Source organism: Myotis myotis, unplaced genomic scaffold, assembly GCF_014108235.1.
Source record: "Myotis myotis isolate mMyoMyo1 unplaced genomic scaffold, mMyoMyo1.p scaffold_m19_p_1, whole genome shotgun sequence".
Taxonomy (NCBI): Eukaryota; Metazoa; Chordata; class Mammalia; order Chiroptera; family Vespertilionidae; genus Myotis; species Myotis myotis.
This window is the reverse complement of record NW_023416313.1, coordinates 46,525,804-47,102,519: the sequence shown is the minus strand read 5'-3', so window position 1 is coordinate 47,102,519 and position 576,716 is coordinate 46,525,804. Positions and strand designations below refer to the sequence as shown.

The following is a 576,716-nucleotide window of genomic DNA, read 5'->3' as shown; positions in this document are numbered from 1 at the left end:
ATGCTAATTAGACCAGATGCAGAATGACCTTCCAGAATGACCACTGGGCAGGGGGTGGGGCCGCGAGGCAGCTGGGGCTGTGAGGACAGAGCCCCTTGCATGAATTTCATGCATTGGGCTTCTAGTATAAATATAACTTGGAATTAAACCTGAGTCTTTATCCCTTTTGTCCTTTGTTTTCCATTCCTTTTGACAGGATGGAAAAGGCATAGTATTGAAGCAATATCACTTTGGACCAGTCCTCCACTTCTTTATATTGTGAATCATAATCTTAAACCTACACTCTCCTACTACCCTTGGGATTCCTGAAGCTTCCCACCAAGTCATTCAAACCATGTTCCTCTCCATCTGGCCATCTTCTTGGTCCAGCCTTTATGAGGTCCCTTCTATGACAGACTACTACTTCTGAATCACCTTCTCTTAGGAATAAAGTGAAACATATGCATAAAAATGTGACAATAATCTATATATGTAAAAGCCTAAGTGACTGTTTGACTGCTCAACCGCTCGACCAGTAGCTATGATGGGCACTGACCACCAGGGGACAGACTCTCAATGTAGGAGCTTCCCCCTGGTGGTCAGGGTTCTCCCACAGCAGGAGCACCTTTCACCTGACCAACAGGTGCCAGACACTGGGCTCATGGCTGGTGAGTGCAGCCATGGCAGCACGAGCCTCTCCCGCGGGCACGCCCCCTGCCTGCCCCTCCCCCGTCTGGACTGGGACCAGTATCAGGACCAGCATCAAGACTGACTGGGTGTGAGCCTGTGGCTGCTTCTCGGTCATGGGCACACAGGTATTGCACCAGGCCTCTAGTATCTAATAATAGCAATAGTATTTTAATAGAGACTTTCTAGTGACAACCACTTAACCCAAAGTGTTTAGAAAATAGGGGAAATTTGATTTCATTTGGAGAGAAAAATAAAAACAGGAAAATCTTTCCTTAACATTCTTCCTACTATTCTATGGACATGTGCAGATCTTACCTATCCATGAAGGGCTTGGGCTCTTTTCAAAAAAATACAGAAGGTAGAAAAGTGAAAGACTGTTAAGCATCAAACTACCCAATTGAAACATGGTAAGTTATTTAATTTCTTACTTACTGGTGCTTGTGAAGATACATTTTCCACCCCCCATTCCTCCCTTCCACTCTCTCTAAAAAACAATAGGGGAAAATATGCTTGAGTGGGGATTAACAAAAAAAAAAAAAAACAATATAATGGAATCTAAAAGCAAATATTGTCATGCTGGCCCGGTGGCTCAGTTGGTTGGAGTGCCAGAAATTATGCTAAAGGTGTAAGCAAAATGCTTTGTTTTCAATACATTATTGACTAAACTAGAGGCCCGGTTCATGAAATTTGTGCATGGGGGGTCCCCTCAGCCCAGCCTGCACTCTCTCCAGTCTGGGACCCCTCAGAGGACATCTGACTGATGGGATTAGGCCTAAATCAGCAGTCAGACATCTCTCTCACAATCCTGGACCTCTGGCTTCTAATTGCACACCTGCCTGCCTGCCTGGTCACCCCTAACTGCCCCCCCCTGCCAGCCTGATCACCCCTAACTGCCACCCCTGCTGGCCTGGTCACCCCTTACTACCCCCCTGCCAACCTGGTCACCCCCAACTGCCCCCCTCTGCCAGCCTGGTCACCCCCAACTGCCCCCCCACTGGCCTAGTCACCCCCCACTTCCCCCCCTGCCAGCCTAAGTGCTCCCAACTGACCCCCCTGCTGGCCTGGTTGCCCCCAACAGCACCCCCCCTCCAGCCTGATCACCCCTCATTGCCCCCACCGCTGGCCTTGTCACTTCTTAATGCCCCCCCTGAAGGCCTGGTCATCCCAAACTGCCCCCCTTCCAGTCTGGTCGCCCCTCATGGCCCCCCCTCTGGCCTGATCACCCCATGCAACCTGCTGTTCAGTTGTTTGGTCATCCCTCACTAACCTCCCTGCCAGCCTGGTCATCCCATGCAGCCTGCTTGTTCAGTCATTTAGTCGTCCCTCACTAACTCCCCTGCCAACCTGGTAGTAGGCAGCCATCTTTGTGAGGGCGTGAGGGTTAATCTGCATATTACCTCTTTATTATATAGGATAAGCAGTAAATATTTTCAACTGTACTTTTTAACCTTTTCATAAAATCCAATGTGTGAGTAGAGACTATAGTGACATGTGATTACACTACTAGAATTCTGTAGTCTGTAAAAATCTTGGGAAATGGAAAATGCTAGTAATATTTTCATTAATTTGAAAACTCCATAGAAATAGTGCTTAATTTGTTTCTTTGTAATTATCTTTAATGAAATTGAAATGAAACAAAAATTTATGATCTCCTATCCCATTAGATTTACATTAGCCTTCCACTTTAATATGCCATAAGTTTTAGATATAATTTAATAACAGTGTAATTTAATAATAACTTTTGGGAAGGGAGTAAAGAAGGATAAAAGAAACACATCACTAAAAACACACATATCAATTGCAATATGCTTCCTAATTTCAGAAATGTTACAATGATAAAACAAATGTTCACCTTAGAGTAGGAAAATATGGTATTTTAAAGGCCATATTTTGAAGCTATTATTTCATTTCAGCAGGATCATTTGTGCTATTACATTGAGTGTAGAGAATATAAATCTAAATGGCCCTGTTCCTTAAAAATCAATAGACATCTTTTTTCAGAGAAAAATCTAGCAATATAGCAACCTTCACTGCTTCAAATAACAAATCTTTTTGAAGCTATCAATTATTACCAGAATTTATCAGCTTATTTTAATACCTAAGAGATCATGCATACCTTCTCATATACTCTATTGATTCTGAATATGCATCAAATTCATAGATCATTGTTGTATCTGATGTTCTGGTCTAAATTTAAGGAGTTTTTCAAATAAATTGTAGCAATTTTATGTTTGTCATTATATACCATAGCAAATCTACTATGCCAACAGAGAAATTATAGAATATAAGTCTACAAATATAGGTAATACATTAAGTACCTGTTTTAAAAGGATTAATTCAATTTGATTCAAAATAAAACAAAACATGGTATTCTTGGTAACTGGAACAAATAAAGAGATATGTGCTTTCAATCAAATAATTAGATAATCTAGCCAAATAGAAATAATATATCACACCTGTTCATCAGATCCTTTCATATGAACTATTCTTTTAAAGATTGAAATATATGAGAGAATTATCTTCTTAACTCAAATTTGCTAATACCACCATAATGAGTTACTGGACAAATCCATGAAAAATAAAAGCCCACAAAGCAATATTAAACTATATATGGGGCTGGCTAGATTTCCTAGGTGATGGGCATATGGTAAAGCACAATAAATATTTGTACAGTGAATGAAAGAATTAGTGAGTGGCTCACTCCACATCCCAATATTCTCAAGAGACAAGTTCCCAAGAGATAAGGCTGGGTAGCATCAGTAAGTGGAAATGAGTCTTTACTCCCAAAAAGAAACACATTTAATAGAACTTATGAGAGACCAGTCCATGTCCTAAGCACTTAACACATATGAAAGCATTTAATCCTCACAGCTGAGGCAGGTCCTATTATTATGCCCATTTAACAGATGAAGAGATTGAAGTATCAGGTTAAGCAGCTTAACTAATTTATGGGTTGACAGCTAATAAGCAGTTGAGTCGGGATGCAAAGCCAAGAAGTTTGCCTTGAGAAAGAGTGCTCTTAACCACTCCACTATCCTGCATACCTGAGAATCATGGACATCACAGACTTTATCCATATAATTAACACATTATTTCAGACTCAAAGAATGCCTCCAGGTTACCTACATATTAACCAAGGTCAGGGGCAGGGCTGACCATATTTGTGTTGCTGTCGCTCTGGAAAGAAATGTGACCCAAAACTCCTGATACTGCAAATTTGCCTTAACTGTATTTAAAATTAAACTGTCCTTGAAATTCCACTCAACATTATGATACTAGAGGCCCAGTGCACGAAATCGCATGCGGTAGCCCACCTCTGCCCATGGCTCGCCTCCCCACCCACCCACCCGCCCACCACTGCTCACGTGGTTGAGGTCTTACATTTAAGTCTTTAATCCATTTTGAGTTTTTCTTGTAGATGGTGTAAGAGAGTGGTCCAATTTCAGTTTTTGCATGTATCTGTCCAGTTTTCTAAGTACTATTTGGTGAAGGGATTGTCTTTTGTCCATTTGATGTTCTTGCCTCCTTTTTCTTAAGTTAATTGACCATATAAGCAAGGGTTTATTTCCTGGCTCTCTGTTCTACTCCAAATTGATTTTTATTTAATATCATTCTGTTCAATATTATTTTTGCCTAAAAGCATAACTGAATATGATTTAATTTTATGTATTTAAAGGCTTGCTCTTTAAATCCACAAATAAAAATAAATCATTAGTTCAAAATGTAATCCACATAATTTAATTGAATAAGCACTAGTCTTTCATTTCAGAACCTAATAATGATTGCAATAATGATATACAACAATGCAACATAATATCTTGTATAATGTTAAATATAATTCTTCCAACAGCACTGGGAGACAATGAGAATAGTCCAGAAAGAAGAGAAAACTGGTATAAGGTTAAAATGTGAATGAGTATAGACCAGAACAAGAACACATGGTTCTTCTAAGTTGGGGTCTAGTAGCTTTCTATTATGCTAGTCTTCATTTAAAATACCTAAAATAGATAACCTATGAAAGAAGAGGAAGATTTACCAACTACTAACACAAATACCCAAAAAAAGAAAACATGACTTGCCAGGGCTAACCAGATGAACAGATTACTCTGACACAGTTTCACTGTAGGGGAGAGGGCTAAAAGACGGCACGCTGAAGGAGCCAGGCCGCCTTGATTGCCTGCCTCCTTAGGCCTTTATTGGAATTTTTATCTTTAGGTACAATCAGTAGGGTGAGTAATCTTGGGAGGACACATGTGTTTACATTGTCCTCTAGGCAAGGGCATCCAGGGATTAAGCATAGTGATTCCAGTAAACACCCAGGGGTCTGCATATGCACAGGCTTGTTTTGAAAGGTTAAGGAATAATTAGGGTCACCGCCTTCAACACTCCCCTAAGTCTCCCCTAAGTTGGAATTCTGATCAACAGGGCAGGTGGCCTTCCACTCTTCCCTTTTCTCGGAATGTCCTCTTTACAACTTTACAACCAAGTCTCTTGTGCTCCCCAACAATGACTTATTTTGGGGGCAGGTGAAAGGATAATATCAGGAGATAACAATAACAATTGTGGTTGGTTATACTTTGCAAAGTAGAAAGGCAAGTTTGCTTTTTTAGAAAATTTAAAAGAAAACTGAGAAGCTACCGCATTAAAACTGGGAAAGGGAAATCCAAATGAGCTTTAAGAGGTGCTCACTGAGGAAATGTGCTTGCACACTGAGCATCGATTAAATGAGTTTTGAGAAGGTTTAACTTCAAACATGTAGCATTGATACATTTTCACAGAAAGATTCCTCTTTTTTAACCAGGGAGATTTCTGTTGAAAGTGAGATATCCGGTTTATAGACTAAAATCGAGGTCTATTTCTGTATTAGCACTTAGAAACTGAACACACAAACAAGCCTGAACTTGAGTTTGGCAATCAAGTCACAAGCCTAATCCTGTTATAGGCACAAAGACCATTGTAGATGCCTAATAACTATATTAGGCCACCTCCAATTGAGTTGAATAAATTTAATTAAAGTTAAACTCTGAATATAACAATTTTAAATGTCAAGGCATTGGAAAAGCTAACATAAAATATAGTCACTCGGCTATAAATACCAAGTAATCTATAGTGGAATAAGATTACCTACAACTGAAATATTAAAAGCCCATCCTGAATAATCAACGGGAGGCTCACTGGAGAGAACGCTGATAACCAAGATAGGGAAGTGGAGACCACATAGACACTGATAGGAAATGTGGAGGCACGAGAGGGCTGGCGGGGCACCCAGATCCAGAGGGATATCTCAGCTGTGTGGCGTTTCCACTGAGAACTTAGTGGTCTGAACCCCAAGCTGAGCCCCTCAGCCCAGAGCACCAGAACTGAGAAGGGTACCCACATAACATCTGATTCTGAAAAGCAGCGGGGTTGCTGTCTGTCAGCGAGAGATGGCTAGAAATGCAGGCACCCTCTTAAAGGGCCAATGCACATAATTTTCTTACATGGAGTTTGAGGAACAGACTCTCCCTGTGGGTTCTTGTCCTAGGAAGTTTGAAGAGTAAAATTCGTGGGGTTCAAATATTTTAAATAAAAATACATTCCTCTATCCTCTGTGAATGTATGTCTTCTTCCCTCATGGACCCCCTTTCTCTGATACTGCCTTTCCTGTCTAAACTCCTTTCAAAACTGTGCAAGAAAAGGTTGCTGGTTTGATTCCCAGTCAAGGCACAAGTCGTGGTTGTGGGTTTGATATCCAGGAAGGGGCATGCAGGAGGCAGCTGATCTATGTTTCTCTCTCTCACACACAATCTCCCTCTGCCTTCTTCTCTCTCTAAAAATCAATAAAAGTATTTTTTTCAAGTAAGAAAATGTGTTCTCCAATTAGGCACCCAAATCTATATCTGCACTGCCACCCTTTCAAATAGTAGCATACAGGCAGAAAGGTAAATATCTTTGAGTTATGAATGAAAGAATTTTTGGGGCCCTGGTTGAGAGATTTAAGGGGAAGGTACACAAAAATACTTAAAATCCATGTGCTATGCTCAATCGAATGTCAATCAGACTTTATGTTTATCTGTCTAGTACATACCTTTCTCAAATCATAATAATCTCATGTACAAAGATAAGTGAACTTCTAAAGGCAGCATCATGAGAGCATTAAAATTTTGTCATTTATAATAAATGTGGGATGTTTCTTGTTTGGCATCTTTATGATAAAATAATGTAAATAGTTGTTAGATATTAGTGGTAATGTAGCTATAAAATAAAATTACTCTATTATTCTTATTAATCATAGTTGTTTTGAGATTACAAATCATGCTGTTTTTCCTTTTGTTTTATATTTAACTATTACCATTTGCAATTACTTTTTCTAATCATATTGAGGTATAACTGACAAAAATATAATATATTTAGAGTGTATGACATGATGACTTGATATATGTATACACATATACAAGCAAATCCAAAAAAAAGGATTCCCACAAAAGTTAATTAACACATCCATCACCTCATACAGTTACTTTTGTTCATTTTTGGTGAGAATGCTTAGGATGTACTCTCTTGGCAAAATTCAGTTATACTATACAGTGTTACCAACTACTACCAGTATTATCGTTATCATGCTATGCATCAGAACGTATTCATTCTATTTTAATAGCCACGGGTGAACAGACAGAACTTGTCATATTCATGTATGGGTTAGCTGTGACAATCAAGTCACAAAGAATAGTCCTATTTATTAATGTTCCTCCAAATTTGGTAGAACATATCTTACTATCTCTTATATAAAAGGCCCATGGCTGTCATGCCATAACGCCATCACAACCAAACGAGCAGTGGCTCTCGCAGCAGGCAGGGTGTGGCGCGAGCTACTAGCAGTGGAGAGCTACAAGTGGCAGAGAGCTATGAGCAGCAGAGGGCAGAGCAGCAAGCTACTAGTGACGATGGCTGGGGCGGCCAGCTGAGGCAAGCAGAAGCGAACTACTTGCGCATGATTTGTGCACGGTGAGCCTCTAGTTTTTAAATAAATGGCATCTAGAATAATAAAAGGGTAATATGCTAATTAGACTGGACGTCTTCTGGACGTCATTCTGGACATCCTTCCTGATGAAATCGGGGCCAGAAGGAAGCCAGCCTGGGTCCTCGGTGCCTGCCAGGGGCCAGAGGAGGGAAGTCTGGGTCCCAGGTGCCGGAGGGAAGCTGGTGCTGGCAGCCAGGGGGAAGGAAGGCCTACTCTTGCACAAATTTTCATGCATTGGGCCTCTAGTTTATTTATAATTGAGCAAGCATTCATCTGTGGTCTTAATAAACTGAGCTCTATAAACACAAATTCTCAATACTACACAAAGGAAATTACTTTCTCAGTTTATTTCACATTTTTAATCTGGTTCTTAAAATGGGAATTAAGCAATATGAAGAACTAATTTTTACTCTCCACAAAAGCTAGATTTCAAAACTATTATAATTATTTCCTGGCAGACAAAAGTTGTACTACTCTACTTGGTGTTTATTTTTTACTTAAAGTTTGCAAACTTACACAATAGGAGCATAATGAAATGTATGCATCACCCAGGTTTAGAAATTATCAACATTTTGTGATGTTGTTTCATCTATTACTCATCTTTTTCTACTGGACAACTTTAAAACAAATTACAGACAACATAATTTTCTTTCCCTTTATATTCCATTCAGAAGTCAAAATTCCACCAACTCCTGAAAAATAGCAGTTAGGTGCATTAGGTCAACAAGGAAGAAAAACTCTGAGTATGGAAATGCACATAAAAAAAAAACTTTCCTAGAAAATTGGAGAATTTCCAAATTAAAAGACACATGGTTTTCATTGTTACATTAAAAAAATACTTTTCATTTTCTTTTTAATAGTAACTCATATTTATACTTATTTTCACTTTTGTTTAACAACTTTCACTTAAAAGTCTTTCATATTAAAATATCACTTTTTCAACATTTAAACAAAAGTATTTGAAAGTTTAACTTTTCCTTTTGAATGTTCTCATTTGAAAACAATGCTCATTATATTATGATAGAAAGTCAAAGTGGAAATTGCATGTGTATTTTGAGTATAATTATGTTCTCTTAATAAGTAGATATATGAGGGAGAGAAAGTAAACTAGAAAGAAAATAGTGATGAGATTATATTTCTAGAATTGAACAGACTTTTTCTCCCACTGAAGTTTCCAGATATCCTATAATGTAGTTATAACACTTCTGTAGAGAAATATTATTTTTAAAATAGAAAAAAATATAAATTCTAAGAACTTTCTTAGTGTAACTTTCTAATTTATTTGCTTTTCATTCCATCTGGTGTTTTGCCAATATACAAATGATTTCCAATGTTTACCATTACACAATGTACACCAAGAGCTCCAGATGGCTTCTTACAACAAAGTATCTTGTTTCTATCAAATACGCTTCATAAAATACTTCAAAAGCTAAATTATGTGAATATATTTTGACAGGAAACCAAACACTTTAGAATAAATAAATCTTTTATTTGCTTTCAAGGGTATATGGGAAGACTCTATAACATTTTCAAAAGGTGAAAAAATTCTGTTGAGTATGCAACAGGGATTAAACAGGGAATTAGGGAACCTGAGTTTGTATTTATTTAAGTTATAGTTGATATATGATACAATATTAGTTTCTGGTGTACAACAGTGATTAAACATTTATATATTTTACAAAGTGATCATCGCAATAAGTCCAGTATCCACCTGACACCATACATAACAATGATATTGACTATGTTCCCTATGCTGTACTTTGCATCCCCTATGACCATTTTCTTTTCTTTTTTTGTGAATTTTAATCTCTGTTCTGCTCAAAATTGCTCTGCAATTTAGGACACCTTCTAACCTGTCTGAAGTTCAGTCAGCCTCTGTAAAACCTAAAGATTATCATCAGGCTGTCTCATAGCACAATGCTGGTAGGCAGACAAAGTTAGAGTGCATTACTGTCATTTTAACAGTATTGAGTGTGAATCAAAATTCCAAGGCAACTGAAACTATAATTCTAGAAAGTTTCTGATTGGCAGCAATTCCACATCTGAATAAAAATCTGAGTTTAGGAGAAAAACAGTAAATTTAGCAATAAAGTGATAAGAAGAAAGAAAATGCCACAAAGTACTCAAAAGAAAGGCATGCAATTCTTCAGAAACATTAGTTATAATTAACCAAAAAGGTGTACACTAATTACCTATCAGTAGACTGTGTTGGGTCATATAATCCCTCTCTAAGAATTTGTAAATTAATTTTATAACATTCATGTATTCATATACCTAATCTTTTATAAAAATGATAAAAATAATGCCTCAAAGTTTTTCCTGAGTCACTTAAAGTATTATAAATAATCAAAAGTTGTTGCTACTGTAACGAGATTAAGAACCAAACTTGCTTTGGCAATCAGGCAAACATCTAATACACTCCCTCATACCTTTGCTGCACTTAATGGAGGTTTAAATTGGTGTGCCCCATCTTTTCCAGCATTACATGTGCAGGTAGCCTTTTGACTCGTGGCTGTTGGTACTGTTTGCAAAGCTCTTTGGCTCTTTGGCCTGTGCTCAGATTATATTTCTGGAATAGAACTGAACTAATTACACATATCTTTGATTGTCACTTAGTGTATAGGCTTGTTCAAAGAAAGTGACCCAGTTTTCACAGGGGCCAAGTGTCCAGGGGAATTGTTGTGCCTGCTTGCAAACAATTATCGAAATGTCTAATACATTTCAAGTGGTACATAACTTATAAGGCAAGAAATATACAAGCAATGACATTCACATAAAACAAAAAGGAAATACAGTAAACATTTTTCTTTGATCTTTAGGAATCAAAAATCCCTCAAGGTAAGTATAACCCATACATTTATGATATAAAAATATATTTTTCTCCGCTTCTTAGATCCCTAAGAAAGAACTTAAAAGCAAAGATATTACTCATCTAAAAGACTGATTTGCATTGCCCTTGTGCACCATTAAGCAACTCGAATTACTTTGTCAGCCAGCCAATATTTCAAACACCTGTCGCTTTCCTGGTGTTTATCCAAATATTTCTGTGTGTCGTGTTTTGTTTTGTTTGTTTGCTTTCTCTGTTTTTTCCATGTAATGTCACTGCATGGTCATGGAAGCTTTTGAACATTAAGTTCTTCCACCTATGGACTTCAGGGAATTAATACATGATAGGCATTTCTGCAATGCTTTATGAAAAGTAATATCTTCCGTAGAGGTGGGATTTGTGTGATTAGAATAAAAAGCTAGAATTTGTTGAGCACTTATCATGTGCCCAGAACTGACTTTCACAGAATTACTTCATTTTAGCCCCCACAGCAGATAAGGAAATTGACACTGAGAGAAGTTAGATAACTTACCCTAGGCCATGACCTCGTTGGAAAGTAAGCCAGGATACAAACCCAAGTCTGATTTAAGCACCTGTCTCTTAGCCTTCACCATGCAGTTCATTATATCTTGCAGAAAATGCAGTGTTTCAAGAATGCGATGTATACTGAAAGAGATGTGAGTAGTATATATTTTTAAATATATATATATATATATTTATTTCAGAGAGAAAGGGGGAGGGAGAGAGAGACAGAAACATCATTGACGAGAGAGAATCATTGATCAGCCTCCTGCGTGCCCCTATCAGGGTTGGAGCCCACAACCCGGGCATGTGCCTTTGACTGGAATTGAACCAGGATCTTTCAGTCCACAGGCTGACGCTTTATCCACTTAGCCTAACCGGACAGGGCAGTAGTATATTCTTGATTGCCGCTTAGTACATAGGCTTGTGAGAAGAAAACTACCCATTATTTTGTTTTTGTTGTTTTTAAATCTTTATTGTTGAAAAAATTACATATGTCCCATTTTTTCCCCATTGACCCTTTCTAGACTGCCCCTACCCCCTGCCCAGGCCTTCATCACCCTACTGTCTCTGTTCATCAGTTATGCATATAACATCTCTTTCCACCTCTCCACCCACCTTCCCTCTGAGATTTGACAGTCTGTTTCATGCTTCTATGTTTCTGGATCTATTTTGTTCATCATTTTATTTTATTCATTAGATTCCATATATGAGTGAGATCATGTGATACTTGTCTTTTTCTGATTGGTTTATTTAACTTAGCATAACACTCTCCAGTTCCATTCATGCTGTGTCCCAAAGGGTAAGAGATCCTTCTTTTTTACAGCTGCACAGTTTTCCATGGTGTAAATGTACCACAGCTTTTATATCCACTCATCTACTGATGGGGTATTGGGCTGTTTCCAGATCTTAGCTATTGTAATTAGTGCTGCTATGAATGTAGGGGTGCATATATTCTTTCTGACTGATGTTTCGGGTTTCTTAGTATGTATTCCAAGAAGTGGGATCACTGGGTCACATGGAAGTTCCATTTTTAATTTTTTGAAGAAATTCCATACTCTTTCCATAGTGGTTGTACCAGTCTGAATTCCCACCAGCAGTGTACTAGGTAGGGTTCCCTTTTCGCCACATTCTCGCTAGTACTTGTCATTTGTTGATTTGTTGATGGTAGCCATTCTGACAGATGTGAAGTGATACCTCATTGTCATTTTAATTGGCATCTCTCTAATTATTAGTGACTTTGAACTATTTTCATATATCTTCTGGCCATCTGTATATACACTTTGGAGAAGTGTTTGTTTAGGTCTTTTGGCCATTTTTAATTGGATTGTTTGTCTTTCTTTTGTTAAATTGTATGAGTTCCTTATATACTTTGGATATTAACCTTTTAGCAGGTGTATCATTCCATATATGTTCTCCCATACAGTGGGCTCCCTTTTCATTTTGTTGATGATTTCTTTTGCTGTGCAGAAGCTTTTTATTTTTATGTAGTCCCATTTGTTTTTCTCTTTTGTTTTCCTTGCCTACAAGATATATTGGCAAACTTATTTCTATAAGAAATGTCTGAGATTTTTCTGCCTATGGCTTCTTCTAGGATGTTAATGGATTCATGGCTTACATTTAAATCTTTTATCCATTTTAAGTTTATTCCTGCATATGGTGTAATTTTATGGTCTGGTTTCATTTTTTGCATGTATCTCTCCAATTTTCCCATCACCATGTGTTAAAGAGACTGTCTTTACTCCATTGTATGCTCTTGCCTCCTTTGTCAAATATTAATTGAGTTAAAATGTCTTGGGCCAATTTCTCAGTCTCTGATCTGTTGCACAGATCTATATGTCTGTTTTTGTGCCAGGCTGAATTGAGTAAGGTGTATTTGTACACCTTGATATCTGGTATTGTGACTCTATTCTTTCTCAACATTGCTGCAGCTATTTGGGTTTTGTTGTTGCTGTTGTTCCATATAAGTTTTTGGAGTGTTTGTTCTAAATCTATAAAATATACCATTGGTATTTTAATAGGGATTGCATTGAATCTACAGATTGCTTTGGGTCGTAGGGACATTTTAATGATGTTAATTTTACCACTTCATGAACATGGTATATTCTTCCACTTTATATCTTTCTCTATTTCTTTTTTCAACATCTCATAGTTTTCTGAGTACAAGTCTTTTACTCCTTGGTTAATTTATTCCTAAATATCTTAATATTTTGTGGCAATGGTAAATGGGATTGCCTTTTAGTTTCTTTTTCTGAGAAGTTATTAATGTATAAAAATGCCATCGATTTCTAGGTGTTAATTTTGTATCCTGCTACATTGACAAATTCACTTACTAAACTAGTAGTTTTTTTGGTGGAGTCTTTAGGGTTTTCTATGTATACTATAATGTCATCTGTGAATAATGACAATTTTACTTCTTCCTTTCCAATTTGGATACCTTTATGTTTGCTTCTTGCCTGATGGCTGTAGCTAAGTCTTCCAGTACTATGTTGAATAAGAGTGGTGAAAGCAAACATCCTTGTCTCATTCCTGTTTTTAGAAGAAATGGTTTTAGTATGGTGTTGGCTGTAGGTTTGTCATACATGGCCTCTACTATGTTGATGTGTGATCCCTCTACTCCTATTTTGCTGAGAGTTTTTATCAAAAATGGGTGTTGGACTTTGTTGAATGCTTTCTCTGTGTCTATTGATATGATCATGTGATTTTTGAATTTCAAGTTGTTTATGTGATATTCGTGTTTATTGATTTGCAAATATTGTACCAGCCTTGCATCCCCAGTATAAATCTTACTTTGCCATGTTACATAATCTTTTTATTGTATTGTTGGATCTGATTTGCTAATATTTTGTTGAGAAAATTAGCATCTATGTCAGTGACGGCAAACCTATGACATGCATGTCAAAGGTGACACACGAACTCATTTTTTGGTTGATTTTCTTTGTTAAATGGCATTAAATATATAAAATACATATCAAAAATATAAATCTTTTTTTAACTATGGTTTCAAATATCAAAAAATTTCTATATGTGACACGGCACCAGAGTTAAGTTAGGGTTTTTCAAAATGCTGACACACCGAGCTCAAAAGGTTCACCATCACTGATCTATGTTCACCAGGGATATTGACCTGTAATTCTCTTTCTTTATAGTGTCTTTAGCTGGTGTTAGAATTAGGATAATGCTGACCTAATAAAAAGAGGTTGAAAGTGTTCCTCCCTCTTGGATTTTGGGGAACAGTTTGAGGAGGATAGGTGTTATTTGTTCTTTGAATTCTTGGTAAAACTTCTTTGTGAAGCCATCCAGACCGAGGCATTTGTTTGCTGGGATTTTGTTTTATTACTATTTCAGTTTCATCAGTTGTTATTGGCCTACTCAGGTTTTCTGATTCTTCCTGATTCCATTTTGGAAGGTTGTATTTTTTAAGGAATTTGTCCATTTCTTCCAGGTTGTCCAGTTTGTTGGCATATAGTTGCTCATAATATTTTCTTACAATCCACTGTATTTCTGTGGTGTCAGTTGTTACTGTATCTCTTTTATTTTTTATTTTGTTAATTTGGATTCTCTATCTTTGTTTCTTGATGAATCTGGCTAAAGGTTCATCAATCTTTATTTAATTTTTCAAAGAACCAGCTCTTGGTTTCAATGAACTTTTGTATTATTTTCTTAGTTTCTATTTATTTCTGATCTTTATTATTTCCTTCCTTCTATTTACTCTGGGCTTTCTTTGTTATTCTCTTTCTAATTCTTTAAGTTGTAAAGTTAAATAGTTTATTGTTAATTTTTCTTTTTTCTTGAGGTAGGCCTGTAATGCTATGAACTTCCCTCTCAGGACTGCTTTGCTTTGTCCCATGGATTCGGGGTTGTTGTGTGTTCATTTCATTTTTTTTCAGGAAATTTCTGATTTTTTTCTTGATCTCATTAGTAATCATTGTTTAATAATATTTTATTTAGCTGCCATGTGTTTGAATTATTTTGAGTGTTCTTACTGTAGTTGATGTCTAATCTTATGCCATTGTGATCTGAGGAAACAGTTGATATGATTTTAAGCTTCTTGAACTTTTAGAACCTTTTTTTTTGTCCTAACATGTGGTTTATCTTTGAGAATGACCCTTGTGCATTTGAAAAGAATGGATATTCTACAGCTTTTGGGTAAAGTGTTCTGCAAATGTCAATTAAATCCATCTAATTAAGTGTGTCATTTAAAGTCACTGTTTCCTTGTTGGTTTTTTCCTGGAAGATCTCTCCAGTGAAGTCAGTGGGTGTTAAAGTCTCCTACCATGACTGTATTGCTATCCATCTCTTCCTTAAAGTCTTCCAGAAGTTTTATTATATACTTACCTGCTCCTATATTGGGTGCATATATGTCTACCAGGGTTATATCCTCTTGTTGAATTGATCACTAGTATTCTGTAGTTACCTTTATTGTCTCTTGTGATGGACTTCATTTTGTAGGCTATTTTGTCAGATATGAGTATTGCTTCCCCAACTTTGTTTTTCATGGTAAATTTTTTCTATCCCTTTACTATCATCTGGTGTGAGTCTTTTCTTCTAAGGTGAAGCTCTTGTAGACAACATATATTTGTGTCATATTTTCATATCCATTGAGCTGCTCTATGTGTTTTGATTGGAGAATTTAGTCCATTATGTTTAAGGTTATTATTGATAGATACTTATTTCTTGCCATTTTAATTCCTTATAGCTATGTTTCTCTATACATATATTTCTTTTTCTTACTACAGCAGTCCCTTTAGCATTTCTTGCAATGCTGGGTTGGTGGTGATAAACTTATTTAGCCTCTTTTTGTCAAGGAAGGTCTTTATTTCACCATCTATCTTGAATGATAGCCTTTATCAATATAGTAATCTTGGTCTCAGATCCTTGCTTTTCATTACCTTGAATACTTCATGCCATTCCCTTCTGGCCTATAGAGTTTCTGATGGAAAATCATCTGACAGCATTATGGGATGTCCTTTGCAGGAAACAAGTTGTTTTTCTCTTGTTGCTTTTAAGATTCTTTTTTTGTCTTTAATTTTTGGCATTTTGATTATGATGCCAAATAGGCATTGGCCTATTGGGGTGCTTCTTGCTTGGGACTATCTGTGCCTTCTGAACTTGTGTGACTTTTTCCTTTACCAGGTTAAGAATGTTTTCTGCTATTATTTATTCTAACAGGTTCTCTAATCCTTGCTCACTTCCTTCATCTTCTGGTACTTCTATGATACAAATATTGTTACATTTCATGTTATCGCACAGCTCCCTTAAGCTGTCTTCCTGTTTTTTAATTGTTTTTTTCTTTTTGGTTCTCTGGTTGAGTGATGTTTTCTACACTGTCTTCTTATTCACTGATCTGATCCTCAGCTTCCCCTAATCTGCTGTGTATTCCTTCCAATATGATCTTTTTTAGTGCTATGTCATTTATTTCTGTGATTTTTCATAATTTCTATCTTTTCTCATGCTGATGAGCATCCTTGTCATCATTATTCTGAACTATATGTGTGGTAAATGTCTGATCTCCATTCCATTTAGTTCTTCTGGAGAATTCTCTTGTTCTTTCATGTGGGGCTTGTTGTTGATTTTCTGTTTGTTGTTGCGTGGTCGTTATTTTTGTCTCCCAATTTTGTTGCCTGTTGGGTATGTGTCTATGTCTTAGATAAATCTGCTATGACTCCCACTTTCTGGTGTAGGATAATGTCAGACACTGTTTGTGACTGGTCCTGAGTACTTTATGGAGCTATCAGCTATTCACAGCTTGTGGCTTCCTATGCTGTGACTAGGAGCCTTTGGAAAGAGCCAAGATGTGGACATAGTCTGCTTTTCCTCACCCCCAAGTCCAGAAGCAGATCAGGGATCTGCCTCTAGGTATTCACCTCTGCCTGCAGGCTGATTGTTATTCTTAGTCTTAATTAGCCTCAAGCTATGGAAAACAGCAAGCTATAGACTCCACAGGGTGAAGCAATTGCTTCTCCCAACCCCGACAGACAAAAGCTGCCTGCATGGTAATGGTCTGACTGAGAAAGATTTCCTCACACAGGAAACTGGGGTCTCTGCCTTCTGAGCTCTAACCCAAGAGACACCAACCCTGATTCTCCTCACACAGCTCCAGTCCAAACTGCCCTCCCTCTGCCAGAGCCCAAAGTGAGCGCTGCACACAAAATTTTGTGAATTGGCCTTTAAGAGGATGCCTGCATTTCCAGGCTTCTCTACCTGGCAGACAATAACCCTGCTGCTTTTCACAGGAGATGTTATGTGGGTACCTTTCTCAGTTCTGAGGCTCTGGGATGGGAAGCCCAGCTTGGGGTTTAGACCCCAAAGTTCTCAGTAGAAACCCCACACAGCTGAGATATTCCTCTGGATCTTCAGCTGTTGTCTGTGGCCCAGCTGACCAGCTCTCTCTTGCTTCCACACTTCCTACCAGTCTGTACATGGTCTCCACTTTCCATCCTTGGTTATCCAGGTTCTCTCCAGCTAGTCTTCAATTAATTAATCAGGATGGTTTTACTGTATTTTACTTGAAATTCCAGTTTGGTCTTGGGGGAGTGTCAAGGTAGCTTCCACGGACTCTGCCAACTTTTTGGAACCCTTTTATCCAATTTTTATATAAAAATATCTTATTTCCCCAATTATTAGATACTTAAGGAAGAAGTTAAAGCTAATGATATTACATATCTAAAGAAACTGGTTTGCATTGCCCTATTGCACCATTAAGCAACTCAGATTACTTTGTCAGCCAGCCAATATTTCAAACACCTGTCGCTTTCTTGGTGTTTATCCAAATATTTGTGTGTATGGTGTTTTTTTTGTGTTGTTTTTTTTTTCATGTAATGTCACTGCGTGGTCATGGAAGCTTCTGAACATTAAATTCTTCCACCTTTGGACTTCAGGAAATTAACATATGGTAGACATTTCTATAATGTTTAGTATGAGAAAAAAAATATCTTCCATAGAGGTGGGATTTGTGTGATTCAAATAAAAAGAATTTGTTGAGCACTTATCCTGTGCCCAGAACTGACTTTCACAGAATTATTTCATTTTAGCCCTCACAGCAGATAAGGAAATTGACACTGAGAGAAGTTAGATAACTTACCCAAGGCCACAGACATAGTTGGGAAATAAGCCAAGATACAAACCTACGTCTGATTTAAGCACCTGCCTCTTAGGATTCACCATGCTATAGTGAAATAGCAATTCATTATATCTTGCAGCAAATGCAGTGTTTGAAGAACAGTGTATATGAACACAGACTTGGATAGCATACTCTTTGATTGCACCTTCATACATAGGCTGGTGCAAAGAAAGTCACCCAGTTTTGACAGGACTCAAGGCTCCAGGAGAATTGCTATGCCTTCTTGCAGACAACTGTTTAAGTGTCTAAAATATTTCAAGTGGTACATAAATTATGAAACAAGAAATATACAAGCAATGACATTCACATAAAACAAAAAGGAAATACAGTAAACATTTTTTCGTTGACTTTTAGGAATCAAAAATCCCTCAAGGTGAGTGTAACTTACAGTTATGATATAAAAATCTTTTTTCTCCACTTCTTATATACCTAAGAAAGAACTTAAAGGCAAATACAGTGGGGCCTTGACTTACGAGTTTAATTCGTTTCTAGACCAAGCTCATTAAGGAGCTCGTTAAGGAGCTCATTAACTCAAATTACTCTGTCAACTCAAAGCAAAAAATTGGCCGAGAGACAGCCTGTATCTCAAAAAACTCGTTAGTAGGGACACTCAGAAGTCAAGGACCCACTGTATATTACTTATATAAAGGGACTTATTTGCATTGCCTTAGTGCACCATTAAGCAACTCAAATTACTTCGTCAGCCAGTCAATATTTCAAACACCTGTCACTTTCTTGGAATTTATCCAAATATTTGTGTGTGTGGTGCTTTTTGGTGTTTAATTTTCTGTAATGTCACTGCATGGCCATAGAAGCTTTTGTACATTAAGTTATTTTGGACTTCAGGGAATTGATAGATGATAGACATTTCTGCAGTGTTTTATATGAGAAAAAATATCTTCCATAGAGGTAGGATTTCTCTGATGAGAATAAAAACTTAGAATTTGTTAAGCACTTACCATGTGCTCAGAACTGACTTTCACAGAATTATTTCATTTTAGCCCTCATAGAAAATAAGGAAATTTATGCTTGAAGAAGTTAGAAAGTAAGCTAGGCTACAAACCCACATCATATTTAAGCACCTGTCTTAAATATTACCATAATGTAATAAAGAGCAGTTCATTATATCTTACAGCAAATTCAGTGTTTCAAGGATGCAAATGAGAAAGGCTTAAAGAGCATAACCTTCCCAGTTCTTCTATATGTAACCATTAACCATAACAAAAGAAGACAGAGGAGGAGAGGAAAGATTTAAAAAAAAAATAAATTTCGTGCTTTTCTTCCCTAAAAAATAAAAGTTAGATTCCAAAAAATATTATTTTTTATGATATTAGTTGGTTCTTAAGTTATTGTCTTTCATGTTCAAGTGCATTCTTCTGCTTTTTATAAAGCTGTGACTAGGGTTATGAAAATTGCATTTCTTTTCTGTCAATTAATTCCTATTAAATTCTATCTGGGGAGTTTAGAAGGAAATTTAGAAGGCAGGAGGAGGAGTAATAAATGTGAAAAATAAAATATGTATATAAGAGCAGAAGTTGGTGAAATGGAAAAGATAAAACAGAAATTCATTACACACAAAATCTGGTTCTTTAAAAATATTAATAAAATCTCCAAACCTCTGGCTAAATTAATCAAGAAAAAGAAAGAAAGAAAGCACAAGGAATTTTAATTGAAAAGAGAACACACAACCAAAGTTACAACAAAGATGAAAAGAAATAATAGTATTGGAGGTTTCTGTTTCCAGCATAACAAACTAGATTATTTTAGATCTCACAAATCTGTAAAACTAGAAGCCAATAGAAAATGGGCTACAAACAAAGAAAAAAATGTGAGATAATAAGACCATATAAAAGTAAACTGCAAACATACTATATAATAAAAGGCTAAATTCAAATAGACTGAACAGTGGAAAGACTGAAAAACCGGTCACTATGATATGTGCTGACCATGATGGGGGCGCTTGTGAAACATGGTGGGCGTCAGCTGCAGGCGGTAGAGAGGGGAACATGGTGGGCGTCGGCAGCAGGCGGTGGAGAGGGGAACATGGTGGGCGTCGGCAGCAGGCGGTAGAGAGGGGAACATGGTGGGCTTCGGCAGCAGGCGGTAGAGAGGGGAACATGGTGGGCATCGGCAGCAGGCAGTAGAGAGGGGAGAACATGGTGGGCTTCGGCAGCAGGCGGTAGAGAGGGGAATATGGTGGGTGTCGGCCATGGTGGGATGGTGGAGCACGTGAGCGGAGGCACCAGACCAAGGCAGGACACCAGTTGGTGTCATTGGGGCGAACCTCTAGTGGTTACTGAAAATTCTTTGCTCCTGTGCACCACAGTCCCGCTTGGCACTTGCACCTGCTGCAGGCACCAGCCCCACTCACACCCAGCACTAATTGTCCCTGAAGCTTCTCCACCTCCCCCTACTCCTGAGTGGCAATTGAGGCAGCAGTCGCCACTCGCACCCACTGCTGGTGCCAGCCCCAATCACTCCTCGCTCCACGCCATCAGCAGATACGAGCAGGGCCAGCCCTTCAGCACATGGGGGTGGCTGTGGGAGCGGGGCTGCTGGCATACAGGGAACCAGGCTGTGGCAGGAAGGGCCAGGCAGGAGCACAGAGGATGGGCCGAGACCCACCCCTGTGCCCACCACTGCCTCAGGGCCCACAGTTCCTTTCAAGGTACACAAATTCATGCACTGGGCCCCTAGTAAACTAATAAAAGGATAGTACAATGAATCTTTGCTGAAGATGGGACTCAGACATTTGAGGAGAGGGTACTACAAGAGGTTCATATTTCTAAGCCAGCACAATAAGGCTACTTTTAGGAAGATATAAAGAAGGTGGAAACTGGAACCAATTGCTATTTGTCAGGGTAAAAGGCCGTTAATAAAGCTAAGCTGACCTATCAGCCAACTAACAGGAAACAGAAAGCAAACACAAAGCATGTGACATTGGTGTATAATAGTGTACAACCTTTCTGAAGGCAATGTGGCGATATGGATCCAAAACTATAAAAATGTTCATACCATTTGACATGGCAATCCATACTTTGTAGCTTAACCAAACACAAGATTTAGAGATGTGCCCAAACATTTATATTCATGATAGTTCATGACAGTATTAAAATTTACCTACATGCATAATAACTACATGCATAAATATGTCCTATGCAGATAGGGTTCTCCTTTTCACCCCAGTTCTTTCAGGACTCATATTAATTAAATATTACATACATAGAAAGTCTTTACTTCAGCTCCTGATTAAGCAATTCCCAAACCACTAAAATGTTACCAAAAAAATTAGTCAGAAAATTAAGATCATAATAAAAAAGAAATGAAGTAATGATATGTGCCACAACATGGGTGAATCTTGAAAATATTATGCTAAATGGGAAATATAGTTTCAAAAGACCACACATTGTATGATTCCATTTATATGAAGTAACATAAATGGGCAAATAAACAGAGACAGAAAGTAGATTTACAACTGCTTTGTCCAGAAGAAAGTTGGACATCCGGAAGATGGCCGGTTGACCCAGTCTAAATAACTGTGGGAAACTGTTTATTGCCTTCACTATCTGATAAGCATAGACAGAGAACTCCCCGAAACACCCCAAAGACTGGGTGCCTTTGAAGCCCTAGCAAAGCTAGGAGCTAGGCGCCACCTCTGTTTGTCCAGACAGTGGTAGCTGAAACTACTCCCCCATTTATTATTATGTAAATCCTTGCTGATGGGCTAGTCTGCTTGTTACTAGGGGGTCACCTGCTTAAGGGCTATGCTCTGGGCGCATCCCAGATCAATAAAAGCTGGGTGAGGCCTGAGCATGAGGGAAGTCCTTCAGGACTTGCCGTCTGGTCCCCCAATATTGCAAAATTATCTCGTGTCTTTTTCTCTCATTTGTTGTGCGGCTCCTCTTTCAGATACCAAACCCTACTCCACACAGAACGTGGAGGGAGTCTTACTCAACAATTAACATATTACCCTTTTATTAGTATAGGTAGATTATGTAGGATAGAAGTGCTTAAGTGGAATAGGGAAGCCTTTTACAGCAGGAGGAGATGCTCTTGGCAGACAAAAATACATAATTCCTATATCTGGACTGATAGCCAACCATATGCACTATACTGCCAAACTGGTCATGAAAAAATGGAACTTCTTTCTTACACCTTACACCAAACAGCGGATGCCCTTAAAACTCCTCCTCAGCCCCTACTTTAGGTTCTGCCTTCACAGTTCACCCAGATTAGGTTCTGATTGGTCAGTTTCTATGACAGTCAGCATCTCTGAGCCTATCTCTGGGCCTGATTAAAGAGGCAGGGCTGATCAGCAGCCCCCGGGTAGGCCCAGAGAGAAATAGAGGCAGGCTGCTGGCAAAGCTGGGACAGAAAGAGAGAGGCAATGGCTGATCAACAGCTGCAACAGAGGCTGTGGATCAGACCCTGCCTCTCTCTCTGCAGGCCATTCTCCCGGCCTTATCCACAGCCCCCTTGGCAGTCAGTGCTCAGTCACTGGACCGGCACCAGCTGCAGTCAGTGCTGGGTCGCCACAGCAATCCAGCACTGATTTCCAGTGTACTGGTGGAGTCTTCGGTGGTTGTGGATGTTACAGACCCTGGCTCTTTATATATATAGATACATAAAATTGAAAACAACCGAAAGGTCCATCAACTAATAAATGGGAAAATAGAGCATGGCATACACATACAGCTGCAAAAGAGTGTCACTGGAAAGTGACCAGGCCCAGGCCCAGAGCAGGTCTACCTCAGGATGTCCTATACCAGTGATGGCGAATCTATGACACGCGTGTCAGAGGTGACACGCAAACTCATTTTTTTGGTTGATTATTTTTTTTGTTAAATGGCATTTAAATATATAAAATAAATGTCAAAAATATAAATCTTTGTTTTACTATGGTTGCAAATATCAAAAAATTTCTATATGTGACATGGCACCAGAGTTAAGTTAGGGTTTTTCAAAATGCTGACACACCAAGCTCAAAAGGTTCACCATCACTATCCTATACTGTGTGGGTTCTGACTCTGTGCAGGGAAGATTTCAGGTGATTTTGAGAGTAGATTTATTAATGCTGGGGACAGTGAAACAAAGGAAGGGATTAGGGTAGAGAAAGCAACAGGAAGGAGCCAAGGTAGTGCTCTGCTCTGGCTGTCTAGAAACTTGATAGGAAAGGAGTGAGCCATACTGGGATGCATGGACTCCCTGAGAAGTAAAAGTAGCAGTGAAAGAAGTGAGCCAATGTGGGGCTGTTTTTAGCTCCCTGAAAAGTCTAGGATAGAAGAAGCAACAGGAAAGAGCCTAGGAGGTGCACTGCTTTGACTCTCTAGAAACATGATAGGACAGAAGTGAGCCATGCTGGGACTGCTGTTAGCTCACTGAGAAGTCAGAGAAAAGGGGGACTTGGGGACAGGCTGAGGGAGTAAGCCCTGGACAAGCTGCTACTCACTGCCTGTTAGTCTCCTAGTTGCAGGTTCATCCCTTAGATACAAGTCTTGTATCTTAGAATTTAGGAGAGAAAAGTAAAGATGCACACCTGAGAAGAAAGAAAGGTGTGGGCCTGCTTCAGAGACAGCCCTCCCCACATGCTGATTTTGAAAGAATGTGATAAGTCAGATGTGAATATAAAACACTGCAAATCTCTAAACTTCATGTAGCTGCCTTTCAGAAAATATTAAAGACATAGTAGAGGCCCAGTGCACAAAAATTTGTGCACTCAGGGGGGTCCCTCAGCCCGACCTGTGCCCTCTCGCAGTCTGGGACCCCTCGGAGGATGTCCACCTGCTGGCTTAGGCCTGCTCTCTGGGGGATCGGGCCCAAGCTGGCAGTCAGACATCCCTCTGGCAGCCCGGCAGCCCTCAGGGGATGTCCACTTACCAGCAGGGAGCAGACCTAAGGTGCAGTCGGACATCCTTAGTGCTGCTGAGTAGGCGGGAGGGGCTCACGCCACCACCACTGTGCTGGCAGCCATCAGCCTGGCTTGTGGCTGAGCAGAGCTCCCCCTGTGGGAGTGCACTGACCACCAGGGGATATATCCTGCATTGAGCATCTGCCCCCTGGTGGTCAGTGTGTGTCATAGTGACCAGTCATTCCCAGTTGTTCTGCTGTTAGGGTTCATTTGCATATTACCCTTTTATTATACAGGACTAGAGGCCCGGTGCACAAAAATTTGTGCACTTGGGGGGGCTGGGGGGTGCCTCAGCCCGGCCTGTGCCCTCTCGCAGTCTGGGACCCCTCGGGAGATAACAACCTGCTGGCTTAGGCCTGCTCCCGGGTGGCAGACGGCAGGCCTAATCCCTAGGTTCAGTCCTTGGTCAGGCTCAGAGCAGGGCCGATTGGGGAGTTGGGGTGCCGCCCCCTGTCATGCACAGAGCAGAGCGGATCGGGAGGTTGCGATGCCACCCTCAGTCACACTCAGGGTAGGGCCGATTGGGGAGTTGGGGCACCACCCCCTGTCACACTCAAGGCAGGGTCGATGGGGAGGTTGCAGCGCCACCCCCTGTCACACACAGAGCAGGGCCAATCAGGGGGTTGGGGCACTGCCCCCTGTCACACACAGAGCAGGGCCCATCAGGGGGGTGGGGCTCCGTACCCTGTCATGCACAAAGCAGGGCCGATCAGGGGGTTGAGGAGCTCCCCCCTGTCATGCACAGAGCAGGGTCCATCAGGGGTTTGGGGAACTCCCCCCTGTCACGCACAGAGCAGGGCCCATCAGGGGGTTGGGGAGCTCCCCCCTGTCACGCACAGAGCAGGGCCCATCAGGGGGTTGAGGAGCTCCCCCCGTCACACACAGATCAGGGCGGATCAGGGGGTTGGGGCGCCGCCCTCTATCACCCACAGAGCAGGGCCGATCAGGGGGTTGGGGCACCGCCACTGTCACACTCAGGGCAGGGCCGATGGGGAGGTTATGGCTCTACCCTATCACACACAGAGCAGGGCCCATGGGGGGGAGGGGGGGTTGGGGCACTGCCCTCTATCACCCACAGAGCAGGGCCGATCAGGGGTTTGGGGCACCGCCACTCTCACACTCAGGGCAGGGCCAATGGGGAGGTTATGGCTCTACCCCGTCACACACAGAGCAGGGCCCGTGGGGTGGGGGGGTTGGGCACCGCACCCTGTCACACACAGAGCCACAGGGCAATCAGGGGGTTGGGGAGCTCCCCCCTGTCAGGCACAGAGCAGGGCCGATCAGCGGGTTGGGGCACCTTCCCCTGTCAGGAACAGAGCAGGGCAGATAGGGAGGTTGTGGCCCCGCCCCCTGTCACACACAGAGCTACAGGGCGATCAGGGGGTTTGGGCGCTGACCCCTGTCACGCTGATCCCGGTGCCAGGAGGCCTCGCAGCTCCGCTGATCCCGGTCTGGGAGGCATATTACCCTTTTACTATATAGAATAGAGGCCTGGTGCATGGGTGGGGGCTGGCTGGTTTGCCCTGAAGGGTGTCCTGGATCAGGGTGGGGGTCCCCACTGGAGTGCCTGGCCAGCCTGGATGAGGGGATGATGGCTGTTTGCAGCTGGTCACACACCCTTCAGGGTGGGGGTCCTCACTGGGGTGCCTGGCCAGTCTGGGTGAGGGGCTGAGGGCTGTTTTCAGGCTGGGACTGAAGCTCCCAACTGCTTCTTTTTTTCTTTTTCTTTTTTTTTTATTCTGGGCCAGCTTTAGCTCTGGCTCCAGCTCTGAGGCCTCAGCTGCTGAAACAATCGAAACTCTGTATCAACTCCAGCTCTGAGATCCTGGCTTGCTGAAAGCTGGTTTCTGGGGTTTTATTTAGCTTCTATATTTGTTACAATGTTTCAGAGTGCAAGCTTAGAGGCTGGCAAGGCAGGCGGGGAACGTTGGAGTCCTCTGTCACTGAAACAAGCAAGCCTCATGTTCAGTTTAAGCTGCCTGGCTGCCAGCTGCCATCTTGGCTGGTAGTTAATTTGCATATCGCCCTGATTAGCCAATGGGAAGGGTAGCAGTCTTACACCAATTACCATGTTTCTCTTTTATTAGATAGGATTGGTTTCAAAAATCAAAGCGCTAGTGAGCAAATGAAGGAAAAGTACATAAAGTACAGTGGGTCCTTGACTTATGAGTTTAATTCGTTCCATAACGGAGCTGGTAATTCAAATTACTCGTATGCCAAATCACTGTGACGTTTGCTGCGCCAACTAGCGGTGGGGTGTCTGAAGCTGGCTCGTAACTCGAATTTTAGCTCACAATTCAGCTCAAAGCAAAAAATCGGCCGAGACATGGCTCGTTTCTCAAAAAACTCGTTAGTCAGGACACTCGTAAGTCAAGGCCCCACTGTAGTGAAACTGCTGCAAAGGTTACCTTGATTATATTGAAGATACAAGTCGTGAAGGCAAGTCATGGCCACACACAATGGACTTTCATGTCCCCTTTGCTGTGGGAAGCAAGGAGAAAAATGAATCAATACACTTGTGCCAAACATGCAGTGTTGGCAAGCTTTAATATTTTTCAGTTCCTTTAACCAGCATTCAAATGACAATAACAGAGAGTCAGGAAATCATATTGCTTTAGAAGACTGACTCTTCAGTTCATCTTTGAAAATATTGAATCTCTAAGGGATATTACCATACAGAGTATACATGTAATATCTTAGAAATGAAGAATTGCTTTTGAAAAATATTCATTTTTACTGGGAAGGGCCATTCAAGGATTTAAGGTAGAAACAGCAAGGAATATTCTGAGTAGATATATAGGTCAATTTCCTTAATGTAAATGTTATACTTATGTTGTATTTTTAATTTTATAATTCATTTCCTTAATGTATATAAGCATTTACACATATACATGTGTATATACATAGCCTTTATGAGTTTTATATTAAATTTTAATTATCTTAAAATTTAATTAGGAACTTATATGCAATTATTGATGAGTTTATATACCAATCTTCTTTTACTAGCTTATACTACAATAATAAAAATCCCAATCTCTCAGAGATTTACAGCATTTACAACAACAAAAGTATTTTTACTTTATTTGTGAACTGGTGATTAGTGTGTGCTCCACATGCCCTTTCCTTTATGATCTGGGTACAAAGTAGCCTCTATGTGGAACTTTGTCACTGTTGTGGCAGAGGGAAAAGAGAGAGAGCAGGACATAGGATGTCTCTTCTTAGAGCTTCTGGCCAGAAATGGCACACAACTTCCACTTACACTCCTGTGGCCAATGCGTGTAACCTGGCAACACCTGACATCACTGAACTGGGAGGTATAACCTTCCCATAGGAAAGGACACCATGAGTCCCATGGCTAAGCCTGACATCACAGGAGGGGGAATCATCAAGCTTTCACAGGAGGAAACAGCAAATATCCTATCTAATAAAAGACAAATAGGGTAATTAACCATACCTCCAATACACTTCCCATTGGCTAATCAGGATGATATGCAAATTAACTGCCAAGAAAGATGGTGGCTAATTTGCATACTGCAGGCAGGGCAGGACAGCACCATCCCGCCTGACCCGCTGCCATCTGGGCCTGCTATCTGCAGGTGACCACAGTGATCTGCCACCGACCACACCCACAAACGGCCCTCCCGCGGGGATCCCTGGTTGGCGGGTGCTAATGCACTGATCTGCCACTGGCCACGCCCACATATGGCCCTCCTGCGGGAGGTATGCAGCCAGAAGAGGGGTGCCAGGCTACTGGGAGCAGGGGAACTTTCCCGGGGTGGGCTTCAGGGATCCAGGAGTAAGGCCAGAACTTCTGCCATGTTGCCATGGCAACGTGTCAGAAGTTCCTGCCCCTTAGCTGCTTGTTCATTCACTTACTCTCTCATTCATTCACTCATTCACTCACTCATTATTCACTCACTCAGCAAACCCTCTCAGTTCCATGGCACCAGGCCAGGCACTGAAGTTGAAGCAGGATAAGACAGAGGTATGTCCTCAAGATGTTAGAAATTCAGTAGGGTGAAGCAGGCACATGAACGAGGCAGTTGTATGCACAGATGCACTGTACTGGGTTCGGTGAGGGCTGTAACTAATGCCGACTTTGTTCTCTTGATAAAATGGGGCCTCGGGAGCCAGGCTGCCCAAGCCTGTAGGCCTGTGCCTAGGCCAGGAGTGGCCGGGGTCCCGGAACATGACAGAGGGTGCAGGTCAGGCTGAGGGGTCTGGCCCCACCCCTCACTCTCACCCCCGAATGCACAAATTTTTGTGCACCGGGCTACTAGTCCTATATAATAAAAGGGTAGTATGCAAATTAACCATCACTCTGCTACAAAGATGGGAGCACCTGCTGGAGCCACGAAGCTGGTGAAGCAGGCGGGAGGCTTGCCTTCCAAGCATCCCACATGCCCAGGCCGGCCGCCAAGGGAGACATTCGGGGAGTGAGCGAGGTTCCCGGTCTGGGGGTTCCAAATCTGCCATTGGTTCCTTTCACTGCTGATTCTCCTCCTCACAAAAGCCATTCCATGCAAATATGTCATGTCCTAATGGATGAATCCTCAACCGAATATGTCACACCTGGGCAACCTAATTCCCATTAGAAAAAGGACCTAAGAGGAGGGGTTTGGAAATCACGAAGCCATCCTGACCTGCTCAGTCTCCGGAACTGCTGTCAAACATGCGCAGAACACCCTCCCAAATACCTGTGCTAAACCTGAGAACCAAGGTATTATCAAGGCCCAAAGTTGACAGGGGTAAAAGGGCAGGGGAGCAAAGCAAGAAGAACAGCCAGCTCAGCCAAAGACACAGGAGCCTAGATAACGCAGAGAAATGTCCTGGCCACTGATGCTCTCCCGCAGACGTGGTGCTCACACCCAGCAGGGGGCGGGGGTGTGTACATGCGGAATTTAAGGCCACCGGCAGGAGGGAAAGTGAGGCATGCTTAAGGATTGTTTGTACATGTCCCACAGTCAAGAAGCAGAAGCAGAATCAAGAAGCGAAGTCTTACCTCAGCGCTGGGGTGTTTAAAAGTATCTAAAAATAGCAGTTCCATCACCTAGTCCACCACTATGTTTGCCCCCATGAGAGGTGTACGGAGGACTTCCAGGGCAGCCCTATTACCTCCAGGCTGTGACAGCAGCTCTGGAGAGGGAAAAACCGCAGCACTTCCTGTGTCCACAGTGCTTGCGCTGCAAACCTTGACCTATCTCCAGCGGCAGGGAAAGGCAGAGAGGAGAGGTAGGTATGGTGGCTCCAGTGGTCCAAATCCTGTCATTGTCTCGCATTACCTAGCCTCAGTGCCCTCCAGGGAAGCCTCAGTGCCAGTGCAGAGGAGGCTTTGGAGAGGGTGGTGGTGAGGAGAATGCTTCTGACTCTGGATACCCAGTGAAATTGCTGTCAGGAGCCTTTCTAGAGCTGGCAGGGAAATGCAGCAATGAGTGAAGAATAACGTCTCAAAATGAAGAGGTTGTTTTTTTTTTTTCTCATCAGCAAAATGTGAATATTACCTAACCCACAGACTTTGCAAGAATTAATTGAAATAAAATTCCAGAGATTGTATAATGGCTGGGCTGAAGTGGATAGGGTGGTTGAGTGTGAGTGAGGTCCTGTGCACGGAAAGGTTGCAGGCTCAATTCTAGGTCAGGGCACATACCTGGCACATACTGGGTTTCAAGTTGGATCCCTGGTCGGGGCTCCTAAGGAAGGCAACTGCAGGGATGTTTCTTACATTGATGTTTCTCTTTCTTTATCCCTTTCCCTTTCACTTTTTCTAAAAATCAATGGAAAAATGAACTAATGCCATATCTACAAATGTGGATAATCTTTAAAAAGAAAAAAAGAGTGGGCGGGGGTCCTAACTGGTTTGGCTCAGTGGATAGAGCATTGGCCTGTGGACTGAAGGGTCCCAGGTTTGATTCCAGTCAAGGGCATGTACCTTGGTTGTGGGCACATCCCCAGGTGGGGATGTGCAGGAGGCAGCTGATCAATGTTTCTCTCTCATTGATGTTCCTAACTCTCTATCCCTCTCCCTTCCTCTCTGTTAAAAAAAATCAATAAGATATATTTAGAAAAAAAAAAAAGACAGGGTAAAAGAGGTTCAATATGTACTATATAATTTAAAGCATGTAAAATAATATAACTTTTTAGGAGCATATACGTTATCTATACTAATAAAATGGTAATATGCTAATTAGACCGGACATCTTTCGAACATCCATCCAGACGTCCTTCTGGACAAAGCCACAGTGGTGGGGGCCAAGGCACAGGCCGTTACAGGTGATCAGGCTAGCAGGGGAGGGCACTTAGGGGAGACCAGGCTGGCAGGGGAGGGCAGTTAGGGGAGATTAGGCTGGCAGGCAGAGGCAGTTAGGGGTGATCAGGCAGGCCGGGGAGCAGTTAAGGGTGATCCACCTGGGAGGGGAGCAGTTAGGGGTGATCAGGTGGCAGGCAGAGAGGTTAGGGGCGATCAGGCAGAGGTGGTTAGGGGTGATTAGACAGGCAGAGAGGTGAGCAGTTAGGAGCCAGCAGTCCCGGATTGCGAGAGGGGTCCCAGATTGGAGATGGTGCAGGCCAAGCTGAGGGACCTCTCCTGTGCACGAATTTCGTGCACCAGGCCTCTAGTGTAAGAATAATAGTTTGCCATCATGGCAAATAACAGGATCTGAAGGAGACCTTAGAGATCATTTCATTCATCTCATTCAAGCCCATCTGTGGGGAAGAAATCAGAGGCCTAGAAAAGGAAGATAATTTGCTGAGAGTTATGTAACTCATTAGAGCCAAATCTCTGATAAAGAGTGCCCTCTCATCATAATCGAATTTACCTTTTACACATGAAAAATCTATAAATGAAAAAGCAATAGAGTAAAGCAATTTAACTATGAATCTGCACAAAAGAAAATAGATGCCAAGAGTAACTCTTTCAATCAGAAAATTCAGATGTATTCTACAAATGATCAATATTATTTATATTCACAGGATACTTAAAAAAAGCAAAAGTATTAACATTTATTTTGGGAAACATTAACAATCAAATCTTGATTTGTTGTTTGAATGATGGATTTAAGAAAATGTTAATGCAGAATAAATTCCATTTCTGGAGCAGAGACATCAGTACACTGAACCACATGCTCCGTCTTAAAATCCCTGGTGATAAATCATGTGGATATCATGTACCTCCTGATGAGAAATGAGAAGAACAGTTCACACACTAACACACACAGTCACATCTGGGTGTCTGCATGTTCTGGTTGCCCAATCTGTGTAGCAAAAGACATACAGTGAGAGCCAGACAGAATAGCCACTGTCTCAGAACCAGGGTGGGCATTGGGCTCCTGGACCACTCTTAGGCTCAAGTGTTCAGAAACTTTAGGGAATCTGCTTGACCCTGAAGAAATTGGAGGAAGCTAGGCTCCAGGGTCCCATATTGTAGAATGTTTTTCAAAAGGTTTAAGTCCCCACTTGGTGTCTGAACAGCAAGACATTCCAGGCAAGGGCACGCAGACCAAATCCCATGTGGGTCCAGTTATATGGAAACATCTTACTCAAAATCTAGGTCTGCCTCTGAGATCCTGAACAAGCCACTCCACCTCCATTTCACCCTTCCCAGGCTCTCTTACCCCTTTGTGATGATGGCAACAAATGGGGAAAGTATTTGATACAATCAACATGAGGCCAAAGTCAGGGTTGGGTATGGATGGGGGAGAGTGTGTAAAACTCCAGATGCAAAAGGAGCCTTTTTGTGTTAACTTGGTACCAAAACCTTTTGCAAGCATCATACTTAAAACTATGAAGCATAATTATTAAGGACAAAATAAACAAGTTGTGGAATACCATGTACAATATAAAACCAATACTATAAAAATAAAAAGTAACAAGGCTATAAATTACTTTTAAGTATGTAAATTCATAGACAATGATCTGACATCAGTGACAACATCTAGAACCAGTGAAAAGAGGCCCAATATTGAGTATAACATCTAATTTTTATAAGAAAATGTTATCTTCCAACTCTTACACTTCCTCCATTCTACAAACTTGTTACATTTATTATACTCTTAACGTATTGTTATCCTAGACTGTTAAATTTCTTCCAGGATCAGTGTTTTCTTCCCCATACAAATAACTATCCTTACAATCATCTCTATCTTCTTTGTACTTCGCATTGCTTAGAAAGTTCTAGTGGTAAAGACACACCATGTTTCATATACCCTACCTGTACCACAATCTTTACTCTTTTTCCAGAATTATAATAATGCTAAAATGTTACTTTCAATGTTTATAATCCACAACTCAGAAGAGTATTAATGTTTCTTTTAATTAATGATCCCAAAGGAATGAGAAGCTGTGCAATGAAGTGGGGGGGAGGGGGGGACAGCGAGACTGCAAAATTTTCAGGATGGCAACGACTCTGAAAAATAACAGTCCTCAACCATGATATTAGATTTTTAAATTTGTTTTATTAATTTCATCACAAATAACATAGGCAAAATATTTTTTACATTGTATGTTTTTTAGATGGACCATGAAATGAAAAACAGATGAATAAAATGCGGGTCTTCATTTCTCTTTCTTTCAGGGAAATCTGAAAAATAAAAGTACAAATATAAGTACTGTTTGTAAAATATCGTGCATTTTCAAATCTATTTATTTTATTTTTTTAATTTAAGTTCTTTATTATATAAGCCTCTTTTTCCCTCATTGATCTATCCCTGGACACCCCCAACCTCTTCCCCCCCCCCCATCTGTGTCCATTGGTTATGCTCATACGTATGCATACAAGACCTTTGTTTGACCTCTTAACCCTTCACTCCCCCCCCACCTTCCCTCATTCAAATCTATTTAAATGAATGTCAAATAGCCTCCAGTGGTCAGCAAACTGCGGCTCGGGAGCCACATGTGGCTCTTTGGCCCCTTGAGTGTGGCTCTTCCACAAAATACCACATGCGGTTACGCACATACAGTGTGATTGAAACTTCATGGCCCATGCGTAGAAGTCGGTATTTTGTGAAAGAGCCACACTCAAGGGGCCAAAGAGTCGCATGTGGCTTGCGAGCCACAGTTTGCCGACCACTGGAGATTGTCTTTCTGCAATTTCCATTTTCACCAATGAAAATAATTCAAGCTTGCCTTCAACCCATGGCAGCTGAATTCTTCTGCTGAGCTAGGGGAGAGGACATTCCACTAGTTATTGTAAAGTCCTCTCTTAGTCACTGACATCATCCTACTCCTCAAGCTTCAGAGTCACAGATGCCATCATCACTCCTCCAAGTTATTCACTAAATATCTATTTCTTACCTTCATAATTACAAATAAGCAAGGTGTCTTCCCAAATTACACCTCAAGGAATAAAATCTTACCACTTGGTACTACAACAACCATTTTCAAACAACCAAATTTTCAGAGACAGGAAGTTCTTCCTTGCCTGAATGCACAATATGTAGATACTAGAGGCCTGGTGCAGGTACTTCTGAACCTGTGGGGTCCCTCAGGCTGGCCAGCAGGGATTGGCCAAGACTAGCTCTCTGACATCACCAGAGAGGTTCCAGATTGTGAAAGGGTGCAGGCCAGGCCAAGGGACCCTACTGATGTACAATCGGTGCCAGGGAAGGACCGCTGAAGGGCCTATCTTGCCCAGTCCTGATCAGCCAGACCCCAGTAGCAAGCTACCTACCAGTCAGAGCATCTGCCATCTGGTGGTCAGTGTGCATGATAGTAACTCATCAAACAGTCAGAAACTTCACATATTAGGCTTTTATTATATAGGATTATCATTTAGCAAATAGTAAGTTAAAACGTAGTTAGTGGAATAAGCATCATGGTCAGTTTGAAAAATAATAAAGAAATCCATGCTACAAAATTATTAGACAACTTATTTTAAGAAAGTTTATTCTATTTTTTAATTTTCCCCAAAATATAACAACCAAAATGGATAAAACATGTTAACATGTTTATTGTCAAACACCTAAATTTTAAAGTGGACCTTTTGATCTAAGAAGAGCAAGTCTTAAAACTCAGAATGTTGCCATACTGGAAACTTAGTAGCATATTATTTACTATTAAATAGGAGCTCACATGGCAGATTTCTCATATTCTCCAATGACATGAATTTGGTATTGAGTTATTAAGTTGAACCTTGTGCAATCATTGTCATTCAGCTTTATAACCCTGCAAGAATGCATATGGTCCAGCCTAATTCCTGAAGTAATCCACTGTGAATCATTGCTTAGTTCAATGGCTCTGTCTATCTACCCTATCACACTAAGTCAGAACAGGAAGCAATTAACTGTCAACATCTGGTTTCAGCTTTAAATTGTGGCTCCACCTCTCAGAAGCCCAGTGATCCTCGGGTAAACTACTTAGTCTATGGTTGATCTGTGCTTTCATTTTAGCATCTGAAATATGGGAATAATAATGAAACTCAATTCAGAAAACTATTGTGAGAATTAAATAAGTTCATCTACACAAGGGCCCTAAAAATAGTGATTGGCACTAGACCATATGGTTCTTATCTATTTTAATATTAACTATTATCATTAATTTTTTAAAGAAAATCCCGAGGATAGTTACCTGAAATGCTTGTGATTATGCTGATTTTAGGCTAAGGCAGCTTGACTTGAAGCAACAAGTTTTGGACCCTGAATACAAAGAAATGACATATTTCAGGGAAGTATTAGCATCATTATTAGGATAAATGAACATTATACAGACATTGATGATTACAAAATAACTGTCCATGCTTCACACCCTTTAATACCAACTTAGTACTAGAATCTCTAGAAGGAAAATTACTGACACCCATTGTGCCCAAAGACATAAAAACATTACTGTCAAGTCATAGGAAAAAACAATAAATGACTCAGACATTTAAAGATAAACTCCCCCACTTTCCTGTGAAATCTTAATTGTAAAACTTAAGTTCAACCAAATTGCAGACCAGAACTTTTAAAGAAAATGCTTAATAAATTAAGGTTCTGGTTTAATGATGTCTCTACCAAAAGATTTCAGAACTTCTGAATATTCCTATTTGAATTCATAAATGGCCCAAGTTTGTAAACAGAACAAACACTGTAAACATTTAACAATATGCTTCAGTGCAGCAGGAGGGGATAAACACAAGAGCTAATTTAGGTCATTTTTTCAGACAATGTATGTAGAATAAGATTCCTGGGCCCCAGGTACAGAGTGTCCTTCAGATACAGAGACCACTGAGCCCCAGCCTCAACAAGCCACAACAAAGGACACTGTATATTAAAATGAATGTGGCTCCAGCACCTCCTCTGCAAAGCAGGCCTCTTTGTCAGCAGCTGCGCAGCACTTCTGGAAGAAAGCTGAGAAGTTCCCCATAACAGTTTTCAGTTGTTCCTCAGTTGCTTTGGGCTTGTGTTTCAACAGCTCTGCAAGTGCACTGCATTTAAATGAACCAAAACAAAACACGGAAGAGGTTACTCACAAGAAAAGTGGAGATGCTTCTGCATACTTCTCCAGTCTGCAGTCTCTGACTTTCTACTAACAATAAAAAGCCACACGACTGAAAAGTCAAAAGGGTTCCATATAAAAAATATTCCCAATAAATTTCTAAAACATTAAAAAATTTTCAAGATGTAAGAAATGCTTTCAATTCGTATTACTATTTCTCATATGGTGTATTCACTGCAGTCTGAAAACTCTAAATATTTACTGTCATTGGTGGGAGTCCAATGGGAATGGGAAGAAGGAAAGCCACTGCCTAAGTGAGTCAGAGCATTTCCATTCCGTACAACAGCTCCTATTCCAGTGAACAGCACCTCACCAGATGGGCTGGCTTCATTGCGCTGTTGTTTGAGATCATAATTCTTGGAGCCAGGCAAGTCTCTGATCCTGAGGCCCAGGCTTACCACTACAAAATTCAATATTCTCATTTCCATAGGAGGAGGAGAAAAAAATTTACCTTCTTGGGGTTGGTGGAAGGTTCAAATAAAATCATCAATGCAAATTGCTCAATAGTAATAGTGTCAATAAATCAAAAACTCTTCCCAGACATATCTCTGGAAATTATATGTCATTACATTTAAAAAGTATTCAGTTTATAGCAATGTAAGAACTAAAATTGATCCTTAACAGCTTAATTACCTTGGACTCCATTTTAAAGTTTCTAATTCAAGAATCCATATATTTTGTCTTAGAAATTGGCCCATTCAAAATAAATATGCAGGAGCCATGGGAAATAAACTATCCAAACTCATGGACCTGGCGGTTCTCTTTCATTGACGTCTGCACAGATAAAAGTGCTAGAGAGTCGTGTGAGCACAATAATTCCAATTAAGTCTATGGCCATGATCAGAGCCCACCAGACAGGACAGCAACTTTATGTTGCCTATCTAACCCCTTGTGACAGCCTCAGAGAGTCTAGTCTCAGAACTCTCACTTCTAGATGTTTTTCATCCAAATTCCTTTCACAAAAGTTACATCTCAGAGGTTTGCCTTGCCTGCAGGTTGCCATAGCACAGAAAAACAACTGAAAATCATTTATGTCTAGACATATATTCTTCTAAGACTTCTATTAACTTATTTACTATCTGCACAAATGAATCAGTTAATTGCTCAGCTTTTTCAATTGAACCTGGATAAGATATTATTCTACTGCAGTCTTTATTTACATGACTATTCTTGCCTGGCCAGTGTAGTGCAGTGGTTGAGTGGCAACCAATGAACCAGGAGCTCAGTATTAGAATTCCTGATCAGGGCACATGCCTGGGTTGTGGGCTCAATCCTCAGTAGAGAGCATGCAGGAGGCAGCCATTCGGTGATTCCCTCTTATCATTCATGCTTTACCTCACTCTCCCTCTCCCTTCCTCTCTCTGAAATAAATTTTTAAAAAGATTATTCTAAATGATTGCTAGGCCAAATTATAATATAGTTTTGTTGTACTTTTCTTTCTTTCTTTTTTTCTTTTTTGCTAAGAAAACAAAAATCTATCCATTTTAATTTTTACACTTTTATCACTTTCAAAAGGCTAATACTTATATATTAAGGAATTTAATCACTTTTCTAAGGAATTTAATCAATACTTCATAAGAAGTCACCCATTCAATGGACAGTTCTCACTATCAAGATTACAAACATATGCAGGAATGAAATGCTCCTCACGTTTGTTTCTTGACTTGTTGCTCAGGCTCGGGAAGTGTGCATACATCTGCATGGAAGGTGAATGTTTCAGCACTAAATTCTTTGGGAGCATAGGTTTCATCAACCTCCAGAGCATAAAAGCATGATGGTCTGTTCACCAATGACCCTGTGCAGCATTTGGTAACTCTGTCGCTCACTGGTGACTTCTCGTGTGCCACACACAAACTGTTCAGGACCTTGAACAGCTGAGGAACAGAGAATAGAGCAGAAATTCAAAAGAAGCATAATGAAACGTTTTCTTGAACTCTACTTTCCAATGGACCAAAAAAAGTGTTGTGTTTTAATTACCAATGCTGAATGCAAGGTTGACTTGAGGGAGTGATTTACTTACTTCAAGTAATAAGGGACATTTAAAAGTCTTTTCTCTTTTAGATATGCCTACATTTGCAGAATAATCCATTTGAGAAAATAACTTATTAAAACAATTTGAGGTGACTCCTAGGTATGTATTGGATTGGGGAGAAAGCAGTCATATACTGATACATTCAGGGAAAGTCACCCCAAAAAGTAAATATATTTTCATGCCAGGATGAAACATTAAAAATTCATGGAATTTTTTTCAACATAATTTATCATCTTTAGAATCTTATCTAAATCCTGATTCTGATAGTCAGGATAATGTGGACATCCAAGTCCTGGCTAACCCTAACACACACACACACACACACACACACACACACACACACACACACAATTAGTTCACTCTTGCTTCTGAAAGTTAATTTTGTAAATACTTCAAGGCCAAAATTCATCACTGTTGACTTATTATATTTTAAAGGACTCACATGGTCATCAGAACAAGCTGTTCTTTGTGATTCAGGGAGCTTGCAACACTCGCTGCCCGCTCTTGCAAGTTTTCTTGAGAAATCCACAAGAGTTGGAGTTGACACTTGGGGTACTTTCTTGGTGTAATGAACTAAGACTCTGTAACAAAAGAGTCCATGAGTTCTCAGCCAGGCAAGAAACTACTTTTTCTAGCATAGTAGGTGAAGCAGAGAACACTTAGACAAAATTCCAATAATTTTCCATTCATGAAATTATCCCCACCATGAGGTAAAGTTGGGAGACCTTGTCTTAAGCAACAAGGTAAGCCTAATTTTGAATTCCACGTGTGCTGTATAATCTTAGGAAAGTGATTTAGCTTACTATAACTCAGTGTAATTCATGTATTTATTAATTGCTTCTTTCTTTCAATAAAACCTACTTAGAGCTTAATATACAGGATGGAATGAAGTAGAATTACAGTTGTTCATCTGGAAAAACACATGCGGGTTAGGATTATTACCACAGATTTATTAACTATGTTTAGCTTACTCACAACTGTAGACCTACTCTTGTCCACCCCTGTGTAGCAGCACTGTGCTAAATTAGAAAGATATGAATGAGTTTTCTGGTCTATACAATGAGAGGATCTGTACCTGACTCAATAGGAATGGTGCAGAGATTAAATTAAAAGAGACAAAGTATGCCATCAACCTGGCACAAAGTAACAATCCTTCATTAGGAATTCCAACCACCCTTGTAAGGCAATATATGGCTGTAATCTACTCAAGGGAAGAGACTTGTTAATTATTGCTATCCCTCGCACCCACAGTTAGAAGAGTGCTGACATGACTAAGTTGAACAGTAAATATCTACCTAATGGTGTGTCCCTCCTTTGACTTTACCTCTATATGTAAGGCTCTATTAGATCAGGATATTAGTCTATCAACTCATATATTACAGTACTTCCTGAGCCACTGCTACTCAAGACAAACCATTTCTTATTCTGGAAAGCATTGCTGTCTTTTGTTTGTTCATAAACTATTCCTTAACACTCACAGAGCATCCACAGTTCCTATATTCCAAGGAAAAGATTTTGTATTTTCCTTCCCAGTCTCAAGAGGGTAATTTTTAGAACTTCATTCAAATATAGGTCTCTTCAACCCATCAACTATTTCATCTCCCATTATCCAGTCTTTCTTGTCAAAGAAGGATTAGAAATATATACTATATTTTAATGACTGAAAGTTGTATGACAGGGAGTATCTATAATAATAAAAGCATAATATACTAATTAGACCTGACGTCCTTCCAGATGTCTTTCTGGATGAAGCTGGGGTTGCGAGGGAAACATGGGTCCCAAGTGCCTGCCAGAAACCAGAGGATAGCCTGGAACTGGGGTGTCAGAGGGAAGCCAGTGCCGACAGAGGGGGGAAGGAAGGCCTACTCTAGCATGAATTTCATGCATCGGGCCTCTAGTATATACATAAAGTCTTTAAAAATTACAAATTGAATAGGAAAAAAATTAGTCAAAAACAAAAATACATACACATTTTGGAAGCCATACTCTCCGAGGTTTCCTAAAACTTCACAGGTTTTTTTCTACTATTTCATGTGGCTCGTTCACAAGAGGCTGAAATTCATCAAGCTAAAAGATAAAAGAATTGGGTTTACAGGATTTCACCAGAGGACCAGATGCAGGTTTCTTCATTTCTGCCCAAAGTCATATAAATAAATCTTTGATGCAAATCTTCTCAAGTACTGCATAGCGTAGTGAGTAAGAATATTCAGGCTCTGCAAGGTGACTGCTGGTATTTGCTCATTTTCTAGTTGTGGAACTTTACTTCTGATCGCCAAGTTTTAGAAACCTCACTTCTAAGATAGGGATGAAGATGGTACTCAACTCAAAGAACTGCTCCGTAAAAACCACCTGAGCTAATGAAATGATAAGCTTAAAACAGTGGTTGGCGCACAGTCAATGCTCAAGAAATTATAGCTGTGATTATAAGCATTATTTTTATTATAAAGCCAACTCTCCAGCTGGATTCTGAGTGCTCTGAAGTAAGAGATTTCACCTTCAGTCATAGATTCAGCATGGTGCCTAGCATACAGCAGGTTCTTAGTAGAGGAAAAAATGACTTCCCTCTAAATCTAAACTTTGGAAACCACTACATTTGTTAAAGGTGCTAAATACCCTAAGCCTGCTAAAATCCCATCTGAGCATAGCAAAATGCTAAAAATCCTCAAGAACAGATTCCCTCACCTTACATAATTTCTTATATATCCATTTCTAAACCTTATCAAAAAATTTTTAAATTTTTTTAAATAAATAGATTTCACAACCTCCCTTAATACCGTAACTCTTGATACTTCATAAACCTTGAAGTCAGGTAAACTCTCTTCATATTTAAATTACATCTCTTTTCATTAACATTTACATTCACCTTATCTTATTTTATTCTCAGGACCTGGAGAGATTAGAAAGACATGGTCAAGATTTTGAAATTAGAGCTTGCTGCATTCGAATCATTTTCTCTTGACTTATCTAGGTTTTATTTACCATTCTATTGAAGTCATTCTTCCTAAAATGTTTAAGAGCACAAAATTGAAATTATCTCAAGAGAATGGCTCAATTGCATTATAGAAAATTTTGCATTCTGGCATTATTTTTCTCTCTTTTTATTGAAATCACCAAAGAGCTGCATTTCATTCTTCCTTTGAGAAACCTACCGCTTTGGAATAGCATGCCTGAGCATCATCGGTGGCACAGCACTTCTCCAGCGTAGCTTCATACCTCTTGGCAAGTCTCAGTAGCACTGAGACAGGGTAGTCAGGATGCCTTCTTGAGTACTCATACAAAAACCTAATTAAGATGAAAATAAAATAGACTTCGTTAAACAAAGAAGCAAGAAAATCACCTAACTAACCACAAGCATGACTCATACTCCAAAGGTCTCAATTTGACTAAACCCATGCAATAAAGGGTGGTGGCCAAGGACTAGGGGTTCAGGGTAAAGCTACCTTCATTCAAATCCTCGTTCTAACACTTATTTTACTATATCACCTTAGGCAACTGATTAACACTATCAGAGTCTTAGTTTCCTCCTCTTTAGAATGGATGTAATAATAGAATCTAATTTATAAGGTGGATTTTGAGAAACACATGCCATAATTTGTGCATAACACACACTGGCACATATTAAATGTTTGATAAATAACACCTATTATTATGTATCTCTTGCTTGATTTGAACCATATCTCAAAAAGCTTCTCATAGATATAGATGATTGATAGAGATAGATAGATAGATACATAGATAGATAGATGATAGATAGATGATAGATAGATAGATAGATAGATAGATAGATAGATAGATATTCTTACATTTTTATTTTCCTCTCTGTATGATTGAAATCTGGAAGGGTACATAATTTTATGAAATATTATTTAGTGCACAGAATTTTATCCAAAAATTGAAATTCAAAGTTTATCACCACTTAATAACTATATATAATTATTTATTTTATCTTGTTTTTAATCCTCACCAGAGATAACCTTTTCAATTGATTTTAGAGAGAGAGAAACATTGATGTGAGAGAGCCACATCAATTGGTAGCCTCCCCCATACACCCCAAGCAGGGCAAGGAACCTGCAACCCAGCTACGTGCCCTTGACCAGAATGCATATCCAAGACACGTTGGTTCTCCAGCAGACACTCTAGCCAGGCCTGAGCCACGCATGTAAGCCAGGGCTATTTCTTTTATCTTTTAACTAAATGCTGCCTTGTCATGCTATGGAACTTCTTATCTTTACAAACAAATATAGGGCACCTGGTAGCAGACTCCATACTTCTCTTTATACTTCTATGCCGCTGTCAGACAGATACAGAGGGAGATACAGAGATATAAAGATGTATGACTTATATACACCCATGTCATGGTACATTCAAGAAATAGTATTTGAATAAATACTTGAATGATATGTATATAATTCATGTCTATACATAATGTTTTTAGAGATATTCCCAGAAATATTCCTAGGGAGCAAGGAATGAGGAGGGAGGGATGATAGAAAAGCCTACTTAAAACTTTGTATTCTCTTCTCTATTGATTTAGCTTTTGCCATGACCGGTATTGTTTTATGACTATTTTTTAAAATTATTAACTTTTTCCAAAAATATTAAAGGCTCAGAAAGAGAATGATGAATAAGCATTGCAGGCAACAACTGTAATACCTCCAAAGGAAAAGCTAGAAGTGTTTTCTAACTCCTCAGACTATATCAATGCTACGAAAGGATAATCCTTCAGACACTTACTTGCCCAGGAAGTCATCTTTTGCCTCCATATAGTTTTTGCAAACGTCTTTATTTTCAACAAAAGCAGCAGTTACTGGGGCCAGGTTAGCAGCTACGTTAGCAGCTGAATTGTCACCTGCCTTCTCAGCAAGACAGTGAGATTTTTCCAACACAGGCTTATTACAGCATTCCTTCAATTTAGTAGAGATTGATGCTTGATTTTCACACATGTACTTTGTAAGATCTGCCTGTAAGTTAATTGATTAAAGTTATTCAAAATGAATTGACATCGTTATAGTTTTTCTCCAAATTTTTATTATTTTGGCAGAACATGTCCACTGTATTCTAAGACCATATACATACCAACCTGCTTTCTAAGAAAATTTTCAATCAATGCTCCTAAATCTGTAGATTCAGATAGCACTACTAAAATATTTCCACTTGATTAAAAATGAGTCAGTAACAGTTACTTATTAATTTTATATTTCCTCTGTCAAGGCACTTAAGTTTTGAAATTGAAGCCCAGTATTAGGAGGCTGGGTGAAAAAGATGAAGAGATTAAGAAGTACAAATCTGTAGTTACAGGATAATCACAGAGATGTAAGCTGCAGCACAGGGAATATAGTCAATAGTATCCTAATGACTGTGTGTGGGAAATACCAGGGGTGCACTCTGTACTATAAAGCACATGATGTACTAATTACCTATGCTGTACATCTGAAAGCAACACAGAATAATACTAAATGTAAACAGTAATTGAAAAATAAAGCACATATATATAGAACCTAGTATTGTTTTTCCAAATATTCCCTGACATTAAGTGCAGGCATTGTGTAACCAAATGACTAAATACAGTGCAAGGGATTTTTTGAAAAATTAGTCAAGAGCATAGTCACAGGCCCTACTTACACATGCAAAATATCTGCCTTAAATTTTCCAGAAAGTGTTCCGAGAGATTAGGATTCTGGTAATTGGTTATATATTTACATTGGGGGGAGGGGAGAGATATTATGCTAAATATTTGTGTATTAAGGGAGGATATATAGAAAAAAATTACATAATTTCCAACAATGTCTTCAGGTACCAGGTCTTCTCCAACTCTACCCATGTTCCCAAAGAAATCTACCTTTGCAGCTGTCCTACTTCAGTTTGAACCTTTGTTCTCAGGTACAATATGACTGAAAGGGGTTACAAATTAGTGAATGTATGTATCAGATCATTTTGTGACTGGGATAGCCAAGTTTACAAAAAATAAATACATACATACATACATACATACATACCATGCCACAAGGCAGGGAAAGAATTGAGTATATTAGACATAGAAGAAATTTCAATTCACTGTCCGCTGTCACCAATTATACTAAATAGATTCATTGTACCCACTGAGCATGTTATCAAAGCAAAGACACCAAAGAGAATACTGAGCATTCCTTACCCAGTCATCTGCACATTCAAGCATGTCACTTTGGCAGCATTCCTTGTGGACTTTGGTAAAATCTGTTGCCAATTTGGAAATCATCATAAAGTCAGCATTAGGAAATCTCTTGCTCAGGTCAGATACGAACCTAAAAGGAAAATTCCCCATCACAATTTATTAACATGTAATATTTTACGTGAAAGCACTACAAAAACACTACTTATAACAAGTAAATTGAGGACAAAATAAAATATGTAAATAATTTGTAAAATTCATTAGTTCACATTTTAGTGCTAGTTCTAAACCAAGTTATTTTAGGGCAAAATATTTGCTCAGGGCAGAATCATCTATTCAAAGTGTGTGTGGTGGGTAGAAAGAAGTCAGCAATTCATAAACTTAGAAATCATAGAGGATTCTGAAAGAGGGGACATCTGAGCAGCATCAGGCTTGGATTCCATATCTGACTTCCAGATATGATTTTACTGCTCGTTAGCAGTGCGATCCTCGGATAGTTACTTAGAATGTCTGAGCTTCAGCCTTGGAGAGACACACCGCGTGCTGCATCAAAGGATTGTGGTGAGAATTAAATTAGATGATGCATAGGAAAGCTCTTCATAAACTGGAAAGGCCACACTCCAGTTATTCTTTTTATCTAATTAAAAGCCTTCCTCCTGAGTTCCAAAGGATGCTGAGAAAACAACTGTCATAACTTGTTAATATTATAGAGTTTAACATATTTATACCCAGAAATTTATCCAGCACAGGCTCAAGCCTGATCACAGATGTGAAAGGCTAATATGCACAGGCTTTCACAAACCATTTCAGACTTGCCTACATCTGATAAATGACACTTCTTCCCCAAAACCAGTCACAGCCTGTTTACATGTGCGTTGTTTCACATTGGGATGGTTTTTTTAAATTATTTGCTTGATTTTGTTGAGCAGATAGTAGAAGTGACAGGCAAAGATAGTTCAAATGATGGTTTCTGGAGACCTTGATAAATGTCTATTTCCTTTCATTTTATCCTCTGTTTGTGATGATTAAACACAATTAATTTGTCTAATTAATTGTTGACTAACAAGTGAGGGATTGGGGACAAGGGTGAGATTTATTGGCTCAGATGCTGAAGGATGGATTCTCCGAGAACCAGCTAAGTTACATAAAAATAGAGGCCCAGGCAACAAGAGATTAAGAACAGAGCAGGAGCCATGAAAAAATGAGAAGTGATCTTGATGGCTGAATTTAATTAGCAGAACAAAAAGTAAGCAGTTTCTGATGATTGCAGGGGGCAATAAAATAAATGACCCTGACTACAACTGTATAAAAATCATGGACCAATAGAATATGATCCCTAATCTTTACAAATAAATGGGACTTAAAATACCTGGTCTTGAATGATAAAAAAAGATACCCTCAAAATTTTTGAGTACCTTGAGAAAATATGATTAAAAATGATGAGAAATTGTCATTTATGCTCTGATTTTTCACTTGTGTTAAATTTGTATATTGTAGACAACCAAAAAGACTTATGTAAAAACACTGTGTAAAAATGTACAATTTTTTCAACTGAACCATTATTCTTTACATCATTATAAAGTACAAATCTACCTTCAAAATACCATTTTTGCAAAGCACTTTCTCCGCTATTTTGGAGCATGGAACACTTGAATTCCTCTCTGTAAGCTGAACGCAGTACTTCTTTTTGCAAGGCATCCAACTGAAAAAGAAATAATTTTGAAAAAAGATTTTTAATTTCACATGAATAAAAAGAAAAAAGAGAGGAAAAGCTCATGGACATGGTGATTAAGAGGAGTAAGAAGATGGGGGGAGGGGGAGGAGGGTACAGGAGGATAAATGGTGATGGGGAAAATAAAATAGAAAAATAATTCTACATGAAACACCCCTTCATAAGTTCAGATGAGACTATGAAAAATTAAATTTTAAAGACATACTGTACACCTAAAGTCCCAAATACTCAATGTTGGAAAATAATTATTTTGCTATGTCGTTAGAGGAAAAATCAGTTTGGTCATAGTGAAAGCCCATCTGTGGTTGGCAAATTGCGGCTCGCGAGCTACATGCGGCTCCTTGGCCCCTTGAGTGTGGCTCTTCCACAAAATACCACGTGCAGGCACACACGTACAGTGCAATTGAAACTTTGTGGCCCATGCGCAGAAGTCGGTATTTTGTGGAAGAGCCACACTCAAGGGGCCAAAGAGCCACATGTGGCTCGCGAGCCACAGTTTGCCGACCACTGCCCTCGATAATGAACACCCGGCATGGGGCATTGCCAGGGAAAAGGGAACAGAAGGGAAAATACACTAATATCCCAGGGAATAAAATTTTACTGATTTTTTTATTTTGCATAAATTCATTTAAATCCCTCCTTCACCAACTCTCACATCAATAAACTCCCTAGTAGCCTGGCCAATTCCACTTAGTGGTTGAGCATCCACCTAGAACCAGGACATCAGGGTTCGATTCCTGGCCAGGGCACATGCCCACATTTTGAGATTGATCCCCAGGAAGGGGCATGTAGAAGGCAGCCGATCAATAATTCTCACTCATCTCTCCATCTACCTTCCCCTCTGAAATTGATAAAAATATATTAAAAAATAAATACCTTAAAAAATAAATAAATACCTTATAAAACATGATGAGTGCATAATAAATATTTATAGAATGAATGACTAACCCCAGACTTCTAGAAGCAGTGAAATACTCCACTTTGAATTTCGTCCCCAATATGAAAGTTCAAAAATGATAAACAAAAGCTATTGCTCTTTGCTGTGCAATTTAACTAACGAGTTTCTGTATTTCACTATAAAATAAGAGGGGTATTTAGACACATCCACAGTGGTTCCCTCTATCAGATCCAAGGAGGAATAAGAATGTCAGAGGCCTTCAAAGAAGGTGAAGAATCTTTGGGGTGGGTAAGAGTAAGGAAGGCTTTTTTGAAGGTAAAGAAGTTTATATCAGAGACTTAGATGCTCTACAAAAGCTGCACCAAATCTGAGGTTTGAGTCTGAACTGGCTCTTCTGTTCTTCTGCTGGGCATACCTTTGGGACCAGCCTGGCATCTGCACCAGCACCTTGGCAGCATTCTGTCAAAGTTTCTTTATATTCCTGAGTATAGTACAGGAGCGCTGGGCCATAAAAGTAAGGATGTCTCCTGGCAATTTCATATATGAACCTAAATTTTTAAAAAGAAGGACAGGCAGTCACTTTTCTGTAGCAGATAGGATTACAGGAACACTTATTATCAACATTTTCTCTAGGAACTCCAAAACCTAAAGACATCTGACTTACTAATTAAACTCAATTTGACCTTGCATTTGTCATTTTTTATGTCATTGAAAAATCTAAACTTATATACCTATATAAAGTGTATACACACATATAAAATAGTTAAGTATTGGTGATATAAGGTTATTGACTAAAATGAAGTTAATTCTGGCAATAGCAAAATATATATCTTCATAATATTTTAATACTTGTCAATGTTTTTCATGTAGATCATATCTGTTCTCATGGATTCCAACAGATCATTGATCAAATGTTTTATTGTGTAACATTTTATATCATTAAATAATATTTCTTTCTATTTGTCCTTAGACCAAAAGCTTTTAAGTTTTTATATTGGAAATATTTTGTGGTAGTAATTGTTATCATTGAGTCTTAACCTATTTCATAATTTTTAAATTTGAAGCATAAGTTACTTACGTTCCCAAAACCTTCTGTTCGAATTGATGAAAGGCAGTGCATGTTGCACTGGGGTCTATTGCCCCCAATGGAGGGATGTCCAGATCATCATCTTTGTGTTTCAGGAAGCATTGATTTCTCTCAGGTTCTTGTTTTGCGCAGCACTCAGCCAGGTCGCCAAGAGATTCAACTGAGCACAATTTCTCTCCCACAAGGGTGTGCTAAATGGCAGACAGAAGGTTTCAGTTTGGAGGGTGATGTTTTATAGTTTGTATAACCCCCCAAAAAAATATTAAAAATGTAATGTACCAGTAAACCTTGCTGAGGAAGTCATATAGAAATCCACTTTTTCTCAGGGTTAGTTTCCCTTAATTTGATCATCTATGTTTCTTTTTAATTTGTGTTTGTTTATTGTTAATCCTCACTTGAGAATATTTTTTCCATTGCTTTTCAGAGAGAGTGGAGGGGAGGGAGAGGGAGGGCAAGTGAGAGAGAGAAACATCCATGTGAGAGAGACACAGCAATTGGTTGCCTCCCACACAAGCCCCAGGTGGGGCCAGGGATTGATATGTGCTCTTTTTTTGTGTTTGGTTTTTAATCCTCATCTGAGGATATTTTTCCATTGATTTTTAGAGAGAATGGAAGAGAGAGGGAAAGACAGAGAGAAAAATGAATGTAAGAGGAACACCAGGGAGTGTGGTCGGGGAGGAACCCTCAACCAAGGTAAGTGCCCTTGAGCAGAATTGAACCTGGGACCCTTGAGTTCTCGGGCCAACATTCTATCTGCTGAGCCAAACAGGGTATGGCCCAGATATGTGCTTTTGACCAGGAATCAAACCTGAGACTCTTCAGGTGCACAGTCCAATGCTCTAACCACTAAACCACTGGCTAGGCCTATCTATAATTTTTAAGAAGTAACTGTCACACGAATAAGACAATAGGGCAACATGCCAGCCAATGGCTTTAAAGAATGAGTGTTAATCCAATTTTCACCTGAGGCTAAAGACTAGAAGCAATCATAATAAAAATCAAGGGAAAATACTCCTCTAAAAAGCAGATGAATTCACATCAGAGAAGAAAGTGTTGGGATAGTTTCTTATTTGACCTACTCCCTTTTGATAGGTCCAACTTTTTTGTAGATACTGTTTTAAAACTGAGAAATACTACAATTCACTATATATTAATTGTTATTGCATTAAAATATAAATCTTTTTTATTTCAGAAACTGTTGTCTCAAAACCATTGCATTAAAGGAATTATTTCCATCCCCATTCACTTTTATTATAAAAATACTTGTAATACCAGGGAAAATATACTGCTTAAGACAGAATTTATTGATTTTCAAAAATATATATTTATTATTCACATTTAGAGTCAAAATATTGTATGAATTTAAAGTACTGATTCTGACTTCAGGGGGAGACACATATATAGAGAAATAAGAGGAGGAATAGCTTCAGTGATAAATGAAAAAAGGACTTTATGCCCTGGCTGGTATGGGTCAGTGGTCAGAGCATCAGACTGTGCACCCAAGGATTGATGGTTAGATTCCCAGTCAAGGGTGCATACCTGGGTTTCAGGTTTAATCCCTGGGCAGGGGGAGGTGGGGGAGGGAGGCCATGCTGGAGACAGCCAATTTATGTACCTCTCTCACATCGATGTTTTTCTCTCTCTCTCTCCCTCCTGCCTTCCCTTCCACTCTCTAGAAAAAAATCCTCAGGAGAGAATTAACAACAACAAAAACCTATCTGGAAACACCAAAAGCTCAAAATCCTTTAAAACATTAATGCCTTCAGATTTGATTTGATATAAAAGTATGAATATCCTTAAAAGGGGGAATATATTGCTGTACTATTATTATATCCAGCTAACAAAATTAGCGTAAAAATCACCCAAGTGCTTTCTGAAAATTAAAAACCATGCTATTAGTATTAGCCTCTATGAAAACAACTCAAACTTCAGATTTAAAACAAAGAGACTTTCACAAATGACGAATTCATTGTGTGTGGTCTCAATAAAGAAATGCCTGAAAACTGTGGACATAGCTAGAATGTCTCTATCACAGAAGGCACGATGGTTCTACCCATTTGTGAGTGTTTCTCTCAAATATAATCATTTAAGTAATAACTAAGAAAGCCAAAATAGGTTCTTTTCCCTTTGAAATGCTCAGGATTACTTAAAATAAAAAGTAATAATATTGAAAATCACAGTGTACTTACAAGTGACTTGCCACAATTTTCAGCTAACTCATTAAGAGCACATACATCTGCCATGTCTGTTAGTTCATTTGCTAATTTTACAATCGCACCTAAAGGGGACTTCCGGAGAAACTGAGAAAAGTCAACCAGCAACCTGAAACATGGGACATAGGAAAACGTAGTATAATAAACTTTAATATAAAGTCGGTTGCTATGCTAGAGAACAAATTGTTATCAGTATATAACCCATAGTATTTTATGCATCTCACTATTATCCTGAAAAACTATTCATATCAGCAATTATCTCAGGCCTAACCAGCAATAGGTGGTTTTCCAAACAAAAAGGATATGCACTTCCACCATGTTTGCATATCTATGTGAGTAGATGAACACATACAGAGTAAGAAAGCAACATGCATGCTAAATAGATCTAACTGTTAAGATGAGGGACGTTACATAAACCCTTGGACTATTTAAAACAAACACACAACACACATCTCCTTTGATCAGGATATAGAATAGAACTGATCTTTAAAAAATAAACTATTTTTTAATTCTTACTGGATTAAAAAAAATATTAAAATGCTCTGGAGAAACCAGAGATCTATTTGCTAGATAAAGGAATCTGAGTGTGTGCTGGGAAAGGAACCATAATAAGATTTTCCTTCCATCAGGCTTAGGTAAGAGTTCCAGAGCTACTACACTTCCCCATACAGTAGCCATCAGCCACATGTGACTATATAGTTAAATTAATTAAAATTAGATACAATATACAATTTAAACTTTTGATCCTCAGTTGTGCTTTCAGTGTTTAAAGTACTCAGCCTGGCTGGTGTTGCTCAGTGGTTGAGCATCAAACTATGAACCAGGAGTTCACAGTTCAATTCCAGGTCAGGGCACACACCCTGATTGCAAGCTCAATCTTCAGGAGGCAGCTGATCAATGATTCTCTCTCATCATTGATTTCTCTCCCCCCCCCCCCTTTTCTCTCAGAAATCAGTAAAAATATATAGTTTTTAAAAGTACTCAACAACTATGTGTGGCCAGTGGCTACCATATTGGCCAGCATTGATATGGAATGGTCTCATCAATGTAGAAAATTCTATTAGACAATACTGTTCTTGGGTCTGGACTCTAAAGACAGGGGAAGATAAGAACTTCAGAATAATAGCATGTTGTTAGAAACATTAAATTTGACTCTTCAATATTTTAACTTACAGGCCTTTGAAAAGTTCTTTTCCCAAATCCTTATATCGATGAGCAAGCTCACTTGTAGCTGGCAGGGGAGAAAGAAGATTTGTTTAAATTTGGAAGAAAACAACTGGTTATATTACTTTTTATGTTTCTCTCCATTTCACTAGGTATTCACTTGCTCCAAATATTGGGCTCTGATTCTTTCAAAATATTTTAGGATGATGGTGAACTATTTCTTCTGCTTTTAAACAAAAGCAATATTGAATCACCAGAGATACTATTTGAAAAAAATCATTAAAATTATTAAATGTCTTTAGATTTATATTCAAACTTCAATAAGACCTAAAAAGTATCTACTAAAGCTCTTAATATCTATTAACAGCTACTGAGAGAACAGTATGAAAAAGCTACACTTAATAAAATACTAAGATGCTAATTGACCATACCTTCACTACACCCACCAGTCAATCAGAAGAGTATGCAAATTAACCCAACAAAGGTAGCCATTAAATTTGCATTTTAAATTTGCATACTGCAGGTGGGGTGGGCAGTGCCGGATGCCCCGCCAGATCCAGGCCGCAGATCGGAACCATGGAGGCAGAGCCAGCAATCACCCCTGGCCAGAAGCCTGAGGCCTGGGTAGGCAATCAGAGCGGGCTGGGGGTCCCCTGTCCAGGCCTAATGCCCTGGCCAGAGGCCTAAGGCCTGGGCAGGGACGGATCCTGTGATCAGAGCAGGCTGGGGGTCCCCTACCCAAACATAGGCCTGAGGCCTAGGTAGGCAATCAGAGCGGGCTGGGGGTCCCCTGCCCAGGCCTAACACCCTGCCAGAAGCCTGAGACCTGGGTAGGGGTGGAGCCTACAATCAGAGTGGGCTGGAGCCCAAGCCTAATGTCCCAGCCAGAGGTCTTAGGCCTGGGCAGGCAATCAGAGCAGACTGGGGGTCCCCTGCCCAGGCCTAACACTCCTCTGGCCTGGGAAGGGGCGGAGCCTACTATAGGAGCAGTCTGGGGGTCCCCTGCCCAGGCCTAAAGCCCCAGCCAGAGGCCTGAGGCCTGAGGCCTGGGCAGAGGCAGAACTACAGAGAAAACACCTTTTCTGACCGCTCATTGGTTAAGCTCCCTGTATGCCACTGGTAATATTCTTAGTAACTTGGGTAACAAGAATCCAAGAAGGTGATGTAGGGTTTAATCCACCTCACTCCAGGAGAAAAAAACAAAGGTCCTCTGCTGGAGGGCTAAGAAATATCATATCCTGTCCTAGCCGGTTTGGCTCAGTAGATAATGCCTCGGCCTGCCTACCACAGGGTCTGGGTTCAATTCTGATCAAGGGCATGTACCTAAGTTGTAGGCTCTTTCCTGGCTGGGGCCCAGGTCAGCGCTCATGCAGGTGGCAACCAATCAAAGTGTTCCTCTCACTTTGATGTTTCTCTCTGTCTTTCCCTTTCTCTTCCACATTCTCTAAAACTCAATGGAAACATATCCTCAGGTGAGGATAAAAAAATAATAATAAAGAAATGTTATACCCTATGAAAGACACATCTTGAAAATGCCTAAAGAAAGTTGTCATTTTTTCATGGTGAAGGGACTGGAGTCTGTGTTGATGAAAACACCTTGGTGGCTGCTGTGACTGGCAGTGGCTGCAGCAGCAGGGTGATGAGGCTGGTGCCTTCCCCTGATCAGCCTGGTTGCCTCCCACAAAAGGAGGCCAGACTGCGGCTTAGGCCACTCTCCAAGGGGAGCAGGGAGTGGGCCTAAGCAGTCAGTAGGACATCCCCTGAGGGCTCCCAGTATGTGAGAGGGGGCAGGCTGGGCTGAGGGACCACCCCCGCCCAGTGCACAAATTTCATGCACCGGGCCCCTAGTGTATATATATATATATATATATATATATAAATACAAATTCTATTTATAAGATTGACTAACACAGTCAAGTTTCAGTAGATAGGGTTTTGGCAATTTCGAGTTTTGAATTCTATCTTCCACTATATTCTGTGAAGTTTAAGTTTCTCTATCTCCCTTCATGTGCAAAAGGAAATTACAGTTACTAAATATTATCACCTTTTTTTTAAACTTAGAACGTTAGAATTATCCTATCTAATAAAGATGGAATTGACCATCACTTCTCAACAAAGATGGCAACGCCCACAGCCAGTAAGGAGGGAATATGCAAATTTACAAGGCAAAGATGGTGGCAGCTGGGCTGGGACACTTGCTTCATCGCCATGGTGACGACGTAGGTGTTCTGTCCCACCCCTGCCGCTCCGGGCCTCTGGGCATCACGCAAGGGTGGAAGGCAGCTCCAGACCAGAGAGAAGGCGGTGCTGGCAGCCAGGGCAAGGAAAGCCTATTCTTGCACGAATCTTCACGCACTGGGCCTCTAGTCTAATCTAATAAAAGAGAAACATGCAAATTGACTGCACCTCGGCTACACCCCAAGCCACGCCCACCATTCAATCAGAGTGAATGTATGCAAATTAACCCAACCAAGATGGCAGCCAGCAGCCACAGAGATGGAGCAAGCAGGAGGCTTGGTTGCCCCGGTGATGGAGGAAGCCAAGCTTCCCACCTACCCTGACCAGCTGTGGCCTCCGTTCAAGGCACCAAAGTTTCAATTATAGAAGATAAATAAATCCCAAATACCTGCTTCTAGCCAGCCTCCACTGGGAGCTTGGGTGGCTGGTGGCCGTGGCCAGCCTGCAAATAGCCATCAGCCCCTCACCCAGACTGGCCAGGCACCCCAGCGGGGACCCCTACCCTGAAGGGGCTGCGGCCAACCTGCAAACAGCCATCAGTCCCTCACCCAGACTGGCCAGGCACCCCAGCAAGACCCCCCACCCTGAAGGGGGTGTGGCAGCCGGCAAACAGCCATTAGCCCCTCACCCAGGCTGGCCACACCCTCATGGGATGAGGGTCCCTGCTGGGGGGCTTGGCCAGGTTGCAAACAGCCATCAGAAACTCACCCAGGCTGACCACACCCTCATGGCGTGAGGGTCCCCACTGGAGGCCTTGGCCACCTGCAAACAACCATCAGCCCCTCACCCAAATTGGCCAGGTACCCCAGCAGGACCCCCCAACCTGAAGGGTGTGGCCAGCCTGAAAACAGCTCTCAGGCCCTCACCCAGGCAGGCCAGGCACCTCAGTGGTGACCACCACACTGAAAGGGCTATGGCCAGCCGTCAAACAGCCATTGCCCCTCACCCAGCCTGGCCAGGCACCCCAGGGGGGACCCATACTCTGAAGGAGTTGTGGCCAGGCTACAAACAGCCATCAGCACCTCACCCAGGCTGGCCAGGCACCCAAGTACTGCTCCAGGACACCCTGCAGGGCAAACCAGCCGGCCTCCACACATGCTCCAGGCCTCTATTCTATATAATAAAAGGGTAATACACAAACTGATCCTAACAGCAGAATGACTGGGAATGACTTGCCACTATAACACACACTGACCACCAGGGGGCAGATGCTCAATGCAGAAGCTGCCCCCTGGTGGTCACTCAGCTCCCACAGGGGGAGTTCTTCTCAGCCACCAGCCAGGCTGACAGCTGCTAGCACAGCAGTGGTGGTGGGAGCCTCTCCCGCCTCCTCAGCAGTGCTAAGGATGTCCGACTGCAGCTTAGACCTGCTCCCCACTGGCAAGTGGACATACCCCGAGGGCTCCCAGGCTGCCAGAGGGATGTCTGTCTGCCAGCCTAGGCCCAATTCTCCGGGGAGTGGGCCTAAGCCAGCAGGTGGTCATCCCCTGAAGGATCCCAGGCTGCGAGAGGGCACAGTCTGGGCTGAGGAACCCCCCCGAGTGCGCAAATTTTTGTGCACTGGGCCTCTAAGTATTAAGTATTAAGATAACTCTAAGTATTAAGATAACTTTCAGAGGGGTCACAAATACAAAATACCAAAGTCCAGAAATTAATTCTAAAGGAAAACTTTCTTCTTTAAAGATGCAGGGTATACTGAAAATTTCTTTTACTAGAAAAATGAAATAAATTTGAACAATAAAATTGTAGAATTCTTACGTGCATCTCGGCGAAACACACCCCTGGAGTAAGCAGAGTCAAGAAGAAAGAGAACACAAATAAATGTTACCCACTTCATCGTGCCAAAGGCTTGTGGGGTTGAAAAAAGAGAAAGGGCGAGATGAATGGAGAGACATTAGCACTAATATACTCTTTAACTAATCATTGTAGATTATTAACTAGACTTATCTTTGTATTTTCATTGTCCTCAACTGATTATAAAACTCATTGCTTTCTTGCCAACAATTTGTTTTACTAAATTTCCTGCATATGTTTGCCATCTGGAACTGTGTTCTCCATGAGACTTTGTCAGTTCATTACAGTTATATAAAACATCTTATCCAAGTTTACCTAAATGTTAAAATGATCTGTACCTACCGGGTAGGGCAAAAGTAGGCTTATAGTTGTGAGTAGGAGTGTACTCTTGTATAATTACTTACTAGTGATTGCAGTATTTTCCTTACAAGCACCTGCAAACCTACTTTTGTCCCTATAGGCATTATTCATTCCCATGTTATTTGTGTGTAATTTGCCATTTGGACATTTTAGTTTTTAAATATTTGCAAAAATTTAGCCAAACCAATTACTTAGCATGGAAACAAGACTTACTAAAAGAGCTAAGCTCTGAACTATATAGATTACTAATTCCAAATATGCTTTTCACATGAATAATGGAGCTTGACTTGTCTTTCAGACCACTAAGGAATAGAAATAAAAGAATGTCTGCCTATGGAATTATTTCCATTGGAGAAAACTACTTTTAAAGCCCCAAAACTTAAATTAGAAAAGAAAAAAAAGGAAACTATTCTAACTTCTTAAATAGAGAAAGTAATTTCCTTTTGGGTAAATTATATTGGCTTCTCTTTACCTCCTGAGAAAGAAGAATAAGCACTTCTTTTTTTAAGTCAATTTCTAACGGTAGCCTTTTTTCAATATGAGTTTCCAAGGAAGACTTCATCAAACATGCAATTGTTATAACTGGATGTAGTGTATTTCTAATTTACAAAATTAGGCCTCTGTCAGGCACACATCTACTTTGTGCCTATTTTGCACTTAATAAATGAAAATATTAGTATTTGTTTCTCAATCTCCTTTTCACTGCAATATCATATTGTAACACAATAGTTAAAATAGAAAACAAAAAAAATCAAATTCATCATTTTTGAAGCTGAGAATTGATTTTCCTATATTTCATGAAGCTCTCATAACTCTGAAATACAAAAATATAATAATAGCCTAATAGCTACTCATGGTGTCAGATGGGTGTGAGATTTATCAGGATGCTAACTTATTAAGTTATGTCTATTCATTGGGGAGCACACCTGAAACTAATATAGTAATGTATGTCAACATTAATTGAAAATAAAAATGATAAAAGCAAACAGTGAAGAGTAAATCTTCTCCCATAGTAACCCAGAGACAACTATGGTTAAAAAATAAAATTCTTCACAATTCTTCGGAGACAATCCACACATTTACAATCTTCTGTATACCCACCCCTTTCCTCTCCCCCACACACAGGAGCTTAGGATACATAGTCTTCTCCTTGCTTTTTCACTTGTCCTGGAGATGGCCCTATATTAGCCTACTAGAGGCCCAGTGCATGACATTCGTGCATTGGGAGGGTTCCCTCAGCCCGGCCTGAGCCCTCTTGCAGTACAGGACCCCTGAAGGGATGTCCACCTTCCAGATGAGGCCCACTCGCCAGCTGTGAGCCCACTTCTGGTTGAGCAACCTTCCCATTGTGGGAGCGCACTGACCAACAGGGGGCAGCTCCTGCATTGAGTGTCTGCTCCCTGGTGGTCAGTGCATGTAATAGCAACCAATTGCTCCACTATTTGGTCAATTTGCATATTAGGGTTTTATTATATAGGACTAGAGACCCAGTGCACAAAAATTTTTGCACTTGGGAGGGTCCCTCAGCCTGGCCTGTGCCCTCTCATAGTCTGGGACCCCTCAGGGGATGTCCACCTCTGGCTGGTGGACATCCACCGGGGGATCGGGCCTAAGCTGGCAGTCACACATCCTTAGAGCTGCTGAGGAGGCAGGAGAGGCTCCCACCACCACAGCTATGCTGGCAGCCATCAGCCTGGCTTGTGGCTGAGCAGAGTTCCCACTGTGGGAGCACACTGATCACCAGGGGATGGCTCCTGCATTGAGCGTCTGCCCCTGGTGGTCAGTGTGTGTCATAGTGACCAGTCATTTCCAGTCATTCTGCTGTTAGGGTCAATTTGCATATTACCCTTTTATTATATAGGATAGAGGCCTGGTGCATGGGTGGGGGTCAGCTGGTTTGCCCTGAAGGGTATCCCGTATCAGGGTGGAGGTACCACTGTGGTACCTGGCCAGCCTGGGTGAGGGGCTGAGGGGCGTTTTCAGGCTGGCCACACCCCCTTCAGGGTGGGGTATCCCAGCCTGGCCCACTGGGGTGCCTGGCCAGCTGATGGCTGTTTTCAGGCTGGCCAAGCCCCCCAACGGGGGTGTGGCCAGCCTAAATGAGGAGCTGAGGGCTATTTTCAGGCTTGCCACACCCCCTTTAGGGTGGGGGTTCCTACTAGGGTACCTGGCCACCCTGGGTGAGGAACTGAGGGCCATTTTCAGGCTGCCACACCCCTTCATAATGGGGGTCCCCACGGGGGTGCCTAGTCAGCCTTAGTGAAGGGCTGAGGACTATTTTCAGGCTGCCCACAGCCGCTTCAGGGTGGGATGCCACTTAGCCAAAAACTGGGTTCATGCCTGGTGAGCTCACGGCGGTGGTGGCAGCCTCTCCCACCTCCACAGTAACACTAAGGATGTCTGACTGATGTCCTAAAAGTGGCCTAAGCTGTCAGTCAAATATCCCCTGAAGGCTCCTGGACTGTGAGAGGGCACAGGCCAGGCTGAGGGACGCCCCCAAGTGGACGATTTTGTGCACTGGGCCTCTAGTATGCATACATGCATAACCTCTGGACACAAGCAATAGGGTGGTGATGACCTGGGGCTAGGAGTGAGGGTGGGCTAGAAGGGGTCAATAGAAAAAAAAGATGACATAAGTAATACTATCAAGAATAAAGATTAAAATTAATTAATTAAAATATCTTTTTAATTTAAAAAGTAAAATAAAATAAATATGTGCAAAAACCTTCTAATGTGAGAGTAATTCCAATTTATTTTAATTCGTGATACTGTAAAATATGTTTAAAGATACTCTACTTTTTTTACATCACTCAATTTTCTTAAGGGTTTATTTTTTGTAATTTTTCAACTGCAGTTTACATTAAATATTATTTTGTATTAATTTCATGTGGACAACATAGTGATTAGACAATTATATATCAAAAATAAAAATAATAAAAATTACTTATAACTAATGTCAAATAGTTGACTGTCTGAAACTTCTAGGAGTTTTATGGTTGAAGTCTTACATTTAAGTCTTTAAATGATTTTCAGTTTATTTTGTAGATGGTGTGAAAGAGTGATCCCAGTTTCAATTTTTACATGTATCATTCCAGTTTTCCCAGCACCACTTGGTCAAGGGACTATCAATTCTTCATTTCTCCATTGGATATTCTTGCCTCCTTTGTTTTAGGTTAATTAACCAAATAAGCGAGGGTTTATTTCCAGTTTCTCTATTATGTTCCAAATTGATTTTTATTTAACTTTATTCTGAATAGAATATGGTTTAAGTTTATATATTTAAGGGCATTTGAGCATTTATTAATGCTTGCTATTTAAACTCACAAATAAAAAAGAAATTATTTGTTAAACCATGAGTATGTATTTTTCATTCAAAATATAATCCACATAATTTAATTGAATAGGCACTAGTCTTTTATTCCAATACCTAATAATGATTACAATAATGATACATAACAATGCAGCATAATATCCTGTAAAATGTTAACTATAATTCTTTCAACAGCACTGGAGGGCAATGAGAATAGTCCAGAGAAAAGAACAAACTTGATTAAGTTTAAAAGGCAAATGAGTGGCAGAGCCAAGACAAAATCCCTGGTTCTTCTTAGTTGGGATCTAGTAGCTTTCTATTATCCTGCACTTCATTTAAAATGCCTAAAATAGATGACATATGAAAAAAGAGGAAAATTTACCTACTACTAACACAAATATCCAAGAAAAAAGCAGCATTTTAGTGGCAAGTGAAAGAATAAAATCAGGAAATAACAATAACAGTTCTGGTTTGGTTATGACTTGAAAAGTAGAAAGACAAGTTTGGGTTTTTTTGAACCTTTAAAATAAAACTGAGAAACTACCACATTAAAACCGGGAAAGGGAAATCCAAATTAGCTGTAAGAGGTGCTCACTGAGGAAATGCTTGCACACTGAGCATTTATTAAATGAGTTTTGAGAAGGTTTACCCTTAACCAATTAGTGTTAATATTTTTTAATGAAAGGTTCTTCTTTGTTAACCAGTGAGATTTTTGTTAAAAGTGAGATATCTGGTTTATAGGATAAAATACAGGTCTACTTCTGTTTTAGCACTTAAAAACTGAACACACAAAAGAGCCTGAACTTGAGTTTAGCAATCAAGTCACAAGCTTAATCCTGTTATAGGCACAAAGACCATTGTAGATGCCTAATAACTGTGTTAGATCACCTGCCATTGAATTGAGTAAATTGAATTAAAATTAAACTATAACTATAACAATTTAAAATGGAAAGGCACAGGGGAAAAAAAAAACTTAAAATATAATCACTCAGCTCTAAGAACCAAGAAATCTATAGTGAAATATAATTACCTGAACCTTGAGGGGGGGAAAAATAGTGATTTAAATCTGGACAATGAGGCTCAGATTAGTAAATTTGTACTTCATTGAGAGTCAAGGTTATCATGCTTCTCTAAACAAATTCTAAAGCCCAAACTTGGTAACCTTTGAAATTTTAACAGGGCATCACCTGGCTTGCACTGATTCCTTCAGTTTGCTTGCCACTGGTCATAGAACTTTGAACTGGCCACTTTTCTTTGGAAAATGTTTATATAATACTAGTGGCCCAGTGCACGAAATTCGTGCATGGGGGAGGGTGTGTTCCTCAGCCCTGCCTGCACCCTCTCCAATTTGAGACCCCTTGAAGGATGTCCCAGTTTACAGGGATCGGGCCTAAACCAGCAATAAGACATCCCTCTCGCAATCCGGGACTGCTGGCCCCTAACCACTCACCTGCCTGCCTGCCTGCCTGATTGCCTCTAAACACTCTGCCTGCCAGCCTGCTTGCCCCCAAATGCCCCTTCACCATCCTGATCACCCCCAAACTGCCCCCCCTGCTAGCCTGCTCGCCCCTACTTTCCCTCCCCACTGTCCTGCTCATCTCCAACTGTCCCCCTGCTGGCCTGCTCACTCCAAACTGGCCCCTGCTGTCCTGATAACCTCCAACTGACCCCCACTGATGGCCTGCTTGCCCCCAACTGGTCCCCCTGCTGGGTCTGCTTACCCCCAACGGCCCCACCCCCCACCAGCCTGATCACCCACAACTGCCCTCCCCTCTTGGCCTCTAACCGCCTCTACCTCAGCCCCGCCACCATGGCTTTGTCCAGAAGAACATCTGGAAGGTCTCCTGGAAGGTCTCCCAGTCTAATTACATATGACTCTTTTATTAGTATAGATATATTTGTCTGTAAATATGATTATGATTGCAGATATGAGTAGGACCAGGGAAAATATTATAGAATGGGCCTTTTATTACAGATTGTTTGCCATGTATGCATTTTTTCTAAAGAAGTAAAAATTATTTTAAAAAATGTTTCAGAAAGACTTTGAGAAATTTATAGTATCTGCTTTTCTTCCAAGAAAGTTGTCACTTTTATGCCAGAGTGAGAATTATTTGTATGCTTTGTATGTCAGCATTGGGCCACTGTGACTGGTGGGCACTTAGCTTGACTTGAGAGTAATTATCTTGCTGAATGCACAATTACCTGATAACTCATTTACCTCTTAATTTCCTCCAAATACTAGTAACTTCTATATCTACCACTGCTCTGAAACTACGGCTCAAATATTCAACCTCATTAGAAAGCCATTTGCTTTATATTTCATGCACATGGAAGAACTCAGTCAATGACATTTGTTAACTCCTATTATGTTGATTTACATGAAAATATATTATTCTAGTTCCATATTTGCTTATTTCTGATAACATTTTTTAATCTTTTAGCCAAGGGCCTTATATTAAATCAATTAGAAATAATTTCCTTCTTTCAATCTATTTATTCTCTCTCATTTGTTTTTTGTTATAATAAATGTATCAATGTTTTACACACTTGAAACCACCAGCAATCCTGCATGTCACTCCTACAAATATCATCCCAAAATGTCATCTAAACATCTAAAAGGCTAAGTGACTGACCATACATACGTCCGACCAACCAAATTACTGACTGGCTGATACATATGATGTGCACTGGCAATTTAAAAGTAAAAATGGATTTGTGCATGCATGATATAAATAAAGCCAAACACAAGCAATGCCAGAATGTATCTGAAGACCAACTATTGGAACAATGTACCTCTGAAGCTGAAAGAAAGTGGCATCATTGACAGAATATGTCTGAAGACCAACTATTGGCAATTAAAGTCCTTTCAATTTGCACTAATCCATGTTATTACACTGGGCCACTAGTGTATAATAATATCCTCAGAAATTTATAATAACTTTATTTCCTATAAAATAGATCCAAACAAAAAATGTACGGGGCTCTGGTACAAAAGGGGAAGCAGCACCTCTTCAATCTAGAAATGAGTCTTTTAGAATTGGTATCATTTGGCCACTTTAGGATTTTTAAAAATACAGGATATTTTAAGGCACTCAAAAGTCAACAGATAGCCCTGACCAGTTTTGCTCAGTGGATGGAGCGTTGGCCTGCAAACTGAAGGGTCCCAGGTTCAATTCCGGTCAAGGGCATGTACCTTGGTTGTGGGTATATCCCCGGTGGGGGGTGTGCAGGAGGCAGCTGATCGATGTTTCCCTCTCATTGATGTGTCTCTCTATCCCTCTCCATTCCTCTCTGTAAAAAAGTCAATAAAAATATTTTTTTAAAAAGGCAACAGATTGGTGAACTACAAAAGGAGACAATTACACATAATTGGTGTCCAATAAGCACTTGCCAATGACCTGGAGATCTATGTTTCAATTAGGGCAAGGACATATACAGAAGGTAAGAAATAGGCTTGGGGATAAAAGGTTGGGGATACAAACATGCCTAATGGATATAAGGTATAAACAAAAGGAAATGGTGAACTTAGAGTTGGCATGACCTAATTGAAGGTAAAAGAAGTAATATTCATAAAAATCTGGTTGCCAATAGTGACACACAAGGATCCACTAGGGACAGGGAGAAGAGAACCTCGGAATGAGAGAATGCAATTATATCTATAGCAAATCATTAGAAATAAAGCCAATTTACTGAAGATCAGAAGGCAGACGAAGGATCAATAGACATAGACATGAAAATATAAACATATTGAGAAACCAAGATGGTGGCATAGGTAACTACCTGAAATTGCTGCCTCGCACAACCACTTCAAACACACAACTAAAAGAAAAAACGGACATCATCCAGAACTATAGGAAGATTGGCTGAGTGGAAATTCTACAGCTAGAAGAAAAGAGAAAAGCACACTGAGACTCAGAGGAGGTGCGGAAGTAAACTGCAGAGGTAAGGAGGTGCATGTGGAAAGGGATGGCAACTGAGGACACGGTTGTCTTTTTCAGTCGGGAGGGAGATACAAGCTCCCAACTGCTCTGAACTCCAGTTCCAAGCGAGTCTCTGAGGACACAGACTCATACTGGGAGAAACTGGACTGTCTGGCATCAGACGGAACTCCAGGGCGGCTTTCTCTCCAAGGTGCTTGCAGCAATTAGTGCAGGACACTGAAACCCGGGGCCTCTTAGGGCAGGGCTGAGGATCAGCCATAGCTGTTTGCTCCACCCTGTTGATTCCCTGAGACCCTGCCCCACCCAGGCTGTGCACAGAGGCTTTTGCATATGAATGGCCTGGCCCTTTGCAATCTAAAACAAACTGTAGCTGGGTCAGAGAGACCCAGAACATCCAAAAGAAGGCCAAGGCCCCACAGCAGCTTGCATTGCTTCACAGCTGGGCCTCATCTGAGCACCCCCAAACCCCAAACAAAGAAGAGGAATCTGCAGATCTCTCTGTAGCTCCTGCTGGGTAGCCTCAGGAAGAGGCTAAATTAGCACCTCCTTAGAGATCCAAGAGCCAATGTACCCAGTGGTCAGAGTGGGACCATCCAGATTACAACTCCTCAGATCTACAAGGGACGCACTCAGGGACCAGACTCAGTGAGCACCAAAGCCCCACTGAAGCAAGTCTTGCCCCAGGAGGGTGTCTCCAGCACAGAAGTTCTCCCACTGCAGACACAGCTGATTCTCACAGCCAATTGGTCTGGAGGTCAATTCCTCCCAGTGATACCAACTACAATCAAGGCTTACCTACAACAAGACTGTGCACAAAGCCCACAAAGGGGTGCACTAAGAATGTCCACCTCAGGTAATTGGGAGGCTGAGCCACTGGGCCCTATAGGACACCTAGCACAGAAAACCACTCTATCAACACAAGGAAGCAGCCAAAATGCGGAGAAACAGGTCACAAATGACAGAAATGGAGGAAAGAAAACTACTGGATATAGAGTTCAAAACCATGGTTATAAGGTTTTTCAAGAATTTTCTAGAAACCACTGATAAATTTAGTGAGACCCTCAATAAATCTAGTGAGACCCTCAAGGATATGCAAAAGGACCAACTAGAAATTAATCATACACTGAATGAAATAAAGAATATTCTATAGAGATCCAACAGCAGACTAGAGGATCACAAGAATCAAGTCAAAGATTTGAAACACAAAGAAGCAAAAAACACCCAACCGGAAAAGAAAAAGAATCCAAAAATATGAAGATAGTGTAAGGAGCCTCTGAGACAACTTCAAGCGTACCAATATCCGAACTATGGGGGTGCCAGAAGAAGAGAGAGGGCAAAATATTGAAAACCTTTTTGAAGAAATAATGACAGAAAACTTCCCCCACCTGGTGAAAGAAATTGACTTACAAGTCCAGGAAGCACAGAGAACCCCAAACAAAAGGAATCCAAAGAGGACCACACCAAGACACATCATAATTAAAATGCCAAGAGCTAAAGACAAAGAGAGAATCTTAAAAGCAGCAAGAGAAAAATAGTTAGTTACCTACAAGGGAGTACCCATAAAATTGTCAGCTGATTTCTCAATAGAAACTATGCAGGCCAGAAGGGAGTGGCAAGAAATATTCAAAGTGATAAACAGCAAGAACCCACAACCTAGATTACTTTACCCAGCAAAGCTATCATTCAGAATTAAAGGTCAGATAAAGAGCTTCACAGATAAGAAAAAGCTAAAGGAGTTCATCACTACCAAACCAGTATTATATGAAATGCTGAAGGGTATACTTTAAGAAGAGGAAGAAGAAGAAAAAGCTAAAGTTAAAAATTATGAACAACAAATACATATCTATCAACAAGTGAATCTAAAAATCAAGTGAATAAATAATCTGATGAACAGAATAAACTGGTGAATATAATAGAATCAGGGGCATATAAAGGGAGTGGACTGACCATTTTCGGGGGGAAAGGGGTGTGGGGGGTGTGGGAAGAGACTGGAAAAAAATCGTACACCTATGGATGAGGGCAGTGGGGGGGAGGGGTGTAAGGGGAGAGAGTGGGGTGGGAACCAGGTGGAGGGGAGGTATGGGGGGAAAAAAGAGGAACAACTGTAATACTCTGAACAATAAAGGTTTAATTTTTTAAAAAACATATTTAACAAGTATAATATTTTTGAATTTTTTTATTTCTTTGTATATGATCTCTCTAGTCAATGCCCTGGGAAGGATTAAAACTGTTATAGCAGGAATTCAAAGAAAATTAACCATTAATATTCATCTATCATTATAGAATTTTCAAGTGACAATAATGTTGAGATATTTTTATGCTTTAATCTTGCTCATCTACATATGAAAACTTGAATGATCTCAGCCTACATTGTCTTTTACTTTTTCTTTGATAGGCTTTCAATAGGAATAGAATGGAGACTTTTTCCAGAGGAAGAATACAGGAGCAAGAGAAAAGAGAATAGGATGAACACATGGCCAATGTTACTCTGAAACCTATTATCCCAACAAGGAAAATAAGAAGATTCGAAATGTGGAGAAGAAAGCAAAAAGCAGTTTCTGCTGCTTCCATCTGGAGCCCTTAGAAAGAAGTATCACACAGTATCCATGAGGCAAATGAGGAGACCCTCACACAGAAGAAATGAATACACCTGCATAATGACAAAAAATTTTGATATAATCTACAACACTGTGTCTGGCTCATTTTTAATCTCATTTTACATAAATGAATGAGTGGTATCCTATATAATAAAGAGGTAATATGCAAATTAACCCTCATGCCCTCACAAGATGGCTGTCTACGACCAGGCCAGCAGGGGGGTTGGTGAGGGACAACCAAATGAATGAACAGCAGGCTGTGTGGAGCGACCAGGCCAGCGGGTGGGCCATGAGGAGTGACCAGGTGGTGGTGGGGGCAGTTGGGGGCAACCAGGCCAGCAGGGGGGACAGTTGTGGGTGACCAAACCAGCAGGAGGGGCAGTTAGGGGCAACCAGGCCAGCAGGGAGGGGCAGTTAGGGTGACCTGGCCAACATTGGGGGGCAGTTAGGGGTATCAGGCCAGCACAAAGAGGCAGTGAGGGGCAATCAGGCTGGCAGGGGAGGCAGTTACAGCTGACCAGGCAGGCAGGCAGGTGAGTGATTCAGAGCCAGCAGTCCAGGATTGTGAGAGGGATGTCCAACTGCCAGGTTAGGCCTCATCCCCAGGATCAGGCTTAAACAAGCAATCAGACATCCCCCAAAGGGGTCCTGGATTAGAGAGGGTGCAGGCTCTCTCCCCCACCCCACCCCCATGAATGAATTTCATGCACCAGACCTCTAGACTATACAATAAACTTATATGCCCAGCTCATGCATTTGAAGTTTGGGGTAGGACTACCTTATTTGGTGAACTCATCTGCTATTATATCTGAGTATAGCCAAATATGATCATCACAGAGCTTAATTTTGGGTACGAATGGTAGAATGTAGCATTTTATCCCCTGTGTGGATATCACATGAAGCTTGTGGAATTGTAGAATTAAATGTAGGAATACTGGAGAAAACACTAAGGAATACTACCCAGCACAATTTGAACACTCACATACTTGGCGGATTTGGAAAGCTAACTCTAATCTTTTACTTACCTCAGAATCAGAAAGGAAATAGTCTTAGACAGTGACCATCATTTTGATTATCTTACTGTCCTTGGATGGCCTTGTGAAAACGTTTCAGAGTAGCCCAACCCATTTGTGGAAAACCATTCCTTTTGCAATAGTTTAATCAGTAAGTTCAATGTCACATGAAAATGTAATCTAGAATGTTTACAAGGTGTTTTATTCCAGAGAACTCACCCACACATATTTGTCTACTATGGTCCTACCACAAAATTTTACCACCCCTACAAAGAGTCTATTGACTTGGGCCATGAAATACTAACCAATGGACAAGTAGTCACATATTACCAAGAAAGAGTTGATTCCCCCCATAGGAAAAGACAACTCAAAACAAAAACCTGGAACAGGCATCCATTCCTCTGTTGTGGCTCAGTTGGTTGCATGTCCTCCTGGCCACAGAAAGGTCGCAGATTCAATTCCTGGTCATGGCACATGCCTCCGTTTCGGTTTGTGGGCTTGATCCCCATTAGGGAGTGTGCAGGAGGCAGCCAATCCATGTGAGAGGCAGCCGACCCATGTGAAGTCAGCCGATCCATGTGAGGTGTTTCTCTTTCTTCCTCTTCTCCCTTCTCTCTGAAGTCAATAAAAACACATTCAAAAAACTAAATACAATATAAATAGAAAAATATAGATTCTAAGGACTTTCATAATGTGATTTCCTAATTTCTTTATTTTTCATTTCATTGTGTGTCTTGCCAAATTACCAATGATTTCCAAATGATTTTACACAATGTATACCAAGAGCTCCAGATGGCTTCTTACAACAAAGTTAAAGGAATCTTGCTTTATCATTCCATGGAATATTTCAAAAGATAGATGATGCAAACATATTTTAACAGGCCAAACACATTAGAATACATAAATCTCTTATTTGCTCTCTGGAGTATGTGGTGGTTCCATAACAATCTTTAAATGGTGAAAATTCTGTTGAGTATACAAAAGAGACTAAACAGGGAGTTAGGGAACATGAGTTTTAATCTCTGTTCTATTCTAAATTGCTCTGCAATTTGAGTCATTTTCTAACCTATCTGAGACTTACTCAGTAGCTGTAAAACTTGATTATCATTGGACTCTCGGTATGATTCGCTCATACTGCCATGCTTAGGCACAGAAAGTTAGAGTGCAATACTGGCATTATAGCACTATTGTTTTTGAATCTAAATTCCAAGGCAACTGAAATGACAATTCGGAAAATTTTTGACTGGCAGCAATTCCACAAGCTTAATGGAAATAAGAGTTTGAGGGGAAAAAAAATGTAAGTTTATCAATGAAGTGATATGAAGAAATAAAATAGAACCAAGTACTCAAATGAAAGGCATGGAATTCTCCAGGAACATGGACTCTAATGAACCAAAAAGGTGTATATTAAGTACCCATTATTAAATGTTGGTTCAGATAATCCTTCTCTAAGGATTTGCAAATTTCTTTGATAAAATCCGTGGATTCAAATAACTAATCTTTTATTAAAATGATAAAAATAATGCCTTGAAGTTATTCTTGAGTCACTTAGAGTATAATAAATACTTAAATGTTGTTGCCACTGTGACCAGATTAAGAACCAAATTTGTTTTGGAAATTAGGCAGACAGCTAATACACTCTTCCATACTTTGGCTGAAGCAATTCCCTTAGTGGAGGTTTAATTGATGTGCTCTATCTTTTTCCAGCAGTACATGTGCAGGTAGCCTTTGGTTCATGGATGTCAGTCCTGTTTGCAAAGCTCTTTGGGCTATTTTAGGTGCTCAGATCATATTTCTGGAATGGAATTGAACTAATTATACTGGTCTTTGATTGCCACTTAGCATATACCTTTGTGCAAAGAAACTACCCAGTTTTGATAGAAGCCAAGGCTCCAGAAGAATTGCTGTGCCTTCCTGGGGACAATTATTTAAGTGTCTAAAACATTTCAAGTGGTACATAACTTATAAGGCAAGAAATATACAAGCAATAAAATTAACATTAATGAAAAGAAAATACTGTAAACATTAGTTCTTTTAGGAATCAAAAATCCCTTACAGCAAGTGTAACCTATACACTTATGACATAAAATTCTTATTTCCCCAATTCTTAGCTACCTAAGAAAGAACTTAAAAGCGAAGATATTACATATCTAAACACACTGTTTTGCACTGCCCTGTGCACCACTAAGCAGCGCGAATTTCTTTGTCATCCAGCCAATATTGCAAACACCTCTGGCTTTGTTGGTAATTATTTAAACATTTGTTTTTTCATATAACGTTCACTCCAGGGCCAAAGCTTTTGAACATAAAGTTATTCTACCTTTGTATTTCAGGGCATTAATAGATGATAGGCATTTTCTACAATGTTTCATATGAGAGAAAAAAACGTCTTCATTAGGTGGGATTTGTATGATTAGAATAAAAAACTAGCCCTGACCGGTTTGGCTCAGTGAATAGAGCGTCAGCCTGCGGACTGAAGGGTCCCGGGTTCAATTCCAGTCAAGGGCACATCCCCTGCAGGGGGTGTGCAGGAGGCAGGTGATCGATGTTTCTCTCTCATCGATGTTTCTAGCTCTCTATCCCTCTCCCTTCCTCTCTGTAAACAATCAATAAAAAATATATTTAAAAAAAAAAGAATAAAAAACTAGGATTTGTTGAGCACTTATCATGTGCCCAGACTGACTTTTACAAAATTATTTTTGTTTTAGCCCTCACAGCAAGTAAGGAAATCGAGGCTTGGAGAAGTTAGATAACTTACCCAAGGCCATTGCCTAGTTGGAAAGTAAGTCATGATACAAACCCACATCTGATTTAAGCACCCGTCTCTTAGCCTTCACCATGCTGTAGTGAAAGAGCAGTTCATTATATCTTGCAGTAAATGCAGTGTTTCAAGAAAGCAATGTGGCTCTAGCTGGATTGGCTCAGTGGGTAGAGCTTCAGCCTGTGGACGGAAGGGTCCTGGGTTTGATTCCAGTCAAGGGAACATGCCAGGGTTGCAGGCTCGATTCCCAGTAGGGGGCATGTAGGAGGCAGCTAATCAGTGATTCTCTCCAATCATTGATTTTTCTATCTTTCTCTACCTCTCTCATCCTCTCTGAAATCATTAAAAATATTTTTTTTTAAAAAGAATGCAATGTATACTGAGAAAATTAAAATAATTTTGTAAAAGTCAAAATTGGATAGCACAACCTTTCCAATTATTCTATATGTAACCATTATATCATCTGTGCCTAAAGACATACAAAAGAATAGCAGGAGGAGAGGAAAGATGCCAGGAGCCAAGATCAACAGTAATTAATATACATGTGAGAAATCCAGTCAGAAGGTTGAATGGGGCTTTGATATTCACAGGGCTGAATATATGCATTTTATTACCTGCTACTGACTCAATAGCTGAAGGCAAACTCTTCTAACCTGATGATCTCTTTACTGTTTACTAAACAATACCTTTTTAAAATATATTTTATTGATTTTTTTACAGAGAGGAAGGGAGAGGGACAGAGAGCCAGAAACATCAATGAGAGAGAAACATCGATCAGCTGCCTCCTGCACACACCCCCACTGGGGATGTGCCTGCATCCAAGGTACATGCCCTTGGCCAGAATCGAACCCGGGACCCTTCAGTCCACAGGCTGACCCTCTATCCACTGAGCCAAACCGGTTATGGCTAAACATCACCTTTGATATGTTTGTTTGCATTCCAAAATGGCAATTGTGTATTCTAGTAAATAAAAAGCAGATGGGAACGGAGATTCAGTGGAACTTGGTCCCTTGAACCAATTTCACAACTGGCTTCCCCCATAATTTCCAAATTTATATTTCTTGTCGTGTGTATTAATTTACATGTCAGCCCTATCTCCAGGTTTTGAATCCAGGCCACGATGGCTGTAGCCTCACAGAAAGATAGAAAAATAAATTAAAAATTGAAATCAGACTACTATCGTATAGCACATACAAAAATTAAGTCAAAATGGATCAAAGACTTGAATGTAAGACCTGAAACCATAGTACTACTAGATAAGAGGTAAACTCCTTGACATGGACCTTGGCATGTCAAGATTTTCTGAATTCTACGCCAAAAGCAAAGGTAACAAAAGCAAAAATAAACAAGTGGGAGTACAGCAAACTAAAAAGTTTCTGCAAAGCAGAGGAAAAAATAAAAAGGTAATCTAACAAACATTAGAAAATATTTGTAAATCATATATGTGAGGAGTTAATATCCAAATTATATAAATAATTCATAAGACTTAATAGTAAAAAATAAACTTTTTAAAAATAAACCACACAATCCAATTTAAAAATGGGCAGAGGATCTGAATAAATATTTTTCTATAAAATACATACAAATTACCAACAGGTACATGAAAGGATGCTCAACATCACTAATGATAAGGGAAATGCAAACCAAAAACCAATCAAATATCATTTCACACCTGTTAGAATGCCTATGATTCAAAGAGTTAAGAATCCCAATAACTCGGAAATAACTATCAGAAAGTATATGTACACACTTATGTTCGTAGCAGCACAATTTACAATAGCTAAGATTTGGAAACAGCCTAAGTGTTCATCAGCAGGTGAGTGGTTTAAAAGACAGTGGTACATCTACACATTGGAATACTACACTACTGCAAAGAAAAAAGGAACTCTTACCATTTGAAACAGTATGGATGGACATGGAAAGCATAATGCTAAGTGAAATAATCCAGTCAGAGAAAGATAAATATCACATGATTTCACTCATTTGTGGAATATAATGAACAACATAAACTGATGAACAAAAAAGGATCCAGAGACAGAGAAACTTCCAACAGATCTTCATACTTCAGAGGGAAGGCGAAGGTAAGGGTGGGAGGGGAAGGGTGAGAGATCAACCAAAGGACTTGTACGCATGCATAGACACAGACACTAGGGAGTTGAGGGCATGTGCTGGGGGATAGGGGTGGCCGGGGAGAGGTCAATGGGAGAAAAATGAGTATATATAATACTTTAATCAATAAAGAGTAAAAATAAATAAATAAATAAATAGATAGATAAATAAATAAATAAATAAATATAAAATGTCAAAAAAAGATGACATAAATCAATGGGGGACAAGGGAGGTCATCTGTAATACTTTCAATAATAAACACAAATTTTTTTAAAAAAATTAAAAAACAGCCCTAGCTGGTTTGGCTCAGTGGATAGAGCATTAGCCTATGGACTGGAGTCCTGGGTTCAGTTCCGGTCGAGGGCACATACCTTGGTTTCAGGCTCAAGCCCCAGCCCTGATCAGGGCTCATATGGGAGGCAACCAATCAATTTGTCTATCACATCAATGTTTCTCTCTCTGTCTCCCCTTCTCTACTCTCTCTAAAAATCAGTGGAAAAATATCCTCAGGTGAGGATTAACAAGAAAGGAAGGAAGAAAGGAAGGAAGGAAGGAAGGAAGGAAGGAAGGAAGGAAGGAAGGAAGGAGGAAGGAAGGGAGGGAGGGAGAGAGGGAGAAAGGGAGGGAGGGATAGAGGAAGAGGGGAATGGAGGGAAGATGGGAGGGAGGGAAGGAGGAAGAGAGGGAGGAAGAAAGAAATAACAAGTCCTGGCAAGGATGTGAGAATAAGCAACTCTGTGCACTGTTGGTAGAAATATAAATTGGTGTAGTCACTATGGAAAACCAGTATGGAGGTCCCTTGAAAAATTAAGAATACAGCTACAGTATGATCTAGCAATTCCACCTCTGTGTATTTATATGATGAAAATGAAAACACTAACTCAAAAAGACATCTGCACCCCCATGTTCATTGTAGTATTATTTTAAATGACCAAGAGACAGAAACAACCTAAGTGTCAAATCAATGAATGAATGAATAGAGAATATCCTATCTAATAAAAGAGAAACATGGTAATTGGCGTACGACCGCTACCCTTCCCATTGGCTAATCAGCGAGATATGCAAATTAACTGCCAGCCAAGATGGCGGCCGGCAGCCAGGCAGCTTGAAACTAACATGAGGCTTGCTTGCTTCAGTGACCGAGGACTCCAATGTTCCCCACCTGACTTGCCGGCCTCTGAGCCTGCAGTTTGAAACATTGTAACAAATATAGAAGATAAACAAAACCCCAGAAACCAGCTTTCAATGAGCCGGGATCTCAGAGCTGGAGTTGATACAGTGTCTCGATTATAGAGCCCAGAAGAGGCCTCAGAGCTGGAGACAGAGCTAAAGCTGGCCCAGAATAAAAAAAGAAAAAGGAAAAAAAGGAGCAGTTGGGAGCTTCAGTCACCCACGAGCCTGAAAACAGCCCTCAGGCCCTCACAGAGACTGGCCAGGCACCCCAGTGGGGACCCCCACCCTGAAGGGTGTGTGACCAGCTGCAAACAGCCATCATCCCCTCATCCAGGCTGGCCAGGCACCCCAGTGGGGAACCCCACCCTGGTCCAGGACACCCTTCAGGGCAAACCAGCTAGCCCCCAGCCATGCACCAGGCCTCTATCCTATATAGTAAAAGGGTAATATGCCTCCCAGCACCGGGATCAGCGTGACAGGGGGCAGCACCCAAACCCCCTGATCACTCTGCGGCTCTGTGTGTTACAGGGGGCAGGGCCACAACCTCCCAATCTGCCCTGCTCTGTTCGTGACAGCGGAAGGCGCCCCAACCTTCTGATCACCCTGCTCTGTGCGTGACAGGGGGGAGCTCCCGAACCCCCTGATCGCCCTGCGGCTCTGTGTGTGACAGGGTGCGGCACCCCAACCGCCCCCCCCCCCCACAGGCCCTGCTCTGTGTGTGACGGGGTAGAGCCATAACCTCCCCATTGGCCCTGCCCTGAGTGTGAGAGTGGTGGCGCCCCAACCCCCTGATTGGCCCTGCTCTGGGGGTGATAGAGGGTGGCGCTCCAACCCCCTGATCCGCCCTGCTCTGTGTGTGACAGGGGGTGGTGCCCCAACTACCCTATCAGCCCTACTCTGTGAGTGACAGGGGGGAGCTCCTCAACCCCCTGATGGGCCCTGCTCTGTGCGTGACAGGGGGGAGCTCCCCAACGCCCTGATCAACCCTGCTCTGTGCATGACAGGGTAAGGAGCCCCAACCCCCCTGATGGGCCCTGCTCTGTGTGTGACAGGGGGCGGTGCCCCAACCCCCCAATCGGCCCTGCTCTGAGCCCAACCAGGGTCTGCACCTAGGGATTGGGCCTGCCCTCTGCCACCCGGGAGCAGGCCTAAGCCAGCAGGTCGTTATCCCCTGAGGGGTCCCAGGCTGCGAGAGGGCACAGGCCAGGCTGAGGGACCCCCCCCCCCCACTCCCCAAGTGCACAAATTTTTGTGCACTGGGCCTCTAGTATAAAATAAATAAGCCATAAGGATATTAAATATAGCATAAGAACTATAGTAGTAAGACTACATTTTATATTTTAAAGTTGCTGAGAGAGTAGAGCTTAAAGTTCTCATCACCGAAAAATATTTTTGGAACTATGTATACAGTGGTGGATGTTAAGTGGACTTAATGTGGTGATTATTTTCAATACTAGAGACCTCAGTGCATGAAATTCATGCAAGAGTAGGCCTTTCTTCCATGGAAAGACTGCCTCTGTCTGCAGAAATCTTCAGCTCTGGTCAGGCAGTCTTCTCCCTATAACTACCCTCTCTGAGTTCCCCAATCTGTTCCCTCCCCCTTGCTTCTTGAGGCCTAAGAGGAGGACTAGCTCCTCATTTGCTAGCCCAAGGGAAGTTTGTTTTTCCACATCTCCACAAGCAGTCCTCTTCTCACTACTTGGAGGTATCTTCTGATTGTTTCCAGGATCCTGACTATTCAAAGGCCTTAATTCACAGTTATAAATAAGAACTTGCAAGCAGACTAATTTTACATTTGACAATAGGATCCTGTAGTGGTTTTTCATTTGTTTTTTTGTTATGTTTTGAGGGGTTTGTGTGTGTGTGTGTGTGTGTGTGTGTGTGTGTGTGTGTGTGTGTGTGTGTTTAATTCTTTATTGTTTAAAGTATTACATATAATATTACATATGTCTACTTTTTTCCCATTGACCTCTCTCCGGCCACCCCCACCCCTCAGCACATTCCCTCACCCCCCTAGTGTCTCTGTCCATTGGTTATGCTTATATGCATGAATACAAGTCCTTTGGTTGATCTCTTACTCTCCATCCCACCCTTCCCTGCCTTCCCTCTGAAGTGTGATAGTCCGTTTGATGCTTCCATGTCTCTGCCTCTATTTTTGCTTATCGGGTTTATTTATTGTTTAATCCAAATATAAAATAATGAATATCAAGAGGATCTTCTGAGGCAGTGTTAACTAGCAGAGGAGGGCTCAAAGATTTACTGTGGGCAAGAGCCAATGCATTTGGAAATTACTAATATAAACTATAGTAAAAAAAAAAAAAATAGCAGAAAACCATCTGTAAGTTATAACCTGGGGGGGAGAAAACACTATTGCTGCCAAATTTTCCCCGTAACAATGATGAAATTTATCCTTGACATTTTAAAGAATAATACAATATTATGAATCACTATACAATAAGTTCCTTCATTATGCTATCCATTTTTATACCCTATCCTCCCAGTGGGTATTAAGAAAGGGCTTACTGAATGAAGTAATCAGGAAGATCTCACACACACACACACACACACACACACACACACACACACACACAAATGCCGGAAAATGTCAACTTGCACTTGCATAAAGGGGATTATTAAGTAGCATTCTGATCTCTATCTAACAATAAAAACATAACGGACCTGAGAAAGGTAAAGTCAAGGCTCTGGGAAGGATAATCGGCCAGAACTGTGAGCCCTGAGGATCAGAGGGAATCCACACAGCACCGGCTTGGCCCACCTCCCTTGGGACAGGCGCAGTGGGCAAAGAAGGTACACAGAACTGCTTCTAGATCTGCGTCCACAATCAGGAAAGGCTGAGGAGTGCCAGCAGGAGAGTTCACAGAGGTGTAGCCTCTCTGGCCTCTGTAGCTTATGCCTTTCTTCTTAGAGCTGAGTTCATAGGACCTTTCGGATACAGACACTTACCCGTGGCTAGAGCATGGGAGAAGGTGCGGAATTGTGGAATCTGGGGGGAGAGAGGGATCCAGGAAAGTGTGGTGCTGAGTCATACCTGAGCCTGGGACCCAGACAGCCATTTTGTCCTGAAGAGATAGCCCCCTCCCTCCAGTATCCAGGCAACTAATACAGCCACACCCAGATTCCACCCTAAACCGTAAAAGGATTTAAAAAAAACCACACACACACACACACACACACACACACACACAACTAAATAGTCCCTGAGAGCACAAAGGGGCTGGACTAAAGAGAAATACTAATACTACAGTATAGAAGATTGGGATCTTAAGCCAGCCAAACAAACACTTCACTTATTCATTTTTATTTTATTTTATTTTTTTATTACTTTTTTTATCTCTTCTTTTTTGTTCCTGTTTTTGTTTGATGCTTTATTTTCTATTTCTTTTCACATTATTTTTCCATAACTCTATTTTATTTTATTTTTATTTGCTATTTTATACCATTTTTGAAATCAAATTTTTTATAAATTTATCATTATTATTTTTTTTCATTCTCTTTCCTCTTATCCATCCATCCCCTTTCTACTTCCTCTATACTGAACTGAGATCCTCCCCATATTCATCCAACTTTTAACCTTATCTTCTATATATAAGCTCAGCATCTACAGATTCTGCCCCGATCCCCTTTGCTGGTGGTTTGGTGTTTGCATTTTTTTATTTTTATTCTTATTTTTATTATTATGATTACTATTATTTTTTGTTTGTTTGTTTTATTTGTTTGTTTATGTATTGGTTCTGTGGTGATATATATATAACACCCCAGACCCAACTACACAGGCAGGAAGAAGGTGGCAGTGAGGGAGAGAGCATGAGTCAGTGAGGGACCCAAAGAGGAGTGTGTGGTCATGTGGAATGTGTGTATGTGTATGTGAGTGAGGCAAAGCTAGATCCCACAGGGCCTTCGGAGTCAGGCTAATTGGGCTCGCCTAACTAGGCAGCCTCTGCTACTGTGTAACCAGTTCCAGGAGGCTGACTTATCCCCAGAAGCCTAGTGTTTTTAAGGGGAGAGCTGCTGTAACTGGGATCCAGGCCTCACTCCCACCCACGGTGCCCTCAGATAACACCTGGGACTCTGCAGACACCCCTGCCAGGGACCTGCTACCTTGGCTGGGGTCCCATGATCAACGAATCTCCAGCCACCCTGGGCGCAGACTCTTGTGAGTTCTGAAGTGTGCTCCCCCTGACCAGCCCAACGCCTTAGCCCGGGGCACTGCAACCACGCAAGCAGCAGACAAGTGAGCAGCCCACACCAGTCCAAGGAGCAGCAGCCCCATGAGCAGCCTGCCTCAGGCCTAAGAGCAGAAGCCTCACATGGCCTGCACCAGTCCAAGGAGCAGCAGCTGTCAGCTGTGTGAGTGGCCAGCTCCCTCATCCGAGAAGCAGCAACCACGTGAGCAGCCTGCCCCGTCTGAGGAGCAGCAGCCACACAAGAAGCCGGCCCATGATTGAAGAGCAGCAGTCCTACGCAGTCCACACTGGTCTGAGTAAGCGGCCTGCCCCCATCTGAGAAGCAGCAGACACACATGCAGCTCGCTCCCGCCTGAAGAGAAGTAGCCATGCAAGCAGCCCATCCCCCATCCTAGAAGCAGCAGCCACATAAGCAGACAGCCCCCATATGAGGTGCAGCAGCTGCTCATGCAGCTCAATATAGACCAAGGAGCAGCAGCCGCCCAAGCAGCTCGCCCTCATCCGAGGAGTAGCAGCCACACAAACATACAGATTGACCACATCTGAGGAGCAGCAGCCCTGCACAGCCCACACTGGTCCAAGGAGCAGCAGCCAAATGCAATCTGCACCTGTCCAACAAGCAGCACCTGGGTGAGCATCCCTCCCACATCTGAGGAGCAACAGCTGCACGAGCAGCTAACCCCCACCCGAAGAGCAGCAGCAGCGTGCAGCCAGCCCCGATCCAAGGAGCAGCAGCCACATGAGCAATCTGAGCCCATCCGAGGAGCTAAAGCCACGTGAACAGCCTGCTCCTGTCCAAAGAGCAGCAGCTGCACTCAGCCCACCCAACCTGAAGAGCAGCAGCCTCATTATCACCCCACCCCTGTCCAAGGAACAGCAGCTGTGCGAGCAGCCTCACCTACCAACCAGAGGAGACACCACTGCTGTGAACAGCACCCACCAAAGGAGCCACTGCCAACTGAGAAGCAGCCACTACTGTGACCACTTGAGCAACTGCAGCCCAAGGAACCACTGCCACCCAAGGAACAGCCCCTGCACAACGAGACATCTAGATCAGTGGGTGAGACCAAAAATGGGTAGACAAAGAAACCCCCAACGGAAAGAAAACAAAGATCACCAGAAAAGAGGCTAAGTGAAACAGACACATGCAATATGTCAGAAAAAGAATTCAGAATAAGGGTCCTGGAGTGCATAAACCAGTTCGAGGAAAAAAATCAATAAAGTATGTAAGAATCAAGAAGAAGTGGATGAAAAAAATCAATAACTTATGTAAGAATCAAGAAGAAATAAAGAGTGATATAGCTGCAATAAAAAAACACTATGAAAAGTTTCAAAGGTAGGTTAGGAGAAGCGAAGGACCGAATTAGCGAATTAGAAGACGGGGAAGCAAGACGCACCCAAACTGAACTGCAATTGGAGAAAAAAATTAAAAGACAGGAGTAGAGCCTAAGGGAGCTATGGGACAACATGAAATGAAGCAACATATGAATAATAGGGGTGCCAGAACAACAGGAAGAGGAACAAAGATTAGAAAACCTATTTGAAGAAATAATGTCAGAAAACTTCCCTGCGGTGGGGAAGAAAAATTCACACAGCACAGAGAGTCCCAAGTAAGATGAATGTGAAAAGACCCACACCAAGACACATCAGAAATACCATGTCAAACATTCAGGACAAAGAGAGAATCTTAAAGGCTGCAAGAGAGAGACAGAAAGTTACCTACAAGGGATCTCCCATTAGATTATCAAATGATTTCTCAAAAGAAATACATCAGGCCAGAAAAGAATGGACAGAAATTTACAAAAGTGATGCAAAGCAAGAGACTGAATCCAAGAATACTCTATCCAGCAAGGCTATCATTCAAAATTGAAGGGGAAATAAGAAGCTTCACAGACAAGAAAAGGCTAAGGGAGTTTATCACCACCAAGCCAGCAATTCAAGAAATGCTAAAGGGACTAGTGTAAAGGAAGAAATAAAAAAGCTAAGAAAGAATGGCACAAAAATAAAAATGGCTACAAACAAGTACCTTTCAATAATAACTTTAAACGTAAATGGACTAAATGCTCCAATCAAAAGATATTGAGCGACTGAATGGATAAAAAAACATGACCCATACATTTGCTGTCTACAAGAGACCCACCTCAGAAGAAGGGACTCACACATGCCGAAAGTGAAGAGATGGAAAAAAAATATATTTCAGGCAAATGGAAATGAAAAAACAGTTGGAGTAGCAATACTTCTATCTGACAAAATAGACCTCAAAGTGAAGGCCATAACAAGAGATAAGGAAGGCCACTTCATAATCCTAAAGGGATCGATAAAACAAGAGGATATAACCCTGATAAACATATATGCACCCAATGTAGGAGCACCCAAATACATTAAAAAAACTCCTGGAAGATGGCAAGGGAGAGATCAACAACAATACAATCATAGTAGAGGACTTTAATACACCACTGACATCACTGGATAAATCCTTTACACAAAAAATCAACAAAGAAGCAGCAATCCTAAATGACTCACTAGATCAGATGGACTTAATTGACATCTTCAGAACATTTCACCCCAAAATCAGAAATATACGTTCTTCTCAAGTGCACATGGGACATTTTCAAAAATAGACCACATATTTGGTCACAAGCAAAGTCTCCCCAAATTCAAGAAGATTGAAATCATATCAAGCATCTTCTCAGATCACAATGGCATAATATTATAAATAAACTATGATAAAAACAATCTAAAACACTCAAAAACTTGGAAGCTGAATAGCATGTTATTAAATATTGATTGGGTTACCAATGAGATCAAAGAAGAAATTAAAAACATCCTGGATACTAACGACAATAAAACACAACAATCCAAAACCTATGGGACACAATGAAAGCAGTCCTGAGAGGGAAGTTTATAGCTCTACAGGCCTACCTCAAAAAAAAACAAGAAAAAAATGGTAGTAAATCATCTAACTCTACATCTCAAAGAATTAGAAAGAGAGCAACAAGAAAAGCCCAGAGTGAGCAGAAGGAAGGAGATAATAAAGAGCAGAGCAGAAATAAATGACATAGAGACCAAAAGAACAATACATAAAATCAATGAAACCAAGAGCTGGTTCTTTGAAAGGATAAACAAGATTGACAAACCTCTAGCCAGGCTCACCAAAAAGCAGAGAGAGGACCAAAATTAACAAAATCAGAAATGACAGAGGTGAAATAATAGACCCCACGGAAATACAAATGATTGTTAAAAAATACTATGAACAACTCTACTCCAACAAACTAGACAACCTGGAGGAAATGGACATATTCCTAGAAAAATACAACATTTCAAAACTCAATCAGGAAGAATCTAAAAATCACAATAGGACAATAACTAGGGAAGAAATTGAAGCAGTCATCAAAAAGCTTCCAGCAAACAAAAGCCAAGGACCAGACGGTTTCACAGGGGAGTTTTACCAAACATTCAAGGAATAACTAAAACCTATCCTCCTCAGACTATTCCAAAAAATTCAAGAGGAAGGAACACTTCCAAGCGCATTCTATGAATCCAGCATCACCCTCTTACCAAAACTAGATAAAGACAACACAATGAAAGAGAATTGCAGGCCAATATCCCTCATGAACATGGGTGCCAAAATCCTCAACAAAATCTTAGAAAATCGGATCCAGCAGTACATCAGAAAGATCATACACCATGACCAAGTAGGATTTATCCCAGGGATGCAAGGATGGTACAATATCTGAAAATCATTAAACGTGATACATCACATAAACAAATTGAGAGAAAAAAAACCACATGGTCATATCAATTGATGCAGAAAAAGCATTTGACAAAATCCAACACCCATTTCTGATAAAAACTTTCAGCAAGGTGGGAATAGAAGGATCATACCTCAACATAATAAAAGCCATTTATGACAAACCCACAGCCAACATCATACTCAATGGGCAAAAACTAAAACCATTTCCCTTAAGAACAGGAACAAGATAGGGATGCCCACTCTCACCACTCCTGTTCGACATAGTTCTGGAAGTACTAGCCATTGCACTTAGACAAGAAGAAGAAATAAAAGGCATCCAAATTGGAAAAGAAGAAGTAAAACTGTTCTTATTTGCAGATGACATAATATTGTACATAAAAAACCCTAAAGACTCCATCAAAAAACTATTAGACTTGATGAATGAATTTGGCAATGTAGCAGGATACAAAATTAACGCCAAGAAATCTATGACATTTCTATACACCAATAGTGAACTTACAGAAAGAGAGACTAAAAAAACAATCCCATTTACCATCACACCAAAATAATTAAGATACTTAGGAATAAACTTAACTTAAGAGGTAAAAGACCTCTACTCAGAAAACTACAGGACGTTGAAAAAAAGATAGAGGAAGACATAAACAGATGGAAGAACATACCATGTTCATGAATTGGTAAAATCAACATCATTAAAATGTCCATACTACCCAAAGCAATCTATAAATTCAACGCACTTCCAATTAAAATACTAATGGCATATTTCACAGATCTAGAATGAACTCTCCAAAAATTCATCTGGAATAAAAAAGACCCCAAATAGCTACAGTGATCCTGAGAAAGAAGAACAAAGTAGGTGGGATCTCAACACCTGATATCAAGCTGTATTACAAAGCCACTGTTCTCAAAACTGCCTGGTACTGGCAGGCACTTTACATATACTTCAGTCCTCACACTCTTGCCCAATAGAGGTGGTCAAAGAAGGCTTACAAGAGGAAGTGATGACTGTGTTCATCCACAAAGACAAAAGGACAGAGAAAGTCCTAGGTAGAATGCTATCATACACAATAAAGCAGATACAAGAGAACAGGATGCATTTCAGGAACTTCAGACACTTCAGTAATGAAGAAAGAGGGACAATTGGTGGTATATGAAGCTGGATTTTATCCTGAAGATCATGGGGGGCTATTATTTCTACCTAGAAATGTCATTATCTAATAATTGTCTTGGGCATGTGTAGGGAGCACCAGTGAAAAGATGATTGTCATAAAGATTAAAATAAATAATGAAGGTAACTAATAAGTATACTATTAGTTCTTATTTTTATTTGGCTGTTGCTCTATGACGTTTTGCCCCCCTGCTCTATTGTACCAGTCCACTTTCTGAAGCCCACATATGGCCAGCACTGTGCCCAGTTGCTGTTCCAACTGTCAGGCAGACTCCCAGTGGTGTTCAGACCAACCACATCTCTTGAAGCGGTGCATCCTTTGACTAATGAGTTGCTCTGTAGCACTCACTGTGACAAGAGTGCCACCTGGTGTTGCATTACTGACTGTTCACAATCATCAACTGCTTTTTTTTCACTTGAGCTACTTGTGGATGAGGCCACCAAAGTTTCCCCCCAGGAGTAACTTGGAAAAGAAAATTGTTAACAAATGTGTTGCCAGATACAACAGAAAGGGATCCCAGGCCCTTTTTCAACATAATAGCAGGGCTGCTGCCTGAACTTAATAGACTGATGGCTACATGCTGGAAAATGCTTAACCTATGTCCTCTGAACTCTTTATTTCATTGTATATAATAAATTTATGATGTTTTAAAACTTAAGTTTAAAAATATAACTGAAATTATGATCTAGGACTGAAATAGGTTAAGCAAAAACCTACCCTGCTGTCTCTCATAGAGGCCCGTCTCAATAACAAATTCTGAGAAGGGATTCCAAGAGGTTGTTTGAAAGTGCATTCCTTGATGTCTGCAAAGGAGGCTGTAAGCCTTTGCAGACAGACCAACTATTTAAACTATTTTTGAAGAATTATTGAAGGAAGAAATTGCCTTAAATTCCTGGAGAAGGACCACGCATGAATTCTTTCTGCCTCCTCCTCCCCACACTTTTCCACAAGCAGTTTGGCTTTACTTTTCTCCAACTCTGGCTTCATTTGTTTTCTCGGACTTGAAAAATGAGCTCCCAGTACCTGAAAGTCTGTTGTTATTTTATTAGGTGAAATGGACAAATTCCTAGAAATATGCACTCTTCCAAAACAGAATCAGAAAATATGAATAGACAAATTACAACTAGTGAAATTGAAGCAGTAATTAATAAACTCCAAACAAACAAAAGTCCTAGACTAGATGGCTGGCTTCGCAGGCAAATTTTACCAAACATTCAAAGAAAAACTAACACCTATCCTCTCAAACTATTCTAAAAATTCAAGAGGAGGGGATAGTCCCAAGCTTATTTTACAAGGTCATTATCCTAATTACAAAACCAGGTAAATACATGACAAAGAAAGAAAATTATAGGCCAATATCCTTGATGAACAAAGATGCTAACATCCTCAACAAAATATTAGCAAACCAGATCCAGCATCATTTAAAAAAGATCATGCATCATGATTAAGTGGGATTTATTCCAGGGCTGCAAGGTTGGTAAAATATCCACAAAATAATACATGTGATACACCACATAAACAAAATGAAGGATAAAAACCACATGATAATATCAGTAAACACAGAAAAAGCATTAGATAACAGCCAGCACCTATTTATGCTATAAACTCACAGAGAATGTGAATAGAGGAAACATACCTGAACATAATTAAAGGCTAAATATGGCAAACTCACACCCAACATCATACTCAATGGGCAGAAACTGCAGGCATTTTCCTTAAGATTAGGAGCAAGACAGGGATGTTCACTTTCACCACTTTATTCAACAAAGTACTGGAAATCCTAGCCATAGCAATCAGAAAAGAAGAAATAAAAGACATCTAAATTGGAAAGGAAAAAGTATAACTGTCATTATTTGCAGATGATATTATGTATATAGAGAACCCTAAAGATTCCACCAAAACACTACTAGAACTGATAAATGAATTCAGTTATGTGAACAGATACAAAATAAATATTCATAAATCAGTTACATTTTTTAAAATATATTTTTATTGTTTTCAGAGAGGGGAAGAGGGAGGGAGAGGGAGATAGAAACATGAATGATGAGAGAGAATCACTGAGCAGCTGCTTCCTGCATGCTCCACACGGGATCAAGCCCACAACCCAGGTATGTACCCTGACCAGGAATCAAACCTTGACCTTCTGGTTCATATATTGATGCTCAACCAGTGAACCACACCAGCTGGTCTCAGTTACATTTTTTAATATATTTTTATTGATTTTAGAGATGAAGGGAAAGGGAGGAGAGAGAGAGAGATAGAAACAGCAATGATGAGAATCATTGATTGAATGCCTCCTGAATGCCCCACACTGGGAGATCAAGCTTGCAACCCGAGCATGTGCCCTTGACCAGAATTGAACCTGGGACCCTTCAGTCCGCAGGCCAATGCTCTATCCACTGAGTCTAACTGGCTAGGGCTCAGTTACATTTTTATACAACAATAATGAGCTATCAGTAAAGGAAACTAAGAAAACAATTCCATTCACATTTGCTTAAAAGTAATAAAATGAAGTAGCACCTTGACCCAGTAGCTCAGTTAGTTAGAACATCATCCCAATATGTCAAGGTTGAGAGTTGGATCTCCGGTCAAGGCACATACAAGAGGAAACCAATGAATGCACAAATAAGTGGAACAATAAATCTCTCTCTCTCTCTCTCTCTCTCTCTCTCTCTCTCTCTCTCTCTCTCTCTCTCTCTCTCCTTCCTATCTCTCTAAAATCAATTTTTTAAAAATAAAAAATAAAATACCTAGGAATAAATTTAACTAAGGATGTAAAAGACCTGTACTCAGAAAATTATAAGACACTGAAGAAATAAATTGAAGAAGCGAAGAAGATACAAATAAGTAGAAGCATATACCATGTTCATGTATGGGAAGAATTAACATCATTAAAATGCCCATACTACCCAAACAAATCTATACATTCAATGTAAATCCTATCAAGATATCAATGACATATTTCATAGAACTAGAATCAATATTCCAAAAACACATATGGAATCACAAAAGATCCTGAATAGTAACAGCAATCTTGAGAAAGAAGGACAAAGTTGGAGGAATCATGCTACCTGATACAAACTATACTACAAAGCCATAGTAGTCAAAACAGCATGGTACTGGCATAAAAACAGACATATAGTTCAATGGAACAGAATGGAGAGAGCCCAGAAATAATTCCATGCCTTTATAGTCAATTAATATTTGACAAAAGAAGCAAAAAAATACAAATTGATCTGTATGCCTCTTCTTATGCCAGTACCATGTTATTTTGATTACAGTGACTTTGTAGTGTAACTTGATATCGGTATTGTGACACTTCTTCAAAGAGGATATACAAATGACCAATGGACATATGAAAAAATGCTCAACATCACTAATCATCAGAGGGATGCAAATTAAAACGACAATGAGGTGCCACCTCACACCTGCCAGAATGGCTACCATCAATAAATCAACAAACAATAAGTGCTGGCAAGGATGTAGAGAAAAAGGAACCCTAGTACACTGCTGGTGGGAATGCAGACTGGTACAGCACAGCCACTATGGAAAACATTGTGGATTTTCCTCAAAAAATTAACAATGGAACTGCCATTTGACCCAGTGATCCCACTTCTAGGAATATACTGGTATCCTAAAAAGCCTGAAACACCAATAAAAAAGCCCTGGTACATATACACAGTGGAATCCTATGCAGCTATAAAAAAGAAGGATCTCTTACCCTTTAAGACAGCCTGAAAACACCTCCAGAGTATTATGCTAAGAAAAATAAGCCAGTCAGAGAAAAACAAATATCACATGACCTCACTTTTATGTGAATCTAATGAACAAAATAAACTTTCAAACAAAATAGATCAGAGACATTGAACCATGCAACAGACGGAAGTATTTCAGAGGAAAAGGGCGGGGGAAGAGATTAACCAAAGAACTTATATGTACATATGTGTAGCCCATGGACAGACAATAGTGTGGGGAAGGCCTGGGGAGGGGTGGGAACCAGGTAAAGGAGGTCAATGGGGGAGGGGGGGAACATCTGTAATATTTTCAAAAATAAAGATAACATTTTTAAAGAATTAAATTTTACATTTAAAAAAAAAAAAAGGGCAAAGGAGGCCCTGGCTGGGTAGCTGAGTTGGATAGAGTGTTGTCCTGATTCACCAAGGTTGCAGTTTGATCTCTGGTCAGGTAACATACAAGAAACAACCAATCAGCCCAGCTGATGTTGCACAGTGGATTGAGCATCTCATGCACCGAGAAGTCATAGGTTCGATTCCTGGTCAGGATATATGCCCAGTTTTGGGCTCGATTCCCAGTAAGAGGCCTACAGGAGGCAGCCAATCAATGTTTCTCTCTCATCGATGTTTCTATCTTTTTCTCCCTCTCCCTTCCTCTCTCTCTAAAAAAATCAATAAAAATATATTTTAAAAAAAACAACCAACAAATGCATGAATATGTGGAACAACAAATTGATCTCTCTCTCTCTCTCTCTCTCTCTCTCTCTCTCTCTCTCTCTCTCTCTCTCTCTCTCTCTCTCTAATACAAAAAAATAAAATAAAATAAAAATGAGCCAAGGATCTGAATAGACACTTCTCCAAAGTTGGCATACAAATAGCCAATAGACATATGAAAAGATGCTCAATGTCCCTAATCATCAGAGAAATACAAATTAAAGCCATAGGGATATATATCATCTCACACCTGTCAAAATGGCTATCACCAGTAAATCAACAAACAAGTGCTGGCCAGAATGTGAAGAAAGGCTTTCATAATATTCTAGTATGATCCTTTGTATATCTGTGATGTCTGTGGTGATTTCTCCTCTCTCATTTCTGATTTTGTTTATATGGGTCTTTTTCATTTTTTCCTTAGTGAGTCTCGCCAGGGGTTTGTCAATTTTATTAATCTTTCCAAAGAACCAGCTCTTTTTATAATTGATTTTTTTGTATAGTCTTTTTGTCCTTTATTTCATTTAATTCTGCTCTAATTATTATTATTTCCTTTCTTCTGCTAACTTTGGGTTGCTTTTGTTCTTCTTTCTCTAGCCTTTTAAGGTATGATGTTAGGTTGTTTACTTGGAATTTCTCTTGTTTCTTGAGATAGACCTGTAGTGATAAACTTCCCTCTTATTAGAGCTTTTGCTGCATCCCAGAGGTTATGATATGTTGTGTTATCATTCTTCTTTGTCTCTATATATCTTTTGGTCTCATCTTTTATTTCTTCTTTGACCCAGTCATTTTTTAGTAGTATGTTGTTTAATCTCCATGTATTTGTAGATTTTTTTAAATCTCCTTTTTGCAGTTGATTTCTAATTTCATGGCATTGTGGTCAGAAAATATGCTTGGAATAATTTAAATCTTTTTGAATTTGTTGATGCTTGTTCTGTGACCCAACACATGGTCTATCCTTGAGAATGTGCCATATACACTGGAGAAGAATGTATGGTCTGATGTTCTGGGATGAAATGTTCTGTAAATGTCAATTATATCCACTTGGTCTAGTGTTTCATTTATTGCCAATATTTCTTTATTGATTTTTTTTTTTGTTTTGTTGATCTGTCTAGAGCTGTCAATGGAGTACTAAGTTCTCCAACTATAACTGTGTTTTGATCTGTTTCTCCCTTTAGTTCTGTGGTAGCTGTTTAATATATTTCGATGCTCCCTGGTTGGACGCATATATATTAAGAAGTGTTATGTTTTCTTGATGTAGTTTTCCATTTATCATTATAAAGTGTCATCTTTGTCTCTTATTATCTTTGTTATCTTGAGATCTATTTTGTCAGATATCAGTATGGCTACACCTGCTTTTTCTGTGGATGTTATCTGCTTGGAGAATCATTTTCCACCCTTTTACTTTGAATCTACCTTTGTCTCTGCTGTTTAGATGTGTCTCTTGTAGGCAGCATATGGTTGGTTTTGTTTTTTGATCTACCCTGTTACTCTGTGCCCCTTTACTGGTGAATTTAGACCATTTACATTAAGGTTAATTATTGATGTATGAGGATTTCCTATAGCCATTTTATCTTGTTTTCTGGTAACTCTGTCCCTCCATTGGTTCTTTTCCTTTATGCTCCTATCTGCTGTTTTTTGTTTTGTTTTGTTTTTTTGGTGTGTGTGCTTTGTTTTGTTGTTGTATTTTTGTTTTGTTTGTTTGTTTGTTTATTTGTTTGTTTTTGTGGTATTCCATATATCTTTCCCCTGTTCCCTCTTTTTTTAAGCTATATATCTTTTTTGGGAAATTTCTGTGTGTGGTTGCCATTAGCTTTATAGAAAGTGAAGTTGCATATATACCATAGTTTTTTCCTTTTGAGTGCATCTGATCTTCATTTTCTTTTGTCTGTTCATACCTGTCCCTCTTCCCCTTTTATATTTTTATTGTCAGAAATGATCCCTTTTTATGCTGCAAGTTTTTGGCAATCCTACTGGTAGTGTTGTGACCAGGTAGAATAACTCCCTTGAGTATTTCCTGTAATGGAGGTTTTCTAGTGATAAAATCCCTTAGCTTCTGCACGTCTGGGAATGTTCTTATTTCTCCTTCATATTTAAAGGATAATGTTACTGAATATAATATGCGTGGCTGGTAATTTCTCTCTTTCAGACATTTGAATATTTGGTTTCACTCTCTTCTGGCTTGTAGAGTTTCTGCTGAGAAGTCGTGTGAAATTCTGATGGATTTTCCTTTGTAGGTCACTTCCTTCTTTTCCCTGGATGCTTTGAGAATTTTTTGATTTTTTTTTTTTTTTTTTTTTTTTTTTTTTTTTTTACAGAGAGGAAGGGAGAGAGACAGAGAGCCAGAAACATCGATGAGAGAGAAACATCGATCAGCTGCCTCCTGCACATCCCCCACTGGGGATATGCCTGCAACCCAGGTACATGCCCTTGACCGGAATCGAACCTGGGACCTTTCAGTCCGCAGGCCGACGCTCTATCCACTGAGCCAAACCGGTTTCGGCGAGAATTTTTTCTTTGTCACTAATTTTTGACAGCTTCATTACCAAGTGCCTTGGAGAAGGCCTCTTTGGATTGAGGTAATTAGGTGTTCTGTTTGCTTCTTGGATTTGAGGATCTAATTCTTTCCCTAGATTTGGGAAGTTCTCATCCACTATTTGTTTTAATAGATTCTCCATTCCATACTCTCTCTCTTCCTCCGCCACTATGCCTATGATTCTGATGTTATTTTTTGTTTTTATGAAATCAGAGAGGTCTCATAGGGCTATTTTGTATTTCTTTATTCTCAAGTCTCTCTCTCTCTTCTTCCCTCTGCATCATTTCTTAATTCCTATTTTCATTATCACTGGTTCTTTCCTCTAACTGGTTGGTTCTGTTTTCTATGCTCATCAGCTCATTCTTAATTTCTTTAATTGCCTGCTTAATTTCCAGGATTTCTGATATATTCTTTTTTTAAATTTCAATTTCTTTGGAGAAGTACTCATTTTGTTCATTGATTTGTTTTCTGAGTGCACTGAATTGTATGTCAGTATTTTCTCACATCTCATTGAGTATTTTCAGAACTCCAATCTTCAAATCTCTGTCATTCAACTTGCATAATTCCATGTGTTCCAGCCTGTTTTCTAGGGATTTTTCATTTTCTTTCCGATCATGGTTGTGGTGGTTGTTCACGGAGTGCACTGTTCTTTGTTTTCCCATTTATCTCTGAGGAGGTCTTTCTACTCTGTTCCAGTAGATGGCGCTGAATTTGCAAGATTTTTTTTTATCCTCTGTGACCTCACAGTTTTGAGCCTCTGCAGCTTGGGAATGAGGTTTGTTTTTCCATCATAGTGATGGCAACCTCTGACCTCCAAGGTTCCAATCCAAGCATCCCTCCTGGGATTCAGTCACAGAGGGAAACACACTGTGTTTCTACTGTAACAGCTCTTGGCCTACAGATAATACACTCCTGTAGCCAACTCCAAGGGCAAATGGAGGCCAGATTTGGGAGTCTAATCAGTGGCAGGGCGCTGGGATTTATTTTCTTTGCCGAAAACCTGCAGCCAGGCCCAGCCATGGGGAGGAGCTCTGCAGGGAGGGTGTCTGCTGACTGGCGGCTCACACATGCAACTCAGGCCCCATTCACAATGCGCCCCCAGGGTTCAGACACTCTCTCCCTGTTTGTGTGCGCAACCACACAATGCCGCCACTCCAGTGGCCACTCCAACAGCCAGCCACTTGCCCGTTAGTTCTCTGTTCCTCCCAGTCAGCTGAGTAAAGTGCCCGTGATTGCTGCTGCCAGTTCCCAGCTGCTGCACTGTAGCCCTGTTCGGCTTCCCTCCCTTCTTGTCTCCCCGGTTATTCCAAGAAGCCCACCTTAGTTTTTCCAGTGGCCAGGTCTCTCAGGTGTGCATCCGTGTTGAGCAGGGACTTCTTTGTTGAATTATAGATGGTTATTTTGTTGAAATGTTAGGGGGAGAGGATACACGCACCTAGTCGCCATTCCTCCGAAGTCACTCCTGTCAATGTCTTTTAATGTGAGCTATTGTCTAGATTTGAAAACAACTAAATCCACACCCAGATATACATTAGAATATCTGATAAGAATACTCATGTAGGTAAATTCAGTTAAATCTTCAATTGTATTATTCCTTTTTATTGGTCTATCATGCTCAGATTCCCTTATCATATGAGTTGGTCAGATTTCTTTTAGCTAGTTTTCAACCTACTAGTATGCCTAAGTTAACATTTTGAGAAAGTCATTCGTTTGATTTTGTTGTTATTTTTTTTTTAACTGTTCAGCATATTTAGAAACAGCACTCCAAGCTCACTCCTGGTACTCATCTATATCAGTCAGCATTTTTCGTTAGAAACAAAAATAACCAAGATCATTTGATTTAAGCAAAATATTAAATAATTAAAAGAATTTTGGGTAGCTCACAGAATCATTAGGAAGCCTAGACAATTAGAGACACGGCTTTGCACCAAAAATCACTCCATAGTAGTGGTCAAATGAGAACCCACTCTGGCTCACACCGAACAACAGCTATTACATCCTGCATTGAAAACAAAGCTGGCTCAGTATACTAAATGACACCAATAGTATTGGTGCTACTACTGCTACAAAATTTAATCTTGTTGCAATAACCTACATAGCTGTCCAGAGTTCCTCTTATCTGATGCGCTGACTCCCAATTCGAAGGACAGAGCCAAGGTTACGTGTCCACATCCTAGGTGAAAGGGAAGCTGAGAAGCATTTGACCTTTTCAGTGTTTATCATGGAAAGAAGCCTCTGCCTCCCACCATATTTATAAAATGGAAAGTTTCCAAAACATAAGAAGGCAAATTAGTTGATGAGCAGCCACAATGAATGACAAATGTCAACTATTATTAAAGTTATATGTACTATATGTACTCTATGATCCACAAATTCTGCCTCTAGAACTTCTAAAGAAATTGTCACGCATGTACAAGACAGGAATAAGTATGCTTTCCGAAATGTTGTATGTGATAACAAAAATGTGGGGAACTCAAATGCCACTGGTAGTAGATTAGATAAATATGTTGTGATATATTAATATCATGTCATTTTTTAAAGTTCAGGTATTGAGAAACTACAGTGTCAGACACAATGCCAAGCACTGTCGTCAGAGACTGGGATGAAATGGAGAGAGGGTTACAAATAAAAATTTTTTAAAGGCTGCCTTTGAAATGCTCCCAATGGAGCAGGAGGATGGACACATAAGTATATCAGTAGCACATCAGTAGTATATGAAAGCTCAAGTGAAATTATGTATATGGTGCTGCGAAGGTACACCTAGAAGAATATAACTGCCTGCATTAATGGAAGAGTCATCACGAAGAAAAAGATACACATGTAAGTTAGGCCTTAAAATATGTAAAAGAGAATAAGATGTAAAGGAGGAGAGATGAATTCCAGACAGTACAAATTTTATTTATAAAGTAACTAAAACTTGTTCTAATACAGTGTTTTTCTGAAAAGTGCTTTAAAAATGTTTGCCATGCTTCGGCGGAGGGCAAGGTTGTTGTTTTCAATCGGGAAGGAGTTTCAGACTCTGAACTCCAGATCCGGGCGAGTCTCTAGGGACCCAGACTCAAACGGGAGAAGCGGGACTGTCTGGCTTCGGTCGGAAATCAAAGGCAGCTTTCTCTCCGAGGTTTGCAGCAGTTGCTGGGACTCTGTGAGGCAGAGCCCCTAGGGACGGAACTGAGAGCAGCCATAACTGCTTGCTCCGCCCGCCCTGTAGATCCCCAGGGACCTGCCCCGCCCAAGCCCTGCACAGAGCCATTTGCCGAATAGCCTCAGGCAAATGCTAGATTAGCACCGCCCTAGAGATCCAGCACAGAAGCTCTCCCACTGCAGACACAGCGGACTCTCATAGCCGGTTAGCCTGGAGGTCAAATCACCCCCACTATTGCCGACAACAATCAAGACTTAACTACAACAAGACTGCGCACAAAGACCACTAGGGGGTGCACCAAGAAAGCATAAAAAATGCGGAGACAAAGAAACAGGACAAAATTGTCCATGGAGGATATAGAGTTCAGAACCACACTTTTAAGGTCTCTCAAGAACTGTCTAGAAGCCGCTGATAAACTTAATGAGATCCTCAAGAAATCTAATGAGACCCTCGATGTTGTGATAAAGAACCAACTAGAAATTAAGCATACACTGACTGAAATAAAGGATATTATACAGACACCCAACAGCAGACCAGAGGAGCGCAAGAATCAAGTCAAAGATTTGAAATGCGAAGAAGCAAAAAACACCCAACTGGAAAAGCAAAATGAAAAAAGAATCCGAAAATACAAAGATAGTGTAAGGAGCCTCTGGGACAGCTTCAAGCATACCAACATCAGAATTATAGGGGTGCCAGAAGATGAGAGAGACCAAGATATTGAAAACCTATTTGAAGAAATAATGACAGAAAACTTCCCCCACCTGGTGAAAGAAATGGACTTACAGGTCCAAGAAGTGTGGAGAACCCCAAACAAAAGGAATCCAAAGAGGACCACACCAAGACACATCATAATTAAAATGCCAAGAGCAAAAGACAAAGAGAGAATCTTAAAAGCAGCAAGAGAAAGAAACTCAGTTACCTACAAGGGAATACCCATACGACTGTCAGCTGATTTCTCAACAGAAACTTGGCAGGCCAGAAGGGAATGGCAAGAAATATTCAAAGTGATGAATACCAAGAACCTACAACCAAGATTACTTTATTCAGCAAAGCTATCATTCAGAACTGAAGGTCAGATAAAGAGCTTCACAGATAAGGAAAAGCTAAAGGAGTTCATCACCACCAAACCAGTATTATATGAAATGCTGAAAGGTATCCTTTAAGAAGAGGAAGAAGAAGAAAAAGGTAAAGATACAAATTATGAACAACAAACATGCATCTATGAACAAGTGAATCTAAGAATCAAGTGAATAAATAATCTGGTGATCATAATAGAATCAGGGACATAGAAAGGGAATGGACTGACTATTCTTGGGGGGGAAAGGGATGTGAGAGATGCGGGAAGAGACTGGACAAAAATCGTGCACCTATGGATGAGGACAGTGGGTGGGGAGTGAGGGCGGAGGGTGGGGCGGGAACTGGGAGGAGGGGAGTTATGGGGGGGGGAAAAGAGGAACAAATGTAATAATCTGAACAATAAAGATTTAATTTAAAAAAAAATAAAATAAAAAATAAAAATGTTTGCCATGCTTGATATTAAACAAATAGTGCTTCATAACAGTACTATAGCATTAGGGAAAACCTCCACGATGAAATTTTAAGCTTCATAAGATCTCATCTTCAACCGCAAACTAATGTAAAACATAATGTGAACAGATAGAAGAAGAATTTAATACTCCAATTCCTGTCCATAGCTATATTACACCATTGAAAAAGTTCCCTACAAATAAAGCAATTATATTTGACCAAAGATAAATAATTCTTTCACAGAAAGCCAACCAATAAGAAAATTGATGCCAAAAAAAATTGGACAATCTAGAAGAAATAAATAAATTCCTAGAAATATACAACCTACCAAAACTGAATCATGAAGAAATGGAAAATCTGAACAGACTAATAACTAGTAAGAAGATTGAATCAGTTCTCAAAAACCTTGCAAAACAAAAAGTCCAAAACCAGATAGCTTCACTGGTGAATTCTACCAAACGTTTAAAAAACTAATACCTGGGCTCAGTGGTTGAGTGTCGACCTATGAACTTGGAGGTCAAGGTTCAATTCCCAGTCAGGGCACATGCCCGGGCTAGATTCCCAGGCATGCAGAAGGCAGGCATTGGATATTGATGTTTCTCTCTCATCAATGCTTCTTTCTATCTCTCTCTCTCCCTCTCCCTTCCTTTCTGAAATCAATAAAAGAATATTTTTAGAATAATAATAATAAACTAATACCAAAGTCTGCCAAAAAATAGAAGAGGCTGGAATACTTCCACACTCATTTCACAAAGCAAGGATTACCCTGATACAATAACCAGACAAGGAGACCACAAGAGAAGAAAATTATAGGCCAATATCCTTGATGAACATAGATGCAAAAATATTCAACAAAATACTAGCAAATTTAATTCAACAGAACATTAAAAGAACCATACACCATGATCAAGTAGAATTTTTTCCTGGGATGCAAGGATAGCTCAACATACAAGTATCAATCAATGTGATATACCAATAAACAAAATGAAGGATTAAAAGTCATCTAATCATCTTAATAGATGCAGAAAAACTGTTGACAAAGTTCAACATCCATTCATGTTAAAAAAAAAAAAATCTCAACAAGTTAGGTACAGAAGGAGCGTACCTCAACATAATAAAAACTATATGACAAGCTGCAGCTAACATACTCAATGGTGAAAAGTTAAATGCTTTTCTTCTAAGATCAGAAAAAAGACAAGAATGCCCATTATTACATTCTATTCAACATAGTACTGAAAGTCCAAGCCAGTTAGGCATAAAAAGGAAATAAAAGACATCAAAATTGAAAAGGAAGAAGGTTTTTGCCTGTATTTTTTAGATGATATGATACTATATATAAAAAAAAACAACTATAGACTCCACCAAAAAAAAACTGTTAAAACTAATAAGCCAATTCAATAAAGTTGCAAGATACAAAACCAATATACAAAAATCAGTTGCTTTTTATACACTGACAACAAACTATTATAAAAAAGAATTTTAAAAAAATCATATTGCCTGGTCTGTGTTGCTCAATGGTTGAGCATCGACCCAAGAACCAGGAGGTCACAGTTCAATTCCCAGTCAGGGCACATGCCTGGTTGCATGCAGGAGGCAGCTGATCCATGATTCTCTCTCATTATTTATGTTTCTACCTCTCTCTCCCTCTTCCTTTCTCTCTCTAAAATCAATAAAAACATTTTTAAAAATCAAAACTGAAAAAAAGAATAAAATATCTAAAAATTAATTTATCCCTAGCCAATTTGGCTCAGTGGATAGAGTGTCAGCCTGTGGAATGAAGGGTCCTGGGTTTGATTCCAGTCAAGGGCACATGCCTGGGTTGTGGGCTAATCCCCAGTAGGGGGTGTGCAGGAGGCAGCCAGTCAATGATTCTCTCTCATCGTTGATGTTTCCATTTCTCCCTCCCTCTCCCTTCCTCTCTGAAATCAATAAAAATATATATTTTTTAAATGTAACTGAGCGGGAGGTGGAGGTGGGCATAGGAGGGATAAATGGTGGACAGAGACTTGACTTTGTGAACACACAATACAGTGTACAGATAATGTGTTATAGAGTTGTGTACCTGAGATGTCTATAATTTTGTAAGCCAGTTCACCCTAATCAATTCAGTAAAAAGAAAAAAAATAAAGATAAAAATATGTCAACATATTAAAAAACTACAATGAGCTATTACCACATACCTGTTGGAATGGCCCATCATCAAAAAGCCAAGAGATAACAAGTGTTAGTAAGGATGTAGAGAGAACGGTCCCTTATTCACTGCTGGTGGGGATGTAAACTGGTACAGTTCTATGAAAAACAGTATGCAGGTTCCTCAAAAAATTAAAAATAGAACTACCATAGCATCTAGCAATCCCACTTCTGTGTGTATATTCAAAAGAAATGAAAACAGAATACTGAAGAGATATATGCACTACCATGTTCATTGCAGCATCCTATCTAATAATAGAGAAACATGGTAATTAACCATAACTTCGCTACCCTTCCCATTGGCTAATCAGCAAGATATGCAAATTAACTGCCAAGCAAGATGGCAGCCGGCAGCCCCACAGCTGAAGCGAACAGGAGGCTTGCTTGCTCCGGTGATGGAGGAAGCCAACGTTCCCTGCCTGCCACAGCCCAGCTCTGAGCTCCGGATGCAACAAAGTTGCAATTATAGAAGCTAATCAAGCTCCAGGTACCTGCTTTCAGCCAGCTTCGGCCTCAGAGCTTAGAGCAGCAGTGATGGCAACAATGTTTCAATTATAGAAGCTAAATAAAGCCCAGATACCTGCTTTCAGCCAGCCACGCCTCAGAGCTGGAGCCGGGCCTCAGAGCTAAAGCTGGCTCTCAGCTCCAGTGACAGCCATAGAAGGTAAAAAAAAATCCCAGAATTAAAAAAAAAAAATAGAAAGTAAAAAAGGAGAGGTTGGGAGCTTCAGTCACCCGCCAGCCTGAAAATGGCCCTCAGCCCCTCACCCAGACTGGCCAGGCACCCCAGTGGGGACCCCCACCCTGAAGGGGGTGTGACCAGCTGCAAACAGCCATCATCCCCTCATCCAGGCTGGCCAAGCACCCAAGCGGGACCCCCACCCTGATCCGGGACACCCTTCAGGGCAAACCAGCCGGACCCCACCCATGCACCAGGCCTCTATCCTATATAGTAAATGGGTAATATGCAAACTGACCCTAACAGCAGAAGGACTGGGAATGACTGGTCACTATGACACACACTGACCACCATGGGCCAGATGCTCAATGCAGGAGCTGCCCTCTGGTGGTCAGTGAGCTCTCATATGGGAGGAGCTCTGCTCAGCCACAAGCCAGGCTGATGGCTGCCAGTACAGGCATCTATGCTGCCATCCTGGTGTGGCCCCCAAAGACAAGCGCCCATGTGCTTGTACCCAGGAGCTGTACCAGGAATGGTTGGGGTGGGGGGACCATTCCTCCTAGCCCCGGGCAGCCCTGCACACCACCTAGCAGGGCCCAGGGCAGCCTGCCAGGACATCAAGTGGTAAAGGTCCAGCAGACACCTGGCCTGCAGGCCACCTGAAGAGGGGTGTCAGACAAGTGAAGGAAAGGCTTAGCATCTCTGTCATCGCTTTGGTTTTCAGAATTCCCTGCTCCCCATCTGTTGGCTCCCTCCCTCTGACGGGCACTGTCATCATCACATGGGTGCAACTGGAATATTGTATCTCAAGAGGATTGCCCCAATGTATGTATCCTTTTATCCGATGATGAAAAAATTCCAAAGAACAAGAATGGAGACAGACTACTGTCCTTTAGGCTTAAAAAAAAGAAGTGTCCTGCAAAAAGCTGAGATTTGGTTCTGTCCACGTGCCTCAGAGAGATTGGATGAGGAAAAGACCCAGTTTGGCCCTGACTTTACCCACTTATGTTACTCTTGAAGGTGTCTTTGCCACAATGTGAATAAACTACAACCTTTTGGAATAGGGGCTCACACAAAAATCTGCATTCCCAACTTTTCTTGCCAAAACCAGTTTGGCTCGGTGGATAGAGCGTCGGCCTACGGACTGAAAGGTCCTAGGTTCGATTCCGGTCAAGGGTATGTACCTGGGTTGCGGGCACATCCCCAGTGGGGGATGTGCAGGAGGCGGCTGATCGATGTTTCTCTCTCATCGATGTTTCTGACTCTCTCTATCTCTCTCCCTTCCTCTCTGTAAAAAATCAATAAAATATATTAAAAAAAAAAAAAAGAAAGAAAGAAAAGAAAAGAAAGAGAAAGTAGAAAAGTTGTTGGCAAGGGCCAGGGGATGCGGCAAATGGGCAGAGGTTGGTTAAAGGGTACAAACTTTCAACTATTAATGAGTTGTGAAGATATAATGTAAAATACGGTGACTCTAGTTTATAACACTAAATTGTATAGTTGGAATATGCTAAGAGAGTGAAACGGAAATGTTCTCACCAAAAGAATAATTAAGTAATGGATGTGTTAATTAACTAAATGAGGGGAATCCTTTCACAATATATACATTTATCAGTTCACCATGATGTATACTTTAAGTATCTTATAATCTTATTTGTCAATTGAACCTCAAAAAGCTAAATTTTTAAATAAAAATAAAATTGAGTTACTTTTCCACCTTAAGTAATAAAAACTTGAAAATGATGCCATCTAGTGGCATCAAACTTTCAAAAAAATAGCCAGTAAATTAGCCAACTGTTTCCTAGGAAAAGTTTCCTTAGCAGTTTCAAATAAACAAATGTTACACTGTGCCTCTGTTTTAGGAGAAAGCACTTTGCATTTACCCTGCTGGGTTTTAAAATTTGGCTTCATCATTTACTAGCTGAATGATCGTAGGCAAGTTGCTCAATCTCTGTAAAATGCACATGAAAATAGTAGCTACCTCTCAGAGTTGTTAAAATTAATGAAAAAATCCATATAAAGTTGTTTGGCACAGCATTTGGTTCATAGTATACACCCAATAAGTAGTAATTACTACATTACTTGAGGGGGGGAAGTTCTGTCAGTGAGACCGAAGTTGGAATGATATATCACTTAAACTATAGTACTTTATATTTTCAATTCTGGTTAGAGTATTATAATCTTTCCTTAAAGCAGAAGAAACGTTGTATTGGAAGATGCTTGATATCTAGGTAGTAGCTATTAATGACTGGAATTGTCTTATTTTGACAGATCCCTGAATTAAGCTGTGATTGTGATTTACTATCAAAAGATTTATAAAATATAATTTACCCCTGATTTGGTCTGTTGACTATTCTACAAGATAATATAAATCTTGCTATGAGAGCACAAATGGAAGTGGAGGAAAGAAAGCTTCACTAGTTAGTTTTAAAAAAAAAATCTAGGCCTCTATAACATGCAATCAGCCCTAAAACTGCCTGTTTTGAAGGTGAGGATGGAATTGTCCTATTTCTGACATCCTTTGAGCTATAGCATTGCTATGACTTATTTTATAGTCCTTGAAACTTATTTTAACTTGATCTCACCTGTCCAAGGAAGCATAAGTAGTGTGATATTTAAATATGTTTGACAAAAAAAAAAATCTCTCCTAAGATCTCCAAGGACATGATGATAAAATGTTATTCCAATGGCAGCACTATTGAGAATTTACAGCTAGGCAACCAGCAATATTCACAGTATTTTTGGGAGATTACCACAGTATTTTTTTAGAGGACAGGAATCAGTCTGGGGGCAGGGGAAGCATATCACAAGACTGTCATGAACACCACTTCTTAAATGTGTTATTAAAAACTTGGGTGAATAATACATGCTTTGTTTAAGTTACAGAAAACTCTGAATAGATAGATGTGGTAGGCAGCCTCTAAGACAATCTCAAAGATTTCTGCTTCCTGGTATTCACACCTATATGTTACCCCCTCCCTTGTGTGTGAACTGGTCCTAATGACTCAATTCTAATGAATATAATACAGCAAAAGTGATAGGAGTCACTTCTGAAATTAGGTTACAAAGAGACTATGGGTTTCATTCTGCACGTTCTTTTTTGCTCTCTCATGCTAAGGCAAAGGCACCCAAATAAGCCATGCCCTGGATTTCTGCCCCATAGATCATAAAGTGAGATAATATTGTGTGGTATTTTAAGTAACTAAGTTGTGGGATAATTTGTTATACAGCAAATGATAACCAATACAGTTGATCAGGGGTCAGCAAACTACAGCCTTGGGCCAAATCTGGTCTCAGGGCTGCCAATGTACAGTCCTTGAACTAAGAATGGTCTTTACACTCAAGAGTTTTTTGTTTTAAATAAAAGAAAAAGTATAAAATGTAACAAAGATGTAAGGCCCACAATGCCTAAAATACTCAGTATCTAACTTTTTTTAAAATATATGTTTTTATTGACTACATATGTGTCCTTATCCCTCCATTTCCCCACCCACCACCCCCACCCCAAACCTGTTCATGCCCTCACCCCGCTGGTGTCTGCGTCCATAGGTTAAGCTTATATGCATGCATACAAGTCCTTTGGTTGATCTCTCCCCCTTACCCTCACCCTCCCCTACCTTCCCTCTGAGGTTTGACTGTCTGATCGATGCTTCTCTGTCTCTGGATCTGTTTTTGTTCATCAGTTTATGTTGTTCATTATATTCCACAAATGAGTGAGATCATGTGATATTTATCTTTCTCCAACTGGCTTATTTTGCTTATCATAATGCTCTCCAGTTCCCACTTCTAGGAATATATTCCAGAAACTAGAAACACCAATCAGGAAGGATATATGCACCCCTATGTTCATAGCAGCACAATTTACCATAGCTATGATTTGGAAACAGCCTAAGTGCCCATCAGCAGATGAGTGGATTAAAAACCTGTGGTACATCTACACAATGGAATACTATGCTGCTGTAAAAAAAGAAGTTTTTTTCTAATTTTAATAGAATAAATTTTTATGAATATTAGAGAATCAAAAGGAGATGATACTGTATAACCTTTTATATTTACTGGAAAATAATTTTATAAAATGGTTTGAGCAATTTATACAGATACCAGAAAAAATATAAATGTTTCAAAATAATTTCACCATTAGTCATTTTAATTCTCCAAAAGTTTTAATATAGGAATAAAATTATATGTTGCTATTTAAAATTGCATTTTTAGTTACTACCGAAACTGGTCATTCTCCATGTCTCATTACTAATTTTTTTCTTGTTAAATGAGCAAAATAAATTGTATGTTCATTTTTTTTTTAGTATGTGGTATTTAGTTTATCACTTTATATGAACTCTTTATATGATATAGAAGCTAATATTTTTCCAATTTGTGTTTTCATTTAAAATATCCAGATATATTCTATGTATTATAAACCTCTTCAAATTGTATTCAGGTCAATCAATATATTTTAAAGTTTCCTTTTTTGATAAAATCTTCCTCATTCACTTCCCCATTGTTTCAAAATACCGGATTTGTCATATGTTAAAATCTATATATAGCAAAGCCTAAGCAACAGGCCCACTGACCCACTGGCTGACCAGGCCAGTAGCTATGATGCTCACTGACCACCAGGGAGCAGACACTCAACGCAGGAGCTGCCGAGCGACAACAACTTTGCAGAGTGCCCTCTAGCACTCTGTGACCCCTCAGGGGATGTCAGACTGCTGGTTTTGGCCCAATCTCACAGGCCAGGCTGAGGGACTCCACCTGCAGGAAGGACCTCGCTCACTCTGCAGATGCCCTTCAAGCCCCAGTGCTGCCCCTGGTGTGGCCAGCCAGAAAGAGACAGCAGGAGGTTGGCTCCAGGGTATGTCTGGCCCCTCTTACCCAGTCCCACCCCACCAGCCACCTTCTAACTAATTTACTTTCAATGTTCAGGAATCCATGCACCGGGCCTCTAGTAATAAAAAGTTATGTAGAGCTAGTTTTCCTCTCTAGTATTGTTTAGGAGAGTCATCAACCTCCTTAATAATGAATATATCCCTACAGCCTCACATTTCACCATATACAACATAGAGATGCCCCTGAGAGAAGCAACCCAATGACAAAGAGAAGCACAGACCTCAATTTCAGTTGTTCCAGGATGTGAGGGCGATCTGGCTGCGACATCTGTCACCCCATTGATCGCCAGGGTTGATTCGGCTGATCTGGCTGGCTAGGCGGGTGTCCCCCTCCTCCCTCACCGATCCATGTGCGTCCCTCCCGAAGCTGCGCGCTCGGTCTGCCGACCTTCCCCCCCGAGGAGAGGACCGGTCTTCGGTCAAGGGTATACGAGTAGCTGCGCTCCCCTGCTAGAACCTCCAAACAAGCTCTCAAAGAGAAGCACAGACCTCAATTTCAGTTGTTCCAGAGAATTACTGCCTATCTTTTTGAAATGCTATCCACAAAGGGATTTCTAGATGCTCCTCGACTTACGATGGGATTACATCCTGATAAACCCATTGTAAATTAAGAATATCTTAGGTCAAAAATGCATTTAATACACCTACCCTACTGAATATCATGTCTAACCTACCTAAACGTGCTCAGAACACAATGCCCATAAAAGAGCACAATGTCCATAAAACACTGACAACATGTCAACATGTAGAACAGCGATTTTCAACCTGTGTGCTGCAAGAATTTTTAAAACATGCAATACCTGACTACTGGGGCACTGACTGACCTCTTTTCCATTAGATTGTCAAATTAAAAAGTGACAATAGCTGCCTGGCCGGCATGGCTCAGTGGTTGAGCATCAACCTATGAACCCATCAGGGCACATGTCCTGGTTGTGGGCTCAGCCCCCAGTGCAGGTGCAGGAGGTAGCTGATCAATGATTCTCTCTCATCATTGATGTTTCTATCTCTCTCTCCCTCTCCCTTTCTCTCTGAAAGCAATAAGTACACATATTATTTTTAAATGACAACAGCTAACACAACAGTAGCTGCCTGGTATGACTGAATCAAAATTATACCTATTTTTTTGTCAAATTGGCAAAAACTATAATATGTTTTTTGGTGTGTCGTAGAATTTTAGTAATTAGTTTATGTGTGCCAAGAGATGCAAAAGGTTGGAAATCACTGCTGTAGAGTGTAGGCTGTTTACCCTTGTGACCATATGGCTGACTGGGAGCTGTGGCTTGCTGCCACTGCCTAACATCAGGAGAAAATATTGTAGCTCCAGATATCTTAATTCAAATGTTGAAGTACAGTTTCTACTGAATGCTATCACTTTTGCACCATTTTAAGTCAAAAAATTCTAAGTAAATGATCGTAAATCAGGGACCATCTATAGCTAGACTGGGTATTCCTGGGTTTTCTTTTCTGAGTATTATATTATATTATATTATATTATATTATATTATATTATATTATATTATACATTATATTTTTGGTCACTTAATTCTTTTGCATTTTGATTTGCATCTCAATAGCCTAAGGGTATCCTAAAACTAATAATTACACATATTAAAATAGTTTAAAAATAATATTCTTCATAGTATAATAAATACTCTCTGTTACATACATCAGCTATCAAACTCTGCAAATAGAAAACGAAAGGAGAAAAGAGGAGAAAGAGAACTTACAGTTATAGTCATATAACTTTTTATAGCATATAAATTAAAGCACAAATTGTATTTCTGATATTATTTGTAAATGACTGCTATTTTCACTTCCAAGATGCCAGGCTCGCCATCATTCCTGAGAATAAATACTATCCTATGTTTCAATTTAGACATTCCGTAAGGTATGATTTTTTATATCTTCCAACCCTTGTATTCCCAAATTCTAAAAACAGGAATGTATATTTAGATATACACTGCCCAGGGCAAAAAAGAAAGCCTTTAAACTATGCAGACAAGTATTTTCCTGTTAATCTGGTTTCATCTGTTTCACTAAAATTTTTATGTTTATTTCTAGGTTGTCATAATGTTCATCAGTGGTGTATGGGAAAATGGAAAGAAAAAAAAATTGTAGCATGAAAGACCCCAGATTAAGGGCTCTGAAATAATTAAGGCACTTTGGGGTGACCACAACTAGCATTTGTAAGAGGAAGATAGTGCTACAATTTCTCACTCACTGTAATATGAGTAAAGGGGAGGAAGGGTGGAGAAAAAAAAGTCAAGTATTAAGATGCGTACATTATTCCTGCATAAGCCCCATGACTATGTTTAAATGATCCCTAGTATTCAACTAATCAATGTATTCAAATCACTTTGGAGGACAATAATTTTTAAGTCTTTACCATCCTCAAGTATACTTGAAGGGGGGATTTAATACAGAGATTAACAACAAAGTTTTCCAGTTAAAACATTTGGGCCAATAGATGGCTTTGTTTGCAACAAAAAGTATTCTTTGCCATTTGAACATGGAACCAACAGAAAGTATTGAAAGTGATAGACTGTCACAATTGATATTTTTAAGTTTTATTTTTCAATTATAGTTTACATTCAATATTATTTTTAGTTTTCACAGTTGATTTTAATATTTTGGATTTAATATGAATCCTAAAACCTTAATTGAAAGAAAAGTTTTTAAAAGAGGAACCTGTCATGTAGATATAAAAAGCTTTGGTGCCGAAACTGGTTTGGCTCAGTGGATAGAGCGTCAGCCTGCGGACTGAAAGGTCCCAGGTTCGATTCCGGTCAAGGGCATGTACCTGGGTTGCGGGCACATCCCCAGTAGGAGATGTGCAGGAGGCAGCTGATTGATGTTTCTCTCTCATCAATGTTTCTAACTCTCTATCTCTCTCCCTTCCTCTCTGTAAAAAATCAATAAAATATATTTTAAAAAAAAATAAAATAAAAAGCTTTGGTAAGGACATCTAACTTAAATTCTCAAAAAGATATTATTTGCCCCTATGGATACTGTAGGAAGAAAGTGATTTTAAAGAAACTATTTAGGTTTTTATGATATAAAGTCTTTTTTATTGATTTTTAAACAGAGAGAAAGAGAGAGAGACATCAATTTGTTTTTACACTGGGAGAGAGAAACATTGATTTGCTATTCCACTTATATATGCATTTATTGGTCGATTCTTGTATGTGCCCTGACTGGGGATTGAACCTGTAACCTTGGCATATCAGGATGATACTTCTAATCAACTAAGCTACCCAAACAGGTCTAAAATCTTAATCATACCATAAATTATATATAGACAATTTCTACTTCTTTAAATGTATATGACCTTCAGTTAAAGAAAACAAAATTTTTAGCCTTTACATTTTATGCACTATTGATTTTTTTCTACTAATGTGTCATCATGCCCCTTTTTACGTGTTCTAACTTCTAACTAAAGGATGAAGTAGAAGGCACAGAGTAGAAGTTGTACAAACTATTGCCAATCTAATCTTTTAAACAGTGTTTTCAACAGTGAGTCCGTATTCACAACTACCTCCAGTCTAATCTATTTCTCAGGGTCCATAATCCTACTTTATTCCCAATAATCCTGAGTACTTCTCTTTTGGTTGGGCCTATTAAATTCATTTGTTCAATAAATATTTGTTGAGTGCTTACTATATGGCAGGCACTAAACCACAACGCAGTGGTGGCACAGGCTCCAGAATCAAACAGACCAAGTTAAAATACAGACTAAACTACCATTACTATGAGGCTTCTTAACCTCCATGTGCCTTTGTTTCCTTATCTGTCAAAAGAAGGTATTATAGTATACATCTATTATAAATATTAAAGGGAACAGAACCTAGACACAGAACCTAGAGACAGAACATGGCAAAAGATCCTGGACAGAAACTGGCCACAGAACCTAGAGACAGAACCTAGCGAGAGAACCTGGCTGAAGAACCAAGAGACAACCTGGCTACAGAACCTGGATAGAACATGGCAAGAGAACCTGACTAGAACCTGGTGACTGAACCTAGCTGGAGAACCTGGAGAACCTGGCTAGAGAACCTAGACACAGAACTTGGCTGGAGATCCTAACCAGAACTTTGTTGGAGATCCTGAACAAAACTTGGCTGGAGATCCAGACCAGAACTTGGCTGGAGATCCTGGCTAGAGATCCTGGCTAGGCTGCTGATCAACTGAACGCTGTCTCTGTGTCATTCCTTCTTCGCCGACTCCGTCCATACCTTTGGGGACCCCTAGACCTGCTGGGGTTGGACCCCAGCACCCATTCATCAGTTGATGAGTATTACGGTTGTTTCTGGTTTGAGGCTCTTATGAATAACGGTGCTGTGAACATTGTGTACAAGTTTTTGTGTGAACATGTTTCCATTTCTTTTTGGTATGTACCTAGAAGTGGAACTTCCGGACCATCAGGTGACTCTGGTTTTCCAACGTGGCCCCGCTATTTTACATTTCACCCAGCAATGTACAGAGGGGTCCAATTTTTAAGCATTCTCATGAATGTTTTATTTTCTTTTATTTTTTTAATCTTTAATTTCTTTATTGGTTAAGGTATTAAAAATGTGTCCTCATCCCCCCAGTAACCTTCAACCTCTCCCCTTCCCCCCCCCCCCCACTCATGTTCTCATCCCCCTGTTGTCCATATCCATTGGTTTGGCTTATATGCATGCATACAAGTCCTTTGATTGATCTCTTCCCCTTTCCCCCACCCTCCCCTACTTTCCCTCTGAGGACTGATAGTCTGATCACTGTTTCTCTGTCTTTGGATCTGTCCCTGTTCATCAGTCTATGTTGTTCTGTATATTCCACAAATGAGTGAGATCATGTGGTATTAATCTTTCTCTGACTGGCTTATTTCACTTAGCATAAAGCTCTCCAGTTCCATCCATGCTGTTGCAAATGGCAAGAGCTCCTTCTTTTTTACCACAGTGTAGTACAGTATTCCATTGTGTAGATATATCTGAGTTTTGTGGGGTTTTTTTACTGCATTTCTGTGAAATGTCCATCCCGCCCCCCCCCCCCCCAGGCATATCCCCAGAGGCATATCCCTACAGAAAGGAGATTAGTGACTGCCTGGGGCTAGGGCGGGAGAACAGGGAGGGGGCACTGGGAAAGGGAGGTGACTGTTAATAGGTATGGGATTAAAGCCCTACAATTGGCTCCTCTCTGAGGGGGCGTGGCTAGGCCCTGGAGGGCGTGGCTGGACTTTAGGGCGGACCTAGCCAGCTTAAAACCCAGCTGAGGCAGGGTGACCGACACTGTGGTGGCTGTTAAGCAAGGAGGCATGGAGGAGTGGCTTGCCTCTGCGGCTTGGGCTCTTCGCGGGGATGTCGGTGTCCTCAGGAGCGCCAGCGCCCAGCTGAGAAGGCAGCGGCCGAGGGCAAGCCGGCCCCGGCAGAAAAGCACCTCGAGGCGGACGCAGCAGCGCGGTGCTGGGCGGGGAGTGGAGGAATCGCGAGCCCCAGGCCGCCCCCGCACTGCTCGCACTGCTCGCTGCAGGACCTGCCGGTGGAGATGCTGGTGGAGATCTTCGCCTCGCTCCCCGCTCCCCGGCACCGACCTGCCCAGCCTGGCCCTGGCCTGCACCAAATTCCGCCACATCCTGCACATCCTGCATCTGGAGACAGCGCTGCCGGGAGGAGTTTGGCGTTTGGGAAAACTTGCAGAATCTGCAGACGGTAGGAACGTCTTACCGAGAAGTCTATGCGAAGCTGCTCCACCCGTACAGACACATTTTGGGATTGTGGCAGCTAGATACTAAGGGCTTTAAAACACTGCTGTATGTAGCGGTGGACGGCTTACGCATTACTGGTTGGACGTACGTGCCTTGTCTTAACACCCATGTGGATGGTCCAATGCAATTCAAGCCCTCGTTCAGAATTCGCCTGACCGAGAGGAAATCAGCCACGGTGGAGTGCATGGAAGGCCGCCACCGCAGGCCCCACAGCCGCCACCTGCAGATTCAGAAGGACAGGCTCACCAGCCAGTGCAAGAAGACGGACCACCGAAGGGATTCACCGACACGGCTTCGGGAGGAATTCGGGTCGGTGCTGTTGTTGGATGACACACTGCGGTATGACCGCCTGGCCTACCGCCGCCTCTACCTCCCGCCCAGCCACCCGGACGACCTCATCAGGCCAGGCCTCTTCCAAGGCAAATACGATCGCTGCGGCCTATCGATTGTCATGCTCAGCTTCCATGGGAAATATGCCAGGGTCACCAATATCTCGGGACACCACAACGACATAGAGATCCAGGTCAAGCACCGCATCCAGCTGCGAGATGGCGAGATCTTCCGCGACTTCAACGAGCTCTCCCGCGTGGTCCAGGAGATTCACGAGCAGGTGCTCCGAGAGCAGGAGCAGCAGCAAGAAGACGGGACTGAGGAAAGCGAGAGCCATGGCTGGCAGAGCCCTGCCCAGCCCAGCATCCGGGAGTCCGGGGCTGCAGCTGCAGAGGAGCAGCCTGTCCCGTTTGTTCTGCCTGTGGGCGTGAGCCCTAGGGACCAGAACTACCCCCAAACCTGCAGGATGTGTTTCTATGGCGTGGACACTGGTACCGTAGATGGCTCAGCCTGGCGCGATCCTGGAGTCTTCATCCTGTTCGATGAGAACCACTTGGGGTTCATCGATCTGGTGTATAAAACGTTCATGCTGTTCGGCAGAGTCCAGAACACCTTCCAGAATGTCGAGGCACCATCCCCGCAGGCCTTCCTGGAGATGCGCAAGAACATTCAGCAGGTTTCCCATCGTGGTTTGTTTTTTTAATCCTCACCCAAGGATATTTGATGTTTAGAGAGAGTGGGGGAGAGAGGGAAAGAAAGAAATAATCGATGTGAGAGAAACACATCAGTTGGTTGCCTCCTGCCCAAGCCCGAAACAGGGCCAGGCTGGGTAGGGGCCAGCAATTGAGGTAGAAATAAACCTTAGACCAGTGGTCTCAACCTTCCTAATGCTGCGACCCTTTAATACAGTCCCTCATGTTGTGGTGACCCCCAATTTCATTGTTACAAATTGAACATAATTAAAGCATAGTGATTAATCACAAAAAAATAAAGACACCTTAAAAAATAAATAAATAGGGAGAATCAAGGTGGCGGCATAGGTTAACGCCGGAGTTTGCTGCTTTGAACAACTACTTCAAAAGTGAAACCATGCCGAAACCGGTTTGGCTCAGTGGATAGAGCGTCGGCCTGCGGACTGAAGGGTCCCGGGTTCGATTCCGGTCAAGGGCATGTACCTGGGTTGCGGGCACATCCCCAGTAGGAGATGTGCAGGAAGCAGCTGATCGATGTTTCTCTCTCATGGATGTTTCTAACTCTCTATCCCTCTCCCTTCCTCTCTGTAAAAAATCAATAAAATATATTAAAAAAAAAAAAAAAAAAAAGTGAAACCAAAAAACGGAAGGGACATCACCCAGAACCACAGGAACGCTGGCTGAGTGGAAGTCCTACAACTAGGAGGAAAGAGAAACGCATACGGACACTCAGAGGAGACGCAGTGCTGAAGTCAAATTCTGAGGTGCGGAGTGCGCAGAGCGGGCTGGCGGCGGAGGGCGCGGTTGGCGTCTTCAATCGGGAGGGAGTCGCAGACTCTGAGCTCCAGATCCAGGCGAGTCTTTAGGGACCCAGACTCAAACGGGAGAAGCGGGACTGTCTGGCTTCGGTCAGAGCGAGTGCAGCTTTCTCTCTGAGCTTTGCAGGGGGTGCTGGGACTCAGAGAGGCAGAGCCCCTGGGGACAGGACTGAGAGCCGCCATAACTGCTTTCTCTGGCCCACCCTGTTGATCCTGTGCGACCCGCCCCGCCCAAGCCCTGCACACAGGCATTTGCCGGATAGCCTCAGGCAAACGCCAGATTAGCACCTCCCTAGAGGACAGAAGTTCTCTCACTGCAGACACAGCTGATTCTCATAGCCACTTGGCCTGGAGGTCAAACCCTCCCTGGAATTAGCTACAACAATCAAGATTTAACTATAAGACTGCGAACAAAGACCACTAGGGGGTGCACCAAGGAAGCATAACAAAATGCGGAGACAAAGAAACAGGACAAAATTGTCAATGGAAGATATAGAGTTCAGAACCACACTTTTAAGGTCTCTCAAGAACTGTTTAGAAGCCGCCGATAAACTTAATGAGATCTACAAGAAAACTAATGAGACCCTCGATCTTATATTGGGGAACCAACTAGAAATTAAGCATACACGGACTGAAATAACAAATATTATACAGACTCCCGACAGCAGACCAGAAGAGCGCAAGAATCAAGTCAATGATTTGAAATGCGAGGAAGCAAAAAACACCCAACCGGAAAAGCAAAATGAAAAAAGAATCCAAAAATACAAAGATAGTGTAAGGAGCCTCTGGGACAGCTTCAAGCGTACCAACATCAGAATTATAGGGGTGCCAGAAGATGAGAGAGACCAAGATATTGAAAACCTATTTGAAGAAATAATGACAGAAAACTTCCCCCACCTGGTGAAAGAAATGGACTTACAGGTCCAAGAAGCGTGGAGAACCCCAAACAAAAGGAATCCAAAGAGGACCACACCAAGACACATCATAATTAAAATGCCAAGAGCAAAAGATAAAGAGAGAATCTTAAAAACAGCAAGAGAAAGAAACTCAGTTACCTACAAGGGAATACCCATACGACTGTCAGCTGATTTCTCAACAGAAACTTTGCAGGCCAGAAGGGAGTGGCAAGAAATATTCAAAGTGATGAATACCAAGAACCTACAACCAAGATTACTTTATCCAGCAAAGCCATCATTCAGAATTGAAGGTCAGATAAAGAGCTTCACAGATAAGGAAAAGCTAAAGGAGTTCATCACCACCAAACCAGGATTATATGAAATGCTTAAAGGTATCCTTTAAGAAGAGGAAGAGGAAGAAAAAGGTAAAGATACAAATTATGAACAACAAATATGCATCTATCAACAAGTGAATCTAAGAATCAAGTGAATAAATAATCTGATGAACAGAATGAACTGTTGATTATAATAGAATCAGGGACATAGAAAGGGAATGGACTGACTATTCCTGGGGGGGGAAGGGGTGTGGGAGATGCGGGAAGAGACTGGACAAAAATCGTGCACCTATGGATGAGGACAGTGGGTGGGGAGTGAGGGCGGAGGGTGGGGCGGGAACTGGGAGGAGGGGAGTTATGGGGGGGGGAAAAAGAGGAACAAATGTAATAATCTGAACAATAAAGATTTAATTAAAAAAATAATAATAATAAAAAAATAAAAAATAAATAAATAAATAAATAAATAAATAAATAAATATTAAAGGAAATAATATATGTTAAGTGCAAAGAACAGTTCCTAGCAAATAATAAACCCTCAACAAATGTTAGGTGTTACCTGAGTGTATATAGTGTTTAAGAAAAACAAACAAAAAATTAAAACAAAATAGGATAAGTGCTATTCCAGAAGAAGTTAGGGTTATACGGCAAGGCCAACAAAGCAACTATAATGTCAGGAATGGTTTCCCAGAGGAAGTGACATTGAAGCTGGGTCCTAAAATATAAGTTGGAGTCAACATGATGATAGAGTGGTTCAAGCAAGGAGAGATCTTTGTGAAAGGATCAGGAATGAATTTAATATGATACTTGGGAGAAACTGAATGAGATCAATAGAGCTGAAGCATAAGAGATGAGACCAGGAAAGTGGAGTAGTATCCTGGTCAAAAGAACCTTTAAGAGAGTTTCAACTTTAAACCAAGAGTAATGAAAGCAATTTGAAGATTTTTTCTAAGAAAAAAAAAAAGATAATCTGACCATATTTGGGTTTGAAATTAATGGCTGCAGGGTAGAGAATATATTGGAGAAGAAAAGGGAAAATAGGACCATCTCTTGTGCCCTACAATCATGACATGCTTTACTATATTTCAAAGGCCAGATAAATACCATAGTCATTGGAAAGGCTTTCTTTACTGCTTGAGCTCTCATTGAACACTTTCTTCCTTCTAAATTCCAATAGCAATTTTTTTTATCCTGACAATACACTTTTAACTATAACCTCATCATAATGCCAGTATCTGAGGAGAAGAAGGTTGAGGGGTGTATTAGTCATCTATCTTTCCAAGCACAACTCCAAGAAAGACTCACAAGATATACAGGTGTTGGATGTTAGATTCCTAAAAGGTACATTCCGAGATTAAGTTTAGTATATGAGGAGTACTCATGGAGCAAAGGAGTATTCATGGGATCAACATCTGTGAAAGGGAGGGATAGGAAACAAGAGTGGGGAGAAGACAAGCAACAGCCTTAACCAACCCCATGAAAAGCTTTAGAGCTAGAATGGCCTTTCAGATGGCAAGGCCTTTATTCTCCACATCTATCAGCTCTTGGGGACAGGACTTTCTGTGACTCTGTAACTGAGGCAATCTCTGAAGATACTGAAAGCTGAAAGCTATCAGTACATAACTCCTTCAGCAGCTGAGGCTTCATCTTTCACTGAAGAAGATCCAGGTGGCGTATCACAATGTCACTATAGTGGGACAAGATAGCCTGGACTGCCTATCCAAAAAAAATGGACCAAGCTGATCAAAATATCAAACTTCACCCTAGCCTGGTGTTGCTCAGTGGTTAGAGTGTCTGCCCAAGTATAGTGGGGTTGTGGGTTTGATTCCCAGTCAAGGGCATATACCTGGGTTGTAGGTTCGATCCCTGGCACTGGTCAGGGCACATGTTGGAGGTAACAAATTGATGTGTCTCTCTCACATTGATGTTTATCTATCTATCTATCTATCTATCTATCTATCTATCTATCTATATCTCTCTCCCTTCCACTCTCTCTAAAAAGTCAATGGAAAAATATCCTTAGTGAGGATTAATAAAAAAAAACCAAACTATACTTAGCAACCTAATCATACCTTCTAGTAGCTATAACCTTCTTCTCAGAAGAAGAATGAATTTCCACTGTAAATAGACAAGTAGAGAGGAGGACTGTGGAAGAGAAGAAAAAAAAAGCTAAGTTTGTACTGAGCTCCAAACTGAGCTAGAACATTTTGGGTGAACATGTCTAGGCATATACGTTAGGCATCTGCTGTTAGAAGACAATTATCAACTAACAGAGATATACATGCTATAAACTGAAGTAATTAGACACTGACCCTCACCTGAGTCTAGCATCCCACAAGTCATGGGATAACCATTTTACCCAATGCTTTCATTCTTGAGTATATCTATATATACTAGTGGCTCGTTGCACGAAGATTCTCGCAATAGGCCTTCCTTCCCCTGGCTGCCGGCACCGATTTTCGGCACCCGGGACCCAGGCCTTTAATCCAGCCGCAGCAGCAAGGCTTGGCTTCTCCTCTCCAGCTGCTCCCAGCCCCTCCTTTTCTTTTTTTTTCCAGCTCCTCGAGCGGAGGCCAGGGCTGGCTGGAAGCCTGGGTTGCCCCCAGTGACCCAGGCCCCCAGCCACTCCTTGAGCAGAGCTTAGGCTCCCAGCCCCACCTTGAGTGGAGCCCAGGGCGAGCTGGAGGCCTGGATCGCCCCCAGGAACCCAGGCCACCAGCCCCACCTTGAGCAGAGTACAGGGTCGGTGGGAAGCTTGGCTTCCTCCGTTGCTGGGAGCAACCCAAGTCTCCTGCTCACTCCAGTTCCATGGCCGCCGCCATCTTCAGTCGTCTTCAGCCTTCACTCAGTGCCTGCATATGCAAATTAACCGCCATCTTTATTGGGTTAATTTGCATAGCTGCTCTGAATGGCTGGTGGGTGTAGCAGAGTGGCGGAGTGACGGAGTGATGGTTACTTTGCATGTTTTGCTTTTATTAGTGTGTGTGTATATATATACTCTCAGAATATATCTATAATATATATATATATCATGGTGCTCTTAAAACTGGAAGCAGTATTAATTGTGAATCAACAGTTGATTGCATAATCTATTTTGCATCTGTGGCTCAAATCCAAAATAGAAAAATAAAATGTACTTCACTCTTTGAAGGTTTCTATGTCCTTTAAAATTCCATAGATAAATATCTATGGCAATCTCTAAACCTTCTTTGCTTTTTTGTTGGGGCACTGGTATTCTTTAAGAGAAGAATGAGAAAGCCCAATTATGCCAGGAATTATTGCAACTATGAAGCTGTCCTGGTATGAGACTACTCACCCCCAAGGCCTTAAACTAAATCAGCAGGAGCATAAACTCTAATTCATGTTTAAGAGAGTATTATCAGGCCCTGGCCAGGTAGCTTAGTTGGTTACAGTGTTGTCTCAAAATACCAAGGTTGCAGGTTCAATCCCCAGTCAGGGCACATACAAAAATCAACCAATGAATGTATAAATAAGTGATACAACAAATATGTCTCTTTATCACTCTCTCATCAATAAAAAAAAATTTTAACAAGAGGGTGGTATCAGAGAAATAGTCTTCTAAGCACTTTATGATACTCCTTTAGACACTGGAATACTCAGTTGACTTTTTTGATTATCCATGATCTAAACATGTCCAAAAATGTAGCCTCATATGATTCCCTGTTTTTTGTGGCCCTAGGACTACTATACCATCTCTACCTCTGAGGTAACTTCAACAAATGTATCTTTGAAAGCTTTGGATTTGAATGTCTATGCTGGATTGTGTTAGGCTAGAGTTCACCGAAAGAACTGCATGTAATTTGGAAGGCAGAAGTCATTACTCTCAGAAGGTCATTGACAAAGTGACAAACACACACAATATTAGCAAGTCCTCACTTGTTCTCCCCTGCATTTGGTTCATTTTCCAGATGCTGGCCCTGTTGGCCAACAGTGACCCAGGTGCTTGACTGTGGACCTACCAAGGCAATAGCTACATGCAGTAACAACTTCCAAGAGGCAGCAATTTCCATAGATCTCACCACAAGTCCCCTTTGCTATGGTACTCTAACAGCCTAAAGTAGTTGGCTTCATCCTTTTCTCGGCAAGCTTTGACTTATCCACCAGACAAGTATTTTAAAGTACTAATTGGTGATGATTTTTCTGAGGCTCTGACTCCCCTCTCCCAGAACTTCATTTTCACAGCTCTTTTCACATTTAATAAATCCCTTATCCTCATACATTTTATAGTGGCTCTATTACTCTGACAAAGTCCTAAATGATACCCTTTCCAGCCAAGCAAGTTAAAGAAATCAGATATCAGTGGTCTGCAAATGGTAATTACTTTCAAAAGTGGAAGAGTTTCTTTACCTCAATTTCAGTCATACTCTGTCACTCATTTTCTCTTCTCATCATAAAAAAAGAAGCCTCCATCATCTCATGAAGGAATGAATGCCTGCCATAAGGTACCTCAGGATGAGGTAAATTCTAGATGTGTATATTTCTGGAAAAAGCTGGATATGACAATAATTATTTATACAATATATGAGACTGGACATGATCACTGTAAACAGCATCTTTAAAGCCTAAATCCACTCACTCGAGAGACCTTAAAACTCTTCCATGACCTAATGTTCCTAATAAGGAACAGCACAAATGACAAGAGAGCTAAGTTGTATGTCATATTCTTCTGGGAAGTAAAACTCCATATTATGTATATACCAGTTACATATAAGACAAGAAGTCCCTATTAATTTATTGACTGACAAGGCTATTAATGTCTGAGAGTCTTTTCTCAAAGACTGACATGGCCCTACAACTACAGAGAGAAGTAAATGGCTTCATGATGTGGCAACAAAAAGCAGACACTTGGACAAAGCAGCATCTGAGGTGGCTCCAGAATTACTGCCAGCAGAATTGAAGAATCAAGGTGTTGAAAGGGAGGCATGCAATATGTCAGAAAAAGAATTCAGAATAAGGATCATGCAGTTCATCAACTGAATGGATGAAAAAATCCACAATTTATGTAAGAATCCACAAGAAATAAAGAGTGATATAGCTGCAATGAAAAATACCATGGAAAGTTTCAACAATAGACTAGGAGAAGTGGAGGACTGAATTAGTGAATTAGAAGACAGGAAAGCAAAACACACCCAAACTGAACTGCAATTGGGAAAAGAATTAAAAGACAAGAGGAGAGCCTAAGGAAGCTTTGTAACAACATGAAATGAGCAACATGTGAATAATAGGGGTGCCAGGATGGCAGGAAGAGGAACAAGTCTCTTCCTGGTAGAAAACCTATTTGAAGAAACAATGTCAGAAAACTTCCCTGATGTGAGGAAGAAAAAAGTCACATAAGCACAGAGAGTACCAAACAAGATGAACCCAAAAAGACCCACACCAAAACCCGTCGTAATTATGAAGACAAACATTCAGGACAAAGAGAGAATCTTAAAGGCTGTAAGAGAAAAACAGAAAGTTACCTACAAGGGATCTCCCATTAGGTTATCAAATGATTTCTCAACAGAAACACATCAGGCCAGACGGGAATGGAAGGAAATTTACAAAGTGACGCAAAGCAAGGTACTGAATCCAAGAATACTCTATCCAACAAGGCTATCATTCAAAATTGAAGTGGAAATAAGAAGTTTCACAGACAAAAAAAAGGATAAGGGAGTTCATCACTACCAAGACAGCAATGCAAGAAATGCTACAGGGACTGATGTAAAAAAAAGAAATAAAAACAGAAGAAAGAACAAAGGCACAAAAAATAAAAATGGTTACAAACAAGTACCTATCAATAATAACTTTAAACATAAATGGCCTAAATGCTCCAATAAAAAGACATCGAGTGAAGTGGCTGAATGGATAAAAAAAAATGACCCATATATATGCTGTCTACAAGAGACCCACCTCCAAACAAGAGACTCACACAGACTGAAAGTGAATGGATGGAAAAATATATTTCAGGCAAATGGAAATGAAAAAAAAGCTGGGATAGCAATACTTATATCTGACAAAATAGACTTCAAAGTGAAGGCCATAACAAGAGATAAGGAAGGCCACTTCATAATCCTAAAGGGATTGACACAACAAGAGGATATAACCCTGGTAAACATATATGCACCCAATGCAGGAGCACCCAAATACATAAAAAAACTCCTGGAAGATAGCAAGGGAGAAATCTGGAATAATACAATCATAGTAGGGGACTTTAATACCCCACTTGACATTACTAGATAAATCCTCTAGACAAAAAAATCAGCAAAGAAACAGGAATTCTAAATGACTCACTAGATCAGATGAACTTAATTGACATCTTCAGAACATTTCATTCACCCAAAGCCACAGAATATACATTCTTCTCAAGTGCACATGGGACATTTTCAAAGAGACCACATATTGGGGAACAGGCAAAGTCTCTCCAAATTCAAGAAGACTGAAATCATATCAAGCATCTGCTCAGACCACAATGGCATAATATTAGAAATCAACTACAATAAAAACAATCAAAAAATTCAAGCACTTGGAGGCTGAGTAGCATGCTATTAAACAATGATTGGATTACCAAAGAGATCAAAGAATAAATTTAAAACATCCTGGAAACAAGTGACAATGAAAACAAAACACTCCAAAATCTATGGGACACAGTGAAAGCAAGCCTGAAAGGGAAGTTTATAGCTCTACAAGCTTCCCTCAAAAAAGAAGAAAAAGTCATTTAACTCTACAACTTAAAGAATTAGAAAGAGAGCAACAAGAAAAGCCCAGAGTGAGCAGAAGGAAGGAGATAATAAAGATCAGAGCAGAAATAAATGACATAGAGACAAAAAAAAAATACAAAAGATCAAAAACACCAAGAGCTGGTTCTTTGAAAGGGTAAACAAGATTGATGAACCTCTAGCCATGCTCACCAAGAAGCAAAGAGAGAGGACCCAAAAAAACAAAATCAGAAATGAAAGAGGCGAAATAACAACAGACCCCACAGAAATAAAAAGGATTGTTAAAAAATACCATGATCAACTCTATTCCAATAAGCTAGACAACCTAGAGAAAATAGACATATTCCTAGAAAAACTCAATCAAGAAGAATCTAAAAATCTCAATAGACCAATAACTAGGGAAGAAATTGAAGCAGTCATCAAAAAGCTTCCAGTCCACAGCCATCTAGTAAATCCTATCTTAACTAAACCAAGGACAAATTAAACTAAGAGAATAAACCTCAATTTGATATAATAGACTACAACCTTCCAAACTAATGTCCCTTTCCTTACACCAGACCATTTGTCATAACTCTTATTATTCTATCTTTTACCCCAGTAGTACTAAAATGTATAAAACAGTTTGTCTCCACCAGGTTACAAGCCCTACTTGTACTCAGAAAATACCACTGCTAGATACCATCACAACCTCCTTTTGTGCCCAGGCCTCATCATCCCTCTGACCCCCAGAGCAAGGACAATAGGCCAGGTACAGATGTAAAAACTGACCAGGAGGGCAGAAAGCTCCAGATACCTAGAAAGGGGCAAAACTGGAAAACAAAATAAGCAAACAAACACCCTTGCTTCTAGAATAACCTATCCTCCCACTAGCCTTCCTGGGAAAAAAATAGCCCCTCTTGCATATCAGCTGAATGACTACTAAATTACATACCCAGATTTCCACATTCCTGCAGATTATTAGTAACAACATTTCCCTACCTGGTGCAGACTATACCATCTGAACAGTGCAAGATATTTTTAAACTCATTACAGACCTCTGGCTCCAGGGAAATTTACAGAATTTTTCTTCAGATCACATCTATTCGTTTACCTTCATAGTGCTTCTAAATCTTGCAGATTTCTTATATCCCTAAAATGGTCCCCCTACTCACCCTAGACTACCTTTTTAGCCAAAAAGAGAGGGGTTTGTTTCATTGCTAGCACCTCCTGTTGTTTTTATCTAAACTGTACAGGTCAAATAAAGAAAAAAAAAAGCTTCCAGCAAACAAAAGCCCGGACCAGACGGCTTCACAGGGGAGTTTTACCAAACATTCAAAGAGCTAAAACCTATCCTCCTCAGACTATTCCAAAAAATTCAAGAGGAAGGCACACTTCCAAGTTCATTCTATGAAGCCAGCCTTACCCTAATACCAAAACCAGATAAAGACAACACAATGAAAGAGAATTACAGGCCAATATCCCTCATGAACATAGAGGCCAAAATCCTCAACAAAACTCTAGCAAATTGGATCCAGCATTACATCAGAAAGGTCATACACCATGGCTAAGTAGGATTTATCCCAGGCATGCAAGGATTGTACAATATCCACAAATCAATAAACGTGATACATCACATAAACAAATTGAGATATAACTATTACATAGTCATATCAATTGATGCAGAAAAAGCTTTTGACAAAATCCAACACCCTTTCTTGATAAAAAAAAAAAACCCTCAGCAAAATGGGAATAGAGGGATCATTATTCAACATAATAAAGCCTTATATGACAAATCTACAGTCAACATCATACTCAAGGGCAAAATCTAAAACCATTTCACCTAAGAACAGGAATGAGACAGGGATGCCCACTCTCACCACTCCTGTTCGACATAATATGGGAAGTGCTAGCCATAGCAATTAGACAAGAAGACGAAATAAAAGGTATCCAAATTGGAAAAGAAGACTAAACAGTCATTATTCGCAATGACATGATACTGTACATAGAAAACCCTAATGACTCCATCAAAAAATTATGACTTAATAAATGAATTCAGCAATGTAGCAGAATACAAAATTAACGCCAAAAAATCTATGGCATTTTTATATACCAATGATGAACTTATAGAAAGAGAGATTTTTAAAAAAAAAAATCCCATTTACCATGCACTAAAAAAATTAAGATACCTAGGAATAAACTTAACTAAGGAGATAAAAGACCCGTACTCAGAAAACTACAGGACACTGAACAAAGAGATAGATGGAAGAACATACCATGTTCATGGAATGGTAGAATCAACAACATTAAAATATCTATATTACCCAAAGTAATATATAGATTCAATGTACTTCCCATTAAAATACCAACAGCATATTTCACAGACCTAGAACGAACTCTCCAAAAATTTATCTGGAATAAAAAGGACCCCAAGGTGAGAGCCTGAGTGAGAGTGTGGGAGCAGGGAATGGGGGGATAAGACACATATGTAATACCTTAATCAATAAAAAAAAAAGACCCTGAATAGCTACAGCAATACTGAGAAAGAAGAACCAACTAGGAGGGATCGCAATACCAGATATAAAGCTGTATTACAAAGCCACTGTTCTCAAAACTGCCTGGTACTGGCACAAGAACAGACATATAGACCAATGGAATAGAATAAAGAATCCAGAAATTGACCCAAACCAATATGTTCAATTAATATATGACAAAAGAGGCAAGAACATACAATGGAGTCAAGACAGTCTTTTAAGTAAATGGTGTTGGGAAAATCGGACAGATACATGCAAAAAAATGAAACTAGACCACCAACTTACACCATACACAAAAATAAACTCAAAATGGACAAAGGACTTAAACATAAGACAGGAAACCATAAAAATATTAGAAGAATCCATAGGCAGAAAAATCTCAGACATATGCCAAAGCAATATCTTCACCAATATAGCTCCTAGGGAAATGGAAACTAAAGAGAAAATAAACAAATGGAACTACATCAAAATAAAAAGCTTCTGCACAGCAAAAGAAACCATCAACAAAACAAGAAAGCCCACTGCATGGGAGAACATATTTGCCAATGTTATTACCAATGAGGGTTTAATTTCCAACATTTACAGGAAACTCATACAACTTAACAAAAGGAAGATAAACAACCCAATCAAACAATGGGCAACAGACTTAAACAGATACTTTTTGAAAGAGGACATAAGGAAGGCCAAGATACATGTGAAAACATGCTCAAAGTCACTTATCATCTGGGAGATGCAAATCCAAACAACAATGAGGTACCATCTCACACCTGTCAGAATGGCTATCATCCACAAATAACAAGTGCTGGCAAAGATGCGGAGAAAAAGGCATCCTCGTGCACTGCTGGTGGGAATGCAGACTGGTGCAGCCACTGTGGAGAACAGTATGGATTTTCCTCAAAAAACTAAAAATGGAACTTCCATTTGACCCCGTGATCCCACTTCTAGGAATATATCACAAGAAACTAGAAACACCAATCAGAAAGGATTATTGCACCCCTATGTTCATAGCAGCACAATTCACCATAGCTAAGATTTGGAAGGAACCTATGCTCACCAGTATACAACCAACGCCTTTAATAGCTAAGATTTGGAAACAGCTTAAGTGACCATCAGCAGATGAATGGATTAAAAAACTGTGGTACATCTACACAATGAAATGCTTTGCTACAGTAAAAAAAGAAGGGATTGTTACCATTTGCAAGACCATGGATGGAACTGGAGATCATTATCCTAAGCAAAATAAGCCTGTCAGAGAAAGATAAATATCACATGATCTCACTCATTTATGCATCAGACCGTCAAACCACAGGGAAGGTAGGGGAGAGGGGAAAGGGAGAGAAATAAAATTGTATGCATGCATATAAGCCTAACCAATGCACACAGACACCAGAGCATGTGAGGGCATGAGTGAGGGTGTGGGGGTAATCGAGGGATAAGGACACATATGTAATACCTTAATCAATCTACACTAATAAAAGAGAAACATGCAAATTAACCATCACTCTACCACTCTGCTACACCCACAAGCCACTCCCACCAGCCAATCAGGATAGAGTATGCAAATTAACCCAACTAAGATGGCGGCGGCCACAGAGCTGGAGCAAGCAGGAGGCTTGGGTTGCCCCTGGCTGGCCCTGGGCTCTGCTCAAGGCTACAAAGTTTCAATTATAGAAGATAAATAAATCTCAGATAACCTGCTTCCAGCCTGCCGGAAAAAGAAAAAAGAAAAAAAGGAGAGACTGGGAGCTTGGGTCCCCGAGGTGGGGGGGGGGGGGGGGTGGTCAGCCTGAAAATGGTCATCGGCCCCTCACCCAGGCTGGCCAGGCACCCCAGCAGGACCCCCCCTCACCCTGAAGGGGCTGTGGCCAGCCAGCAAACAGCTATCAGCCCCTCACCCAGGCTGGCCAGGCACCCCAGTGGGGACCCCCACCCTGAAGGGGGTGTGGCCAGCCTGAAATGGCCCTCAGCCCCTCACCCAGGCTGACCAGGCACCCCAGCGGGACCCCCACCCTGATCCGGGACACCCTTCAGGGCAAACCAGCCAGCCCCCATCCATGCACCAGGCCTCTAACCTATATAATAAAAGGGTAATATGCAAATTGACCCTAACAGCAGAACAACTGCGAATGACTGGTCACTATGACACACACTGACCACCAGGGGCAGATGCTCAATGCAGGGGGGGTGTGCTCCCACAGGGGGAGTTCTGCTCAGCCACAAGCCAGGCTGATGGCTGTCAGTACAGTGGTGGTGGCGGGAGCCTCTCCCGTCTCCTCAGCAGCACTAAGGATGTCCGACTGCAGCTTAGGCCTGCTCCCCGCTGGCAAGTGGACATCCCCCTAGGTGTCCCAGACTGTGAGAGGGCACAAGCCAGGCTGAGGGACCCCCTGAGTGCACAAATTTTGTGCACTGGGCCTCTAGTAAAGAAATAAAAGAATCAAGGTGTTGTTCTACCACCATGACTGGGTAGCTCAGTTGGTTGGAACTTTGTCCCAATAGGTCAAAGTTGCTGGTTCAAACCCTGCTAAGGGCACATACAGTAATCAAGCAATGAATGCCTAAATAAGTAGAACAACAAATTGATGTTTCTCTCTCTCTCCCTAAAATTAAATAAATAAATACATTTAAAAGGTGTTTTTTCCCCAAAGAGAAGCCCAGACAAATGTTAACTTGACTGGATACTGAGATCCATTCAAAGCCCGAAATATCACCCATGAGGATGTCTGGTAGTCCTTTTTTCTGACAAAACTTTGTGAGATATACAAGATTTGCATCTAGAATGAAAGTAGGCTCAGGATTCCCTGGGGAAAATTATACTCTGATCCCTCAGAACTCATTAAAAAACTGTTACCATGGTTTTTCATAGCCCTTCCCTTTCATATAGATATAGTATAATTCTTAGTGCTTCCACCAAATGGGGCACAAGATATACTTTTCATTGGATCATATTCTGCTTCAAAGCCTGCTGCCTTGCTGATTAAAGAGGTGTTCTATCTCCATAAAGTACGTGATAATTCAGAATGAGACTATGTATTGCAATTAGTCTTATGTTTCTAGTGTACATCCCTCAAATTCTTCAATGTCTGAATTTATCCCTTTCCTACTCACTATCCACAGAAGTTTTAAAAGAATGATCAACTAGATATAGAAAGAAAACGTATATGGCTACATATCAAATAAACAATATGACTAGGTCATCCATCTTACAACAGAGAAGTTGGCCTTTAACAATTTTTATGTACCCCTTCATCAACAAATATGACTATCATGCCCACTGCTTTCCTTTATGTCTAGCAGCACCATAACCTTCGCCACAAATCTATTTCTGGAAGAAATCCAAAACAGCCCGAAGGACTTATGGGCATCCAATACAAAGCTTTTCTTTTGTGGTTTCCACTATCACCTATGCCCTGCAGCATGTGAGTTCTCAGTTTCTATAGCCACACCTTCTAACACATAGATTGATAATTTACATAGCTATGGCCACCCTGGTCAGATCCTTTAGCCACTTCCCACTATCTGTTCCCATCAAAGAAATTCACCATACCTTTCACCCATGCTTCCATTATATGGCAAATTGTATGGTCACCCGTTCTCTACTTCACCTTCATCACCATGACAATTTCCATTTCCTTTCTTCAGATCCATCACCACCCTTTCCTGACCTCAAAACTTTAGTGAAGAGCCCACTACAACTACCAGAATTTATCCAGAAAGCTCCACCATATCCTTAGAAACTTCTCTGAGCTCTCACTTTACTCCCTTGGTTTAAATGAAATCTGGCTGTCCCCTGAAGACACCACTTCTCCTATGCCCCTCTCTAGTGCAGATTCATTGGCAGGTAAATGAGAAAGTTCCTGTTGAATGACTTCTGTTTTCTTAGTAAAATAGGAGATGAGATCATCTTCTAAAAGTGATCAAGGAGGTGTGTGGGGGCATGGTTAGAGATTGGAGTAAAATACTGTCCATCATTTCCAATTTATCAGCAAATTTTATTTGCTCTGTTCTTGATTATCACTCAACACCCTGACCTGTGTGGCAGGAGGGGCCTAGCAGACCAACTGTGTCCTCAGCTGTCCTTCTCCAGGGGCCCTTTCTGAGGCCTCAGAACTGCTGCCTGGGGGTGAGGGCGGGGGGATGGCACCAGGCATGTGGGTATGCTGTGGAGCACTGCCATGGCACCCCATCCTGTATCTTCTGTAACTGAGAACCCTGACTTCAGGACACCTGGATGAATGGCCATGGGCACGAGCATGGGCACATGGGCTCTTCTGCTGAGCCAGCAGTTAAGACATGGGGTTGAGGCCCATGGCCTCTGTTCTCTGTCTCCTTCCTAGGCTTCAGAAATCTGTGAAGACTCAGGGCCCATGTTGTCAGCTGTGCAGGCTGAAATGATGATATATTTATTCTATTCCATTTGTACTTTCACATCCTATCTAATAAAAGACAAAAAGGGTAATTGACCATACCTTTGCTACGCTTCCCATTGGCTAATCAGGGAAATATGCAAACTAACCGCCAACCAAGATGGCGGCCGGCATCCACGCAGCTGAAGCGAGCAGGAGGCTTGCTTGCTTCAGTGATGGAGGAAGCCAAGGTTCCCCACCGGCCGTGGCCTGGCTCTGAGTTCCGAAAGCAACAAAGTTTCAATTATAGAAGCTAAACAAACCCCAGATACCTGCTTTCAGCAGGCCGTGGCCTCAGAGCTGGAGCCAGCTCTCAGCTCCAGTGACATCAATGAAGTTTCAATTTTATAGAAGGTAAATAAATCCCAGAATAAAAATAAAAATAAAAAAAGGAGAGGCTGGGAGCTTTAGTTGCCTGCCGGCCAGCCTGAAAACGGCCTCCAGCCCCTCACCCAGACTGGCCAGGCACCCCAGTGGGGACCCCCACCCTAAAGGGGGTGTGGCCAGCCTGAAAACAGCCATCAAACCCTCATCCAGGCTGGCCAGGCACCCCAGTGGGGACCCCCCACCCTGAAGGGGGTGTGACCAGCCTGCGAACACCAATCAGCCCCTCACCCAGGCTGGCCAGGCACCCAAGCGGGACCCCCACCCTGATCCGGGACACCCTTCAGGGCAAACCAGCTGGCCCCCACCCGTGCACCAGGCCTCTATCCAATATAGTAAAAGGGTAATATGCAAACTGACCCTAACAGCAGAAAGACTGGGAATGACTGGTCACTATGACAAACACTGACCACCAGGGGGCAGATGATCAATGCAGGAGCTGCCCTTTGGTGGTCAGTGCGCTCCCACATGGGGAAGCTCTGCTCAGCCACAAGCCAGGCTGATGGCTGCCATTACAGCAGTGGTGGTGGGAGCCTCTCCTGCCTCCTCAGCAGCGCTAAGGATGTCCGACTGCAGCTTAGGCCTGCTCCCCACTGGTAAGTGGACATCCCCCAAGGACTGCCGGGCTGCCAGAGGGATGTCTGATTGCCAGCTTAGGCCAAATCCCCCGGGAAGCAGGCCTAAGCCAGCAGGTGGTCATCCCCTGAGGGGTCCCAGACTGGAAGAGGGCACAGGCCGGGCTGAGGGACACCCTCCCCCCAAGAGCACAAATTTTTGTGCATAGGGCATCTAGTACTATTAATAAAATAAATGCTCTAGAAAAAAATTTTATTTGCTCTGATTTCATAATATCTTTTTAATCCAACCACTTCCAGCCATCTCCACCAATAATAAAGCAGTCTAAGCCAGCATTATACCTTCCCTGAATATCCCAAATCAGCATCTGACTGATCTCCCTACATCCTTTTTGTCTCCCCACATACACAACTCAGATTATCTTTTCAGAACACAGATCATAGTCCTCTCTGGCTTAATACATTACAGTGGCATCCCATCTTTCTTTGGGAAGACAGAAATCTTTGCAATGGCCCTCTCTGATTGGCCTTTACTTGCTTCTTAAACTCATCTGGCAACATGCTTTTTATAGCTTTCTGACACAACGGAAATAGTAACATTCTTTCAACTACTTGAAGCCACCATTTTTCTTTCACCACAGGGGCTTTGGATGGGTATAGTTTCTCTCTCATTTACCTAGTTAATTCCTACTTTCCATTAAGATCTCAGGTCAACCATAACTTCTAAGGAAAGCACTGTTATATTCTCATATAGTACCATGAGCTTCTTCCTTATAACACTATAACAATTATAGTTTTCCCTTAACTATAATTACACTAGAGGCCTGGTGCACAAAAATTTGTGCACTTGGGGGAGGGGGGGTCCCTCAGCCCGGCCTGTGCCCTCTTGCAGTCTGGGACCCCTCGGGAGATAACAGACTGCTGGCTTAGGCCTGCTCCCGGGTGGCAGAGGGCAGGCCCAATCCCTAGGTGCAGCCCCTAGTCGGGCTCAGAGCAGGGCCGATTGGGGAGTTGGGGCACTGCCCCCTGTCATGCACAGAGCAGGGCGGATCGGGAGGTTGCAATGCCGCCCTCAGTCATGCTCAGGGTAGGGCCGATTGGGGGGTTGAGGCACCGCCCCCTGTCACACTCGAGGTAGGGTTGATGGGGAGGTTGCGGTGCCACCCCCTGTCACGCACAGAGCAGGGCCCATCAGGGGGGTTGGGGCTTCGTACCCTGTCACACACAGAGCAGGGTCAATCCGGGGGTTGGGGAGCTCCCCCCGTCATGCACAGAGCAGGGCCGATCAGGGGGTTGAGGAATTCCCCCCTGTCACTCACAGAGTAAGGCCGATAGGAGAGTTGGGGAACCGCCCCCTGTCACACACAGAGCAGGGCGGATCAGGGGGTTGGGGCGCTGCACCCTGTCACACACAGAGCAGGACCCGTGGGGGGCGGTTGGGGCATCGCCATCTATCACCCACAGAGCAGGGCAGATCAGGAGGTTGGGGCGCCGCCACTGTCACACTCAGGGCAGGGCCGATGGGGAGGTTATGGCTCTACCCGTCACACAATGAACAAGGCTCATGGGGGGGGGGGGGGGCGCCGCACCCTGTCACACACAGAGCAGGGCCGATCAGGGGGTTGGGGCACCACAGCCTGTCACACACAGAGCTGCAGGGCTATCAGAGGGTTGGGGAGCTCCCCCCTATCAGGCACAGAGCAGGGCTGATCAGGGGGTTGGGGCGCCTTCCCCTGTCACGAACAGAGCAGGGCAGATAGGGAGGTTGTGGCCCCGCCCCCGGTCACATACAGAGCCGCAGGGCGATCAGGGGGTTTGGGCGCTGCCCCCTGTCACGCTGATCCCGGTGCCCGGAGGCATATTACCCTTTAACTATAGAGGATAGAGGCCTGGTGCATGGGTGGGGGCCAGCTGGTTTGCCCTGAAGGGTGTCCTGGATCAGGGTGGGGTCCCCACTGGGGTGCCTGGCCAGCCTGGGTGAGGGGATGATGGCTGTTTGCAGCTGGTCACACACCCTTCAGGGTGGGGGTCCCCACTGGGGCTCCTGGCCAGTCTGGATGAGGGGCTGTGGGCTGTTTTCAAGCTGTCGGGTGACTGAAACTCCCAACCGCTCCTTTTTTTCTTTTCCTTTTTTTTTTTTAAATATATTTTATTGATTTTTTACAGAGAGGAAGGGAGAGAGATAGAGAGTTAGAAACATTGATGCGAGAGAAACATCGATCAGCTGCCTCCTGCACATCTCCTACTGGGGATGTGCCCGCAACCCAGGTACATGCCCTTGACCGGAATCAAACCTGGGACCTTTCAGTCCGCAGGCCGACGTTCTATCCACTGAGCCAAACCAGCTTCGGCTTTTTTCTTTTTTTTTTTTATTCTGGGCTAGCTTTAGCTCTGAGGCTTGGCTCCAGCTCTTAGGCCTCCACTGCTGAAAGCAGGTATCTGGTTTTTTTGGGTTCTATAATGGAAACACTGTTTCAACTCCAGCTCTGAGATCCCGGCTGGCTGAAAGCAGGTTTCTGGGATTTTGTTTAGCTTCTATATTTGTAACAATGTTTCAAATTGCAAGCTCAGAGGCCGGCAGCGGGAGGCATGTAACGTTGGAGTCCTCCTTCACTTAAGCAAGCAAGCCTCATGTTGGCTTCAAGCTGCCTGGCTGCCGACTGCCATCTTGGCTGGCAGTTAATTTGCATATCACCCTGATTAGCCAATGGGAAGGGTAGCAGATGTATGGCTAATTACCATGTTTCTCTCTTATTAGATAGGACTAGGGGCCCGGTTCATGAAAACTCATGCACTGGAGGGGGGGGCATCCCTCAGCCCAGCCTGCCCCCTCTCACAGTCCAGGAGCCCTCAGGGGCAGGAGGTGACCCAGAGATCAGGGGAAGGCGCCGCCCCCATCACACCTCTGCTGGTGCCACTGTCGGCAGCGCAAGCCTTGGCCAGCTCTGGTTACCTGAGCCTTGGGTGGCCCTGGGCAGCTGAGCAGCCTCCATCCAAGGCTTGCCTGTGCCTCGGGCTGGCCCTGGGTGGCTGGGGGGATGAAGGGACTGGGGGACTCTGGAAGCAGGCCTGTGGCACAGCCAGACCCACCTGGGGGCAGGTCCTGCCATACCATGTGCCTGCCGCCCGGGCAAGGCTGAGTGGACTGGGTGCTACCATCCTGTGGCTGTGGGTGCCACCATATTTGAGGGCATGGCAGTCAATTAGCATATTTCCTCTTTAGTAGATAGGACTACGGGTCCAGTGCATGAATTCATGCAGCTTCAAAGGATCTGTGGGCCGTGAGGCTGCGGTAGGCACAGAGGCAAATCTCAGCCCATCCTCTGTGGCCCCGCCCAGTCCCTCCCACCATAGCCCTGTCCCCTGTCTGCTAGCAGCCCAGCTCCAGCTGCTGCCACTCCCATTCACTGACAGCACCAGCCCCACTCGTACCCTCTGACAACACAAAGCAATTGGAGCTGGCACCAGCAGCGGGTGCGAGCGGGGCCAGCACCATCAGTGGGTGCGAGCGGCAACTGCTGCTCCTATTGCCCTTCAGGAGCAGGAGGAGTCTGGAGAAGCCCTCAGGGGCAATCAGGGCTGGCAGCCACCTCTCACACCAGCTGATGGCGCCAAGTGATCAGGACCAGTGTCAGGCACCAGCAGTGGGTTCAAGCGGTGGCTCCAGTGACAGAAACAGGTGCAAGTGCCAGGCAGGACCACAGCACATGGGAGCAAAGAATTTTCAGTAACCACCAGAGGCTCACCCTGATGACAGGTACTGGTACCCCACTTTGTTCTGGCACCCCAGCTCACCTGCTCCACCATCCCTCCATTGCTGACACCCATCATGTTCCACACTCTGCCACCTGCTGCCAACGCCCGCCATGTTCCTCGCATGCCCCCTGGTGGTCAGCGCATGTCATAGTGACCGGTTGATTGGTTGTTCTGCCATTTGGTCTGTTTGCATATTAGGGTTTTATGTATATAGACTAGAGGCCTGGTGCACAAAAATTTGTGCACTCGGGAGGGGGGTCCTTCAGCCCAGCCTGTGCCCTCTCACAATCTGGGAGCCCTTGAGGGATGTCCATCGGCTGGCTTAGGCCTGCTCCCCTGGGGATTGGGCCTAAGCTGGAAGTCAGACATCCCTCTGGCAGCCCAGAAGCCCTCGGGGGATTCCACTTACCAGCGGGGAGCAGGCTTAAGCTGCAATTGGACATCCTTAGCGCTGCTGAGAAGGCGGGAGAGGCTCCTGCCATCATTGCTGTGCTGGAAGCCGTCAGCCTGGCTTGTGACTGAGCAGAGCTCCTCCATGTGCGAGCGCACTGACCACCAGGGGGCAGCTACTGCATTGAGCATCTGCCCCCTGGTGGTCAATGTGTGTCATAGTGACCAGTCATTCCCAGTCTTTCTGCTATTAGGGTCAATTTGCATATTACCCTTTTATTATATGCCTGGTGCATGGGTGGGGGCGGCTGGTTTGCCCTGAAGCGTGTCCCGGATCAGGGTGGGGGTCCTGCTTGGGTGCCTGGCCAGCCTGGGTGAGGGGCTGGCTGGAAGCAGGTATCTGGAATTTATTTATCTTCTATAATTGAAACTTCGTTGCCTTTAGCAGAGGCCACCACCGGCCAGGGCAGGCAGGAAGCTTGGCCTCCTCCATCGCCAGGGCAACCAAGCCTCCTGCTTGCTCCAACTCCGTGGCTTCCAGCTGCCTTGTTGGTTGGGTTAATTTGCATATAGTCTCTCTGATTGGCTGGTGGGCATGTCTTGGGGCATAGCACAGTTATGGTCAATTTGCATGTTTCTCTTTTATTAGATTAGATTGTTTTTTATGTTTCGTTATATGGGATAGTTATCCTATCTAATAAAAGAGAAACATGGTAATTAGCATATGACCGCTACCCTTCCCATTGGCTAATCAGGGCGATATGCAAATTAACTGCCAGCCAAGATGGCGGCCGGCAGCCAGGCAGATTGAAACTAACATGAGGCTTGCTTGCTTCAGTGACGGAGGAAACCAACGTTCCCCACCTGCCTTACCAGCCTCTGAGCCTGCAGTTTGAAACATTGTTACAAATATAGAAGCTAAACAATACCCCAGAAACCTGCTTTCAGCGAGCCGGGATCTCAGAGCTGGAGTTATACATTGTTTCAATTATAGAACCCAAACAAACCAAATACCTGCTTTCAGCCGCAGAGGCCTCAGAGCTGGAGCCAGAGCTAAAGCCGGCTCAGAATAAAAAAGAAAAAGAAAAAAATGAGCAGTTGGGAGCTTCAGCCCTCAGCCCCTCACCCAGACAGGCCAGGCACCCCAGTGGGGACCCCTACCCTGAGGGGTGTGTGACCAGCTGCAAACAGCCATCATCCCCTCACCCTGGCTGGCCAGGCACCCCGGTGGGGACCCCCACCCTGATCCAGGACACCCTTCAGGGCAAACCAGCCAGCCCCACCCATGCACAAGGCCTCTATCCTATATAGTAAAAGGGTAATATGCCTCCCAGCACCGGGATCAGCGGAGCTGAGAGGCCTCACAGCACCGGGATCAGCGTGTCGGGGGCAGGGTCCAAATCCCCTGATCGCACTGCGGCTCTGTGTGTGACAGGGGGCAGGGCCACAACCTCCCCATCTGCTCTGCTCTGTTCGTGACAGGGGAAGGCACCCCAACCTCCTGATCAGCCCTGCTCTGTGCCTGATAGGGGAGAGCTCCCCAACCCCCTGATTGCCCTGCGGCTCTGTGTGTGACAGGGTGCGGCACCCCAACCCCCGCACCCCACAGGCCCTGCTCTGTGTGTGACAGGGTAGAGCCATAACCTCCCCATCGGCCCTGCCCTGAGTGTGACAGTGGCGGCGCCCCAACCCCCTGATCTGCCCTGCTCTGTGTGTGACAGGGGGGAGCTCCTCAACCCCCTGAATGGCCCTGCTCTGTGCGTGACAGGGTAAGGAGCCCCAACCCCCCTGATGGGCCCTGCTCTGTGTGTGACAGGGGGCAGCGCCCCAACCCCCTGACTGGCCCTGCTCTGTGCGTGACAGGGGGTGGCGCCGCAACCTCCCCATCGACCCTACCTCGAGTGTGACAGGGGGTGGTGCCACAACCCCCCAATTGGCCCTACCCTGAGCATGACTGAGGGTGGCATCGCAACCTCCCAATCCGCCCTGCTCTGTGCATGACAGGGGGCAGCACCCCAACTCCCCAATCGTCCCTGCTCTGAGCCCGACTAGGGGCTGCACCTAGGGATTGGGCCTGCCCTCTGCCACCCGGGAGCAGGCCTAAGCCAGCAGTCTGTTATCTCCCGAGGGGTCCCAGACTGCAAGAGGGCACAAGCCGGGCTGAGGGGCCCCCCCTTCCCCCTGAGTGCACAAATTTTTGTGCACCGGGTCTCTAGTAAGATTATATTTAGTAATAATTTTCATTAAATAATTTTTGGACTAATGTAAAATATATTTTCCTCACTTAGCTTATATGCTCAGTAATGATATGGATCATGTCTGTTTTTGCTCACCATTGTATCCCCAAGTTCTAGCCCAGTGCCTAATACATATATGGTCAGTGCTACACATGAATCTGTTAAATAAATGAAAGCTTAAATTGACAGTCTCCAATACTGAAGGAGGCAATAGCAGAGAGCAGATTCTATGGCTCTTCTCATAATAGATATGTACTACCTATCAGAACTTTTCAGCCTATACAAGAACACAGTTCCTGACCCATAAAGTGCAGACCTTCCACTTCTAGGTTTACCATTCTTTCCTCCTAAATTCATTTTAATTAATCTCTGTGCACATGACCCTGGAACTCCACTTTAAAAGCAATATACCCTTGCAACTTACCCCAACTGCCAGAGACAAGGAGCCAAAATACACAATAGGCAATGATGTGGACTTTGCCATTATTATAGCTAGCCCTGGTACTTCATTTGGTAGAGACAGTACTTAGTAAAAGAAAATACATATAAACAACCACTGACGTGATTCCCTCGTGTAAGGTCCAGTGGTTTTGGTTGAGGCACTGCTCCATAACCAGAAATGGGGGTATGGTTCCAATAGAAATGGGGTTGAATCCCTACAGAATAATGAAAATGAAGTAATTAGAAGTGGGGATGATCATTAGAACGCTTTTGCTGAGAGCAAGCCAAGAATCAGAAAGAAGAAACCAAATATCAAGTCTAGTTCAAAGGACAGGAGCAGGAGTATAAATTGGGAATGGAGCCACTGTCAGAGTCCAGGTGGACTATGGAATGAGTGAGTGCAGATCAGAAACCAGGAAGTTGTGCATACTATAATTATAGTGAACAGATCAGAGCAGGCAAATGCCTGGGGCCATGACCATAAATAACTGATTTAAGACATACAGGTGGAATAGAACTTCAGACCAAAGAGAACTGATACCTTCCTGGGCAAGCCCTGGGAAATCTTCTGTTCCTTGAGAGGGGAAGCCTGTGTGTTTGTGTAAAGGTCAGAGGGAAAAGGCCTCCTAACCGGTCCTTTAATTCAGACCCCTCAGATACTCAGCATGTGACCCACCCAAGCTTCTCTGATAACTAACAGGGAGCTTCAAGTAACCTAGCCCTTCTCACATTTAGAGTACTAAACACCCGAGCCTCATTACTGCCTTGCTCCTTTCTCCCACTGAATTCTGGTATTGATACAACTCATGACTCTGATTTATTTTCTGGCTTTGGCCCAATATCCATTCCTTGCTTCTGACAACAGATTCAATTCCATCAACTTGCTGTCTAGCTTTTTATCTTGGGCAATGCTATATACTCATTTTTTCCTCCTTTTGCTTCTAGCCACTCCAGATAATCAACTAAACTACCTGATACTGCCTCTGGAGTCCCCTATCTAGCTTAAACTTGAGTGGCTGATTTCTCTCAACATGTCCTGAACCTTCCCACTCTCAGAGTAGCAAGGGCAGGACTTATAGAATATACAACTTAATATGCATTTAGTTATTATCTTTTAAATAATTGGCCAATTCCTTTTGTTTTCTGTATGTAGGCCTTATCTCACTAAGTAAAGACTAACTTTCTTGAGAAATGAGATTGATTTTATATTAATTCTCTGGTAATACTGAGTACCAAATCAGTATGTTGAATTTGCAAATAACAACAAATTGTAGATGAGGTGCAATAGGTTTGACAATGTTAAGCCTAAGTTAAATGCTACCAGATCCCACTCAACACTTATATAATCAAATTTAATAAAATACTATAGTCTTAATTAGTAAGATAGTTTTCAAAATGATCTGTTTGTTTTTAAAGAATGTACATTATAAGCCCTGGCTGGGTAGCTTAGTTGTTTAAAGCATCGTCCAGATACAGCAAGGTTTCAGGTTCAATCCCCAGTCAGGGTATATACAAGAAGCAACCAATAAATGCATAAATAAATGAAACAACAAATCCATGTCTCTCTTCCCCCCCTCTTCTCCCTTCCCCCTCTCTCTAAGATCATTTTTTTAAAAAATGTACATTCTATCAAATCATATAAATTTATAATTGGAAAGACTCTCAGGAATTACTTAACCTAACACCTTGATGTATTACCGAGTATCTACTTAATATTAATGTGGAAGTCTAAGCCTATGGGAACAATCATAAAAAGATAACTTATTGAGGGAAGCCAATGACCATTTCCTTAAAAAAATGATATTCAAGGCAAACTCTGAATTATAGGTATGAGTTAACTAGGTAAATGGAGGATGCAGAAAGTATGGAGTAAAACATGGGGGAGGAGAGGTAGAAGTATCTGCTGAGTTTGAGCTACTGAAAGAAAGCTTTTGTGGCTGAACTATAAAAAGTAAGAGTGGCACAAAACGAGGTAGATGCAGCCAGATTTTGAAGACCTTGCTAAGACTACGGACTCCATCTTTATATATATCCCAGTTTTTTGAACTGTATACAAATTAGCAAAATCTTGCCACTCTTTTATGTATAGAATGTCGCTTAATTGATTATGATTCTAGTTATAATCTGGACTGGATACAAGAAGTAGTAGTGGTGTGACATGAGGTAGCTCCCTCAAGTGAGGTTGCTTCAGGGATTTCAGGCATGGAAAGGACAGTCTCAACATAAAGGGAAGAGGGTCTTCTGGCAAGGAAGACACACGTGGTTTGATGTTTTGTGGATCATTTAGTTATCTGAATTCACCCAAATGTTCACAGGGTCCCATTATATCCCATGCCTCAAGTCTTTGTTTTACATATCAGCCCCAGAAGTCCTATAAATTCAACTTTCCTCTTAATTCTGCACTTTGGAAGATCAGACTATACATTTTATTTTCAGGTATGATTGTTTTGGACCTAAAGGTGCAAGAGTTTCATATAGGGCAATTATAGAAGTTCCTCAAATCTCTAATCATGCCTTTGATCCTGGAATTTAAAATCCTGGGTTTGTCATGTCCTTTATTTAAGCTTTCTTGGTACACTTAAAAACAGACAGCTCACCCCACAAAACTTGTACTCCCCATTCCCACTGTAGTCATATGGTTTTCTAGTCTTGCCTTCAGTAGGCACTTTATTCCTGGCAATCGCAAGTGATTACTTAAGTAAAATATTTCCTGGTTTCCCACCTGCTGATGCTAGAGTATTTTTGCTTCTGTAAAACCCATTCAGGTCTGATATCCAATCACAGGACCCCATTTTCTTGAGAAGATGCTGTCTATAGCAACTTTTGGTACTACTCTATCGGTCAGAGTTAAGTTGAAGAACATAGAATTTACAGTAGTTTAGCAGAAAGATGTATTACAGGGCATTAAGTGACTTACAGAACTATTTTAGTGGACAGATGAGATTGATTTTAAGTGAGCTTCCAGAATTAATACTTAAAGTCTACAACTCAGAATAGGGCCACCAGGGGAGCTACTGTTCCTGTCAAGATCAGAAAGGTGCCTACCAAAGTTAAGTCATAGCTGAAGCATCTGGCTCCAAAACCATTTATACCTCTGCTGCTAAAGCTTCTGGGTGAAAAAAACAATGCCATCTTGGTTACAATCAGAAAGTTTCCTGCCAAATCTTAAAGTTTATGTTTTAAAAGTTTCTGCCAAATTTGTACTAGCACAGCACACTCTTTCTCTCCCCTTTTCTCAATTCTGACTTCAAGTCTTTCATGATTTGTACGTAATTGGATGAAACTATATCAGATATGAACACCAATTTGCAAGGCAGGCTGGGAAAAGTAGTTTTTACCTGAGGATATTTTTTTCCATCGATTTTTGGAGAGAGTAGATGGGGGAGAGAGAGAGAGAGAGAGAGAGAGGGCGAGTGAGAGAGAGAGAGAGAGAGAGAGAGAGAGAGAGAGAGAACATGGATTGGTTGCCTCCTGCACGTGCCCCAACTGGGGCTAGGGATCAAACTTGCAACCCAGGTATGTGTCCTTGACCAGGAATCGAACCCTCAACCCTTCAATATATGGGCTGACACTCTAACCAGTGACCACACCAACCAGGGCTCTATCTCCCCTTTTTTAAAAAAATTCTCTTTATGTTTCATTCTCCAACTGGAATAGAAATTAAATATGGACAGGAGTTTGGTGTAATTGTTAATAGCTGGGTCCCCATTGACTACATAAATATTCATTGTGTGCATGAATTAACAGTGAGCCACCAAATTCACTAGATTCATTGTAGATATCTTTGGTCATGTGAAATGTTATTTGTTTAGTTAGTGATATTTACCATATTTTTCCTCATGAATTACGCTTTTTTGTGTGTTTTAGTATCTTGCTTAAGAAATCCTAACCTCCCCTGTGATATATACATATTTTTAAAGTTTCAAATTTGAGCTTTTTAGATTGGGTTTTATGTATGGTATTAAGTGGAGTTCTAATTTCATTCTTTTCCCATTTTATCTAATTGTCCCACCATTTATTGAATAGTCCATTTCCTCCCTCTGAATTATAATACCCTCTCTGTCATGTACCAAGTTCCCATGTATGTATGTTTCTGATTCTGGACTTGCCATTGCATAGGTCTATTTCTCTATTCTTATTCTACTATTTTACTACACTAGAGGCCCGTTGCCTGAAATTCGTGCACGGGGGTGGGGGGTTCCCCTCAGCCCAGCCTGCACCCTCTCACAATCCAGGACCACTGGCTCCTAACTGCTCACCTGCCTGCCTGCCTGATCACCCCTAACTGCCTCCCCTGCTGGCCTGGTCACCCACAACTGTGCCCCCTGCCATCCTAGTTGCCCCCAACTGCCCCCTTCGCTGGCCTGGTCACCCCTCACTGCCCACCCCACAAACCTGGTCACCCCAAACTGCCCCCCCTACAGGCCTGGTCGCCCCATGCAGTCTGCTGTTCAGTCGTTTGGTCGCCCCTCACTAACTCCCCTGACGGCCTGGTTGCCCCACTCAGCCTGCTCGGTCGTCTGCTCAGTTGGGATGGTCACTTAGGCTTTTATTATTATAGATGCTTTCTTTGATCCACCCTGACAACCTATGTGCTTTAATTAATATACTGACATCATTGACATTTAAAGTGATTATTGATAAAGTTAAATTTATACTCACATTTTTGTTACTATTTTCCATCTGTTGCCTTTGTTCTTTGTTCCTATCTTTTGACTTCCACACTTTTTCTTTCTTTTGTGGTGTTAATTGAGCATTTTATTTTATTCCATTTTCTCTCCTGTATTAGCATATCAATTATGCTTTTAAAAAACATTTTTAGCTGAAACCTGTTTGGCTTGGTGGATAGAGCATCGGCCTGAGGACTGAAGGGTCCCAGGTTCGATTTCGGTCAAGGGCATGTACCTTGGTTGCGGGCACATCCCCAGTAGGGGATGTGCAGGAGGCAGTTGATCAATGTTTCTCTCTCATCCATGTTTCTCTCTATCTCTCTCCCTTCCTCTCTGTAAAAAATCAATAAAATATATTTAAAAAAAACATTTTTAGTGGTTTTTCTAAGGTTTGCAATATACATTTACAACCAAGCCCACTTTCAAATAACACTATACTGTAGTGTACCTTATAGCAAAATATTTCTAATCCCTTCCTACCACCCATTGTATCATTGTTGTCATTCATTCTACTTATAATAAGCATATACAGGCATACTTCATTTTATTGTGCTTCGCAAATATTGCATTTCCTACAAATTGAAGGTTTGTGGCAACCCTGCATCTTGCAAATCTATCAGTGCCATTTTCCCAACAGCATTTGCCTACTTAATGTCTCTGTGACATCATAATTCTTGCAGTATTTCAAACTGTTATTATTATATTTGCAATGATAACCTCTGATTAGTGACCTTTGATGTTACAAATATACCTGTTTTGGGGCCCCACAAACTTCACCCATATAAAATGAACTTAATTAATAAATGTGTGTATTCTGACTGCCCCACTGATTAGCACTTCTCCCATCTCTCTCCCTCTTTTGGGGCTTCCTAATCCCAGAGATACAACAATATTGAAACTATGCCAATTAAAAACCATGCAATGGTCTCTAAGTGTTCAACTGAAAGGAACACATCTCTCACTATAAATCAAAAGTTAGAAATGTTTAAGGTTATTAAGGTCAAAGAAGCTGAGATAGGCTGAAAGCTAGGCCTCTTGTGCCAGTTAGCCAAGTTGTGAATGCAAAAAGTTCTTTTTTTTTTTGTATTGAGGTTATATGGTTTTATTTATTTATTTATTTTTATAATTTTTATTTCTTATAGATTTACAAAGAGTAGTACATATGTCTCCTTCCCCCCCCCCCTTGACATTCCCCTGGCCCCTACCCCCCCCCCCCCGGTGTCTTGTGTCCATTGGTTAATCTTATATGCATGCATATAAGTCCTTCGGTTGATCTCTTAATCCCACCCCCAAACCCTCCCCAGGCTTCCCACTGTAGTTTGACAGTCTGTTCAATGTTTCTCTGCCTCTGCATCTACCCTTGTTCATCAGTCTATACTGGTCCCCATTATCTGTCCCAACCTCACTGGAGCAGTCCCAACCTCACTGGATCAGTCCCAACCTCACTGGGGCCGTCTCAGCCTCACCGGGGCCGTTTCAACCTCACCAGGGCTGTCCCGACCTCATTGGGGCCGTCTCAACCTCACCGGGGCTGTTTCAACCTCACCAGGGCCATCCCGACCTCACTGGGGCCGTTTCAGCCTCACCGGGGCCGTCTCAACCTCACCGGGGCCGTTTCAACCTCACCGGGGCTGTTTCAACCTCACCAGGGCCATCCCGACCTCACCGGGGCCGTTTCAGCCTCACCGGGGCCGTCTCAACCTCACCGGGGCCGTTTCAACCTCACCAGGGCCGTCCCGACCTCACTGGGGCCATTTCAACCTCACCAGGGCTGTCCCAACCTCACTGGGGCCGTTTCAACCTCACCGGGGCTGTTTCAACCTCACCAGGGCCATCCCGACCTCACCGGGGCCGTTTCAACCTCACCGGGGCCATCCCAACCTCACCAGGGCTGTCCCGACCTCACTGGGGCCATCCCGACTTCACTGGGGCAGTCTCGACCTCACCAGGGCTGTCTCGATCTTTCCAGGGGCACCCCGACCTCACCGGGGCTGTCCCGGCCTCATTGGGGCCGTTTCAACCTCACCGGGGCCGTCCCAACCTCACTAGGGCTGTCCCGATCTCACCGGGGTCGTATCGTCCTCACCGGGGCCATCCCAGCCTCATCGGGGAAACACGAAGTTTGGCCCTCTGTCCCCTGCTGGGCGGCTCCCTGCCAGATAAAATCTCCAGGCGTTCCTGGTGGCTGAACATCCAGCACTCCTGCTTGGACCACGCCCTCCTCCAAGTGCACAGACTGCCCGTCTGCCGTCCCCCAGCGCCCCACGCGAGACTGGAACCGGTGGGCATGTTTGTGCGCCTGCTGGTACAGCAGTTCCACAACGCCAGCCCAGCCGGGCCCAGCCCCGGCCTGCCCCGAACCTGACTCCACCCCCCGATTGCGTCCCTCCTAGATGCAAGGAGCTGAAATCTGCACCCTGCTGGGTTGGGCTCTGTACTTGGTGCCTCTGCCCATCCTACTCAGTCTCAATGCTCTTCTTTCTATGCGAGGAGCTGAAATCTGCAGTTTGTTGGGTTGGGCTCTGTACTTGGTGCCTCTGCACATCCTACTCAGTCTCAATGCTCTTCTTTCTATGAGAGGAGTTGAAATCTGCAGTTTGTTGGGTTGGGCTCTGTACTTGGTGACTCTGCACATCCTACTCAGTCTCAATGTTCTTTCTTTCCTTCCAGTTGTAGAGCTTCCACTGGGCCAACTTTCCCATGGTTCCGTATGATCACTGTTTGTCCTATAGTTGGTAGTTTCAATGTTGTTGTGTGAGGCAGCATGCACAGGTCTCTTCCTTACACCGCCATCTTGGTTCTCCTGGGTCTGCTTCTTGAGTGTGTCTCCCATGGCTGCGAGCAGTTGAAGTCTGCAATTTGTTGGGTTAGGCTGCAAAGCGCAGGTGGGTCTTTTTGTCCACCTGGCAGAGCTTGGATGGGGATGTAAATTGATTAGGGCTGGGTCTCAGGGAGTCGCCATGGCGGAGCAAATAGCACTGGCTGCGTCTCGCCTCTCCAGGACACAGGGGCTTCACGTCCCCCAGTGCCGGCGAGCAGCTGTGCGACAGAGCCTCCCTCGCTTTCTGACGGCTGCAAGGCCGTACCGCCTCTCCCCGTAGGGTCTGGTGCCTCATGATCCCACCTGAACCAGCTCAGTGGATTTGAGAGTTTGCAAAAGCACAGGCATTTCCTCTTGTGTCTCCGGCACAGCCCGATGGGAATGTAAATTGAGTAGGGCGGGGTCTCAGGGAGTCACCGGGGCAGAGTCTCAGTGGCCCCTCGCCTATCCAGGACACCTGGACTTTGTGTCCCCCAGTGCCGGTGAACAGCCACGCACCAGAGCCTCCCTCGCTTTCTGACCGCTGGAAGGATGTGCCGTCTCTCCCCGTGGGGCCTGGGGCCTCAGAGACCCGCCTGAACCAGCTCAGTGGATTTGAGAGTTTGTAAAAGCACAGACATTTCCTCTTGTGCCTCTGGCACAGCTTGGATGGGGATGTAAATTGAGTAGGGCGGGGTCTCAGGGATTCGCCAGCGTGAAGGAAATAGCACTGGCGGTGTCTCCGCGCCCCTCTCCTCCCCGGGACACCAGGACTTCGAGTCCCTCAGTGCCGGTGAGCAGCAGCGCGTCAGAGCTTCCCTCGCTTTCCGACCGCTGCAAGGCCATGGCCGCCTCTCCCCATGGGATCTGGGGCCTCAGAGACCTGCCCCGAGCAAGCCCAGATGATTCGAGGGTTCGTAACCACTTCCGATTGAAAAAAAACCACGAATCCAGTTGCAGCCCACCTGGCGTGTGACTGCATACCTCTGTTTTTGGCGCCTCCGTAGCTCCCACTCAGTCTCACTGCGCTTCTTTCTTTCCTTCCAGTTGTAGCTCTCCCACTGGGCCAACTTCCCCATGGTTGAGTGGTGGCTGTTTGCCTCATAGTTGGTAGTTTCAATGATGCTGTGAGAGAGCAGCATGCACAGGTCCACTCCCTACGCCGCCATCTTGGTTCTCTGGCAAAAAGTTCTTGAAGGAAAGTAAAAGTGCCACTGCAGTGAACACATGAAAGTTAAGAAAGCAAAACAGCATTATTGCTGACATAGATAAATTGATTATGGTCTAGATAGAGCAAAAAAGCCACAACATTCCTTTAAGCTATAGCTTAATCCAAAGCAGGACCTAACTCTCTTCAATTCTGTGAAGACTGAGAGAGGTAAGGGAGCAGCAGAATAAAAGTTCGAGGCTAGTACAGGATGGTTTATGAGGTTTAAGGAAAGAAGCTGTCTCCATAACATAAAGGAGCAAGGTGAAACAGCAAGTACAGATGAAAAAGTTGCAGCAGGTTATCCAGAAGATCTAGCTAAAGATAATTGATGAAGGTGGCTACTCTAAACAACAGATTTTCAATGTAGATGAATCACCCTCTTTGTGAAAGAAGATGTCATCTAGGCTTTTCATAGCTAAAAAGAATTCAATACCTGGCTTTAAGCTTCAAAGACAGGCTGATTCCCTTGTTAGGTGCTAATGCAGCTGGGGACTTTAAGTTGACATCAATGCTCACTTACTGTTCCAAAAATCCTAGGATCCTTAAGAATTATGTGAAATCTGTCCTGACTGGTTTGGCTCAGTCGGCCTGTGGACTGAAAGGTCCCAGGTTCAATTCCAGTCAAGGGCATGTACCTTGGTTGTGGGCACATCCCCAGTGGAGGATGTGCAGGAGGCAGCTGATCGATGTTTCTAACTCTCTATCCCTCTCCCTTCCTCTCTGTAAAAAATCAATAAAATATATTTAAAAAAACAAAACAAAATTATGTAAAATCTACTTTCACTGTGATCTATCAATGAAACAACAAAGCCTGGATGACAACGTATCTGTTCATAACATGGTTCACTGACACTTTTAAGTCCACTGTTGAGAACCACTGCTTAGGAAAAGAAAGATTTCTTTCAAAATATTATTGCTCATTAACAATGCAACTAATCACCCAAGAGCTCTGATTGAGTTGTACAGTGAGATTGATGTTGTTTTCATGCCTGCTAACGTAACATTCATTCTGCAGCCCAGGGATCAATGAGTAATTCTGACTTTCAAGTCTCATTATTTAAGAATATACATTTTGTAAGGCTACAGCAGCCTTTGACAGTGATTCCTCTGACGATTCTGGATAAAAGAAACTATAGTAAATAGATATTTAATAACGTAATGGTAAGATGTAGGGAGAGGGAAAGTGTTCTGTTGTCTTATATAAGTCTCAGTCTCTGGTGAGCCTGTGCCCTTAGACCAGCGATTTTCAATCTTTTTTATCTCAATGGCACACATAAATGAATTACTAAAATTATGCAGCACATCAAAAAATATATCATATATTTTGCCGATCTGACAAAAATAGGTATAATTTTGATTGATTTACAAAAAAAAAAAAAATAGTAATCACCTACCCTTTTTGTTCCAAAGTAATTTTTTAAAAAATCAGGTGCCTTGCCCCGCCAGTATGGCTCAGTGGTTAAGTGTTGACCTATGAACCAGGAGCTCACAGTTGGATTCATGGTCAGGGCACATGCCCCGGTTGCGGGCTCAATCACCAGTTGGGGGCATGCAGGAGGTAGCTATTCAATGATTCTCTTTTATCATTGATGTTTCTTTCTATTTTTTTTTAATTAAATCTTTATTGTTCAGATTATTACATTTGTTCCTCTTTTTTCCCCCCCATAACTCCCCTCCTCCCAGTTCCCGCCCCACCCTCCGCCCTCACTCCCCACCCACTGTCCTCATCCATAGGTGCACGATTTTTGTCCAGTCTCTTCCCGCATCTCCCACACCCCTTCCCCCCCCCCCAAGAATAGTCAGTCCATTCCCTTTCTATGTCCCTGATTCTATTATAATCACCAGTTCATTCTGTTCATCAGATTATTTATTCACTTGATTCTTAGATTCACTTGTTGATAGATGCATATTTGTTGTTCATAATTTGTATCTTCACCTTTTTCTTCCTCTTCCTCTTCTTAAAGGATACCTTTCAGCATTTCATATAATCCTGGTTTGGTGGTGATGAACTCCTTTAGCTTTTCCTTATCTGTGAAGCTCTTTACCTGACCTTCAATTCTGAATGATGGCTTTGCTGGATAAAGTAATCTTGGTTGTAGGTTCTTGGTATTCATCACTTTGAATATTTCTTGCCACTCCCTTCTGGCCTGCAAAGTTTCTGTTGAGAAATCAGCTGACAGTCGTATGGGTATTCCCTTGTAGGTAACTGAGTTTCTTTGTCTTGCTGTTTTTAAGATTCTCTCTTTATCTTTTGCTCTTGGCATTTTAATTATGATGTGTCTTGGTGTGGTCCTCTTTGGATTCCTTTTGTTTGGGGTTCTCCATGCTTCTTGGACCTGTAAGTCCATTTCTTTCACCAGGTGGGGGAAGTTTTCTGTCATTATTTCTTCAAATAGGTTTTCAATATCTTGCTCTCTCTCATCTTCTTGGCACCCCTATAATTCTGATGTTGGTACACTTGAAGCTGTCCCAGAGGCTCCTTACACTATCCTCGCATTTTTGGATTCTTTTTTCATTCCGCCCCTCCGGTTGGGTGTTTTTTGCTTCCTCGCATTTCAAATCATTGACTTGATTCTTGCGCTCCTCTGGTCTGCTGTCGGGAGTCTGTATAATATTCGTTATTTCAGTCCGTGTATGCTTAATTTCTAGTTGGTTTCCCAATATAACATCGAGGGTCTCATTAGTTTTCTTGTAGATCTCATTAAGTTTATCGGCGGCTTCTAAACAGTTCTTGAGAGACCTTAAAAGTGTGGTTCTGAACTCTATATCTTTCATTGACAATTTTGTCCTGTTTCTTTGTCTCCGCATTTTGTTATGCTTCCTTGGTGCACCCCCTAGTGGTCTTTGTTCGCAGTCTTATAGTTAAACCTTGATTGTTGTAGCTAATACCAGGGAGGGTTTGACCTCCAGGCCAAGTGGCTATGAGAATCAGCTGTGTCTGCAGTGAGAGAACTTCTGTCCTCTAGGGAGGTGCTAATCTAGCCTTTGCCTGAGGCTATCTGGCAAATGCCTCTGTGCAGGGCTTGGGCGGGGCGGGTCGCACAGGATCAACAGGGTGGGCCGGAGAGAGCAGTTATGGCAGCTCTCAGTCCTGTCCCTAGGTGCTCTGCCCCTCGGAGTCCCAGCACCCACTGCAAACCTCGGAGAGAAAGCTGCACTCGCTCTGACCGAAGCCAGACAGTCCCGCTTCTCCCGTTTGAGTCTGGGTCCCTAAAGACTCGCCTGGATCTGGAGCTCAGAGTCTGCAACTCCCTCCCGATTGAAAACGCCAACCACGCCCTCCACCGCCGGCCAGCTTCGCACACTCCGCACCTCAGAACTTGACTTCAGCACTGAGCCTCCTCTGAGTGTCCGTATGCGTTTCTCTTTCCTCCTAGTTGTAGGACTTCCACTCAGCCAGCGTTCCTGTGGTTCTGGTGATGTCCGTTCCGTTTTTTAGTTTCACTTTTGAAGTAGTTGTTCAAGGCAGCAAACTCCTGCGTTAACCTATGCCGCCATCTTGGTTCTCCTATCATTGATGTTTCTATTTCTCCCTCTCTCTTCCTCTCTGATATCAATTTAAATAACTTTTAAAAATCAGGTGCCTATATTTGTATATGAGGATTTCTGGTACCAAGAATTAACCATTTGGATGCAATCTTATATGATTCAACCAATAACATGAAAGTCTATTTTTTAGGTCATCTAATATATAAAAAGCCAGCGACCAGAAGGGCATAACTACCGGAAAGACCAGTAGTCGTTATAACGCCACTGCGGCCAGTGAACCAGCCCAATCAGGGGGTTGGGCCCATCAGCCAACCTCCCATGGCACCCCCTCCAGCCATCCCCACCCCTGATCGCCCCCCAATCCAATAGGGGGTGGGGCTATCTGGCCAACCTCCTGTGGCCCCTCCCCCAGGTCAGCCCTGTCCCCAGTGGGCCCCTACCACCCTGATCAGCCTGCAGCCCCTCCCCCCAGCCAGCTCTGCCCCTGTTAGGCCCACACACACACACATCAATTGGGGGTGGGGCTGGCCGGCCAACCTCCCACCATCTCCTTCTCCCGACAGGCCCGGCCCCGATCTGCCCTGATCTGAGCCGAGCCAGCCAGAACCCACCCATGCACGAATTGGTGCACTGGGTCTCTAGTATAATATATTTATGGTTCAAGACAGGGCATTCACATCAGACAGCTATTGTTTTGTTGACTGATGTCATTTTTTTATTTGGCAATCTAAGAGGAAAGAGGTTAGTGCCCCTGACTAAATAGTCAGGTAGTGCATGATTTAAAAATTCTTGAAGCACATACTTTGAAAATCACTGTCATTCACTGAATTTCAATAAACCCTCTCAGTCTCTTCACACCAACACCCCCTCCCACCCCTCAACCTTCCACCCCTACCTCCAGCCCATTAGGAGGAATAGGATGGATAGACAGAGCTAGATTTGGGTATTTCCCTTCTCCCATGTAGGTTAGATTCTGATAGAATCCCAGCACGTTAGGCTTTGGTAAAATAGTTTCTTTTCAGGGCAGGCCTTGTTAAGAACATAATGCTCAGGCATATTTCAAAATGGTTACTTTTGCCCTCCTCGTCTTGCCAGAAATATAAACATTAAATTCCCCTCCAATATTCACTGTTAGGACCTTGAAGGGCTCCTGAATGTAAAACCCACTATATCATAAAACTCCCCTTTGATTGGATCTCCCTGGGGTTTTTAACTCTCAGAATTATACACACTAAACCTGGAGCAATTTTTTATTACAGTTCAGGTTTCCCTACCCCAACACTGGTTCCCATGGAGGTTTCTGCTCTAGTAAGTTGCAATTCTGTGTCCATTTGTCTGTGTATTCAATGTAGGGCTAGTGATTTGTTCTGTGACCTCACTTCTCTGATAGATATATGAAGAGTTGTTTTCAGTTTCTTCAGTTTTTTTATTTGTTGTGAGGATGAAGTAGAAACTTCTAAGCTTCTTACATGCTAGATCAGAAACTGCATTTTTAAAATTCACTGTGTGGAAATATTAAAAATATAGTTATAATTTAATCTATTTTCTGAGTTAAGTTACATAAAATATTTGCATCTTTGAGAATTTAAGGTCACTGGGAGAATCCCTTGTATGTATGTCAAGGGTCTATTATACTATTTCCTGCACATAATGCAATAATAAATTTTGCATTTTTGCATTAGCTATACCCAGTGTCCTAAATAGTGCATATCACACAGGAGATGTTTAATATTTGTAAGATAATCAATAAATGAATGAATAAAAGATTTTCTTGGTGGATTCTTTCAGGTATTACTAGACCACTCCCCAACTTTCTAGTGATTTATTTTGTCCTGAGAAAGAAACAAGCCAGGAATTGTTCTAACTTTTAGTATTGTTGCTAGTTAATATACTTGCTTGCTCCAAATCTGAACTCTGCAAAATGTTTCTCTTTATGTTTAATTTGAAAGTAACAAATTTAGGAACTCACCAATCTCTATGTAGCTGTTCTTTGCAATAACTACTTTAAATCTTCCAAATAAACAAGGACAAAAATTGTCAAACTGGCATAAAATGGAACATGAAAGTTAAATGTGGGTAGCTTATTTGTTTAATAACCAAGAGCTAATGTACATTATTAGTGGTAGATTATCCTTGGCATTTTTTTATTACTTATTTTTTAAATCCTCTACTGATTTTTAGCAAGAGTCGGGAGAGACAGAGAGAGAAACATCGATGTGAGACACACCCATTGGTTGCCTCCCACATGCACTTGGACCAGAGCCAGGGATCCAGCCTGCAACTGAGGTACATGCCCTTGACCAGAATTGAACTCTCGATCCTTCAATCTGAGGCCAATGGTCTAACCACTGCTGAGTGTTATTTTTATTAATAATTAGTTAATAATTATTTTAGTTAATAATACTTCTCCAACAGATATATAAAAAGTTGTTTTCAGTTGTTTTTATATTTATTAATTCTAGTCTAACCCACTAGAGTGGCATTTAAAAAAAATCTCAGACTGGCTTTCTCTTACTATCCAGGAATTTCTAAATTTTATTTCACTCTTTGCCCAACTTAGGATTACAAATGGAAAAGCAATGCTGATTGTATTTTTTTTCCCTATGTGAAATTTAAGAGAAACATTTTTGAAAAAAATTACATTTAAAATAAAATATATATTCATTACCCAACGATATTTAATTGATTATGAATTATGTAGCAATGTTGGTGGTTTACCAAAGTGGCCAGTAGTTAATTATTTGTGTTAGATTGTCATCCCTCTGGCACTCTGCTCAACTATTTCTTACTTGACCCTTTCCAACTCAAATATATTAAAAAAAAAAAAAAAAAAAAAAAAACAAGACAAAACATAAAAAAGAAACAATGCAAAAACAGCAGTAGTAGCCTCAGCTGCTGACCCACGGACACCGGAACTCCAGCCTCTCAAGCTGAGGGCTCCTGTGAGTTCCGGAGGATGCCCTCCCCCCCCCCCCCCCCCCCCCCCCGCCTAACACCCAGACACTTTCAGCCCTGAGCATTGCGACTGCACACAAACACCTGAGCCTTACTCAGCAGCCCTGGGCTCCGCGACTGCTCCAGCAGCCATGTGAACAGTTACCTCCTACAACCACTAGAGGAGCAGCCACTGCCCATGACCACACAAGGAGCAGCCACCCTGTGAGCACGTGAAGAGCAGCTGCCACCCACGACCACCTGAGGAGGGGCCACCACCAATGACTGCCCGAGGTACAGTCGCCCCATGACCATGCAAGGTACAGCAGCCTGCGACCGCCCAAGAAGCAGCTGCCCTGTGAGCAGCCACCCCACCACTGCAGGAGGAGCAGCTGCCACCCGTGACAACACAGAAAGCGATTGCCCTGTGACCATGTGAGGAATGGCAGCCTGCAACTGTCGGAGGAGCAGCTGCCCTGCAAGCAGCCAACGTCTGCAACCGCATGAGGAGCAGTTGCCGCCCGTGACCACACAAGGATCAGCCTCTCCAAGACCATGCAAGAAGAGACTGCCCCAGGAGCGGCTGCCACTCTGTGACTGCACAAGGAGCAGCCACTGCTCACAACCATGCCACCCGCCACCAAGCCCACTGCTGTAGCCATAGGCCCCATGTGACTAGACACCAAGATCTTTTGTGAGAGCAAAAATGGGGAGACAGAAGAACAACCCTCAAAGGAAAGAAAAGAACGCTCCAGAAAATGGATTAAATGAAACAGAGGTATGCAATATGTCAGAAAAAGAATTCAGAATAAGGGTCATATAATTCATAAACTGGATGGATGAAAAAATCAACATACTATGTAAGAATGAGGAGGAAATAAAGAGTGATATACCTAGAATAAAAAAGTAATATGGAAGCTTTCAACAGTAAAGTAGGAGAAGCGGAGGACTGAATTAGCAATTTAGAAGACGGAAACAAAACACACCCAATCTGAAAAGACCCACACCAAGAAACATCATAAAAAGAATGGTAAACATTAATGACAAAGAGAGAATATTAAAGGCTGCAAGAGAGAGACAGAAAGTTACCTACAAGGGATCTCTCATTAGGTTATCAAATGATTTCTCAACAGAAACACATCAGGCCAGAAAGGAATGGAAGGAAATTTACAAAGTGATGCAAAGCAAGGGACTGTATCCAAGAATACTCTATCCAGCAGGGCTATCATTCAAAATTGAAGAGGAAATCAGGAGCTTCACAGACAAAAAAGGCTAAGGGAGTTTATCACTACCAAGCCAGCAATTCAAGAAATTCTACAGGGACTAGTGTAAAAGGAAGGGGGAGAAAAGGGAAGAAGGAACACAGGCACAAAAAATAAAAATGGTTACAAACAAGTACCTATCAAGAATAACTTTAAATGTAAATGGCCTAAATGATCCAATCAAAAGACTGAATCAAGGGGCTGAATGTATGCTGTCTACAAGAGACCCACCTCAGAACAAGAGACTCACACAGACTGAAAGTGAACAGATGGAAAAATACTTTTCAGGCAACTGGAAATGAAAGAACAGCTTGGGTAGCAATACTTATATCTGAAAAAATATACCTCAGAGTGAAAGCCATAACAAGAGATAAGGAAGGCCACTTCATAATCCTAAAGGGATTGATACAAGAGGATATAGCTCTGGTAAACATATATGCACCTAATACAGAGGCACCCAAATATATTAAAAAACTCCTGAAAGATATTAAGGGAGATATCTACAACACTGCAATCATAGTAGGCGACTTTAATACCCCACTGACATCACTTATAATGACAAAAATAATTTCTTTTAACTTTGTGGACAGCACCACATTCTATATTAAGCAGCTAATACTCATAACCATATGATTTCAAAATCAACAAAGCTTGAAAAATTATTGTCTCTGACATTTCCTATGATCAAAGCAACCCAAATTATAATATTATATTGACCAGGTTAAAAATAGTATTATACTTTCTAACCTTTCTTAACTGTAATTACTCATCTAACCATGTATCCAAATTTATTTGATATATTTGCATAGTTAATTAATTAAGATTTATTTAAAGTATTCCATTTGTAAAAGTTTATTCTCCTTAGCCTACAAGTCAGATTGCCAAGGGATAAATTTAATTTTTAACTATCTTCCTTAAATCATGTTTAAGACATAAAATAAAAAGGTGCTGAAAAAGAAAAAATAAAGAAAAAAATAATAAATAAATAAATTTTAAAAAAATTTAATGCATCCTTTTCAGGTTAAAAGAAACCTGTGTGGTCACGGTCGGGAGCTGCTCCTCATGCGGTTGCAGACGTTGGCTGCTTGCAGGGCTCCTGTGAGTTCCGGAGGGTGCCCTCCCCCCCACCCTCCAGAACTCACAGGAGCCCTCAGCTTGGGAGGCTGAAGTTTCTGGATAAATCCTCTAGACCAGTGGTTGGCAAACTCATTAGTGAACAGAGCCAAATATCAACAGTACAACGATTGAAATTTCTTTTGAGAGCCAAATTTTTTAAACTTAAACTATATAGGTAGGTACATTGTTATTAACTTAATTAGGGTACTCCTAAGGCTTAGGAAGAGTCACACTCAAGGGGCCAAAGAGCCGCATGTGGCTCACGAGCCGCAGTTTGCCGACCACTGCTCTAGACAACAAATCAGCAAAGAAACAGCAATCCTAAATGACTCACTAGCTCAGAAGGAATTAGTTAACATCTTCAGAATATTTCACCCCAAAGCTACAGAATATACATTCTTCTCAAGTGCACATGGGACATTTTCAAAAAGACCACATATTGGGTTATAGGCAAAGTCTCTCCAAATTCAAGAAGATTGAAATCATATCAAGCATCTTCTCAGACCACAATGGCATAATATTAGAAATCAACTACAATAAAAACAATCAAATAAATTCCAACACTTGGAGGCTGAATAGCGTGCTATTAAACAATGATTGGAAGCTTTCCAAAGAGATCAAAGAAGAAAGTAAAAACATCCTGGAAGCAAATGACAATGAAAATACGACCATCCTAAACCTATGGGACACAGTGAAAGCAGTCCTGAGAGGGAAATTCATAGCATTACAAGCCTACCAAAAAAAAAACCAAAAAAAAAAAAAAAACACACCTAGAAAAACTGGCAATAAATTATCTAACACTACAACTTAAACAATTAGAAAGAGAGCAATAAGAAAAGCCCAGAGTGAGCAGAAGGAAGGAGATAATAAAGATCAGAGCAGAAATAAATGACAGAGACAAAAAAAACACACACACACACAATACAAGAGATCAATGAAACCAAGAGTTGATTCTTTGACAGAATAAACACGATTGATGAACCTCTTGCCAGACTCATCAAGAAGCACAGAGAGACTCACCAAATAAACAAAATCAGAAATGAAAGAGGTGAAATAACAACAGACCCCACAGAAATATAAAGGATTGTAAAAAAAAAAAATACTATGAACAACTCTACTCCAACAGACTAAACAACCTAGAGAAAATGGACATATTCCTAGAAAAATACGACCTTCCAAAACTCAATCAAGAAGAATCAAAAAATCTCAACAGGCTGATAACTAAGGAAAAAATTGAAGCAGTTATTAAAAAGCTTTCAGCAAACAAAGGCCCAGGGACAGACAGCTTCACAGAAGAGTTTTACCAAACATTCAAAGAAGAACTAAAACCTATCCTCCTCAGACTATTGCAAAAAAATCAAGAGGAAGTCATACTTCCAAGCTCTTTCTATGAAGCCAGCATCACCCTAATCCCAAAAACAGATAAGACATTACAAAGAAAGATAATTACAGGCCAATATTCCTGATGAACATAGATGCTAAAATCCTCAACAAAATTTTAGAAAATCAGATCCAGCATTACATTAGAAAGATCATACACCATGACCAAGTGGGATTTATTCCAGGCATGCAAGGCTGGTGAGATATCCACAAATCAATAAACGTAATACATCACATAAACAAATTGAGAGGAAAAAAAATCACATAATCATATCAATTGGTGCAGAAAAGGCATTTGATAAAATTCAACACTCTTTCTTGATAACAACTCTCAGCAAAGGGGGAATAGAGGAATCATACCTCAACATAATAAAAGCTTTATATGACAAAACAACAGCCAACATCATACTCAATGGGCAAAAACTAAAACCATTTCCCCTATGAACAGAAACAAGACAGAGATGCCCACTTTAACCACTCCCATTTGATATAGTACTGGAAGTGCTAGCCATAGCAATCAGACAAGAAGAAATAAAAGGCATCCAAATTGGAAAAGAAGAAATAAAATTGTAATTATTTGCGGATGACATCATATTGTACATAGAAAGCCCTAAAGACTCCATCAAAAAACAACTAGAAGTAATAAATGAATTTGGCAATGTAGCAGGATACAAAATTAACACCCAGAAATCTATCGTTTTTTATACACCAACTAGAGGCCCAATGCATGAAATTTTTGCAAGAGGCTTGGCCCTTGCAGCCACGGTGGCTTGCCACAGCCCTCGCAGCCCTAGCTTCATCCAGAAGGTCATCCAGAAGATCGTTCAGCTGTCCATTCTAATTAGCATATTACACTTTTATTATTATAGATAATGAACTCACGGAAAGAGGAACTAAAAATATAATCCCATTTATCCCATTTACCACTGCAATAAAAAAATTAAGATACCTAGGAATAAAATTAAACAAGGACATAAAGGACCTGTACTCAGAAAATTACAGGATGCTGAAAAAAGGGATAGAGGAAGGCATAAACAAATGGCAGAATATAGTGTGTTCATGGATTGGAAGAATCATCATTAAAATATCCATACTACCCAAAGCAATCTATAGATTCAATGCACTCCCCATTAAAATACCAACAGCATACTTCAAAGACCTATAACAAACTCTCCAAAAATTCATCTGGAACAAAAAAAGACCCTTAATAACTAAAGCAATCTTGAGAAAGAAGAATAAAATTGGAGGGATTACTATATCAGATATCAAGGAATATTACAAAGCTACTGTCCTCAAAACTGCCTGGCATATAGACATATAGACTAAGGGAACAGAACGGAGAACCCAGAGATTGACCCAAGCCATTATGCTCAATTAATATTTGACAAAGGAGGCAAGAGCATACAATGGAGTCAAGACAGTCTTTTCCATAAATGGTGTTGGGAAAATTGGACAGATACATGCAAAACAATGAAACTAGACTACCAACTTACACCATACACAAAAATAAACTCAAAATGGACAAAGGACTTAAATGTAAGACGGGAAACCATAAAAATCCTAGAAGAAGCCATCAGCAACAAAATAGCAGACATTTGTCGTAGCAATATCTTTACTGATACATCTCCTAGGGCAATGGAAACTAAGAAGAAAATAAATGGGACTACATCAAAATAAAAAGCTTCTGCACAGCAAAAGAAACCATCAACAAAACAACAAGAAAGCCCACTGCATGGGAGAACATATTTGCCAATGTTATCTCTGATAAGGGTTTAATCTCCAACATTTACAGGGAACTGATACAACTTAACAAAAGGAAGATAAACAACCCAATCAAAAAATGGGCACCAGACCTAAACAGGTGCTTTTCGAAAGAGGACATAAGGAAGGCCAAGAGACATATGAAAACATGCCCAAAGTCACCAATCATTTGAGAGATGCAAATCAAAATGACAATGTGGTACCATCTCACACCTGTCAGGATGGTTATCATCCACAAATAACAAGTGCTGGCAAGGATGTGGAGAAAAAGGCATCCTCGTGCACTGCTGATGGGAATGCACACTGGTGCAGCCACTGTAGAGAACAGTATGGATTTTCCTCAAAAAACTAAAAATGGAACTTCCGTTTGACCCAGTAATCCCATTTCTAGGACTATATCCCAAGAAAACGGAAATAACAATCAGAAAGGATGTATGCACCCCATATTCATAGCAGAACAATTTATAATAGCTAAGTGCCCATCACAAGAGGAGTGGATTAGAAAACTGTGGTACATCTACACAATGGAATACTACACTGCTGTAAAAAAGAAAGAACTCTTACCATTTGCAATAGCATGGATGGAACTGGAGAGCATTATGCTAAGCAAAATAAGCCAGTCAGAGAAAGATAAATATCACATGATCTCACTCATTTGTGGAATATAATGAACAACATAAACTGATGAACAAAAACAGATCCAGAGACAGAGAAGCATTGATCAGACCGTCAAACCTCAGAGGGAAGGTAGGGGAGGGTGGGGATAAGAGGGAGAGATCAACCAAAGTACCTGTGTGCATGCATATAAGCCTAACCAATAGACACAGACACCAGGGGGGTGAGGGCATGAGCGGGGGTGTGGAGGTTGGGGGCCAATGGGGGGGATAAGGACACATATGTAATACCTTAATCAATAAAGAAAGAAAAAAAACAAAAACAAATCCAGAGTCATAGAAGCACCAAACAGACTTTCCAACCTATGAAGGAAAGCTGGGGGAGCGGGGGTAAGAGATCAACCAAAGACTTGCATTCATGCATATGAGCATAACCAATGGATAGAGATGGGGTTGGAGTGAGGGCATATGCTGGGTGTATGAGGGCAGCCTGGGAGAGATCAATGGGGGGAAAAGGAGACGTATGTAATACTTTAAACAATAAGGAATTTAAATTAAAAAACAGCAATAATAAAATAAAAACAGGTAGGTGACAAAAATGAGTGAATAAACTGGGCAGGCATAAAACAATAGGAATTTGTGTGATTGTGGAAACAGTGGGGAATTGTAGAGAGTTGATTTTATGTAAAGGCATTCAAAATTCAGACAACTTTAAAATCGTATATAATAAAACCCTAATATGCAAATTGACTGAACGGCGGAATGACTGGCAGAACAACTGGTCGCTATGATGTGTCCTGTCCACCAAGGAGTAGTCGCTCAATCCAGGGGTTGCCTCCTTGTGGTCAGTGCACTCCCCCAGGGGAGCGCTGCTCAGCCAGTGGCCGGGTGAGCACAGCAATGGTGGCAGTGCTAAGGAGCAGCAAGCAGAGTGGTAAAGAGCAGCGAGCAGGGAGGTGGGGCAGGAAGTTCATGCACCAGGCTTCTAGTGCTATGATAACAAAATATGGCTATGTCTACATACCAGTTTTGGTTATAGGCTGCCAGTTTGTAATGGTTGTCTTAAATAAGTTGACACATTCATTATATGTCCATTGACAAATGATATTATAGAGAACATTTAATGCCATGAAAATATGCTCTCATATTTTTAAAAAGCAGCAGCATTCTCATGTTAATTAAAATACACAGAAACACTGAAAATGTCTGTATCACAATGTCATCAGTGGCAGCCCGGCTGGGTGGCTCAGTTGGTTGGACCATCATCCCATACACCAAAAGGTTGTGGGTTCAATTCCCAGTTAGGGCACATACCTAGGTTGGGGGTTCTATCCACAGTCCTGGGGCAAATGGGAGGCAAATGATTAATGTTTCTTTCTCACATCGATGTTTCTCTCTTCTTTCTTTTCTCTCTAAAGCAAATAAAGACATATCTTCAGGTAAAGATTAAAAATAAATATTAATAAAAATGTCATCAGCGACTACCCCTAGCTGATAGAATTATATGTTCTCTGTGTATTTTTCTTTATTTTCTTAATGTTGTACAATGAACATGAGTTGTTTTTGCATTCAGAAATACATTGTGTTACAAGGTAGAGAAGTTATGTGGCAATATGGAGCATAGAATGGAGTAGAGTAGGATCAGAAGCAGAGAGATTAAGACTATTGTAATATTAGGGTGAAAGATGGTAGAAGCCAAATTAAGTCAACGGCTGTGAAAACAAAGAAAGTGATTCAGTATGAGGACATAAAAAGAACGGGATGTGATCATCTTGGATCTGTTTAGGGTGAAGATAAAGGTTAAGATAACATTAGCTTAAACATGCTATTTCCATTGATAATCCTGGATCTACAAAGGTTGGATATAAGGGTTATAAATTCATTACCCTTAAACATGGTAATTGAAATTGTGAACTTAAATGACATTCCTTAGGGAGAATATGTAAAATAGAAATAGGGCAATGGCCTGAATCATGGGGAACTCTTAACATTTAAAAGCCAGATAGAGGAATAAGGCCTCTAGAGAAAATTACCATATTTTTCCATGTATAAGACACCCCCACGTATAAGACACCTTCCAGTTTTCCAACTCAAAATTAATAAATCAATATTGTAAACATTTTGCTGGTTTTCCTTCTCTTTTGGCATCTTAGTAAGTTTTTCTTCCTGTTTTCTCCACTGTCTGATCAGGCACTCAGTGAGAGGAGGTCCAAATTGTCTCTCTGCAGTTCTATTTTATGCTCTTTTGCATAGCTGATTACATTCAGTTTGAATTTTGCAGAGTAAGACAATCGCTTACCTGTATTTATCTTTTTATTTTTTTTTTGACCTCTTTATGGGCTCAGAATGCTCTGGTCCCTATTTGCATCTGCACACTCTCCACCTACGCTCTAATTACGGAATCAGTAACAATAAGGCTCATGATTGGAGGAAGCCTGTTTGACAAGGTATTGGCAGTTAAGCACCCTCATGGCTCCCTCCTCAGCTGACTGTGTATAAGATGCCCCTCGAGAAGGAACCAAGATGGTGGTGTAAGGTACAGGCCTGTGCGTGCTGCCTCCCACAATAACATCAAGACTACCAACTATAAGCAAACAGCTATCATTCAGAACCATGGGAAAGCTGGCCCACTGGAAGCTCTACAACTGGAAGGAAAGAAAGAAGAGCATTGAGACTGAGTAGGTTGTGCAGAGGCTCCAAGAATGGAAGTACGAAGTTGCGCGCCAGGTGGGCTGCAACTGGATGCACGGGTTTTTTCCATCGGAAGGGGCTGCAGACTCTCGAGTCCACTGAGCTTATTTGGGGCGGGATTCTGAGGTCTCAGACCCCTACGGGGAGAGGCAGGACGGCCTTGCAACAGGTCGGAGAGTGAGGATGGTCCCCGTGAGGCTGGGACGGCCCTGGTGAGGTTGAGACGGCCCAGTGAGGTTGCGATGGCCCCTGTGAGGCTGGCATGGCCTCTGTGAGACTGAGATGGCTCCTGGGAAGCCAAGAAAAATACCACATGAACTCACTCATTTATGGATAATAAGGACCATTATAGACTGATGAACAAAAATGGATACAGAGGCAGAGCAGCATTGAGCAGACTGTCAAACTACAGTGGGAAGCCTGGGGAGGGTTGGGGAGGGTAGGAGATCAACCGAAGGACTTGTATGCATGCATATAAGAATAACCAATGGACACAAGACACTGAGGGGTAGGGGAGGCTGGGGGAATGTCAAGGGGGAGGGGGAAGGAGACATGTGTAATACTCTTTGTAATACTTTAAGAAATAAAAAAAAAGATGCCCCTCAATTATCAGTGTAACGATTTTAGGGGAAAAAAAATAGCGTCTTATACATAGACAAATATGGTAAGTGGGAATGATTAGAGCAATGGTTCTCAACCTCCTAATGCCACGACCCTTTAATACAGTTCCTCATGTTGTGGTGACCCCCAACTATAAAATTGTTTTCGTTGCTACTTCATAACTATAATTTTGCTACTTTTCTGACTCGTAATGTAAATATCTGATATGCAGGATGTATTTTCATTGTTACAAATTGAACATAATTAAAGCATAATGATTAATCACAAAAACAATATGTAATTATATATGTGTTTTCCATGGTCTTAGGTGACCCCTGTGAACACCCCTGTGATGGTCCCTGTTTCAGCCTCACCAGGGCCGTCCCAGCCTCACGGGGACCATCCTCGCTCTCCGACCTGTTGCAAGGCCGTCCCGCCTCTCCCCGTAGGGGTCTGAGACCTCAGAATCCCGCCCCAAATAAGCTCAGTGGACTCGAGAGTCTGCAGCCCCTTCCGATTGAAAAAACCCGTGCATCCAGTTGCAGCCCACCTGGCGTGCAACTTCGTACTTCCGTTCTTGGAGCTTCTGCACAAGGTTGAGAACCACTGGATTAGAGAGATAAAGCAACTAGAACAGCGGTTCTCAACCTGTGGGTTGTGACCCCTTTGGGGGTCGAACGACCCTTTCACAGGGGTCGCCTAAGACCATCGGAGAATAAATATATAATTACATATTGTTTACAGTAGCAAAATTACAGTTGTGAAGTAGCAACGAAAATAATTTTATGGTTGGGGGTCACCACAACATGAGGAACTGTATTATAGGATCACGGCATTAGGAAAGTTGAGAACCACTGAACTAGAAGGTTATTATGGAAACTAAAGGGAGTAGGTTTCAAGTAAGATTTGGTCCATGATGCTAGTAGAGAAAGCATCTTGCTTGACATTGATGTTTTCTTCCTATGAAAGGACCTCAACTAGTTCCAGGTCTTTCTCTACAATTGTGAAGAATATCTGATTTAGCTTTGTCCTCTAGCCTCCAAGAACAAGATTGTCTAGAGTCTGAATTCTCATTTGATCTTCCAAGCTGTTTTGTCAAGAGTTGCTAGGAATTGGACGTATAATCTGCCTAATTATGGGAATCAGTTGTTAGGGGTAAACAATATCACTTCGTTTTATTGTTCAGAATCTAGGCAAGAAGAGAGGAATTAGTTTATTGGGCTCTCCTTGTAAAGTGCAACAACTGTCAAATCCCACAGGGGTTAGGTGAAGTAGGGGCTGACGAGGCTAATGCCAATTAAGAAGTAAATCACAAATCAGTATCTTCCTTAATAACGTTAGTTTCTTCTTTAATAAAGTTAGTTCCTCTAAGGGAGGTAATTGAGAAATGTCTCCCCAGCGGTGTTGGTGGGACAGTTATAACTACTGCTCCAATCCTTGTTCTTTAAGATTCTCTAAGAATGGGACTCTGCCACCCAGGGGAATAATATTGGTCAGGGCTATTTTAGTTGAAAATTAATGAAATTTACCTTAAAATGGCTTAAATAAGAGTGGCAGGGGTGGGTAGGAGAAAAGGCAGAACTCACTGGCCAATTAATTAATGAAGAACAATGAGGAGCCTATGATACTGATGTCAAGTGATATCATCTGGACTCTACTCTCTATTGTTCATATCTGCTTTCTTCTGTTCTTGCTATATGGTAAGAGAGGCTTTCTCCATGTTGTGTCAAAGATAATCAATAGCAGATCTAGCCTCAGTAAAATTTTCATAGATGACTCTGGAAAGATTAGCTTGGTTCATATGCCTATCTTTAGGGCAGGGGAAAAATTACATATTAACAGATTAATCAGCTAAGAGAAAGGCATCTCCTGAAAGAATGGACATACAAAAACTGTGGTCTACTACATTCCACCCTTTGGCTACCCAGCATCTATATTTGTGCTTCTTTCAGTACATATAATTTTTTTAATGCCCTTAGACCAAGACAACGTAATTATCCCATGAACAACTCTTCTCCTCAACGGGAGACATGCCAAGTCTCATCCAATTTTTGCATCTTGCTTGAAGACGAAGAGTTCTGGATAACCTGCATTTCTTTTGGTCAGGCCTGGATGTAACTCTTCATGGTACAGAATAATAAAGATAATTTTAAATAGTGCTATAGACTTAACAAGAGCAAGACTACCCTAATTACCTAGTAGATGGGGTCTTTGGTCAGTTAATATAGTGGTCTTGAGTTTGCTCTTTGGAAGACACTCCCTTATCTCTTGCCCACATGTAATAGGTACTGAAATTAAGCAATCAGACGCCTTTGTTTGCAAGGCTTCATGTTTCTGTCAATAAAATTCTCTTGCAATATTAGTTGCCTGCTGGTCACTTTGCTTTTTGGTAACTCTGTGGTTTAGAAACCAAAAACAGAGATGGTATGTGAATGTTTTCTATCCCTTAGCAATGTTTCAAGGTTGGGATGTAAGGTCTATCGTCCAGCCAACTAAACCTAACTATTTCTTTTTTGACCTTTGGAGCCAAAATTATAAGCTGAAGAATGAGTTTAAAGGAAATATTGCTAGGTTTTACATCTGTTCCCTTGCCCACAAGTTCCATCTCAGTGAATGACTTCTCACAACAGGACTAATTTGACAACCTTTGTCAGACAGGATATATACAGCAAGAGATGCATGAGGTGATCAGGATCAGGTTTTTTTTCCAGGGTTCAAATGACATCTTTTACTGTGTTTTCAACTCCCTATTTTTGTTTGCATCAACTTTAGCTCAGGAGAAAGAATGTGGGTTTTTCCAAACCTGTAAACTGCAGGCTTATTTGATTCTCAGCCACATGGCTTACTGAGTTCATGTGGAAAGGGGGTGTCAAAAATATATTCTTTCTTTTGCATTCAGTTAGCTAGCTTGATCTGAAGTGCATCTCTTTCTTGTAGGACCTCACTAATGGACACACCCCAAAATCCTGGCATTTTTCTACCAAATTCCTGAAAACTTCAATCTTGATATAGTCATTGTCTAAGACCTAAAATTCAATGGGTTTCTTGCTTGCTGCATACAACACAGTAAATACTGCCAAGGACCAAGGGGTTCTTATTACTGTGCATCCCACCTAGACTCACCAGTTCTACATTTCAGGGTATCTTCTTTGTTGACACTGGACAATATTATGTACTTGCCAGGAATAAAAATCCAAACCTTGCTATTTTGAGATTTCGTACTCTCAGTTTAATAGTCTGTTTTGAATTTTACATCAATTTTGGATTCAAGTTCAGGGAATTTTAAGTTTAAAGTATTATTAGGCTCTTTTTATCTAAGATTTTATATGGTTGCTAAGAGTAAGTTCTTCATCACCATGGCATTATTGGAGGGGCATCTGGTCAGCATGCCATCTGAATTTGTTGCTGAAAGGTCCATTGTTGCTACAACTTGCAATCAATTCTCAAAGTGCCGTTTTCCCTCTATCCTTACCTCAGAACTTAGAGGGATGTTAGTGTCCTCTCAATAGGATCCTTTATCCAACCCATGGAATCATACCACAGCCTCTGCCATGAGTTTTCACCATCCTGTGTTGCAGCAAACTCCTGGAAAGTAATTGGGCTCTTACTGTGAGTCACACTTATAAACCTCTTAAGGAATTCCATATTTCCTTTTTAGTCCACTGTAGTCAAGTAAGACACAGCAGTGGTTTTCAATGCTGCCTGATCCTCTCAGCTTAACCATATTATGCTGCCATTTCTACTTGATTGTCGCTCCATTAGGCAAATTACCAGGTGGGACCCTGGGTAGAAGGCATAAGCTTCCTGTTTTTGAATTCTGAAGTCTTCCTGGCTGTATCTATCCCTTACTCCAGTGGTTCTCAACCTTCCTAATGCCGCGACCCTTTAATACAGTTCCTTATGTTGTGGTGACCCCCAACCATAAAATTATTTTCGTTGCTACTTCATAACTAACTGTAATTTTGCTACTGTTATGAATCGTAATGTAAATATCTGATATGCGGGATGTATTTTCATTGTTACAAATTGAACATAATTAAAGCATAGTGATTAATCACAAAACAATATGTAATTACATGTTTTCCATGGTCTTAGGCGACCCCTGTGACAGGGTCGTTCAACCCCCAAAGGGGTTGCGACCCACAGATTGAGAACCACTGCCTTACCCCATAGGGTTTCAACTCTGAGAAAAGAGCCAGAAAATATGTCTCAAATCATGGGCTCTTTTCTCCTCCAATACCATTGAGACTGCTTCCATTTTCTTCTAATAATTTCATTCTCAAGCAAGTTCACTCTGCATGCTAGCCAAAGCCATAGTTTTTGCTTAATTTCAGAGTGAGGTATTTTTTTTTTCCTCAACAGTACTAGCCCAAATGATGAGACTGTCTCTGACTGGCTTTATTTTGTTAATTAACCTGTCCATTCCTGAGCCAATTATTATAATTGAGGAATAGGGTACTTTGGCTGGCCTGATTCATGGGTCCACCCTGTGGTATGGGACTTAGGACCAGGTAATAGATGGTTGCACCCAGGGAAAAAAAGGTAGGTCTATCCTATATAATAAAACCACAATATGGAAATTGACTGAACAGCAGAACGATGGGTTGCGATGATGCACACGGACCACCAGGGGGCAGACGCTCAAGGCAGGAGCTGCGCTCATGGCTGGTGAGTGCAGTGGTGGTGGCCTCTCCCACCTCTGCTGTAGGCGGGCAGTAAGGAGCAAGGGGTCCCGGACTGTGAGAGGGATGTCTGACAGCCGGCTTAGGCCTGGGGGGGATCAGGCCTAAGCTGGCAGGTGGACGTCCCCTGAGGGGTCCTAGACTGTGAGAGGGTGCAGGCTGGTCTGAGGGACCCCTTCCCCCAGTGTCTGAATGTCGTGCACCGGGCCTCTACTATTAGGATAAACTCTCATCTCAGTGGCTTAACACAAAAGAATGCATATGAACTTTAACATAAGTATTCCTAACAGGCAGGCAGCTATCTTCCAAATGCTGATTCAGGAAACCTGAGTCCTATATCGTGGTTTCACCATCTTTAATGCACGGCTTCCAATACAAATGTGTTCATCTTCCTCAAGTAGTAGGGAATGGGAGATCTTGGAGGACTTCTCATGTGATACTTTTATGGACCAGAGCTGCAATAGGAACACATTACTTCTACTCATATTTTTAGTTAATTAAAACCTAATTGGCACATCTAACTAGTTAGCCCAATTGCAAGGGAGGTTGAGAAATAGAATGTGTGCCCAGAAAAAGAATGTAGTGACTACAAGAGTCCACAATTATCACTAAATATTTATTTTATCTCTCTTCATACACACAGAACACATCCCACCCCAATCTAAAGTTCTACCAAGTCACTAAGTCAAGCTTAAAGTCTAGATTTTAAAAAAATGTTTTTATTGATTTCAGAGAGAGAGAAGGAGAGGGAGAGATAGAAACATCAATGATGAGAATCATTGATCGCTGCCTCCTGCATGCCCCCCACTGGGGATTGAGCCCGTACCCTGGGCATGTATCCTGACCAGGAATCAAATTGTGACCTCCTGGTTCATAGGTTGATGTTCAGTCGCTGAGCCACACCAGCTGGGCTAAAATCTAGATGTTCAGGTAATGCAGTCATCTTCATTAGGTCCAGATGCAACCTATGAACTAAAGACAAGTTTTCTCTCATATCACCCCATTTCCCAGGAAACACAATGATCATGGGCAGGTAACTACAAAATGCTCATTTCGAATAGAGAAAAATGTGACACTAGGCAATACACATGAACAGCAATAATGAAATATTTCACAGGCATTTCTCTCAAGGGTGGAGGAAGTTTTGATGAGAGCTCAATCTAGTCTTTCAAACTCCCTTGTGATCCTCTGTCCCTGTATGGACCAGATACTAGCCTCTGAAATGTTTTGTCCATCATTTCCCATGGCCACATTCCATTTAGGTACTGGGGAGCTGTAAAGCATTTATTTCCTACTTATGCAAGTTTGGGGTTGAACAGTTGCCTTGCTATTTAACAACTGAACACTCTTTGAACCAAGTTCATGATTTTGGGGGGAGGGGGTTAATCCTCACCTGAGGATATTTTTTCCATGGATTTTTTAGAAAGACTGGAAGGGAGGAAGGAAGGAGGGAGAAAGAGAAACATAAACGTGAGACACATCAATTGGTTGTCTCCTGCACGTGCCCCTACTGGGGCTGGGATCGAACCTGCAACCCAGGTGCATGCCCGTGACTGGGAATCCAACCCTCAACCCTTCGGTGCATAGGCCAGGCAACACTGGCCAGGTTCATGATTTGATTAGTAATAAAACTCCTTCAGAAATTAAGTCTTATGATATACTAGAGGCCCAGTGCATACAATTTGTGCACGGGTAGGGTCCCTAGGCCTGGCCAGTAATCAGGGCCGATTGGGGCTTTCCTGCTGCTGGCCAGGACCTTCTTTCATTCAATGCCGCCCCCTGGTGGTCAGTGCGAGTCATAGCAAGCGGTTGAACTCTAGGTCCACTCCAGAGGGGACACTTTATATATTAGCCTTTTGTATATATATAGATTTGCTTCTAGTAATTACTCCCAAAGTTCTTTCTTATATAATTGACAAAACTGAATTACTTCTTTGCTTCCTTGCCCATGTCAATTTCTCTAAAACACCATCCCAGCCAACATAATGGTCTTGGATGAGAAGGCCAAAGCTTTCATTTGATCTTTGATCCAGAACTAAATCTTAAAATAAATTGTACTCAAGTCCTTTTCATTTCATTTTACCATTCAATGTCTAGAAAATGTCATCTTTACCAATTCTTCCAAATTTCTTATGCACTTTAATTTCTGTAATTATTTCCAAAGCTTCTCTTTAGTAAAATCTATCTAAAAGTAAAATGTAAAATTCAAAATACACTATAATTTTGAACTGTTTCCTCTGGACTACAGCCTCAATAGATAGGTGTTATGCTTTTCAATTATCACAGGTAACAGTTTTACCAATTATTCTCCCACTGCAAAGCATGGGTTTCCTTCTTCCAGCCTCTGATATCAGTTTCTTCAACATCTGCTGTATCATCACTAAAACAATACAACATATTTTAAGTTATTGTCTTAGTAGTACCCCACTTCTGATACCAATTTCTGGATTAGTTATGGTCATTCTAGTTCTTGTAAGATGTAAATTCTCAAATCTTAATTTTCTCTCCTATAAGAAGTCCAAAAAGAAGAAGTGTTTTCTAATTTGGATGTGGTTTAGTCACATATGCTCCTTCTTTCTTCTGGCTCCGACATCTCCAACATATTGTTTTCAAGGTTTCTAAACTCATTAGCTTCAATCTGATGGAGAAAGATGAAGGGAAAGGGAGGACCCCATTAAGCCTGGAAATGAGCATATCATGTCCATTCATATTTCATTGACTAAAAGTCAACCACATGGCAAGGAAAATTGGGAAATTTATTCTAGCTGTACTAGTATATCCAGGAAGAAAAAATAAGTCTCATGAATGGCTGGTCAAGTCTCTGTCACAAGGTTCTAAGAAGAAAAAAAATGCTAGATAAAAATAACAGAAAGTCACTCCAATCTATTAAGTTTGACCTCATCCTACTAGTGCCACCAAGATAATTTCAGTACTCTATAAAAGAACAATAACTCATTTTCTTCTAAATAATGGGATTACTTTAAAGACAGTATTTTTGATAGCATATGTACAGAATTTAGAATTAAGAATGACATTCTGATAACAAAAAGAGACATTGAACATAGAATATTTTTTAAAGCCTGACTGTGAAGGAAATAGAGGGGAACCAGAAATGTGGAAGATTAAAGACAGAAAAGATAATAAATGGAAGAGAAAGATGGAATGGAACCAGGGAACAGATGAATAATTCATCTGACATAAGAACGGGGAGTATCTCATTCCTCTGATACTGGAGAAAAGCAAAGAAGTATCTAATTTTCTAGCATTTGGAAAATTGAAGGAGTTTGTGCCTAACACCATTAATTTTCTTGTAAAGTTTGAAGTAAAGTCATATAATGCAATGTGGCCAGAATTTAAAGACTGCAAAAAGTATTCTGGTGGGAAGGGAGGCATAGGTGCTGAAAGACATGCAAAATAGGAGAAATCCAGTTGAAGTTATAAAACTGAAATTTGTGTGGTCAGGGGTGGGCAAACTTTTTAACTTGAGGACCACAATGGGTTCTTAAACTGGACGGGAGGGCCAGAACAAAGGCATGGATGGAGTGTTTGTGTGAACTAATATAAATTCAAAGTAAACATCCTTACATAAAAGAGTACGGTGTTTTGTTTTGTTTTTAGTTTTAGTCATTTCAAATCCGGCCGGCGGGCCGTAGTTTGCCCACGGCTGGTAGATAAACAACTGTTGCCTACTGTCCTGCACAGGAACTCGGCTAACACTGCAGGAGAGGAACAGGAAGATGGTTAGTACTTGGTGTGTAAACCTGCTAGAGCACCCATTACACTATAAAGCCTCTGGAAGCCAACTTTGGTTTCCGACACTATCCACACAGTAGGCACATGATGAATTTTTGCTTGAATGGATTGATTCAGTGATTGCCAATTCTGCCCTAGTACTCTATAGAGCGACTGGCAACTGCCCACATTTCATTCGGTATGCCAATGTTAAAAGGAAAAAAGCTCCCCAAAATTCAGGCACGCGCCGCTAAACTTAGCCGTCTTACGATGACACCTACGTCAGCTGAGACATACTTTTTATCTTGTGCCAGTACATCTGCCTTGGGCGTCTGCTTCATTTACCTTATGCCACTGTGCTCTTCCTGGATCAGAAAGCGGCAATCCCGAGCTGAATAAACTACGCTATTATTTCCAAAGTCCCGGAGGTTCTTCGGACACCGACAGTAAACTCACAACCCCCATCACAATGTTCCTCCCAAGAGGTGCATGGACAAGGTTGACTGTTTACGAGGCACTTCGCAGGTAAACGTGGGGAAGGTGAAGGGCGGAAGAACCACGCCGGGGTCATTCCGGGAATCGTCTGCAAAGCCTGGCCCAGATCTTGTTTCCTTCTCGCCTTTGGAACTTTAGGTTTGTAGTGGTCAGACTACAAACTCAATCGTATCACACAGCATAAACGCAGGTTCAGGAAGCGTGACCCAAGACTTCAACTAGGCAGCGAGGGCTCGCCCCGTAACGCCAGGCCATCTCTCAGGAGCCAAAGCGCTAACTTAGGAGTTGGCAGCGAGGAGGGGGGAGGGAAAAGGCAGGAATAAAACGATGTACAACAGAGCAAAACGAGGCCCCACCTCCCGGATCTGGAAGTCCGGGCCTCCCGCTAATCAAGTGCCCGGCGCCCACCCGGCCGGGAGCCGCTCCTCGCAGCCCGGACACGCGCCCAGGCGCCGCCAGCCCGGGGGAGCCGGGCACTGGCCCTTGAAATCTCACTTTCGTCCACGCGCGCGCCACCGTCCGGGCGCCGGCTGATGGCGTCACGGACACTTCCGCCCGCGGCGGCGATCTGGTCTCAAGTGGGGAAGGAAGACAGGACGGCAGAGGGCTGCGAGTGAGGGAAGCAGCGAGCAGAGAGAAGCAATCGGGGCGCTCGCGGGTGCCACGGCAGGGACCGCGGCCCCGCTCGGTCCCCCCTGTGCCCTGTCGGAGGTCTCCCCAGGCGCGCTCCCCGCGCTGCACGGTCGTCTCCCCTCCTCCGAGTGTCCCGACACCCGGGTCTTCCTGTACGTCTCACCGCCCCCCCTTGCTCCCTGACGCTCTCTCCTCCCTCCGCCGGGCTCCCCGCCCTTAGTATCGCGAGACGAGGTGAGAGCTGGCGGAGCGGCGGCGGCGGCAGTAGAGGTGACCGAGGCGGTGGCGGCGGAGGCGGCACCGAGCGCTGTGTTGGCCCCGGTGCAGCCCAAGTCGCGGTAGAGCGGAGCCCCCACGCCCCTCCCCCGTCCGTGCCCTCCCTCTTTCCCTGGGGATGGAGAAGGCGACGGTTCCGGTGGCGGCGGCGGCGGCGGCGGCGGCTGCTGAAGGAGAAGGGAGCCCCCCGGCGGCGGCGGCGGCGGCGGCGGCGGCGGGCCCCCCCGCGGCGGCGGCGGCGGCGGCGGCGGCGGCGGCGGAGGTCGGCGGCGGCAGCGGGGCTCGCTCGGCCTCGTCTCCTCGTGGGATGGTGCGAGTGTGCGACTTGCTCCTCAAGAAGAAGCCGCCGCCGCCGCCGCAGCAGCAGCAGCACCACAAGGCCAAGCGAAACCGGACTTGCCGACCCCCCAGCAGCAGCGAAAGCAGCAGCGACAGCGACAACAGCGGCGGCGGCGGCGGCGGAGGCGGCGGCGGCACCAGCAGCAACAACAGCGAGGAAGAAGAGGACGACGACGACGAGGAAGAGGAGGTTTCTGAGGCAAGGGCCTGCTTTAAAGGGAGGAGGAGGAAGGGACTGGAAAGGGTAGGGGCCGAGGGTGGGAGGGCACTTGGGAGGGGGGGGGGTACCGATTCCTGCGGGTCGCTTTCTCTCCGGGGCCGGCTTCCCCTGCCCAGGTCGCGAGGCGTGGGGCGGTGGGGGAGGGCGGCTGACACGTGGGGGTGGGAGCACCGCCGAGTCCGCGGAGTTAGAGAACAGTGCGCTACCCCGGGAGGGGAGGAACGGGTTAGATTCCCCATTGGCAGCACCCGGCGGGGTGGGGGCGGGAGGAAGACGATGGATCGGCGAGTCTCCTGGGGAACGACTGGAAGTTGGTAAATTTCTCCCAGTTGTGCGGTTCGAGGAGCAGTTTGGGGGGGAGGTAAGGTGGTCATGGATTTAGAGTTGTGTTTGTGTGGGAGAGACACGTGAGCAGCCGTACTTTTCCGTATTGTTCTGCTGCAGGTTTTTCTCATAATCGTGGCTGCCGAAGTAACCTTCACTTCCTCCCTGTTTCAAGGATTTTTGCATGAACTGGTCTTCTAGCCATATACACTTATATGCAATGCAGAGGAGAAGTGCTTTTGATCCTCTCACGGACGTTCACATGACCTCTCCAGGTGCTTCCTTAGTGAGGGAGAATTAGGTTAGGTCATGTCTTCCAGGTGCTATGGGGCAACTCAGGTGCCTGCTTGGAGCCGGGCTGGGTTGTGGTGAGTTGGACGAGGAAGGCCTCTTGGTTTGTCCTAGTGATCTGGTTTCGTAACTGTTTGTAATTTTTCCTGGGTCCACAGACAGGCGGCGTTGCGGGACCTCGTTCTTCACAGGAGGCCGTGGAACCCCCAAAAAAGTTCAGTAAAGCATACCATGCTGACGACAAGCTTAAGGGTTAGCCTTACTAGTTAGCAGGGTTGTTGTTGTTGTTGTTTTGGGGTGCTTTGTCTTTTTTTTTGGTCACTCTTGTGCACTCTCTGAAATGGAAGCTAGGGAATTTTGATATGGGTAAAGAAGTTGTAACTTAAGGCAGCTGTAGGAAACCAGCTTTAAAGGCTGGTTATAAAATTAGTTATGAGAGAACAACTGAATTGTCTAGAAGTACGACTTGCCATTTATTCTCTTTTACAAACATAGAGCTTAACTTGGTGCAAGGCTGTTTTTTTTTTGAAAATTGCATTATTGAATCTTGGATTCTGTTCAAATAGAGAAATACCCTTTAAAGAGTTTGAGACTTGTCTTTTAGGAGAAGACCAGTTTCTCTTTTACCTCAGACAGGATGACATTATATATAAGCAGGGATGTAATAGTTCAAGTATGTGTACCAAAGAGATGGACATTTCCAGCTATTCCACTAACCTGTTGAATTCTGTGGATTGATTTGTATTGATAGATATTGTATTGACCTAGTTGGATGTTTCAGGATAGTTGTTGTTCAGGCTACATTTGAAACATTGAAGAGAGGGATGTGATGGGATCCTGTTTTCAATAAAATCTATTATAGTAGGTAGAACTTTCAGTTGCATGGTTCTTCACAGAGATGAGAAACATTTTAGAGAAATCTAGTCCAACTCTTTTGTTTTATTGATTAAGAAAACAAGGCTTAGAGGAAACTGATTGTGGTGAGTAGTAGCAAAAGTACAAATCAGAGTTTTCTAATAGTTCAGACCAGTACACTTTTTGACAACCTAATTCTTTGTATTCCCTTTCTGACCTCTTTCAAAAAATAGGCAGTGCATTGCATGGTAACACAATCATGTAATTGTGGGTAAAATACCAATGTTAAGATTTTAAATTCTCTAACAAGATATCAAGCTCTGGTTTGGAACTCACTGTCAAGTTGAATGCATTACTTACTGGATTATTATGCTGCAAACTTCACTTATCTAGGTAGTTTAGTCCATTGGATTTTGGTCTGATAAGCAAAACTTTGAGTTATCTCTTAACATCATGTAGAAAAGTCTTAAGTTTGTAGATGTGCTTATTTTGTGAGTTAGATAGGTTTTCCTTTAAAAAAACAACAACCAGGAATGGTATATGTTGAATTTGATCAACTGGGGGAGTGTTTATTTTTAATTTACTTTGTTCTGTATTGTGGGTTTGCCATTTGTTACGACAGCAAGTCAAAAGATAAGTGTAAGAAAGTGCAACCATTAAAAATAATCTATATAGATACATGATGAGGGATAAGCAAACAGAAAGGAGTACACAGTCTGTCTACAACTGCCTTCATCCTTGACCTAAATAAAGAAATAAATAAACCTCATGGTCACTATATGTTATAAATGGATCACTTGTGCAATGTTTTTCACTTCATTACCATTTTATTGACATCGACAGAAGTTTAAATTTCTAGTGCTAGGAAATTTTGTGGCTAATACTTGTATTTAAGTCCGTTTTCTAATTCATTATATTATTAGCTATATAGTGAAAAATGTGGATGACATGATTCTTGAGATTATCGTTCCATTAAAAATCATCACAAGGTTAAAGAGGAATATAAAAAGTTAAGGTTTGGGGGTATTTAATCTGAAAAGGTGGAGGATAGCATAACTACCTGTACATTTGCTATAAAGAAATGCTGGCTGGATATTCTTTCTGCCGAAAGAGGAAAAGTTGGAAGGAAAGGCAATGTAATTGAAACATTGAGTGTTGAAGAAAAAGAATCTAATTCTTATTAAATGTTAAAACAGGTTATTGAAATGGGATTTTCTGTTCAGCATTTCAGAATAGAATAATCATGTTTTAGATAATTGGTGTCACTTTGGATATACCTGGAAACAAAAACATAACACCAAGAGTTCTTCCTCTTCCCTCCCCATTTGACACAAAACCTTAGGTCAAAAATGGAAAAATGTATAATTATCTTGTCTCTCAGTGGGTAACTGACCAATATGGAAAATAGAAATGTCTTTCCTAACAGCTTTTATGTTAAGAAATACATTTCTATTTTCCATATTGCTGTGATGCACTTCTTTTCAAATTAGTAGATTAAGTTAAATTACTAACTCTAATATTACAAAGAGAAACATGTTGAAATTGCAAGTGTTGATAGTCCATTTCAGAAATAACATTGCATTTGCCCAGCTGGTATGCTCAGTAGTTGAGCATCGATCTGTGAACCAGAAGGTCACACACCAATCCCCATCAGGATACCTGCCGGGGTTGCATGCTCCATTCCCAGTAGGAGGTTTGCAGGAGGCAGCCAATCAATGGTTCTCTCTCATCATTGATGTTTCTATTTCTATCTCTCTCTCCCTCTCCCTTCCTCTCTCTGAAATCATTAAAAACATATTTTTAAAACATAACATTGTATTCTACTGAATGCATTTTAAAATGTAATTGAATTGCATCAGTGTTTGCTAAAGCAGAATTCAAACAGGAAAATTTTTCTGTTAAAAGTAGGACTCATGGCACTGCTGGTGTTGCTCAGTGGATGAGTGTTGACCTATGAACCAGGAGGTCATGGTCTGATTCCCAGTCAGGGGTTGCAGGCTTGATCCCCAGGAGGAGGCATGCAGGAGGGCTGATCAATGATTCTCTCATTATTGATGTTTCCATTTCTCTCTCCCTCCCTTCCTCTCTGAAATAAATAAAAAAAAACATTTTTTTAAAAGTAGGACTCATGCACAAATGTAAATGCAGCAGAAGTTGATCAGAATTCCATATATTTTTATAGATAACTTAAGGCTTTAAATTTAAGAAACAAACCTAGTGAAGACATTTTAGACAAGGGAAACCAGTAAATAAATTAGTACTGACTTACTTTTCAAAGTATTTTGGAAAATCTTTATTGACATGAAAGAAGTAGGGTTGAGAGGCTTACTTGTTTCCCATTGTCATCTTAATTGAAGAAGCAGTATTTGTAAACTAGATGTTAAGCTCTTTGAAGCATTAGTTATGTCATAATTATCTTGTCTCCTCTTCTGTTTAAGCACAATACTCGATAAACATTTTCCATGAATTCATTTAGGAAGCCAAGAGAAAGAATAGTGTTCTTTCTTTCTTGGATCCAAGGGCTTCCAAATAGTTGGAGTTTGGATTTCCACAGGTATTAGGGGGAAAGCCAGTTAAACTAATAGACATTGATTATTGAATTTCTGATAAGTACTTTAAGCCACCTAGATATATATACATTTAAAAAACATAATAAAAACTATTACTTATTCAGTGCCTATTGTGTGTCTAGTCTAACATAATGGTTAAGAGCATGCCCTGGAGCTTGTATTCAAATCCTTTATCCATACACCTAGATCTTGGGCAAATTACTTAAACTCTCTCCCCCTAATTTTTATTGTATGTAAGTGGCAATAATAGTAGATCCTGTTTTACTGCATTGCTATGAGATTTAAATGAGTTAATACAGCTTTCATGTATTCTCATTTCATTTTCCACATAACCCTATGAAATAGGTGCCATCATATTTGATTCATTATTTAGGACCTCAAGTCTTTTTTTATTTTATTGATTTTTCACAGAGAGGAAAGGAGGGGGATAGAGAGTTAGAAACATCAATGAGAGAGAACCATCGATCAGTTGCCTCCTACACACCTCCTACTGGGGATGTGCCCACAACCAAGGTACATGCCCTTGGCCGGAATCGAACCTGGGACCTTTCAGTCGGCAGGCCGATGCTCTATCCACTGAGCCAAACCGGTTAGGGCTAGGACCTCAAGTCTTAAGGTATCCAAACTTGGTTGCAGCTATTTATGGTGGACTTCTGTCAGATGTTTTAATTGGACTCTACTCAATTTACTCTAGTCATCGTCAAACCTCATCAACCTCATTGGAGTATTGTAAAAATTTTCATTGTTAAATAATCATCAAATCAGCATAATGTGGCTCCCAGAAATTCACTAGATTATTCATTAGACTGCTTCTACTGGCATCCAGTTGACTAGGAGATTGATTTTTTTTAAGGTCCTTGAGGCAATGTATTTGCACTTATAACAGTATTCTGCATTTTTATAAAAATAACTTAGTGTGTTAGAGAATGTGGATGTAGTGAACTTCCTTATAATTTTTTAACTTGACTGTAGATGAACAAGAATTTTACTTCATAATGGTATATGAAGTAATACCTGCTGGTACCACTTACGTTTTTGTTAGGACCAATAGAGGGCACCATTATCCTTGGTAAACTATGCCTAGGCTGACTAACAACAACTTTCAACTTTCACCTTTTGGAAAAAACAAGTCATTAGGGAACTGAAGGTGATGGGTATATATGAATACCCTTCTATTCCCTGGAACCTTTCCTATCTGATAGAGTTATACATTTATCCACTTGTCATCCAGAAATAAAATACCCTTCCTGACTTATGGTGTTAAATTTCTTAACTTTTTTGGGGTTTTTTATTAACTCTTGTTATACAGTCATGAGGGGAAGTGGAATTGTGGAACAGTATAATTATCATTTATCCTGATTTATAATTTGGGATTTTAATTATTGAAAGCAACATGTTGGATTTTATTTTCACCAAGAATGCTATAAAATTCGAAATTAATACAGGAATAATTATTGAAAGCAAAACTGAGGTTGCTTTCTGTCATCTTACAGAATTCATAAACATTACCTGGTCTGTTAGAGAGTTATTTTAAATTTCTGGATGGAACTATAAATAAAAGAGGATCAGGTAGAAAAAAATGGGATGATCACAATACTTACGGAATATTTTTTGGAGCCAGTATTATTTAGTTTCTTTATAAAACAAGTTTGATATATGATGCAATCTCTCTCCAATTGCGCAGATAGATCATACTGAATTGTGGTTATGGGAATAACAAGATGGTTGGGAATAAATTGAAAAGGTTAAATAGGTTTTTTGAGTCCTGGGTAAAAAAATATTCCTTTTTGGATAAATGGTCTGGAACAAAGCATGCTTTTTCTAGAAAAGTTAAGCATAATATTGAATAAGATTATATAAGATATTGGAGATAATAGAAATCATAATCTTTATTTAAATAATGTGGTGATACAGCTATATAAAACATTATATATATATTAATTATATATATATAATTATATATATAATTATATAAACATTATATATATATATATAATGTTTTACCATGAAATGATCACTAAAACTAGGGAACTTCTAGGGAGAGATAGTTTACAAATGATTGTAGGTTTAGGGATGGAAAACATGAACAAGGAGGACTACAGGTTATACTTAATTATGTTCTTATTAGAGGCCCGGTGCACGAAATTCGTGCATGGGTGGGGTCCCTAGGCCTGGCTGGTGATCAGGACCGATCGGGGGCCAGGCCAAGCAGGGCTGGGTCAGAGAGGAGGCGACAGTCACTGGGCCGGGTGCGGAAGGAACAGACGCTGGATGCCGACGCCGCCATCATCAGTGCCCCGCCACCGCACAGTTCCCTGCCCCCCCCCTTCCCTTGCTGCTGTGGCGCCAGTTCCCCGTCCCAGCCCAGGGGCTGGGGGGAGGGACCACAGGAGGTTGGCCAGCTGGGGGAAGTTGGCTGTGGGAGTGCACTGACCACGAGGGGGCAGTTCCTGTGAATGTCTGCCCCCAGGTGGTCAGTGTGCATCATAGCGACTGGTCATTCCAATTGCTTAGGCATCCTATCTAATAAAAGAGAAACATGGTAATTAGCGTACGACCGCTACCCTTCCCATTGGCTAATCAGGGCGATATGCAAATTAACTGCCATCCAAGATGGCGGCCGGCAGCCAGGCAGATTGAAACTAACATGAGGCTTGCTTGCTTCAGTGATGGAGGAAACCAACGTTCCCCGCCTGCCTTGCCGGCCTATGAGCCTGCAGTTTGAAACATTGTTACAAATATAGAAGCTAAACAAAACCCCAGAAACCTGTTTTCAGCGAGCCGGGATCTCAGAGCTGGAGTTATACATTGTTATACATATCCAGCAGAGGCCTCAGAGCTGGAGCCAGAGCTAAAGCTGGCCCAGAATAAAAAAAAAAAAAAAAAAGGAGCAGTTGGGAGCTTCAGCCCTCAGCTCCTCACCCAGACTGGCCAGGCACCCCAGTGGGGACCCCCACTCTGAAGGGTGTGTGACCAGCTGCAAACAGCCATCATCCCCTCACCCAGGCTGGCCAGGCACCCCAGTGGGGACCCCCACCCTGATCCAGGACACCCTTCAGGGCAAACCAGCCGGCCCCCACCCATGCACCAGGCCTCTATCCTATATAGTAAAAGGGTAATATGCCTCCCAGCACTGGGATCAGCAGAGCCGCGAGGCCTCCCAGCACCGGGATCAGCGGAGCCGAGAGACCTCCCGGCACTGGGATTAGCGTGACGGGGCAGCGCCCGAACCCCCTGATCGCTCTGTGGCTCTGTGTGTGACGGGGGCGGGCCCACAACCTCCCTATCCGCCCTGCTCTGTTCGTGACAGGGGAAGTCGCCCCAACCTCCTGATCAGCCCTGCTCTGTGCCTGATACAGGGGGAGCTCCCCAACCCCCTGATCGCCCTGCAGGCTCTGTGTTACAGGGTGTGGCGCCCCAACCCCCTGATCGGCCCTGCTCTGTGTGTGACAGGGTGTGGTGCCCCAACCCTCCCCCCCGCCCCCACGGGCCCTGCTCTGTGTGTGATGGGGTAGAGCCATAACCTCCCCATCGGCCCTGCCCTGAGTGTACAGTGGCGGAGCCCCAACCCCCTGATCGGCCCTGCTCTGTGCGTGACAGGGGGCAGCGCCCCAACCCCCTGATTGGCTCTGCTCTGTGCGTGACGGGGTGGCGCGGCAACCTCCCCATCAACCCTGCCTTGAGTGTGACGGGGCAGTGCCCCAACCCCCCAATCGGCCCTACCCTGAGCGTGACTGAGGGTGGCATCGCAACCTCCCAATTCGCCCTGCTCTGTGCATGATGGGGCGGCGCCCCAACTCCCCAATGGGCCCTGCTCTGAGCCCGACCAGGGGCTGCATCTAGGGATTGGACCTGCCCTCTGCCACCCGGGAGCAGGCCTAAGCCAGCAGGTCGTTATCTCCTGAGGGGTCCCAGACTGCGAGAGGGCACAGGCCGGGCTGAGGGACCCCCCCTTCCCCCCCCACCCCGAGTGCACAAATTTTTGTGCACCGGGCCTCTAGTTTATATATATAGATTGCTGGATAATTAATGTTGAAATTAACCAGTTACTCAAACTGAACCATATAACATGGAGAAAAATATGAGGTGTATTATTAGATAGTGAATATTTCAGTTTTGAAATTAAGTGAACTCCTCATTTCTCATTTTTTGAGATAATTTGAAAGTATAGACTAGACCTGACACTTTATGAAACTTGTCTATAGCTATGAATCTCTACCAGGGCATATCCCCTTTCTAGGCTGTCATTGGGTCTAATCTAATTCTATCTAATTCTTTTTTTTTTTTTTTTATCCTCTTGCCCCCTCCAAAATAAAAAGAACAGAAAAGAAAGATAAATTAAAAAATAAAAACTTCTAAAATTAATTCTTGGTCTGGGTTTTTCCTCATATATTCTTTTTTTGTTGTTGTTAATACTTTCCTGAGGATATTTTATTTATTTATTTATGCATGTATGTATGTATGTATTTTCAGAGAGAGTGGAAGGGATGGAGGGGAAGAGAGAGAGAGAGAGAGCATTGATGTGAGAGAGACACATCAAATGGTTTCCTCCCCCATAAGGAAATCAAACCTGCAATTCAGGTATATGGTGCGCCCAACTGATGCTCTTTAACTGCTTAGCATACTGGCCAGGGCATGGGTTGTCTTTTAACTAAAGAACCTTTGATTGAATAATGTTCAGATCTTTGGAAAAATTGGTTTAATCAGTTTTGAATTTGGAGTAAATAACAGGGTGTACTATTTTCCTTTTCTTCTTTCCTATCACCCTAAATATGAAACCTGAGAAGAAAAGGAAGTCGTCGTTTGTGTTACATCAGGTCTATTTCCAGTTCAGTCATTGACCCCATTATTATCTCCTTCCTTCTCTAGGCGATGTTTCCCTCTTATTTGTTATTCCAACTTAATAACAAAATAGTCCTGTTGCATAGTCTCAAGATTATATAGCTTTTACTAGTGCGAGATGCAATATAAAATTAATTCTTTTATTTGGCAAATATAAATATTGATTATTTCTTATGTGTGGCTGTTCATAATCTCAGTCATTTCCTTGTCAGTGAATTTGAAAAAGTTAGTTATATTTAAAATTATAGCTGTATGTATTGAGTTAAATGATTTTATACATACTGCAATTAGTGAAACTTTTAAATTTATACACATAAAAATTTAGGACAGTGATGGAATTCTGGTTTTTTTTATGATTTTTAGAAGAGAAGTGCCACTATTAGTATACTTTTTTAAGTACATTTTTTAAAGAAGCATTATTCAGACCCAGAAAAATCACTTTAGATTATGAGGGATTTGAGGAAAATGGGACAGTATTCCTAGCTTTATAAAATTTAAGTCTTGTTGAGATAACACGATAATAATTTAAAACTATGAAGATGATTTTAAACCTGTATAATTACTTAGGAGTCTATGTTAGTTTTCAGTGTAACTTTGTTTTTATAATTGGTCTCATAGGGATTGTTTTGTTTCTGTTTTAGAATACTGGTAGGGTACATTTTATATCTTTTATGAATATCTTTTAGAATGCTCAATAATTTTTGGTATTTTTTTTAAGATGAGGTCTGTATGTTATATATTCGAGTGTTCTTGACAACTAAATTACACCAAAGAATTATCTATTCTAATTTTTACCTGAAGATTTTGTAGTAAGAAAAGAGGTAGCTATATTAGTATACTTAAGGTTGCTGCAGGTAGAGATGTGTTAAAATGTGAGAAATTGAGTTAAAGGACAGTGGTAGGGTAGAATGTTAAATAGGTTTTAAATGAGATTTCTATATACAGTGTTCCTATTAAATATTAATCAAATATTAATTAAACATTATATATATTTGTAGAAACTATACATACATATTTATGGAAATTTGACAAGATAAAAATGATCTAAAGAATACAAAAATCACCTTATAATCCTATTCTCCAGAATTAATCATTGTTTGAAATTCTTTTCTTTCTTTTTTCTTGGTGGTGTATTAATCAAATTATCACACAGAGAAGAACTGTCACTCAGAAATTTTGTCTGCTGCCTTAGCCAGTTTGGCTCGTGATTAGAATGTTGGCCCTTAGACTGAAGGGTCCCGGGTTTGATTCTGGTCAAGGGCAGGTACCTCAGTTGCAGGCTTGATCCCTGGCTCCAGTCAGGTGTGTGTGGGAGGCAACCAATCAGTGTGTCTCACATTGATGTTTCTCTCTAAAAATCAGTGGAAAAAATATCCTTGGGTGAGGATTAACAAAGAAATTTTGTCTGCTAAGAATTTCATTGATGAGCATTCCCAAAATATGTCAGTTGAAGAGATGAACCTTTAGATAATTATTATATATTTATTTAACTATAAAAACTAATGAATGCTTTTAACTTCTTAAAAACAGTCTTCTAATACATAAAGATTTTGTCCCACTCTCAGGGTAAATGCTACTAACAGATAGGTGTATATCAAATGTTCTGCTTTCTTGGTGGAGGAAGAGTGTGTGTGTGTGTGTGTGTGTGTGTGTGTGTGTGTGTGTGTGTATAAGAGAGTACATAAGGATTTGCCTCATTCTCACTTATTATGAATGTTCCGTAGTATGAATGTGCATAATATACTTGACTTTTTTTTTTTTTTTTTGGTTAATCCTACCCAAGGATATTTTTTCCATTGGTTTTCAGAGAGAGTGGGAGGGAGGGAAAGAGGCGGGGAGAGAGACAACAATGTGAGAAAGACACATTGCATATTGATTGGTTGCCTCTGGCTACCACCCCAACTGGAATGGGGGAATCAGACCTGCAACCCAAGTACATGCCCTTGACCTGGAATCAAACCCTCCACCCTTAGGGCGGACTCTCTTAACGATGAGCAGTGCTGGGTAGGGCTTGATCTTTTATGTTGATAGACATGTATGTGTTGTTGTATTTTTCAGTATATTGTTTTGCACATGTAAGCTGAATTTTGAACATCCTTTTACATTATTTTTTAGTATAAAAACATTTCTTTGGGATGGATTCCTGGAAATGGAACTTCTGGACCAGAGTTATGCACATGTTAAATTTGAGGAATACTCCCAAGTTTTACTTTCATCAAAAATGTGTAAGAATGCTGTTGGAAATGGTCAGTCATCTTAGTTTTTTAAATCTTTTAAAGATAGTGTTTTGTTTTGGTTTTAAATTTTCTGATTACTATTGACATTGAGTAAATTTTCATGTTTTTTATTTTCATTTTGCTTTCTTTTGAAAATTTACTGTTTTATCCTTATTCTATTAGTGCCTTTTTCTTAGTGATTTGTTGGTGTTATTTATATTTATGGATATTCTTCACAGTTCTATTTGTTACATATATTCTCTGTCTGTTTTCAGTATTTTCATGATGTAGAAAAATGTTTTTGTATAATAAAATGAATTATTATTTGATGACTTCTGGAGACCTTTACCCCAGTATTTTAAATTTTTTTTATTGATTTCGGAGAGGAAGGAAGAGGGAGAGAGAAATAAAAAGACCAATGAAGAGACAGTATCATTGATTGGCTGCCTCTGGGGATAGAGCCCTCCACCCTGGGCATGTGCCCTGATGGGGAATCGAACCATGACCACTGAGCCATGCCAGCCAGGCTACCCCAATATTTTTAAAGAAAACTTAACTGTTGAACAAAAATAGAGGCAAAGAAGCATCAAACAGACTGTCAAATTACAGGGGGAAGGTAGGGGAGGATTGGGAGGGTAAGAGATCAACCCAAGGACTTGTATGCATGCATATAAGCACAACCAATAGACACAAGACACTGTGGGGGGGGGGGGGTGAGGGCAAGTGCTTGGGGGAGAGGGGAGTAGGAGAGGCGGGGGGAGGTCAATGGGGGAAAAAAGGAGACATATGAACTATTTGTAATACCTTAAACAATAAATAAATAAATTAATTTTAAAAAAGAAAAAAGTATTTTTCAAAGATACATGGATTTCTTTTTTGGATATAATAACTATTGTGTTCACTTCTTATTTACTCTTTTCAGTAGCATTTGACCTTGTAAATTCGTTTTTGCCTCTCAAAAAGTGCTACTCTCTGCTTTTTTAATATCACCCTCTCCTGTTTCTGTGTTGCTGGTTGCTTTTTGTTGGACTTCTTGCTTCCTTCTACTCTTTCACTATATATCCTTTGTGTATTTAGTAACTCCTTGCTGAGTCTTAGGCCTTTTCCATCTTGTATCTGGGCTGACTTCTTAGGTAATTTTATCTAGTCTTGCCTTTATACATGCATTTGCTGGTAACTCAAGTGAATATCTCCAATATAAACCTTACTTTTTGAGTACCAAGCTGAACCACTGGCCACCCAATATTTGTACAGTCCTTCCTTGCAACACAATCCTCGTCCTTTCTCAAGAGAATCAATCCAGAGTCCCATCCAGTTACTCATATAGCTCAAAGTGAGTAATCTTTACATAATGCTTTTCCTTCTAATTCAGTGTGTAGTCTGTAAAATAATAAACAACGTATCTCTCTCTTTTGCCCAATCCATTGTAGAGTGGTGAATAGGAGTAAGATAATGTTAATAAAAGCTTCTTTGGAGAAGGGAAGAATAGAAAGTAGACAGCAGTCATGGTTCATATTAGTAATGAAATCCATCTGGGCAGAATACTTTGCCATGGCAACTGTGTAAGTTACTTGGTTAAACTCTGATTTTGCTTTATGGGGGGGATTGCCCTTTTGATTATTATGTGTGGCCTTGGCTTTGTTCTTAGGTGATTCTTCCTTGTTTGTTATCTTCTCCCCCCCCCCTTTTATTTTTTTTAAATATATTTTTACTAGAGGCCCGTTGCACGAAGAAATTCATGCAATAGGCCTTCCTTCCCCTGGCTGCCGGCACCGGTTTTCCTCCAGCACCCAGAACCCAGGCCTTCGTTCCGGCCGCAGCAGAGAAGCCAAGCCTCGAGGCTTCTCCTCTCCGACCACAGCAGAGAAGGCAAGCCTTGAGGCTTCTCTGCTCCGGCTGCAGTGGAGAAGCCAAGCCTCTTCAGTCTTCAGTCGTCTTTAGTCTTCAGTCGTCTTCAGTCTTCGCTTGGGCAGAGCCTTCAGTCTTTGCTCTGTGCCTGCATATGTTGGGTTAATTTGCATACCCATCCTGATTGGCTGGTGTGTGTAGTGGAGTGACACCAATTTGCATATTGCTCTTTTATTAGTGTAGATTGATTTCAGAGAGGAAGGGAGAGATAGAAACAACAATGATAAGAATCATTGATTGGCTGCTTCTTGCACACCCCCCACTGGGGATTGAGCCCACAACTCAGGCATGTGCCGTTGACTGGACTCAAACCTGGGACCCTTCAGTCTGCAGGCCAATGCACTATCCACTGAGCTAAACCAGCTAGGGCTGTTATCTTCTTTTACCACATCTGAAGTAGTAGGCATTTAAGAATACGATATTCCTAAGAATTGGACAACTTTTGTAGCTTTCTACCATTCAGTATAGATTTAGGGGCTGCAGGGTTAAAGTTCAATCACAGGTTTTCATAACCAGTAATATAGTTTGTTGGTAAACAATTTCAAAAGCTTCATAGATTTCTATTGTCTGTACCATGTGACAATAACTATAGCAATATCTTTTTGTCATAATTTTTGAAAATTTCATTCTCTCTTACTAGCCTCTGTACTAGGACTGTTTCTCTCTCAATCTCTTTCTATTACCTGGCTACCTTGAGAGTATCTGAAATAATAGGCTTGAATAGTTGTATCAATTAGGATGTATTGAAAGAAGCAGAACAAGAAGAAGGAGGTTTATAATAAGACTAGTGGCCCAATGCACGAAATTCGTGCACATTAAAAGGGGATTAATTAGAGGAAATATTTTAATATTGCTATTTGCCCTTTCTCTATAATAGAAGTGTCAGAGATGAAAGAAAATTAGTAAAATGTATATGAAAACCTTCCTCCTGTCAGTCTGGGGTGTGCTGTGGGACCCAGAATCAAGTCCCCGCACATCCATGGTGCCTAAAATCGCGTGAGACCCAGACCCAGCTAGCCCCATCCCCATCGGGTAAGATCCAGACCCGGCCAGCCCACCCTTGTCAAGCCCTGCTGGGTGGGGGACGCAGCCTCAGGGCTCCCATCAAGCCCCACAGGGTTGGGGGGCGCAGCCTCAGGGCCCAGTTAAACATTGCCAGGCGAGGGGTGCAGACTCAGGTCCCCCAGCTCAGTTTTGGGTGGGGGGGGGGGCGCAACCTCAGGTCCTCCGGTGCATGCCAGGTGGGGGGCGCGGCCTGAGGTCACCCGGGCCGGGGTATGGGGCGTGCCCTGAGGTCCTTGTTAAGCCCTGCTGGGCAAGGGGCGTGACCTCAGGTCCCGGGGCGCGACCTCAGGTCCCCTGGCACGGCCTGAGGTTCCTCAGCCCGGCACTGGGGCAGGGGCATGGTCTGAGGTTCCCAGACTGGCGCTGGAGTGGGGGGCGTGGCCTGAGGTCCCCTGTCAAGCCCCACCAGGGCACAGCCTTAGATCCCCTGCCCTGGCCCAGCGCCATGCAGCCTCAGGTCCCTGCTGATTGCTAGTTAAGGCTCATGGGAACTCAGCCTCTGCTGTGGGCGCAGCCATCTTGACCAGTATGGCATGATGGTCAATTTGCATATTCCCTCTTTATTAGGTAAGATAGAGAGTTAGATAGATATGTATTAAGAGATTTATTACAAGGAATTGGCTTACATGGTTCTGAGGACTGACTAAACAAGTCCAAAATTTGTAAAGCAGGAAGGGAAGATCTCAGTCAGGTTGGAACTGATGGTCACATGCTGTTCTCCATAGTCAGTCAGGAAAGGAAGATCCAGGAAGTGAGAGCAGTTGTAGACTCAGCTGCTATTTGGAGTATGATTTGCTAGGAATAACCCATTCGCTTTAAGAGTTGAACTAGGTCAAACTCACTAAAGATGATCACCCTAGGTCAGTGGTTGGCAAACTCATTAGTCAACAGAGCCAAATATCAACAGTACAATGATTGAAATTTCTTTTGAGAGCCAAATTTTTTAAACTTAAACTATATAGGTAGGTACATTGTTATTAACTTAATTAGGGTATTCCTAAGGCTTAGGAAGAGCCACACTCAAGGGGCCAAAGAGCCACATGTGGCTTGTGAGCCGCAGTTTGCCGACCACAGCCCTAGGTTAAAGTCAACTGATTAGAGACTTTAATTACATCTGCAAAATCAACCCCACATTAGCACCTAGATTAGTATTTGATTAACTGAGAGAAGGTATTTACAAAATGGCTGCTATTCTCCTTTCTTCTTGGTTTAGCCCAGTGCTCGGCAAACTGCAGCTCGCGAGCCACATGCGGCTCTTTGGCCCCTTGAGTGTGGCCACGAAGTTTCAGTCGCACTGTACATGCGTGCCCGCACGTGGTATTTTGTGGAAGAGCCACACTCAAGGGGCGCAGTTTGCCGACCACTGGTTTAGCCTAACCAAGCTGACACACAAAAAGCCATCAAGGGTGAAAAAGCAATAGTCAACCTGATTTTTGTGAAGTCTACTTTTTTTTTTTTTTAAAGAATAGTTCATTGATTTTTAGAGAGAGAGGAAAAGAGAGAAACATTGATGTGAGAGTGCATCATTGGTTGGCTGCCTCCTGCACACCCCTGACCAGGGATTGAACCTGCAACCTGGGCATGTGCGCTGACCAGGAATTAAACCCACAACCTTTCAGTACATGGAATGATCCCCACCTACTGAGCTACACAGGCCAGAGCACAAACCTTCTTATTTTTAGTTGAATTGATCTTTCTGGTTGTTCTTTAAATAGCCAGAACATACCAGTATTCTGAGTTTTTCTAACTGCTTTTCTTAGAGGTACATTTTTGTTAGTCATGTGATATGCCGGCTAGGCAAGAGTATTAATGTTTTGCTACTACATAACTGAAGTTATTAGCTTTCCAGCCTGAGTTATGTTTCTTTGCTACCTGTCCTCTAAGCCTTATCAGAGTTCTTAGGAATTTGTTATAGTAGCCCTCCACTTCTGTTCTATTGTTAAAGTATAGGATGGGTTGTTTGAACAGAGAAACTTTAAAACACATGTGGTTCATGCAACATAGATTATGTGATACTCTGGGGCAGTGGTCGGCAAACTGCGGCTTGCGAGCCACATGCGGCTCTTTGGCCCCTTGAGTGTGGCTCTTCCACAAAATATCAACTTCTGCGCATGGGCCACGAAGTTTCAGTCGCGCTGTACAGGTGCGCCCGCACGTGGTATTTTGTGAAGAGCCACACTCAAGGGGCTAAAGAGCCGCATGTGGCTCGCGAGCCGCAGTTTGCCGACCACTGCTCTGGGGTATAGTCCTCAGGTCACATGTAGATCTAAGATTCTACTGTTTTGTTACATCACCCCTTAACTTGTACTGTCCAGTGTGGTAGCCATTAGCCACATATGGCTATTGAGCTCTTGAAATGTGGCTAGTACAACTGAGGGTCTGGATTTTTAATTTTATTTATTTTTAATGAAATAGTCACATGTGGCTAGTGATTGCCATATCGGACAGTGCAGATATAGAATATTGTCATCACAGAAATCTTTTTGGACAGTTCTGCCTCAGGGTGTTATCTTCATCTACAAGGTCTTATGTGGCTCACCAGTATCACATCTATTTTTCAGCCTATTATGGGCCAAATTGTCTTCCCTCAAAATTCATGTTGAAGCCCTAACCCCTGGTATTTCAGAATGTGACTGAATATTGAGATAGAGTGTTTGAAAGGTAATTAAGGTTAAATCAGGTGATGTGGGTGGGCCTTAATCCAATTCGACAGGTGTCTTTATAAGAGGAAATTTGGACATGAGTCGAGGCCATGTGAAGAACATATTGAGAAGGTGGTAATCTGCAAGCCAAAAGGAGAGTCCTCAGAAGAAACCAAGCCTGGTGACATCTTGATCTTGGACCTCTAACCTCAGGAACTATGAGAATAAATTTCTGTTGTTTAAGCCACTTATCCTTAGGTATTTTGTGTGGCAGTCCTCGAAAACTAATAACCAGCCCATGTGAAATAAGAAACAGGTGAGCACAGATAGCTTCCTTTTAAAGGAATTAACCAAGAAATTGAAAAAACCACTTCTTGTTATATTACACTGGCCAGAACTTAGTTATATGTCCATAGCTAAGATTTTGTTTTGCTATGTGACCATTATACCCAGCCAGAGCTTGGGAAGTGTTTTAATGAAAGAAAAGGGGGAGTGTGGATATTGAGGGATAATGTCTTAAACTGATGTAATTCTAGGATTACATTGTGTGGGTTTTTGTTTTGTTTTTTGTTTTTGCTAACAATACAAGAAAAAAAAAATCACTCTGCATTTATGAAACAGTCTTAGTGGCCTGGCTTGGCTCATGTGTCCATTCCTGAACCAGCCACTGTCACTGAGGAAAAAGATGCTTTGCTTAAGGCTATGTGTTACATGCTGTTGAGTTGACTCTGACTCCTGGCAGTCCTGTGAATGAATGAGTGATGGCTTCAGTGTTTCCTGTCTTCAGCAGCTCTGCTCAGCTCCTTGTAGACTTATTCCTGTGGCTTTAAAATAAATCAATCCATCTCATCTCATATTTAGTCTAGGTCATATCTTCCCACCCTGTCTAGGAGAGGTCATTTCCACCTGGGCCTCATGGGATGGTTTCCCAAAGAAAGAATTTTTCTATTACCAAAATGTGAGGTGCAGGAGTGGGAAGGGAAAGGATATTGGACATAAGACCTCCAAAATACACCTTGAAGCTTCCCACTTCTCTCCATCTTGGCTGTTCTTGCCCTAGTCCAGGCTATTACCTTACTTGGATATCATAGTAGCCTCCTAATTTTCCCTAGCTCTCTTCTCTCTCTCTCCATATTTCATTTTTCATGCAGCAACTAGGCTAACCTTTCTGAAATATTACTCGTTATTTGACTTCTCCTGCTCTTAGAATAAAACCCAGAGTCCTTAGTTTGTAAGACATTGTATGGATGATCCTTCTTACTGTTCTATCCTCATTTTATATCCCTTTCAGTTCATTTGCTGTCTTTTAGTCACCTTCTGACCTTTCTGTTCTTAGAACATGCAGACTTTCTCACTTGGGGTCTTTTTACTTTCTTTCTGGGATGTTCTTCCCTTGGCTCTTTGTTTCTACTCTTCTTTTAGGTTTCAAGTTAGAAATACTTTCTTTTCCAGGATTGTTGGAAGAAATGTTTCCCCCCAGTGCCTCTTCTCTTCCTCAGTTCTCCACTTCCATTTTATGCCTGTAACTGGGTAAACTGAACTGGAGTGAGCCAACTTTATTAGTATTATATACTTTGTGGAATCTTCCCTGTTTCTTAGCACTTAGAGAGGGATTTGTGGATGGTGGGAAATTTCAGTGTTTTAACATTCCCACATTCCTAACAGCCATTTGTTTATTTCTTTGTCTGTACCAATTTAGTTATTAGAACATTTTGAAATTGCTTTGTTTTGTGCCTCAAAAGCTACCAAATATCTGTGATTTCATATTGTTCAACCTAATTTGTTAGCATGCTTTGATGTCTTATAAGGCAGTTCTCCCTCATTGATCATCTTCGTCAAGACTTTTGGATATTGTAAATTTAGTTTGTCAGATAGCTTTTGTAAATTGCTGTAATATATGTCCATTGAGATTTTGATTGGAATTACATTAAAATTTGGATTAATTTGGGAAGAAATAGGTATGTATCCGCAAACATGGCATGCGTCTATTTTTTCAGGCCCTTCATCTATCTTTAATGAACTTCTATAGTTTGCATATAGGTTTTACACATTTTTTGTGAAGGTTATTCTAGATTATTTTGTAGTCCTTATTGCTATTTTGAATGGTATATTTTCTTCCATTACACTCTTTAATTAGTTATAGTTGGTGTATAGGAACCTATTGATCTTGAGTATATGGCCACTAAACTGAATTCTCATGTTAAGCCAGTTTAGTCTGGGTGTGTTTTTTTCTAACCTGCTCAATGATTTTGTCTTTTCTCTCTTTTCAACATTTATACCTCTTATTTGTTTTTCTTTTATTGCATCAGTTTTGAACACTCCCTAAATGTTAAATAAAAGTAGTAGTAGAGGTTGTCTTTTTTTCCTTTGTTTATTAGGAGTTCTGTTGTGTCACTATTAAGTATAATGCAGATAGCTTGTACCAATTTAGCGTATCTCTATTAGCTTACTACATTATATCAGAAATATATAATGAATTCTATCAAATGTATTTTTGGGATCTATTGAAAGAGAAGAGGTATTTCTTCCCCTCTTCCATGAAGTCTGTTTATATAATTAATTGTAGTAATAAATTTCCTAATATTAATGTGTTTAAAGTACTTAGTATGGTATTATTCTTTTAAAACACTGTTAGATTTAATTTTGTTAACATTTTAATTTGTATTTTCTGTGAATATTATTCACTTAATATTAGATTTTCAAAGTTATTGGAAGAAACTAATTTCCTTCCTAACATCATCTCATAAAGATTTATGCTTTATAGATTCAGTTTATATGCATCATATTTACTCTTAATCTTACATGTTATATTTTAAATTGTATTTGCCATGGAGAAGTTAGAAAAGAGTTTGATCAAGTGCTTTATCTGATCTCTTTATAGTTTAGTGATTTTTAAGCGGTTTATGTAATTTGGTTCATACCTCTTATTTTTGTAATGATTAAAAAACTTAATTGTGATAAGCAGCACACATAAAATTACCATTTTAACCATATAAATGTACAGTTCCTATTGTTGTGCAACAGACCTTCAGAACATTTTCTCTTGCAGAACTGAAACATTATACCCATTAAACAACTCCTGGCAACCATATTCTGCTTTCTGTTTCTATGAATTTGACTACTTTTAGATACCTCGCACAAGTATAATCATACAGTATTTGTCTTTTTGTGACTGCCTTATTTCACTTAGCATAATGTCCTTAAGATTAGTATTAAGTGAGCTGTCTTTGGATTTGTACATTTCTACAAATACTATTAGGGCAGGACCTATAAACTCTATGAATAATGTTTTAGTTCTTTTGCATTATTATTCCAGTGTTCTTTAGTTTTGTTTCCATGTTTTAAAAATATATTTCAGATAAACTGGTAATATTTTAAAACCGACACAGTTGTTATTCAGGCAGTGCCTGAATAAAATAAAAGAGCTGCTATAAGACCTGAGGTAGATGAGTTTTAATTCTATTATAGGGATGATAGATCTTTTAAACCAAACCTATTCTAAAGTATGCAGCAATGATACTAAAGTGTGACTGGTGTTTTTTTTATGCTTATTTTAATTCATTTATGTGGGAGGAATCTTAAAGGGAGATTGCATCTTTTTCTGTTTTTATTAAACATGTAGTAAATGTAAACTGTGGAAAAAGAAAAACAGTAAGAATTGAAAATATCCCTTATTTTTTATCCCAAGGTACAGATTTTAAGTGTTTATGTTTCATGCCCCATTTTTTGCATTTTCACATATATATCCCCATGCATATTTTTGTAAACAAATTTTGTTTTGTGTAAAATGGGGTCATGATAAAAATATTCTGAAGCTTTCTTTTTACATTAATAGCTCATCATAGACTGCCCATATAAATACATGTATAGTTAGATCTTCTTAATGACTATGCAGGATTTCCTTGTCAGATATCATGATTTTCCTGGTTTTATCCAGTATCTGTAGACAATGTTTTGGTTGTACTCAATGTTCTGCCTTTACAAATAATACTGCCGTAGACTCTTTTTGACTTTCATCTTTGTGTATGCATTTCTATATTTTGGAAAGATACATTCCAGTGATGAAAGTGCTAGACCAAAGGTGCATTAGTCTGTTTCTGGAATTATCATTTTATTATATATGTCAGTGCCAGATTTTAAAAACTACAGTGGTTTCATAATGGTTTAGGACAGCCGTGGGCAAACTACGGCCCGCGGGCCAGCCCGTTTGAAATGAATAAAACTAAAAAAAAAAAAGACCGTACCCTTTTATGTAATGATGTTTACTTTGAATTTATATTAGTTCACACAAACACTCCATCCATGCTTTTGTTCCGGCCCTCCGGTCCAGTTTAAGAACCCATTGTGGCCCTCGAGTCAAAAAGTTTGCCCACCCCTGGTTTAGGATGTGCTAGGTCTAATGTCAGCTTTCAAGCCCTGTTAGTATTTATTTTCTCTGGATGTCACTGTCTTATTTTTTTAAGTCCTGAGGATTCTTTTTTTTTTTTTTCTTTACTATGTTTTTATTGATTTTAGAGAGAGGAAGGGAGAGGGAGAGATAGAAGCATTGATGAGAGAGAAACATCAACATCTATCGGCTGTCCCCTGATGGAGATCAATCCTGCAACCCAGGCATATGCCCTGATCGGGAATCAAACCCGGTGACCTCCTGGTACATGGGTCGATGCTCAATCACTGAGCAACACTGGCTGGGCGATGTTATTCTCCTTTGACTGCTAATTTGTCTCTAAAGTACCAGATAAAATATAACTTCTTTCCTGGGTGTTCATAACACTTAGCAAATAGGGTAATTATAACCTTAATAACTAATATTTTAATAACTAATACTCTCATTAATGCTAACCATATGCCCGCAAGTTATAATTGCTTTACATATAGTAACTCATTTAATTTTATGACAACTCTAAGATAATATTATTGTCCATATTTTATAGTTAAAAAATCAAGGCAAAGAATAACTTGATCAAGGTCACAGAAATGATGAAAATGAAATAAAACATGAACGGTTGGCAACATCAAAGTCTGCTTTTTTAATTCTTGAAATCCCTGCCTCCTTGATATTTTTTCTCTTTTTTTCAAAAATATATTTCATTGATTTTTTTTTTTTTTTACAGAGAGGAAGAGAGAGGGATAGAGAGTTAGAAACATTGATGAGAGAGAAACATCGATCAGTTGCCTCCTGCACACCTCCTACTGGGGATGTGCCCGCAACCAAGGTACATGCCCTTGACCGGAATCGAACCTGGGACCTTTCAGTCCGCAGGTCGATGCTCTATCCACTGAGCCAAACCGGTGAGGGCCTCCTTGCTATTTTTTATGGCTTCCTGATATTTGCTCAAGGAATATGATTTGTGTTAGTTATAGAGTTCACTAGCTCATTTCATCTTGCATCTAGGTCCTCTTTATAGATCTTTGTGAATGACATCTTGCTTTCATTTAGGTTCTGCCTCTAGATCATTACACTTAGGTGGTAATAATCCTGGAACATTTTAAGAGTTAGTTAGAACACCAGATTATAACACCCTCCCAAAACAAAACAAAACAAAACACAACTTGAGCAGAGTGTGGCTAATTTTGTTGCTCTGTTCTGTTACATTTTGTTTTACTAATCCCATCCATTGAGAAAAATTCATGTGATTGATCTTAAAATGGATTTCATAGACTATGAGTGAATGGTGTACTATTTTTCACCTTTTCTGGAACATCAACTCAAAGTATGTATCTTGTAGAAGACCTCTTTTATAGTAAGTTCTCAAAAATGTGAATTAAGAAGAATGCTGTTTTAGACCTGTTACATCTCTTAATTCAGCCTGTCAAGTAAGTATGATATGCAAGCTGAATCTTAGAACCTCACATAAAAGGGACATAAGAATACCTTCTTTTGGAGGGGTTAATGAGATAATATATGAAACATTTTTAAACTATAAGGGTTTCCATAAAGAACTTAAAACTGAAATATGAGGAACAATGGAGAGTGAAAGTGGGGTTACTGATTAGTAAGGTGTGTGGCTATTTCTAAAAAATAAAATTAAAAATCTGTAATTTAGAAAAATACAGTTTTTTTTATCCCAATTCCATTTAATTTGAGTTTTTTTATTGAATTTATAGATAGCTGATAAATCTCTTCAGCTGTAATTGTACATTTGGGTTAATTTATTTTAGGTGGAGCCAATGTTAGTATAGTGAGTGGGATTCTGTAATGAAGATTTCACAAGTGATAGTTGTGTGGGATAGATGCCCTTTTAGGATTATATTCTGGATTTATTAGATCTTTAGTATTTAAATAGAATATGTTTATAAATTCCCCCAGAAATTAAAAATGTATAGTACTTTATCATAAAGATAGAGTGACAGATAAGATTAATAGGAAAAAGAGATAAACATGTTGAAAATGTTTATTATGAAGCAAATCATATTTCTGTGACTTCTCTGCTATAGACTTAGTAGATGATTCTATGGTTCTAGATAAAATGGCCAAGTATCAAAGGAAAGATTTGACCATGCTCTTTTCTAAATCTCAGAACCTAATTTGCTGTGGATTATTCTTTCACTTGTTCCTTTTATGCTTTTCTTTTCTTACTCTGCCCCTATATAACCACCTCATAGTATAAAATCCTCTCTACCATTCAGTCCAACTTGCTAGCTCCAACCCAAGCTCTAGTACTTAAGTTCTCTTGACTAGATCTAAGTATTGGGATATGTTTTAAGTTGTGAATGTGCCTTAGTATGTACAAGGTTTTCAGCCATTGTAACGTTCCAGGATTATTACCACTTAAGTGTAAGTTTTTTGTCTTACGTGCATGAGCAACTTCATTTTATATTTTGTGGAGTCCAAAGGACAACTTTGCTTACAAGAGGACCCATTCATTTAGGCAGTCTTGAACATTAATAAGATTCATTCATCTTAATCACATACTAAGGTCCTCCTGACCTCACCACCAGAAGCAGAAGTTTCCCTGAAAATCTTAAAGGGCAATTAGGAAGAAGGGTCATATTCCAGTTTTATTAAACCCCAGGAATGTGTGACTTTGGAAAGTTACTAAACTTCATTTTCTTCATTCATGTTGATATCAATAATTTTTTTCTGACAGTGTTGTCTGGGTATTCATTACTTAGATATTTTTCTGGATTTGTCACTTATAATTCTTTCTTTATTTATTTAAATATATTTTATTGATTTTTACAGAGAGGAAGGGAAAGGGATAGAGAGTTAGAAACATCGATCAGCTGCCTCCTGCACACCCCCTACTGGGGATGTGCCTGCAACCAAGGTACATGCCCTTGACAAGAATCGAACCTGGGACCCTTCAGTCCACAGGCCGACGCTCTATCCACTGAGCCAAACTGGTTAGGGCGTCACTTATAATTCTTGAATGAAGTTGTCATTGGAGTTTTTTTGCAGTCAGGAACAGTTTTCTTTACCTTTTTTAGGTCGTGGATTTTAGTTAGATTCTAATGAAAATTATGGAACTGTTCTCCCCCCTACCCCCCCCCCCGCCCCCAAATGTACTTAAATATATACATAGAGCATTTTATAAATTGTTTCAGGAGGGTTATAGAATTCTTGAGGCATAGGTTTATGAACCATGGATTATGAATCTCAGGTGAAGATTACTGGATTTCATTTTATTCATCGAGGAGTTCAGTGACCTTTGTGCTTTTTATCAGCTCCAAAATTAAAAATTAAACAACCTTTTCCCTACCTATGTCCCAATAATCACACCAATAGTTAACGGAATTTTTCTTCTAGGGATTGCCACTGCATAACCATTTCAAAGTGGGGGTTTTTTGGGTAATAGTAGATTAGAAAATTTTAAATCTCTAACAACCTTCCCTTCTTCATTCTCTTTGTAATCTTGCCTCAGAAAAGAACTAATTAAGAGAGAATTATATTTTATATTTGCTTTCCCCCCCCAGTGGTATGAAGACTACCTTATGTAATGATAAGATGTACTTATAATAAAGTTTACATCTATTTATTCACTATATGTTTAACATCAAACTATAAAGCTTTAATTTCATTTTTTCAGGTTTATTTTACAGTTATTGCCCTAACTTTTCTTTTAAATACAGTAGATTGAGCAAATTTTGTTTTTTTGTGTGTATGTCATATATTGATTTTAGAGAGAGGAAGGAGAGAGAGAGAGAGAGAGAGAGAGAAAGAAACATGGATTTGTTGTTCTGCTTATTTATTCAATTGTTGTTTTCTGAATGTGCCCTGACTGGAGATCAAACCCACAACCTTGGTGTATCTGAATGATGTTCTAACCATCTGAACTACTTGGTCAGGAAACCAAATTTCTTTTACTTCCTTTCTTTTGAACGTCCCACTGATATTGCTTAAAGATTCAATTAAATTACAGTTCAGAAAGCAGGAACAGATATTATTATATTAGTCAAACTACTACAAAGAGGAGAAAAAGGACCTCATTAGCTCTGTAACTTTAATGTATGTTTGCATGTGTGTGGGGAAGGAGAGGTGAAGATCCAACTTAAACATGAATAAATCCAGATTTGAATAATGTCATCAGTACTGTTTTTCTTTCAATATTTTTAGACTTTCCTTCTGTATTAACTTTATTTTCAGCCAGGCAAAGATGGCTGCAAAGGAGAGGGGGATGGGGTATTCTAGCCAGACATGGGTCATGTGGTCACCCCTATGGTAGTTGGAAAGAATCATCACCCAAATCACATGGAATATTTTTCCTACAGACAAGAGGGATTATGTGACTAGAAAAGGGGGTAGGGAAAAAAACATGTTGAGCAGTAAAATTATAGTTCATCAGAGGACCAGAAATTTTGAAGATAGAAAGTTCACAGGAATGGATTAACGGAAAAATCTTAGAGGAAACTGGAACCCAAGATAACAGAGGTAAGCTCAGGTTTTCCTAGGAGAATCTTGGAAAGGCTCCATGCTTGGAATCAACAAATACAAAGAACAGTAGTGGGCAATCTATCTAAACTAATAAAAGGGTAATATGCTAATTAGACTGGGAGACCTTTCAGACGTCCTTCTGGACAAAGCCATGGTGGGCGGGGTCGAGGCAGAATGGGTTAGGGGCGATCAGGCCAGGAGGGAAGGGCAGTTGGGGGTGATCAGGCTGGCAGGGGGGGCCAGTTGGGGGCCAGCAGGCCAGCAGTGGGGGGCAGTTGGGGGTGAGCAGGCCAGTGGGGGGGGGGCTGTTGGGGGGGGCAGGCTGGCGGGGGAGGGTAGTTGGGGGCGAGCAGGCCGGCGGGGAGGGCAGTTGGGGGAGATCAGGCCGGCATCGTGGGCAGTTGGGGGTGAGCAGGCTGGAGGGAGGGGGTAATTGGGAGCGAGCAGGCCAGCAGGCAGAGTGGTTAGGGGTGATCAGCAGGCAGGCAGGTAAGCGGTTAGGAGTCAGCGGTCCCGGATTGCTGCCAGTCGGACATCCCCTGAGGGGTCCCAGATTAGAGAGGGTGCAGGCTGGGCTGAGGGACACCCCCTCCCCCATGCACGGATTTTGTGCACCAGGCCACTAGTTGGGTAATAATCAAGAATTTTTAAAAGAATTCAAAGTGCTAGGTTAGGTGGGCCTCCTTCCTGCCCTTTCTACAGTTAAACAGCTCCAGTAGCATTGATGCCTGTCCTTGGGCCTGAAGTCTAAGATCCGATCTCTTAACAAAATAGACCAACAGTTGAGTAGGACAGCTACTTAGATGTTGGAACCTGAGAGAAGCAGAAGCACTAAAGCATGCTACTCCAGAGAAAAAACAATTTTGGCAGTACCTAGCAAGCTCAACTTCGTGTCTAGGTACCTTCATGTGGCCATCCCTATGGTGGTTGGAAAGACTCACCCCACCCAAATCACATAGAATATTTTTCCTACAGACAAGAGAGAATATGTGAAAGAAAAAGGGGCGGGGGGAAAAGCATGTTGAACAGTAAAATTACAGTTCATAGTCCACTACAGGTACCATTAGAGGACCAGAAATTTTGAAGAAGATAGAAAGTGTGCCTTCCTCTGTGGTATCTGCTTATCCATATGCCCTGTCTGTTTAAATAGTATACATTTCCATTTAAGTACTACATTTCCAACTGGGAAAATAAACCTGAACAACCTCAGAGAAAGCCCACATTGGCTTCCTGTACCTCTAAAGTAATCTTTTGTGTACCAGTATAAACAGGGATAATCAGACAATTGAGGAGAATCACAATGGAAGAGGACTAAGATAATAAAAGAACAATTGACCTCATATAATTCAGAAGAAAACTTCAAAGAAAAAGTACAATTGTATTTCATTTAAGATTTAAGAATGTGTTGTAATGATTAATCAAAGTTTCACTGGAAAGGGGGCAGAGAACCAGAAAAGATTTAGAAAATTATAAAGAAAAAATGTAATAGATGGGTTAAATCAGTGGTCGGGAAACTGTGGTTCGGCAAACCGTTGCTCATGAGCCACATGTGGCTCTTTGGCCCCTTGACTGTGGCTCTTCCACAAAATACCGGCTCTTCCACAAAATACCAACTTCTGTGCATGGGCCACGAAGTTTCAATCGCACTGTACGTGTGTGCCCGCAGGTGCTATTTTGTGGAAGAGCCACACTCAAGGGGCCAAAGAGCTGCATGTGGCTTGTGAGCCGCAGTTTGCCGACCACAAGGCTAAATAACAATTTAGCACGAATGAAGACTGATTTGTTGATTTGGAACTAAAAAGGAACTCTGCATGTGCAACAAAAAAAAATCTGGAATAAAACAGAAAATTAAAGAGGTATAGAAAATACATCACAAAGTCTTCACATCTGTAAATAAAAGTTCTTTAAGCCGAGAACAGAAACATGGTCGGCCGCCGGCAGGATGGTGGAGTAAGTGAGCAGGGGGCACCAGACCAAGGTGGGGCGCTGGTCGCTGTCATTGGGATGAGCTTCTGGTGGTTACTGAAAATTCTTTGTTCCTGTGCGCCACGGTCCCTCCTGGCACTCGCACCTGCTGCTAGTGCCGGCCCCACTTGCACCTGCTGCCAGCGCCTGGCACCAGCCCCAATTGCTCGGTGCCATCAGCGGGTGCGAACGAGGCCAGTGCCATCAGCGCATGGGAGCAGCAGCGGCTGGAGCGGGGCTGCTGACGGATCCAGGGGCCATGGCGGGAGGGGCCAGGTGGGGGCGCAGAGGATGGACTGAGACCTGCCCCTGTGCCCACTGCAGCCACATGGCCCGCAGTTCCTTGCAAGGTGCATGAATTTGTGCACTGGGCCCCTTGTTTGTATTATAAATGAATGATCAAAAATAATAGTGATCTTTAAAGCCCTAGCCGGTTTGGCTCGGTGGATAGAGCGTCAGCCTGCGGACTGAAGGGTCCCAGGTTCGATTCTGGTCAAGGGCATGTACCTTGGTTGTGGGCACATCCCTGGTGGGGGGTGTGCAGGAGGCAGCTGATCGATGTTTCTCTCTCATCGATGTTTCTAAGTATCTCTCTCCCTTCCTCTGTAAAAAAATCAATAAAATATATTAAAAAAAAATAATGATCTTTAAAAAAGAGTTTACTAGGGCTTATAATAATGCTAGCCTTGAGAAAAATTTTAAGCAATTAAGTAAATTATTATAAAATAACTAGAGGCCTGATGCATGAAAATTTGTGCAAGAGTAGGCCTTCCTTCCCCTGACTGCCAGCACCAGCTTTCCTCTGGCACCTGGGACCTGGGCTGCTGGCACCGGCTTCCCTGTGGCACCTGGGACCCGGGCTTTCCTCCTCTGGCCACCAGCAGGCACCCAGGACCCAGGCTGCTTCCCTTCTCCGGCCACCTGCAGGCACCCGGGACCCGGGCTAGCTTCCCTTCGGCCCTGGCTTCATCAGGAAGGACGTCCAGAAGACGTCTGGTCTAATTAGCATATTACCCTTTTATTATTATAGATTCACACCTAACCTCACATTTAGAATATACTACGTGATGGGAAAAAAAATAAGAATATACTATGTGATGGCCTCTGTATTATTTTATTTATGAAGTTATAGTTTTATATATTGTTAATTCTTTGTTACCTAAGTCTTTTAGTTATTCCTACAGGTATCTAAAAGAGTGTCCAACTGTTAACATTGATTTTGAAGGTTCTGGTGAAAGTTTAATCATTGTTTTTAAATATTATCAAAATTAGATCTGGGATATATATCTAGAAACTGTTTAGGGATCTTTATGTTAATAAACACTGCTTATGTGTACCTGTCCTCTTAGTATACATTTGATTTTGGAAGGATTACTTTAGAATTTTATACTTTAAAAGTGAATAATATGAAATAAATGTGGAAGATAAGCAAGTCAGTATATCCAGCAATACAATATTTTATTTACTTTAGTGAGAATATACACAAAGAATTCTCGATCTTTAGAATGCTATATTCTGGCAGAAACTTTAAAATTTACTCTTTAATTAAAAAACCCACTAAACCCAACTAGAATTTTATTTTAGCAGAAGTAGATTTTTTTTTTTTAAGGACATACCATTTGTCTTCTTATTCTCTCTTCTCCACCCACATATGTATACATAGAGTCTGCATTGTGGCTTAAAAAAAAAATTGAAGCTCTTAATCTGTCAGAGAATGAATTTATGTGATTTTTTGGGGGTTAAAAGGTGAGAGGAGGTAAACTTTCACTTGAGATTTCTTGAAAAATGGAAATGATGAGCTAAAAATTAGTCTAGATACATGTTTTAAAACTGATGCTCTTTCCTGAGCTGGGTTTTTAAATAGAATTGTATCATTAATACTTAATATTTTTAGGGAAGCAGGCAGTCTTTTTTCTTCACTGTCAGAGTATACATTAGTTCAAGCTGTTTAGAGGGTAATTTAATAACAGTTTAAATACATATACCCATCAAGAAATTTACTATACAGTAAGTAATATTGAGGTATGGGCAAGGTATGTGTCCCCTTTCATTAGGCCTGTTCATTGCAGCATTATGAAATGTTAGAAGCAACACAAGTGCCCGTCAGTGGGGAACTGATTAAATAAATTGTAGTACAACTCTTCAGTGAAAATTTAAGCATCTATCAAACTCAAAGAGATCTAATGTACATGTGCTGATTTGAAGCAATTATGGAGTATTAAATTTTAAAAACAGGAATCCAGAGAAATATGCTTAATATGCTTCCATTTGTATAAAAACAATTTACACTAAGGTATGCTTCATATATATAGGTTATTTCTGGAAGAATATACTAATTAGTATTGTCTTTTAGCAGTGTGAGAAGTTGGGTTTCTAGGTCTGTATAATTTTTTCAGGAGAATGTATTACTTTAGAGATAAAAACCATAATTACTGTGGAGGTAATGAAAGACTATTACTGTGCTACATTAGGCATGTATTTAGAGCCCTCAATCATATTATGGCTTGATTGATTCAGGAAAAATAAAAGGTAAAATCTTGGAGATAGTGTTGTTTGGTAAATGTATGGGCTTTCAGAAATTTGACCAGATTTTATTAGCCTTTTAATTTAATTTTTGTTTAACCCTTTAATACCTCTATCTCATTTATATTTCGTCCAGGCTGTTTTACAGTCGGGATTCATATTTCTTCTAAAATATAATTTACAGAGTAAAAAGAGAAAAATAGATACTATAAAGTAATGACTATATTTCATACATTTTGTTTGAGAGGTGAAGTGGGTTCAGACTTCGTTTTTTTGTAGGTAGGTGAAATCATTACATTTTTCCTATGACCGATTATCTGTCCTTGTTTGAAAATGTAGATTTTGAAAAGTCTTATCCTTCCCTAAATTGAAAAAAAATTGATGGGAACAGAACTCTTTTACAAGAATTTTTGACTAAAAAAGTTTTATGTGGAGGAATAAACATCAACAAAATGTTAAATCTTACAAAATAGGGTGGGTTGCTTGTTAATACATTTCTGTTTGTGTGTATGTGTTTAGTTTTTCTTGTTCCTTGTTCAAAAACCCTGTGCTGGTCCTAAATAAAGTAGTAAATTTTAGAGGATTCCTTTATCGAGCTTTTTCTGTCCTTTCCCTTCCTTTTTTATAGCAGGCTTTTCTCTTCAGTTTGGACATTTGAATCTTCTTATTTTAATATTTTATTTTATGATTTAAGTTATTTATATACTAGAGGTCTGGTGCACGAAATTCATGCACTCAGGAAGCCCCGCCATTGTTCACCCCAAAGAGGTAGGCCCCGCCCACCCAGCCAGGACCCCACAATTGATCGCCCCCGCAGAGAGAGTCCCTGCCCACCCGCTGCAGCACCACAACTGGGTAACCTGGGCCTCCCTCTGTGGGGCCATCGATTGTGGGACTCCACCATCAGTTGCCCCAAAGAGGTAGGCCCTGCCCACCCGGCCAGGGCTCCACAATTGATCGCCCCCACAGTGGGAGATCGCGCCCACCCGCCACAGCCCACCGGTAAGTGGCCTGGGCCTCCCTCTTTGGGGTGATCATGGAGCCCCCTGATTGATCGATTGCCCCACCAGCCGGTGGCCTGGTCTTCTCTCTGCAGGGTGATCATGGGACTATGGCCGAGCCCCCAACCAATCGCATCTCACCTGCCTTGGCTGGGCTGGCACCAGTGGGTGTCATAGCATGGTCGTCGGATGGTCATTCCGCTGTTCTGCTGTTTGGTTGATTCGCATATTACACTTTTATTATTATAGATGTACTAGAGGCCCGGTGCATGAAAATTCGTGCCCTTGGTGGTGGTGGGGGGGGCAGGTTCCTCAGCCCAGCCTCTGCCCTCTTGCAGTCCAAGACCCCTCAGGGGATATCCACCTGCTGGCTTAGGCCTGCTCCCGGGGGTCAGACATTCCTTTGGCAGCCCGGGAGCCCTCAGGGGATGTCGATCAATGATTCTCTCTCATCATTGATGTTTCTCTCTCTCTCTCTCTTTCCCTTCCTCAATTTAGGCCCGCTCCCTGGGGTATCAGGCCTAAACTGGCAGTCAGACATCCCTCTGGGAGCCCGGAATATCCTTAGCACTGCCGAGGAGGCGGGAGAGGTTCCTGCCACTGCTGCTGTGCTCACAGCCATCAGTCCGGCTGTGGCTGAGCAGAGCTCCCCCTGTAGGAGCACACTGACCACCAGGGACAGCTTCTGCATTGAGCATCTGCCCCCTGGTGGTCAGTGATCATCATAGTGACCGGTCATTCCTGGTCGTTCCACCGTTAGGATCAATTTGCATATAGGCAATCCTCAGCTTATGTCGGACTTGACGTACGTTGTTTCGTGGTTATGTCGCCATCTCCCATTTACAGTATTTATAAAAAAAAAAAAGTTCCGTCATTTTGATGTATGTACATATATGCTTTATGTTTTTTATTATTTACTTATCACAAATAAAAGTCAGGAATTGTTATCTTTCTTTTAAATTTTTTTTACTGTTTCACTTCATTACTGCTGTGTATGTGCTCCATGTTAGTGACGTAGGTGCTTATGTAGGTGGGTTCCAACTTGCGGCGAAAATCGCATTACGACGTAACCCGAGGACCTACTGTATTACCCTTTTATTATATAGGATTGGTTTGTATTTGAGTAACTGTTAGTGTTAACTATTTACCTTTAATGCTTTTTCCATCAGCATAAATAAAAGATCTTGTAACACTGAAATCCATTTTAGGCAAATGGAAAAACAGGTTATTTTGGTCTGTAAATGAAATGGAAGGTGGCTCACTTTTAAAATGTAGTGTCTTTTTTTGTTTTTGTTTTTTAGTTCAGAGAGGAAGGGAGAGGGAGAGAGAGAGAAACATCAATGATGAGAGAGAATCATTGATCGGCTGCCTCCTTCACACCCCTTATTGGGGATCGAGCCCGCTGGGCTTGTGTCCTAACCTGGAATCAAACCTCGACCTCCAAGTTCATAGATTGAGGCTCAACCCCTGAGCAACACCAGCTGGGCCAAAATGTAGGGTTTTAAGGCAGAAGTATATGAATCTTCTTTCACATCCATGTGCCCATAGTATCTTATGCTGTGGCATAGGTCATCATATTAACAAAAAGGACCAGAAAATAAAGTTAAGAGGAAATACTTAATTTGTATAACAAAGAATTACAAAATTCTGAAATATAAATTCTGCTTATATTGCCTATTTCTTATTGTGACCTATAGGTAGTAGTCACAGAACAAATGTTTTTGTCATTAGAAATTATTCTCATAAAATAATTTAAAAGGGATTAGGATAGATTACTGGATATCAAATGATTCCTTTATTCATACATTTGTTATTTATTCAACAAATACTGAAGTTCCTGGCCTGTGCCAGAGACTACTGCCTATATATATAGGTTAACAAAGTGTTGCCTACTTTCATCAAGCTTCTGCTCTGATAAGGGAAAGAGATGGCAGATGGTATATAAACACCCATAATTCTGTAGAAAAGCCATAATCACATATTTATTGGTAAAAAAGAAAGAAAGAAACTTAACAGTAAATGTCAGAAAATATAAGCATCCTTAATGATCCTAGAACAGAAGGGAAGGCGAGAGTGAGTGGTTTGATTGACTTGAGCCTAGCGTGCTGGGTTTCTTGTCATATAACATTGGAAAACCTACTTTTGGCTTATGGGAAATGATTGCTCCAACATGAGAATTCTTTGAACTCAAACCTATCTTTGCTTGTTTATGTTAGAGGAAGGTTGAAGAAAAGAGAAACTTTATTGATGACTTCTCTTAGTGTAAGGATGAAGCAGCTTATTTGAAGCATAAAATAATTGACCCGGAAGGCAGGAAATCAGTTTGCTAATTCTTTGTAAGCTAGGCCATTACATTGGAAATTATTTTGTTTGAGAACACTCCAAATGCCAGACATACCCACACATAAGCATTATACATAGTCTGAAGGAAAACATTTTTAATGTCATTTGTTTTCCATTAATTTCACACAGCTTTGGAGTCAAATTGTTCTTGGGTAAATCCCAACTCTGCCATATAACTGTGTGTACTGTGTGAGACTAGATTTCCTCATCTGTGAAAAAGGGATAATATCACCTGGAGGAAGTATAGCAGATGGAGGGACTCTGGAACCAACGGCTTGGATTCAGATGTTAGCTTCTCAATTTAATTAGCTAAGGAGTAAGTTGGGTAAGTTACTTAACCTCTCTGTGCCTCAGTTTCTATATATGTAGCATAGAGATAATAATAATAGTACCTTCCTTTCTTTTAGGGTAATTGTGAGTATTAAATGAGTTAATACAATGGCGTATGGCATATAGTAAGCAAAATGTAACTATTAATGTTATTGTTCTTTTAAACTATCCTTTAGGGTTATTGTAAGGGTTAAATAGCATTTATGAAAAAATATGCATATTGCCTGTCTAGCCAGTATGGCTCAGTGGTTGAGTGTCTGTCTACCTATGAACCATGGTCAGGGCACATGTTCAGGCTGCAGGCTTGATCCCTAGTAGGGGGGCATGCAGGAGGCAGCTGATTGATGCTTCTCAGCAATGTTTCTATCTCTCTATTTCTCTCCCTTCCTTTCTCTCTCAAATCAATAAAAATATATTTAAAAACAAAATAAAACACATATTGCCTGACACAGTACGGGTGCCTCCTAATATCAGAACCTGAGTAGTAGATACTTTATCTCATTTGATCTTCATATAAACCTGTAAGAAGAAATTATGTCTTATTTACTGTACCTTGAACAGGTTCTGATAAACAGTACATATTTCATGTTGAATGAATGTTACCTCATTTTACAGATTAATAAATTAAGGCCCAAGAGAACTATAAAATCTCTTTCTATTAAAACACGGTGTTACTTTGGGGAAGGCATTATTGGCAATGTCATTCATATCAGCTTTCTCAGCATAGACTTGGCCGTATGTGTTAATAGCTCCCTCTAATATTTTTCTTTAGTTTTAAAAATTATTTTTTCCTTTTCTTTTTTCCCCGCGCGCGCGTGCGTGTGTGCGTGAGTGTGTGTGTGTTTGGGAAATTTTAGACCAGAAGAACTCTTCACTTTAGAATTAAAATTAGATTGGTTAATCTGCACATTAAAATTCAGTTGTTTATGTGGCACTCTTACAAGTGCAGGGTTATTTTATTAATGCCCATAAGAGCATAAAACATCATTCCTATTGAATTTTTTAATATTTCAGATTACATAGGGAAGAAATTTGACAAAGTAACAAATTTTTCTAAACTGAGGAGCAGTTACAATAATGAATGTAGTATAAATTGGCTCTACTTCACTCACTCACTTTATTTGCTCTTGAATGTCCAGATTCAATGTTTCTGAATTTTGGTTATCTGAAATATTTTAGTCTCTTGTAATATTTATGATGTGGGGGGGAGCATGTCTTTGGTTATTAAATGAAGTTAAACGCATTTCTAGAAAATGAATATAACCATGTGTTATGTCTTGCTTTAATAATTGTAAATTAGTTGAATGTTAATCTCATTCTCTTAGATATTTTCAAATAGATTAGTTTATAGAAAACCAGTTTACCATTTAAAAAACATTTACATTAAGATAGTTATTTTTGACACCCTCATGTCAACATCTGCAGTATATATGTTATATAATGCATTAGCAAATTCCTAACTTGGTATTACCTTGCCTCCTTTGAGTATTTAATACAGCCATTAATTTTACTACAAGGCTTTACTAAGGACAAATTACTACGTAACCCACTTCAACCTCTTTTGTTCAACCAGGAAGCCAGGCGTGTTAAATAGCTTTTAAAAATATATATATAATGATGTCTTTTGGAATTTTAAGATTTTAATTTTTAAAATGATAAAATGAGAGACTTTATCAATTTTGTCTGTTAAAATTACTTGCCCGAAGTTTGCTTTGGAATAGAGCGTCTGTATCTTTAAAAAATACACAGTGAGTCACCCCCTGCTCTTTTGGTAGATGCCTGGCTAGTGAACAGCTAAGCTGCTTTAGGCATGTAATAGAACATTCCATTTCCTGTTCCCTTGCTGACACAGAGGAGTGTTCCTGCTGGCAATGATCTAATCATAGTGCAGTAAGAAACATGGCAGTTTGATAAAACATGGTGGAGACAGCGGCTGAAATGGAAGCATATGTTCTAGAAGACATTCTTGAGGTAGGGCTAGATTTGTAAATTAAATGAAAGTTGAAATCTAAACAAAGAAATCTATCTGACGGAATTATTTTTCAGATGAATAGATTAGAGGAGAGAGCACAGAGAGGCAGAGCATAAAAGCAAGATACAGTCAGACCTTACTCCGTGTGAGAATGTGGCAATCTGATTCATGTGTTTACTAAACAAGTTTAGAATTATTTTGTTAAAACTTCATGTTTCATAAATTGTGAGATATATTTTTGATAAGAAATTTAAAAAAAGAGAGCAGGCCTCGGACTTAATAAAAGCCTGTGCTTGTGGTGACCTTTAGATTAACTCATTAAAAGGTGGGGTCTGAAAAGCAGCTTTGAGTAGGTTTAGTATCATATGTCTTAGAATTCATTTACATATCTAAGCCTAAAGCTCTGCTTGCAGTTAACTATTAAAAACTGCTGGTTATTTTAGTTTTGGGGGTGAAAATAAGCATATATGCATATCAATCTAGTTCTAGATTTTTCATGTGACTTTGAGTATTATAAAATAAATTAGTAAATAAAAAGTAAAGGATCCTAAAATGTAAGGCACTAAAGCTTCAGAGCTCCCAGGAAGACTTACATTTTGAGTTATAAGAATTTTGAATTATGTTTTCTCTTTTCCCTAGTTGTATCAATTTTATAAGAACCTATTTGAGTATAAATCAATTCAAAGAAATACGTGTCAAAGTGAAACTATAATTGGTTTTGGCCTTGGATGTGTAGTATATTGTCAAACATTTGTATTTATAGGTATAGATATTTAAAACCCATTTTCTTATCTATACCTTGTAGGGTGCCCCCCCACCCCCCCATTAAGAAAAGACTGGCTAAGTCAGATAAAGAGGTCTCATGATGGTAAATGGTATTTCTAATGTTCAAACTGTTAAGATAATTTATTAAATATTTCCCTATGTTCAGGAAGTGATTTGATTAGAGGGCGAGGGCTTGAGAGAATAAACTGCAAAAGGAAGCTAGGCAGGGTTAGCAGGAGCAAAAAGCCTATGCGCATTATAAAGTGCTGCATGATCAATGAGCATTTTCTGGAGTCCCTCAGTGTGTGCTTGGAGCTGACATTGCAGCAAGCCTCATGGTTGTTCTGCAGAATGAAAACTGATTCCATTGTATTATCTAGCTTCTTGCAGACACACCTGCCAACATACATACTCCTTATTCCTCTCCTAAGAGCTTATTGTCTGAGTTTTAAATCCTCTAGTTAATTTCCATTATTTCCTTTTCTTCTTTTTTTAAAAATACTGTTAGTGAGTTTCCTTAAAAAATTCTGGTATGGTGAATTATCTACTTAGAAACAGTAGTATATATACTTTTATTAAGAAACTTAAGTAAACAGGAGTGGTCACATGACTTTAATGGTTGAGTTTAAACAAGTCTAATTGGATTATGAGTTTCTAGTGGTACATTTTCATTTGCTTTTTAAAATTTTGCTTTGGATTTTAAAAAAGTGTACTTAATAGGTTTTAATAGATCTATTTGACTTTTTGGACCATTAAAAATTACAGTATATAACAGATTTTCAAAGTGTTATTTATTTTCTAGGAAAACCGACTTAAGCATAGCTTTGTGCCTTAAGTATAGGTTTTTCAATGGTATTTTAGAAATTTTCTTTTTATGATATCCACTGAAATTGTTTAATATCATATTAAGATTTTACCGTACCTAATTTGTTCTTAGTAGTTATTAAAATAGCCTGTAATTTTAATTATTTGTTCTAATTTTTAATCTCTTAATTGGGTTCCTATATACCTGTTGCATTAAAACATACTGAGTAGTTTTCTTTTTATTTAATATTACTTGATTTTTTCATATTGGTAGGCCAGATGTAAAATTTTTTCAAGTATTAATAAAAAATGCTTTTATTCCTAAAGTTAAAAGTATTTATAATGACCTAATGCTAAAAATAAAAGTTTAACTTGGCCTGTGTGGCTCAGTAGTTGAGCATTGACCTATAAATCAGGAGGTCATGGTTCTATTCCCTTTCAGGGCACATGCCCAGGTTGTGGGCTTGATCCTTGCTTGGTAGGGGTCATGGAGGATACAGCCGATTGATGATTCTCTCTTATCATTCATGTTTTTCTCTCTCCCTCTCCCTTCCTCTCTCTGAAATCAATAAAAACATACTTAAAGAAAAGTTAAAAAAAAGTTCAAAGAGGATAAACTTGCTAATAACTCTGTGAAGCTAAGTACCATTTTCTAAAGTAGCTCATATTGCAAGTGAAAAGATACAATTACACAACGAGCTTTCCAGAAAATTATTATTTGTTTAAAGGATTAACTCCTTATACAAATGTCAATAATGAATAATGAAGTTCCTCTTATATCACAGTGACAATTATATTATTGTACCTGATATTGAACTATTTTAAGTTTGTTACCTTAATTTTCATCTTTGTGATTTTATTGAACATATGAACTTTTATATAGATTTCTGCTTATTTACATTAAACATTGGAACCCTTCTATTTTTTTCTGTCTTCCAGAGTAGCTTAGTTCTTAAATCAGAATCATCAGTGAATACAGTGCATAATGCTCTGGTTTATGGTGATTAATTATTTAGCATCATTTAATTTGAAATTTTAAATGATCTTCAAAAACTTAGGTAAAATATTGCAAGTGTCTAAAGTTTTTAAAACTGGAAGAGATTGATTTTAACTTACATCATTGCTTCTCAGGTATACCAAGGTAATGGGTTAAATAGAAAAACTTGGTTACTTAAGTTATCCAAATCAGTCAGTAAATTTTTCCCCGAAAGCAAAGTAGTCAAAGTGTTTCTGTTCCTTTTGTTAACCTTAACTAATACTGAAGGAAGTAGTCCAATACAAATGATAGAAAAGGGCTGTGAGCCTGCTTATATATCTGTTTTCTTATATTGCCGAGACATTATAATTTTAGAATTTTGATACTTTTCCTTTAAGTCATATATAATGATGGACCTTATTACTTCAGAGAGATCAATTAGAAGAGGAAGTCCTCCAAACTGTGTGTGTGTGTTCCAAGTTTGTGTAATGAAGTGCTGTGTGTATACACATGAAGTTTATATATATGTAAGTTATTTTATAAGAATACATGAAACATGAGAAGTTATTTCGAAACATAATTATTTTATATTTTAGTTTTATTTACAATTTCACTGGTTTTAGTAGTTTCTGTAAGAGTTGTCTTAGAAATGAGAAATTATCACAAATATTCCTGTTTTTTAAATTCAGAATGCTTTGTTCAGGGTATAACATTTGATACCATGTTTGCTTTAAAAGGGAGCAATTTTTATGAAAATAAAAATATTTACAATTGAGAGTGACAACTCTCATGCCAAGTTTTGTTCCTTTGTCGTTGAAGGAAGGGTTTCTGACTTCATCTGTACTTGATTTTACAGGTTGTAATATCCTATATAATAAAAGACTAAGATGCTAATTGTCCGGTCATCTGGTTGGCCGTTCAACCAATCAAAGCATAATATGCTAATGATATGCTAAGGCCACTCAATCACTTGCTATGACATGCACTGAACATCAGAGGGCAGACAGTTGACTGGTCGATCAATCACTATGACGTGCACTGACCACCAGGGGCCAGACAGTCAACTGGTTGACCAGTCGCTGTGACATGCACTGACCACTAGGGGGCAGACGCTCAACACAGGAGCTGCCCCCTGGTGGTCAGTGTGCTCCCAAAGAGGGAGCACCGCTCAGCCAACAGCTGGGCTCATGGCTGGCAAGTGCAGTGGTGGTGGCAGAAGCCTCTCCCACCTCCAGAGCAGCGCTAAGGATGTCCCCAGGGAGCGAGCCTAAGCTGACAGTTGGACATCCCCTGAGGGCTCCTGGACTGTTAGAGGGTGCAGGCTGGGCTGAGGGACTACCCCTGAGTGCACGAATTTTGTGCACCGGGCCTCTAATAGATTATAAAAGTCTCAAATCTTTACGGTTGCTGTGTAAGAGATACTGTGGGGGGAGGGTTTGGTTGAACCCTTTTTGGTTTATTATGGAACCATGTCTTGACACCAGATGGTTTTTATTTTTTAACTAGTGGCCTGGTGCACAAATTCGTGCACAGTGAAAGAAAATTAATTAAAAGAAATATTTTAATATTGCTAATTGCCCTTTCTCTATAATAGAAGTGTCAACCAAATTCACGATCGACAATGACAGATCGAAACACACGTGTGCGACTGGTGCCAGTGAGAGTTTTATAAGTATCGTGCACGCGCAAGTCAACTGAGCCTTTTATAGATATAGAATAAACTTGCTTAATTAGACCTGCTTTCTGATTTAGCTAAACTTTTTCCATCCCAGTGAAGCACGCCAACTTCTCTTTCAAGTAATTGTCAGCAACACAGCAGTAAATGTCAACATGAAGCAGATTATTATTGTAGACCATGCAGGGAGAACAAAGGGTAAAATATTTAACTGCAGCAGTGTTTGCCTATATTCTGCGCAGTGAGAAAACCTGAAGTCATTCTCAGGGTCCACAATTTCTTTTCAGTCGGGTCAAGTTTCTAAGCCTTCTAAATCTCCGTTTTCTGGCTAATGAAAAAAAAAAAAGGATTCTACCGAGTCTCCTATCTACCTACTCCAGGACTTCTGTGAGGATCAAATGAGATGAGGCACAGGAAAATGCTTCACAGACATTTGGTTAAAGTATAAAATGTTTCCACCTTGCTATAAAGCAAGTTGTGTTCCTGGGCTGAAGAAACTTTAAGGAGGCTAGTCGCTAGGGAGAGTAAGCTGGGCATTGCTATGTGAGGTCATTACCCAGATGGACACTTAGCATATTAACCTTTTATATCTATAGATTAGATTGAAAGAGTCATGAGAATGTTGATGCTTCTTTTTTATTTGTCAGATATTATGGGCTAATGATAAGTAGTGCATTCTAATTCAAACAGGGAAAATCCTCTTGCTATTATTTTAATGATAGTATAAAGTTACTTTCAGTAATGATATAAAATCTCCCTGAAATAGACTCTTTTGACAGATACTTGCTATATTTATTTTTATTCTATAAAATGTATTAGCTTAGGTAATATACGTTATATATTATGTCAGTAAATCTGGATTTTTAATGTTAAAATCCTAAATTTAGTATAACCAAGGTGATATTTTTCACGAGGAAGAGTTAGAGCACCTTTTTGTACATAAGTGTATATATTGATCTAGAGACAGAAAAGTTAGGTAATGTATAAATTATTTGATTGATATAAATAACATTTTCAATTTATTAAAAGGTTTTGGAAAGGTCAGACATTTTGAGTATATTGAATGTTAAAAATTTCACTCCAATACTTAATTAAATACCTTCAATGTTCTAGGCACTTCAAATTCAATGAGATTGAATTTTGCTTCACGAAGGTAAAAGTTCAGAAGACAAAATGTCTACCATTGGTAATGAAACATTCTTGAATTTAGGATGCCTACAGATATGTATATGAGTACTAATATTTTACTTCATTTGTTTATTTGAAGATTTGGAAACCCATGTTTTCAGCATTCTGAATTTATCAACAGACAGATATTTTTCTTTATCTAAGCACCTTTAGGTTATATTTTTTATACTTATATTTTTAAATATGTATTATCATGAATGTTGGGCTATCTAGTAGTTTTCCTGGATCCCATTTTTACCTTTTTATCCTTAAAGATTTTTCTATTAACATTTAAATCAGTATACGAAATATATGTGTATATGTACATATACATACAATACACTCACATATATGCTTACATATTCATGTTCCTTCTATAGTATGCATTATGAATATGTACTCTTATTTGAAAGTGAAGTTTATCCTGGAGGGAGGGGTAGAAGTTGTAACATTAATTTTATACTCCAACTTTAGGGGGAAGTGGGAAAAGTAGTAGAAGACACTTATGATAGCTAATAATCCCTGTAAAGAAGACTATTTTAGTGGATTATGAAGGCTTCAAATGGCTTTTAAAAGGTAGTGAAACTAAACATCTATGAATTAATCTATTACTGTTGTATGAGAGTAAAGGCCAGGTTGCCCAAATGCCACTAGTCCCACATTAATTCATCATAGTTCAGTGGTTAATGCATGTTGTAGAGAATGAGTTAGGAAAGTTAATCTATTATCTGCATGTACGTGCAACAACATATGCACTTTTCCTGGTTCTGAATTGTTAGGAGCTTTGTTCTGACACTTGACCTAAGAACTTATTCTGACGTGAAGTGACTTGATCATGACAAAGTTGGTGATGCAAGAGAGACAATGTTTGCCTCCCACATGTGCCCATACCAGGGCCAGAAATTGAGCCTGCCACTGAGGTACATGCCCTAGACCAGAATTGAACCCACATCCGTTCAGTCCACAGGCCAATGCTCTGACCGCTGAGCCAAACTGGCTAGGGCAATTTTCTAACATCATACATTGGTCATTTGGAAAATACTGGTTTACTTACTGAGTTTCCAATACTGCTGCATTTTATTCTACAATATTTTTTTAAAAAGCATATTTGCTAATATTACCACTGATCTCCTTAGAAAAGTGAAAAACTGGGGAGATGTCACATTCAGTGTCATATATGTTTGCCAAATTTTTAATTTTGTTTTCCATTGATAGTTTATTTAAAAGCACATAAAATACAATCATATATCCTATTTAATTCTGTTGGTAAACATTTACTTTTTAGTGTTTATTTGATTTTCATTGGGATGACAAATAATTTTAACACCCATTTAAATGCCCAATGAAATTTTATCACAGATGACAAAGAGTTGTTCACTTGAAATGACAGGCTCACTTCATTCATTTTGAAAAAAAATGTCTGGCAAGTAAGTCTGAACTCTGTCTTAAGTTAAAATTATATTCCATCAGGAAAAGCTACTGGTTTAGCTCACATTTACACAAGTGTTTTTGTTGCGATAACTACATACTTAGGTAGAAATTTTTTCATTTTGTTACAGAGAATATTAAAAAGTCATGCTCATGATTAAAAATGTAAAAATTCGTATTTTTTACTACTTCATAATGGAACTAGCCATTTCACCCCCTTTTTTTTCTTTTAAATATGAGTGCATGGCAGAGAAGAATGTGATCAGTGTCATGATTTGTATTAAGTGGGCCAGCAGTTTTATCCACCATTACTTTTGTTTCATTAGTGTAAATGTAAACACAGTGAAATGGACAAATGACATTGTAGGATTATAAAAGTGTTTTGACCTCATAGATCCTCTGAAAGAGTTGGGGATCGCCATGATTTCTATCCTTCAACTGCAGTATAGCAGGTTTAAGAAGTGGGAAAAACTTTGTAAAGGAATTTGAATCCTGTTTCTTTTCAGTATACTATCACAGGTGCCTGGTGGTTTTCATAAATCAAGGGTGTGTTTTTTTTTCTCTGAGACTAGTTATCTTTTCTATTGTCTATAAAAATGAACAGTAAGATTCTAATAATGTATATCTTGGTTATCTAAAGACTAAATAAGCTGTTTGTTGCAAATTCTTTTGATTGGTAGCAAAATTGAATTGTTTAAAATCTGTACCTTCTTTTTGTACTTATATTTATATACTCGTGTATATTTGTATTATATTTTTTGCCATAATTTGAGATTGGCATGGAAATCTTGTGTTTCTATAGGAAAAGAAATGTCAGTAAACATCTGCACATCTCTTTCCATTTTTCAAATACTAACCCTTCCCAACTCCAATTTCTAAGCAACTGTTGAGATTAGTGTTAAACTGCTTGTTGGTGTTTTCTGCTGCCTGAATTCCTTGTTTAATCTCTAACTTTTTATCATTTAGCCCCTTCCTCTGAGTTTTGATACCTGCTGCTGAGTTCAGTTTGATTTATTTTTCCTGCTGTAGATTGTCCAGATTCTGATCTTTTACTTAATGTTTGGATATTGTGACCAGCCTAACACAGACCTCATTTGTTGACTTCATTCATCTAACTAGTGTTTATTCTTAGCTGGTTCTAACCTTGAATTTGTTCACTTTCCTAGTCCTTGTCACATGTCTGCATTTGTAGTTTATGCCCTGTCATCATAACAAAGACTAACATATATTTGTATGAAATGTTAAGCAGATTTGAGAAATACAGTTTCTAAATTCTTGTATTTTATAAGGAAATACTATTTAAGATTTTCTAAAAACATGTGCTGGTGTTTTAAATGTTTACACATATGGGAAATTTTTCCTTTTTAATATTTTATCACATTTGTATAATATTTTATCTTATAAAAATATTTTTCTGAGTTTCCTATTGTTTATAGTATTCTTCATGAAATAAATGGAAATAACAGTAGATAGAAAGGTTTCCCTTCTCTAAGACTGTACCCATTTAAAGAACCAAAATATTAACATTAAACCTTCCATGTGTCATTTAATAAATCTTGTCAGGTGGATCATCATTTTACATTTTCTGAATTACAAAGAATATATCTTTCATAAAGTGATAGGTAAGGGAGAATGCTGAATTATGTTGACATTGATTTTTATGATTTTCTAGATCATATTTAATGGGATTCTTTTTTCATTGTTTTGAGCTTTTAGTGTTATTGTATGATCTGCTGTGAATAGTTTTATTCTTCTTGGTGTTTTCAGTGACTTAACATTGTATCTCAAACACAGTAAATGCTTGTTTTTTGTTAATCCTCACACGAGGATATTTTTCCATTGATTTTAGAAAGAGAGGGAGGGATGGAGAGAGAGACAGAGAAATAATTGAAGTGAGAGAGAGAAAATGATTGGTTGCCTCCCATACACGCCTCGCCATCCTGAACCTGCAACCCAGGTATGTGCCCTGGAATGGGAATCTAACCCATGTCTGCTGGTTTTCATTCCTTTTGATGAGAAGTCAGCAATTATTCTTACTTTTCTTCTTTTGTACATAGTGCCTTTTTTCCCCTTCTGGCTTTTTAAAGGTATTTTTATTACTGATTTTCAGTAGTTTTATGGTGACATGCCTTGGTATACATTTTCTTAGGGATTATCCTGTGTGAAGTTTGTTGAGTTTATTGGATTTGCGAGTTTATATTTTTTTGTTTAATTTTGAGAATTTTCAGACATTATTTCTTCAAATATTTTTTCTACTTTTCACCTACTCTCTTCCTGGGATTACAGTTACGCTCGATGTTATTTTCTTTTAAAGGTAATGTTGCCTCTGGACATTTTTTTCTGTCTCTGCTCTCTGTGCTTCTGTTCACATAATTTCTGTGTTCTGTCTCAGGTTCACTGGTTTTCTGCAGTGCCATCCAGTAAATTTTTGGTACCAAAGACTGTATTTTTTCAACTATGAAAATTCTATTTGATGCTTCATTTTTATAGATTTCATTTCTGTCTATATTATGTTCACATTTTTCTTTAAATCTTTGACCATGTTTTAAAGGAGTTTTAAGTCCCCCCCTGGCTGGTGTTACTAACTGGTTAGAGCATTGGCCTACGCACCAGAGGGTGGCGGGTTTGATTCCTGCTCAAGGGCATGTACCAGGGTTAGGGGTTCGCGCTCCGCTCCTGGTCAGAGCTCTTGCAGGAGTCAACCAGTTGATGTCTCTCTCTCCCCCTTCTGATAGACATAATAATATTACGTTGTTGAATGTCTGAGTGTTATTTTCCTTCTTTAAAGAATATTGGGTTCTTTTGTTGTTGTTTTTTGTTTAGCAGTGTGAATCAGCTTCATTCTTTTTAAGCATTCTTTTCTAGGAACCTGTACTGTACAGTTACGTAATCTGCCTATTCTTTTTTTAAAAAAATATATTTTATTGATTTTTTACAGAGAGGAAGGGGGGAGAGGGATAGAGAGTTAGAAACATCGATGAGAGAGAAACATCGATCAGCTGCCTCCTGCACACTCCCCACTGGGGATGTGCCCACAACCAAGGTACATGCCTTTGACCGGAATTGAACCTGGGGCCCTTGAGTCCGAAGGCTGTTGCACTATCCACTGAGCCAAACTGGTTAGGGCTGCCTACTCTTATATGTGGCCTTTCTGGATTCTCTACAAATACTCTCAAGTGTAATCCCTCTTCTCTGGCTGATTTGATCTCCATACATACATCCCAACCCTGTAGGAACTCCAGATAGTTGTTTATCCTATAGTTCCCCAGTAGTTCTTTTCCCAGTTCTTCCCTTCAGTATTCTGGCCCACAGATTTTAGCTTTCTCAGCTCCAGTGTCTGATCTTCATCTCCTGAACAAGTAAGACTTCACTTCTCAGCTATGTTTTCCTCAAATACTGCTGGATATGGCATGCGGATGGGGAAGTAGTAGAGTTTATGTCTTGTTTCTTTTGAGTTGTGTTATCATATACCTGTTTTGCCTGTTATTCATTGTTTGTAAAGAGACAGGAAGCCTAGTTAAGTACCAGTTACTTTGTCATGACCAAACAAGGGCTGGGAAAGTCCAGCCCACAAACCCTATAAGGCCCCGGAAATCATTTGGTCTGGCTCTGCCAAGGATGTAGGGGTAAAATGTTTGACCAAATATAGTGGGAAAATAGACTAAGTTGTGGTAAATTGCAATGAAATATTTTTCATAGCTAATAGAGTTCCACATAGCTAATAGAGCTAAAAAGAGCTCTTATCTTTTTAGTTATAAAGTCATTTCATATCATGTACATGCAGTATGTACTCAGCTTATACAGTATCATGCAGTTCCATTGCAGATGCTCCTACTACAGATGACTGTCAATGTTAACTTTTGAAAGTATACCATGTTTGTTTAGCAGCATCTAATATACTTATGTTTTATGGTGCATTTTAAGGAGGCCTAAACATATTTAGTGAATTTTTTCAAAAATTGCTCTTGGCTATGTTTAGAGGAGTGAATGAATTTTGAAGCAATTTAAAATAAAATGTCTTAGGTTATTATAAATGGCAATCACTCTATTTTTAACTGTAGGGAAGGGATGGAAAACTTTTTAAATTATATACTCTCATAGAAAACTTGGAAAATACAGAGTGGTTCAAAGAAAGTTAAAATGAATGATGCTATATTTTGGTATTTTTCTTTCAGTCCATTCTTTATGCAAATACAGACATATGCTCATTTTAAACATTGGGACCATATCATATATATTAATGTTTTCCCCTCACACATTTATGTTTTCTTTATCATTTAATATTTGGTAGAAATATTAATTTAAATATGTCAAGTTGCTTTTTCGTTTGCTATTATAAATAACTAGAGGCCCAGTGCATGAAATCTGACCCCGGGTGTGGTTCCTAGGCCTGGCTGGCTATCGAAGTGTGTGCGTCTAGTGTGGAAGGACAGGTTCCAGCTGATCTCTGGGCCCTGGGCAGCACCTGGGCCCCTGGGCCCCCATGCACACCCCTCCACCTGAGTCATTGGGCCCCTGCACAGCTCCCTCAGCGCCTGGGAGATGGGCAGTGTCCCCACCCCCTGCCACTGCCGCTGGTCGCCATCTATGGGGCAATCGGTGGGCAATTGGGCCCCCGCTCACACCTACCTTGGCCTGGTGCCACCTGGTCACCTGCTCCACCGTCGCGCCATGGTCCCGCTTTTGTCGGGGCCCACTGGGGCTGGCAGCACCTCCACTGCTGCCCACTGCCAGCACCACGTTGCTGATGCCTACCTACCACGTTCTGCACCGGCCTCTGGTGGTCAGCGCACGTCATAGCGAGCAGTCGAACTCTCTGTCAAACTCATGGGCGAGAGGACAATTTCCATACGAGGCTTTTATTATATAGGATACTGCATTGAGTATTTTTCTGTGTTTTCTCTGGATTTAAAAAAAATTCTAGGAGATTTCTAGGTCAAAGGATATTGATTTTGGAACTTTTTCTGTTAATTACATGAATACATATTTATTGTAAAGATTTTGAAGCATGAAGGAAAAACATGAATGTTTTAATATTTGTATCCCAGTCTTTATGCTCACGTCTAAAATATTTTTACTAGGCTTGAGAATTTGATGTCTTAACTTACTATGTTTTGAAGCATATTTATGTTTTGAACTTTTACTATTTCATTTATGTTTTTGAAAATAACTTTTCTGGTGATTGCACACTATTTTATCTTGAATAATAACTTACTGTGCATTTATATTATTGGATATCTGGATTATTTCCAGTTTTTCTGTTACAAAAATGTTTTTTAAATATCCTTTGGCCATTTTTTTTTTTTTTTTTTAGAGAGAATATGTATTGATGTGAATCTTAGTCAAATGTGATAAAAAAAATTTTTTCTGATTTTATATATCCTTTTTTAAAGGCGTTTTTTAGAATACTTTTATATGAGCATGTCTTTTTCTTTATGATTATTTTCTCTTCTTTTATACTTGGAAAAATCTTTCCCTTCTGGAAATCAGATAATATTAATCTGTTATGTTTTTAATTCAGCCTTGCTAGCATTTATTTTATATTGTAAAACATGATGTGATGAGATAAGATTTTTTTTTTTTTTACTACCTGCCATTATTTAAGCAGATTAACTATTGACATTATAACTTTTATATTCTGGGATATCTGTTCTTTACAGAATTAATTTCTTTTTTAGGATTTACTAGGCCCTATAAATAATCCTTGAGTAAAAACATCAACAAATCTGTAGTTAAATCTGAACATTGTCCCCAAAAGGTATATTTGTATTTGTCATTGCAGTTGTACTCTGATCCAGTGCAACCCCTGAGGGAAAGGAGAAAGTGATGATAGTGGTGGTTGAGTTGGGGACACCTAAAAGGTATAGGTGGATACAAGAGTACAGTTTTATCCATCAGTGCTTAGCATAGTGCTGAGTACATTTGAGGTATTCTGATGTGTTTGTTTAATAACTAAGAAATAGCATGAGGAAAGTTTTCATGTCTTTTATGTGACTTATAAAATGGATTATTTTTTAATATAAACCAATCTAATAGTTAAAATGACTAAATGCCTTTTAATTAAGGGAAGTTATTTTTATCATCATATAATAAACTACTTTCATGATACAGCTATTAATTTTTATCTGTTAAGCATTGGTTTAGCCTTGGTCTTGCATTAGTATTACCTAGGGGGCTTTTAAAAATCCTTTTGCCCAGGCCAGCCACCGTGGTTCAGTGGTTGAGCATTGACCTATGAACCAGGTTGCTGGCTTGAACCCCCTAGTAGGGAGCGTGCAAGAAGCAGCTGATCAATGATTCTCTCTCATCACTGATGTTTCTATCTCTCCCTCTCCATTCCTCTCTGAAATCAATAAAAATATATTTTTTAAAAATCCTAGCCATAACCTGTTTGGCTCAGTCGATAGAGCGTCGGACTATGGACTGAAGGGTCCCAGGTTCGATTCAGGTCAAGGGCATGTACCTTGGTTGTGGGCACATCCCCAGTAGGGAGTGTGCAGGAGGCAGCTGACCAATGTTGCTCTCTCATTGATGTTTCTAACTCTCTATCCCTCTCCCTTCCTCTCTGTAAAAAATCAATAAAATTTATATATTTTAAAAAATACTTATGCCCAAACCAGTACATTAATTTCAGTATAGATACAAAATTTAGAGCCACTGCTCTTAAGACTGTATCAAGAGAATTTAAAGCAATGTGTCCCCAAACTTTCCAAGTGTCTTAGTCAATTTGGGCTGTTAGAACATAGTACCTTAGACTAAGTGGCTTAAAAACAACAGAAATTTATGTCTTATAGTTCTGGAGGCTGTAAGTCTGAGATCTCAGGGTGCCAACATGGTGTTGGGTTTTGGTGAGGACCCCCTTCCAGGTTGTAGACTGCCAACTTCTTGCCTTACGCTCATGTGATGGAGAGCAAAGAGAGGAAGCATGTTCTCTTGTGATTTTTATAAGGGTACTAATTTCATTCATGAGGGCTCTGCCCTCATGACATATAATCCTAATTACTCCCCAAAGGCCCCACCTCTTAATACTATCATATTGAGGAGAGTAGGGTTTCAACATGTGAATTTTGGGGCACACAAACTTTATAACACCAAGGAAGTAAAGTTGCCTCTTTATTAAGAGGCGTGGGGGGATTGGATGAAAAGAAGGTGAAGAGATTAGCTAAAGTCCACATATATAAAACCCATAGACATAGCAACAGTGTGGTGATGGCCACCGGAAAGAGGGGTATGGGGGCTGGGTGGAGGCGGACAAAAGGGGGAAATGGGGACATCGGTAGAAGTATCAACAGTAAAAATAAAGTTTGAATGAATGAATGATAGATTGAATGGAGAAGTAAAAAGCAAGATGGGACATGGAGATATAACCAGAAAACAACTGTAAAATTCTGGTCTATGTGTGATGTCAAATAAAACCAAAGTGTAGAATGAGAAGGGGAAAAACAAAAGCTGAATGGAAGCAGACCTTTGAATTGATCTTTGTAAAAAAATTCTGGTGGGGAGATTCATACAAAAGTCTATCTTGGTGGGCTTATCCCTCCACACCCCCCCCCCCTCAGTATTTAAGTAATCTGGACAAAAATGTTTTTGCTGTCTATTTCAATTTGTAATCCAAACCTGTTTTATTTCTAATGCAGAGTCAGAAGCTCTTCTGTGATTCTCTATTGGGATTCTGAAATTCATGATGGATTTAAAATATAAGTAAATCTCTGTTAGTGCAAGAACATTTTTGGGGTTAATGTTTTTCTAGCTTCTAAAAGGGTATGTACAAAACTGATATAAATTTTCATTGTAATGGTACTCTTCTAGAAGAAAAAGATACACTTCACGGATATACTTGTTATCAGAAACATTTAAAGGAAATAAAAAAATATGGGAGGCATAGAGGTGTAGTTTAGGGTCTCCAAGTAAAGGTCTTGTCATGGTTAAATATATTTAGTGATATATATATAATCATTCCACAAATATTTATTGACTGCCTCTTAGTTGTCCAGCACTGCTCTTGGCTTAGAGAACAGCAGTGAAAAAGACTGATGAAGCTCCTACTTTCATGGAACTTACATTTTAGTTGGAAAGACTGACAATATATAATTAATGTAGAAAATAAATAATATAATTTAATATAGTCATCAGTACTATTGAAAAATCAAAAACAAGTTGATGGTCTGACAAAGGGGAGAAGCTGTTGTTCATAGCGTCAAAAAATACCTCTCTGAGGAATGAAAAAATTTAGGCAGATGGAACTGTAATTGTAAATTTCTGGGGTATGCCTCTAAAGTTAATGTTTTGAAGGGGATTTGAATAGACAGACTTAATGAGGGTATTTTATATAGGATAATCTGAGACATTGTTTTCCTCAGTTAAATAGAGTATTTCTTGCTGCAAGGTGCCTAGTACTGCCTTTCTCTTTGTCTTTTTGTTTCTATTTTCCTCTCTTGTCTCCCTCCTTTCCTGGAAACACACACACACACACTTTTTAGCAGCCTGTGGTCTCCCTCCTCTCCTGCAAGCAAACACACACACAATTTCTCTCTCTCTCTCTCTCTCTCTCTCTCTCCCTCTCTCCCTCTCTCCCTCTCTCCCTCTCTCCCTCTCTCCCTCTCTCCCTCTCCCCCTCTCCCTCTCTCCCTCCCTCCCTCCCTCCCTCTCTCTCCCTCTCTCTCAGCCTATTAAAAAGGGCCCAGGGCAAGCATGTGGCATAATTGCTGATGTACTGTAGTGATAATCTTGAGGCACTTGGATCCATGACTAGAATGAGATGTGTTGTGAAGAGAGTGGGGAATTTTTAGAAGGTGCTATATAGCCACTTTCTCTTGGATTTTCACTCAGATAGGAGTTTGAGTTTTTTGATACTGAACTCACCAAATTTTTGTATTTTTTCTTTTCTTTTTTTAATAATGTTACAAGTTTTAGGTCACCTTCCTTAGCTAGGATGTTTAACTTTCACAAAATTTGTAATTTGTTTTGTTCATGATTCATTTATTATGTCATTCATGGAGAATGTATTTGGGTATCACTGTGGGGAAAGGATGGCTTTGATATTAGGGGATGTGTGAAAGACATCAGATATCCAACAAAATGAATTTTATAATTTTGGTTTAATCTCTTATGATTTGTGGTGAAGCTGTAATTACTAAAGTAAATTATCTTTTTTTTATCAATATATATTATATTATATCAATATATATTATATATTATATTATCAATATATATAGATTGATTGATTTCAGAGAGGAATGGAGAGGGAGAGAGAGAGAAACATCAATGATGAGAGAGAATCATTGATCAGCTGCCTCCTTCATGCCCCCCACTGGGGATCAAGCCCGTAACCCGGGCATGTGCCCTTGATTGGAATCAAAACCTGCACCCTTCAGTCTGCAGGCCGATGCTGTATCCACTGAGCCAAAGAAGCTAGGGTAGCTAAGTAAATTATCTTTTAATTTGTTTCTTTCTGTTATTACTCTTCATACAAAGGAATTGCTTTTTGAGGTTTTAATGTTGAATCATGTGACTGTTAATAACATTCAGGTTGTCTTACTTCTTTGACAAAAATAAGGATTTTGGATGAAATTTTGCATAGAAATAATATTTCAAAGATATTTTACCAATATTGCCGTATTAAACTACTTAGGTACATTTTTTTAGGAATTCTTGAGCTTTTGAGTGTCAAGTAGACCTATCCTTAATCTCTTTATCAAATGGAACGTATTACCAATGGCTAGTCATTTTTTTGCATTGTGCCAAATGTAGTTTTCATTTGCATAAAGAAACTAAAGTAGAAAATCACCTCTGGTATTGCCGACAATCAAGGCTTAACTACAACAAGACTGCCCACAAAGACCACTAGGGGGTGCACCAAGAAAAGATAAAAAAATGCGGAGACAAAGAAACAGGACGCAAATGTCAGAAATGGAAGATATAGAGCTCAAAACCACACTTTTAAGGTCTCTCAAGAACTGTCTAAAAGCTGCCGATAAACTTAGTAAGGCCCTTGAAAAGACTGGTGAGACCGCCAATAAATGTAGTGAGATCCTCAAGAAATCTAATGAGACCCTCGATGTTGTGATAAAGAACCAACTAGAAATTAAGCATGCACTGACTGAAATAAAGAATATTATACAGACACCCAACAGCAGACCAGAGGAGCTCAAGAATCAAGTCAAAGATTTGAAATGCGAAGAAGCAAAAAACACCCAACCAGAAAACCAAAATGAAAAAGAATCCGAAAATACGAAGATAGTGTAAGGAGCCTCTGGGACAACTTCAAGCGTACCAACATCAGAATTATAGGGGTGCCAGAAGATGAGAGAGAGCAAGATATTGAAAACCTATTTAAAGAAATAATGACAGAAAACTTCCCCCACCTGGTGAAAGAAATAGACTTCCAGGTCCAGGAAACGCAGAGAACCTCAAACAAAAGGAATCCAAAGAGGACCACACCAAGACACATCATAATTAAAATGCCAAGAGCAAAAGACAAAGAGAGAATCTTAAAAGCAGCAAGAGAAACAAACCCAGTTACCTACAGGGGAATACCCATACGACTGTCAGCTGATTTCTCAACAGAAACTTTGCAGGCCAGGAGGGAGTGGCAAGAAATATTCAAAGTGATGAATACCAAGAACCTACAACCAAGATTACTTTATCCAGCAAAGCTATCATTCAGAACTGAAGGTCAGATAAAGAGCTTCACAGATAAGGAAAAGCTAAAGGAGTTCATCACCACCAAACCAGTATTTTATATGAAATGCTGAAAGGTATCCTTTAAGAAGAGGAAGAAGAAGAAAAAGGTAAAGATACATATTATGAACAACAAATATGCATCTATCAACAAGTGAATCTAAGAATCAAGTGAATAAATAATCTGGTGATCATAATAGAATCAGGGACATAGAAAGGGAATGGACTGACTATTCTTGGGGGGGAAAGGGGTGTGGGAGATGCAGGAAGAGACTGGGCAAAAATCGTGCACCTATGGATGAGGACAGTGGGTGGGGAGTGAGGGCGGAGGGTGGGGCGGGAACTGGGAGGAGGGGAGTTATGGGGGGAAAAAAGAGGAACAAATGTAATAATCTGAACAATAAAGATTTAATTAAAAAAAAAAGAAACTAAAGTAAATCGTGTTGGATATTTTAAAGGTTTCGGTATATAGAATTAAATCTTTTTATTGCTAATTAAGTGATAAGTCATATTTTGTCATCATGATTCTAGGTAATGGGTCAAAGTCAGTGATATTTTAGTAAAACTATTCTGTTCCACTGAATATTTCTATAAAATGAATGCTTATATATAATTAGTAGGTGGTTGGAGTAAACATGTTTCAGTTTGCTTGGAGCAGTTCTAGTTTACACTTGTTTTCCTGGGGTAATTTCAGAATTTTTTTTTATTAGGTTATACACATACTAGAGGCCCGGTGCATGAAATTCATGCGGGGGGGGGGGGTCCCCTCAGCCCGCCTGCACCCTCTCCAGTCCGGGACCCCTCGGGGGATGTCTGACTGCCTCTTGCAACCGAGGACTGCTAGCTCCTAACCGCTCGCCTGCCTGCATGCCTGCTTGATTGCCCGTAACCCCTCTGCTTGCCTGCCTGATTGCCCCTAACTGCTCCCCTAACCGCCTCTGCCTCGCCCCACACCAGGAACCCAGGATTCCCTCCTCCAGGCGATCGCAGGCACATGGGACCCAGGCTTCCCTCCCTCTGGCTGGATGCAGGCACCCAGGACCTGGGACAGCTTCGCCTGGGCTGGCCACAGCCGCAGGGGACCATGGGACAGTGGCTTGTCCCTCTCCCGGGTCACAGCCTCAGGTGCTGGTGCCTGGCACAGTGGGATGGGCGGTTTGTTCCTCTCCCAGGCCGCAGGCATAGGTGCAGCCGCAGGTGCCCAGGACTGTGGGGCTGGCGGCTTGCCCCTCTCCTGTGCCTCAGCCTGGCTGGTCCCCATTCCTCTCTCGCAGGCTCATTTGTGCCTGGCTGGTCCCCTTTCCTCTCTCCCCAGTGTTGAGTGAGCTGTTATGGTGTGAGGGCGTGATGACCATTTGCATGTTAGCTCATTATTAGATAGGACTAGTGGCCCGGTGCACGAAATTCACGCACGGGGGAGGGTGTGTTCCTCAGCCTGGCCTGCACCCTCTCCAATTTGGGACCCCTTGAAAAATGTCCTGCCAGTTTACAGGGATTGGGCCTAAACCAGCAGTCGGACATCCCTCTCGTAATCTGGGACTGCTGGCTCCTAACCTGCCTGCCTGCCTGCCTGCCTGATTGCCTCTAACCACTCTGCCTGCTGGCCTCCTCGCCCCCAACTGCCCTCCCCCCCGCTGCTGGCCTGCTTGCCCCCAAATGCCCCCCCGCCAGCCTGATCACCCCCAAACTGCCCCCCCCCCTGCTGGCTTGTTCGCCCCTACCTTCCCTCCCCACTGGCCTGCTCATCCCCAACTGTCCCCCTGCTGGCCTGCTCACTCCAAACTGCCCCCCCCCCCACAGTCCTGATCACCTCCAACTGACCCCCACTGATGGCCTGCTTGCCCCCAACTGGCCCCCCTGCTGGTCTGCTTACCCCCAACGGCCCCACCCCCCACCAGCCTGATCACGCACAACTGCCCTCCCCTCTTGGCCTCTAACCACCTCTACCTCAGCCCCGCCACCATGGCTTTGTCCAGAAGAACGTCCGGAAGGTCTCCTGGAAGGTCTCCCAGCCTAATTAGCATATTACTCTTTTATTAGTATAGATATATTTGTCTGTAAATATGATTATGATTGCAGATATGAGTAGGACCAGGGAAAATTTTATAGAATGGGCTTTTTATTACAGATGGTTTGCCATGTATGCATTTTTTCTAAGTAAAAATTATTTTAAAAAATGTCTCAGGAAGACTTTGAGAAATTTACAGTATCTGCTTTTCTTCCAAGAAAGTTGTCACTTTTATGCCAGAGTGAGAATTATTTGTATGCTTTGTATGTCAGCATTGGGCCACTGTTACTGGGGGACACTTAGCTTGACTTGAGAGTAATTATCTTGCTCACTGGCTGGGAGGGAGGGTGTGTGGCAGAGGAGATAAATACTGGGTTCTGGATTATTCACAGATTGCTGACTTTCTGGATTGATTGTGCAAGCCCCTCCTTTTATTGATGTCCACCTTCTGTTGACGGACATCTACCCTGGGAGAGAAGTGAGATGAAACTCTCTTTCTTGTCATTGTGAAAAGCATTTGAATTCCTAAGGTGTGATAAGGCCACCCAGCCATCCACAGTCAAGGTACACATTTTCATGGAGGATGTTCCCACTCTTGAGTAAATTAAAACAATTTTTTTCTTTTAATTTAAACTTTCTTCTACAACTGTTTTCTTGTTACTTAAAAGCTGGAGTTTTTTTTTTGAAACTGCTTCCAAAGCTTTTCAAGCTGTATATGTCCTTGGAATGAATTTATAAATAAGAACTGAGCACGGCAGGTGTGACTCAGTGGTTTAGCATCGACCTCTGAACCAGGAATCCACAGTTTGATTCCAGGTCAGGCCACATGCCCAGGTTTTGGCCTGATCCCCAGTACGGGGCATGTAGGAGGCAGCCAATCAATGATTCTCTCTCATCATTGATGTTTCTATCTCTCTCCCTCTCCTTTCCTCTCTGACTCTGTAAGAATATATTTGAGAGAGAGAGAGAGAGAGAGAGAGAGAGAAGAGTGTATATGTTTGTAAATAAGAAAACATGTATTTGATGCTCTTAGAAAGTCTTATTTTCTTTCATTAAAACTTGTGCAGTATAGGGAACTCCATAGATTCTCTCAATTTGAAGAAAGTTAGAGGGAAAGGTACTAATTCAGAGTTCCTTGGGAAGCTGTATCACATATATTTTTTTATGTTTATTTTTTTAAAATCAAAAACTGAAATATTTTCTATTCAGAAAATATATTTGGATCTAAATATCTTCTAATTTTAACCCTAAAATATCAATTTAAATATTTTAAAAATGTTTGGGTGTTTGTTTTTTTAAATAAGTTAGGTTACTGGAGTTCTACATGTTACTGGATCACCTGGGGTAATTTTCTGATTGGAAAATTAAGAATTATAGTCAGAGGGGAGGACATGAGAATTTTTTTTTTAAATACATATTTTATTGATTTTTTACAGAGAAGAAGGGAGAGGGATAGAGAGCCAGAAACATCTATGAGAGAGATCGATCAGCTGCCTCCTGCACGCCCCCTAGTGGGGATTTGCCCGCAACCAAGGTACATGCCCTTGACCGAATCGAACCTGGGACCCCTGAGTCCGCAGGCCGATGCTCTATTCACTGAGCCAAACTGGTTCAAGAACATATTCAATTTACTTTAGAAGCCGAACCTCTCTTATCATGTGACTTGTTTTGCATGTCTGTTAAACTATATTATCACATAAGCATTGCTGCTATTGGGACAAACAGTGACAGTTGATTCAGGTCATTTGAATGTCCACTGTCTGTTTTAATTTGTATGTTCGTTTTGACTGTCATATGCTCAATCTTCAGTGGAAGTCATGAGAACCTATTATTTTTGCCTGCTCCCTCCTTTACGTTGGAAATGGTCTTTTTTACCCAGAAGGACCTTAACTTTGATGTAAGGGATTGTTTCTGTTGCCAACTTTTTTCTTCCTTGCCAAGTAAGAGAGTTGTGAACTCTTCAGTGATGCCTTCCCCAGGATATTTGTAGTTGTGGTTGGGAAAAGTCATTTCATCCCCAACTTTTGCATGTCAGGTGCCCAGGTGCCGCCTGGCCTGCGCCCCGGCTCTCCCTCCCTCCGATTGCCATTGCAATCATGGGCCACAGGCCAGCCGGCAACCCCGGCCCCCGGGGGTTCGGGGTGGCCACCTGGCCTGCTGCCCAGCTTTCCGATGGCGATCACCGGCTGGGGGGTGGGGAAAGGCGGTATTTGCCCACCCCCAGCTCTTGTCTGTCGCCTGGGTTGCCGATCACCATTCTTCCGTCTTTCCCCTTTCGCCTCCCATCATTGCGCGTATGCAAATTAACTGCATCTTTGTTGGAGGTTACTGCCATCTTTCTTGGCAGTTAATTTGCATACCGCCCTGATTAGCCAATGAGAAGCGTAGCGGAGGGATGGTTAATTACCCTTTTTGTCTTTAATTAGATAGGACTAGAGGCCTGTTGCACGAAGAGATTTGTGCAATAGGCCTTCCTTTCCCCTGGCTGTTGGCACCGGTTTTCCTCTGGCACCCGGGACCCAGGCCATTGCTCTGGCTGGGCTCTGGCTGGAGCCGGCTCCGGGCCATGAGTCTTTCACTGCTCCATCGGCCCTGGGGCTTTCGCTGCTCCGCCGGCCCCGGGGCCGTCAGGCTTTGCTCCACTGCTTGGAGCCTACGTATGCAAATTAACCTCCATCTTTGTTGGCGGTTAATTTGCATATCACTCTGATTAGCCAGTGGTGGGTGTAGTGAAGGTATGGTCAATTTACATCTTTGTCTATTATTAGGTAAGATATTGATACTCTAAAGTTAGAGGAATGGTGGCAGTTTAACTCTGAAGGTACATGGGTTCATACACAGTTTTTCTCATTATTTTTAGGTTTTATACCACTAAATAACAGGAGCTGAATGCAAAGTATACTAACAATACTAACAGTTGATTATATCAAATTGAAGAGTAAATAATATATTTAATCTGATGTTCAGTGTTCTTTTTTCTTTTAAAAGTTAAGAAATATTTATTGTATGTTTTTATTTGTGGAATTTAATGTCTTTTCAAGTAAGCTCGTATTTTTTTTTTTTTTTTAACTACCTGCCTGTCACAGGATAAATCAGGGGTGGGTAACCCCTGGCACGCGTGCCAAACATGGCACGCCAGTAACTTTTGCTGGCACGTGAAACCCTTTCTTATAATCTTCCATTTACAATTTTTTTCTTTTCTTTTTCTTTTTTTTATTATTAGTTAAGGTATTAGAAATGTGTCCTCATCCCCCCCATTAATCCCCAACCTCCCCCTCCCCCCGCCCGCACACTCATGCTCCCATCCCCCTGTTGTCCATGTCCATTGGTTTGGCTTATAAACATGTATACAAGTCCTTTGGTTGATCTCTTCCCCTTATCCCCGCCCTCCCCTACTTTCCTTCTGGGGATTGATAGCCTGATCACTGTTTCTCAGTCTTTGGGTCTGTCCCGGTTCATCAGTCTATGTTGTTCTCTATAATCCACAAATGAGTGAGATCATGTGGTATTTATCTTTCTCTGACTGGCTTATTTCACTTAGCATAATGCTCTCCAGTTCCATCCATGCTGTTGCAAAAGGCAAGAGTTCCTTTTTTTTTTTTTTTTTTTACCGCAGCATAGTATTCCATTGTGTATATGTACCACAGTTTTCTAATCCATTCATCTGCTGATGGGCACTTAGGTTGTTTCCAAATCTTAGGTAAGCTCGTATTTTTAATATACTAGTGTTTTGATTTGAGTTGCATAAGTTTTGAGTGGAATGTCCTTAGTCCAATTTTGTCTAAGCCATGCTATCATCAATGTGCTATTTTGCATAATGTGAGGATTGTGAGGATGCATTTAATGCTTTACAGCACAATTGTTTTTATTGCTATAAACATTGCATACTTCATACTGAATTACATATACGTGTAACAGCAAGTTAATTCTGTATATCCCAAATTAAATAGTCAAGATAGCTCTTGGAATGTTTTTGTTAGAAATATGGAAATGGTTAGGTTATCCCTGATAGTTTTCTTTGAAGGTCTAACTAAACCAGCCGTTGGCAAACTACGGCCCGCGGGCCGGATCCGGCCCATTTGAAATGAATAAAACTAAAAAAAAAAAAAAGACCGTACCCTTTTATGTAATGATGTTTACTTTGAATTTATATTAGTTCACACAAACACTCCATCCATGCTTTTGTTCCGGCCCTCTGGTCCAGTTTAAGAACCCATTGTGGCCCTTGAGTCAAAAAGTTTGCCCACCCCTGGTCTAAACTGTTTTATTAAATTTTTTTTTCTTTTTTTTTTTTTTTTTTTTTTTTTGCTCAAATCACACACTAGGGAAGTATGTGGTCATTTTTTTTAAAGGGTACAGACAAGTAAAAAGTAAAATTCTTTTATTTCACTCTTGATTCCCACTGTTAATAACTTGGGTTTGTACATATTGAAAATTTTTGTTTGTATTTTTGCAAATGCATATTTAAAAAATAAATCAACTTAGATATATACCATGTGTATTTCTTTGCAACTTGCATTTTTCACTAAATATAATGTGGATATCTTCCTGCATCCATATTTGCATTAATCCAGTAAATATTTTTAAGTACTTTATATTTAAGGCTCTATTCTAGATGCAAAGGATAGAGCAAGGAATAAAATAGGGTTCTTGCCCAATGAACTTACATTCAGGTAAGGGAAGCCAATAAGCAAATTGGGGGGAATAGTCACTATTGATATGTTTTATAAAGGTAAATAGTAAAGGCTTTAAGAGATAAAAAATGGTGGGACAGAATGAGCAGGACAGGTTTATTTGATAGTCGTGGTATAGACCTTTATATGAAGATCTACTTACTTTATTCTTCAGATAGCTATTATTTCATAGTATTATTTATTTAATGATTCTGTTGGTGATCATATGGATTTATTTTTTCTGTTATCAATATTGTAATGAACACCCTTGTACCTATATTTTTGCTTACGTAGACGTGTGAGTATTAGTGTGGACTGGATTACAAGAATAAAAATTGCATTTTTAAATGTTGCTTTTTGGTTCTGCCAAATTATCCTCTGAAACATTAGATATCTGTTTATAGGTGAAAAATAGTACCTCATTTTAATTTGTATTTCTTGATTCCCAATGAAGCTTAGCATATTGATTGATCATTTACAATTTCTCATATAAATTGCCTACTCATTTTACCCATTGTGTGGTTTGTCATTTTCTTACTGAAATTTTAGGCTTTGTTTATAATTCAGTTTATAATATATACATTATATTTCATAATTTTTTCTGACCTGTCAGTTGTCTTATTTTATATAGTCTATGGATTTTTCATTTTTATACAGTCAAAATCTGTCGGTCTTTTCCTACCTAGCTTCTAGGTTTTGTGTCTTTTAGGAAAAACCTTCTTATAGTGATTTAGTCTCTTATATTTTCTTCTTTTTTAATTTTGTTTCTAGTAGAATTTATTTCATCTGGAAATTTTAAAGAATATATTCTGTGGTAGGGACTTTACTATTTTTCCAAGTATCATAGTCATTCTTCCAAAATAATTTATTGAACAATATATCTTTTTGCCCATTGACTTGAAATACTACCTTTATCATATTTTAAAAGCCCAAATTATATGTATTCCAGACTTAATACTTTGTTTTGATTATTGTCATTTTATATTAGACATCTGGTAGGGCACACCTCCAATTGTTTTTTCAAAATTTTTTTTGGCAATTTCTGTGTATTTTCTCTTCCAGATGAACTTTAGAATCAACATGTCAAGTTCCATTAAAAATCCCTTTGGGATTTTGATTGGAAGTGCATTGAATTTACAGATTAATTTGGGGAGAATTGACATCTTTACACTATTGAATCTTCCCATCCAGGAACATGGTATGCCTCTCCATTTATTCAGGTGTTCTTTTATGTCCTTTAGTAAAGTTTTAAAGTTTTGTGTGTTTTTTTCATGTAGGTCTTACACTTTTCTTGTTAGGTTTATTCTTGGGTATTTTACAGTTTTTGTTATTGTGAATTACATCTTCCATTTTACATTTTATTTTTCAGTTGGTTATTGCTAGTCTATAGGAAATCTATTGGTTTTTGTATGTTGATCTTACCATTTACTTAGTTTTCAAGTAATTCTCTTGAAATTTCTAGAAGGATGATTATGTTTTCTGAAAATGATAGCATTTAGTTGTCTCCTTTTTTTAATATTTATAGTTCTCTAAGGCTTTTTTTTGTTGTTGTTGTTCTTTCTGGTCATGTTGCATTGATTAGGTTTCCAGATCTGTTCATTAATACTTCTCATTTGGGCATCTTTCCTGATTTAAATGGAATGGTTCTCATTTTTAAACTTCTATATTTATTTATACTTTAGATTTCTGGTAGACTATATTATCAAGAACAGCAGTTTTCTTCTTGGCTTAACAAGCATTTTCATTGTTATGGGTATTGTGTTTTATAATGTGTTTTTGATGAAATGATACATATTCTTTTTTCACCTCTAATAATTTAATGTCAGGAATTACATAATACATTTACTTAATATTGATCATGATGTTTTCATTTTTAATATTTATTCAGCTAGTGTTTATTTGGATATTGTATTTTGCTAGGAACTTTGCCTCACACTGGTGAGAGCTCTATGTCTGAATGGTTCCTCTCTTTTTATATATATATGGAGAAGAGAGAAAATAAGCAAGTATCCAAGAACAATATAATTTTAGGCTGTGAGAGTTTTATGGAGGAAACAAACAGGATGGTGTGGTAGAGAGGTGAGGAGAGAACCTTCTTTTATAGTATCATTTGAGAAGATAAAATATAAACTATGACCTGAAGAAAGAAAGAGGAAGGAAGGGAGGGAGGGAGGGAGGGAGGGAGGGAGGGAGGAGGAGGGAGGGAGGAGGAGGGAGGGAGGAAGGAAGGAAGGAAGGAAAAAGTAAGGAAGAAAGAAAGAAAAAGAGGGAAAAAAGAAAAGAGGAAAAGCATTCCAGGCAGGGGAAGATAACTATTTTTTATATACAATTAGAGACCTGATGCACGAAATTCATGCACTGGCAGGGGGAGGGGGTGTCCCTCAGCCTAGCCTGCACCCTCTCCAATCTGGGACCCCTCAGGGGATGTCCGACTGCCGGTTTAGGCCCGATCCCTAAACGGGCAGTCAGACATCCCTCTCACAATCCGGGACTGCTGGCTCCCAACCACTCACCTGCCTGCCTGATTGCCCCTAACTGCTTCTGCTTACCAGCCTGATCACCCCCTAACCACTCCCCTGCCAGCCTGATCGATGCCTAACTGCTCCCCTGCCGGCCTGTTCACCCCTAACTGCTCCCTTGCCGGCCTGGTCATCCCTAACTGCCTTCCCCTGCCGGCCTGGTTGCCCCCAACTGGCCTCTCCTGCAGGCCTAGTCCCCCCGCTCCCCCAACTGCCCTCCCTCTCCTGCAGTCTTGGTTGCCCCCAACTGCCCTTCCCTGCCGGCCATCTTGTCACCACATGGGGCCAGCCATCTTGTGCAAGGGCGTGACAGTCAGTTTGCATATTACCTCTTTATTATATAGGATTGTCTTTCTGAGAATTCTCTTTATCCCCTTTCTTATTTGTGTTATATGATATTCTTTTATATAACTGCCAAATTTAATTTTCTAATGATTTAAGTTCTTGTTTAGTGTTTGGTTTTTTTCGCCATTCCTTTTCAGGTTTGCTAATAGACTTATTTAGGCTAGTGAGTTTTCTCATTTGTTTTCTGGAATTTGTAAATAACCTAATACTCTCCTCCTTTTCAAGGGTAGATTTGTGACTACCCTTAAGATTTCTTCTTTGGACATATTCTGTTATGTTTTAATGTTTTCCTTAGTTAATTTTTGTAGTTCTTTTTCTTAGAAAACCATTTTGCTTAGAGTTTCATATTTACTGATTTATAGTGTTCAGTTTTCAAACTTTAATATTGTTTCTTTCTCTCATTTTCATCATCATATTCGCCAAGGCTTGTCTCTTTCTAGACTTACCCAAGAAACAGTTTTTGGTTTTATTAATTCTGTGCCCCTTTAGTTTTTTCATTTCTATTTTTATTATAAATTATAATTGATACTAGAGGCCTGGCACACGAATTCGTGCACAGGTGGGGTCCAGCTGGCCCACCTCTATCGGGGCCAGTTGGGAGGGGATGCAGGAGGTTGGCCAGCCAGGCCCACCCCTAGTTGAACTCCAGTTGAGGGAACAATTTGCATATTAGCCTTTTATTATATAGGATAATTTGGTTTGTATTTTATTTTTGAAGTGTTTTATGTATTTTAAATGTTTCTAATGAATACATTTAAGGCTCAAATTTTTTCTTTAAGGGCAACTATGGTCAAGTCCCATAGAAGATATGCTCACAATTTAAATTTTCATTTCCACTGTACTCTGAGAGTTAATTGGTAGACTTTTTTTTTTTTTAATTTTCAAGTAGAATATCATCTTTTTATTGTTAATTTTTAGTTTATTTTAGCTTTGTAAACCAAGAATATAATCTGTGTTATTTAATTTGCCGAGTCTTTCCTCTGCTTAAGATATGGTCAGGTTTTTATTTTCAAAGACTGTATATTTTCTATTCATAATATACTAAGTTCCATGTCACTGTGAAATAGAAGTATAGTTTACTAATTTATTTCTGAATCTTTCATATCATTGCATAACTACATTTGTTTTCTTTTTTTAAAACAAGATAAGATTTTCTACTCACTTTTATAGTAACTTGGTCTTTTTGCCTTTGGTCTTTTTCCTAATATTGAAAGTTATGCCATAGATATTGTATTTTCTTATTATCCTCCATCCCACCCCTTGTCTTTAGCTGAATTTACTGAGTTTCCTTGATTTTGTTTCATTTCTAGTTTGAAACTATGTGTCTTTTCCAGTTCTTCTGTAGGCATTAAATTGAATTAAACAGTATTTGTAACTAGTTGCTCCCTATCTCTGAAAGTAGACTTTTGGCATTATTTTATTCAGTCTTGGCTTTCCTATATTTAGGTAATCTGACATTTTAGTAATATGTTTATTATATTGTAATATGCTTTTAATTTTCTAATTTTTAGGTATCACGTTTTATTTTGTTTTTAATATATTTTTATTGATTTCAGAGAGGTAAGGAGAGGGAGAGAGAGAGATAGAAACATCAATGATGAGAATCATTGATCTGCTGCCTCCTACAAGCCCCCTACTGGGAATGGAGCCCACAGCCCTGGCATGTGCCCTTGACCGGAATTGAATTCGGGACTCTTAAGTCTGATGCTCTATCCACTGAACCAAATTGGCTACGGCAAGGTGTCATTTTTTATTAACTACCTGAGATGTTAGAGATAAGGAGTAATATTCTAGCTTCTTTTGAATGTGCTTAGTCTTGTTATTCCACCGCTACCCTTTTTTTGGAGTAATTTTTGTTGTTGAAACATAAATTGTCTAAATTCAGAATTGACATCTTTTACAAGACAGAGCTTGTTTTTATTTTATCTCATTTCAGTGTATACATAGATCAGCGTTCAGTAACTACTAAAGATTTTATCTTAATTGTACAGAAAAATATATTAATTTTTGAATAATTTACTCTTTATTAAGAATTGTAGTATTTTAGCTGAAGTTTACTGTATTTAAGAACAGACCAAATATTTTATTAGATTTCAGAGCCATATGCAAAAGAAAAGAAATAATTATGGCTATAATTATGAATGTTTTATGTTACATATAATCCTGTTTCTATATTCAAAGAACAAGGAAGAGCAAATACCCTATTTTTCTGGGCTTGTTTGAGAGACATAATGTAAACTATTAATTTATTGCCTTAGCTCAGTGGTCGACAAACGGCGGCTTGCGAGCCACATGCGGCTCTTTGGCCCCTTGAGTGTGGCTCTTCCACAAAATACCACGTGCGGATGCGCACGTATAGTGCGATTGAAACTTCGTGGCCCATGTGCAGAAGTTGGTTTTCGGCCTAGGTGAGTCTGTTTTGAAGAAGTGGCGTTAGAAGAAGTGGGGGTACGTTCACTGAGGTCGACCCCTCAGATTGAGGACGTTTTTAGCAAAGGCCAGCTTAGGAGTAGCTCCCTAATTAAGTTAATAACAATGTACCTACCTATATAGTTTAAGTTTAAAAAATTTGGCTCTCAAAAGAAATTTCAGTCGTTGTACTGTTGATATTTGGCTCTGTTGACTAATGAGTTTGCCGACCATTGCCCCAGCTGGTTTGGCTCAGAGGTTAGAGTTTTGGCCTGCGGACTGAAGGGTCCCAGGTTTGATTCTGGTCAAGGGCGCATACTCAGGTTTCAGGCTTGATTCCCCAGTAGGGGGTGTGTAAGAGGTAGCCTATCGATGATATCCTCTCTCTCTCACTCTCTCTGAAATCAATAAAATATATTTTAAAAAATAAAATGTTTTTTTAAAAAATAATTTATTCAGTGTTAATAAACAGATTCAAGTTCCTCAACTTTTTAATACCCACCTTCTTATATGCAGCTTTTCAATATATTTTATATGCAACAGATACTTTGATAATGATAATACCAAGATTCAAAAACTGTTGTTGCTTTGAATTAATGTGTATGTAGGCTGTTCTCTGAATATCACTGGATAAGTGACAGCACTTGAGTTTATTATGATGATGGCCTTTAAGTCAAGTTATTCTAATGAACTTTTATGTTTTGTAGGTAAAGTGGTATCAAGTATGAGCTACATCTTTAAAATCACTTTATGACATAGAAATGACAAAATTGGTTATAAAATAAAAACACTAACACTAAGGAAAAACAAAAAAACAAAAATTCTTTTGGAGAGATTTTTCTTCATTGACTGGATTAAAAAATCTTCACATTTTATGCATGGAGAATTTTGGATTGAAGATACCTTGTTTTTCTGGAGCAAGAGTGGGAAGTCTTTATTATTTTTAAAACATTTGTTAGTTATATAGTCAAGATTTAGATAACATTTCTTAAAATATAGATTATCTTCTTGAAATTCACAGGTAAATGAACAGGGTAGTTTCTAGGACAACAGAAGCAATAATAAATTGGTGGGTAGGGGTGGATTGGGAGGATAGGGGAGTGTTCAAGATCAAGAAGTCCAAATTCTGGAGTTACTGGATTCTCATTTTCTAAGTTATGTTTATGCTCAGAGACTGACCCTTTTTCCCATCCCCACCTTGCATAATATGTCATTTGACATATTGAAGTAGTAAGTTCCTAACAGATTTTTTTTTGTCATCAATCTATCCAAAACCATCTTTCATATTACCTTTCTCAAATACTGCTTATTTATCTTACTATAGCATTTCTCAGAGATATTGCACGTTTGGTTCTAGACCACCACAATAAAGTGAATATAGCGATAGTTGTGAATTTTTTGGTTTCTCGGCACATCCAAAGTTATATTTACATTAGTCTATTAAGTGTTAAATAGCATTTTGTCTAAAAAAGCACTTAAAATACTTTATTGCTGTCTGGCTGGTGTGGCTCGGTGGTTGAGTGTAGATCTGTGAACCCAGGATATTACTGTTTGATTCTCAATCAGGACACATGCCCAAGTTACTACTTCATCCCCAGTTGGGACATGCATGATGAAGTGATTCTCTGTCATCATTGATGTTTCTATCTCCTTCTCCCACTCCCTTTCTCTCTGAAACCAATAAAAATTAAAAAAAAAATACTGTATTGCTAAAATATGTTAACCATTATCTAAACCATCAGCGAGTCATAATCTTTTTGTTGGTGAAAGGTCTTGCTGTTGACTAATGATGGTGGTTGCTGAAGATTAGGGTGGCTGTGGCAATTAAAATAAGTCAGCAATTTAGTTTGACTTACCGATTGACTCTTCCTTTTTCACAAAGGATTTCTCTATAGCATGCAATGCTTTTTGATAGCATTTTATTCTCAGACTTTCAGAATCCTCTCAAACCCTGCTGATGCTCTATCAACAAAGTTTATGTAATATTCTAAATCGTTTTGTTATGTCATCACCGCCAGATTTCATCTCAAGAATCCAGTTTCATTGCCCATCCATAAAAAGCATCTGTTAAAGTTTTATCATGAGGTTGCAACAATTCATTCACATTTCAGTCTTCACTTATAATTCTAGTTCTATTGCTGATTCCATCATGTCTACAGTCATCCCTGAGGCTTAGAATCAGCTTCTTCCAAACTCTTGTTAATGTTGATATTTTGACCTTTCCTGTGAATCACGAATGTCATTAATGGCATTTAGAGTGGTGAAGCATTTACAGAGGTTTTCTATTTACTTTGCCCAGAATCATCAGAGGAATCACTATGGACGGCAGCTATAGCCATACAGAATGTATATCTTAAATAAGATTTGAAAGTCAGAATTACTCCTCGAGTTACGGGTTTCCGAATTGATGTTTTGTTAGCAGGCTTGAAAATAACATCAATCTAAAAAAAGAAAAAAGAAAACAACATCAATCTTACTGTACTTCTCTGTCAGAACTCTTGAATGACCAGGTGCATTGTCAGTAAGCAGCAATATTTTGAAAGGAGTTTTTTTCTGAGCAGAGGTCTCACCAGTTGACTTAGAAGTTTGAGTCAACCATGTTGTAAACATGTGCTGTTACCCAGGCTTTGGTTGTTCCATTGATAGAACATAGACAGAGTAGATTTCACCTAATTCTCAAGAATCTTGGGATTTTTAGAATAGTAAATGAGCATTGGTTTCTACTTAAAGTAACCAGCTGCATTAACTCCTAACAAGGGAGTCAACTTGTCATTTGAAGCTTTGAAGTCAAGCATTGACATTTTCTTTCTAGCTATGAAAATTTTAGATGTCATCTTCTTCCAATATAAGGCTGTTTTATCTTCATTGAAAATAGTTGTTAAGAGTAACAATCTTCAATAGCTAAATATTGTAGATATCTTGTTCCAACTTCTATTTATTTTTTGTTATTGTTTTGTGGTTTTTTTTGCTGCAACTTTTACATCAACACTTACTGTTCACCTTGTATTTTTATGTTCTTTCCTTCAACCTAATGGGCCATCCTGTGTTAGCTTCAAACTTTTCTTTTGTAGCTTCCTCTTGTCTCTCAGTCTTCATAGAATTGAAGTGAGTTAGGCATTGTTGTGGTTTAGGCTTGGCTTAAGGGAATGTTATGGCTGGTGTGATCTATCTAGACCACTATAACTTTCTCCATGTTGTCAGTAAGGCTATTTCACTTTATTTGTGTGTTCACTGCAGTGAAGTTTTGATTTCCTTCAAGAACTTTTCCTTTGCGTTCATAACTTGACTAACTCTTTGGCACAAGAGGCCTAGCTTTTGGCCTATCTTGGCTTTTTTTGACGTGCCTTCCTCACTAAGCTTAATCATTTCTAGCTTTTGATATACAGTGAGAGCTGTTGTGACTCTTTCTTTTCAGTTGAACACTTAGAGGCCATTGTAGGGTTATTAATAGGCCAAGTCTCATTGAGTAGGGAGTCCCAACGAGAGGTAGAGAGTGGACAGTTGTCGGTGGAGGACTTATAACACACATGACATTTTTAAAAAAGATTTTTATTGATTTTTAGGGAAAGTGAGAGGGGCAGAGAAAGAGAGAGAAACATTGATATGAAAGCAAAACATTGATTGGCTGCCTCCTGTACATGCTGGGGATTGAGCCTGAAACCTGGGCATGTACCTTGACCCAGAATCAAACTGGGAAACTTTCAGTGCATGGGATGATGCCCAAGCAACTAAGCCACACCAGCCAGGGCACATGTGACATTTATTGAATAAGTTCTCCCATTTTATGCAGCTTGTGGTATACCACAACAATTATAATTGTAATATCAAAGGTCACTTATCACAGATCATCATAATAAATGTAATAATAGTGGAAAGGTTTGAAATATTGCAAGAATTACCAAACTTTGATATAGAGACACATGGAGTGGTGAAATGCTTTTGGAAAAATGGTGCTGATGGACTTGCTTGACACAGGGTTGCCACAAATATTTATTTTTATAAATGCAGAGCCTGCAAAGTGCAGTTAAGTGAAGGTCAGTGAAACAAGTGTGCCTATACTTACTCCTTCAGCAACCTACCATCCTATATAATAAAAGGGTAATATGCAAATTGACCCTAAAGGTGGAATAACCAGGAACGACTGGTCGCTATGATGCACGCTGACCACCAGGGTACAGACACACAACGCAGGAGCTGCCCCTGGTGGTCAGTGTGCGCCCACAGGGTGAGCTCCGTTCAGTTACAAGCCGGGCTGACGTCTGTGAGTGCAGCAGCGGTGGCGGGAGCCTCTCCCACCTCCTCAGCAGCACTAAGGATGCCCCACGGGGAGTGGGCCTAAGCTGTAAATCAGACATTCCCTGAGGGCTCCTGGGCTGCCAGAAGGATGTCTGACTGCCAGCTTATGCCTGATCCCCCAGGGAGTGGGCCTAAGCTGGTTGGTGGACATCCCCCAAAGGCTCCCAGACTGTGAGAAGGTGCAGGCCTGGCTGAGGGACTCCTCCGAGTGCATGAATTTTCATGCACTAGGCCTCTAGTCCTATATAATAAAACCCTAATATGCAAATAGACCGAACAGTGGAACAACTGGTGGAATGACTGGTCACTATGACGCGCACTGGCCACCAGGGGGCAGATGCTCAATGCAGGAGCTGCCCCCTGGTGGTCAGTGCTCTCCCACAAGGGGAGCTCAGCTCAGCCAGAAGCCAGGCTCATGCTGGCAAGTGCAGTGGCTGTGGCAGGAGCCTCTCCCACCTCCGCTGCAGATGGGTGGTAAGGAACAAGGGGTCCTGGACTGCAAGAGGGATGTCTGACTGCCTGCAGGCAGACATCCCCCAAAGGATCCCGGATTATGAGAGGGCGCAGGCCGGGCAGAGGGACTCCCCTTCCCCCCAGTGTACCAATTGCATGCACCAGGCCTCTAGTATACATTCTAAGTTTCTCTTTAGCATTATTCTTTTACCACTCTCATTCAGGATTTTTTTTTTCTGTAATCACTGTATTAGTATCTATTTAGTACTATTTTAAAATCTTGTTTGATATAGTTAGCTGTTTGCACTGAGAATTGACTTTCTAGCCTATATTTGTGGAAAACATTGATTATAATAAAACTATTACATTTTCATTCTCTTTTGGCTATCTTACTGTTCTCACATAGTATGTAATTGGTGGTGAATTTTGGTAAATTGAGTGAAATTTGTATATGTGATGTTCAGACAATCAGAATATACTATATCTTTATTCTTTGAAATAAATGCCAGTTTATTATACTACAAAATGTTCTGCTCTTTTATAATGGCATTGATAATTTGTCTTTTGAAAAGGAGTTAGTTTGAAATGTAATGCTAATTAATATTTACTGTTAGTAGAGATGGATATCCATGCATTTCCATATTTCTGTCTGCCTTTGTGTTTTGAGTATAGAAGTGTACCATTAATGGCACAAACAAATCCAGACCTTGGTTTATTTTATGTTTTTTGGGGGAAGAAAGTTAAAAAAAAAGATTTTAATTACTTTGTTAATCTAATAGTATTACTGTTAAAGAATCATTTTTTAAACAAAAGCAATCTCTGCAGTTAAACATCACCTTTAATCTTTCAAAACCAAAAGGATACAATATGCACTTAAGTATAGAGGCTAGTGTAATCAATCTAAGAATAATAAGTCAATGAAGATAGCATTTTGCTTTAGCTGCTACCTATTGTACAATTTGTCTATATGTAATAAATATATCCTTGAATTTATTTTTTTGTAACTAACTATGTCTGCTCCAAATGCACTTTAGCCTTTCATAATCTGAAAGGGAAGGATCCCCTAACCACCTTTTATTACTCTAGAATCATATGAGTCCTCACAATGTGATGGGCATAGTTCGACTTGCTGGATATATATCAGTGAACCAAACAAGTTCCTGTTTCCATGAAGGTTAGAAAGGCAATAAATATATGTCATAAGTCATGTGTGATAAATTTGTGGAAAAATTATGCAGAATAAAAATCTAGAGATGACTTGAGAGACTTGCTTAGGTCTCACAGGAAGCAGCTGAAGTAGTTTTGGTCTTTAGGTTAAAACAGTATCCTAGAAATTAGTTTTCTTCATTTATCTTAAACTGGGAGTGTGGAGATTGTAATAGATATTCAATCCTATTTTTTTTTTTATCCTCATACCTTTCAAAAATCTGCATATATAGAATTTAATAGTCATTTAAGTGTACTGTTTTTTAAGTTACCACATTTTTCACATAGTATGAAAGCAACCTAAGAGTTATGGACTAAATTTTAAGACAGTTAGAAAGTATTTCTGTACTTAGTCTCTCTCATGAAGATATTGACATGCATTCTTCTTGGTAAATTTTTACCAAGCTTAGTTAAGGTACAACCTGGCAATAGGAGACTTTGTGTCTGAAAATCACTTTTGATTGAAATTTAATACCTCCTATAATTTAACTTTTAGCTTTCTGACTTTTCCTACAGTAAATCCTTATATTTGTCTACCAGTGACACATTCTTTTCTTCTCTTATGCAAATTAGTTAGTTCAGTAAAAAGCCTTTCATATTATTCTTTCTGCATGCAGTGTCTTCTTTGAACAATTTTAATACCTCTGACCTGTACTTTTAATTTGGCATTAACCATGTACTACTCTTTAAGAACTTTGGTTTTCTAAAACTTTAAAAGATTGTTTTCGTGTTTCTTTTTCCATGTTTATTTCCTTTATTTTGTCTTCTCCCATTGGATTGAAAAGTTGTAATATTGTTTAACAGAAAATTTCATTGTGAAGCAACTTTTTCTTTAGAAACTCATTTTCTTAATGCTCTTAAGAGTATTGACTGGTTAGGGTTAACATACTGTGAAATTTTTCAAATATTTACTGAGATTATTTTCAGAGTGTTCTGTGTATTTGAAATATTAGAAATCTGAAATGTTATCTCATGTTAAACTGCATTTGTTTAGGAAATTTAGAGAGAAACATTATTTCCTCTAAATTTAACCTTTAGTATTAAATTTGTTGATTAAATATAGCAGTTATGCCTGTTTACAGTTATGACTTTCAAAGATGGAACAATACAGAGTTTCTGATATGAAGGTTAAGAGTATGTTTCTTAAGGTGCTTTTTTCTTTCTTTCTTATTCTGACATGTAGATACTAGGCATGAATGTAATTGTGTTCTAGGTTATTAATTTTTTTAGTTATTGCAGTGTTAGGAGTACCTTAGATTTTTTGAAATAAAGTTTCCCTGATCATGTTAAATAGTGATGTTTTATCATAAGATAAGAAAGTATATTGTAGTACCTATTTGTAAGTAGCACTGTGACAAAGGATGTCAAAACAAACTTTTCCCTGAGTCTTATGAGTTTGTTATTTTCTAATTCTTTAAATTGTATTACTATCATTATATTCTTCACTGCCATGTACTCACAGTTTTCAAAAAGCCAGTTTCACCTTAAGAATAATCTTGAGCCCTAGCCTGTTTGCTCAGTGGTTAAAGGGTCATGGGTTCATTTCCAGTCATGGGTACATACCTTGGTTGCTGGCTGGATCCCAGGCCCCAGGTCAGTGTGTGTGGAGGAGGTAGCCATTCGATGTGTCTCTCTCACATCTGTTTCTTTCTCTCCCCCTCCCATTCTCTCTAAAAACCAATGAAAAAAAAAAAGTCCTCAGGTGAGGATTAACAACAACAACAAAATCTTGAAGCAATAAATATTTATTTTATGAAATCTCCACTTTTGAATACATCCTTTTAATATTGTGTGTGACAAAATGGGAAATACACATAAAGCACTTCTGTGTATTTTAGGTGTCAGGTAATGACACCTTTTAGCTCCTTTTTTTTCATGAAATGCCATTTTTGCTAGAAAAATATAACTGACAGACACATTACACTGATCAAATTGGGATATTTGGCAAAAGTTCTTGGAAATAATAGGAGTGAGTCTGTTACTCTAAGGAAAATGGTTGGTGGTTATTCTTTTGTCAATGATAAAAGTAAGTTTTCAAGTACAAATTAGAATTTTGGAAATTTATTTGCCTGGGCTTAAAAGCTTTCCAGAACTTAAAAACTTTTCTGATGAAATTAGTGGTGATGTTAATGAATGTGGCTTTTTTTTTTTTTTTAATATTGTAGTTTAATTTTTAATATGGTAAATGTTAATAAATTTAACCTTTATATGAAGTAGTACTTTATATGTATAGTAAAGGAGTCCTGATGGCAAAAAATCTAAGAACAGCTGATACAGATTCTCTGCCTAAGTCAAAGGTTTCACAGTGTAACCTTATAACCTCCTCCTATCCGACCCTCATCCCACCAAATCAAAATAGAAAAGAATACTACGATTTCTGTAAAAAAAAAAAAAAAAAAGTTAGATTGCATGGTAATAATATATTTTAAAATTCTTTTACCAATGTAATTTTCTCCTTTAGTTATACAGTGGGCTTATATAACCCCATTGAATTTACTTAGGATTGCATTGAATTTATTGTTGATATTTACATTAAAATATTTTTTTCTCTCCTCTTCCTTTTTCTTCTGTTTATTTCTCTTCTCACTTTCCTCTTTTCCTTTCATTCCTTCCTTCCTTTCTGTTTGTATTTGTTTTCTAGGTGGAGTCTTTCATTTTGGATCAGGATGACTTGGAAAATCCAATGCTGGAAACGGCTTCCAAATTGCTCTTGTCAGGTACTGCTGATGGTGCAGACCTCAGGACAGTAGATCCAGAAACACAAGCTAGACTGGAAGCTTTACTAGAAGCTGCAGGTAAGCCCGCAAAGTCCACATACGTAATAAGTCTACCTAATTAAAGTTACAATAAATCTAAAAAATTTCTGTCATTATCAATGTATGACCTTGGATATTTAGTATAATACTGTTCATAAAGGTTAATGTATTATTTTTTAGAGAATTACATGGAACATTTCATTAAAGAATATTTTTATCACCAGAGTAAAATATAAGGTTGTTGTCAACCTTTTTATAAAGAGGGACTTCTTATACAGTCGATTTTCATTAGTCCTAAATTCCATATTTGTGAATTTGCCTACTTGATAAAATGTATTTGTACCCCGAAATTAGTACTCACAGCACTTTCTCAGTCTTTCATAGAAATGCACAGAATGGTGAAAAATTTGAGTCGTCCTACACACATGTTCCCCGCTGAGGTGGAATAAGGTGATGTTCTGCCTTCTTGTTTCAGCTTTCATACTGTAAACAAGTGTCCTTTTCACAATCTACTTAGTGCCACGTTTTTCAAATTTGTGTACCTTTTGTTGGTAATTTCACTGTTTAAAATGGCCCCAAAGTATAATGCTGAAATGCTGCCTAGTGTTTCTAAATGTGAGCAGGCTGTGATGTGCCTTAGGAAAAATACATGTTAGATAAGCTTCTTTCATGCATGAGTTATAGTACTATTAGTCATGAGTTTAATGCTAATGAATCAACTATATATTAAATAAGGTTGTCTTTAAACAAAAACACACATAAAACAAACATATATTGACTGGTTATTGCAAATGTTGTGATCAGAGGCTTGAGGAACCTAGTCCCGTTTTCCTGCAGAAGCAGTAGTTCAGTATTCATGAATTCAGGGTTCCCAGGAACTCTACAGAACATAAATACCATGAATAACGAGAATCGACTGTATATAATTCCCCCCACTTTTTTGTCAGAGACTGTCTCTTAAAACCCTATAAAATGAATTATTTTTGTAAAGTGGGTCATCATTATATTGTTCCTATAGGAGATTACATGACATAATAAAAGATTTAGCTATATATATATGTGTGTGTGTGTGTGTGTGTGTGTGTGTGTGTATAGTCTTAACTATAAGGGAATAGTAACTCTTGATTATTTAAATAATTGTACTGTGTTCATGGTTTGAGCACCTCTCTGTGCTATATATTGTACATGCAGTGCATGTAAACTGCTACTTAATTATAGAATAAAACTAATCTAATGTTTGATAATCCTTGAGTAAATATCTTTTAACACAGCATCTAATATTTGAAGGACTCATAGTTAAGTTTGATTTCTATCCTGGGTAAAATTCTAGAATGCATTATTAAAAGATTCTTAGCCAGATACAGATGAAAACATAGTAAGGGCACATGAAAGGTCCTGTCCCTGAGTATAGACAACTCTTTGTTACAGTGTAGTAGAGATATAATTTAGCATTTGCTAGAAATTGATGTTGCTGCAGAAGTTTGTGTGAGGGAAATGGGGATTGTAAAATAATTTGAAAACATGTCGTAAGAGGAACAGGGATTGTTTCTCCTGAAGGTGAGAAAACTCAGGTTGAATACAAGAGGGATGTTTGTTTTTTGGGGCTCCAAGAGTGCAAAATCAGGTACAAAGATGTTGCTACATGAAAGTTGATTGCAGCCAAAAGGAGTTACTTTTGGAGGTAGAGTTCCATTTTATTTTGCTTATAGAAGGTAACAAGCTAGCCTGCCCTCTCCCTCTCTTCCTTTCTCTCACTTCTCTCCTTCCTCATTTATCTCCTTCCCTTTTTAAATGAAAAATCTTATATGCAAACCCAGAAAGAATAGGTTAGTGAATCCTTGGCATATCCATCACCCAGCTTCCACAGCCATCGATGTATGGACACATTTTAAAATATATTTTTATTGATTTTAGAGAAGAAGGGAAAGAGAGAAACATCAATGATGAGGGGGAATCATTGATTGGCTGCCTCATGCACACCCCCTACTAGTTATTGAGCCCACAACCTGGACATGTTGCCTGACCAGGAATCAAATCATGACCTCCTGGTTCATAGGTTGACACTCAATCACCTGCTGAACTGTATGGACACTTTTGTTTCATCTTTACACATAACCACCTCGCTGATTCCCCACCCCAAATGTTAATTTAAAAGCAAATCTAAGCATCATATTATTTCATATATAAATAATTCAGTATGTACTTCTATATTAAGAACTTTAAAAAAGAGAAATAAACCCGGCTGGTATGGCTCAGTGGTTGAGCATCAACCTATGAACCAGGAGGTTCACAGTTCAATTCCCTGTCAGGGCACATGCCCGGGTTGTGGGCTCAGTCCCCAGTGTGGGGCATGCAGGAGGCAACTGATCAGCGATTCACTCTCATCATTGATGTTTCTGTCTCTCCTTCTCCCTTCCTCTCTGAAATCAATAAAAATGTCTTAAGAAGAGAGGGAAATAAAACCATAATACCATTGCATATGTAAGGAAAAAATAATAGTAATTCCTTAATATTGCCAGATATCCTGTCAGTGTTCAGAAATTATTTTTTATGTTAATAATTTTTTTGTATGTCTTAGTCATAACAGTTCCTTTTTCTTTTTCTTCTTCTTCTTCTTCTTTTTTGTTTTGTTAATCCTCACCTGAGGATATTTTTTCTATTGAATTTTTTAAGGAGACTGGAAGGGAGGAGAGGAGGGGAAGAGAGAAACATTGATAATCGGTATGAGAGAGACATATTGATTGGTTGCCTCCTGCACACTGCCCAACCAGGGCTGGTGATTGAACCTGCAACCAATTTACATCCCCTTGACCAGGAATTAAACCTGCTGTTCATGGGTCAACACTCTAACCATTGAGCAACACCATCCAGGGCTTTTTATCCTACTTTTTATTTTTATTTTTTTTATTGATTTCAGAGAGGAAGGGAGAGGGAGAGAGCTAGAAACATCATTGATGGAAGAGAATCATTGATCAGCTGCTTCCTGCACATCCCCCACTGGGGATCGAGCTGCAACGCGGGCATATGCCCTTGCCAGAAATTGAACTGTGACCTCCTGGTTCATAGGTCAATGCTCAACCACTGAACCATGCCAGCTGGGCTCCTACTTATTTTTGAAGAAATGAGTCATTTGTTTCACTCTATGGATTTTGCCAGTTGTACCATTGTGTGTTGTCATTTCCTGAATCAGAATTCAGATCCAGATATTTGACCAGATTTCTGTTCATTTGGCAAGATTAGTTGTTCCTGGTGTTTATGTTTCGTTATGTATCACATAGGTACTCTGGTTGTTTCTCTTTTAATGATGTTGAGATTGATTACAGTTTAGGCATCTTGAGAAAAGTTTTTGAGACCTTGTCCAAAATGCCTTTTACACTATCTTCATAGTTGATAGTTTGACTAGGCATAGAAGGCTAGTTTAAAAATCACCTTTTTAAAAACTTTTGAAGTTACTGCTTCATTGTCTTCTATTGCAATTCAGAAGTTTGATGCCACACTTATTTAGGATATTCTCCTAACTCTGCTATTTTTCCTTATTCTTCCTTCTCCAAAGCATTACAGGTTTTGGCATTTTAAGGTTTTGATCTTATTTTGAATTTTTTTTGCTATCTTTCACATTTAAGATTTCAAATGCCTGATGAATCCTGTGTTTTGTTTATAGTTAGTAGCAATGCCATTAAAAGATAAATTCAAAGGTGTACATTAATATGTTGTCAACTGGTGAGTTTTATTACATATTATATTTCATATATGTAATATAACTAATTTCCTATTGCAGCATAACAATTTATAATAAACATAGCAATGTGACACAATACCCATTTACTATCTTTTAGTTTCTGTAGATGAGACATCAGGGCACACAGTGGGGGTTCTCATGGACTGAAGTTAAGATGTCACCTGAGTTGACTAGGCTGTAGGAAAAAGTCTGCTTCCAAGTTTATTGTTGTTGATAGTAGAATTCAGTTCCTTGGAGTTTTAGGACTTAGGTTCCAGTTTCCTCATGGACTGTTAGCTGGGGCTGTTCTCACTTCCTTAGGTTGCCCACATTTCATTACATGAGGTATCCTCTATCTTTGACTTCTCGTGCTTTGTACCTCTGACATACTTCCTTTTCTCCATTCTAATCAGCCAATCTTGTTACAGGTCGTGTGATGAGGTCAGGCCCACCAAGATAATCTCCCTGTCTTCAAGTCTTCTGTGCCATATAACATAACCCTAACCCTAAAACCCTTCTGCTATGAGAAACCTGCACAAATACGTTTGTTATTTCTGGATGAGTGGTCTTTTTGGTCTATATCAGCCGTGGGCAAAATACGGCCTGCGGGCCGGATCCGGCCCGTTTGAAATGAATAAAACTAAAAAAAAAAAGACCATACCCTTTTATGTAATGATGTTTACTTTGAATTTATATTAGTTCACACAAACACTCCATCCATGCTTTTGTTCCGGCCCTCCGGTCCAGTTTAAGAACCCACTGTGGCCCTCGAGTCAAAAAGTTTGCCCACCCCTGGTCTATATCTTAGTTAAATAGTTTGTTTTAAAACCTATAGTAGTGTTTCTTAAACTATAATGTGCATCTAAATCACTTGGGGATCTTTTTTTTAAAAATGCTGTTCTTGTACCAGTAATTCTTAGGGCTTGAGATTCTGCATTTCTAGCAAGCTCCCAAGTGATAGCAGTGCTTCCAGTCTGTGTACCACATGTTGAGTAATGGGGGGTTCTATAATATCCATCATAATATCAGATGTTTATCTTAAAATTAGAGTAAAGGTCCTTAATCCTGCCTGTGTATCAGAATTTTCTTAGAGCTTTTAAAGTATGTAGATGCCCTCGCCCCACTTCCTAATGAATTTCATCTTTAGATAAAGGAGAGCTCAGCATCTATATTTTGGTAAAGCTTTGTTCCCTGATGGGCAATCTGGATTAAGCACTACTAAGTTAGAATAATAAGGTTAGAAATAAGCTCTCTTTATAATGATATCTGGAAAAGAACAAGTTATATTTTGTGGAAATGGTTATTAACCATTTCTGCTTTTGAAATGTTTTTTTTGTTATTCTGAATTTTGAAAATATGGTACATTTAGATAGGATTTTGAGTATAATAAGTTGCAATCCTAATTTGAAATAAATAGGCATTCAGATATAGTTTATTATAGCCCATAATGTTTTATTTTAGGCCATTTTTGGTCACAAGTGATAGTAGCCCAACTAAATATCTACAACAATAGAAGCGTAATATGCTGATTAAACCAGACGGCCAAACACCTTCTGGACGTCCTTCCGGACTAAGCCGGGGCTGCGAGGGCAAAGCCAAGCCGCCGCGGTTGTGAGGGCCAAGCCCCTTGAATGAATTTCGTGCATCGGGCCTCTAGTTCTTAAATCAAAGTGGGTATTTACCAAAAGTATAGGTTTGGTGCTGGCTTCTGGCACCATTGGTGTCAATGAGTCAAAATAACTTTATCAGAACTCTGTCTCCTTTCTTATTTCTCTATTCTTTTCTTCTCTTTGTTGACTTATTTTTGGGTAGTCTTTTTCATTTGTGGTGCGAAAAGTGACCAAATAATTCAAGACTCTCATCCTAGCAATTTAACATCCTTTGAACATAGGTTGTCTAATTGTCTCAGTATAGCCAAACACCCATTTCTGGCACAGGAGAATCACAGGGTTAAGCAGTTGCAGATCACTTGGAAGGAATAAGATTATCAGAGAATTGGAGAGAGTGATTTTCCAAAAGATTCAGGGCAGAGAATGTATACTTATAATGTACCATTTGTAGGTTATTTGATAACATATATAGAGTTAAATAACTTGAATTTTGCTTTATTTCTTCTTTCGGTGCATTCATTTTGGTGTGACAATAATATATAGGAATAGGCAAATTATCTACGGCTGATGGTAAAGCCTTTGCAGATCCTGAAGTGCTTAGGAGGTTGACATCATCTGTTAGTTGTGCGTTGGATGAAGCTGCTGCTGCACTTACCCGTATGAGAGCTGAAAGCACAGCAAATGCAGGGCAGTCGGACAAGTAAGTACATTTTCATTGTAATCAATATAAAAAACATTTTCTTAAAAATAATAAATTAATTAACATTTATTTTGTTCCCGGAACTATACCAGACATTTTACATGTGTTATCTTGTTAATACTAACAAAAAGTCTTAATCATGGGTTTTGTTTTTATACCCACTTTACTCATGCAAAGCTGAAGAGAAGTGAATAACTTAAGTTTAAATAGGTAACAAGTGGCAGAGCTGGGTCACCAGTGTCTGCCTGTCTGCAAAGCTGACTTCTTAGCTAATACATTAAAAAAGATATTTTGCTGATTTAGGTTTTCTTTTCTTTTAATGTTTTGGTGACAAAGAAGTAAATGCTTTCTAATTAGTCATGCCATTTTCCAGTTCATGTATATAGTTCTGTTTTAAAGGGCATGGTTTTTATTTGTTTGTTGTATAAATGTACAAAAAATATCATAGATCTAGTTCCATTACTTGAATGTAACACTTATATTCAAGCACATTGAAGCACGTACATTTATTTTTGTATGTTCTACAATTCCTTTTATATAGTACTAGAGGCCCGGTGCATGAAATTCAAGCACAGGGTGTGAGAGGGTCCCTCAGCCTGGCCTGCACCCTCTCCAATCTTGGACCCCTTGGGGATGTCTGAGTGCCGGTTTAGGCCCGACTGTGGGATCGGGCCTAAACCGGCAGTCGGACAATCATCTCGCAGTCCGGGACCGCTGGCTCCTAATCGCTCACCTGCCTGCCTGCCTGCCTGATTGCCCTAATTGCTCCCCTTGTCAGCCTGATCCCTAACTGCTCTCTCCGGTCGGTCTGATCCCCCTAACTGCTCTCTCCTGCTGGCCTGACCACCCCTAACTGCCTCTGCCTCTGCCTCGGCCCCGCCATGGCTTTGTCCAGAAGGATATCCAGAAGGTCATCTGGAAGATGTCCAGTCTAATTAGCATATTAGACTTTTACTAGTATAGATAGTAAGGGCTCATTCACTAAATATTTTGTGACTTAGCTTTTTAAAATTTTTCTGATGATGCTATGCAATAAAAATCACATTATCTCATATATGAAAGTAATTATGTACATAGTAGTGTGAAAGTGGATGTAAGCCCTGACCGGTTTGGCTCAGTGAATAGAGCGTCGGCCTGTGGACTGGAGGGTCCCAGGTTCGATTCCGGTCGAAGGCATGTGCCTTGGTTGTGGGGACATCCCCAGTGGGGGGTGTGCAGGAGGTAGCTGATCCGTGTTTCTCTCTCATCGATGTTTCTGGCTCTCTATCCCTCTCCCTTCTTCTCTGTAAAAAATCAATAAAATATACTTTTTTAAGAAAGTGGATGTAAACTACAAAGAAATGGCTGGGGGAACATCATTAATACTTGTTCCTTATCTCCTCAGAAGCTTCTTTTTTTTTCTTTAAAAGAAAGCTATTTTATTTATTTTAGCAGTTGCCTTTAAACAATTGAGAAAAATAGGAATATTCTTTTTTATATATGTTTAGAGAATTAAAAATAGCATTTAAGAATTGGCTTTTGGATAATAGTTTAGTTTTTGTTTTTTAATATATTTTTATTGGTTTCAGAGAGGAAAGGAGAGGGAGAGAGAGGTAGAAACATCAGTGATGAGGCAGACAATCATTGATTGGTTGCCTCACTCATGCTCCCTACCTGGGATCAAGCCTGCAACCAAGGCATGTGCCCTGACTGGGAACCGAGCCTCTGACCTCTTGGTTCATAGGTCAGCACTCAACCATTGAGCCATGCCAACCGGGCTGTATAATAGTTTTCTTAGGCATCTACTTTAAGAATGTGAAAGAAGTTATATAGTATTACCAAGCGTATGAATTTGCTATTTCTATTTACTCTGTATTGTCTTTATTTATGTAGATTTTTGTGTTCTTATTAATTTATTTTACCAATCTTCTCATATATTCTTTTTTAGGTATTCTCAGATTCTGTTCCTTTGTTAACAGTTCAGTTTTTCTGGCCTACAATATTATTGATCTCCATATATTTAAAAAAAAATTTTTTACTTTATTGATTTTCAGAGGGAGAGGAAGAGAAAGGCAGAGATAGAAACATCGATTAGCCGCCTCCTATACATCCCTTACTGGGGATTGAGCCTGCAACCTGGCCATGTGCCCTGACCAGAAATAGAACCGGTGACCTCTTGATTCATGCTCAACCACTGAGCCACTCCGGCTGGGCAATCTCTAGATATATTTTAATGTGGTTCCTGCTGAGACTGGCAAGAAAGAAAAATGAGAAAATTATAAAACACGTTGAAGAGAAAATTAGAAACACCTTAATGTCAATTCAAACTGGAAATAAGATAGAAAAAAAAATCATAGATTTTTTGGGGCATTGAAAATACTAGAAGTTATCAACAAAGCAATAGGACATGTTTGTGACAGTCATATTTATTCAGCAAGGCTTGAGAAATATAGTGGAGTACAGTGAGTGCTACATTCCAGATTTTACCTTAGGTAAATGCAGTATCATGTGCCAGATTTAGCATACCCTTTGTCATGAATTCTTAAATTCAACTGTTGCTAGAGTAGTTCTTATAAGGTTGTTTTAAAGCTAGTATACACATGTGGAAATTGAATGAAAGTCTAAATGGGAAGGTATAGGGTGGTGTGTGCCTGATGAGGGCAGAGAATAAGAGACCACTTGAAAGAGTGGAAGGTAGGGTATGTTTTTATACAGGAAGTGTCTTGTGGGAAAGATATGTTCTAAACTTGTTTAAAGATGATAGAGAACACTGACAGTTTAGGAACAGTCAGTATCCTATAGAATGGAAAATAAGAGATATGCTTATTAACTGCTGTTTCAGACCGACTTTGGTAAGGAAACAATACAATTAACAAGTAGGTAAAATATATAGTATGGCACACAATGAATGGTAAGAATTATGGGTGAGAAAATTGAGTGGGGAAGTACTAGGGCAGTGATTGGCATTGGAGGTCACAGTGCATTTTTAATGGTCAGAGAACCTCACTTAAAAGGTGGCCTTTTTAGTAAAAATCTGGAATAGTCAAGGGAATGACTGAGCAGTGTTTGAGAGAGGCGCTGTCTTGGTAAAAGGAGCTTAATTAGCATTTTTTTAAATAAAAAGCAGGAAAATCAATGTGGCTAAAGTGAAAAGAGCAAGAATGAGTATAGTAAGTGATGAAACAAGAAGATAAAAAGGAAGAGTGTGGGATGCTACCACTGGATAGATCTTGTATAGATTTTGGCCTATATTGTGAGATTAGAGCAGGAGTGACATGATCTACTTTTCTTTAAACAAGATCTCTGGCTTTCTCATTCAAAAGAACCTGAAGGAGCTCAGAGCACATACCTGGGTTGCAGGTGGGGTTGGGGCATGTACAGAAGGCAACTGATAGATTAATAGATGATCTTTCTCTTGCATCAATGTTTCTCTCACTAAGTCTGTCTTCAGGTGATTAAAAAAAAAAAAATTCCAGTTCCTGAACAAAATGAAGTGTAATTATAAACTGTATTTTATTCATGTGATATTCTGTAAAGTTTTATGTCTTAAAATTTTGGTTTCTTTACACTTACAGTAAATTGGACTTTATAATAATAAAAGCATAATGTGCTTATTAGACTGGACAGCTGGATGAAGCCGCCGTGGTGGGGGCCAAGGCAGAGGTGGTTAGGGGTTATCAGGCAGACAGGCGAGCAGTTAGGGTTGATCAGGCAGGCAGCCAGAGTGGTTAGGGGTGATCAGGCAGGCAGGCAGGCGAGCACTTACAGGTGATCAGGCAGACAGGCAGAGTGGTTAGGGGCAATCAGGCAGGCAGGCAGGCAGGCTAGTGGTTAGGAGCCAGCGGTCCCAGATTGCGAGAGGGATTTCTAAATGGCAGTTTAGGCTCGATCCCAATCGGGCCTAAACTGCCAGTCGGACATCCCCCGAGGGGTTTCAGATTGCGAGAGGGTGCAGGTCGGGCTGAGGGAATATTCTCTACCCCCTCCGCCCCCCGCACAAATTTCATGCACCAGGCCTCTAGTTTTTATATAACAGATAATATAATGTTAAAAAATTGAATTCAGCCCTAACTGGTTTGGCTCAGTGGATAGAGCATTGGCCTGTGGACCGAACGGTCCCAGGTTTGATTCCGGTCAAGGGCATGTACCTTGGTTGCGGGCACATCCCCAGTAGGAGGTGTGCAGGGGGCAGCTGATCGATGTTTCTCTCTCATCGATGTTTCTAACTCTCTATCCCTCTCCCTCCTCTCTGTAAAAAACTAATAAAATATATTTTTTAAAAAAAATTGAATTCATTGACTTATATTGAGATTAAAAAGCTCAATGAACTGAATTACTTCCAGGTTTTTTCCTATAGATCCTATTGAAATAATTATTCTAGCTAACACTAAGACTGTACAGTGTTTTATAATATATTGTGATATTGCAATATTCTTTCCCTAATAGCCGCAGTTTGGCAGAAGCCTGTTCAGAAGGAGATGTAAATGCTGTGCGAAAGTTACTCATTGAAGGGCGAAGTGTAAATGAACACACCGAGGAAGGGGAGAGCCTCCTTTGTTTGGCTTGTTCTGCTGGATACTATGAGCTTGCACAGGTTTGTATTATCAAAATAAAGCTCATGAGTTTTTAAATTTATTTTGTTTTTAATCTGGCCTGCTTAGTAGGGAAATACTAAAGGCAGCCATTAGGCTTGTTTCAACTAGTAGTTTTGTTAGCTATATTTTGTGTTTATTGGCTCTTCTATTTAGTACGATTATATAGGTGAAACATGTTCAAATTTTTTAATAATAATTTCTAAACTTTTTTTCCCCATAAGGTTTTGTTGGCAATGCATGCAAATGTGGAAGATAGGGGAATCAAAGGTGACATTACGCCTTTAATGGCTGCTGCTAATGGAGGACATGTCAAAATTGTGAAGTTGTTGCTAGCTCATAAAGCCGACGTCAATGCACAGTCTTCAACAGGTTATGTGTATTTTTTAGTTTTGTTAAATTTTAATACCCTTTGGTAATAATTAGTTAACATGAAAGTGGTCATTATTAGTGATGCTTTTGTAATTCTCTTATAAGCACTGCATGTTTGCATAAGTCTGTGCACTTGATGTAAAGTATATATACTATATTTTGAATGATATTTTGTATATAAGGGCAGTTACTTGGCCTTTTAAGGTTCTTTATGATTAAACATTGGTCCGGTTAGAAGAGGCTCTTTCTTGAAAAAGGATAGGTGTGAGCTCTGACTTGCAAACCCAGGTTTCCTATTTTTGGGGAGAAAGGAAGAGAAGATATGGAAGTATTGAATAAAAGGCAGGTCTTTTCATTGCCTACTCTTATTAAATTGTGGCCTATAGAAAAAGAGAGTATATGAAAACATTGTGTCCCACAAGAGACATAATTTTAGTCTAATTTTATTTCCTTTTAAATTTGGACATAGATGAAATTGTATAAAAGCTCTAAAATCATATGAAAATATATTTCATGCATTTTTTTCATGCAAGATTTTCAAAACTATTAAATACTAAATAATTTTTAAGATCTACAGATTCTGGTTTGAAGGGATTTTAGAAATCCTTATTTTACTCAGAAAGTTGTTGTTTTTTTCTTTCTCCCTCTGCACACACTGCCCCCCCCCCCAATATGGGAGAGAGAATATTTTTGAAATTTCTTTAACTTTCATCAGTTAACTGATATTTGAAATTGTAGAGAAAACAAATATGTATGATTAAAAGAATGGTATGAGGTGTATCTTTATATGATGAATAATTACATCCCAGAAAATAAAGCTTGTGAAACATTTCTCTGATTAAAGTTAGAATGAACATAACCTATTTCTCATCTGAAAAGTTAATTTCAGAATTGCTCAGTTCTTTTATAACTCTACAATCCTGGTGGAGTGTATCTGATTTTTCACATGTATTTGACCCTGAATTTAAATGGAAAGAGTAGAAAGTTGATTTCAGTAAGATAAAATGCAGTAAGGAACAGAGTTATATATAAGTATATTATCTAAACTTATTAAGGCTATAATTTCCCATTTCAGTTTCTTTTTTTATGCTAAATTAGATTCTGTTTTAGTATTTTATGTTAATGTCTTTTTGCTTTTTTTTTCTTCACTAAAATAGGCAATACAGCACTTACATATGCTTGTGCTGGAGGCTATGTAGATGTTGTAAAGGTGCTCTTGGAATCCGGTGCTAGTATTGAGGACCATAATGAAAATGGTCACACTCCTCTTATGGAAGCTGGAAGTGCTGGACATGTGGAAGTAGCCAGATTGCTGCTAGAAAATGGGGCTGGCATTAATACGCATTCCAATGAATTTAAAGAGAGTGCCCTTACATTAGCTTGTTATAAAGGTACAGTATATAAAACATTTTTTTAAAAGAAAGTTTTAAATGTAAAATGACAGTTTGTATTTTTTAATTAAAATTAAAAGTAAAATTAAAACGTAATAGTGTGTAGCATGTAATTAATTGTTTAAAGTCTTTTGAGGTAAAAGTCTAATAAGTAAACTTTTAAAAAAATATAGACTTAGCATTGCCAATATTGTCAATAAAGAATGACTATTGGGCCCTAACTGGTTTGGCTCAGTGGATAGAGCACCAGCCTGCGGACTGAAGGGGGTCCCAGGTTTGATTCCGGTCAAGGCCATGTACCTTGGTTGCGGGCACATCCCCAGTAGGGGGTGTGCAGGAGGAAGTTGATCGATGTTTCTCTTTCATCGATGTTTCTAACTCTCTATCCCTCTCCCTTCCTCTCTGTAAAAAATCAGTGAAATATATTTTTTTAAAAAAATGACTATTGATCCAGTTACTTTATCAGAAAGTCATTTAATTTTAATATGCATTTTTAATTAGTGTTGCATGTTAGAATATTTTTCCTGGTTCAAACAAAAGAATGCTATTGAAACCAGAAGTACTCAGCCTGTGAGTTTAAAAGAAAACACATTAAAAGTAGCTAGAATGACCTAACAAGAAGGTACTTACGGTATTTCTTATGATACTAAAAAGAAAAGAGAAAAACTGAAGAAAAAGGAGGAGATATGAGAAGAAGAATGAAAAGTGGTATGAAGGGAGTTTGAATTCAAAAGAACAATTTTAGAGTATCATTTAGTAAAGTTAAAAGTATGAGCTAGTTGAGATTGAGAATGCCTCCCCATATATAGCTGTACAAAGGAGATACATAATATTTTAAGTGATGTAAACAAACCTGAAAATATTGATAATACAGAAAAATACTCTTTTGGGACAGCAACACAATTGTTTGAAAAGATGCTTTGGTCTTCAGCTAACAAATGCTCTAGATTCTGCATTCTAAAAAGACAGCCCACGGAAGCAGATATTTTTCAAACTTCACCTTTATGACAGATAAATGGCTATAAACTTAAGGAACTTTAAAAAAGCAAATTTTATGAAATTTGATGTCTGCATAAGCCATTCAGTTCAATGCTCCATTGCTACAGCTGTGCCATTCTTGTTTCATAAAATAAGTGATGAATTGTTGACATTGAGGCATCAAGAAAAAGCTCTTGCAAGGCGAAAATAAAGTTTAAGGAGACCTTTCAGTCGCTGAATCTTCACTTACCCAAGTGTTCCAGTGAATACCTCCTTAAATTTTGTACTCAGGACTTTGTTGTCTCACCCTAGTCCTGGCCCTGGTGTTTTGTTCCATTCTATTTCAGAGTACCCAAGATTGTGTGAGTTCTTTTGGAATAATTTTCTTTAAAATATGGTTAAGATAATGCTTAGATACATAAATGACTAAAATAGAAGTTAAATGTGAAAATATAGTCTATCTGAAGCGTTTTTGATTATCTGGTGGTAACAAATTTTCAGATATAGGGAGATTAGGAAGCACAGCTGAGATCTATTAGTTCCCCAGTTCTGCTGGGTAATTAGGCAGAGGCCATTCTTCTGGAAGGAGAAAAATTAAGCAGGCTGGTTGGGTGGCTCACTGCCATTTTCACAAATACTTTTTGAACCTGGTTGCGTTTTACTACTAAGTCCCAGCTAGCCAGAAGAGCGTTGAGATGGGCTATATATATATAGCTACTCTTCTTCTTTCCTTTGCTTGTAGCTCCACCCTGCTTTCCAAAAGGGGCACCTGTAGTTGGGGCTTGCAGGCTTTAATTAGAAGCTGGATATATAACTGAACTAGTGGAGGTCTCTAGTACTTTCACGATCTAACAACCCTCTCCCTTTCCTCTATTTCTGGTGAGGTCTCTTAGACCACAGATTGACAAGGAGGAGATGGAGATGGGATAGAACTCAGGCTGAGGCTCAATATTGATGTGGGTATTTAGGAAGGGAGAATGACAGAGAAAAGGTAGCAAAAACAAGATATGGCAGATACTGCACTCACCAAAGTTAGTTTTGTTTAAACTGTTTATCTGTAATTCCACTATCCACTGCTCTCTAGTTCCAGTTGATTGAAAATTGACTGAAGCTCATTCCAAATAATTTTGGGGGGAAATTATTAATTTTTCTATTTATTATAACTGAAGGCATTTCAAAAATTTGTCTTTATAACTACTTATGTGTTGTCTTTATCTTAACTGAAACATATGGTTTATTTGAGACTACATAAATATGTGTGCGTGCGTGGGTATAGTATATTTATATCTAAACTGAATAGCCCTGGTCGGTTTGGCTCAGTGGATAGAGCTTCGGCCTGGGGACTGAAGAGTCCCAGGTTCGATTACTGTCAGGTTGCAGGCTTGATCCACCCAGGATGTGTGCAGGAGGCAACCAATCAATGTGTCTCTCACATAGATATTTCTCTCCCCCTTCCACTATCTCTAACCTTCCCTTCTACTCTCTCTAAGAAACAAAACAAAACAATGGAAAAATGTCCTCAGGTGAGGATTAACAAAAATAATAAATGAATAAATATTGAATAAATGCTGTTGTTTCAAGAATATTATTATGTATGCAGTTCTTAATGTGTATGCAGGTTGTTCCTAAAAAGTTTCAGTTATTTAAATTTAAAACACATTTTCTCATAGAAATAACTTCAAGGATTATAATCATCCTAGGCTGCTAGTTCATGATAGTTAATTTATTCCACACGATAAATAAAATAACTATAGCATGCCTGGTCTCTTAAAAGGTGGTAGAGGGGATATTCTGGGTGTTGGACTTCAATGGCATCTTTGACCATCTACTGCAAGGATACTAGTAGTAACAGTTGGAGGGCAGTGGGGTAAGGAGTAGAACACCAAAGATCACTGGTATAAGTTGTATTGAGCCATTGAGGATAACTTGTAGCTGACCTGAGTATTACTTGTAAAAATGTATTGGTATAATTTAAATAAAACTTATTAAAATATTATAATATGTCATACATTTTTTGGAATAAGGTTTTTAAGTAATCTTAATACACTTTTGGTTTAGGACACCTAGAGATGGTGCGATTTCTTTTGGAAGCAGGCGCAGATCAAGAGCATAAAACAGATGAAATGCACACTGCTCTAATGGAGGCTTGCATGGTAAGATTGGTGAAATAACATGAAATATATTTACATATTTTATATAAATAATATATAATGCACATTGAGTGTCTTTTCCTTGAGCTCAAAATTTCTGTTTATTTTAAAGCAAAAAAATAAAATATCTGCATTAAGATAAAAAAATTCTGTTTATTATAGACTTATTATGGAACAGAACCTCAGCTGTCTTGAATTATCAGTAGTTTTCAGAGACAGTTATACAACATTGACTTCTATTAGAAGTGCTTTCTGAAGCTTTACAGCATTACCTTCATTTTCTTAGTCTCACATAACTCTGCTGGTTTTATGTGGTTGGCACAAAAAGCGACTTTTTTTGTAGTTTTTGCATTTATTTTGCTTTTAAATCTTTATTGATGAAAGTTTTACATATGTCCCTTCTCTCTTCTCTCCCCCCCCACCCCATTGACCCCTTCTAGCCCACCCCCACCCCAAGCCTTCACCACACAATTGTCTGTGCCCATGGGTTATGCATATATGCATACAATTTAAAGTGACTTTTAAGGAGGTTGATCAAAGATATTAAAGAGAAGACTATAATTCACAGAGAATACACATATTACTAAGCATAACATGTTTATGAAACCAATAATTTTATTTATGAGAAATTTGAAATTAGACTATTATTTGTGTTACATTTTTCCCTCTCTATCATGGTTTTTCTGGGCCCTGAGTTCCTTTTGTAAGAACTCTGTTTTAGAGTGTGTATGTGGGGATGGGTGATAAGAGTACTCTTAAATTTCTGTATCTCAATCTATGATTTGTGGCACAGAAATGGATCAAAGTGACATTATAGACAGATTGATGAGAAAAACATGCCCAAGATAGATAAAGGCTTCAAATGAATTTGAAGTTTCTGTTCTCAACTTCCCTTCAGAGAATGATTATTAAAAGGATGTTAATTTTTAATTACTAATTTAAAAATATTAGGTAGTCATTTAAGACTTGAGTTATCTTTGTGTGTGTTTTTGTTGTTGTTATTGCCATGCCAGTGTTTGCTTTAGTAAATTATTCTTTTAAACAAAAAGTTTTCTCCAAAGCTTTTGAGTTCCCTATTTTCTAACATGAGAAATAATACCTTTCTCTGGGGTTGTTATGAAGATTAAATGAGATAATGTATATAAAACACATCAATAATATCCTCATGATAAAGAACTTAAAACATCTGCCACCCCCACTAGAGAAACAACCCATAAGTAGATTAAGAAATTAAAATGAAATGTTCTGTACCTCTAACCAGGATGCACTGGAAGTGTTATAAGTAGGTGAAAGATATTAGTAGGGGCTGGGCAATGTAGGACTTGACGACAGAGGGAGAAAATTCTGAGCTGGAGGAGCACCAAAGTAACCTCAGTAATAAGACATTAAAGTGGTATCATATGGCAGACACGGAGGCAAAAATGCGTGTGACGTTAAAAAGAAGATGAAATGCCTCTGAGGTAATACATAGAATGGAAAAGTATATCAAAGGAAACAACAATAATGGAAAGAGGAACCTTAGAGTTGCTAATAGTTAGGAAAGCTGTGGTAAAAGGGGACAGAAGATAATCAGAGAGCACTTCTTTTTTTTCTTCTTAATTTTCCTTGGCAGTTGAATGTTGAACAACAAAGGAAGTACCATATGCATATTGTGTTCCCCTTTCCCTCACATGCACAATTCTCCCACTCCTAACTGTATTGCATTTTTCTTTACCTAATCTAAAGATTGCTTGTTCTTAAGGTTTCTACAAAAAATCCAACTTTCGCTTTCTAACCTTTATTCTTTTAGCATTTAAGTTTATACCATGCAGTGTTGATGTTATCTTATAGTAGTCTCTTGTTTCATGTACCTACTGGTTTTTCCCCCTGATGGTTAATAAACTTTTTGATTGAATGCATCATTTTCCTACATGTTTTATATCCTCAATCTCTATTTCCTACTCTGTACTGAAGAAATATATATAGGTCTTAATACTTGCTTACTCAACTGTTAGTATAGATGAATTTTTATTTGAATGGAGATTAGTAAGTTTCATTTGTATAATAAATGAGAAATCTTCATATTTTTAAAGCTTCTTTAATGGTGCTGATTTAATTTTTTAATTGCATTGTAATTAGGATGGCCATGTTGAAGTAGCTAGGTTACTTCTTGACAGTGGTGCCCAAGTGAACATGCCTGCTGATTCATTTGAGTCACCATTGACATTGGCTGCATGTGGTGGGCATGTGGAACTTGCGGCCTTACTTATTGAAAGAGGAGCTAGCCTGGAAGAGGTCAATGATGAAGGTTATACACCATTGATGGAAGCAGCTCGTGAAGGACATGAAGAAATGGTGGCATTACTTCTAGGCCAAGGTAACCATTCCAATTAAGACACTAAAGCATAAATGTGTAAAACAGTGGTTCTCAACCTTCCTAATGCTGTGACCCTTTAATACAGTTCATCATGTTGTGGTGACCCCCAATTTCATTGTTACAAATTGAACATAATTAAAGCATAGTGATTAATCACAAAAACAATATGTAATTATATATGTGTTTTCTGATGGTCTTAGGCGACCCCTGTGAAAGGGTCGTTCGACCCCCAAGGGGTCGCGACTCACAGGTTGAGAACCGCTGGTGTAAAAGTAAATTATAATTTTATAAAATTCAGTCTTTCATCTTTCTAATAGATTTGTAATGAGGATTGTCACAAAAACAAATGATAAAATATTTGCTTTGAAAATGGCTTCTATACTATGCTCAAAATCAAATAGACTTTTTAAATATAGAGCTTTCAGAGTCATCGTGTGCTATGTGTTTAAAAACAGAGAGAACTGGCCCTGGTCAGTGTGGCTCAGTTGGTTGGAGCGGTGTCCCGTACACCAAAAGATCTCAGGTTCAATTCCTGGTCTGGGCACATACCCAGGTTGCAGGTTCAATCCTTTTATAGGAGGCAGCCAATCAATGTTTCTCTTTCACATGGATGGTTCTCTCCCTCTCTCTCTAAAATCAATAAAAACATATCCTCAGGTAATTAAAAGAAATTTAAAAAACAAAACAAAACCCACAACAGAGAAATGGAGATGGGGTACTTCTCAAGCTAATATAAGAAAATTTCTCTTGGGGTAGAATACCTGTTAATATTTCATATATCTACTGTTTCATGAAACAGTATGAGAAATCCCACCACAAAGATAACTTGATAAAAAGAGTTACTTTATTGTATTAAGATACCTTAAGTTTAGAGTAATCTCCCATTGCTATCCATACTTTTAGTTTAATTTTTATATCCCTTTTAATAGTAAAGTTTTTGTTTGGACAAATTTAAGAGGAAAGGCCCATTTTACTAAAACCTTTTTATCGAGAGGTAATATTGACTAGAATTTTAAAAACATAGTTTGAGCAGACTTTTTAGGTTTGAATCACAACTCCACTGCTTGTCAATTTTGTAACTTAATGCAAGTTTCTAATCTTCTATGCCTTAATTTTGTCATCTTTAGGGTTTTTGTGAAACTATATGTATGTTATATATATACTATTTATCATATAGTACCTATTAAGTGTTAGCTATGGTGATGGTGGTAATAGTGATAATGATAATGTTGTGACCTTGGACAAGTTAATCAACCTCAATTTTCTTAGGTATAAAATGGAGCTAAGCCCTGACCGGTTTGGCTCAGTGGATAGAGCGTCAGCCTGCGGACTCAAGGGGTCCCAGGTTCGATTCCGGTCAAGGGCATGTACCTTGGTTGCGGGCACATCCCCAGTGGGGAGTGTGCAGGAGGCAGCTGATCAATGTTTCTCTCTCATCGATGTTTCTAACTATCCCTCTCCCTTCCTCTCCATGAAAAATCAATAAAGTACATTTTAAAAAATGGCGCTAATATGTAGAATGCTTTCAATATTGCACCTGATTGTACCTCCTGGCTGAATAAAGCTTGCTTCAGCTATGTACATCAAATATCCACTAGTGAATATGGTTTTGATGGTTTATTTTTAACTGCTTCTCAGAGTAAGGGAGAGGCACTTTATTATTTAGTAAAGTAACGTAAATGTTCATTTTTGAAGTATAGTTCACTAGGAAATAAATATGTTTTGCATATCTCTGGAATAAGTTAATGACTTTCTTTAATTATTTTAGGAGCAAATATCAATGCACAGACAGAAGAAACTCAAGAAACTGCTTTGACTCTGGCTTGCTGTGGAGGCTTTCTGGAAGTGGCAGACTTTCTAATTAAGGCAGGAGCTGATATAGAACTAGGGTGTTCTACCCCCTTAATGGAAGCTGCTCAAGAGGGTCATTTGGAGTTAGTTAAATACTTACTAGCAGCAGGTAGGCATTTTTGCATTTGGGAGGAGTTTTTTACATGATTTACTTAAGTAAAAATGTTATAATGCAAATAATTTTCCTGATCTTATGGTACACTAATATGTGTGATCTTATTGCTTTTTAAGGTATCTGCAACTTAAATTTCAAGCGGTGATTTTTTTTTTTCGTTTTGCTTGTAAAGATGCTGACAGTACTCTCTATTTTCTAGAAATGAATAAAGATATTTTGTCTAATTAGAGGAGATATGGCTTTTCTGGAAGAAATTTCTGTGTCCTCATTTATATCTTATGATTGTTTTATTAAGTCTATGTATTGTGTAATACTGTTACAGGAGCTAATGTGCATGCAACAACAGCAACAGGAGATACAGCACTAACATATGCCTGTGAAAATGGTCATACTGATGTAGCAGATGTATTGCTTCAGGCAGGAGCAGATCTGGTAAGCTATGTCACATTTTAAATCCTAATATTTAAAACTAATGCAAGAAATTAATTTAAAATTTTATGGAGAATGTAGACAAAAGGAATTTATGTCTGATTTTATGTTAGCTTTTTTACCATGATTATCTCATTTAGTTATGTTTTTTTTTTTTTTTTTTTACACTGTTTGGTGACCACATTAGTATTTTCCTTGTTAGCAGGACTACATAATCTACTAACCCTCATTCCCCACACACACAAAAAAGGAAAAACCATGTGTTCGATATATTAGTACAAAATTATTTCCTCTTGTATATTTAGCTCTTTTTAGAAGCTTTTCTGATTTGCTATATATGGCTTAGAGGTATTTCACTGAACTTAGGAAATAAATTTTTCTTATACTATTCAAAGCATTAAATAAAATAAATTTAAAAGATGGTATATTTAATAAAGAATATTTTTCCTCAAATAATTGTTAATTAGTAAGAAAGAGGAAAGCCCTAGCTGGTTTGGCTCAGTGGATAGAACATCAGCCTGTGGACTGAAGGGTCCCTGGTTCGATTCTAGTCAAGGGCACATGCCTAGGTTACAGGCTCGATCCCCAGTAGTGGGTGTGCAGGAGGCAGCCGATCAATGATTCTCTCTCATTGATGTTTCTATCTCTCCCTCTCCCTCCCTCTCTGAAATCAATTATATATATTCCTATATAATAAAGAGGTAATATGCAAATTGACTATCACTCCAACACAAGATGGCCGCCCCCATGTGGTCAAAGATGGCCAGCAGAGGAGGGCAGTTGGGGGCAACCAGGCCTGCAGGGAAGGACAGTTGGAGGAAATGAGCCTGCAGGGGAGGGTAATTAGGGGTGACCGGGCCTGCAGGGGAGGGGAGTTGGGAGGGACAAGGCCTGCAGGGGAGGGCATTTGGGGGGGACCAGGCCTGCAGGGGAGGGCAGTTAGGGGTGAACAGGCCGGCAGGGGAGGGCAGCTGGGGGCAATTGGGCTGGCAGGGGAGCAGTTAGGCGTTGATCAGGCTGGCAGGGGAGCAGTTAGGCGTTGATCAGGCTGGCAGGCAGAAGCAGTTAGGGGCAATCAGGCAGGCAGGCAGGCGAGCAGTTGGGAGCCAGCAGTCCCGGATTGTGAGAGGGTTATCCAACTGCCCATTTAGGCCCAAACCCGGTGGGACATCCCTCGAGGGGTCCCAGATTGGAGAGGGTGCAGGCTGGGCTGAGGGACACCTGCTCCTGCATGAATTTTGTGCCCTGGGCCTCTAGTATACACACACACACACACACACACACTCACACTCTAGAGGCCCAGTGCATGAAATTTGTGCACTGGGGGGGGGGGGGGGATGTGCCTCAGCCCAGCCTGCACCCTCTCCAATGTGGAACCCCTCGGGGGATGTCTAACTGCCGGTTTAGGCCCGATTGGGCCTAAACCGGCAGTTAGACATCCCCGACACAATCCAGGACTGCTGACTCCCAATCACTCTCCTGCCTGCCTGATTGTCCCTAACTGTGTCTGCCTGCCAGCCTGATCACCCCCTAACCACTCCCCTGACAGCCTGATCGATGCCTAACTGCTGGCCCAATTATCCCCAACTTCTCTCCCGTGCAGGCCTGGTTGCCCCCAACTGCCCTCCCCTGCCGGTCATCTTGTGGCGGCCATCTTTTGACCACATGGGGGGGCGACCATATTGTGTGAGGGCGTGAGAGTCAATTTGCATATTACCTCTTTTTTATATACGATATATATATATATTTTTTTTTTATTTTTTTTAAAAATATATTTTTATTGATTAAGATATTACATATGTGTCCTTGTCCCCATGTTACCCTCTACCCCCCCCCCCCCCGCTCATGGCCTCACCCCCCCCCCCCCCCCCCCGTTGTCCATGTCCATTGTTTAGGCCTATATGCCTGCATGTAAGTCCTTTGGTTGATCTTTCCCCCTTACCCCCACCCTCCCCTCCCCTCCCTCCAAAGCCCGACAGTCCAATCAATGCCTCTCCGTCTCTGGATCAGTCCTTGTTCATCAGTTTATGTTGTTCATTATATTCCACAAATGAGTGAGATCATGTGGTATATATCCGCTCTCCAGTTCCATCCATGCTGTGGCAAGTGGTAAGAGTTCCTTTTTCTTCTTCCTCTTCTTAAAGAATACCTTTCAGCATTTCATATAATGCTGGTTTGGTGGTGATGAACTCCTTTAGCTTTTTCTTATCCGTGAAGCTCTTTATCTGACTTTCTATTCTGAATGATAGCTTTGCTGGATAAAGTAATCTTGGTTGCAGGTTCTTGCTATTCATCACTTTGAATATTTCTTGCCACTTTCTTCTGGCCTGTATGGTTTCTGTTGAGAAATCAGCTGACAGTCGTATGGGTACTCCCTTGTAGGTAACTGACTGTCTTTCTCTTGCTGCTTTTAAGATTCTCTCTTTGTCTTTTGCTCTTGGCATTTTAATTATGATGTGTCTTGGTGTGGTCCTCTTTGGATTCCTTTTGTTTGAGGTTCTCTGCGTTTCCTGGACCTGGAAGTCTATTTCTTTCACCAGGTAGGGGAAGTTTTCTGTCATTATTTCTTCAAATAGGTTTTCAATATCTTGCCCTCTCTCTTCTTCTGGTACCCCTATAATTCTGATGTTGGTACGCTTGAAGTTGTCCCAGAGGCTCCTTACACTATCTTCTTATTTTTGGAATCTCTTTTCTTTTTTCTTTTTCAGTTGGGTATTTTTTGTTTCTTTGTATTTCAAATCTTTGACTTGATTCTTGGGATCCTCTTGTCTGCTGTTGGATCTCTGTAGATTATTCTTTATTTCAGTCAGTGTATGCTTAATTTCTAGTTGGTCCTTTTTCATGTCCTCCATGGTCTCACTGTACTTATTGAGGGACTCATTAAATTTATTGGCGGTTTCCATAAAATTCTTGAAAAACCTTATAAACGTGGCCTTGAACTCTATATCCAGTCGTTTGCTTTCCTCCATTTCTGCCATTTGCGCCCTGTTTCTTTGTCTCCGCATTTTGGCTGCTTCCCTGTGTTGATAGAGTGGCTTTGTGTGCTAGGTGTCCTGTAGGGCCCAGTGGCTCAGCCTCCCCAGTTACCTGAGGTGGACACTCTTGGTGCACCCCCTTGTGGGCTTTGTGCACAGTCTTGTTGTAGCTATGCCTTGGTTGTTGTAGGATCACTGGGAGGAATTGACCTCCAGGCCAATTGGCAGTGAGAATCAGCTGTGTCTGCAGTGGGAGAACTTCTGTGCTGGAGACACCCTTCTGGGGCAAGACTTGCTTCAGTGGGGCTTTGGTGCTCACTGAGTCTGCTCCCTGAGTGTGTCCCTTATGGATCTGAGGAGTTGCAATCTGGATGGTCCCCCTCTGACCACTGGGTACAGTGGCTCTTGAATCTAAGGAGGTGCTAATTTAGCCTCTGCCTGAGGTTACACTGCAGGAACTACAGAAGAGAACTGCAGATTCCCCTTCCTTTTTTTGGAGTTTGGAAGTGCCCTGATGATGCTCAGGTGTGTAGCAATGCAAGCCGCTGTGGGGCCTTGGGCCTTCTCTTGGAAGCTCTGGGTCTATCTGGCCCGGCTGCGGTTAGGTAATTACAGGTTGCAAATGGCCGGGGCATTCATATGCAAAAGCCTCTACCGCAGCCTGGGCGGGGCGGGGTCTCAAGGAATCAAAGGGCGGAGCAAGGAGCTATGGCGGAGCCTCAGCCCCGCCCTAAGGAGTCGCTAGTCCCAGTGTCCCGGCAATGGCTGCAAGCATCTCTGAGGGAAAGCCGCTCTCAAGCTCGCCCGCTGCCAGACAGTCCAGTTTCTCTCCGTATGTGTCCTGGGTCCCCAGAGACTTCCCGAAACCGGATTTCAGAGCCGTCGGGAGCTTGTGTCTCCCTCCGGATTCAAAAAGACAGGTGCCAGACCCTTTCCGCGTGCGCGAGCCCCCGTACCTCTGCACTCCACCTCCGCAGCTCCTCTGGCTCTCAGTGTGCTTTTCTTTCCTTCTAGTTGTAGAATTTACACTCAGCCAGCCCTCCTCTAGTTCTGGATGATGTCCACCTTGTGTTTTTGATTCATTTATCAATTGTAGGAAGCAGCAATTTCCCGGTGTTTATCTATGCCGCCATCTTAGTTTCTCCTATTTTTTTTTTTTTTTTTTTTAAGAAGGGTGAAATACCAAGGTCATTATAAGGAAGATTATAAAGAGATGTCAGGGAAATTACAGAGAGTAAACAAGGCAAAAGAGCTAAAAATGTCATCTGAGATTATATTTGGGTCTGGCTAAAATTAAGAAAGGTAGATATGGTAATGTTGTGACAAAAGAGACATTCTAGTGGAAGAAATAATATAGGATGGGCATAGCTTCAGAGGTAGAGAAGCATAAAGCAGATAAGTGTGGTGAAAATAACTAGTCTTCAATTTAGCCTAAGAGAGTCTAGGAGTGAGACATGAAAAGGTGGTTTTAGTTTCAGTTAAAATATATGCTCTCATGTATTCTTGGGATTGATATTAACAAATAAACGAGTTTTCCTGAAGAAGTTCATAGTTTATGACAAATTCATGTATAGGCAGAAATAGGCTCCTCCGTAATTAGTTTTGTAAACTTGATTTAACTTCTTGAAAGGAGAGGTTTGAATTACATTATTATTGTGGTCTCTTTCAGCTCTGCATATGTTGGTAGAACTCTTGAAACACTTGTAACACACATTATATTCTAATTAGTTGTATGTATATTACTTTCTAATTAGATTTTGAGCTTCTTCAGTTAGGAACTGTATTTTCAATATTTACCACAGGGCTATGAAACATGCAGCAATGTAATATTGCTAGTTAGTCCATTGCAATTGGAATAACCTAATATGTGGCTTAAGAGAAAACCCAAAAGTTGTTCATCAGATGTGAGTGTTAAAAATCCTATATAATAAAAGGTCTGCAAATTGACCAAATGGCAGGACAACTGGTCACTATTATGCGCACTGACCACAAGGGGGCAGGCGCTCAACACAGGAGCTGCCCCTGGTGGTCATTGTGCTCCCACAGGGGAGTGCTGCTCAACCAGAAGCCGGGCTTACAGCTGGCAAGTGCAGCTGTGGTGGTGGGAACCTCTCCCGCCTCCCCGGCAGCGCTAAGAACCCCTCAGGGATGTCCGATTGCCAGTGGGGAGCAGGCCTAAGCTGGCAATTGGATATCCCCTAAGGTAGTGGTTCTCAACCAGTGGGTCGCGACCCTTTTGGGGGTCAAACAACCCTTTGACAGAGGTCACCTAAGACCATCAGAAAACACATATATAATTACATATTGTTTTTGTGATTAATCGCTATGCTTTAATTATGTTCAATTTGTAACAATGAAATTGGGGGTCACCACAACATGAGGAACTGTATTAAAGGGTCGTGGCATTAGGAAGGTTGAGAACCACTGCCCTAAGGGGTCCCAGACTACTAGAGGACGCAGGCTGGGCTGAGGGGTCTCCCCCCTCTTCCCTCCACCCCCCCTCAGTGCACAAAAGTCGTGCACTGGGCCTCTAGTACATATAAAATACTTTATATTCTCATTATTAATGTTTCTCACCCTCTCCCTTCCTCTCTCTGAAATCAGTAAAATCATATTTTAAAATAAAAGAAATACTTTATCAAAAGTATTTTTCTCAAACCTGTATATTCTAAGGTAGTGATGGCGAACCTTTTGAGCTCAGCGTGTCAGCATTTTGAAAAACCCTAACTTAACTCTGGTGCCGTGTCACATATAGAAATTTTTTGATATTGCAACCATAGTAAAACAAAGACTTATATTTTTGATATTTATTTTATATATTTAAATGCTATTTAACAAAGAAAAATCAACCAAAAAAATGAGTTTGCATGTCACCTCTGACACGCGTGTCATAGGTTCGCCATCACTGTTCTAAGGTCTGAAAGCATTTCCTGTAGCATTCTCAATTACCCATCAATCACAAGGAAGCAATAGATTCTCCATCCTTTTGAAATCTAGAAATCTCTAGTAATATTTTATAATCAGTGGTTGTAGAGTTAAGTTTCCTAGCCTTTTGTTTTTATATAAGGTACAATAGAGATAATGGAAAGTCAAAGAGAGAGATGTACTTATAGAAATTCATACAGATAGGATAAAAACTTTTGAAACAAAAATCACTTGGAGTGGATGAGATTAATGCTAATAATTTTGATCATTTTTAGAGGGCTATGCTAGAGTGCCATGCTAGAGTGCCATTCACTGTTCAGGTTTCACAATTCTTTTTGTAGAGAAAGAAGGAAAAATTACCCAGATGGATTTAAATTAGGACATCACAATCACATGAATATATCTCTAGTTCTTAAATTATTTCCATAGGGCATGTTTATAAATTTAGATTTCCTAAATTGAAATATGTATTCCTTAATTTCCTTCAAAGAATGATGTTTAATATATTTGGATTCAAAAATTAGTCTATCATGAGAAAGAATAATTGTACCCTAGCAATTAAATATCAATTAAGTATGTGTTTTTTAAATAGGAGCATGAATCTGAAGGTGGAAGAACTCCTTTAATGAAAGCTGCAAGAGCCGGTCATGTTTGTACTGTTCAGTTCTTAATTAGTAAAGGTAGGTTTGTGTAAAAATAGTAGGATTTTTTTGTTTATTTTGTTTTTTAATCAAAGGTGTCTATCCCTGCACTCAGGTATTTAAAGATTGAGGGATAAAGGACATTTTGTTGGTATGCTGAGATTTTGTGAGTGGGTATTTGAAAAACATCCTGCAATACATAGAACAGGTCTAAACTATGAAGAATGATCATGCTGAGTATCACCTTTGTCAAGAAACACTTTTATAAAGAAAAATTTCTCTATGTAAAACTTTAAGGGTGTAGATAACTTAAAGTCTTTTCTGTTCATGTAATAATATATCTTGAAATCTGGATTTTTATATTTATGCCACTGGTTAACTTGGTAAAAGAGAAAGGATGTATATAAAAAGACTTTATACAATTAAAAAGGCAGTTTATCAAAAATACTAAAGAACTGTACAGTTTGTAATTGTTTATACATAAAGACAAAAAAATCAAATATCTTACTGATTAAATTATTCAAACACTTACTTGTGATGGATGTTTATACCATAGTTTTTTCAAAAATGGAATTATTTACATACTCAGTATGCTCTCTCTCCTTTGCTTAATTTTAATAAATCTGACCAGCTTTTTCCTGCTATTTTATTTCCATTTTCCACATTGCTTAGCACAATGATCCAAATCCAAGACGAATACCTGTTTTCATTCTCAGATATTCCCATTGGAAAAAGATGACATTATTACTCATTATTACTTTCTATGCCATGTTCATTCTCTGCAAACTTAGCCCTTGGTTTTTCGTCCACTTCTCTACTAAATAACTTAAAATGTAAATAAAATTACATACCTTAATTTTTAAAAAAACAGTGGTTACGTTAGTGTTATGTCCTTTTATTATCTTCTACTGGCACATACTGAAGTGTTTATAGATGAAATTATATCACGTTTGTCTGGGATTTATTTTAGAATATTCAAGATGGCAGAGAATAATTGATGTATATGTGAAACGAGATTGGACATTTATTTATAATCATTGAAGCTGGGTAATGGCTATGTGGGGCTTTATTATATGTTCTCTTTATGTTTTTGAAATTTATCATAATTTAAGAAACCACACTCTAATAATATGATTTTCTGTGCCTTGTCTGTTTCAGGAGCGAATGTGAATAGAACTACAGCTAATAATGACCATACTGTATTGTCCCTGGCTTGCGCAGGGGGTCACCTGGCCGTGGTGGAACTACTTTTGGCTCATGGGGCAGATCCTACTCATCGTTTAAAAGTATGTAACTCATATGTTTCAGGTAGCACTGTGGATTCTTTATTCTTGTACTAGAAAATATCTACAAGTTCCATTTATAATGGCATTCTTAGTGTATTCATTTACTAAATCAATGATTTTATTGTGTCTGGGACTTTTGGCTTTATTTTCCTTAAATAATTCTGTAAATTAACTTGTTTCAAAAAATGTTTCTTTTCCCTTCCATGTCCACTCTTTTAGGATGGCTCGACTATGTTGATAGAAGCAGCAAAAGGTGGCCATACAAGTGTTGTTTGCTATCTTTTGGACTATCCTAATAACTTGCTTTCAGCCCCTCCACCAGATGTCACTCAGTTAACCCCCCCATCCCACGATTTAAATAGGGTAAGACTGAAAATGAAAGCACTTTATATTATATTTTCTTTATTTCCTATTGCTCAGATTTTCAATTTAAACTAGATTATTTTTTGTTGTGCTATGTAGTTCTCTTTTTAGATGTACTTGATGTGCTAATGAATATCTGGTATAATATGCAGATTATAGGTTGATAGGACTTTTCTCTCTTACAGCCAGAATAACCATTTGAATTTAAAGTTCATAAATGTCATGAAAAATAATTGGGTATCAACATATTTTAAGTAAATATGTTCTTGTCTGAGAATAATGCCATATTAAAAATACTTTGAAAAAGAATAGAAAAAATATTTTGAATAAGTCTTTGAACTTACAGTTCATTTAAAGCATATTATTTAATGGAGTGTATAGGAAAAGCAGAAACATAATTACTTTCCTTTGTCTTAGGCTCCTCGTGTACCAGTTCAAGCACTGCCCATGGTTGTCCCCCCTCAGGAGCCTGATAAACCACCTGCCAATGTTGCCACTACACTTCCCATCAGGAATAAAGGTCAGTTATACTTCTAAAGACTCTAACATGTTGTTGAGGTAAAAATGATAAGATTACAAAAGCCTAGCCATTTAAAATTATTTTTCCATAAAAATTGCATTTTATTGGCATAATTAAAAAAATTTTTACCAATGAAAAAAGCATGTTATTGGGAGAGAAGATAGTTAATAGCACTAACTTGTGCTAGAACTTGAAGTATTAGCAAGAGAAATTCAGATGTTCATCTTTGATGCAATTCTGATTATCCATGATTTCCTCTAATAACTGGTCATTTCTATTTATGTCAAAATGTTAGGCTGGGTATTAGTTGATTAATGTTTTTTTGTAAAACTAAATTTCTGTAGTGATATGAAGCATGAAATTAAAAAATTAGATTAAAATTTATTTTTATAATAACTGGTATAATATATATTTCATATCTGGAATATCTTTTCTCAACCAATAACTAAAAGTTACTTCAGATATGCTTGTTTGTTTCCCTAGAATTCTGGAGGTCCATATTTGACTTGTGGATGTTACACCATGCATGTTCATAAGTTATATCCCAAAACTTTACAGCTACTAGTTTTAATCAGTTTTTCTTTTTAAAGAGTTTTACCTGAAGAACCAATGTGGTTTTAATTTTTGGTTTTTGGTTACCTATATTATTTTACCAACAAGAACACTAAGTATTTTCACCAGCTCTTTCCAATCACTATTACCAATACTGATTGCTGTACCTGTAGCCAGGTCTGTTTTTTCATCTGGCTATCAGAAGATAGAGTGGATGGTGTAGTCCAACATCTTTTCTTTCAGAGAAACTGAATCCCAATTCTCTGCTGGCCAGGTAGCTGTGGGAATACGTGAATTTATGTCTTGATTTTATCAGTCTTGAAGATGATAGGCCCCAACAAAGACATATTTTAGTTGGATTTTAATTTCCTGGCACCTCTCAGTGGTTTGGGTACTCTTTGTGTGTTTGTGTGTGTGTAAGGCACAACTATTAAATGTGGAAAAACCTTGACTTAGAGGTCTAAATTTTCCCTACATCTTAGTAGTTTAGCATTATCTTTTTATTCTGATAATTTTTTTACATCATTATGACCAGATTACACATAGCCTTATATTTTATTTTAATTACATCTCTTAGATATCACAAACCTGCATTCCTCTATTGTCTAATTTTAGCTATGTGATATTTTTAAAATTCTTAAATATATTTTCCAAAGATGACTCTAGCACATAAAATACATACATTTTATGTTTATGATAAAGAAGGTGAATTTGTTTTTTAACTCCTTAACACAGTGCATTTTCACCTTCTATGGCTATGATAACTTGGTGCATAACTGTTGGCACTAAACCTCCCAACAGTAACTCTGTAATGAGGATGCCATTCATGTGCACTTCTGAGGGGGTTTCTTTTTTACACAGCTGCTTCTAAACAAAAGTCCAGCAGCCATTTGCCAGCAAACAGCCAGGATGTACAGGGTTACATCACCAATCAGTCTCCAGAGAGCATTGTAGAAGAGGCTCAGGGAAAGTTAACAGAACTGGAACAGAGGATAAAAGAAGCCATAGAAAAGAATGCACAGCTGCAGTCCTTGGAACTGGCTCATGCTGATCAACTTACCAAGGAGAAGATTGAGGAGCTGAACAAAACAAGGGAGGAACAAATTCAGAAGAAACAAAAGATTTTGGAGGAACTACAGAAAGTAGAACGAGAGTTACAACTGAAAACTCAGCAGCAGCTAAAAAAGCAGTATCTAGAGGTTAAAGCTCAAAGAATTCAACTTCAGCAGCAGCAGCAACAATCTTGCCAACATCTGGGACTACTAGCTCCTCTTGGAGAACAGCTTTCTGAAGGAGACTATGCACGATTACAGCAAGTGGATCCCGTTTTGCTTCAAGATGATCCCCAGCAGACTGCTGCTCAGATGGGTTTTGCACCAATCCAGCCTCTGGCCATGCCTCAAGCTTTGCCTCTGGCGGCAGGTCCATTGCCTCCAGGGTCCATCGCTAATCTTACAGAACTGCAAGGAGTAATAGTTGGACAGCCAGTACTGGGCCAAGCACAGTTGGCAGGGCTGGGGCAAGGAATTCTGACAGAAACACAGCAAGGGTTAATGGTAGCCAGCCCTGCTCAGACCCTCAATGACACGCTGGATGACATCATGGCAGGTGGGTTTATATTGTTATGAGCAGGTATCAAAATATAATTTGCTTAAGGCGAGTAAGAGTGTGCCACAATTTTTTGCCATTGCCCAACTTGAGAACTATTTTTGGACTCTTGACCCATGTATATCTTTAGAAATATTAATTCAATCTCAGAAGTTTTCAAATGGATTCAGGTCAAATTAAAGATTAGCTCGTTCAGTGCAAGTGACTGAAACGTTCTGGCTTAGCTGAGTAGGCTGGGAATCTAGGCTTTTCAGTAGTGGGGTTGATGTTTGATCTCTGGTTTTCGTTTTTGTTTTTTCTCTTTAAGTTCAGAATACTAAAATTGAATTTTATATTTTTTGCTTCTGTATTCACACCAAGAAACTGGGAAATTGATAGAAGTTGAAGTGCAAAACTTAGTAGGATATCAGGAAGCTTATTTGTAAACAGAAATACTTTATATCCTAATGGATGAGACTTCAAACCTGATGGATATTTTTAAAAAAATTTAAAGCACCTTTAAAACAATAATAAAGTACCAAACCAAATAGGGTTTGATTATACTGTATGTCAGTGATTTTTATCCCCTGTGAATGTTAATGTGTAGTGTCTTTCTAATTGTATTATGGGAAGGTATGGTCGGGTCCCCTCACAATATCACAAATATCTCTTTAAATGTGTAATCAGAGAAGGAAAAAAGAAAATGTGTAGTCAGAGAAATTTTATTTCATTATAATTATTTTCGTTGGCAAGAAGAAATATTTTAGAAGGTTGTTTTAATGGTTTCCGTTTTTGGTACCTACTTTTTCATAAATTCTGTAACAAACTAGTGCAATGACATTTCACAGGATTATAAACCATAAGAATGTTATACAGAGACAGATCATTTTCTTCATTAAAAAAAGCTAATGAAAAAGAAAATTGACGAAGAAGGAAAAGGAGGGAAAAAAAGAGTTAAATAGTTCTCTCCCCCTATTTTCACTCTTTTGTCTGTACTTTAAAAGACTTGAATTTTTCTGATTTTGAAATTATATTTAGTAACATTACATATTATGGTGACATTATATGTGATTTAACGTTCACCTTTTAAAAGAATAAACTAAATTGTATAGTGTTGACATTCAGAAACTAAGAAACCAGCTAATGAGACAGATTTTGTATACTTAAAATCTGCTCTAAAGTTTCCCAGTTCCCTTTTAAAATCACCTCAACAGTAATATACGGAATGAAAGTCTCTGCTAATCTTAATAGGGTACAATAATTATCTTGGGGGAAATGGTATTAATCATTAAGAATTGTAAAGATTCTCTTAAGAATTTAATTTTTCTATAGATTTGAAAATTGCTCCTAATCACCATTAGCTGGTTATAATAATTGGGAATACAATTTAAAGGAATTTGGTATCTTATGAAAATTGGAGAACAGTAGCCCCAAATTCCAAATTTGATAATTACTTCCATAGCCATTAATCTAGATCATAATGGTGTTCTATTATGTCAGTTGATCTACCAATGAATGGATAGAGTTAAGTGTTACTTTTCCAATTAAATGAAGAATGGACATACTATACCAAAGAATATTTAATATTTTTTAATGTGCTCCAGAATTTACCTGATGTTCTTGGGCATAGTGATCAACAGTGATTTCAGTTAGTTGTATGGTGTTTGTGCTGATGAGAATTATTTGAGGTTTGTAACATAGTTTTTCTGTTGATGTTTTTACCAAAGAGAAACATTAGATTCTGCCTGTGTGTTCCAGGTTTTTAAGTATAAAAAAAGTTTTTAAGCACATAACTTTTCAGGATATATGACAGATATTTGTCATATTATGAAAATACTTCTTTCTTATGCTATTTGCATAGGGATAGAAGAAATGGCAGAAGGAAGAACAGGTTTTAAAAAGCCCAGCTACCTACGTGAAACCTATCCGTCGTCATGCATATACACATGCATATATACTCCTGCACTCATTTCTGCAGTCTCTCTTTAAAGTTTTGTGGTAGTACTTGTTCTTTCAGTTGACTAATGACCATTTCGTGTTTCTTAATATCTTACAACCTCATTATGCTCAGTTGCCCTTCATTCAGCATAAAACTCTGTTCTTTTTTCCTTATGTCCCATTTACTAGACTGCTCTAACAAGGTTCAGTATCTTTTTCTCTAGTACTTGGCTGGCCAAATTCTGTCTCCCCTGCCCTATCTACTTGCCAAAGCAAAATCAGTTCTCTGTTTAACTAGTGTTAGTACCTTACCTTTGCTGTGCTCTCAGGTTCCTTCTTTTCTTACTGGGTATTAAAACTTTTCTAAACATCTGGTCTCCCTCTCTAAAATCTAACCCCAAATGTGAAGTCCCACATGAAAAGATCTGTACCAGAGTTTCTTCACATGCCTACGTATTTATAATTATTACTTTAACTATAGAGAATGGATGAGTGACAGTTATTTAGTTTTAAATAAGGAAATGAAATGAGGGAATTGTTTTTTTCCTATCTCCTCTTAGATGAGATGATAAGAATAATTTGACCAAAAATAAGAAAACCAATTTTCAGTATGTTCTTTAAGGAATTTATTCCAATTGAAATGTAAATAGTCATATATTTTATATTTTTGAAATTTATAGATAAAATATATACATTAAAATTATCTTGATTTTTAAAAAATTAATGTACAGGCTATCAATATGGAGTAATAATATCAAGGTCATTAGATGATCAATTAAATATATTAGTATAAGCCCTTTTCTATTGAACTGATTCCGTAAGGCTTCAAAACAGTGTTTTGTGTTTTGATTTGATTTGTTTTGTTTTGTTCCCTTTTTTGTTTTTCGTTTGGCTTTTAAGTGGACTTAAAAAATGTGTAATTTTAGAATGTGTGTTACTATAATGTATAGTATATGTTTGTGCCTGAACTAAGGATTTTATGTAAAATAGATTTCTTAATTGACAGTCATGTTTATAATTGTTATAAGATCGATTTTAGTTTTGTTCTTGGTGGGATTATAACCTCTTTTGTCTGGTTTCAGATCCAGTTGTGTATCATGATTGTTTTCTGTCTGATGTAGTTGATAACTAAGTTGGTAACATACATCTACACTACTGTTGACCATTCAAAGATTAATGCCCAAAATTTAGTGCTACAGCATTTTTAATAGGGGAAAAAAGGATTGGTGTTCACATATCGACTCCAGAAGTGAGTCGATGAGGGAATAAAGTACCCTTAACTGCCACCACCTTTGGAGTTCTACCACATCAAATACTGACCTAATTAAATTAGCCCCTCTCAATTTGCATCTTTTTGTGAAAATATCATGTGAAATTATACTTAGAAGAACTAACAATAATCTGTATCTGAAGGATGTTTGTGTGCATACATTTATTTCTACCCTAATCTTTTAATTTTGTCCTTATATGTCAGTGTGATTGCTGGATTGATTGGTAGACATTTTATCCCCTCAGAATACTTCTACATGTGAGAAATTGTATTTCTGTGTGAGGATCAAATTTTTATATTTGACTATGCTGTCATAGTAAGGACTGCAATTCAGAATATAATTCTCCTCCTGTCTGCAGTTAAATAGTAGGAGGCATTTTTAAATGATTAGATAGCAAGGTTCTCCCAAACAGTGATATTACTTACATTAGTTATAGAATATAAGGTGTGGAATTGGCAGGTAAAAATCACATTCTTCTCCTTTTGAACATGACTATTTTATCTTTTATTCCTTTTCTGACTAAGAAGGTATAATGGACAACATATCCATTTGCATTTATATTTAATTTAGGTTCATAAAAATATTTTTGTTTTCAGGGTTATTTTGAATTAAGGTTTTATGATTACATACCATAAGAGAGGAATTTGTTTTTCAGGTGATTAATTAGAAAATGGGTTACTCTCAGTATACATTATAATTTTGGATTATTGTCCAAAGTCAGAAATAACCAGGATAATGAGTTACTAGTGCTGTGGCAGTCTACCTCTAGACATTCTGTTTTTTAAGAAGTCTATAAATATTTTCCAATAATTATTTCTTACTGTTACCTAACAATGTTTTATCCTTATTAAGTGCAGTTATTTTGTTCAACAGCAGTCAGTGGAAGAGCATCTGCAATGTCAAACACTCCTACCCACAGTATCGCTGCTTCCATTTCCCAACCTCAGACTCCAACTCCAAGTCCCATCATCTCTCCTTCAGCCATGCTTCCAATCTACCCTGCCATTGATATTGATGCACAGGTAAGCTTCAAATGATGGAAGTATATCTTCATTAGACATATTAATCAGTGATTTAAATGATCTTAGAATGCTTTGTCTCTGGGCAGAGACTTGAGCCACGATTCGAAATAAATTAGAATCTACATTTAAAATATCAAATATGGATTTTTACTAATAATTATGTGATGGTCTAATTTCTAAGGTCATCAAATAATCCTTTTTAAACACTTTAGTTTACAGAGGATATAAAAAGAAATACCTTAAGATTTGTGTGTATTTTCTTCTACTCTTAAATGAAAAGATATGCTTTAAAATTCATAATGGATTGCATATAAAAGAAAAGATTGAGGGTGATGCTGGCAGGGGCAGAGGGTGAGTGGAAGTGGAAGAAGGCATAGAGGGGATAAATGGTGTGTGTGGGGGAGGAATTAAAAAATAAAATAGTAAAAAAAAGATTGTTCCATTTATATCACATTTACTCAGAAGCATTTATATCATCTTTGGAAATTGTGATCTTGCTGACTGACATGTAGTGAGTCTGTGTGTGTGTGTGTGTGTGTGTGTGTGTGTGTGTTAAACACTGTTAAGTAAAAAGCAAAAAAACAAAAACCCAGTTCTTAAAAAAGATAGTTTACTATGAAATCTCAAGGCAAAGTGAGGTTAGGAGGAGAGGATAAGTTGTGTTTTATCCTAAAGAAATGCTAAGAGACCTAGCTTAGAAAACAGTTGAGCAAGGTAAAGGTATATGGCCTACGTTAGGACTGAGAAATGACAGTTCATTTAGTTTTATATTTTGACTAGAGGCCTGGTGCATGAAATTTGTGCATGGAGGGGGCGGGTCCCCTCAGCCCAGCCTGCACCCTCTCCAATCCGGAATCCCTCTCACAATCCGGGACCACTGGCTCCTAACTGCTCACCAGCCTGGTCACCCCTCACTGCCCTCCTGCCAGCCTGGTCGCCCCACGCATCCTGGTGCTCAATTGTTTGGTCATCCCTCACTAACCCCCTACCCCCCTGCCGGTCTGGTCGCCCCACACAGCCTGGTGCTCAGTCGTTTGGTCGTCCCTCACTAACCCCTCTGTCGGCCTTGTCGCCCCACTCAGCCTATTCAGTCATCTGTTCAGTTGCGATGGCCCTTGGCTCTTTATATAGATAGAGTGTGTATTGGGGGAGGGGAGGTTACATGATAAAACTTTGTTTTATAAATGATCAGTTCTTTATTTAAACTTGGATTTCAGGACGTATGTGTGTGTGTGTTATTGGACCATTAAGAACATACACTCTTAACATATTTAAAATATAGCTTGTTGGGGGACAGGGGTGGACTCGAAGAGGTAAATAGGGGGGAAAAGGGTACATATGTAATACTTGCAACAACAAAGATTTTAAAAAATAAAAAAATAAACTATTGTGGTATAAAAAATACATAGCTTGTCATTAAAATGTTTCTTGGTAATACTGTGAAAAAGGAATTTCAGTTCCATTCTTACTTGCTTCCCAAATGTTTGTATCTTTTCCATTGTTTTAACTTTATTTTTTAGCACTTAAAATTGTCAGGGAATGTTTTTAAGGAGTTATCTAATCTTCAGACTATATATACAAGGTATCTACTCTTGTTTTTTTAACATATATATATTTTTATTAATTTCAGAGAGGAAGAAAGAGGGAGAGAGAGATGAGAGAGAATCATTGATTGGCTGCCTCCTGCTCACCCCACACTAGGGATTGAGCTCCCAACCCAGGCATATGCCCTGACGGAATCAAACCATGATCTCCTGGTTCATAGGTTGATGGCCGGAGGGAGGTAGCTGCTCTTAAATACTCATTTCCCTGATGAAGAAACTGAGACTAAGAGATTATTCATTTTGCTTACAATCACTTAATTTAGCTAACTAATGGGGCTAGGGGTCATACTTAGGACAGTTTGACTTCAAAGACAACTTTCTAACCTAACATACTATACGGCCTTCTTTAAAAATATGAGACATTTACTTGAACTCTAATGGCTCACTTTTAATATTGATAGTGTTGTAGAATTGGATTGAATTTGGTATTGAATTTGTATTATTTTCCTCCAATTTCTTTTACTCTTGAGGTTATGTTTTTTCTTGTTGTTTTTAAAAATACATTTTTATTGATTTTTAGAGAGATAGGAAAGGAGAGGATTAGAGAGTTAGAAACATTGATGAAAGAGAAACATCTATCTGCTGCCTCACCAGGGATCGAGCCTGCAACCCTGGCATGTGCTCTGACCAGAAGTCAAACCTGCACCACACCAGCCGGGCAGAGGCTGTTATATTTTAACCACAAGTATATTTTCTAGTTTTTGTGGGTTCAAGAATTAACCCATAAGCAAAAGTAAAAACTTAACATGTTAAACGCCCAGCCTGTTTTGTCTTCCAGACAGAAAGTATAGTGTCAGTCACCGGTGACTGACATGGGGCTTAACGTGTTAACTAAAATGTAAAAGAATTTCTTTTAAAAAATGCTTTTCAATAAAACACTGCAGGAAAAGTTCCTCCACATATGATCATGATTTTATTGAATTTGAAATTATTGTAGTGACAGTGAAATTTTACCTGACTATACCACCCAACCATCACTGTATTATAAATTAATCTCTGAGATGTTATACATAGATACTTTAAAAAATAGTATTAGTTAATTTTAAAAAGTGTAACTTATATTTTAAATGTCGTAGACATGCTTATATAAAAAGATTTAACTGTGGTTCCTTAAGAATCTGCTCCTTCTTTACCTGGTCTCTACATGGAGGTTTTTCCAGTAGCCTAGAATGAGTTAATACTACTTTTCATGAAGTTTAGCATAATTGCTTAGTTGGACATTAGGAAGAGTCTTCTTTGGGAAACAATATAAAATGAATATTCAGAAATAATTGTTCACCATTTTTTTCTTTAATTTTAATGTTAACTTTGTATTTAATCTACTAGTTTTTATGATGCCAAGCAGTTATGTTAAATGATAAAAATAAAGATTCCTTTATACTAAACTAGAGGCCCAGTGCACAGATTCATGCACTAGTGGGGTCCCTTGGCCTGGCCTGCACCTTCTCACAATCCAGGACCCCTCGGGAGATGTTGGACTGCCGGTTTCGGCCTGATCCCCGCAGGCCAGGCTGAGGGACCTCACCGGTGCACAAATCTGTGCACCAGGCCTCTAGAATGCATATAAGATCTTTGGTTGTTAATCTCTTCCTGCCCTCCTCCCTCTCCCCTTCCCTCTGAAATTCATCAATCTGTTCCATGTTCCCCTGCCTGTGCATTGAGCATCTGCCCCTGGTGGTCAGTGTACATCATAGCAACTGGTCAACCGGTCACTTAGGCTTTTATATAGATTCGTCTGAAATTTTTTTTCTAGATTCTAAAATGAAAATTCATTGAGATTTTACTTACTGGATATTTTGGTTTATGTGTGCAAGTACTGTGCCATAACAGACAAGTGATATGATAAACTTTCTTCCTGTTTTGAAAGATGAAACATTCTCTAATAATTTAAGCCTTTATTTGTTTATTCAATAAGTCTTGACATGTATATTTTTCACTTTATAACTTTTAATTTAATCTAGTCTTCATAACAATCCCATGAAGTAGCTACTGCTATTAACATTTTACATATGAGAAAAGTGAGACTTAAGAGATAATAACTACCTTGCCCAACAGCTAATTTATAGTAGAGCCGGTTTTCAAGCAATCCCTGCATTCAGGCTCTAGAATCTGTGCTTTTAAAGTGCTGCCTATGCTATCTGTTTTAACCTGGTAAATTAGAGAAAATGAGCCACCACCTACATGGCAAAAGATCACGTGTCCTTCATCTTTGCATCTTTTCTGCATATTCCTTTGGCCATATTGCACATTTATATCAAATCTTAATTTAAGGAAGAACAAAATAAATGTGAAATTTTTTGAAAGCCTCAGCATATGTCTCCTTTTTAAAATGATAATGATTCTTAAAATGGTCAGGCCTTAAACTCCTTTAATTGATTAAGATGCTCAGGAACTAATATTTTTAACAAGAATTAGCAGAAATTATGTTTAATTCCCGGACATTGCTGAATGCTTTAGGTAGGAGTTTACATTTTTTATAAGGTTCCTCAAATCTTATATAACTAGAAATAACCTTAGGTGTGCAAGTGGTTACCACAGGCTTTTCAACTCTCGTGTAATGGTTTTATTGAATCGGGTCTGAATATTTTCAAAACAAGATTGATACCACATTAAAATTTATTTTAGGAAACATTCATAAATGATAGTTTGGAGGAATTACTTGGGCTGTTTTACTATAAGTTTTGACAGCATCTTTATCAATTTGGGATGGGATAGGTCTCTATTTGGGGGAGGGAGGGTGGAAACCTCATTTCAAAAATTATTTCATTCTTGCCCTGGCTGGTGTGGCTCAGTTGGTTGGGTGTCCTCCCATGCACCAGAAGGTTACCTGTTCTATTCCCAGTCAAGGGCACATGCTGGGGTTGCAGATTCTATCCCTGGTAGAGGGCATACAGGAGGCAGCCAGTGGATGGTGTGTTCTAGCATCAATGTTTATCTCTCTCCCTGCCCCTCTCTCTAGACTATTCTTAAAAAAAAAAAATTGTTTTGCCCTGGCTGGTTTTTCTCAGTTGTTAGAGCATCAGTCTGCAGGTTTGATTTTTGGTCAAGTGTACATACCTCGGTTACAGGCTTGATCCCTGGCCCTGGGGCTGGGGCGCATGTGAGACGTAACCAATTGATGCCTCTTTGTCTCTCTCTCTCTCTCTTTCTCTCTCTCTCTCTTTCTCTCTCTCTCTCTCTCTCTCTCTCTCTCTCTCTCTCTCTCTCTCTCTCTCTCTCTCTCTCTCTCTCTCTCTCTCTCTCTCTCTCTCTCTCTCTCTCTCTTTCTCTCTCCTTTCCCTCCCCACCGCCTCCATTCCACTCTCTAAAAATCAATGGGAAAAATATATCCTCAAGTGAGGATTAACAAAAATAAACTTCTTTCATTCTTATCTTTAAAAGATTGCCACAAAATGTTATACAGTGAAGTTACCCACTCTTAAATTCCCCAAGGAATTTGACCAATTCTCTTTTCTCAGGTTTAAATATACTGTTTCTTCAATTCTCATATTGCATTGTTCAATATTTCTCTCATAGTTTGAGCCACTACATTTGTCCTATATAGTAATCAGTAAGTTCCTAGTGATCAGGTCAACCCTAGAGTATTTAGCAGAGTACTTTGATATAAAAGGTACTTATATGAAATGATGTTTTATAATGTGATTTTTAAAAAGAGTATTTTACTAATCCCCTAAAATTTTCATACTTATCTTTTTCAAATTTTGTCTCTTCATTCTCTATTTTTAAGATTGATACCAATTTCCTAAATTACTCTTTAATCTTTAACCCCAAGAAGATGTTTAGAAACCTTATAAACTTTATAAAATTGAGTCTTCTACTCATTGAGAGCACCTAAGACAGATAGGCTTATGTTACATTGACCTTAGTTGTGCCTTAGCTGTGATGTAATAGAAAAGCAGGATTTTGTGTGACCATCGGAAGGTTGTTACTCTGAGCCTTTGTCTCCTTTTCTCTAAAATCAGTAATTTCTTATAAACCTGAAATGAAGATCAAAGACTTCACAATCAGAGCTGTCACTCATTTAAGTATTCATGTCCTTCTCCGTTGTTGTAGTTGGTGCATCTCTCCCTTGTGGCCATCCCTGATCTCTGCAGTCAGTAGCTCTGCTCTCTGCCAGCCTCTTCTGCAGAGCAGCTTTTGCGGTCTCCCTCTTCATCACTGACTAGTAGGCTTTTCTTATTTCTTGAATCTTTATCAGTTTTGTCTTTTATCTCTTGTTATTCTTTTTTTTTTTTTTTTTTTTTGTAATGGAATTTGTTTTTTAGATCTATTGACCTTCTGGGAGAATATGCCTTTCCTTTTGATATTTATTACATAAATATAATAAGTAGTATATAAATACACAAATACATTAAATATAGTGTGTTCATATATACAGGGTGGGGCAAAAGTAGGTACAGTTGTTTGTATAGAAAAAAGGTAGGTTTACAGTTGTGAGTATGCGGAATGCAGAGTTTATATTAACATTTACTAATCTATTATTTTTCATATGATCAACTGGAAACATACTTTTGCCCCACCCTCTATAATCCTTTATTTCATTAGTAATAGTCTTCAAATGTGTAACCCTATTGCTGTTCATTTAACTTAATTATTATTTTTTCCTAACAAGGCAACAATTATAGATGGAAGGTACAGACATAAATAAAACATGTTTATTACCTTCTAGGAATCAATAGTCTTCTGAGGTTGATAGACACATAACTAATGTTAGTATAAGGAAGATATGCATTAAGTGCTGTAATAGAGGTACATATGTAAGATGGCTTAGAACAGCTCTGTGTAATAGAAAAATAATGTAAGACATATATGTAATTTAAAGTTTTCTAATAGCCACATTTAAAAAAGCAAACAAATAGGTGGAGTGAATTTTAAGAATGTATTTTTACTTAATATATCCATAACACTATTGTTTAAATATGTAATTAATATAGCAAATTGTTATTTTACATTTTTATTTCATACTAAAGTCTTCAAAATTTGGTGTGTATTACACTTACAGCTTAAAGTGATCAAATTAATCAGTCCCAAACTAATCGGATGTTTTGTCACCTTGTTTAAAAAACATCTCAACTTGGACTTCATTGGAAATACTTGATTTGTACTTCAGTTTGATTAAGTAGATTGCAATAGATTTGATTAAGTTGAAAAAGTAGATTCATATACTCACATTGCTCCAGGCATATACTAAAAAGCTTTCTAATAACCAAATCAAGTATCAGTTTTAAAATTTATATTTAATTAGATAAAATTTAAAACTTAGTTCCTTAGTCACACTGTACATGTTGCTAGTAGTTACCTTTTTTTATATCACACAAATTAGAGTACTAAAAATATGAGGACTTTGTTCACTAAATAAGCATTTTAAGTATGGTAGAGATAACAACTGGCTAATCCATTCTTGGTTACTATCATTAGCAGAAGAGATAAATTGTGTATAAATAGTGTCGTGTCTCAATTATTATAGTTTTTCTTTCCAAATACTCTATTTTGTATATATTTCTTGTTCCTCTAGGTATTTGGGGGCTTTGTTCTCTAATGCAGTAAAGTTCTGTGGGAAAAAAATATTTTCAGTACAAGGCTTGATTTTCAACTTTTTTAACTGGGTCCAGAACAGTTAATACAGCCTCACTGCTGAGGATTTTTACTCAATATTCTTTGTGTTTTGAAATCTTTCTACTCTGGCTGGTCGGAACCAAACTATTCCAGGCCCTGTGTAATCTCTGGGTGTTGTTCAGCCTGATGATACCTTTTGGGGGTCTTTCCCTGACCTCATGCAAATGTGCTGATCAAAACTCAGCTGAAGACTCCAGGGAAAACCCTCTACAGATCTCTGTAGTTTTCATTCTCTGTAGCAATTTCCTCTCCAGTACTCTGCCCCAAGAGGTTCTAGTCACCGTAACTTCTACAAACTCTGTCTTCTCAATTCAGGGAGGTTGCCAGGCTGTGTTCGAATACCCTCTTTTTGCACTGCAGCCTGGAAACTAGGCAGCAAGTTGAGTAAATCATTCCTGTCCTCAGGGATTACTGTCACATAACTGCCATTAATGACTGGAATTGAAAGTGAGTCCACAGTATTTCTTTTAATCATGTTGCTGAAAACAGCATATGGTTGAAAATCATGCTGCTTTTCTTCATGTTTGCTTCAAGAATTGCCCATGAAGTTCAAATATTTGTAACCTTTAAAAAAAGTCACAGGTTGATCACTAATGGAAAAAGGGCAACTTACTATCAAATGTTTGCTAGAGTAGAGGATACATATCTACTTGTGTGTATTTGGTACATGTATATATTACGGAATTGATGTTAACATTTTAAAATTATATAATAAGCTAATCATAAAATGAATTTTTTACAGACTGAAAGTAATCATGACACAGCACTAACACTTGCCTGTGCTGGTGGTCATGAGGAACTGGTACAAACATTGCTAGAGAGAGGAGCTAGTATTGAGCACCGAGACAAGAAAGGTATGGCCAACTTTTGTTAATATTTTTTTCTTCTGGAATATTTGTGTTCTGTAAAGAAATGCTACTACTTCTAGGTCTATTTTGATGGAAAATAGTATTGTTTCTTTGCTTAGCATGTAGTGAGATCATTATTTTTCTCCAGGTTTTACTCCACTCATCTTGGCTGCTACAGCTGGACATGTTGGTGTTGTGGAAATATTACTGGACAATGGTGCAGACATTGAAGCTCAGTCAGAAAGAACCAAGGACACACCACTATCTTTGGCTTGTTCTGGGGGAAGACAGGAGGTAACAATTTCTCCAGTGTAATTTTTTCTCTCCATCCATTTAGTAAATTTATGCCTTAACTTATATGATTGTATGGTGACAATCAATTGACATTTAGATTTATTACAACCCTGGAGCATGCCTTCTCTGAGTGTCTCCACTATTCCTAACTCTGATCTTGAACTAATGGGAATTATTTGAGTCTGTGTTTGCCAGTCTGTTTATTAACATTTATTTGTTTTTTTCCAGTTAGTATTTTAGGATATACTAGTAGTTTAATATTTAATAGTAAGAGCAAGGGTAGGAGTTATGATCTTAAACAATCCTTAACTTCTGTGTCTTATTTGTAAAAGGAAGATGAAAATACTAGTACCTGTTATCAGACTTGTTTGGTACAGTAAGTGACATAATGGACAAAAGATTTATAAATGGCCAGTAAGCATTTAAATGCTAAATAATTTGGCTGTCAGAGAATGCAAATTAAGATACCACCACACAGCCACTAGAATGGCTAAAATCATAAAGACGGACAATACCAAATGTTGCCAAGGGTGTGGAGCAACCAGAACTCACTCATTATCTGTAAGAGTGTAAGTAATACAACCACTTTAAGCAGCTTTATTCAGAATTCTCAAAACCTAGAAATGGCAAAGTTGTTCATCATTGGGATAGTAGGTAGCTTATTATATATTACTAGAAGCCCGTTGCATGAAGATTTGTGCAATAAGCCTTCCTTCCCCTGGCTGTTGGCACCAGTTTTCCTCCAGCACCTGGGACCCCCAGGCCTTTGGTCCGGCCGCAGCAGAGAAGCCAGGCCTCTTCAGTCTTCAGTCTTCACTCCAGCCGGAGCCTTCAGTTTTTGCTCTGCACCTGCGTATACAAATTAAACACCGTTGTTGTTGGGTTAATTTGCATAGTCGCTCTGATTGGCTGGTGGGCGTAGTGGAGTGACACCAATTTGCATGTTTCCCTTTTATTAGTGTAGATTTAATGGAGTGCTACACAGTATACACAAATGACTCTCAAACACTGATTTCATGTATATGAAGATCTAAAATAGATTAATCTGTGGGTGGGGTTGCCTGGGAAAGAGCATGAGTAAATAACAGGAATTTAAATTACATTTTGTTTATGAATGTCAGTATTCAGTAAATGTAAATTAAGTTTTGAGCATTTATTGTTTCACCTGAAAAAATTTTACATAAAATTTCACCCAAAAAACTTGAAAACAAGTACATTAAAGTCTAGATAATGATACACTTGCTGATGTATGTAAGGAAAATGGCAAATGTCTGTAATTTACTTTGTGATGAAATGCAAAAAAATTATGAAGAAATATGTAAAAGTAAGTATAGTAGAATATTTGTAGAACCTAGGTGGTGAGTATATGTATATTTTTTAACTTTTCTGTATGTTTGAAAATTTTTCTAATGTTAGGGAAAAATGTGTTAGCTTTATTCCAAGTTTTTTCTTTTAACATTAAGTTATTGATAGTAAGTTAAAAAAAATATTTTAAAGGCATTCACATGCTTAAATGAAAAAATTGTGTTCTATTTTACCACTGTTTGGTAGAATAACACAGAAATACTATTTCCAAAATAGTATTGTACAACAACACAGGAGATCCAGATTTCATGAATACACTGCCGTTTCAACAGATTCCAAAGTGGGTTTTTTGCTTGAAAAGCTGTCTCTTTTTGGCTTCTAAGATTTCTTGCTATCAGTTGAGACTCTGTTTGTGCAAAAAATGGAAGAAAGATTTTTTCCTTCTTTTGTTATACAATAGACCAGAACAAAAAAATAAAAATGCCCAACTTTCAGAATCCATACCCAGTGGGGGCATACAGGAGGCAGCCAATCAGTTATTCTCTCTCATCATTGATGTTTCTATCCCTCTCTCCCTCTCTTTTTCTCTCTGAAATTTAAAAAAAAAAGTTAAAAAAAAAATATGTACCTTGCAAATTGTCTTAATGTAAGAAAATAAATCCATTTCTTCCTTCCTTCCCCCTTTCTCCCCGCCCCTCCCCCCCCCCCCCCCCCCCCCCAGGTGGTGGAGCTATTGTTAGCTCGAGGAGCAAATAAAGAACACAGGAATGTTTCTGATTACACACCTCTAAGCCTGGCTGCTTCTGGTGGCTATGTGAACATTATCAAAATATTACTAAATGCAGGAGCCGAAATTAATTCTAGGCAAGTTTTATTCTCTATAAGACCCTTAAAAGTATTATGTTAAAATGGTATTTGTAGAACAATTATATTATATTAAAAAGGAAATGCCTTCATTACAAGTTTAGAATGTAAATTGCTAGAGATTTTTAAGATTAATTTTATTTACATATTTAAAACTGTTGACATAGAACTTGAAAAACTATCAATTACTGTATTTCTTACAGTACTAAAAGTAAACACATCTTATGAGTTTTTATTAAGCAAGTATGTGCTTTAAAATGGAAAGTCCATCTTAATAGTCTAATGACTTAATAATTATTTTTCAGCCCAAGTCATTATGTTGAATGAGATACAGAAAGTATTCTAGATCTGGGTGGTAAAATATTTCTAATGGAGTTTTAGTGTTATCTCAAAGAAGTATTAGACTAGGGCTAAGAAAAATGATTATAATATTTTAAGTAATCCTGCAAAATAAAGAGTCTTAAATATATCCTGAAGCAGAATTATATATTGCCATCCAATTTTTCTGGGACATTTAAAATATGTATTTTCTGTTTTGTTCTCATACCTCTACCCTCAGAACTGGTAGCAAATTGGGCATTTCTCCTCTGATGTTAGCAGCTATGAATGGGCACACAGCTGCAGTTAAACTCCTATTAGACATGGGCTCTGACATAAATGCTCAGATAGAAACCAATCGGAACACTGCCCTTACCTTAGCCTGCTTCCAAGGAAGAACTGAAGTGGTTAGTCTTCTGCTTGATAGAAAAGCAAATGTGGAACACAGAGCTAAGGTAAGAAAACGTTCAAAATTTGTACATGGATTTATTGGTTTGATATTTAAGGTGTCTAGTAGCAATATGCTAAATATAGTCTTAGTATTTGCTAGTAACATTTATCACTCTGTAGAACTCATTCAAACATTAACTCTTGAAAATACCTCAAAAATAAATTTTAGAGGTAATAATGACGTTAGAATTACCAGCAGAAAATATGTACCCTTATGAAAGAGAAGATGGGGAACATTTATTAAGTGCCAGCTATATGCCAAATGCTTACTTGCATCTTACAGATATATATATACACACATATATATGTATATATTTTTGTTCAACAAATTGTCATTAGGTAAATTATCTTCTTTTAATAGATGACATTGTAACTAAGAGAGACTAGCAGTGTTAGTGTTGAACTATATTGCTCCCAGATTTTTATTCTTTAACATTTTAGCTCTTTCCTTTATCTTATGTGTTGTTTTTTATTTTTCACTAAACTTAGACTGGACTCACACCACTAATGGAAGCTGCCTCTGGTGGATATGCAGAGGTGGGCCGAGTTCTTTTGGATAAAGGTGCTGATGTTAATGCCCCTCCAGTGCCCTCTTCGAGAGATACAGCTTTAACCATAGCAGCAGATAAAGGGCATTATAAATTCTGTGAGCTGCTCATTGGCAGGTATGATGTTACCATACCCTTCGTATGTGACCCTGGTGTTACTAGTGATTACTGTTCTCTCTGGGCAAATTGTACTATTAAGAAATCAAATATGACTACTTCTATAAACTACTTGTTTTATTTTTTTAAACCTACCTCTGTTATTGTCCACCCATTCAGAGCTATGCTATGTTGATTTATTTCAATGCAACCTAGGAATACTTATCTTCCTTTCTTTTGTGTGTACACTTTTAAAGTACTATAATAAGCTATCTGAATATCCAGCTGTTGTCATCTACATTTACATCTCCCACAGTGTGAGTTTTAAAAAAGTACCACTTCAAGTCCTAAAAGTCTGGCAATAATCTAAGTCTTCATTGTTGATTTTCTTGTTCTTTATAGTCACTTGGGCTTTTAAATGACAGTTAAGGTGCTGTTCCAAGTTATCAGAAAAGATCCAGGATAGTTTCTACTGTCAGTCACTTAGAAGTTGCCTGCCAGTTTTCCAAAATGCTTGCCTGCTTAATTCAATCTCCTAAAAACCTTTGCATGGTGTTTTAAGCAGTCGTATTTAGTAGTACTAGTTCTAGCTACTAACAACTACTATTACTCACTGTGAATTTTATCTATTATGCCCACTGAGTTCTAAACCTGCATGTTATTCTGAAGCTAAATACAAATACATGAATACAAATAATCTGAAACTGATGCAGTTGCATCATAGATACTATTTGTGTTTCCAGGATACTGTTTATTTAATATATTGATTATGATACTAACAGGATATACTTTTATTTTTCACGAACTAAAATTTCACATTTTCTTGGGGTTTGAAACTCATAATTATACCGAGTCATTATCTATATATATATAAAAGCCTAATATGCAAAGTGTCCCCTCAGGAGTTTACCAACTGGGAGTTTGAGCGTTTGCTATGATGGCACTGACCACCAGGGGACAGCGCACGACAAAGGAAGGCCCTGGTAGCCAGTGATGGGAGGCCCCAGCTGGCAACCGCTAGGGACCCTACCCGTGCTCGAATTTCGTGCACTGAGCCTCTAGTCTTTAAAATAGAAAGCAATTATTGCTGTACCATTGTTTTTAAATTTAACAACTGGAAATTCTTTGTAATGTTATTTTGAGAGAAAAATTAATTTTAGTCCTTGAATATTAAACAGTTTTTAGTTTTATAAAATATTTTCACAAATTAATAGTTGATTGTTATTGTTAGCTGTGTCATTCCATTTCATTTTAAACAGTGATATCTGTGTCATTTATTTAGGGGAGCTCACATTGATGTGCGTAACAAGAAGGGGAACACTCCATTGTGGCTAGCAGCAAATGGTGGACACCTCGATGTGGTTCAGTTATTGGTGCAAGCAAGTGCAGATGTGGATGCAGCAGATAACCGCAAGATAACTCCTCTAATGGCAGCATTTAGAAAGGTAGAAGTCTTTTATCCTTTTTCACATGAATGTTTTTCATTTAGGCTAGAAGTGCACAGTTTAGTGATTACCAGACTCTCATTTTTAGGATTTAACAGCAGTGATGAAAGCCATCTATACTAATAAAAAGGGTAATATGCTAATTAGACCAGACACCCTTCCAGACAAAGCCATGGTGACAGGGCCAAGGCAGAGGTGGTTAGAGTGATCAGGCCGGCAGGAGAAGGCAGTTAGGGCGATCAGGCCGGCAGGGGCGAGCAGTTATGGGGATTGGGCTGGTAGGCAGGCAAGCGATTAGGAGCCAGTGGTCCCAGATTGCGAGAGGGATGTCCGACTGCCAGTTTAGGACTCAGACATCCCCTGAGGGGTCCCAGATTGGAGAGGGTGCAGGCCGGGCTGAGGGACAACCCCTCCACTACCCGTGCACGAAGTAAAATTATAAGCAAACTAGAGGCCCGGTGCATGAAAATTCATGCACTGGAGGGGGCGTCCATCAGCCCGGCCTGCCTCCTCTCACAGTCCGGGGGCCCTCAGGGGCAGGAGGCGATCAGGGGAAGGCGATGCCCCCATCACACCTTTGCTGCTGCCTCAGCTGGCCCTGGTTACCTGAGCCTCAGGCGGCTGTAGGTGGCTGGGGTCTGAGGGGATTGGGGGCTCTGGAGGCAGGCACACGGCAAGGCCGGGCCCACCTCAGGCCTGGCCTTTCCACGCGCCTGCCACCCTTGTGGGGCTGAGGGGACTGGACGCCGCCATCTTGTGGCTGTGGGCACTGCCATCTTTAAAGGCATGGCAGTCCATTAGTGGTAGTCAGCATATTCCCTCTTTATTGGCTGTGGGCACCACCATCTTTGAGGGCAGGATAGTCAGTTAGCATATTCCCTCCTTATTGGCTGTGGGCACTGCCATCTTTGAGGGCAGGACAGTCAGCATATTCCCTTCTTATTGGCTGTGGGCACCGCCATCTTTGAGGGCAGGACAGTCAGTCAGCACATTCCCTCCTTATTGGTTGTGGGCACCCTGCCATCTTTGAGGGCGGGGCAGTCAGTCAGCATATTCCCTTCTTATTGGCTGTGGGCACCGCCATCTTTGAGGGCGGGGAAGTCAGTCAGCACATTCCCTCCTTATTCCCTCTCTCTCTCTCTCTCTCCCTCTCTCTCTCTCTCTCTCTCTCCCTCCCTCCCTCTCATATCACTCTCTTTTACTCTGTCTAAAATTCAATGGGAAATATATCCTTGGGTGAAGATACTGAAAAAAGGAAATGAAGGGAGGGAGGGAGGAAGGGAGGAAGGAAGGAAGGAGAAGGGAAAGGAAGGAAAGGAAAGAAAAGAAAAGAAAGAGAAAAAAAAGTCATTAAATGAAAACCCAGCTTCTAGTATTAAAACTACTGAAAGTCAAATATACTAATTCAGAATTAGGAATACATTTTGTGAAAGCAAGAGAAACTCTTTTCCTTTTTCTACAGTGCATAGTATAGAGCTGTGTATAAGTAATGATTTGGTTGATTTCTTAAATGCAGTTTCAGTTTGTTGCTGGGAAAATGAGATTAATATTTCAGGTATTATAATTTTGAGTTTTGTCATTATGAGACATGTAGGTAAAATCCCTTGTAGATTCCAAAATATTTTGTTGTATTAAAAACTTTTACTACATAAATTGCAAGAAATCATCTTTTTTCATTACTCTCTCTGACTTTGGTTCTTTAGACGAGGGGTCGCCAACTGGTGGCGATTTGGTTGATTCAGAGGTCTGAAAGCTTGGCGACCGCTGCTTTAGACCACATCGTCCCTGGATATTCTAGACCAGTGATGGCGAACCTATGACACGCGTGTCAGAGGTGACACGCAAACTCATTTTTTTGGTTGATTTTTCTTTGTTAAATGGCATTTAAATATATAAAATAAATATCAAAAATATAAGTCTTTGTTTTACTATGGTTGCAATATCAAAAAATTTCTATATGTGACACGGCACCAGAGTTAAGTTAGGGTTTTTCAAAATGCTGACACGCTGAGCTCAAAAGGTTCGCCATCACTGTTCTAGACTACCTAGCCACTCACTATTTCTTTTTCCTTAGCAGTCAAACTTACTCTTTCTCACTGGCTACCTGCCTCTTCTCCAAGCAAGTTAGCATATCATCATCAAATTAATCTTTCTAACCACTCCATTTCGTTAACATCAGTCTCAAGAACCTTTTTCTGTCTCCCCAGTTTCTGTAATACTCTGAAATCCACTTTTAGTTTCAAAGTCACCACACTCTAGTGCTCTCAGAATTCATTTCCCTTTATGAGTCCGTAATGTGGAAAGTCTTCTTACTTGGTTTTTCTTGAGCCCTCTCTCTCACATCACCTTTGTTCTCATCTCAGGAATGCCCATGCCCCTCCTAATTTTTCTAAATGTACTCATTCTTTGGATATAGTTTAAACTCTTCTACAAAACCTCTTTCTATACTATTTTAGCTCACATTGAGATGTAATCCCCTAAAAGTTGTAGAAGTTCTGCAATCCATTATTATCGTCGTCATTCACTTTGACAAATATATATCTTTTTACTACTCTACTGTCTAAAATGCATATAATTTATCTTTCTAAATTAGACTTAGCTACTTAAGAACAGTGCTTATCTTTTATTAACTCCATTGTTTTTGTAGTACCTACCATGTGCAACTGTAATGGTTGGGATATTACCTTATATAGCAGTGATGGCGAACCTTTTGAGCTCAGCGTGTCAGCATTTTGAAAAACCCTAACTTAACTCTGGTGCCGTGTCACATATAGAAATTTTTTGATATTTGCAACCATAGTAAAACAAAGACTTATATTTTGATATTTATTTTATATATTTAAATGCCATTAAACAAAGAAAAATCAACCAAAAAAATGAGTTCGCGTGCCACCTCTGACACGCATGTCATAGGTTCGCCATCACTGTTATATAGGGTGCAGCAGCTACTTTTTAAAGGAGTGATTTAATCAGGGAAGTATAATTCACACATAAAGTCAGGTAACTATGAGTTGCCCTGTATAAATAATTTAAATACTGTAGAAATCTTGGCAAAATATCAAACAATGATGCAAATGGCATTTGAGCTATGCACTAAAAGATAAGGATAGTTTTAAAAGTTGCAGATGAAACGAAATAAATGCAATTAGGAAGTATATGAAATATAAACAGCTGTTTATCCAGACTGGCTAACTTACAGGTACTGTCTCAGAAAGCAGTAGTGTAATTGAAGAAAGTGGAAAGCCTTTTTGAATGTTGGTCTGAACATTTTGAACTTAGTGGACAGTGTTATAGTGAATAATATAATCATAGCTTATGTTTTAGTAAAGTGTTTTATTTCTTTCACACTACCTAATACTACCTAATACAGAGCTATGCTTTCAGTTTTTATCTGAAAGAACAAAATTTATATTTCTACTCCTTTAACACTTAGAATTGAACAGAATGTTCATTTTTATTTCATTTTTATTTCATTAGCTAGAAAAAAATTTTTTTCTTTCAGGCATATTCTCATTTCTTCATATTGATTTTTGGGTTTGGTTTTTTATTTAAATTATTTAGAGTAATTTAGATCTTAAGTCAGGTTATTCTCTGTTTTTTTTGTTTTTGTTTTTTTTTGGAGAGTAAGATGAGAATGAACAGTGTAAATTTAATTTATTAGAACCAAAGCCTGTTTTTCATTTACAGTGAAAAAAATACCCAATTAAGTCTTCATTTTGTAGCTTGAATGCCAAAGAAACTGCAGCCCTACTCAGTTTGTCTCAGTGGTTAGAGTGTCAGCCCTAGGATTTGAAAGGTCTCAGGTTTGATTCCCATCAACGGCATGTACCTTGGTTTGATTCCCATCAACGGCATGTACCTGGGGCAGACGGAGGAGGCAACCAAATCAGTGTGTCTCTCACATTGTTGTTTCTGTCTCTCTCCCTCCCTCCCACTCTCTCTAAAAACTCAATGGAAAAAATATCCTCGGGTGAGGATTAACAATAACAACAAAAAAGACAGACTAGATTTACTGAATTCTTTTAGTGTGTGTTTTAAATCTGACATTAATATCTATTCTCTAGGGTCATGTGAAGGTGGTGCGCTACTTAGTCAAAGAAGTCAATCAGTTTCCATCAGATTCTGAATGCATGAGATACATAGCAACCATCACTGATAAGGTAATGTGTTGATCAAATTCATCCCACTATATGAGCTAGGGATTTTATTTAGTTTTATGTACATATATCCCACACTAAGAAAAAAGTCTTAGTTTGAGCAGTAATGTGTGCTGTATAGCAATTTTCATTTATCTATTATTTGGGAATGAAGTATGCTGTTTAAGAGTCTCTTAGGATTATTTATTTAATCTAATGAAGTAGTAAAATATTCTTTGTGATTGATTTACTTTATTTTTTTAAAAAAATACTAAACTAATTTTATGTGAACACTAAACAATTAAAGCAAATGTTGTTATTCATTAGTATTATAATCTATATATGTGTATCCAGACTGATAATATATTCAGAAATTAACAAGCCCAGTGGATTTTTTTAATACCTAAACACAGATAAACATAGTACCTTTAATTGTGTGAAGAAATTTTTAATGTCTTCAACATGATATAAAAGTGGGAGTAACTGTCATCTTAAGAATGAACTGGTTAGGATTATTAAAGATTTAATTGAGGTCTTCCCCTAGTGCCATTTTTATTTTTAGTTTATAAAATGTACTCTGGAAATCCAAAGAGGTCAATACATATAAAAATGTCTATTATATTTTCTCAGCAGTTTTTACCTAAGAGTGAGCAGATTTTCGTCATAGGTTTTATTTAACATAGGTTTTATTTAACTTTCACTGTCTTGCCTGCCTCTAGATTTCTCTGATAATTAACACTCCTGGGTACCACTAGGTTTTTTGGAGTAGAGGGGAAGATTAAAATTAAGGCTTTTTGTTTTTATAGGGAAATAGTCCTTTCCTGATAAAAAGTGTTCTGAGAATGAAACCACTGAGAAAAATTTGTAATACATATGCCTTTGACATTTCATCAGTGATTCTTGAACATGAGGTTTTGGCAACAAAGCTTAAATATGTGACAGTTGTTATCAGTTAAACACTTCACAGAATTTTAAATCTGTTTTCTTGATTAACATTGACCTTTTCCTTAAGCCTATTAACCAGCTGATATAAATTATTACACTTCCATTTGCTGTATGATTTATATTCGATTTATAGGAGTAAATAATTTTACTTTCCAAAGTACCCATCAAATTTATATTTTGAAAAACATTAGAGGCTCTTTCTTGTGTATTTTTATTTGCATTATTTTTTGCCTTACCACTGATCTTAATAGCTTATGTTCATTCAATGAAGTGCCTTAATTAATATTTTATTATTTTCATTAAACATTAATTATTTTTTGAGCCTGGAAACATCTTGATTTTTTATTTTAGGAGATGCTGAAGAAGTGTCATCTTTGTATGGAATCAATAGTACAAGCCAAAGATAGACAGGCTGCTGAAGCAAACAAAAATGCCAGTATTTTATTAGAAGAGTTAGACTTGGAAAAGGTAATGATAACCTTTACATGTGAAAATACCTACTTTTTTCCCTTTCTGCTATATTCCCTTTAGTTTGTAATCCTTTTTAAATGTTTCATTTTGTTGCTTTTGCTTTAAATTATGTACATGGTTTTCCCGCCAAGTTTGGCTCAGAGAGAATTAAGAGTATTTTAAATGTCATTAAAAGAATTTTCTTTGTAATCAAATTATAGGAATTGCATTGACCTGAAAGTCAGAAAACCTAGCTGCTAATGCAGCTTTAGTCTTATCTCAACTAATGAGCTCTTAATCCCCATCCAAACCTATACTTCAAAGATCTTAGACCTTGTAATTTGTTAACCATATATTTACTAGAAGTACCAAATGCAGTACTGAGGCATAACCAACTAGTGAAATACATCTTGGTGGAATGTTTAAAGAGTGTATCTTTTAAATGGGTGAATTCTCATGTACTTTTCTCTTTCAGGCAGACTACATCATTTCCGTCTTCCCAAGGGGAATATAATACTCCAAACAACATATAGTTTGGGCAGTTCCATAGCTCCTTTTTTACTTCCCCTTCCTATCAATAACACTGTCCTCAAGAATGTAATAGAAATAGTAATCATGCAGGAAATTTATAAAGGATAGTGATAATCACAACCTTTTGGATTTGAGTCAGGCCCATTTTTGCTATTATATTTGCAGACTTTGTTACACTATATATTTCATTATTTCATTTTGCATAAAGAAAATATGGCCCTGGATGGTTTGGCTCAGTGGGCAGAGAATTGGCCCGCAGAGTGAAAGGTCCTGGGTTTGATTCTGATCAAGGGCATGTACCTTGGTTGCAGGCTTGATCCCTGGCCCTAGTTGGGGCACATGCAGGAGGCAGGGAATCAATGTGTCTCTCTCATAATTGGTTTCTTTTCTTTCTTTCTTTTTTGTTTTGTTTTGTTTTGTTTTGTTTATCCTCACCCCAGGATATTTTTCCATTGATTTTTAGGGAGAGTAGAAGAGAGAGGGAAAAACAGACTTTTTAATCACAAAAGGATGCCTACCATGTTGTAGGTACTCAATAAATATTTGGTGAACAATTAAATCTTTACATATTAAATGTAAATTAAATATTTTTTTCAATCCTCACCCCATATGAGAGAAACATATCCATTGGTTGTCTCCTGCATGCTCTCTGACCAGGGCCCAGGCAGGAGAGGAGCCTGCAACCAAGGTATGTGCCCTTGACCCGAACTGAACCTGAGACCTTTTGGTCCACCGGCCCACTGAGCCAAGTCGGCTAGGGCTATCATTGATGTTTGTATCTCTTCTCTCTCTCCCTCTCCCTTTCTCTCGGAAATTAATAAAAATAAAGAAAATATGAAGTATTCTAAACACTTTATTCTAATTTAAGTGTGAAAATATCCAGTTATTTTCTGGAAAAATGTATTTAATATTGGGTATTCTTCATTTTAAAACTTTCTGATTTAGATTCTGATCAAACGAAAGTTAGCTTTTTGGCTAATTTGAAGTTTTTTTTAAAAAGCCCATTGAGAGTAATTATGAAAAATACTGTAACTATTACTTGACCTATTTTCACATTTATTTATTAAAAATCTTTATTGTTGAAAGTATTACATTATGTCCCCTTTTTCTCCCATTGGCCCCCCACCTGGCCCCCTCCCCAGGCCTCCACCACCCTATTGTCTGGGTTATGCATATATGCATAAAAGTTCTTTGGTAGATCTCTTCCCATCCCCCCTCACCCCCCCACCCCTACCTTTCCTCTGAGATTTGACAGCCATTTCTTTCATTTTTGTGAATCTAAACATTTTTTTCTATAGCTGAACATAGACATCTATTTTTAAATAAAATCTTTATTTTTCTCATACCTTTGATCATACATTACATTAAATACATTTAGAATTTATTGCATACATATGGATTACAAAGTAGGAAGCAGCTTATTGTCTATTCTCAATCAACTTCATTGTTTTTTCTTTATTACAATATTGTGTTCAGTTTAAACTGTGAAATATGCAAAGATGACTAAAGAAAAGCATAGTCATCATAAGTTAATAACTAAAGTCATAAACCTTATATGGTAACTAAAGTTCTCAACTCTATAATTACCTATAAAGTCTTTTAAGAGCCTACATGATGTATCCACCCACACTACTCCTTACACCTCTCTGGTCTTTTTTTATTCCTTTCTTTTGGTCACTTTGCTCCATCCATTGTCCATCCTCTTTTTGCCCTTGCTGTGCCTTCTGCCTTGAATGTCTCATGCAGATGCTCATATTTTATTCTCCCTTCCACAAATACTCTTCTTACTCTTGTAACTAATTTTTGCTTTCAAACATTCTAAATATTTTATTTAGTTATTTTGTTTATCTCTCCCACTAGAATATATGCACCACAAAAGGATGCCTTGCATGCTGTAGGTACTCAATAAATACTTTTTAAGAAAATCATGCAAGCCCTAGCTGGTTTGGCTCTATGGATAGAGCATTGGCCTTTGGACTAAAGGGTTCTGGGTTTGATTCAGGTCAAGGGCACATGCCGGGTTTTCGGGCTCCATCCCCAGTAGGGGGCGTGAAGGAGGCAGCCAATCAATGATTATCTCTCATCATTGATGTTTCTAGCTCTCCCCTCTCCCTTCCTCTCTGAAATCAATCAAAAAAATAAATCATGCAAGCCCTGGCCGGTGTGGCACAGTTGGTTGGGCATTGTCCCATGCATCCAACAGTTGCCGGTTCACTTCCCAGTCAGGGCACATGCCCAGGTTGCATCTGATCCTTAGTGAGGGTGTGCAGGAGGCAGCCGATAATTGTTTTACTTTCACATCGAAACACTTTCTCTCTCTCTCTAAAACTCAATAAAAAAATCCTAAAAAGGAATAGTGCAAGCATATTATTGTAATACTTGCTTTTTCCCCTCAGTAACTGATGGATATTGTCAAATGATAGTGACTTAAATAGCTGCAGAATATATCCCATAGTAAGTTTGTTTCCAGCTTTTTATCACTACAAAAAATGTTGCAATAAACATCCTTATACATACTTTCTTATATTTTGGTGCTTTTATTTTTACAGAGTAAGTTTCTTTGCTTGGGCCAATATGTTTTAAATTTTATACTTTCAGAATATTTTCTTACTCTACCATCAACAATACATCAGTGTCAATGTCTTGAATTCTTTTTTTCAAACCTCACCTGAGGATATTTTTCCCTGGATTTTTTTTTTTTTTTTTTAAGAGAGAGAATGGAAGAGAGGGAAAGATAGAGAGATATATCTGTGTGAGAGAAACACATCAATTGGTTGCCTCCTGCATAAGCTCTGACCAGGGCCTGGGCCAGGGAGGAGCCTGCAACCAGGTATGTGCCCTTGCCCTAAACCCGGGACCTTTCGGTTCCCAGGCTGATGCTTTATCCACTGCACCAAATCGGCTGGGGCTTGAATTCTTGCCAACATTTACCTTGATGTTCGTGCTTTCAAGAACCTTAGATTTAAAGCAAGTCAAAAGGAATTTTCAAATTACACATGTTTCTATCATATTAAACCTCAAAGGTGATAAATAATTTTTAATTATAAATTAATTAAACGTTAAGTTGATTCATATGCACTGATACTTTATAAACAATTTTGAATGGGGGTGGTACATAAAATTCTAAATTATGGAGAAGTTTCTATAATTTCAGTATTTCTATTTGAAGAATGACCAGATTGGGATTTGATAGGGTTTGGTTCATTAGTTTTTAGTTATGATTTACTTCTAGGAAAATAATACTTGCCATTTGAAAGACAGTACATTTTGGCTCCACCATTTCTGATTTAGAAACATCACTGGAATTGGTCTTATTTGGTCTAAGCTGGATTTCTACATGGGTAACTTGTTGCTTATATAAACATGTTTTTTTGACCAGCCTAATTTGAAAATTTTGGTTAATAGATTTGTAAGAACTGCTGCTGAGGATGGTCCCCATTATATTTACCAGATTCATTTCCTCATCATTATTCAGCAAACATTTATTTACTGAGCATTTACTATGTGGCAGAGTCTCCACTTTGGAACAGTTCATCCTGTCGAACTATGGAATTTTCAGTTTATTGCTTGTTCTCTTAGGACATTAACAACTAGGTTTTGTTCTTGGCTGTTAGAACCCTTAGTCGATATTGTTGGTTTGCGTTTTTGATATTTGTTTCACGCTTCCACTTTACTACTTACTGTTGCTCTTCCTACCTTTTCTTTATTAACATTCATAGCCTTTTAGGGAGAAATGTGGGGTACATTTTTACAATATTTGTAATATATATTTTCAGGGGTTTTTTTTGCCATTACCTAAAGCTATTAATATGCCCATCCCACAATCTCAATTTTATACATTTCATTCTCTGATTGAGCTTCCTATCTTTTCAGTTTTACTCCCTCTAGAATTCTACCTCCCGTAATCCTGGCAATACTCTGCTTACCAATAAAATACAGGATCCATTTATCCTACCACCCTTCATAGTTCCTTATTCTTTTCTTTCTCCTTATTCTCATCTGTACCCTAGTAACTGAATGTGTGTAGAAAAACAACATTCAACCTTGATGACTAATTTTACTTTAAATGTGTGACAGCGAACCCTTCAATGCTACCCAAGAGTCATTCGCTATTCCCCTAGTTTGGTTCATTCTCCCAGCCACTATTTATTAATTTCTTCTTTAGCCGCTGGCTTTGAGTACATCCTCTTCTTCATTTTCACTTGATGACCTAGCATCCTACATCAGTGATAAAACTGAAGTATCAGAAAACTGCTAAAACTTATCCTACTCTATCTACCTACCCACCAATCCCTGTACCCATATACTTTCTACCAGTTACTAAATAAACTTTGTAACCAGTCCCTGAATTTGGTCTCTCTTGCAAAACACTGGTGTAGCAATTATCTTTTCTATGTCATTTATCCCCCACTCCTGGATTATTCTTATCATCACACAAGCTTATTTATCCCATTTAAAAAAACAACAACACTATTTCTTCCAATCCTCATTCTCCCCAATTTTTAGTTACAAACCCATTTTCTTTGCTCCTCGTGTCTAATCTTCAATTCTTTCTTTCTCTTGAATCTACTCCTGCTATGTTCTCACTCCCACAATTCCACCAAAATAAACTACTTTTATGGTCTTCAGTGACTTTCATGTAGCTGAATCCAGTGATTACTACTCTATCCTTATCACTTTCTTCATTTCGCTTTCATTATAATACCTGTCTGCTCTGCTTGTTCCTCCTTGTCTCCCCTCTTAGTTGGTGAGCCCCTTAGCTCATTACATGATCTAGTTTATCCACTGGTCATTCATCCTACTTCTTAGCTTTAAATACATACCAGCTGATCCCTAATTTGTATCATTAGCCCAGACACCTTCCCTAAACACTATTTTCGCATATCCAACTTGCTACCCAACATGCCCATTTGGATACTTAGATAAACCTTTCATACGGGTATTCTTAACTCACAATTCTGTCTTGTAATTGCTCAGGCTAAAAACCTTGAAGTCATTGTTGATTTCTGTCTATTCTCTAATGTTTTGGAAAATCTTGTTACCTTTGCCTTAGAACTACGCATATCTAGAATCTTTATCACTTTTCATCACTCCTCACCCTGGTTGAAGTCATTAACATCATTTCTTACATGTATTACCTCAGTAGTTAACTGGTCTCCCAGATTCCATTATTGCTCTTTATTCTCTCTTCAGTGCTTAGAGTAATCCTCTTACATCATTTAAATCAAATCATCACTCTTCTCAAAACCCTCAGAATAAGAAGATCAAGCCCTGACCGGTTTGGCTCAGTGGATAGAGCGTCGGCCTGCGGACTCAAGGGTCCCGGGTTCGATTCCTATCAGGTGCATGTACTTTGGTTGCGGGCACATACCCAGTGGGGAGTGTGCAGGAGGCAGCTGATCGATGTTTCTAACTCTCTATCCCTGTCCCTTCCTCTCTGTAAAATCAATAAAATATATTTTAAAAAAAGAAGAAAAAAAGATCAATTCTTTAAAACACCTGCCAGGCCTTAGGTGAACAAGCCCCCTAATACTCTTTTTTTTTTTTAAATATATTTTATTGATTTTTTACAGAGAGGAAGGGAGAGGGATAGGGAGTTAGAAACATCGATGAGAGAGAAACATCGATCAGCTGCCTCCTGCACACTCCCCGCTGGGGATGTGCCCGCAACCAAGGTTACATGCCCTTGACTCGAATTGAACCCGGGACCTTTGAGTCCGCAGGCCGAAGCTCTATCCACTGAGCCAAACCAGTCAGGGCCCCCCCTTAATACTCTTGACAGTCCTTTTTTACTATTTTGAGCTACACTGGCCTACTTGAAAATACAACTTATGCACTGGCTGTTTTCTTTGCCTGAAATGCTGCATACCTTTTAGATGTTTGCTTAAACTTCACTTTCATGAGGCTTACACTGATCACCCTGTTTAAAATTAAAACCCCTTGCCATAGCCAGTTTTTCTTAGTGGTTAGAGTGTCAGTGTGTAGACTGAAGGGTCACAGGTTCTGTTCCAATCATAGGCACTTACCTTGGTTGCAGGTTCCCCAGGCCCAGTCAGGGCACCTGTGCAACCAGTCGATGTGTCTCTCTCGTATCAACATTTCTGTCTCTGTGTCTTTCATTCTTAAAGAAAAAAAAAAAATCCAGTGGAAAAAATATCCTCAGGTGAGGATTAACTGTTCCCATATACACACTTCTTTTCCCCCTGTTCTAGTATTCCTGTTTTACATTGTATGTAACACCTCTTTAGAAAATAGGTACAGTGGGCAGATTTTTGCATGTGTAAATACAGCCACTGTGGATGGAACATATTTGTGGAGGGAAATATTATGTTGTTGCTCACATATACCGTGTAGTTAGGCCTACCATGGTTGCGTCTGTACCGAACATGTACATGCTCTTTTTTCTTGTAATTATTTTCTAAAAATTACAGTGTAACAACTATTTACATAGCATTTACATTGTATTGATTATAAGTCATCTAGGGATGATTTAAAGTATACAGGAGGATGTGTGTAGATTATATGCAAATACTAAGCCATGTTATGTAAGGGACTTAAGCATTCTCAGATTTTGTTACCTGAGGTGGGGTATGTGTGTGTGTGTCATGGAACCAATCCCCCATGAATACCGAGGGACAACTGTAATGTTTTTTATGATTATCGTCTGCATATCCCCCAACCCCCAATTAAATGTTAGCTTCTTCAGCTTCATGAGAGCAGGGATAGTTTTGTTTAGTTTACTGAAGAGTTTTAAGAGACCTGAACCATGCTGAGTACATATAGGGTATCAATAAATTCTTGTTTGATTTTGCTCCTCACATTTTTATCTCTTTTCTGTTGATATCACTTCCCATTATTCAGAAATGAACTCTTGATGTCACTTTCATCTTCTCACTTATCTTACTTCCCATTCCCTACATCCACTTAATGACTTAGTGTTGTAAATTAATTTAATCCAGTGCCTGAAACGGTAACCCCCCTACATATTAACTGTATTGATGTCATCATCATCACTTTTACTGAGCTTTGGCAATTTCTGTATTAGCTTCTGTTCCATCCTCTTGAGTCATCTCTTCTCATTATTGCAATAGGCTTCTTAACAGTCTCCCTTTTAAATAACTAACTTTGCCTCTGTCACTTTTTGCCTTCATTCTAATCCTTCATCCTAGTGTAATTTCTTTCACAGTTCCCTTAGTTTTCTAATACACAGGTGGGATTGCCTCACTCCCTCTTCAGAAAACTTTCCGTCTCTCTTCATTATCTACGTGGGACATTCCGAACATTCAGGTTCTCCTATCTTAATTTTCCAGATCCATCATTCACTATGGTTTTCTACTCCTCACATATCTCATTCACTTTCATATATCTACATTTTTGTGCAGGTGGTATTTCTTTAGTCTGGATTACCTCTTCCTAAATCCTTACGTTCTCATTTTTAAAATCTTAACTCTTAAATGGTACTTTGTTCCTGATTCCTCACTTAAAGGGCACCAACCCAGCTGGTGTTTTTTCCTTTTCCACAGTAAGATTATTCTACAACTTGACTCTTCAAAGCCTCTACCCTCCCCCCACATACTCCTAATCCCCTGTAAGTGAAATGAGGCCCAGGCAGGTTTCTTGTGAACAAATTAGGATGTAGACTAAATATCTTACTGTTTTCCTGTACCTCCAGACTTATTTGAATCTTAATGGTTTTATTCTGTTTTCTTTGGGATCTTGTATCAGTTTTTACCACCTCCCCCATACTCCTTTATCTTTATCTTGAGTATCTGCTATTTCATCAAGTACTACCCTCTGCCTACAACTTAAGGTAACTATCCTAATGAAACTTTATTACCTCAAACTTAGTATTTTATTTCCTTCTCCAAATATTTTAAGAGAATAATCTTATTGACTCTGTTACCAGAAAGGGGACCTAGCTCTGAGTGGATCTGCCTAGGGCCAGCTAGTAAAGTGTGAGTTCTTGGCTTCGTACAAAAAATAAAATCACAACACAATCCAGGTGAATTTTAGAGGACTAGTATTAAAGCTGGGGGCAATGAAACAAGGAAGGGCTGGGGAAATGAGCCTAGGCTGATCTGCTTTGGTTCACTAAGAAGTCAGAGAAAAGGGGGTCTTGGGGACAAGAGCAGGGGATTTGCCCAGGATGAACTGCCACTGCCCCTTGCTGCCCTGGTTGCAAGCCTTGTGGGGTTCTTTAGAGTTTAGGAGATGTGTGCCTATGGGGAAAGAATGGGGGGGGGGGTGCTGTGGGGCACGGGCATGCTCCTCAGAGGGAGAGCATGCTCTGTGCTGGACCTTGGTTTTGGGGGGTTTTAAAGGCTGGGCATTTAGACTGACCGGTGTGGCTCAGTAGTTAGAGTGTTGGTCAAGGGCAAGTACCTGGGTTGCAGGATAGATCTGGCCCAGATGTTTCTCTCTCTGTCTTGTCGCCCCCCACCCCCCCCCTAAAAAAGGCTAGACGTTAAGGGGAAGTCTTAGGAGAGGATCTCAATAGAATATTCATCATCTTTATGCTGATATACCAAAATGAGGTTTATTATCTTCATCTATCATTGGGTGTAGTTGGCAAGTGGCACTTACTGGTTTCTGCTGTCTCCCTGAGTAGCGTGATTGTTTACCCTGGTTGGGGAGAAGTGCAAACCATTTACGCTTAGGGAAAATAGGATTTAATAGATGGCTGAAAACTGTAGTTTAGCTCTCTTAGTTTCCCTATTCTATTTATCCTGGCTTATTAGCCTGTTTCAACTCTACTCTTTATATTTTTAATCCTCAATCCAGGATCATTTGCCTGCTCCCCCATTATTCCAATGAACTGTGGCAGAGATCAGCAGTGCCATCTTTACTGCCCAGTCCTGTTACCTCTTTTCAGTTCTTTGATACTTTGTGATTTGCCTTCCTTCATGACACTTTCCTCATTGAAGCTGCTTTCTTCTGATTATCTTCCTGTGCCCTATTAAGGTCTTCTGTAGTTTCATTTACTCTCCCTCTTACGTATTGGATATTCTCCCCTTTCCTCCTCAGGCACACATAATTGTACACTTGTATAGTTATAATTTCTTCCTTTCAGTAATCTCATTTAATTCATTAATTCAACTACAACCTACAAATTTATGATGCCTCTTAAATCTGTATCTATCTTGTCTAATTCTTAAGTTTTAGAGAGCGCCATGCCTTTGCAGCCACAGTCTCAGGTCTCTCCCCCAAAAAGAGTTTCACTAGGACCTCTGAATTCGTGCCCCATTTTTTAGTGAGTCCAAAGTTAGTAAGATCTATGAGGTTATCAGAATACTAGCTTTAGAACTTCAAAATTGAGAAACAAGAAAGGCTTAGCCCTAAGGCTGAACTATAAAAGTTTGGTATCTAGGCTCTTCCTGTTGCCAGAGGGCTAGCTTTCACTGAACTCTTTAAAGCTAGAGGCATTAGCATACCTGAGATATAGCCACACCCCAACACTAAGACCTGCCCTGGCCCATCACTCCCACATCTTGGCCACCTGGGCTTAGATGAAAGCTTGCTTTCTGATTTAAACTTGTCTATTTTTGAAAAGTTCTTCCTGGGAGCAGGAGTGGAATAGAGGGAGCCAATGGGGGGAAAAGGGGACATCTGTATACTTAACAACAATAAAGATAAATTAAAAAATAAAAAGTAAATAGAAGATGTAGCCAATAAAGAAAAAATTCTTTCCCTCCCTTGAATAGTAATTACAATTATCTCCTGCCACTGGACAAATTTAAAAATGCAGCCCACAAAAACTACCCATCCTGACCTAGTCAAAAGTCTTAAACTTCACTTGTTATTTTGATCCCCCAAAAGCTATTTCCTGTACCTTTCTCAAGGTTTTTCTGTTCATACAGACATAATATAACTTAAAATATGTATTATTCCTAACTGATTTGGAGAGGCTTTATATCTACAGCCTCAGTCGCCTTGAAAATATTTTTCTGCCACACCCTTCACCCCCACTTCCACTTTTCCTCTTCCCCTGGCACTTACCCATTCTTTCTATCAAAATCAGAGCAAAACAGGACGACAGCCTCCCTCCTTGGAGTTCAGGCAGAGAAAGCATTTTTCCTGAGGACCAACCGGTAGCCCCACTAAAGCAATGAGCTGAGTCGGCACATGCTCAGTTCCTTCTTTTAAAACCACCAATCATATATAACTCCTCCTCCCAGACAGTGACCTAGGGAGTGAAAGTCACCAAACAATTACCGTTTTCTTCTTAGTCCTTTTGAAAAGTCAAAAGTTCCTCTCTCCTTCTTCAGACTGGAGTTTCTAGAGGCCCACCAAAAGTTTCTAGGGGTGCTACTAAGAAAATTTCTACAATTTCAACTTCCATTTGTATTCTTTCCTGAAGTCTGTCTGCCTGAGAAAGTATCAGTTTTCTACAGATTCTCCTGAACTGTTTTCCTTTTCAGGAATAAAAGTCTTATCTCTACCCCCAAAGAGAATGTAATTATGGTGCATTGCCCTAGGGTGTAAAAACTTCAAAGCTGTGCAAAACCTTTTGGACTCCTAACTGGGATAATTTGAAAAGGCAGGGTGAGCCCTAGCTGGTTTGGCTCAGTGGATAGAATGTTGGCCTGTAGACTGAAGGGTCCCAGGTTTAATTCCGATTAAGGGCACATACCTGGGTGTAGGAGGTGGGCAGGAGGCAGCTGGTCATTGATTCTCTCTCATTATTGATGTTTCTAACTCTCTCCCCTCTCCCTTCCTCTCTGAAATAACTTTTTAAAAAATTAAAAGAAAGAGAAAAAGCAGGATGAGTGTCTAGCAAAAGCAAAAGACTTAAAGAATGAAGTTAGACATTTTCTGATGAAAAATAATGTTAATTTGGCTTATGAACTTGTCTTTGAGCTCTGGTTTCATTAGTTAGGACATTGGGATATTTTTCATAAACTGAGTATCATTGTTTTGACATCTAATATTTAAAATATAAAATATACAGAATACTAGGTTATGGGCAGGGAGTACCTTTTTTTTTAGTTTGAAAATATCTGTAAGAGTATATACAAACAAAGGAGTTTGAAAGTTTTTCCCACTTTATGAACCAAGGAGAAAAATGGAATAGTTAAAATAGCTTGTTAAGACATATTATTTGACTTTGAAACTTATGCTTAACTTTTTTTACTTATGAAAGTAATATGTACTCATTTTGACAAATAGAAACAACGTACAGATATATAAAGTAAAATTAAAAGTCGCCATCTTCCAGCTAACCCTCTCCAGTCCCACTCTCTAGAGATAGTCACTAGTAAGCCTTTGATATTTATCCTTAGTGGGGCTGTTTTTTGTACTTTTACAAATAGACTCACATGAGGGTGGCCTTCCCCTATAAATGGGAGAATTTGTCTGCACTGTGCCTTTTTTTTCTCTCCTAACAAGTGTAAATTGTGAGAATTTTCCAAAGTATATATTTAGACAGTCATTTTATGAAGAATAAATTCTTAGGATAAGCAGTTTGTAATTTTCATAGGAGGTTTCCAAATTACCTTTCCTAAAATGTAAATATAGCCGAAACCGGTTTGGATCAGTGGATAGAGCGTCGGCCTGCGGACTGAAAGGTCCCAGGTTCAATTCCGGTCAAGGGCATGTACCTTGGTTGCTGGCATATCCCTAGTAGGAGATGTGCAGGAGGCAGCTGATCGATGTTTCTAACTCTCTATCTCTCTCCCTTCCTCTCTGTAAAAAATCAATAAAATATATTTAAAAAAAAAAAAAGTAAATATATATACCCATAGCAGTATAGGAAACAACTTATTTTCCAAAGCTCATGCTGATATATCTTTTTTATTTTTGCCAAATTAATGAACAACACATGCTATGGGTATATGTTTAGTGATTAGGAAGCTACATATTTCTTTATCATTCACCCATTTTAAAATTAGATTTTTATCATTAATTTCATTTTGATCCTTTGAAAATATTTTCTCTTTGAGTATATAGTAAATATATACTTTGAGTAATATTTTCTCTTTGAGTAGGATAGTAAGAAGCTAAGAAAATTCCAGGACAAGCAGAATAGGGAAACTAAAATCCTATCTTCCCTAAACCAAGGATACTTACCAGTAAAAGGTTTTCACTTCTTCCCAACCCAGAGGGTAAATAGCTTAAATCACTGAACTCAGGAGACAGAAAAGAAATTAGTGTCATTTGCCAGCCACACCCAAGGACAGACAAATTAAGAGAATAAATCTTTTTGTTTCATCAGCATAAAGTTGATGAATATCCTCCCTTAAGACCTCCCCTAAATGCCAGCTTTTAAAACCAATGAAAAGGAAGATCCCAATAAGCTTTCCCTCCAGTGAGTATGCCCATGCCATTCCTGTGCCCCCCCCCCCCCCCCCCACACACACACACAGGCTCCTATCTCCTAAACTCCAAGGAACCTCAGGAGACTTTGAACCAGGGGAGCAATGGGCAGTGGCAGCTCTTCCCAGGCTAACCCCATGAACCTGTCTCCAAGGCTCTCTTTTCTCTGACTTCCCTGTAAGCCAAAGCGACCCAGCCTAGGTTCTCCTGTTGCTTCTTCTATGCCCTTTCTTATTTCACTGTCCTAACTGTGTTTTGCTGAACACAATAAACTCTTGCTTGCTTTTCTACACTTTGACTCGTAATTGAAATCTTTCCTTCAAGAAAATAAGAACCCAGGTCTTGTCAATTCCCCGGTAACAATATCTTTTTTATTTTTGCCAAATTAACAAATGACACATGGTATCTTGCTATTTTTATTCTTTTTTTAAATCCTCACTTGAGGATATTTTTCCATTGATTTTAAGAAAGTACGGAAGGGAGGGAGGAGGGGGAGAGAGTGAGAGAGAGAGAGAAAAACATAGATCGGAAAGAGACATCGATTGGCTGCCTCCCACACGTGCATAACCTGGGCCATGGAGCAAACCTGCAACTGAGGTCTATGTGCCCTTGGCTGGGAATTGAGCCTAAGAGACCAGTTGGTGTGCAGGCTCTAACCACTGAGAACACAGTCCAGGGCACCCATTTTAAAATTAGATTTTTATCATTAATTTGATCTTGAGTCTTTAAAAATATTTTCTCTTTACAGCGATTAGAATATAATCTCGATCAAATAATTAAGCTATATGACTTTGAATTTTATGATATCCCAGTTTTCATGATAACATAGACCAATTTTTTCCCATGGTAAATTCCAGTGTTGTTCTGTTTTATTGATCCTTTAACAGTTAAGAGAAGAAAGCCGGAGGCTGGCTTTGGCTGCCAAAAGAGAAAAGCGAAAGGAGAAGAGAAGAAAGAAAAAGGAAGAACAAAGAAGAAAACTAGAAGAAATAGAAGCAAAAAATAAAGAGAACTTTGAACTCCAAGCTGCTCAAGAAAAAGAAAAGCATAAAGTTGAAGGTATTTTTCTCTACAAACCATCTAATTTGTTTCATATAATACATTGTATTGAAAATTATATTTTTAAAATATCAGTAACTTAGGTAAAATTAGATTTCTAAATTACTGCTAAATTACCAAATATGTATGCAGTGTGTGTGTGTGTGCGTGTGTGTGTGTGTATTCTACCTCCTCTAGCCTTTTAATTTGAAAAAAATTTGAACTAAAGAAATGTTTAAGGATTAGTATGTTGAACACCTGAATATCACCTAGATTGTTAAAACGTTTTGGTACATTTGTTTATCTTTATTCCTCTTTTTTTGAACAGTTTGCTTGTAAGGTGTATGTATCATGCGAAATTGCCCCTAAAGACTTGATTATTTCCCAGAAAAACGACATATTTTACATAACCACAATAACATTATAACATCCAAGAAATTTAATTATATAAAACATTCAATATACAGTATATAGTCACATTTATAAAATTGTCCCCCAAATAATTCTTACACTTGTCTATTATACATTGTTTAGGACTTAGAGACATAGAATAGATCAGTCATATTTATCTCCTTATGATGAATGCTGGAATGCCTGATGACTTTATGTCTAATAGAAGCAAATAACTCCTGGTTTTCTTTCTTGAAGTACTTAAAGATAAATATATTCTAAGAATTCTTAGAATTTGCTAATTCATTATTGGTACTTTTACAGATGAGCCTGAAGTCTTGACAGAGCCTCCAAGTGCCACAACCACTACTACTATAGGTATATCTGCAACCTGGACAACTTTGGCAGGTTCCCATGGTAAAAGAAATAATACCATAACTACAACCAGTTCAAAGAGGAAAAACAGGAAAAATAAAATGACTCCAGAAAACGTTCAAATTATATTTGATGATCCACTACCAATCTCATACAGTCAGCCAGAGAAGGTGAACGGAGGAGAGTCAAAAAGTAGCAGTACCAGCGAGAGTGGGGACAGTGATAACATGAGGATTTCCAGCTGCAGTGATGAAAGTAGTAACAGCAATAGCAGCCGAAAGAGTGACAATCATTCACCTGCTGTGGTTACTACCACTGTGACCAACAAGAAACAGCCATCAGTTCTGGTTACATTTCCAAAGGAGGAGAGAAAATCTGTTTCTGGCAAGGCTTCAATAAAGTTAGTTCCAATTTTTATTTTTATAATTTATAGTATCATGAAATGCTTGTTGCTAAATTTTTTTATAAATCCAGTAAAGAACAGCAGAACAAGAATTTGCCTTTGTTTTGACAACACAATTTCATTTGATTTGAAAAATAAGCTACTTTTTAGATTTCATATTAATGAGAGATAAAATTATTTTTACTATGTAATTTATTCATTTTGTTAAACTTAGCCCATAAAAAGTATTGATTATGGGTACTCAGTGATTATTATTGTGATTAAACTCCTCTAAATTTTAACTCTAGATAGCATCTTTTTTTGTTGTTGTTAATCCTCACTGGAGGATATTTTTCCTTTGATTTTTAGAGAAAGTGAAAGGTTGGGAGTGGAGAGAGAGAAAAACCACCTCCAGCATGCACATGCCCCAACTGTGGGAAAAGGGCAAACTCTAAACCGAAGTATATACCTTTGACCGGGAATCGAACCAACAACCCTTAGGTGCTCAGGCTGATGCTCTAACCACTTACCACACTGACCAGAGCTTTTTTTTCCTTTTTTTTTGCTCAGTCCCTACCCCACCAACATCTGTCAGCCTGCTCTCTATGAGTCTCTCTCTGTTTTGCTTATAAGTTCATTTTGTTCATTAGATTCCACATATGAGTGAAATTATATTCTACTTGTCTGTCTCTGACTGGCTTATTTCACACAGTGGTCGGCAAACTGCGGCTTGCGAGCCACATGTGGCTCTTTGGCCCCTTGAGTGTGGCTCTTCCACAAAATACCGACTTCTGCACATGGGCCACGAAGTTTCAGTCGCACTGTACGTGCGCGCCCGCACGTGGTATTTTATGGAAGAGCCACACTCAAGGGTCCAAAGAGCCGCATGTGACTCACGAGCCGCGGTTTGCCGGCCACTGATAATGCTTTCCAGGTTCATCTTTGCTGTTGCCAAGTGTAAGGTTAGGTTTTTATGGCCACATAGTAGTCCATTGTGTAAATATACCATAGTTGTTTTTTTTTATCCACTCATTTACTGATGAACACTTGGGCTGCTTCCAAATCTTGGCTATTGTAAATAATGCTGCAATGAACATAGGTGTGTGTATATTTTTTTGAATTAGTGTTTCAGGTTTCTTTGTATAAATTCCCAAATGTGGAATCGCTGGGTATTAAGGCAGTTTGTTTTTTTTAATTTTTTGACATAACTCCATGCAGCTTTTCACAGTGGCTGCACCAATCTGCATTCCCACTAACAGTACACGAGGGTTCCCTTTTTTTCACATTCTGGCCAACACTTGTTTGTTGGTTTATTGATGACAGCCATTCTGACAGGGGTAAGGTGCTATCTCCTTATGGTTTTAATTTGCATTTCTCTGGTGATTAATGACCTTGAGCATCTTTTCATGGGTCTATTTGCCTTCTGTATATCCCTTTGGAGAAGTGTCTATTCACATTTTTTGCCCATTATTTAATTGGATTGTTTTTTATGTGGCGAGTTGTATAAATTCTTAATAAATTTTGGGCTATTAACCCATTATCAGATATATCGGCAAATATGTTCTCCCATTCAGTGGGTTGTCTTTTGAGTTTGTTGAAGGTTTCCTTGCTATGTAAAAACTTTTTAATATGTTGTAGTCCCCTTTGTTTAAATTTTTTCTTTTGTTTTTCCTTGCCCTAGGACCGTGGTCGGCAAACTGCGGCTCTTTGGCCCCTTGAATATGGCTCTTCCTAAGCCTTAGGAGTACCCTAATTAAGTTAATAACAGTGTACCTACCTATATAGTTTAAGTTTAAAAAATTTGGCTCTCAAAAGAAATTTCAGTCTTAATACTGTTAATATTTGGCACTGTTGACTAATGAGTTTGCCGACCACTGCCCTAGGAGATATATAAGAAAAAATGTTGTTATGAGAAATGTCCAAGATTTTACTGCCTATGTTTTCTTCTAGGATTTTTATGGTTTCAAGTCTAACATTTATCTTAAAACCATTTTGAGTTTATTCTTGTGTATGGTGTAAGAAGGTGGTCTAGTTTCATTTTTTTCATATATCTGTCCAATATTTCCAGTACCATTTATTGAATAGATTATCTTTACCCCACTGTATATTTTTGCCTCCTTTCTTAAATATTGACCATAGCCCTGGCTGGTGTGTCTCAGTGGTTAGAAAAGGGGTCTCTGGTTCGATTCCTGGTCCAGGGCACATACCTGGGTTGCAGGTTCGATTCCTGCCCTGGTATGGGTACATGGGGGAATCAACCAATCTATGTATGGAAGTCTCTCTCCATCTTTCTCTAATTCTCCCACTCTACTCCATCTCTGCCCCTCCCTTCCACTCTCTAAAATTCAATGTAAAAATATCTTCAGGTGAGATTAACAAAACAAAAAGCATTCATTGATTGTAAAGATGTTGGTTTATTCTGGACTCTATATTCTGTTCCAGTAATATATATGTCTATTTTTATGCCAGTACCATGCTATTTTGATTACTATGTCCTTGTACTATAGTTTGATATTAAGTAGCATGATTCCTCCAACTTTGTTCTTCTTTCTCAAGGTTGCTGTTGCTGTTTGGAGTCTTTTGTGGTTCCATATAAATTTTTGGAATATTTGTTCTAGTACTGTGAAATATGCCATTGGTATTTTGATAGGAATTGAGTTGAATCTATAGATGATTTTGGATAGTATGGACATTTTAGTGATGTTAATTCTTTTAATCCATGAACATGATATATGCTTCTACTTGTTTGTATCTTCTTCAGTTTCTTTCTTGAGTGTCTTATAGTTTTCTGAGTACAAGTCTTTTATATCCTTGGTTAAATTTATTTCTAGGTATTTTAGTCTTTTTGAAGCAATTGTGAATGGGAATGTTTTCTTAGTTTCCCTTTCTGATAGTTCATTATTGATGTATAAATATATGCCACTGATTTCTGAATATTTGTTTTGTATCTTGGTGGAATCTTTAGGTTCTATATACACAGTATCATGTCATCTGCAAATAATGACAATTTTAATTTTTTCCAATTTGGATTCCTTTTATTTCTTCTTCTTGTCTGATTGTTGTGGATAGGATTTCTAGTACTATGTTGAATAAAAATGGTGAAAGCATGCATCCCTGTCTTATTCCTGATCTTAAGGGGAAACACTTCTAGTTTTTGTCCATTGAGTATGATGTTGGCTGTGGGTTTGTCATATATGGCCTTTATTGTGCTATGTTCCCTCTATTCCCACTTTGCTGAGAGATTTTATCATAAATGGTTGCTGGATTTTATCAGATGCTTTTTCTGTGTCTATTGATATGATCATGTGGTTTTATCTTTCATTTTGTTTAAGTGATGTATCCCATTTACTGATTTACCGATACTTTATCAACCTTGCATCTCCAGAACAAATCCCACTTGGTTATGGTTTATGGTCTTTTTAATATGTTGCTGGATCAAGGTTGCTAATATTGTGTTGAGGATTTTATCATCTCAGTTCATCAGGGATATTGGCCTATAATTTTCTTTCTTTGTAATGGCTTTATCTGGTTTTGGAATTATAGGATAATGCTGGCCTCAAAAAATGAGCTTGGGACTCTTCCTTCCTCTTGAATTTTTTTAATAGTTTGAGAAGGATAGGTGTTAGTTATTTGAATGTTTGGTAAAATTCATCTGTGAAGCCATCTGGTCCAGGAGTTTTGTTTATTGGGAGGTGTTTTATTTTTATTTTATTTATTTATTTTTAAAATAATATATTTTATTTATTTTTTACAGAGAAGAAGGGAGAGGTATAGAGAGTTAGAAACATCGATCAGCTGCCTCCTGCACACCCCCTACTGGGGATGTGCCCGCAACCAAGGTACATGCCTTTGATTGGAATCGAATCTGGGACCCTTTGGTCTGCAGGCCGATGCTCTATCCACTGAGCCAAACTGGTTAGGGCTTACTTTTTTTAAATTACTGCTTCAATGTCATTAGTTGTAATCTGTCTATTCAGATGCTCTGACTCTTCCTGATCTAGTTTTAGAAGATTGTATATTTCTAGGAATTTTATCTATTTCTTCCAGATTGTCCAATTTGTTGGCATATAGTTATTTTCTAGAAACTATCTTTTAAAGTATTTTCATATTATGCTAAGTATTGAAAAATGAAAAGTAAATTTGTTATTTGGGTACCATGTTCATTCTAAAAATAAATAAAACAATTGCCCAACGGGTATGGTTCAGTGGTTGAGCATCAACCTATGAACCTGGAAGTCATGGTTCGATTCCCAGTCAGGGCACATGCTTGGGTTGTTGGCTTGTTCCCCAGTAGGAGGCATGCAGGAGAAAACTGATCAATGATTCTCTCTTATCATTGATGTTTATCTCTCTCCCTCTCCCTTCCTCTCTGAAATCAATAAAAATATATTTTAAATAAAACAATAAAATGACGTAAATGATTGCCTTTATCATTTAAAAATTCTACATCTGCTCTATATTTAATGTACTTATCCTTTCTCTGTTAAAGATTGTCAGAGACTGTCACTGAAGTGACCAGTAATTCTCTGTCCACTTGCACAAAATCGGGTCCATCTCCCCTTTCTTCTCCAAATGGGAAGTTAACTGTAGCAAGTCCTAAGCGAGGACAAAAGAGGGAAGAAGGATGGAAAGAAGTTGTAAGAAGGTGAGTACTTTTTTCCTTGATTGTTTTTCTCAGTTTTTAAATATGCTCTATTTCAAATTGAAATATGGATTATTACCTTACAGTTAAATTCCTCCAAGTATTTCAGAGGTTGCAGACTGGTGGCCCAAGGCCGAATCTCGCTAACAGAGACGATCTACATCATATTTTAGATGATAAAAACACACAACAGCATATGTTAATATTCTTAAAAATTAGGAGCTTTTTACATAAAAAGATGACTGTTATCTGCTTAATCCTTATAGGTAGTGGTATTTGATAGAGAACTCATGTAAGTTTTTTAAGGTGAACGATAGATGGTGTTTTGTTCAGATTTGTAATCTCAGAGCCCAGGTAATGTCTAATGCATGCTTGTAAGTATTTGAAGAATGAGTAAATATTGGTTTTAAACTTTACTACACACCCAGAAAGGATTTTAAATCTTTGATAACCTATGTTAAAGAACTCCCTAGAAATTCCATCAAAAAATTAGACTTTTGATTATTTGAAGCAACAGCTTTCTTTATCTCTGTCTTTTTCTCACACATACACATTAACTTATTCACATACACTGTTGTAGTCATTGAAATCACAACATCCAAGTACTCTGTACGAAAATAAGGTAATTCAGTTTTTCCATGTGCAATTTTATATTGTGATTACAAAGACATTCCTAGCATTTCAAAATAATAATCACTGATTCATTATTCTCTTTAGGGAAGAAGGAATTGTCAAGAAATTTAGATATGTATATAAAAGGGCCGGGGTAATATCTTACCTTTTTAAAATATAACTTTTAAATATGTTTTCATTGATTTTAGAGAGAGGAAGAGAAAAGGAGATCAAACATCAATAAGCCATGGATTGGCTGCCTCCTGCACGCGCCCTACATGGGGATCAAATCCGCAACCCGGGCATGTGTCTTAACCGGGAATTGAACCATGACTTCCTGGTTCATAGGTCGACACTCAATCACTGAGCCATGTCAGTCGGGCTGTTTTGCTTTTTTTGAAATCTCAGTGGGTTCTGTTTCTCATACTACTGAACATTCTTTTAGTGAGTCTCTATGTCTGGATAATTTTAATGCCTCCAGAAGAATGCAGGGAAACAAATTTTTAATGTCATCCTTTCAGCTACGTATTAGAGAATAAAAAGAAGAATGTGAACCAATCACCTGAATGTGCCCACAAGAAACCATTCTTACCTCCTTGGGCTGGATTAGATGCTCTAACCACTGTTTATTTAGTTTATCTTATTAAACCACTCTAGGCATGGTATTATAGCTCTAACTTGGTGTCTACATAGTCAGTATACATATGGGCAGAAACCCATGTCTCTCTTATTTGCTATTTTATTTGCATTAGCACAGTGCATGTCTACATAGTATGTACTTTACACATATTTATGAAGAATGAAAATCAACAAAACAATCTTTCGTCATTATATTTTCTCTTTCCCCCCTCCCCTCCTTTCCCTTTCCCTTCAGTCCCCTCCCCTCCCCTCCCCTCCTTTTTCCTGTAATTCCTAGTTGCCTTTTATCACCTAGAGTGAGAATAGATAGAAAACGCTTATTCAACAAAAATCTATTCTGTATTTTCAAAAACATATTTTAGTAGTACTCTCTCTTTTAATGACAACCACTGAAACTGATGATTTATTTTAATTTATCTTTGCAACTTTTAAACAGGTCGAAGAAAGTATCTGTTCCATCAACTGTGATATCCAGAGTGATTGGAAGAGGAGGCTGTAATATTAATGCTATTCGGGAGTTCACGGGTGCACACATAGATATTGATAAGCAGAAAGACAAGACAGGAGACCGGATAATAACTATAAGGCAAAATTTTATCTCTTATGTTTTCTTCCTTTGTGTTATATTGCCCTATAGATAATGAAATACAAGCATTTGAGTTTTCAATGGAACTTTGCATTTAATAGCATACTTTTTAAAAATTGGAATTTTAGAAGATAACCTTTATAATTTTTTCACATGAAGTATTTCAAAGGGCTTTGAAGGCATATTTCTTGTGTGCAACAAAAGTTTAGATAATCTTTTTCTTACATAACTGTTCATATGACATTCTTAAAATTTATTCTGAGACTTTTAAAAATAATTCCTTAACAACACATTTTAAGGAGGTTTTCATCTTTCTTTTAAGTTAGCATTTGAACTTTTGTATTCTGAGATTTTGTCCTTAGAATATGAGCTCATAATAGATTTAAACTTGAAGTGGATATTTGTCTTGAAGTGAATATGTGTGTACCTGAATACCCTTAAAATAAAGATGAAATTCTGAGGAACCATAAGTTTGGTGCCCCTTCACAGTAATAGGAGAACTGAACTGATAGTTTCATAGCTTATCTTGTGTTTATTCTCCTCTCCTATCTTGTTTTCTCTCTCCTGGACTAGGTCGGTGGTCACAGTCTGCCTTATCTAGAGCAGAGAAAAGCAGATACCATTTATAAGTAATTTCCCCTTTAGGTTTTTTTTTAAATATATTTTTATTTATTTCTGAGAAGAAGGGAGAGGGAGAGAGAGATAGAAACATCAGTGATGAGAGAGAATCATTGATCGACTGCCTTCTGCACGACCCACACTGGGGATTGAGCCTGCAACCTGGGCATGGGCCCTGACTGGGAATTGAACTGTGATCTCCTGGGTCATAGGTTGACACTCAACCACTGAGCCATGCCAGCTGGGCCCTGTTAGGGTTTTTGCTATCAAATATTTTCCTGAAGAAACAACACTTAGGGTTTGACCTTATTAATATTGTTTGTATTATCAGGATTCCTTTCATTTTGAGACATTATTCCAGAGAATTATAATAATTGTTCTAGAGAAACCACTAATAAGTATGTCATTGATGGAGTTATCTTAAGTACCAGGATTTAAAATAAAATACTGTTTTCTTTCTCAGTTCTATTATTTTCCTTGTTTACTTTGCTTTTAGTAATGATCAACTGTTTAACTTACAGAAACATTATAGATTAAATATTTAAGTGCAGTAGTTTTTCTAATATATTTTATCGTAGGAAAATTATTTTTTAATCTAAGGAAACAATAGTAAATGGAATTTCTAGAAAATAAGTCACTATTCCTTTGAAAAATAAAGTGGCTTGTCAGGACATTGTATGGCTTTATTTGCAGAATACCTTAAGAGTTGGCTATTGTTCTCTCTATGTACGTATATACACACATGCTAATGAATTTAGGCTTTACGTATTTAAAAATAGACCTAATTTTTTTTGTCAACCTACAGGGGTGGCACTGAATCAACAAGACAAGCAACTCAGTTGATCAATGCTCTGATCAAGGATCCAGACAAAGAAATTGATGAACTTATTCCAAAGAATCGTTTGAAAAGCTCAGTAAATTCCAAAATAGGGTCCTCAGCACCTACCACCACTGCTGCTAACAGTTCCTTAATGGGAATTAAAATGACGACTGTAGCTCTGTCATCAACATCTCAAACTGCCACAGCACTCACTGTGCCTGCAATTTCTTCTGCATCTACTCACAAAACCATAAAGAACCCAGTGAATAATGTGAGGCCTGGTTTTCCAGTTTCTCTTCCATTAGCATATCCTCCTCCTCAGTTTGCACATGCTTTGCTTGCTGCTCAGACTTTCCAGCAGATCCGTCCACCAAGGTTGCCCATGACCCACTTTGGAGGTACTTTTCCACCAGCTCAATCCACTTGGGGTCCTTTTCCTGTCAGGCCTTTGAGCCCTGCCAGAGCTACTAACTCACCTAAGCCTCACATGGTGCCTCGCCATAGCAATCAGAATAGCAGTGGTTCTCAGGTGAATTCAGCAGGTTCTTTAACTTCAAGTCCAACAACTACAACCAGTTCATCAGCTTCAACGGTGCCTGGTACATCTACAAATGGCAGTCCAAGTTCACCTTCTGTCAGAAGGCAGCTTTTTGTCACAGTTGTGAAGACATCCAATGCCACCACCACAACGGTAACAACCACAGCAAGCAACAACAGCACTGCACCCACGAATGCCACATATCCCATGCCTACTGCCAAAGAACACTACCCGGTATCATCCCCATCTTCCCCATCACCACCAGCTCAGCCAGGAGGGGTTTCTAGAAACAGCCCTTTGGATTGTGGAACAGCATCTCCAAATAAAGGGGCATCTTCCTCTGAACAGGAAGCAGGTAGTCCTCCAGTAGTAGAAACAGTAAATAATAGACCTTCAAACAGCAGCAGTTCTGGGAGTTCATCAGTTCATTCTGTTCAGCAACAACCTCCAGGATCTGTTTCTCAGGAGCCAAGACCACCTCTTCAGCAGTCTCAGGTTCCTCCTCCGGAGGTTAGAATGACTGTTCCTCCTTTAGCAACAAGTTCTGCTCCGGTGGCAGTGCCTTCTACTGCCCCAGTGACTTACCCCATCCCCCAGACACAAATGGGATGCTCCCAGCCTGCTCCAAAAATGGAAACCCCTGCTATTAGACCACCCTCTCATGGCACAACTGCCCCTCATAAGAATCCAGCCCCAGTTCAGAATTCATCTGTTGCAGTCCTCAGTGTCAATCACATTAAAAGACCTCACAGTGTTCCCTCTTCTGTTCAGCTACCTTCGACCTTAAGTACACAAAGTGCTTGTCAAAATTCAGTACATCCAGCAAATAAGCCCATTGCTCCCAATTTCAGTGCACCCTTACCATTTGGGCCCTTTAGCACATTGTTTGAAAACAGTCCTACTTCTCATGCCTTCTGGGGAGGATCAGTTGTTTCATCTCAGTCAACACCAGAATCTTTGCTATCAGGAAAATCCTCATATTTGCCAAATTCAGATCCTTTACATCAGTCTGATACTTCCAAAGCTCCAGGTTTTAGACCACCATTACAGAGACCTGCTCCAAGTCCCTCAGGTAAGTTTGTATTTTCTGATATTCCGCAGCTGCTCATTTACACAAGTGATGTGAAAACTCATAGCCATTTTCTAATATTTTTACTTTAGGCCAGGTAGACAGAAATTGCTGTATTTTTTAAACTCAGGTGTTCTAATCTTTTTAGAAGTATAGTGGATTTTATTTTGAATTTCCCATGAATAAACTTATCAGGTATATTTTTCTCTCAATGTAAAAAGTCTCTTATGTTTTAATTTATTAAGGTAATACCATTTTGTTAATTATATTTTATTTCAAATTGTATTTTATTTCAAATAAAATATAATTAACAAAAGAATTTTAATATTTGATTTCATTTGATTATCTTTTTTTAAAATAATGAGAAAAATATGCAGGTACCTAGTTTAATAGGGTTGCTACGAACCACATGTGCTATTTAAAGTTAAATAAAATTGAAGATGGTAGTCATATTTCTTTTTATTTTAATTTGTTTTTCCAGTTTCATTTAAGTATAATTGACATTACTATATAAGTTTAAGCTGTATAGCATAATGGTTTGACTTACATATATTGTGAGTTGATTACTGCTGTTAGCATACATCATTTCATAAGGGCATAATAAAAAGCAAAAATTTTTTTTGTGTTGAGAATTCTTAGGATTTACTGTCTCTTAATAACTTTCATACACACACACACACACACACACACACACACATATATATATACACCAATGTTAAGTGTAGTCATCATGGTGTACATTACGTTCCTAGTATTTATTATCTTATACTACAAGTTCATACCTTTGACCACCTTCCACCATTATCCTACTCTCCCAAATTTGATCTGTTTTTCTAGAGTTTGTTTATTTTTAAATTCCACATACAAGTGGATTCACAGTATTGGTCTTTCTCTCTCTGGCTTATTTCACTTAGTGTAATTCCCTCACCGACCACCCATGTAGTAAAAAATGGCAGGATTTTCTTTTTTATGGCTGAATAAGATTCATATATATATGAATATATATATATTTGTGTGTATACTATGTGTATACTATATATATCCTATATAATAAAAGACTAATATGCAAATTGACCAAGTGGCTGAATGACCAGTTGCTGTAACGTGCACTGACCACCAGGGAGCAGACACTCAACGCAGAAGCTGCCCCCTGGTGGTCAGTGCGCTCCCACAGGGGGAGCACTGCTCAGTCAGATTCTGGGCTCACGGCTGGCGAGTGCAGAGGCAGTGGCAGGAGCATCTCCCACCTCCTGCTAAGGACTCCTCAGGCTGACATCCCCCAAGGGGTCCCAGACTGCAAGAGGGTGCAGGGCCAGGCTGAGGGACACTCCCCCACCCCCACCCCCCAGTTCACAAATGTTGTGCACCGGGCCTCTAGTATACTATGTTACAACCTGTTTATTCATTTATCTGCCAAATGGACACTTAGGTTTTTCCCATATCATAGCTGTTATGAATAATGCTGCTATGAATATGGGATTGTAGATATCTTTTTTAGTTAGTTTTGTTTTTTTTAATTTGTTTCCTTTGGATATATTTCTAGGAATGGAATTGCTGGATCTGTATGGTAGTTCTGTTTTCAGTTTTTTTGAGGATCCTCCCTATTGTTTTCCTTAGTGGCTGTAAGTTGGCCATGCTAGTATTTCAAATGCTTAATAAACACATATCTCTAGTGGCTAACATATTGAACATATAACATTATTATAGAAAGTTCTGTTAGAAAGTGCTGATATTTATAGAGTATATTTGTGAATGATTACTTTATTTTCTTAACCATTTACTTAGAAATAATTTTACATTTATAGAAGAGTTCTGTAACTACCACAGCTTCCCTATTGTTAAATATCTATGTAACTAATCATGCTACATTTATTAAAACTAAGAAAATAATATACAATATAATTAAACTGCAAGCTTTGTTCAAATTTTATCAGGTTTTTTTTTCAATGATATCCTTTCTCTGTTGTAATGTTTAATCCAGAATACCAAATTGGGTTTAGAGCTATATGTTTTAATATGAAAATTTCAAGCAATTTAAGAGGATCCATGCTAGTGATAGATAACTATGGTCCATGGGCCAAGTATGTCTGGCTTCCTGTTTTGTTTTTTATGAATTACGCTCTTTTTTATTTTTAAATATATTTCTTTATTGATTTCAGAGAGGAAGGGAGAGGGAGAGAGAGATAGAAACATCACTGATGAGAGAGAATCATTGATTGGCTGCCTACTGCATGCCCCCTACAGGGGATCGAGCCCACAACCCGGGCATGTTCCCTTGGCTGGAATCGAACCTGGGACCCTTCAGTCCGTAGGCCGATGCTCTATCCACTGAGCCAAACCGGCTAGGATGCTACCCCTTTTATTACATTGGTAATTTTTTTTTTTTAACTGAGATAAAAGATTGTATAAGATTTTTTAAGTGTATTTTTAAAAAAACTTTTAAAGAATATTAGTAACACAAAAAATAGGAAATTCAAATTTTAGTGTTCACAAAGCTTTGTTGAAATCAGCCATGCCCATTCATTTAATATTGTTATAGTTGCTTTTTTGCTCTAATGAAAGCCTATAAATATTTACTATTTAGCCCTTTACAGAAAGGTTGCCAATCTGATCTGTGTTATTAAAGACACTAGAGGCCCAGTGCATGAAATTTGTGCACTTGGTGGAGGCGTCCCTCAGCCCAGCCTGTGCCCTCTTGCAGTCCAGGAGCCCTCGGGGGATGTCCAACTGATGGCTCTCCATAGGGAGCGGGCCTAAGCTGTCAGTCGGACATCCTTAGCCTTGCCATGGAGGCAGAGAGGTTCCCGTCACCGCCTCTGTGCTCGCCAGACATGAGCCCAGCTCAGGACTTCTGGCTGAGCAGTGTTCCCCCTGTGGGAGGGCACTGACCACCAGGGGGCAGCTCCTGCGTTGAGCGTCTGCCTTCTGGTAGTCAGTGCTCGTCATAGTGACCAGTCGTTCCGCTATTCGGTCGATTTGCATATTAGCCTTTTATTATATAGGACAGTGATGGCAAACCTTTTGAACTTAGCGTGTCAGCATTTTGAAAAACCCTAACTTAACTCTGGTGCCATGTCACATATAGAAATTTTTTGATATTTGCAACCATTGTAAAACAGAGACTTATATTTTTGATATTTATTTTATATATTTAAATGCCATTTAACAAAGAAAAATCAACCAAAAAAATGAGTTTGCGTGTCACCTCTGACACGCGTGTCATAGGTTCACCATCACTGATATAGGATGACATTCTCTAACAAAAAAATTCTAAATTTAATGGGAGATGATTGTTATTTTACTCATTTCAATAATGTGTGACTGTAGTATAACGAACATTTACATCAGTAATACTTCTTTGCTGGGGGTTCGCTGAAATATTTATGTGTACTTTCAAAAACAATTTATCTTGTACTAAAACAATAGAATCTATAATTTGATTTGGAAAGATCATAATATACTAATGCATTGGAAATGTTTTTATATTTCATTTTTAATAATTGCAATTTATAATACTTCACCTTTCAAAAAATATGAAAACCTAGGTGATATGTTGAGAAAGAGTAAAATTAAGGTTTAGAGAAAAAGGAAGTAAATTCTTATTTTATAGAAAGATTCAGTAAGCTCTATAAGGGAGGCAAGATTTAGGGAGTGTGTAGAGTTGAGGAGAGCCAAAATAAGTATTGAAGTTTAACTTGAGAGTCCATCAGAAGATAATTCATTAGATTCAGGTTAAAACAGGCATGTTTGCCTTCACAACTCTATTCCACTATTACTACCCCCAGGAAAATTAACATTATTTCAGTACTAGCACCAACTGTGCATTACCTTCATCCCAGATACATCCTTTATGCCTATGTGTGTGTGTGTGGGGCGGGGGGGAGGGCGGGTGTTTTCTTTTGATCCAAGATCAAATCAAGGTTCACACATTGCCTTTGGCTGTTATGTCTTTTTTTTTAATTTATTTTATTTTTTCCCACTGCATTTATTACTAACATAAAAATTGTTAAAAAGAAAAAAATTCATTTTCAGTTCTCCAGTGGGTCTCATCCCTCCCCCTTGGCCACACAACTCCTGACCCATTTCCTCAGGGCCAGTTCAAGACTGAGCCTGCCCACACCGTTTTCACAGAAAACAACCAGTGGCAGTGATGTAGGGACAGAGGTCGGGAGAGCATCCCAGGACTGTCCAGCTGGTAGGCCAGGTGGAGATCCACAAAATTCAAATGAAAGGGCTGGTGTCCTCACAACTACATAGTTTAAGGAAAATGGGCTATAGAGGAAATAGGGTAGGCCCACCAGAGGCTTTAGAGCACATCTCATGGACCTGTGTCAAATCCAGAAAAAGCGACACCGGAAGAATGGGGAGGCCAGGGAGTAAGTCTCGTGAAAAGTTTCCCAATTCTCCCATGTTGGGAGGTCTGGAGAGCCTCGAGGGCACCAAGAGCCTCACTCATTTTGGGCAGAAAGACTTTAGTGTGGGGGGAAGCCACAGAAATGCCACAGACACTGCGACTGTGAGGGGATGTACATTTATCAAGGACAGTAATCATGGACCACAGCAGTATTGACCATGCTACTGATAGCAAAACTACGAAAACCAAAAGCAGGGAGAGTGGCCTTTCGGGAAGTGACTCTGTCCCAGTCATCCAAACTTGACCCCAGGTCAGACAACTTGGGGAGTTTCACAGAGCAGCTGCCAACATTGGGAGCAGGGTTATCAATAAAAAGGACCTAAAACAAGCAGCCAGAAGAGGGGAATGGTATGAAACTGTTCTCAGGCTCAGGAATCGAGGGCAGCACTGGGGGCTGGGTGGACAGGTGCACAAAAAATAGCACCAAATAAGTTTCCTGCTCAGCAGTCTGTTGGCAAAGGGGAGAGAGGACCCAGGAGCAAAGATGGGGTCCTGGAGGCTGGATCAGCAGAAATAGCGCACACCTCACCGCAGTGATGAAACACTGGACCCCATATGGGGGACGCGATGGACAAGGGTGGGTGTTGCTGCTTAAGGATGGTAACTATCATAGTAGCTGTCACAGGGCCACAGGGAAACATATGGCCACTAGGTCACAGAGGGCTCCCTCTAGCTCAGCTGGGAAGGCATAGTCTCACTGAGGAGGCCTAGGTGGCAGAAGGCACAGAGGTCCTCATATCAACAGTGGCTGTCAGATTTGTCTTCTGTATCCTGGGGGTCATCCTTGGGGTGAGGGAGGGGGCAGGTAATCTTGACAAGTGACCAGCATGTGAGCCTTCGAGGATGTCTCTGTTCTTTGTGAAAGACTACCATGGTCTGGCCCAGTCAAAGGAGGCTCAGCATTGACCCCCCACCAACCACAACCATATGGGCCAAACCTGAGGCCTAAGCCTCCCTAAACTGGGCCTCTGACCTGGGGAGGAGGTGAGAGACTCAGCAGTAGTGGAATCATCAGTCCCCTTGATCCAGGTGACCTCTGTGAAAAGAGTCTGCATTCTTTTGTTTCTGGCTCCTTTTACTCCCAACATCACATTTGTGAGATTCATCCAGGTTGCCTGTAGCAAAAGTTTGTTCATTTTTATTGCAGTGTAGTATCCCATTCATTGCATGCACATGCAATAACTTATCCATTCTGCTAATGTTGGACATGTGGGTGGATTCCAGTTGGGGGGAGATTTGGGGTCACCAGGCTTTCCATTGGCTATGTGGAGAGGGCCTTCCCACAGGATTTCCATTGTCTTTGTCCCCAGTCTCTTCCCCCTTGGGCACCTGGGGCTGCGGCAGCAGTGGCTGCAGCTGATTCTTCTTTTGCTTTGGCATGGTGGTTGTGGCCTGCTATATCTCTTTACTCTCCCCCAGTCTAAAACATCTTACTACCTTCCTTTGTTCTTCTTGACATTGAATGCTTTGAAGAGCCCAGTTGCCCTAAAAAATGTCTCACATGTCAGATTCACTGTTTCTTCAACCCATGGCTACATTAAAGTCCTACATTTCTAGCAAGAACATCGGAGAGGTGGTGTTTTGAAACTCACACTGCCTTATATCAGGAGGCACTCAATGACATTGTCCCAGTGTTGGCTATGGAAATTATGGCCACTTAGTTAGGGTGCTAACCATCAAGATTTCTCTGTTGCAGAAGTATAGCTACATCTTTTTCTTTTTCCCCTGTAGTTTTCTTGTTAAGGATTTATTAAATTTTTATAGTACTTTTAGGTTCACAGTAAAATTGAGAGAAAAGTACAGGGATTTTCTGTATACCCCTGTCTCCACAGGTATAGTCCTCTCCCATCAGCATCCCGCACGAGAGTGGAATATTGTTACAATTGATGAACCTTCATCAACACATCCTTATCAAAGTCCTTAGCTTGCATTAGGATTCACTCTCAGTGACTGATGTATATTCCTGTGGATTTGAACAAATGTTTAATGATCAGAATCTACAATTATAGTATCATACAAAGTACTCTCAGTGTCTTAAAAATCCTCTGTTTTGCCTATTCACTCCTCCCTTCCCCCTAAGTTTTGTTTGTTTTGCTTTTTAAAATGTTTTTTATGATTTTTAGAGAGGAAGGGCAAGGGAGACAGAGAGAGAAACATCAATGTGAGAGGAGAACATCATCGGCTGCCTCCTGCATGCCCCCCAACAAGCATCCAGCCTGCTATCCAGGCATGTGCCCTGGCCTGAAATTGGACCAGCAGACCTTCAGTCAATGAGATGATGCCCAACCAACTGAGCCACAGTGGCCAGGGCTTTCCCCTAAGTCTTTAAAGATAAAATTTTATGTAACTCCTTGGCCATTAACTTATTTAAATTTCAGTGTTGATATTAAATGTACATGTATTTTATAACAAACTAGAGGCTCAGTGCATGAATTCGTGCACAGGTGGGATCCAGCCGGCCCAGCCCCAATTGGGGCAGATCAGGGCTGGGCCTGCCAGGTTGAGGGGCCACAGGAGGTTGGCCGGCCCTTCTCCCCATTGGTGTGAGGGGGGTTGATCAGGGGTGGGGCCAGCCAGGGGGAGGGGCTGTGGGCAGTTGGCTGGCCAGCCCCACTCCTGATCGGGGTGGGGGAGGTGATTGTGGGGGGAGGGGCCAGGGGGGGTTGGCTAGTTGCCCTGCCCTTGATCAGGGTAGGGGAGGCCCATCGGGGGCAGGGGCGGCTGGGGGGAGGGGCCATGGGAGGTTGGCTGGCCACCCTACTCCTGATCTAGACAGTTCACAGGCTGCAGTGGGCGTCACAGCAACCGGTCATTACGGAGTTCTAGTTGCTGGCTTTTTATATGTATAGATAATAAAATATCAACTATTAGAATTATATTTTTCTTGATAATTATTTTTGGAGTTATGTTTATGAAATAGAGGGGGAAATGGTGGTCAGTGGACAAAGAAGTAAGCAAGGAGACTTTTTAATGTAAAATTTTTTTTTAGTCCTAGCTAGTTTGGCTTAGAGCAGTGGTTCTCAACCTTCCTAATGCCGCGACCCTTTAATACAGTTCCTCATGTTGTGGTGACCCCCAATTTCATTGTTACAAATTGAACATAATTAAAGCATAGTGATTAATTACAAAAAATATGTAATTAATTATATATGTGTTTCCCGATGGTCTTAGGCAACCCCTGTGAAAGGGTCGTTTGACCCCCAAAGGGGTCGCGACCCACAGGTTGAGAACCGCTGGCTTAGAGGATAGAGCGTCGGCCTGTGTACTGAAGGGTTGTGGGTTTGATTCTGGGCAGGGGCACATGCCTGGGTTGTGGGCTCGATCCCCAGTGGGTGGAGTGCAAGAGGCAGCTGATCGATGATTCTCTCTTATCATTGATGTTTCTATCTCTCCCTTTCCCTCCCTCTCTGAAATCAATAAAAAATATATTTTAAAAATTTTTTATATATTAGGAGCGTTCTTAGAATTTTAAGTTTTTCTAATTGTTTTTCCTGAAGTGGGATAACTTTTATAAATTATGCTTATTTTCTCCATTATAGGTATTGTCAATATGGACTCGCCATATGGTTCTGTAACACCTTCTTCTACACATTTGGGAAACTTTGCCTCAAACCTTTCAGGAGGTCAGATGTATGGACCTGGGGCACCCCTTGGAGGAGCACCCGCAGCTGCTAACTTTAATAGACAACATTTTTCCCCACTTAGTTTGTTGACCCCAGGTTCATCAGCATCAAATGGTGAGTAATATACACTGTAATTTCCTAAGAAGACATTTGTGGATATGTTTTTTCTTTTTTTTTTCCTTTCTTTTTAGGGAGAGGGAGAGAAAAATCAATGAGAGAAACACCTATCAGCTGCCTACTGTATGCCCCCTACTGGGGATCAAGCCCTGACCAGGAATCAAACCAGTAATCTCTTAGTTCATGGGACAATGCTCAGCCAACTGAGCCACACCGGCCAGGGCAACATATATGTTTTCTTAAAAATAAAAGGATTTAAGTTTTGAAAGTTCAGAATTTTTAACTTATAAACCTTATCATAATTTTAATACTATAAAAATGTAATTGGGCCCTGAACGGGTGACTCAGTTGGTCTGAGCATCATCCTATACACCAAAAGGTTGCAGGTTTGATCCCTGGTGGGTCACATACAGGAGGCAACCAATCAGTTTTTCTCTCTCTCTTCTTCCTCTCCCTCTAAAACTAATAAACATATCCTCAGGTGAGGATTTTTAAAAAATGTAATTTGTATTCATCTATGGTAGGAAGAATTTCAATAGAATTTCCAAGTTTTTAAATTACTGAAATCAACCTTAATTATATCAAACCTAGAATATTTTATTGACGTTTATAAGAAGGATCTGAGGGGGAAAAATATATCTTACTGTACCACCTATCGATTTATCTTAATACAGCTACCAAGGAGAATGTTTTCTAACCTTAAAAGTATAAATAATGCCCTGGCCTGTATGTCTCAGTTGGTTAGAGCATTGTCCTGTGCACCGAAGGGTTGTGGGTTCAGTTCCAGTTAGAGCACATACTTAGGTTGCAGGTTCCATCCCTGATGGGAGGCAACCAATCGATGTTTCTCTCTTTCTCTCCCTTCCTCTCTCGCTAAAATAATATATATATATATGATTTTTAAAAAAATTCAAAGTATAAACATCATATGCTTTTTGATTACGTTTAAGTCTCATTTACTGTATTTAACAGCCCAACTGATTTCACATTATGACGTGTATTTTTAACTGTAGTCAGATTTTGGAGGCAGTAATTAGATTTTCAAACTAAGGAAGATCTGTCATAAATAGGGAATTCAAGTCATATTAACAGAATTCTGTAGTAAGGTTATTGGGTTTTTGTGTTTTTAATGTTCTGTGTGTGAGAATAAAGACATCATATTACTTTCTCCTTGAGAAAATTATAGTAAGAACAATTTTTTAAACTATGAATTTTTCCTATGAGTGTTAGAACCCAGTAAGAGAGCCTGGTTAATAGAATTAAAAAAATTAGCCCGGCTAGTGTAGCTCACTGAGCATCAACCCATGCACCATGGGATCTTACAGGTTTGTTCCCAATCAGGGCACATGGCCAGGTTGCAGTCTCAATCCCCAGGAGGGGCATATAGGAGGCATCCGATAGATGTTGATGTTTCTCTTTCATCAATGTTTCTTTCTCTCTCCCTCTCCCTTCCTCTCTAAACTGGATAAAAACATATTTTTAAAATATTAAATATTAAATATTTAAGAGCATATCAAAGTACATTGCTGGCACTGCCCGGGTTGCTCAGTTAGAGCGTCATCCTAATATGCCAAGGTTTGAGGGTTCAATACCTGGTCAGGGCACATAAAAGAATTAACCAATGAATGCATAAATAAGTGGAACAACAAATCGATATTTCTCTATCTATCTATCTATCTATCTCTCTCTCTCTCTACCTCTCTCCCTACCTCCCATCTCCCTTTTCTCTCCTTCCCTCCCTTCTTCTTTCTGTCCCTCCCTTTCCTCTCTCTTTAAAATCAGTCAATAAGTAAAATATTTAAAAAGTGCATTGCCACTTAAAGCATGGCATTGTTAATTTACATGCTGTATAGTTCTTTTGTGTTTGTCAAATAATAGACTGTCACAAAGAAAGAATATTGATTATCCTTGCACAGATGTCACTAAATGAGAATAGTTTAAGAAAGCATTCAAAGTGATTGTGATAGAAACATGCCAGAAATAATGTAAGAAGTATGAAAATAATGTACCAGTATAAGAAGAAAATAATGGGCCCTTCATTCAAAAGACAAATAGATTTCAACAGACAGATCTTCAATTCTACTTAGAACAGGTTTTTTTAGTAATATTATGGACATGCAGTTCTAAAACTACATGGGATATAATGTAGGATTGAGAAATGAATAAATAAATATACTGATGAAGATGTGAGAAGACAGAAGTGTGCAAATGGAGTAAGGCAAGGAAAACCATATGGAATTAGAGGATCAATGTGAATTCATGATTTTTCAGTTACATATGTATTGGATGGAATCATATAAAATTGTCATTTTTCCTCTAGCTCAATCTACTGAAAACAATGAATCAGCAGCAGCAGTGAGCATACTTAGTGTCCAGATCTTCCTGTTAAATAATTTTTTCCACTATAAAAGGCTAGAGCTTCTTGGAGAAATACCTAGGGCATAGGAAGTGTAAGGAGAGCTTTATAGTGTCACAAAGTCTTACCGTGTAAGAAAGTAATTAAGTGCTCAGAATGATATGGGTATGTCAAAAGGAGACGAGAGACAGTTTGAAGGGGTTTCACTGGCCAAATTCAGGACAATTTGACCACCAAAATGAATAATGGCAGCTCATTGGGTAAAGCAGTCCATGAGACCATAATGATTATACATAAAATTTTAAGTGCAAGAGAAGGGAACACTATTCCTTAGAATATAATAACTCATAAATTTACAAGGAATTTATAGTCATTATTTTGCAACTTTTAGAATGATTCAGGCAAGACCCTCACACTTTTACCTCTGATATTCAATTTTTAACTAATTTGCAATTTCCTTACCTATATAAATCTAAATATTGTTGCTTTTTAATGACTATTTAGTTTATTTTGTCTGACTCCAACTCTTCTCTAGGCAGTTGGTTCACATGAAAAGAACCCCTTCTTGAGGCCCCACAACAGATTGGTGATGTCTAAGAGCCTCTGCACACCGGATGGGTAGAGGTCACCTGAGACCTTATCTCACTCAAACTGCTAAAGTCTATCCTACCAACACTCAGCCAGTTCGTGCATTGATTACTGATCACTGGCTCTGGTCTGTGAGTTTCAGTCCTTGGCAAATTAGTCAATGGGCCATTTTGACATTTAATCTTATAAAATGTCAGATCAAAAAGCAATAAAAAACCATTACAATTTTGAAAGGAAAAAACTAATTTTACGTTCACTATGCATGTACATTTTGTGTATAGTTGAAATAACATATTTACAAAACTGACTCTTGTATGTTTCACATTGGTATTTTCTATTCTGTTTCTTTATTTAACCTTTAAAAATTTTTATGCTAGTCATGACCAACCACATTCATCTCATGATCTATAGTTTAGTAAACACTGAATGAAGAAAATACAGTGTAATTTTCCTGCAGGAACACTTCTTCAGTTTGTAAGTCATATTGCTCTTTCGATTTGAATTCAGAACTCTGTCATTTCAAAGCTGAAGTGTATTTACCATGAATCCAGTGAAGCTTAAGCTTCAGAGTACCTCATTTGCAAGGGGCCCTGCCAAGGTCTTTACCTAATTTTCTATTCTTTCTCTGAACAAGGTTCCCAAGATTGTATAAGGCCCCACAAAACTTCTAAAACCTGTTTTTTCCCCTCCAATTATATAAGCTGGCATATTTTAAAATAACATGGCTCTGAATTAGATTTTGCTGTTTTCTAATCAAAGAAATTATAATAATTAGGCTCTTTTCATGGGAAGGAATATAGATCTATGGAAGGAATCTCAAGGAAAATGGTGTTTACTTTAAGGCTATGCAGGTCCCTAGTCGGTTTAGCTCAGTGGATAGAGTGTTAGCCCTCATTCTGAAGGGTCCCAGGTTTGATTCCTGTTAAGGACGTGTACCTTGGTTGCAGGCTAGATTCCTGGCCCAGGTTAGGGCACTTGCAGCAGGCAGCCAATGGATGTGTCTCTCTCGCATTGATGTTTCTCTCTCTGTGTCTCTCTCCCTTCCTTCCACTCTCTCTAAAAATCAATGGAAAAATATCCTGGGGAGGGGACTAACAATAACAACAAAAAAGATAAGGCTATTTTAAAAAATGTAATTTGTATTCACCTATGGTAGGAAGAATTTCAATAGAATTTCCAAGTTTTTAAATTACTGAAATCAACCTTAATTATATCAAACCTAGAATATTTTATTAACCTTTATAAGAAGGATCTGAGGGGGAAAAATATATCTTACTGTACCACCTATTGATTGTCAGAACCAGCAAGGGTTTGGGACAGCTATTCTTTCCATCTCTTTCTGTAAAGCAATGGTTCTCAACCTTCCTAATGTCATGACCCTTTAATACAGCTCCTCATGTTGTGGTGACCCCCAACCATAAAATTTTCGTTGCTACTTCATAACTGTAATTTTGCTACTGTTATGAATTGTAATGTAAATATCTGATATGCAGGATGTATTTTCATTGTTACAAATTGAACATAATTAAAGCATAGTGATTAATCACAAAAACAATATGTAATTATATATGTGTTTTCCGACGGTCTTAGGTGACCCCTGTGAAAGGGTCGTTCGACCCCCAAAGGGGTCTCGACCCACAGGTTGAGAACCGCTGCTTTAGAGGATTTATGGTCTCTTACTCATGGTCTGTTTCTTGTGAGTCTTTTTTGTTTACTCTCTTTATACCTAGACTTTTTCATAATCTCATCTTGTGTGTAGTTTTCAAAGAGTCGGTTCATAGTTAATTAACCAGTTTTTCTCTGTTTGTTAATTGCATCTTCCTAAATGAGGAATATGATTGGTTCAGCTCATATGTTCAAGTCAGGCCAGGCCACTCAAAGATTTCTGGCTAGCCTGAAATGGATCGTTCTTTAGTCAGATGCTTGTCTTTAGTCCAGTAAACCTGCAGGGTGAAAGCAGAAAACAGTCATGTGATAAAAACTATGATTAGTGTGGTGGCAGAATCTATGAAAAGGGCAAATGTCTAAATGGGGCAGGTCAGCAGGCAAGCCTAGTTATTCTGTTCATTTAAACAGAATGTTAGAGAGTTGCCCTCATTTTGCTTTGCTTTTGTTTTTGGTAGGATACAGGAAAAGAAAAACTAGATCATACACAGAGGTTAGGGCAGGTTCCTGGGAATGGGCCTGGGGGAAGGTAAGGTTCATTCATCCTTCCTTCTTACCATCCTGCCTGCCTGCCTTCCTGCCGCTTCCTTTGACTAAATCTCTGTGTTAATTGTTCTGGGTTCATTTTTCACAGGAATGTAATTATGCCCTTTCAATACATGGTTTAAAAAGCAATAAACAAAATTTTGTTTATCCCTAGTCTTTATACCATCTTGCATTCCTTATATATAGTTGAATTTATTAGTCTTTTCTGGAGTCTTCTTTCGTTTTAATACTTTCCTGAGTTTTGTCATCTTGTTTCCAGTTTTACTAATTTAGAATTATGCTGTTCAATTTTTTTTGTTGTTTTATTTTCTTATGGCTCACTTTGGAAGTTTAGGGTATAGTTCTTTTTAATGTGCCTTTGGAATATTAGGATATAGCTTTCTTTCTGGCATGCTTTTGTTGTCTACAAAAATCCATATCTTTTATTTCATATAATAGCTTTCTATGGAATTTTACTGCATTTCTATTGTGTTTTGCAGTTTTAAATGAAATTAGTTTTCCTGAATTTATAGAAGCAATATGTGGGTCAGGATATGTTTTCTAGTTTAAAGGTGCCAGAATTCCTCTTATAGGGAGGTGTGCAAAAATATAGTCTTATACTTCATGTGTTGGCTTTATTGTCCTTACCCACCCACCCCTACCCCATCTGCCCTGCTCTTGACTGGACGTTCTCTTTGCATCTGTTGTCCTTTCCTGCTCAGTTTGGAATCTGTTCCCAGAAGTTTCTTACCAGTATGTGGCTTTATCCTGGAATGAAGCTTCAGCAAGTACTTTTGAGAGTTCATAGGGCTCACATTGCACCAGTTTTTTTAGACCTTATTGTGAATCCCTTGCAATCATCCACACATAGGCAGAACTCTCCCAGTTTCACCTATTCTCATTGGCCTGCCCTGCTTTCCTTTTAGTTCCTTTGAATGTTTTATGGCTCTCATATTGCTTCCTTCCATACAGATGCTGATACTACATGAATCTTAAAGCTGTTGGTGATTTGTCCCCATTCACTTGTATCTTTGGATCCACTTTGTCTGTTTTGTTTTATGTTACCCATGTTTTTTGTTTTGACTTTGCTAGCTTAGTAGATTTTTTAAGTTGAATTTTCAAATATTTAAATTGCTTTAAAGATACTTACCTGGATTTTGCATTTTCTTGGTTTGTTAAAAGTAAATGCTGTCAAGTAATGCTATTGGATCCATGACCACACAAGGTATACTTCAACTTGTCATTAGAGGATAATAGTTTTCTTGGTTCACTTGTATAAATAACTAGAGGCCCAGTGCACAACATTCGTGCACAGGTAGAGTCCCTAGGCCTGGCTGACGATCAGGGCCGATTGGGGTCTTCCTTCCCTGGCTACTGGCTGCCAGCAGTTGGCCTCCCTTCATTCTGCGCCACCCCCTGGTGGTCAGTGCACGTCATCCGAGCAATCAAACTTCACAGTCTCCCACTCAAACTCCCAAGGGGACACTTTGCATATCAGCCTTTTATATTCATACTAGAGGCCCAGTGCACGAAATTCATGCACAGGGGGCGGGGGTGGGGGAAGGGGTGTCCCTCAACCCAGCCTGCACCCTCTCCAATCTGGGACATTCTTCTCACAATCCAGGACCACTGGCTCCTAACTGCTTGCCTGCCTGCCTGCCAGCCTGATCGCCCCTGCCAGCCTGATTGATCCCTAACTGCTCCCCTGCTGTCCAGATCACCCACAACTTCCCTCCCCTGCCAGCCCGATTGCCCACAACTGCCCTCCCCTGCCGGCCATCTTGTGGCAGCCATCTTGTGACATCACATGAGGGCATGATGCCACCTAGGCTTTTATTATATAGGATAGATAGATAAGCCTATCATGTTCCATGTTTTTGGTCCCCAATAATAACAATATCTGTATAATAAGTATAATTTATGAAGTGCTTTCACATTCACTCTTTTTAGTTAATGTCACTATAACTCACAGATAGATGATCCTATCAACTTAACCAAAAAATAGACCTCTGCAAGCCTTGGTTAAGGTGGACTTGATCTTCACAGTACTTTCCAGTCTATATGATTATAAACTATATATGAGAAGTCTTTTTTAAAACATATTCAGGCTAATCTTATTGAATTGTTCTTTGTCTTCCAAATTCCTGGGGAAGTGCTTCAGAAAATAGAAACATTATGCTTTTGTGTCTGTGTGCATGAATGTAGAAAGAGAGATTTTTGCAAATTTATTAACTACCTGAATTCCTTTGGGTATAGACACACACACACACACACACACACACACACACACACACACTATATATATATATATATAGTAAAAGAAAGTCAGGTAGTGAGGAATAGCTTTTTCTTGTTTTTTATTTTTTAAATTATAGTTTACAGTCAATGTTAATTTGTATTAGGTTCAGGTATACCGCCTAGTAATATGATATTTTATAAGCATATTAAGATTCTGTGAAGTACTGATTTAAAGAAACTTATTTTTTTCTTCAGCTAGCTTTTCCAGACTTGCTAGATATCTGAGTCCTTTGTTTTTTATCATACTACTAGAGGCCCGGTGCATGAATTCATGCAACAGTGGGGTTCCTCAGCCTGGCCTGTGGGATTGGGCCTAAACTGGCTCTCTGACATCCCCCATGGGGTCCCAGATTACGAGAGGGCACAGGTCAGGCCAAGGGACCCCACCGGTGCACGATCAGAGCCGGGAAGGGATGTGGGACGTTGGCCAGCCGGGAGGGACTGTGAGAGGGCTCCAGGGCATGTCTGGCCCATCTCACTCAGTCCTGATTGGCCAGACCCCAGCAGCAAGCTAACCTACTGGTCAGAGCATCTGCCCCCTAGTAGTCAGTGCACATCATAGCGAGCAGTTGAGCGGCCTTAGCATATCATTAACATATTACGCTTTGATTGTTTGAATGGACAACCAGATAATCAGACACTTAGCATACTAGGCTTTTATTATATACTATACCAAGGGCCCTAGCCAGTTTGGCTCAGTGGATAGCGTGTCGTCCTCTGGTTAAGGGCATATACCTGGGTTGCAGGCTCTGCCCTGGTCGGGCCTGTGCAGGAGGCAACCAATCGATGTGTTATCTCACATCGATATTTCTGTCTTTCCCTCCTCTCTCTTCCATTCTCTCTAAAAATCAATGGAAAAATATCCTCATGATTGGGACTTGTCAAAATAGGCATGATTTTCCCTACCTCCATTTTTTAAAAAATTTAATCATTTTCTTCAGATTGCTCTGGTATATTTTACTCAATGTCAAGGATTAATTAATTTAAATATTAGTTTAATGGTTTATTACATGTATAGTTGCAGCATGTACATCTTCACATTTAATTATCAAATAACGAAATGGAAAAATTGTGCACCACATTGAAAAATGAGTATGAAGTCATGGAACTTTAAATTTTAACATGCATTACTTATTATTTAAACATTTTTCTCATATTTTATTTTTCTTCAGAATGTATATTTAAGACCTCTTTAGATTTAAGATTTGGTTTTACAAAATGTCATGCTCTATAGATGACATGTATACTATTTCAAAATATCTTTTCTCTAGATTCTCCTGCACAGTCAGTGTCCTCCGGAGTTCGTGCACCTTCTCCTGCCCCATCATCAGTACCTTTAGGGTCAGAAAAGCCCAGCAACGTCTCTCAGGACAGAAAAGTTCCAGTCCCTATTGGGACTGAACGTTCTGCACGTATCAGGCAAACTGGAACTTCAGCTCCATCTGTTATTGGGAGTAATTTGTCCACATCAGTAGGGCATAGTGGCATCTGGTCTTTTGAAGGGATTGGTGGCAATCAAGGTATGATATGCTTTTCTGCTTACAGGAAATTAAGTAATCATTTTTATTTAAGAGTTCAGAACATTTACTGTTCCCATATTACCTCCCATCAAATTTATCATTGCTTTTTGAAAATAGTCTAATGCAAGCATGTCAAACTCAAAGGCTAACACGGGCCAAATAAACAAGGTTTAAGTTTATGTGGCCGCAAAAAAACAAAAAGCTTCAATTTTCATAGACACATAGGTTTATTTCGATAGAGACATGCTGAATACAAAGGGCTGAAATAAAAGTAATTGTTAACATAAAATAATAGAACATTTTAATAAAAATTAATATTTTTCCTTGAACATTAACTTACCAGACACTAGATAACTGCACAAATTAATAAGTATAATGCAAATTAACCTATTTTTCTTGTTCTCTGAAAGCAAAATATTTCCTGTTGTGCACACTAAACAAGTCATAATGACATGGCAAATCGGCTGCTAAAATATTCGCTGCTAGTATTAATGGAAAGTAATGGTGCGCCTGGACGTAAGGCGTGTAAGGGAAATGAATGCAACACAATTACAGTAATCAGTCATTAGCAAACATTGTAGTTTGTTATTAATAATTATGTATAACAGGATATTGTAAAACGTTTCTTATATGCCATTATATTGGCTGGGCTGCAAAAATACTCATTGTGGGCCGCATGTTTGACATGCTTGATCTAATGTAAGCCTATTCTTTTCTTCATTTCATATTAAAGAGATGTTAATGTTTCCTTTGAGGTTCTTTAGCCTTCACCCTATGTTGGCTTTTTTTACTTTTGTTTTGTAACACAAAGTGTTTAAGTTATTTTGTTAGAGTATTATATCACTACCTACAAACATAGAAATACTGCAGTAAATATATAAAAAAGGTCATTATTCTGAAGGAATTCATAATTTAATGTAGAAAATACTAGAAATATATAAAACATTTTATTTTGCTTTCTTCTGATTTTAAATATCACCATTTATTTTTTCCTGCCTTTTTGTTTTTCCCTCAGACAAAGTTGACTGGTGTAACCCTGGGATGGGAAATCCTATGATTCATAGGCCTATGTCTGATCCAGGAGTGTTTTCACAGCATCAAGCAATGGAGCGAGAGAGTACAGGAATTGTAACTCCTTCTGGTACATTCCATCAGCATGTTCCTGCAGGATACATGGACTTTCCTAAAGTTGGGGTAATGGTGATTTAAATAAACATTTTCATTATTTCCAGATGTTTTTCTTCTTAGTCTTATTTCAATTTCAAGGGAATAAGCATTTGTGGAATGATTTTGGGGCTTCGGCCTACAATTATAGGTCAAAATCTGGCTAAAACATAAATATTTATAAATCTTAATTTTTTTTTCAGTTCAGAGAAATGTTTTTTGACAAAATATTTTGGATATAGTAGGCTTATGTATATCTAATGCTACAAGAAATCATTATAATGGAAAGTAATTTTTAGATTACCTAGATAACCTACACTTTTCCAAAATGAGGTGAAGTTTCAAATATTAATTTTTTAAAATATATTTTTATTTCAGGAAGGAAGGAAGAGGGAAAGAGAGAGAGAGAAACATCAATGATGGGAGAGAATCATTGATAGGCTGTGTCCTGCTCGTCCCCTACTGGGAATCGAGCAACCCTGATATGTGCCCTTGACCAGAATCGAACCTGGGACCCTTCAGACCACAGGCCTATGCTCTATCCACTGAGCCAAGCCAGCCAGGGCTCAAATATTAATTTTAGGGCTATTGGTTATATTGGGAAAAGTGAGCAGTGACTTGAATGTGCATAATATTTATTTCCCTCCTTTTTTAAGGGTATGCCTTTTTCTGTGTATGGGAATGCAATGATTCCTTCAGTAGCACCTATTCCTGATGGTGCTGCAGGACCCATATTTAATGGCCCTCATGCTGCAGACCCCTCTTGGAACTCCCTAATAAAGATGGTTTCAAGCTCCACAGAAAATAATGGCCCTCAAACGGTAAGGCTGATCATTAAGTGAACATTTATGTATTAGTGTATATGAGATGCTGGGACAAATAGGATACAGGTAAATCACGGTAGTGAGAGATTATGGTGAATATGGGCAGTTAAGGAAATTTAATATAGCAGAGGGATGTAGAAAATGGTACATAATTTGTGCTGAAATTATGAACGGCATAAAGTATTTCGTTTGGCAGTAGATGGTAATTAAAAGATTTTAAGTTGCCAAGTTTTATAATTTTATAGATCAAAATTTACTAGTTATGAAAAGGGCCATATAGAGGTTATTGAGAGAATCATAAATGTCAAAACTGTATAATTACAAATTCATAGATACATTGTATATTCTAGTGTTTTTTGGTGTATGTTTAATATATTTGACTCATTTTCCTTCTACAGTCATAAATCTATGTACCCAGGTAATGGTTTTTAAAAAATGATGTTGGATCCTATTTGAGGAATAAGAGGAGAGGCAAGGAAATAATTGGTAAAAGTGGCTTATCATTGCTTTTCTTCATTGTTTTCAAGTATGTTGCAAATTAAATGAGATTTAGCTATTTTAGTCCATAGCTAGAGTTTTATTTTAGTCAACTATATGTTAAATACACATTTAATAAAATGCACCTTCTTTCTTCATAGGTGTGGACTGGACCCTGGGCACCTCACATGAACAGTGTGCATATGAACCAGCTTGGCTGATGAAGATCAGCTTGTTAGCCTGCAGATTCCTTTTCATACAGAGGAAATCACAAGTGGCCGGAAAACTATTTTTATGCTCCCAAATCATTCTACTGATGTGCTTGACTGAAGTGTGTAGGCTTTTTGCAGAAGAACTTACTAACTGACCTATTTTCTGTGAACATTTGTGACTGCCCATTCCCCATCATCATCTGTTTTACCTTAGTTAGCATTTTTCTTACCATTTTTCTTTTTTGCTCTCCCTCTTCCCCTTTGGACATAACTTTCTGTTGAAGCTGTTCTTTGGCTGGTTGGTATTAGTACTGTAAACTGCTTCTGAGCAAACACGGAAATTTAGCAAAATTATGTAAACTTGATCCTGAAGTTTTAGAATGGCAAATAAATGTACAATTGTTTACATAACAGAGAAGGCTAAGCAGAAAGTAAATTTCAATATGTCAGTATAGAGGCTCTACTTTATGTAGACTTAAATTAATGTGAGATATGTACCTTCATATTCAGAAATCTGGATGTTTCCTTCATACATTAAACTATTAATAAGCATAACTTTTCTGCTTGTGTAATTTAAGTATAAAGTAAAACAACGGGCATTATCAATGGATGTTTCCCAACATTGGCTTTTTAAATATCCATATTGCTCTTTTGAATTTGTTTGCAGCAAAGCACGTATAGAAGAAATTTATCACTTTTCTCTGTCTTTTTATTGCCTTGCCACACTTAACTAATGCACACTTCACTCTTTCTTCTCTTCACCTTTATCACTAATACCAGTAAAATTCTCTTACTGCTCATGACATAATTTGTAAACATTTTTAATGTAATGGCTGCTACAGAGACATGGAGCACCTTCATCATCACCTGTGGTTCCTGCTAACCATAAAATGTTTAGCCTTTCTGAGAATTTAAAAGCCACCACTGGTTCCCAGTCAGCATATACAAGCTCTTAATGTACTGTTTATTATTAAACAATTCAGTGTACTATTTTATATTGGGTAATACTGATTCTTAACACTGGCTTTCCTGGCCATCCAGAGTCACATAAAATTCAAATATTCAGTAATATAGGGGAAAGTATTTTCCCCCCAATTTTAAAGGCTTCTTGTTCTCTACACTTGTGTATTATCAGTGAAAAGGATCAACAGCTAACTTGAGGCAAGTAATTAAAGAAATTCTGCACTTGTCATGAAGACAATTTATGGTAGACGTGAATACACAGATTATAAAATAAAGTCTTCTTTTAACCTGTTTATATAGGATACAGGGCCACACTAAACTATTCAGTGGAATTTATTCCATTCACTTGAAACAATAAAGAGTAACGTATACAAGAAGAATGTGTTCTACCCTGTCTCATATGGAAAAATAAATTTGTATGGTTGAAATGTAAAAGAAGGTAATCATAAAAGTGAAGTATGTATCAATCTGTGTTTTTTTTTAATTAGACAAATTCCACAGTGGTGAAACAAGCTAACTAAAATTCAGATAAATCACCAGCATTGACAGTATTAATAATGATTCCTTGGCTCTTCAAATAAATGAAGAACATTTTTTTTTAACCTCTGGCATGAATAAAGAATAAAAAGGAGATTTCTCAAACATATCCTTGAGGTGTGTAAACAAACATATATTTATTTTGTAATTTAGGGGGTGGTCTTAAAATAGCTAAATTTGTTTTTATATCTGACTGATTGATAACCAAATTTATTTTATTTTTTTATTTTTTAAATATATTTTATTGATTTTTTACAGAGAGGAAGGGAGAGTGATAGAGAGTTAGAAACATCGATGAGAGAGAAACATCGATCAGCTGCCTCCTGCACATCCCCCACTGGGGAAGTGCCTGCAACCCAGGTACATGCCCTTGACCGGAATCGAACCTGGGACCTTTCAGTCCGCAGGCCGACGCTCTATCCGCTGAGCCAAACCGGCTTTGGCGATAACCAAATTTAAAGGAAAGGCTAAATACGACCCTACAAATTAATACAGCTATGAAATAAAATTGTAGCACTTTACTAAGAAAGGGATATAATGCTGTTTAATAGAATGTTTTATATATGACTTTTGGCCCTATCCTATAATTTTTGGTTAATTTCTTTCCTGTATTAGGGTTATTTTCCAATTAAAATTATCCTGCTAGATAACAGATACCACCCCATATTTATTACAACACATGAGTTCTATTGATTCACAAAACTGAATTTCTTAAAATTCAGTATCTTACTGAAAAAAGAAGAGAAAAAGCCCTATATTAAGTTTCAAGCTCTGATATGGGGATATAGATTGGGATGTTCCATATTTAATTTTGGAGATCGAGCTTATTAATTACAATAACATGCTTTTAGAAACCTATATTAGGAACATTTTTCAAATACATTTTTTATATTTCAGATGTAATGCAGTGCATTTTTATCTGAACATTACAAAGCATTATCTTTTGGGACCATCCAGGACTCCCTCCTCCCCCCCTTTTGAAAGTATGTGGTATTTGTAATTGCAGATGACCCAATGTATTTCTTTTCTCTCATTCTTTTAAGAAGTGACTTAAGTCCTGACTGGCATGGCTCAGTGATTAGAATGTGAGCCCCTCGCACCAAAGAGAGAAGTGTCTCAGATCAAGGGCATGTTCCTGGGATGTAGGTTCTTTCACCTGCCCCAGTTGGGGCGCCTGTGGCAGGCAACCAATCAATGTGTGTCTCTCACAAAGTTACTTAATTCTTGGAAATAACACTTAGGTTAGTTTAGACCTTATATCCCAAAATAATTAATATTGCAGTTGTTTTGTAATCTGTTTATAGATTTACTTTAGGAATTATTTTGTTTACCTGTGCCAACAGAATACCCACTTCATGCCTTTCAAACATATTTCAACTTATACCAACATATTCACAAAAATTCATTTTGGTATCTATTTGAAAGATTATTTTCCCTTTCTGTTTCTCATTACTGTAAAGTTAAATCCTTTTGTTGCTAATTGAAAATGACTTATAGTCATCCACTTAGGAGGTAAAAAGGGGAACTGGAGATAGTTTACTTAATGAGCCTGTCTTGTTCTTTATGAAAATATCATTCTAACTTTTTTTTACTCAAATGACTAAATATACATTTCATAAATTTATTATGCACCCTACATTATTTACTTTATTAAAACAATATAAAGTGTTAGGCTAAATGGCAACTCAAGGTCACTAAACCTCTTAAGATCCTCTGATTTTTTTCAATCTATTTTCATTTTGTTATTTTTCAGAAACATTCCCACAGATCTGGCATTACAGAACAGAACATTTCAAGCATGCTGAAACTTCAAATAGCAAATTTTAAAAATTATTTTGAAATGATTAAAATACCAAAGGAAAACTAATTCATTGGTGTTTTTTTAATTTTTAAAATTGATTTTAGAGAGGAAGGGAGAGGAATAGAGAGAAACATTGATGAGAGAAAAACATCCATAAGCTGCCTCTTGCAGGCCTCCTATTGGGGATCAAACGCTTCCCAACAATCTGGGTATGCCTGTCAGGGAATTCTAACAGTGAGCTTCTGTTTCATGGGTTGACACTCAACCACTGATCTACACCTGGTCAGGCTAATTCATTGTTTTAAGTCACTATATGTAGTCAGTATTCTATTAACCAGGGTAAGTGAACCTGTCCAGATTTTTCTTTAATATTAATGTTTGGTATACTTATGTTACACTCTATAAATCCTGGATTCTCCTGAGTCTCTTTGGAAATATACATCCCATTGATAAATGCTTAAGTCACAATACTCAAGAGCTAGTGTTATTGTGAATTAACTGGTGTTAATTCCAGGTGACTGGAATTTAGCATGACAGCATCATTAAATACTTTAATATAACCTATGTTACCTATTTTACACACCTTGATGGATGGCAAATATACCATCACTTGTATGTGGGTAAGTAAGTGAATACAGAGAAAACAGCCACTGTGGCTTTGACAAGAGCAAGAATGACTTCATAATGTGACAGTTGGAATACAGGTTGTGTTCCTAATAGAGATGTTTTTTAAGAGGTTTCGTACTACTGCTTTTAAATGAATCCATACTTCTGAAAGGTAAAAACCAATTTTGCATGCTTAAATGCTTACAAAGTAAACATGAGCAAGATTATACAAGAGGATTTTTTTTCAATAAAGAGAAAGAAGGTAACTACATTAGGTAATTTTGGTTTTGCAAAGTAAGACCTTAAAGTAGTAAAGAAAAACCTAAATCTGATCCCAGAGATCACTTTAACAATTGCTCATGAAAATAATTTTTTAAATTTCTTTTGTCAAACATTTTAGAAAGCATATTAGGCCTATATTTATATTTTGATCTCCATTCCTTTGTTCAGCACTGTGATAATTTCAGAAGCTGTAGAAAAATACATAATTTAAGGAGCTTAAAGTTTTAAAAATGAGTCATGTGACAATAGTAATAATGATGGGAATAGACTATAAATATAGAACTTAAAAAATGTTTTACTATGTTGCACAAGTTCATTTGCAAAGTGTTAGGGTTAACATGGTTTTGGTTGGTTTGCTCAATATTTGTATGCTCATTTTATACTGTATTCTGCAACTCAAAAGATACAGGGCATCACACTGCTGGATGACTAGTACATACATACACATTAATGCTAATACTTTACTTTTGTATTGGGCTTTATAATAGACATTTCCCCCCAACTTTATCTATGAAGTAGGTAGCAAGTTCTAATCTTCCCCATTATGAGTTAAGAAATGTATGTTTACACATATGAAATAAATACTTATAAATTTTATTTGGATCACAATATTCAAATGGAACACTTTAAGATGAGAATATGTGACCCCAATGAGTAGCAGCAAAGGTGGGCCTACACTGTTTGAAGAGATCCTAGTCCCTGACTAATAGAAGCACTAATCTCTTAGCTTGTTAAATATAAAAATGACAACAGCCAACACAGCTGTCCAGTGTGAGTGAATAAAAATTACATTTTTTTGTCAAATCAAAAAATACATTTTTGGTGTGCTGCAGAACTTTAGTTACTAGTTTATATATACCATATATTGGGATATGTATATTTAAACATTTAAAAATTCATACATAAATTTATCAGTTTGAAGGAATATAAGATCCAGAGAAGAGTACCTGGTACTGTAGTGGGCAGTTAGACATGAGCAGAGTACAGGTCCCTAGGGTGGAAAGCCCTGGGTGCCTAGCAAAGGACAATTGTAGGGTGGGACCTTGTCCTCAGGGTGGCCTTTCCTCCTCTAGTGATGACCGGAAAGATGAGCCGAGGTGTTTTCCTGGGGTCGTGTCTCAGGACGTCGAAGAATGAGCCATGCAGACCAGAAGATTTAAGCAAAAGTGGAAAATTTATGACAAGCACATTCAGACTTCCCACAAGGGGAGGGGGACCCAAGAATGGGCTGCCGGTTAAAGCCTTATGGTCCAGAGGTACATTTGCTACAAGCCTGCTCTATGCCTACCTGTGTCGTCGCCTGATAGATTCCCTCAATTGTTTTTGCCCAGCAATGGGCCTAAACTCTCCCTGTTTCTATGTGTTCTCTGTTCCTATGCTGAACTTTTTCTGTTTCTATGTGTTTGTACATATTGTTGCTAAAGGCCCTCCCTTGTTTTCCCATGCCTCCCACTTTTGAGTCCAGAAACATTTTATTTCTGCTTGGTTGTTCCTGTGGTTAGGCTGGCTCAAACCGCCATGTCTGCCCCTGCCTATGTTCCACCTGCCTTTGTTTTCCACTAGACTCCTGCCCTGTCTGCCTGCATTTAAAGTTAACCTTTTCACTAGTATATCAGTGGTCTTGTGGTTTGGACCCCCTGACCTTTCCTCCCTAGAGATAACATCTAGACCTCAGTTGTATTTTAGCTCCAGGCCCAAAAAAGCAGCAAAACCAGAGGAGCAAAGCCATGGCTGACTTCAGGACCAGCTCCATTGAAAAATGGCCCCCTGCCCTGGCACCAACCAACCAATCAGTGGGGACAGGACCCTGAAAGGACAGTCCAGGAAAGCTGCTGAAGAGTCTATTGAGATCTTCCCCTGGGACCTCCCCTAATCTCCTTAAAACACTGAGAACAGAGGACCCAGAGGGCTCTCCCTCCCAGGAGCAAGCCTTTGCTTCCCCCTGCCCCCTGCATCACCTTTACCTTCCTCACTTCTAAGCTCCAAGGGCCCTTCCCTTACCTCTGTATCTTGTTTTCTAAGCCTATCTTGTACGAATTACTTCTTCCACCTCCATGATTTTATAAATGTTCTCTTATAGTTTAAGTCTTTAATATCAGTTTTGCTATGTTGATGAAAGGAGTCCCATGCTAACCTGACAAGCTCAAGGAAGGCCTGCATGGTATTTATAATCGCAGATGACCCAATGAGACCTAAAGTAATTACAAAGGATGGTCTGAAATTAAACTTTAACTAAAAGCAGTTATGGCGGGTAGTTGTCTTAGGCCGGTATCTTCACTGACAAGGTCAACCTTTACCTTAACTGAGCCTATCTGTCTTTTTGCATCTATAATAACATACCCTTGAAATGTCTGGGTAACTTCAAACTTCCCTTTTTTCCAGACACCTCAGGCCACAACCAAATGCCCTGGGAGCCAGGAAAGGAGACCATAAATTTCTTCATTGTTACTGTTATGTTAATTTTGACTGTTAACTAGCTCATTCTAGAGTTTTCCCTGCTTTGCTTTCTGCAGCCTCTCTGAACACCAATGGGTTTCATGTAACCCACCTATGCCACCCACTTTGTAATGCATAAAAAAAGACGAAACACAGCCATTCTCTGGAGCATTATCCCAATACTTGAGATTTGCTCCCTGGAAGTTGTTGACAGTTTGGCTCAAATAAACTCACAAAAACTATTTACAGGTCTGAATGTTTTTACGTTAATAGCTACGTATTAGAAAAGATAAAATGAAGGAAACTCAGTTTGCAGGTGGGGTTAAAAATTCTATCTGGAACAGATGAGCCAGTTCAATGTTTATACCACAGACTGGATGAACTGGCTGGGGCCTAAGCGGTGCTGATTAAAGCAGGATGGGTCAGAAGCACACGGCTTTCTCCACGCGGCATTTCTGCCACGTGTTGGCTCTGGCACAACACTGAGTCCATCTCTAGGGAAGCAATCAGGATGCACAGAAAGAGATGGGGACCACCCCGTGGCCGCAAACTCCTCCCCCCCCCCCCCCCAGCTTCATCCATTAAAATGACACAATTCGATTAGGTTAAAAAAAAAAAAAAAGAATGAAAAGGCACACGGTCAAGACTGAGTTTAGAAAGGCCCCGCCTCTGCCTCTGCAGTTCCGGTCCAGCCTCCGAGCAGGTCCACGCCGGCAGCGGGAAAGTTTCCTGCGCGCGCAGTAGGCCTGCCCAGTGCCGCGTGGGAAAGGCGGGACTTCCGTATCCTACACGTCATCTCCCCTGCGACGCGAACGTCACTGACTTGACCGGGAAGGTCAACCGTGGCCGAGGGCGGGCGCGCGCCCACCGCACGCTCCGGGGTCGCCGGCGCATGCGCGCGGGGTCGCCGGAACTGTACCTGCCGCTCGTCGGTGAAGCCCGCCTTTCGGGCTCAGCCCTGGCACCCATGCTGGGCCGGCTGGGCGGGAGGTGGCTGCGGCCGCCGCCTGTCCTGCAGCCCGGGGCCCCGGGCCCGCACTTTGCTCCGGCCGCAACCGGCGGTGCCAGGCGCGCGGCTCTGCCAGCGTGGGCGGTGGCCTCCGTGTCTGCAGTTGACCCGGGCGGCGCGGGCGGCTGGTACGAGGCGCTGGCCGCTTCGGCGCCGGTGCAAGGCGCGGAGGAGATGCTGCTCGCGGCGCACGGCGTCACGGGCCTGCCCTGGTGGGGCAGCATCCTCTTCACCACCGTGGCCCTGCGCGGCGCCGTCACGCTGCCCCTGGCGGCCTACCAGCACTACATCCTGGCCAAGGTGAGGGCCGCCGCGCCCGCAGGCGGTCGGCTTAGTGTTCCTCGTCGTGACCGCGTCGTTGCTAAGAAGGGTAACGCGCCCTGGACGTGGGAAGTAAGAGATGTTGAGTAGCACGTGCACCAGCCATCTCGTTTACCCTCTGGGTTTGTGCTCAAAGCAGGAGCGGTCCCTAAACTTGTTAGAGGAAAGGAATCAGGAGCAGGAAAACTGTCTGGTGCGACCTGTGAAATGCCCTCTTTAGAGGCTGCAACCCCCTGCTGGTTGCAGCATCTTTAGTTCCCGGGCTGGGCTTTCCGACTGGTCGTGTTGGGGAAGAACTGCCGAGCTAGTGGTTTGCAAACTTGACCCCTGATTCAGGCCAGTCCACCCACAGGCCCGTGTCCTGCGAGTCTCAGCCGCTCGCCCTTCGGTGCCTCCTTATCTTTTGTGTGAGATTAGGATAGGGAGACCTTCCTGCCCTGCTTCCCGAGATTATGAGGTCAAGTCACATATTATGAGTTTAAGTGCAACGAAAGCAAAATAGTATTCAAAATGGAAGACTTCAAAAAAAAAAAATGGCTTCAAAGATTATTATCATTGGGGGGAAAAGCCTGGAAACGAAACGGAAAGAGATTCGTCAGCAGGATCAACGCAGTGAGTTACTTTACAGAATCAACACAGGGCAGATAATGCAAAGTTTGGGGGGCTGTCACAGAAAATATTAGAGATTTAATTAATACCCTTCTGTTTCCTTAGTTGACGGTACTGGGAAAGCCAGGGATGCCACATAAAATTGCAGGCGCAGTTCTCATTTAATCCTTAGAATAACCCTGTGAAGTAGGTACTGTTGCACATTTTATTTATGAGGGAACCAGAACTTAGAGGTTAAGTAACTTGCCCAACAGCACACAGCTAAGTGTATAATCTGGCATTTCGATTTGGTTGTAACAGGATATCTTAAGCAATTTAACGTCTTATGCTTAGACTTAAGGTTTTTTGACATGCTTCAGTAGATAATTTTTTTTTAAAATCCTCACCCGAGGATATATTTTTCCCATTGATTTCAGAGACAGTGGGAGGGAGGGACGGGAGGGCGAGAGAGAGAGAGAGAGAGAGAGAGAGAGAGAGAGAGAGAGAGAGAGAGAGAGAGAGAGAGAGAGAGAAAGAGAGAGAAACATCAGTGTGAGAGAGAAACATCCATTGGTTGCCTCCCACATGCAGCCTGGCCTGATGGGCTGGGGATGGAACTGGCAACCCAGTACACGCCCTGATGGAATCAGCTCAGAACCTCCCAGTGGGAATGGGACGGCACTGTAACCCACTGAGCCACTCTGGCTGGGCAGGAAACCAAAACTTTAAATGAGTTGAGGGAATAGAAAATAAAACTATGAGTGGTTATAAATATCCTTTATGTGCTCATAACAAATTTTTCTTTAGCTAGGTGGAAAATTTGCAACCAGAAATACAAAATATTGCACAACACCTTAACCATGAAGTTGCAGTTCGTGCAAAACAGTTGGGGTGGTCCAAAAGAGTTGCCAGGTAAGATCATTCTGTGCCTATAAGACCATAAAAATATATGTATATTATGTGAAAGTGATTATGTTAATTATAGGTTTGAGTATTCTGTAGCTTTAGCAGCAAAGTAGTTTTTTTTCTTTAGGATTTTAATAAGTTTATGTGGCATGATAGTTTTATTTGTTATTTATTGATTTGGGAGAGAGAGAAAGTTCCCCTTATTTATGTATTCATTGGTTGGTTCTTGTATAGGCCCTGACTGGGGATCAAACCTGCAACCTTGGTGTATTGGGATGATGCTCTAAACAACTGAGTTACCCGGCCAGGATTGGCATAATTTAGGGTGTCCCAAAAAAATGTATACACACGCTTTGAATAATTATAAAGGCAGTGTTTATAAACATACATTTCATTTTCAAAATTGAGCTATGAGCTGTTAAACTGTGTATACATTTTTTGGGGACACCTTGTTTTATATGCTGGACTGAAAGCAAAGAAATGGAGAAACAAAGATAAGAAGGGCAAGTTTCTTATTCTTTCTTTTTTAAAAAAATGTATTTTTATTTCAGAGAGGAAAGGAGAGGGAGAGATAGAAACATCAATGAGAGAGAAACATTGATGGGCTGCCTCCTGCATGCCCCACTGGGGACTGAGCCTACAACCTGGGCATGTATCCTGACTGGGAATCGAACTGTGACCTTCTGGCTCATAGGTCGATGCTCAACCACTAAGCCACTGGGGCCAGGCAAGTTTCTTATACTTAAAGAGACCCCATCCTACTGAAAAGACCTGCAATCAAATAATGACTGAATTAAGTACTATAAAAAAGGTTTTGTGCAAGGAGTTGGGTCATTATGGAATGTCAGGGAAGGCTTCACAGGATAAAGATACTGTGCCAGTCTGTTGGTGCTTTAGTCAGCAAATCATACAGGTTATTTTCCAAACTTCACCTTTTTGAAAAGATACAGTAAGCAGTAGCCCTCAGGAATGAGGAAGTAGAAAATGTGAATATTATAATAGAAGCAACTGGATAGCTAGGGTGCTGTCCATCCACTGTAATTACCGTGTGTAGTAATCTTTCTGGGGTCCTAGAAACCCTTGCCCAAGGGTGCATGACCATAGTTGTCTGCTGGGAACTTCTAACTCATCATGCTTCAGTCAACCTAAGCTACTACTTAGTTTCCCAAATTCTTATCCTTACTATACTGTGACATAGTGTTCACCATTTCACAGAAATGAGAAATACATATATATGTATACACATATATATGGTTATCCATACATTTAGCTCTATAGGTATACATTTGCCAACTATTTTCATTATGAAAGTGCTTCTCTCTATTTAGTGTTAAGAAGACTTGACAAACCTGTAGTTTTGAAGTTTTACTGATCAGAGAAATCTCAGAACTACAGCTCTATGCCAAAAGAACAGATTTACAACTGCTCACCTGGGTTGTAAATACATCCTAGATAAGTTGGTGGCACCCTGGTGATGCAGCACTGGTATGATTGTTCAGCCACATCGTTTTGGAGATGGGCGGCTTTCTAGAAAGACACTCTGAAGGTTTCCTACATTTTCATTGGGACAGTCTTGGAAGGTGAAAGGGAGTTTGCCAGGTGGACAGCCAAGAGAGTGGATTGTCCACACAGATGGTAAAATAATTTCCAAAGGTATGCTGATGCGGAAGTCTGATTTGTTGAATGACCTAAGTCATTTCAGGCATCAGAAAATACAGGTGTCTATAAAGGAGTAACAGAATTACAAAGACCCTGGAATGTCTGTGTATGCTGTCTTAATTCAAGTAAATGTAGCAAACCTATTGAATGCCATACCTTTTACAAAATATATGGCAAGAGATTCAGAGATGAATAAGACCCAGCACTTGACCTTCAAGGAGACTGTAGTCAAGAAAGTGAGACTTAACAACAGGAATAACTAATATGCTTAACAGAGAAACGAAGAAAATATTCATGAAAAGGAATTGAAGAACGGAGACTGTTTTGACAGGCTAAGAGCACACACAGTACAAAACCACATTGGTACAAACAAATATATTCAGGGACCAAGTAATTAAGCTTGGCTGGAATGGAAGGTTTGAATAAAATGTACTTTTACTTTTCATATTTCCTATAGAAAGTACAATAATACCAGTTTAGTAGTGAGGTTTCCCTTAAAGCCTAACTAGCCAAAGAAGACCATAGACAAAGCTTACAGTCTGCCAATGTTAGATTTATTGAATTGTTATGTAATTTGTATACATTGCTAGAGAATTTTCAGTAAAAGGCTTTATTTACCTTTTATTTAGGCAGCTCCTTAATATAGCTTGTGATAATTAAAAATCCTACACAAATTCTTCAGCCAATACCCACAACCTGGTCGTGTTTATGCTATGGTTATGAAGCACTATTGGTGATCAAATGACATTTTCTCCCTTTTCTTTTCCCCTCTTCCCTCAAAATAGGTTCACTTATCTAAAGAATATGCAGAGGCTTGTTTCAGAGCTGTACATTCGGGATAATTGCCACCCTTTCAAAGCCACAGTGTTGGTCTGGATTCAGCTTCCAATGTGGATCTTTATGTCTGTCGCTCTGCGGAATTTTAGCACAGGAGCAACACATTCAGAAGGTAGTTATTATAGAAGTTTGTTTCCCCCCAAATAAGTTCCCTAACATTGTCTTTGTACTCTAAAGAAAAAAACAAAAAACCCCATACTTTTGTTTTTTCTTTTTTTTAAAATTTTGTTTTATTGCTTAAAGTATTACAAAGGGTATTACATATGACTCCTTCTTTTTCCCCCTTTGACATTCCCCTGGCATCCCCTACTCCCCAGTGTCTTGTGTCCATTGGTTATGCTTATATGCATGCATACAAGTCCTTCGGTTGATCTCTTACCCGCCCCCTTCCACCCCCCAACCCTCCCCAGCCTTCCCGCTGTAGTTTGACAGTCTGTTCGATGCTGCTCTGCCTCTGTATCTATTTTTGTTCATCAGTTTATAATGGTCTTTATTATCCATAAATGAGTGAGGTCATGTGGTATTTTTCTTTCATTGACTGGCTTATTTCACTTAGCATAATGCTCTCCAGTTGCATCCATGCTGTTGCAAATGGTAAGAATTCCTTCTTTTCTACAGCAGCATAGTATTCCATTGTGTAGATGTACCACAGTTTTCTAATCCATTCATCAGCTGATGGGCACTTAGGCTGTTTCCAGATCTTAGCTATGGTGAATTGTGCTGCTATGAACATATGGATGCATATATCCTTTCTGATTGGTGTTTCTGGTTTCTTAGGATATATTCCTAGAAGTGGGATCACTGGGTCAAATGGGAGTTCCATTTTTAACTTTTTGAGGAAACTCCATACTCTCTTCCATAGTGACTGCACCAGTCTGCATTCCCACCAGCAGTGCAGGAGTGTTCCTTTTTCTCCACATCCTCTCCAGCACTTGTCGTTTGTTGATTTGTTGATGATAGCCAGTCTGACAGGTGTGAGATGGTACCTCATTGTTGTTTTGATTTGCATTTCTTGGATGATTAGTGACTTGGAGCATGTTTTCATATGTCTCTTGGCTTTCTGAATGTCCTCTTTTGAAAAGTGTCTATCACCCCATACTTTTCATAAATAGAATACTTTAACCAGTCTTGCTTATAAAGGGTATAAATATACAATTTAAAATAATGAGTGTAAGCAAACTAGCTGTGTTGAGAAAATAAATCTAGAAAGGAAAGCAGTAATATTGCTTCTTAGAGATCATAATAAAATTAGTGTTATAATTTCAGAATTTGGTTTCCTAACCAGGAATTGTTTTTATTTATAAACTTAAGAGAACAGAAAAGCTTTCAGTGATAAATGTAAACATTAATTAAGAAACAATATGAACTAAAGCATTTGTTTTTTACTTTCATTTAAAGGCATTTCTAACCAGAAAGTAATCTGAATAGATTCTAAAGAAGCAGCTCTGGCTACATAATTATTTAAAGTTAAGCCTGAAACAATTATTGCTACTTCGTTGTTGTTGTTGTTGTTAATCCTCACCCAAGAATATTTTTCCATTGATTTTTAAAGAGAGTGGAAGGGAGGGAGGGAAGGAGGGAGGGGGGGAGAGAGAGAAACATCATGTGTGAGAGAGACATTAATTAGTTGCCTGGATTGGTTGCCTCTCCCCCCCCACACACACACCAATTGAACCTGCACCCCGGGTACATGCGCTTGACTGGGAATTGTGCCCTTGACTGGAAATTGAATTCTCAACCCTTCTGTGCATAAGCCTATGCTCTAACCACTTGACACACCGTCAGGGCACTGCTACATATTTTTATTTTTTTTCTCTCTAAGTCTGTTTGCTACAGAAAGCTGCTTGCCTCTTAATCCAGGAAGGACTGATTTGTGTTATGGAATGAAATGAGCCTGAATAAAACCAATGCAAATCTTTAGTGTGAGGGGCACCTGTTTGGAATTATCATCCTACATATGTCTTGTGTATTTCCTTGTGTATAAAATAAAAATTATTTTATTTTTAAATTTTCAGCAGGTTTTTCTGTCCAGGAGCAGTTAGCGACTGGTGGGGTCCTGTGGTTTCCTGACCTCACTGCACTGGATTCCACTTGGATTCTGCCTATCTGCATTGGTGCCATCAATTTAATAATAGTAGAGGTCAGTGGTTTTAAACAAGATTGTTTGCCATTTAAATTATTAGGATTTCTGTTGTTGCTGTTTTGACATCAGATATAAATGTGTTTGAGTCTTAATTCAGAGCTACTCACTGAAGGTGAGTAGGTAACGGGTGGTACCTACTTTGTTCAGGGATTATCAGTGTTGATTCCAATTGCGGTGACAGTACCTTCAGTGCGTAAACACCAGCATTAAGTGCTAAATCGTGTCTGATCTTAGCTTCATCTGGCTGGGGTTCTGCCTGTAGAGCTAGAATTAAGTGTGGTTTCTGGTTGCAGGTCAGCCATCGACAAACTGACTGTCTTGGGTCAGTTCCTTAATCTCTCTGGGGGACAGAATGCTCATCATTAAAGTAAGAAAGCTGAATTAGAATACTTCCAAAGTCTCTTTCAACTTTAAAATTATATGATTCTAATACATTCAGTTTTGTGATTCGCTTTTGGTTAAAGACGGTCATTAAGATGTCTAATCAATCTGGTTTTATTCCCACAATAGATTGGTATTTTGTGTATATGTTTAATATATAAATTTGTAGGCAGAGAATAAAGTCATTACCTGACTGCCATTTTTTAGTTATGCAATCTTAGAAAAATCATAGAATTTCTTTATAAGATGGAGTGGAAAAACACATACATATTCAATATGACGTCTTAGCCATGTCTTACCATTATCCCATGCTCCTTTATTCAACAGTTTATGGGAAGCATGCCTTTAATTTCATAAAGAGCTGTTCTCAAACTCTGAAAAGAACATAGACTCTTTGAACTAGAAGAAACCTTAGAAATTACCTACCTCAGTTGTGATCTCATAGACTTCATGTCCATTGGTCTCTGGGAAGTCTCATATACCTTTATTTTCTTAGACAAAAAAAATGAAGATGACACTGTAAGGTGTTGGGTGACAGTTTCTTGAGGAAAGACTCCAGTCTAAGTGTTTGGTCTAAGTGTATTTCCCTAGAAGGGAACCCAGCAGAGTCTTGTGAACGTGGTTGGACTTAGTGAATATTTGTTAGAAAGAAGAAAGTGATAAATACAAGGTCACCATGGATTAATATCCGTCCTTTAGTCTTTCCTTTATACCATCTACTAACCCAGTATGTATATGTTTAAGAAAAGCTCATTCTTACTTAACATACACCATATTTCAGGCACTATTTTAATAGCTTATATTAATTAGCTCATTTTTAAAAAAAATATTTTTTTATTGATTTCAGAGAGGAAGGGAGAGGGAGAGAGAGATAGAAATATCAGTGATGAGAGAGAATCATTGATTGGCTGCCTCCTGCATGCCCCCTACTGGGGATCAAGCCTACAACCCAGTCATGTGCCCTTGACTGGAATCCAGTGAGCCAAACCAGCTAGGGCTAATTAACTCATCTAATTCTTTTGACTAATTCCGTGATATAGGTACTATTACTATTATTACGTGCATTTTAAGGTGGAGAAAGTGAGGAACAGAAAGGTTAATAACTTGCACAAAGTCATATGACCACTAAATACAGGGCTGCCATGTGAACCTAGGAAGTTTGGGCTAGAGTCTGGGCTCATAATCATTACTGCTATGTTGCCTCTTAAATAAGTAATTCATAAACTATAACTGCTTTCCCTTGCCTTAGTTATTCCCTTTATCCATGTAGCCAGATCACAAATCTTTGAGATACCAAGTTCCTACTTAAGTACAGTTCCTGCCAGGCACTGTACTTAAGTACCAAAAAACAAGGGTAATGATTCATACATACTACCTATCCTTTTTTAAAAAAATGTTTTTATTGATTTGAGAGACTGAGACAGGAAGGGAGAGGGAGAGAGAGAAACATCGATGTGAGAGATTGGTTGGTTGCCTCTAGCATGCAACGCAAGAAGGGACTGAACCAGGAATCAAACCCCAGACCCTTTGGTGCACAGGATGATGCTCACCTAATTTAGCTACAATGGCCAGAGCCATAGTACCTATCTTGAAGGGACTTTCAGTCTTACAATCTTTAAAAAACATCTATAATAATAAAAGGATAACATGCTAATTAGACCGGATGTCTTCTGGACATCCTTCCTGACGAAGCCAGGCCGGAGGGAAGCCAGCCTGGATCCTGGGTGCCTGCTGGCGGCCAGGGGAGGGAAACCTGGGTCCCGGGTGCTGGAGGGAAGCCAGTGCTGGCAGCTGGGGGAAGGAAGGCCTACTCTTGCACAAATTTTCGTGCATCAGACCTCTAGTTGTCTTATAAAAATTATGCTGTGATTCTGTTTAATATAGTTGAATCTCTTCTTTATTGCTATTAATTAAAGCTACTTTTTAAGATTTCTGCATGATTATTAAGTTTTATAAAAGATGATCAACCAAATAAACTTATCAGTGTTTTCTTTTTTTTTTCATTGGTTAAAATGTAAGTGAAGGCCATTTTATGCATTTTCATAATCATGGTGTGTGTATATATTCTTCCCTTTTAGATTGTTGCTCTACAAAAAGTTGGAATGTCTCGTTTTCAGACGGGTGTTACCTACTTTGTTCGGGGAATATCAGTGTTGATGATTCCAATTGCTGCGACAGTACCTTCGGTGAGTAAACACCAGCATTGTGTGCTAAACCTTGTCTGACCTTAGCTTTATCTGGCTGGGTTCTGCCTCTTCTACTGAGAGCTTTCTCTGAAAACTCAGTCCCTTACTGGTTTCTGAGTTTTTCTGTAATAACTAATTTACTGTCTCTGTCACCAAGTGACACGTATTTCTTGGGATTTTTTGACCTCCCTGTATGTGAACGTCTTAACTCTCTTACTAACTCAAACCTTTTTTCTTTTTACAATTTTGCAAAGTACCTTGCACACTACTATGAACAAAGTATTTGCTCTGTTTGATTAGGTGATTTATTGAATTGTTTCTGTCTATATAGACTTAGGTAAGGAATTTAGCACTTAAAAAAGAAGCAAACTCTGTGCCAAGTCCATATGTGTTCGTATGTGATATTTAACCTCATACAACTCTTTATGAAATAGGTACACTTGCCCCTATTTATTTATAATTAAACTTTTTTAAAAAAATAATATTTTTATTGATTTCAGAGAGGAAGGGAGAGGCAGAGAGAGATAGAAACATCAATGATGAGAGAGAATCATTGATCGGCTGCCTCCTGCACGTCCCACAGTAGGGATTGAGCCCGCAACCCGGACCTGTGCCCTTGACGGGAATTGAACTCAGGACCCTTCAGTCCCAGTCCACAGGCCAATGCTCTATCCACTGAGCCAAACTAGTGAGGTCTGTAATTAAACTTTTATAGAAATAGAGAAATTGTTATGTTTGCAGTTATTTCATATTTTTGGTCTTTTGCTTATTACCCATGAATACTTAGTGCCAAGAAGGCAAAAGCTCTGTCGGGTATAGCTCTCTTTTTGTTCAGAGCCAACACATAGACCATAACGTAGAATCCATTTGTTGCTGATAGTTAGGGTTATATCAGCATATGTAAAGTTTTTCATGTTACTTATCTTAGGAATCTGGAACAGTATGTATTCAGCATCAAACATATATTACTGCCCTAACCAGTTTGGCTCAGTGGATAGAGCATCGGCCTGCAGACTGAAGGGTCCCAGGTTCAATTCCGGTCAAGGGCATGTACCCTGGTTGCAGGCACATCCCCAGTAGAGAGTGTGCAGGGGACAGCTGATCGATGTTTTTCTCTCATCGAAGTTTCTAACTCTCTATCCCTCTCCCTTCCTCTCCGTAAGAAAAAAATTAAAATCAGTAAAATATATTTCAGTGTGTGTGTGTGTGTGTGTGTGTGTGTATCTACACTAATAAAAGAGAAAAATGGTAAGTGGCGTACGGCGCTACCCTTTTCATTGGCTAATCAGGGCTATATGCAAATTAACTGCCAACAAAGATGGCGGCTAATTTGCATATGTAGGCACAATGCAGGGAGGCGAAAGGGAAAGCAGGAAGAAGCCCCCTGCCACTGACAGTGATCGGAAACCCAGGGGGGAGCTAAGAGGTGGGGGGCAGGGTAAAGGTGGTCCTGGGGCCGCCTTTGCCCTGCCCCCCAGCTATGATCGGAGAATCAGGCGCCTTTGCCGCCCTGGCCAGTGATAGCAGGAAGTAGGGGTGGAGCCAGCGATGGGAGCTGGGCACGGTCGAAGCTGGCAGTCCCGGGAGCTAGGGGTCCCTTGCCTGAGCCTAAAGCGGAGCCCACGATCGCGGGGCCGCTGCAGCTGCGGGTCGCCGCTGCCTGGCCGGACGCCTAGGCCAGAGGCGTTAGGCCTGGGCAGGGGCAGAGCCTGCAACCGCGGGGAGCTGGGGGTCCCCTGCCCAGGCCTAACGCCTCGGCCAGAGGCATTAGGCCTGGGCAGGGGCAGAGCGGGAGATCGCGGGGAGCTGGGAGTCCCCTGCCCAGGCCTAATGCCTTGGCCAGAGGCGTTAGGCCTGGGCAGGGGCGGAGCCTGCAACCACGGGGAGCTGGGGATCCCCTGCCCAGGCCTGACACCTCTGCCGGAGGCCTCAGGCCTGGTCAAGGGGCCGATCTGGTGATTGGTGATCGGAGGGTGATGAGGGTCAACTCCTCTGGCCGAGGCATCAGGCCTGGGTTTAGGGCGGAGCTGGGGATTGGAGGGATATGATGGTCCCCTTGCCCAGGCCTGAAGCCTGGGTCAGAGGCGTCAGGCTTGGGCGGGGGGTGGAGCAAGCGATCAGAGGGAGATGGGGGTCCCCTGCCCAGGCATGATTCCTGGGCCAGAGGCCTCAGGCCTGGGCGGGGGTCAGAGCCAGTGATCGGGGGGAGATGGGAGTCCCCTGTCCAAGCCTGACGCCTCCACCAGAGGGGCTGATCAGGCGATCGGAGGGTGATGGGGGTCTACGCCTCTGGCCAAGGCATCAGGCCTGGGCAAGGGGCAGAGCCAGCAATCGGAGGGGTCTGGGGGTCCCCTGCCCAGGCCTGATGCCTGGGCCAGAGGCATCAGGCCTGGGCTGGGGGCAGAACCAGTGATGGGGGGAAATGAGGGTCCCCTGCCCAGGCCTGACGCCTCTGTCAGAGGCGTCAGGCCTGGGCAAGGGGCCGATCCTGCGATTGGAGGGTGATGGGGGTCAACACCTGAGGGCTCCCAGAATGTGAGAGGGGGCAGGCTGGGCTGAGGGACACTCCCCCCCCGCAACACACACACACACACACACACAGTGCACGAATTTCATGCACCGGGCCCCTAGTATGTATATATATATATATAACTAAAGCTGTCCCTTAGACATAATATTGTCATTGCTCCTGTATAAAATAAGTAAGTTTCTACATGTCTTAAATAGACATCATTATGTCTGTGAGAATTAATGAAATAACACCAAGTACTTATAATAATTTTCATATAATAGTAGTATTGTTGTAAAATACCCTATAAAATAGAAAAATACAGGTTCATGACATTTCTGGGGAGAAATAATGCCAATTATAACTGAGGAAACCCCCCAGCTCAAATAAAATAAGGGCAGTGAAGTTTCAGTGAGGGTCTGGGTTCAAAGTGAGTAACACATCTAAAAAAGTGTCTTAAATACCCAAAAGTTTATTCTCTCAAATATAGGAAATTCAGTTAGGCAGCTTAGTGTATCTCTTACAAGACATGAGAGACCCAGCCTGCTTCTCTCTCTCTCTTTTTTTTAATATATATTTGTATTGATTTCAGAGAGGGGGAAAGAGAGAGAGAGAAACATTAATGATAAGAGAGAATCATCAATCGACTGCCTCTGTACACCCCTTACCGGGGATTTGAGCCCGCGACCCAGGCACGTGCTCCCAACCAGAATCAGACCTGGGACCCTTCAGTTACCAGGCCGACCCTCTATCCACTGAGTCAAACCAGTTAGGGCTGCTTCTCCTAATGCTCCACCATCCACAGTCTGTAATGTCTGTCCTCCAGGCCCCAATATGGCCGTGATGGCTGCTGGAGCTTGTCTCTGCAGGAGTGGTAACAGGGTGCTTCACGTACAGTCAGCGCTTGGAGGGAGCCTTGCCAGCTGTCCCACCAAACACTCCTGCTCACCTCTTAGTTACCTGGCCACACCTCACTGCGGAAGAGGCTGGGATGAAGTTTTTCTCCGCTATGGCAGTATACCCTTCTGGAAATTAGGACTCTATTACTAAGGAAGAGGAGTGATTTTTAATAGACAGTTTATAGTCTGTACAGTTGAGTTCAGGGTACTTTTTGCTTAGTGGATAAATCAGATGATGGTGATAGCACATGTTTAGTCAGCATTGACTTTGTGCCAGGAACTATTTGAAGTGGTTTGCATATATTAGCTCTTAATAATTCTCCCAACAATGCACTGAAGTAGCTGCTACTGTAATCTCCACTTTAGTGATGAGGACACTTAAGCTCAGAGAGGTTAAGTAATTCATCCAAGGTTACTCATCTGTTAAGTGGCAGAGTCTTACACATCCAGGTAGCTTGGCTCTTGCTCTTAACTACAGTGGTAATCTGCCTTTGATGATGTGTTACTTTCTGCTCCTCAAAACTTGCTTTTGGAACAAATGCAAGTGCTTAATATGGACCACACACTGCTTTACCATCTATGTGAGTTATCTCATTTATTCTTTACAGCAGCCTTCTGAGATAGGTACAGTCCTGTGCCCATTTTATAAATGAAACTGAAACAGAAGAAAAATAACTTACCCAAAGTCAAATAAATGGAATTCAAACTCAAGCAGTTTGACTCCAGGGCTTGGACTCAGCCACCACATAGTCATGCCTCTGGGTTCTGGTGACCTTCTGATGCCAAAGAAAAGTTTGTGTGGGATTGTTTTGAGAGGCTGTAGGACTTAGTTACTGACCTTACATACATCAGTCTGGATGGTAGTACAAAAGAAAAGTGACGATATGCTGAGCTATAAGTCTCAGAAAAAGCAAAGATAATGCATTCCTAACCATTCTTAGCAACTGGTTACTAGAAAAGTTGGTAGATAGATGACTATATGGAGGAAAGTGAAGTCTAGGGAGGCTAAGTTTGCCATCATAAATGGCTGTACCTCTAGGACCCTACCTCTGATTATGGCAGTTTGTCAGGACTCTTGGTGGGGAATAAGCCAAAGAAGGGCGGCGAGACCTCTCTTGGGCCCTGGGAGCTACTCTGTCATCCACTTTCTATCACGAATACCTCTCTTTTTTGCTTTTTGGTCTTCCTTTCATCCTTCTTTCTTACCTATTGGACCCTTCACAGATATCTAATCACCATTGCAGGTCTTGTTTAGTCCTAGTGTACTTCCATTTGCAGAGATTATAATTATCTTTGTCTCTGAAGCTTGGTGTCCGAGGAGAATGAGTGGTGCTAACATTCATGTCCTTTTTTTTTTATAGTCACTTGTTCTCTACTGGTTATGCTCCAGCTTCATGGGCCTTTCACAGAACTTGCTGCTGCGTTCTCCTAGGTTTCGCCAATTTTGCCGTATACCGTTGACCAAGGGAGATTCAGACACTCCTTATAAGGACCTCTTTGCTGCTTTCTACGCCAAGTACATTTCAAGGAAATGACATACTTTTCAGCGATTTTGAAACAGAAGTATTACTAACACTTTAATATACTTAGAAGATTTATTCAGATATGATTTAATTTGCCCTTATTTAAAATCTTGAACTCTGTGAAGTATTGTGTTAAAATATAATCCAGTTGTAATTGACAGTACTTAAAATCTTTTAAATGCTAGTATGTAGGTGGCATGTTTGTTTTGTACCCTAAGAATATAAAAGTGCCTGGTTCTGTTTATAGAATTACAACTTGCTAGAGGTGGTAGAAGTTTGGAGAACAGGACTAGATACTAAATGATGTCAAATTGTACTGAATAGTCCCACCCATGAAAATTATATAAAACAAGAGAATCCAATGAGGCATTTCTAAAGATTTTGGAGGTCTGAATGGTCATATTCCTGTTTGAGCATCTAATGAAACGATGTTTTCTCTTCAGAAAAATCCTCAGACTGACAACATGGGGGCCTTCAGACCCTGAAATGCCTCTGGTGACTCCCGGTTAAGAAATCTTATTTGAATGGAACTTACATTAGCAGTGAGTCATTTTGTGATTTTTTTAAAAAAATGGACTTGAGATACATGGTGGTAGAGGAGTCCATGCATGCAAGAAAGTACCTAATATGGTAGGTGGTGTGGCCTCTTAACCACATTCTGAAAGAAGACAGACAGTGTACATTCCTTTTCCTAAGATTTAAGAAGTCTGAAATACAAAGTATAGAACTAAGTACTACTAGAGCAAAGTGAAACAACTTAAGCTTAAGCTTGTTTAATCAAAGGAGAGTAAACCAGATGGGCTATTGATTTTGGAGCTGATTTTATAAACTTATTTATTTGGGAGGATTAAGTACTCTGATGAGTTTTAACAGTGGTAGAGGTTTGATATAGGAAAAATTGACAGGTAATATAAATTGTGGACCTAGTAGTCTGCTTGTTTAACTCAAAAAGATGATGAAATTAATTCTGGTTGAGATATTTAGGAATAAATTTGACAGGTATTTGAGAAGATTACAAATTTTCACTGAGTTGGAATATGAACCTGTTTCTGAGATGCCCTATCATTCCATCTTATGTTTTACAATAAAAACTAAAATGAGCCCTAACCGGTTTGGCTCAGTGGATAGAGCGTTGGCCTGCGGACTGAAGGGTCCCAGGTTCGATTCTGGTCAAGGGCATGTACCTTGGTTGTGGGCACATCCCCCAGTAGGGGGTGTGCAGGAGGCAGCTGATAGATGTTTCTCTCTCATCAGTGTTTCTAACTCTGTATCCCTCTCCCTTCCTCTCTGTAAAAAAAATCAATAAAATATATTTTTTAAAAAAAACTAAAATGAAGTTAAGTCATTTCTTGAGTGATGTTTATTATATCTTAGCCATTTTGGTTGCCATGTTATTGCAACTTACTGAGAATTTAGAGGAAGCAGTTGAGACTAGGTTCTCTTTTCATGACTTCCCAGCCCTGGTTTATGATTGAGACAACCCTACTTCCCAGTAAAGGAATTAAAACTTATGTATAGTCAACCCTCATTCGCAGATCTTGTATTTGCCTACACGCTAAAATTTATTTGTAAACCCCAAATCAGTACTCATAATACTTTTGATGACATTCTTGGACATACACAGAGGAGCAAAATATTTGAGTCCCCCGAGGCACATTTTCCCAGGAAGTCAAACAAGGCAATGCTGTGTCTTCATAGCTCAGCTTTCAAACTAAATAAGTGTCCTTTTTCTACTTAGTGCTATGTTGTTGTTTCCTCATTTTTGTGCTTTTTTTAAATTATTATTTCTCTATTTAAAATGGCCTCTAAGTGTCATGCTGAAGTGCAGCCTAGTGTTCTAATCACAAGAAGTCTGTGAAGCTTCTTAAGGAGAAAACTCCTGCATTAGATAAGCTTCATTCAGTCCAGAGTCTGTTGGCCATGAGTTTAAGGTAAATGACTCAACAACACATTGTATTAATGGTTGACAAATGTGACCAGAGGCTCACAGGAACCTCACTCTGTAGGAGTGGTTCAGTATTCATTAATTCAGTCTTTGTGCTGACTTACCAAAATAACTACCTCAAAAAACTGCAACATATACCAGTACAATCGAGGAAGCAGAGATAGAAATGTGTGTCCTCGATTACAGCAAAAAGAGGGGAGGTTTGGGGACAGTTTTGGTTCTCTCTGGAGTAAGTTGGCTCTTAGTGTATGTATCATTGTGTACTGATTCAGATATTTTTCTCGATGGGATGAGGGAAGTCAACCCCCTTCCATTGACTACTCAAAGTGTGTCATTTTCTTAAAAGTGAAAAATAAAGCCATGCTTGACTCTCCCTTTCAAATAGGTAAATCTCCTTTCGTGTGCACACTTTACCTTGTTTACTGTGATTCCCCTTGATGTCATGTACATTTGTATCTTTTTTCATATGTATATTTTACCTAGTTTCCTATTGCTCTCCCATTTTCAAACTTTTTGAATTGCTTTTCCAATGTATACAATAAGTTTATTTGAAAAAACAAGGCCCTTCTTTCCAGATCTTAGAATAACTGCTGATAGAGTTGGGAGTAACGGATCTTGGGATATACTCCTGTATAAAGAAAACCAGTGTGTTATGAACTGGAGTGAATCAGTCACCTGACTTCAGGCTGGTAAATATCCCCCCCATTTCTTTCTCCAGGTGGGTTTTATAGCAAACTAGAGGCCTGGTGCATGAAATTTGTGCATGGGTAGGGTCCCTAGGCCTGGCCAGTGATCAGGGCTGATCAGGGCCTTCTGGCTGCCAGCCAGGGTCTTCCTTTGTTCTGCGCCGCCCCCTGGTGGTCAGCACACACATCATAGCGAGTGATCGAGCTCCTGGCCAAACTCCCAAGGGGACACTTGGCATATTAGCCTTTTATATATATAGGTAACTCGTTTCAGAAAATTCTGAGTCTGTGGTATTTGATCTTATTTCCCCAACAGTTTATCACCATCTGGAGCAGTGGTCGCCAACCTTTCGGACCCCACAGACCACCAGTGGTCTGCGGACCACCGGTTGGCAACTGCTGATTTGGAGCACTTCCAGAGCCTGAAGTCAGGCAAGGTGGGTACTAAATGGGCACAGAGAACATACTGTTAAGGTCCCTTGACAACTCCCTGTTGGGTTCTTCTAACTCTGCTGCTGAGGGACTCCTGGAATAGTTCAGTCCTGAGCCCTGCAGAGTTCAGAAAACCTTTTGTCTTTTTAGGGGGGCCATAGTCTACTTGCTTGTACCTTCTCCCTTGCTGAAAAGGGAATTTTTTTCCCCCGTGGGTCTTATTTTTGTCTGTGGACAGGGTTCATTGTTTTATGGGTGTGTCTCAGCCCAAGAGTCAGGAAGGGAGACTCACTCCTGGATCAGTGTATATCATGCCATTGTGATACCTGAGCTCATAATTCTGTTAGATGGAACTGGTTTACCTGGAACTGACCCAAAATTAGTTTTCCTTGGAACCATTGTGTGAGAAGACCTGAACAGTCCTATCCTGACCAAATGTCATAGGTGGGAAGATGTGGCTTTACAGGTGACAGTCAAAATCCTTGATTGCCTCCTCACAGATAACCCAGGAGAGATTATAAAACTACATGAAGGACCTTGAAGAGAAAACCAAACAGGGAGAAGCACTCGAGAGCTTTAAAAGCACTCAAGAGCTGAAGTCCAAACTCACACATCTCAGAAGAGGTTCAGCCAGAACTCCTAGACCACACTGGGGAAATTGTAGTTTATGGGGGGAAAAATTAGTGCCCAAATAAACCTCAGTAGCTTCTCTATTTTGCACCGATACTTTAATCACCAATATGTCCCCATAGTTTCCTCCTCTGAGGATCCCAAGAATCACTTTAAAAAAAAAAAAAATCACCTTTTAAATTGCTTCAATATCAGATTAAGCCTCGAAAACAGCAGGAATGAAGACCCCAGAAGAATATTAAGAAATTTTTCTCCTCTAGGGTAATAAGTGAAGTTACAATGAACATGAGTGTGTGTGTGAGAGAGAGAGGTATGTATATACATGCTTGCTAATTTCTGTTCTGATTGGTCTGCAAGTTTCCTGTCTTAGTAACGTCCATACATTTTATTTTTATTATTATTATTATTTTTTTAATGTATTTTATTGATTTTTTACAGAGAGGAAGGGAGAGAGATAGAGAGTTAGAAACATCGATGGGAGAGAAACATCGATCAGCCGCCTCCTGCACATCTCCCACTGGGGATGTGCCCGCAGCCCAGGTACATGCCCCTGACCGGAATCGAACCCGGGACCCCTCAGTCTGCAGGCCGACGCTCTATCCACTGAGCCAAACCGGTTTTGGCTTTATTATTTTTTAAAATACATTTTTTTTATTGATTTCAGAGAGGAAGGGAGAGGGAGAGAGAGAGAAGCATCAGTGATGAGAGAATCATTGCTCTGCTGCCTCCTGTACACCCCCTACTGGGGATCAAGCCATAACCTGGGCATATGCCCTAGATTGGAATCGAACCTGGGACCCTTCAGTCTGCAGGCCGATACTCTGTCCACTGAACTAAACCAGCTAGGGCAACATCCATACATTTTAAAGCTCAAGTTGCACCCTTTTTTCCCCACCCAACTGGGTTGCCTTAGTAATTTCACCTAGCTGGGTTTCCTGGTTCTACTTCTTCCCCCTAACCTGTGGTCCAGTCCCTGACTGCCTGTCTTTTCTTCTGCCTTCTCAGTATGACAGTCTATCTACATTATAAAACTAGGGTCCGTAACATCCAAAATGACCGAACAGACAACTGAACACCAAGAAGTGCATGGAGCACCTCTAGGTCCCTCCTCTCCCAGGCTCCCATCGCTGGATGGCCAATGGGGAACCAAGGGGAACCAGGCTGGATGGGAGCAGAGTGGGACTGGGGACTGGTGAGCGGGCACAAGGCAGACCTCCCGGTCCCTCCCCACAGCCGGCAGGTTCCAATCGATCCTCAGTTTCTTCTGAAAGGAACGTGGCACCTCCACTGCGCAGCCTCCCAGACGCGCACCCATCAGGTGATGACGGGGAAGCCTGCGGGAGGTGGCCAAGTGCCCCCACTTCTGCTGAGGGGAGCATGCGTCTGTCCTGGGAGCTGTGGCTGATGGAGAGGGTGGCTATGGCTGTGTGGATGAGTTGCCAATGAGAGCCTCCCTGCAGCCGCAGTACTTGGTGTTCTCAACACAGCGGGAGCATAGGATCATGTACACAACGTCATGAAAGAAAAAGCATCCTATTCCCAACTTATTCACAGACTTCTATTTCTGGTTTCTATATTCCCAGTGTGTCCACAAGTACATTTGGGAAAAGAAAAAAGGTTTGTACGTGATATGACTGCATCTTTAGAAAACTCAAGTGATCACAAGCAGAGCACTTTTAACACCTAATGAGCCAAATACACTGATGAACAAAAATAGACCTAGAGACACAGACGCATGAACAGACTGTGGAACCTCAGAGGGAAGGTGGGGGAGGGTGGGTGGAAAGAGATCAACCAATGGCCTTATGTGCATATATGCATCACCCCTGGACACAGACAATGGGGTGGTGAGGGCCCGAGAAGGGGGGGGTAGTAGGCTGGAAAAGGTTAATGGGGGGAAAGGGGACCTATGTAAACTATTCAGCAATAAAGATTTAATAAAAGAGTAAAAAATAAAAGAAAATAAAAAAGGAAAAGAAAAGCCAAGAATAACTGCCCTGGCTGGGTGGCTCCATTAGCTGGAGCTTCATCCTGTACATTGAAAGGTTGCAGGTTTGAGCCTGGGTCGGGGTGTGTGTGGGAGGCCACTGAGCAAGTGGTGCCTGGAGGAGGGAGGCTCCTCAGACCTAAACACAGTCCAGGCCTCACCCATGATCCAAGGCTTGCCCTCTGCTGAGTGAGACCAGACCTTCCAGCTTCCTGTTGAGTCCCTGGTCTCTGAGTCATAGAGCCACTTCCCCCATGTTCCCCAGAATGCACTACTCAGTAACCATCCTATCTAATAAAAGAGAAACATGGTAATTGGCGTACAACCGCTACTCTTCCCATTGGCTAATCAGGGTGATATGCAAATTAACTGCCAGCCAAGATGGCGGCCGGCATCCAGGCAGCTTGAAACTAATATGAGGCTTGCTTGCTTCAGTGACGGAGGAAACCAACGTTCCCCGCCTGCTTTGCCGGCCTCTGAGCCTGCAGTTTAAGAAACATTGTTACAAATATAGAAGCTAAACAAAACCCCAGAAACCTGCTTTCAGCGAGCCTGGAGTTATACAGTGTTTCGATTATAGAACCGAAACAAACCAGATACCTTCTTTCAGCAGCAGAAGCCTCAGAGCTGGAGCCAGAGCTAAAGCTGGCCCAGAATTAAAAAAAAGAAAGAAAAAAAGGAGCAGTTGGGAGCTTAAGTCCGCCTGAAAATAGCCCTCAGCCCCTCACCCAGACTGGCCAGGCACCCCCGTGGGGACCCCCACCCTGATCCAGGACACCCTTCAGGGCAAACCAGCCAGCCCCACCCATGCACCAGGCCTCTATCCTATATAGTAAAAGGGTAATATGCCTCCCAGCACCGGGATCAGCGGAGCCGAGAGGCCTCCCGGCACCGGGATCAGCGTGACAGGGGGCAGCGCCCAAACCCCCTGATCGCTCTGCGGCTCTGTGTGTGACAGGGGGCGGGGCCACAACCTCCCTATCTGCCCTGCTCTGTTCGTGACAGGGGAAGGCGCCCCAACCCCCTGATCAGCCCTGCTCTGTGCCTGATGGGGGGAGCTCCCCAACCCCCTGATCACCCTGAGGCTCTGTGTGTGGCAGGGTGTGGCGCCTCAACCCCCTGATCAGCCCTGCTCTGTGTGTGATGGGGTAGAGCCATAACCTCCCCATTGGCCCTGCCCTGAGTGTGACAGTGGCGGCGCCCCAACCCCCTTATCGGCCCTGCTCTGTGGGTGATAGAGGGCGGTGCCCCAACCCCCTGATCTGCCCTGCCCTGAGTGTGACAGGGGGCGGTGCCCCAACTCCCCTATCGGCCCTACTCTGTGAGTGACAGGGGGGAGCTCCTCAACCCCCTGATCGGCCCTGCTCTGTGCATGACAGGGGGGAGTTCCCCAACCCCTTGATTGACCCTGCTCTGTGCGTGACAGGGGGCAGCGCCCCAACCCCCTGATTGGCCCTGCTCTGTGCATGACAGGGTACAGAGCCCCAACCCCCCTGATGGGCCCTGCTCTGTGCGTGACAGGGGGTGGCGCCGCAACCTCCCCATCGACCCTCAGAGCTGGAGCCAGAGCTAAAGCTGGCCCAGAATTTTAAAAAAGTGTGTGTGTGACACCCCTTGAGTGTGACAGGGGGCGGTGCCCCAACCCGCCAATCAGCCCTACCCTGAGCATGACTGAGGGTGGCATCGCAACCTTCCAATCTGCCCTGCTCTGTGCATGACAGGGGAAGGCACCCCAACTCCGCAATCAGCCCTGCCCTGAGCCCGACCAGGGGCTGCACCTAGGGATTGGGCCTGCCCTCTGCCACCCAGGAGCAGGCCTAAGCCATCAGGTTGTTATCTCCTGAGGGGTCCCAGACTGCAAGAGGGCACAGGCCGGGCTGAGGGACCCCCCTCCCCCCCGAGTGCACAAATTTTTGTGCACCGGGCCTCTAGTCTATACTAATAAAAGGGTAATATGCTAATTAGACCAGACGTCCTTTCAGACAAAGCCACGGTGGTGGGGGCTGAGGCAGAGGTGGATAGAGGCGACCAGGCCAGCAAGGGAGGGCAGTTAGGGGCAATCAGGACAGCAAGCAGAGGCAGTTGGGGGCAATCAGGCAGGCAGGGGAGCAGTTAAGGGCATCAGGCAGTCATGCAGAGTGGTTAGGGGTGATCAGGCAGGCAGTCAGGTGAGCAGTTAGGAGCCAGCAGTCCAGGATTGTGAGAGGGATGTCCTGGATTGGAGAGGGTGCAGGCCGGACTGAGGGACACCCCCCCCCCTTTGCATGAATTTCATGCACTGGGCCTCTAGTAAATATATATCCTATCTAATAAAAGAGTAATATGCAAATTGACTGTCACTCCAACACACAAGATGGCTGCCCCCATGGGGACACAAGATGGCCACCACAAGATGGCCAGCAGGGCAGGGCAGTTGAGGGCAACCAGGCCAGCAGGGGGAGGGAAGTTGGGGGGGACCAGGCCAGCAGGGGAGGGCAGTTCGGGGGCAACCAGGCCTACATGGGAGCGCAGCAAGAGAGGACCAGGCCAGCACGGGAGGGCAGTTGGGGGCAATTGGGCTGGCAGGGGAGCAGTTAGTTGTCGATCAGGCTGGCAGGGGAGTGGTTGGGAGCCAGCAGTCCTGAATTGTGAGAGGGACGTCTGACTGCCCATTTAGGCCTGATCCCACACTTGGCAGTCGGACATCCCAGATTGGAGAGGGTGTAGGCTGGGCTGAGGGACATGCCCCCTTCCTCCCCCCCGTGCATGAATTTCATGCACCAGGCCTCTAATATATATATATGGCTAATATGCAAAGTGTCCCCTCAGGAGTTCGACCAGGAGACTAGGAGTTCGACTGCTCGCTATGATGTGTGTTGACCACTAGGGGGCGGCATGGAATAAAGGAAGGCCCCAGCTGGCAGCCAGAAGGCCCCGATCAGCCCTGATCACCAGCCAGCCCTAGGGACCCTACCCGTGCACGAATTTCATGCACTAGGCATCTAGTACATAATATTAAGTTGGTATGGGAACTTATATATTACAACATTTATGATTTCATATTTGGAAAAAGGAGCAAAGTAAATTTTAAAAGTTTAAAAGATCAGGATAGCATTTAGCAAATTTTAAAATAATTGCTGAATATATGAAAGTACATTAGTTTTAATGTTACCAGAAATTAAATAATAGGTGAAGAATTACCTTATTCAGCCAGAGAGCATGCATGTTAAATCTTATAATTATGCATTCAGTCAGTAGAGATTGTAGGTAGATCAAATGATTGTGAAATAAATTTCTCTGGAGAATTCTGAAGATAGAGCTGTTTTGAGTATTTTCCATCAGCTCAAAGTACAGTAGACCCTTCTACTGCAACAGAAAGCTGCAGCCTTCTAAAGTTTCCAATTGTCAGCTGCTAGAATGCCAACAAAGCAAACTGAAACACCTGAACCGATCTTCATCCAATATTGACTAGACATAGTCACAGAGAGGGAGTAATTGGGTGGGTGGCTCTTGAGCAAATTAACTTGACTGCCAATCATTAGTTAATGCAGCCTAAAAGCAAAAGGAATTACAAGAAAATTTAAAACGTTATTCATTAATTGTGTTGCTCTTGTTAATACTGCATTGTTATTTTGGTACTCATTGTCAGGTAAAATGTATAATGATATTTACTAGGTGTACTAGTATTAGTTTTCTGTGAATGCTCTAACAAACTTCTTATGCTGCTTATCCCTCTAAGGGGAAGATATGGAACATATTTGTTGGAGATATTATAAGATACAGTTGACCCTTGAACAACAGATTTGAATTGTGTTGGTCCACTTATAAATGGATTTTTCCCCCCAGTAAGTACATGGTAGGCTTTCTGTGTCCCTGGATTTCCCATCCACAGATTCAACCACCACAGATTGAAAGCTGTTGGGAGTCTGGGGATGCGAATCCACAGGTGTGAATCCGTGGATTCAGAGGGTCAGTTTCTATTACACTAGTTAGTACCTGGACGTTTCACTGTGTGGGAGGTCCGCACCCCAACCGCGCTTTGTTCAAGGGAGAGCTGCACGTCTTTTTCAAATTTTCTTTTAAGATAGAATTAGGGATTGACCATGAGAAAGAAATTGGTCTCACTAAAAAGGTTGGTCCCTCTCTACAATTCTCAACCGATACTCCGCTCAGAAAGCCTAGCCTTCATATATGTTTCACCTGAGACCTTCCACGCACTCCTTGTTCCAGACTAACAGCAACAGTAACTGGCAGGATCTAATATCATCTACTGCAGACAAGTTTTTATTGTTAAAGGGCATGCTATTTCTCGAGTTAAGGCTAATGTGAAGTTAGTGTGGTTCCAGTTTCATGATCTCTTGACACCTCACAGGTAGAATCGTGGCTTTATGTCTTACATCTTTCTTGTGGAATAGGCAGCAAGTGAAACCACAGAGGTGCCAACAAATGAGATGGTGAGACAGATGAGTCTAAGGCTGGGGCAGGACGCGTATATTTGCACATCTCCTCTTCATTTGCTATCACTCCCTTCTCCCAACACTGTTTAGCGTTGGGAGCACTTTCCTTGATTAATTCTGAAGTCTGTGACTAGAGGGAGAACTGGATTTTGAACTTCAGAGTTCATTGACATGAGTCAGACTTATGATTACTGCCTGTAGGTGGTGCCAGAGGCCTGTATTTGGTTTCAGCAGCGTTGTCTGTGAGAGCATAGGAAGCACACTATGAGGAGAAGGGCTCCCCCGCCTGGTTTGTTCTGCTTCCCCAGTTCTGTGGGGAGGCCGTGTTAAAGACCAAAGGTGAACTTGGGGACCCAATAACCTATGTGGTTATTCAGTTCTCATTTTTCCAATTTCCTTTGTTTTCTTCCTCCTTGGTAAAGAAAACTTACAAAGTTGACGTAAATAAGAGGATGAAACCCGGGGAGGAAATTGGAAATTTCTAAAACTCATGACATAAATTTATGTTTTTAGGCATGATGAAATGACTCATGTGTACGTCAGCATATAATTTTTGTGTTTCATAAGCTTATACAGAAGGTGTTCTGTTGGAATCTCTAATGTGTTTTTCTCTGTGATACTTAGGCCTAGCCAGCCTTTTCCTCCCCCTTTGTATCTTAGTCCCAGGTGTATAGAACCTCCCCTGTTTTCAGCCTGTGGCGGTTAATTCGACCACTCCAGTGTTTTTTCCCAGGCTGATGCAATGTGTGATGGGCGGTCCCATTAGTGTTGCAGTGTCACTATGGCAGATGTCCGGGCATTCGTCTAAAAGCAGGCCTGGAAGAGCCTTCAGAGATCAGCAAGGAAAGGAGTGCTCACATCTTTGGTCTTCATGATCAGTACCTTTCAAGCTCAGAGTCTAATCACATCTTGGGTTTAGAACAATTAGAACACACAAGGCCCCATTGTTTATAATAAACAAAGTCTGGATTGAATTATCAGAGCCTGGTCAGCTGTCTGCAGATTTCACAATTTTTCTACCTCTTTTGGTGAATTTCAGTGATTTCATAGATCCAAAATTTGGGGGTCAACTTAGGGTTGGCAATGTTTTACTTACTAAGGACATTAAAACCACCCCTAAAATCATGCCACCACTGCCTCATAAAAAAAGGGGTATTTTAACAACATATGAGATAAAGAAGGACTTGATCTCAGAATTGATGGTAATCTTTTAATTTAGTAATTTAACTTTTTGTAAAATTCTACATTGTTCCTTTCAGCATGGACAAATGAGCTCCTCTTCCTCTGTTGCTAGTCCATGAGCTGCACCAGAGAACCACTGATCACTCTTCATTTTTCACATGGAGAAATTGAGGCCCAAATAAATTAAGTCATTTGTTTAGGGTCATATGTCTAGCAAGCAGCAGACTGTATATTATATAAAGTATTAAATGTGTTATTTACCCTGACCATTGCTTGTTAGGATAACCTTTCTAAAGCTTTCCATACAGATGATGTTGTAGGATGAACACGCCTCTGGAATACCCTCTGTCTCCCATCTCCAATTTTCTCATTTTATTCAGTTCTAGCCCATCCTTGATGGCCAAACTTCAATTTCTCTCTCTCTCTCTCTCTCTCTCTCTCTCTCTCTCTCTCTCTCTCTCTCTCTCTCTCTCTCATTGATTCCAGATGAAAGGGCTTTTAGGGGGTAAAATACGTTTAGGGAGTTTTAGAAATAAAGAGGGTCCATGGGAGGAAGGCTTGGAGCCCAAAAGTGGGGGCTTGGAGCTGCCAAAAGGCATACATTCACAGAGAACAAAAGGTGCCACAGGAAAAGGGGAAAGGAAGACATCCATTCACAAAAATTAGGGAAAGACCACAGGTATGGGGAGAAAGAGGAAACAGATTTTCACAGGAGATAGAGAATTCTATCACTGAAGGGGGAGAATAAAAAAGGGGGCACCGCTTGGGTTTTAAGCTTTGAAGTTGATATTCTACCAACCGGAAGGCAAAAACAAAGAACTGTAGCCTTTATAAACCTTAGGAAAAAGGAGCTTCGTGGGTCACCCTTGGGATGCCCTCCTTACGGGGTAGTGTGTACTTGTTTCCAATAAATTTCCACCCTTTTCATCTACCACCTTTTGTCCGTGGCTTCATTCTTCAAATCCACCTAGACATGAACCTGGGAAAGAAATCACCATGCATCCTGCTCAGGAAAAAAACGACTCGACTCACAGAGAGGAAGGGAGAGGGAGAGGGAGAGGGAGAGGGAGAGGGAGAGGGAGAGGGAGAGGGAGAGGGAGAGGGAGAGGGAGAGGGAGAGGGAGAGGGAGAGGGAGAGGGAGAGGGAGAAACGTCAGTGATGAGAAAGAATCACTGATTGGCTGCCTCCTGCACGATCCCCATTGCGCAACCCGGGCATGTCGCCCAACCGGGAATCAAATTGTGTCCCCCTGGTTCATAGGTTGATGTTCAACCACTGAGCCATGCCGGCCAGGCAGATTTCTTTCTCTTTAATGAAATATTTTCTGGCCCCTTAGTTTTCAGAGAACTTCCTTTTAAAATCCTAACAGCATTTGGTATCAGCTCCTAATTCTCCACTTAGTCCCACATTGTCTAACACCATTAACTTAGGTGTTGCTTTCTTTCCTCCCCAAAGATTTAGAACTCCTGAAGGAAAAGCAATGGAAAGCTTTTCCCCAGGTAAGAAACTAAGGCCCCAATGACAACGGTGCAACATATTTTCAGCCCTTTGCCTTCTTGCATCCAACAGATTAAGATGGGTCACCAGCAGCTCTACTGGAGCCATCCGAGAAAATTTTGCCAGGGTTCTCAGGCTTGCCACGTCTGCTCAAACCTGCATAGTCTGATCTGGAAACTCGGCTACAGTATGCGCCGGCAATGTTTCCATGGATATGTGAAGGATATAGGCTCTTTGTGTATAAAATATAAAAACCCTCCAATTATGAGTGTTTTATTTTTTATAATTCTTTATTGTTTGAAGTATATATATATGTCTCTTCCCCCTCCCCCACTGACCTCTCCCTAGCCATTCCTACCCCCCAGCACATGCCCTCACTCCCCTACTGTCTGTGTCCATGGGTTATGCTTATATGCATACATAAAAGTCCTTTGGTTGATCTCTTACCCAACCCTTCCATCACCATCCTTGCCTTCCCTTATAGGATGGACAGTCTATTCAATGCTTCCATGTCTCTGGGTCTATTTTTGTTCATCAGTTTAGGTTGTTCATTATATTCCACAAGTGAGTGAGATCATGTGATATTTATCTTTCTCCGACTGGCCTGTTTCACTTAGCATAATGCTCTCCAGATCCATCCATGCTGTTGCAAATGGTAAAAGTTCATTCTTTTTTATAGCAGCATAGTATTCCATTGTGTAGATGTACCACAGTTTTTTAATCTGCTGATGGGCACTTAGGCTGTTTCCAAATCTTAGCTATTGTAAATTGTGCTGCTATGAACATAGGGGTGCATGTATCCTTTCTGATTGGTGTTTCTGGTTTCTTGGGATATAGTCCTAGAAGTGAGATCACTGGGTCAAATGGGAGTTCCATTTTGAATTTTTAAAATTATTTATTTATTTATTTATTTATTTATTATTTATTCCTCACCCAAGGATATTTTTCCATTGATTTTCAGAGAAAGCAAAAGAGAGAGGGAAAGACGGAGAAACATCGATGTGAGAGAAACACATTCATTGGTTGTCTCCTGCATGTGCCTCAACCAGGGCCCAGGCCAGAGGACCCTGCAACCCAGGTACGTGCCCTTGACTGGAATCAAACCCGGGTCTACAGGCCTATGCTCTATCCACTGTACCAAACTGGGTAGGGCCCATTTTAAATTTTTTTTTCCATTTTTAATTTTTTGAGGAAACACTATACTGTTTTCCACAATTACTGCACCAGTCTGCATACCCACCAACAGTGCAAGAGGGTTCATTTTTCTCCACATCCTCACCTTGTCATTTGTTGATTTGTTGATAATAGTCATTGTGACAGTTGTAAGATGGTACCTCATTGTCGTTTTGATTTGCATCTCTCAGATCATTAGTGACTTTGAGCATTTTTTCATATATCTCTTGGCCTTTTGTATGTCCTCTTTCAAAAAGTGTCTTTTTAGGTCCTTTGCCCATTTTTTTGATTGGATTGTTTATCTTCCTTTTGTTAAGCTATATGAGTTCCCTATAACTTTTTGGAGTTTAAATCCTTATTGGATATACCATTGGCAAATATGTTCTCCCATGCAGTGGGCTTTCTTGTTGTTTTGTTGATGGTTCCTTTTGCTGTGCAGAGTTTTTTATTTTGATGTAGTCCCATTTGTTTATTTTCTCCTTAGTTCCCATTGTCCTAGGAGCTGTATTGGTAAAGATATTGCTACAACATATATCTGATATTTTGCTACCTATGGATTCTTCTAAGGTTTTTATGGTTTCCAGTCTTAAGTTTAAGTCCTTTACCCACTTTTAGTTTATTTTTGTGTATGGTGTAAGTTGGTGGTCTAATTTTATTTTTTTGCATGTATCTGTTCAATTTTCACAACACCATTTATTGAAGAGACTGTCTTGACTCCCTTGTATGCTCTTGCCTCCTTTGTCAAATATTAATTGAGCATAATGGCTTGGGTTGATTTCTGAGTTCTCTGTTCTGTTCCATTGGTCTATATGTCTGTTCTTGTGCCAGTACCAGGCAGTATTGAGAATAGTGGCTTTGAAATATAGCTTGATATCTGGTATTGTGATCCCTCTAACTTTGTTCTTCTTTGTTAGGACTGCTGTGTCTATTCGGGGTCTTGTTTTCACTCCAAATGAATTTTGGAGAGTTCATTCTAGGTCTGTGAAATATGCCATTGGCATTTTAATGAGGATTTCATTGAGGCTATAGATTGCTTTGGGTAGTACGGACATTTTAATGATGTTGATTCTACCAGTCCATGAAAATGGTATATTCTTCCATTTGTTTATGACTTCCTCTATCTCTTTTTTCAATGTCTTGTAGTTTTCTGAGTATAGGTCAGGGGTGGGCAACCTTTATGTGAGTGCGTGCCAAAACCAGCAAAATCTCTGACTCAAAATTCTTCTGCGTGCCAACCCTAATTTTTTGAGAACATGTTACGCCTACTTGATATCTCTTAAGGTGTACGTATGTGAAGAACCTTGAAGAAATAATACAATTCATTCGAGCAACAAAAACACAGTATATGATGATGAAAAATACATTTATTTTTTAATGTATACATGTACACTGATAGTCCAACAGAAAACTTTATGACTCCGTTTGATATTATCAGTGGGACTTTTGCTGCTGCATCACTGATGACAGAGATTTTCCATCAAGTTTATATTTCGTGTTCTTCAGAGATATGCACGAGCTACTACTTTAATCTGTCAGGCTACTCCTATTATGAGACTTAACAAAATTCATCACTGAGAACAAAGATTCACAAGCGTATGTGGATGAAAACATGGAGAGTAACGCTGTTGCAAAGTTTTATAAACAGACAAAATTTTCTGGAATGGCATTCCAAGTCCTCAATAGTTCGTTTTCAACACTATTGAAATTGCTCTTCCCCTCTCTCATCAATCCATGTCTATGGTCTTTAAGATAACTTGTTATGTAAAATTATTTATTTATCTAAGATGCACCTACACTGAATTTATCTGAAAAATAAAAAAGTCGATATTAAGAAAAAAATTGTAGCCCTAACTGGTTTGGCTCAGCGGACATGGCGTCGGCCTGCGGACTCAAGGGTCCCAGGTTCGATTCTGGTTAAGGGCATGTAACTTGGTTGTTGGCACATCCCCAGTAGGGGGCGTGCAAGAGGCAGCTAATCGATGTTTCTCTCTCATCGATGTTTGTAACTCTCTATCTCTCTCTCTCCTCCTCTCTGTAAAAAATCAATAAAATATATTTAAAAAAAAAAGAAAGAAAAAAATTGTAAATGGAAGATTATAAGAGAGGGTTTCGCGTGCCAGCAAAAGTTACTGGCGTGCCATATTTGGCACGTGTGCCAGAGGTTGCCCACCCCTGGTATAGGTCTTTTACCTCCTTAGTTAGGTTTATTCCTAGGTATCTTAAAATTTTTTGTCAATTATGATTGTTTTAATGTGAATAGAATAGTCATGAGATAACAGAAATTTCCTTTTTTAAAAAATTACTATTATCTTCTCAGTGGATTCATCTTTACAATCTGTGGCTTATTTCTCTGGGTTATATAAAAGTGCTCAGGCTGAACTCCGGTCCATGTTTATGCTTAAAAAACATGTCTTGTTATGAAAGGTGCCGCTATATAGAGAGAGGAACACCCAGGATATAACTTGAGTCTTATAGGTTGGGTCAGTGACAGTGAAACTGATAAAAATCAAAAGAAAAAAACCCACCACAACAAAAAATAGCCCAACATATTTTCAGGTTCCATCTTCACCCATTTTGTCCTGGGAGTCTGCCTGGGTGGCTATGGAGTCAGTGGCTATGGAGTCACAGTGGCTATGGAGTCAGTGCTCACTTTTCCTCCTACGGAGACGCTGTTCCTGCCGCCAAAAGCATTTGGAGACTCTGCTGTACAGGTGGCTCATGCCAGGCGGCCTCCCTGCTCAGGCCTCTGTGCCACAAAGGTGATCTGAAGGGAGAAGGTAGTTCATCCTCACTTGTGCTGTGTTCTATGCAGTACAACTTTATGGTTATAATGCCCTAAAGTGTTCGAGAAATAGGTATTTTAGTGCTTAGTGTCCTTTATTTACCCCCTTTTTAATGAAAAGCCATCTTTTGTTTCTTTTCCCCCCAACTTACAACATAAATCTAAGGCCTTTAATGAAAAATTTTAAGTATAGAAATGTGTTTCTGTATGTTGCGGTGTGAGTGTATGTGTATATGTTCATGTGCTTATTGAAGACTTTTTGTTTTTGCAACAGGGGTATATTACTGTGTAATGTAAGTAATTTATTTTGAAAAAGTCTGTGTCCCCAAAATACAACCATCTCTCCATGAAATATCCAACTAACCGTGACTTAGGCACCAACCTGACAGAGGAGCAGAAAGTGTACTCTTTTCCAGGGTGCTTTTTCCAAGTACCCTAAAAGGCTCCCAGCTGACTTACACTCCCACCTCAGTTCCTTCCCTGTGGCTTACCTGTGGCTGCCTTCTGAAGCTGAGTGCAGCCCTGAGGGCCATAGGCTGCACCCCCAAGCCCCAGGAAGATTACCCCAAGGACCTTCTTCATTGCGGAGTCACCACTGTCAGGGGTTTACCAAGGTTCTACTTGCTTTTGTCCTTGTTCTTGGTGAACTATCGATGGAGCTACACTTTGAAGTTTGAAAGAGATACTTCTCAACATCATAGCCAAACTGTCTGGTCCCAGGTGATCAATTTTTAAATTTTCTTTTGTTAATCCTCACACAAGGTATTTTTTCCATTGATTTTTTTTTTTCCAGAGAGAGTAGAAGGAGGGAGGAAGGGGGAGATAGAGAGAGAAAGAGAGAGAGAGAGAGAAACATCAAGAGAGATATATTAATTGGTTGCCTCTCCCATATACCCCAACTAGGGCTGGGAAACAAATCTGCAACCCAGGTACATGCCCTTGATCAGGAATTGAACCTGCAACGCTTTGGTGGGTGGGCAGATGCTCCAACCATTGGACAACACTGTCCAGGACCCAGGTGATTATTTTGTTTTTTCAGGTGATTAGTTTTTAATTTATTGATTGATTCACTGACTCACTAATTTTTTTTCCTTTCAAGAAAAATGTTCATTGAGTGTTAATTCCAAATCAGGCACAGCACTAAGAGCTGGATAGACATTCCCTCCCATGGGTCCTCCAAGGGCCTGGTGGGTGAGAGGCTGTTGGGATAGCACTAGGTGCATGTTGGTCCTGAAACCCACATTCCCTTCAGTGACTTCGGCCCTTGGTCTCAGTTCTGGAATTCTCAGTGGCCTAACCTTTCTTTGATGGATTTCCTTGTGGGCAACTGCTTGACTTGACATCTTGCATAAAATATAAAAAACGTCTAATTATGAGTGTTTTAATGTGAATGGAATAGTCACGGGTTAACAGAAATCTCCTTTTTAAAAATTACTATTATCTTCTCAGTGGATTCATCTGGCTCTGGTTTGGACATATCCCTTCTCTCTCACCCTGGTTCATCATACATGTGTTTATATCTGACTCTCAGGGGTGTGGCTTTGGGACTCATTTTGGTTTTTTACCAGAAGGCACCTTTTACTCCATACACATTTATATAAGTAGGTGGTTCTACTCAACCCCACCAAACAGACCTGAGTTCTACATTGAATTGCTATGTTGAGAGGGAACATAATTCTTGTACCTACAGAATCTGGGCTGTAATAACTGTGGGTATAATTTGGAATTCCATTTTTCTTCTGTTCCTTCTCCTCTTCCTCCCCCTTCTAATTGAACTTTATAAGAAATGTTAGCAGATATCATCAAATGTTCCTTGAAAACATGTTTCTAACACCTACATAATCATCCATTGTGTGAATGTACCATAAATGATTCCACCATAGTATGGATAACTTGTAGAGAATTTTTGGTAAATTTTTGCTATTATATAAAAATGTTGTGATGAGCAGCCCTAGCTGGTTTGACTCAGTGGATAGAGTGTCGGCCTACAGACTGAAGGATCCAGGGTTCGATTCCAGTCAAGGGCACATGCCCGGGTTGCAGGCTTGATCCCCAGTTGGCAGCTGATCAATGATTCTCTCTCATCATTGGTGTTTCTATCTCTCCCTCTCTCTTCCTTTCTGAAAGCAATAAAAAAAATTTTTTAAAAAATGCTGTGATGAGCCAGGCTCATCACAACCTGGGCATGGCTCAGTGGTTGAGTGTCCACCTGTGAACCAGGAGGTCACAGTTCCATTCACGGCCAGGGCACATGCCCAGGTTGTGAGGTGTATCGGAGGCAGCCCATCAATGATTCTCTCTTATCATCAATGTTTCTATCTCTCTCTCTCCCTCTCCCTTCCTCTCTGAAATCAAAAATATACTTTAAAAAAATAAAAATGTTGTGATGAAAAATGTCATATAAATCTCAGTCCACACTTATTACTTTAGGAATGATTTCTAGGAGTAGAATTACCGGTTCTTATTAAACAGGGAAGCCAAAGAGTATGGTGTTTTGAGCTATGCATGTGGCTGCTGTTTTTATTTTGTTTATTTTAATGTGAGGAACTTATGAACTGCCCCTTCAGTGGGCCCTGGTAGAAAACGAGCTGTGTGTTAGGACCCCCTTCAGTGGAGCCAGGCTGTTGGGGCCCTGAATGCTGTTGGTGGATCCAGGAATATCCGCTGAGTGGTCTGAGACTATTAAAAAATAGTCATAATTATCTAAAAAACCCCCTTTTTTGAGAATTTACTGGCTACTATTTCTTTACATGTTTTTTTCTTCCCCATTTCTCTTTATTCTTTCCTTCTGTGACTTTCATTGTGCATATGTTGGTCTGGTAACAGTGATTTCCCACAGGTGTCTGAGGCTCCATTCGATTTCTTAGTTCATTTTTCTTTCTGTTTTTTTTTGTTTGTTTGTTTGTTTTTTTTTTTTAATTTAAATCTGGATAATCTCAACGGGCCTATTTTAAAGTTTTCTGTTTTCCTTCTTCTACCAATTCCACTGTGAAGAGGTAGTCAGTAGTAACATTGGAGTGGCACTGCTTTATCTAGAATGCATATGGAAGGCTCTGAGGGGGTGATATTTGAGTTGAGGCTTGGTCATGCTAAAATATATGTTTCTTAAAAATGGTGGGCTGCCCTGACCGGTTTGGCTCAGTGGATAGAGCGTCGGCCTGCGGACTGAGGGGTCCCAAGTTCGATTCTGGTCAAGGGCATGTGCCTCAGTTGTGGGCACATCCCCAGGAGGGGGTGTGCAGGAGGCACCTGATCGATGTTTCTCTCTCAACATCAATGTTTCTAACTCTCTATCCCTCTCCCTTCCTCTCTGAAATCAATAAAATTACATTAAGAAAAAAATTTAAAAAAAAATCGTGGGCTGTTTTCAGACTTCATTTGTAAACTCTGCTTCCATGGGTTGGAGAAGGGGGTCGATCCTTCTCTGGGGATCTCCATAAAACAGTACATTTGATGGGAATTTCTGCATTCCATTTTGAGCTATATAAATAAATGTTCTAGTTCTGAGGGCTTTATTTATTTTTAAATAACTTATTACCAGTTATTCTAAAACTCCTACATTTGCAAAGGAACCTTCATTATTTAGGCAGACTTGAATTTTATCACAAAGTGGGAGGACTTAATTATAGTTTCAACACACATTGGCATGCTTGGAGCAATTTAGAGGAAATAAAAGAATTTTCAGAATTTAAAGCCAAGATATTTATTCCATCTTAATAATGATGTGACTTGCTGATTATTTACCAGTAAATATTCCCATAGGGATCAGGCAATTAGGGCTTTATTCTGTGGCCTGAAGGCCAATATTCCTGAAGTTGGTGAAACCAATTGAAAAGATGAATTCCAAAAATGGAATTTCTCCATGGAAAATGTGGTGCTTCAAGCCCTTGGTATTCACACCTAAGGCCTCTTGGCAGCTTTCTTTGGCCAGCTGAAACAGGCATGGTGGTGCATACAGGCAGTTTCTATGGAAACCTGAACCCAAATGATATTGGGGCTTTGAAGATCAAAGGCAACACCCTGAATTGTTTTGAGAGCCCAGTGAAGGTTAGAACTTTATTGTTCTCCACAGAAAACACTACAGCCAAGGCTTTGGAATGTTTCTTCTGTAGGTGCGATAGACTTATGTGCACAAAATACACATTGGTAGTTTGCTTGTGAATTTATCTGTTCTAATTATTTTACCAGCTACTTTACAACATCCATCTCTACCATAAGGAAAATTGTCATCTTTCATTTTTCCTTTTCTTGACTGTATTTTTATACATAAGTGAAACCATAAGACACAGAGTATATGCTGAACGTGTATATTTTGTAGCAGATAACAATTTCCTCTTTTCATAAATCATGATAATCTATTCAGTGTACCATTTCCCCCCTACACATTTTCATTAATATATAAAAATGACCATCTAGTCAGATGGGCACACAGCCAAATTGCAGTTCTGCCTGTATGAAGATTTTAACCTACAGTCATTTTCCTTCTTAAGTACACTCTTTAAGCAAATTCCTTATTTAGTATCTGTGAGAAAAACCTTATCACAACCTTAGCAAAAATTAAAGTGGAAGAAAATATTTTTCTATCAACATGTCTTCCCAGGGTACATTTTATCTTCATTTTGTAGATCTTGATTTACATAAGTTTCTTCTGAAAAGCTCCCATCTTATAAAAGTCCTGATAAATGACAATGGGGCGTTTTCTTCTTGTCTGATGGAGATTGTCAAATTAAACATCTGAGCATACCACATTGATCTGTGGAGGTTTGCATCTTTGGTTTCAAGGGCCATTTTAGAGTTGGCTGGATATGTTATGGTTAGTCACTGTATTCAAAAACATCATATTCACCAGATTAGGCAAAGACTCAAAGCCTCCAGAGACTGTCTCTGTCTACAGACTGAAAGGATTCTGTTTTGAATTTCCCACAGGCAATCATCCACAGGTGTGGTGAGAGGTTTTTTAACAGGGTGGGGCAATTGCTTCTGCCTGGAGGCTAATTGTTATTCTCAGTCTCTCAATAGGCCTCAGAGATTTCACACCGTGGGGCAAGGTGTTTTCCAATAAAGTGGATCAACTGTCTCCCCGCTCCCTCCCAGGCAAAAACCACCTGGATGGCAAAGGTCTGCCTGCGAAAGATGACCTCCCCAGCATGAGGAAATGACTCAGCACAGGAAACTGGAGTGTCTGCCTTCTGAGCCTTAACCCCAGAGGCCCCAACCCTGGCTTCTGCTCACACGACTCCAGTCTACTCTGCCTTCCCACTGCGGGACACAAGGTGAGTGGCTGCACATGAAATTTTGTGTGTTGGACCTTTAAGGGGATACCTGCATTTCCAGCTGCTTCTCCCTGGCAGACAGCAACCTTGCTGCTTTTCACAGCCAGATATTATGTGGGCACCTTTCTCAGTTCTAGTGCTCTCTGCTGGGGTGCCCGGCTTGGGAATTAGACCCCAGAGTTCTCAGTGACAACCCCCCGCAGTTGAGATATCTCTCTAGAACTTCAGCTGCTGTCTATGGGAGCCTGACCAGCCCTTTTGCACCCCCATCCATCCCACCAGTGTATACGAAATTTCCACTTTCCATCCTTGGTTGTCAGGGTTCTCTTCAGCGAGTCTTCAGCTGATTACTCAGGATGTTTATTTTTGTATTTTAGTTGTAATTCCAGTTTGGTCCTGGGAGCATGTGTGTAGTATCCACTTACACTGCCACTATTTTTAATCTCCCCTCTTGTGGGCAATCTATGAACAGCATTCTAGTAAGAAATTCTACAAGTCTAAATATCTTGTCCCACAGCTCCCTTAAGCTGACCTCCAGTTAATTGTTTTTTTTCTTTTTGGTTCTCTGATCGAGTTATTTTTTTCTAACCCAGTGGTTCTCAACCTTGGCTGCACATTAGAATCACCTGGTAATCTTTTTAAAATCCTGATTTCTGGGTCTCATCCTCCAGAAATTTTGTTTCTTTGTTTTGGGGTGGGGCCACAACAGTAGTAACAAAGAAACAGAATTTCCCGAGGATGAGGCCCAGAAATCAGGATTTTAAAAAAATTTTCCAGGTGATTCTAATGTGCAGCCAAGGTTGAAAACCACTGCTCTAACCTGTCTTCTAATTCACTGATCCAATCCTCAGTTTTCCCTAATCTGCTGTCTATTCCTTCCAATGTATTATTTATTAGTGCTATGTCATTCTTTATTTCCATCTGTTTTTTTCATAGTTACTATATCTTTTCTCATGCTGTTAAGCATCTTTACCATCATTATTCTGAACTCTATATTAGATACATTTCTTTTTTATATATATTTTATTGATTTTTTACAGAGAGGAAGAGAGAGGGATAGAGAGCTAGAAACATCAATGAGAGAGAAACATCGATCAGCTGCCTCCTGCACACCCCCCACTGGGGATGTGCCCGCAACCAAGGCACATGCCCCTGACCAGAATCGAACCTGGGACTCCTCAGTCCACAGGCCGATACTCTAGCCCCTGAGCCAAACTGGTCAGGGCTAGATACATTTCTTATCTCCGTTTCATTTCTTTCTTCTTCTGGCATAGGCTTTTGTCGAAAGGCATAGTGAGAAGGCTAACCTCTATTTTGTAAAACTACTGTTTGGAATTCTCTGCTATTCTTTAGACGGCCTCTTATTCTAAAAAAAAAATAATATTGCTTTCTAGCCTGCTCTAGCCTGCTTGAATAATGAGGAAAATAAACTTAGCTGTCTGACCTTGTAGGCCAGAGACTAGATATGCCCATACTCTCAATGCCATGCCAGGTGCATTTTTTAATTGGATAGAACTGTGTAGTTTTCAAGGCTACCAGCGAGAAAACCACTTAGCACACATAGGGCTGGCTCTTTCATAAAAAAAGAAGTTCTGCTTGTAGCTCTGCTTAGAATTTGAATTCATTTTCTCTAAGCCCACTGCAGTGAATAAAGTGTGACTCCAAACTCTCTGAGCGTTGCTTGATTTATTCCGGTTCTCTGTAACAACAGAAGTAATCTTTGAATCATTCATATGGTTCAACCCTCTCACTAGCACTGGGGGGGGGGGGGGTTCTGTAGAGGTTCCAAGGTAGTGAGATGGTTTCGATTCCTTAGCCTTGTCCTCTGTGCACATACTTTTCAGGCACCCAGCAGGACTAAAGTCATGAATTTCCTGGCATTTAGCATTATTGACATCATTGACCTCTTCCTCTATAAAAATTACTAAAAATTATATTCTACAGTTGTGTTGGTATAAAGACAAATATATTTATACTAGAGGCCTGGTGCACCAGTGGGGTCCCTCAGCCTAGCCTGCGGGATCAGGCTGAAACTGGCTCTCCAACATCCCCCAAGGGGTCCCAGATTGCAAGAGGGTGCAGGCTAGGCCAAGGGACCCCACCGGTGCACATCAGGGCCAGGGCCAGCGAGGGACATGGAAGGTTGGCCAGCCAGGGAGGGACTGCAGGAGGGCTCCAGGGCATGTCTGGCCCATCTCACTCAGTCCCAATCAGCTAGACCCCAGCAGCAAGCTAACCTACTGGTCGGAGCGGCTGCCCCCTCGTGGTCAGTGCATGTCATAGCGAGTGGTTGAGCAGCCTTAGCATATTATTAGCATATTATGCTTTGATTGGTTGAATGGCTGACCTAATGACCGGGCATTTATATTATTAGGCTTTTATTATATAGGATTATATTAAAAAAAGTTTTTTTTTTTTTACCTAAAAATGTATTTTTCTTCTGATTTTAAAAGGCGAAAGATTTATGCGATCTGAAGAGAAACCAGAGTATTCTCTTCTGATTTTAAAAGAAACTAAAACATTTTCATGTTGTTGTAGACCTTAGGCAGTGGGTTACTATTGGGCCAAATGGGCAAGTTGGTTCTGAATCTGTAAGAGATGGCTGCAGTTATGAAGGTTGAGGATTTAAGAATCCTGGTCTCAGCTAAGTATGAGCTGATAATCATGAACAATTTAAGCTTTAGAAGAGTCCAAAGGATCAAGCCCCCATAGTTTGTTAAAAAATATCTGAATCGCCGAAACCGGTTTGGCTCAGTGGATAGAGCGTCGGCCTGCGGACTGAAAGGTCCCAGGTTCCATTCCGGTCAAGGGCATGTACCTGGGTTGCGGGCATATCCCCAGTAGGAGATGTGCAGGAGGCAGCTGATCGATGTTTCTCTCTCATCGATGTTTCTAACTCTCTATCTCTCTCCCTTCCTCTCTGTAAAAAATCAATAAATATATTAAAAAAAATATCTGAATCATCTAATAGCTGTGAAGGGAAATGTTTTTGTTGATATTACTCACCTTTAACCCCTGTTTCTTTTTTTTTAAAATATATTTTATTGATTTTTTACAGAGAGGAAGGGAGAGAGATAGAGAGTTAGAAACATCCATGGGAGAGAAACATCAATCAGCCGCCTCCTGCACATCTCCCACTGGGGATGTGCCCGCAACCCAGGTACATGCCCCTGACCGGAATCGAACCTGGGACCCCTCAGTCCGCAGGCTGACGCTCTATCCACTGAGCCAAACCAGTTTCGGCCCCTGTTTCTTTTTATGCAATAGTTGCATTGAATTTGTGCGTGCGTGGGTGTGTGTGTGTATTTATTTTTTGGGGGGGTCAAAGTATAACCACATATTAATGGTTAAGGTAAAATAGGAAGAGTTTGGGAAGCAACACATGAGCCAAAGACTTTTCTACCACAACTACTGCAGCATGGGATATTTTAATTGCTTAATCAACTGATTGAATCAACAACTATTTACTGAGTACATCTGTGTGGTGCTGGGGTGCTGCTGAGCAATGTAGGCATGCTCCTTGATCTTAGTCTTGCATTTGGGAGCAAGTAGGGAGAATAGGAGAGAGATGGTTGACCAGGCAACTATAAGACAGAATGTTACACATTTCATTTAAGGAGAAAGTGAGGGTTCAGAGAAAGTTCAAAGGAAGGGCACTTAACTCAGATTTGCAAGGCAAAGGGACAGATGACATGAAATCAGAAGTGAGGTGTGTAGGTTAAGTAGGGGTTAGCAAATGATGATGATGAGTAGGAGGAGGAGGAACAGATGAGAGAATCTCAAGGAGACAGAAGAAAGCTTAAAGGGTGGAGTGGGAGGTTTGGAGAGGAACAGCGAAGAAACAGGATACATTAGAGGAAGATTCTCTTTGCAGATTAAAACTGAATGTAGCCTGTTCACATCTGGGTGTCACAAACCTATAAAGCAGCTATTCAAGTAGGCCTTTGTGATAACCACATTCATGGAAGCACGGTGACTAGTAGGCCATTACCCTTTCTTCTTGTCTTCCTCCTCTGCCTTTTACCCTATAGCCCTCCACATTTTTGCCCCAATTCTCATCCCTCTCTGGGAGAAACAGCCTCAGAATGCCAGTCTCATGGTAGGACTGAGTTTCAGCAGGAGACTCAGGATCAGTAGTCTCTGGCAACACCTTCCTTCAGCTCTTGGATAAGAACCCTAGACAAGAATGTGCTGTAGTTTCTTTGGGCATCACCTGACTTGAATTGGCCAAGGAACACCATTGCCTTAGCAATTTGCAAAGAAAAGCAGATTGTTACTAAGTTGTCACCATTCAACCCCTAAGGCTGCCAAATTTGCCTCAACCCCGACCAGAAGTGATTCCATCTCAGGTTAATGGAGGGGGAAAGCGTCTGGGAGTGGTGAGCAGGAGAAAAGTGAATAGATGTTTGAGGTGCAAATCCTATTCGATGTTTTCTCTGAAGATGATATTCTCTGAAGAAGATATTCTCTGAAGAAGATGTTTATTTTTCTTCTTTTTAAAATCACATACTCTCCATCTCCTGTAATTGTAAAGTCATGCAATCTGCAGATGTTGGCTTGGCAAGTGTGAATAAGGCAGTCAGAAAAATGAAGCTGCCAGGTACCAGGGCCCACGTTTTCAAGGAAGCAGCACCTTCCCAGGGCGCTGGTAAACAGTAAAAACCTTACCCTCTATCTTGCTTCTATTTTCTTTGGGGTGTTAGAAAAGGGTTGGATGGGAAAGTTGGGTTGGACTGGGGGAAAGGGAAGAAAAACTGTAGAGGTGTTTTCTATAGAACAGCTGAGGTCTCTGTACCGTATCTTGTGTTTGGTTTGGTTTTTATGGGTTCCCAGTTGAAATACATAAAAGATAGGTGCCAAAAGGATTGAAAAGTCATTTGGAATAATGATAGGAGCTGAGCATGACCTCATGGGAAGAATGTTGCTCAGTGGAGACAAATGAGAAACTTACATAGATGTAGGGGCTGACACATTGTTCACTTTCCAGGGGAGGGTTGGTAGGGACAACATGCCAAATGCTGGTAAAATGCTCTGAAGGACGAACTTTACATGGGCTGAGCATTTGGAATTTTCCTGTTGGCTTCCTTCTATTGCCATATTTCCCAGCTCTTTCGTGGGCCTTTGGAAAGCTGTCTTCATTTCCTTGCAGGCTATTAATTTCTTAATATGTAGGCCTTTGTCTCATTGACTAAATCTAAGCCAAAGGTAGAGAAAACGAGAAATTTATTGTCTCACAGTTCTGTGAATATTGGAGTTATTCTGCCACAAGCCAAAGAACAACCAGAAGTTAGGAGAGGGGCCTGGGACAGACCCTTCCCTAGAGTCCCCAGAGGGAGTGTGGCCGCTGATGCCCTCATCTCAGACTTCTAGCCTCCAGAACTGTGAGGCAATACACTTTTGTTATTTAAGCCATTCATTTTTAGATAGTGTGTTATGCGAACCCTAGGAAATGAATACAGCATTTAAATCCCTTTAGCAAAATGAGTGCCTGACTCTGTCTGTCTCTTTGGCAATTCCGCCCCCCCCCCCCCCCCCCAGAGCATGAAGATAGCTAGCTCAAATGGAGTCTGCAGCCTCATTACCAATGGTTATATTTCATATATATATCTATATATATATCTATATATATATATATATATATATAATTGATTTCAGACAGGATGGGAGAGAGAGAAAGAGAGAAACATCAATGATGAGAGATAATCATTGATTGGCTGCCTCCTGCATGCCTCCGAGGATTGAGCCCGCAACCCTGACGTGTGCCCTGACCAGGAATCGAACCATGATCTCTTGGTTCATAGGTTAATGCTCAACCATTGAGACACAATGGCCAGGCACCAGTGGTTATATTCTCTGCATATGTGGTAGAGGTGAGCTTTGCTGAGTTATGTGAATCTAAGTTTTTCAAAATGGACCTCAACATGAACTCTAGATAAACATGTACTTTATTTTTTTAATCAAGAAAATTAGTTCTTGAAAATATTTGTTAAATATACTTTTATATTTTATATGGATTTGAAGACATTTAAATGTTCCCCATATTTAAATAACTGTTAAAATGAATGTAACTGGGCAACCTCAGGTAAGTCCTTTACCTTTCACACTTATATTTTAAAAGATGGTAATAACAACAATTTCCTGTTTGTATCAAAGATTTACTTTAAAAAAATAAACTGAAGATTGTGAAAGCCCTCTATGAACTGTAAAATACTATACACTTTTGTTGACATTAAACAAATTTATGGTTTTTGCTTTATTTATAATTTGCATTCTGCATTCTTTTAAAATGAACTTGTGACATCTTATAAAATACACAAACTCTAAGATAATTAAATAGGAAAATAAAATTAAAAAATCACCTAGGGGAAAGAAAACACAAAGATACCCCAAATCCTAAACTAAAATGGTGCAGTGGAAGCTGTTTTAGCAAACAGCTAGACTACAATTCCCAGCCTCTTTGCAGTTAGTTGTGGCCATGTGACTTGGCTCTAGCCAATGGGTCCTAGAGAGTGAAAGTGATCTGTGCAACTTCCAGATCTACTCATAAAGCCTCCTATAGGGTGCTTCTCATACTGTAACCCATTCACAGAGGATGGAGTGAGCTTGGGAGCCATGTGCTGAATATGGCAGGGGTCTGTTAGCCTAGAATGACTGTGAGGAGCAAATCCTTGTTTTCCTTTACAACAATCAGGAGCACATGTTCTGGGCTGCTGTCTCAGCATGGAACGAACATCTGCTGTCATTACATTTTGGGTTTGTTTGTTACAGCAGATGAGTCTATTCTAAGGAATACTACAGTTACTGTATTTGGTCATGAGTCCCTTAATGAAAGGGATACATTCTGAGAAATGGGTAGTTAGGCGATTTTGTTGTTGTGCAAGCATCATTGATGTACTTCCACAAACCTAGATGGCATAGCTTACTGCACACCTGGGCTATCGGGAGAGCCTAGTGCTCCATGGCTCCAAGCCTGTACAGTATGTTACTGCCCAAAACAACACCAGGTAAAACAAGCACAAAAGAAAATGATGCAATCAGGAGAAGTGGTAAATGCTAGATGTACGAGGCTGCTGCCTGCCTAACATGGCATTCTGTTTTATAGTAGACTTTTTTATAAGTAGAAAGAGTACACTCTAAAATAATGCTGAAAGGTATTCTATAGTAAATACCTAGGCCAGTTACACAGTCATTTATTACCATTACAACTATTATGTACTGTATGTAATAGCACGTGCTATACTTTTATGTGACTGGCAGTGCAGTAGGTTTGTTTACATCAGCATCGCCACAGCATCACAAGGTGACGGGAATTTTTTAGCTCCGTTATAATCTTATGGGACCACTGTCATATATGCAGTCCATTGCTGACGGAAACATCATTATGCAGTTCACAACTGTATTAAATGTAGCTTTCAACATTTCTGCATCACAGACTTCTAAAGTTGGAAGCCACTTTAGAGACCTCGTCCACCCTACTCATTTTTCAGGTTGTCATATCTGTTTCAAATCCTTCAGTGTCTCCAGATTGTCTTCATAGTTCAAGTCAAAATCCTTAATAATACATGTTTTGATATCTCTCTACTTCTCCACCTCCTCTCTTGCCATTCTTTTTCTTACAGATCCTTCTTCAATTACTTCAAAAACTTTCTCACTTCTGTTTTTCTTGATCTCCCTGGCCTGTTCTCCTTTTCTTATCTATTTTGAGATTATCTCAATGGTTACTTTCTCTGGAAACCTTTCCCTAACTCTCCCCTCTCTCCTAACTAGGTCAATGGCCCTCACATTCTCCCACAGTACTCCACGTGAATGATTCTCGGAACACTTACTTTGTTGTATTGTAATCATTCATTTGATTTAGGGACCTGTTGACTAGACTAGAGCTCATCAATGGCAGAAGACTTTTTGAGGTGTTTTTATCCCTAATTTCTAGCATAGTGTTGGGATGTTTTTAAATAAGTGAAAAAAATACCTCAGCAAATATTTACTGAGTGCTTCCCATGTTCCTGGCACTTTGATAAATACTAGGGACCAAATGATAATCCAAAATTGGTGGGCCCTGCCTTCATGGAGATTACAGTCTAGCAAGGAAGGCAGATATTGATCAGATTACCACAAAAATAAAAAGACAGCTTTGATAAGTGCTGCACACATACATATTTCAGCCATTAGTTCCTTTCCAGTCTGACTTCTCGGCACTTCAGCAAAAGAAATTTATGATTTGGCACTCAAAATATATTGCAGTTTCAGGATATGCAGAAGTATTGAATGTCACAAATAATAATCATAGCTACCACATATTGAATCATTATTATGGGTGAGGCTCTGTGCTAAACACTTTAAAAGGATTATTGCATTAAGATCTCGTTGATCCTCATGAAAACCCTATCACGTATAGACTAGGCTTGCAGAGAAATGAATTTATAATTATGGTCTGCAGACCAAACTTAGAATCAGAACGATCCATGTAGAAGTGTAGTCAGACATAGATTGGGGAATTGGTTTTCAGGGATGCCTCGGACCAAGCTCTGATCTAACATCCAGGGTTGTCTGAGATTTGACTTACAACTTGCCTCTCTTCACAGAGATCATTAAAAATGAGATGCTTCTTAGATCTTGTGAAACTTCCACCCAAATTGGTAGTATCATTGGCATCTGTGTATTCCTGTGATCATCTGGGGAGGTCTGGGAGAGTTTCCTCCACCTAATGGTTCACTGCATGTTCCTGCCTTCCCTCCCTTCTCTTTTCTCTTTTGCTTTATCCTCTCCTCTCCTCTCCTCTCCTCTCCTCTCCTCTCCTCTCCTCTCCTCTCCTCTCCTCTCCTCTCCTCTCCTCTCCTCTCCTCTCCTCTCCTCTCCTCTCCTCTCCCCTCTCCTCTCCTCCCCTCCCCTCCCCTCCCCTCCCCTCCCCTCCCCTCCCCTCCCCTCCCCTCCCTCCCTCCCCTCCCCTCTCCTCTCCTCTCCTCTCCTCTCCTCTCCTCTCCTCTCCTCTCCCCTCCCTCTCTCTCTCTCCACTACTCATCATCTCCACACAATTGTCCCCGCTTTTCAGATGGGAAAATTTGGGCTTAGAGGGATTATGTTGCAGGGATAATAAGTGATAGACCTAGAGGTTAAATGTGATTTGCCAAAATTCAGTTATAAAAAATACACATGAAAATTGATGGCTTAGCCATAACCGGTTTGGCTCAGTGGATAGAGCGTCGGCCTGTGGACTGAAGGGTCCCAGGTTCGATTCCGGTCAAGAGCATGTATCTTGGTTGCGGGCACATCCCCAGTAGGGGGTGTGCAGGAGGCAGCTGTTTGATGTTTCTCTCTCATCGATGTTTTTAACTCTCCTTTCCTCTCTGTAAAAAATCAATAAAATATATTTTTTAAAAAAAGAAAATTGCCCTAACCGGTTTGGCTCAGTGGATAGAGCGTCAGCCTGCGGACTCAAAGGTCCCAGGTTCGATTCTGGTCAAGGGCATGTACCTTGGTTTCAGGCACATCCCCAGTAGGGAATGTGCAGGAGGCAGCTGATCGATGTTTTTCTCTCATCGATGTTTCTAACTCTCTATCTCTCTCCCTTCCTCTCTGTAAAAAATCAATAAAATATTTAAAAAAAGAAAAGAAAAGAAAATTGATGGCTTACACAGACAATAAAGAAAAAATATATAAGCTTATAATTTTAGCTATCTAAAATAAAGGAGGCACTCAAGTTTTTCAGGTAGTACACTTTGGGTCTCTAATTACAGAAGAAATTGTTGTAATTTTGTGATCATTCATTCATTCATTCATTCACAAATGGAAGTGAAAGTGTTCCGCAGAAGGTTGTTTTTTTCCAGAGGAGAATAGATATACAAACAAATGTAGGCAGGAAGTAGCATCTGATCTGGTTTCTTTAGTTTGAGTAGAAATTCATGGAATTGAGAGAGAGAGAAAAAAGTATAAATTAGGTCAAGTACAAGTGTGCAAGAGCTTAGAGGTATTCTGTGCACACAGGAAAGAAGAAAGAGCTGAGTATGCCTCTCATGGAGGGTGTGTGTGTGTGTGTGTGTGTGTGTGTGTGTGTGTGTGATGGTGGTGGTAGTGGTAAGAAAGTAGCTGAAAGGAATGCAGGCCAGATCATGGAAGGCTTTATATGCTACAACTAGCAGTTCAGATATTATCTTTAATACAAAATAAAATGTGAGGTTAATGAAGACATTTGAGACAGGAAATGGTCATAAACAGATTGGTGTTTTCAAATGACAACAGTGGAGACAGGAAAGAGGGATTGCTTTGAGAATGACCTTTTCAGGATACATTTAGGAGAAAGACTCTGTGGGTGACCTGAAGTAATTTAGGTGAGAGGAAAGAATACAGTTGGGCCTCTTAATAGGGCAGCCACACATGGCTATTTAAATGTAAATTAATTAACATTAAATGCAGTAAAAAATCCTTTTCTCAGTCATGCTAGCCACATCTCAAGTGCCCTATAGTCGCAATTGGCTAGTACTGCCTTTTTGGTCACCACAGACACAGAACATTCCTATCATCACAGAAAGTTCTATTGGACAGCACTGGACTAGAGAACTGCCCTGCTCTAAACTTGAGCAGAAACTGATAATGGCACTCACCAATACAGGGAATAGAAGAGAAAGAGAAAGTCTGAGAGAAAAAGAGAAGGACCTGTGTTTGGGCACAGTGCGTTTGGGATGCTGTTGGGCATTCAGTTAATGAGGTCTGGTGCTCAGGAGAGAGGTAAGGATGAGAGGCAGCTATTTCAGAGTCTTTAATTTGTAAGTACCAGATGAAGCCATAGACATGGGTATGAGAAGAGGACCAGAAACACCCTGTAGATCTCCCTCACTCAAGGAGGGCAGAGTACAGCATGAAAAGCAACTCAAGGAGAAGCGATGTAAAAAAACCATTCTGAGAGTGATGATCATAAAGTAAAAAAGGACAAATTAGGCCAAGATTTCCAAAGCCTTAGAGAATCCAACTAGGATTTGTCCTGAAAAGACTCCTTTGGTTTTAGAGGTCAGGAAGTCGTGAGTAATCTTGCCTGGAGTGGTTTCAGCGCGTAGTGGGGGAGAGAGCCAAATTGCGGCAGAGCTGGAATGGAATCGGTGTCTGTGGGCGGAGGGGTGATATAGGAGAGCTCTCCCTCCTTCTGAAGTTTGGCTGTGGGGGTGGCAAGGAGAGGTCATTAGCTCGAGGGACAAGAAAGGAGATAGGAAAGTTTTCATTTTTTAGAAAGTGCGAAACTTGAATTGTCTTTACCTGTAAGGAAGGAGTGGGTGGAATGGAAAAGGCTTACATAACCTCGCAGGGAAGGTGTAATTACTGAGTCAAGCGTCAGAGATAGTGGGAGAAAAAGGTGGGTGAACTTGGAAGGGGAAAACATACTTCTGTTTCTCAGAGCCGGGATGGAAGGAGAGCAAGATTAGCATGTGGGGGTGGAGGTGGAGAAATTTGGAACCGTTCACATCTTGGTTTTGTAACCTAGTGTTTTCAACTCTGATTTACAGACAATACAAAAACGTTATGTATGCGGCTAATGCTGACCTATGATAAAAGCCAAAGGCATGTCACCAGCATGTTTTACTCAGTTTAATGATTCTGTAGTGGGGAAAGCTAGCGAGGGCTGAATGGACAGTTTTCCAGACTGGAATGACTTGATAGTACAACTTCAGGGAGCTCCTCATATGTCAGTGTCATAATTGGACTTCTGTCTAGCAGGTTAACAATCAGTTCAAACTTGAATTTTGTGGTGAGCTCCAAGGAAGACTGACTGACTGACTGACTGAATGAATAAATTTACACTTGGGCACATTCAGAATCAAACTGCAGAACACCAAAGACAGAAAATTGAAGAAAACCTAAAACACTGCAAAGAGAAGAAAAGACATTATCTATGAAGGTAGGTGATTAGACTGGCAATAGACGTCTTCATGGCAACAACAGAGGACATAGGAAGAAGGGGAATAGCTTTTAAAAAGCAGAGATGCCCATCTAGTATATCCAACTAAACTAATTTAAGGGCAATGGTAAAATGAAGACATTTAAAGACCTTTAACTATTCAGGGAGAAGAAAAAAGATAAGTTGTTCCAGATTTTATGTCAAATTATGCACGTGGAAATTATAAGAGTAACTATAACTAAAATTATAAAATAGCATATATAAAATTCAAGTAATTCAAAATCTGAAAAGAAAAAGGTAAAAGAAAAGTTAAGCCAAGCAAGAGAATAAAAAAAAAGAATTATAGAGAATTTCACATTGTGACTACTGGCTCTTTTTTTTTTTTTTGGTTCATCCTCATGGAGGATGTTTTTCTATTGGTTCTTCACAGTGAGTGGAACAGAGAGATGAAGGGAGGGAGGGCAACATCAATGTCAGAGAGACACATGGATTGGTTGCCTCCTGCACATACCCCAACTGGGACTGGGGGGGTCAAACTTACAACCCAGGTCCATGCCCTTGACTGGGAATTGAACCTGCGACCCTTCAGTGTGCAGGACAATGCTCTAACCATTGAGTACACTGACCAGGGCCTGCTGGCTCTTTTAAATTTTTATTTTAAAAATTTCTTATTATCAACTGGTAATGATTTTGAGTGTGTGGATTGAGAGAAAAGGGAGAATATGCAGTTTTCCTCCATGCTACCACATGCCAACCAATGTAGTGCTTAATATTAGTGTTACATAGTATCGGTTTTGGGGTAAAATGATCATATGACTAGAAATTCCAACAGAATTAAGAGAAAAACAGAACTAAAATGAAAGGTTAGACTAATTTATAAAGATCAATAGTATTTTCTTATACCAGCAATTACTGACTAGGCCATAGCATGAAGTAAGATGCTATTTATAATATCACTCAAAATAAATACATTTCTAGGAGCCAGCCTAGAAACGAAATCCAATGTCTTTGTGGAGGAGTAGTTAAAACTTCATTCAAAACATACAAGAAGTTGTGAATGAATGGACGGGCTGACTTCATGTAGTAAAGATGCCAATTTTTCTCAAATGAATCTACAAACTCAGTACAATTTTCATCAAAATTCCATTTATATTTGTTGAAGAATTTGTAAAACTCTTTAAAACCTGTTTAAAAAAAATAAAAGTCCACAAATAATTAAGCCACATTTGAAAAAGAAAAGAGGCTAGTAAGACATGATAATTATTTGATTTAAAAAACATTATTGGTTATGGAACAAACACATGGATTAGAATAAAGAGCTCAGAAATTGACCTGTGTATATGGGGAACTTATATAGCTGACAGTTGAAGTGACATATTAAAATGTGATGCAAGATAATTTTAGTGGCGTTTGGAAAATTCTTACTCATGAAGAAAAAGAAATTTGGATTCCTACCTTACATTGTATACAGGTGCAATTCTGCATGAATTAATGATCTCACTGTGAAAGTTAAAATTATAAATCTAATTATAAAAATATTCATAGGAAAACATCAACAACAATAAAAAAGACAAGAAATCAAATGAAAGTGGGTTAAGGAAACAAAAAGACAATGTAAAGAGGGGAATCTGAATGGCTAACAAGTTCATAAAGTGAGACCTCAAATGCTGTAATCAGAGAAATTAAAGCAACAGTGAGATGTTAAAGCTATCAGAACAGCAAACCTTAGAAATGTGCATACAAAGTATTGGTAGAAATGGATGTGTAGAAATGGATACCTTTATGTCTCCCTGTGGATGTGAGCTCAGATGTCTCAGGAAGAGAACAAACAAATGGCTGTGTCCACTGACTTCAGCAGTGGGTGCCTGCATGATGCTCTGTGGGGCTAGGAGTGACCGGCCGCAAGTTAGTAGATGTCATCATAGGATGCACAGGGCTGAACCATATCCAACTCCTTCATAGCCCCAGGTACCAAGAAAAGGCATAAAGACCTACAGGTGAGGAACATAAGTACTCTTTCTTCTAATAGTTAAAATCACATGATTTTCATCAAATCTGTAGACAACATATTGGAGAGGAGAAAGAGGAGGAGGAGGTATTCTAAAAAGATGGAGAACTTACCCCAAAGGAGATAGCTAAACAGGAAGAGCTGTCTCAGTTAGCATGGAAGATTGGATCAGTCTTGTAAAAGATGCTGTGTTTGTCCCCTGTATATCTGAGTATAAAGTGTGTGGCATGACTTTGCTACATTGCCATATACATTTTCTTTTTTAAAGTAGGTTTTTATTGATTTTAGAGAGAGGGGCAGGGAGAGATAGAGAGATAGAAACATCAATGAGAGAGAAACATCGATGGGCTGCCTCCTGCATGTCCCCTACTAGGGATTGAGCCCGCAATTTGGGCTTGTGCCCTAACTGGGAGTCAAATCAGTGACCTCTTGGTTCATGGGTTGACGCTCAACCGCTGAGCCACCCTGGCTGGGCCGCCATGTGTGTTTTCTTTGCACCGAATTTAGTATGTGTTTCAGGCCTTCTTTTTCACACTTGATCGAAACAGATGAAAAGCCTGTGGAGCAAATTACAGGATGCAGCAGAGCGGGAAACACATGTTCAAAGGAATCAAGGATCATGAGGCCACGGTGTTGATGTGCAGTGGTTCACCCGCACCGATTGAACAGAGGTCGTTGGAGGATAAAAGCAGCTTCTTTGACTCTTAAGTTTTGACAAGCTGAGAAGTGTGAGTCAGCCTCACTCAGGCGACTTCAGGGCTCCAGCAGAGTTCCACATCCCTACTTTTTTTTTTTTTTTTTAATTTCCTGATAGATGCTATTCTTTGCTTTTCAATTTTTAGCTAAACCTTTATTTTCCATTAAAATCACACACCTTGATTTAACATTGATTTAAGGTAATTTCCCCCCAATATTTGTCATCAAATCTAGTTATTTCTGTTTACTTTGTTTTAAGCAATAATATCTACTAGCAGAGAGAATCTATATATATAAAGAACCAGGGGCCGTCACATCTGAAACAACTTAACGGACAACCAAACAGACTGAGTGGGGTGACAAGGCTGGCAGGGGGGCTAGTGAGGGACAACCAAACGACTGAACACCAGGCTGCGTGGGGTGACCAGGCCGGCAGGGAAGTTAGTGAGGGATGACCAAACAACTGAGCAGCAGGCTGTGTGGGGCGACCAGGCTGGCAGAGGGGTTAGTGAGGGATGACAAAATGACTGAGCAGCAGGCTGTGTGGGGCGACCAGGCTGGCAGAGGGGGGCAGTGAGGGGCGACCAGGCCAGTAGTGGGCACAGTTGGCGGCAACCAGGGTGGCAGAGGGGGCAGTGAGGGATGACCAGGCCAGCAGGGGGGGCAGTGAGGGATGACCAGGCTGGCAGGGAGGGCAGTGAGGGATGACCAAGCCAGCAGGGGTGCAGTTGGGGGCAACTAGGCCAGCAGGGGAGCCAGTGAGGGGCAACCAGGCCAGCAGAGGGGTCAGTTGAAGGAAACCAGGCTTGCAGGGGGGAAGGGCAGTTAGGGGCAACCAGGCTGGCAGAGGGGGGCAGTTAGGGGCGATCAGGTTGGCAGGCAGAAGCAGTTAGGGGTGATCAGGCTGGCAGGGGGGCCAGTTAGAAGTGATCAGGCAGGCAGTCAGGTGAGCAGTTAGGAGCCAGCAGTCCTGGATTGTGAGAGTGATGTCCCAGGTTGGAGAGGGTGCAGGCTGGGGGACCCCCCCCCCCCGCATGAATTTCATGCACCGGGCCTCTAGTTTATTATAAGATAGTTGTTTCTCATTGTTTTTCTCTTTTTTTAAATATATATATATTTATTGATTGATTGATTTCGGAGAGAGAGGAAGGGAGAGGGATAGAGAGATAGAAACATCAATGAGAGAAATATTGATGGGCTGCCTCCTGCATGCTTCCTATTGGGGATCAAGCCTCAACCCAGGCATGTGCCTTAACCAGGAATCAAACTGTGACCTCTTGGTTCATGGGCTGACACTCAATCACTGAGCCACACCAGTCAGGCTGTTTCTCATTCTTAATCAATCAAAGATATAGAAGAGTTTGAATTAGAACTTCTTGTCTGCTTCTACAGCTACTTACTACTACCTTACTTCCTTGGTATAGTAAAGTTTCCCCCATCACATTCTTTTATCACTTCTAAGGACCCCCAAATGGAGCTAGTAAATGAAAGAGCTCGTAGAGTGTAGGTTTGGGGAACTTACATAACTAGTTATAGAATCAGTTCACATCCTAGCTTTGTTTTTCACTTAAGCAAGACACTAAACTGAGCTTTACTCATTTAAAAGAGATAAGACTTTCTGAACTGTTGTGGGGAAATTGAATGGCTCAATATGTATGAAAATTCCTTGTATTTCATAGTTTGTCATAGTTATTCTGCTTTCAGAAACTGCTCATAAGAAAGTTATCTAATACTAAGGGCCCAATGCATGAATTCGTGCACCTTGAAAGAAACTGTGGGCCACGAGGCTTTGGTGGGCACAGGGGCGGGTCTCGGCCCATCCTCTGCACTCCCACCTGGCCCTCCTCCCCCGCCACGGTCCCGGTCCCCTGTCTGCTGGCAGCTCTGTTCCCATGCACTGATGGTGCTTGCCCCATTCGCACCTGCTGATGACACGAAGTGATTGGGGCTGGCGCCAGAAGCAGGTGCAAGAGGGACCATCGCCATTAGCAGGTGCAAGTGATGGCTACTGCCTGATCGCCCCTCAGGAGCAGCGGGAGGTGGAGAAGCCCTCAGGGGCAATCGGGGCTGGCAGCCACTGCTCACACCCATTGATGGTGCCGAGCAATCGGGACTGGTGCCAGTTGCTGGTGCGAGCAGGGCTGGCGCCGGCAGTGGGTGAAAGTGGTGGCTCTGGTGCCAACAGTGTGTGTGAGCAGGCCTGTCACCAGCAGCGGGTGGGAGAAGCAGCTGCTGCCAATCACTCCTCAGGAGCAGGGGGAGGTGGAGAAGTCCTGGAGGGGCTATCGGGGCTGGCAGCCGCTGCTTGTACCTGCTGATGGCATGGAGCAATCGAGGCTGGCGCTGGGTGCTGGCAGTGGGTGTGAGGGGGGCTGGCCCCGGTATCAGGTGCGAGTGCCTGGCAGGACCGTGGTGCATGGAAACAAAGAATTTTCAGTAAACACCAGAGGCTCGCGCTGAAGACAGTGACTGGTGCCTCACCTTGGTCTGGCACCCCTGCTCACCTGCTCCACCATCCTGCCATGGCCAATGCCCACCATGTTCCGTGCTCTGCTGCCTGCTGCTGACACCTGCCATGTTTCGCATGTGCCCCCTGGTGGTTAGCGCACGTCATAGTGACTGGTTGTTTGGTTGTTCTGCCATTTGGTCTATTTGCATATTGGGGCTATCCTATCTAATAATAGACAAACATGGTAATTAACCGTACTTCCAACACGCTTCCCATTGGCTAATCAGGGCGATATGCAAATTAACTGCCAGCCAAGATGGCGGCTAGCAGCCAGGCAGCTGAAGTGAACAGGAGGCTTGCTTGCTCCAGTGAAGGAGGAAGCCAAGGTTCCCCGCCTGCCGCTGTCAGCCTCTGAGCTGCTCTCTAAGAAACAATGTTGCAATTATAGAAGCTAAAAAACCCCAGAAACCTTCTTTCAGCCATCAGAGCAGGACCGAAACAATGTTACAATTATAGAACCCAAACAAACCCTAGATTCCTGCTTTCGGCAGCCGAGGTCTCAGAGCTGGAGCCGGCCTCAGAGCTAAAGCCGGCTCTCAGCTCCAGTGACAGCCATAGAAGGTAAATAAATCCCAGAATAAAAGAAAAAAAAAAGGAGAGGTTGGGAACTTCAGTCGCCCGCCAGCCTGAAAACGGCCCTCAGCCCCTCACCCAGACTGGCCAGGCACCCTAGTGGGGACCCTCACCCTGAAGGGGGTGTGACCAGCTGCAAACAGCCATCATCCCCTCATCCAGGCTGGCCAGGCACCCAAGGGGGACTCCACCCTGATCCAGGACACCCTTCAGGGCAAACCAGCAGGCCCCCACCCGTGCACCAGGCCTCTATGCTATATAGTAAAAGGGTAATATACCTCCCAGCACCGGGATTAGCGGAGCCACGAGGCCTCCTGAACCCAGGATCAGCAGAGCAGTGAGGCCTCCCAGCACTGGGATCAGCGGCCCCTGTGTCAAGCGGAGCTGCAAGGCCTCCAAGCACTGGGATCAGCAGAGCAGCGAGGCCTCCTGGCCCCTGGAACAGTGTGACAGGGTCAGCGCCCAAACCCCTGATCGGCCCTGCTCTGTGTGTGACAGGGGGTGGTGCCCCAACCCCCCAATCGGCCCTACCCTGAGTGTGACTGGGGGTGGCATCGCAACCTCCTGATCGGCCCTGCTCTGTGCATGACAGGTGGCGGAGCCCCAACTCCCCAATGGGCCCTGCTCTGAGCCCAACCAGGGGCTGCACCTAGGGATTGGGCCTGCCCTCTGCCACCCGGGAGCGGGCCTAAGCCAGCAAGTCGTTATCTCCTGAGGGGTCCCAGACTGCGAGAGGGCACAGGCCGGGCTGAGGGTCACCCCCACTGCCAGTGCACAAATTTTTGTGCACCGGGCCTCTAGTATATATATAAACATTCATGTAACACAATCTATTTGCTGCAGCATTATGTATAAGTGCAAACAAAGTAAGCAAAAGCAAAGAGGTAATGAGCTCATTTTGATCATCTGGTAACTTTTGATCTTGCTTTTCAAGTCTCTAAGTCTGACAATTATCAGTCTATGTTAACAGGGTTCACTACTAGTTTGAAAACCAAATTTTGGGGGTAGCTATTTCCCCCCTTCTGATCTCGTGCTTCTTCCCAGTCTTTCTCCATGTACCTGTATATGTTTATGTCTGTCTACATTTTGTGTACTAAGTTCTGACTATATGCCAGGCACTCACCACGGGAACCACTTTAAAATCTCTTTGTTCACTATTAAGCCTGAAGAATAGAAACATGGCTGAGTAATACATTGCCCCCTCTCTTTCTTTTATCCTCTTCCTATTTTCCTTCTTCCCTCCCTAGTTATCAAATATACACCATCAAGAAAACCTCACCATACCCTGTATTTTTGTTTATGTTCCATGTTTTCTTTCCATAAAATCCTACATTTAACAGTTTTCTCCTGCCTCATGTACAAACTAAAGGGGCTTTAAGCTTCATTTCTAGTACTTCTTATTTCTGGCACCCATCTCCTTGGTGTCCGGGTACCAAAGGGCAGAAAGCAGTTAAGAATGCTTGGCTTTGGGTAGTGAGCACATGGTGCAATATATAGATCTTGTAGCATAGAAACCCACCCACACTGAAACCTATAAGGTCATGTTGACCAATGTCACCCCAATAAATTTAATTTAAAATATAACTCTTAATAAGAAAATTCAAAAAAGAATGCTAGGTCATACATTTGTGGACTTCTTACTCAACAGAATCTCCCTATGGCAGGAATAAAAGCATAAGGACAATTAGAACAGAATAGTCCTGGATCTTTGGTTTCTCGCCAATGTTAGGGTTGTGATTGTTTCCATGACTTTAAATAGCTCTCTTAGCTCCAGCTTCAGTGGAATACTTGGCAGTATAACACACCTTTTGGGGTTATTTGCATCTATAATCTATCTTTAAACTATTAAACTGATTGCGATGCAAGTGATTTCTGCTCATAGAAATGCAAATAAATTTTGTCCAGTGGAGGTGAAATTGTTTCTGTCCTATGGGGGTTGCCAATATTGCATCTATTAGCAATTTTTTAAATTGAAGTAACATTAGTTACTATCATATAAATTTCAGGTGTACAACATTATAATTCCACCTCTGTATACTCTATTGTGTGCTCACCACCAGCATCTAGCTTTCACCTGTTACCATATACCGTGTTTGACTCCTTTATCCATTTCTCCCTCCACCCCGCTTCTCCTTTGGTTGTCACTATTCTGTTGTCTGTATCTATGAGGTTTTTTTTTTTTTTTGCTTTGTTAGTTTGTTACTTTTCTGTTTTGTGTTCCACATATGAGTGAAATAATATGTTCAGTGTCCTTTTCCATCTGACTTATTTCACTTAGCATAATAATCTTAAGACCCGTCCATGTTGTCACAAATGGCAATATTTGTTTCAGCATTCCTAATCGACTATATGTCTATACTCAAAATTCTCTGTTGAACAATTTTTAAAGTTCTTCCTGCTTCTTTCATTAATTAACAATTTAAATAAAACTCTTTAATATGTGTTCATTTAAATTTAAATGAGGATCGATCATAATTTAGCCTAAAAAATATCCCTTTACTCATGGAGACATTATCTGAATCCACTAAACATAACCAGAGGGACAGCACTGCAGGGGAAGTGTATCTCATGGCCAGCTTAGCATGCCCCCACCCCTTCTTCTGGCTTCTGGAATGCATCTAAGTGTCAATAGAACTTGAACTTTATGCATTCTCTGTTTCTGTAGGGTTTTTCCTTCTATACTGATATTGAATTTTGGTTTTGTTTTGAACAAAGCCAATTAGTTATTCTACTCTGGACTCACTTCTCAGAATGTCACAGAAAGCAGTTCCTAAAGGGAAAGTGCCTTCTCTTTCAATGGGATGTGACCCTCTCCGTTCAGAAGCACAGATTTATGCTTTTCCTGTTGGTTTCTTTATTTTCATCTCCCTAGTTGCTCAGAAAAAAATCAGAATAATTCTGACAGTAGAACTTTCAACCTAAAGTCTGGGGTTGTGGTTTTGGGTATTACTCATGCATTCACATCCACAAAGTAAGCTTGGGTTGTTGAAATGTGGTCATTAATTAATCAACTAATCTAAGTAAAACTTTCCCTGTTGGGTGTTTCTTGAATCATCTTTATAGTGAGTTCAAAACAGGTTTCCAATAATTTCTGATCATGAAGGATCCTCTGGCTTAGAACTCACAGTAGAAAAGATCATGGAAAGCCTAGGGCAGTGATAGCAAACCTATGACACGCATGTCAGAGGTGACACGCATGTCAGAGGTGACACGCGTGTCAGAGGTAACACACGAACTCATTTTTTTGGTTGATTTTTCTTTGTTAAATGGCATTTAAATATATAAAATAAAGTCTTTGTTTTACTATGGTTGCAAATATAAAAAAATTTAAGTCTTTGTTTTACTATGGTTGCAAATATCAAAAAATTTTATATGTGACACGGCACCAGAGTTAAGTTAGGGTTTTTCAAAATGCTGACATGCCGAGCGCAAAAGGTTCGCCATTACTGGCCTAGGGTGTTAACTTGTGTTCTGACTGCTTTTAAATCCCTCTGCTTGCTTTGGCTTTCTCACATTACCTCTTTATGTGGGTGTTATAGGGACCTTCCTTTCAGTGTCCAATACTGTTCCCACTGCATCTTGCTACAAAAGGTTGGAAAAACCCTATGGTATTCTTACCTTAAAATTAAGGCCAAAGGGTAGACAGAGGTAACTCCGAAGGTGGAGTTTGGAGTGGTCATCATTTTTACATGAACTGTGAATTAGAAACAATCAGGACTGGGCTCCACAGATGTGCTGTCCCTTTATTTAGAGAGCCCTCTGGAGGAAACATGAGCCCCATGAGAATGTGAGCTTCACCTAGATTTAAGAAAGGATTAGCAACTCATATGTGCTAAGAGCTAAAGGCAGAAGAGGAAATTATATTCTTTGCATTGTGGGTTGTCAAATGTCCATGGAGCTATGGAAAGGCCTGACAAAGATGAATAACAATTTGGAAAAACAAAGGAGATATTTCTTATAAGCAGACAGCTAGATATATATATCCTGGCTCAGTGGTTGAGCATTGATCTATGAACCAGGAGGTCATGGTTCAATTCCCAGTCAGGGCACATGTCTGGGTTGCAGACCAATCCCTAGTGCAGGGAGTTGGGGGGGCGAGTAGAGGAGGCAGCTAATCAATGCTTCACTCTCATCATTGATGTTTCTTTCTTTTTATTATTCTTTATTGATTAAGGTATTACATATGCCTTCTTTCCCCCATTGTCCCGCCCCCAGCACATGCCCTCACCCACTAGTGTCTGTGTCCCTTGGTTATGCTTATATGCATGCATACAAGCCCTTTGGTTGATCTCTACCCCTCTCCTCCTGTCCCCTGCCTTCCCTCTGAGATTTGACGGTCTACTCCAGGGTCCTCAAACTACGGCCCGCGGGCCACATGCAAACACAAATATTGTATTTGTTCCCGTTTTGTTTTTTTACTTCAAAATAAGATATGTGCAGTGTGCATAGGAATTTGTTCATAGTTTTTTTTTTTTTAAACTACAGTCCAGCTCTCCAACGGTCTGAGGGACAGTGAACTGGCCCCCTGTTTAAAAAGTTTGAGGACCCCTGGTACTCTATTCGATGCTTCTCTGTCTCTGGATCTATTTTTGTTTACCAGTTTATGTTGTTCATTATATTCAACAAATGAGTGAGATCATGTGATATTTATCTTCCTTTGACTGACTTATTTCTCTTAGCATAATGCTCTCCAGGTCCATCCACGCTGATAGGAATTCCTTTTTTCTTATAGCAGTGTAGTATTCCATTGTGCAGATGTACCACAGTTTTCCAATCTACTTGTCTGCTGATGGGCACTTAGGCTGTTTCCAAATCTTAGCTATTCTAAATTGTGCTGCTATGAACATAGGGGTGCATATATCCTTTCTGATTGGTGTTTCTGTTTTCTTGGGATATATTCCTAGAAATGGGATCATGGAGTCAAGTGGGAGTTCCATTTTTAGTTTTTTGAGGAAACTCCATACTGTTCTCCACAATGGCTGCACCAGTCTGCATTCCCACCAGCAGTGCACGAGTGTTCCTTTTTCTCCGCATCCTCTCCAGCACTTATCATTTGTTGATTTGTTGATGATAGCCATTCTGACAGGGGTGAATGTTGTTTTGATTTGCATTTCTTGGATGATAAGTGACTTTGAGCATGTTTTTATGTGTCTCTTGGCCTTCCTTCTGTCTGCTTTCAAAAAGTATCTATTTAGGTCCATTGCCCATTTTTTGATTGAGTTGTTTATCTTCCTTTTGTTGAGTTGTATGAGTTCCCTATAAATTTTGGAGATTAAACCCTTATCTGAGATCGCATTGGCAAATATGTTCTCCCATGCAGTGGGCTTTCTTGTTGTTTTGTTGATGGTTCCTTTTGCTATGCAGAAGTTTTTTATTTTGATGAACTCCCATTTGTTAATTTTCTCCTTAGTTTCCATTGTTCTAGGACAGTGATGGTGAACCTATGACACGCGTGTCAGAGGTGACATGTGAACTCATTTTTTTGGTTGTTTTTTCTTTGTTAAATGGCATTTAAATATATAAAATAAACATCAAAAATATAAATCTTTGTTTTACTATGTTGCAAATATCAAAAAATTTCTATATGTGACACGGCACCAGATTTAAGTTAGGGCTTTTCAAAATGCTAACATGCCGAGCTCAAAAGGTTCACCATCACTGTCCTAGGAGCTGTATTGGTAAAGATATTGCTATGACATATATCTGATTTTTGCTGCCTCTGGTTGTTCTAAGATTTTTATGGTTTCCAGTCTGTCTTATGTTTAAGTCCTTTATCCATTTTGAGTTTATTTTTGTATATTTGTAAATTGGTGGTCTAGTTTTATTTTTTTTGCATGTATCTGTTCAATTTTTCCAACACCATTTATTGAAGAAATTATCTTGACTCCATTGTATGTTCATGCCTCCTTTGTCAACTATTAATTGAGCATACTGGCTTGGGTCAATTTATGAGTTCTCTGTTCTGTTCCATTGGTCTATATGTCTGTTCTTGTGCCAGTACCAGGCAGTTTTGAGAACAGTGGCTTCCTAATATAGCTTGATATCTGGTATTGTGATCCTTCCAAATTTTTTCTTCTTTCTCAAGATTGCTGCAGCTATTTGGGGTCTTTTATTATTTAAGATGAATTTTTGGAAAGTTTGTTTTAGGTCTTTGAAGTATGCCATTGGTATTTTAATGGGGATTGCATTGAATCTATAGATTGCTTTGGGTAGTCTGGACATTTTAATGATGTTGATTTTACTAGTCCATGAACATGGTATTTTCTTCCATTTGTTTATTTCTTCTTCTACTCTTTTTTCAGCATCCTGTAAGTTTCTGAGTGCAGGTCCTTTACCTCCTTGGTTAATTTTATTCCTAGGTATCTTAATTTTTTTGTTGCAATGGTAAATGGGATTGTCTTTTTGGTTTCTCATTCTGTGAGTTCATTATTGGTGTATAAAAAGGCCATAGATTTCTGGGTGTTAATTTTGTGACCTGCCACATTACTGAATTCATTTATTAGTTCTAGAAGTGGTGAAAGTGGGCATTCCTGTCTTGTTCCTGTTCTTAGGGAAAATGGTTTTAGTTTTTGCCCATTGAGTATGATGTTGACTGTAGGTTTGTCATATAAGGATTTATTTTGTTGAGGTATGATCGCTCTATTCCCACTTTGTTCAGAGTTTTTATCAGGAAAGGCTGTTGGATTTTGTCAAATGTTTTTCTGCATCAATTGGTATGATAATGGGATTTTTATCTCTCAATTTGTTTATGTGTTGTATTACTTTTATTGATTTGCTGATATTGTATTTTCCTTGCATCCCCAGAATAAATTCCACTTGGTCATGGTGTATGATCTTTCTATGTAATGCTGGATCCAATTTGCTAGAATTTTGTTGAGGATTTTAGCATCTATGTTCATCAGGGACAGTGGCCTGTAATTCTCTTTCTTTGTGGCGTCTTTATCTGGTTTTGGTATTAGGGTAATACTGGCTTCATAGAAAGAGCTTGGAAGTGTGACTTCCTCTCAAATTTTTTGGAATAGTCTGAGAGGGATAGGTTTTAGTTCTTCTTTGAATGTTTGGTAAAACTCTCCTGTGAAGCCATCTGGCTTCAGGCTTTTGTTTGCTGGAAGCTTTTTGATGACTGCTCCTATTTCCTCCTTAGTTATGGGCCTGCTGATTTTTTTTTATTCTTCTTGATTGAGTTTTGGAAGGTTGTATTTTCCTAGGAATATGTCCATTTCCTCTAGGATATTTAGTTTGTTGGAATAGAGTTGTTCATAGTATTTTTTTTTATAATCCCTTGTGTTTTTGTGGGGCCTGTTGTTATTTTGCCTCTTTCATTTCTGATTTTGTTTATTTGGGTCCTCTCTCTTTGTTTTTTGTTGACCATCGCTAGAGGTTCATCAATCTTATTTATCCTTTCAAAGAACCATCTCGCCCTAGTTGGTTTGGCTCAGTGGATAAAGCATTGGCCTGTGGGATGACGGGTCCCAGGTTTGATTTCGGTTAAGGGCACATGCCTGGTCTGCGGGCTCGATCTCCATTAGGGGATGTGCAGGAGGCAGCACATCAATGCTTCTCTCTCATCATTGATGTTTCTCTCTCCCTCTCCTTTCCTCTCTGAAATCAATAAAAATATATATTTTTTAAAAAGAACCAGCTCTTGGTTTCATTGGTCTTTTTTATTGTTTCTTTTTTGGTCTCTATATAATTTATTTCCACTCTGATCTTTATTACCACCTTCCTTCTGCTCACTCTGGTCTTTTCTTGTTGCTCTCTTTCTAATGCTTTAAGTTGTAGAGTTAGATAATTTATTACCAGTTTTTCTAAGGTGGGCCTGTAATGCTATGAACTTCCCTCTCAGGACTACTTTCACTGTGTTCCAGAGATTTTGGATTGTTGTGTTTACATTGTCATTCATTTTCAGGATGTTTTTAATTTCTTCTTTGATCTCTTTGGTAACTCAGCCATTGTTTAATAGAATGCTATTTATCCTCCAAGTGTTTGAATTTTTTTCATTGTTTTTATTGTAATTGATTTCTAATATTATGCATTGTGGTCTGAGAAGATGCTTGATATGATTTCAATCATCTTAAATTTGGAGAGACTAACTGTGTCCCAATATCTGGTCTATCTTTGAAAAGGTTCCTGTGCACTTCAGAGGTATGTATATTCCACAAATTTGGGGCAAAATGTTCTGAAGATGTCAATTAAGTCCATCTGATCTAGTGAGTCATTTAGGATTGCTGTTTATTTGCTGATTTTTTTGTCTAGAGGATTTATCCAGTGATGTCAATGCAGTATTAAAGTTCCCTACTATAATTGTATTTCTGTCAATCTCTCCCTTGATATCTTCCAGAAGTTTTTAAAAATGTATTTGGGTACTGCTGCATTGGGTGCTTATATGTTTACCAGAGTTATATCCTCTTGTTGTATCGATCCTTTCAGTATTATGAAGGGGCCTTCCTTATCTCTTGTTATGGCCTTAATTTTGAGGTCTATTTTGTCCGATAGAAGTATTGCTACCCCAGATTTTTTTTTCATTTCCATTTACCTGAACGATATTTTTCCATCTATTCACTTTCAGTCTGTGTGAGTCCCTTTGTTCTGAGGTGGGTTTCTTGTAGACAACATATATATAGGTAATGTTTTCTTATCCATTCAGCTACTTGATGTCTTTTTATTGGAGCATTTAGTCTATTTACATTTAAAGTTATTATTAATAGGTATTTATTTGTAGCCATTTTTATTTTTGTGCCTGTGTTCCTTCTTCCCTTTTTATTTCTTCTTTTTACACCAGTCCCTTTAGCATTTCTTGCATTGCTGGCTTGGTAGTGATAAACTCCCTTAGCCTTTTTTTTCTTTTTTGTCTGTGAAGCTCCTGATTTTTCCCTTCAAATTTGAATGATAGCCTTGCTGGATAGAGTATTCTTGGATTCAGTCCCTTGATTTGCATCCCTTTGTACACTTCTTTCCATTCCTGTCTGGCCTGATGTGTTTCTGTATCTGTTGAGAAATCATTTGATAATTTAATGGTAGTTCCCTTGTAGGTAACTTTCTTTCTCTTGCAACCTTTAAGATTCTCTCTTTGTCATTAACATTTGCTATCATAATTACAATGTGTCTTGGTGTGGGTTTTTTGGGGTTCATATTTTTTGGGACTCTCTGTGCTTGTGTGACTTTTTCTTCCCCAATTCAGGGAAGTTTTATGACATTATATCTTCAAATAGATTTTCTAACCCTTGCTCCACTTCTTGTCGATCTGACTCCCCTATTATACGTATGTTCCATGTTTTCCCAAAGCTCCCTTAGCCTCTCCTCCTGTCTTTTAATTTTTTTCTCCAATTGCAGTTCCGATTGGGTGTGTTTTGCTGCCCTGTCTTCTAATTTGCTAATTCGGTCCTCTGCTTCTTCTATTATACTATTGAAACCTTATATAGTGTTTTTATTTAGCTATATCACTCTTTATTTTCCCTTGATTCTTATATAAGTTGTTGATTTTTCTCATCCATCCTGTTTATGAACTGTATGAACCTTATGAATTCTTTTTCTGACATATTGCATGCCTCTCTTTCATTTAGTTCCCTTTCTGGTGATTTCTCCTTTTCTTTTCTTTGGGGTTGTTTCTTTGCCTCCCTATTTTTGCCCTCACCAAGGGATCTAGGTGTCAAGTAGCTTGGGGTTTGTGTCTGTGTGGTGGGCTTGGAAGCTGCTCCGTGGTTGCTGTGCCTGGGGTTGATGTGTCATGCTTGGTGGTGGGTTGTGTGGTCACTAGCCGTGGAGTTGAAGCAGCAGGCTCGGCTTGAGTGGTGGCGGTGGCAGCTTCTTGCGCCACTGCTCCTTGGGTGGTTATGGTGATGGCTGCCTAAATGGCACCTCACGTAGCTGCTCCTCTAGTGTTAGCAGTGGTGGCTGTGACATTGTTGATCTTTTTATCTCTCTCCCTCTCCTTTCCCTCTCTTAAATCAATATATATATAAGCACTGAGCACATTCTCTGGGGTTTCTGTCTCTGTCTTGCCATTAGTTGGAGGATTGAGTACAATCCCTTAGCCCCTGTGAATCTCATTTGTTTTACCTAACCTTCTTTCCCATTAGCTCTGGTTCAAATAACTTTCTCATGGGTCTATTCTATTGCTTGAAAGCTCTTTTGACCAAAATTTTGTTAAAATGCACATCTATGTATTTGGGAGGAATACAATTAGTGCTGTTATTAATACTGTTAATGGTATTGTGTAATGGGGGCAACTCTGTAATGGGCACCATCATTGGAGTGCTTTATATCTGTTAATTTTTAAAATCCTTAAAATGATCAAAAGAAGAGGTACCTTTATCATTGACAATTGGGAGGCTATTAAAGTGTCCAAGTGGAAATGGATGGTTAAAAAGCCACACAGTCAGTAAACAGGGCCAGTGGAAATGGGACTCAGACAGGCTGATGAGATCATAACATGGTGAGGCCTCTGGTGAGATGTGGGCCAGTAGGGGTTCCCTTGTTCAGGAAAGTAGCGAGTAGGGAGGCATTTAGAGGACAGATGAGGCTGCTAATGATCTATCTCAGGGAAGGGCCAAAAACAGGAAAATGTACAGAAAAGGAAAGTGCTAGGAGACAAGATTTTCTTTATTAAACAATTATTTTTACTCCTCTTTTTATAATTTTGTCTAATAAACTGTATCCCCATGGTTGGTTACTGAGAGAGATGTATTTACAGTGGTATTCTGATCCATTTGGGGGGAATATGGTTTCTAGGAACCACCTTGGGTTCATTGGACACATGAATTTGTTAAAAATGAGAGTTATGGTCATGGCCTGGTAGCTCAGTTGGTTAGATCATTATCCCATAAACCAAAGTTACAGGTTCAATCCCCAGTCAGGGCACATACAGGAATCAACCAATGAATCTACACTAATAAAAGAGAAAGATGCAAATTGACTGTACCTTCACAATGTCCACCAGCCAATCAGGAGTGAGTATGCAAATTAACCCAACAAAGATGGCAGGTTACTTTGCATATGCAGGCACTGAGTGGCTGGGGTCAGGACAGGATGCTTGCATCATTGCTGTGGCAATGACCAAGCATCCTGCACCGCTCCAGCAGATCCAGGCTTCTGGGCAGCATGGGAAGGTGGAGGAAGGAAGGCAGAAAGGTGGCTCTGGCCAGAACGAAAGCGGTGCTGGCAGCCAGGGGAAGGAAGGCCCATTCTTGCATGAATCTTCATGCATCAGGCCTCTAGTGTATAAATAAGTGGAACAAAAAGTCGATGTTTCTCTCTCTCTCTCTCTCTCTCTCTCTCTCTCTCTCTCTCTCTCTCCCTAAAATCAATAACTAAAATTAAAAAAAAGAGAGTTACCCCATATTGATGCCATCAGCCATTTGTAGAAGATTAATATAGGATTAGAAAATTGATAACATGGAATTAGTATTTCAAAAAATAAAAAAAGAACACATCCCTATTAAAAAAGGAATGAAAAGTACTCTTTGGATGTCAAAGAGACTCAAAGAGAAATTAAAGTCCTTAGTGGAGAGATTAGTGACTGTAATAATGCATTTCTGTGTTCTGGATAAGAGGGCATTCGGCATAGTCTGAGCAAAATGAAGCCAGAATTCCAAGAAGAAATGCAATAACTTTAAGAAAACTTTTCTTGGCACTATAAGCTCACACATGTACTTTTATATGCTACAAAGTTGAAAAAATTAAATTGTGAAATATCAGGCCATACCTATAAAAAATTAAGATTTTAAACTAGATTTGTGAGTAAGAAAATATGTGTTATGATATGCTAAATGCTAAATGTTATTCTATACAGTGTTTTTTCACTCTGGCAAATGTTCTACTTCTAGTAATGTGCACAATTATTTTTGCTGGCAAAAACAGTTCAAATAAAAACAGAAGCTAGCCACCATTTCTTAACATAGTAAAGTTGAGCATTTCAAACATTTAATGGAAATTATTTACACATTTATATCATTGTTATTCAAAGGAAACAGTAGGAATTCCATGGAAGTTTGTATTTATGACAAAAGTAAATTGCTAGAGTAAAGGTATTTTGAGGTTAGAAGTATGATAAATAGGAGATGATTTAGAAAGAAACAAGGGTATCTATTTTTAAAAAGTTATTATTCGCTTTAGCCTTCTCTTCTCTGACCCTTAGACCAGGTAAGAATCTGGAAAAGACAGGGCGAATAGACTACCAAAGATTTATTCATTTCTTTTTCTTGTTTAACAGAAACCAAATTTTGCTCACCGTGTCCGTAGTCAAGCTAAAATACTTTCCCAGACTTGTTTGCAGTTAGGGGTAACTCCATGACATTTTCAGCTGATGAAATAATCTAAGAGATTTGCTAGATTCTACTCTTTAACTCTTCTTTCTTTTTTAAAATATATATTTTTATTTATTTCAGAGAAGAAGGGGGAGAGAGGGAGGGAAGGAGGGAGGGAAAGAGAGAGAGAGAGAGAGAAACACCAATGATGAGAATCATCTATCAGCTGCCTCCTGCATGCCCCCTACTGGGGATCAAGCCTGCAACCCAGGCATGTGCCCTGACCAGGAATTGAACCCTGGACCCTTCAGTCCACAGGCTGAGGCTTTATCCACTGAGCAAAACTGGCTAGGTCTTCCTTCTTTTTTTTTTTAATATATTTTTTATTGATTAAGATATTACATATGTGTCCTTGTCCCCACGTTACCCTCTACCCCCCCCCCCCCCCCGCTCATGCCCTCACCCCCCCGTTGTCCATGTCCATTGATTAGGCCTATATGCTTGCATATAAGTCCTTTGGTTGATCTTTCCCCCTTACCCCCACCCTCCCCTACCTTCCCTCCAAGGCCCGACAGTCCAATCAGTGCCTCTCCGTCTCTGGATCAGTCCTTGTTCATCAGTTTATGTTGTTCATTATTATCCACAAATGAGTGAGATCATGTGGTATTTATCCGCTCTCCAGTTCCATCCATGCTGTGGCAAATGGTAAGAGTTCCTTTTTCTTCTTCCTCTTCTTAAAGAATACCTTTCAGCATTTCATATAATGCTGGTTTGGTGGTGTTGAACTCCTTTAGCTTTTTCTTATTCGTGAAGCTCTTTATCTGACCTTCTATTCTGAATGATAGCTTTGCTGGATAAAGTAATCTTGGTTGCAGGTTCTTGCTATTCATCACTTTGAATATTTCTTGCCACTCTCTTCTGGCCTGCATGGTTTCTGTTGAGAAATCAGCTGACAGTCGTATGGGTACTCCCTTGTAGGTAACTGACTGTCTTTCTCTTGCTGCTTTTAAGATTCTCTCTTTATCTTTTGCTCTTGGCATTTTAATGATGATGTGTCTTGGTGTGGTCCTCTTTGGATTCCTTTTGTTTGGGGTTCTCTGCGCTTCCTGGACTTGTAAGTCCATTTCTTTCACCAGGTAGGGGAAGTTTTCTGTCATTATTTCTTCAAAAAGGTTTTCAATATCTTGCCCTCTCTCTCCTTCTGGTACCCCTATAATTCTGATGTTGGTACGCTTGAAGTTGTCCCAGAGGTTCCTTACACTATCTTCATATTTTTGGAATCTCTTTTCTTTTTTCTTTTTCGGTTGGGTATTTTTTGTTTCTTTGTATTTCAAATCTTTGACTTGATTCTTGGGATCCTCTTGTCTGCTGCTGGATTTCTGTAAATTATTCTTTATTTCAGTCAGTGTATGCTTAATTTCTAGTTGGTCCTTTTTCATGTCCTCCATGGTCTCACTATACTTATTAAGGGATTCATTAAATTTATCGGCGGTTTCCATAAAATTCTTGAAAAACCTTATAAACGTGGCCTTGAACTCTATATCCAATCGTTTGCTTTCCTCCATTTCTGCCATTTGTGACCTGTTTCTTTGTCTCCGCATTTTGGCAGCTTCCCTGTGTTGATAGAGTGGCCCTGCGCTCCAGGTGTCCTGTATGGCCCAGTAGCTCAGCCTCCCCAGTTACCTGGGGTGGACACTCTTGGTGCCTTGGTTGTTGTAGGATCACTGGGAGGAATTGACCTCCAGGCCAATTGGCTGTGAGAATCAGCTGTGTCTAAAGTGGGAGAACTTCTGTGCTGAAGACACCCTTCTGGGGCAAGACTTGCTTCAGTGGGGCTTTGGTGCTCACTGAGTCTGCTCCCTGAGTGTGTCCCTTATGGATCTGAGGAGTTGCAATCTGGATGGTCCCACTCTGACCACTGGGTACAGTGGCTCCTGGATCTAAGGAGGTGCTAATTTAGCCTCTGCCTGAGGCCACACAGCAGGAGCCACGAAGAGGCTCAGCTGTGAAGCAATGCAAGCCGCTGCGGGGCCTTGGGCCTTCTCTTGGAAGTTCCGGGTCAGCCTGGCTCTGCTGCAGTTAGGTACATTCACATGCAAAAGCCTCTGCCACAGCCTGGGTGGGGCGGGGTCTCAGGGAATCAAAGGGCGGATCAAGGAGCTATGGCTGATTCTCCGCCCGGAGTCGTGGGTCTCAGTGACCCGCTAATTGCTGCAAGCACCTCTGAGGGAAAGCCGCCTTCAAGTTCGCCCGCTGCCGGACAGACCAGCTTCTCCCCGTATGAGTCCTGGGTCCCCAAGACTTCCTGGAACCGGAGTTCAGAGCAGTCGGGAGCTTGTGATTCAAAAAGACAGCCGCGTCCTCAGGTGCCACCCCCTTTACTCGCGCGCGCGCGAGCCGGCCGTACCTCTGCACTTGTACCTCTCCACTTCACCTCTGCAGCTCCTCTAGCTCTCAGCGTGCTTTTCTTTCCTTCTAGTTGTAGAATTTACACTCAGCCAGCCTTCCTGTTGTTCTGGATGATGTTTGCTCTGTCCTTTGCGGTAATTTTCAATTGTTGTGTGAGGTGGCAATTTCCCGGTGTTTACCTATGCCGCCATCTTAGTTTCTCCTTCCTTTTTTTTTTAAAAAAATATATTTTTATTGATTTCAGAGAAGAAGGGAGAGGAAGAGAGAAACATCAATGATGAGAGAGAATTATTGATTGGCTGCCTCCTGCATGCCCTCTACTGGGGATTGAGCCCACAACCTGGGCATGTGCCTTTGACTGGAATTGATCCCAGGACCCTTCACTCTGCAGGCTGACACTCTATCCACTGAGCAAACCAGCTAGGGTTACTCTTCCTTCTTGTTCTTGCCTAAAAAATGTAGGTAATGAGTTGACAGTAACAGCCAACTTGAGAGTATCCCACAATGTATTCAACATTGAAGAATTAAGCTACATAATGAAGATGGAAGAGTGAAAGAAGGTAGGATCCTGGGGCACTGATGACTCTCTGGGACCACTGGGCTGCACATCTCTGCACTTTTTTTTAATATGAGGCAAATATATGAGGCTACATACTTGGTGAAGCTGCTGTCATCAGATTCCTGTTACATTACAGTGCACACAAATTCTTCATGAGGCAGAGGCCTTGATATAGCCTCTTTTTATATCCTGTAATTTTATTTATAAACTAAAGGCCCAATGCCCCAAATTCATGCAAGAATAGGCCTTCACAGCCACTACGGCTGCCTGGATCCCTCCCTTGCAGCTGTGGTGGCTGACTCAATCCCGTGGCTGCAGCCCTGGCTTCATCCGGAAGGATGTCTGGTCTGATTAGCGTATTGCGCTTTTATTATTATAGACTAGAGGCCCAGTGCACAAAAATTTGTGCACTTGGGGGGGGGTCCCTCAGCCTGGCCTGTGCCCTCTCACAGTCTCCCCAGGTCACAGATAAGAGGCCTGGATCCCACGGGCAGCGTCTAGTGCTGCCTGCCCTGCCTCCCCGGGTCATGGATCAGAGGCCCATATCCCGCGGGCAGCGTCTTGTGCTGACCACCCCACCTGCAGTATGCAAATTTAACAGCCATATTGTTGGGTCAATTTGCATACTCTTCTGATTGGCTGATGGGCATAGCGAAGGTACAGTCAATTAGCATCTTTGTCTTTTATTAGTGTAGATTATCCATTATGATAGTGATATGTTTAATGATTTTCATCCTCAACTTTTCTGAGCTATTAATTATATTGAAGAGTTAAGATTTGCAAACATCCCCTCTTGCTCATCATTGTATCATTGTCTGATACATTGTGTGCATTTAAATAAATCTGTATTTTCAGGCAATTTGGAAAGTTGTTTTAACTATGTACACATATCTTTATAAAATGCATGTATATGCAAACATTCTATGTACTTATAAATTATATGTTCTAAAATACTTGTATGGCTTTAAAATATTCAGATATTAGTGAATTATTCTATGCAAATAATTGCTACTATTTGCTTCCAATTAGAATTTGTATACTGCTGTAGTGATGGATATTTATGTGTTGTAATGAACTCTAAGGTTTTAGAGAAATTAAGAGAACTGATATGGCTGAAAGGGAGGTAAGAAACAACAACTTCATCAGTATTTGTCAAACCATTTGAATAAGGATTCTGTAAAAACAAAAACTGAATTTTAAACTCAGGTAACTATTGGAAATGCAGCATGTTATACTATTCTTTTTCTGATGGTTTATAGCCCACTAAAGTTGCTATAGTAGAGAAATCTGTTTAACTTTGTTTAATACAGCATTTTCCATCTTAGGTGATCATGAAATACTTTTATTCAAGTTATATCTGTTAATACCCACTGGAAATACTATATCAGACATACTCTGGGTAACCCTGCAATATAGGAACCAGAAACAAAAAATCACCACTGTTGTTTAGTATTGGCATATAATATCTAGTGTAATTAGTAAGAAGACAGATGACTTTTAAAAAGAGGGAGAAATATTAAAACTTTTTTTTTTCAGAAGATAGGAATTCCTTTTTACTATGAGAACAAGAAATTTATTTTGTTTCCCATTTTATCTCTGGTGTCCAGAGTACCTATGTGTAATATGTAGGTGCTCAATAAATTCTTGTTTGTTAATGGCAGGAAGGCTTTATGGAGAGAGTGGGGAATCTCTTAGGAAATCTGTACTTCAGAGAAACACCTTAGGAAAAATATCCAACAACTATGGCTTCATAAGCTTTCTCGAGATTTGAACATGCCTTACATATTGCTCTTTTCTCCAAATTCACATTGGTTGAACTTTGGCGATATTTTTTACTGCAATGATAGAAAATATGTAGACTTGATAGCTTTTAATTAGAATCCTTCCCAACATAGTACTCTAGGCAATTACTACCGATTGACTAGAGTAGATGAGAGAGGTAAAACTTGATTGCCTTCTCTAACGTAAGCCTTGCTATTCTTCTTTTCTGGTCAGGTGACTACCTATTTCATAATCACCAGCCTCAGCTCCCCAGCATTATCTGAAGACAGATTATTTACCTTTTTTTTTTTTCTGGAATGATGTGATTTTTTTATAAATACATTTTTAAAAATATATTTTTTATTGATTTCAGAGAGGAGGGGAGAGGGAGAGAGAGAAACATCAATGATGAGAGAGAATCATTGATCAGCTGCCTCCTGCAAGTCCTACATTGGGGATTGAGCCTACAACTCAGGCATGTGCCCTAACAGAATTGAACCGTGACCTCCTGGTTCATAGGTCAATGCTCAACCACTGAACCACACTGCTGGGCCTATTGTGATTTTAAACTGACCACACATTCTTTGATACTCTTCTCTTCAATAGCTGAAAATTAATTCCCCTTACATGAGTGTGGGCTGGAGTGGACTTAGTGAATTATTTTAATGAAAGGATTATGATGGACATGACCTGTGAGGTTTTGAAGACTGGGTGTAAAAGGCACTATAACTTCCTAATTATTTCTTCTCTCTCTCTTTCTCTCTCTCTCTCTCTCTCTCTCTCTCTCTCTCTCTCTCTCTCTCTCACACACACACACACACACACACACTCTCTCTCTCTCTCTCATTGTGGAGAAGATGCTATGCTAGGAGAAGCCTTTATGACAAAGAATGAGGCCTCCTATAAACAGACGTGTGAGTGAGTCATCTGGAAGTGGCTCCTTCAGCCCCAGTCAGGCCTTCAGATGAGACTGCATCCTAACTAAAACCTTATGAGAAACTCTGAGCCAGAGCCATACGGATGAAATCTAAGCCGCTTCTGGATTCCTGACCCTTAGAAACAGAATAATATATGTTTACTATTTAAGCCATTAAGTTTTGGGATAATTGGGATAATGCATGCATAGATAAATAATAAAGCTATGTGAAAATTTTTTTTTAAACAAATAGAACTTATTTATAGCCCCTTTAAAAACCCACCCTCCTGCATTCCCAATTTTACCACTTTGGTATGGCAAGTTAGCTAGTTATCCATCAATACTTTTTTTCTTTTCTTTTCTTCTAAAGCAGAGATCAGAAAACCCTTTTCAAATAGGTCCAGGTAGTAAATATTTTAGGCCTGTGGGTCATGTGGTCTGTCACAACTACTCAATTCTGCCCTTATAGCAAAAAAAAAAAAACAACTGTTGACAATATTTAAATGAATGAGAGTGGCTGTGTTCTAATACAAGTTTATTTGTGGACACTGACATTTTTGAATTTTATATAATTTTCATATCATGAAATATTATTCTTCTTTTGATTTTTTTCAACCACTTAAATATGTAAAAACCGTTCTTAGCATGTAGGTCATTTAAAAGCAGGCAGTGGGCCAGATTTGGCCTATGGTGGTAGTTTTCCAATTCTTGTACTAAATTAATAGAATTCTTGATTTTTAGCTGGCACATGGATGTCCAAAATAAAGACAGCATGTTTCAGATAATCGCTTGTAACCATGTATGGTTAATGTGATGTAGGCAGGAATAATATGTGCAAATCCCGAGTCATGCTCTTAAAGGGAAGTGATGGGTTACCCCATACCCCAATTCCTCTTTTCCCACTTTTCACTGGCTGGAGTGAAGATCATCTTGGATGTGGATGACAGTAATGTCCTTGGGATGGCTAACCAAATAGAAAGAGCCAGAATTCTTGCCTCTGGACTGTGTGCAGTCATACTGTTATGAGAGTTGGAAATAGATGACAATCATGCTTAAACCTCTGTGTTTTAGGTCCCGTCCGCACATTACCAAATCTAACTAATTCAGCTGGTGTTTGGCTGGCATCTCTCAATGTAATGACAGGTTAATGTGCTGTATGTTCAAGAAGCACTGCAAACAGTGGTTAATAGCTCTGTGTGGAGTTAAAAAAGTTCATTCTTGGTTACTTATCAAGTCAAGATAGTTTGGACATAGGATAGCTTCAATTTTTTTTAAAAAACAGAGTTTCTAAAAAATTGCAGGCATTTGCCTGTTCTTCTGATTGCTGACTTCCTGCAGCTTGGAAGTGAACAAACTTGCCTTTGTATCCCCACCTTCAACACACATGTGGCCAAGGGAGGGACATGCTTAATTGGGAGAAACATAAACAATTCACTCCTTATAATCTCTAAAGAGGTTAATTCACATTGTCTTTTCAGAGTGAATGCATATAGTAAATGAATGGGTTTAGCACCCCCTCCTCATATCCCATAGTCCCACAGCTTTTCTCAGTCGTATGATAAATGAAAGAAATTGTATTCATAACAGACATACCTATCTTGTGAGCAGGTTTTTTTTTTCCATGGTAGAACTTGGGGGTCCCAGGGCTGTGAACAACAGTGAAAAAAGATCCCACAGTCTCGGAGTCTGGGAAGAAAGCACTATGAGAATTATGGACCATCACTTGGCAGCACCAGGGCACCGTCACTGTCCAAACACAACTGTTTGAGCTCATGCTGACAAATAGTATTTCCCATTCATCTCTCTCCTCCCTCTCTCCTTCTTTCTCTCCCCGCCAAAAACCCAGCTTGCTTTAAGTAGACACAGTCTTCCAAGTCCTGGCTGCTAGTGTCCTCAAGAGATTTCAGGGAGAAACAGTCTTGGCTGAGAGTGAAAGCCCAGGCCGGCCAGTGTAGGGAATAATGTCTGGGTTTTGAGAACAGCTGGAGCTTCGGGGGGGAAATAGCCTGGCGACTAGGGAAAAAATGTGCTTGTCACTTCAAGAGGCAAGAAACTTCCATTTCCCTCCTGCCTCTGCCAACAAGTGCTTATTGGAAAGGATGGGGGGTGGGGCATGGTGGTGGTGGTGGTGGCAGGTGACTTTTGGTGAGGATTTTACGGAATTTTTCATGTTTATTTTACCTTTACAAAGAGCAGATACATGTACAAATCCCACAGTATAACTATTCTGAATTCTGCTCGTGTTTTTATTGGATAAGTGAGTGCTGTTCTTCAGAGTTATTTTTAAGAATGCCGCCCCTGGCCCATTTTGAAGCTCTGCTTGCTTTTCCTTGCCTGTAAGCTAGTATTTGTTATGGGTTCGTGGAGAAAAGGAGCAGAGGGTATGACATCAAAAGTGAAGGGAGAAAAGATCCTACTCAGAACAGGAGCTGAATTTACCGTCAAGGGATTCAGATGGGCCTATTGAGACAAAATGAGAAAGTTTTATCTGAAACCAAGGTGAGCTTATGAAAAGTTCGGCAAAGGTTGGGTGAAAATCGAGTTTTTAAGATGTCATTTTTTTTGGTCATGTTTGATTTCTCTGTGATTTTCTTGGATTCTTATGGAAATGGATTGAACAACAGATGCCATTTTCCCATTTTAACTTCCCCTTGTTAGTCTTGGAGAGTGTGACCTGATATTAAGTATCACTTATGAAGTGGATAAAAAGACAGCCCAATATCCATATTCAAGAGATAACAGTTGTTACATTTTAAAGTCTCTTTCCTCCTCCCTTTCTTAACTCGGAACATTTTTGTCTACTTTAAGATTTTCCCTATAATTGTACCTGAATGCCTTTTTAAAAAAGAACTTGGCAGTGAGAATGTTATTTAATTGGATTTTGGGGGGCAATAAGTACATTTAAAAGTTAAAATAGGAAATCAGGGACAAGCTTGAAAAGGGAACAGTTATTTCTTCAATTCTGCTCATATGACAGAGTCCTGTACTAGCTTCTTTGCTTATACCCACTGTAAAAATGGGGACTGAATCTTAGTGAGAGTCATCATAGTTTGTCCAATATTACATGACTAGAGGCCTGATGCATGAAATTCGTGCAAGAGTAGGCTTTCCTGACACAGAACCTAGAGACAGAACCTAGCGAGCGAACATGGCAAAAGATCCTGGACAGAAACTGGCCACAGAACCTAGAGACAGAACCTGGCTACAGAACCTGGATAGAACATGGCAAGAGAACCTGACTAGAACCTGGTGACTGAACCTGGCTGGAGAACCTAGCAAGAGAACATGGACATAGAACCTGGCTGGAGAACCTAGCGAGGGAACATGGCTACAGAACCTGGCTGGAGAACCTAGAGAACCTGGCTGGAGAACCTAGCAAGAGAATATGGACACAGAACCTGGCTGGAGATCCTAACCAGAACTTCGCTGGAGATCCTGACCAAAACTTGGCTAGAGATCCTGGCTAGGCTGCTGATCCACTGAACGCTGTCTCCATGTCATTCCTTCTTCGCCGACTCCGTCCACACCTTTGGGGACCCCTGGACCTGCTGGGGTTGGACTCCAGCAATAATTAAGAGGTATATTGCAATACCAGTGACTTTATTGTACCCAGGATGAAGAATCAGCATGAACTCTGAACATGGAGAAAGTACACCTTTCTCAGGCTGCATTGCTAACTGAACTCAGCTATTTCTTTCATTTCTCATTTCCAGTTCCTCTGGTTTTTCACTTTTATCTTCTAAGCTGCCATTCTTTTGGCAGTGGTGGAACTACAGCATGTAAAGCATCCTGTCCCTCATCAGCCTTTCAGGCCTCTGTATCTTCCACTCAGTAGTTTGGAATTTACAGTGCAGTGACTGACATCAGAATGTGGCAAGTATTTTGCCTTATATTCATGAAGTAGGTAGCCCACGATTGGGGTTCTCCTGCTTACATCTATAGTTTTTAATATGAATATGAAGCTTTGGAATACCACAAATTGGCATCTGTGTACTTTATAATTGGAATGATTTTTCTTGTCCTGATTTTCATTGGAAACCTTAAGAATTTCTCATTGTTACCCCGTTAACTTCTTTTTTTTAAATTAAATCTTTATTGTTCAGATAAAAAAAAAAAAACAAAAAAAAAAAAAAAAGAGTAGGCTTTCCTTTTCCCGGCTGCTGGCACCGGCTTCCCTCTGGCACCTGGGACCTGGGCTTCCCTCGCAGCCCCGGCTTCGTCCAGAAGGTTGTTTGGAAGGACATCCGGTCTAATTAGCATATTACATGTTTATTATTATAGATATTCTGTTAAATGGTAAAGTCATGGTATCTGGTTTAAACATGATTGACTCCAAAGTCCATATTCTCTCCACTGCATTATTTTTGTCTATATAATAAAATCTGGTTGGTTAGGTTTAAATGGACTAATCAATAAAAATTGATTGATCAGCAGTAATCTCTGTACTGTCTATATTATGCAGTATGTTGCTAGTATGTTGTGATTCTAGGTCATGAGACATTGTTGCAAGGATTGCAAAAAACCACAGAGTCACACTGGGTCCCCAAATTTCCAATACTAACATTAGTATTTCTCAAGAAAAAAGAAAATCTGATGTGGTCTGTTTGTCATTAACCACAATGAAATTGGTGGCCTGTCAAGGTTTATACAAGCCACTTCATTTAAAACTGGTGACTTGAGATATCAAGCTGTATTACAAAGCCACTGTTCTCAAAACTGCCTGGTACTGGCACAAGAACAGACATATAGACCAATGGAATAGAATAGAGAACACAGAAATTGACCCAAACCACTATGCTCAATTAATATTTGACAAAGGAGGCATGAATATACAAGGGAGCCAAGACAGTCTCTTCAATAAATGGTGTTGGGAAAATTGGACAGATACATGCAAAAAAATGAAACTAGACCACCAACTTACACCATACACAAAAATAAACTCAAAATGGATATAAGGGCTTAAACATAAGATGGGAAACTATAAAAATCTAGAGGAATCCATAGGCAGCAAAATCTCAGACATATGCCGAAGCAATTTTTTCACTGATACTGCTCCTAGGGCAATGGAAACTAAAGAGAAAATAAACAAATGGGACTACATCAAAATAAAACCTCCTGCACAGAAAAAGAAACCATCAATAAAACAACAAGAAAGACCACTGCATGGAATCACATATTTGCCAATGTTATCACCAGTAAGGGTTTAATCTCCAACATTTACAGGGAACTCATACAACTTAACAAAAGGAAGATAAACAACCCAATCAAAAAATGGGCAATGGACCTAAATAGATACTTTTTTTTTTTTTTTATGTATAGGGCGTAATGTCACAGGAAGGCCATAGTATTCTGCCACCCGTGAGGAGTAAGCCCAAGTTGCTGTTGGATGTGTTGTACACAGAGAAGCCATTCTTAATAGATACTTTTTGAAAGCAGACAGAAGGAAGACCAAGAGACATTTGAAAACATGCTCAGAGTCGCTAATCATCTGAGAGATGCAAATCAAAATAACAATGCAGTACTATCTCACACCTGTCAGAATGGCTATCATCAACAAATCAACAAATGACAAGTGCTGGCAAGGATTTGGAGAAAAAGGAACCCTCGTGCACTGCTGGTGGGAATGCAGACTGGTACAGCCACTATGGAAGACAGTATGGAGTTTCCTCAAAAAACTAAAAATGGAGCTCCCATTTGACCCTGTGATCCCACTTCTAGAAATATATCCCAAGAAACTAGAAACACCAATCAGAAAGGATATATGTACCCCTATGTTCATAGCAGTACAATTACAATAGCTAAGATTTGGAAACAGCCTAAGTGCCCATCAGCAGATGAGTGGATTAAAAACCTGTGGTACATCTACACAATGGAATACTATGCTGCTGTAAAAAAGAAGGAATTCTTACTATTTGCAACAGCATGGATGGAACTGGAGGGCATTATGCTAAGTGAAATAAGCCAGTCAGAGAAAGATAAATATCACATGATGTCACTCATTTGTGGAATATAATGAACAACATAAACTGATGAACAAAAAGAGATCCAGAGACAGAGAATCATTGATCAGACTGTCAAACCTCAGAGGGAAGGTAGGGGAGGTTGGGGGTAAAGGGGAGAGATCAACCAAAGGATTTGTATGCATGCATATAAGCCTAACCAATGGACACAGACACCAGGGGGGGGTGAGGGCATGAGTGGGGGGGCCGGGGGAGGGTAATGGGAGAATAAGGACACATATGTAATACCTTAATCAATAAAGAAATAATAAAAAAAATAAAAGTGGTGACTTGCCTTTAACCTGACCACTCTTCTCTGAGGCCAAAGTAGCAAATTTCACTCAGCATAGATGGTGTGAATTATAGCATCTTTTTTTGCAAAAAGTGTCTCTTGAGCTGTTGCTCTTAAAAGGCTATTGTGAGCAAAACAGGAACTTAGAATTTCATAGACTCCTTCCCAGAACAAGCATGAAGAGACAAACTGATGGCAAACTGATGCTAAAGTTGAGTAGGATTTCATTGAAATAAAGTTGAGAGTCTTCTAGGTGGGAAAAAACAGCCTGCATAGAGCTTGAGGATGCATGGATTGTTTGGGTGGACAGTCGGAGAAATGGTCATTTTGGGTAAAGAAGGAGCGGTGGATAAGGTTGAGAATGGGAAAGGTCTGATATGAAAATTCTTGTCTTCTTACCCTTAAATTGTAGAATAGAGGATAGAAAGGTGAAGGGCTTGATGCATCAGAAAAAACAAGTGCAGGGTTTCGTCCCAGTTCTTTCTTTCTGTATGTCTCCATGGTCAGGAGAAAAGAGAGGAGAAGAGACTCAGAAGAGAGGCTCTGTATTTTCAGCTGCCATGGACCCAACACTATACGTGGCCCTTTACAAATCTTATCCCTTTCAGAGGTAGGACTATGAAAACTTTTTACTGATGAGGACATTGAGGCTTAGAAGAGGTCTGGAAACTTGTAAGGTTTGGAGCTCATGATTGATTCCAAAGCCCTTCATCATGACATTATAACATTATACAACTTCTCTTTTGGGAAAAGGGAATGTGGAGGGGACAGAATGTGGGGCCACTGAAGGAAGAGGCCCACTTGCTGAGTTCTGCTCCTCTGGGAGCAACTGAAATCAGAAGAAAACAGGAGCAGCTATCATGTAAAAGACATTCATTTCTATTATTTACTTTGGGGAAGTCTCCTGAAGGTATTTTGTATTTGGAGTATTTGTATTTGAATCAGATTCAATCTTAGCAAGTGGTAAAAGCAGCCTACGGAGGAGAAGAGAATCCAAAATTACCTCAGCCACAGCAATGGCAATGACAGTGCTGTATGTTCTGTGGGTTTCGGCTGCAGTCTCCCGGCACTGTCATAATTCTGTACCACCTCAAAGTTTATCTTCCTTTGGTAAAAGCCTTAAATGCACAAAATCATAGCTTTTCTTCCATGCTCTCAACATTGTTGAACTATTTAATTTTTTTTTTGAAGTTTAACATTTGTCTTCAGAACCCAGTTGCTTGAATGGCAATATGTGAGTAAATTGTTAACACTTGTGGAGAACATTGGGCCTAATTAATGGGTATGACTTTAAAATTTTTTTCTATAAACATCGTTGTTTAATTCAGATAGATGAAAAATAAAATGGATCATATCTTTTCATGATGAGCAATGAAAAACTAGACTTTTAGATGCTTTTGATAATCAAGCAACTTGCATCCTCATGCTACAGTAGTGTAGAACAAGGGAGTAGTTGCATTCAGACAGTAGGAAATATGATGATACCTTTAAACATGTGAGCAAAGCAGTAATGAAAAAGCTCTGTAAAATCCAGAATAATCAGTTATTCGTCTTCTTCTTGACCATAATCCTATTTATTACAGAAATCTAACATAATGCAACTTATAAAAAGTTTTTCAACTAAAACATTATTTGAAGCATTTTATTTCTACAATAGATTTTAAAATAGCCCTAAAAGCCCTAGAATGATAAGAATGTCACAGACTATGGGGTCTGGACATTTTGAGCAGAGGTTGTTTCAGGTAGTAATCTCTTTTTTTAAAAAATATATTTTTATTGATTTCAGAAAGGAAGGGAGAGGAAGAGAGAGAAACATCAATGATGAGAGAGTATCATTGATCGGCTGCCTCCTGCACACCCCCCACTAGGGGCCGAGCCCACAACCCGAGAAGGTGCCCTTGACCGGAATCAAACCTGGGACCCTTTAGTCCGCAGGCCAATGCTCTACCACTGAGCCAGAACAGCTAGGGCTCAGGTACTGATCTCTTAGTAAGCACTTAAGTTATTTTTCGATCACTGGCTTGACCCGTCTTCCTTTAGAACTGGAACAATGTTCAGTCTGTATCACAGACTTCCAAAGGTCTCTGAGAAACAACCTGAAAATGTTAACTTGATGTTCCTGATGATGGTTGATGGTAATTCCTCTTTAGGCTGAGGAAGGAAAAAATCTGATGCATTCATCTAAAAACTTTGTTTGCTATGGGGATTTGCTTTGGCTAATGCTACTTTTAAGACCTGTTGGTTCACTCAAAGGTCAAGGAACATTTATGTAAGGAATCTTCAATAACATTCTTTCAGCTTGGCAAGCAGTTTTCCCCTCTTTTGAGTATTAAGTTTGTGTATGGCTTCACTTGAATTCTCACCAAATAGTGAAATTGTTTTCCAAATATGTGGATAACATCATGCAAAGTTAGAGACATTTGTTTTCCTTTTATTTTATTTTCAGTGATTTTCATTCTTGGTTTATCAAAAGTACTATTTTAAAAACATTGATCATAACCAAAGCCTACATTTTGAAACATTTTTTTTTTTTTTTATAAAACAAATCAGTTTGCATTACAGATGCTCTCTGGGTCTGTTTATCTGCATTTCCCAAAGTATGTTCTGTAAACCTGGAGTTCTGAACACTGGTTACCAGGATGGTAATAGGTGGCATTCAGTGGAAGTGCTCTCTGATGTAGAACGTGTGCGTGATCCTAGGAGTGTGGTGACCACAACACAGCTCCCGCTCCTCCACTTTCAATTTGAAGCTACTGGACTCTCCTGAGCCAGGTGTCTGTGGAGCCTGTGGGCCCTGGCCTGGAGGTGAGAATTTAGGTGCTGTGGGGTCCTTTTGGTAAAAACTGGTTCAGGGCTTGCTTGGCTTACAGAGCACTTTGTAAGCCCTTGTTGGAAAGCCAGGGCACTTAATCCTGGGATATCTTGGGGAGACACCCACCTCAATTTCAATGAGTGTACTAGGTCACCCATCCTTAAGGATCCACAGACCAAGAGAGATGAAAGGCTAATTTGCATCTGCCTTGCCATTCAGGGTGAGAGATTCAGGGAAATCCTGCAGGCCTGGTGCCCTGCCTGTCTGTCTCAGGCAAGACCTGAGACCTTGTGCCTCTTGCACCTGTGAGTCCCACTGCCTTTATGCTATATGAACAATCCTATATAATAAAAGGCTAATATGCAAATTGTCCTCATGGGCAGGAGTTCGAGTGACCAGGAATTAGATGTGCATTGACCACCAGGTGGCAGAGCGGAACATGGCAGGCGTCAGTGACGTGGTGCTGGCAGCAGGTGGCAGTGGAGGCACTGCTGGCCCCAATGGGTCCTGATGAGAGCGGGACCTCAGCGGGATGGTGGAGCAGATGAGCGGGCGGCGCCAGGCCAAGGCGGGTGTGAGCGGGGGCCCCAATCAGCCCACCAGTCACCCCACAGACAGCTATCGGCAGTGTTGACGGGGGGGCGGGGACGGCAAGCGGACGGCACCAGGCCAAGGCGGTTGCGAGCGGGAACCCTGATTGCCCTGCCGGTCGCCCCACAAATCAGCTTTGATCCCTAGCCAGGCCTAGGGACCTTCCCCATGCACGAATTTCATGCACCGGGCCTCTAATAAAATATAAGTCCCAAAGGAGCTACAAAGAAGGATAGCAGCCCAGCTAAAAATGTCTGGACACCCAAGAGAGAAGGAACAAGCTGAGCCATCAGAACCATGAGCCATGAAAATACAGAAACAGGAGCCCTGGGGAAGAGCTTCCAGTTCAAGATGGCAAAGTAGGAGGATCCTGGGTTCTCCTTCTCCTACAGACACCAAATGTGCAGCTGCATATGGAACAAATTCCTCTGAAAAAGAAAACCTAAAAGCTGTCTGAGCAACTCCTATGTTTTAGGATGTACTGCCCCTGGCTCTCCTGTTTGGACATGTTTTCTGAAATATATTGTTATAAGTCCCCCCCCGCCCCCCCCCATAGCTTGAAGCAAACAGCCTGCAGCTGCAGAAGATAAGATATACTCCCCAAACAACCCACGCACTCCCCTCTGCCTGACTTGTGCCCACCAGATATCCTGCTATCTTCCAAGGACATCCTGTTGTTCAGACAGCTCCCCCAGCTGGCTGGTGCAATCCTGGCCCAGTCCCTGTATAAGTAAACATAAACACTCCCTTGGTGCTGATACCGACACACTGGTCTCAGCCCGCTGTGGGAGAATGTAATACATTTTCTTAAACTCTCACAATGTCTCTTGGCCTGGCTCCTGTTGGCGTGGATCTAAAGCTGTGCACCTGGCAGAGGAGAGAGAGCCCACATGGAAGCAGGCAGGGGAGGCTGGGAGACCGTCTCACTGTAAACCCCATCCTCAGCACTGCAACCCTAAACCAGAGGGAACTCAAACCTTGGAGCATCTCTCTGAGGAGTGAAAGGCGTGAACTCCACATGGGACATCCCAATTTTTAAGACCAGCACCCGAGAGATGAGTCCCCAAAGGTTTTCTAGCTTTGAAAACTAAGGGGGCTCAATGTCTGTGAGATCCATAAGACTTGAACCATCTGAGAAGTGACTCTTAAAGGGCTTAGGGGCTAGGATTCATTCACCCCAAGGCTCAGTGTGAGGCAGCCAATTGAGAGGCACCCAAGTTTTGTGTGAATGCGGCTCATTTGCTTATCTTAATGTGTTTGTCTGAGGGGCAGGCATCTAATTCAGCTCAATCTAGGGGATTACACCATCTTCATACTCTCTCTCTCTGCCTTGCCCTAGCTAGCAGGTGCCATCATTTTCTCTTTTTTTCTTACTCTTTTTTTCCCCCCTGCAGACACCATCTATAAATATACATCCCTGAGCTTTGTTCTGGCCACAGGTGCTATCTTCCACTCTAGCTGGCTGGCCCCATCTTTTTCTTCTTCATTTTTTTCTTCTTTTCCCAGGGGCACCATCTCTGTGCTCTCCCTTAGCTGTGCTCCGGAGTGTGCCAGTATCTCCTGGAGGGGAGCTTGTACACAACACGTCTGGTGCCCTGGTTTTTGTGGCTGCCACCCAGGGAACACCCCTTGATTACCTGGCTCTGGAGGCCAGGGGTGCTGGCATTCTGAGTCCCATGGGACTGTAATACGTGAGATAGTTTTTGGCAGGGTACCACCCCCAGGGCACCACACAGACAGAAAAACCCCCCAGTCTTTCTGTCAAAGAGGTTTAGTTGCTTGTCCCGGAGCTTCAGCCTGAGGGACAAACTTCAGGTTTGGCTCACATCTAGAGGATACCAAAGTGCCCTCCTGAACATAGGCTGGTGTCTTTACACTCTCCCTCTGCGTCCCTATAACTCACTGGTCTCTCTCAGACAGGACCTTATAAATTGGAGCCCTGGTTTCTGCAACTGCTGCCCAAGAGATACCTTCAGATTGCCTGGCTTTGGTGGCCAGCAGGGCTTATGCTTTAGGTCCCACAGAACTGTGAATATTTGCATACTTTAAAAGTTGCTGCCTGAGGGCCTAGGTTCCAAACATTGTAAATCTAAGTGCTGACTAAAATCCTCCCCTTAGGGACACTGGTCTTGGCACACACTCAAATGCTGGAAGCCATTAAAAACAGGCTGCTTAGACAATTGCAAAGATTTCAGAGATAATCAAGAGCTAGGGCAAGGTTTTATGATAAGATTTATCTATATGAGGCCATTTCTTTAAGACTGAGAAAGGTAGCTGTTTAATCTAATGCATAGAAACCAACACAAAGAGTGAAGCAAAAATGGAAAAAGAAAGGGATATGTTCCAAAATGAAAGAACAAGGAAAAAAAAACCCTTAATAAAACAGTGATAAGTAGTTTACCTGATAAAGAGTTCAAAGTAATGTTCATAAAGATGCTCACCAAACTTGGGAAAATAAGGGATGAATACAGTGAAAACTTTAACAGAGATAGAAAACAGTTCTTCTCAAGTGCTCATGGGACATTTTCAAAAATAGACCACATATTGGGTCACAAACAAAGTCTCCCCAAATTCAAGAAGATTGAAATCATACCAAACATCTTCTCAGACCACAATGGCATAATATTAGAAATAAACTACAATGAAGACAATCCAAAACACTCAAAAACTTGGAAGCTGAATAGCATGTTATTAAATATTGATTGGGTTACCAATGAGATCAAAGAAGAAATTAAAAACATCCTGGAAACTAATGACAATGAAAACACAACAATCCAAAACCTATGGGACACAATGAAAACAGTCCTGAGAGAGAAGTTCATAGCTCTACAGGCCTATCTCAAAAAACAAGAAAAAATGGTAGTAAATCATCTAACTCTACATCTCAAAGAATTAGAAAGAGAGCAACAAGAAAAGCCCAGAGTGAGCAGAAGGAAGGAAATAATAAAGATAAGAGCAGAAATAAATGACATAGAGACCAAAAAAAACAATACAGAAAATCAATGAAACCAAGAGCTGGTTCTTTGAAAGGATAAATAAGATTGATGAACCTCTAGCCAGGTTCACCAAGAAGCAAAGAGAGAGGACCCAAATAAACAAAATCAGAAATGATAGAGGTGAAATAACAACAGACTCCACAGAAATATGAATGATTGTTAAAAAATACAATGGACAACTCTACTCCAACAAACTAGACAACCTGGAGGAAATGGACATATTCTTAGAAAAATACAACATTCCAAAACTCAATCAGGAAGAATCTAAAAATCTGAATAGGCCAATAACTATGGAAGAAATTGAAGCAGTCATCAAAAAGCTTCCAGCAAACAAAAGCCCAGGACCAGACGGCTTCACAGGGGAGTTTTACCAAACATTCTAGGAAGAACTAAAACCTATCCTCCTCAGACTACTACAAAAAATTCAAGAGGAAGGAACACTTCCAAGCTCATTCTATGAAGCCAGCATCACCTTCATACCAAAACCAGGTAAAGTCAACACAATGAAAGAGAATTACAGGCCAATATCCCTCATGAACATAGATGCCAAAATCCTCAACAAAATCTTAGCAAATCACATCCAGCAGTACATCAGAAAGATCATACACCATGACCAAGTAGGATTTATCCCAGGGATGCAAGGATGGTACAATATCCGCAAATCAATAAACGTGATACATCACATAAACAAATTGAGAGATAAATATCACATGGTCATATAAATTGATGCAGAAAAAACATTTGACAAAATCCAACACCCATTTTTTTAAATATATTTTATTGATTTTTTACAGAGAGGAAGGGAGAGAGATAGAGAGCCAGAAACATCGATGGGAGAGAAACATCGATCAGCTGCCTCCTGCACACTCCTTACTGGGGATGTGCCTGCAACCCAGGTACATGCCCTTGACCGGAATCGAAGCTGGGACCTCTCAGTCCGCAGGCCGACGCTCTATCCACTGAGCCCAACCGGTTTCGGCCCAACACCCATTTTTGATAAAAACTCTCAGCAAGGTGGGAATAGAAGGATCATACCTCCATATATGACAAACCCACAGCCAACATCATACTCCATGGACAAAAACTAACACCATTTCTCATACAACTTAACAAAAGGAAGATAAACAATCCAATCAAAAAACGGGCAAAGGACCTGAATAGACACTTTTCAAAAGAGGACATTCAGAAAGCCAAGAGACATATGAAAACATGCTCAGTCACTAATCATCCGAGAAATGCAAATCAAAACAACAATGAGGTACCATCTCACACCTGTCAGAATGGCTATCATCAACAAATTAACAAATGACAATGCTGGAGACGATGTGGAGATAAAGGAACACTGGTGCACTGCTGGTGGGAATGCAGACTGGTGCAGCCACTATGGAAGACAGTATGGAGTTTCCTCAAAAAACTAAAAATGGAACTCCCATTTGACCCAGTGACCCACTTCTAGGAATATATCCCAAGAAAACAGAAACACCAATCAGAAAGGATATATGCACCCCTATGTTCATAGCAGTAAAATTCACCATAGCTAAGATTTGGAAACAGCCTAAGTGCCCATTAGCAGATGAATGGATTAGAAAATGGTGGTACATCTACACCATGGAATATTATGCTGCTGTAAAAAAGAAGGAATTCTTACCATTTGCAAAAGTATGGATGGAACTGTAGAGCGTTATGCTAAGTGAAATAAGCCAGTCAATGAAGGAAAAATACCACATGATCTCACTCACTTATGGATAATAAAGACCATTATAAAATTATGAACAAAAATAGATACAGAGGCAGAGCAGCCTCTAACAGAGTGTCAAACTACAGCAGGAAGGCTGGGGAGGGTTGGGAGGTGGTGGTGGTGGTGGGGGGGGGTTAGAGATCAACCGAAGGACTTTTATGCATGCATATAAGCATAACCAATGGACATAAGACACTGGGGGGTAGGGGAGGCCAGGGGATTGTCAAGGGCGGGAAAAAAGGAGACATATGTAATACTCTTTGTAATACTCTAAGCAATAAAACAATTAAAAAAAAAAGAAAACATAAGAAAGTATCAAATGGGAGTCACAAAACTGAGGAATACAATAACGGAACTGTGAAATGCACTAGAGGGGTTCAACAGCCAGCTAGGTGAAACAGAAGAAAGGAAAGGTGAACTTGAGGACAGAGCAGTGAAACGCCCAACCAGAGCAGCAAAAAGAAAAATAATGAGAAGTACTTGAGGGGAGACGAAATTAAATTATGAGAGTACTTAAGGTGATCTACATGCTGCACAGAAAAGACTTCCGGTAGATTAAACACATGATTTGAAAATGAAAGTATTCAGTACATAAAATAATGGTCCCTGTTGGGGCACAACTTAGTGGCCTCAAAGACCATTAATAAATAATGTCAAAATATAGAACAAAAAGCTAGATAGAAATTATGAGGGGGAAAGATAATAGATTGTAGGGTAAATCCAAGAAACTGAACACATGGGTAATAGGTATTCAAAAGGGGAAAAGGGAACAGATGAAGATGAATGTCCCAGTTGACCCCAGTGTCCTAAAATTGCTTATTGCCTTGGCCTGAGTTGGTACAAGCGCAGGTGTCCAGGAGTCAGCAATAAAGGCATCCCTCCAGGCACTTAAGGCCTGAGGCAGCCAGGCCAAGTCATAAACATAACACACCGACAAACAGTTAGTATGCAATCACGCGGGGGTTATTACCAGTCTCTAGTGCAGTGGTTCTCAACCTTCCTAATGCCTCGACCCTTTAATACAGGTCCTCATGTTGTGGTGACTCCCAATTTCATTGTTACAAATTGAACATAATTAAAGCATAGTGATTAATCACAAAAACAATATGTAATTATATATGTGTTTTCCGATGGTCTTAGGTGACCCCTGTGAAAGGGTCGTTCGACCCCCAAAGGAGACGCAACCCACAGGTTGAGAACCGCTGCTCTAGTGGTTCCTAGCACCAGCATGACCACCCAGCGATGCACACCGACAAGGACATGGACAGGACGGACGCGGCTGCAGAGTCAGCTCGCTCATGGGCAGCGGAGTCCTTCGGGGTCATCACGCAGGGCTATGTGGATTCCTCCTCTCTTGGGGCAGGAGACACTGAGTGTCCAAAGTCCGGGGTTTTTATGTGGTCGAGTAAATACGTTGGTCCTTACGGGTGCCTGCCAGGCTGTGGCCTTCTGGGCTGGTGTGATAAGGATCTAAGGGTCCAAGTTTGGGCGTTCACTCATTTGGGAAAGGAGAGAGTTTGTTTATGTCACTTCACACAGTTTACAATATTCAAATCTGGGGGGTCTTATGGCTAATACAATTGTAACGATAACAGTAAATCAGTGAACAAATTCTAGGGGAACATTTCTCCGGGTTGAGCTAAATCTTGAGTCTGCATACTTAAAGCACTCACATGGTTCTAGGATGCACTGATACGAAAAAATACTCACCCAGTAATTATCTGGTAAAATTCTTAAACTGTAATAGGTTAAAAAAACTTTTTGCAATCTTCTGGAAATTAAAATTAAATTATCTAGTGAGGAAAAAGAATTATAGTGCTGCTAGAATACTCATCTGTAAACAAAGTAAACTGAAAGGCAATTGAATGACATCAGAAAAAAAGGATATCACCTTAAGAATGCCATATCCTGGGGAGGAGAAAATGGCGGAGGTATAAACGGACGTGTCCTGTGCCTTGTCCTGGAGCAGATAAGGGTGAGCAGCTGAAACGGGTAACATACAGCCAGAATAGGCAGAGGTTTTTCAGCTGAGAGACTATCTGAAGCTGGGAAGGACCGAGAACTCCCAGGAAAAAAAGGACGGTTGGAGACTGCGGCTGAAACCTCTCTCGGTGTGCCAGCTCAGCAGCGGAGACTGTACCATCTTGGGTAGCTGTTGCCGGCGTCCAGAGATCAGCTTCTAAACTGGAAACCCAGGGATCTCAAGCAGCGTGACTGTGTGAACTCAGACGAGCACTGCTTCTTCTTACGGAAAGGTTAGACTTCCCCTAAAGGTGCAGTTTGCAGTTCAGGTTGGAGAGAGAACGGAGCTCGTGCGCACGTGTGCGCTGGGCGAAATCTGCGTCCCACAGAGTCCACGGCCGTTGGGACCAGCGTGACCCACGAGTGGGGAAGGGGCCCCACAGGGCTGCTGGCAGAAGGGAACGCTAAAAATAAGCCCATAGCTGGACTGGATGTAAAAAAGCAGCCTTGGACTTTGCCAGTGTCCCGGCTGCTTGGTGCCAGGGGCGAGTGGGCGCGCGGAGACTGGGCGCAGACCTGGAAGGTGGAGGCTTGTGAATTCACACAGAGTATCAGGCTCTTGTTCCAGTTCCCCTTAGATCCGCGCATTTGATTATTAAACCCAGCGCATGGGATTCCCCAGTTGGGGTCATTCGCAGAGCCTGTAGGAGAAAGTTCTTTTTGGGGAGCCTGGGAAGCAGAGCGGGCAGTAACCATTAAAGAACCAGCTCTGGGCAGTAGACTTTCCCAAATCAGTTTCAAGTACCATAGAGAAAAAAAAAACCCTACTGATAGAGAGGACTTATAACCTCGGAGGTCAATCCAGACACACTGCCACCCAGAGGCAGAGCCACGAACTGTCTCTTCTGTGATCACAAATAAAGGTAGTCTGGTAAACCAATACAACCTGCCTTAAAATCAGGACTGTGGTTTACGGCACGGAGGGACAGTGTATCGCAGGGAAATTCAACACTCTCCTGAATGCCTGACAGGACTAAGGTGTGCCAAAAAGAAGAGTAGAAGATATGAAGCACCTTCACTACTGCATATTTTTATATTTTTTAATTCTTTTTTCACCATTTCATTAAGAACCTATTTTATTATTTTTTAATTTTTTTTCATCACTTGATTTTACCTTTTTAATTACCACATTTTTTAACCAATATTATTGCTATCATTTTACCATTTTTTCAAGTGTCATTTTATTTTTTATTTTATTTTTCTTTATTTTATTTTGGGATTAGTGTTCTACACTCTATTTTCATCATTCCCTTAGCATCATTTCTCTCTATCTCACATCTACCCTTAAGCCAAAACTCTCTTCCTCACTTTTCCCCTTTTGCTGTCCTGTTTCTCTTACCCTATTCCTGCTTTAGATTTTCCATATTCCTTCTTTTTATCCACTGTCTAAATTTCCCCCTACTGATATATCTAATTTCCAATCCCTTGCTCTAAATCCATATACACCTCTCTCTTATCCTTCTTCACTATCCATTTTTTTTCTCTCTCTCTCTGTCATTTTGCTAGTGTTTGCTTGATTTTGAGTATATTAGGTTTTTTTATGCTTGTTTAGGAGATTGTTTTGTTTTTCATTTTCATTTTTCTGTCTTGCTTATTTTTTCTTTCTCTGGTTATTTTTGTGTTTCTGTTTTCCCTTGAGTTGCTTGATATTAATGGTTGTTTGTAGTTTGCATTAATCTCCAGGGATCTGCTGCTGGAATTCATTGAGATTAGTTGCGGTTCTCTTAGAGTTTTCTCCCCATACAAATAGCCTCTTCCCCACCTCTATTTCATTCTCCCTCTTACTTTTTTGTTTGTTTGTTTGTTTGTTTGTTTTCTTTCTTTTTTTTTTTCTTTTCTGTTTGTTTTTTTCTTCTCTCCCTTTTCCCAATCTCATTTTGGCACTCCTTTTTGTTTTCTCCTTTTCTCTTTAATCTTTTCCTCTTTTTTCTTCTTTATCCCCTAATTCTCTTCGCTCGGGTGGTCACCTTTATTTGGGGTTATTAATATCGTGAATACATTTTGTTCAGTGCCTTGTACGTTGTGCCTTGTTGTGTTGTATTTTGTGCCTTTAAATCAACGCAGCAGAGAGAGAACTACATAACCAAACACCTGGAGAAGAGAGATCATGGTGAAACAAAGAACCAACCCACATATGAAAGAAAAACAGGCATCATCAGAAAAGGAAGCAAACGAAATGGAGGCAATGGAGGCAAGCAAACTGTCAGAGAAAGAATTCAGAGAAATGGCCATAAGGTGGATGAAAAGAATGGAAGACAATTTCAACAATATATGTAGGAACCAAGAGGAAATGAAGAAGAACCAAGAGGAAATGAAGAGAAACCAAGAAGAAATGAAAAATGACATCACTGCTATTAAGAACTCAATAGAAAGCATCAACAGTAGACTAGAAGAAGCAGAGGACCACATCAGCGAGCTAGAAGACAAGGTAGGAAAAAATACCCAAACAGAACAGCTTCTAGAAAAAAAAATTAAAAAGCAGGAGGAGAGCCTAAGAGAACTCTGGGACAACGCTAAATGAAACAACATCCGAATAATAGGGGTGCCAGAAGGAGAGGAAACTGAGCAAGGAATAGAAAACCTGTTTGAAAAAATAGTAACAGAAAATTTCCCTGATATAGGGAGGAAAAAACTCACACAAATCCAAGAAGCTCACAGAGTCCCAAACAAAATGAACCCGAAAAGACCGACGCCAAGGCACATAATAATTAAACTGGCAAACACCAACGACAAAGCAAGAATCTTAAAAGCAGCCAGAGAGAGACAGAAAGTTACCTACAAAGGATCCCCCATCAGACTAGCGACCGATTTCTCAACAGAAACACATCAGGCAAGAAGAGAATGGAATGAAATATACAAAGTCATGCAAAGAAAGGGTCTGAATCCAAGAATACTTTACCCAGCGAGGCTATCAATCAAAATTGAGGGTCAAATCAGGAGCTTCACAGACAAAAACGGTCTATGGGAGTTTATTACAACCAAGCCAGCAATGCAAGAAATGCTACAGGGTCTGCTGTAAATAGAAAAAATAGGAAACAAAGAAGGAACGCAGCGGTAAAGAACAAAAATGGCGACTAACAAGTTTCTATCAATAATAACTTTAAATGTAAATGGATTAAATTCCCCAGTCAAAAGGCATAGGGTAAATGAGTGGATAAGAAAACATGACCCATATATCTGCTGTCTACAGGAAACCCACCTCAGAAAAAAAGATGCACACAGACTGATGGTGAAGGGATGGAAAAAGGTTTTTCAGGCCAATGGACGTGAAAAAAAAAGCCGGGGTAGCAATACTTATATCTGACAAATTAGATCTCAAAGTGAAGGACATAAAAAGAGATAAAGAAGGCCACTTCATAATACTAAAGGGAGCAGTCCAACAAGAAGAAATAACTCTGGTAAATATATATGCACCCAATATAGGAGCACCCAAATACGTAAGAAATCTTCTGGAGAAGATCAAGGGAGAGATTGACAGCAATACAATCATAGTAGGGGGTCTTAACACCCCATTATCTCCACTGGACAAATCCTCTAAACAGAAACTCAGCAAAGAAACATCAATCCTAAATGACTCACTAGATCAGATGGAATTAATTGACATCTTCAGAACATTTCACCCCAAAGTCACAGAATATACATTCTCCTCGGGTGCACATTTGTCATCTTCAAAGATAGACCATATATTGGGTCACAGACAAAGTCTCTTCAAATTCAAGAAAATTGAAATCATATCAAGCATCTTCTCAGACCACAAAGGCATAAAACTGGAAATCAACTACAACAAAAACAATCCAGAAAAATCAAACACATGGAGACTAAATAGCATGCTATTAAACAACGACTGGGTTACCAGTGAGATCAAAGAAGAAATAAAAAGCATCATGGCAACAAATGACAATGAAAACACAACAATCCAAAATCTATGGGACACAGCAAAAGCAGTCTTGAGGGAAGTTCATAGCTTCTACAAGCCTACTGCAAGAAGCAAGAAACAATGAGAATAAATGACCTAACTCTACAACTCGAAGAGTTAGAAAGAGAGCAACAAAAAAAGCCCACTGTAAGCAGAAGGAAGGAAATAACAAAGATCAGAACGGAGATAAATGATATAGAGACCAAAAAAACAATACAAAAGATCAACAAAACCAAGAGCTGGTTCTTTGAAAGGATAAACAAGATTGATACACCTCTAGCCAGGCTCACCAAGAAACAAAGAGAGAGGACCCAAATAAACAAAATCAGAAATGAAAGAGGAGAAATAACAACAGACCCCATAGAAATACAAAGGATTGTTAGAAAATACTATGAACAACTCTACTCCAACACACTAGACAACCTGGAGGAAATGGACATATTCCTAGAAAAATACAATCTTTCAAAACTTAACCAGGAAGAATCTAAAAATCTCAATAGGCCAATAACTATGGAGGAAATCAAAGCAGTAATCAAAAAGCTTCCAGCAAACAAAAGCCCGGGGCCAGATGGCTTCACAGGGGAGTTTTACCAAACATTCAAGGAAGACCTAAAACCTATTCTCCTCAGACTTTGTCAAAAGATCCAAGAGGAAGGAACACTTCCCAGCTCATTCTATGAAGCCAACATCACCCTAATCCCAAAACCAGATAAAGACAATACAATGAAAGAGAATTATAGGCCAATATCCCTCATGAACATAGATGCCAAAATCCTCAACAAAATCCTAGCAAATCGGATCCAGCAGTACATCAAAAAGATCATACATCATGACCAAGTAGGATTTATCCCAGGGATGCAAGGATGGTACAATATCCGCAAATCAATAAATGTGATACATCACATAAACAAATTGAGAGAAAAAAACCACATAGTCATATCAATTGATGCGGAGAAAGCATTTGACAAAATCCAACACCCTTTCTTGATAAAAACTCTCAGCAAGACAGGAATTGAGGGATCATACCTCAACATAATAAAAGCCATATATGACAAACCCACAGCCAACATCATACTCAATGGGCAAAAACTAAAACCATTCCCCCTTAAAACAGGAACAAGACAGGGATGCCCCCTCTCACCACTCCTGTTCAACATAGTACTGGAAGTACTAGCCATTGCGATCAGACAAGAAGAAGAAATAAAAGGCATCCAGATTGGAAAAAGAAGAAGTAAAACTGTCCTTATTTGCAGATGACATGATACTGTACATACATAACCCTAAAGACTCCATCAAAAAATTATTAGACTTAATAAATGAATTCGGCAATGTAGCAGGATACAAAATTAATGCTAAGAAATCCATGGCATTTCTTTACACCAATAGTGAACTTACAGAAAGTGAAACTACAGAAGCAATCCCATTTACCATTGCACCAAAAGAATTAAAATACCTAGGAATAAACTTAACTAAGGAGGTAAAAGACTTATATGCCAAAAACTACAGGACACTGAAAAAAGAGATAGAGGAAGACATAAACAGATGGAAGAATATACCGTGTTCATGGATTGGTAGAATCAACATCATCAAAATGTCCATACTACCCAAAGCAATTTATAGATTCAATGCAATCCCCATTAAATTACCAACGGCATATTTCACAAATCTAGAATGAACGTTCCAAAAATTCATCTGGAATAAAAAAAGACCCCGAATAGCTGCAGCAATCCTGAAAAAGAACAAAGTAGGTGGGATCTCAATACCAGATATCAAACTGTATTACAAAGCCACTGTTCTTAAAACAGCTTGGTACTGGCACAAGAACAGACATATAGATCAATGGAATAGAATAGAGACCCCAGAAATCGACCCAAACCACTATGCCCAATTAATATTCGACAAAGGAGGCAAGAGCATACAATGGAGTCAAGACAGTCTTTTCAATAAATGGTGTTGGGAAAATTGGACAGATACATGCAAAAAGATGAAACTAGATCACCAACTCACACCATACACAAAAATAAACTCAAAATGGATAAAAGACTTAAACATAAGACGGGAAACCATAAAAATACTAGAGGAATCCACAGGCAGCGAAATCGCAAACATATGCCGAAGGAATCTCTTCTCTGATAATGCTCCTAGGGCAATGGAAACTAAAGAGAAAATAAACAAATGGGACTACATCAAAATAAAAAGCTTTTGCACAGCAAAGGAAACCATCAACAAAACAACAAGAAGACCCACTACATGGGAGAACATATTTGCCAATGATACCACCAATAAGGGTTTAATTTACAACATTTACAGGGATCTTATGAAACTTAACAAAAGGAAGATAAACAATCCAATAAAAAAATGGGCAACGGACCTAGATAGACACTTTTCGAAAGAGGACATACAGAAGGCCGAAAGACATATGAAAACATGCTCAAAGTCACTAATTATACGAGAGATGCAAATCAAAACGACAATGCGGTATCATCTCACACTTGTCAGAATGGCTATCATCAACAAATCAACAAATAACAAGTGTTGGAGAGGATGTGGAGAAAAAGGAACTCTTCTGCACTGCTGGTGGGAATGCAGACTGGTGCAGCCACTGTGGAGAACAGTATGGAGCTACCTCAAAAAACTAAAAATGGAACTCCCATTTGACCCGGTGATCCCACTACTAGGAATATATCCCAAGAAATCAGAAACGCCAATCAGAAAGGATATATGCACCCCTATGTTCATAGCAGCACAATTCACCATAGCTAAGATTTGGAAACAGCCTAAGTGCCCATCAGCAGATGAATGGATTAGAAAACTGTGGTACATATACACAATGGAATACTATGCTGCAGTAAAAAAAAAAAGGAACTCTTGCCTTTTGCAACAGCATGGATGGAACTGGAGAGCATTATGCTAAGTGAAATAAGCCAGTCAGAGAAAGATAAATACCACATGATCTCACTCATTTGTGGATTATAGAGAACAACATAGACTGATGAAAAGGGACAGACCCAAAAACTGAGAAACAGCGATCAGGCTATCAATCCCCAGAAGGAAAGTAGGGGAGGGCGGGGGTAAGGGGAAGAGATCAACCGAAGGACTTGTATACATGTATATAAGCCAAACCAATGGACATGGACAACAGGGGGATGGGAGCATGAGTGTGCGGGGCGGGGGGGGGGGGGGTGGAGGGGGAGGTTAGGGGTTAATGGGGGGGATGAGGACACATTTGTAATACCTTAACTAATAAAAAAAAAAAGAATGCCATATCCAGCCAAGATATTATTCACCAGAATGAAGGTATTCAAGGATAGGTGACAAAGCAGTCATCCAAGTAATCCCTCTGAGAAAAATACTTGAGATAGTCTAGGTAAAATATAAATGAACCCAAATCAAAAACTCAAGTCAGGGAAAACATGGCAAGGATCATCGCTCCATAAATAATGAACAATTATTTATGGAGCGATGATCCTTGCCATATATTGGATTCATTCATTCACTCAATAATTATTTATTGGGTGCCTAATACATGCCAACAAAGCTGTTGACAATGAAGATACAATAATGAATAACATAGACAAGAATTAAGTGTTAATGGATGAAAATAATCAGGGAATAATTAACTATGTTAGTTAAGGATGGCTGAACCACAGGGAGCACACCATAATAGATATTTAAATAAACACTAAAATATGCCCACAAAGCCTAAGAAAAGTGGGAGGGGAGAAGTGGATGCATTCCAAAAGCCTCATGGGGGAGAGGGAAATGCCAGGTGTTGGGGAGGTGGAATTAATAGCCTTAAAGACTTTTTCCATTACTGTTTCTTCCACTAAGGATCTAACTCCACATTCTTATAGACCCAGGAATTCACTGATGTCCCAATCTTTATGTAATCTCTTTTCCTTTCTAAGTCTCTACTTCCTCTTCCTGCTTACTGTTTCCCTCTCTTATTCCTCCCATCCTTGTTCATTTGTTGCTATTGTCTTCAGCAAATTTTTAGTATATTGTGGCATTTTCCAAGAAATAAATGAACATAGTAGTTTATTCTATAGAAAGGTCATATGTATCTTTTTTACATTTGTTCCTCTACGAATTGTCTTTGATGCAAAAGGGAAGGGCAAGATACATTCATTTTATGGAACAATAGATAGATGAAACAGTTGTTCACATTTACTGGTAAATATATTGAGTAATAAATACTTTGTGGTCCAAATGAAATTTACATAATTTAGTAAGGAAATATCATAGAATAAAAATAGTCTGTGTGGTGCTGTAGCTTCCCTAGAAATAGGCTTTTCCCCAGAGAATAACATTTTATTGCTTATTTAATTATCCTATATTCTGTACCTCAAGAGTTCTAGAGCTGTCCAGATGTTAAATATGCCTTAAAAAAAGTGTTTCATTATGAAATGACACACATGGCATATTTGCTTATAATGACACCATCTCCTCAAATTCCCAGAGCAGCAACAACAGAGTTCCTTAAGCCCTCTTAACAGCTCATTTGTATTCTTTCAACGTGATTCCTGCTTATACATGGCTTTCTCGTGTTGGCCAAGGTTATATTGATTTATCTACTTTGCAGCCTCAGATAGAGATTGATACTTTATCTCCATGAGAAAAAGATCATGAATGAGCCTTTCAATAATATTGTTTAAAATTGAAAAGATCTGACATAAAACTCTGGAAAACATTTTAATGCTTCCAAACTATTTAAGTGCAAGAAAAAAAGCAGTTGGTCTGGGTGAGCGGTGAAGACAACAATCTGATGAGCACTGTGCTCCTGCTATCTTTCAGGAAGTGGCCATGGGGCCAATTCAAAGATAAACTTAAAAAAAAAATCCTTACCCAAGGATATCTTTTTCATTGATTTCTAGAGAGAGTGGAAAGGAAGGAGGAGAGGGGGAGAGAGAGAGAGAGAAACATCAACGTGAGAGAGACACATCGGTTGGTTGCCTCCCTCACATTGCAGGGGATCAACCCAGCAACCCAGGTATGTGCCCTTGACCGAGAATCGAACCTGCGACCCTTCGGTCTGCAGGTTGACGTTCTAACCACTGTACAAACCAGCCAGGGCTCAAAGATCAATTTTTTGGAAATACTCAATCACCCTTTACCCACTGACTTGAATCACATTAGAAATGAGGATGGTATGCTCAAAGTTATCTTCGAGATTGTGCTGGGGAAAAAACACTCACCATTTGCCAGAGGTTGAAGGAGAAAGGAACAGATTTTTAAAAATTGAATATAGTGCTCTGTAGTTGAGTTAGCATTTCTCTCTCCATGGGAACATTTTCTTCCTCCTGCTCCTCCAGCTTCATTAAGACTTGTACTGCATTTTATTTATTGTTGTGTCTCCAGTGCCTCACATTGGTCTTTGGATAAGATTGAATACTAAAGAAATATATGTTAAATTAAGTGAACTAAGCTGACTTCTTACTATTTATGTGCTATTTATTCCAGTTTTTGCTCATGCTGCTATATTGTGGGATCTTAGAATTACTTAGATTGATAGTCTTTTTAAAGAGGCAACTAAGCAGCAGTGACATAAATAGTAACATCATCTGTTTTTATGAATCAACATAGGAAAGAAGACTGAGAGGAAATTTTCAGAGTGAATGTAGAACTTTTATCTCCATAATAAAGTTTAGTGCTATAGCTGCAGAAATCCTGAATCTTTCCAGTGTCTCCCCCCAAAAGATAAAATGTTAATTTCCAATAAGTTCAGTCCACTTTGAACTCCTCAGAATTTCTTTCCTAAGCTTTCTCTTACAGCCAGTCAACAAAGAGCTGTGTCCCTCTCTGCCTGCTTGTACATTAGTGTTCTGCTTTACCACCTGAACTTGATTATTTCTAACATTGGCCTTATTAGGAGTTAGAACTAGAGATCAGAAGTTGCAAACTGATGGTCTGTACTCAAATATGGCTTATACAAGAGGCCCGGTGCACGAAATTTGTGCACTGGGGGGTGGTGTCCCTCAGCCCAGTCTGCACCCTCTCCAAGCTGGGACCTCTTGGGGGATGTCCAACTGCCAGTTTAGGGATCAGGCCTAAACCGGCAGTCGGACATCCCTCTCACAATCTGGGGCTGCTGGCTTCCAACAGCTCGCCTGCCTACCTGCCTGCCTGACTGCCCCTAACCACTTCTGCCTGCCAGCCTGATCACCCCCTAACCACTCCCCTGCCAGCCTGATCGACACCTAACTGCTCCCCTGCTGGCCTGATTGCTCTCAACTGCCCTCCCTGCTGGTCTGATCTCATCCCCAACTGCCCTCCCCTGCTGGCCTGGTTGCCCCCAACTGCCCTCCCCTGCTGGCCTGATCTTGTCCCCACCTGCCCTCCCCCTCTGCCCTGGTTGCTCCCAACTACTCTCTCCTGCCGGCCTGATCCTGGCCCCAACTGCCCTCTTCTGCCAGCCTGATCGCCCCTAACGGCCTCTGCCTGGCCCCCACCACCATGGCTTTGTCCAGAAGGAAGTTGGATGTCTGGAAGATGGCCGGTTGACCTGGTCTAACTAGCATATTACCCTTTTATTAGTATGAATAGGTTATATTAAATGGAGGGGAAAGCCTTTTTCAGCAGGAGGAGATGCTCTTGGCAGACAAAAACACATAATCCCTATATCTGGACTGATAGCCAGCCATATGCACTATACTGCAAAAGTAGTCATTAAAAAATTGAACCGCTTTCTTACACCTTACACCAAACAGCTGTGGCACTTAAAACCCCTCCTCAGCCCCCACTTTAGGTTCTGCCTTCACAGTTCACCCAGATTAGGTTCTGATTGGTCGGTTTCTATGCCAGTCAGCGTCAAAAGCTCCACCTCCTAGGCAGCCATTGGCTCCTGGCACTTCACCCAGATTAGGTTCTGATTGGTCGGTTTCTACGCTAGTCAGCATCTCTGGGCCTATCTCTGGGCCTGATCAAAGAGGTTGGGCTGATTCGCTGCCCCCTCAGAAACCAGGAGAGAAACAGAGGCGGGATTGCTGGGGAAGCCCAGAGAGAGGCAACAGCTGATCAAAGCTGTCACAGAGGCTGTGGATCAGATCCTGCCTCTCTCTCTAGGCTTCTCTCTAGTCCTGATCCTCAGCCCCCCTCCGTAGTCAGTGCTGGGTCACCATGGCAACCCAGGACTGATTTCCAGTGTTTGATTGAGCCTTAGGTTGTTAGGAACCCTGGCTCTTTCTATATATAGATAGTTGGTTTGTTTGGTATTTTTAAATTTAGTATTTGTATTTGGAAGCCCCTAAAACTTATCCTTGTGTTCAGTCATTTGCTAGAAGGACTCACATAACAACCAAAAAGCCTGTTATATTTGTGGTTACAGCTTATTACAGAAAAAGGATAAAGATTGGAATCAGCAATGAAAAAAGATGCAAAGTCCAGGAGACACCAGACACAAGCTTCCATTTGTCCCCTCCCAATATGGGGACAGTGCTTAATTCTCTAAGCAGTGATGCATGGCAGCATGGGTGGAGTATTGCCAATCAGAAAACTCCACCTGAGCCTTGGGTCCAGTGTTCTTTTTGGTTGGTCACATAGGTGTGACTGACTGCTCATGTGTCTGACTTTATGCTCTAGTCCCTCCAGAGGTTAAGCTGATATTGTTACCAGGAAACCCCCGATTGGGCTTGGGCTGCCTGTTGCTGTGTCCAATAACGAAGGCAGGTTTGAATCATATTAGGCATTTATTGAGAAGGCTAGCCAACCAAGAAGACTTACAAGCATCAAATCCTGCCTCCCCAGCAAGGTGCAGGGAACAGGATTATAAAGGGAAAGGGAGTGAAGAATGCAGCTACGTGTAGTCCTGGGCGTCTGCAGACTTGAGCTATTACAATTAGTCATCAGGAGATGAGATGATGTTGATGAGATGTTTTGACTCCTGGTGGGTCGGCCTGACCATGTTTATCGGTTCTGCTTGCTGAATTCACTGCTGAGTCACCTCCTCAATCGCTTAGCACAGGCCTTGAAAAGGAAACTTGAAGAAAAACGTAACCCCCTATTCACATATAAGAAATGTAACCTTAACCTTAAGTATATGTGTTCTAAGATTTAAAATAATATGTTTACTTTTCAGATTAATTCAGATGCTCTATCTGTTAGATTGTAAGTCCCCCCTATCAATATCACATGACCCTAGTTCCCTACTATAAATCACATTGTCAGCGTAGACATTTGGTGCAGTCCAAGGCCCTTAGGTAAACAGACACTCTTATCAAGCAAGGTATTCCAAGGGCCTGGACTTCGCCTTTCAGGAGTTAGGCAAAGGCAAAGGTAGTGAACCCAGACCTGTTGAGCGAATCCTTTATTGCACAGTATTAATAGTAAACCTCTGGATTCTTTTGGAAAGCTGGACAATCTGGCCCATGCATCCACCTGGCCACCATTGATGGGAGCTGAGAAGCTTTTTGTACTTGATATGAAACACACTTTGTTTCACTTAATTACATGACTTGCCTAGCTTTTATAAGAATTAGATCATAGATAATTTGCAAACTAAGAGATTTGTTGAAGATTCAGAATCAAATTTAAAAATGATTATCCTTTTACCTACTGAATTCGTCATGCATCACCTCAAGTTCTTTTTCTATGCTACTCTTTTTATCATTAGTTTGCCTAAACCATGAGATTAATTGTTACTCCTAGAATACCATTATTATCCAAATGAAAGAAGCAGAAGATTATTCTGGAATAAGTTTTCATAATTTTTTAGTCCAGGAACTACTACAACAAGTAACCTTGTCTAAATTTACTCATCCCTTTCTCCTCCTAAACTACCCTCACCAGAATTAAAGGAATAAATATTGTTTCTCATTTTAATAAGATTTTATTCAATATCATATAGAAAGTTTAGCTTGGAAACCAGGACATAAACTTTTAGGCTACAGATGACCACATGTAACATTTTGTGTTGGGACCTGTTTTAAATTACTCCCCTATAACCTGGCTGCTAGATTATAATGAAAACAATTTACAGACCAAAAAAGCCACACAATCAGGTACTTATTAAATAAAACTTCTTTAGAAAAGACTCACAGAGCAATGTATGTTCTTTCTTTGGTAAGCTGGATGAAGTCCCAGCTCTGTGTCCTTTCCGATGCTTTGGCCACCTTATCACCAGAACAATTTGCTCAAGGCACACACCCATTAGTATAGAGGCAGGGAGAAGGCAACCAGATTCCCCTAATGCAAGTGTCCAAGCAGGACCTGTGGGAATCAAGCCTGAGCACTATCTGTAAGGGTGCAGGTCAGACGCTTCCAGGGTCCTTGGTCTCTGTTTAAGTATGTGTAGGAAGGGTCATAAAAATATTTAGCTAATCCACATGTCTTCACTACTTTGAGTTTATTTCTAACATTTATCTTGCTAAATAACAAACCACCACCCAGCCAGTGTGGCTCAGTGGTTGAGCGTTGACCTATGAATTAGAAGGTCACAGTTTGATTCTGGGTCAGGGCTCATGCCTTGGTTGCGGGCTTGATCCCCAGTGTGGGGTGTGCAGGAGGCAGCCAATCAATGATTCTCTCTCATCATTGATGTTTCTATCTCTCTCTCCCTCTCCCTTCCTCTCTGAAATAAATAAAATATATACATATAAAAATAAGTAACAAACAAGCAATTTCTCCAACAAAAACCATTTCTTATGCTTACTTTGCTAGTTAGCAAAGCCTTGGCTGTTGACTGAGATGTGGCTTAGCAACATGCCAGCATTGGCCACCTTGGAGTGTGGCCTTTCTGAAATAACACCAGCTAACTAGCTGGGTAGTATGATTTTTACTATTTAAAAATTACTATTATTTAATAACTAATTATTTATTGTATTTTTAATTTTATTTTTTAAATTGATGTTTGTAGTCTAAATTTATAAGACTAATTGCTTACCATAGAGTTGAAGCTTAAACTAACTGGCACATTCATAGTACCACGTTGTCTTTGCTGAATTATTTTAAAGTAAGTTACCAATATCCTGACACTTTTCTAGATTTCTAGTGATAATGACTTTCAAATTACCCTTTGAGGAAGAGAGTAGATATTATATGCTCTATCCTTTAGTCCAAAGTAGGAGTTGCACTTCAAATGTTTATGTTTATGAGTATCTTTTATATTCTTAAATTCTGTGGTCATGTGGAGAAAGGAGAGACATTAGTGAGTGGATGGTTTTTTTGTTTGTTTTTTTAACATTTTCAATAAAATTTTATTCATAATTTTATTTATTTTTTGGTGTTTTTAAAATTTCTTTATTGTTGAAAGTGTTACAGATGTGCCCCTTTTCCCCTCATTGATCCCCTCCACCTCACTCCTCCCAGCCTCCACCCCCAGGCCTTCATTGCACTATTGTCTGTGTCCATGGGCTATGCATATCCTATATAATAAAGAGCTAATATGCAAATGGTTATTACACCATCACACCATCACACCATAATGGCTCAGACACTCAACACTGGGGAGAGCGGAATGGGGGCCAGCCAGACACAAATGAGCTCATGAGAGAGGAATGGAGACCAGCCAGGCTGCGGCCTGGGAGAGGGACAAGCTGCCCGCCCCGCAGTCCCGGGCGCCTGTGACTGGCCAGAGGAGGGAATCCTGCGTCCAGGGTGGGAGGTGAGGCAGAGGTGGCTAGGGGTGATCAGGCCAGCAGGGGAGCAGTTAGGGGCGATCAGGCAGGCAGGCAGAGGGGTTAGGGACAGTGGTCCCGGTTTGTGAGAGGCAGTTGGACATTCCCCAAGGGGTCCCGGATTAGAGAGGGTGCAGGCCAGGCTCAGGGACCCCTCCCCCCATGCATGAATTTTGTGCACTGGGCCTCTAGTGTGCCAGAATATAAATTCTTTGGTTAATCTCTTCCTAACCCTCCTCCTCCCTTCCCTCTGAGATTTGGCAGTCTGTTCCATGTTTCCATTTCTCTGGATCTATTTTGTTCATCAGTTTATTTTATTAGATTTCACATATAAGTGAGATCATGTAATATTTGTCTTTCTCTGACTGGCTTAGTTCACTTTGCATAATACTCTCTACGTCTCTCCATGCTGTCTTAAAGGGTCAGAGATCCTTCTTTTTTACCTCTACATAGTATTCCATTGTGTAAAGTGGATGGTTTTTATACTTTAACTCTTTTGCTGATACTCATTTTGAAATATGCCAGTTTTCTTAACTTAAAAAGTAATAATTAATAAAAAATTACTTATATTACCTCAAACATATGGTAATACTGGAATAAATCATAATGAAAAACTAGCACCCAGAATGTAGGGGTAAAAAAACTGTTGGCTTATAGCAACTTATTTCACTGGCTTTGAGATTTGTTCTTCATAACAACGGGCAAAACAGTTGTAAAAATCTAAACAATATTGTGTTCATCTTAGTGTAATAATATACAAGTGAGGTATTTCTCTTGAGTTAGTAATTATGAAGAATTGGAAGTTCCATTTATAGCTATGTACTTAGAGCCAAATACATATCTATCAACAATTGAATCTAAAAATCAAATGAATAAAAAATCTGATGAACAGAATAAACTGGTAAATGCAATAGAATCAGGGGCATGGAAATGGAACAAACTGATGATTCTCAGATGGAAGGGAGTGTGGCGGGGGGAGTGGGAAGAAATTATACAAAGATCTTATATGCATGTATGCATTACCTATGGACACAGACAATAGGGTGGCGAGGGCCTGGGGTTGGGTGAGAACCAGGTGGAGGGGAGCAATTGGGGGGCGGGGGGAGATAGGTATCTGTAATAATCTCAACAATAAAGATTAATTTTTAAAAAGTCAACTTTATTACTGAAAGTCCTGACGGAAAACAAACTTTGTTATGAAGACTCTGGGATTCTCTAGTCCCCAGTCTCTTTTTCCCTTCACTCAGTGGTTCTCAACCTTCCTAATTCCGTGACCCTTTAATACAATTCCTCATGTTGTGGTGACCCCCAACCATAAAATTATTTTTGTTGCTACTTCATAACTGTAATTTTGCTACTTTTATGAATTGTAATGTAAATATCTCATATGCAGGATTATTTTCATTGTTCACGACCCACAGGTTAAGAACCGCTGCTTCACTGAAACAATTGATTTTATAGCATGACTTTGGAAAATGAAGGTTTCTTCAAAACATAAGGATTCTTTTATAACAATAGGTGGCACAATGTGACATTAATAGTGTATATGAGACTACAAAGGGACAGGTGGGAGGATTTGTGGATATTTGAGCCATTTCCTTTAAACCTTGTGATTTTGGCTTACAAGCCGGCTTTTAGCTTATCAATGATTCATTCTTTTTTGATGTTTAAAAACAGAAGGATGAAAAACAAAACAAAACAAAACAAAACAAAAAAACAGAAGGATGATTTTTTTGTTTAAAATTTATATTAAGCAACAAGTAGTTGAGCTTATTCATTGCTACTGACATAAAATTAAATATTACATTTTGATTACTTGCATATTCAATTGCATCTAATACACATATAGTTATACCCCTGCATGGACTGTTATAAATGTTCTTTTCATCTCTCAAAAGTTCTCCCTTCACATATCCAAATGCATCCATCTCAGGGTCTCCCCTCGGCCTGCTCACATAGCAGCACTTGTATTGAAAGATAAATGTGATAGGGAATGTATAGAAAAATACAGCTGGCCAAGGAGCAGGGGCAAAAAAGAGTGAAAGACATTCTGTGCCAGGGAAAGGGATGTTTTATGTGCAGGAACTATGGAGGCAATACCATGTGGGGTAGGATTTCTCCATCATTTGAAGGAATGTCATAAAATGTGTTAATCATTAAGGGAGCCAAAGGCTTTTGGATGCCTCCTTCATGTGTTATCTTTAAGTAAATCTGAAGCCGGTGCTTGTTCTGCTAGTGATTTCCTGTCTACAATGAGGAAAAAAGAGTTACTATTTTTAATTATGTTATAGTGAAACCCTTGTCAGGAGGGCACATTGCTTTCATTTGAGAACCGTTTTGCTGTTTTTATTTCAGGGATGTTAACAGCATATTTTATCAGTTTTGAAAGGTTTCCAGTTTAAGGTTTAATGAGGGGTGGGGTGAGGCTCAGGGGTAAAAGGGATAAAAGAGAATAGGCTGCAAAATTCACTATTTTCTTTGCTGGCCAGAAAGTTCTCTGTACTTTGAATTCTTCCTCTAGACCAGCGGTTCTCAACCTATGGGTCGCGACTCCTTTGGGGGTCGAACGACCCTTTCACAACATGAGGAACTGCAACATGAGGAATTGCATTAGGAAGGTTGAGAACCACTGCTCTAGACAAAGAATCAGAGGAAATGCGATATGTATCTTTTAGAATATTTATTAAATAATAAATAATTCATAGAATGCTGGTTACTTTTATATATCTATTTAACTAGAAAGAAGCAGACTCCCACCATTTATTTTTTTAAAATATATTTTATTGATTTTTTACAGAGAGGAGGGGAGAGGAATAGTTAGAAACATCGATCAGCTGCCTCTTGCACGCCTCCTACTGGGGATGTGCCCGCAACCCATGCCTTGACCGGAATCAAACCTGGGACCCTTGAGTCCGCAGGCCAATGCTCTATCCGCTGAGCCAAACCAGTCAGGGCAGACTCCCGCCATTTAAAGAGAACTCTCAGTTCATCTTTAAATTAAGCCTAATTGGTGTCAATCCATTGTTTACATTTTAAATTTTATTAATCTCCTATGTACATCCCTTTCCATGATAATAACTTCATCCAGCCGAAACCGGTTTGGCTCAGTAGATAGAGCGTCGGCCTGTGGACTGAAAGGTCCCGGGCTAGATTCCGGTCAAGGGCATGTACCTGGGTTGCGGGCACATCCCCAGTAGGAGATGTGCAGGAGGCAGCTGATGGATGTTTCTCTCTCATCGATGTTTCTAACTCTCTATCTCTCTCCCTTCCTCTCTGTAAAATATCAATAAAATATATTTTAAAAAAAATTTCATCCAAATATGTATCCTGAAAATTCTGGCACATAAACACAGTCATTTGTGGAATTATTCTTCTTATCTTAAATTTATTTTTCTGGGTATTCCGCTGAGGAGCCTAGTGGTTATCAAGCTTCCATCCAGTTGAGTAATGGTTATGCAGAAGAGGACAAAACTGTGAGCTTGGAGAGAGCACCATCTGCATCATGTTCAGTTGTGTAGTCCTAGTTCCTGGTGTGATGCCTGGTGTACACAGTAGGAGTTTGGTAAATGTTTAAGTTTGAATAACTGGGAATGAGGAATGCACCAATGCTGTGATTGACATGACCGATGCATTATTGCATTTAATCCTCAAACCCCTCAACTAGGGAGCACTTTTATCTCTGGTTTATTAATGGTGAAGCCTTGACAGGTGAGTTTTGTAGCTTGCCCAAGGTCATATAAGTCGTGGAGCAGGAATCTGAAGGCAAATTCTTCAGCCTTCTGCTACATGAACTTGCTTTGGCCACAGACTTCTGAATATTTAAACTTCTTTAGAAGGAAAGAAGAATTTTAATTGAGAGAAGTTGCAATAAGCTGCTTTGGCTGTCCCAGCACAGTGATTGGTACATAAAATGTGCCTTAAAGATTTTCAATGTATGTATTAATAGTCCGAGTTTCTGCTTTGGGTAGGAGATTTTTTTTGTTTTTTCAATGCCAACCTTTCCAAATGGGAAAAGGAAAGAAAAATCTTAACATGTATATTCTCTCTTAAAAAGCCTTTTGAGTGCATGGGAAGAAAAATCTCAGCCACGTGAGGCAGGGGCTCAGATGTGGATGCCCAGGGCTGTCGAGAGGTCCAATTACACCATTTATTCTAACAATGACACCAACTTATTTTCTTTTCATTTTCTACTCGGTTTTCGGTTCTAAGTTTAGATTTTTGTAACATTAAACCATTTCTGAAGCAGTTTCTAAGGAAACCTCTCAGGCGAGGCACTTAAGTCAATAATTAGAAAGTCAGTGTGTGCAAATTAAGTGAAGCAGGCTGTGTGCCGTGAGGAACAGATGGGAAGGGGCAGTTTCAGAGAGTTCAGCTAGATTGGCCTACATATTTTCCTCTTTCCCAGAGACCTTTGCAAGGTCCTCAAGGATGTTCAAGGTCAAAGTGTAAGAACAATGTTTTAGTTATCACAATGTGTGTGCCATCTCGGACCTTCAATGATCTTACAGCCTCACCTCACCCCAGAACTGCGCCTTCTCCTGATCCCTCTTTTTGCAATAGGGAGGGGCGAGAGTACCCCACACTTGGATCGTCTCCAAGTACTCCAGATCCTGCAATTATTTTGCCTGTTAGATTTAACTGAAATTGATGCAACCCTCTTCCTCTAACCTTGCATCACAACCAGTCCCAATATTTTGGGCAAAAAATTTTTTGTGTGCAAGGCAGGAGGGTAGAGAGTACTTCCCTGGTTTCTTGTGGCTCTGAATTCCTGTCCCTGCCACTCATGATGTCTCTCTCTCTCTCTCTCTCTCTCTCTCTCTCTCTCTCTCTCCCCTTCTCTTTTTCTCCTCCCCCTCTGCATTTGCTTCTTTTTACTCCATGTTTTGCTCATTTGTCTCAAAAAAAAAAAAAAATCCATCCTATTCTGTCATTCAGAGCAATTCAACTTTCTGCAGCCATGGCTGTAAACTTAACTCCAAGCCTACTTTCGCATACTCAAAGCAAGAAAAAACTTGCTGAGTGAAGTTTCTGTGCTCTGTTAACAGCATGAAGCACCCTCAGCTCTGAAATGACAGTTTCCTGTCTTGTCTATCTTGGTTCAGCTCAAGTCCTTGGGTAGGACTTTCTGCTTTGAAAGGTAGGAGGCTACAGGCAGTATTGTTTGTTTTTGCTCATGGGGAATACTTAATCCCCAGGTTTCTTGTTCCAGGCAGAGGGACACACATTAAAGTAACATATTTGGCCTCTCCTTGTTCCTTTGTTCCATTTTTTGGTCAACAGAAGACTGGGCACGTGTGGCCATTATCCTTCCTCATCAGCACTGGATGTTTGCCGGCTCCAAGGGCGTGAGTGCACATACTGCACCCCTTTCCCATGATGTCAATTTTAAGGGGCAGGTCCTTCCCTTTGAGAAGATGTGACGTTTCGCAGGCTGCCTGTGGCTGGATGGGTAAGTCTAATCCTAAAATTTTATGTATTACAAAGCATTTTTCCGCTGCTGCCCTAAGGCACGTTATCACATAGCTCCCAAAGTAACAAAGAGGACATACTGATTTCCATTTATTTTATTTTTACATGTCAATCTCTTAGTTAGGTTCAAACCCATGTGGAGAAAGGAGGGGCTATTTGTTGGTTACCTCAAACTCCATCTGTTTTAAATTGCATGCACGCACACACACACATACACCAACCACCACCACCACCAATTTTATGTTTCTATTTTAACCATTATCCTAAATCTGTAAGGCCTACCCCTAGTACCCTGCAATTTTAGAAGACAATCTAAGCTACTTCACAGGGAAAATCAAGCCAGCTGTCTGTTCCTTTCCTTTACGTCTTTCCCCTCTTTCCTCTAGCCTCAAAAGAGAAGGTGTTCCACTCTTAGGGTAACCACCTGACATTGCTTTTTACCTCAGGCCCTCAAGCCACAAGTAGGACATGGCTCCATCTATTAGCACCTCCTCTATTGAATCATCAGTTCTGCTGTGTCCTCTCTGCCTCTAAGTTGCTTAGGTGTCCTTCATCTGAAAACCGTTCCCATTCCCCGGTCTCCTCTTCATGCCACTATCCCTTTTTTCTTCTGTCACAAACTAGTGCCTTCAAAGAGCAGTCTGCACTAACTGGCACTTCCGAGTGTCAACTTCCGTCCCTTAATTCCTTACAATCAGGCTTTAGTACCACCCATCTAAGGGATTTATTCTGATAAAGGTTCCATTGAATTTTAATTACCAAGTTCAATGAACCTTTTCAAGTCCTCATTCAGTTTTTCTCCCTGCATCACTTAATATCTTTACCAACTCTTTCTTGAAATCCTGTCTTGGATTTCATAGTACTCAGTACTCCAGAGTCTCTGGAATCTTCTAGACTGGGCTGTGCATTCTGCCTCTACCACACACTCACTGTGAGGCTTTGGACAAGAGTCTTAATCTCTCAACACTTCAGTTTTACCATTTGTCAAGTAGTGGTAATGGTAGTATGTTCCTCATAGGGCAGCTGTGCAAATACAATAGAAAACAATGTACGCTAACCTCCTACCCTAGTCCATGACGCTAAAAATCTTCCGTTTTGCTGCTGTATTAAAATGGTTCTCCTGGTAAAATGTGCAGCTCTGTGTTATTCAGTCACATACATTTTTCATAATCATCTTTTTGAACTCTCAAAATAGTAAATTTGACTATTCTATCTGTAAAACATTCTCTTCTCTTGGTTTCCCGGACCCCTTACTCTCTTGGTTTTTCTCCTATCTCTCAGGCCACCGCTTTTTCGTCATATTTTCTGTCTTATCCTTCTTCAATTAAGTGGTTGGAGTTTTTAAAAATTCCATTCTCTGCTCATGTTCTGTGCTTTCCCCAAGTTGTTTCATTCATGTCCATGGAATTAGTTCTTATTTATAGTCTGATGACTTTCATTTATTTTTCTGGCTAGATTGTTCTCTGAGATGCACAGCCATATGTACATCCATCTACTGTGTGTCACAGGGCATCCACAATATCGATGTACCTCAAATGAAACTGAAGTCATTCTCTTCCCTCATCAAGTCCTCAGTTTACCCAGAGTTTTCTAATATCACTTTCAGAAATCCCTTCCATACCTATTAGATTAGCTCATGCTCCCTGTTTCAGAATACATAACATTGTCTATTTCTTTATCATAGTATACAACTCATTGTTTAATATCTTGTTCCCCAGATAATATAAACTTCATGACAGCTAATCTGTGTGTCTTGTTAACAACTAAGTAAACAGTCTGTAGTATTTTTACCTTAGATAAGTAAACATTTAATAAATAGATAAAATAATTTTATGTGAAAAAGCACTTAATAGAATTCCTGACATATAGCTATCATTTAACAATGCTAGTTTTACAAGTTCTTATTTTATTTTTCCCATCACTTCTATGCCCTCTTCCACCCCCATACCCTGCAATCACTATAGTGTTGTCCATGAGTTCTCTCTCTCTTTTAACAATTTCAACCACTATCTTTATCTCTTCCTCTCTATCCTTGGCAATATTAATATTTTCCAGAGTTCCTCTCTCTTATGTCATACTCATATAACCTTTCTAAGCAATATAATCTACTCTGTGGTTTTAAATATCCCCTATGTGTTGACATTAGTATAATGGGGACACTTTATTTATATTGAAAGACCAGGGAGATGATCTCTGAGGAGTGCCATTAAGTGCTGAGACCTGCAGGATGAGAATGGGCCTGATTCCTAGAGGCCAGAGGGCTACACAGCTGCTGCAGGAAATGAGGAGCTCTAGGAAAGGCTACCTTGGCTTTAATCAGCCATCAAGCACAGGCATCTGAAACATGGCATTCTAAATCAGTCCCCCATTTGCTGCTGCTGTTTCTTCTTGTATTAATGTTCCAGTTCCTCTGATTTGCTGAACAGTGTCACCGGGTTTGACTCTGGCTTCATCTTTTGTTGCCATTCATGCAGGTCATTCAAGTAAACTGCAGTGATTCTTCTACATGATGGGAGGAAAACTTCATCTCACCACACTCAGTGCTTATAAATGGCTAAGGTGAAAAAAACAAAAACAAAACAGTTAAGGTGGGACACATCCGTATGTTCTGGGCTCCCCATGTTATATCTCTCTAATTGGCAGTCACACACAACCATTTTTAACAAAGCAAAAATTATCAATATTATTCCCTTTCACTCTCAAAAATATCTTGATTTGGCTGGTAAGTTATAAGGTCACCCTTCTTAAAATTCACCCAACTTCAGTGATAGTGAGAGTGGAGAGAGAAAGGATTCTAATTTCAGCCCTTGAAATGCCTAAACCTATCCTCCCTCAACTGAGGTCCTGGCATTGAGGCAAGGTTACAAATCCTTGACCATCTCTTTCTGTCAATTTGAATGACTTTTTCGGAGCAGTTGCTACACTTAATAGATAGTTGGCCTCAGTTGGGACCGCCTCAGCCCTGCAGGGACATCCTATTTGCATTGAATCCTAAAAGGTGGGAAGAGTCTCAGTCTTTTTCACAGAGGGCAACACTCAATCTTCTAATGTGAATTAAGCGCCATTTCTCTGGTGTGCTTGAATTCTGTGTGCCAGGAGTACTGTTCAGCCAGTTCTGGAAACTCCCATTTTACCTTCTACCTTATATCCCAGGATTAAAATAGTCTACTGATGAGATTTAGCCAAGTATGAAGATCTGTCCAAGGTTGTAGGTCATCATCACGGAGAGACTTAGAAGCAGCTCACAACTTTTGAATGGCAGTTTCTTGAGCTTTTATTTACATACAATATATACATTATTACACATATGCATTCATGGATGTAAGCATAGAAACAAGTCTGGAAGCTTATTCATTGAGGGATACTATAAAACCTGATTGTTTTCAAATCAGACTAAAGAATAAAAAAACACATAATATTCATCATGGTGACATTTTCATCAGCAAACATTTTTTTGTGTACCAGCTGTTTGCTAGGCACTAATTGAATGGTTGTGTTTTTAAGTGACATAAACAATAAATGATGTAATTTAGGCAAAAGTTGAATCATTTTTGTAGTTTTGTAACTCTCTGATCAAATTAATTTTACATTTATCTTCCCACGGAGCATCATACTCACTTCCAGCACAGCATATATCACACTGTATTAGAGCTATTTCCATCCTTTTTTATTGCTTCTGCCAGGTGGTGATATCCTTGAGGGGATGTTCTATCTCTTTATAATTGAAATGAAAGGTCCTTATGACTTTGACTAAATTTACTGCTAAATCCTAGCTCTAAAAATCAGTTCTCTCCATATATACCTCCCCAGTGACTTATCCTTTTCTCTGGATAATCAGCATCCTCCAGACCAATGGTCATACTGTCTGGACCCCTGGCAGGCTAAAGATCACATCTTGACCTAAGTTATGTTTCAGCTCCTGAGCCTTAAGGTGGAATGGACCCCTGGCTACTTTCCTATGAGACCAGACAGAGAAATTCTGGAAAAAACCTTAGAACTGTACTCAAGACCTGAAGGAATGATTCATTACCCTTACCTCACCTCTGACCAATCAGCTCCCAGCATGATCCTGAACCCTTACCCAGAGTGTCTTGTGATTTTGCCCTATAGAATCTGTAACCTATACACCATCAGGGAGTTGGGTCTTGAGAGTCTACTAGATAGACGCCCTGCCTCCAGCTTGGCCAATTCATTATTAAACTATTTGTTTTCTTTCTATACTGCAAATTTCACTCATGCGTTTCTTTGGGCCAGGGGATGCAGGCAGACAGAACCAAGGAAAAACATTGGGTTCTGGAAACATAATGTCAACTCCTAGCTCAGTTCCTGGTCTATAGTAGGTGTAAAATTTTTCCTTACTTGAAGCTAGTTTCTTAATTTTTCCTTATATAAGTCAATATAGAGGTAAAATAACTGAGCAGAGTTAAAATCTGTGTGGAATGACTTCAGTAGCAGGCTAAGAAAAAAAGACAATTACAGAAATGATTTTCTAACGGAACTGAATTGAAAATAAACTTCCAGGCCTTGATGTAAAATTAGCTTGAAATTTAGAGAACAAATGTGTAAGCTTCAGAATGATTATAGGTACCAGCAAACTTATCAGAGTAGGTATATGATGAGTTTTAAATTTATTTTGAGTAAGAATCATGTTTTATCATCTCTGATTTGTCCATAGTAGATTAAAGTAGGTGCTAAATAAATGCTGATTTACATTTATCATAGAATTTGAATTAAATATTTTATTGGAAAAATAGTTGTTTTATGTTTAATGCTTATCTATTAATAAGGAAAACTACTGCTGATTATAAATAAAGCATATGTCTAGGAGTTAATATTTCCTTATGAGCACAGCAATTATTGTGTTCAATAAATATTTGGCAAAATAACAAAATCATATGACCATAATTCTCTCCTCTGTAACTGAACTAAGAAAATTGGGCATTTTCCCTACTGTTTTTCTTAGTCTATGTCTACTGTAGTTCTTATTTTTATGCTGATATTACCTATAGTTATTTACTTCCCTGTCACTGGGGACCCTTTGAGGGCCAATGTGTGGCAGCCTGGGATTGTGGCACAGCCACTTCCTGGCTCTATGTCCTTTGATTCAGTACTCAACCTCTGAGAGTCTCAGCGTCCTCATCTATAATGTGGAGAAAATAATACCGTACCTACCTCATGGGAGTGCTGTGAAGAATAAATGAGATAGCATGTGAATAAGCAACTCTGTGTCACCTACTTTTCCAGCTCTTTGCCTTCCATTAATAATAATAAAAAAAAGTTTTCAGACTCCATTAGGTAAAGTGGAAAACCCAGTACCTTACTAATATTTCTGTGGATTCCCAAGGAAGCTTTGAGAGGAATTCACATTATCCTTCTCACATTTGAAATCTCGGCTCCAAGCTTGTTTCCCAATCTTAACTTGAGCTGCTGTTCCCTCTCTAGTCATGTTCCCAAAGTTGCTGGTCTCTCTACACCCAGGTGTGAACAACTCCCCCTTCCTCCAAAGTACCATTCACACATCGGTTTTGTGAATAATAGATTTTCAGTGGTTATATTGGTGATTTTTTTATTATGGGGCTGGGGTGTTAAGTGCCATACAGAGCAGGAAACAGCAAATTCTTAGCCTTGATACCTTTGCCTACCCTAGAAAGTTTCGATAGCTGGTATATCCTGCTCCTTAGGCCCTTATCTCCCACCAGGTCTGCTGAGTCCACAATCATGAATAGGGTGTGTGTAGGCATGTGCTGTGGGAGGGTTGTTGGAGGAAAGGATGACTTCTAATCTTTTAATGATCTCAGCTTTGGAATTTAACTCTACCTTGTATGACCCTTTCAAATGCAAATCATTGTTCTTGAATGTACAGCCTTAGATACTATTTCTTTAATCTTTTTAGGTATTCTGTGAGTTCCGAGTATCTGTTTACAAAATTACTTTATTAGAGGTGTGATTTACATTCAATATAATTTACACATTTTAGGTTCTGAATTCATGAGTTTTGACAACTATGCACCAGTGTGTAACCACCACCACAATCAAGCTATAGAATAGTTCTGTCATTTCTAAAAGTTCCCTTGTGACCCTTTGCAGTCACTCCCCCACCAAGTCCCAGCTCCAGGTAACCACAAATGTGCTTTCTGTCATTATAAATTAAATTTCCCTTTTCTACATATTTATGTGACTCGATTGTTTTGGCTTCTTCCTCTCATCATATTATTTTTGAAATTAATCCATAGTGTTGCATGCACCAGATCATTCTTTTTATTGCTTAACTAGAGGCCCGGTGCACAAATTAGTGCACCAGTGCGGTCCCTCAGCCTGGCCTGTGGGATCAGGCTGAAACCAGCTCTCCAACATCCCCTGAGCGGTCCCGGATTGCAAGAGGGCACAGGCCAGGCCGAGAGACCCCAGTGGATCGGGGCTGGGGAGGGATGCAGGAGGTTGGCCAGTCAGGGAGGGGCCATGGGAGGGCTCCAGGGTGTGTCTGGCCCATCTCACTCAGCCCCGATTGGCCAGATCCCAGCAGCAAGCTAACCTACCTGTCAGAGTGTCTGCCCTCTGGTGGTCAGTGTACATCATAGCGAGTGGTTGAGTGGCCTTAGCATATCATTAGCATATTACACTTTGATTGATTGAATGGACAACCTATTATATAGGATGGTATTACATTGTACAGATATACTAAATTTTGACTATTTATTCACTAGCTGATACACATTTGAGTTGTTTCCAGTTTTGAACTATTGTGAACAAAGCTGTTTTGAACATAATTGTACAAGGCTTTGAATAGTGATATGTTTTTATTTCTTTGTTAAATATCTGGGTGTAGAATTACTCAACTATATAGTGAGTATATATTAAACTTTATGGCAGTGGTTCTCAACCTGTGGGTTGCAACTCCTTTGGGAGTCGAATGACTCTTTCACAGGGGTCGCCTAAGAACATCGGAAAACACATATATAATTACATGTTGTTTTTGTGATTAATCACTATGCTTTAATTATGTTCAATTTGTAAAAATGAAAATACATCCTGCATATCAGATATTTACATTACGATTCATAACAGTAGCAAAATTACAGTTATGAAGTAGCAATGAAAATAATTTTATGGTTGGGGGTCACCACAACATGAGGGACTGTATTAAAGGGTCACGGCATTAGGAAGGTTGAGAACCACTGCTTTATGAGAAACTGGCAGACTTTTCCATAATGGTGATACCATTTTAAATCCCCACTAGCAATATATGAGAGAACTACTGGTTGTTCTACAATCTCATTGATTCTTGATATTGTTAGGTATTAAAATTCTAGACATTCCAGTGGGTGTATAGTGGTGTACCATTTTGTGGTTTTAATTTGCACTATGCTGACAACCAATGATGTTGAATGCCTTTTCATATGTTTTTTGGCAATTTGTGTATCTTCTGTTATGAAGTAACTACAAAATCTCTCTAAATACAATTGGGTCCTCGTTATATATTCTGTTTCTCTCCTCATAATGTTTATGCTTTCCTCTAATCTTCTTGAGCATATGGAGCATATTTAAAATAACTTATAATGTCCTTGTCTGCTAATTCCATTAACTCTGTTATTTCTGGATTTGTTCCTATTGATTGGCATTTTTCCTGCGTATGCATCATATTTTCCTTTTCTTCTCATACCTGGTAATTTTTGTTTTGATGCCAGACATGAATTTTATGTCGTTGGTTGTTGGATTTTGTTGAATTCTTTTAAATATATTTGGGCTTTGTTTTGGCAGGCAGGTAAGTTATTTGGAATCTGCTTGAGCTGGTTGAGGCCTGCTTTTAAAGCTTTAAACTAAGGCTATGAAAGTGTACTTCTGAGTGAGGACTCTATCTACTGATCCCTATATTATCACATTGTTCCAATCTGGGTTGGGGGACAAAACTCATTCCTCATGCTGAGTGAGCTCTGGGAATTGTTTGATTGTTTGGCACACTGCTTTCTGAACCCCACTTTGTGGAGTATGACTCCTTGCAAGCAGAGTTCAGTGCTCAGCCAAAGATTTAAGAGGATTCTGCTCCACATATTCTAGGGCAGCGGTTCTCAACTTGTGGGTCACGGCCCCTTTGGGGGTCGAACGACCCTTTCACAGGGGTTGCCTAAGACCATCAGAAAACACATATATAATTACATATTGTTTTTGTGATTAATCACTATGCTTTAATTATGTTCAATTTGTAACAATGAAAATACATCCTGCATATCAGATATTTACATTACAATTCATAACAGTAGCAAAATTAGAGTTATGAAGTAGCAACAAAAATAATTTTATGGTTGGGGGGCACCACAACATGAGGAACTGTATTAAAGGGTCGCGGCATTAGGAAGGTTGAGAACCACTGTTCTAGGGGCTTTTACCTTCCCATATTCTTATCTCTGTTTTCTCAACTAGGAGAGATGGCAGGGCTCTATGCTTCCCTTCCCTGTACTGAGACATGAAAACTTTTCCAGGCAGGAAACTAGGGTTTATCTCATTCATTTTCATTTTGTCAGAGATCACAGTCCTATCCTATTTGCTTTTCAAAGTCTGACAGCAGTGGTTGATATATGTTATCTGAGTTCCAGTTGTTTAATGTGGGAGGGTGAATCTAGTTCCTGTTAATTCTTCCTGGCCAGAAGCAGCATTCATGTATTAAAGTCATTTTAAAAGTTGAGGACTGTAAAAGGATTAAAAACTCTTAATTTATTGATTAAGAAAACAAAAGGAAAAGTTATGCTTGCTATCAACTTTATTTCAGAAAAGAGGATATTTAACAGCAAACATTTAAGAAATACTTATTCTTATGTAGATAATAATTTCTACTAAATAAATTGAGCTCATGAGATATTTGCATTATTCACTTTCCCCTCATTTTGACACATATGAGTAGAGTTTACTTTTGAACCAAATATAATCTGTTGATTTGTGGTCAGGAACCATTGATTCAAGCTATGCTTTCCTTTTCCTAAGCTAGTTTTATAGATAAATCAATTCAGATAAATCAATGAGAAAGTGATTAATGTTTAGCAATATAGCCAAGTCTAAAATTCAGATATCCTAACTTTTAGTCAAGATTGCAGAGTAGGTAAAGACAGAAAATCAGAAAAGTCACCAGAGAAAAGCAGTTAGTTACATACAAGGGAGTTCCCTTGAGGCTGTCAGCTGATTTCTCAACTGAAACTTTGTAGGCCAGAAGGGATTGGCATGAAATATTAAAGTGATGAAAATCAAGGACCTACAATCTAGATTTCACTACCCAGCAAGGCTATCTTTTAGAATTGAAGGAGAAAGAAATCTTCCCAGAGAAGAAAAAACTAAAGGAGTTCATCACCACTAGACTAGCTTTACAAGAAATGTTAAAGAAACTTCTTTCTTCTTAAGAAGAAGGAAAAAAAAAGATAAAAAATATGAATAATAAAACAGAAATATCTACATACCTATCAATAATCACTTTAAATGGAAATGGATTAAATGTTCTAATCAAAAGACATGGTGGCTGGATGGATAAGAAAACAAGACCCATACATATGCTGTCTGTAAGAGACCCACTTCAGATAAAAAGATACACACAGATGAAGAAAGATATTTCATGCAAATATAAATGAAAAATAATCTGGGGTATCAATACTTATATAAAAAATAAACTTTAAAACAAAGGCTATAATGAGACAAAGAAGAACATTTCATATGCAATAGCCAAGATATGGAAGCAACCTAAGCATGCATTGGCAGATGATAGGGTAAAAAAGACATGGTACATATATGCAATGGAATATTATCAACCATAAAAAGGATGAAATCTTGCTATTTGCAACAAAATGGATGGACCCAGAGGGTATTATGAGAAGTGAAATAAGTCAGGCAGAAAAAGACAAATGCCATATGATTTCACTTATATAAGGAATAAAAAAATCCCTAAAATAAATGAAAAAACAAAACAGAAACAAACTTATGGACACAGGATATATTTTGATGGTTGACAGATGGAAAGAGGGTTTCGGGGATAGGTGAAAAGGGGGATGGGATTAAGATGTATACATTGCCAATTATAAAAGCAGTCATGAGGATGTAAAATACAGCATAAGATATATAGTCAATATTTTAAAATATTTAACTATGTATGGTGTTAGGTGTGTACTAGACTTACCAGGAGGATTATTGCTGAAAGTTATATAAATATCTAATTACTATATTATACACTCAAAACTAACATAATATTTTATGTTAATTCTTTTTGAAAAATTTTAGAGAAATTTAAATATATTAAATTCAGTTTAGAGATCTGAATTAAAAAATAACTAAGCAAAAGTAGTTCTGAATTAAGAGTACAAGGTACTCCAAAATACTACTTTTTATGCCAATAGTACATCTTTGTTGGAATTAAAAGCAGCATATGTCCATGTAATGCATTGTACATTGTACTGATAAATAGAGGAAAGAAATGTAAGTCAAGCTTAAATAAAACCTACATGTATATAACATGACCACATCTTTAAATAAGATATCCCATTTTTCAGAATTACACCTTATATGTTTTATGTATTTTATGGAGGTGAACATTAATAACATTATTGAGGATTTTAAAAATATACATTTTTTATTGATTTCAGAGAGGCAGTGAGAGAGATAAAAACATCAATGATGAGAGAGAATCATTGATCAGCTGCCTCCTCCACATCACCTAATGGGGATCAGGCCTGCAACCTGGGCATGTGCCTGACCTGACCAGAATTGAACCATGACCTCCTGGTTCATAGGTCAACACTCAACTACTGAACCACACCGGACGGGTTATTGAGGTATTTTAAGAATTTGTCTTTTAACCATTAATTAACATGGATTTTACCATTCACTTAATATGGCACTGTGGTTTGGCAGTGCAGGCAATAAACATTTGTAGAATGGCTTTTAGTATTCCCTAAGGCAACCATGAAACCAAATAAAGCAAAAGATGAGACCCAGTGTTTTGAATATTCCCTCTTTTCCATTGTGCAAAATGGTCTGGGTTAGTGAGAAAATGTTACCCTGAAATCTTAGAAAATGTTCAGATGGATTGAACCTTAAGAAAAATTAGAGAAGGAAAAATGATGCATTTTAACAATACAAGTGAAAAAAGCATAGATTTAGTTAGTTCTCAACTGGGGCATATTGCATATTTCAATGAGTTCTGCTATGGCCTTTGAAATAAATTTGGGTAACTGCCTTGATAAGCAGGCAGACAATGATATTAGTGACATTGATCATGTGGGTACTAAACCCAGCCCTGGCTTTCCCATCTGCACTTGTCTGGGCTTTTCCACCCATCTCAGGTATGCTTGTAATAGTGGGAGGTTTTGGGATCGATTTCCTATGCTTCACATAGCCAAAAGGCAAATTGTATTCATATTTCATTCCCAGTTTCACCACAAGTCCAAGCTTTTGCCAAAGACCCCATAAGGAACTCCAGAATATATTCCTCACAGACTTTCTTTTTCGTAAGGTTTTATTTTTTATAAGGTTAGACTGTCTTGGGATTGGATAACATGACTTCTAATTTAACCCGAAGGTCATAGCAATGCGCTAGATGCTGCTTGTGAGACTGCCTATATGAGAACAGTGGTCACTTGAGAAAGAATTAGACATGCATGTGTAGGGACAGGATGCCAATTCCTCACAATGAACTCAGACTTCTTGGCAAACGAGTTCTGGGTAATATGTAGCTTACAAGGCCTTTTTACTTACAAATCAGAGGGGGCCAGTTGATCTGCTTGCTGATTCATTACATTCCTTTTGAACAATAAGGAAAATAAATCCAGGAAAATGATGTGTGGGGGAGATTGTTGTGATTTTCCCCAAATAGGCAGCAGCAAATACCAATGCCAGTGGGAATGGACAGCTCTGAGAGCTACTTTGGTTTCTTGGTGGGGCTAAGAGAAGAAGGTCAAGTAATATATTTATGTCAAAGAATGATGTTTAATAGAGTTAGATTAAACCTTATGAAAAAGAGGAAGTGAAAGCTTGTAGTTTCATTTGTTACAGAATTTCTGCCTTGTCTTTAAAGACATGATGATAATTGTATGGGCCAAGAAGCAATAGTCGGGTAAAAGGAGTCATTTTCCTAAGCTGCTTTCTTCCTTTCTTGTCAAGCTCTTCTCTCCTTTCTCATTACCCCAAGGCTTTATCCTTCCTGTGTCATTTCCCCTGAGGTTCTTCCAGTCTCTAATGATAAAACCAAGATTTCTATTTCCCATATAGTGTGGGTGACCAATTATCGATCAACATGTTATCCCTCCTAGGTAATATTGGTGATTTAAAAATAGTTTTCTGCACCTCTGTTCAAAGGAATGACCCACAATAGATGGTTTAAGCTCCTTACTGGAGTCTAAATACCATATCTTGACCCCAAAAAGCAGATAGATTAAAATATGTTTCTAGGTCTTAGAATTAATTTAATATTATATTTAATTAAACCCCACTACTTGCCAGGCACTGTTCTAGCATATGAAACCAAGAATAAGTAAAATACACCTGTTGCCCTCAGTGAGCCACTGAAGATGTTACTGGAAGGAAAGTGTTATAGTCATCTGAGCATCTAAGCACCCCAGTGTGGAGGAGGTCATGCACTGTGAGAATGTGAAGAACTGAAGTTAGAGGCAAGAGTTGCGAGAACCCATGGGACATGCGAATGTTTACCACTGCATCCCCCACACCCCATCTCCCCACTGTACTATGAGGTCCTTGCCCAAGAAACAAGTCTCACTCATGTCCATACTTTTGGTACTTCCAGTCAGAGAGCCAGAATGACCGTTTAGACCTTGGCTCTACCGCCTGCCAACTGTGACCTTGAACACATTTACCTCCTCAAGTCCCAACTTCCTCATTTGTGAAAATGAGGAAATGATAATCTCTAAAAAAATTCCTTATTTTGGGGGAGGATTTAATTAGATAATTCATGCAAAGTGCGTAATGCAATTCCCAGCACTTAGCGCTCAAAAAATCTTGGCAAATGTAACATAAACAAAAATTGGATGTATCACGTGGTTCAATCTTTACACAGAATTAAATAAAAGGAAATAGAAGTTCAACTGCAGAAGGCTTGATGAATAATGTAGGTGTCATTTTCTTACAGTAGCCCAGGGATTTTATAGTCTTACACATAAGAAGCTTCCGAGAAATGCTGTAGAGTATTTCTAGTCATTTGTTCCACTGTCTCCCCAAATTTTAATGCATTCATAGCAGCTGCTAAAAACTGCTCTCACTTTTTCAGCTAAATTTGTCTTCTCATTAACTCCCTTCTTTCCCTTTCCCTGAAAAGGCAACTCACTGTTCATGTTCATGTAGCGCTTCCCACTTTCAGGCACTGCCTCCCACTCAAGAAGCAGGTCTGTTCCCACTATGCACAGTCTTTCAGAAACCTAGGTTTTCATCTCATTTGGGTTTATTTTCTCTTGAAATTGTGATGAATCAAATGTCATATCTTATTGTATAGTACCAATAACATTGATGATTAGTAGATGAATAATTAACACGTGACTCTACCGTGGTAGCATGAAAGGAGGTGTAGATAAAATATGTAAGTGAATGGGGTGTGCCAAGCAAAACAATATCCTCCCCCCCCCCCCCGCCAATTATAGCCTGGCTGGTATGGCTCAGTGGTTGAGCATCAACCCATGCATCAAGAGGTCACAGGTTTGATTTCTGGTCAGGACTCATGCCCAGGTTGTGGGCTTGGTCCCGGGTGGAGCGTGGTGGCATGTGCAGGAGGCAGCCAATCGATGTTGATGTTTCTCTCTAATCAATGTGTCTATCTCTCTCTCCCTCTCTCTCTCCCTCTCCCTCTCTCTCTCTAAAAATCAATACAAACTTACTAAAACAAACAAATAAACAACAACAACAACAAAAACCCCAGGTAGTTATAATTTGCTGATCCCTGATGTAGAGACTTATTGGCTATTGTAAGGACTTTGACTTAGGATGCTATTAGAGGGTTCAGGGCAAAAGGGGATGTATTCTTACATTCTAAAAGGATCACAATGGGTCTGTGTTGAGAATTTACTATAGGGAAACAAAGATAGAATGAGGAGAACAGGTTGTGGGATTATTGCAACAGAATGATGATAGCTTGAAGGTGAGAAGTTATGGGATTCTGGAAATATTTTGAAGATACAGTAAATATTTACAGGATTTGCTGATGTATTGTATGTAGGGTTAGGATGAGTAAAAGTCTGGGAGTAGGATGGTTGGCTAGAAAGCAGTTAGGTACTCCAGATGAAGGGTGACACTGGCCTAAAGTAAGGGGGTGGCTCATTGTTTTCATGCAAAAAGCTGGCTTTGTGTAGTTGTGGAGTGTAGGTGGGGCAGGCAATTAGTCTCTGATACTCTTTTTACATGGGGAAATCGATTGATCTACCTCATCTCATATCTGTGAGTTTCTTCTGAGCTACTAAAGCAACTTGAAGAAACTGAAGAGAAAATGTGAGGGATTGCTAATAACATCCCTTCCAGCTAGCTCTGTGCCTGCAAATTCAAGTATGAGTGATGAGAATCGTCTTAGCCTGTAGGGGGTGATGGTTGCATGCCTAATAAAAAGTGAGTAGGCTAACGTTGACTTATTTTCTAGTCTTTATTTCACAGTTTAGTATATGGAGAGCTGAACCTTATTTACAGTCCTAAGAAATGTAAATTTTATCAAATTTACAATCCTCTGATTACATAATGCACCTTCATTTTTTACCCACTACAAAAGAAAAAAGTCATTGACAATTAAATTGAAACACAATGCTTCTTATCTTTTCAATTATGAGATACATTCTGCTTTTAGAGCTGTCAAAATGTTAAAAACAGGTATCTTAAAAATCAATGAAATATAGCATGCTAAATAACAACAGTGTAAACTGAAAATCAAATGAACTTGGTGCCCATGGTGCATCAGAGTGCTGTTTGGAAAACTCCAGTATTTATCAAATGCGAAATTTCAAAACAACTGGTATAATTTATAAAGCCCAATTAAATTACGTTTTAGTGAATATCTTGTTAAAATATATTACACATTTTAATTAATGCTACCACCTTTTTATCCGTGACTTAAAGTCATGATTATAAATACCATTTGGTTTCCAAGAAACCACTCTCATTGTTTTACTCTTACTTTAGTGGCTGACCTTCTCTGTCTCCTCTGTGGGTTCCTTCTCATTTCCCCAAGTCCTAAACTTTCTGGTGCCCCAGGTCTAATCCTTGCACACCCAGTCCTCTCTTTCCACACCTGGTCCTCAGGTGAGCCTATAACTTCATGGTTTTAAATACTTCGCACATTGCCAGTCAGAACCTTTCTCTGAACTTCTCTCTTACATCCAATAATACAGTTGTCTCTTTCACTTGGATTTCTAATGAGCATCTAAAACCTGACATCTCCAAACGAACCCATCATTTCCTTCCTAAAAGCTCTTTTTCCTGCAGTCATTTTTTTTAAAAACATATTTTATTGATTTTTTACAGAGAGGAAGGGAGAGAGATAGAGAGCTAGAAACATCGATGAGAGAGAAACATCGATCAGCCGCCTCCTGCACATCTCCTACCGGAGATGTGCCCGCAACCCAGGTACATGCCCTTGACCGGAATCGAACCTGGGACCCTTCAGTCCACAGGCCGACACTCTATCCACTGAGCCAAACCGGTTTCGGCCTGCAGTCATTTTTATTTCAGCAAATGACATTTCCATTATTCTAGTTGCTCAGGCCAAAAAAAATTTGGAGCCGTCTTTGACTCCTTTCTTCCTCTCATTACACGTATCCAAGCCATGAATAAGTTCGTTTCATTCTATCTTCAAAATATATTCAGAGTCCACCATTTCTCACCACCTTCACCATGATCACTATTAACTCCCTGCTAGGTGGTGATGGTTTGCATACCTAACCATCACAGTTTAGTATTGGAGTTCAATAGCTCCTCCCTGCTTCCACCCTTGTTTCCTAGCACCATTCTCTACGTGGTGGTTATAAGGATCCTTTCAAAATGTGATTAGACTATGTCCCTTCTCTGGTCAAACCTCCAATGGCTTTGCAACTCCCTCAGAGTAAAATCCAGATTCGTTACCATTATCTACAAGGTTCCCCATCGTCTTGGCCTCCATCTCCTCTCTGACTTCATCTACAGTCTCTCTTCCACAGACTGACTTTGTTTCATCACTGCTTTCCTCTGTGTGCTTCTAATACCTGGCTTCAGAATCTTGGCACAATTGGCATATGCTTGGTTATGGAGGGGTTGTCCTATATATTGTAAGATATTTTGGTAGCATCTCTCACTACTAACCACTAGATGACAATAACATCCCTGTGCCGTGCAATAAAAAAATATCTCCAGGCATTGCCAAATGTCTTCTGTGGGTGGGAGTGGGGGTCGGACCCTGCTCAAGAACCACTGCTATAACCATCAAGCATGCTTCTTCTTCAGGACTTTTGAGTCTTCTGTCATCTCTCCCTTCTCCCAGGTAACACATGGCTTGCTCTCTACTCGGTCAGGTCTCTGTTTCAAATACCATCTTAGCATAAACTAGCCATGCCACTCTCATTCCCACAACTTACATGGTTTTATTTTTCTCTGTTCCATTTACTGTTGCCTTGTGTTAGCCACTTGCTACATCCAGGTGTTTCCTTTAACGTGGAAAGAATATAATTAGGATAACACACTTGGTCTCTTTGTTTACTCCACCCCAGGGAGGTGGGATGACTTATCTGATTGACATATTTGTTGTGAACAAACTGGATGTTTTGGCTCAGTCCTCAATTTTTTTTTTTGTCCTCTTGGAGGCATGTTCCTCTGCAAAAGCACTGTGCCCTTCCGTGCTTTCTGTGACCCCGTGGGTGAGTTTGCCTCAATCTGAGATTCAGTGACTTTTTGAGCCAGACCCTCTTATTTAGCCTTTATCAGTAACAAAGGTGCTATTGTGGGCTCTGCATGCTTTGTCATCTCAGTTTATTCAGAACTTTGGGTAAAGGAGTGATATTTACCAGAACTTTGTGACACCAATGTTGAATGCATTGAGAAATAAAGGACTGGAAGTTGGGGGAAGTACTAATATGTGAACGATTGAGGATTCTGGTATGGTGAGAGTGTACAACTTTTGGGTTGGCATTTTATTGTGTGAGTAGGGTACACTGACAATAGCTATTTGTCAAGGCTTTTACATGGGCCATTTTTAACTACTGCATCCTGGGCAAAGGGCTTTAAGCCTTAGGCTCTGCAATATTTTTTCCTTGGTGGGTGACTGCATTGTAGACAGATGTTTTTATAGTGTACTCTTTTTCTACAGACTCTTCTGGGTCTCAGAGAGCCAGGGCTGCTGGGGCCTCAGCAAGGACACAGGGTCTCTTGGGCCTTGGCAAATGCTGACTATGTGGGCAGCCCTCACAAGAGCAGCCAGCAAAGTGCAGGATATGTGGGCCTGCCCCACGTGCAGGCCTTGGCAAATATGAAGACCTCAGTAGATCTGTGAGTCCTCAGGTGAAGGCTGTTGCAGCTATCACACAGGTGCAGCTGTCTCAGATATTGCTGAGGCAAAGATCTGAAAATAGGGTGAATTGGCTTTCCATATATAGTCTCTTTTGATATTAGAAGAGAATATATTCACTACCTTTCAAAAGCAAGGCAACTAAGTCCCATGTGTACTATAGAGCATCACTGGGAGTCTAGTTTATCTATCTATCTATCTATCTATCTATCTATCTATCTATCACCTATCTATCTATCTATCTATCTATCTATCTATCTATCTATCTATCATCTATCTATCCATCCTATCATCTATCATCATGCTCACCTGAGGATATTTTCCTGTTGCTTTTAGATAGAGTGGAAGGGAAGGGGGGAAGGGAGAAAGAGGGAGAGAGGGAAACATCGATGTGAGAGAAACACATCATTTCATTGCCTCCCACACGTGCCCCTACTGGGCAGGGGATCAAACCTGCAAACAAGGTATGTGCCCTTCACTGGTAATTGAGCCTGTGACCCTTTGGTGTGAGGGCTGACGCTCTAACCACTGAGAAAAGCTGACTGTGGGGGCGTCTAGTTTTAGTTGTCAGTGCCAGGCCTGGTGGGTAGCACTACATTTATGGTCCCAAATTCCATTTGGAATTCCCAAGGGAGGGACTGTGGATGGTTAAGTTTGGATTATGTGTTTTTTCCATAGGCTCAAGAGTGCCTTATCACCACGTGGTATCAAGTTGGTTCCTTTTTCCCCCTTTTTTAAAATCATCACCCGAGGACATATTTTTATTGATTTTAGAGAGAATGGAAGAGGGAGAGGAAAAACATAAATTGGTTGTCTCCAAAATACACCTGGACTGGGGATGGAAACTACAACGTTTTGTTGTACGGGACGGATGCTCCAACCAACTGAGCCACAACGCCAGGGCAAGTTGGTTCTTGATTGGCTAATTTTGTATGAGGGAGAAATCTATTGAAGACAGGATTTAGGGCTAAACAATCTCATATGAGAATCAGAAGAAATAGCCATTGTGGCTTAGAACCAAAAAATATCTGATATCAAGGGAGTATGAATATTGTGATCTTGGGTAGAGCCCACACTCCCTTTCTAATGGAGAGTCAGTAACAGGGGCTCAAAAAAGAAATGGAAAGTAGATATGCACATAGAAAAGTAAGGTTCCTGGACAAAGAACTGAGACTCTCACCAACGTGAAATTGTGGGGCATCTCTTTGTTGGCATGATATTATAGAGTGTCTTAAACTGTTTGCTTTTCCTAAAGAATCTCTGATATGCTCTCTTACATAACATGGCTCATCATAATTAGGCATGAGAAATAGAATAGGAAGTGAGTTGCCAACCTTGGCCTGGAGTGACCGTGGAATTGGAGAATGCAGGAACTTCTCAGTGCCACATACTGAGAGAAGAGACAGAATACACAGGTGAATTCCTCCCTCCTCCATAGGCTAAATGTTTTATGCCTAAGTTGACCTCTTACTGGGTCAGGTTTACCAAATGAAGATAAGTCTCCAGGTCTTAGACTTCGGGCACCGGGTTTAGACTGACTGACATTCTGGAACACTATCCTCATTTATTTTTAGATAACACTGAGTATTTGGATTAAGAGATAATTTTTTCCTGAGATAACAGTTCTAGGGGGTAGAGATTTGTTTATTTTCTAATTTACAAGGTGCTGGCTGGTGCTATGTCATACTTATGTGTCCAATTAACTTTTTGGACTTTATAATAAGGGAGGTATATCAAACACTTGGCTTTATACTTCAGCAGCCCTGAGGCAATCACTCTCTTCCCATGAGAGATAGCACACAGTGCAACTGATTAAAGGACCCCCACTTTACCCAGGCAACAAGAACCCCTTTAGAACAGAGTAAGAGACTCTGGAGGAAACATTTTATTGACCAATTAACAGGGACAAGCGTATAAAATTCAATCAAATTTTGATACTTTGGGACATTAAATTACAAAGAGATTTAACCTTTGAACTTTTCCATTTTTTTCTGAAATTACATAAGAGAGTTTATACCTAATTGTGGGGCATCTCTATATTGGCATGTTATTATAGAGTATCTTAAACTTTTTTTTTTCCTAAAGAATCTCTGATATGCTCTCTTACATAATGTGGCTCATCATATTTGGGCATGAGAAATAGAATAGGAAGTGAGTTGCCAACATTGGCCTAGGAGTGACTGTGGAGTTGGTTTAAATATTATACTGTTCTGCCCAGCTGGCATGGCTCAGTGGTTGAGCTTTGACCTAGGAACCAGGAGGTCACGGGTTGATTTCCGGTCAGGGCACATGCCTGGGTTGCAAGCTCGATCCCCAGTGTGGGGCATGCAGGAGGCAGCTGATCAATGATTCTCTTTCATCATTGATGTTTCTATTTCTCTCTCCCTCTCCCTTCTTCTCTGAAACCAATAAAAACATTGAAAAACTTATACTGTTCTATTCCATGTTAGGGTTTTCTGGGAGCAAGTTCTAACTTCCCAAGAATATACCTCCATAAGAAGCAGCTGGTATTGGAGGAAGTGCTTCAAGTAGGCAACAGCAAGACTGTTGAAATAAATTGCTTACCTCTACTCTGAGAGGGATAGCAAAACCTATGGTTGACTACAAACTTAAGGGTTGGGACACGTGAATTAAAAGGTCAAAAAGCTGGTGAATGTTGAAGGGGATAGAAATGTTTCTTCTTCAATGCTGATGCTTCCTTCCATGTCGAGGGAGTTAAATGAATGTAATACCAATGGTAGCTCTCCAATCCTTTGCTCACATTGCAATGACTTATTTGACTTGGACATATGGAATGAACTGTACACACTGAGGGCTTAGATCCTTCAGTTCTTTCTTGGGAGAGGTCTTCCCACTGAGCAGTCTTAGCACAGGTAGTTTCCCATAATGTGCTGCCCTCCCTTATCTAACTTGCCTATGAAAAACCTTGTCTAATTTGGGGGTTCGAAATTACCTGCTCACTTTCTCATCAGCCACATCCTTTAACTTAGCCTTTGTTAGTAATAAAAATGACATTTAACCTATTATCAGTCTTCCACTTTGTCTTATTTTTCAGAGCAAAGCGTGGTTAGTTATTGAACACCCTTGAAAATACTTACCACTTCCTAATATAGTATTTGTTTATTTATTGATTTTTTGTTGTTGTTTAATGTCTCTCCCAGATAGAATACAAGTTTGAGGGCAGAAGCTTGTTTTCTTCTCTGCCGAATCCACAGTGCTCAGAGCTAACACAAGGTTGGCTCTTAATAAATATTTGTTAAATGAGGGCATCAATTAAAATCTGAGTCTCCATCAACCTGGCTAATGTGGCTTGCCCCATGCTGATGATTCTCTGAGACTCTGCCCCACCCAACATGTGCACAGGTTGGAATCTCTTTCAACTCCTTCTAAGGGGCTGGCCTTGGCCCAAGCTGCAGACTTTCCTAAAATATCTCAAAGGTCCATAAAACCCAAACGAGCAGTGTCTGGCCTTAGTGTGCCCTGCACCATTTGCTAAGCAGTCTCAGGCCAAGCAGTAATGGTAGCCAGCCTTAGCTCATAGCTCCTATAACTCTAGAATAGATAGCTGCCAGCCACTGGACACTTTGCAGCTCCTACCGGGTGTCCCCTGGCTGGGCATAGGCAGCAGCTAACGTTGGCCTGACTGACACCAATGGCCTTAAAACCAACTGACTTCAGACCACACCAGAGCACTACCCAATTAGCTCCACAAATGACACATCCAAAGGGTAGACTCAGCAGGCACCCTACTGAAGTGAACCCTGCTATGTGGATTAAGACCCTGCACTATAGTAGCCAGGGCTGTTTGTCAGTCAGCCTGAGAGTCATTCCTATCCACTGATGTTCCAACAATAATTAAGGCTTAACTACAACCAGAGGGCTCACACAAGAAACACCCCTGGAGCACCTAGATCAGGGGAAAACTGTGACTGGGCCTCATAGGACATCTATGACATAAGGCCACCCTGCCAAGACTGGGCAACGTAGCAAATCTACCTAATACATAAAAACAAACACAGGGAAGCAGCCAAAATGAGGAGACAAAGAAATATGTCTCAAATGAAAGAACAAGACAAAACTCCAGAAAAAAAACCAAACTAAAGAAAAGGGAGGCTATTCTGTTATAGCAGCTGAGCAGACTAATATATACTATAAAAAATAAAAACCCATCTACTTAATATTTTATACTGATTACTAGAGGCCCAGTGCATGAAATTCGTGCAAGGGTAGGGTCCCTAGTGGCTGGCCTGAGGGAGAGGCTGTGGGCAGTTGGCCAGCTGGCCCCGCCCCCTGGTCAAATTCCTGGTCGAATTCCCAGTTGAGGGGACAATTTACATATTAGGCTTTTATTATATATTGATTATATGTTGAAATAATATTTTAGCCCTGGCTGGTTTGGCTCAGTGGATAGAGCATCAGCCTGTGGACTGAAGGGTCTCGGGTTTGATTCTGGTCAAGGGCACATGCCCAGGTTGTGGGCTGGATCCCCAGTAGGGAGCATGCAGGAGGCAGCCAATCAATGATTCTCTCTCATCATTGACATTTCTATCTCTCCCTCTCCCTTCCTCTCTGAAAGCAATAAAAATATATTTAAAAAAGAAGTAATATTTTATATATTGGATTAAATAAAATATATTCTTAAACTTAAAAAAAGAAAATGGAGGCAAGTAATTTACTAGATAGAGAATTCAAAACACTTGTTATAAGGACACATAATGAACTTAGGAGAACAATGGATAAACTCAGTGAGAACTTACACAAAAAGATAAAAAAGAACCAGCCAGAAATGAAAAATATAACTGAAATGAAGAATACATTCAATGGAATCAATATCAGATTAGATGAAGCAGGGGATCAAATCAGCAATTTTGAAGACAAGGTAGCAGAAAGTACCCAATTGGAACAGCCAAAACAAAAAAGAATTTTAAGAAATAAAGATAGTTTAAGGGACCTCTGGGACAATATCAAGTGAACCATCACTCACATAATAGTGGTACCAGCGGAGCAGAAAGAGAGAGCAAGGTATTGAAAACATTATTGAAGAAATAATGACTGAAAAACTTCCTTAATTTGGTGAAGGAAATAGACATACAAGTCCAGGAAGCACAGAGAATTCAAAACAAAGTGAACCAAAAGAGACCCACACCAGGACACATCGTAATTAAAATGCCAAAGGTTAAAGACAACACAGAATTCTTAAAAGCAGTAAGTGAAAAGCACTTATTTACCTACAAGGGAGCTCCCATAAGACTGTCAACTGATTTTTAAACAGAAACTTTGCAGGCCAGCAGGGAGTGGCAAGAAATATTCACTGATGAAAAGCAAGGCCCTACAATCTAGGGTTCAGTACCCAACAAGGCTAACATTTAGAATTAGGGAGATAAAATCTTCCCAGAAAAGAAAAAGCTAAAGGAGTTCATCACTCCAGACCAATATTATAAGCAATGTTAAAGGGACTGTTTTAAGAAGAAGTGGAAAAGAAAGATAAAAAATACAAATAATAAAATAGCAATAACTACATACCTATCAATAATTATTTTAAACTCGAGGCCTGGTGCACAAAATTGTACATGAGGGAGTGGGCCCTCAGCCCAATCTGCACCCTCTAACAATCAGGGACTGCTGATCACCCTTAACCATTTGCCTTCCAGCCTGATCACCCCTAACTACTCACTGCTTGCCTGATCGCCCCTAACCACTCACCTGCCTGCCTGATCACCCCTAACCACTCCACCTGCCAGCCTGATCGCTCCTAACTGCCTTTGCCTCAGCCCCCACCACCATGGCTTTGTCTGGAAGGACGTCCGGAATGACGTCTGGAAGGTCGTTCGGCTGTCTGGTCTAAATAGAAAATTACGCTTTTATTATTATAGATGTAAATAGATTAAATGCTCCAATAAAAAGATAGGGTGACTGAATGGATAAGAAAACAATGCCCCTGTCCAGCCAACATGGCTCAGTGGTTGAGCGTCGACCTATGAACCAGGAGGACATAGTTCAATTCCCAGTCAGGGCATATGCCCGGGTTGTGGGCTCAGCCCTCAGTGTGGGGCATGTAGGAGGCAGCTAATCAATGATTCTCTGTCATCATTGATGTTTCTATCTCTTTCTCCCTCTCCCTTCCTCTCTGAAATAAGTAAAAATATTGAGAAAAAAAAGAAAAGAAAACAAGGCCCATACACATACTGTCTTCAAGAGACTCACTTCATTTGAAAAACACACACAGACTGAAAGTAAAACGATGCAAAAAATATTTCATGAAAATGGGAAAAAAGCGGGGGTAGCAATACTTATATCAGAAAAAAATAGACTTTTAAAACAAAGACTATCACAAGAAACAAAGGAGGACTTTTAAAAATGATAAAGGGATCAATTCAACCAGAGGCTATAACTCTTGTAAGTGAGGACATCTATTACTATGTCATGATGAACTAGCTGACAACTTCAGGGATGGATGACTGAGGTTTTCCTGCATTAAATATCTCCATGCATATTGTGCATTGTTAAGTTTCTCTTTCTGCTCATTCTTATGACTAATAAAAGGTACATACTTTTATTCATTCCTCACCATTTTATTTTCTAAGCTTCTACGTACTTAGAGTAAACAACATTAAAATAAGAGTCTAAGAATCTTTCTTTAGCAAAGTACATAGACCTTGGACATTAATTGAGACAATTCTGTATTAATTTCTGGAATTTAACTGAGTTTCAATGACTTCAATTTGCTGGATAAGTGAGGTGTTTTGTTCATTATTATGAAATTGAGAATAGTGCATACATGATGTGAAGTTGATAAGGAGGAGATTCTGTGTGTCTCCATAGAGGCCAACAAGCAGTCCTATTATCACATAAACACATTTGGCTTCAGTTCACATTGGGCCCTGTCCTTCAAATGCCCTCTTAAGACTTTGTTGAACTCATTTCCTCCTCTGCTTTCTGGATTTAGGCATGTATAAATTTGGGCACTCTCATATCTATTCAGGCACTTTCATCTCCTTTCTTCTCATATGGCCAGCCCTAAGTAATGTTAGGGTTGTTTCTTAAAAATGTATTGGTGTGACATTGGTAAAGGGGATCATATAGGAGGATTTTGAATAGAAATGTTTCTGAGGCAAAGTCACAGTTTAAACTCAATTTTGAGTATATGTGTTTGTGTGTAGTTTACTTAAGAAAAAATATTTTTGTTGCCTTTTTGTTTGTTATTGTTGTTATTGTCCCACACGCTTACAATTCCACTTCAGATCTCAGGAAAGGGGTAGCTCTGTTAGAATTCTGGCATTCCTGCATTCAGTAGTCCTAATGCCATGTTAATAACATCAAGACTCCACAACAAACTAAATTAGAACTTTTTTTGTTAAAAGAAGCAGAAACCTATAATAGGCATCGTTGAGATGGTTCTACTGACCCCTGTGTCTCAGCATTCACACCCTTGCTTGGTCCCTTGATTTTGAGTGCAGGCTAGACCTAGTGACTTGCTCCTACTGAGTAGAATGACAAAGTAATGGGAATCACTTCTGTGATTAGGTTATATGTCACTTCCATCTGTCACTCTGCCACTCTCTCTCCTGTTCAGTCTGATGAAGCCAGCTGCCATGTTATAAGCTGCCCTATGGAGAGGTTCACAGGGCAAGGAACTGAATCAGCTTTTGGTCAACAGCCTTTGAGGAATAGAGGCACTCGGTCCAACAGCCTGCAAGGAACTAAATCCTGCCAGTAACCACTAAATGCGCATGGAAGCAGATTCTGCCCCAGCTGAACTTTGAAATGACTAAGCTTTGCTGGCACCTTGATTGAAGCCTCTTGAGAAACCCTCAGTTGGAGGACAGCTAAGCCATGCTGGGATCCCTGACCAATAGGAACTGTGAGCTAATAAATGTGTGCTGTCTTAAGCCCCTAAGTTTTGGGGAACTTTATCAATCACTGATAGGTAACTACATCCTAAGTCTATTATGAAAAATTATATTTAATAATACATTAACTTACATTTCTTTTAATTTTAGTTAAAAGTAAAGAAAAGGAAATCATTTGACTTGCAAGGATTTATTACCCAGTCATTAGAATCATTTGCTTTCTCAGTTTCTGAGAATCATACACAAAAAGGTTTTACCAAAACTTAATAAATAATTATTGGTAATATGTACTACTTTTCATTTAAAAGTCCCTTGTTTAGTCCAATATATTGAAAATGTGGGAAATTTGGAATATCTCAAATATTTCACTTTTGCCAATATCATTACATTTTTAATTTAATATTTTTATCTTTTCACATTATCTTAAGTATATTTTTCTTGGAAACCTCAAGTTGCAAATTTAACCCATTCAATTTATAGAACATATTTGCCAGAAACGTCAAAGTCGTTTGAAAAATCATCTTTAAGTTAAGTTAATTAACCAAACAACATTTATTTTCTGTTGGAAAAAGCCCGACTTTATTTATTTAAAATTTTAAACATGGTAATACACATTTTAAGAATATTATCTAAAACCTACTAAGAAATATATTGTGTGCTGGGAAAATGGGACAGATAGATGCAAAAAAATGAAACTAGACCACCAACTTACACAATACACAAAAATAAACTCAAAATGGATAAAGGACTTAAATGTAAGACTGGAAACCATAAAAATCCTAGAAGCCACAGGCAGCAAAATAGCAGACATTTGTCGTAGCAATATCTTTACTGATACATCTCCTAGGGCAATGGAAACTAAGGAGAAAATAAACAAATGGGACTACATAAAAATAAAAAGCTTCTGCATAGCAAAAGAAACCATCAACAAAACAACAAGAAAGCCCACTGCATGGGAGAACATATTTGCCAATGTTATCTCCAATAAGGGCTTACTCTCCAAAATTCATAGGGAACTCATACAACTTAACAAAAGGAAGATAAACAATCTAATAAAAAAAAATGGGCAAAGGACCTAAATAGACACTTTTCAAAGAAGACACACAGAAGGCCAAGAGATTATGAAAACATGCTCAAAGTTACTAATCATCCGAGAGATGCAAATCAAAATGAGAATGAGGTACCATCTCACACCTGTCAGAATGGCTATCATCAACAAATAAACAAACGACAAGTGCTGGCGAGGATGCAGAGAAAAAGGAACCCTCATGCACTGCTGGTGGGACAGCAGACTGGTGCAGCCACTGTGGAAAACAGTATGGCATTTCCTCAAAAAGTTAAAAATGGAACTTCCATTTGACCCAGTAATCCCACTTGTAGGAATATATCCCAAGAAAACAGAAACACCAATCAGAAAGGATATATGCACCCCTATGTTCATAGCAGCACAATTTACAATAGCTAAGATTTGGAAACAGCCTAAGTGCCCATAAGTAGGTGAGTGGATTAAAAACCTGTGGTACATCTACACCATGGAATACTATGCTTCTGTAAAAAAGAAGGAATTCTTACCATTTGCAACAGCATGGATGGAACTGGAGAGCATTATGCTAAGTGAAATAAGCCAGTCAGAGAAAGATAAATATCACATGATGTCACTCATTTGTGGAATATAATGAACAACATAAACTGATGAACAAAAATAGAGCCAGAGCCATAGAAACATCGAACAGACTGTCCAACCTTTAAGGGAAGGTAAGAGATCAACCAAAGGACTTGTATGCATGCTAATGAGCATAACCAATGGACACAGACGAGGGCATGTGTTGGGGGGTGGGGGTGGCTGGGGAGAAGTCAATCGGGGGCGGGGGGAAAGGAGACTTATGTAATACTTTAAACAATAAAGAATTTAAATTAAAAAAGAAATAAATTGTGGGGCACATCTTCTAAGATCCTATTCAAGAACCAGTTAGAGAGAGTCAGGTTTATTTTTGCCTCAAACAGCAAAAAGACACATTGGTCTCTGATGGAGGAGGGAGAAGAATGTGTTTGTCAGGAATTTACCTAGGAAATTGAAACCCAGGAAGAATTTCCCAAATGGCTAATAGAGAATGTTAACTTTCCTTTCTTATCACCAGCGTCATAATGTATGAATTTTCTGAATAAAGCTCAAATATCTTTGGCATTTCTGTCTCTGGGAAAAATAAAATTGTTGTGTAAAAAAATTATGCTATTCATCTTATTCATAAAAATAAATTATTATAGCTATTCTATGGAGAAAGACCTCCATAAAATAAGGAGGCATCCTGCATGAACATATATAATAATTTATTTTCTCATATTATAGGAATTAGGTGGGATGTTCTATATGAAAATGCCTAGAGTTAATACTAACACTTTCTAAGTACCCCCCTTTTTTTTAATGTGTCGAGTTAAGGCCATTAGTCTATTTTATCTGAAGGTAAAGGTGATAGCAACAGGGGTCAGGTTGTCTGGGGATCAGAGATGGGAGCTAAGCTTTGAGGTTGTTCAAGATGTTTCAACCTCTGTAGTTTATAATAAAAAAAAAATGATGTTTAAGAGTCTAGATTTCCGAAAAAAAAATTACTTTGGGAACCAAGATGGCGGCATAGGTTAACGCCGGAGTTTGCTGCTTTGAACAACTACTTCAAAAGTGAAACCAAAAAACGGAAGGGACATCACCCAGAACCACAGGAACGCTGGCTGACTGGAAGTCCTACAACTAGGAGGAAAGAGAAACGCATACGGACACTCAGAGGAGGCACAGTGCTGAAGTCAAATTCTGAGGTGCGGAGTGCGCGGAGCGGGCTGGCGGCGGAGGGCGCGGTTGGCGTTTTCAATCGGGAGGGAGTCGCAGACTCTGAGCTCCAGATACAGGCCAGTCTTTAGGGACCCAGACTCAAACGGCAGAAGCGGGACTGTCTGGCTTCGGTCAAGCGAGTGCAGCTTTCTCTCTGAGCTTTGCAGCGGGTGCTGGGACTCAGAGAGGCAGAGCCCCTGGGGACAGGACTGAGAGCCGCCATAACTGCTCTCTCCGGCCCACCCTGTTGATCCTGTGCGACCCGCCCCGCCCAAGCCCTGCACAGAGGCATTTGCCGGATAGCCTAAGGCAAAGGCCAGATTAGCACCGCCCTAGAGGACAGAAGTTCTCTCACTGCTGACACAGCTGATTCTCATAGCCACTTGGCCTGGAGGTCAAACCCTCCCTGGAATTAGCTACAACAATCAAGATTTAACTATAAGACTGCGAACAAAGACCACTAGGGGGTGCACCAAGGAAGCATAACAAAATGCGGAGACAAAGAAACAGCACAAAATTGTCAATGGAAGATATAGAGTTCAGAACCACACTTTTAAGGTCTCTCAAGAACTGTTTAGAAGCCGCCGATAAACTTAATGAGATCTACAAGAAAACTAATGAGACCCTCGATCTTATATTGGGGAACCAACTAGAAATTAAGCATACACGGACTGAAATAACGAATATTATACAGACTCCCGACAGCAGACCAGAGGAGCGCAAGAATCAAGTCAATGATTTGAAATGCGAGGAAGCAAAAAACACCCAACCGGAAAAGCAAAATGAAAAAAGAATCCAAAAATGCGAGGATAGTGTAAGGAGCCTCTGGGACAGCTTCAAGCGTACCAACATCAGAATTATAGGGGTGCCAGAAGATGAGAGAGAGCAAGATATTGAAAACCTATTTGAAGAAATAATGACAGAAAACTTCCCCCACCTGGTGAAAGAAATGGACTTACAGGTCCAAGAAGCGCGGAGAACCCCAAACAAAAGGAATCCAAAGAGGACCACACCAAGACACATCATAATTAAAATGCCAAGAGCAAAAGATAAAGAGAGAATCTTAAAAACAGCAAGAGAAAGAAACTCAGTTACCTACAAGGGAATACCCATACGACTGTCAGCTGATTTCTCAACAGAAACTTTGCAGGCCAGAAGGGAGTGGCAAGAAATAGTCAAAGTGATGAATACCAAGAACCTACAACCAAGATTACTTTATCCAGCAAAGCTATCATTCAGAATTGAAGGTCAGATAAAGAGCTTCACAGATAAGGAAAAGCTAAAGGAGTTCATCACCACCAAACCAGGATTATATGAAATGCTGAAAGGTATCCTTTAAGAAGAGGAAGAGGAAGAAAAAGGTAAAGATACAAATTATGAACAACAAATATGCATCTATCAACAAGTGAATCTAAGAATCAAGTGAATTAATAATCTGATGAACAGAATGAACTGTTGATTATAATAGAATCAGGGACATAGAAAGGGAATGGACTGACTATTCTTGGGGGGGAAGGGGTGTGGGAGATGCGGGAAGAGACTGGACAAAAATCGTGCACCTATGGATGAGGACAGTGGGTGGGGAGTGAGGGCGGAGGGTGGGGCGGGAACTGGGAGGAGGGGAGTTATGGGGGGGAAAAAAAGAGGAACAAATGTAATAATCTTAAAAATAAATATTTAATTAAAAAAAAATAAAAATAAAAATAATTAAAAAAAAAAAAGAGTCTAGATTTCCCTTCTAGATAGAACAGAGCACTGGCCCTTAAGATAACAGGGAGAGGAAACTGGCTGACCTGATGGCTAATCGTTGGAATGGGCCACTAAGTGAGGTTGTGCAATCCCATCCTCTGGCTGCTGACAGGAATATAGTATTTTTTCATCTGTCTGGTATGTTAAGACAGAAAAGGGATCAGGGTGCAGGCGAATGGAGATGACCTCTCAAGGTCCATCTAATTCTGAAATTGAAAAAATTTTGCAAAGGAATGCATAGTGTTGGGTAATAGGGAAACAAAAACATCTCTTATCTAGAAGGCATTTTACAAATTAGAATTTGTAATTCTTGGGAATTTCCTCAGGAACTGATTGTAGGATAGTGTCTACTTTTATACCTTGTACATTTTGATTTGTACATGATCTTACTGTGCATCCTGTTGTAATTAGTGTTTACACAGATCCCTTTAATCTACCAACCTGTGCACTCTTCTACATAGGACCATGACTTCTTTATATTCTTGGAAACTGGCACAGTCCTGGAACATAGTAGAGGCTTGAGAACTTGCGATGGACCAACCTAGAAAGACCTAACTTGAGCCTGCTCCATTAACATGTTGTACTTTTTTCATGTAGCTTTTATTTTACTTAGTTTTAGGTCATTGTCATTCCTATTTGCTTTATTTTCAGTATTAAAGTTCTACTCTTGTGCGCTGAAGAGAAACAGTGCATTTTAGTGGCCAGAGCATATACTGTGCCAGACTAACAATCTGCTTGGGTAATCTGCTGTGTAACCTTCTGCAATTTAGTTAATCTCTCTTCATCTTCATCAATGTATTCATCTGTAAAATGGGGATATTGGCAGTCCTCCATTTGATAGGGTTTTGTGGAGGGCTAAATGTGATGAAACATCTAATGAGTTTAACACGATACCTTGCAGATGATGTGTTCAACAAATGATATCTATTCTTAACTTACCGTGTAGACTCACAAGCACTTAATTCCCTATAGACGAGAGACATAGAGTCCACATTGAATTGAAATTTCAGGATTTGGGATCGAAATGGTCAATGGCTGAAGCGGGTGGAGATTTGTAAGGAATAATTACTAAGTTAATGTTTGACTTAGTATTCAATATATTTTAATTATATTTTACTTCTTTTAAAAAAGATACTCTTATTAAATCCTCATCAGTCCTTTCTACATTCTACAAGATATGTACAAATCCACTCAATAGCATGTGTTTCCATGTGAGTTTTATGAAATTAGTACTTTATGTATTTATAGAAAACCTGTTCTCACAAGCTATCACAGAATCCGAGGAATTCATTTCAGAGAAGCATAATTATATAACATATGGGGCACATTATGATGCTACATGAATAAAAAGAATGCTAGTGTAGATTTTCCCATGGCTTCACTCTGGGAGTAGCTTTGAAACAGGTTTTGTTTTGAAGATAGGAATAGTTTATATATAAGAACTGCTACTACTCATACATTAATCTTTAAAAGTTAAACAATTGCAGGTCTATGTAGCCCATTGCATTTTAATGTCCCAAAAGACATTAAAAACAAAGAAGAGGGTGGGAGATGAGATGATTTATACCATGGGAATGTTATCAATAATGAGCTGCTCGGAGTGGCCTTTTTGCTTTCAGATCCATTTCCCAACTCCCCTCCACCCACTCTTATCTTTTTGGAATGTCTTGAAAATGCTTTCTGGCTAGGTTTGGCCAATGGAAGGCACTGGTGGGACATGAGAGGACAAGATGCCTGCATATGTCCACCCCCCTCATTTTCTTGGGTTGGTGAGAGTCCTCTCTCATGGTAGCTGTGTCTCATTATAGCTTTTGCAGGACTGGCCCTCCATCATTGTTCCAGCTAACCGTGGGCAGTCAACTCATGGAACCAGCTCTTACTGCACAGCTTGGCTTTTGGGCTTGACCCTTTCATCTCCTGTTCTAGTCCCTGTAGACCTAGAGGTGGTTAGAGATTCTTTCTGTTGCTAATGTCTGGGTTGCCTCAAGAACCCATCTTTGAATTTCAGCTCTTTCAAACACCTTTCAGATCTTTCTGTTGGATTATCTGACAATGGACTTTGATGTTTACAGTAGGCTATTTAGGGGTTTTAGCATCTTGGATAGATAAGAAGACTTTGCATTTTTGTCTGTGTGTAGTAGGTACATAGTAGGTGTTTCAGTTTGCTCAGGCTGCTGTAACAAAATGCCACAGACTGGATGGCTCATAAACAACAGAAATCGATATCTCACAGTTCTGGAAGCTGTGAAGCCCAAGATCAGGGTCTCTGCCTGGTTGCATTTGGTGCGGCCTTCTTCCTGGTAACAGCCAATGCCTTCTCACTTTGTCCTCACATGGTACCAGGGATTAGAGAACTCTGGGGTCTCTTATATAAGAGCACTAGTTCCATTCATGAGCGCACCACCTGACCTAAGCACCTCCCAAATACCCAGCCTTTTAATACCATCACATTGGGCATTAAGATTTTAACATAAGAATTTTGGGGGTACACAAATATTTCAACAATGCAGAAGTTTTTGGGACATGGTTCCTTTGAGTTCAGGGAGTAAAGTTTTGTTTCTCAGATCACTTCTGAGGCCTTGGATGCTTTAGACAAAGACTTATTAGGTTGTAGTTCTTCCCTTATCAAAATTCCTGTATCACATCTCCATAGACAAAATTTTTATAACCTTTTGTTTTTTTAGTTGGTAAGCAACAGGACAGAGGAAAGAGAACATGGAGGCTCTCTTGCCAGTTCAGAAAATTTACTTCAACCTCAGGGTCTTCTGCGCTGATCTTAAATTTTCATGGAATAAGGAGTCGCTTTTTTGCCAAAAGGGGTAGGGATATTGGAGAACTGGTTGGTGCTGGTGGGTGTAATACATTCTAAGGAGGAGGCTCATCGAAGGTATGAAAGATCTTTCTCCTCCTGCTCTGATCTTCTCTTTCCTATAGAGGAATGTTAAAAATACTAATGTATGCCATAGGAAAGTTATCAACAATGAACTGCTCAGAATGTTCTGTATATATGCACTAATCATCAGCAAAGGAAGTACCAGAAGCAAGGTTCAAGAAGACAAGTTACTGCTTGGCCAAATAATTTTCTTATTTACTGTTATTTGATTGATGTAGTGCCAGGAATTGGCTTGAGAATATTTGCTGCCTTCAGACCTCGACTTTCTAAAAAAAATTTTTTTGTATTGATTTCAGAGAGGAAGGGAGAGGGAGAGGGAGGTAGAAACATTAATGATGAGAGAGAATCATTGATCAGCTGCCTCCTGTATGCCCCATACTGGGGATTGAGCCTACACCCCGGGCATGTGCCCTGACTGGAAATTGAACCATGACTTCCTGGTTCAACCACTGAGCCATGCCAGTCAGGCTCCAGGCCCTACTTTTGATTGCTTTTAATTCCTGTAGTCTCCATTAAAACAACACAAAGTCAGATAACCAGGGATGGTGATTTCAACCAGAGAGGGTTAATTTCTTCCATTTAGTAATATCATTCTTGATTAAAGAAAATGCTATTTGGAGACAAAGGGCCAGAGAGATAACATCTATTAATTGCTGAAATGCTCAAGATTCATAGCCCAGCACATAATTTCTTGTGGTGAAGAGAAACTCACAACTACTACTAAACAAAATTCTCCTAAGTATCAATGAGAGAATGTGTCCTGGCAGGAACTTCATGACCCTCACATAACTTTAATTTATGGTTTGAGAATTTTTTGAAGGGAAAAATAAATTAATACTGAACTCTGGCATTCGTCCCATGTTTCATGGACATCTTTTGTAAACATTCTTATAAAGGCTGTTTGGAAACATTCTTTACAACTAAATTAGCCCAGGGTCAAGAGCTGTCTTTCAGTCTACATTTAAAAAAAATTGAGAATTTTATTTGGGAGCCATCCAGAACACTAGTGGTGTTTCTATTGAACTAAATGCTTAGAAGTAAAAGTTCACCTCACTAAACATTTTCTTATTATCTACTTTGTGTTAGGCATTTGGGATATAAGATGAGTAAGGCCAACCCTTTGGACAGCAGGGTCTCAAATTTCTTTGCTTGTCAGAATCACCTGCAGGGCTTACTGGGCCTCATCCTCCAGTTTTTGATTCAACAGTTGTGAGGTAGGAACCCAAAATATGCATATCTAAAAAGCTCCCAAGTGATGCTGATGTTGTTTGTGGATCAAAAAAAGAATAAAAAAAAATGATAAAATGTGATTTGTATGCTGAAGAATTCACAGGAATATATAAGGTGGGTTAGTGAGAGAATAATTAAGTCTGTTGTATGTGGGTAGGAGGTGGTCAGGAAAAGCTTCCGCACAGGATGACATCTGAGCAGGATTTGGTAACATGAATGGGAATTCCAAGAGGAACAAGAGGGAATAGAGAGGAAATTTTTGTAATGTACCAACATATAGAAATGTACAGAGGCATGCCAGGGCATAATTTCTTCATTCATTAAACACATGTTGCAAATATCCATTACATCCTGATAATAAAATGGTGAAAAAAAATGTGTTACAGAAACACTCATTGATCAATCCCTTGGCTGGCATATGAGTAGCAGAGTGCTGTGACAGGAGATTGTCCTGGAGAAAGGAGGGAGGGCCACCAGTAATTCAAGGATGACATGTGCTATCCTGGGGAGTATTGGGAAGATCAGTCTGGCAGCAATGTAGGAATAGATTAGAGGAAATAGAACAAGACTGGAGTAAGGAAGACCAGGAAGAAAGCTTATTGTCATAATCTGGGAAGAGATGATGGAGGACTCAGCAACATTTTATTTCATTTTTTAGTCATATTACATTCAAACTTAGTTTTTGTGAATTTCCCCCCTCCCTAAGCCCACCACCTATCTCCCTCTCCCATTAGAATATTCATTGTTCAGGGGCTAGATGATTAGTTTTTTTTTTTGTTTTTTTTTTATCAAAGGTTGTATGGGCTTGATCAGTATGCAGGAAAGTTTATTCTTCCATAATCACATATGCAAGTAACAGGGAGTAATTGAAACAATAAGAAAAAAATTGATTAGGTATTTTTTTGATATCTTAAAAACCATCTTTAAATAATTTATTTCCTGGTGAGTTCTTGTTTCTAAATGTAGCCACTGGCTCTATTGCCACTCTCAATTTAAAACTATCATCTGATATGATGGAAAAGCTTAGGGCATTAGTAAAATTCTATGTAGAGTACAGAACACAAGGCCTGTTATTTCTTCTGCTAGCTCCAAGGAATAGCCAATCAAAGTGATGAGACTCACACAGGATACCTTTCTCATACCCACATGCTTTTAGGCCAATTTATGTCTTTGATTATATTTTCAATTCTTGCTATGCCAAAATGGCCCATTTAGTGAAAACATAGCTTCAATATTTGTGGTAAGCAGAATTTCTAAAATGGCCTTCCAAAAATATTCTGCCTTAATCCCTGGAACCCCTGAGTCTGAATTGTCGCTCCCTTGACTATTTAGGTTATATAGCACAGTTAACCATAAAATCAGGAGATTCTCTTTCTGGAACTGATCTTATCACACAAGCCCTTAAAAGCAGAGTTTTCTCTAGCTGATAGAGAAGGAAAGCCAAAGAGGTTCACAATATAAGTATTCAAGGACTCAAGACTGGTTAGAAGATGAAGGGAGTCATCTGAGAAGGAACATGGGTGTCCTAGGAGCAGTGAGTGGCTCCCATTGACAACCATTAAGCTAAAAGGGGCCTCAGTTCTGCAAAGAACTAGATTCTACTAGAAACCTGAATTAGCTTTGTTGTAGGCTAAATAATGTCCCCAAAATTATATGCTAAAGTCCTAACTCCAAGTACCTCAGAATGTGACTTTATGTGATAGACATAGGTAGTAGTTAAACTAAAATGAGATCATTAGAGATTATTAAATTAAAATGATCTATAATAATAGAAGTATAATATGCTAATTTGACTGGACAGCCAAACAACCTTCCAGAGGTCATTCCAGATGTCCTTCCTGATGAAGCTGGGTGGTGGGTGCCGAGGTAGAGGTAGTTAGGGGAGATCAGGCAGGGAGGCAGGCCAGCAGTTAGGGGCAATCAGGCAGATAATCAGAGTAGTTAGGGGCAATCAGGCAGGCAGGCAGAGGTGGTTAGGGGAGATCAGGCAGGCAGGCAAGTGGTTAGGGGCAATCAGGCAGGCAGGCAAGTGGTTAGGGGCATCAGGCAGGCAGAGTGGTTAGGGCTGATCAGGCAGGCAGGCAGAGGCAGTTAGGGGCGATCAGGCAGGCAGGTGAGTGGCTAGGAGCCAGCTGTCCCAGATTGCAAGAGGGATGTCCAACTGCCTGTTTAGGCCTGATCGGGCCTATACCGGTAGTTGGACATCCCCTGAAGGGTTCCGGATTGCAAGAGGGTGCAGGCCAGGCTGAGGGTCCCCCCCTTATAAGAAGAGAAAATTAGGCCACAGGCATACACAGAGGGAGAACCAAGGGAAGAAATGAGAAAATGGCCATCTGTAAGCCAAGGAGGGGAGCCTCAGAAGAAACCAGCCCTTCTGACACTGTGATCTTGTACTTGTAGCTTCCAGAATTATGAAAAAAAATAATTTCTGTTGTTTAAGCCACTGAGTCTGAGATCTTTGTTATTACAATCCTAGCAAACTTGGATTTCTCCCCAGCCAGCTGACACCATGATTTTGGTCTTGGGAGACCATGAACAGAGAACCTAGAGGAGCCCATCTGAACTTCTGACCTATAGAATTTTGGGATAATAAATGGATATTTTAAGTTACTATGTATGGGGTAACCTGCTATGTAGCAATAAAAAATGAATGCAGTATTCTAAATTATTAATTTGTGAATATATCACTTAAATATTTTAAGATTTTTAAATCTTAAAGATGTCAGTAGAAACTATTGTTTATTTCTTGTGGAAATTTAGCTGGTTTTAGAATTAAGAGTTTTTGAAAATTAAAAAAATATGACATTTTTTTCTATGGTGAGAATAAATGGACTACTGAGTACATCATGCAGTCTTTATTGCTGTAAAACACATTTATACTTAGGCTATAAAATATTTTAAAAAATAAACATCAGAAATTTATTGCTCAGGGTTCTGGCGCCTAGAAGGCAGAGATGAGGGTACGAGCCTGGTCAGGTGAGGGCCTCCTTCTGAGTCCCAGACTTCTCATTGGGTCCTCACAGGGCAGAGGGCTATCCTTAGGCTTCTTATGGAAGTTGGTGATGCTTACCTGGATCCAGGTTGACTTGAAACAAGTCAGGAGTTGAGGTGGAGCTTTGTACTAGTTAATTGCTAAACTAACATTTAACACTCCATAAGTCAACATGTTTTAATTATTCTCATCATCTAATTATTACTTTTTAAAGATTAAACTCAGAAAAATCACAAACTATTGGATAAATTAAAAAAAATAATAATTGACATCCTGGAGTGAACATCTCTCCCAGGGTCCATGCATCCTAGGAATAGCTCAATAAAGTCATACAATGAAGTGTATCATCTATGACTTGTAGCTTTCCGAGAATTTCCTTCTATAACATGTTACAGCCATGAGGATTAGGTGGTTGACCCGGCACGCCAAGTTAAAAATAAATTTGTAGTTTTAGAAGTGAAAAACCAATGATCAAGGAGCACTTTTATTTCCAGTATAAATCACCACCTCAACGGAGATAAATGGGTTCAAGTGCAGAGTTTGTAGGACTTTTGGGAATATTCGAGTTTTTGTCACATACTGCAATTTCCTCTGAATAATTGTGGAGTCCGGTTAAGCAAGTCACAGACATTTATTAAAATAACATGTCTGTCTCATTTCTCTTAGAAAATGAATTATTAGTTTTTGACTTATATATTTGGGAGCAACTATTTTTTTTTTTTATTTCCTAACCATTGTTCACAGAAGGTTGAGAAATTTCACATAACTATTTCCATATGTTTATCCACTTTGTGGATTATTAGGCATAATTGCTCATTTCTCACACTCTGTATTTGAGAACTTTCTTCGTTATGAACTTTCTCACCGGGTTACAGGCAAGAGAAAATGACAGTGAAAAATGTAACTGGCTATTGTGAAGAATAATGACAGCTCTAGAGGAGGTTTGAGATGATAGGATCAGAATCATTGGCTTACCTTTGTTCACTGATGTATTATCACCTAATAGCACATAGAAGACACATGGTATTTATTGCACAAATGAATGGGAATTCTGGATCACTTGTGGGCTTTTTTAAAAATCAGTGTTCAGCTTGCATAGTTTCTCATATTCATATTGCTCATATTTTCTCTTTTGTGAATTTTCTATTTACATCCTTTGTCATTTCACTGATTGATGCTTTTATTATTAACCTGTAAAACATTAACTTCTATAGGGTGTTCCCCCAAAAATGTATGCACACTTTAACAGCTGATAACTCACGTAATTTTTACTCCTTTTCAGATTTAACTGATTTAAAATAATGGGTTAAGCCAAACTAAGCTTTGGACAAAGAAAATTTATAGTAAAGCACCACTAGACTTTTTTTGATGGGGATGCATAAAAGGTAGAATTTACGGTACAAAACTGGCAACAGTTGGTGAATTGGGGGCACGCAAATACTGAGCGAAATGATTCTTTATGTTTGCAATTCAACTGCTTTGAGTTATCAGCCGTGGCTGGATCAGAGTGGTAATCAGTTTGAAAACAGGCATTGCCCCCCCTCCCCCCAAATTCATTTCTCTAGGTTCTTTTAAATTAACTATGTTACTAAACACTAACTTTTATAATCATTCAAAGTGCATATACAGTTTTTTGGGACATCCTGTATAATAGCAAAACTGTGCCATGAATGTTGCAAATATTTCTTTCAGCTTTTGTTTATATTATTATTCTTTAAATTATAGAGGTCTTTTATTCATGCAAAATTTTTACTTGAAATCTAAGAAAGGCCTTCCCTACTCAGATATCACTTAATATATATATGTTTAATAGCTAATCCATTCATCCATTTGGCATGCATTTTGGTGTATACTTTGAAATTAGGATCTAAATTGAATCTCTTTTGGTAAATCAGCTAATGATTTTAGTTGCAGGAAATTCACTCTGGCTATTTGAACAGGACAGGAAATTATTACACACATAGATATTGGGTAAGTCACAAAATCACTAAGAGGTTTGGAGAACCAGTGTGGAGACTATGCAGGTAGCATAGTTCAATTCCACGCTTGAAATCTGTTCTCTTTGAAGACTCGCTGCTACTCTGGCTGAGCCCTGAAACCTGCAGTTCATACAATTGAAAACACAGGCATCGGATATTAGATATTCCAGTCACTTGCAGCCCAAGACACTGAATCTTGATGCAAAAACCAATAACCCTAGAGAGAATTCTCCATGTTCCCTGCTTGTTTGGTGTACTGGTTCTTGATTCAAAATCTGGGGCAAGTTGTGTTATCTACTGGAGTCTAGGACACAGTTCATATCTTAGCTCAAGGGACATCAGGGAAGTAAACACCTGCATTTTCTTTTTTATTTTATTTTACTTTATTTTAATTACAAATAGTAGTACATATGTCTCCTTTTCCTCCCATTAACCTCCCCCTGGCCTCCCCTTCCCCCCCCCGTCCCGGCACATGCCCTCCCCTCCCCCCTGCCCCCCCCCCCCCGTGTATTGCATCCATTGATTATGCTTATATCCATGCATGCAAGTCCTTCAGTTGATCTCTTACCCCTCCCCCAACCCTCCCTTGCCTTACCGCTGTAGTTTGACAGTCTGTAAAAAAGAAGGAATTCTTACCATTTGCAACAGCATGGATGGAACTAGAAAGCATTATGTTAAGTGAAATAAGCCAGTTAATGAAAGATAAATACTACATGATCTCACTCATTTGTGAAATATAAAGAACATTATAAACTGATGAACAAAAATAGATACAGAGGCACAGAAGCATTGAACAGACTACATTTTCTTTTCTTAAAAGATGATTTTATTGATTTTTAGAGAGATAGAGGAAGGGAGAGGGATAGAGAGGTAGAAACATCGATGAGAGAGAAACATCATGGGGACTGAGCCTGCAGACCAGGCATGTGCCCTGACTGTAATGGAACTGGTGACCTCTTGGTTCCTGGGTCAACATTCAACCACTGAGCCACACCGATGGGCAGCATCTGTATGTTCAATCACAATAATGGGAGACAGGTTTTCCTTGCCTTTAAAACTCACACAGTAGAGAGATTCAGATGCTGAGATTATAAAGTTTTCTTTCTTTTTTTAAAAAAATATTCATTTTATTAATTTCAGAGAGGAAGAGGGAGAGAGAGAGAGAGAGAGAGAAAGAGAGAGAGAGAAACATCAATAATGAGAGAATCACTGATTGGCTGCCTCCTGCACAACTGGGGATCAAGCCCACAATGTGGGCATATGCCCTGACCAGGAATTGAACTGAGACCTCCTGGTTCATAGGTCCACGCCCAGGTACTGAGCCACCTTGGGTAAATTTTCTTTCTTGAAACTATGTTTGAGTACACCACTATATACATAAAAAATAAATTTTTTATTTTTATTGATTTCAGAAAGGAAGGGAGGAGAGAGAGATAGAAACAGCAATGATGAGAGAATCATTGATTGGTTGCCTCTTGCACATCCCTCAGTGGGGATCGAGCCTGCAGCTCGGGCATGTGCCCTGACCGGGAATCAAACCAGTGACCTCCTGATTCATAAGTTGATGCTCAACCACTGAGCCACGCTGGCTGGACCATCTTTGCCATTTTCTTTTTCTTTTTCTAATAATCACTCGAGGACATTTTTCTATTGATTTTTAGAGAGAGTTGAAGAGAGAAGGAAAGACAGAGAAATATTGATGTGAGACATAGATTGGCTGCCTCTTGCATGCAGCCCTGACCAGTGCCCAAGCTGGGAAGGAGCCTGCAACCAAGGTACGTGCCCTTGACCGGAATTGAACCCGGGACCCAATGGTCTGCAGGCCAGTGCTCTATCCACTGAGCCAAAATGGCCAGGGAGCTATATTCTATCTTTGTGATTCTAACCAAATTAATTATCATCTCTCTTAGCCTTAGTTAATCTGTAAACTGGGAGATATCAATATCCACTGTTACTATTATTGGTTATAGTCATTATGGGTTCACTTTCTTTCTGCTGCTGCTGGGCTGTGGTCTCTGGTTCTCTATTTTGGCCCCTTTCATTTCAGTGAAAGACACAATTTCTATTGTGAGAAGCTGGTGTCAACTCCAAATAGATATCAGATTTAAAAATCACCTATCATAACGTTTTAAGGTCTGTGTGAGGTCTATTAAGGTCTTTTAATAACTAATATTTAGAATAAAGAGTTGGAATCCTAGTTACTTTCAGTGGTGTCCAGTAAGGAGGTTGTGTGTGTGTGTGTGTGTGTGTGTGTGTGTGTGTGTGTGTTTAGGATATAAAGAGGAATTTATTAGCAAGGCAAATAAAAAGTATTGAGCAAACTTTTATACTTTTATCTTCTGTTTTTCATTTTGCTTCCCAAATTTATGTCTATTCATTTACATATATATACATATTTATATACACGCTATGATTTTTTAAAATTGAGATATAATTGACATATAACATTATATTAGTTTCATATGTACAACATGAGTTGATATATGTATATATTGTGAAATGATCACCACAACAAGTCTAGTTATATCCATCACCACACAGTTACACATTTTTCCTTTTGATGAGAACTTTTAAGATCTCTTTTAGCAAGTTTCAAATATATGATACAGTATTATTAACTATAGTTGCCATGCTGTAATTATATCCCCAGGATTTATTTATTTTATAACTGAAAATTTGTACCTTTTTACCACCTTCACTCATTTGCTTTACCCTCTTACCATCTATAACCCTGCTTCTGGCAATCACAAATCTTCTGGTCTATATATCTATGATTTTTGTTTTTGTTTGTTTGCATTTTTAGATTTCAGATATAAAAGAGGTTATAAGGTATTTATATTTCTCTGATTTATTTCACTTAGCATAATGCACTCAAGGTCCATCCATGTTGTTCTAACTGGCAGAATTTACTTATTATTATGGCTGAATAATATTTCATTGTATATATATGTACCACATTATCTATGTATCTATCAACTAGAGGCCCGGTGCACAAATTCATGCACCAGTGGGGTCCCTAGGCCTGGCCTGCAGGATTGGGCCAAAACTGGCTCTCTGACATCCCCTGAGGGGTCCTGCGAGAGTGTGCAGGCCAGGCCTAGGGACCCCACTGGTGTACTATCAGGGCTGGGGAGAGACGCTGGACGTTGGCCAGCCAGGGAGGGACCACAGGAGGGCTCCAGGACATGTCCGGCCCATCTCTCTCAGTCCCGATTGGCCGGACCCCAGCAGCAAGCTAACCTAGTGGTTGGAGCATCTGCCCCTTGGTGGTCAGTGCACGTCATAGCGACTGGTTGACTGGTCAAGTGTCTGCCCCCTGGTGGTCAGTGCATCTAATAGCGAGCAGTTGAGCAGCCTTAGCATATCATTAGCATATTACACTTTGATTGGTTGAATGGCCAACCAGTTGACCAGACACTTAGCATAGTAGGCTTTTATTGTTATAGGATGTTTTATAGGATCAGGTAGGCACTCAGGATGTTTCCACATCTTGACTATTGTAAATTATCCTATACAATAAAAGTCCAGTGACCAAAACAGTGCAACAACCAGAATGACCAGAGACCAGAATGACCATAGCCCCTCACCCTGGCCGACAGCCCCCCCAGCAAGCAGTTAGGGGTGATCAGGGAGGCAGGCAGAGTGGTTAGGGGCAATCAGGCAGGCAGGTGAGTGGTTAGGGGTGATGAGGCAGGCAAGCAGTTAGGGGTGATCAGGAAGACAGGCAGGCAAGCGGTTAGGAGCCAGCAGTCCCAGATTGTGAGAGGGATATTCAATTGCCAGTTTAGGCCCGATGCTTGGATCAGGCCTAAACTGGCAGTCGGACATCCCCTGAGGGGTCCTGGATTTTGAGAGGGTGCAGGCCTGGCTGAGGGACCTGCCTCCCCTGCACAAATTTTGTGTACCAGGCCTCTAGTACTGCAATAAATCTGGAGTGCATATATCTTTTTGAATTCTTGTTTTCATTTACTTCAGATAAATACAGGAAATGGGATATGGTAGTCCTATTTTTAATGTTTTGAAGAACTTCCATACTCTTTTCATAGTGGCTGCATCAATTTACATTCCCACCAAAAACTCACAAGGGTTTTCTTTTCTCCACATTCTCTCCAACACTTGTTACTTCTTGTCTTTTTTTTTTTTTAATTTTTATAATAGCCATTTTAACAGGTGTGAGGTGATATCTCATTGTACTTTTAAATTGAATTTCCCTAATAATTAGTGATGTTGAACACCTTTTTCTGTACTTCTTGGCCATGCGTATGTCTTCTTTGAAAAAATGTATTTTCACATCCTCTGCACAATTTTATATTGGATTTTTTTGGCTATCGATTTGTATGAGTTCTTTATGTATTTTGGATATTAATTTCTTTTCATATATATGATTTGAAAATATGTTCTCCAATTCTATAGGTTAACTTTTTTATTTTGTTGTTGGTTTCCTTTGCTGCACAGAGCTTTTTGGTTATATGTAGCCCCACTTATTTATTTTTAATTTCATTGCCTTGGCTTTTAGTATCCAATCCCTCCCCCACCCCCCCAAAAAAAATCATCCTCAAGACATATTAAGGAGCTTACTGCCTATGTTTTCTTCTAGGTTATAGTTTTATACTTTTAGATCTTCTTATGTTCAAGTCCTTAATCCATTTTGAGTTGATTTTTGAGTATGGTGTAAGAGAGTGGTACAGTTTCATTCTTTTTCATGTGGCTGTCTAGTTTTCTCAATATGACTTACTGAATAGACTGTCTTTTCCAGCTATATATTCTCGGCTCCTTTGTCATAAATTAATTGACCATCTATGCATGGGTTTATTTCTAGGCTCTTTATTCTGTTCCATTGATTTGTGTGTCTGTTTTTATACCAGTACCATACTGTTTTGATTGCTATAGCTTTGTAATATAGTTTAAAATAAGGAAGTATGATGTTTCTAGCTTTGTTTTTTCTCAAAATCATTTTGGCTAATTGAGATTGTTTTTTTAAAATAAATTTTAGGATTGTTTGTTCTACTACTAGTAGTATTATTTTACTTTAAGGGGTGAGGGAGAGTAGCTTTCTATTCTTTTGATGAGGTTTTGTATAGTTTATATGCTTTGGTTGATCACATTAAAAAATTTTTTGATGTTCAGATTGTTCATCTTTGGTTAATGGGAGCCTCTTTATTTTGGCTCCTGTGTTGTAGCTTTCTATATGACCTATTTATCATGAACTGCATTGTATAATATATGAGAATCCAGTAGGAAAAGCACTGTATACTCCTAAATTCTGAGTATACAGTGCTTTTCAATAAATTATACAAAAGTATGAAATAACATAGCTTAAAAAGATATTCATAGTGACATGTAATAGATAATCAAATCTAACAAATTTACTGGTAAATTGAGTCCCATACCACTCATACAATACATATTGGTATTGTATCTCAATGAATATTGGTAGCTGAGAAGCAATCCTCAAGGTAAAATAAACGTGGGGAAGTTTATACAAAATATGCAGGAGTGGAAATATCTAAGTAAACCTTCACGGATTTCTACATAGATAGCAGAAGTATGTGACAACAAATCATTTGGTGAAATAATTGGTACAAAATGTAAAACAAAAATAATTTTGAAGTACTTAAAATGCCATTCTCATGCATGCACTAAAGGCAAATATTCTAAGACATATCAGAATATTTTATTGAGTACCATTGTGTAGTCAAAAGAGGAAAAACGTAAGAATTTTATTTATTTATTTATTTATTTATTTATTTATTTATTAATTAATTTATTTTATTTTTATTGCTTAAAGTATTACAAAGGGTATTACATATGTGTCCATTTTATCCCCCCGCCCTAGACAGTCCCCTAGCCTCCCCTATCCCCCAATGTCTTATGTCCACTGGTTATGCTTATATGCATGCATACAAGTCCTTTAGTTGATCTCTTACCCCCCTACCTCCTGCACCGCAACCCTCCCCGACCTTCCTGCTGCAGTTTGACAATCTGTTTGAGGCAGCTCTGCCTCTGTATCTATTATTGTACAAGAGTTTATAATGGTCTCTATTATCCATGAATGAGTGAGATCATGTGGTATTTTTCCTTCATTGACTGGCTTATTTCACTTAGCATAATGCTCTCCAGTTCCATCCATGACGTTGCAAATGGTAAGAGTTCCTTCTTTTTAGAGCAGCATAATATTCCATCGTGTAGATGTACCACAGTTTTCTAATCCATTCATCTACTGATGGGCACTTAGGCTGTTTCCAGATCTTAGCTATGGTGAATTGTGCTGCTATGAACATAGGGGTGCATATATCCTTTCTGCTTGGTGTTTCTGGTTTCTTGGGATATATTCCTAGAAGTGGGATCACAGGGTCAAATGGGAGTTCCATTTTCAGTTTTTTAAGGAAACTCCATACTGTCTTCCATAGTGGCTGCACCAGTCTGCATTCCCACCAGCAGTGCACAAGTGTTCCTTTTTCTCCACATCCTCTCCAGCACTTGTCGTTTGTTGATTTGTTGATGATAGCCAGTCTGACAGGTGTGAGATGGTACCTCATTGTTGTTTTGATTTGCATCTCTCGGATGATTAGTGACTTTGAGCATGTTTTCATATGTCTCTTGGCTTTCTGAATGTCCTCTTTTGAAAGGTGTCTATTTAGGTCCTTTGCCCATTTTTTGATTGGATTGTTTATCTTCCTTTTGTTAAGTTGTATGAGTTCCCTATAAATTTTGGAGATTAGGCCCTTATCAGATATGACATTGGCAAATATGTTTTCCCACACAGTGGGTTTTCTCGTTGTTTTGTTGATGGTTTCTTTTGCTGTGCAGAAGCTTTTTATTTTGATGTAGTCCCATTTGTTCATTTTCTCTTTCGTTTCAAGTGCCCTAGGAGCTGTATCAGTGAAGAAATTGCTTCGGCATATGTCTGAGATTTTGTTGCCTTTGGATTCTTCTAGAATTTTTATGGTTTCCTGTCGTACATTTAAGTCCTTTATCCATTTTGAGTTTATTTTTGTGTATGGTGTAAGTTGGTGGTCTAGTTTCATTTTCTTGCATATATCTGTCCAATTTTCCCAACACCATTTATTGAAGAGACTATCTTGGCTCCATTGTATGTTCTTGCCTCCTTTGTCAAATATTAATTGAGCATATTGGTTCGGGCCGATTTCTGGGCTCTCTATTCTATTCCATTGATCTATATGCCTATTCTTGTGCCAGTACCAGGCAGTTTTGAGAACAGTGGCTTTGTAATACAACTTGATATCTGGTATTGAGATCCCACCTCCTTTGGTCTTTTTCAGGATTGCTGCAGCTATTTGGGGTCTTTTTTTATTCCAGATGAATTTTTGGAGAGTTCGTTCTAGATCTCTGAAGTATGCCGTTGGTATTTTAATGGGAAGTGCGTTGAATTTATAGATTGCTTTGGGTAGTATGGACATTTTAATGATGTTGATTCTACCAATCCATGAACATGGTATGTTCTTCCATCTGTTTATGTCTTCCTCTATATCTTTTTTCAACATCCTGTAGTTTTCTGAGTAGAGGTCTTTTACCTCTTTAGTTAAGTTTATTCCTAGGTAGCTTAATTTTTTTGGTGCGATGGTAAACGGGATTGTTTTTATAATCTCTCTTTCTGAAAGTTCACTATTGGTGTATAGAAATGCCTTGGATTTCTTGGGGTTAATTTTGTATCCTGCTACATTGCCAAATTCATGTATTAAGTCCAGTAGCTTTTTGATGGAGTCTCTAGGGTTTTGTATGTATAATATCATGTCGTCTGCAAATAAGGACAGTTTTACTTCCTCTTTTCCAATTTGGATGCCTTTTATTTCTTCTTCTTGCCGAATTGCAATGGCTAACACTTCCAGGACTATGTTGAACAGGAGTGGTGAGAGGGGGCATCCCTGTCTTGTTCCTGTTCTTAGGGGAAATGGTGTTAGTTTTTGTCCATTGAGTATGATGTTGGCTGTGGGCCTGTCATATATGGCTTTTATTATGTTGAGGTATGATCCTTCTACTCCCACCTTGCTGAGAGCTTTTATCAAAAATGGGTGTTGAATTTTGTCAAATGCTTTTTCTGCATCAATTGATATGACCATGTGGTTTTTTTCTTTCAATTTGTTTATGTGATGTATCACGTTTATTGATTTGCGGATATTGTACCATCCTTGCATCCCTGGGATAAATCCTACTTGGTCATGGTGTATGATCTTTCTGATGTACTGCTGGATCCGATTTGCTAAGATTTTGTTGAGGATTTTGGCATCTATGTTCATGAGGGATATTGGCCTGTAATTCTCTTTCATTGTGTTGTCTTTACCTGGTTTTGGTATTAGGGTGATGCTGGCTTCATAGAATGAGCTTGGAAGTGTTCCTTCCTCTTGAATTTTTTGTAGTAGTCTGAGGAGGATAGGTTTTAGTTCTTCCTTGAATGTTTGGTAAAACTCCCCTGTGAAGCCGTCTGGTCCTGGACTTTTGTTTGCTGGAAGCTTTTTGATGACTGCTTCAATTTCTTCCATAGTTATTGGCCTGTTGAGATTTTTAGATTCTTCCTGATTGAGTTTTGGAATGTTGTATTTTTCTAGGAATTTGTCCATTTCCTCCAGGTTGTCTAGTTTGTTGGAGTAGAGCTGTCCATAGTATTTTTTAACAATCATTTGTATTTCTGTGGGGTCTGTTGTTATTTCGCCTCTATCGTTTTTGATTTTGTTTATTTGGGTCCTCTCTCTTTGCTTCTTGGTGAGTCTGGCTAGAGGTTTGTCAATCTTGTTTATCCTTTCAAAGAACCAGCTCTTGGTTTCATTGATTTTCTGTATTGTTTTTTTGGTCTCTATGTCATTTATTTCTGCTCTAATCTTTATTATCTCCTTCCTTCTGCTCACTCTGGGGTTTTCTTGTTGCTCTCTTTCTAATTCTTTGAGTTGTAGAGTTAGATGACTTACTACCATTTTTTCTTGTTTTTTGAGATAGGCCTGTAGAGCTATAAACTTCCCTCTCAGGACTGCTTTCATTGTGTCCCATAGGTTTTGGATTGTTGTGTTTTCATTGTCATTATTTTCCAGGATGTTTCGAATTTCTTCTTTGATTTCATTGGTAACCCAATCAATATTTAATAGCATGCTATTCAGCTTCCAGGTGTTTGAGTATTTTGGGTTGTTTTTATTGTAGTTTATTTCTAATATTATGCCATCGTGGTCTGCGAAGACGCTTTTTATGATTTCAATTTTCTTGAATTTGGGGATACTTTGCTTGTGACCCAATATATGGTCTATTTTTGAATATGTCCTATGAGCATTTGAGTAGAATGTATATTCCCTGGCTTTCGGGTGAAGTGTTCTGAAGATGTGTATTAAGTCCATCTGATCTAGTGAGTCATTTAGGATTGCTGTATCTTTGCTGATTATTTGTCTAGAAGACTTATCCAGTGCTGTCAGTGGTGTATTAAAGTCCCCTACAATGATTGTATTGTTGTCGATATCTCCTTTGATATCTTCCAGGAGTTTTTTTATGAATTTGGGTGCTCCTGCATTGGGTGCATATATGTTTACCAGGGTTATATCTTCTTGTTGTATTGATCCCTTTAGTATTATGAAGTGGCCTTCCTTATCTCTTGTTATGGCCTTCACTTTGAGGTCTATTTTGTCCGATATAAGTATTGCTACCCCAGCTTTCTTTTCCTTTCCATTTGCCTGAAAGATATTTTTCCATCCTTTCACTTTCAGTCTGTGTGAGTCCCTTCTAATGAGGTGGGTTTCTTGTAGACAGCAGATGTATGGGTCATGAAAAAACGTAAGAATTTTAAAGGACATTTATGTTCAATGAATGTCATACTATATAACACACAGCAAACAATAAAGATTTTAATTATCTTCAAAACTAGGACACAATAATCTTCAAAACCATTTATAATATCAATCACAAATCTCGATAATCCACCATCTTTGTAGGAGCTCTGCTTTTCTTTTATTAGATACAAAGTCATCACTATTTCAAACTACTGTTTTGAAAGTACTCTTATTGTGTTCATTTGAAAACTCTATACCAATAATCTTGAACCTAATTTTGTGGTAAATTCTCATTACTTTTGAAAGTTGGGTTATAGGGATCCTATATAATAAAAGCCTAATGTGCAAATCGACCGAACGGGCAGTATGACCAGTGGAATGATCAGTCGCTATTATGTGCACTGACCACCAGGGGGCAGAAGCTCAACACAGGAGCTGCCCCCAGCCCGCAGGCCCCAGGCCAGCCAAGGTGAGTGCTAGCAGGGGCCCCCTAATTGCCCCGCAGGTCACCCCACAGAGGGAGGCCACCTGTGGCGGTGGGGAGCGGGGTTGGCAAGCAGGTGGTGCCAGGTTGGCCAAGGCAGGTGCCAGCAGGCAGCCCCAGATCACCCCACTGGTTGCCCCACAAATTGGCCCTGATCACTGGCCAGGCCTAGGGGCCCTACCCATGCATGAATTTCGTGCATCAGGCCTCTAGTAATAAATACTAAACCTTAATGTAGGAGAATAAACTTAAACCTAATTCTGATGTGCTGTTGGTTTGCAGTTTGCTATTTTTGATGAAAAAGACAATACAACTTCTATTAAAACATATGATTTTCTTTCTTTGCTGTGATGTTTTCCATTTTTTTGTTCACTTCTAGAGGTAACATTATCATTACCTTAATTCTGGGATTAGCGAGTTACTAGTCTTTGATGACCATTCCAGACCTGTTGCCTATGGTCTTCCAACCCACAATATGGGGTTTTCACAGGCAGGTACATTTGCAATTGTTATTGTTGTTAAAAACCCTCCGTATGATGGAAAATAGAGTTGTTTTCTCCATAGTATTCTTATGTAGATGTCAGCAGTAGTCATATATAACCTAGGAATATGCAAATTAGCTTTGCATGCACCAAGTTCATTTGTCAGTGTTCCCCAGAACAGTGTATAAAGCACACTTTTTAAACTTATGAATAAGATTTTAAAAAATTATTATACAATCAGATCACTGATATTACCCTTAGCTTTAAACCACTCCTGATACTCCAGTGAATGCCTATTCATTTGGTTTAAGATAATTAGTTTATTAGTAAGAAATGGAATCAATAGGATACACATATAAAGAGATTTATTATGGAGAATTGGCTCACAGATTTATGAAAGCAAGATGTCCCACAATTTACCATCTGCCAGCTGGGCACCCAGGAAGCCAGTGTTGTAGTTCCAGCCCCCATCTGAAGGTTTGGGAACTAAGAGTGGCAATGATGTGAGTCCCAGCCCAAGGGTAGGAGAAGAACAATGTTCCAGTTCGTGCAGTCAGGCTGAGAGAGCCAATGATCCCTTTTTCTGCTTTTTGGCCCTCAGTGGATTAGATGATGCCTATATACATTGGGAATGGCAACCTGTTTTACTCACTCTGCCATTTCAAATGTAGATGTCATCCAGAAACTCCCTCACAGATACACTCCCAAATTTTGTTTTTTGTTTGTTTGTTTGTTTGTTTTTTTGTGTGTGTGTTTCTTTTTTTTTTAATTAAAACTTTATTGTTCAGATTATTACATTTGTTCCTCTTTTTTCCCCCCATAACTCCCCTCCTCCCAGTTCCCACCCCACCCTCCACCCTCACTCCCCACCCACTGTCCTCATCCATAGGTGCACGATTTTTGTCCAGTCTCTTCCCGCATCTCCCACACCCCTTTCCCCCCCAAGAATAGTCAGTCCATTCCCTTTCTATGTCCCTGATTCTATTATGATCACCAGATTATTTATTCACTTGATTCTTAGATTCACTTGTTGATAGATGCATATTTGTTGTTCATAATATGTATCTTTATCTTTTTCTTCTTCTTCCTCTTCTTAAAGGATCCCTTTCAGCATTTCATATAATCCTGGTTTGGTGGTGATGAACTCCTTTAGCTTTTCCTTATCTGTGAAGCTCTTTATCTGACCTTCAGTTCTGAATGATAGCTTTGCTGGATAAAGTAATCTTGGTTGTAGGTTCTTGGTATTCATCACTTTGAATATTTCTTGCCACTCCCTCCTGGCCTGCAAAGTTTCTGTTGAGAAATCAGCTGACAGTCGTATGGGTATTCCCTTGTAGGTAACTGGGTTTGTTTCTCTTGCTGCTTTTAAGATTCTCTCTTTGTCTTTTGCACTTGGCATTTTAATTATGATGTGTCTTGGTGTGGTCCTCTTTGGATTCCTTTTGTTTGGGGTTCTCTGCGCTTCCTGGACCTGTAAGTCTATTTCTTTCACCAGGTGGGGGAAGTTTTCTGTCATTATTTCTTCAAATAGGTTTTCAATATCTTGCTCTCTCTCTTCTTCTGGAACCCCTATAATTCTGATGTTGGTACGCTTGAAGTTGTCCCAGAGGCTCCTTACACTATCTTCGTATTTTCGGATTCTTTTGTAGTGCAGACTATTAAATAGGCAGATTAGCAGAGCATGACAGGTGGATCCCAAATTGAATGCATGGCCAGGGACACTCCTCTAAGAAGCTGACATTTGGGCTGAGATCTGACAAGAAATGGATGTATGTGTTCTTCTGTGACATTTTCCATGTCCAGAGTATCCCGAGGACTTTCAAGCTCTGGGATATTTGCTTAAAAATTCTGAAACTGTAAAATGTCCTAAGTGATTTATTAACTTTGATGCAAATTGACTTATCAATTATTACTCTAAATAGTAGTAATTTTTATGTATGTATCAGTAATAGTGGATTAAGTAATTTATCAAATTCATCTCCATAAAGTTTATATCACTTTAGTTCTCAACTTTCCTTTACATCTCAGACACATAGAATCTAAAAAGGCACAATTATTTTTCTAAAGAATATTTCAATAAGTGCATAGGATCAAGTTACAAAGCAAACCACTAGCTTTGTCTGAGTATATTCTTACCTGGGACTGGGGGAACACCATGGGAAAATTGATGACTTATGAGCGGAAAAACATGAAAATAAATCCAAATTACGCAACTAAAATCAAAGAGTGAATTTTCAGTTTTAGTAGTACATCTTCAAAATAAGACTGATGCTGTTTGGTTTAATGGAGTAGACTTTGACATAGCAATATATGTCATCTTTGGCCTTGAATTTATTATAAATATTTGTGTATTTTTTAAAGCCAAAATCTCTGGAATTCCTGACTCACAGATGTATATAAAAGCAAGCGGAACCAAAACTCCTAAGCTTTGCTCAGCTTGTTTAGAGTAAGCTGATGTTGGAGCATGACCATGAAATAAGGCACCTCATGTTGAATTGGGGTCACCTCATTTATTTCATTCTCAAGGCAATGGGGTTATCTTTAATAACATTTGCAGTCCTAATAGCATGTCAGCAAGGAGTGGAGGTCAGATGCCCATTTCATTATTAAGGTCCAAGGAGCTGAAGAAACAGTCTGCAAGGTTTCCAGCTCTGCCTGCTGAGAAATCAACTGTGTCAGTCTCACGTTCACCCTGTGAAGCACTTCCTTGGGCATCTTGGCCAAAAATTGCTCCTGGGTTTTCAGCAGCGGGGCCCGGAGCAGATTTACCTCGCGCACATAGCCAAACATACTTGCCAACTAAGCCAAGCAATGAATGAATGTCTCCCTTTCACCTGCTCCTGAGTGGGCTTTTATTTCTCTCTCTCTCTGAACTTGAAACGGGTGCAGTGACTTTGGCCCCTGGAATGCCAACGAGTATCCGTAGAGTAGAAAAGCTTATAATCTTATTCCACTGTTTGACATAATTTCTTTAAAAAGTGGCGATTCAAGGATGTGGCTCTGATGAAGTTGACCACTTTCACAGCAGCAGAAAGGACTCCTTTCAGCGTTACTGGCCCAAGTCTTTGATGCTAATACAAGCCAATCCATACAGCAGTTCATTCCAATGTGATGGGTTGCTTCTCTCTTCGCCAAAGCAACATAGCGAGGTGCACTTCCAAGGATCACAGGTGCTCCATTTTGCACAAAACACCAGCATTTCCTCTCAGTTGAAGTGTTTCTTGGCAAAGAAACAAAGCTGACAGCCCCCTGGAGTTTCTAAAAGGGGCTCAGAAAACAGGATTTCTTACAAGAGCTCATTTCTCCTTACCAGATGTAAGTAGTTTTATCTGATTGAGTGCTGAGTAAAAATAATTTTCCACCCTGACTGGAAACACTGGAAGGAATGTCAGTGATTTTGTGTCGGATGATAGGATTTTATAGCCACACACCTGATTTTAACTCTTTGTTTACATATCAGCGCAACACTGTGTGTGGCACGTGTGTCGACACGGCCTCTGTAACCGTCCTGCGCTGCCTGCCTGCCAGTGGGATTGGTAGTCTTGCAGGTACTTCACGACAAGCTTTGAGTTAGAGACCAAGTGATGTTGCAGTAAAACCGCATCCTTTTCAAAATGAGCCTTCTTTTCATGATGAAAACCCACTCTGCCCTATGAATTTTCAGGACGAAGTTCATAAAGAATTATTTGAACTTCTTTGGCTAAGTACCACCATGGGTAAGAACCTTGGCATGTCGGACCACTGAAGTTTTATGTTTCATCAAGTTAGAAGCTGGAAGTAAACCAAAGGTTATATAAACTTCCTCCCCCCGCCTCTGCTTTCCACCCTCACTTTCCCCTCCCTCCCTCCCTTTCTATTTTTAATTAGGCCTAGTCATTATCATCATAATTATAAAAATTTGCAATGGATATTTTATGAATGCCCACTCTCTCAGGTAAGGTACTGTTATCATTCTCACTTTACAGATGAGGAAAATGAAGCACAGAGGTCAGGTAACTTGACATAGTGACATGATTTCATGCCTGTTGAAATCACACAGGTAGTGAACGACCAGGTCGGTATTCTAATCCAGGTAGACTGGCTCCTAATCTCTCTGCAACATCACTATTATCTTGCCATGTATAGGAGCATCCCCTGCCACCCTATACATGTTGGAATAAACATGGTCTTAGTAACGTAGTTTCCTTTAAAATCTTTTTTTTTTTTTTTTAACAAAACCATTTTCAAAGTAACATCAGGGGGAAAGAAAAATTTTTTTATTCCCTGTGGACCGCAGATTAAAATTTTATGCCATAGAATTTTCTTCCCAGAATAGTCTTCCTTGTTAATTGGCTGGTACTGAGGCCCTGGAACCATACACTGTTTTGGGATTATAGCTATGGACTTCCAAAAACCATGGTTGATTACAAATGCATTCCCGTAGTTTGCAATAGATGCTTTGTAATATCGGTAACACTATTGCCTTTCTGACAGCCAGCAATTCTCTTTGACAAGTTTTCATTTTAAAAGACACAGTCCTAGAATTCCTAGGGAGAATCCAGACATGTCTCCGTCCTAAGTGAGACAGCGTATCAGCTGGTGTGATAAGCATAGATACATACAGCAGTCTCTGGCTCTTTCTGTGAATAAAAAATGCCAGGGTATCTTTGCAACTCTTTTGAATTTTTATCATAGTTTTCACTGTTAATTTGACACAACCTGGAATACAATCTTATAAATAAGTGATTACCCTGGAAATGTGTTTGTTTCCTTGTAACGATGACAATATGCAATCATTCTAGGTTTTTAAATTGAATAAGTCCTCATAAAAAAATTACTTCTACATTTAGAGAAGCTTAAAGATCTCCTGCCTCTTCTAAATTTCTTTAAATCAGCTAATACTAAACTTTAGAGTGATCTTTCATGAGTTTCATCCAGCTTGGTAGATCTATATTTTTTAAAATTCACATTCAAGGATGTATTTTTATTGAGAGAGAGAGAGAGATCGATGTAAGAGAGAAACATTGATTGGTTGCCTCCCATGGATCAAACCTGCAATCTAGGTCCTCGTATGTGCCCTGACCAGGAATCGAACCTGCAACATTTTTTGGTGTACTAATACTCGAACCAACTAAGCCACCCGGCCAGGGCTAGAATTGTATATTTTAAAACTGTTTTGTTATCTCCTTTATTACAATTTCTTCATTAAGTAAATTAAATTTCATAGTTTGGGTCATTAAATCGGAATAAATAGAAGATCTAAAACTGAAGTGTTGATTTTGCTACTGTCTTTGCTCCTCCTGTGATTTTGCCCATCTCAGTTGATGGAACTTTCCTTTTGCAGTCTGCATCTCATCCATTAGCAAATCCTGCTGCTTCCATGTTTTAAGTTTTATCCAGAATTTGACCATTTCTGACTGTCTTCCCCACCCCCATCTTGGACTGAGTCACCAACATATTTGCTTGATTTAAGTTATTAAATTCTTAAATGATCTCCATGTTTCCACCTCTGCTACCCTAATCTGTTCTTCACCCAGCAACAGCATTGTGCGTTTATGATGTCAGCTGCATCATGTCATTCCTTTGGCTTCAGACCTCATTTAGAATAGGATTGATAGGTGGTCTTTTCCATGGCTACTTTTTAATTTAGTCAGGTCCCCACTGCAATATTGCTGCATAACAAACAACCTCCAAAATATCTGTAGGTCAACAATATACATTTGCTTCTCTCCTTGGCAGGTTTGCATGTGAACTCAGGCAGCTCTCCTGCAGGCTGTGGGTTTGGCTCCGCTCTACCCTCCCTCATTCTGGGACCAGTGGCTCCCCTGATATTTATGGCAGATGACAGGAGTGCTGGAGGCCACAGCAAGTGTGAATGCCTTCCAAAGCCTCTGCCTGAGGCATGCTGGCTAACATTCTAGACTTTACCTCTTGACACTTTTCCCTTCTCCTAATTGCCTTACTTGCTTTAATGAATGTAGTTATATAAGTAAGTCTTAAAATCAAATCGTGTGATTCCTCCCACTTCACTCATTCTTTTTCAAACTGTTTGGGCTAGTCCTATTTCCTTTACCTTTTCATATAAACATTAAGATACATTTTTGATAGAAATTGCATAGAAGCTATAGGTCAGTTAAGGGAGAAGTAACATCTTTATTATATACTAGAGGCCCCACAGGGATTGGGCCTAAACCGGCAGTTGGACATCCCCCTCACAATCCAGGACTGCTGGCTCCCAACCACTCACCTGCCTTCCTGATTGCCCCTAACTGCTTCTTCCTGCCAGTCTGATCACCCCCTAACCACTCCCCTCCCAGCCTGATCAATGCCTAACTGCTCCCCTGCCTGCCTGATTGCCCCCAACTGCCCTCCCCTGCTGGCCTGGTCACCCCCAACTGCCCTCCCCTGCCAGCCTGATCACCCACAACTGCCCTCCCCTGCTGGCCATCTTGTGACCACATGGGGGTGGCCATCTTGTGCAAGGGTGCAACAGTCAATTTGCATATTACCTCTTTATTATATAGGATTCATCTGTCATGTACTAAAATATTTAATCCATTACAAAGATCTCTGCTTTCTTTCATCAGATTTTGTGGTTTTCATCAGATTCTATTCTTTTTTGGTTAGATTTATATCTAAGATTTTATATACTTCCTCCCCACCACCAAAATACATATATATACACTTTGAATAATTATAAAGGCAATGTTTATTAAAATACATTTCATTTTCAAAACTGAGCTATCAGTTGTTAAAGTAGGTATACATTTTGGGGGGACACCCTGTATATTAAGGAGATGTGTTACACTTTCATGGTATACCACTCACCAGTAGGACTATTTTATCCATGTCTTCTTCCTTAAACATTGGTGGTTGTTCAGTTTAGGGTGGTGATAGCCATGTTTTTTTGTGTGTGTGTGAAGTGACTTCTGAACAAATGGAGAAGTGGACCTGGGATGCAGCTAGAAATCAACATACCAGTTTTATTGTGATAAGTCTGAATTGGACAAGGCAGCTGGAGACCACAATAGAATGGCTCAGTCTTCCCATGGAATCAGGTGGACTTTTGGACACAGTTGTAGGTAGTAAAGCAGGAAACCCTCAGATCTCCCCTGCAGGGCAGAGCCTGCCTCTGCAACTTCCTGCAGGGGAAGTAAGACTATGTACCTATGTTATAGCCAAGGTGAAGGAATATTAGATAATGTGACACTTGTGCAAACACATTATTTTGTTTTAAAAATCTGATAAATCACTATTTCTTTCTTGAAAAGTTCTCTGAAAGTGTGTGTGTTGTATATTTTTAACTTTGTAGGTTGTCCAGTTTGATATACAGATATCCTCCAAATATCTGATTAATTCCCCTTTTGTTCCACAAAGAATAGTCATCAATTCTTCATACACCCCTAATGATCATGACTGCCCCAACCCTAACTCCTCATGTTTATACCTAAACCTTGCTGATGGTTCCTTTAGATCTTTCCTACTTATGTGGTTCTCATTCCAATTTTTGTTCACGTGGCAGAAACATTTTAGCAAAAAGAAAATGATTACAAGAATTATTCTAAAGAAATATTTTTTAGGTTTAGAAAACATATGATATGAGACTATTAAACTTAGGAAGCATGCATTCTCTAGAATTACATGCATACTGAGAGGTGTAGTAATGAACTTTTCTTGTAAAACATGCCATACTCTCCTAGTGACTCTTGCGCTAGGATTTCTAATGGAAATAGAATTTCATCAGGTCTCAGAACATTGGCAGATAGGTCTTGTATTTGACAGGAGTCTAAAGTTTAGTTTGGGAGGAATATTCTGAAATCTGAAAAGATTTGTGATTCTGAGTAGAAAGTCTAATAAAACTTCTAGGATATTTTTTAGTATTCTCAAATGAGTCTCAGCTGAGTTGTGGGAAGGTTTCTGAATGGCCCTTTTCTTCAAGACTGAGAAACTGAATTAAGTTTTAACCTTTTTGTTTATAAGACTACTAGTGGCCCAGTGCACGAATTCGTGCATGGGTGGGATCTGGCAGGCTGCCCCTGCTGGTTGGGGGGAGGGGCCACAGGAGGTTGGCCGGCGGCCCCACCCACATCAGGCCAGTTGGCTGGCTGCAATGTGCATCATAGCGACTGGTTGTTCCGGTTGCTTGGCTTTTATATGTATAGATATTTTTTAAACCCCAAACCTGACGTATCCATGCCTGATTAGGACTTCAGCTATTTCTTCTACTTTGGAAATGTCCTCCCTAGTGTGAGATCCTTCTCTTGATATGCAGCAAGGTAGAGAGATCTGGTTTGCAATGGGCAAAAAGTGAGGGATAATGAGCACCTTATGGCATTTAAGGCCTGGAAGGAAGGAAATTACTGAATGAGCTCCTCCTGTGTGCAGAGAGTGATTCAAGCCCCATGAGGAATACAGAGTACTCTATTAGTTCACATTATCTTCTTCTTCAAACACCTATTTTCTGATTGAAAACTCAGTGTAAATAGAAAAATTCTTGTATTAGCCTGTCTGGTAATATTCTCAGATGTGGGTTAATATTCTAACTTCTGGAATGTACATGTCATCTACCCAATCTTCAACACCACTCAATTTCTTGTAGTACTCAGAGTTTTCTTCTTCTAGATTCACGGATGCTTTCTAGGTGAGCCATAAGAACGTATAACCCATCTGAGTATCTCTTTTACTCTGTCAGTTGGAAAAATATCTACAGTCATTAGGACTGAGTCTGACCTTCCACTGCCTGACCTAAATCCAAAGTCTGCACTGCACTCAGTTGCTTTACTGGTTGTGTAACTCCTCTTTCCCATTCTTTTTTCTCCCCCTCACTTGAGGATATTTTTTTCCATTGCTATTCAGAGAGAGTGGAAGGGAGGGAAATAAGGGGAGAGACACAGAGAGAGAAACATCGATGTGACAGAGATGCATTGAGTGGTTGCCTCCCACATGAGCCCCAATGGGGCAGAGAGTGAACCCGAAACCCCAGCATGTGACCTTGATGGGAATCGAACTTGAGACCTTCAGTGCTCAGGGCCAACACTCTAACCACTGAGAAACACTGGCCAGTACCTCTTTTCCGTTTTTTTTCTCAAGAAATTCATTAGAGCATTGACATACATGCTGAACAATTTACCGATTTCTTCATTCATTCATTCAACAGTATTTATTGAGTATCTTTTATGTCTGAGCACGAGTGGTACAAAGATGAGTAATATATAGCCTCTTACTTTGAAACACCAACTATCTAGTGAGGGGAACAGACATAAGAACAAGCAGTGACAGGACAACTTGATGTGTGAGTTAACAAAGGCATGTACAAAGGCGAAGGAGTCAGCTGCCTTGGGATGAGAAGGGTAAGCAGAATACCTTGGCTTTGTCTTAGATCAAACACAGGGTGTTTCCCAAGTAGAAGGGGAACCTAGGGAGAGGAATATGTGCTTAGAATCTTGTAATTATTTAGCCTTTCAGAGCAGTGTTTCTTTGGGGGATAGATAAACAGCACGTGTTTAATTTAGAAATTCATAAACATTGAACGGCAGGTTTTCTTTCCATTGGCGTGAGGTCCCTGGAGCAAAAGAGAGGAGGAGAATGGCTCTTATCTAGCAAAACATTGCACAATCAAGCGAGCTAAAGACAGTTACATATTTATGAATTTGGATACTTGTTTTTCACATTTAGTTTGTTTATCAAGTTATAATTTAAAATTACTTCAAGGCCCAAATATTTCTTTGGTTGTGCATATGTTATTGAACTGGGATGGTATGACTAGCATAATCTTGTTTGACCATATCTTTATTTGATTTTTCTCTCTTTCCTTCAGGATTATACACTGAGTGTCAGCAGCCAGACCAAAACCTCTGTGTGGCCAAGAACAAGAACTGGGTGAGCCAAGAGTGAAGGGCAAGAGATGTTAGACGGCTGTGTGGTCAAGCCAACGGCATGCTTGGCTGCATTGCCGTGAGTGATTGATGAATTCTTTAGAATAGGGGAACTTGGGAAAATGAGTGCTCTTGTACTCAACTGACCACGCTGGCGATTTGTATGGCCACTAGTCCCAACCTATCTTGGAGAGACTGAGCAACCCAGGGGACGGAGAAACCTGGAACTTAGTGCTGTTTTTGCTTTCTTTGTGAAGTAAGTGTGTTGTGGTGGTGGTTTAAATTTGTCTTTAAACATCTTTCTCATTCCTAAGATTTCCCTTCTCTTTCCCGTTAAAATGGAAATCCTTCACATAAGTGTATAGGTCATTGGATGTTGCTGAATGGAATAGAATGGAAAGCTTACTATTTATTGTCTATCATAAAATATAGTTAATGTTTTGGGTGGTGAATAGATTGGATTGGGTAACACATTGGCGTGTGTGCGTGTGAACATCTTTGCTCTAAATGTGTTAGTTGAGAGGGAACATACCATGTCAGAATATTCATGAGTTGGTTTTACTCTGAAAAAGGTGCTGGTGCACTGAATTGATAATATCAGCAACAAAAATTTATATCTGAAGTATTTCCAGCCCCCCTTCCACAAACTCTGTACCCATAAGGCACATTTTTGTTTACCCTGCCTGATTGTAATGTTACTCCATAATCCCCCCTGTATCCATAAGTCAAGGTAAAAATTGCTCTCAAAAAACCATACTACTTTTCATTTAATAAATAATAAATTCTGGCCATTATTTTTCTTCTCTTTATTAGGGAAGCTATCATCTCTGCCCCCTGAGAAAAACCAATAAAGAGAATGAGAAATAGAAATCAAGGCACTAAAGAACTTTACAAGTCTTGCAGTATGAATATATATATATTTTTATTATTTTTATTATTTTTAATTTAAATTCTTTATTCTTTAAAGTATTACATGAGTCTCCTTTTTCCCCCATTAGCCTCTCCCCAGCCACCCCCACCCTCCAGCACATGTCCTCACTCCCTTACTGTGTGTGTCCATTGGTTATTATCATATGCACGCATACAAGTCCTTTGGTTGATCTCTTACCCCCTCACCCCTTGCCTTCCCTCATAGGTTGGATGGTCTGTTTAATGCTTCTATGTCTCTGGTTCTATTTTTGTTCATCAGTTTATGTTGTTCATTATATTCCACAAATGAGTGACATCATGTGATATTTATCTTTCTCTGACTGGCTTATTTCGCTTAGCATAATGCTCTCCAGGTCTGTCCATGCTGTTGCAAATAGTAAGAATTCCTTATTTTTTATAGTAGCTTAGTATTCCATTGTGTAGATGTACCACGGTTTTCTAATGCACTCATCTACTGGTGGGCACTTAGGCTTTTTCCAAATCTTAGCTATTGTAAATTGTGCTACTATGAACATAGGGGTGCATATATCCTTTCTGACTGGTGTTTCTGGTTTCTTGGAATATATTACTGGAAGTAGGATTACTGGGTCAAATGAGACTTCCATTTTTAATTTTTTGAGGAATCACCATACTGTTTTGTGCGATAAGTCCGCACCAGTCTACATTCCCACCAGCAGTGCACGAGGGTTCCTTTTTCTCTGCATCCTCACCAGCACTTGTCCTTTGTTGATTTGTTGATGATAGCCATTCTGACAGGTGTGAGATGGTACCTTATTGTCATTTTGATTTGCATATCTAGGATCATTAGTAACTTTGAGCATGTTTTCATATGTCTCTCGGCCTTCTGTATGTCTTCTTTCGAAAAGTGTCTATTTAGGTCCTTAGCCTACTTTTTGATTGAATTGTTTATCTTCCTTTTGTTAAGTTGTATGAGTTCCCTATACATTTTTGAGATTAAGCCCTTTTTGGAGATAATATTGAAAAAATATGTTCTCCTATGCAGTGGGCTTTCTGTTGGTTTGTTGATTGTTTCTTTTGCTGAGCAGAAGGTTTTATTTTGATGTAGTCACATTTGTTTATTTTCTCTTTAGTTTCCATTGTCCTAGGAGCTGTATTGGTAAAGATATTACTATGACATATGTCTGGTATTTTGCTGCCTATGGATTCTTCTAAGATTTTTATGGTTTCCAGTCTTATGTTTAAGTCCTTTATCCATTTTGAGAAATCAACTATAATAAAAACAATGAAAAAGAAATCAAACACTTGGAGGATAAATAGCATGCTATTAAACAATGATTGAGTTACCAAAGTCATTTGTCATTTGTTTCCAGGAAATAAAAAGCATCCTGGAAACTAATGACAATGAAAACACAACAATTCAAAATCTATGGGACACAGTGAAAGTAGTCCTGAGAGCGAAGTTCATAGCTCTACAGGCCTATCTCAAAAAACAAGAAAAAATGCTAATAAATTATCTAACTCTGCCACTTAAAGAATGGATATAGAGCAATAAGAAAAGCCCAGAGTAAGCAGAAGGAAGGAAATAATCAAGATCAGAGCAGAAATAAATGACATAGAGACAAAAACAAAAATGCAAAAGATCAATAAAACCAAAAGTTGATTCTTTGAAAACATAAACAAGATTGATGAACCTCTATCCAGGCTCACCAAGAAACAAAGAGAAAGGACCCAAATAAACAAAATCAGAAATGAAAGAGGTGAAGTAACAACCAACCCCACAGAAATACAAAGGATTGTAAAAAAAAAAAAAAAAATACTACAAACAACTCTACTCCAACAAACTGGACAACCTTGACGAAATGGAATCTATATATATAAAATGCCAGTATCCACTATGATCAGGACAACCAAACAACCGGTCACTATAAGGTGAATTGAGAACCTCTCAGGCCCTCCCCCCAGCCCGCAAGCAGCAGCTTGCAGTGGCGGGGTGAGCACAGCAGCTCTCCTGGCTTGGAGGGGCAGGGCAGCTCTTGTGGCATGGTGGGGCACCTGCAACACCTAGGGCTCAAGCAGCTGTGAGCCCCAGAGGCTGCGAGGCCCAGGGCTCAGTGAGCTGTGAGCCCTGGTGGCTGCAAAGCCCGGGGACCAGTAAGCCATGAGCCCCGGTGGTTGCAAGGCCCGTGGCTCAGGCAGTCATGAGCCCCAGCAGCTGCAAAGCCTGGGGCTCAGTGAGCCATGAGCCCTGGTGGCTATGAGGCCCACGGCTCAGGCAGCCATGAACCCAGCAGCTGCAAGGCCTGGGGTTCAGGCCTTGCAGCCGTGGCAGTCAGCAGTGGCAGCAGCAGCAGTGTGATGGGGGTGGCACCTTTCCCTGATTGGCCCAGTTGCCTCCCACAGAGGACATCCCCTGAGGGCTCCCAGACTGTGAGGGGGGCAGACCAGGCTGAGGAACTACCCCCTCCCAGTGCACAAATTTTTGTGCACCGGGTCTCTAGTATTCTTATAAAAATACAAGCTTCCAAAACTCAATCAGGAAGAATCAAAACACCTGAATAGGCCAATTACTATCAATAAAATTGAAACAGTAACCAAAAAACTTCCAGCAAACTAAAGTCCTGGACCAGACAGCTTTACAGGGGAGTTTTACCAAAAATTCAAAGAACTAAAACCTATCCTTCTCAGACTATTCCAAAAAATTCAAGAGGAAGGCTCTTTCTATGAAGCCAGCATTACCCTAATCCCCAAACCAGATAAAGAGACTACAAAGAATTATAGGTCAATATCCCTCATGAACATAGATGCTAAAATTCCCAACAAAATTCTAGCAAATTGGATCCAGCATTACATTGGAAAGATCATAAACCATGACCAAGTGGGATTTATTCCAGGGATTGCAAGGCTGGTACAATATCTGCAAATCAATAAACGTGATACATCACATAAATAAATTGAGAGACAAAAATCACATAATCATATCAATTGATGCAGAAAAAGCATTTGACAAAATCCAACACCCTTTCCTGATAAAAACTCTCAGCAAAGTGGGAATAGAGGTATCATACCTCAACATAATAAAAGCCCTATATGACAAGCCTACTGATACAGCCAACATCATACTCAATGGGCAAACACTAAAACCATTTTCCCTAAGAACAGGAACAAGACAGGGATGCCCACTTTCACCACTCTTATTCGACATAGTACTGGAAGTGCTAGCCTTAGGAATCAGATAAGGAGAAGAAATAAAAGGCATACAAATTGGAAAAGAAGTAAAATTGTCATTATTTGCAGATGACATGATACTGTATATAGAAAACCCTAAACATTCCTTCAAAAAACTACTAGACTTGATAAATGAATTTGGCAATATACCTTGATACAAAATTAACACCAGAAATCTATGGCCTTTTTATACATCAATAATGAACTAATAGAAAGAGAAACTAAAAAAACAATCCCATTTGCCGTTGCAACAACAAAAAATTAAGATACCTAGGAATAAACTTAACCAAGGAGGTAAAGGACCTATACTCAGAAAATTACTGGATGCTGAAAATAGAGATAGAGGAAAACATAAACAAATAGAATAATATACCGTGTTCATGGATGGTAGAATCAACATCATTAAAATGTCCATACTACCCAAAGCAATCTATAGATTCAATGCAATCCCCATTAAAATACCAAAAGCATATTTCACAGACCTAAAACAAACTCTCCAAAAATTCATCTGGAATAAAAAAAAGATCTTGAATAGCCACAGCTATCTTGAGAAAGAAGAACAAAGTTGGAAGGATCACAATACCAGATATCAAGCATATTAGAAAGCCACTGTTCTCAAAACTGCCTGGTACTGGCACAAGAACAGACATATAGACCAATGGAACAGAACAGAGAACCCAGAAATTGACCTAAGCTAGTATGCTCACTTAATATTTGACAAAGGAGGCAAGAGCATACAATGGAGTCAAGACAGTCTCTTCAATAAATGGTGTTGGGAAAATTGGACAGATACATGCAAGAAAATGAAACTAGACCACTAACTTACACCATACACAAAACTGAATATATATTTTTTAGGAAACAGGATCACATGACCCACTGTTGGAAGAACTCTACATTCATTAATTCAATTCCTATAACAATTCTAACTCTCAAATAACTTCTAGTTTTCCAATGAGGAAACCGAAGCTCAGAGATTTTAAGTATGTGCCCAAGATCCATGGAGTTGCTGGAGCTTGAATTCAGTCACTTTGGACTCTCAACCATTATGGAATAACTTCTTTTTTAAATCCTCACCTGAAAATATTTTTTCCATTGATTTTTTTAGAGAGAGTAGAAGGGAGGGAGGGAGAGAGGATGGTCGAGAGAAGGAGAGAGAGAAGGAAACATCAATGTGAGAGAGACACATAGATTTGTTGCCTCCTGCATGTGTCCCCATTGGGGCCAGGGATCAACCTGCAACCCAGGTATATATGCCTTTGACCAGGAATCAAACTGGCACATGGGACAAAATCCAACTAACTGAGCAGCACTGGTCAGGGCTGCTACAAATAACATTTTATTTTAGTGGGGAAAAAATTACTTTCCTGATTGTGTTTAATTGGTAGAAAAATTACCGTATAAAATTATTTTTATTTTAATTCCTTTGATTTTATAAAGAAGACTGATTTAAGTGTACTTACAGCTACTGTCCTTAGTTTCAAAGATATGAAATCAGGTAGCTGTACTCTATGGTAAACTAAGCAACTGTATTGAGACTCAAATGACTAACCCTTGGCTAGACCTCACATCTGGTACTGGGCCACAGTAAATATGCCCCCCCGGCTGAACTCAGAGATTCAAAACATTCAGTCTTTGCATATTATCAGATTCCTGCTTTGTTCACACAAGTGTGGATTTTGCAAAAACCACAATGCAAATATGCATGAAATTTTTCAGAGGGATATGTTGTATGTTAGGGATATTTTATCTTCAAATTATGTTAAATTGTACAGTTAGGTTATTAGTTAGAACAAATGAAAATTTTCATATACTATGTAAATTAGAAATTAAGAAAATTAATATAAAAATGGCTATCACAACTCCCATAAAAAGAGAATATTCAATGGTAAATAATAAAAGGTGCTATGATTTGATGCTTAGTTTCAAAGACCATCTGACACTTATTAGCCATGTGATATTAAATCCACTTAACCTCTCTGTGACTTAGTTACTTCTATATAAAGATAACGGTGGCACCAATATCATACAGTTATTGTGAAGATTAACGCATCTTACCTAATAGACAAACATGTAAATTGACCGTCCTTCCACTATGCTCACCAGCCAATCAGGAGAGTATGCAAATTAACCCAACAAAGATGGCGGTTATTTTGCATATGTAGGCACAGAACGGTGGAGCGAAGGCTGAAGGCTCCGGCCGGAGCAGTGAAGGCCTGGGTCCCGGGTGCCGGAGGAAAACCGGTGCCAGCAGCCAGGGGAAGGGAAGGCCTATTGCACGAATCTCTTCATGCAACAGGCCTCTAGTCCTATCTAATAATAGACAAACATGGTAATTGACTGTACCTTCACTACACCTCCCATTGGCTAATTAGCACAATATGCAAATTAACCACTAACAAAGATGGGAGTTAATTTGCATATACCGGCTGGGAGCGAAGACTGAAGACAACATGGAAGCGAAGCGCTACAGAAGGAAGCTAAGTAGAGGCAGCAGAGACAGGAACGGAGTCAAGGCTGTGGAGGCAGGAGGTGGGAGGGCAAACCCAGCTGCAGCGGCTGGGAGCAGGTGGGCAAACCCAGACGCAGCGGCTGGGAGCAGGAGGGCAAACCCAGCCGCAGCGGCTGGGAGTGAGAGCGAAGCCCACCTCAGTGGGTTTCACTCCCTTCTCTGCTTTGCTCTAGCTGCAGGAAGCCCTATTCTTGCAGGAATCTTCCTGCAATGGGCCTCTAGTCTATATTATAAAAGGCCAGTGGCCGTAACGCTGTAATGCTGTAACAACCAAATGACCTGTCACCAGGAGGTGCATTGATGGGTCTCGCAGAGCAGTGGGTCTTAATCTTGCGGCGTTGTGGGTCTGGGGTCCTGCTGGCGCAGCCAGCCTGGGGTCTTGCGCGATTTCACGCACTGGGCTTCTAGTATAATGTATAAAAAACATTCACAGAGTGCCTGGCTCATAGTAAAACCTCAGTAAATGTTAGCAATTGTTGCATTTTTGAGAATGTATTATAGATAGATGTTGTTTGTCCTAATTGGGCCATGAGTGACTTCAACCAATAAGAACTTATTAATGAGTCATTTGTTTATATGAACTATCAATACTCAACCAATTAGACTGAGGTGATAGCTGATGTTATATAGATATGTTTACAGAATGAATTACCATGGTGGGTGTTTATGATGCAATTAAAAAGTGTATTCCCTCACATAAAGTTCTATGAATAGGTGAGTCTATGATAAGTCTAGAAAAAAAAAATGAATCAGTATATGCATAGTGGGAAAGTAAGATACCTTTGGGAAAATACAATTTGTTTCATGTCAGAATTTTGCCTAGAGCCAGGCTAGTTCTAGAATCACCTCCAGCTTTAATGATTTTAGTCTATATTTTGCTGGACAGGCAGGCATTTTGAGTTCAAAGATATTTTGGCTTAGATGATGATAATAATTTATAGGCCTTAAAAATCTTTGCTGAGCTGCCCCAGAAAAATGTATTTCCAGTAGTACTTGTAAAATGCCAGCAATTTATGAGAAATATATTTGTATTATATATTTAATAGAAATATGTTAAATCCCTTAATTAAAAGTAGATTAGAGGTACCCTGGCTGGTGTGGATCAGTTAGTTGGAGTGTAGACCCTAGGTTGTGGGCTCAGTCCTTGGTCAAGGAGTGTACAGGAGGCAACTCTCAAATCTATATTTCTCTCTCTCTCTCTCTCTCTCTCTCTCTCTCTCTCTCTCTCTCTCTCATCAACGGAAAAGCATATCCCCAGGTGAGGATTTAAAAAAAAAGTAGATTGGAGGTGACGATACTAAAAAGGACTGTGAAGTTCCATGTTTTGTGCACTGGTAATCAGTCCACTTTAATACTTCAGACTAAAATTTAAATGCTGCATATTTTATCTGCTATGTACTAACATTTATAAATGATTACTAACTAAAAATAAATAAATGGATATAGAAAGCAAGAAAGGTTTCTTTCATATGTCGCAAGTGTATTCCAAAAAAAGCTAGTTAAGTCTCCCAAAAATTCAGACTACTAATAGAAAGTATTAAAATTAATAAACTTATATAGAATTCTTTCTTTATTACACTTCCATGGCTTTTACTGAAATGGTTGCCACATGCAACTTAGAATCTTTTGGTCTTAGTGTGTGTACCGATTTTCCTCTTGTATTAGAAAGCTACACCAACACCCATGTAGGCGATGTAACTCCTATTTACTTGAATGTCCCAGAATTAATTTTATGTAACTGTGGATTTATAGTTCCCGGTCACATTATAGGGAAGCATCTGGATTGCAGAAGTAAAGTGACTTCTGTGACAAAGTTGAGCAACATACTGGGGTGAGAGTGGGCTGATCCTTACAGGGCTTGTAATGTATACCACATGCACTGCCAGGGTGACTTGGACTTCTTTTCCAAACTCTACTGTTGTTGTGTCTGCTCACATATTAGCTGTTGCCATCTTTTGGGTGTGGCGTACATATGTTAATATGGAGAAAAGAGAAACTAAGAAACCATTCACACCATCCAAGCTAATGCTCCGTAAACAACACTGATCTTGAAAGGAGAGATGAGGACTAAGCTGTACCAAATGGAATCTGTAATGGAGAAAGCACCCTCTCATCCAATTGTGTGTATCCTTTGGTAGACGAAACAGAACAATAAAGACTTTTTTCAATGCTAAGCCAAGTATTAACACTTTAGGCCCAATAGACTCACCTTTAAGAGGATTGAAACCTGGAAGGAAGTTTGTGATTCAGTGAATAGAGAAACGGACTCAGGACTGCCACTTACTCTCAGGGTGTTCGCAGCGAAGTGACCGAGGCTTCTTTAGTAAACCCATACCCGCTGAAAGGGGAAACGTGTCTCTTTGCCCTTATATAGCATTGCAATGTTTCTTACCATGTATAATTGTATTTTATTGCTTAGTGTGCACACTACCAAAACGAGGTGACGAGGGTGATCCTACAGTGAAAAACCAAGGAAAGGAAAAATAATCTAACAAACCTGCCTACTTTGTGTCGGGCGTGATGCAAAGTGCTTTTATCTTCTCTTTCAGTATATCTGCGATGTAAAAGGCCCGTTCTATTCCTCATAAATAGCTGATGGATGAGCACTTTTGGACCTATTTTTTTCATTTCAGAAAATATTTAGTATGGACTAAAAATTATTACTGTATGCAGTAGAGGCAACTACTAATTAAATTTTACAAATGAATGCTGAGGCTAAGAAAGACTGAATAAATTACTGGAAATTTTATAGCTAGTGTTTGATTCTGAGAGACTGAGTATACCAATTGACAATCACCAGACCATGTATAAAAATTAAACTCTGATCCACAGCCTGTAGCAACCAGCCCGGGAAGCTTGCAGTAATGCAGACTCAGAAAGATTTACTGTCATATTTTCTTCTAAAAGTTTTTTCCTTAACATTTATATCTATGATGCATTTTTGAGTTAATTTTGTGTATGTTTTAGGAAGAGTTCTGACATTTGTGTGTGTGTGTGTGTGTGTGTGTGTGTGTGTGTGTGTGAATATCCAGTTGTCCCAGTAGCATTTGTTGAAAACACTATTTTTCCTCATTGAATTGTCTTAGTACCCTTGTTGAAAATCTGTTGACTGTAAATATGAGCTTTTTTTTTCTGCACCCTTAATCTATTCCATTGATCTATATGTCTAACATTGTTCTGGTACCACACTTGTTTGATTACTTTATTACTATAGCTTTGTAGTACATTTTGTAACTGGGAAGTGTGTGCCCTCCAAATTGTTCTTCTCACTCAAGATTTTTCTTTTTTTCTATTTTGGGTCCCTTGAACTTTCCATATAAATTTTAGGATTGACTTGAGTCTGTAGATCAATTTGGTGAATATAGATATCTTGGCAACATTAAGTCTGATCCGTGAATGTGGGATGTTTTTACATTTACTTCTGTTTTTGTTAATTTCAATCAGCAATGTTTTGTAGTTTTTACAGCATAAGTTTTGCACTTACTAGTACTTAGTTAGATTTGTTTCAAAGAATTTTCTTCTGATGCTATTATAAATGAAATTGTTTTCTTAATTTCACTCTAAGGTGATTCACTACTAGATATAAAAATCTAATTTTTTATATTGATCTTTTATCCTACAACAAAAATGAAATTGTTAATTAGTTCTAATTGTTTTACAGTGGATTTCTTAAGATTTTAAAAATAAAGTATCATATTATCAGTATATAGAAATAGTTTACTTCATTTCAAATTTGGATGATTTTTATTTCTTTTTCTTTTAAAAAAAATATATTTATTGATTTTTTTACAGAGAGGAAGGGGAGGGAGAGAGAGTTAGAAACACAGATGAGAGAGAAACATCGATCAGCTGCCTCCTGCATACCCCCCACTGGGGATGTGCCTGCAACCAACATACATGCCCCTGACTGGAATCGAACCCGGGACCCTTGAGTCCACAGGCTGACGTTCTATCCACTGAGCCAAACTGGTCGGGCTATTTCTTTTTCTTGTCTAATTGCCCTAGCTAGAGCCCTGGTAAAATATTGAATAGAAATAACAAGAGTAGACATCCTTGTTTTATTCCTGAATGTAGGATAAAACTTTCAGTCTTTCACCATTAAGTATGATGTTAGTTCTATATTTTTCACAAATATTATTTATCAGGATGAAAAAGTTTTCTTTTTTCTTGGTTGAGTTTTTTTTTTTTTTAAATCATAAAAACTATTGGATTTTGTCAAATGCTTTTTCTGTGTCTATGAACATAATCATTTCATTTTTGTCCTATATTATACTCATATATTTTATTATATTGACTGATTTCTGAATATTAAACAAACCTTACATTCTTAGAATAAATTCCACTTGGTCATAGTATGTAATTAGTTTCATTCATTTCAGGGTTCAGTTTGCTAGTATTTTGTTTAGAAATTTGCATCTATATTCACAAGAGATAGATCTGTAGTTTTCTTTTTTAAAATATATTTTTATTGATTTCAGAGAGGAAGAGAAAGATAGAAACATCAATGATGAGAAAGAATCATTGATCAGCTGCCTTCTGTATGCCCCACACTGAGGATTCAGCCCGCTAATTGGGTATGTGTCCTGACCTGGAAATCGAACCGTGACCTCCTGGTTCATGGGTTGATCTCAACCACTGAGCCGCGCCAGCCAGGCTATAGACTTTTTTACTTGCATTATTTTTATCTGTTTTTTTTTGTCAGCGTAAGACTGGTCTTATAGAGTGTGTTGGGAATTGTTTCCTCCTCTTCTATTTTTTATATAAGTTTGTAAAAAAATTGTTGTCAATTCTTCTTTAAATGTTTGGTAGAATTCATCAGTGAAGCTACTTGGGCTTGGGATATCTTGTAGAAAGTTTTTTGTTTGTTTACTAATTTAATTATTTTTGTTATGAGCCTATTCATATTTTCTAAATCTTCTCAGGGAGTTTCAATAACATATCTTTTTCTAGGGATTTGTCAATTTTTACTATTTAATTTGTTGACATATAATTTTATAATATCTATTACACTTGTTATTTCTGTAAGATTGTTAGTGATGTCCCCTCTTTCATTCTTCATTTTAGTAATTTGAGTGTTCTTTTTTTCCTGGCCAGCCTAAAAGTTTGTTGATCTTTTCAAAGAACCAAGTTTTGTTTTATTAATTTTCCCTATTTTCTTTTTTTCTATTTCATTAATTTCTTACTTCTGTTTGCTTTACATCCAGCTTGCTCTTTTTTCCAGTGTCTTTTAAAGGAAGATCCAGTTATTGATTTTAGACCATAAAAAAATATAAGAATTTATGGCTGTATATTTTCTTCTAAGCACTGTTTCTCATGTGATGTCAGATGTTAATACACTTCATAAGTTTGGCATGCTGGGCCTTAATTTTTATTTATCTCAAAGTATTTTTAAATTTTACTGGTAATATCTTCCTTGACCAATTGTATTGGATAGTAAATGTGCACTGTTTAATTTCCACATATTATGAATTTATTCAATTCCTATTTATTATTGATTCCTAATTTCATTTTACATCAGATGGAGAATATACTTGAAATTATTTTAATCTTTTAAAATTTATTAAGGCTTGTTTAATTGCCTAGCATATAATCTATGCTAGAGAATGTTTCATGGGCACTTACAAAGAATGTGTATTCTGCTGTTGTTGATAGAGTTCTGTGTAGATATCTGTTAGGTTAGTTGAATTATACTATTGTTTGAGTCCTCTTTCTTTGTTGTTCTTTGTGTTGTTGTTCTACTCATTATTGAAATTTTGGTACTGTAATCTTCAACTATTAATGTTGATATATTTCCCCCCTCAATTCTGTCAGTTTTTGCTTCATGTATTTTGGGGTTCTGTTGTTAGATAGCATATATATTTGTAACGGTTATACCTTTCTACTGGTTTGACCCTGGTGTCATTATAAAATGTCCTCTTTTATCTCTAGTGACATTTTTGTTTCAAGTTTACATTATCTGATAGCAATATAACCACTTTGAATTACTGTGTGGGATTAGTTACTTTAGCCTAAAGAACTTCCTTTATATATATTTGTTGTAAGCTTGGTCTGCTAGCATTTAATTTTCTGTTTGGAAATGTCTATTTTTATTAATTTTGAAAAAGGTTTTGCATAGTATGAAAAGCTTAGTTTCTTGGTTCACAGTTTTTTGTTTTGTTTTGTTTTTTCCCTTTCAACACTTTGAAAATGCCACCTCCCCAATTTTTGGCCTTCACTGTTTCTCATGTGATGCCAGATGTTAATTTTATGGTAGTTTTCTTGTTTTGTTTCTTTTTCTTGAAGCTCTCAAGATTTTCTCTTTGTTTTTGTCTTTCAGCATTTTTACTACGACATGTGTGGATGTGGATCTCTTTGCCTTTAACTTACTTGGAGTTTAATAAGCTTCTTGGATGTGTATTTTTAAACTCAAATTCAAAAATTTTTAAGCCATTATTTCTTCAAAAAAATTTTTTTTCCTGCTGGTTTCTCTCTCTTCCCCTGGCACTCCCATTATGTATACGCTGGTGTGCTTAATGGCATTTCACATTTCTCTAAGGCTCTGTTTATATTTTTCAATCCATTTTCTCTCTGTTCTTCAGAGTACATAATTTCTACTGACCTATCTTCAAGTTTGCTGACTGTTTCTTCCAGAGCAAATCTACTGTTGAGCCCTTTAGTGAGTATTTCAGTTATTGTAACTTTTCAATTTCAGAATTTCCATTTGGTCTTTAAAGTTTTCCATTTGGTTCTCTTAAGTGATATTCTCGATTTAATGAGACGTTGTCATCACACCTTTCATTACCTCTTTGCCTCATGACAGTTGTGTTCAAGTCTCTTTGTTTTTTCTACACTGACATGTGTGCCTTTTTCAAGGCACTTTCAGGTGCCTGCTTTTTTTAGTTTTTCTTTGTATGGGTCACTTTCCTGTTTCTTTGTATGTCTGATATATTTTGTTGAAAACAAAACATTGTAGATAATATTATTGTAGCATTTCTGTATAAAAATTCACCCTCTTCCCCCCAATCTATGAAGCTTGTTTAGTTGCTTGCTTCTTTGTTGAACTATTTAAATGAAGTCTTTTTCTTCATCCAGGGAACTATTTGTGTCTTTCTGTTAATCTGTTTGCCTATGTTAGCAGCACACCTAACTGTTAGGCCCTACAGATTGTGCTCTTTTTTGGACAATGCCTTGGGACATAAATTGCTCTATAGTCTGAAAAAATTAAATTTAGGCCCCCTTTTCTTTATATTTTATATTTTTTTAATTTTTGAATTATAGTTGACATTCAATATTATATTAGTGTTAGGTGTACAGCATAGTGATTAGACATATATAGATCTTATAATCACCCTGAAATTTAGTATTCTGTTAACACCATACATGATTAATATTATTAACTATATTCCCTATGCTGTATTTTACAACCTTGTGACTATTTTGTAGCCACCAATTTGTACTCCTTAATCTCTTCACCTTTTTTACCCAGCTCCCCAAGCTCCCTCCCATCTGACAACCATCAATTTGTTCTCTGTGTCTATGACTGTATTTTTGTTTTGTTTGTTTGTTTATCTTGTTTCTTTAGGTTCCACATATAAATGAAATCATATGATATTTGTCTTTCTCTGACTGACTTATTTTACTTAGCATAATACCCTCCAGGGCCATTCATGTTGTTGTAAATGGTACGATTCCACTCTTTTTTAGGGCTGAGTAATTTTCCATTGCATATATGTAACCACTTCTTCAATTAGTCATCTATCAATGAGCACTTAGGTTGCTTCTCTATCTTGGTTATTGTAAATAATGCTGCAATGAACTTAGGGATGCCTATGTCTTTTCTTTTTAATATATATATATTGATTTCAGAGAGTAAGGGAGAGGGAGAGAGAGATAGATAGGATCATCAGTGATGAGAGAGAATCATTGATTGGCTGCCTCCTGCATGCCCCCCATTGGGGATCTCTGTGCTTTATGGACTTGTATGTCTATTCCCAAAATTAGTATTTGGAGTTTTTCTCAGATAAATACTCAGAAGTGGAATTGCTGGATCCTTATTTGCTTCTTAGCCTTTGTTTCAAAGTCTACTGATACCCCAGCTTGTTTTCATTTTCATTTTTATAAAATACCTTTTCCATTCCTTCACTTTCAGTCTCTGTGTCTTTCACTCTGAAGTGGGTCTCCTGAAGGCTTCATATGTGCGAGTATTGTTTTCTTATTCACTCAGCCACCCTATGACTTTTGATTGCAGCATTTAATTCATTTACATTTATAGGTATATAGTTATTATCATTTTATTATTCATAGTTGTTGTTGTTGTTGTTGTTGTTGTTCTTCTTCTTCTTCTTCTTCTTCTTCTTCTTCTTCTTCTTCTTCTTCTTCTTCTTCTTCTTCTTCTTCTTCTTCTTCTTCTTCAAGAAGTCCCTGTAACATTTCTTGTAATACCAGTTTGGTGGTGATAAACCCCTTTAGCTGTTTCTGGTCTCAGAAGCTCTTTATTTCTCCTTCAATTCTGAATAATAGTCTCACTGGGCAGAGTAATCTTGGTTGTAGGTCCTTGCTTTTCATAATTTTGAATATTTCATGCCAATCCCTTCTAGCCTGCAAAGTTTCTGCAGATAAATAAGTTGATGGTCTTATGGGAGCTGCCTTGTAGGTAATTAACTGTGATTCTCTTGTTTCTTTAAAGATTTTCTCTTTGTCTTTAACATCTGACATTTTAATTATCATGTGTCTTGGTATGGGCCTCTTTGGATTCATCTTATTTGGGATCCCTGTGCTTTCTGGACTTGTATGTCTATTTCCTTCTTCAGGTTAGGGAAGTTTTCAGTTATTATTATCTTCACATAGGTTTTCAATCCCTTGCTCTCTCTTTTCTCTTTCTGTTATCCTTATGCTGTGAATATTATCCTTAATGTTATCCCAGAGACCCCTTAAACATTTTTTTAAAATTCATTTTTCTTTTTGCTGTTTCAGTTGGCTGTTTTCTACTACCTTGTTATCCAAATCACTGAGTCAGTCCTCTGCTTCATTTAATCTGTTCATTTCTTTGAATGTAGTCTTTATTTCTCTTATATTCTTCATTTCTTACTGGCTCTTTTTATTTGTTTTCTATCTCCATTTTTAATGTGTGTGTGTATTTTTTTTTTAATCTTGTTGTTAAAGTTCTCCCTGAGATTATATATTCTTCCCCTAAATTTATTGAGCATCCTTATAACCACTGTTTTGAACTCTGAATCTGATAGATTGATTTTCACCATTTTTTTTAGTTCCTTTTCTGGAGTTTTGTTCTGTTATTTCATTTGGGACATGTTTCTTTGTCTTCTCATTTTGGTTGCCTCTCTGTGTTTGTTTGTATGAATTAGACAGATCTGCTACAGCTTCTAGTCTTTGCAGGGTGACCATATGAAGTAGGTGTCCTGTGGGACCCAATGGAAAAGTCTCCCTGGACACCTGAACTGGGTGTTGTAGATGTGTCCCTTGTGTGGGCTGTGTGTACCCTCCTGTTGAAGTTGAATCTTGATTGCTGTTGGCATGTGAATGGGTGGAATGACCCTTAGGCCTACTGGCTGTGAGGTCTGATCATGAATGCAGAAGCTGAGCTGTTGTGTTGGGCTGAATCCATGGAGTGGAATTTGCTGTAGTGGAGCTCTGATGTCTGTTGTATCCACCATTTGGGTGTGTTGTTTGTGGAGCTAATGGGGTTGTTTTCTGGTGTGATCTGAAGGCAATTGTGTTGTTTCTTGGGCCTCTTGGGAATGGTTCCAGTGTAGGCCCAGGTCAGCCGCTACCTGTGCTAGGCCTGGAGCTACTTGGTAGGAGCTATAATGTGATCTATGGTTGGTAGCTTCTTGTGCTAGGTGTGGAGTCACTTGGGAGAGGCTATGCTATGAACTGAGATTGGCTGCCACTAGTGCTGGGCTAGGGGTCACTTAGTAAGAGGTACAGGGCATGCAGATGCCATCCACTGCTTGTTTAAGGTTTGTGGACCTTTCAGGGTTTAGGGAAGTTCACAGTGTGGGCTGAGGCCAGACACTTGCAAGTAATAGGCATTGAATGATGTTCCAGCCTGTGTACTAGTTTGGTGGGGCTGATTCTCAGGGAATCACCAGTATGGGGAGAGTTTGATGGATAACCAGATTTGGGCTCTCCTGTACTCCAATGGCTGGTTTGGGGAAGGCTTAGCAAAGGAACAAAATGGCTGACAAAGCTGCCCCTTCAGTTCCTTCCCATGTAGTCCTGGTGATTTTTTAACTCCTGCCCAGCATTGGACCTCAGAGCGAGTGCGTCTGTCAGCAAGTAAGTCTGGGTCAGGCCCTTTAAGAGGAGCAACTGGTGCTCCAGCAGTTCTCTGTCTCACTTGGAGGGAATCCCTGCTGATTTTCACAGTCACTTGTGTGGGGAGTCCTTTTCCCATCACTAGTGGTCTGGGCTGTGGAGTCTAGAGTGGAGCTAGAGCTCCTTGGTCCTTAGGGGGACCTCTGCAGTCAAGATAGCCCTCCCAATTCTCAACTACCACACGTGGGTGTGGGACCAGCCATTTTCCAGTCTCTGCCCTCTTATCAGCCTCAAAGTGGCTTCTTCTTTATATTCTTGGTTATAGGATTTCTGTTCAGCTAGTCTTCAGGTTGTTCTCAGGGGTGTTTATTCTATAATTAGTTGTATTTATGCCCAGCCAGCGTGGTTCAGTGATTGAGCATCAACCTATGAACTAAGAGGTCATGGTTCAATTCCCAGTCAGGGTACATGCCCATGTTGCAGGCTCAATCCCCAGTATGGGGCATGCAGGAGGCAGCCAATCAATGATTCTCTGTCATCATTGATGTTTCTATTTCTCCCTCTCCCTTCCTTTCTGAAATCAATAGTAAATATAATAATTGTATATCTATATAATTAGTTGTATTTTAATGTGGTAGTGGGAGGAGGTGAGAATAGCATTTATCTACTCTGAAATTTGGGCCCCTTTGAAAGGGAAATTTTTGAGGTTCTCTTTAAGGTTTGTTTTTGACGCCAGGAAGGCTCTTTCTAACTACATCTTTCCCTTGTTCTCTTTGGTAAACTTCTAGCTTATATATGGTTTAGCTAGTTGATCTGTGGAACCACAACATATTCTTAATTGCTTACCACCAGAATCCCTTTGTTTTTTATAGTACCCTTAAACCTTAAGTCCTTATTCTTTTTATTCCTAGTAAAGTCAGTTCCCTTAAGGAGCAATTGGGAACTCTTCATTCTTATATCCACAAATATGTTTGCCTCTCTCCTGGGAAAAACCTCTACACCACTGCCACTGACTTCAGGGAGGAGACAGTGGCCTGCTTTTCAAATAGCGACACCCTTGATTTACTAGCAGCATGCTGGGCATGGGCCATGCCTCTGGGTCTTCAAAGCCTACCTCTCCTGGCATGCAGCCTTTGACCTGTAAGTGAACTGGAATAATATTCTTGTCTTGCTACACCTAGGGTATGAATGTGTTGGGTGGAAGAAAAGAGACTCATACCCCTCTACTGTTTTGCCTGCAATTGGGCATCTGCAACATGGAGTTAAGGGTGTAGAGATGAAAACTGCTGGTGGCCTGACTCTCCTGGGAAGATACTGTAATCCTTGGTTGGGAATTTGATAGGAAAAAGAGCCTTGTATTCATGGCTGCTCCCACTCAGAGTGGATTTTCCCATCACGCTGAGCTGGGAGGTAGAGATGGAGCAGATTGTGGTTCAAATGTTACAGACTCTCATTTTTGTTGCTGAGATTTTCTTCAACAAATGTACGCCCTTAGGGAAAATTCTAGGAAGTTTGAATGGTATTAAAAATAATTCTTTTTTGCAGGGGGCAGTTATGGATCTTTTGCTGGGGATTATATCTGTGGAAGTATTTATGTTGCCTTTGTAGATGTTATCCACCTTTAGTCCTTATTGATCTTTTTCTTTACATTTTTGCCAGTCCCATTCTCTTTGATTGGCTAGTTCTTCTAGATGCAATCCTATTTTAAATCCAATGTAAAGTATATTCATTTGGCTTCTCCAAAGATAGTTCATCTAACTGTAAATTGTATCTATAAAAGATTTTTGTAAAGGTTGACAATGTAGCTCCATGCAATGAGAATATTAAACATTTAATAATTCAAACGTTGTGCATGATGTGGTCATTTCTCCTTGAATAATCTAATGTTACTGAGATTAATTTACTTCATTAAAGTTATAGCTGAGTAAGATGAAATCATGTTGATTAAAAAGATCTTTGAGAGTAGAAAAGATTTTCAAACCTAAAATGAAACTGGAACTCCTAGTCTAAGGAAATACTTCTTATATTGTTGATACATTTCTATGGATCGTGAGCGTGAAAAATGATCAGGAAGAACATGCAAATAGAAAGGAGAAATGACCAAAAAAGTGTTGGAGGAATATATCAGTTGGGTGTTGCTGTGTAACAAAATTTAGTGGCTTAAAACAGTAATTATTTATTATTTTTTCATGATTCTGAAAGTCAACTTACCTGGGCTGAGATCTGATAGACAGTTTGCCACTCTTGGGTGAGTCCACATTGTTGTCTACAGTTGGTTAGGTGTGGCTCTGCTCCATGTGTCTCTTATTGTCTTCTTCTTATGACCAGCAGCTAGCCCCACGATGTTCTTCTTATGATGATGGAAGAGACACAAGAGAGTAATTGGAAGCATGCAAGGCCTCTTGAGCCTAGGTTTGGGACTGGACACCACAATGTCTACCTCATTCTTCTGTCCAAAGCAAATCACATTGGGTGTGGAAATGTGCTTTACTTCATGGGAGGAACTCAAAACTCATGTAATTGAAAAAGTATAGAATTAGGCTTAATAGTGCAATCAGTCTACCACAAGAAACTAGGAAGGGAAAAGTTTCCCCTGCTAAGTTAACTTTGTCAAATGCAAGTTAAGAGTTCCATTTTTATTAGACTATAAAAGAGGAGCAACCTTTTGCCAAATATACTAATTCTGTCTTATTGTAGGAATGTGTATAATATAGAAAAGTACAGAAGCATGAGATGGAGCTCACCAACTCTCTTACAAATGAGCAGACTGGTCCTTAAATAGGTGCCCTTTCATAGCAAATGCTTTTTTTATACTTTCTTATGTTGCCATCTTTTGTATGGGCAGAGTGCAGATTACTGTGGAAAGCAGATAACTAAGCTTTTCTAATTCTTGAGAGGTTTCATCTTTACTTTTCTCAGGAATGTGCCGCATGAGCAGGTTGTTTGTCTTTAAAACAGGGAGGCTTCTAGTGAAGCTGACAATATACTCCACAAATATCTTAAAACTGTGGAACTTTCCCTCTGGAATTATTACATGTGAATGGATTCCTACATTTTACAATGGAAAAGCATGAAATCACAGCCGGTTTGGCTACTGCTATTATTCATTTAGCAGGTTTTATTCTTTTAACAGTTAAACTTCCATTATGTTTTACTATTTGTTACATACCATTTTTATGTGTTTCACAGTTTTATGCATCTTGAAGTTAACTATTTGAAAGGATGTTCGGTATGTGAAAGTAAGAGTAATTTACCATTCTTGTGCTTTTGTCTTTTCTAATGCTATATGTACTGGTTGTTTTTAAAAAGATAACAACGAATTCTGCTATTAAAACAAGTCTAATAATACTACTCTTCTTGCTACCTATAGCAAGTCCTAATGTTTTAAATGTGGGATGTGTGCTTAGGAATATATATATATATATTACATACATGCAAATGTTAGGTGCTGCATCAAACACACAGACAGCCATGTGAGAAGGAACAGAAAATTCTGGTAATCATTACTTAGATTTTTAAAAAACACACACATACACACCCAAACAAAAGGCTAAATTGATAACAATATTCTGTATGCTAAGTGTAGCAGAAAGTAAATACTATTTGAGGAAATTCTTATTTACTTACCTGAAGTTTTATTTGTATTTAAAATCAATGACACTGAGTTTTAAAATCAGATTAATTCAGATATTAGAAAGGACTTGTTTACTTGGAGAATAGATGTGTCTATGCATTTGTAACAATGATGTTCAAAATTATAATAAAGTAAAATGTTTTCTTCTATTACATTTATTTTTATATGTTAATATATGTTAGATGACACAAAGGTAATGAAAATTTACACTTTTAAAAATAACAAATATCTTAGAATGCATACTTCAAAATATGTGTTGTCTATCAGTCCATCAAAGAAGTCAAATCTTTTATGAAATATATTAATTGCTACGAGGAAATAATTTGTGGGTTTCATAAGAAAATCATTCTAATTTTCTATCTCACCCATAAATATTATTCAGCTTGATTTTTCACTTTATTCTTCAGTGTTTACTTGAGTTATAAAAACCTTAATTCTGATAATGGTAAATACATTCACATGATTCTCAGACCCAGAAGTTACCAAAATTTTCCTTTCATGGACATCCTTTTAGACATATTTTAGGAAATACAAATACAAATTCACTTTTCTTGTATTTTTCAACATAAATAGTAATAGGCTCACGAACAATTTCTCCAATTTACTTTGTTTAATTAGGAATATCCATACATGGTTTCCACATTTTCCCCCCATAGCTGTAGAGTACTCCAGTGTATAAAGTGGTCCCCATTAATGGAAATGTAGTAATGAATAACTTTGTATTCAAATGACATGATTATTTTTAAAACCAAATACACTTTCAAGGCACAAGAATTCTCAGCACTGTGGGTATTAACAAGAATGTATCACAGATTCTGAAATAAGTGAGCTAAAATATTATGAAAAATAGTAACATTGCAAAGCTATGTATACAACAATAATTTAGATTATATATCTAGCATGTGTTTTAAAAATAATTACCCTAATTTTACATTATATCTCTTATTTTGGTCATAGTACAAAGACTTCTTTTCCATGTGTCCTATCCCTAAATAAAACATACTTTTGTTTTATTTCTTTCTTTCTGCTTTTCTTGGGGAATACAAACTGTTTCTACCTTATTACAAGAGCTTTTTTTGTTTTTTTGTTTGTTTTTTTTGTTGTGTTTTACAGTCTATGAAGTGCTAAAGGAACCAAGTGGGTTTAGTTATGCTGTCGCCTTTCCATTTTATTGAAGCGGGGGCGGGGGGGGGGGGGACGGCGGGGAAACCTCTTTAAGATTCAGAGAGATTGAAAAACTTGTTCATGTCACAGAGGTAGAAATTGACAGTGCCAAGGTTTGAATCTTCTTCATAAACTAAAATGAATTAGTACCGTGTGTGTATGTTTTTCATAAGAATAACTAGAGAATATGGCTGATAGAATGAAAATAATATCTAGATGAACATAGAATCTAGTAAGATATCATCAGAATTAAACAAAGCATGATAATGATCCAGAATCCAGTTAGAGAACAATAAGATTTTAATCTAATCAATTGTGGAAGAAATTAGCAACATGAATGAGAATTTCAACCCAATAACTTCAGCCTATATGAGATAATAAATTCTTCCCCTAAGTTAGTTAAATGGTTTAACCATAGCACAATTTTAAATTAAAAATACAGATGCTGAAATAAATCAAACCTATAACGTTAGTACTTTTTTGTGTTAAGTTCAAGATAATCTGTGTTTGTCATTTAAAGTATTTGGTGACTTTAAGAGAATCTGATATTTGTGATATTAAGTTTAAACTATAAGAGAATGAATGTTTTTAAAAGTAATATTGGAATAAAAACTAATATAGTTAAAAAATTTAATTTAATAGTTTAAAAAGTATTATCTGAGTAGTTTTGAAAGTTTTGACTTGTTAGAATTGTAAATTTGTTCTTTCTGATACATTATAAAAATATGTCATGACAATTTTCACTCATTGTCCTGGGAACTTATTAGGCCATTTCAGTCCAGAAAATTTTATGGAGAATCTTCTTGAATTATTTCATTAATAATTTTTTCCTTGTTGTTTTTATTCTTCTCTCTTTCTTGGCCTCTTATTATTGACTACTGAATCTTTTTCTATTTGTCATTTAATATTACTCTTTTCCCCCTCTATTTTCAATTCTTTGTCTTTTTTTATTTACTTTCTGGAAACTTTTCTCTACTTTCCTCTCCAACTTCTCTCTCAGTTTTTCAGTTCTGCTATCATAATTTTAATTTCCAAGAATTCCTTTTTTATTTTCTGTATTAAGAGAAACATCATGTTCTTGTTTCATAAATGCCAATTCTTCTCTTAGCTCTCTGAGAACTTTAATGAAAGAATTTGGTTAGCTCATAGTTTTTATTTTCTTCAAGTCACTTATTTCTGTTTGAGCTTCTATCTTTCAATTTAGAGACATTCTACAGTGCCTACGCATTTTGGCTGTAGGCCAAGTATGTTGGCTATTATGTAAGGCATTCCAGCACTGATTGGAAGCGTTGTGCAAATAGATAGAGCTTGTAGATCTGGGTGTCATTATCAGGTGATTTAGCTGAGTCATTTCAAAGAATTTCCAATGTTAGTATTTGTTCGCCTTTTCTCTTGGACAGGTAGATTCTCCAGAGAAGCTTCTCCTGAACTCTTGTCTGGAGCTCAGAATCCTCATTGTCAACAACTAGGGTGCCCGGTGTCTAATGTGCTCTGCCCTGATAGAATTTTTCAGAGAAGAAACCTTCAGTCTTATGTGGAAGAGAGCTATGAAGTACACCTGGTTGTTTAATTGCTTCTTATATCTTCAGCAATTTCTGTTTTTAGTTCTTCCTCTACCTTCTCATCCATCTAGATCAGCGGTTCTCAACCTGTGGGTCGCGACCCCTTTGGCGGTCTAACGACCCTTTCACAGGGGCCGCCTACGACCATCCTGCATACCAGATATTTACATTATAATTCATAACAGTAGCAGCATTACAGTTATGAAGTAGCAACGAAAATAATTTTATGATTGGGTCACAACATGAGGAACTGTATTTAAAGGGCCAGAAGGTTGAGAACCACTGGTCTAGATGCATGAAGTCCAAGTATTTTATGGACTATGTTTTGCTTCTAAGATCTGCTTTCTTGGGTCTCTTAAGGCAGCTGCCTCTCATCTATCTCTTTCATGCTTTTGCTAAGACTCCTCTTACATTCTCTTGGTCCTTGTGGATTTTTGCATTTTCGTTTTATAAGTTTGTTATCATTTTAATGATGTTTTATGAGTGAGTATGAGTTTATCCATCATATTTAATGGGAAGTTTTGCAGTAGTTTTTAGACATGCCCATATTTATGAATAAAAAGATTTTTCTATCCAGTCTTAATAATGAACATTTACCTCCTTAACAACACTATTTATTATTCTGTATATTCTCAACACTATTTGTACATTTGGCAGTAGCTCATATATTTGTAGACATGCACAATGTGTTCGACTTACGTGAGTAAGTCATATCAACATGGTTGATGGCAGACACATTTAATATTATCGCCAGTCATTTGAATGATCGCCAAGTATATGCAGTGCACATGTATTAAATTTGCTGATAGCATGGGCCACTGGTTACTTGGACAATAGTATCAAAAAAGTAGAAACAAACATTAACTAGTTGAAAAGGGAGGCACAGGACAGAGGACCATAAAAAAGAAAAATTAAATCCATACTTTTTCATTAGTGAACAATGACTATGCTTAAAAATGGAAGAAATATCTTGTTAATTAATGACAAACTAAACATGAATCAGCAATATATAAACTTTTAAATATATTTTTATATATTAAGGCAAGTTACTGGTTTTTGTCAACAAGAAAACAGTCTGATAAAATAGCTCATTAACCCTTTTAAACTCAACATTAGTCAGGCTTTTATTGCACTTTTGTTTAGGGGCCCACAATTTTAGCAAGATGTGGGGATCTTGGAAAGACTTCAGAAAAAAGCAGTGAAAAGAAGTAAGTCATCCAGAATTACAGTTGGAGAGGAAAGCATAAAAGAATCACAGTCATTTAATCTGGTGAGGACAAGGCCAAGAAGGACTAGAACAACAGTGTTTATACATACGAAAGAATTAAGTTTTAGGGAGGCAAAGCATTATTTCCCCTCCTCTCTCCTCCCTCCCCCCACTTACATTATGGATTAGATAAGAGGGAAATTCCTAGTTTATAATCTCCTTACTTTGTCTTGAAATAAGGGACGCATAGTCCTATGAGGACAAAGAGTGTTCAATGAGTTATTAACTGGGTAGAGGTAGCTGGAGACATAGGGAGCCATCAGAAGCAAAGGACACTGAACGTTGAGAGGTTCAGGTTGATTTCTTGGTCTGGCATGAACTACTTGCATAATCTTTAGTAAACCACTTGATATCCTAATGATTTTTTTTTTCCCTCTGCAAGGTAAGAAAACAGGCCTGCAACCCATTTTGTAAAGCGTCATTGTGACAGGGAAACATAGGTGACAGCAAGGGAATTTCATATCTGCCATCTGATGGAAATAGAGAAATCCATCCCTTTTTTTGGGCAGGCTTTGAATAGGAATCCAAACCCAGAGGAGGCTTTCCCAAACCAGGCTGAATGACAGGGCAATTAAGCACATGGGTTCTGAGAGCATACGACTACTACAGGTCTATATCCCAGCTAGGCTTCTGCCTGGATGGGTACCTCTAAACAAGTTATTTTAGTACTCCTAATTGTATATTCCTCTTTAAGAGGAGGATCCTAAGAATAATACTGCAGACATGGTAGAATTAAGTGAGCTAAAACTTATCATGTAAATTGACCCTTGAACAGCACGGGGGTCAGGGGTGCTAATCCTCGGGCAGCTGAAAATCCACGTATAACTTTTGAGTCCTCAAAAACGTAACTACAGTCCGCCCTTGCATCTGTGGATCCAACCAACTGGATTAAAACCAACACTTTTCATCTGTGGTTGGGAAACTGCAGTTGGGAATGTTTTCCATTCTCCGCTTTGTTGGACCTGCGGGTGGGAAAACTGAGGCTATGGCCACCGACAGTGTTGAAAAACAACCACCACAACAAAAACCTCTCTTAAAAGTGGACCCAGTCAGTTCAAACCCTGTTGTTCAAGGGTCAACTGTGCTGAAAACAGGAACTACAACATAGTAAGTGCTCAGTCAACATTTTAATTCCGTTCTGATCTATGGGACTTCCGCGTTTTAACATCCAGAAACCTCTATTTGTACCTCTGTAGTACTCCCCTTTGTGTGGAAGTAGTATTTTCACCTGCATTAGAGCGATCTGTGTCCTAGCCTTATCCTTTCCAGCAGATTTTAAGCGAGTTCCCGGAGGGCGGGTTTTATTTTAATTTGGTTTTGAGTCTCTAAATCAGCGGTTCTCAACCTGTGGGTCGCGACCCGTTTGGGGGTCAAACGACCCTTTCACAGGGGTTGCCTAAGACCATCGGAAAACGCATATATAATTACATATTGTTTTTGTGATTAGTCAATATGCTTTAATTATTTTCAATTTGTAACAATGAAAATACATCCTGCATATCAGATATTTACATTACGATTCATAACAGTAGCAAAATTACAGTTATGAAGTAGCAACGAAAATAATTTTATGGTTGGGGGGCACCACAACATGAGGAACTGTATTAAAGGGTCACGGCATTAGGAAGGTTGAGAACCACTGCTCTAAATACTTGGGCCTGCCTCACAGTAGTTGCTTAAAAGTATTTATTTGTTGAATAGAATTGAAATGTTAAAAATGTGTGTAAAGAGCATTGTGTATAATGAAGATTTCTATATGTGGTGTGTGAAATTCTGCGTGATTACATTACACTGTTTTATAGGAGTGCTGCCCTAGAAAGAGACTGAGTTTTGGAGTTAGATAGATAGGCATGAGTTCAGTTCTCTTTCTTCCACTGATTGCCTTTGCGGAAGCAATTTTAATTTCCCGAACCCCAGTTAGACAACTCAGGAAATAAACACTTTGCAGGGCTGTTGTGAGGATTAGAGATAATATATTTAAAGCACCTGGCACAATAGCAATGACAATAAATGGGTAGCAACAGTTTTTTTTTATAACTATTTTGATAACTTTCTTGGCCACCCCTGCCCTTTGAGAGGCAAATCTTGGCTCTTTGTGATGTTGGTAAAACGACTGTTTCAGATCATCTCTGTGATCCATCACCCCTCATAACCCCATTTGGCAGCAGTAGGCTCTACTTTCCAAGAAGTTCTGTCTAAAATTCCCTCAGTGACATTCCTTTTTGGGCCCAGGGTCTAAGAAAACAGGCCAGGGATGCAGTCATTTTGGCAAGGAGCAGGTGTGGGCTGGCTGCTTCCATGGAAATCTACAGTTGTGCGCCTTACCTGAGGCACAGCCTCCTGATTTGAAAGCACACAGAGTAGATGGATAATAGCACAGGTGGGAGCCCTGAATTACCAATGCAAATAGGGCTAAATGGGAGATCCAGGTTTACTGAGGTTGAAGTTGGAGAGTGGTTAAAGGTCCAGGTATTTGGAACCACTTCGCTTGCAGTTCCATGAGTAAATCACGCAATTTCAAACCTCCATGCTGTATAATGATCCTCCATAGTGTATAATTTCACTGCCTGAAATTCATTCCCTTACCTTTGACCCCCTGATCAATTTCTCAATCATTTTTAAAGGTTCACTTGATGAGGCTCTTTTCTACTGTACCTCAGTAAAATAGACAAATCTTACTCTGGGGTTCCCTTTCAAATAAGTACATATTTTTATTATAATTACTATGGTAGTTTTTACTTTAAAAGTTTGTTTCTTTTCACTAAACTGTAAGTTCCTTGAGGATAGAAAAGGATATTCTTCACCTTTATATCCATAATGCTTAGCACTGAGTCTGGCACATAGTATGTATTCAGTAAACATTTATTAACTGACTGGATAAAAGACCCAGAAGTTGGCAATTCAAGCCCTTAGGTGCCCACTGTTTTCCTCTATACACCAAGTAGTAGCAGCCTTGATGACTCACTTTTCTTATTTCTAAAAGTTGAGGCAACCATGCTTTTCCTGTTTTCAACTGGGTTTTCTAAAGGACCTGTGCAAGTGCTGCTGAAAGGGATTTCACTGGCTGCATGAGAGCATTCCCCAGTGCCGAGTACGACCGTCATAAGATGGCCATGGGTGTGTGCCAAGTGCCACTTTTGCCTTATTTTGCAGTATTTTCTATTTCTATGACAGTCATTTTACTTTATGATGCGAACATCATGTTTAGTAGAGGAGGGAAATAGGTAGTTTTGGTGATGAGTTCATTTATATATTAAGAATTTGAGGTAGCCATTTATTCCTCCTGGTATAAGTAATTATGGCTTTAAATTTTTTTAATTAAAATTTTTAGTGGTTTGGTTTTTCAAGTTACTTTCTCTGTTGTTTTAAGTTATGTAATTTGTGGAACCACCATCTTGCCTCAATTTAGGATAGTTTTTTAAACTTTCAAAGTATATGAATTAAACTTTGAAATTTATGAGGAAAAGGATAAATTCTGTAAATATTTAATGTGCACTTACTTTGTAAATGTTGACATTCTACTCATGAAAGGCATGCAACTCTTCATCAAACTCCAGCAGGAAGGGCAAGAAACATTCAGATATCAATGTAATTTTAGATGGAATGCTAGAAGCGGCATAAACTCTCAGCAAGGAGCTGGTATGGTGATTCAGGAAAGGAGAGCTCCCAAGTGAATGGATTTGTGTTTGAGAGGAAAATATTCAAGTTATAATGTTTGGGACCAGCAAGTCAAAATGAACACAAATAAGAACTAGTAGGGGAATTAGGCCATCTCTTTAATTCTATATACTTTTGGTTCTTGAGACCTGAAGTAAATTTGTCTTCTGACTTGGAGGTGGTGCAGGAAAGAAGAGGTGTGAGAGTCACATTTCTCCCTATCCAGCTATTCCAGGGGCAGCCTGTTTCATGGATCTCATGGCCATCGCATGGCCATCAGTATTGAGACATCAGCTTAGGCCTTGTTAAGTGGCATATCTGAAAATGCTAGGCAAAATATTGGCAATTGTTGAAGCCAGATGATGGTTCCTGAGAGATCTCTGTACTATCCTCCCCTACTTTTGTGTATGTTTGAAAATTTCCATAATGAAAAAAAAATGGCAGCCACAGGGAGCTTGGGTATTTGCTATGAGGGAGCCCATTTTTTTCTACTAATGACTATAACCAAGCTTGAAGGTGCTTGTGCCCCTGACAGGGAGAGAAGAGCCTTGACCTCCTTTCTCCACACAAGGCCCCAGGAGAAAGGCAGAGTAGTCCTTTTGAGAGCCCTCTCTTGCCCTCCAGTTAGGAGGCTGGCTGGCTGATAATTCATGACCTGGGTTCACATTTTATCTGTGGAGTCAATGTGGCAAGCATATAAAATGTTATATTGGGAAGCAAAAGACTTGGCTTCCAGGCCCAATTTTCGCTAGCAAATTTTGCAGGACAGAAAACACTGTTTGTTGAGTGCTCCCTCGGGGCCAGGTGCTGTGCTCTAGACAATGCTCATATATTACCTTGTATATACCATCTGTACAATAGTGATCACCTTTACTTATATTGGTGGGTTGTTTTGTGGCACAAACAAGATAATCATATAAATAATTTGAAATTTTATAAAATCTCACTAGAAGACCAATGGGTAAAATTCATGCAAGAGTAGGCCTTTCTTCCCCTGGCTGCTGACAATGACTTCCCTCTGGCACCTGGGACCTGGGCTTCCCTTGCAGCCCTGGCTTCATCCGGAAGGTCTTCCAGAAGGATGTCTGGAAGGATGTCCAGTCTAATTAGCATATTATGCTTTTATTATTATAGATAGCTTATCCTATCTAATAATAGACAAACATGGTAATTGACCATATCTTCGCTACGCCTCCCATTGGCTAATCAGCACGATATGCAAATTAACCACCAACAAAGATGGCGGCTAATTTGCATACTGAAGGCAGATCCTGCTGTGCCACCCCGCCTGGGGCTGGCGGCAGCACGAGATCCTGGCCTGCCGTGTGCGGGGTGGGATGGGTGGGGCAGGTGGCAGCACGATCTGAGCAGCCGCCTGACCCAGCACACGATCCGGGTCTGCCATCTGCAACACAGGAAGATGGGGCAGACACCGCGGGACTGGGCGTGCCATCTGCCACCAGGGGAGCAGGCCTAAGACAGCAGGTGGTTATCTCCCGAGGGGTCCCAGACTGTGAGAGGGCACAGGTTGGGCTAAGGGACACCCCCCCCCCCCTGCCAGTGCACAAATTATTGTGCACGGGTCTTCTAGTTTATATATATAAAAGCCTAAGTGTCCATCCAACCGGTACCTATGATGTACACTGACCACCAGGGGTAGATGCTCAACACAGGAGCTGCCATGACACACACTGGCCATTTATTTAAAAATAAATGGCACCACAGACCTGGCACCGACAAACCAATACTTGGCTTCCCCCAAATGGGACACAGGCCCTGCCACCACCCCAGAACAACACCCCACCAATGCTGCCAAGATCCCATGGCACAAAATGTGGCCCACAAGCCAGCCCAGCCTGGAAATGGTTGCTGTGGGCTCCACGTAATGACGTCGCATAGCAATGCCCAGCTTCCTCTCCCTAGTGACTAGCCTCCTTGGAGTTTCTTCAGCCCAGGAACCTGACTTATTTTATAGCCAGGTGCAAACATTTTACACTTTAACCAAATGTTTGTGAAGCATTTTTCCATGCCTCATCTCATTTGACCCTCACAGAAGTCCTGGAGTAGGTAGCTAGGAGATTCGGTAGAATCCTATTTTCTTTTTATTAGCTGGACAACGGAGATTTAGAAAGTTTAGAAACTTGACCCAACTGAAAAGAAGTAAGAAATGGTGGAACTTGAAATGACTTCAGGTTTTCTCACTGTTCAGAATATAGTCAAACACTGCTGCAGTTAAATATTTTACCCTTTGTTCTCCCTGCGTGATCTACAATAATAATCTGCTTCATGTTGATATTTACGGCTGTGTTGCTGACAATTACCTGAAAGAGAAGTTGGGGTGCTTCACTGGGCTGGAAAAAGTTTAGCTAAATCAGGAAGCAGGTCTAATTAATGCATGCTTTATTTGCATGTAATATATAATTCTTGTCCCATAGACCTGGGCAGAAGCTTTATCCCACTGATATTACTGAGTGGTTTTTCCTTAGTTGAAAGGCAGAGGAGGATGCCAGTTATAGCATCCCATGTGATAGCAATAGTTTTATATGGGCTGTTTGACACTTATAATTGCACCCTATGTGATAGCAATAGTTATGTATGGGCTGTGTATTTGAGAGTGGCACCAGCCATTCAAATTTCATATGTAGGGGAAAATGTCTGTCAAATGGAAAAGGGTTAAATTACTAGGATTAAAGGAAGAAAATATTTCTAATATTCTGTGAAAATACAGCTAGTCCATAATGTAAAAATTAAAACGTATTTTTTGTAGAGTTAAAATGATTCTTAAGTACTAAATTGGACTCATTTACATTTAGCAATTCAGAAAAATCTGGTAACACTCTGAGTGATATGTGCAGCAATTCCTTGAAAATTTTAATCTCTGGAAAAATACCAGTTGAAATGATGTGTCTCCTCAACATAAATTATGTTGACTAAATGGTCAACATAAATTGGCTGTGGACCATAAGGTTCTGAAGCCAGCTAAGCCCATGTTGATGTGAGAGTGATTATTTGGGGACATTCCATTGAGCTTTGAAGGTTGGAGAGTGATGCTAGCATGAATTTGAATAAAGTTTCTACATCTTGTTATAAAATCTTTTGTTTGTTTCCTTGCTTAGAAAACTTGAAACAATTTATCATAGAAGCATACTGGCTTAGAAATAGCCGTCTGGTTCTCCAGACAATATTTTGTTTCTTTTAAAAATCATTTATCCCTGGCCTATGTGTTCAGTGGTTAGAGCATCAGCACCAAAGGGTCTCAGGTTCAATTTCCAGTCAAAGGTAAGTGCCTGGGTTGCAAGCTCAATCCTCTATGTGGGAGGCAACCAATCAAGGTGTCTCTCTCACACTGATGTTTCTCTCTCTTTCTCCCCCTCTCTCTCCCTTTCCATCCCTTCTAGTCTATCTAAAAATCAATGGAAAAAATGCCCTTGGGTGGGAATAAATAACAAAAAAATTTTAAACTCTAAGGGATGCAGTTTCTTCATTTGTAAAACAAGAGCCTCAAATTAGTTGACTTTAACTTCCTTCCAGGTCTGTGATTTTGGACTTTTGGGATTTGTATCAAATTAGAACACTATACTCAAATGATACTTATTAATGACTAGAGGCCTAGTGCATGAAATTCATGCGGGGGGGGGGGGGGTGGTGGTCCCTCAGCCCGGCCTGCGATGATGCAAGCGTTCCGTGCACAGCCTGGCCAGAGCCCTCCGTGCCCGGCCTTGAAACACTTATCTCATCACCAGGGCGACAATGCAAGCATTCCGCCTGCCTGCCTGGCTGCTCCGTGCCTGCTGCCCGGAGGCTCTCTGCAGCCAGGGTGGAAAGCTTGCTTCATCACCACGGCGACAAAGCAAGCATTCTGCCAGGCCGCTCACCCTGCCCGCTCTCAGTGGCTGGCCCCCTGGGACTGGGGGACTCTGGTGGGGCTGAGAGGACTGGGCGCCACCATCTTGTGGCTATGGGTGCCACCATCTTTGTGATGAAGTGACGGCTAATTTGCCTATTACCCTTTTATTAGATAGGATACTTTCTGTATTATTATAGCACAACTAGAGGCCCGGTGCACAAAAATTTGTGCACTCGGGTGGGAAGGGGGGTCCCTCAGCTGGGCCTGTGCCCTCTCACAGTCTGGGACCCCTTGGGAGATAACGACCTGCTGGCTTAGGCCCGCTCCTGGGTGGCAGAGGGCAGGCCCAATCCCTAGGTGCAGCCCCTGGTCAGGCTCAGAGCAGGGCCAGTTGGGGAGTTGGGGCTCCGCCCCCTGTCATGCACAGAGCAGGGCGGATTGGGAGGTTGCGATGCCACCCTCAGTCATGCTCAGGATAGGGCCGATTGGGGGGTTGGGGCACCGCCCCCTGTCACACTCAAGGCAGGGTCGATGGGGAGGTTGTGTACCACCCCCTGTCACACACAGAGCAGGGCCAATGAGGGGGTTGGGGCGCTGCCCCCTGTCACTCACAGAGCAGGGCCCATCAGGGGGGTTGGGGCTCCGTACCCTGTCACACACAGAGCAGGGCCCATCAGGGGGTTGGGGAGCTCCCCCCTGTCACGCACAGAGCAGAGCTGATCAGGGGGTTGAGGAACTCCCCCCCCCCCCGTCACACACAGAGCAGGGCCCGTGGGGGGGAGGGGTTGGGGCGCCGCCCTCTATCACCCACAGAGCAGGGCCGATCAGGAGGTTGGGGAGCCGCCACTGTCACACTCAGGGCAGGGCCTATGGGGAGGTTATGGCTCTACCCCGTCACACACGGAGCACGGCCCTTTGGGGAGGGGGATTGGGCGCCACACCCTGTCACACACAGAGCAGGGCAGATCAGGGGGTTGGGGTGCCTTCCCCTGTCACAAACAGAGCAGGGTGGATAGGGAGGTTGTGGTCCCGCCCCCTGTCACACACAGAGCCTCAGGGTGATCAGGGGGTTTGGGCGCTGCCCCCTGTCACGCTGATCCCGGTGCTGGGAGGCATATTACCCTTTTACTATATAGGATAGAGGCCTGGTGCATGGGTGGGGGCCGGCTGGTTTGCCCTGAAGGGTGTCCTCGATCAGGGTGGGGGTCCCACTTGGGTGACTGGCCAGCCTGGGTGAGGGGATGATGGCTGTTTGCAGCTGGTCACACCCCCTTCAGGGTGGGGGTCCCCCCTGTGGTGCCTGGCCAGTCTAGGTGAAGGGCTGAGGGCTGTTTTCAGGCTGGTGCCTGACTGAAGCTCCCAACCGCTCCTTTTCTTCTTTTTTTTTTTTTATTCTGGGCCAGCTTTAGCTCTGAGGCTTGGCTCCAGCTCTTAGGCCTCCGCTGCTGAAAGCAGGTTTCTGGTTTGTTTGGGTTCTATAATCGAAACTGTTTCAACTCCAGCTCCGAGATCCTGGCTGGCTGAAAGCAGGTTTCTGGGTTTTTGTTTAGCTTCTATATTTGTAACAATGTTTCAAACTGCAAGCTCAGAGGCTGGCAGCAGCAGGCAGGGAATGTTGGCTTCCTCCGTCACTGAAGCAAGCAAGCCTCATGTTCGCTTCAAGCTGCCTGGCTGCGGGCCGCCATCTTGGCTGGTAGTTAATTTGCATATTGCCCTGATTAGCTGATGGGAAGGGTAGCAGAGGTACAGCTAATTACCATGTTTCTCTTTTATTAGATAGGATAGACTTCTTTATTTTTAAATTTATTTTAGAACTTACTTGCTGACACCTTTGTTTTTAAAGGTGACAACAGAATATTTTTAAAGTGACTCTAGGATGCATCTGAATATAATCCCCTCACATACACTGCCAAGAGCTTCTTCCACTCTTTCCATTTCTCCGTGAATCTATAGGGCAGAAAAGTGCCTCTTGAGCTGAAAGGGATTCCCTTTTGTAATCGGAAGCAATGATACATCTTTTTAAAAAATATTTTTCTTTTATTGATTTCAGAGAGGAAGAAAGAAGAAGAGAGATAGAAACATCAAAGATCAGAGAGAATTATTGATCGGCTGTCCCCTGCACACCCCACACTGGGGATTGAGCCTGCAACCCAGGCATATGGCCTGACTGGGAATTGAACCATGACCTCCTAGTTCCTAGGTCAATGCTCAATCACTGAGCCATGCTGGCCAAGCCCAGTGATAAATATTTAGTGCAAACTTCCATGCTACTATATGAGATTTTAAAAAATAAAATGAAATAGAGATTTGCTTATATAATTTGGGCAGAATGAAGCAAATTTCATAAGAGTTTGAATTCAGGCAGAAGTCCTTACTTAAACCAGTCAGTTTAGAAATAGTAGGCTAAATAGAAGCAAATGCTGAAATAACTCCAGGTGAAAGGAGAGGAAGACTCAAAGACACACACACACACACACACACACACAACTTACAAAATAATAATAAAGGAAAATTTTACTCTTGCATTTGCCCCAAGATGGACTCATAAGTTTAGCTTTCTGGAGAGGGAGGACTCCAGACAACTTATGACTTCTCAGAGGGAAAAGGAGAAAGCTTGTTTCATTGAGTGACACCAGTAAATACGGTATACTGCTGGCATCTGCTCTGAGGGTCAGTCCTCACGTGTCTTTATTTTTCATATCACTTTGTCTGTGGGAAGGACTCTCAAGACTCAAATGGTAAGCAAGATTCATTCTGCCAAAGTGTCTTATTGTTTCTCTCCCTACAGTCACCTGGGACAGGCTAGAGTAACCAGAACTATCATCCAAATGGATAAGATTCTCAAATATAATGAAGAGAAAACATTTTTTTAAAATTTTGTTTTGTTGCTTAAAGTACTACAAAAAGTATTATATATGTCTCCTTTTTTTCCCTTTCTTGACATTCCCCCAGCTTCCCCTACCTCCCAGTGTCTTCTGTCCATTGGTTATGCTTATATGCATGCATACAAGTCCTTTGATTGGTCTCTTACCTGCCCCCTCTTGCCCCCCAACCCTCCCCAGCCTTCCCACTGTAGTTTGATAGCCTGTTCGATGCTGCTCTGCCTCTGTATCTATTTTTGTTCATCAGTTTATAATGGTCTTTATTATCCAGAAATGAGTGAGATCATGTGGTATTTTTCTTTCATTGACTGGCTTATTTCACTTAGCATAATGCTCTCCAGTTCCATCCATGCTGTTGCAAATGGTAAGAATTCCTTCTTTTTTACAGCAGCGTAGTATTCCATTGTGTAGATGTACCAAAGGTTTTTAATCCATTCATCTACAGATGGGCACTTAGGCTGTTTCCAGATCTTAGCTATGGTGAATTGTGCTGCTGTGAACATAGGGGTGCATATATCCTTTCTGATGGGTGTTTCTGTTTTCTTGGGATATATTCCTAGAAGTGGGATCACTGGGTCAAATGGGAGTTCCATTTTTAACTTTTTGAGGAAACTCCATACTGTCTTCCATAGTGTCTGCATTCCCACCAGCAGTGCACGAGTGTTCCGTTTTCTCCACATCCTCTCCAGCACTTGTTTGTTGATTTGTTGATGATAGCCATTCTCACAGGTTTGAGGTGGTACCTCATTGTTGTTTTGATTGGCATTTATCGGATGATTAGTGACTTTGAGCATGTTTTCATATGTCTCTTGGCTTTCTGAATGTCCTCTTTTGAAAAGTGTCTATTTAGGTCCTTTGCCCATTTTTTTATTGGATTGTCTATCTTCCTTTTGTTAAGTTGTATGAGTTCCCTATAAATGTTGGAGATTAAACCCTTATTGGTGATAACATTGGCAAATATGTTCTGCCATGCAGTGGGCTTTCTTGTTGTTTTGTTGATGGTTTCTTTTGCTGTGCAGATTTTTATTTTGATGTAGTCCCACTTGTTTATTTTCTCTTTAGTTTCCAATGCCCTAGGAGCAGTATCAGTGAAGAAATTGCTTCGGCATATGTCTGAGATTTTGTTACCTTTGGATTCCTCTAGTATTTTTATGGTTTCCCGTCTTACATTTAAGTCCTTTATCCATTTTGAGTTTATTTTTGTGTATGGTGTAAGTTGGTGGTCTAGTTTCATTTTTTGCATGTATCTGTCCAATTTTCCCAACACCATTTATTGAAGAGACTGTCTTGACTCCATTGTATGTTCTTGCCTCCTTTGTCAAATATTAATTGAGCATATTGGTTCGGGTCGATTTCTGGGTTCTCTATTCTATTCCATTGATCTATATGTCTGTTCTTGTGCCAGTACCAGGCAGTTTTGAGAACAGTGGCTTTGTAATACAGCTTGATATCTGGTATTGAGATCCCATCTACTTTGTTTTTCTTTCTCAAGATCGTTGCAGCTATTCTAGGTCTTTTTTTATTCCAGATGAATCTTTTGAGCGTTCATTCTAGGTCTGTGAAATATGCCATTGGTATTTTATGAAGAGCAAACATTTGAGGATCATCCTATATTTAATGGAAACAGTACTACAAGAGCTGCCAAACTCAACAAATGGAAACTCTAACACTGAGGAAATAGAGATTATATAGAGGAATAAAGAAAAATTTATAACAGGCATAATTAATATTTTCAGATTTGAATGGATATTGCATCCATAAAAGACAAATAGGCGTCTAAAGGGAGGGAAAATCTGTTAGAGCTCTTGCAAATAAAAAGTAATGACCAAAACATTTCAATTAATAGGTTAAATAAGTGACGTGACAGAGCTGAAAACCAGCGCATTATACTGTAATGTAAAATGAAGTGTGTAGTTCACACAGACAGCAATACAAAAAACAGGGTTTATTTGAAAGTGCATTCACTTTTTATTGCTGCAGTAACGAATACCACAAATGTCATAGCTTAAAAGAACCCATACTTATTATCATACAGTCCTGGAGGTCAGAATCCCAAAATCAAGATTTTGGCAGGGCTGCATTCCTCCTGGGGGCTCTAGAATAGATACTTTTCCAGCTTACGGAGGACACCTGCATTCCTTAGCTTCCAGCCCCTTCCAGCATCAGAACATCTACAGATCTTTCTCTCCATTTGTCTCTGACCTCTCCTTTTGTCACTTCTTTGACTCTGATATTCCTGCCTGCTTCTTTTAAGAGCCATGGTGATTACACTGGGCCCACCCAGATAATCCAGGATCATCTTCCCATCTCAGGACCCCTAACTTAATAATACCTGTTAAGTCCCCCTTTCCAATTAAGGCCACACATTTTCACATTTTGGGTAGTACTGTGTGGGTCTCTTTTGGGGGGAGGTGCTTTATTCTGCCTACTACAGAAAATGAGAAAAACATTAAAAGGACTAAAATATAAACCGTGAATCCTCATATCCATGTAAGAGCCATGCTCCAGGAAAGTAAGGAGAGAACAGATGGGAGAAAATAATCAGCTAAACGGGAGGAAAATGTTTCTAGACCTGAAGAAAGCAGTATGTTTTTAGTTGAAGGGAACATGCAGAATGCAAAGAGACTTAAAACTGGACACCAGTGAAATGTCAGGTCTCCAAGGATGAAGAAAAATGTCTAAAAGCCTTCAGGGACTCAGCTTAAAATCAAATGAGTAAAAATCAGATTGTCATCAGGCTTTTATTAAGCATTTACTGGGTACAGTAAACAACAGAATAGGGACCTTAACATTTTTAGACAAAAATCATTTTAAAGGTACAGTTGTATCCCCAGTGAAGTAGCATTCATGAGTGAAGACTAATGATATTTTTGGACATGCCAAAGCTTAGAACTTTTTCCAGCCACAGATCCCATTTGAAAGAATTGCTTGAGGCCATATTCTAGTAAAAACAAAAGGAAGTAAAAGAAAGAGGAAAACAAGGAATGTTATACTAGTAACACTGGAGAGCAAAGGTACCAGTGAAACTAATAAAGTCTAAATAATTGGTGCATATGTTAAAAAAAATGACAATCTGAAATTTAAAGCACAGATGATTCTAATGTAGATGCTGGCAGAGCTGGTATGGGTAGGTTAGAAAGAAAGTAAAAGCAAATGTGTGTGTGTGTGTGTGTGTGTGTGTGTGTGTGTGTGTGTGTGTGTGTCTTGCTGGCCATGGAAAAAAAACTTAATGTAGTTTATTTTTGCATTTTATTAATTAAAATTTTAAAAATTAAATTAAAAGATTAGATTAAATTGTTAGTATATTTTTAAACAGATATTCTCATATGCTATTGGAAGGTATGTATTTTCTTTAGTTTTTTTAGAGAGCATTTGGTAGTTTCAAATTTTAAAATAAATATATACTTTGGCCTATCTTTAGGAGTTGATTCTCTAGAAGTATTTTTATATTGGCAGAAAGGTTTTCAAGAATGTGTATATTGTATTGTTCAAAATTGTAAAAATTGGAAAATAACCTAAACCCATATGGACAATTAGATTAATTACAGATAACCATGTCCTGGTTTAAAAAAATCAAATCATTTTAAATGTTTGCAGTGCTGGTTTGGTGATGATAAACTCTTTTAGCCTTTTATTGTCTGCAAAGCTCTTTATTTCAGAGCCTTGCTTTTCATTACTTTGTATACTTCATGTCACTCCCTTCTGGCCTAAAGTGTTTTATTGAGAAATCAGCTGACAGTATAATGGAAACTCCCTTGTAGGTAACTTTTTGTCTCTCTCTTGCAGCCTTTAAGATTCTTTCCTTGTCTTTAAGGCTTGCCATTTTAATTATGATGTGTCTAGGTATGGGTCTTTTTGGGTTCATCTTGATTGGGAATAAAAATATGGAATACTTCACAAAGTTGTGTCATCCTTGTGCAGGGGCCATGCTAATCTTCTCTGTATCATTCCAATTTTAGTATATGTGCTGCCGAAGTGAACACTTTATTTATTTTTTAAAAATATTTTTAATTGACTTTTTAGAGAGAAAGGAAAGGGATAGAGAGGTGTAAACATCTATGAGAGAAATATCAATTGGCTGCCTCCTCTATGCCCCCTACTGGGGATCAAGCTCACAACCCAGGCATGTGCCCAACCAGAAATCAAACCATTAACCTCTTGGTTCATGAGTTGACCCTCAACCACTAGACCACACCTGTTTGGGCCACCCTATGTCTCTTGATTAAAGCATTTAATCCATTCACATTTAAAGTAATTATTGATTAGATATGTAGTTATTGCCATTGTAGTATTCATATTTTTGTTATTTTTTTTCTTCTTAAAATTGTACCTTTAACATTTCTTGTAATACTGGTTTAGTGGTGATAAACTTGTTCTTGTCTTGGAAGCTCTTTATCTTTCCCTCAATTCTAAATGATAGTCTCACTGCTGGGCAGAATAATCTTAGTTGTAGGTCCTTGATTTTCATCACTAGAATATTAAATGCCAAACGCCAATGGCCTGTAAAGTTTCTGTAGAGAAATCAGTTGATAGTCTTATAGAGGTTCCCTTTTAGGTAACTGCTTTTCTCTTGCTGCTTTTAAGATTTTTTCTCTTTGTCTTTAACATCTACCATTTCAATTATGATATGTATTGGTGTGAAACTCTTTGAATATATCTTGTTTGGGACTCTCTGTGCTTCCTAGACTTGTATGTCTTTTCCTTTTAGCAGGTTAAGGAAGCTTTTAGTCACCTGAGTTGAATGCTTCAGATGTGTCCTTTGTGTGGGCTGTGTGCACCCTCCTGTTGTAGTTGAACCCTGACAACAATTGGAAGGCCAGTGGAAGGGATTGATTCTCTGACTGACTGACTGTGAGGAATGGCTGTGACTACAGGGGAGGAGCTATTACACAGGGGCTAACCCAGTCGTGGGCAAACTACGGCCCGGGGCCCGTTTGAAATGAATAAAACTAAAAAAAAAAAAGACCGTACCCTTTTATGTAATGATGTTTACTTTGAATTTATATTAGTTCACACAAACACTCCATCCATGCTTTTGTTCCGGCCCTCTGGTCCAGTTTAAGAACCCATTGTGGCCCTCGAGTCAAAAAGTTTGCCCACCCTGGAACCCCACAGAGCAGGATTCAAATAGAGGGGCCCTGGTGTCTATTGAGTTTCCCTTCTCGGTGTGTCTTTGTAGAGGTGGTTGGGTGGTGCTCTGGCATAGTCTGAAGCTGGCCACTAGGTGTGTTGATTCTGGGGACTCTTGGTAGGGGGTATGGGGCAGGTGAAGGTCAACTGCTGCCTGTTTATGGCCTAGGGATGCAAAGTGGGATCTGCAGGTGGTTGTCACTTGTGCTGTGCTTGGAAGCACCTGGAAGAGGCTAAGCTTGGAATTGAGGCCAGCTTCCACTAGTGCCAGGCTTGGGGCCACTTAGCAAGAAGCACAGGTCATTCTGAGGCCAGATGCTGCTTGTTTCTGGTTTGTGAACCTCTGAGAGATTTTAGGAAAGTCTGCAGCATTAACCAAGACAGACCATTTATATGGAAAAGCCCCTGAAAGTAGTTTGGGTGGGTGTGCAAGTTTGATGGGGCAGGATCAATGAATCACCAGGGTGGGGCTTTACCAGGTTAATGGACACTCAGGCTTGAGGCCTGCTTGTGCCTGCAGGAACTGTGGAGGGGGAGTGCTCAATAAAGGAGCAAGATATCTGCCAGCACTTCTGTCTGAGAGAAAGCTGTCCCTCCAGTGCTCACCCTGAAGCTGGACAATTCATTTCTCCCAATTGTTTCTGAGGATATTTTCAAAAAAAATCTTTATTGTTGAGAGTACTATAGATGTCCCCATTTTCCCCCTTACATCCTTCTCCATCCAATTCCCACCCTGCCCCAGGCCTTCACAACTCTATTGTTTGTGTCCATGGGTAATGAATATATGCATATAAGTTCTTTGGTTAATCTCTTCCTGTCCCTCCCCCACACCTTTCCTCTGAGATTCCTTAGTCTGTTCCATGTTTCTATACCTCTGATTCTGTTTTATTCATCAGTTTATTTTCTTTATTAGATTCCTTGTTTGGTAATTTTGATTTTTACTTTCAGTTGTTGATAGATATGTATTTATTGCCATTTTATTGTTCATATTTCCTCCTGTTCCTCCTCCTCCTTCTCCTTCTCCTCATCCTCTTCCTCGTCCCCTTCTTCCTCTTCTTAAAGAATACCCTTCAATATTTCATGTAGTACTGGTTTAGTGGCGATGAACTCCTTTAGCTTTTTCTTGTCTGTGAAGCTCTTTATCTGACCTTCAATTCTAAATGATAGCTTTGCTGGGTAGAGTAATCTTGGTTGTAGGTCCTTGCTATTCATCATTTTTGAATATTTCTTGCCACTCCCTTCTGGCCTTCAAAGTTTCTGTTGAGAAATCAGCTGACAGTCATATGGGCACTCCCCTGTAGGTAACTAACTGCTTTTCTCTTGCTTCTTTTAAGATTCTCTGTATTTAACCTTTTGCATTTTAATTATGATGTGTCTTGGTGTGAGCCTCTCTGGTTTCCTCTTGTTTGGGACTTGCTGTACTTTCTGGACTTGTAATTCTAGTTCTTTCACAGGCAGGGAAAAGTTTCTGTTATTATTTATTTAAATAGATTTTCAATATCCTGTCCTCTCTTCTTCTTCTGGCACTCCCATGATGCAAATGTTGTCCCAGAGGTTCCTTTTGCTACCTTCATATTTTTGGATTCATTTTTCTTTTTGCTCTTCTGATTGGGTGTTTTTTGCTTCCTCATATTCCAAATCACTGATTTGATTATCTGCATCTTCTACTCTACTGTTGACTCCTAGTAATTTATTCTTTATTTCAAATAGTGTATCCTTCATTTCTGACTGGTCCTATTCATGTCTTTGATGTTCTCACTAATTTCCTTGAAATTCTCACTAAGTCCATTGAAGCTCTCATTAAGATCCTTGAGCATCCTTATAACCATTGTTTTGAACTCTGTATCTAGTAGTTTGCTTGCTTCCATTTCATTTAGTCCTTTTTCTGGAGATTTCTTCTGCTATTTCATTTGTGACATGTTTCTTTGGCTACTTCCCTGTGTCTATTTCTATGTATTAGGTAGAGCTGCTATGTCTCCTGGAATTGATAGAGTGGCCTTGTGTAGTAGTGTCCTGTAGGGCCCAGTGGCTCAGCCTCCTTAGTCCTCTGAGCTGGGCACTCTAGATGTGTCCCTGTGTGGGCTATATGCACTGTCTTATTGTAGTTGAGCCTTGATGGCTATTGGCGTCACTGGGAGGAATTAATTCCCAGGTCAATTGGCTGTGAGGAACAGCTGTGACTATAGTGGAAGAGCTGCTGTGCTGGAGACACTCCTATGGAGTAGGACTTGCTTCAATGGGGCTTTGATGCTCACTATCTGCCACTTGATTGTGTCACTCATGGATGCCTAGACTAGTAATCTGGTGAAATCTGAAGCTGTTCACCAGGTACACTGGCTCTTGACCCCTCTCCCCCACCCCCAGAAGGTGCAAAGTCAGCCACTGCCTGTGACCTGCCTGTGGCCACCCATCAGGATACAGAGCAATCTGCAGATGGCTGCTACTTGTGTTGGGCTTGGAAGTTTCTAGGAGAGGCCAAGCTGTGAAGCAAGGCAAGCTGCTGCTAGTGCTGGGTCTGGGGCCTCTTATTGAGTGATATGGGACACCCTGATGCTAGCTGCTGCTTGTGTTAGAGATTTTAGGTGTGTCTGAAGCCTGAGTCAGGACAGGCCATTCATATGGAAAAGCCACAGCAAACAACTTGGGTGGGGCTGCAAATGGGTGGGGCAGGGTTTCAGGATTTACCAGCTTGAAGCAGTCAATGTGAACTAGGTTGGAGACTCATATACGGTGCCTGTTGTCAGCTCTGTGATAGGGAAGGTCTCAGCATAGGAACAACGACCCCTTCGTGCATCCCTGTCTAGGAGAAAGCTGCCTCAAGTTCTCGCTCTAATGCCAGACAACCAATTCCTCCCTATATGGTCCTGGATCCTTCCAGGTCCCTGCCCCAGCACTGGAGCTCAGAGGGAGTGAGTCTGAGTACTAGTAAGTTCATGGACCAGCCCTTTCAGAGGAAGTGCCTGGGTCTCCAGGAGCCTCTGTATCACTCAGCCACAATCCCCACAAAATACCTGAGGTTATTTTTTTCCAATGCTTTTCAGATAGTGGGAGGGAAGGGGAGGAGTAGCGGGGAGAGAGGGAGACATATACACATCAACTGGTTGTCTCCCACCCATACCCCTTCCAGGGGCAGGGAGCGAACCCATAACCTAGGTACGTGCCCTTGCCCAGGAATTGAACCCATGGCCCTTTGGTATGTGGGCAGACACTCTAATTGCTGAGCAAAACTGGCTAGGGCCTTTAAAACAATTCTTAAAATGCATTTATTATGCTCCCTGCTGATAACTGGTCAATTAAATTTTTCTTCTAAAAATAACTTAGAACAAGAAAATTATTTATAGATATTCAAAAACAGAACTCATGCATTCTCTCCAGGGTCTGACCAAATAGGTGTTAGAAAAAAGCATGTTTCCTACTTTGATTTCTGTTTTTTAATGTTTTAATGACCAGAGGAAATCCCTTGTTGTATTCATCTTGGTTTCAACAGAATACTCATCACTATCCTTTTCTTCCTTTGAATCTTGATCTGGCATCCAACATTGATCTTTTACTTTAAAAAAATAAATATTTCAAAGCTTTGAAGTTTCCTTACTTCAAATATTGCAGAGGGGATTTTCCTTCCTGGAGCACACAGTGGGACTGCAGCAGACAGGCACTCTGATGCTCCTTCAAACCCCCGCATGTGTTGCCCTCCGACTTGTCCTTATAATACTGAGACATGGCTGAGCCTCCTGGCTGCCACGGCCTGCATTGCTTCCGGCCTCAGTGGCCCCAACCCTACTGCCTGTTCTGTATTTTAGTTGTAATTTTGATGTGGTTGTGGGAGGCAAGTATCACGTTTACCAATGCCACCATCTTGGTTCTTCTCTGTTTCTGGATCTTTGTAAGCTGCTGCCCCAGTGTTGGAGCTCAGATCAAGTGAGTCTGTCAGCAAGTAAATCTGAGCATGGGCTCTTTAAGAGGAACATCTAGGACTCCAGAAGCCTTCTGTTTCACTGGACGCAATCCCTGCTGGGTTTCACAACGTGAAATTATTGGGACTTCTTTTTCTGGTACTGGAACCCTGGGCTTGGGACCCCCTATGGGGCTAGTACTCAGGGAGGGAGGAATCTTCTCTGCTGAGATTTCTCTCCTGTATCTTGATTGCTACACTGTTGATGTAGGACTTACCCATTCTGAGTCTCTACCCCTCCTACCAGTATTTTATTGCACTGACTTGAACTTCCAGCACTGTCTTGAATTAAAGTTATGGTAGCAGACATCCCTGCCTTGTTCCTAATCTCAGAGGTAAAAATTTCAGTCTTTTACCTTTAAGTATCATGTCAGCTATAGGATTTTTGTAGATGTTCTTTATCAAGTTTAGGAAGTTACTCTCTATTCTTATTTTTCTAAGGGTTTTAAAAGATCATTAATTGGTGTTAACTTTTGTGAAATGCTTCTAAATCAGTCAGTTTGATACATGAGTTTTCTTCCTTAGACTGCTCATATGGTGGATTACATTGATTGATTTTTTAACTATTGAACCAGCTTTGCATCACTGGATAAACTCCATTTGAATTTGATGTATAATCCTATATAATAAAAGCCTAATATGCAAATTGACCTAACAGTGGAACGACTGGTCGCTATGACACTCACTGACCACCAGGGGGCAGACGCTCAACAAAGGAGCTGCTCCCTAGTGGTCAAGGCGCTCCCACAGGGGGAGCGCCGCTCAGCCAGAAGCCGGGCTCACAGCTGGCGAGCACAGCGGTGGTGGCGGGAGCCTCTCCCACCTCCATGGCAGCACTAAGGAGCAGCAAGCAGGTGAGCGGTAAAGAGTGAAGGGTCCCAGACTGTGAGAGGAATGTCCAACTGCTGGCTTAGGACATCCTCTGAGGGTCCTAGATTGCAAGAGGGCGAAGGCTGGGCTGAGGGACGCCCCCACATACACACATACCCTGTGCACGAATTTCATGCACCGGGCTTCTAGTTCTTTAATATGTTCTTGGTATGATGAATAATTTTTTATTGAAATCTGGTCATTTTTATATTATGTTTAGTATACTGTATCTTATTTTAACTCACTTTTTGGGATATTATTCCAGCAGGGGAAGGGTGGCTTTACCTCATTACAACTTCATGCCAGGTGGAGAGAGAAGCTCAGATTCTCCACTTGGCCTCTGTTGATATCCAACAATAGTGGTATTCTTTCTTACTGCTCAGAAAGTTGGGATTTCTGGCTCTACCATGGTCTCTACAGACACCTAGGTTACTTAGAGGTAGGCTTTCCACATAGTAGCTATTGTCATCACAGTGAATGGACTTCACTATCAGCCAGCAAGGATGAAAGTACCAGCTCTTTACTTGGCTTTCTCTTATACCTGGAGGGGTGTTATAGTGCTTCATTACATCCTGATGAGGCTAGAAGTCTAGAATTCTCATTCAGCCCTTTCTGGCACGAGTGGGAGTGGGATCAGAGGTTTTCTGTGGTGTTTGGCTGGAGGATAGTAGTTATTGTCTAAAAGTATTGCTCCTGATTGGCTGCCCCTCTCCTGGTTTTTTGGCTACACAGGATAGGTGTTTGTTGCAGCAGTTGATATTGTTGGATAGCTAGCTTCTGCTCCAAATCTGAGATGATGCAAAAAGAAAATCCAGAGAGCTCACCACTATGTCATTTCTTGGAACCTGATGTGATCACCTAGCCTGCCTTCCTCCTTCCTCCTTTCAAAGTCTTCTTACAGTTTTATTTATAATGTGCGGGGTTCTTAGTTGTACTTAGTAGGAGGAATAAGGAAAACCATGTCTACTCCATCATTCCAGGAGCACAGATTCTATAATAAATCCTGATAAAGAAAAATCCATTTGAAACCCATTTTTATACTCAGGAACATGTTGTGAAGACCCTTCTATTAACATGAATACTAATTGATATAATCATTTCAGTGGATAAATATTATTCCAGGATGTACTAGTAATTATTACCATAGTTTTCTATGAACTAATCTTTTATTCGCATACACATAGTGACATAATAAGCAATGCTGTAATGAACATAACCTATCTTAATTTAGAGGCCATATTTTCTTGTCTATACTTCTGAAGTCCAAAAAGTTATGTAAAACAAAAATATTTTGTTATATTTAGTGCAAATTTATTTTTTTGGAAAAATATGATTAGAATTCAGAGGCTATTTATAATCTTAATTTATCTAGCTTGATTTCAACACTTCATGTTTGCTACAGAAATATTGAAATGTTGATTACGGTTTGCTGCCCAGACTCTGCTGGGGGTTGTTATGAAACATGTGGTCTATGTATCTTATTACTTTCTAAGATCCAAATGTTTTAAATTCCAGCACAACTGTTTCCAGTCTCCTTAAGATAATGTCCCAGGAGAATGATTATTAAATTTTGGTTCATACTGTTCAATTTTCACTCCTAAAATATTGTACTATGTGTTCTTAACAGAACATAAGAATACCCATCATTTCTTGAGAACACTAGATATGTTCATACAATAGCTTACACTTACATTTATTTTTTTTGTTCAATTATAGACTCTATAAATTTACATTTCAGAAAAAATCTAGAAAATACAGAACAGTACAAAGAAGAAAGTTAAAAAATACTTATAACATCTCTTTTCAAAGGTATTAATTTTTAATATTTTGACTTATTTTCATATGTTTTTAAATAAAATACAAAATTGGAATCATGCTATATGTAGTGTATTTCTTATTCCATTTTTTCACTAGTGATGTATTGTTAACAATTTCCTCTTTCTCTAAACATTTCTAGAGAGCAGTGATGGCGAACCTATGACACGCGTGTCAGAGGTGACACGTGAACTTATTTTTTTGGTTGATATTTTTTGTTAAATGGCATTTAAATATATAAAATAAATATCAAAAATATAAATCTTTTTTTTACTATGGTTGCAAATATCAAAAAATTTCTATATGTGACACGGCACCAGAGTTAAGTTAGGGTTTTTCAAAATGCTAACATGCCGAGCTGAAAAGGTTCGCTATCACTGCTATAGAGTATGACTTAAATGATTATATAGTTTTTCACTGAGTAGATATACCATAATTCATGTAACTAATTCCCTACTATTGGGCAAACATTATTGTTTCCAGACTTTCCATTGTAATAAATATGATTATACACATTCCAAAGTGTAAGGATTAAGAAGAAAGGGGTTTGGCCAAAGCTGAAATTCCATCTTTTTCAAAGGTGTTCCAGTTTCCTCTGATTATGATGGTGTTATTTTCATAAGAATTGACCCAGAGTAGAAATTGAGAAGTTACTTTTTGTCCCTTTCTCTTCCACTTCCTTCTGTTCTTTCCCCTTTCTATTCCTTTGTCCCTCCCTTCATAAATATTTAAGTAAAAAATAATTTGCCGAGACCGGTTTGGCTCAGTGGATAGAGCGTCGGCCTGCGGACTGAAGGGTCCCAGGTTCGATTCCGGTCAAGGGCATGTACCTGGGTTGCGGGCACATCCCCAGTGGGAGATGTGCAGGAGGCAGCTGATTGATGTTTCTCTCTCATTGATGTTTCTAACTCTCTATCTCTCTCCCTTTCTCTCTGTAAAAAATCAATAAAATATATTAAAAAAATAATTTATTCCTGTTGTTAAGAAGTTCAAATCAAGAAAGGAAGAGGAAAAAGGACCTTTGGTTCTCATGATAACTCAGCTTGGAACCAGAGAAAGCCATTTGAATTTTTTGTCTTTCCTATCTTTAACTATAAAGTGAAAAAGTTGAGTTAGTAGTTATTTAAGGTTATCCCCAGCTCCTGACTGTTGTTTTCCTTTCTCTAGGCCTTCATAATGTCATTCAGGTGATGTCATCACCGTTTTTCTATTTTTCCCTCTGTTGATTTTAATGATTTTTTGGCAGTTATTGTTTATCTTTGTTTTATTATTATTTTTAAAATTTCTGGCAGGATTGTTCTGTGTATGAAGAATATGGGGGAGGAGGGATAGAACCTTCAGTTTCCAGGTGAAGAATCTATTCCCTGGGATGGGTGCGGGAGTCAGTCACCACTGAATTTCATTATGTGCCATCTCTCTCCTGTTATAGCCATTTATTCTCTCTGGGCCTCAGTTTCCTTATCTGTAAAACAGAGAGAAATTTACCTACCTCACAGCTTTCCTTTAAGAGGTAAATGAAGTTATAAGGGGGAAGTCCTCCGTGAAATAAACAGAAGTCCTGCAAAGAGTGTAAGCCCAACAACAGGCTCAAGGGACCTCTCACCACTAAGATGGCAGAGTGCAGGCATCAAGTTCGTCCATTCTACATTGAACCAGATTGGCCTTAGCTATCCCAGACTCTTTCACCAGCATCTATTTATTTCCCACCTTCATTAATCCACCCTTTTGATGCTACTTGCTTAGCTCCCAAGCCTTCTCCTTTTCAGGAAGAATTTCTGGCCACATGTTTGCAATTGTCTGCCCCCACGCCTCAGGTACTTCGTTGGCTCCCTAGCCTTGACTTCTCAGTAGGGAAGCCCAGCATCAGGCCAAACTGAAGGGCTTGATTCTCATTCCTGCCAAGTTAAGAGCCAGTACCATAAAACTTTCTCACACATGCTTAGGGGGCTCTTGGCATGTTTTGGAGGTCTGACATCAAGGACATCCCGAAGGATTAAATGTCAAGGTAAACACTCTACCCACAGCACCTGGGAAGTCAGTTCACATTCAGCCTGATCTCACTGGAGTGTGAGTGGTTTTGTACTTGATAGCAGAATCCATAAAGCTCTGTATTAATGTATGATCAGGACAGTTGCAGACACTGTTTTTTCAATATTTGTTTTTTTAGATAAACTTCTCATTGGAAATAAAGACAGTCAAAGCATGAATAGAGGATGAATATATATATATATATATATATATATATATATATATATATATATATATATAATAGGGAAATATACTAATTAACCATGACACCATAACGGGTTGATTGGATAGGAGGAGGTTGTGCGCGCAGCGTTGGGGGTGGGGCGGCAGGGGCCTCCACATGCCTGTGCTGGGGGAGGGCCTGATCAGCAGTGGCCGTGGCTGCTTCAAGGGCCAGAGAGGCAGGCAGGGTCAGACTGGCAGCGGCTGTGGCTGCTGGGGGCCAGGGAGGGAGGCAGGGCCGGACCAGCAACTTGAGGGCGGGTGGCGCGTGTGATTTCGAATCATGCGCTGGACTCCTAAGTTTGTAATAATTAGAAGCTATGTAGATATTGAGTGGTATCTCCTAGTCCTGGAGCAGGAGTGAACACTGACAAAATTCTCCAAACCAAAGTCTCTCCTTCCAAATAAGACCAGGAAATCGTATCCCAAAGATGTGATCTATGAAACAAGTGTTAAAACTTTCCTTTCTAAAAATGCCTCCCTCCTGTCCAGCTGGGATGCTCAAATTTCCACTATTTGGTTTAAGACTTTGTTCTCTTTGTGTGCTAAAATTAAGCTAAGTAATAACTAAGGTCAAGTGAAGGTCCCTAACACATTGTTAAAGACAGTGTTTTGATGGAGTCAGAACATAGGATATTTCAGAGGGAAGAAGAGAGGCAGGTGATAACCAACAATATTGATGTGTACAAGGAGGCAGAGTAGTGTAGGCTCAGAGGTTTATTGGCAGGTTGAATGAGATAATGTACATGAAGTTTTTAGCCCAGAGCCTGATACTGGTATGTATTCAATAACTTATTATTATTGCAATGTGCCTTGCAGACTGATGTTGGGAGACATCAGAGAACAATACAAACTTGATTTTTGTTCTCAAGGAGCTAAAGTTGGGTAGATGGGCAACTAACCAAAATGTATAATAGGGTGTGTGGTAAGTAATATGTTGGAGGAAGATCAGAGTAGGGTGTTTTAGGAGCATGGAGCTGAGGCACACTATTCAATATTCTGATTAGGAGGGCTTTCCAGAGGTGATCGTCTGTTCTGTAAGCTGAATGACAAATGGAGGATGTGGAGAGAGGAGAGTTTCTTTCTTACTTTTTTTAAAGTCCTCACTTGAGGACATTTTTTCAGACAGAGTGGGAGGGAGGGAGCATGGGGAAGGGAGGGAGAGAGAGAGAGAGAGAGAGAGAGAGAGAGAGAGAGAGAGAGAGAGAGAGAAACATTGATGTGAGAGAGACCCACAGATTGGTTGCCTCCTGCACACACCCCAACCAGGGCTGGGGATCACACTGCAACTGAAGTATGTGCCCTTGACCTGGAATTGAACCTGCAACCCTTTGGTCCTTGGACAGATGTTCTAACCACTGAGCATAAAATGGCCAGGGCAAAGGAGGGGAGTTTGAAACACATAAATGAAAATCCAGAACTGCAACCAAGCAGGGCATGTGCTGAGAGCTGAGAGTTTAGTTGTGGAAAATAGAGTACCAGTTGATCACTGTATTGAAACAAGGCTGAGGAGATTGACCAGCAGAAGGGAGAGTAGAAAGTGGTGGGCGTAAAATATTTAAAAATATTTTTATTGATTTCAGAGAGAGGAAGGGAGAGGAAGAGGGAGCTAAAAACATCAATGATGAGGGAGAATCATTGATAGGCTGCCTCCTGCATGCCACCTATTGGAGATCGAGCCTGTAACCCGGACATATCCCCTGACTGGGAATCAAACCGTGCTCTCCTGGTTCATGGATCTATAGTAATTTGAAGCTGGAACTGACTGCTCCAAAGTAAGAAGAATCTTAGTCACCAGCACAAATCTGCCAGTTGTTTTTGGAACATTGATGCTGCAATCAATTTTTATTGAATTTGGGAGAAAACGGAACATTCTGGTCACCACTTTTGTGCTCTGTATCAAATGCTGTAATTGGAATGTTGTTATTTCTCTGCTTACAGATCTTTCTTTACTACTCTTTTCCTCAGAAGAGTCAGAGTGTTATAAAGATCACTTCACTTGCATTTCTCAGTGGGGGTCTGCCATGTGTGATACCACAAAGAACAATCAAAGACCACTGAGTATAGAAGGGGACACAGCTGGATAATCTGGGAATTCAAAATTGTTAAAAGCTTAAAAAATAACTAGTATACAGAAAAAGTAAATAATACAATTCATCTCACATCCACTCCTACACTCTGCTGAGGTAACTAATGTTAACAGATTATACTTTTGCCCAAGACCACATACCTATAAATAAGGTCCAAGACCACATATCTGTAAACCTATACATACATAGAGAACCAGTTCTTTTTTAAAAAATATATTTTATTGATTTTTTACAGAGAGGAAGGGAGAAGGATAGAGAGTTAGAAACATTGATGAGAGAGAAACACTAATCAGCTGCCTCCTGCACACCTCCTACTGGGGATGTGCCCACAACCCATGTACATGCCCTTGACCGGAATCGAACCTGGGACCCTTCAGTCCGCAGGCCGATGCTCTATCCACTGAGCCAAACCAGTTAGGGCAGTTCTTTATTTTTAAAAGGGGTTATACTTCATACATTACTTTGAAACTTGTGTTCTCATTTAATGATACATCGTGGACAGTATTTCAGTGTTAGAAACATAAAGATGTATTCTAGTCTTTTTAATGCTACATGCTATTCTGTCATATAATGTACTATAATTTAATCAACTAGTCCACTCCTGATGGACCTTCAGATTGTTCTCAGATCACACTATAAAATGCTATAATAAGTGTGCATATTTATAAATTCTTACAGGGTTTTTATATGGGTTGAATGAATCAATGTGTATATATAGAAACTTCACATTTTTTCTTATGAGGATGCCAAGTTCTTTCTTCTGAATCCTTGGAAGAAGCCAATACTCAATTTTTGGGTAGAGGGAGAAATGGTTCTCAGCTTTGACCCTCTTCAATCTTATATGAGCCAGTAGCAGCCAAACTTGTTGGTCTCAGGACCCTTATACTCTCAAAAATGATTAAAAACCGCAAAAAGCCCTAGTCGGTTTGGCTCAGTGGATAGAGTGTCAGCCTGTGGACTGAAGGGTCCCAGCTTCGATTCTGGTCCAGGGCACATGCCTGGGTTGCAGGCTCGATCCCCTGTGGGGGTCATGCAGGAGGCAGCCGATCAATGATTCTCTCTCATCATTGATGTTTCTATTTCTCTCTCCCTCTCCCTTCCTCTCTGAAATCAATAAAAATATATTAAAAAAGAACCACAAAACTATTTTTGTTAATGGGAATAACATCTATCAATATTTACCATACTAGAAGTTAAAACTGAGAAATTTAAAAAATATTTATGATTTCAGCCTGGCCCGTGTTGCTTGGTAGTTGAGCATTGACCGATGAACCAGAAGGCCACAGTTTGATTCCCGGGCAGGACCCATACCCGGATTGCAGGTTCAATTCCCAGTGGGGGGCATGCATGAGGCAGCCAGTCAATGTACCTCTCTCATCATTGATGTTTCTATCTCTCTCCCTCTCCCTTCTTTGAAATCAATAAAAATATTTTTTAAAAAATATTTATGATTTCAATTAAAAGTAATAATAGATTAATGTAAATAATATATTTACATATTAAAATTTACATACAGCATAACCTTAAAAATTAAGTAATATATTTTTATGAAAAGTAGTTATGATTACCAAAACAAAAATATTAATGAGAAGAGCAACATTGGTTTTCCTTTTGGCACATTTCTTTAATATCCAGCTTAATAGATGGATATTAAGATGGATTCAGACATCTGATTCTGCATTCTGGTAAGATGTTTTGGTTAAACTGTATAAAGAACGTTTTTCAAATATATAGTTTAAAAAGAAGAGTATTTTAATGGAATTTTTATGTAATTGGGGATATTCTTCTTTGATACTATGTCAACACTTGACAAGTGGTAGTTTCATAAAAGTTATGTGTAATGTGGAGTCTGAAACCATTATCACTAAATGTGTGCTTGGCTACATTAAAAGTAATTGTTCCATCTTGCTTTTTGAATGGATCTTTTACTTATACATTGGTTATTTAAAACATATTGGCCCCCTCAGTTATGTAGGGCTTTCAAATGCAGTTGTTAATATCACTACAATCTCCTTAAAAAAGTTAGAAGGAAGATGTCAAGAGTCTAGTACTAAATACTAGTTTTCTAAAACCCCGATTTCCACTTTAGATCACAAAGGTTATCATTGGAAACATATGCTGTTAATTATTTTACTTGAAGTGACAGATTTCATTCATTTTGAGTGAAATATTTGCCAAATGCCCAATTCTGAATAACTATAGTTTGACTACCATTGGCTCCATCAAAAAAGAGGCTGGTTTGTTTAGCTTATAACTCAAACAGTCTCATGGGTGCTTTTCCTTGAGTCAGTCTTCATACTTTTGCTCGCCGCCTCGATGCTTTATTCATACTTCTTATTTATTTCTTCCCACAGAATATGAAAAAAAATGTGTATTCAATGGTTAAGATTTAACAAGGTCAGTATGTTTCCTGTATCATCAAGAACGTTATTAAATGTAACTGGCCTTTTTATTTCCTGCAAGTGTGTTAACAGTGAAGAAATTAATAATTACTACTACAGTTGGGTGCCAGTGCCTTGATTCATGCTAAAGCCCTAAACGTTTTACCCTCCATTGCTTTTGTACTATCAGTGCAAAGGCCAATGCACTGAAAAAGGCAATGGATTCTGGCTTTATTTTGAAAATATCTTGATCTTATTCATCTCTGGAAACGGGTGCGGCATACCCTCACGGGTGCAGCCAGTGTTGAGAACCACTCCTCTAGTGCTTCTCAAATATTAATGCACACAGATTGCCTTCGGGTGTGAGTAAAAGACAGATTCGAAATCAGTAGTCTAGAGGTGGGACCAGAAAATAGTATTGGTAACAGGTTCCCAGGTGAAGATGATGCTTCCTGTAGTTGGCTGCTTTTTGAAGCAAGTCTCTAGATCTGCACTGTCTAACACTGGAGCCACTAAGTTAGATGTGGCTGCTTTAATTTAAAGTAATTAAATAAAAATAAATATACAGTTGATCAGCCGTGTGACTCACATTTTGAGCGCTCAAAGCCAGCTGGGACGCGTGGCGACCATAGTGCACACACAGATAGAGCACATTTTCATCATCACAGGAAGTCATTGGACAGTGCAACTCGAGATCCTTTGTATGGCGTGAATAATGACAGGCTCATGTAACTAAGTTCTTAAATATTAACTGGAAGCTATCCTTCAAAACCATGTGGGGGTAGCTTATGAATAACTTCATTTTTTTTCTGATAAATGTAACAAAGGCAATAACTTGGGATTTTAAAAATGTTTTAAATTCGATAGCTTCAAGTTGCCTCACTAATTTCTTATAGTGCCATGTCCTCATGAGCTTTGTAAGCTGATATTGCCCAGACTGATGCATGGTATTCCATTTTTTGTGTGGAAGAAAGTTTTCTATTGGAAAGATAAAATGATTCGATAACTGAGACAGAGATAGAAAAAGCCTTACTCACCGTAAACGATTTTCGTAATCAAAACATGATCCTCTATACAATTTACAAGGAACAATTTCAGTGAAAAAAAAACCCAACAGCTCCACGAGGGAGAATAAGAGGTTACATACACGTTGAAGGTTAGCAGGCGGGATAGTGTTTCGCCTGGGCACACGCCAGTGCAGGCAGCATGCTGCGAGGCATTCCTTGGAGTTCACTTGGGCAGTTCGTACTCTGATGAGAGCTGGCCAAACTCTGCATGCCCCACCTGACTCAAGGAAAGGTTCCAAGGTAGGCTTTCCAAAAGCATTCCTCGTCTGCAAAGTTCGCAAGCTCCAACGAGCCTAGTTGGAATGAAGAGCAAATAAAAGCTAACAAAAATAAGTGGGGGAGGTCATTCTAGATTGTATTATGGGTTCTTCTTTAGGTTATTATTTTCTGTCGCCTCTATATCCACCAGTGCAGTTTACTATATACTTCTAAGGAGTAAATTATGAATGTAACACACCTGAAGCATAGCTTGTTATTCGGGGCTCTTAGAACATATCAAATAGCAAAGCAAAAAGCCTTTTTTATCAAGCATTCCAGTTTTAAAAGAAGATATGGTGCTGGATATTTGGGGATAAATGAGAAATTCCAACCCAGCTATTGGTCTGTCTTTATGTAACTAATGTACTTTCATAAAACTGTTCCGTGAGAAGTAATAGGGGACAAAGAGAGTGTTCCGTCAGTCTTGGACACTGGTTTGCCAGAGTTCAGAAGCACAGGATTAGCAGTTCTTGTAACTTCATCCACCAGAGTAGGTGCAGATGTTGCTCTTGTCAGTTCAGTTCTCATTTGGGTAGATGTGTGTTGGCTTTGAAACTTTTCAGACATCAATAAAATATCCCCACAGGAGCGCTGATGAACACCATTGGAATCTACATCTAAGAAACATGTTTTCCTGTTGCCGCGTTAGCTGTCACTGTGGTTTTTGAGTCTGGTACCATCATTCTCTCAGTCTCCCGGCTCGCACATTCACAGCTTCAGAGCCAAGTCTTAACTCTTAACTCCGTGCTCTGTCATGGACTCTGGATTCCAATCTCTGTGGTCAGCATTATTGTGAAAGGCCAGGCTGGGGACATTGGTTCTGTTATTTAGTTGAGACAAACATAGGGACATTTTAGGTAAAAAGCAGAGGATTTCCTTTTGCTCTTTGGTGTGAAGGTGGGGCATGTGGGAGGCAGATGTGCTGGCTGGGCTGGCATTTTTGCAGACAACGTTCTGTGGGAGCTCAGTGCACAATGCTTGCCCCTCTTAGGCAGACATGGCCTTTTCCATTCACACCATTCTCTGTCTGTATCATTTGATTCAATTATTCTACCCACACTTACTGGCCTGACTCCTGCTTTAGAGCACTGGTCTTTCATCATAATCTATCATACCTATGGGCATCAGAGTGATAATTGTTCAGCAGAGCCATGGGAAGAAATGCCAGCTTATAAAGACAGGATACTGGGGGCCAAATTCTCCTTTGCAACTTCTGAATGAACAATTGACATTTATTAAGAAGCTACTATGTGCCAGGCCATGGGTTAGGTGCCAATAGATAGTAGGCCTTCCAAACTCATTTGTCAAAAGCAAAAAAAAAAAAAAAAAAAAAAAAAAAAAAGGAATAGCTTATGGACTTTTTCACAACAACCAAATCTATTAATGTGTATTAGGATTAAAGAGGCTTAATATTAAATACTATAGGCCCGGTGCATGAAATTCATGCACAGGGAGGAGGGGGGGAAAGGGTGTCTCTCAGCCTGGCCTGCACCCTCTCCAATCTGGGACCCCTTGGGAGATGTCCGACTGCTGGTTTAGGCCCGAACAGTCAGACATCCCTCTCACAATCCAGACTGCTGGCTCCTAACTGCTTGCCTGCCTGCTCACCTGATTGCCCCCAACCGCTTCTGCCTGCCAGCCTGATCACTCCCTAACTGCTCCCCTGCCAGCCTGATGGCCCCCAACTGCCCTCCCCTGACAGCCATCTTGTGGTGCCATCTTGTGATGAAGTGAGGGCGGCCATCTGTGGTGGCCATCTTGTAATGAGGTAGTGCAACGGCGTCACGCGAGGGCATGAGGACACGTAGGCTTTTATTATATAGGATAATGGAGTGAACCCTGGAGACAGCAGTGTTCTTCTTTAAAGGCAAAATGGTTTGAGTGTTCATACATCTAAATACGGACTTTTATTTCTTGTTAGTTCGGCATCATAATCTTAAACTTTAATGTGCTTAAAAATATTGTATAGGATTGTGTATAAAGCGATAGATTCTTGCCCTAGCTGCTTTGGCTCAGTGGATAGAGTGTCGACCTGCAGACTGAAGGGTTCTGAGTTTGATTCCGGTTAAAGGGAATCATGCCTGGGTTGCAGGCTCGATCCACAGTAGGGGGCACGCAGGAGGCAGCCGATTAATGATTCTCTCTCACCATTGATGTTCCTATCTCTTTCTCCCTCTCTCCTCCTCTCTGAAATCAATAAAAATATATTTAAAAAAACACACAAAACAAAAACAAAAAAATTATAGATTATCAGACTTTAGTTAAGAGATTATTCTAGAGTAATTTTCTCCCTAATCAAGGGTTGCCTTAGAAGCTACTTTTCTTATCTATCCTTGGGTAAGATGCTATTACACTACATTTATGAAAGAATCTAGGAATTATCATTACTTCAAAACTGTATTATGGAGAGACTAGGCAAGAGTCTTGTAGTAGGTGAACTTTTAATCCTGAGTAGTTTGACATGGGATTGTTCTCCCTTTTTCCTTCTAAAGTGTACATCACTAAGTATATTTATTAGATAGATGAAGTGCTTGCTTTCCAACTAAAATCTACAAGGACACAAAGTTTGTTCTCTATACTTGCAACTGGGCTTAATTTTTTTCAACAAGAAGCAAATGTCACACTAATTGTTCTCAGAAAGAGCAACTCATCATCAGCTGTAGAAAAGCAAAGATGACAGACATTTACAAATGTGCTGATGATCCTAATACATTTCTACCATAAAAGCAATTGATTCAACTATTTAAGGGTGTATTTTGCAATTTCTGTGTTAAAGATGTTATTTTGTCCACCATAAAGATGAAATATATCACAATTTCTGAGCCATGTTTTGATATTTCTTATTGTTAAATGTAAAATAAAGTGCCCTGAGCCTCTCTAGACCTCTGAGAAGCCCTGCTTGCAATCTTTAGATTTACAAGCTAGTTATTTTTGATTGGCAACTTAAAATATTAGCATATGAGGTACAATTAGATAAGTCAGCCACAAATAATTACAATCTAATTCTTGCCAGAAGCTCTTATAGAGTCAACCTAATTAACATAACTCTCTTTAGCCTGGTTCCTAAATTACCTGCATAGCAGTGTTGATCCATGTGGTATCAGCCAGGTGTTACTCAGCTCCTGTAGAGCTGCTGTCATTCTGTTAAGACTTCTTCTTGGCTCTCAGCTTCTGTGAAATACTAGAGACTCATCAATTTATTTTTTATATCATTTATTCCAGTTCCTTCATTTTGAAAAAAAAAAAAAATGAGTCCCAGAGAAGGGAAATGTCTTGCTCAAAAATCATAATAGTAAGTGGCAGAATCAGTACCAGAAGTTCACCTCCCCTTTCCTTTATGTGGCAGCCATTGCAAATGGTAGTGTCTTTGGCCTCCTCCACTGTGTATCCTTTTCCTCCATGTACCTCATCTACAGATTCTGACTTCGGACACCTTGGGTGAGCAATGACGAGTGGAAAACATTCATCCTGCTAAATGTTTAAGAAATTCCTTAAGATGATCCATATATTCATGTTTGTTCATTGCCCACAGCACTAATTCCAAAAAGAATCCACACTCCATATGTTGAGGGGAGACTTTTGACTGGAGAGTCCATGTTGGGCCAGGTACTATGCAGTAGGTGTCTTTGTATTGACTCTGAAGTTAGCTAAATTAAACAGAGCATTAAGTTTAATGTCACCATTGCTTACATAATGGAACCATCTATCCTATCTAATAAAAGACAAATAGGGTAATTAACCATACCTCCGATATGCTTCCCATTGGCTAATCAGGGTGATATGCAAATTAACTGCCAACCAAGATGGCAGCCAGCAGCCATGCAGCTGAAGCAAACATGAGGCTTGGTTTCCCCAGCGATGGAGGAAGCCAAGGTTCCCCGCCTGCCATAGCCCAGCTCTGAGCCTGAAAGCAACAGCTCCAAAAGCAACTATGTTTCAATTATAGAAGCTAAACAAACCCCAGATACCTGCTTTTAGCCAGCCGAGTTCTCAGAGCTGGAGCTGCAACAGTGTTTCAATTATAGAAGCCAAACAAACCCCAGATACCTACTTTCAGCAGCTGAGACCTCAAGCTGGAGCCGGGCCTCAGAGCTAAAGCTGGCTCTCAGCTCCAGTGACAGCACAGAAGGTAAATAAATCCCAGAATTAAAAAAGAAAGAAAAAAAGGAGAGGTTGGGAGCTTCAGTCACCCACCAGCCTGAAAACAGGCCTCAGCCCCTCACCCAGACTGGTCAGGCACCCCAGTGGGGACCCCCACCCTGAAGGGGGTGCAACCAGATGCAAACAGCCATCAGCCCCTCATCTGCGCTGGCCAGGCACCCAAGCGGGACCCCCACCCTGATCCGGAACACCCTTCAGGGCAAACCAGCTGGCCCCCACCTGTGCACCAGGCTTCTATCCTATATAGTAAAAGGGTAATATGCAAACTGATCCTAACAGCAGAATGACTGGGAATGACTGGTCACTATGACACACACTGACCACCAGGGAGCAGACGCTCAATGCAGGAGCTGCCCTCTGGTGGTCAGTGCGCTCTCACATGGGAGGAGCTCTGCTCAGCCACAAGCCAGGCTGACAGCTGCCAGTACAGCGGTGGTGGTGGGAGCCTCTCCTACCTCCTCAGCAGTGCTAAGGATGTCCAACTGCAGCTAGGCCTGCTCCCCGCTGGCAAGTGGACATATCCCGAGGGCTCCCAGAGCCATGTCTAACTGCCAGCTTAAGCCAAATCCCCTGGGGAGCGGGCCTATGCCAGCAGGTGGTCATTCCCCAAGGGGTCCCAGACTTCAAGAGGGCACAGGCTGGGCTGAGGGACCCCACCCCTCCGAGTGCACAAATTTTTGTGCACCGGGCCTTTAGTCTACACTAATAAAAGAGAAACATGGTAATTGGCGTACGACCGCTACCCTTCCCATTGGCTAATCAGTGAGATATGCAAATTAACTGACAGCCAAGATGGCGGCCGGCAGCCAGGCAGCTTGAAACTAACATGAGGCTTGCTTGCCTCAGTGACGGAGGACCCCAACGTTCCCTGCCTGCCACTGCAGGCCTCTGAACCTGCAGTTTAAGAAACTATGTAAGAAATACCGCCGGACTTCAGCCAGCAGGATCTCAACATTGTAAGCAAAGGCCAGAAACCTACTTTCAGCAGCGGAGGCCTAAGAGCTGGAGCCAAGCCTCAAGCTAAAGCTGGCCCAGAATAAAAAAAAAAAAAAAAAATAAAAAAGGAGTGGTTAGGAGCTTCAGTCACCCCCAGCCTGAAAACAGCCCTCAGCCCCTCACCCAGACTGGCCAGGCACCCCAGTGGGGACCTCTACCCTGATCCAGGACACCCTTCAGGGCAAACCAGCCGGCCCCCATCCATGCATCAGGCCTCTATGCTATATAGTAAAAGGGTAATATGCCTCCCAGCACCGGGATCAGCAGAGCTGCGAGGCCTCCCGGCACTGGGATCAGCGTGATAGGGGGCAGCACCCAAACCCCTTGATCGGCCCTGCTCTGTGTGTGACAGGGTGTAGCACCCCAAACCCCCCCTCAATGGGCCCTGCTCTGTGTGTGACGGGGTAGAGCCATAACCTTCCAATCGGCCCTTCCCTGAGTGTGAGAGTGGCGGCGCCCCAACCCCCTGATCGGCCCTGCTCTGTGGGTGATAGAGGGCGGCTCCCCAACCCGCTGATCCGCCCTGCTCTGTGTGTGACAGGGGACGGTGCCTCAACTCCCCTATCGGCCCTACTCTGTAAGTGACAGGGGGGAGCTCCTCAACCCCCTGATGGGCCCTGCTCTGTGCATGACGGGGGGAGCTCCCCAACCCCCCTGATGGGCCCTGCTGTGTGCGTGACAGGGGGCAGTGCCCAACCCCCTGATTGGCCCTGCTCTGTGTGTGACAGGGGGTGGCGCCACAACCTCCCCATCGACCCTGCCTTGAGTGTGACAGGGGGCGGTGCCCCAACCCCCCAATCGGCCCTACCCTGAGCGTGACTGAGGGTGGCATCGCAACCTCCCAATCCGCCCTGCTCTGTGCATGACAGGGGGCGGCGCCCCAACTCCCCAATCGGCCCTGCTCTGAGCCCGACCAGGGGCTGCACCTAGGGATTGGGCCTGCCCTCTGCCACTTGGGAGCAGGCCTAAGCCAGCAGGTCGTTATCTCCCGAGGGATCCCAGACTGCGAGAGGGCACAGGCCGGGATGAGGGAACCCCCCCCCCCCCCCCGAGTGCACAAATTTTTGTGCACCGGGCCTCTATTATATTATAAAAGCCTAATATGCAAAGTGTCCCCTCAGGAGTTCAATGGACCAGGAGTTTGATTGCTTGCTATGAAGTGCACTGGCCACCAGGGAGTGGCGCAGAATGAAGGAAGGCCCCAGCTGGCAGCTGGAAGTCTGGGAAGGGAGGCCCTGGCAGGCAGCTGGCAGCTGGCAGCGGCTCGGGACCCTACCCATGCACAAATTTTATGCACTGGGCCTCTAGTTCTAATATAAGCACTAGGACCAGTCTCTGTGGTTCAAATGTATTTTACCACATCAGCCTTGGGACCTTCAATAAGTTACTTAAGGTAACAAGTAAAGTAAGTTACTTAAGTCACCTCTTTGTGACTCAGTTTCTCCATCTATGAAATGGGGATAATAATAGTTCTTATTTGATAAAATTTATTTAAGGAATAAATAAAATATTACACATAAAGCTTTTGAAATAGTGTCTGGCACCTAGCCATTATTGGTACTTTTACAGTCTCTAGGTTTTCTTACTGAAAGGCATGCATAATAACAATTTTGAAGCATGCATCTCAAATAGATAAATATTTTCTTACATCACATTTATATCACTGTATTAGTATGTATCTTATGTAAACTATAAAAATAGAAATTAAAGTTGATGAGATAAAAAATTAAATATTTTCAGATGCCAGGAAACTGTCTTGGATATACTTTCCCACGGGAAACTCTGAACACCACTAGTCTACTCTCATGCCCTGTATCTTATGCTATTGTTCCCTTCGACTTTGTTTCACAGTCTACCATCAACCACAAAATGAGCAAAGGACCAGTTTCTTTCCTCTCCCAAAGCAATCATTCCTATAACATTGCTAACTTTAATCAAATTTAGTGGTTTAAAGTGCTGATAACCTTACAACATATATCTACAGCAATTAAGGATTTCCCCCCTTCTGGCACCAGTGGGCTTATTCTGTGGTGATTAGTCAAAGGCTGTAATGAATTGCATTGTATGCTCAGTGGTTAGGATTTTTTTATTGCTTAAATCTGAAGGCTGTAAGAGTTTTTTCAGTGTCTGGGTTTTTCTTTGATTGTTTGTTTTTTACAATGTTCGTTTATGGGAATGCATCAGAAAGTTCTCTTTTTACTCATATTTTTTAGTTTGTCAATGGAGTATTTTGTCTATGGTCTTAGTTACCATAGGTAACCAGAGACATTCCACTGAGATCTTGGATGTTCCATATGTCAGAGTCTCAGATGGGCTGCAAATGATGTTTAAAAGGAAGGTTATCTTTGGTAGCTTTATACTAAGACATATCAAACAAATTTGTAAAATGATTAATGTTATAGGGGTTGTTTTTCTAAAATTTTATGTGCTTATAGAAGTTGTTGGGGCACTTCTAAGATGATAAGCAATTTGGATTTAAGTTGATTACTCATTTTCATTTTGGCAGAGAAAAAAGTGCTCATTCAGTTAATAATGATACAATAGGTATGAATGTACCATTGGAATGGTTAGGAAGTTTACTTTATAACTTGTCTCAGACCCAATTTTAAAAAGCAATTTTTACATATTATTACATACTATATTAGGATTATCCTATACAGGATTATCCTAGAGTTTACCTGTTTATTTTCAAAAATATATTTTTATTGATTTCAGAGAGGAAGAGAGAGGTAGAAACATCAATGATGAGAGAGAATCATCGATTAGCTGCCTCCTGCATGTCCCACACTGGGGATCGAGCCTACAACTTGGGCATGTGCCTTGACCAGGAATCAAACCATGACCTCCTGGTTCATAGGTCGATGCTTAACCACTGAGCCATGCAAGCCAGGCTATCTGTGTATTTTTTTAACTTTACTTTTCAATTACAGTTTATAGTCAATATTTTTTAAAGGAAATCTTAGCTTTTGTGACAGCATGGATGGACCTGGAGATTATTGTGCTAAGTAAAGTAAGCCAGCCAGAGAAAGACAAATACCATATGATCTCACTTATATGTGGAATCTAATGAACAAAATAAACTGACAAACAAAATAGAAAGAGAGGCATGGATACATGGAACAGACTGACAGCTGTCAGAGGGAAGGGGGCTGAAAAGGGTGAAGGATTACACTCAATATATTTTGAGATTATTTTTTATTTTCTAATTTTTAAATCTTGAAATGTAGATATTATTTTTCCTATTACAAATCTTTTTTGAAAAGTGTTATGCACATTTTTTTACATTCAATATTATTTTGTATTTCAGGTGTATAGCATAACGGTTACAGTCATAATTTTACAAAGTGTTCCCCCCAATCGTTCCAGTACCCACCTGGCACCATACATAGTTGTTGCAATATTATTGACTATATATCCTATGTTGAACTTTGCATCCCTC

General features: G+C 40.0%; 4 protein-coding genes, 2 long non-coding RNA genes, 1 other non-coding gene and 1 pseudogene across 17 annotated transcripts; 5 read left to right on the top strand and 3 right to left on the bottom strand.

The window, feature by feature from the left end:
* Window positions 1-34,616: 34,616 nt before the first annotated feature.
* Window positions 34,617-54,867, bottom strand: LOC118653080 (albumin-like). The gene is given in 15 exon segments (XM_036303696.1): window positions 34,617-34,677; window positions 35,315-35,447; window positions 37,169-37,392; window positions 37,993-38,131; window positions 39,519-39,562; window positions 39,564-39,617; window positions 40,700-40,832; window positions 42,285-42,511; window positions 43,702-43,831; window positions 45,303-45,400; window positions 46,744-46,876; window positions 47,407-47,606; window positions 49,605-49,737; window positions 50,802-50,859; window positions 54,789-54,867. Coding segments are annotated over 15 exon segments (1,827 nt in total). The 3' UTR covers window positions 34,617-34,635.
* A 51,324-nt stretch (window positions 54,868-106,191) lies between these two features.
* Window positions 106,192-107,395, top strand: LOC118669275 (F-box only protein 31-like; the record flags this gene model as incomplete). Its single annotated transcript, XM_036335586.1, has 1 exon — window positions 106,192-107,395. A coding segment is annotated over one exon (1,203 nt), but the record flags the coding sequence as incomplete, so codon positions are not given.
* A 57,765-nt stretch (window positions 107,396-165,160) lies between these two features.
* On the top strand, window positions 165,161-339,635 carry ANKRD17 (ankyrin repeat domain 17). 10 transcript variants are annotated; one of them, XM_036336003.1, is made up of 36 exons: window positions 178,322-178,408; window positions 215,923-216,046; window positions 226,709-226,844; window positions 239,516-239,669; window positions 245,502-245,658; window positions 250,084-250,231; window positions 250,454-250,601; window positions 251,759-251,992; window positions 255,029-255,123; window positions 257,239-257,476; window positions 259,245-259,436; window positions 259,765-259,874; window positions 266,364-266,451; window positions 267,571-267,698; window positions 267,918-268,061; window positions 268,479-268,581; window positions 269,995-270,741; window positions 274,803-274,951; window positions 282,914-283,025; window positions 283,168-283,313; window positions 285,340-285,482; window positions 286,042-286,255; window positions 286,740-286,915; window positions 288,177-288,339; window positions 292,404-292,499; window positions 293,772-293,888; window positions 307,601-307,772; window positions 308,466-308,916; window positions 313,388-313,543; window positions 315,228-315,377; window positions 316,801-318,425; window positions 326,376-326,573; window positions 335,280-335,528; window positions 336,544-336,722; window positions 337,349-337,513; window positions 338,155-339,635. In XM_036336003.1, the coding sequence occupies exons 3-36, from the start codon at window positions 226,842-226,844 to the stop codon at window positions 338,212-338,214; spliced, it is 7,410 nt and encodes a 2,469-aa protein (XP_036191896.1). In that variant the 5' UTR covers window positions 178,322-178,408; window positions 215,923-216,046; window positions 226,709-226,841; the 3' UTR covers window positions 338,215-339,635. The 10 variants fall into 10 exon arrangements, 9 of the variants coding, with proteins under 9 accessions (XP_036191852.1, XP_036191841.1, XP_036191925.1 ...); XM_036335984.1 differs by lacking the exons at window positions 178,322-178,408; window positions 215,923-216,046; window positions 226,709-226,844 and adding exons at window positions 198,539-199,493; window positions 201,351-201,469; XM_036335993.1 differs by lacking the exons at window positions 178,322-178,408; window positions 215,923-216,046 and adding an exon at window positions 224,627-224,673.
* Window positions 339,636-340,026: 391 nt separating this feature from the next.
* Window positions 340,027-345,072, top strand: LOC118669735. Its single transcript, XR_004972114.1, has 2 exons — window positions 340,027-343,650; window positions 344,777-345,072. It is a non-coding gene; the product is annotated as an uncharacterized LOC118669735 (long non-coding RNA).
* A 568-nt stretch (window positions 345,073-345,640) lies between these two features.
* Window positions 345,641-360,998, top strand: LOC118669725 (cytochrome c oxidase assembly protein COX18, mitochondrial). Of its 2 annotated transcripts, none has more exons than XM_036335926.1 (6): window positions 345,641-346,139; window positions 347,560-347,660; window positions 350,099-350,262; window positions 352,169-352,290; window positions 354,753-354,860; window positions 359,630-360,998. In XM_036335926.1, exons 1-6 carry the CDS (start codon window positions 345,723-345,725, stop codon window positions 359,801-359,803), a joined length of 1,086 nt encoding a protein of 361 aa, XP_036191819.1. In that variant the 5' UTR covers window positions 345,641-345,722; the 3' UTR covers window positions 359,804-360,998. The 2 variants fall into 2 exon arrangements, with proteins under 2 accessions (XP_036191819.1, XP_036191811.1); XM_036335918.1 differs by having other exon boundaries at window positions 345,645-346,139; window positions 352,166-352,290.
* A 1,748-nt stretch (window positions 360,999-362,746) lies between these two features.
* LOC118653056 lies at window positions 362,747-453,724 on the top strand. Its single transcript, XR_004966772.1, has 3 exons — window positions 362,747-362,859; window positions 381,637-381,815; window positions 453,632-453,724. It is a non-coding gene; the product is annotated as an uncharacterized LOC118653056 (long non-coding RNA).
* Window positions 453,725-552,185: 98,461 nt separating this feature from the next.
* Window positions 552,186-552,290, bottom strand: LOC118661168. The gene has a single exon (XR_004969176.1). It is a non-coding gene; the product is annotated as a U6 spliceosomal RNA (small nuclear RNA).
* A 4,645-nt stretch (window positions 552,291-556,935) lies between these two features.
* LOC118662387 lies at window positions 556,936-557,157 on the bottom strand (annotated as a pseudogene).
* Between the last annotated feature and the right edge of the window lie 19,559 nt (window positions 557,158-576,716).

Bases quoted from the DNA above. Each gene is read 5' to 3' on its own strand.
- ANKRD17 (XM_036335948.1), top strand. From the start codon at position 165,308: ATGGAGAAGGCGACGGTTCCGGTGGCGGCGGCGGCGGCGGCGGCGGCT. The intron at 251,993-255,028 runs GTACAGTATATA...CTTTTGGTTTAG, and splicing joins TACATTAGCTTGTTATAAAG to GACACCTAGAGATGGTGCGA. The intron at 270,742-274,802 runs GTGGGTTTATAT...TTTGTTCAACAG, and splicing joins GCTGGATGACATCATGGCAG to CAGTCAGTGGAAGAGCATCT.
- LOC118669725 (XM_036335918.1), top strand. From the start codon at position 345,723: ATGCGCGCGGGGTCGCCGGAACTGTACCTGCCGCTCGTCGGTGAAGCC. The intron at 346,140-347,559 runs GTGAGGGCCGCC...TTCTTTAGCTAG, and splicing joins AGCACTACATCCTGGCCAAG to GTGGAAAATTTGCAACCAGA. The intron at 347,661-350,098 runs GTAAGATCATTC...CCCTCAAAATAG, and splicing joins TGGTCCAAAAGAGTTGCCAG to GTTCACTTATCTAAAGAATA.